Source organism: Ranitomeya imitator, chromosome 1 (genome assembly GCF_032444005.1).
Source record: "Ranitomeya imitator isolate aRanImi1 chromosome 1, aRanImi1.pri, whole genome shotgun sequence".
Classification (NCBI taxonomy): Eukaryota; Metazoa; Chordata; class Amphibia; order Anura; family Dendrobatidae; genus Ranitomeya; species Ranitomeya imitator.
Window position 1 is genome coordinate 128,429,565 of NC_091282.1, and position 517,020 is coordinate 128,946,584.

Consider the following 517,020-nt stretch of genomic DNA (forward strand, 5'->3'; position numbering starts at 1 on the left):
TTCACTAACTTAGGAACCAGGATGGATCGAACTACGTTGTTCTTCAGCACTACAAGCAGGTTTGAATACAAACCTGTGAAGCGTTCCTACTCTGGGACGGAAACGATAACCTCCGAACAAAGAAGAAAGGCAATGGACGCAAAGAAACCTGGGATCAGAGTAGGACCTTTTAGAGGGCGGGCTTCGAAGCGATTCCGGGGCTGTGAAGCGAACCCTATCTTGTATCCAGAGGATACCACCTCCCTGACCTAAGCGTCCTCCACAGAGGCAAGCCAAACGTCACTGAAAAAAAAACAGAAGACGCCCACCCAAACTCGGAGGAACGCTGGGCCCTTAGCACGAGTTATGCCAAGGAAGATCTGCCAGGTCTGGGCCTGGTGGACCTACCATGGGAGGTGCGGGAATGCCAGGAAGGGGTAGGCTTGAAGAAAGCCTTTTCTCTAGCCAGGCAAGACCGTGGTCTGTGCTAGCCAGAGGAATCTTCCGACGCCGCAAAACAGCGAAAGGACAAAAAGGAGCTGAACTGCCATATCAGGGGAGGCCGGTGAGGCTTGGAGGGAACTCGTGCCTCCCGTGGCATTCTTAATAATTTGCGAGTCCACTGTCGAGGAATCAGTCCAGTTAGCGATGAGCTCAGGGGAGAAGGGATATAGGATGCTGAGACGCTTCCCTATCTGAAAGCATCTGGTATGGTTCACCTTTCCCCTGGCAAGTACCACAACAAATTCAGTGTGTGGGGCAAAGACCTTGGAAATTGGTTTTGACCATCTAAACAAAACCGCCTATTCTGCAGGTTCCATAGAGGTATCCATGATGCCTAAGGTCTGGTTGACCGCAACAATAAGGCTTTGTACCCTATCACTCATGCTAGAGGCCTGTAGTGAAACAAAGTCTGAATCTTCCTCTGAAAACATGACAGAGGACGCCCGTCTGACTCGGGAGAGGAGGATCTGGAAGAGGGATCTCACCGTGCCAGACTGGAGGGCGAGATGGAGCGGGAAAAGGACTTAGAATTTCGCTCCTGTCTGTATCTCTTCTGGCCTGTCTTGAAAAGGCCGGACGGAGAATCCTGTGACCCACTGGCAACTGCAGGGGGCTGGGAGGGACAATCTGTCAAGCACGGACACCAGGGTCGTGACATCCTGGTGAGGTCTGCCACAGACTGAGACAGAAGGAAAGCCCACCCAGCGATAGGGGTCTCGGTCTCACCCGGGGTAGGGACTCCGGGATGGTGGGTACAGTGGAGTTGCTGCAGCTGACAAGAGGAAGCAGGAGAACGAGAACGCTCTCCTTTTAGGATTAGGCCTGGTAAGCAGACCCACTAAATGATGCCCGAAGGTTAGGGGAACAGGTGTGATGCAGAGGGGAGTAATGGACTGCTAAGCAGAGCTACTCACAGCAGAAGTAGAGTCCTGTAGTCTGCTCCTGGGCTGTAGCTGCGACCAGCATCATGGCACAGGTCCAGGGCACCAGCAGGGGCACGGCGACCTAAGGAGGATGCAGGGGACCCAGCAGGTGAAAGCGTGGACTGGAGCAAAGGACCCGCTCTCAGAGGTCGGAAGGGGGGCAGGTTAGCCACCGGGTCCGGAGGAGCAAGATGGCGGCGATCCCAGAGCAACTGGGAAGGCTGGGAGTAGTGGGCAGAGCTAGCGCCCTGCGCAGGAAGAGGTAGAGAGAGCGTGACGGGCGGGAGAAAAGCCCACCCGAAAGTTGAGAGGATGGGGGCGGAGTCAACGCTGTAACTAGGCCCGAGAGAAGTCGGGCCCTAGATTTTCAGCAAGTGACCGCCGGAGCATGGGGGGGGGGGGGAGAGGGTGGGTGTGGCACGGAGGCTGCAAAACGCCACGGTGGAATGCCCGGTGCCCCCACTTCCATCGTAGTGACAGGAAAGGCTACCCAAGCTAAAAACCTCTATAAAAATGACAAGGCGGAGGACAGAAGGATGAAAGAAAAAGATTTTCCCTGAACTTCTTTTCTTATCTTCTTCCTGACATCGCCAGAACCTGGGGGGAAAAGAGAAAGTACCTCCCCGTCCAGGATAGATTGTCTGCGATATGGGATGTCTGCGTCTCCTCAGACCGACAGGCTCTGGTGGGCGAGTGGGTAGGGGAACGGAGGCAGGACCGGCCAAAGATCTTTCGATGTGGGACATCCACGTCTCCTCCAACCGACATTCTCTGGCGGGCGAGTGGGTGGGAGACGGAGACAGGACCGTCATGGGTCCTGCAGGACAGACGTATGAGGATACGGGGTGGCAGTACACGCCGTACTCAGTCTCTGCGTGGGAGTACAGTTGTGACCGTTCACACTGTATCCCTCCGGAAACCTGAAAAGAAACGATGCACCCTGAGGTAGATAAGGGTCTAATGAAAGACCCGTGTCCACCTCCTACTGACACTAAGCTAAACTGAATATCCTACTTCCTGTCGGTGGGGTGTATACTGCAGAGGAGGAGCTAACTTTTTTATTTGGATAGTGGCAGCCTCCTAGTGGCAGCAGCATACACCCATGGTTCCTGTGTCCCCCAATTAGGCGATAGAAAAATGGGTCTAAGGTAAAATTTGTGTGAAAAAAGTTATGTTTATTTTTGCCGTCCACATTCCTTTAATTTCAGTGAAGCACCTGAAGAGTTAATAAACTTCTTGAATGTGGTTTTGAGTACCTTGAGCGGTTCAGTTTTTAGAATGGTTTAACTTTGGGGTATTTTTTGTCATAAAGGCCCCTCAAAGTGACTTCATATGTGATGTGGTCCCTAAAAAAAAACCAAAAAAAAAAACCCGCTTTTTAAATTCTGTTGGAAAAATGAGAAATCGCTGGTCAACTTTCAACCCTTATAACTTCCTAACAAAAAAAAATTATGTTTCCAAAATTTTGCTGATGTAAAGTAGACATTATTTATTAATTATTTTGTGTGACTCATCTCTCTGATTAAAGGGCATAAAAAATAAAACTTTGAAAATTGCTTAATTTTCTTCAAATTCACGATTTTTAAACAAATAAACGCAAGTCATACAAAATAAAGTTTACCCCCATCATGAAGTACAATATGTCACGAAAAACGCACTCAGAATCAGTGGGATCTGTTGAAGCGTTCCAGAGTTTTTACCTGAATGAGGTCCTAGGAAAGAGGATGAGGGGAAAGAGAGGGAGAGCGCTATCTAAGAATAGTAAGGCTACGTTCAAATTAGCGTTGTGTCGGGCGCAGCCGCGGCGACGCATGCGTCATGCGCCCCTATATTTAACATGGGGGGCGCATTGACATGCGTTGTCTTGCGTTTTTGTGACGCATGCGTCATTTTGGCGCAAGCGTCAGGGCACAGAGGACGCTGCATGAAGCTTTTTTTCTGCGCCCAAAATCATGCAAAAATGAACGCATGCGTCACAAAAAGCTGCGTTTTGCATGCGTTGTGCGTTGCGTCGCCGAAGCAGCACAGCACAACGCAAATGTGAACTTAGCCTAAAAGAGTGAATCTTACTTGGTGAGAAAAGTTCATCTTGAATCTTGCTCACCTGGTGTGGTTGTGCAAGGAGACACAACACTGGGAAGAGTTTGCAAACAAGGGTGATCCTTCCACTGATGTGCTGCCCGTTTGTAACATGGAGGTGATTTTCCTCTCCCAGAAAAAAATTCCTCCACTTGGATAATGTGAATAAGGATGTTTTAGGGCGCTTCTTTCAGCGGATCCTTAACCTAACTTAGAATATGAAGGTTATATAGCCAAAGAACCAAGTATCTCTGATGTTGAATCAGATTATATGTACAGTAATATCAGATGTTATGCAATATGTACAATATTCTTTTCTTGGAGATGAAGTTATACTATACAGTCATGGCCAAAAGTATTAACACCCCTGCAATTCTGTCAGATAATACTCAGTTTCTTCCTGAAAATGATTGCAATCACAAATTCTTTGGTATTATTATCTTCATTTAAGTTGTCTTAAATGAAAAAACACAAAAGAGAATGAAGCAAAAACCAAAGCATTGATCTTTTCACACAAAACTCCAAAAATGGGCCAGACAAAAGTATTGGCACCCTCAGCCTAATACTTGGTTGCACAACCTTTAGCCAAAATAACTGCGACCAACCGCTTCCGGTAACCATCAATGAGTTTCTTACAATGCTCTCCTGGAATTTTAGACCATTCTTCTTTGGCAAACTGCTCCAGGTCCCTGATATTTGAAGGGTGCCTTCTCCAAACTGCCATTTTTAGATCACTCCACAGGTGTTCTATGGGATTCAGGTCTGGACTCATTGCTGGCCACCTTAGAAGTCTCCAGTGCTTTCTCTCAAACCATTTTCTAGTGCTTTTTGAAGTGTGTTTTCATGGGTCATTGTCCTGCTGGAAGACCCATGACCTCTGAAGGAGACCCAGCTTTCTCACACTGGGCCCTACATTATGCTGCAAAATTTGTTGGTAGTCTTCAGACTTCATAATGCCATGCACATGGTCAAGCAGTCCAGTGCCAGAGGCAGCAAAGCAACCCCAAAACATCAGGGAACCTCCGCCATGTTTGACTGTAGGGACCATGTTCTTTTCTTTGAATGCCTCTTTTTTCTCTCCTGTAAACTCTATGTTGATGCCTTTGCCCCAAAAGCTCTACTTTTGTCTCATCTGACCAGAGAACATTCTTCCAAAACGTTTTAGGCTTTTTCAGGTAAGTTTTGGCAAACTCCAGCCTGGCTTTTTTATGTCTCGGGGTAAGAAGAGGGGTCTTCCTGGGTCTCCTACCATACACTCCCTTTTCATTCAGATGCCGACGGATAGTACGAGTTGACACTGTTGTACCCTCGGACTGCAGGGCAGCTTAAACTTGAGATTGCTCATGCTTCCTCACAATTTGGTTTCTCAAGTCCTCAGACAGTTCTTTGGTCTTCTTTCTTTTCTCCATGCTCAATGTGGTACACACAAGGACACAGGACAGAGGTTGAGTCAACTTTAATCCATGTCAACTGGCTGCAAGTGTGATTTAGTTATTCCCAACACCTGTTAGGTGCCACAGGTAAGTTACAGGTGCTGTTAATTACACAAATTAGAGAAGCATCACATGATTTTTCGAACAGTGCCAATAATTTTGTCCACTCCCTTTTTTATGTTTGGTGTGGAATTATATCCAATTTGGCTTTAGGACAATTCTTTTCGTGTTTTTTCATTTAAGACAAATTAAATGAAGATAATAATACCAAAGAATTTGTGACTGCAATCATTTTCAGGAAGAAACTGCGTATTATCTGACAGAATTGCAGGGGTGTTAATACTTTTGGCCATGACTGTACGTATTGTAACTGCTAAACAGTTTTATAGATAGCGATTGGTTCCTCAATTAGTACAACACACCCATTAGTAATGAAAATGGGGCATAAATAGCTTCTAACAAAATCATTTTATTATCCACCTAATGAAGTCCTACAAGGCTGAAACACGTTGTGTGTATTTATTAAGCTTTTATTGTCTTTTATAAAGTTTTGCATTTGCTGTACATAGCCAATAAAATATCATCTAATTCAAGATACTTGGTTCTTTGGCTACATAACCTTCTTACTCCAAATTGGGTTAAGGATCCTCTGAAGAAAGCGCCCTGAAAACATCCTTACTCACATTATCCACGTGGAGAAATTTTTCTCTGGGAGAGGAAAATCACATTCATGTTATTACAGATGGGCAGCACACCAGTGGAAGGATCACCCTTGTTTGCAAACTTTTCACATAGTTTTTACCTCAAAGTGACACTGGTCAGAATTGTAAAATTGTGCCTGGTCCTGAAGGTGAAAACCTGCTTGGGGTGAAGGAAGGGGGAAGGGTAAAGGTGTTAATGGATATGAAATTGGCCAATATTTCATCTTCTAATATGCATAAGTCAATGTACTTACTAATGGAGGGCCACCTAGAAAAATGGTTCCCTGTTTTCGAACGATGATGCTTTCATCAGCCATAGCTGGTACATACGCTCCCCCGGCTGTACAGGATCCCATCACTACTGCAACCTGCAAGTAAGGTCCAAAAAATTGTTACAAATTAATTGCAGAAAAGGTAATACATTTTGATCAATTTACCGTTATATGAACAGTCATAGAGAGTAGTGTAACACTCACTTTGAAGGGTTAATGTTTACACCAACTGATATCACTAAGGGCAGCACGGAGGCTCAGTGGTTAGCACTGCAGCCATGCAGCTCTAGGGTCCTGGGTTCAAATCCCACCAAGGACAACATCTGCAAGGAGTTTGTATGTTCTCCCCGTGGTTGCGTGGGTTTCCACCGGGTACTCCGGTTTCCTCCCACATTCCAAAAGACATACTGATACGGAATGTAGATTGTGAGCCCCATCGGGGGCAGCGATGATAATGTGTGCAAACTGTAAAGGGCTGCAGAATATAGTTACATAGTTATTAAGGTTGAAGGAAGACTATAAGTCCATCTAGTTCAACCCATAGCCTAACCTAACATGCCCTAACATGTTGATCCAGAGGAAAGCAAAAAAAAAAACCCACGTGGCAAAGAGTAAGCTCCACATTGGGGAAAAAAATTCCTTCCCGACTCCACATACGGCAATCAGACTAATTCTCTGGATCAACGCCCTATCAAGGAATCTATTGTATATATCCTGTAACATTATACTTTTCCAGAAAGGTATCCAGTCCCCTCTTAAATTTAAGTAATGAATCACTCATAACAACATCATACGGCAGAGAGTTCTGTTATGAATAGGTAATTCAGAACCACAATGGACCTTGAAGTTCAGAGCACACAAGTGACCTGACAAAAACCACAAAACATAGGACGAGCTCTGAGACGTGGGAACTCTGCTGACCGTAATCCCTAAACCTATCAAACCACACTAGAGGTAGCCGTGGATTGCGCCTAACGCTCCCTATGCAACTCGGCACAGCCTGAGAAACTAACTATCCCTGAAGATAGAAAAAAAAGCCTACCTTGCCTCAGAGAAATTCCCCAAAGGAAAAGGCAGCCCCCCACATATAATGACTGTGAGTAAAGATGAAAATACAAACACAGAGATGAAATAGATTTAGCAAAGTGAGGCCCGACTTACTGAATAGACCGAGGATAGGAAAGATAGCTTTGCGGTCAACACAAAAACCTACAAACAACCACGCAGAGGGGCAAAAAGACCCTCCGCACCGACTAACGGTACGGAGGTGCTCCCTCTGCGTCTCAGAGCTTCCAGCAAGCAAGCAAAACCAAAAAAGCAAGCTGGACAGAAAATATAGCAACAAAAGTAACACAAGCAGAACTTAGCTCATGCTGAACAGACAGGCCACAGGAACGATCCAGGAGGAAGCAAGACCAATACTAGAACATTGACTGGAGGCCAGGATCAAAGCACTAGGTGGAGTTAAATAGAGCAGCACCTAACGACTTAACCTCATCACCTGAGGAAGGAAACTCAGAAGCCGCAGTACCACTCGTGACCACAGGAGGGAGCTTGATCACAGAATTCACAACAGAGTTCCATAGTCTCACTGCTCTTACAGTAAAGAATCCGCGTCTGTTATTATGCTTAAACCTTATTTCCTCCAAACGCAGAGGATGCGCCCTTGCCCCTGTTTCAGGTCTATGATTAAAAAGATCATCAGAAAGGTCTTTGTACTGTCCCCTCATATATTTATACATTAAAATAAGATCACCCCTTAGTCTTCGTTTTTCCAAACTAAATAGCCCCAAGTGTAATAACCTATCTTGGTATTGCAGATCCCCCAGTCCTCTAATAAGCTTGGTCACTTCTCTGCACCCGCTCTAGTTCAGCTATGTCTTTCTTATACACCGGAGACCAGAACAGTGCACAGTATTCTAAGTGAGGTGAAACAAGTGACTTGTATAGAGGTAAAATTATGTTCTCCTCATGTGCATCTATACCTCTTTTAACCCTTTCACGACATGCGCCATACTATTACTGCGCATGTCGTGTCCCCCCCTTTGATGTGGGCTCCGGCGGTGAGCCCACATCAAAGTCGCGACATGTCAGCTGTTTTGTACAGCTGACATGTGCGCGCAATAGCGGCGCCGCGCACAGATAGACGCCGGGAAGATGGAGCGGCGCCCGGCACGGGGACAGGTGAATATGACATACTTACCTAGTCCCAGCGATCCTGGCGCTCCCCGCCTGTCCCACGGTCTTCTGTGCTGCAGCCTCTTCCTCTATCAGCGGTCACCGGCACCGCTGATTAGAGAAATGAATAGGCGGCTCCAACCCTATGGGAGGTGGAGCCGCCTATTCATTTCTCTAATGAGCGGTCCCACGTGACCGCTGAAGAGGGGAAGAAGCTGCAGCACAGAAGACCGTGGGACAGGCGGGGAGCGCCAGGATCGCTGGGACTAGGTAAGTATGCCTCAGCGCCCTCACCCGCCGACCCCACCGCTACCGTGACTCGAGTATAAGCCGAGAGGGGCACTTTCAGCCCAAAAATTTGGGCTGAAAAACTCGGCTTATACTCGAGTATATACGGTACCTTTGCTGGAACTGCAGGTTTCTGTTCCCCAATCAATTTCAGGGTAGTTGAAGTCCCCCATAATAATGACTTCTCCTTGAGTCGCAGCTTCATCTATTTGCTTTACGAGGATATTCTCTATTGCTTCCATTATTTTTGGAGATTTATAACAAACCTCTATTAGTAATTTATTATTTTTTCCCCCTCCCCTTATCTCCACCCACAGGGACTCTACATTTTCATTAAATTCACCTATATTATCACGCCAGATGGGATTTAAGGATGATTTTACATTTAGACACACCCCTCCCCCTCGCTTATCTGTACGGTCATTTCTGAAAAGGCTATAGCCCTGCAAGTTAACAGCCCAGTCATGGCTCTCATCCAGCCATGTTTCAGATATCCCCACCATGTCATAATTATGCTCCAACAACATTAATTCTAATTCGTCCATTTTGTTGGCGAGGCTTCTGGCATTAGTATACATGAACTTGTTGTTCCTCTCTGTACCTCTATTCTGTCTTAAATTATTAACTGTTCTAACCCCAACCACCCATGCCACCGCCACCCCCATCTTCCTTATTTGTGCCCAGGTCTCTATCTGCACTATCTTCTCCTCTTATAAAATGAATAGCCTCCCCCCAATCCCTAGTTTAAACACTCCTCCAACCTTCTAGCCATTTTCTCCCCCCAATATGTTAGAACCAAGATTATTACTATACTATTAAATTGGAATACATTCTCAGATTGCCTCTTCTCAGTGACTGACTTCTGATATCAGTAAATTCGATATATTATAGTTCTGTGCTGGCAATACAGAAATTACAGCTTTGTATATATACACGGATTTCCTGCAATGCAAACTTGTGACAATACAAATGATTCAGTGACCTGAGAAATTCCTTGTGATGACATCCTCGCCTGGTTGTAGAAAATTCGTCCAAAATGATCACGGTCGGGGAATACATCCGCCTGACGAGGTAGATTTGCACCACCAGAATCCACTACATCAGGATAAAAAGATATATGGGATCATCATCTGTAAAGTCATAATTCATTCAGTCTTATGGTAAAATGTACGGATGACACAGGGCAAGAAACCTATTCCCCTTAAAGGAGTTGTTCGCTTTCAGATCTTCCACAGATGCAATTAGTAAAAAAAAAAAATACAAACTGCGCTATACTCCCCTTCCCTGGGTCCACCCGCGAGACTCTGCTGCTGCTTCCGGTGTCGGACATTGGCTGATGTCACTCTGAAGGCATGGCAGTCCGTGAGCTCAGCCGCAATATCAGTGTATATGGAACGCTTTCTTCAAAGTCAGTGAGCTCCCCAATTGGCTACTCTGCTTTTGATGCGACAGCAGCACCGCAGCCTACGCCAGATATCCAGAGGATACTGGATGTATCACTCCAGTGCTCGTCTGATAGAGAGAATCAGCTCAGGCAGTGGTATCCCACGTCGCAGAGAGGATTCGGAGAGGTAATACTCCCGTGCTCGCCTGTTGGTTCGGGGAGATCGGACCCTTGAAAGGTTCCGTCACCCCTTCATCCAAATGGGATAAAAGTAGAAAATCCGAAAAGTTCTGGTCTGAATAGCAGACCCAGTGTGCCTCCTACGGACACCAAGCTTGAACTGGGTCTCTGGAAGCCAGCATGAGGGTGTATACTACAGGGGAGGAGCTAACTTTTTTTGTATCACTTAGTGTCAGCCTCCTAGTGACAGCAGCATAACACTCATGGTTCTGTGTCCCCCAATGTGGCGAAGGAGAAATTAACATTTTACCTTTTTTTCCCACAAAAATTTTACTTCAGCCCCAATTTTTTTTTTTTTTTACAAAAGGTAATAGCAGAAAACGAACACCAAAATATGTTGTGCAATTTCTCCTGAGTACGCCGATACCGCATATGTGGGGGAAAACTACTACTTGGGCACACGGAGGGCTTGGAAGGAAAGGAGCCGTGTCACATTTGGAGAGCCCCTGATGTGCCTAAACAGTGGAAACCCCTCACAAACCAGTGGAAACCCCATTTTGGAAACTAGACCCCTCAAGAAATGTATATAGAGGTGTAGCGAGCACCTTGAACTCCCAGGTGCTTCATAGAAGTTTATAACATTGAATTGTGAAAATGAAAAAAAAAAAAAAAAAAAAACATTTTTCAAGCAAAAATGTTGGTTTTGCACCATTTTTTTTTTCGTTTTCACATGGTTAACAAGGAGAAAATTGACCATAAACTTTGTTGTACAATTTCTCATGAGTACACGGATACCCAATATGTGGTCAAAAATTACTTTTGAGGCATCTGGAGTTGTGACCTGTATTGTTTAAGATTATTGTACTTGTTTTTATTATGTATACCCCTCCTCACATGTCAAGCACCATGGAATAAATGGCGCTATAATAATTAATAATCTGGAGTTCAGATTTTGCGGGAATGGTTTGCTGTGCCATGTCACATTGGCAGAGCCCCTGCCAGAACAGCAGAACCCCCCATACGTGATGTCATTTTACAAACTTCACCTCTCAATGGATTTATCCAGGGGTGCAGTGAACATGTTGAGACCACATGTGCCTCATATAATTTTATACCATTGGGTAGTGGAGAAGGAATAATTAACATTTTAACTGTACAAATGTATTTTAGCCCCAAATTTGTATTCCTATAAAGGGTAATAGGAAAAAAATGACCTCAGTTTGTTGTGCAATTTATCCTGAGTGCGCCATTACCTTACATGTAATCGGGAACTACTTTTGAGGCACAGTACAAAAATCAGAAGGTAAGGAGCACCATATTATAGTGCAGATTTTACTATTATGGTTTGCGGGTTGCCAAGATCCACTGGGAGAGCGGACTTTGAGTTGTCTATATATTGGAAACTTGTATGCACAAAGTATCGTGGGTGCTCGAGTCTCTGCCCCGCATGTTTTGCGGCTGTTAGACACCCTCCCCCCCAAAAAAAAAACATGCGGGCGAAGACTCAAGCATGTCATTCGAGCACCAGCGATACTCGGTGCGTACCCGAACACCCAAAGGAAACTCGAGTAACAAGCACTAGCGCTCAACACTAGTCACATTGTCACTTTTTTTTTTTTACTTTTGAAAAAAATTTTAAAAAATAAAATAAAATCACACACAACCCTGAGCCCAACCCTAACCTTAAGTCTAAGTCCAAGACCAAGTCCAAAGCTAAACCCTAACCTTAAGTCCAACCCTAAGCTCAACCCGCTGTTGTCAGCCAGCAAGATCAATCAAAGAAGAATGAACAGCGCTCCATCCAGGTGTAGAAATCTTGAAAATTAGCTTTATTAAGCCATGACACAGCAACGTTTCGACCACCACTTGGTCTTTGTCAAGCAAAGACAAAGACCAAGTGGTGGTTGAAACGTTGCTGTGTCATGGCTTAATAAAGCTAATTTTCAAGATTTCTACACCTGGATGGAGCGCTGTTCATTCTTCTTTGATTGATCTGGCTATATTCGGGACGGTTCCCCGAATGTTGAACGGGCGCCCCAGTACTGTGAGTGCTGTCAGTTTTCTGTTTTTTCTGTTGTCAGCCAGCAAATCTCGGCGGGCGCACAGCCAGGAAGTAGAGGCGGAGAACTGAGGGCCCGGGGATGGTGGAGGTACCAGGTGGTGGGGGAGGGAGGTCTTGGGGGACATCATTTCTCTCTCCGCTGGCATGTATATCATGTCAGAAGAGAGAAGCGATTTTGATTGGGGGCGCACTTTTTTATTACACGATTGACATTATTCATTGAATAATAATGGTCACGTGATCGAGGCCACGAAAATGTGGCCCTGATCGTGTTCTCCAGGGTCTCAGCTGAGACCCCAGAGATTTTCTGACACTGGGGGGGCGTTATACACCTATTCCCGAGCATCATTTTAAAATGGCGATGAGGGAATAAGACCAATTAGTGGCTGTTGTTTTAATGTGTATCGGTGTTCGTTAAGGGATTAAACAAACTGCAGCTATGGCCAAATATTATCTGAAAGGGAACAACTCATTTATGTTTTAATTATAATATACGGATGTGTGTATTTGATAATTATATGCAAGAGTGCTGCAACATAAGGCCCCAAATCATAAGCGCCTTCTCTTTTCTGTCTTGTGGTTTTCATTGACTGTTTTTAGGCCATTTTTTAATGGCACACAGGCTTCAAGAATTTTTCATAAAATAAAAAAAAAAAATCTTTTGTGGTCTTTGCCCATTTTGAAACTTTTTAGCACAAAAAATAAATAAATTACCCGTTTTGCAAATTGACATAATCTGCACCAAAATAAATGGCATTCATAAAAATTCGGAGTAAAAAAAAAAAAAAAAAAAAAAACTTTAAAAAAGAACAAAAAACAATCGCAGTCGATAAGTCTGAATAAAATTTGCAAAAAAGCCACAACTTTTAAACAGGCGTAAATAACTTGATGTATTGCTCTCACTAAGCAGTTAGACATGAAAGATGAAAAGCCGACAGGCTGCAAAGGTCATGCCCCAACCCGTGTCTGCCCTTCCATAAACGCCATAAAAATAAAACCTATGTAGCAACAACTTATTATTATTATTCAGTACAAAAATTTGAACCTAAAGACAACACATTATTAAAAATTAGACAGGGGTATAAGATACAGTGATAAATGGCAAACTGCATCGAAGTAAAAATGCACCGTACCTAAGTATATACAAGGTAAGTGGTTCTGCATAGCAATCTCTTGTGCTCGGAGGTGCTTCTTCACTGTGATAGGGTAGTAGGTGCCTCCTTTTACGGTGGCATCATTGGCAACAATAAGACATTCTATCCTGAAAGAACGGAAGTGACGAACTCAATCACATGGATGGGAAACAAACAAAATATATCAAGTTCAAACTGTGTCAATCAACTGTGATAGCTCAGTTGTCCAATCTAATGAAGGGGTGTGCTGAGCTCTCAGTATTTTGATGGACAGCTCAGTCGTCCAGTCTGGAACTGAGGAGGAGGTGCTGAGCTTCCTTCAGATGTTCCCTGTTCTAAGTGATTTCCAAGCTACTTATCTAAGCTGTCAGTCCCAGATCTCTGCCAGTTGTAGCATTTGACGGTGGTGCATATTTGCTTGTATTCCTGTGCTCTATTTGTTTATCTATTGCTGCCTGACCTTGGACCACGTTCTGACCATCCATTTGCCTAGCCCCTTTGCTTTGATCTGCTATCTTCCTGGTATTCTTACCTCGGTCCATGACCTGACTACATCTTCGCAAACTAAAGGGGAAAGATAGTGCTCTCCTGGTATCTGACTCAGAATGTTTGACTACCCTGCCTCACGCTTGTCCGTGATTAGTGACTAGCATAATAGCATCCAGCTCATTTATCAATGCCGATATACAGTAGTATCTGCCATTACCACCTCTTGCAGTCGGGTATCCCACAGTCTGCTCTATCTATGAAGAACCCTTTCCTATTTAGCTGCCAGAATTGCCTTTCCTCCTCAAGTAATAAATGTCCACTGGTCGTTTGCAAGGTCTTGGTAGAAATAAATCATGTGCCAGTCCTTTTTATTGATCAAACATGTATTTATACCAGTAAATCAAACTCTAGAGGTGCCTTTTTTCAAAGCTGCAAAAAAAAAAAAAAAAGAGGAATATGGTGGTTCAGAGTCTCCTTTGCCCAAGGTTCAAAGATATGATCACACACGAAGGTGAAGCTTGAATGTGATTTATTTTGTTGAGCCGTTTCAATGATCATTGTGGTTTGGTCCTGATGAAGGGGTTTGAAAACCTTGAAACGGGTTGACAAAATAACCTACATTCATGCTTCACCTTCGTGTGTGATCGTACTTTTGAACCTTGGGCAGTGCGGATTCTGAACCACCATTTTCCTCATTTTTTGCAATGGATCTCCTTGGTGGTCCTGCTGCAGCCTTTAAATGACTGTCACAACCCCATCAGGTGAGCGTGCGTATAATATTTTAAACCACTTTGGTTATCATATAAGATCCTATTTCTGTTTTTTGCCTCTCCCATTTTACCATTTAATTTATTTTTTTTCACAGCTGAACTTACCTAATTATTTTGAATCTCTCATAAGAAAAACCTCAAAGCCTGTATAATAATCTAGTTGCTTACATTTGTACAGCCTCTAGTTTTTTATTGGAAAGTAGAGGTCAAAACCAGCTCTTCTCAAATATAGTGAATAATGTATTACTTTAAAGGGGGAGGGGGGTCTCAACTAGTATAATCGCAAAGACGGCAATGAGGTTTTTAATTTATTGCTGGTTACATGGGTTAATGGACACAGGTTACCCGGGCTAGGAATACTTGTGTGCTCTTTGCTTTAGAGCTTGCTAAGGCAGCTCTGGAGCTAGCTGGATGTGGCCAGCTTTGTTGCACCGATGCTCCTGTTCTGCTGCAGAAGCAAAGCTGTCTCTTCTAGCAGCATAAGGGCAGTCCCACACGTCCAGATACTTCCCATACCGGAAAAATCGGTACCGGAATTATCCGTGTCCGTGTGCCCGTGCGTTTCTGTGGCACATCAGTGTGGCACACATGTGCCGCCCGTGTGCCCACTGGGTACCACACGCACCGTGCAGGAGACAGCGCTAAAGTTTAGTGCTGTCCCCTGCATCTGGTGCTGAAGCCGCCATTGATATCTTCTCTGCAGCAGCGTTTGCTGTAGAGAAGATATGAATATTCTTTTTTTTTGTTTGTTTCTCGTGTTTAAAATAAAGCTCCATGTCCCCACCCCCTCCTGTGCGCTCGCCCGCTGTTCTTAAAATACTCACCCGGCTCCCTCGCTGGCTGGCGCTGCTTCCTGTCCTGGCCGCACCTTCTACTGTATGAACGGTCACGTGGGGCCGCCGATTACAGTCATGAATATGCGGCTCCACCTCCCATAGGGGTGGAGCCGCATATTCATTACTGTAAATGAGCGGCCCCACGTGACCGCTCATACAGTAGAAGGTGCGGCCAGAACAGGAAGCAGCGCCAGCCAGCGAGGGAGCCGGGTGAGTATTTTAAGAACAGCGGGCAGGCGCACAGGTGGTGGGGACATGGAGCTTTATTTTAAACACGAGAAAAAAAAAAAAAAAAAGAATATTCATATCTTCTCTACAGCAAACTATGCTGCAAAGAAGATATGAATAGCGGCTTCAGCACCATGTGGGGGGGACAGCGCTTACTGTAGCGCTGTCTCCTGCACGGCACACGGACAACGTCCGTGTGCGGTACGTGTTTTACACGGACCCATTGACTTTAATGGGTCCGTGTAATCCGTGCGCTCTCACGAACACTGACATGTCTCCGTGTTTGGCACACGGAGACACGGTCCGCAAAAAAAATCAATGACATCTGCACAGATGCATTGCTTTTAATGTGTCTATGTGTGTCAGTGGCTCCGGTACGTGAGGAAACTGTCACCTCACGTACCGGAGCCACTGACGTGTGAAACCGGCCTAAGAGAGCGCACAGTTCATAGAAGAGCATGCAGCTGGTCTGAAGATGCTAATCCTCAAGAGGCAAGTAAGAAGCCAGAGGGGGTTTTGCATCACAAAAATGATTTGACAACCTGTTTAAAGGGGTATTCCTATCTCCAAGATCCTATCCTAATATGTAGTAAGTGTAGTAATAATAATATTAGCAAATTCCTCCAATTAGAAATGTAGTATAGTTCTTCTGATTTTCTATCTTGAAGCACGGTGGCGCAGTGGTTAGCACTACAGCTTTGCAGCGAGTTCTCTCCGTGTTTGCGTGGGTTTCCTCCGGGTACTCCGGTTTCCTCCTACACTTCAAAGACATACTGATAGGGAATGTAGATTGTGAGCCCCATCGGGGACAGTGATGATAATGTGTGCAAACTGAAAAGCGCTGCGGAATATGTTAGCGCTATATAAAAATAAAGATTATTATTATTATTCCCCATGTGCAGGCATTGCAGTAGCTTAGGTGTCCATGGTTACGACCACTCAGTGACGGTTAGTTGTTAGTGGTTGTAACCATTGACACCTAAGCTACTGCAATGCCTGCACAAGGGGAAAGAAACATAGAGAATCAGAAGAACTATACTACATTTCTAATTGGAGGAATTTGCTAATATTACTATTATTACTACACCTACTACTTATTGGGATAGGATCTTGGAGACAGGAATAACCCTTTAAGCGCCTTGAGATGCCAAAGGGCACAACAAATTAGGAGTATTCTGAAGCGGTTTTAACACCAAGAACAAGCATCATCTATAAGCTACAGAGAGATGATCAGAGTCTCTGTATTGAAATAACAATATAGGGAATCAGCTATAATCCATAATAATCAGTTATAATTACGGGATATAAGACAATCTGTCATTATGGAGCACAAGTTACTTTCATAGAAGAAAGACATATAGAGAAATGGAGGAAGTCCAATCTCAAGTCTCCAACTTAAAGCACAGTAAGTGATGGAAAATGCATTTATTTTATTATGTGGGTGCTATACAATCTTTCAGCAATGCCCTTCTATCTAGATCCTTGGGATCCACTTACCCAGATATACGACCAATGCCTGTGATGAGACCTCCAGCTGGCACCTCTTCATTACCATACAACTGGTAACCTGCAAACTGGGAGAATTCCAGGAAAGGAGACCTAATCCAATAACAACATCGTCAGTGACTAATCATGTGGATGAGACACAGCCGTAATACCAGACACAGCCCATACACAAGTGAGGCACAACTATTTTTTGTTCCATCCCATATGATTGATAGATCTGATGTGAATCATTAGGCTGTGAGCACACGTTGCACATTTGGTGCGTTTTTTTCCGTGCAGAAAATAATTTGCAGCATGTCAATTCTCGGTGTGTTTTTGCCCTGCCTTTTTTCACCATTGACCTCACTCAAATCATTCAAAAGCGCAGGCAAAAATGTGGCTTCGCATAAATTTTACTCAATGCGTGCACATAGCCTCGGAGTTGCTGAGCGCAGTTAATGGCTGTGCTGCAATTGTGACGTCACTGCAGCAGTGGAAAGGCAGCACTGAGCAGGGGAAGGCGAGTACAACTGAGTTTGTCATGGTGTGGCCAGTAATTATCCTGGACAACCACAAACCCTTCTTACCCAGGATCTATGAGCCGGTCAATCCTTTCTCTTGGTAGAAGTTTCCCTCTGGAGGTGTGGAGTTTTCGGGCCTTTTCTCCTCCCCCTGTAATACAACCAAAAGCATGAGAAACAATGAGGAAAGCACCAAATTGAAAAGTGCTACCTGCAGCATCTGACCTGTTAAAAACCTGCTGTGTTCAGGCTATAAAGTAAACCACCTACTAGTGACGGACATACACTGATCATTCGTAATATTGGGCCTTACACATCAAGCTGCGCTGCCTGCGTATAGTGACATTTCTATCACAGTGGAGCTAGAGCAGCTCTTCTGTGTGATCGCCTAGTGTTAGCACTGAGCCTAGCAATAATCCTTGGGTGCTCATGATCCTGTCAACAAGTAAATGGTTGGGCTTCCTTGGACTAACCACTGCATACCAGGATCACCCTACAAGACCTATCATTTTGGAGATGCACGGACGCAGTCATCTAACCCTCCTTTGGCCTTTGTCAGATGCTTAGATCTTTACGCCTGCCCAATTTCCTGCTTCCAATACATCATTTCATCTTCAACTTGCTTAACTGTTCACAAGAACATTCATTTTGACAAGGGGTGCCAAAACTTTTACATGACACTATAAGCAATAAACTGACTAATGACTAGTGGCTTAACCCCTTCATGACCCAGCCTATTTTGACCTTAAAGACCTTGCCGTTTTTTGCAATTCTGACCAGTGTCCCTTTATGAGGTAATAACTCAGGAACGCTTCAACGGATCCTAGCGGTTCTGAGATTGTTTTTTCGTGACATATTGGGCTTCATGTTAGTGGTAAATTTAGGTCAATAAATTCTGCGTTTATTTGTGATAAAAACAGAAATTTGGCGAAAATTTTGAAAATTTCGCAATTTTCACATTTTGAATTGTTATTCTGTTAAACCAGAGAGATATGTAACACAAAATAGTTAATAAATAACATTTCCCACATGTTTACTTTACATCAGCACAATTTTGGAAACAAAATTTTTTTTTGTTAGGAAGTTATAAGGGTTAAAATTTGACCAGCGATTTGTCATTTTTACAACGAAATTTACAAAACCATTTTTTTTTAGGGACCACCTCACATTTGAAGTCAGTTTGAGGGGTCTATATGGCTGAAAATACCCAAAAGTGACACCATTCTAAAAACTGCACCCCTCAAGGTACTCAAAACCACATTCAAGAAGTTTATTAACCCTTCAGGTGCTTCACAGCAGCAGAAGCAACAAGGAAGGAAAAAATGAACATTTAACTTTTTAGTCACAAAAATTATCTTTTAGCAACAATTTTTTTATTTTCCCAATGGTAAAAGGAGAAACTGAACTACGGAAGTTGTTGTCCAATTTGTCCTGAGTACGCTGATACCTCATATGTGGGGGTAAACCACTGTTTGGGCGCACGGCAGGGCTTGGAAGGGAAGGAGCGCCATTTGACTTTTTGAATCAAAAATTGGCTCCACTCTTTAGCGGACACCATGTCACGTTTGGAGAGCCCCCGTGTGCCTAAAAATTGGAGCTCCCCCACAAGTGACCCCATTTTGGAAACTAGACGCCCCAAGGAACTTATCTAGATGCATAGTGAGCACTTTGAACCCCCAGGTGCTTCACAAATTGATCCGTAAAAATGAAAAAGTACTTTTTTTTCACAAAAAAATTATTTTAGCCTCAATTTTTTCATTTTCACATGGGCAACAGGATAAAATGGATCCTAAAATGTGTTGGGCAATTTCTCCTGAGTACACCAATACCTCACATGTGGGGGTAAACCACTGTTTGGGCACATGGTAAGGCTCGGAAGGGAAGGAGCGCCATTTGACTTTTTGAATGAAAAATTATTTCCATCGTTAGCGGACACCATGTCGCGTTTGGATAGCTCCTGTGTGCCTAAACATTGGCGCTCCCCCACAAGTGACCCCATTTTGGAAACTAGACCCCCTAAGGAACTTATTTAGATGCCTAGTGAGCACTTTAAACCCTCAGATGCTTCACAAATTGATCTGTAAAAATGAAAAAGTACTTTTTTTTCACAAAAAAATTCTTTTCGCCTCAATTTTTTCATTTTCACATGGGCAGTAGGATAAAATGGATCATAAAATTTGTTGGGCAATTTCTCCCGAGTACGCCGATACCTCATATGTGGGGGTAAACCACTGTTTGGGCACTCGGCAGGGCTCGGAAGGGAAGGCGCGCCATTTGACTTTTTGAATGGAAAATTAGCTCCAATTGTTAGCGGACACCATGTCGCGTTTGGAGAGCCCCTGTGTGCCTAAACATTGGAGCTCCCCCACAAGTGACCCCATTTTGGAAACTAGACCCCCCAAGGAACTTATCTAGATGCACATTGAGCACTTTAAACCCCCAGGTGCTTCACAGAAGTTTATAACGCAGAGCCATGAAAATAAAAAATAATTTTTCTTTCCTCAAAAATGATTTTTTAGCCTGGAATTTCCTATTTTGCCAAGGATAATAGGAGAAATTGGACCCCAAATATTGTTGTCCAGTTTGTCCTGAGTACGCTGATACCCCATATGTGGGGGTAAACCACTGTTTGGGCGCACAGCAGGGCTCGGAAGGGATGGCATGCCATTTGGCTTTTTAAATGGAAAATTAGCTCCAATCATTAGCGGACACCATGTCACGTTTGGAGAGCCCCTGTGTGCCTAAACATTGGAGATCCCCCAGAAATGACCCAATTTTGGAAACTAGACCCCCAAAGGAACTAATCTAGATGTGTGGTGAGGACTTTGAACCCCCAAGTGCTTCACAGAAGATTATAACGCAGAGCCATGAAAATTAAAAAAAAAATTATTTTCTCAAAAATGATCTTTTAGCCTGCAATTTTTTATTTTCCCAAGGGTAACAGGAGAAATTTGACCCCAAAAGTTGTTGTCCAGTTTCTCCTGAGTACGCCGATACCCCATATGTGGGGGTAAATCACTGTTTGGGCACATGCCGAGGCTCGGAAGTGAAGTAGTGACATTTTGAAATGCAGACTTTGATGGAATGCTCTGTGGGCGTCACGTTGCGTTTGCAGAGCCCCTGATGTGGCTTAACAGTAGAAACCCCCCACAAGTGACCCCATTTTGGAAACTAGACCCCCAAAGGAACTTATCTAGATGTGTGGTGAGCACTTTGAACCCCCAAGTGCTTCATAGAAGTTTATAATGCAGAGCCGTGAAAATAATAAATACGTTTTCTTTCCTCAAAAATAATTATTTAGCCCAGAATTTTTTATTTTCCCAAGGGTAACAGGAGAAATTGGACCCCAATAGTTGTTGTCCAGTTTCTCCTGAGTACGCTGATACCCCATGTGTGGGGGTAAACCACTGTTTGGGCACACGTCGGGGCTCAGAAGGGAAGTAGTGACTTTTGAAATGCAGACTTTGATGGAATGGTCTGCGGGCGTCACATTGCGTTTGCAGAGCCCCTGGTGTGCCTAAACAGTAGAAACCCCCCACAAGTGACCCCATTTTAGAAACTAGACCCCCCAAGGAACTTATCTAGATATGTGGTGAGCACTTTGAACCCCCAAGTGCTTCACAGACGTTTACAACGCAGAGCCGTGAAAATAAAAAATCATTTTTCTTTCCTCAAAAATGATGTTTTAGCAAGCATTTTTTTAGATTCACAAGGGTAACAGGAGAAATTGGACCCCAATAATTGTTGCGCAGTTTATCCTGAGTACACTGATACCCCATATTTGGGGGTAAACCACTGTTTGGGCACACTTCAGGGCTCGGAAGTGAGGGAGCACCATTTGACTTTTTGAATACGAGATTGGCTGGAATCAATGGTGGCGCCATGTTGCGTTTGGAGACCCCTGATGTGCCTAAACAGTGGAAACCCCTCAATTCTATCTCCAACACTAACCCCCCCACACCCCTAATCCCAACTGTAGCCATAACCCTAATCACAACCCTAACCACAACCCTAACCACAACCCTAATTCCAACCCTAACCCTAAGGCTATGTGCCCACGTTGCGGATTCGTGTGAGATATTTCCGCACCATTTTTGAAAAATCCGCGGGTAAAAGGCACTGCGTTTTACCTGCGGATTTTCCGCGGATTTCCAGTGTTTTTTGTGCGGATTTCACCTGCGGATTCCTATTGAGGAACAGGTGTAAAAAGCCGCAGAATCCGCACAAAGAATTGACATGCTGCGGAAAATACAACGCAGCGTTTCCGCACGGTATTTTCTGCACCATGGGCACAGCGGATTTGGTTTTTCATATGTTTACATGGTACTGTAAACCTGATGGAATACTGCTGCGAATCCGCAGCGGCCAATCCGCAGCCAAATCCGCACCGTGTGAACATAGCCTAATTCTAAAGGTATGTGCACACGCTGCGGAAAACGCTGCAGATCCGCAGCAGTTTCCCATGAGTTTACAGTTCAATGTAAACCTACGGGAAACAAAAATCGCTGTACACATGCTGCGGAAAAACTGCACGGAAACGCAGCGGTTTACATTCCGCAGCATGTCACTTCTTTGTGCGGATTCCGCAGCGGTTTTACAACTGCTCAAATAGAAAATCGCAATTGTAAAACCGCAGTGAAATGCGCAGAAAAAAACGCGGTAAATCCGCAGCGGTTTAGCACTGCGGATTTATCAAATCCGCAGCGGAAAAATCCGCAGAGGACCAGAATACGTGTGCACATACCGAAACCCTAACCCTAGCCCTACCCCTAACCCTAGCCCTAACCCTAACCCTACCCCTAACCCTAGCCCTAACCCTAACCCTATTCTAACATTAGTGGAAAAAAAAAATTTTCTTTATTTTTTTATTGTCCCTACCTATGGGGGTGACAAAGGGGGGGGGGGTCATGTATTATTTTTTTTATTTTGATCACTGAGATATAATCTATCTCAGTGATCAAAATGCACTTTGGAACGAATCTGCCGGCCGGCAGATTCGGCGGGCGCACTGCGCATGCGCCCGCCATTTTGGAAGATGGCGGCGCCCAGGGAGAAGACGGACGGGACCCCGGCTGGATCGGCAAGTATGATGGGGTGGGGTGGGGACCACGGGGGGGGGGGGGGGGGAATCGGAGCACGGGGCTGGGGGGATCGGAGCACGGGGGGGGGGAATCGGAGTGCGGCAGGCGTGGAACGGAGCACGGGGGGCGTGGAACGGAGCACGGGGGGCTGGAACGGAGCATGGGGGGGTGGAACGGAGCACGGGGGGGGTGGATCTGAATGCAGGGGGGGTGATTGGAGCACGGGGGGGTGATTGGAGCACGGGGGGAGCGGAGCACTGGATGGAGGGGAGCCGGAGCAGTGTACCGGCCAGATCGGGGGGCTGGGGGGGCGATCGGTGGGGTGGGGTGGGGGCACACTAGTATTTCCAGCCATGGCCGATGATATTGCAGCATCGGCCATGGCTGGATTGTAATATTTCACCCGTTATAATGGGTGAAATATTACAAATCGCTCTGATTGGCAGTTTCACTTTCAACAGCCAATCAGAGCGATCGTAGCCACGAGGGGGTGAAGCCACCCCCCCTGGGCTAAACTACCACTCCCCCTGTCCCTGCAGATCGGGTGAAATGGGAGTTAACCCTTTCACCCGATCTGCAGGGACGCGATCTTTCTGTGACAGCATATGCGTCACAGGTCGGATTGGCACCGACTTTCATGACGCATACGCTGTGTCACAGGTCGGGAAGGGGTTAATATATCTCGGCTCCTTGCTAGGAGCCATCCTAATTAACTCATATTAAACGGGTTGTCCGGTCTTGTGATGGAAGTCTGCTGTCATTTTATGTAATTAAATAGCAACTTATATGGCAAAATTACGGTACATGGTATCAAATAATCAATCAGCAATCTGTACCCAATAGATTAGAGGACATAAAGACCTATCATCAAATTCATAACACAACACCAAACAAAAGATGATACTTGGTCAAAGAATACAATATCCAAATATAGACACTTAAAATTTGTAGTTCATAAAAACCACAGACAACAAGTGCAGGAAAGGTGATATACAAAGCGACATCCGTAAGGATGCTGTAAAAGATAGCAGGAGGCACGTGCCCATGAGATTAATGTCACCAAAAAATCATGCAATGCTAATATATATAAATATTACTTATTAATTGCCCAAAAGTATACCAAAAAAGATGAAAACTGATATAATAGCTTAATGACAAACAATTATCGCTGCATGTGGGGGTAAAAAAACTACCCAAGTGCCATAAATCACAGTCCCCAATGTAGCTGTATTCAGCGAATTAATCCTTAATGTCATAGTGACACTAATACAAGAGACTGGTGAAGGTTGTTTTTCCGAAACGCGCGTTGGGGCAGAGGCGCGTTCCCAGGAGTGACTGTCTGCATTACGGTGGGTAAATAGTCGGGTTTATTATATGATGGTCTGATCTATTTATTATTTTTTCTACCACCAGTCTCTTGTATTAGTGTCACTGTCATTAAGGATTAATTCGCTGAATACAGCTATATTTGGATACCGTATTCTTTGACCAAGTATCATCTTTTGCTTAGTGTTGTGTAATTTTATGTAATTGTAGACTTCTAAGGCTATGTGCACACGATGCGGATTTAGTGCGGATCCGCAGCGGATTTTTCCGCACAGAAAAGCTGCAGATCCGCACTGTGATTTACAGTACAATGTAAATCAATAGTGAAAAAAAAAACTGTGCTAATGGTGGGGAAAATCCGCACGGAAACACTGTGGATTTAAAAGAAGTGCATATCACTTTTGTGCGGATCTGCAGCGTTTCTGCACCCTTCCATTATAGAAATCCACAGGGGTAAAAACCGCAGAAAATCTGCATCAATTCCGCCTGAGGGTATGTGCACACGTTGCAGATTCTCTGCGGATCCGCAGCATTTTTTGAGGTGCAGAAACGCTGCAGATCCGCAATTGATTTACAGTACAATGTAAATCAATGAGAAAAAAAAATGTTGTGCACACTTTGCCGAAAATCCGCTGCGGAAACGCTGCAGTTTAAAAGAAGTAGCATGTCACTTATTTTTTGTGAGTCTGCAGCGTTTTTGTACCCATTCCATTATAGAAAATCGCAGGGGCAAAAACCGCAGCAAATCCGCAAGAAAACCGCAGCAAAAACGCACAAAAACCGCTGCGGAACCGCCAGGAGAGACAGAATCCGCACCAGAAATTCCTAAGCCTAATCCGCAACGTGTGCACATAGCCTAAAAACTGCACAAAATCCACGGCAAATCTGCACCTGCAGTTTCTGCCAGGAGATGCGGATTTTGTGCAGACAATTCTGCACCCCATTCCGCAACGCGTGCACATAGCCTAAATCCTTACAGCAAGCACACCACAAGATGTCAGGGTTAGTGATGAGCGAATATACTCGTTGCTTGGGTTTTCCAGAGCACGCTCGGGTGACCTCCGAGTATTTGCTAGTGTTCGGAGATTTAGTTTTCATCACTTCCGCTGAATGATTTATGGCCGTTAGGCTACGTTCACATTAGCGTCATGCGACGCAGCGTCGTCGACGCACGACAACGCATGCGTCATGCGCCCCTATCTTTATCATTGGGGACGCATGCGTTGCGTTGTCGTGCGTTTTCGGAAAAACGCACGACGCATGCGTCGTTTCACCGCACCTGGGTGGCGTCGGAGACGCTACATGTTGCATTTTTGTAGCGCAAAAAAAACGCAAGCGTCGCACTTGCGTCGCTCGTGCGTCGTTATTGCGTTACAATTTCCCATTGAAACCTATTGACAACGCACTTGCGTCGCGTGTGTGCGTCGTGCATGCGTTGTGCGACGCATGCGTCGTTAAATAAAATTAAACAAAAAAGTGTCTAGACATTGTCTAGACAGTGCAAACAGTGATAAAAACATCCCCCATATATAAAGAAAATGTTGGATTGTTTGTCACTTCTGCTGCAGGCTACACATCAGACTACATCAGACCAGACTGTCTTTTCATCCGCTGTCCAGAGATGTAAGTATAGAATGATTCTCTGCATTTTCTACATGTTTTTTAAAATTGTATTTGCAAGTAGTGTATTATATTCTGCACTGTGATTGTTTAAAGATATTGTTGTATTTTTAGTCTGGTTGTGATTTATGGCGTTGTATAGGATGGCGTTTCATTGTCTGCGGCCTTGATTATTGTTCTTTCCAGGATAGATTTTTCTTTTCCGTTTATTGGTTTGGTGTTGTTTTTTGGATTCAGTTGTGATGTTTTATTCTTGCGTTATATGAATTTTATTGTCTCCGGCCATGTTGGTTTTATTGTACAGTATGGTAGTATAGAATGATTCTGCGACCTGTTATTAAATGTAATATTTTTTATTGCAAGTTGTGTATTATGTTCTGCACTGTGGTTATGTAAAGACATTGTTGTATGTTTCTGGTTGTGATGTATGGCGTTGTGTGGCCTTTTATTGTCTCCGGCCCTGTCGGTTTTATTGTAAAGTATGGTAGTATAGAATGATTCTGCGCACTTTTATTAAATGTAATAATTTATATTGCAAGTTGTGTATTTTTTTTTCTGCACTGTGGTTGTGTAAAGACATTGTTGTATGTTTCTGGTTGTGATGTATGGCGTTGTATGGCCTTTTATTGTCTCCGGCCCTGTCGGTTTTATTGTAAAGTATGGTGTGTTTAACGTTTCTGCCCTTAATTTTTGGGGGTTGTTAATTTTTTCCTTTCAAAAATCTATTGTGTTTTTTGGGTTGCTCCGTGCATACTGTCCTTTTTTTTAAAAAAAAAAAACTCTTTTGTGATTACCACTTGGGTCTGTTGTGTATTTGTTTTGTTATCTTTAGGCTTTTGTTTACTCTGGCATTGGGTTGTCTCTGCCATTGTTTCTTTTAATCAATGTGGCAGTGTTGTTTGCACAGCGTTAGTTCAGTTGGAGTGCAATGTTCTTTGTGGTTGAAATGTAAATGTTTTTTTTTTTTTTTTAAATTGCTGTATTGTGCCAAGGAGCATAGGATAAATGTTATTTTGTTCTTTATTTCAGAATTGCATTATGGCCAGCGATTCCAGCAACACCCCACCGCTGAGGAGTCCAGTGAGTACATGATCAACTATTGCTTACTATTCGCTGTCATTTGTAGATGGGTCACTCAACTTTTTGGTAAACTATTTTGCAGGCTTCTTCAAGTGAGGAGGAGAGCCAGGAGGAACAGAGGGAGCAGGAGCAGAGACCACGGGGCCAAGCTGTGGTTGCAGGACAGCGAGTAAGTTTTTATGTCAAACCTATTCCTTTTTTTTTCTTAAATTTTTTTGTTTTTGCGGGTATGGGGGGTGGTGGGAGGGGGTGGTGGTGGAGGTGGTAGGTGGCGGTGGAGGAGATAGGGACAACATTGTTTATCTTGCAAACATTAATATTTTACATTTATTCTAGGTTTCACAACGGGCCCATGATGACCAACTCGATATTGACATGATGGTAGCAGCCATAGAGGAACGGGGCCCGTTGTGGGACAGCCGTGACCCCCGGCACGCGGACCAGGGCATATTGCGCCGTTTGTGGATAGAGGTGGCACAATTGCTGTGGGATGGCTTCGACAGCGCTTCCCCCGTGGCCAAAGCTAAATTTCGTAAGTATTTCCAAAATGCTGCTGTGACCCATCATGCCAGGATTACACAACCGTCTGTGATGTCTTCTATTGGGATTGCACACGGTTGCGTAATCGTTTTCAATATATTCTCTAAAACTTATTTTTTTATACACAGTTAAACAATTGAAGACCAGATGGCGCTCCTTGGAGGACCGTTTCAGGAGGTGCCTGAAAAAGGAGGGACAGATCCGTAGTGGTGCTGCAGCGTCAAGGACCTCTGTGTACAAATACAACCGTATATTGCAGTTCTTGCGACCGGTCCTTGACAGCAGAGAGTAAGTATAGTACCTACGCACACACCTAGTTTTTACAACATACATATTCACGTACTATATTCCAGCCACGTAGCTTATTGCCCAGCCATTTTTTGGGGCAAGTACGAAGTATAGAAATGAAGAAAAAAATGCAAGCTCGCAGAGGCGTGAAAAGTAAAAAATACATACTTTTATCCACTTCAATCATAAGCAGAGGATGAAACATCAGCACAATACAATAGACACTATCTACGCGTTTCAGGTGACAGGGAACATCAGACCTGAAACGCGTAGATAGTGTTTTTATTGTATTGTGCTGATGTTTCATCCTCTGTTTCTGATTGAAGTGAATAAAGTATTTAGTTTTTACTTTTCACGCCTCGGTGACCTCGTATTTTTTATTCATTTCTGGTCTTCTCACGCTTGACACAGCGGCTCCGTGCTCTGAGCCTTCTGGGATTACTACAATGGTGAGCTTGACTTACTATTTCTTTCCCTGAAATCAGAAGTATACAGAACACATAGTAGATTGGCCATGCCCGGGCAATATTTCATAGTGGAGTAGTATAGTGCCCATCCAGGTGTATCCCAGTTTTTTTACACAAAAAAACTTAAAATATAATAGACACGGCATACCTTCTACTGCAAGGCAGGTTATGTTCCCATGGTTGCTCAGCTCGCAGGACCTGTGATGACGTCTCGGTCACATGACCGTGACGTCATGGCAGTTCCAACGGTAAGCGTAACTGTCGGGCGTTACAAACCGCAACCATGGGTGACTATTTTGGAATCAATAAATGCATTTTTTATTTTAAGATTGATGCGGCATATGCAGTGTCAATATTAAAAATAGGTTAATGTTAACGGCGGCAATGGATACCGCCGGTAAAGTTAATTAATGACGCATGTGAAATGTGATATTTAGTATACTAATGGTTTCCTTATGTTTTCACAGAACACACAGCAGCACCCGCGAGACTGTCCGACCCTCTGGAGCGGTCCTTCGTGAAGCGCCATCTGAACCGTCGCAGCCATCCCACAGCGAGAGCAGGTCTGCACCACCACAATCTGGCGAACCGGCAGCCGGTCCATCAGATGTTCCCCTGGCCGAGGCCTTTGTCGCTCCTTCCTTCGTGTCTTCCCGACAGCGTCAGCGAGCCTCGGACAGGGCGGTCATAACCGAATTTTTACATTTGAGCACCGTATTTCAGAATGGTTTCAAGGCGCTGTGCGATAAAATGTCCAATATCGACCGGCGTCTTGAAAACATCGAATCGGAGCTCTCGAGGCCGGCCAAACATTTTTTTAGTGCCATTCACAAGGGCATGGTTGAACATCTTACGCCGGAACTCCAGATTTCGGTCATGCAGGGCTGCAACAACGCATATGTCACTGCTCTGCAGCAGGCTCGGGTCATTTAGTCAGCGACTACAGTGCCCGCAGTACCATCGCTGGTTGCCATGACTCCGACTCCTGCTGCAGAGCACCACCACAGAGCTCCGCGTGCCGAGGGCCACCGCCACCACAGAACACAGCCCCAAAGTTCTGATCATGCCAGGCCTTCAAGGGCACACAGACGGGAAGCCGACCCACACCCAGAGGGAGAGAGGAGGAAAAAAAAGAAGACAAGCACTACGACCTTGGCTATGGCTGCTCCCAAAACAACCACCAGTACCCAGCCTGGGTCAACACGGAGTACACCCAGTACCCAGCCTGGGTCTACAAGGAGTACACCTAGTACACAGCCTGGGTCTACCCGGAGCCGGAGCAGCCAGCCAAGGACACTGGTCGTCCCTCCTCCTCCCTCACCTCCTGTTTTGGCAGTCTCGCCACCGTCAGCTGGCTGGATTGATGTCGGCATCCCGTCTAGTGTCAGACTATGCTGCTTCCTCCCCCTCGTCCTCCTCCTCGGTCTCCTCAACACCCCCCCAAAGTGGGGTATATCAATCCCCCTTAATTGCTGACATAGATACCCCTTAACATTTCCCTTTTCTTTTATTTTGTGTCCCTAATAAATTGTTATTTTTTTTTTTAAAATACTGAGTTTTTATTGTCTCAAATAAAGTTTGCACCAAATCACACCGTGCGCCGTATACACAAATATTGTGTTTGTAACACCTGATGTGCAATGTCTGACAATATTTTATAATTTTTTTTTTTCATTTTTTTAAAGGGCTGTCGCTCATTGTACTATAAGATGTTACAAACACAAACAGCATTGCTCAATATATCAAGTTTAAAATGTACCATCACACCACGATTTCAGTAACGATATAGTTGGTTTTTGTGTGTAACCAACGTTATCTTTTATGAAATCGTACAACGATTAGACCCCTGCTGTGAGATTATTGGTGTCAGCGAATGATTAGGAATTTTTTGGGGTAACTGATCACACGCTGTCATTGTTGGATCTGCGTGTTTGACACCGATCCAGCGATGTCTTTGTTTTACACAAGGGAATATTGGGTTACTAGCGCAGTGTTTTTAACACTCAAATATAAGTGAACAATACCCCCCCCCCCAAAAAAAAAAAAAAGGTGTCAACAACGTCCCTCGCCGTCATCTTTCCGCAGTGACTGACACTGTGATTCCCGCCCGTAAAGCAGAGCACACCGTTGACTTAATAAACGCTGTGCTTTAGGGCTGGCACAGTACGGAAAGATGACGGCGATGGACGTGTCACACACCGGAATGTAAGTTTTTTTTTATTTTTTTAAATTACATTAACAGGGAAAACATCGTGAGTGTGGCCATGCGCTTCATAACACAATGGTTACCCAGATTACACGGGGACTTGCTCTTTTTTGGTCGCTGGAGAGCTGTCTGTGTGACAGCTCTCCAGCAACCACGCGACGACTAAACAACGATCACGGTCCGGTCGTATCACTGGTCGGTATCGTTGGATAATAGTTTTATTACGGTACCTTAAGAATATTGGTCAAGTGAGGTGGTAGCAATGTTCACAGTGTCGCCACTATTTGACTCTGGACGAATTCTAGCATCCTGAGTCCAATAGTGTTAACTCTGTAGAGTTTTGCAAACATGATCTTCTCCCTCCTTGTCAAGCCAGGTTCATTATGCAAATAGTCTGCAGGATTAAAAATGGTTGACAAGGTGGGAGCCGATCATGTTTATGTCAAAACTATGGAAAACACGGCTGAAATATTTTTTTGTTTTGTCACAGTCCATTTGGGTACTGGTGCTCACATAAATTTTGTGGGACACACATTACTTTACATAACATTGGATTTTACAATTTGATTATTATGGAAAAACATATGGGAGATTTGTTTTGTGAAAACGGAAAGGCACAAGAACTTTATTTAAAAACACAACGCATTAGACAATCAGGGGACATAGGATGGTAAAATGACATGGACTCCACAGTGTTTACATGACATCATAATACCAAGATGAATTAAACCATTTGATCTTGCCATGAAACACGGCCAACATCTGAAACAAAGTATGCAGCAAATTGGTCCCTCATATGAGCAATCTCCACAGTTGTCCGCAGAGGATGATCTTGATAATCAGGCAATGGATTTGGTATGGGTTCATCGAGTTCCACGTTGACTCTCTCTTTATCAATAATAAAATTGTGGAGAACCACACACGCCTTCACCACCTCATCCACTGTCTCAATTTTCAAATTTATAGCGGATCCTAAGATACGCCATTTGGAGACAAGGATTCCAAAGGCGCACTCCACAGTTCTTCTGGCCCTGGACAGTCTATAATTAAATATACTTTTGGTGCGGTCCAACCCCCGACTGGAGTACGGTTTAAGTAGGTTGCCACTCATTTGAAAAGCCTCATCCCCAACAACAACAAATGGCAGGGCCGGGCCTTCGGTGTTGGGAAGAGGTCGTGGCTGGGGGAAATTAAAATTGTTATCGTACAATCTTCGGCCCATATCAGACTCCTTAAATGTCCGTGAATCATTTGCACGGCCAAACGCTCCAATGTCCACAGCGAGAAACCTGCAGTCCGCACCTGCAATTGCCATGAGCACGGTGGAAAAGTATTTTTTATAATTAAAAAACAGAGATCCACTTCTGGAAGGCTTGGTAATCCTAATGTGCTTCCCATCCACGGCTCCAATACAGTTAGGGAAAGAACACACTTGTTCGAATTTTTGGGCGTTGGCCTGCCATAATTCTGTTGTAGGGATGGGTAAAAATTCCTCACGGAGGTTGTCCCACAATGCGCGGCATGTGTCGGCAATAATACCCGACAGTGTGGAGACTCCAATCCGAAACTGGAAATGCAGTGATCTCAAGGTCTCTCCGGTAGCCAGGAAACTGACAAGAAGAAAAAGAAATAAATGTAATTAATTAAATTGTTATGAAAGAATTTTTCATTCTTAATTACAATCCCCCACCCCACAAAACCAAAACACGTTACTTTAAAAAATGGCAAGAACATATAAATCCTTCACATTGCATTACGTACCGTAGAGTCACCAGCAGACGTTCTTCGGGGGAAATCGATTTTCGGAGCTGCGTGTCCTGCCTGGAAATAGTTCCTTCCACCAGACGCAGCAGATATCGGAAGCTGTTTTGTGACATCCTGGTGTATTCAAAGTATTTCTCCTGGTTCTCATTTAATTCGCCAAACAGACAATGGTAGGCTCCACGACTCTCTCGGACTTCCACTATAGGGTGTAGCCAAAAACGCCGACGACTCCTCCGTAGTTTGTCTCTTTTCCTCTGTTCATGACAGGCAATAGCATAACCAATAGCAAGTGCTAATTCCAGCTCAATATTGAGGTAGATACTCTCCATGGTACGCTCCATCCTGATGCTGTATGGTTGGAAATAATCTATGCCGGGGTATATATACCACTATTACATTAATACCCACCCTCATCTACCCATTGGTGGCATTATCTAGTGTCTAGACACTAGACCCACCCTCTTCTATGCATTGGTGGTGTTATCTAGTGTCTAGACACTAAATTGTGTGGAAAGATAACATCATTGTTTGACAACGCATGCGTCGTAAAACGCTGCGTTTTTTGGGAAAACGCAACAAAAACGCACAAAAAACGCTGCGTTTTACGACGCATCCGTTCGACGCATGCGTCAAAAATGGTGCGTTTTTGCGTGCGTTTCCGATCCGTCGTGCGTTGCGTCGGCGACGCTGCGTCGCATGACGCTAATGTGAACGTGGCCTTAGACAACTTGAATACATGTGGGGATTCCCTAGCAACCAGGCAACCCCCACATGTACTTAGCCTGGCTAGTAGCTGTAATCATTCAGCTGCGGCGATGAAAACTAAATCTCAGAACACTTACGAATACTCGGAGGTCACCCGAGCAACGAGTATACTTGCTCATCACTAGTCAGGATTCTTAGGCATCGCTGCGGAGAGTGGGTGGCCACAAGTATTCGATTTGCATACTTCCAGCCACATTCCGACTAGACTTGCTCGGCCATAATCAATTACGGTAACTTGTATTGAGAGAGGCTGAACATGTCTACTTGGCACGTGTTTGGCTTTCGCATGTATGCAAATTGCATTCTTGTGGTCATGTGATTGCCCGCTCTCACCAGCCACACTGGAGAATCTGGACAGTGTGCGGTATACACGCTGCAAGGATTAAGAACACTGAAGTCACAATGTAACTGTACTTTCACCATAAGACCGGACAACACTTAGTAATCTCTCGTCAGTATTCTTAATATCATGATTGTATACAGTGTAATAACTTCTCATTACCTTACTTGGCTCTAGTCCCTTATAACCAACTAGTCCTCTCTTTGCAGCAAGTTAGAACCAAACTTTCCAAGCTATAGGTTTACGTACCGTATATACTCGAGTATAAGCCGACCCGAGTATAAGCCGACCCCCTAATTTTGCCACAAAAAACTGGGAAAACTTATTGACTCGAGTATAAGCCTAGGGTGGAAATGTAGCATTTACCGGTGAATTTCAAAAATAAAAATAGATCATTATTTCCCCATAGCTGTGCCATATAGTGCTCTGCACCGTTCATATTGCCCCATAGATGCTGCACAGATGCCCCATATAGTGCTGTGTGCCGTTCATACTGCCCCCATATAGTGCTGTGTGCCGTTCATACTGCCCCCATATAGTGCTGTGTGCCGTTCATACTGCCCCCATATAGTGCTGTGTGCCGTTCATACTGCCCCCATATAGTGCTGTGTGCCGTTCATACTGCCCCCATATAGTGCTGTGTGCCGTTCATACTGCCCCCATATAGTGCTGTGTGCCGTTCATACTGCCCCCATATAGTGCTGTGTGCCGTTCATACTGCCCCCATAGATGCTGCACATAAATCTGTGCTGCCGCTGCTGCTGCTGCAATAAAAAAAAAAAAACACATACTCACCTCCCTTGATTGCAGCTCCCAGCGTCCGGTCCCGGCGCCTCCATCTTCCCGGCGTCTCCGCTCTGACTGATCAGGCAGAGGGCGCCGCGCACACTATATGCGTCATCGCGCCCTCTGCCTGAACAGTCAGAGTGCAGACGCCGGGAAGATGGAGGCGCCGGGAAGACGGAGCGGCGCCCGGCGGCTGGAACGAGGACAGGTGAATATAACATACTTACCTAGTCCCAGCGATCCTCGCGCTGTCCCTGCCTTCCTCCCCGTCTTCTGTGCTGCAGCATCTTCCTGTCAGCGGTCACCGGCACTGCTGATTAGAGAAATGAATAGGCGGCTCCACCCCTATGGGAGGTGGAGCCGCTTATTCATTTCTGTAATGAGCGGTCCCACGTGACCGCTGAAGAGGGGAAGACGCTGCAGCACAGAAGACGGGGAGGAAGGCAGGGACAGCGCGAGGATCGCTGGGACTAGGTAAGTATACCTCAGCGCCCTCTCCCCCTCACCCGCCGACCCCACCACTACCGTGACTCGAGTATAAGCCGAGGGGGGCACTTTCAGCCCAAAAATTTGGGCTGAAAATCTCGGCTTATACTCGAGTATATACGGTATATAAAGCTGTGCGTTGCCTACAATAAAGCTATTTAGTGTGTATAAAGCCGTACACGACAAGTCTACATCTTCAGGAGCACTGGGGCCACTTACCAAAACTTATCCGCTCTGCTTTTTCCTGCAGCTCTGTTACCAACGCTTTCATTCTGTCGTAGCTCTCCTATTAAAAGCAATGAGAAGGTAATGTCAGGACTAATTCAGTAAAATGCCTAATGTATCTATTTTACGTAATGATACTACATTATTCCAGTTTATTTGGTGAATAAAGACTTTCAATTATTATATTACCACCATGTTGGTGATATTTTGTGATGTGTGAAGCTGGTCCCAGCGCATGTTCATGCAAACAGTTATACTCTGCATACCCTTTAATGGGAAATGCCTGTGCAAGGCCCTGTTCACATCATGGCAATCGCCCCCATTTGATGCATACGCTCTGCGTCTGATGTGCACCTGACAGGGGGCTGCCACGTATCGTATCCCCCTCTACAGGTATACAGTGGACTGTCGCCCATAAGCTCCCATTAACCAAGTGCTATACCTTTATGTTACTCTATGTAAAGTTTACAAGCAAACCAGCCCGAGAAGCCAAAAGGACACTGTTTTGGCCTCTGTCGCTTAGGTAAATAAATCATGCTTAGGATATGGGATATGTTCACACCAAGCTGTTTTTTGTATACAAATGTAATGCAAATTTTCAAGAGAAAAGTTCAGGAATCAATTATTTTTAACAAACTTTTCAGCTTTGATGCATATACAGTTATATGAAAGAGTTTGGGCACCCCTATTAATCTTAAGCTTAATGTTTTATAAAAATTGTTTTTTTTGCAACAGCTATTTCAGTTTCATATATCTAATAACTGTTGGACACAGTAATGTTTCTGCCTTGAAATTAGGTTTATTGTACTAACAGAAAATGTGCAATCTGCATTCAAACAAAATTTGACAGGTGCATAAGTATGGACACCCTTATCATTTTCTTGTTTTAAATACTCCTACCTACTTTTTACTGACTTACTAAAGCACTTTTTGTGGTTTTCTAACCTCATTGAGCTTTGAACTTCATAGCCAGGGGTACGCAATCATGAGAAAAACTACTTAAAGTGGCCACTTGCAAGTTGTTCTCCTGTTTGAATCTCCTCTGAAGAGTGGCATCATGGGCTCCTCAAAACAACTGTCTAATGATTTGAAAACAAAGATTATTCAACATAGTTGTTCAGGGGAAGGATACAAAAAGCTGTCTCAGATTTAACTTGTCAATTTCCACTGTGAGGAACATAGTAAGGAAATGGAAGAACACAGGTACAGTTCTTGTTAAGGCCAGAAGTGGCAGGCCAAGAAAAACATCAGAAAGGCAGAGAAGAAGAATGGTGAGATCAGTCAAGGACAATCCTCAGACCACCTCCAGAGAGCTGCAGCATAAACTTGCTGCAGATGGTGTCACTGTGCATCGGTCAACTATACAACGCACTTTGCACAAGGAGAAGCTGTATGGGAGAGTGATGCAAAAGAAGCCGTTTCTGCAAGCACGCCACAAACAGTAGGCTGAGGTATGCAAAAGCACATTTGGAGAAGCCAATTTCTTTTTGGAAGAAGGTCCTGTGGACTGACGAAACCAAGATTGGGTTGTTTGGTCATACAAAAAGGCGTTATGCATGGCGGCCAAAAAACACAGCATTCCAAGAAAAAACACTTGCTACCCACAGTAAAATTTGGTGGAGGTTCCATCATGCTTTGGGGCTGTGTGGCCAATGCCGGCACCGGTAATCTTGTTAAAGTTGAGGGACGCATGGATTCCTCCCAGTATCAGCAGATTCTTGACAATAATGTTCATGAATCAGTGACAAAGTTGAAGTTACACAGAGGATGGATCTTTCAGCAAGACAATGATCCAAAACACCGCTCCAAATCTACTCAGGCATTCATGCAGAGGAACAATTACACTGTTCTGGAATGGCCTTCCCAGTCCCCAGACCTGAATATCATTGAACATCTGTGGGATCATTTGAAGAGGGCTGTCCATGCTCGGCGACCATCAAACTTAACTGAACTGGAATTGTTTTGTAAAGAGGAATGGTCAAAAATACCTTCATCCAGGGTCCAGGAACTAATTAAAAGCTACAGGAAGAGACTAGAGGCTGTTATTTTTGCAAAAGGAGGATCTACTAAATATTAATGTCACTTTTCTGGTGGGGTGCCCATACTTATGCACTTGTCAAATTTTGTTTGAATGCAGATTGCACATTTTCTGTTAGTACAATAAACCTCAATTCAAGGCAGAAACATTACTGTGTCCAACAGTTATTAGATATATGAAACTGAAATAGCTGTTGCAAAAAAAACAATTTTTATAAAACATTAAGATTAATAGGGGTGCCCAAACATTTTCATATAACTGTATGTGTTCCCCCCGCAGAACACTTTTTTTTTCCTCTTCAGCCTTCTCACTTCACATGACATTCCATGCAGAATCTGCATCAGCGAAGTGACTTTGCTTTCTTGGTGAGGCTTTCAAAACCTTGTTATAAAAAAAAAAAATCTCACCATACAGTATGAACTACAATGTGAACTTTTTATTGAGGTCAATAAAGATTTAATGAGGCTTTTGGTGTGGATGTTAAAGGGGGTTTGTGGGAACCTAGACCTAATGCACAAGTTGGGAGCTTTATCCTCGAGTACCTGCTAAGCAGAGACCATTAGAATAAGGCCGGGGTCACACTACTATATAACACGGCCGAGCGCTGTGCCATATCGCAGAGCACTCAACCCAGTGTTACTCTATGTGACAGATCACATCTGTGATTATTTTCTCACTAGATGGAGGCCTGATGCTATCGCATCGGGAGGGTGGCCCGGTGGTCTGGATCCGAACGGCGGCTGGGATTCCAACGGCGGTCGGGATCCCAGCGGCGTGGGGTGTCCCAGCTGGTGATACTGTGCAAGGGCCTGGTACCACCAACGGGTCCAATATTCGAATACCCATCACTTAGGTATTCGAATATGGCGGTCGGCGTACTTCCGATGCAGCGTGGTGGATTGTGGGATTTGAGGACGTCCAGACGGAAGTGGATGACAGACAAGTTAAGGTAATTATATAAATAGAGATGCCGATTTGGCAAGAGAGAACAATGGCAGCGAGACTCAGCTCACTCACCCTATGGATACGAGTGAAACATCGGCCTGCACTCAGATGTCATCCCAGTGCAGTCCGATACACGGCGAGTCAGGCAACGGAGGAGATGGAGAAATTACTTTCTCTGTCTCCACCGAGGCTGTGATTCTCTTATGTGAGAGGATGGGAGTACAGTGCACCAACACTCAGCTCACAGTCGTAGCAGATGCCATACTCTAGTCTGCTTCCAGTCTAATGTGAACGCTGACTAATAAATACTAATACTAGAGGAGAATGCTTTCATCACATCAATGGGATCTGCGTATGAACAGCTCTGCTGAACACCTTTATATCCATAGGCCATGAGATGTACTATTGCCTGCAAACCTTTTGCTGCAGTGGCATGCACCCATATGTCACAGCGCAGAGCTAGATGTTTGATGCCTTCAGATTTTTATTTTTTCATCACATTCACTAAATAAGGAAAAAAACGTGTCTAGAAAAAAACGTGAAGAAAATGCTTAGATGTTACGTTCAAAAGTTTCTCGGGGAAAGTATTGTGTTCCCCCTAACCGAAGTCCAATCTTGAACCCCTTATCCCCAATAAAATGTATTGTATTAAAAAAAAAACAACTGATGTAATTAAAGGTTTTTTTTTTTTGCTACGGCAACTGAAAGTAAACACATTGAAAGGAGCTGCTCCATTCAGAGTGTAGCAGCCGCGGCCGACTACTGCAACACACCTTCCATGCAAAGGAATAGGCGATGCTCTGCTGTACCAAGCAGCTACACTTTATGCTCAGCAACTCTGTCCAAGGTGCTAACATCTGCCCACTGCAAAAAAACAAACAGCTGATCAGTGGAGGTGGAACCCCACCCATCTGCCATGGAGGATCTATCCTGCAGATAAGCCATGAAATCACTATGCCCAGACAACCCCTTTAAAGTACAATGCATTTAAATAGGTCCTCCTAAGTAGTATACAAAGAGCGGCAGCCGAGATGACTGTCAGCAGCGGTTTTCCACATGATTCATTATTACTAAGCGCAACCTGTCACCTCAATCTCTGCAGTCGACAAGCCTGTCACCAGTGCGGTCTGTGCAGAATCGACAGCCGTCACCTTTGCTGCTGCGCTCTGCAAGGACACTGGAGGCAGCTGGTGGGTGACAATGCAGCTGCACTCACTGCTGCACTGCTCAGTGGATTCTCCAGCCCCAGATTATTGGGCAGTGGGGTGCACCGGAGGTTTAGTGCCCGTGACCCCAGATAAAATGCACGGACTGTGATGAGTCCTGTATGGCGGAGGCGCGCTTGTGCCCCAACCTTGTTACCATTACCAAGGGCATCAATGAATCAGAGCGGCAGGCGCCCAAAATACTAACAAATAAATAAATATATATATATATACATACAGAACTGGGGGATGGGAGCACCCTGAGATCTGTGCCACTCCAGCTGCTGTGTGACTACAACCCCTTGCAGACACATAGCTGATAGCATGCTGGGAGCTGTAGTCCCACACCCCGCACATAGGCTGGCCGCTGCACCGTGCCCTCTATAGTCAGGGCTCCCGTTAGCCCCTGTGACCCCGGCCCAGTGACAGGCCTACCTGGTAAGCCGGGGAACTGGAGTCTGGCCTGGAGCCGACTGTGGCCACCTTGTCTCCGTGGTAGAGTCGCCGGAGGGCGCCCATAGAGCGGCCTCTCAGGAGAACCCACCGGGGCCACATTGTGTGCAGCATGGACGGGACCGGCGCAACGGTACAGCCCAGTCCTGCGCTCCCTGACCGGGCAAGTGCTCAGCAGAGGACGCCACACCTCCCACATGACATGGGCGAGACGTGAGTGGACGGAGCCCGGCAGCACACCCACTGCCAGCACCAACCACTCCGGGCCGGCATCACTTCCTGCCCGCCTCCTGTAGCAGGGCCGCCCTGTCATCACTAGGACGCGTACAGGACAGTACTGATGTACAGGTGCACGGAGGCCTTTCATAGAATACCAGTAGCAGCCAATAAGATCTCTCTTTTCATTCCTAAAACGGTCTGTGAAGATGAAACTGTAATTCTAATTGGTTGTTGATGGAAACAAGGCAGGTTCATCAAAATAGCAACCAATGAAATCGCGGCTTAGATTTCTCACCTGAACTGCGACATTTATAAGGCTGAATCTGATTGGTTGTTAAGGACAACGTTCCCACTTTTCTCTGCGCAGGCCTCGATCAATTAGACGATGTTCACACACGGGATTTTTGTCAATTTTTTTGGCTGAAATTTACAAGACACACAAAGCTGTTTTTTTGTGCGGTGTCAGTAGCGTATTTTGTTATTGTACGCGGCCCTGTGTTTTCAACCTTAATTCAGTGACAGTCCTGATTTTTAGTTTTTTCTTAGGCAGAAATGACTCGAGAATTGATGTTACTTCCTCCATGCTGAAAAAAATATGGGAAAAAACCACAATGTGAACTATAGACCCAGTTTCTGAGGGATATCAATAGGAAGCCTGCTCGATGAATCCACTCAGAAATCCACATAAACCTCCGTATGAGCAAGCCCTTCGGTTGTGTTCACACCATTATTCTGGAGATACATGGAAATCACAGGACGGGTAGGAACCATAATGATCTGCAAATAGAAACAAACCTTTCAAAACCCCTCAATTTATTAAGTATCGACTATGGGCGCCATGCACTAACACATCTTGGCGGCTATCAGTGAGGTTATTAGCAGCTGTCAGGAATGTTCTGCCGCCCTGAATGCAGTTGGGCAAATCATCAAGATCCGCTGCTGGCAGCTTCTTGTGCAATTGTCTACCAATATCTTCCCAGATGCGCTCGATGGGAGACAATAGAGATGCTACAGGCAAGAGCGTATATAGAAATCATGGGGGGACCATAGTTAATGTGCTAATCAGGAGCTCATCCGCTCTCCACCCTCAAAATATGTGACCACATAGGTTGGGTCATACCTCCCAACATTGAAAAACAGGGAGTGGGACATGTATTGTGCCACATACCCAGTGATTATGCCAACACTGAAGCCCCCTATTGTTCTCACCCACTACTATTCCCCTTTGATGACTCCTATGGATTATGATGCCCCCACACACCGCATGATACCTCCACAGCGAATTCCCTCCACTACAGAACAGCACATCGCTTACATAGACCACACACACACAGGAATTTATACAAAGGAAAACACCAAAAGGAACCAAATAGTAGTAAAATATAAAGCTTTATTAGAGATAAAAATGATAAAATCATATAACTGAAAATTGATAGGGATGTGACAGAGGTAAGCCAATAAGGTGGAACCACAGGGAGAGTCAGGCAAACAAGCTTGTAAATGATAAACCATTTCGCTCAAAAGGGCAAGTGCATATGTGCAATACTATATACCCAACAATATAGCCTGGAAAATGAATATATCTACACCAAGGGAAAGCAAAAAATCCAAGGAGGCTGTGTACCAGATCAAGGACATAAAGTGCAGAGCTATGAAATGTGTAAAGGTAGTACAATAATTGCCTGAGTTGTTACCTGAGACTCTGTGGTGCCATCCGCCCCTACGCGCGTTTTGGAGCTATGCCTTCTTCCGCTTCCCCTTTGATGACTCCCCTTTGATTGATTATGATGCCCACACACACACACCGCATACCTCCACAGTGAATTCCCTCCACCACAAAACATCACCTCGCTTACATACACCACACATACATACAGTATGATGACCCCACAGTTTGTACAGAATAGTATGGTGCTGCCACAGTGACCCCACCATAGAATGATGTCCCCTCCCCACTGTGACCAGAACACAGTAAACCTTACACATCATAATGCCCCGTCACATTGTTCCAACACACACCGTATGATGACCAGCATAGCTTACCTGTAAGGAGTAGGATTACCCCCAGGGCTGGACTGGCCATCTGGCAATTCCGGCAAATGCCAGAAGGGCCTATCTGGTCATGGGCTGTCTTATCTGCTACGTTGTTAACAGAATCGATGTTCTCAACACACCCATACTGTTAAGAGTTGTGACTGAGCACAAAGTCGCTGACTCCATCACTTACCCCAGCAGGCCACGGGTATCATTAGAAATACTGTTCTTGTAGTAAATCTTCCTTTCCTCCATCCAGGGTAATATTAGTAATATATCCCATCTGGTTATTGGGGACGGGGACAACATGAGTCTGTGTGATTTAAAATGCCAGGGCTGAAGCCCTGCTCTATGTAGCAGAAATACTCACTTGCTTTGAGTGCCGACCGCTGGGCGTTGCTCTTAGCAATCTGGCAATCACAACCACACGGGTCTGCTGCAGACCCCAGGTTGTCATGACAACCCATCGGCGACCCATGGTCATGTGACATAGGCGCTGATGGGCAGGATTAGTGACATGCTTCTGGCGCGATCACATTAAATGCCGCTGTCAGAGATTGACAATGACATTTAACAGGTTAACAACCCCAGGTGGATCGCGATTCCATCCACAGCTGTTAGGGGCACATGTCAGCTGTTCAAATCAGCTGACATGTGCCGGGAAAGATGTGGGCTTATTGCCGGAGCCCACATTAAAGGGAGAGACACGACATGCGCAATACATGTTCAGCGCATGTCGTGAAGGGGTTTAAGGCTACGTGCACACGTTGTGGAAAGACTTGCGGATTTTTCCGGACTGATTTTGGTAAATCCTCAGGCAACCCACACTGCAGATTACCTGCGGAATTACAGCGGATTTCACCTGCGGATTCAGATTATGGAGCAGGTGTAAACCGCTGCGGAATCCGCACAAAGAATTGACATGCTGTGGAATAAACAACGCGGCGTTTCCGCGCGTTTTTTCTGCAGCATGTGCACTGCGGATTTTGTTTTCCATAGGTTTACATTGTACTGTAAACTCATGGAAAACGGCTGCGAATCTGCAGCGGCCGATCCGCAGCAAAATCTGCAGCAAAATCTGCAGCATGTGCACATACCCTAAAGGGTTGAACAAAAATAGTGTGTGAAATATTTAGGAATTGCCGCCATTTTTCTACAAAGCTTCCTCATTTCAGGGGCTCAAAAGTAATTGGATAAATTAACGTTACCATAAATAAAATGTTAATTTTTAATACTAATCTAGATTCCAACCACAGGGAAATCAAAAGGGGGTTTTAAAATATTATTAATAATAGACTCGCGCTGAAAAAACAGTGTGAGGAATAGCGCTTTGTAATAGTCGTAAACCAGTACTAATACTGTGTCAATCTGACAGATAGCAACAAAGGATTTAGTGCTGGAGAAAAAGGACAAAGAAGTTGTCAGGGTTATTAAAAAACAAGGTATCCACAATATGGCAACGTGCCCAAGGAGAACCTGGAAAGAAAAAATGGTTAACGGGAAACTGTCACCATGGGTGAGTATAATCCAACCTCTTTTTCTCCTCTTTAAGGTTACATCAGGGGCTTATCTACAGCATTACACAATGCTGTAGATAAGCCCCTGATGACAGTGAGCTTACCTCACCACCGATTTTGGGGGTGACAGGTTCCCTTTAATTATATGAGAGCAATAGATCATAAACCAGAGAAGAACAATAGTGCTAAAAGAGAAAAATGTTATATGTATGAACAGCTGGAATGTTCCTGGGGGCTGTAAGGTAAGGCCATGTTCACACGTTGCGGATTTTACCGCGGATCCGCAGCGTTTTTGACGCTGCGGATCTGCAGTAGTTTCCCATGCGGTTTACAGTACCATGTAAACCTATGGAAAACCCAATCCATTGGGCACATGCTGCAGAAAAACCGAGCGGAAACACAGCATTGTTTTTACCGCAGCATGTCAATTCTTTGTGCGGCTCTGCAGCGTTTCTGCACCCATTGACTTGTATTGAGTCAGGCACATCCGCAGCAAAACCGCAGATGTAAGAAAGATCTGCGATTTAGCTGCGGATGAAAAGCTGCAGATCGGGAGGAGGGAGTGTGTGGGCGGTGACTGTGTGCGTGTATGTGTGTGAGGGCAGGGTCTGCGGGCTGTCAGTGGGTCTGCTGGTACATCTGCGGGGCTGTCGGGGGTCTGTGCGGGGCTGGCGGTGCGTCTGCGGGGCTGTCGGGGGTCTGTGTGGGGCTGCCGATGCGTCAGCGGTGTTACCGATGCGTCAGCGGTGCTGTCGGGGGTCTGTGCGGGGCTGCCGGTGCGTCATCGGGGCAGTCGGGGGTCTGTGCGGGGCTGCCGGTGCGTCATCGGGGCAGTCGGGGGTCTGTGCGAGGCTGCCGGTGCGTCATCGGGGCTGTCGGGGGTCTGTGCGAGGCTGCCGGTGCGTCTGTGGGGCTGTCAGGGGTCTGTGCGGGGGTCTGCGGGGCTGTGCCGGGGGAGTCTGTGTGTGTGGTTGGTGTGTGTGTGTGTGTGTGTGTGTGTGTGTGTGTGCGTGCGTGTGCAAGCATCGTCCGATGGGACTACAAGTCCCATCGGGCTATGCCTGCTACAGTGACAGTGAGTGACACATTAGCCAATGACGGGACAGTAATAGTCACATCATCCGGTTAATGTGTTGAATCTAAAAAAAACATACAATACATACAACATATAACAAGTACATACAACATATGACGTACAGAACATACAACAGTACATACAACATATGACATACTGTACATACAACAGAGCATATATCATACAATATAACATAACAGAACATACAACATATAACATGCAACAGTACATCCAACAGAACATACAACATATGACATACTGTACATACAACAGAACATACAACATATAACATACAACAGAACATACATTACATACAACAGGACATACAACATATAACAGTACATACAACATGACATACTGTACATACAACAGAACATACAACATATAGCCCATACTGCATACAACAGTACATACAACATACAGTACATACACAGTACATACTGCACAACATATACATATAGACATACAGTACATACAACATAGAATACATACTCACCATCACCTTGATCCCCGAAGCCATTGCTCACCTTTAAAAAATATTAAAATAATAAACAATATACTCCCTGTGTCCGCAGATATCCAATTAATACGAGTGTCCCACGATTATCTCCCATGGAGAGCAGCCACATCAGCTGATGCGACCGCTCTCCAGGGGATCAAGCAATACAATAACGGAAGGTATCCTTCCGCACTGTATTCCCCCGCCGCTGTGAGAAATAGTCCCTACTCTCACTTGTAGCACTGCTGTGTGGGAAAATTCCCATGCAGCTTTGCCATAAAGTGAGACCCTGAATCCAGGTAACCTCTTCAGTGATGCACTGCAGGAGCCATTGTCTCCTGTCAAGTGTGTCACTGGAGGCCTATAGAGCAGTGACATCACCCGATGTCACTGTTCTATAGGGGAGATCGTCGTGGGACACTCGTTATTAATTGGACTACGGCGGAAAGGTAGTATACGGTTGGTTTATTATTTTAAATTTTTTGCAGGTGATCGAGTATGGTAAGTATGGTGAAATTAAGAATATTTAAATACTTTTTTCTGGCTGTGTTTTTTTTATTTAACTCTTTCACTACTATAGGATTAATAATGGATAGGCGTCTTATTGACGCCTCTCCATTATTAGCCGGCCTAAATGTCACCTTACATTAGCAAGGTGAAATTAACCCCTTATTACCCCATACCCCATACCCCACCGCTACTGGGGAGTGGGAACAGAGGGGCTAAGTGCCGGAATTGGTGCATCTTACAGATGCGCTATTTCTGGGGCGGCTGGGGGCTGGTATTTGTAGCAGGGGGGCAAATATCCATGGGCCCTCTCTACGCTATGAATATTAGCCAGCAGCCGTCTGCTTAGCCTTTCTGGCTATAAAATATAGGGGGACCCCACGTCATTTTTTGGGGGGTCCCCCTATTTTAATAGTAAAGGCTACGCAGACAGCTGTGGGCTGATATTCATAGCCTAGGAAGGGGCCATGGGTATTACCCCCTTCCCAAGCTACAAATATTTGCCCCCGGCCGTCAGCTTTCCCGCTCTGGCGCAGAAAACTGTGCGGGAGCCCACACCATTTTTTTCCGTTTTTTTTTTTAAATTAAACATGTTCATTAATCAACATCGGCCTTGCTATTATATATCTATGGATATATCTATAGATATAACTATGGATATACAGTATCTATCTATAGATATATTTATAGATATATGGATAGATATATCTATGTATCTATAGATATATCTGGCTACTTTCACACATCAGGTTTTTTGCCGTGGGGCACAATCCGGCGAGTATTGAAAAAAACGTTTTTTTTCTGCAGGATCAGTTTTTTTTCCTCATAGAGTTGTATTAGCGCTGGATTGCCTCTGATGGCCACACGTTTCATCCGTTCTTTGCCGGATCCGTAAAAAAAAGCTGTTTACGGTGGATGGAGAAAACGTACAGGGGAACTCTTTCGGTCCAGCGAAAAAATTTGTTTTTTTTAAAAGTTTGAATGGGGCGAATGGGGGAGATTTGAACTTTTATTTTTTTAATATTTTCAAAAACTTTTTTCTTTTTTTACTTTACACTTGCTTTAGTAGTTTCCGTGTGAGACTAGAAGCTGCGATCATCCAATCACTTGTGCTACATAGGGCAGGCTATATAGCAGAAATGCTCACTTGCTATGAGCACTGACTGCTGGGCGGCGCTCATAGCAATCCGGCCATGACAACTACAGGGGGTCTGCTGCAGACCTCGGGTTGTCATGGCGGCCCGCAGTCATGTGACATGGGAACTGATGGGCAGGATTAGTGATGCGCTTCCGGCGCAGTCACATTAAATGCCGCTGTCAGAGATTGACAGACAGCGCCATTTAACAAATTAATAGCCGCAGATTGATTCCACACACGGCTGTTAGGGGCACATGTCAGCTGTTCAAATGAGCTGACATGTGCCGGGAAAGATATGGGCTCAGCGCCGAAGCCCACATGAAATGGTTCCAACAATCAGTGATGGTTTGGGGAGCTATTTCATCTGCACCTGTCCACACTGCCAAAAGTACCAATTCTTGGTTTAAAAACAACAGTATCACTGTGATTGATTGTCCAGCAAACTCCTCTGAACTTAACCCCATAGAGAAACTATGGGGTATTGTCAAGAGGAAGATGAGAGACACCAGACCCAATAATGCAGAAGAGCTGAAGGCTGCTATCAAAGCAACCTGGGCTTCCATAACACCTCAGCAGTGCCACAGGCTGATCGCCTCCACACCACGCCGCATTGATGCAGTAATTGATGCAAAAGGAGCCCCAAGTATTGAGTGCATTTACTGAACATACATTTCAGTAGGCCAACATTTCGGATTTTCAAATCATTTTTTTTCAAAATGGTGTTATAAAGTATTATAATTTACTGAAGTAATGACTTTTGTGTAATCATCAACATTAACAGAAATAAATACTGGAAATACATCACTCTTTGTAATGACTAATACATGAGTTTCACTTTTTGTACTGAAGAACTGAAATAAATTAAATTTTTGATGATATTCTAATTTTGTGAGATGCACCTGTATATGAGAATGTATGTGGAAGAAAAACAGAAAAATAAAATTAAAAACTTCACTAGTTTATTTTTTTTTTACATATTGTACATTTGTACATGGTTACAGATTTCCAAATAAAGTATAATTGAGTCTCAAAATTACAGAAAAGAGTCAATGTCATACATAAATGGAGCCACGAACCATGGTCAGAAGGAATATACACCACACAAGTATGCCTCACTATAAAGCTCTCCATAAAAATATATTCTATATACGGTGCATGGCATCCAGCAGTCTGACCCCACCAATGAGAAGGGGAGGCATGTCTTGGTGAGATCATTTTATTATATGAGCGGGATAATTCACACAATCAGATTTCACATCCACATTCAGTACAATTAAAAAAAAAATGCAATGATTTGGCCAATCCCAAAGAGCATAGCACAGCGTAAAGCCTAACCATTGATATCATTTACTGCACAAATCAATAGTAGCTGTGAACATAAATTTTGTAATATGTCTTCTTAGAGAAATTAGCTTCTTTCTCCTCCTGGACTGATCATTCCTTCTTAATATTCCCAATTTATGAGTAAAATCAGTCTTCAGTGAAAAAATGAATGCAGATTCTCCCATTATGGAGATGACCGGTAATGCTGAAAGTTCTGCGGAGAACTGTAACTGTGGTTTCAGGGGAAGCGGCAGCGTCGGCCTCTAGTTCCTCCATCTCCATAGAATAATAAAAGCACCAACAGCCATCTCCTATCTCAGTAACAGGAAAATCTGTCTTCACTGAATACAGAACCTGTTGATGGACCGAGAAAGATCAGACCAGGAGGAGAACGAAGCAGATTTCTCTGGTAAGATACATTACAAGTGTTTCTTATTTTCATACGTACTATTGAGAGATATGAAACGAAAAGGACGGTTACTTTTTAAAGGTTAAACATAACTTTCCTTCCACCGTGTGTGTTTAGTTCCAAAATTCTAAGAATTCATTTTCCAAAAAGGCTTAGAAAACAAATTAACACAAAATGGAAATATAGCAGATGGCACGAGAAAAACTGTGAAATATTGATGGATGTAATAATGGAGACTGATGTCTGAATATCGCTTTTTATTTATAGGAAATGACTGATATAGATTAAAAAAAATCTAATAAATTGACTAAAGGCAGAATTTATAAGAACAGAAACATTCCTACAACCCTGCGGCTCCAGGAACGCGGGTCCCGTAGTGAGGACGTCACGTATATAATTCATGTGATTGCTGCTGCCGCCCTGCGAGGTGTCATACATGTAAGGATAGCCGCCGTGGTCCGTGCTCGGCAGCAGTGCCAGTGATGACCCCGTAGGAGCGGCGGCAGGGACGGGGCAGTGTGGGATCAAACAGGTCATTAATGCGCTTTCAGTTGTCCATTTCTATTATTTTTAATACTAGCAAAAAAACGGATCTGTGAATTAAATCTTTACGGGGAATTTGTAGCGGTGTATATAGGCGAGCCCGGACGTGTAAGAACATCACCATTTCAGGGCAGATTATACTATGGAGTTTTGGGCAAAATAGTATATGGAAAATGGTGGCATTACTGCAGTTTTTCCATGCAATAAATTGAAGCTATTTTTTTGCAGAATCCTATCCACATGTATTGTACCAAAGTATGTGCTGCAAATCACCCACATCTGGACTTAAAGGGGCTGTCCGATCATCTGCAGCAGCACACCACTTTCTCTCTTCTCAGCATGCTGAAAAACCAGCACTCCTGATCAAATGATCATTCGGACCAGCAGCTTCGGCCCAAACTGTGCGACATCAGAAGAGAGCCGGGATCAGGAACTAACAATGTGCTCCAGCTTCAGAGCAGCGCATACAAGTTCTCTAGTAAAGAGCTTGATAGCACTGCACATGTTCAGCCACCGCTTCCAGAGAGAAGTAGTGTCCGGTAACCATAGGGAAAACTGTAAACAAAAAATTGTATTGGAAGAACGGTGCACAATTTTAACAAAAAGGAGATATAAAAGTTGCTTGTCTTTACAATCATTTTGCAATGATACCCATCTTTTCAGATGGAAATATATTTAAAGAAAACACAATTTCCTCCCACTATAAAAATATATTGTGAAAATGATCAGCACAGAACCCTGAACCTAGATTAGATTTAGATTAAAAAAAATGCTGATTTCATGAGATAATTAAGAAGAACCTCGTTCCCCGATGATATGAGGCGCACACTACATTGCCTCAAGTGCACTTTGTTACAGGCTGAAGTAGAGCAGCCGTCCAAGGCTTTGTGGTGAAGTGAATCCTCACGTCCCCGTCATGAAGCGAGGTAATAAATGAATACTCGGTAATGTCGTCTCTGAGGTCTGTTTTATAGCACTGTCCTTTCTGGAGGTTTCCACACCCAGGAGCCGATACTGTAGAGTCTTCACTAGATGACAGAACCTGTCAGCAGCATCTTACTAAGTGAAGTACAACCGGGGCTATACTGGCGCTGTCATACTGGGTAATATGATCCCTCAGGTGAAGAAGTCTGTTTTGTAGATTTTTTTTCTCAGATTTGTTCCATCCCCTCCGCTGTGTCTGGGTGTCTCCTCTTTATTGAAAGTTTTGTGATGGCGCCGTCCCAGCCACAGAATGATCGCTTGAAAGTCTTCACAGCAGCGGGGATGGAACAAAGCGGAAGACCCTACTCACAGTCCTGAGCCGATACAGAAGACATGAATACAAGGAAACGTCAAACAGATTAAAGAAAGTCCACAAAACAGATTTCTTCACCTGAGGGATCATTTTAAATCGGCAAGACAGCGCCAATATGGCCGTGTGTACTTTACTTAGTAAAATGCTGCTGACCCAGGAAGGAATCCGTGTATGGCCATCTCAGTGATTCTTATGGACAAAGAGACTAGCCGCACACGTTCCACCAACACAATAGATTTCAATCGCCTCATTCTAGTGATTGACGGGGGTCTTAGTGATCAATTATTTATCAATAATTCATTCTTACGGGAGGGCTCGGCTATCTCCGGTGTCCCATTAAAGAGGACACGAGCCGCAGAACACACAGAGTATATCTTCCAAACTAGAGAATATCCCTTTAATTATGGGAGATATTTTTACATACTATTAAAATGAAGACAATCTGACTTTTAACCCAACTGAATTCGAAACCAATTCAGGCTGGTAAAAGAAGCTGAAACCTAAAAGTGGAAGAGAAACAGAACGTCTACAAGTCCAAGAAACTTGCCGCAGTCATCAGCCTCGTTCACACGACAGAATTTTAAGTCTGAGGGCGGTCTGTGAAAAAAAAAAAAAAAGGACAGCACTTGGACCAATGTTTTTTAATGGAGCGGTGCAGATGAGCGATTTTTGTCACCTATCGAATATGTTTGAAATATATAATATAGCCGCAGGCGCTTGTGCAGACTGATCTCCTGAAAGTCTTCAGGAAAATGGCGCCGGTGGCTGCGCATGTGTAGATTGCTCAATTCCACCGGTGCCATTTTACTGAAGCCCACCATTAGATCAATCTGTGCAAGCACCACCCGCAGCTATAACAAATGGTGGGCTTCTGTACTGTGTATGTACTGCGGCTTCAGTCCTCTTTAATGGGACACTGGAGATAGCCGAGCGCTGCTCCTGACTCGTATTCAGCCCTCCCATAACAATGCAATTCTACCAATGTATCTTTTTTTGCTTTTTTGGTACTATAATGGTGGGATTCATTCTATACTTTAATATTAATGCTTTGATTCCTCTTAGTAATACAATTCCTCCTAGCTCAACATCTCGGCTTCCAGTCGTAGAATACGAACTTTTATTGGTAACTTCCTGGGGCCATAAATCTGTCCCGCTCGTGTGATCCTGCAATCAGTAGGACACTTATCGGAGCACTCGTCTATGGAGCCATGAATCTATGTCCATCACATGACCAGGGCAGAATTCTACCTACTGGAAGGGAAAAGGTTAATATTCAAAAGACACTGAGCTGTAGTACCGGCAGTGGCCACTAAGCAGTGTGGTGTCCCGCTCCATGGACTGTGAACAGCAGATTCCTGAATGTGTCGGGTGTCAGACCACCACCGATCTGATATTAATGATCTATCCAAAAGACAGGTCATAAGTATCCTGATAATGGAAGACCCCTTTAAATGACTGCAAGAAGAGATCTTCAAAGCTTTGGTAAGTACCATTTTAACTAATAAAGGTCTGATCACTGGGACCAATCACTAGCACAGAGGTCATAAGCATGTTATTTTTTAGTATAAGTGAATTGGTCACCAGGATTTTGGTGCCTCATTTGAAAACAGCATAAAGTAGGGTCAGAGACCCCGATTACAGCAATGTATCACTTACTATGTTATGTCAATAAAATCACTGATTTTATCAACAGGAAATTATCACTAGAGGACTAATAAACCTGCTGCTGTGTAGTCTAACCACACCCTCATCATAGATTGGCAGCTTTCTGCCTATGCACAGATAGCTGACAATCAGTGGTGTGGGTGGGATTATACAGAGCTCATCATTCAGAGAACTGCTAGATTTGTAGCAGATAAAACAGTTTTTAATCAAAATTGCACTTAGCAAAGTAAATGATACATCGCTGGAATCAGGGTCTCTGCCCCACATCATGGTGCTCTCAGATGCTGTAACAAAAACGTGATGACAGATTACAGCTGGTTCGGCATACGTCCTGCCACTCCAGTGTCTATGGGGCTGACAGACAGGTAAGTGCTGTACAGACTGGCAGGGCAGATCGGCAATCACACCTCCATCAGGAGCTCTCGTCACTACAAGCCTGCAGGGAGGAGGAAGGATGGGTGCAGGGCGCTCCTGTTCTAGTGATTGATGGGAGCGTTAGGGTTGACACGTGCGGTGATTGGGAACACACCATTTTGTGCTCTGAATGAACCTATAGGTCTGCAATACCCAAATGCAAATTGGATCCTGATAAGTCTGACAACATGGGGAAAAGCCTGAAGGGGCCCCTACAATATACCTGTATATAAAGCAGTAAACGTGAATGATCAGTCATGCTGGTCAAGGTACCGGGACCCAAAATTACCATCCTGCAATGCATCCAACAGCAACATGTAGCGGCCTACAGCCCAAAATGAGCCAATAAATTAACATTAAATAAATAAATAGAGGTATTTGATAAGGTGTGACTGTACACAACATTTATACATACACAAACATAAAAAGACAAATAATACATCATCTGCAATCCCAGTAGCATACATAGGACATCCAGCACACATACTGTACATGACGAGGTATGAAGCCAGTGGCTGTCAGATGGCATCATCAACCTCCATGAAAATGTCACTAAAGAAATATTCAGACACCGGAGCGGCCTCTTCCTCAGTAGCCAAGTCATGAGATTTGGCCGGACTGTGTAGGTCTGTATCTTGATTGTCAGGAATCTGGAACATGAATGTAGACAGAAGATTCAGTCTGGAGCTTAATGTAAAATATAAGGGACAATACAGTAAATCAGCAACAAATTCCTCCCAGCAGCTCCCCTGCGGCATCTATCATCTCTGCTGTGGAAAAAGGGTCTTTGATGCAACTAATACCTTTGCAAACCTATGCTCCTTTATTGATGTAAAAGGGTTGTCCGGGACTATAACATTGATGGTCTATCATTAGGATAGGTAATCAATGTCTGATCAGTGGGGGTCCGACACCCGGCACCCCTGCAGATCAGCCGTTCCCAGTGTTGGCCGAGTACTGCACATCCACCACCCACTGATTTGAATAGGGTGCGACAGTGACTATCCTGTAAATCGATATCGGAGCTTTGAAACCGGACTGTGGTTATCAGCCAAACCAGAGACCCCCCCCCCATGTGTTAGACAGCCCGCTTCAGGGGTTCTGGCAGGCTTTATCAGACGCTGTGGCCACTGCCTCTTAGAAGATACAGTATCTCCAGATAAATCCGGGATTTCAAAATGTCTACTGGTAAATTTATATATCTTTTGGTAACAATAGTCTATAAAGTTCACGTGTCAGATAGAAAATGTATATAAATCTTATAAATTTTAGAGAACTTTCAGGACGTCATGCTACAATAAAACGTTAAAACAGTGGGACAAGTACAGCAGAGCGATGGTACATGAGAAAAATGATAAAAGATGCAGGTCCCACATCTACATTGGGTACAGAAAGTATTCAGACCCTCTTACATTTTTCACTGTTTCATTGCAGCCATTTGGTAAATTCAAAAAAGTTTTTTTTTTCTCATTAATGTACACTCTGCACCCTATCTTGACTGAAAAAAACAGAAATGTATTAATTTTTGCAAGTGTAGTAAAAAAGAAAAAATGAAATATCACATGGTCATAAGTATTCAGACCCTTTGCTCAGGATTGAGTAGAAGCACCTTTTGAGCTAGTACAGCCATGAGTCTTCTTGGAAATGATGCAACAAGTTTTTCACACTTGGATTTGGGGGTCCTCTACCATTCTTCCTTGCAGATCCTCTCCAGTTCCATCAGGTTGGATAGTGAATGTTAGTGGACAGCCATTTTCAGGTCTCTCCAGAGACGCTCAATTGGGTTTAGGTCAGGGCTCTGGCTGGGCCAGTCAAGAATGGTCACAGAGCTGTTCTGAAGCCACTCCTTTGTTATTTTAGCTGTGTGCTTAAGGTCATTGTCTTCTTGGAAGGAAAACCTTCGGCCAAGTCTGAGGTCCTGAGCACTCTGGAAGAAATTTTTATCCAAGATATCTCTGTACTTGGCCGCATTCATGTGTCCTTCAATGACAACCAGTCCCTGCAGCTGAAAAACACCCCCATAGCATGATGCTGCCACCATGTTTCACTGTTGGGATTGTATTGGGCAGGTGATGAGCTGTGCCTGGTTTTCTCCACACATACCGCTTAGGATTATCAAAAAAAGGTCTCATCAGACCAGAAAATCTTGTTTTTCAGCCTGGGAGTCCTTCATGCGTTTTTTAGCAAACTCTATGCAGGGTTTCATATGTCTTGCACTGAGGAGAGGCTTCCGTCGAGCCTCTCTGCCATAAAGGCACGACTGGTGGAGGGCTGTCTGGTTGTCCCAAACTTCTTCCATTTAAGGATTATGGAGGCCACTGTGCTCTTAGGAAACTTGAGTACTGCAGACATTCTGTTGTAACCTTGGCCAGATCTGTGCCTTGCCACAATTCTGTCTCTGAATCCTTGGCCAGTTCCTTTGACTTCATGATTCTTATTTGGTCTGACATGAACTGTGAGCTGTGAGGTCTTACATAGACAGATGTGTGCCTTTCCAAATCAAGTGCTATCAGTTTAAATAAACACAGCTGGTCTCCAATGAAGGATTAAAACCATCTCAAGAAGGATCACAAGGAAATGGACAGCACGTCACGTAAAGCAAGATTTTGGGTATTCACCATAAAATCTTTCTCTGGGAGCCCATGGGTTTATAGTGTATAGACATAGTGTGTATTGACACTATGCAAAAAAAAGTTAGCTTCTCCTCAGCAGTATATACCCACCAACTGGCAGGTAGCTATTCAGTTAGTGAAAAAGCAGTAGGAGAAACAGAAAAAGATAAAAGCATGAACAACAACAGAAAACTGATACAACAGTAAACAAGGGTGGGTGCTATGTCACCCAATAAAGGCTCAGAGAAAAGATTTTTACAGTGAGTACCCAAAATCTTGCTTTCTCTCTCGCTTCATTGGGGGACACATGAAACCATGGGATGTCATATAGCAGCCCCAAGGGTGGTAAGAAGTCTAATATCCTCAATTCGGAGCTCAGGCCACTGCGGCTTGCAGAACCTTTTTACGAAGGTTCGCATCTGATGAAGCATGAGAGTGAACCCTGTAAAACTTGGTAAATATAGCAGCCTTGCAGAGCTGTGAGGCCGATGCCCAATTTCGAACTGCCCAGGTGGCCCCCACCGAAAGCGTGGAGTGTGCCATGATACTCAATGGAAGAGCTCTAACCTCGTCGATGGTAAGCCTTCAGAACGGTGGAACAGATCCATCGAGCAATGGTAGACCTGAACGCAGGGAGACCCTTTCGTGGACCTTCTGGGATGATGAACAGAGAATCTGGGCGCCGGAAAGGCTCAGTCCTAGACAGATAAACACGCAGAGCTCTCACTAAATCCAGTCTGTGGAGTGACCGCTCTCAGGGGTAAGAGGGGGGTGGACAAAAGGATGGAAGTACAACGTCCTTGTTAAGGTGAAAACCATAAACCACCTTTGGAAGAAAAGATGGAACTGGACATACAACCACCTTGTCCTGGTGAAAAAACAGGTAAAGAGAGAGACAAGAGAGCGCTGCTAGCTCTGAAACCATTCTAATTGAAGACCAGGAAAATAATCTTCAGGAAAGGAATGTGGAAGAGACCTCATGCAATGGTTCAAAAGGAGACTCCTGTAAGAAGTCAAGTACCAAATTAAGATCCCATGGATCCACTGGGAACTGGTGGTGGGGGAGGGAACGGCGTGAGCAACTCCCTGGATTAAAGTTTTGAGCTGTTGTCGATTCGCCAAATTCCTTTGGAACAGAATGGACAGAGCCAAAACTTGCCCCATAATAGAACTAGTTATGTTACGTTATCCTGCACTAGTGCAGGACTCCAGACCCGACTGCAGAAAGGACAAAATGGATGGGAGATGAAAAACCATTGGAGTGATATGGTGAGTCTCAAACCAGCGAAAAAATGCCTTCCATGTCTGGTGGTAGATGTGAGAAGAAGGCGGCTTCCTAGCTTTAATCATGGTTTGGACGACCTGATCTGAGAACCCAGCTGACTTCAAAACTGCAGCTTCAACAGCCATGCTGTTAAACTGAGCATCTGAACTCTGGAGGAAGAGGCGCCCCTGCGACAAGATGTCCGGGCAATCCGGAAGTCTCCACGGCGTCTCCGCTAGGAGGTTGACCAACTCTGCATACCAGGGTCTTAAAGGCCAATCGGGCAATGAGGATGACAGGAATTTCTTCTGATTTTATCTTTTTGACAGCCCTGGGAATTAGCGGTAGTGGTGGGAACAGGTATGGCAGGGGGAACTGTGCCCAGGACATCGCTAGTGCATCAGATCCGATCGCTAGTGGGTCGTGAGATCTGGTCACAAACTGAGGGACTTTGTGGTTGGAGTCTGGACACCATGAGGTCCACATCCGGAGTCCCCCACCTGAGACAGATCCTGTGAAAGACTGACAGATTCTGTGGCCCTTCGCGTGTGGCGAGGCCCATTCGGTTTAGAGAGTCTGCCGCCTAGTTGTCGACTCCTGGAATGTGTACAGCGGAGATTGCTGGGACATGCTGTTTGGCCCAATAAAAGATCCGAGAGACCTCTGACATCAATGCCCGGCTTCGAGTTCCCCCTTGATAGTTGACGTACGCCACCGCCATGACATTGTCAGACTGGACTCGAATCGGACAACCTTGCAGAAGTTCCTGCCAATGAAGCAGGGCAAGAAATATTGCTCGGAGTTCTAGAATGTTGATGTGAAATGATGGTTCCTGAGCTGACCACGGACCATCAATTTTTGGAACACTGCTCACTAGCAGAGAAGGCTGGCATCCGTTGTTACAATCGTGAAATGAATGGGAAGGAAGGACCTCCCAAGATGGACCGACTGGGAACACTCCCACTATTTCAGGAACGGCTTTATCCGTAGGGGAATTGAGACAACCCGATCCAAGGAACGGATCGACTTGTCTCATCTTGCCAGAAGGAAGAGTTGGAGAGGATACGTGTGAAACTGAGCAAACGGAATTGCTTCCATTGAAGCAACCATCTTGCCCAATATGCTCATGCAGAAGTGGAGAGAGCAGGGAGAGCGACCTCTGAGAGACCGAACTCCACGAGACCAAACTCCACGTATGAGTGCTAGAGATTTTTTACTTGGGTAGGAAGATCTTTGCTTGGGCGGTGTCGAAGAGCATTCCCAGAAAAACAAGAGATTGGACCGGGATCAGAGACGACTTTGTGGTGTTGACAATCCAGCCCAGCTGAGAAAAAGTGTCCAGGGTGATCTGCAGACTCTCCTGACATGCCGAGGGAGTGGTGGCCTTGATGAGGATCTTGTCTAGATAGGGAATGACGAGGATGCACTTGCTGCGTAGAATGGCCATCACTATTGCCATAACTTTCGTAAAAACTCTGAAGGCGGTGGCTACACCAAACGGCAGTGCTGTGAATTGGAAGTGAAGTCCCTGAATGGCAAAACAAAGTAATCTCTGGTGCAGGGGCAAATGGGAATGTGCAGGTAGGCATCTTGAATGTCCACCGAGCAGAGGAATTCCTCTGGCGCCATGGAGGCTGTTACGGATCGAAGAGATTCTGTCCTGAAGTGGCGCAGGCACACATTTGTTTAGTAACTTGAGGTCCAGAATAGGACGAACTGAACCCCCTATTTGGGGACCATAAACAGGTTTGAATAAAAACCCATGTGGGAACGGAGACTATAACGCCTGCCCTGAGGAGGGAGTCAACAGCCTTGTAGAAGCCCTGAATGACGGCGGTGTTCTTTGGTGAACAGGACTCGAAAAAACGAAACCGAGGGAGAGTAGAAAACTATCTTGTAGCAGTAGGAGACAACGTCTTGGACCCAGGCGTCGTCGACTATGGATAGCCATTCTTCTCTGGACTGTAGGAGACTACCGCCCACCCTGAGAGACCACCCAGGTGGGGGCGACCTTTCATGCTGAGGAAAATCTGTTGATGGCTGAACTGGTTGACTGGCATTGAGTATGTCTTGAGTGCCAGGTCGGGGTTGGTTTAAAGGAAGACATTTTCCTTTGGTGACGCACCGGAGATTTGTCCTGTCAGGGGTTACTCTGTGGTGGAAACCTCCGAAAGGAAACAGTACGACGGGGCGTACATTTGGCACGCTCTTGGGGTAGAGATGCACGCTTGCCTCCCGTGGCGCTGGAGATTATCTTATCCAGCTCTTCCCCAAAGAGACGAGATCTGTGGAAGGGAGGGACTTCTTTGAAGCGGAGTCCGCGTTCCAGGCCTTCAGCCAAAGTACGCTGCGGATGCATCAAAACATGCAGACAAGAGGTATTTTCACCCGTGGCCGATATGGTCTGCTAGGTCCGCCAGCTCGTCTGCAGGGGCACCAGAGACGATACCCTGGCAGAGTTGCTTCGCCCAGGCGGAGACTGCTTTTGCCACCCAGGTAGCCGCGAAGGAAGGGCAGAGGCAAGAACCAGCGGCCTCAAAGGCGGACTTGGTCAGAGATTCAATGTGTGTGTCGGAGGGTTCCTTTAAGGAGGAACCGTCAGACAGAGGGAGTAAATTATTTGTGGCCAGCTGTGAGACCGGAGGGTCTACAGAGGGAGATGCTGCCCACTTGTTAAGCAGGTCAGCTGCAAAAGGATACAGGACGATCATGTGTTTTCTCTGGAAACGCTTGTCCGGATGCTGCCATTCCACCGTGAAGATCCTGGTGAAATCGTCGGTTGGCAAAGGCATGGGGAGGGTGCTTCATTTTCCTTTAAGACACAGTCTGTTAAGAGGGAGAGAACTGTGGCTTTAATGTTAAGAGTCTCAATAACAGAGACATTCAAACTATCCACCATGTCGCGTAGTTTTGGGACCTGTGCAGAGTCCAGATCGGAATCTGACTCAGAATGTGGATCTGACTCTGGAGCGTTGGATGAGAGAGATAGGGATGAACTGGACAGAGAGGTAATGCGGGCGTGCTTTTTGTTCCTTCTAGACTTCCTGCACAGGAAATCCCTTTGGGTATGCGAGGGGTTAACAGCAGACATCAGAGGAGGGTAGTTGTGACTCACTGGCAGGGGCAGGATTAGGAAGCCGTTCCAAAACAGAGACCAAGGTGTGAAATACCTTGGTTAGGTCAGCTACCGACTGAGATAGAGATGTCACCCACTTAGGAGGAGGCGCACTTTCGTTGCGAGCAGTGGGAGGCTCCTGGGAAGACATAACAGATGGTCTGCAGTCAGGGCTTAAGGTACCGTCACACTGAACGATATCGCTAGCGATCCGTGACGTTGCAGCGTCCTGGCTAGCGATATCGTCCAGTGTGACAGGCAGCAGCGATCAGGCCCCTGCTGTGATATCGCTGGTCGGGGAAGAAAGTCCAGAACTTTATTTCGTCGCTGGATCTCCCGCTGACATCGCTGAATCGGCGTGTGTGACGCCGATTCAGCGATGTCTTCGCTGGTAACCAGGGTAAACATCGGGTTACTAAGCGCAGGGCCGCGCTTAGTAACCCGATGTTTACCCTGGTTACCATCGTTAAAGTAAAAAAAACAACCACTACATACTTACCTACCACTGTCTGTCCTCGGCGCTCTGCTTCTCTGCTCTGGCTGTGAGCGCCGGGCAGCCGGAAAGCAGAGCGGTGACGTCACCGCTCTGCTTTCCGGCCGCTGTGCTCACAGCCAGAGCAGAGAAGCAGAGCGCCGAGGACAGACAGTGGTAGGTAAGTATGTAGTGGTTGTTTTTTTTACTTTAACGATGGTAACCAGGGTAAACATCGGGTTACTAAGCGCGGCCCTGCGCTTAGTAACCCGATGTTTACCCTGGTTACCAGCATCGTTGGTAGCTGGAGAGCTGTCTGTGTGACAGCTCTCCAGCGACCAAACAGCGACGCTGCAGAGATCCGGCTCGTTGTCGGTATCGCTGCAGCGTCGCTTAGTGTGACGGTACCTTTAGTGATGAGGTCTGACCAGAGGGTAACTTCTTGTTACAGGAGGAACATGCAAAGTGGATTACAATGGGAGGAGGATGAGAGTTAGACTTAAATAGGATAAAAGGGAGAGCCTATGTGCCCGTGGAGATCTGCCGGGGATGAGAGCTGACCCCCTCCCAGGGCCAGAGCTTACAGCACCTGGATCCCAGCCGGGAGTACACTGCTGGGCAGAGCAGGAATCCGAGATCTGCGGTGAGAGGCTGCAAAATGCAAAAAGATGGCGCCGATTCGTGGGTCGAGCCAACAGCGCATGTAAATTTCCCGCTCGCTGTGCAGGGAGGGAGGGGGAGGAGGCGTACGGAAGTTGGGTATGAAGAAAAAAAGGGGGGGGGGCACAGAGTGAGAAAGAGCTGGAGGGAGCGGTTGGGGCTGGGTGTGAGCGACTGGATGAGCTGCGGGGGGTGTGGTTTACCTCTGTAGAAGGCAGAGGGTTAAATTTGGACAAGGAAGCCGCAGGGGGAATGGAAAAGCACGGTAAACGCTGCGTACCGTCTGACCGAAAGGCAGGGATATTACGGGGACTGGAGGGCAACTATTCTTTCCCCTAGTCAGAGACCTCTGGGCCACTAAATGTCCTCGGTGGCCTTCGGGTAACGATCCATCTTCCTCCCCTGAAAGACCGGCTCTGGAGGGCGGGCAGCATAGTGGCAAGGACCAGTCCGCATCTTCTGTCCTGCAGATGCCCCAAACATGCTTAAAGTGTTGGGTATGGGGTCCTGCCTGGTAGACACGAGAGGGTACAATAGTGACGCATTCCCACACTGTGCTCCCGGTCTCTAGGAGGGAGAGTGGAGTAACCAATTACACTCTGTCGCCCAGAATCACAAGCTGTATCTGGAAAATAGAGATCATTAGTAAAACACAACAAAACGTGAGGGCGGCCCTATGTCTACCTCCTATTGACACCAAGCTAAAACGGATTAACTTTCTGCCAATTGGTGGGTATACACTGCTGAGGATGAGCTAACTTTTTTGCATAGTGTCAACCTCCTAGTGGCAGCAGCATACACCCATGGTTTCCTGTGTCCCCCAATGAAGCGAGAGTGAAATATGGGTGTCTGAAGAAAGGGTCTGAATACGTATGACCATGTGATAGTTCAGTTTTTCTTTTTTAATAAGTTTGCAAAAAATTCAACATTTCTGGGGTTTTTTCAGTCAAGATGGGGTGCAGAGTGTACATTAATGAGAAAAAAATGAACTTTTTTGAATTTACCAAATTTACTCCAATGAAACAAAGTAAAAAATGTAAAAGGGATCTGAACATTTCAGTGCTCACTGTATATCAAAAACAAGGTCTTTTCTTGAGAACTCATTTTCAGAGCACTCTTAGAACATAAAATGTTGAGCAGCAAATATGCGGCCTCCTCTCCATTCTCAAAAGAGTGGGCAGGACGCCTTGTCCTTGAGATGAATATAGGTCCTACTGAGACCTGCATTATTCTGGCATTTATGCTATGGTCTATTGATATAGATGGGAACAATTATACAATTTTCATCAGTATTCCCTTGTCATATCCACGCGTTTGAGCATTTTCTTAAATTTCTTCTCTAAAGTGCTTGATGTAAGCATGGTCACGTCTCCAATGAAGTATATAAGGAAGGTGGTGCCTGAAAACTGTCAAACAGAAGTCACGCTGCTGCTCCACGGCAATAAGCCACAATCAATCCCTATTAGTAGCATGATCCACCAGTAGCATTATTACATTATAACCTAGGCCTGAGCCCTGTCATGCTTTCCATCATCAGGACCAGCTTTGTCACTTCTAAATGTTCTAGGAAAGTAGAGAAGTAGTAAGGAACAGGGGGTCTGAAGGGAAGCCCCATAACTTGGCAAGAACATTGGGAGAAATCAAAGGAAGTTAGAAAGCAGGCACCACTGGGAACACAGGCGAGCTGTGAACAAGACCCTAGCCAGAACATTGTGCAACTAAAAGATGATCTAATCCCGTTTTGTTCCCTATTTAATAAAAGAATTGCGGCAAGTGCTACAACCATGATGCTCAATGTCTGAGAAGGTCCCCAGTACATGAAAACGTCGATACTCACTTGAGATACGGAGGGTGGGGCCTGCTCCGTACTTGTACTCTGCATTTCTGCAGCGGACGTTGAAGGCATGTCACGGTCATTAGCATTTTTTAAGGTCAAATCTGGACTTTCCTTCTGTCTACTACGCACTGTAGGATAAAGCTTTCTACGTTTTGTTTTTGGTAGATTTTTCTTCTTTCGATTTTCTTTTGCTTTCTTCAACTGTTTTTCTTTGCAAACCAAAGATAAAAATCCCAATGGTATTCTACCAGGTCTGAAAAAAAACAAGAAAAAAAGTTACGATTGCCAGGAAGCAATAATGGATAGTTATGAGTGAATGTGCTCAGATAAGGTGTTATCAGAGTATAGTACAAATAGATAAAAACACTGCGCTAACTAGGAGAAGAGAATAAATGAATAATAAGACTATACAATCAGAGGAGTAGGTAAACTTCTAATTGAGTGATAATAATACATAAAAAATGATCAGCAGTGGGGGCAGCCAAAAAAATATATAATGGCCACAAACATCAGCAGGAAACAGTACTGCAAGATAGCTGCATGTATTGCGGCTATCTTGCAGCCGTGACACATGCAGCCGTGGGGACTTGAACATATACATATGAGAGAGAAACAAAAAACAGACAACTTAAACTAACAGAATACCGAAAGAGCTGATAAACATGGGAGGGTGCTGTGTCCGAGAAACAGATTTTACGGTAAGCAACCAAAAATTCTGTTTTCTCTATCACTTCTTTGGAGGACAGGAACCATGGGACATCCCAAAGCAGTCCCTGGGAGGGAAACAGCAGAAAACTATGTTCAGGTCGGAGAACTCACCACTGCCGCCTGCAAGATCCTTCTACCTAGGCTGGCGTCCATTTAAGCGTAGGTATGGAGATTATAAAATTTGGCGAACGTGTGAATGGAATGCCAAGTTGTCGCTTTGCAAAGTTGCAGGGCAGATGCCATATGGTGCACCACAAAGGAGGCGCTGCCCGGGTAGAGTGAGCCTTAATACCAGGGGGGGCACTCTGTTCTTGACCCGGTAAGCCTCAAATTGCAGTTCTGATCCAGCGAGCAATTGTAGCCTTGGAGGCCGGCACCTTCTGGAATGACGAAAAGAGTCAGTCTTCCTAAAGGAGGTGGTCCTAGCCAGATAGACCTGAACTGCCCTGACCAGGTCTAACCGGTTGAGTTAACGCTCCAGAGGATGAGTCGGAGCAGGACAAAAAGGAGGACAATATCCTCATTCAGGTGAAAGGCTGATGCCACCTTGCGAAGGAAAGACGGTGGAGTCCGAAAAAAATACCTTGTCCTGGTGAAGAACCAAGAAAGGAGGACAACAGGAAAGAGCTGCTAATTCCGAGACGCGCCATATGGAAGTGATGGCCACAAAGAACACCACTTTCCCAGACAGAAAAGACAGAGACCTCTCAGAGAGGTACGGGGGAGCCGCATGCGCGACCCTTTGAAGAAAAGTTCTTACCTGAGAACGAGAGGATACATTTTTCTGAAAAGGAATGGAAAGTGCTGAAACCTGGCCCTTTAGCGAACTAACAGCAAGACCAGTGTCAAGTTCCACCCGGAGAAATGCCAAAATAGAAGGGAGAGAAAAGGACATAGGCGGGAAGTGATTAGCCTCACACCAGCTGAAATAGGCTTTCCAAGTCCAATAATAGACCCTGGAAGTCAATAGATTCCTAGCCTGGATCATGGTGTGAATCACCCGATCTGAAAACCCGGACGCTCTCAGAACCGAGGTTTCAACAGCCACGTAGTTAAAATGACCGAGAATTCTGGTGGCAGACTGGTCCTTGAGACAAAAGATTCGGTCTGTTTGGAAGCCTCCAGGGGGCATCCGCGAGAAGATTGAAGATATCTCTTGGGCCAATCCGATGTAATCAGAATGACCGGCACCCGTTCCGACTTGATCTTCTTGAACAGCCTGGGAAGCAGGGGGAGGGGAGGAAACAGATAGGAAAGAGCAAACTGTGACCACGGAATTGCCAGAGCATCGGGGCGCCCACCGCAAAAGGATTGCGGGACATGGAAACTTCCTGTTCAGCTGGGACGCCATGAGGTCCACATCTGGAGTTCCCCATTGAAGCCATATCTGATCGAAGACTTCCTGATGCAGGGACCACTCTCCTGCTGCGAGACCCTCTCGGCTGAGAAAGTCGGTGGCCCAATTATACATACAGGGAATATGCACTGCAGATATTATCGGAGCCGTCGCCTCTGCCCAGCGGAGAATCTCGGAGACCTCGGCCATCGCCAAGGGGCTCCAAGTCCCTCCCTGTTGATTGACATATGCCACCGCCGTGGCATTGTCTGTCAGAACTCGAATAGGGAGATGCCTGAGAAGCCTTTCCCAGTCACAGAGGGATAGAGGAAGGGCCCTTATCTCTGGACAGTCAGGTGGCGAAAGACCGCACCCCAGCCGAGAAGGCTGGCGTCCGTCGTCACCACCTGCCAGTGAACTGGAAGAAGAGGCCGACCCTGGCAGATGAGAGGGTATGACAGCCATCAACTGAGAGATCGTTTGACTAGGGAAGAGAGCCGAATTGGGCAATCCAGAGAGAGAACGGACCTGTTCCACTGAGATAGGATGGCCTGCTGGAGTGGTCTTGAATGGAAATGCGCAAAAGGAATTGCTTCTGACGCTGCCACCATCCTTTCCCAGGACAGTCATGGCTGAGCGGAAAGAAGGAAGCTGAGGGCCCTGTAGAGAACAAACTCCCTGCTGGAGGATTGCTCTTCTCTTTAGGAAGAAAAACCCTTATCCGGCAGGTGTTGAACAGCATGCCTAGGAAAATGAGGTGCGGAGTCGGAATAAGGCAATACTTTGCCCTGTTGACTCTTCAACCGAAACGGGACAGGATGGCCAGACTTTCCTGGGCTTTAGAAAAAGACGGAGCTTTGATGAGGAGGTCATCAAGGTATGGGATGAGCACTAGGCCTCTGATCCGCAGAATGTCTATTAACGCTGCCATGATCTTTGTGAAAACCCTGGGAGCTTTTGCGAGACTGAACAGCAGGGCAACGAACTGAAAATGGTCTTGCTGCACCGCAAAGTGCAGGAATCTCTGATGCACTGGGATTATAGGGACATGGAGATAGGCGTCCTGGACGTCTATGGAGCACAGGAACTCCTGTGCCTTCATGGAAGCAATTAATGACCGAAGGGACTCCATTCTGACATGTCGCAGTCGAATCCTTTTGATCAGTAACTTTAGATCCAGGATAGGTTGAACCGAACCGTCCTTTTTTGGCACCACAAATCGGTTCAAATAAAAAAATATCTGTGAAACGTTTCTGGTCTGAGACGAGAACAATGACCCATGAACTGAAGAGAGGTGATGGACGCGAAGAAACCCGAAACAAGAGAAGCATCTCTTGGAGGACAGGATTCGAAAAATCAATATCTGGCCACAAAACTAATGCTATTTTGTATCCTGAGGAAACAACCTCTCTGACCCATGATTCCTCCACTGAGGAGAGCCAGACGTCTCTGAAAAAACAGAACCGACCACCCAGCTTGGGAGATTCCCTGGGATCTTGAGAAGAGTCATGCGGAGGAAGACCTGCCAGGTTTAGGCCTTGTGGATCTACCCTGCGCGATACGGGGACACCAGGAAGGAGTGGGTTTAAAGGAAGCCCTTTTCCTATCCTGGCAAGCCTGTGGCCTTTGTTGGCGGGAGAAATCCTTTGCTGCAGCGAAGCGCCGAAAGGGCCAAAACTGCCGCTTCAGAGGAAGCCGGCGAGGTTTGGACTGAGGAAGGAGGGAACTCGTTCCCCCGGTGGCCTCTTTAATAATCTGATCCAACTGGGAGCCAAACAGACAGGAATCCTGGAAAGGCAATCTGGTAAGGGACTTCTTTGAAGGTAAGTCCACCTGCCAGGCGTAAAGCCAAACAGTCCGACGGATGGCCACAATATTGATGGACGCCTGAGCAAAGCATGAAGCAGCATCAAGGGAGGCAGAAACCATGTACTTCTCTGCATTAGAAATCTGGTCTGCGAGGTTGGCCAATTCCTCCGGTCGAGCTCCAGCAAGAATGTCCTAAGTTGTTTTGCCCATGCAGTTATGGACTTTGACACCCAAGTAGACGCAAAGCACAGGCAAAATGTAGAAGCAGCCGCTTCAAAGGCTGACTGCGAAAAATTCTATGATTCTCTCATTGGGGTCCTTGAGGGATGCTTCATTTATCAGCGGGAGAACAATGTTGGTGGACAGTCTGGAAACTGGAGGGTCCACAGTTGGAGAGGCAGTCTAGTTAGCAGTGAGCTCAGAGGAGAAGGGATATAAGATGCCGAGGCACTTCCACTTGGGAAGCATCTGGTTGGGTTCTCCCTTTCTCTGGCAAGGACCTCCTCAAATTCTTTATGTGGGGCAAAGGCCTTGGGAGCTAGCTTCGACCGTCTAAACAATACCACCTGTTCTGCGGGTTCCTTAGAGGTGTCCTAAATCAGGGGTCCCCAACTCCAGTCCTCAAGGCCCAACATGTCATGTTTTCAGGATTTCCTTATTCTTGCCCAGGTAATAATTGCATCACCTGTGCAATGCAAAGGAAATCCTGAAAACATGACCTGTTGGTGGGCCTTGAGGATTGGAGTTGGGGACCCCTGTCCTAAATGATAAAGGTCTGGTTGACCGCTACAATGAGGCCCTGGACCACGTGTCTCATATTAGAGGCTTGGTCAGAAACCAGATCTGAGTCATCCTCTGATAGAGTGTCAGAAACCGCCTTGCCTGACTTGGGAGAGGAGGATTGGGAAGAAGCCAACCACCGGGGGGTGGGGGGGCTCAGATGGAGCAGGAAGAGGATCTAGAATGACGCGCCTGCCTGGATCTCTCAAGGCCTATGTTGGTAGGCACAGCCTGCAACCCACTAGCAATGGCAGAGGCCGGAAGGGGCAACCTGTCAAGGACACCAGGTCTACCACGGACTGTGACAGAGAGGAAGCCCACACTGGAATAGGGGCATCACTCTCTCCAAGGGGCCGTAGGGGGCTCCTGGGTGGTGGGCACAGGGGGGACTGACAGAGGGGAGAGGACTGACCTGAAGGGAGCTTGCATTTACACAAAGAACATACAAAGTGTCTGACAAGAGCAGAAGAGGAGGAAGCAGGAGGACAAGAACGCTCTCCTTTAGGATTAGGCACGATGAGCAGACGCACTAACTGATGTCCAGAGGTTAAGGGACAAGAAGAGAATGCAGAGGAGAGTGTCATTCTGCAGAGCTACTCACAGTAAGATGCAGTTGTCCTGTAGTCTGTTTCCAGGGTGTAGAGGGCTAGAGTGTGATGTTAGGCAGAGAAGATGCGTGGAGTGCAGTGCATATTCATTTCTCTTTAGCAGTGGGCACAGGAGTTAGCCGGACCGGCCGGCTCGAGCCCCTGTGACCCGATGCTCCACCGAAACCGCTCCCCCACCTCCCCACCAACAGTCAAAGCCCATACATCCGGACTATAAGACGCACCTCCCCATTTTGGGAGGAAAAAGGTGCGTCTTATAGTCCAAAAAATACGGTAACTTGTTTTGTATTCACTTAGTGTCAGCCTCCTAGCGATAGTAGCATACACCCATGGTCCTGTGTCCCCCAATGAGGTGAAGAGACCAGTGCACAGTTTTATAAAAAAAAAAAATCAGCTTCTCTACATGTCTGACAGCTATTCCATTCAGTTGTCAGTTGAATTCCAACCAGAGTACACCTCATTCTTTGTGATGTGCTTCTGATTAGTTTATCACCTGAACCAAATATCATTTAACAAAGTAAAGTATAAAAAAAACACTGCTGTGGTGTTCACAATCCTCTTGCAATAGGACAAGCTGGATGGCAAAACAAGTGCTAGTAATATTCCAAAAGTAATAGGAATGAAAAAACTTTTAACAATGCCAAAGGAGTTGAAAAGAAAAGTCTTGAGTGAGGAAAAGAAGGGCTCAATTCTGGCTTTACTAGCAGAGGGACACAGTGTCATGTTACCTTCATCTTTAAAGTTTCTAAAGGTACCTTCACACTCAGCGACGCTGCAGCGATACCGACAACGATGTCGATCGCTGCAGCGTCGCTGTTTGGTCGCTGGAGAGCTGTCACACAGACAGCTCTCCAGCGACCAACGATGCCGGTAACCAGGGTAAACATCGGGTTACTAAGCGCAGGGCCGCGCTTAGTAACCCGATGTTTACCCTGGTTACCATCGTAAAAGTAAAAAAAAAACAACCACTACATACTTACCTTCCGCTGTCTGTCCCCGGCGCTGTGCTTTCCTGCACTGACTGAGCACAGCGGCCGGAAAGCAGAGCTATGCTTTCCGGCTGGCCGGCGCTCACAGCCAGTGCAGAGAAGCACAGCGCCGGGGACAGACACCGGAATGTAAGTATGTAGTGTTTGTTTTTTTTAACTTTTACGCTGGTAACCAGGGTAAACATCGGGTTACTAAGCACGGCCCTGCGCTTAGTAACCCGATGTTTACCCTGGTTACCAGTGAAAACATTGCTGAATCGGCGTCACACACGCCGATTCAGCGATGTCTGCAGGGAGTCCAGAGACGAAATAAAGTGCTGGACTTTCTGCAGCGACCAACGACATCACAGCAGGATCCTGATCGCTGCTGCGCGTCAAACTGAACGATATCACTAGCCAGGACGCTGCAACGTCACAGATCGCTAGCGATATCGTTCAGTGTGACAGTACCTTAGGACGGCAGTCCATTACAACAAGGAGAAGCAGCAGACAATGGGGACAAAAAGCTACACACTGGCAGAGGGCGAAAACGACTCTGCACTGACCGGCATAACAGTCATCTTATTCGAATGTTACTCAGCAACCGCAGGATGACATCAAGTGACCTACAAAAGGAATGGCAAATGGCAGCTGGGGTGAAGTGCAGGGCAAGAACAGTTCGTAACAGGCTCCTAGAGGCAGGACTCAAGTCATGTAAAGCTAGAAAAAAGACTTTCATCAATGAGAAGCAAAGGAGAGCCAGGCTGATGTTTGCCAAAGACCATAAGGATTGGACCATAGAGGACTTGACTAAGGTAATCATCTCTGATGAGTCTAATTTTCAGCTTTGCTCAACACCTGGTCGTCTAATGGTTAGACGGAGACCTGGAGAGGCGTACAAGCCACAGTATCTTGCACCCACTGTGAAATTTGGTGGAGGATCGGTGATGATCTGGGGATGCAAGGCTGGAATTGGGAAGGTTAATCTTTGCAAAGGATGTATGAATCAAACAGCATACAAGGTTATCCTGGAAAAACAGTTAATTCCTTCGGCTCAGGCAATGTTCCCCAACTCAGAGGACTGGTTTTTACAGCAGGACAATGCACCATGCCACACAGTTAGGTCAATCAAGGTGTGGATGAAATCCATGTCATGGCCAGCCCAATCTCCAGACCTGAACCTCATTGAAAACTTCTGCAATGCAATCAAGAGGAAGATGGATAGTCACAAGACATCAAACAAAGAAGAACTGCTTACATTTTTGTACCAGGAGTGGCATAAGGTCACCCAAAAGCAGTATGAAAGACTGGTGGAAAGCATGCCAAGACGCATGAAAGCTGTGATTAAAAATCATAGTTGTTCCACAAAATATTGATTTCTGAAATCTCTTCCAGAGTTAAAACATTAGTATTGTTGTTTCGAAATGATTAAGAACTTGTTTTTTTTTTTGCATTATTTGAGGTCTGCAAGCACTGCATTTTTTTGTTATTTTGACCATTTCTCATTTTGAGAAAATAAATACAAAATTAGACATGTTGTCAGTAGTTGACAGAATAAAATAGGGATATTTGTGTGCTCACCGCAAAATCCTTTTCTCCGAGCCATTCATTGGGGGACGCAGACCGAGGGTGTATGCTGCTGCCACTAGGAGGCTGACACTAAGTGATACAAAGAAAGTTAGCTCCTCCCCTGAGGTATACACCCTCCTGCTGGCTCTCAGCTAACAAGTTTGGTGCAAAAGCAGGACGAGATCAATAGCAATATATGAGCGTATAGCATGTCACATTATAAAACAAGCACAAGCTAATAATAGGGTGGGAGCTGTGTCCCCCAATGAATGGCTCTGAGAAAAGGATTTTACGGTGAGTACACAAAAATACCTATTTCTCCTTCACCTCACTGGGGGACACAGACCGTGGGACGTCCCAAAGCAGTCCCTGGGTGGGGACAATATATCAGGCCTTGTGAAACTGCTACTTACAAGTGCGCCACCACGGCCTGCAGAGTCCACCTGCCCAGACTCACATCTGTGGAAGTCTGGGAATTATAGTGCTTCAAGAATGCATGCGGACTGGATGAACCCGCAAGCTTGCAGGCATGCTTTCCCAATGCCTGGTGCCTAGAACCCAAGAAACCACGATAGACAGGGAGATAGGCTGACATGTAAACACGGAAGGACTCCTGGATGGTGTAACGAATCCACCAGGCTAACATGGCCGATGAAACGGCTAAACCCTTCCAGTAACCGTCAGGAAGCAGTCTTCTTACTGTGAGGTAGCCAAAATAAAGTGTCCAACCTTCGGAAGGACGCCGTCCTCGTTACGTACCTACTAAGAGCACTTACCGTGTCCAGAATATGGGGAACCCATTACATTTTGTGGACTGGTGCCGAAAGAGATGAGGGAAGAACGATGCCCTTATAACTGTGGGAATACAATACCTCCTTGGTAACACGGTACGGGGATGGCCTGAGGACAACCTTGCCTTGATGGTATTAAGGAAAAAAGTCTGAAAGAACAGAGAGGCTAGCTCCGAAGACTCGTCAGAATGAGGGATCGCAGAGAAAAAAGGGCGACCTTCCCTGATAGTAAAGTCTGTCTGAATTAAAAGGAGTCTACTGTAAGACTCTGAGGACCATTAAGGTCCCAAAGATCTAACGGTTTGCGATAGGGAAGAACCATATGTGAAGACTCCCTGCGAGGAAGTCCATATTTGCATTTTTGTTGCAATAAGACAGAAAAATACTAGTTCTGCAAACGAGAAAACCTGACATGGTCAGTGCGGATATCACAGGATCACTGGGGCCCTTCCTGCTTCCAAAAAGATCTCGGAAGTAGTGGAAGAGGGGTTATGGAAACTGGTACCATGGAAGAACCAGAGCTTGCACTAAGATGGCTTTTGGATCTGGAGGCTGAACCATGAACTAGAGTACATTGGCGTTCAGTCTGGACGCCATCCGACCTACATCTGGAGTGTTCCATAAAAGACAGATCAGATGGAAGTCTTCCGGGTGAAGTTCCCACTCACATGTGGTGGGACCCTGACAGCGTCTGCCGCCCAGAGTTCTACTCCTGAGACATGTGTAGTGCCGAGATCACCGAATGATAGATCGTGGCCCAACAGAGAATGTGAGGTACCTCGGCCATGTCGCCTGACCGTGGGTAATAATAATAATAATCTTTATTTATATAGCGCCAACATATTCCGCAGCGCTTTACAGTTTAACAGTTTCAAACACAAACAGTAACAACGTTAACAATACAATAATTAAAGCGAAATAAAACGACCCTGCTCGTGCTAGATGGACGTATGGCACAGACGTGGGATTGTCCGATTGAATCGGATGGGGTGACCCGCCAGAGGGCAGTGGACCTGCTGTAGAACTAGCCGTACCGTTCGGATTCCCAGAACAATGATCAGGAGAAGAGGACTGGCATCGGTAGTCACTAATAACCATTGAACTGGGAGAAAAGATCTCCCCTGGATGAGGAAGGAGCTCAGAGACTACCCTCTGAAAGCCTGTTTGACCTGCAGAAAATGAGAGGAGCGAAGGAAACCGGTTCCATTGTCACCAATTTTCCTCAGAACCCTCCTAGCAAATAGAATGGAATCAGGGGATGCGTGATCAAGTGCGCGAGCTCCCTGTTGAAGGGCCACGGCTTTGTCTCAAGGGAGAATCACCAACCTTCTGGAAGATTTCAGGATCATCCACAAAAAGGATATCTGCTGTGTTGGAAATGAGAAAAAAAACTTGTCTAAGTTTAGCTGCCAGCCCAGGAGAGAGAGGGTATCGCAAGAGATATCGATGACTCAGCGCAGGGCTGGAAGAGCAGCTAGTAAGGGTACCGTCACACAGTGGCATTTTGATCACTACGACGGCACGATCCGTGACGCTCCAGCATCGTAACAATATCGCTCCAGCGTCGTAGACTGCTGTCACACTTTGCAATGTACGACGCTGGAGCGATAATTTTATGACGTATGTGCGCTGTAGAATCTGTTGGTTACTATGCGCACATCGTATACAATATCGTGCACACCTTTGTTACACCATGCGATCATGCCGCCACAGCGGGACACTAGACGACGAAAGAAAGTTTCAAACGATCTGCTACAACGTACGATTCTCAGCGGGGTCCCTGATCGCAGGAGCGTGTCAGACACAGCGAGATCGCTGGAACGTCACGGATATATCGCTGGAACGTCACAAATCGTGCCGTCGTAGCGATCAAAATACCACTGTGTGACGGTACCCTAAGTCGACCAGATAGGGTAGGATGACAACGCCTCTAGGGTGCAAGAGGAACATGACAGCAGCAATAACCCTTGCGAACACTGGGTGCAGTAGCAAGGCCGAAGGACAAGGTCGTGATTTGAAAATGCTGTTCGCGAAATTGAAAGTGAAAGAATTTTTGAAAAGGGGAAAACAGGAATGTGAAGGTAAGCATCCCGAATGTTGGATGCCAGAAACTCCACCTTTTTCCGTTGAAGTGATGGCTGAGCGGAGGAACTCCTTCCGAAGAAGGGGGACCTTGTCAAGCTTGGTAGAAGTTTGAGGTTCAGGGTCGGTCTTACTTTTCGGTCCCCTTTTTGGAACAAAGATCCCTTAGATCTAGACCGTCCTGGACATCTGATCCACTGCTGGTTGGGTCTATAGGAAACATGCGATCCTTTGTTCCTGCGTGGGGAACACTCCCAACTTCTCACCAAATAACTGATCACTCTGGTAAGGGAGTGATGTCAGAGGCCTTTTGAATGCAGAGTATGCTTCTATTCTCTGAGCTATAATGTCTTTCTGAGTGTAATGGCATTTGCTGCTGACAGCGCCTCGCAAGTAGAGGCATCCGAGAGGCGTGAAGCAGCTAGTCTCCTCACTCAAGAAATTTGATTGACCAGTTGTGCCGTCTTCGGGAAAAGGTTACTGTTGGAGATCAAAGTAGGTAAGGTCTCTGACCAGGAGACCATTGCTCTAGCAACACATGCGGCGGCAAAGGAAGAGTAGAGCGCTGAACCGGTGGCCGCAAGATGGAGTGACCCAGATTTGCTATCTGACAGTCCGTTATATTTTTAATTGATGACCCATTGGGCAGGGATACTGGTAGGTATACAACAGAAGATTCTACCCGGTTAATATGCCAAGTGGCAGAATGCACGGCTGCATGCAGAAGGTCAGTAAAAGCAGTCTTTTGCTATCGCCGCTCTCTTGACGGTGCAAAGTTAAAATGATGAACCCTCGATCCACCATCCTCTTAACAGGTTAGTGGAGAGGGATCGTCCGCCTTCTTGCATCATCTGCTAAATAGTGGAGATGCAGAGGGGGGTGTTTGGATGCCAAAAAGGGAGCCTCTGTACATCCACAGAGTTAAGGTCCCTGGATGGACAGGGCTGGTTGTCCGGCGTTAGGCCTGGCTGTAGAAGAGTATACATGAAAGCGACACTCCATGTGCTCATCTACTGATGGTGTAGGGAGATTGGTTCCCTTTAAAAGGACCCGTCGCCCCTAAGAATCAAACCAGGCATGGCATCTCACGTCTTAGGTGGGTATACGTGGAGCGGACACCCCACGTGTATGCGTGATCTAGAACCGAATTTCTCGTCAATCTACAGAGATTGGTTTATGATATAAATAGGCAAATTCATCCTTTTCTGAAGTTCTGGTGAGTCCAGAACCAAGGCAATAACTGATCCATATTCAGAGACTTGTTCTCAGCAAATCATTGGTGAGAGAAGAGGAAATTAAACTTCCGTTTTCTAGCCGCGTGTACATTTCTAGACGCCAGTACGTTTCTAGAAAACTTGCGGCTCCTGCTAGCGGATGGCTCCCATGAAGGAAAGGCACCATCTATATTGGTCCTGCGAGCACTCCGAGCCAGAGAGTTCACGGAGGGATTCAATCTCTTGGTCAGAGAACCCATGGGTTGCAGCAGTGACGAAGTCCACTCAGGGAACTAGGTACTCTGAGATAAGCTGGGATTGGGGGAGGCGGGCTCCTGAGCTCATTTAGGGTGACCGGCTTCGGACTGGTCATGTGCCTTTAAGACAAGGGAATATTGGTCATGAGCCTTTAAGACCAGGGGATACTGGTTCTGTGCCCATAAGACCAGGGAATGCTGGTCATGTGCCTTTAAGACTAGGAAATACTGGTCATGTGCCTTTAAGACCAGGCAGGAGATACTGGTCATGTGCCTTTAAGCCCAGGGGGAAGATGCCGGGGAAGAGAGCAGCACTTCCTTACCCGGTTGCAAAGTCGTTGTGCCCCTTTAATGCAAAACCATAGCCCCTGTCTGTGTGTAAGTCGGCAGGGTGGACCAAGATGGCCATCGGGAGTTCAAGAGGTGGTAAAGTCTCCCAGAGAGCGAGAGGCGGCAATTCGGGGGGCGGAGCCACAGAGGTGATGTGGGCGAAACCTAGTGACTTCCATTAATAGGCCCAAGCCGGGGCCTACATTTCTGCAACTGGCGTGAGCAATACCAGGGGTAGAATAGAGGGGCATTGCCCAGGGAAGCGATCGCTCCCGTGCCAGGGAAGAATCGCCAGAAAAGGTGGTCGGAGCCGCCTTAGTGCACCATAGTGCGGGCGCTGCTTCCGGGATGCGGCCTACACATCGGCCGAAGCAGGGGGCTAAATTTTTGCAGCTGGCCGGTGTGCTACCTCAGGGAGGTGAGCCACAGAGAAGCCATGGCTGAGGCTGCCTGTCAGCATGTGAATATCCCACTGCAGAGGCCCATCGCTGACTGGATCCACTCACCATCGGTGCGCGTCCCGGCATGGAGCCACCGCGGATAACTGGGTTTCAGTACCGAGAAAAGCTATTGTTCTGCTGCAGGTCAGGTATTGCAACGGGAACGGTGCAGGTATAAACCTCAATCCACCATCTCTTTATTAGGGACGTAGAGAGGAGCCTTCCGCCTCCTTGTGCCATCCGCTTTAACAGAGGTGGGACAGTGGGGGCTGCTCGGACGCCATAGAGAGGGGCCTGTGTACATCCACGGAGTTCAGCCCCCGGGTGGACAGGGCCAGTTGTCCGGCAATATGCCTATCTGGGGAAGAGGATACGTGGAGGCGACACTCCATGTGCTCGTCCGTTCAGGGTGTGGGGCGATCAGTGCCTTTGAAGGGACCCGTCGCCCCTAAGAATCAGCTCAGGCGTGGCACGTCACAGGAGAGGATACGGAGAGGCGACACTCTCCGTGCTTGCCTGTTGATGGTTCGGGGAGATCGGAGCCTTCAAAGGATCTGTCACCCCTTCGTTGTAGAAAGTAAAATCAAAAATGTAAAAAGTAAAAATAAAATAAAGAGTTTTGGGTCTGAATAGCAAACCCGTCCGTGTGCCTCGTACGGACACTAAGCAAGAACTGGTTAGCTGAGAGCCAGCAGGAGGGTGTATACTGCAGGGGAGGAGCTAACTTTCTTTGTGTCACTTAGTGTCAGCCTCTTAGTGGCAGCAGCATAAACCCACGGTCTGTGCCCCCCAATGAGGCGAAGGAGAAAGAACAATTTACATTTTACTCAAAAATATACCTATAAAGAGAAAAATCAGACAAACTGAAAATTTAGCATTGGCCTCTTAAATTTTGCCAGTGTGTAATAAATAAAGATATTATATACAGTACAGACCAAAAGTTTGGACACCTTCTCATTTAAAGATTTTTCTGTATTTTCAGGACTATAAAAATTGTAAATTCACACTGAAGGCATCAAAACTATGAATTAACACGTGTGGAATTACATACTTAACAAAAAAGTGTGAAACAACTGAAAATACGTCTTATATTCTAGGTTCTTCAAAGTTACCACCTTTTGCTTTGATGACTGCTTTGCACACTCTTGGCATTCTCTTGATGAGCTTCAAGAGGTAGTCACCGGAAATGGTTTTCACTTCACAGGTGTGCCCTGTCAGGTTTAATAAGTGGGATTTCTTGCCTTATAAATGGGGTTGGGACCATCAGTTGTGTTGAGCAGAAGTCTGATGGATACACAGCTGATAGTCCTACTGAACAGACTGTTAGAATTTGTATTATGGCAAGAAAAAAGCAGCTAAGTAAAGAAAAACGAGTGGCTGTCATTACTTTAAGAAATGAAGGTCAGTCAGTCCGAAAAATTGGGAAAACTTTGAAAGTGTCCCCAGGTGCAGTTGCAAAAACAGTCAAGCACTACAAAGAAACTGGCTCACATGAGGACCGCCCCAGGAAAGGAAGACCAAGAGTCACCTCTGCTTCTGAGGAGAAGTTTATCCGAGTCACCAGCCTTAGAAATCGCAGGTGAACAGCAGCTCAGATTAGCGACAGAGGTCAATGCCACACGGAGCAGACACATCTCTACAACAATTGTTAAGAGAAGACTTTGTGCAGCAGGCCTTCATGGTAAAATAATTTCTAGGAAACCACTGCTAGGGACAGGCAAAAAGCAGAAGAGACTTGTTTGGGCTAAAGAACACAAGGAATGGACATTAGACCAGTGGAAATCTGTGCTGTGGTCTGATGAGTCCAAATTTGAGATCTTTCGTTCCAACCACTGTGTCGTTGTGCGACGCAGAAAAGGTGAACGGATGGACTCTACATGCCTGGTTCCCACCGTGAAGCATGGAGGAGGAGGTGTGATGGTGTGGGGGTGCTTTGCTGGGGACACTGCTGGGGATTTATTCAAAATTGAAGGCATACTGAACCAGCATGGCTACCACAGCATCTTGCAGCGACATGCTATTTTATCCGGTTTGCGTTTAGCTGGACCATCATTTATGTTTCAACAGGACAATGACCCCAAACACACCTCCAGGCTGTGTAAGGGCTATTTGACCAAGAAGGTGAGTGATGGGGTGCTACGCCAGATGACCTGGCTTCCACAGTCACCAGACCTGAACCCAATCAAGATGGCTTGGGGTTAGCTGGACCGCAGAGTGAAGGCAAAAGGGCCAACAAGTGCTAAGTACCTCTGGGAACTCCTTCAAGATTGTTGGAACACCATTCCCGGTGACTACCTCTTGAAGCTCATCAAGAGAATAATAATAATAATAATAATAATCTTTATTTTTATATAGCGCTAACATATTCCGCAGCGCTTTACAGTTTGGCACATATTATCAAGAATGCCAAGTGTGTGCAAAGCAGTCATCAAAGCAAAAGGTGGCTACTTTGAAGAACCTAGAATATAAGACATAATTTCAGTTGTTTCACACTTTTTTGTTAAGTATATAATTCCACACGTGTTAATTCATAATTTTGATGTCTTCAGTGTGAATGTACAATTTCCCTAGTCATGAAAACAAAGAAAAATCTTTAACCCCTTTCTGACATCGGACGTACTATCCCATCCATGTGGGGTGGGCCCCTATGACCATGGACGGGATAGTACGTCCAGCGCGATCGGCGGCGCTCACGGGGTGAGCGCCGCCGATCGCGGTCGGGTGTCAGCTGCCTATCGCAGCTGACATCCGGCACTATGTGCCAGGAGCGGTCACGGACCGCCCCCGACACATTAACCCCTGGCACACCGCGATCAAACATGATCGCGATGTGCCGGCGGTGCAGGGAAGCACCGCGCAGGGAGGGGGCTCCCTGCGGGCTTCCCTGAGCCCCCCGCGGGCTTCCCTGAGCCCCCCGCAGCAACGCGATGTGATCGCGTTGCTGCGAGGGTCTTACCTCCCTCCCTCCCTGCTCGAGCCCCGGATCCAAGATGGCCGCGGATCCGGGTCCTGCAGGGAGGGAGGTGGCTTCACAGAGCCTGCTCAGAGCAGGCACTGTGAAGGCTGCAGCGCTGCATGTCAGATCAGTGATCTGACAGAGTGCTGTGCAAACTGTCAGATCACTGATCTGTGATGTCCCCCCCTGGGACAAAGTAAAAAAAAAAATTTTCAAATGTGTAAAAAAAAATTAAAAAAAATATTCAAAAATAATGAAAAAAAAAAAAAATATTATTCCCATAAATACATTTCTTTATCTAAATAAAAAAAAAAAACAATAAAAGTACACATATTTAGTATCGCCGCGTCCGTAACGGCCCGACCTATAAAACTGGCCCACTAGTTAACCCCTTCAGTAAACACCGTAAGAAAAAAAAAAAAACACGAGGCAACAAACAACGCTTTATTATCATACCGCCGAACAAAAAGTGGAATAACACGCGATCAAAAAGACAGATATAAATAACCATGGTACCGCTGAAAACGTCATTTTGTCCCGCAAAAAACGAGCTGCCATACAGCATCATCAGCAAAAAAATAAAAAAGTTATAGTCCTGAGAATAAAGCGATGCCAAAATAATTATTTTTTCTATAAAATAGTTTTTATCGTATAAAAGCGCCAAAACATAAAAAAATGATATAAATGAGGTGTCGCTGTAATCGTACTGACCCGAAGAATAAAACTGCTTTATCAATTTTACCAAACGCCGAACGGTATAAACGCCTCCCCCAAAAGAAATTCATGAATAGCTGGTTTTTGGTCATTCTGCCTCACAAAAATCGGAATAAAAAGCGATCAAAAAATGTCACGTGCCCGAAAATGTTACCAATAAAAACGTCAACTCGTCCCGCAAAAAACAAGACCTCACATGACACTGTGGACCAAAATATAGAAAAATTATAGCTCTCAAAATGTGGTAACGCAAAAAATATTTTTTGCAATAAAAAGCGTTTTTCAGTGTGTGACGGCTGCCAATCATAAAAATCCGCTAAAAAACCCGCTATAAAAGTAAATCAAACCCCCCTTCATCACCCCCTTAGTTAGGGAAAAATTAAAAAAATGTATTTATTTCCATTTTCCCATTAGGGCTAGGGTTACAGTTAGGGCTAGGGTTAGGGCTAGGGTTAGGGCTAGGGCTAGGGCTACAGTTTGGGTTGGGGCTAAAGTTACAGTTAGGGTTTAGATTACATTTACGGTTGGGAATAGGGTTGGGATTAGGGTTAGGGGTGTGTCTGGGTTAGAGGTGTGGTTAGGGTTACTGTTGGGATTAGGGTTAGGGGTGTGTTTGGATTAGGGTTTCAGTTATAATTGGGGGGGTTTCCACTGTTTAGGCACATCAGGGGCTCTCCAAACGCGACATGGCGTCCGATCTCAATTCCAGCCAATTCTGCGTTGAAAAAGTAAAACAGTGCTTCTTCCCTTCCGAGCTCTCCCGTGTGCCCAAACAGGGGTTTACCCCAACATATGGGGTATCAGCGTACTCAGGACAAAAAGGACAACAACTTTTGGGGTCCAATTTCTCCTGTTACCCTTGGGAAAATACAAAACTCGGGGCTAAAACATTTTTTGTGGGAAAAAAAAGATTTTTTATTTTCACGGCTCTGCGTTATAAACTGTAGTGAAACACTTGGGGGTTCAAAGTTCTCACAACACATCTAGATTAGTTCCCTGGGGGGTCTAGTTTCCAATATGGGGTCACTTGTGGGGGGTTTCTACTGTTTAGGTACATTAGGGGTTCTGCAAACGCAATGTGACGTCTGGAGACCATTCCATCTAAGTCTGCATTCCAAATGGCGCTCCTTCCCTTCCGAGCTCTGCCATGCGCTCAAACGGTGGTTTCCCCCAACATACGGGGTATCAGCGTACTCAGGACAAATTGGACAACAACTTTTGGGGTCGAATTTCTCCTCTTACCCTCGGGAAAATACAAAACTGGGGGCTAAAAAATAATTTTTGTGGGAAAAAATTTTTGTTTTATTTTTACGGCTCTCCATTATGAACTTCTGTGAAGCCCTTGGTGGGTCAAAGCGCTCAGCACACATCTAGATAAGTTCCTAAGGGGGTCTACTTTCCAAAATGGTGTCACTTGTGGGGGGTTTCTACTGTTTAGGTACATTAGTGGCTCTGCAAACGCAATGTGACACCTGCAGACCATTCCATCTAAGTCTGCATTCAAATGGCACTCCTTCCCTTCTGAGCCCTCCCATGTGCCCAAACAGTGGTTCCCCCCACATATGGTGTATCATCGCACTCAGGACAAATTGGGCAACAAATTTTGGGGTCCAATTTCTCCTGTTACCCTCAGGAAAATACAAAACTGGGGGCTAAAAAAATAATTTTTGTGGGAAAAAAAATTTTGTTTTATTTTTACGGCTCTGCATTATAAACTTCTGTGAAGCACTTGGTGGGTCAAAGTGCTCACCACACCTCTAGATAAGTTCCTTAGGGGGTCTACTTTCCAAAATGGTGTCACTTGTGGGGGGTTTTCAATGTTTAGGCACATCAGTGGCTCTTCAAACGTAACATGGCGTCCCATCTCAATTCCTGTCAATTTTGCATTGAAAAGTCAAACGGCGCTCCTTCCCTTCCGAGCTCTCCCATCCGCCCAAACAGTGGTTTACCCCCACATATGGGGTATCAGCGTACTCAGGACAAATTGTACAACAACTTTTGGGGTCCAATTTCTTCTCTTACCCTTGGGAAAATAAAAAATTGGGGGCGGAAAGTTAATTTTTGTGAAAAAATATGATTTTTTATTTTTACGGTTCTACATTATAAACTTCTGTGAAGCACTTGGTGGGTCAAAGTGCTCACCACACCTCTAGATAAGTTCCTTAGGGGGTCTACTTTCCAAAATGGTGTCACTTGTGGGGGGTTTCAATGTTTAGCCACATCAGGGGCTCTCCAAACAAAACATGGCGTCCCATCTCAATTCCAGTCAATTTTGCATTGAAAAGTCAAATGGCACTCCTTCGCTTCCGAGCTCTGCCATGCGCCCAAACAGTGGTTTACCCCCACATGTGGGGTATTGGCATACTCAGGACAAATTGTACAACAATGTTTGGGGTCCATTTTCTCCTGTTACCCTTGGTAAAATAAAACAAATTGGAGCTGAATCAAATTTTTTGTGAAAAAAAGTTAAATGTTCATTTTTATTTAAACATTCAAAAAATTCCTGTGAAGCACCAAAAGGGTTAATAAACTTCTTGAATATGGTTTTGAGCACCTTGAGGGGTGTAGTTTTTAGAATGGTGTCACACTTGGGTATTTTCTATCATATAGACCCCTCAAAATAACTTCAAATGAGATGTGGTCCCTAAAATAAAATGGTGTTGTAGAAATGAGAAATTGCTGGTCAACTTTTAACCCTTATAACTCCCTAACAAAAAAAAATTTTTGTTCCAAAATTGTGCTGATGTAAAGTAGACATGTGGGAAATGTTACTTATTAAGTATTTTGTGTGACATCTCTGTGATTTAATTGCATAAAAATTCAAAGTTGGAAAATTGCGAAATTATCATAATTTTCGCCAAATTTCCGTTTTTTTCACAAATAAACGCAGGTACTATCAAAGAATTTTTACCATTGTCATGAAGTACAATATGTCACGAGAAAACAATGTCAGAATCACCAGGATCCATTGAAGCGTTCCAGAGTTATAACCTCATAAAGGGACAGTGGTCAGAATTGTAAAAATTGGCCCGGTCATTAACGTGCAAACCACCCTTGGGGGTAAAGGGGTTAAATGAGGTGTGTCCAGAATTTTGGTCTGTACATTATATATATATATATATATATATATATATATATATATATATATATATATATATATATATATATATATATATATATATATATATATATATATATATATATATATATATATATATATATACGAATACACATATATACACACTCACCGTGAGATCAGAAAGCATGATCACTGCGGTTTCCAATACGATATGAATGGAGAAGAACAAGGCAGTACGTGCTTACACTGGAGATATCCCTGTATCACTGTAGACATACTCTGTACAGGTCCTTCTCAAAAAATTAGCATATAGTGTTAAATTTCATTATTTACCATAATGTAATGATTACAATTAAACTTTCATATATTATAGATTCATTATCCACCAACTGAAATTTGTCAGGTCTTTTATTGTTTTAATACTGATGATTTTGGCATACAACTCCTGATAACCCAAAAAACCTGTCTCAATAAATTAGCATATCAAGAAAAGGTTCTCTAAACGACCTATTACCCTAATCTTCTGAATCAACTAATTAACTCTAAACACATGCAAACGATACCTGAGGCTTTTATAAACTCCCTGCCTGGTTCATTACTCAAAACCCCCATCATGGGTAAGACTAGCGACCTGACAGATGTCAAGAAGGCCATCATTGACACCCTCAAGCAAGAGGGTAAGACCCAGAAAGAAATTTCTCAACAAATAGGCTGTTCCCAGAGTGCTGTATCAAGGCACCTCAATGGTAAGTCTGTTGGAAGGAAACAATGTGGCAGAAAACGCTGTACAACGAGAAGAGGAGACCGGACCCTGAGGAAGATTGTGGAGAAGGACCGATTCCAGACCTTGGGGAACCTGAGGAAGCGGTGGACTGAGTCTGGTGTGGAAACATCCAGAGCCACCGTGCACAGGCGTGTGCAGGAAATGGGCTACAGGTGCCGCATTCCCCAGGTAAAGCCACTTTTGAACCATAAACAGCGGCAGAGGCGCCTGACCTGGGCTACAGAGAAGCAGCACTGGACTGTTGCTAAGTGGTCCAAAGTACTTTTTTCTGATGAAAGCAAATTTTGCATGTCATTCGGAAATCAAGGTGCCAGAGTCTGGAGGAAGACTGGGGAGAAGGAAATGCCAAAATGCCTGAAGTCCAGTGTCAAGTACCCACAGTCAGTGATGGTGTGGGGTGCCATGTCAGCTGCTGGTGTTGGTCCACTGTGTTTCATCAAGGGCAGGGTCAATGCAGCTAGCTATCAGGAGATTTTGGAGCACTTCATGCTTCCATCGGCTGAAATGCTTTATGGAGATGAAGATTTCATTTTTCAGCACGACCTGGCACCTGCTCACAGTGCCAAAACCACTGGTAAATGGTTTACTGACCATGGTATTACTGTGCTCAATTGGCCTGCCAACTCTCCTGACCTGAACCCCATAGAGAATCTGTGGGATATTGTGAAGAGAAAGTTGAGAGACGCAAGACCCAACACTCTGGATGAGCTTAAGGCCGCTATTGAAGCATCCTGGGCCTCCATAACATCTCAGCAGTGTCACAGGCTGATTGCCTCCATGCCACGCCGCATTGAAGCAGTCATTTCTGCCAAAGGATTCCCGACCAAGTATTGAGTGCATAACTGAACATTATTATTTGATGGTTTTTTTGTTTGTTATTAAAAAACACTTTTATTTGATTGGATGGGTGAAATATGCTAATTTATTGAGACAGGTTTTTTGGGTTATCAGGAGTTGTATGCCAAAATCATCAGTATTAAAACAATAAAAGACCTGACAAATTTCAGTTGGTGGATAATGACTCTATAATATATGAAAGTTTAATTGTAATCATTACATTATGGTAAATAATGAAATTTAACACTATATGCTAATTTTTTGAGAAGGACCTGTATAACACAGGATCGTCGAGTGGCACACGCACCTTTTCAATGTGGTTTTAGAAGTCGTTATTGGATTTGCAAATGCTAAAGGCAAATTTCTGTCTAATGGATCAGTATTCGACATTCCAGGCATCTCCACAGGAACAATACCCGTAGTCCTCGCTACTGGCCAGTTAGATGGTCCTGCTATTACAGCAGCAACGCCGACTGGAGAAACGTCTGGCATAGGCTCAGTATCTGAAACCTCAGGCGCAACTTTTCCATCACCATCCCCTTCCACAGCTGAAAAATATACATGAAAGCGATATCAGGAGCTGACAAAATAATTGAATTTACTGACAAATAATCATCGGATCAGTAAAAGATGAGCTAAAAAAAAAACTAATTGGGGAATTAAACATAAGGAAGTTAGTGTTTTAATAATTTTTTGTGGCTGATACTAGCCCAATGAATGGACACCCTCAGAACAGATTAGAATACCATAGCTGCTTTCCCAAAATTAACTGTTGTCCTTCTTGTATTGTGGCCTGGTAAAAGGGGCAGAGCACTAAAAAGACTTGAGAGTGCTGTTTCAAGAACAAAACAGCCATGTTTTTTATTGATCTCATACAAACCATTCAGAGAAATACATTAAATGAGATCTACCAATTCAGACATTTTTGGCATGTAGCAAAAAGTGAGAAGTAGACGAAATGTCAGCTAATATAGCTCTCACTGCAATTCTTTTATGCAATCTGTCAGTAAGATCAACCATCCTAAGCAGTCTATATGTATGGGCATGTCTGTCACAGGAAGCTGAATAAAATGATATCCTCATATCTGCAATCTGATAGTCTATTCCAGAGTATTCCATTTTTTATGTAAATGAGCTGTTCAGGACTATGGCTGGACATAGATCTCTTTGATAATCTGCCTCCAGAGATCATATTTCATAAAAGGATGGGTTAGCAGTAAGACACTTAAGGTACTGTCACACTAGACGATATCGCTAGCGATCCGTGACGTTGCAGCGTCCTCGCTAGCGATATCGTCCAGTGTGACAGGCAGCAGCGATCAGGCCCCTGCTGGGAGATCGCTGGTCGGGGAAGAAAGTCCAGAACTTTATTTCGGCGCTGGACTCCCCGTTGACATCGCTGAATCGGCGTGTGTGACACCGATTCAGCGATGTCTTTGCTGGTAACCAGGGTAAACATCGGGTAACTAAGCGCAGGGCCGCGCTTAGTAACCCGATGTTTACCCTGGTTACCATCCTAAAAGTAAAAAAACAAACACTACATACTTACCTTCTGCTGTCTGTCCTCGGCGCTCTGCTTCTCTGGTCTGGCTGTGAGCGTCGGTCAGCCGGAAAGCAGAGTGGTGACGTCACCGCTCTGCTTTCTGGCTGCCCGGCGCTCACAGCCAGACCAGAGAAGCAGAGCGCCGAGGACAGACAGCGGAAGGTAAGTATGTAGCGTTTGTTTTTTTACTTTTTAGGATGGTAACCAGGGTAAACATCGGGTTACTAAGCGCGGCCCTGCGCTTAGTTACCCGATGTTTACCCTGGTTACCGGGGACCTCGGGATCGTTGGTCGCTGGAGAGCTGTCTGTGTGACAGCTCTCCAGCGACCAAACAGCGACGCTGCAGCGATCCGGATCGTTGTCGGTATCGCTGCAGCGTCGCTATGTGTGACGGTACCTTTAAGTAACAGAATGGTCTCCTTACAAATACGTTCTTAATATTTAATTAGCTTTTAAAGATCTATGGAAGGGATTTTTTTTTTTTTACAGCCTTTAGCTTAATCATGAGCCATAGCAACTTAATGGATGAACAATCTGTGGGAATATCGATCTTGTGCAGAGAAAGGACCACCAAGGTCTTCCCCAACGTTATCTTGATTGTACCAAGCCATTGAGTTGCTGGTCTTCCTCTTCTACCTTCTATTCTTTTGACCATGATGTCCTTCTCCAGTGATTGCTCTCTTTGTATGATGTGTCCAAAGTAGGCAAGTCATAGCTTGGTCATCCTTGCTTCGAGTGAAATGTCTGGCGTGATTTCTTCCTAAATTGATTTGTTTGTCCTTCTTACTATCCATGGTATTGATGGCATCCATCTCCAGCACCACATTTTGGAGGTGTTGATGATTCTTCTTCTGTCTGGTTTCTTTATCGTCCAGGTTTGGCTGCAGCAATGCTGAGGTGGGGTCGCTGCTGCTGTCAAATAAAGAGACCAGGGCAGCACATACACACTGCGCCGAACCCTGGGAACTTTTCCTGTGCATATCAGGAAACGTTTTCCGATACGGATAGTTTTCCTTGCCTCAGCTGCATGATTTATGGCTGCTAGCCAGCCTGAGTACATGTGGAGGTTGCCTGGTTGCTAGGGAATCCCCACATGTAATCAAGCTGTCATAGCTGCAAATCATGCAGCTGCGGCAAACAAAACTAAATCTCCGAGCACTCACAAATACTCAGAGACCACCCGAGCGTGCTCGGGAAAACCCAATCAACGAGTATAACTCGCTCATCACTAGAGAGAACCCCTTTAACTTTATGAGCAGCTTCTCACATTGCAAGTTTGTTAAAGAAAACTACATTTGTGTTATTGGAGTATATTTTAGAATTTCATTTTTATTTACTCCAGACTATCCCTGCAGGTTCTTTTTACATCTTTGTTATGGTTTCTGTTCTTCCAGGAAGTCATAATATACAATTTACTGCATCTATAACAAAAAGTACACCGGTGGTGCGCAGCGGCCCCACTGACTTATGAGGCTTTTTGGGTTACTTCTACTTGTCTATTATTCAACGAAGGAAAACAGTGAAGGTTGCAGCGCTATTTTCCCTGTTAAATAGAACAGCCTGCGAACTACATGGCAAAGGAAATGGAAGCTCACAGTAAGCAAATAAAGACAAACATGAAAGAATAAGTTAGTTATACTAAATAGTTACCTGCTCCTTTGATTTTTGGATCAGTTTTTTGCTACAAAGAATAGTAAAAAGAATAAGTTAAGAAACTTATCTAAAAAAACAGCAAATGTAATAATAAACAAGAAATATTGATGCACAACATGGGTAGATTTGGAAGGGCAATGGGGGGCTATTTCCCCTAAATCCAAGCAAATGCAGTTTTCATTAATTTGATGTAATCTTTGAGGACTGGAGGATCCTTTTCAGCTCAGGGCAAAGCAGCTTCTCACCCGGCATCAAGATGTCCTCACTGTCAGCCTTAGACCCTTTGTACAGTGAATCTAAGCTGAAGAGTGATCCAGGAATGAGGAAAGTGAAAAGGTCTGATATGAGGACACAATAGTCTTTACTCTGGGCCTTAGATTAATTCTGGAGTATGAATGTATTTTGTGAATTTAGTCTAGGAATTAATCCATTTGTCTTGCAATAGAGCAGTATTCCTCAACTCCAGTCTTCAAGAGCCACCAACAGCTCATGTTTTCAGGATTTTCTTAGTATTGCCAGGTGATGGAATTCTTGCCTGTCCTGATGATGCACCTGGGCAATACTAAGGGAATCCAGAAAACATGAGCTGTTGGTGGCTCTTGAGGACTGGAGTTGGGGAACACTGCTATAGAGGATAAGTATGGTCTGCAGAAGTGAGGGGCCAAACTCTGCAGCCGTCAGAAGTCATGATGGCAGTTAGAACTAATTGCATACTGTTTTATTAGTAAGTCACAGTAGAAACAGAATGAATCCGAAGCCCTGAATACAACAGGAAACTAATCAACACACAGATGTATGTCAAGCACAATGGGAGTTATTCACAACTATGTTTTTGGAAGATGTAATCTGTGCCACAAAAGAAGAAAATTGGTATTCAAGAAATAGAACTAGACCCAAACACAATGTAATGTTACCTCTGAAACACTGGGTTTCTTTGGTAGTGCAGGAAGGTCTATATCATCCATGCACTGCGCACTTCTCTTTCTTGAAGTCTGGCCTAACCCCGGATCTGGGTCTTCCTGGCCGACGGTAAGAAGCTCATGTGATACAGTCTCCACACTATGTAAAGGAGATAAAGAACAATGTGTCAGCCTCAAGAGGAGAGCTTTTACTCAATAGACTAATGTCAGCTGAAATTGCCATTAATGGTGGGCCTGGACGACAGTCTAATCTGTTTGAAGACCTCTTGACTATTTCCTCGGGGAATTATAGGACCTGGTATGTATGAGTTTGGTCTGCCGATCCTTTTGTTCTTGAAGAGATAAGTCTCCGTGTGCTAGAAGAGTCTGGCAGGGTCTGTCTCAGAGAACAATGGTGAACTCCTGTGTATGGGAGAGCTGGGAAATATAGCTGCCGGCTAAATGACCTGACACTTGTCTTATGTATGGGGGCTTTAGCCTGGTTATACATCACCATTATCTCACCTTGAATTAAGATTCTCTGTTCGCGCTTGAGTGGAGCCTGAACTGATCATTACAGGTGCCGGGAGACTTTCTGCCACGTTGGAATCACAAGAATAGACATAGTCATCTTCAATGGGAATTTCCACCAGTGTCAGAATAAATGTGGCTTCCTCTCCAGAGTTTGGTTCTCCAATGAGGCAATCTGTAAAGACAAGCAAACAAGTTAAACTTTTAGATAATAGAGTAACAATCGGAATATGATTCAACTGAAAAAATGGAGATGCTCAGACAGGGCTTTTAAAAAAAAAAAAAAAAAAAAAAAACAGGGATTTTTGTGTACTCACCTATTCTCCGAGCCATTCGTTGGGGGACACAGACCATGGGTGTATGCTGCTGCCACTAGGAGGCTGACACTAAGTGATAAAAACAGGATTTTTGGTTGCTTACCGTAAAATCTGTTTCTTGGAGCCTCCATTGGGGGACACAGGAACCATGGGTGTATGCTGCTGCCACTAGGAGGCTGACACTATGCAAATAAAAAAGTTAGCTCCTCCTCTGCAGTGTACACCCCACCGACTGGCATTATACTCTTCAGTTAGTGAGAAAGCAGTAGGAGATAAGAACAAGGTTGAAAAACCATAACCATAAACATGAGAACTGTAAACGTGAGAACAGTCAGAGAACATATAACAAAAACATTGGGAGGGAGCTGTCCCCCCCAATGGAGGCTCCAAGAAACAGATTTTACGGTAAGCAACCAAAAATCCTGTTTTCTTTATCGCCTCTCATTGGGGGACACAGGAACCATGGGACGTCCCAAAGCAGTCCCACGGGCGGGAAAAACAGACTTCCATCAGGTCAGAGGACTCACCACTGCCGCCTGCAAGATCCTTCTGCCTAGGCAGGCGTCCGCCGAAGTGTAGGTATGGACCTTGTAAAACTTGGCGAACGTGTGGATGGAAGACCAAGTTGCCGCTTTGCAAAGCTGTAGGGCGGAAGCCCTGTGGTGCACCGCCCAGGAGGCGCCGACTGCCCGGGTAGAGTGAGCCTTGATCCCAGGAGGGGGCACTCTGTTCTAGACCCGGTAAGCCTCCAAAATAGCCATTCTGATCCAGCGAGCAATAGTCGCCTTAGAAGCCGGTTGGCCTCTGCGCGTGCCATCAGGGATGACGAAAAAGGAATCAGTCTTCCGGAAAGTGAACGTTCTATCCAGGTAGATCCTCGCTGCCCTGACGAGGTCCAGCTTGTTAACGATCGCTCCAGAGGATGAGTCGGAGCTGGACAAAAGGTAGGAAGAACGATGTCCTCCTTGAGGTGGAAGGTGGAAACCACCTTAGGAAGGAAGGCAGGAAGGAAGGTGGAGGCCTGAAGACCACCTTGTCCTGGTGAATGACCAAAAACGGAACAAGAGCGGGATCTCTTGGAGGACGGGATTGGAAGAAACGATCCTGGGGTCGGGAAGCGAACTCTATCTTGTATCCGGAGGATACAACTTCCCTGACCCATGCGTCCTCTACTGCGGAAATCCAGACGTCCCTGAAAAGGCGAAGACGGCCGCCAAACCTGGGAGTTGGGCTGGAGTCTTGCCGAGAGTCATGCCGAGGTGGATCTTCCAGTCCTGGGCCTGGAGGATCTACCCTAGGATTAGCGAGGACGCCAGGATGGAGTGGGCCTGAAGGACACCGCCTTCTTCTCCTGACGTGCCTGTGGCCTCTGTTGCTGCTGGGAAAAGGAGTTAGACGCAGCGAAGCGACGAAAAGGCCGAAAGGAGCGAAACTGCCGTCTAGGAGGAGGGCGACGAGGCTTAGCCTGGGGGAGAAGAGAACTTGTACCCCCGGTGGCGTCCTTAATGATTTGGTCCAGCTGGGAACCAAAGAGACGAGAGCCCTGGAAGGGCAGACTAGTGAGGGACTTTTTGGAAGATAAGTCCGCCTGCCAGGCCTTGAGCCAAACGGTCCGGCGGATGGCAACGGCATTGCTGGAAGCCTGAGCCGCACATGACGCGACATCCAGGGAGGCAGAGACCAGGTATTCCCCAGCGTGGGAAATCTGGTTGGCAAGCTCCGCTAGTTGCGCGGGAGGCGCCCCGTCCAGGATACCTCGACGTAGATCCCTGGCCCATTTAGAGATGGATTTTGAGACCCAAGTGGAAGCAAAGGCTGGACATTGAAGCGGCTTCAGCGGCTCTAAGGTTGACTTCGCAAAGGATTCCATAACCCTATCGTTAGAATCCTTCAGAGATGCTCCGCCGGACAGTGGAAGCACTGTGTTGGTGGACAAGCTGGAAACGGGGGAGTCCACCGAGGGAGAGGCCGTCCAATTGGCGGTAAGTTCTGGAGGAAAAGGATATAACACACCCAGGCGTTTTCCCCTCTGAAAACGCCTAGTGGGGTTCTCTCTCTCTCTGGACATGATTTCCTCAAATTCAGGATGAGGAGCAAAATATTTAGAAGGTGGTTTGGCCCGTCTAAACTAAACCGCCTGATCTGCGGGTTCCGTAGAGGGATCCTTGATGCCACAGGCTTGGTTTATTGCCCCAATGAGATTCTGGACCATATCCCTCATGGTGGCGATTTGGCTAGGATCCAGCTCCGAAATATCCTCCGAGGGCGCATCAGAGAATGCCTCGCCTGACTCAGGGGAGGAGGGTCGAGGGGACGCCGACCGCAGGGGAGGGCCATGTGGCGAGATGGAGCGCGAAGAGGACTCAGACCGACGTTCCTGTCTGGACCTTTTGTGGCTTATCAAGGAGGGTTCGGGCGGCGGTTCCTGCGACCCGCTGGCCACGGCAGGGGTCTGCAGGGGTAACCGATCCAGCGCGGACACCAGGGTTTGAGACACCCGTGTTAAATCGGCCACCGATTGTGACAGAGAGGAGGCCCAGCCTGGGATGGGGGTATCACTCTCTGGCGGAACAGCCGGGGGATCCTGGGCGGTGGGAACAATCGGGTTGCTGCAGGACTGACACAGCGGAGAGGACTGACCTGAGGGAAGTTTACTGTTACAGGACGAACATGCAAAGTACGTGACTAAGGCAGAAGATGAAGAAGTAGGGGGGTGAGAGCGGCTCCCTTTAGAGGTAGACATTTTGAAAGGTCCCTGAAGAAAATGCCAGTGGGTTACGGGACAGTGGGGCAGAGGGGGGGTGTCAGTCTGCAGTGCAGCTACTCACAGACCAGGTCCTGGAAGATGACCCACAGCGATGGAGAACTCCCTGTAGTCTGCGCAGATTGTGAGCTGTGCCACCGAAGAGTGCGGTGGCGAAGATGCGGGCGCGTTGCGATAGCTCCTGCAGCTGAGGAGCGGTGAGCCTACAGACACTGTCCCATGGAGGAAGGGGCGGAGCCAGGCACAGAGGCGCCGGTGAGTAGGGCACAGAATGTCGGGCGGGAGAAAAGCCCGCCCGCGAAAAAGGAAGTGGGCGGAGCGCGGCACCGGAAGTAGGCCCCGGGGGAAGCCGGGGCCTAAATTAGCAGCCGGTGACCGCTGAAATGGGTGCGGGCGCCGAGAAATAGGTGCAGGCGTCCTATCTGACAGGCGCGGCAGCCGCCGCATGAACAGAGGAGCGCCGGTGTCGGAAGTAGGCCCCGGGAAGAGCCGGGGCCTACATTAAAAGCCGGCCGCCGCAGGGGACGACCGTGGCCGCTGTAAAGGAGGGACCACGGCAAACTTAAAAAGGCACCGCCGTGGAGATAAAACAGAGCGGCTGCCTGTAGTGGGGCCGCGCCGCAGAGGAAAGGGTCTGCGGCACCGATTAGAGCTGCAGAGCCACCGTGGGAAGGCAGCGCGGCCGGCCATAAGAGCCGCCGCGCAAAAGATGGGCCCCGGTAATTGTCCCTAATTGCCAGTACGAACGCCTCCGTGAGGAAAACAGCGCGGCCGGACACCAGAGCCGCCGCGCAAAAGGTGGTGTCCCTAATTGTCCCCAGAGCAGAAAAGATGCGGCCGCAGAAATAGCAGTGCGGCCACAAAAATAGCAGTGCGGCCACAGAAATAGCAGTGCGGCTGCCTGTAAGGCGCCTCGCCGCAAAAAAATAGCAGGAAGAAGGGAATCCAGAGGCCCCCCAAATACTCACTTAATATCCCACGCCGTCTACTAACCTTACAAATATGGAAGATATTAGACGTCCTTGGAGCTGGTGGACGTCCTCGTCTCCTCCGACCGACAGGCTCTGGAAGGCGAGTGGGTGGGGGACGGAGCCAGGACCGGACTTCTGAGCAGGCTTGTGTGCTAGGATCTTGGTCCTGGAGAGGGATCTATGAGGATACGGGGTGGCAGTACACGCCGTACTCATAGTCCGCTTTGTGGGACTACAGGTGTGACTGTTCACCCTGTATCCCCTCCGAAAACCTGAAAAAGAAACGACGCACATTGAGGTAGATAAGGGTCTAATGAAAGACCCGTGTCCACCTCCTACTGACACTGAGGGTACCGTCACACTATACGATTTACCTACGATCACGACCAGCGATATGACCTGGCCGTGATCGTAGGTAAATCGTAGTGTGGTCGCTGGGGAGCTGTCACACAGACCGCTCTCCAGCGACCAAGATGCCGAGGTCCCTGGGTAACCAGGGTAAACATCGGGTAACTAAGCGCAGGACCGCGCTTAGTTACCCGATGTTTACCCTGGTTACAAGCGTTAAACTAAAAAAAAACAAACAGCACATACTTACATTCTGGTGTCCGTCAGGTCCCTTGCAGTCTCTGCTTCCCGTACTCACTGACTGCCGGCCGTAAAGTGAAAGTGAAAGCACAGCCGCTGTGCTCTGCTTTCACTTTATGGCCGGCAGTCACAGTGCGGGAAGCAGACTGCAAGGGACCTGACGGACACCAGAATGTAAGTATGTGCTGTTTGTTTTTTTTTAGTTTAACGCTTGTAACCAGGGTAAACATCGGGTAACTAAGCGCGGTCCTGCGCTTAGTTACCCGATGTTTACCCTGGTTACAAGCGAACGCATCGCTAGATCGCATCGCTAGATCGCTAGATCGGTGTCACACACACCGATCTAGCGATGACAGCGGGAGATCCAGCGATGAAAGAAAGTTCTAAAAGATCTGCTACGACGTACGATTCTCAGCAGGATCCCTGATCGCTGCTGCGTGTCAGACACAGCGATATCGTAACGATATCGCTGGAACGTCACGAATCGTACCGTCGTAGCGATCGAAATGTTTTAGTGTGACGGTACCCTAAGCTAAAACTGAAGAGTATAATGCCAGTCGGTGGGGTGTACACTGCAGAGGAGGAGCTAACTTTTTTATTTGCATAGTGTCAGCCTCCTAGTGGCAGCAGCATACACCCATGGTTCCTGTGTCCCCCAATGAGAGGCGATAAAGAAAAGAAAGTTAGCTCCTCCCCTGCAGTATACACCCTCCTGCTGGCTCTCAGCTAACCAGTTCAGTGTAAAAGCAGTAAGAGATCAATAAAATATGAGCGTATAGCATGTCATATTATATATGAGGGTATAGCCTAACAGATTATAAAACAAGCATAAGCTAATACCAGGGTGGGAGCTGTGTCCCCCAATGAATGGCTCGGAGAAAAGGATTTTACGGTGAGTTCACAAAAATCCCTCTTTCTCCTTCGCCTCATTGGGGGACACAGACTGTGGGACGTCCCAAAGCAGTCCCTGGGTGGGGACAACGTCAGATCAGGCCCTGTGTAACCGCTACTTACAAGTGCGCCACCGCGGCCTGCAGAGTCCGCCTACCCAGACTCCCATCTGTGTTAGTGTGGGAATTATAGTGTTTCAAGAATGCATGTGGACTGGACGAATCCGCAAGCTTACAGGCGTATCTTGTCGACGCCTGGTGCCTAGAACACACGATAGACAGGGAGATAGGCTGACATCTAACATGGAAGGACTCCTGGATGGTGGAAGGAATCCACCAGGCTAACATGGCCGATGAAACGGCTAAACCCTTCCTGTAAACATCAGGAAGCCTTCCTCTTACCGTCAGGAAGCCCAAGATACAGTGTCCAACCTTCGGAAGGACGCCGTCTTCGTGACGTACCTACTCAGAGCACTCACCTCGTCCGGAATAAGGGGAACTCATTCCATTTGGTGGACTGGTGCCGAAAGAGATGAGGGAAGAACTATGCCCTCATAACAGTGGTAATACAATACCACCTTGGTAACATGGGAAGGGGATGGCCTGAGGACAACCTTGCCTTGAAGGAAATAAGGGAAAAAAGTCTGAAAGGACCGAGCAGTTAGCACCGAAGACTCGTCAGGATGAGGATATCGCAGAGAAAAAAGGATGACCTTCCCTGATAGTAAGGTCTGTCCGGATCAAAAAAGAGTCTACTGTAAGACTCCTAGGACCATCAAGGTCCCAATGATCTAACGGTATGCGATAGGGAAGAAATACGTGTGAAAACTCCCTGCGAGAAAGTCCCTACTTGCAGTTTTGTTGCAGAAAGGCGGAAAGCTACCAGCTCCGCAAGCCAAAAAAACTGACGTGGTCCGTGCAGATTTCCGAGGATCACTGGGGGCCCTTTCTGCTTCTGAAAAGCTTTCGGAAGTAGTGGAAGGGGAGTTATGAAAACTGGTACCACGGAGGAACCAGAGCATGCAGTGCGATGGCTCTTGGATATCAAGGCCGAATCAGGAACTTGAGTGCATAGGCGATCAGTCTGGACGCCATCCGAACTACAACTGGAGAGCTCCAGTGAAGGCAGGTCTTATACTCCTGGGATATGTACTGCTGATATCACCGAATGATAGATCTCGGCCCATCAGAGAACGTGAGATACCTCGGCCATGGCGCCTGAACGTGGGTACCTGCTAGATGATTGACGTATGGCACAGCCGTGGCATTGTCCAAATGAATTCAGATGGGTTGACCCGCCAGAAGGCAGTGGACCTACTGTAGGACTACCGTTCGGTTCTCCAGAGCAATGATCGGGAGAAGAGGACTGGTATTGGTAGCTACTAGTAACCATTGAACCGGGAGAAAGGCCCTGGATGAAGAAGATGCTCAGAGACTATCGTCTGAAAGTCTGTTTGACTTGCTGAAAACGAGCGGAGCAAAGGAAACTGCTTCCATTGTCGTCACCATTTTTCCACAGAACCCTCCCAGCAAGTCGAATGAAATGAGGGGATGAGTGATCAAGTGCGCGAGCTCCCTGTTGAAGGGCCATGACCTTGTCTGGAGGGAGAATTACCATCCTTCTGGAAGTGTACCGGATCATCCCCAAAAAGGATATCTGCTGGGCTGGAAATGAGGAGAACTTGTCTAAGTCTAGCCGCCAGCCCAGGTGAGAGGGTATCGCAAGTGATATAGACTACTTAACGTAGTCCTGGAAGTGCAGCTAGACAGTCGGCCAAACAGTGCAAGACGACCACACCTCTAGGGTGCAAGAGGAACATGACAGCCACCCTGAGCCTTGCGAACACTCTGGGTGTGGTAGCAAGGCCGAAGACAAGGGCGTGACTTGAAAATGCTGCTCACCAATGGAAAAGCGAAGGAATTTTTGAAGAGGGTAAGCATCCAGAATGTCGATGGATGCCAGAAGAGCCTTGTGAAAGGTTGTCAGAAGTTTGAGGTCCAGGATCAGTCCTGCTTCTCTTTCCCCTTTTTGGAACCGAGATCCCTTAGATCTAGACTGTCCTGGACAACCCTTCCACTGCTGGTCCGGGCTGTAGGAATGTACGATCCTTTGTTAGTATCCCGCTCAAAAGATTTGATTGACCAGTCGTACTGTCTTCAGGAAAGGGTTACTGGTGTGAATCAAAGTAGTTAAGGTCTCCAGCCAGGAGACCATTGCTCTAGCAATCCATGCGGCGGCTAGGGAGGGTAGAGCGCTGGACCCGAAGCCGCAAAACAGAACAAACCAGATTTGCTATCTGACAGACCGTGGCATTTTCAATTGATGACACATCGGGCAGGGATACTGGTAGGTATACCACAGGAGATTCTACACGGTTAATCTGCCAAGTAGCAGAATGCGCGGCTGCATCCAGCTTGTCATGGTCACTTACCATCGCCCCTCTCTTTTGACGGTGCAGAGTTAAAAATTAGGAACCCTCGATCCACCATCCTCAGGGAAGTGGAGAGGGATCATCTGCCATTTTACATCTTTTTTTAAATAGTGGTGATGCAGAGGGAGGTGCTCAGACGCCCGAAAAGGGTGCCTCTGTACATCCATTCCAAAGACATACTGATAGGGATTCTAGATTGTGAGCCCCATCGGGGACAGTGATGATAATGTGTGCAAAACTGTAAAGCGCTGCGGAATATGTTAGCGCTATATAAAAATAAAGATTATTATTATTATTATTATCCACAGAGTTCAGGTCTCCGGGTGGACAGGACAGGTTGTCTGGCGTTAGGCCTGGATGCAGAAGAAGAGACATGGAGGCGACACTCCGTGTGCCCGTCTGTTGATGATGTGGGGAGATCGGTGCCCTTTAAATAGTCCGTCACCCTTAAATATCAGACCAGGCATGGCATCCCACGTAGAGGCTTCTGTCCAGTGAATCGCTAATCCGGCAAACTGTATGGCAAATGCTCTACGAGGGAGTTTAGTCTCCTTATGAGGGACACTGCGTAGTCTAGAGCAGGACCGGAGTCCTCGTCAATGTACAGAGATTAGTTGATGATATAAATAGGCGAGTTCATCCTTTACTGAAGCTCCGGCAAGTCCAGGTCCAAGGCAATATCCGATCCGTGTTCAGAGTCTTGTTCTCAGCAAATCCTTGGAGAGAGATCATGAAATGAAAACTTCCGTTTTCTAGATGCCTGTACGTTTCTAGACGTCTGCACGTTTCTAGAATACTCGTGGCCCCTGCTAGCCGACGGATCCCATGTAGGAGAGGGACCATATATATCGGTCCTGCAAGCACTCTGAGCCACGGAGGGATTCAATCTCTTGGTCATGGAAACCATGGGTTGCGGCAGTGACAAAGTCCACTGAGGGAACTAGTTACACTGGGATAAACTGGGATCAGCGGCGGAGGGCTCCTTATTTATGACCAGCTTCGGATTGGCCATGTGCCTTTAAGACCAGGGAATGCTGGTCGTGTGCCTTTAAGACCAGAGAATACTGGTCATGTGCCTTTAAGACCAGGAATACTGGTCATGTGCCTTTAGATAAAATCTCGCAGAGAGCGAGAAGCGACAATTCAGGGGGCGGAGCCACAGGCACGACGTGGGCAGAGCCTCGATACTTCCATGAATAGGTCCCAACCCGGGTCCTAAATTTCTGCAGCCGGCGCCAGCGTAGAAGTGAGGGGCGTTGCAGTGGCCGAGAAAATTGAGCGCTTCCGTGCCAGGCGAAAGGCGCCAGAAAAGCGGACAGAGCCGCCTTAGGGCGCCATAGTGCGCTTCCGGGGTGCGGCCTACACATCAGCTGAAGCCGGGGCTAAATTTTTGCAGCCGGCCGGAGCGTTACCTCAGGGAGGTGGACCATAATAATAATAATAATAATAATAATAATAATATATATATTTTTTTTATATAGCGCTAACATATTCCGCAGCGCTTTACAGTTTGCACACAGGAAAGCCTGAGACTGCCTGAGAATATCCCGCTGCAGGGGCCTATCGCTGGCAGGATCCACTCACCATCGGTGCGCGTCCCGGCATGGAGCCGACGTGGACGTCGGGTATTGCAGCGTGTACGGTGCAGGGATAGAGGGCTAAACCTCAATCCATCATCCCTTTGTTCGGGAGGTGGAGAGGAACCGTCCGCCTCCTTGTGCCATCCGCTTTCACAGTGGTGGGACAGTGGGGGCTGCTCGGATGCCATAGAGAGGGGCCTCTGTACATCCACGGAGTTCAGGGAGATCGGGACCGTGAAGGACCTATCACCCCTGAAGTGAGCTGGGCGGGGCTCCGGTGGTTGGCGGGGATTTCAACTGTGGCCTAGTCCGACTGAAAAAGCCGGGGACTAAATTTATGGAGCCTGCAGGTGGAGCACGTCAGCGGGCCGCGACGAACCGCCGAATGATTGCCCCTCTCCCCAGGGACCAGGACCACACCTTCCCAAGCAGGCAGCGTGAGGAAGGAAACTACTCACCGCCACCATGCAGAGATGCATCCACCATTGCGAGGGAATAAGCTCAATCGATCCTCCCTTTGCCAGGGGATGGAGAGCCTGTGTCCATCGGCGGATACGCCTGCCGCATGGGGACTTGGCGGATACGCCTGCCGCAGGGGACTTGGCGGATACGCCTGCCGCAGGGGACTTGGCGGATACGCCTGCCGCAGGGGACTTGGCGGATACGCCTGCCGCAGGGGACTTGGCGGATACGCCTGCCGCAGGGGACTTACGGCTACTGTGGGGACTACAAGACGCCAAGGTGAGGGCTTGAATGCAGAGGAGCCCGGGAGATGCACATAAGAGGTATACTCTATATGCTTGCCATCTTAAAGGGGAAAGGTCGAGACCATATAGGAACAGTCGCCCTAGCGTATATTAGGCGTGCCCCAGTTGTCGCAGGAAAGGTACGGGGAGGTATACTCGCCGTGCTTGCCTGTTGATGGTTCGGGGGAGAGCGAACCCTAGAAAGGAATCCGTCGCCCCCTTCACTCCGTTAATTAAAAAATAAAAATTTACAGAAAATTAAAATAAAATAAAAAATGTTGGGGTCTGAAAACAGACCCAAGTGCCTCCTACGGACACTAAGCAAGAACTGGTTAGCTGAGAGCCAGCAGGAGGGTGCACACTGCAGAGGAGGAGCGAACTTTCTTTGTATCACTTAGTGTCAGCCTCCTAGTGGCAGCAGCATACACCCACGGTCTGTGTCCCCCAATGAGGCGAAGGAGAAAGAGGTGTGATTATGGTTGAGGTATGTGTAAGCCATAAGTGTGAAATGCTGGTTCCACTTCCTGGATCTCCTGAGCCTCCACATCCAGTGAAGTCTCTACAATAGTGTGAGATGGTCGGTTCCCAGATCGGCAGTATGGCTCAGAACGAGCAGTGATCACATCGTAGTGTCACAGTTTACCGCTGCACAGTGGGCATTGTGTGCGCTTTCCACCATCATGGCCACATTGGTGCACAAAGAGGGAACTCAGGTCATTTTTTTACGTCCACTTATTCCCTCTTTGCCATCGGCAGAATACATATGGATGAAGATGCCATGGCGTGTATGTAGCGCTACAAGACTGAACAGAGCATCAACCTACCCGATACACTGACATGTTGAGAACTAAAATCTTGCAGCAGAACATCAGCATCCCCTTCCATGACGGAGTAACTCATCTATATATGTAAAAAACAAAGCATGAGTAAAACAAAAAAGCTAAATGCTTACACTTAGTTAACAATACAGATCCTTGAGGATCCACCAGCATTGGAAAAGATTCCTTTTGTATTAAATCAACATTTATAGCAAAAAAGTCTGCCATTTGTTTCAGCACTACAATACGAGCCATCCCGTTACCTGCTCTACTGGCAATGCCAAGCTGTCATGTATTGGATGGTTCTCAGGATTGGGGGAACAGTGAGGAGCTCCCATAATTCTACACAAGGAAGTAAAAATAAAAACATTATGATATTGTAGCCATCTAATGTGGTTAAGATAAAAAAGCAAAATTACAAGTTTCCAACCTTGGATCTACTGTAACGCTGTTCTCCACCGCACATATATCATCATGAGGGCTGGACGGAGGGGATGGCAGTTCTGGACTTGTGACCGGTCCTTGGTTAGATTGTTGTGTGTTCCTGGATGGGTCATTTTCTGTGCATTGATCAGGAATCAGAAATTCCTCTAGAAAGAAATAAGGTTTGCAGTGGGTGAAAAAAAGACATGAAAACTGTCTTGAACTTGCATAAGTAAACCATTTATTATTCTGCCGTCATTTGTGGTTGTCTTGAGGCATTCAAAGGCCTTGCTCGTCTTAGTATGATAGGGAAAACGGCATTAAAGGTACTAGGTATGTAATAATATTGTGTCTCTTGCTCATATATACAGTATATGTTCAGCACTTTCCTGCTGTTTTTTTTGTGCAGAACTTTCCAAACAAAGTGGATGAGATTTCATGAAAACTTCTGTCCATTGAGCGTTGACAGACATTGATAAACTGTGTGTTTCTTTCCCTATACAATAGACTTGGATCTTAAGGTACCTTCACACTAAACGACGCTGCAGCGATCCAGACAACGATCCGGATCGCTGCAGCGTCGCTGTTTGGTCGCTGGAGAGCTGTCACACAGACAGCTCTCCAGCGACCAATGATGCCGGTAACCAGGGTAAACATCGGGTTACTAAGCGCAGGGCCGCGCTTAGTAACCCGATGTTTACCCTGGTTACCATCCTAAAAGTAAAAAAAACAAACACTTCATACTTACCTTCGCTGTCTGTCCTCGGCGCTGTGCTTCTCTGTACTGGCTGTGAGCACAGCGGCCGGAAAGCAGAGCGGTGACGTCACCGCTCTGCTTTCCGGCTGCTGTGCTCACAGTGAGTACAGGAAAGCACAGCGCCGGAGGACAGACAGCGAAGGTAAGTATGAAGCGTTTGTTTTTTTTTACTTTTAGGATGGTAACCAGGGTAAACATCGGGTTACTAAGCGCGGCCCTGCGCTTAGTAACCCAATGTTTACCCTGGTTACCAGTGAAGACATCGCTGAATCGGTGTCACACACGCCGATTCAGCGATGTCAGCGGGAGAGCCAGCGACCAAATAAAGTTCTGGCCTTCTAGCCCCGACCAACGATGTCACAGCAGGATTCTGATCGCTGCTGCGTGTCAAACTGAACGATATCGCTAGCCAGGACGCTGCAACGTCACGGATCGCTAGCGATATCGTTTAGTGTGAAGGTACCTTAAGGGGTACGAGAGCAGGTGATATTTATCTATCCTGACTCCACTTTGGTTATTCTACATCTAGCTCCTTGCTTTCCAAAATGGAGTCTGTTTTGAGATAAGGAATCTCAGGAATTTCTTTGTCTAAAGGGACTTGGAGATGACGTATAAGGCTACTTTCACACTAGCGTCGGCCCGTCGCAGTGCATCGGGCCGACGTACTGACGCATCCTGTGACAACGCAGCACAACGGGGGCAGCGGATGCATTATTACAACGCATCCGCTGCCACATTGTGAGTTGCGTGGAGGAGGGGGCGGAGTTCCTCCGCGCATGCGTGGTCGGAAATGGCGGACACGACGCACAAAAAAAGTTACATGTAACATTTTTGTGTTCCGACGGTCCGCCACAACACGACGCACGACGGTTGCGACGTGTGGCAATGCGTCGCTAATGTTAGTCTATGGGGAAAAAACGACGCATTGCGACGTGCGTCGTACGACGCTAGTGTGAAAGTAGCCCAAGTGAAAGTACAGACGTTAGCCACACAGACCGTGAAGGTAGGTGTAGATATTGACTTTAGCCAATTAAATGTATGTATGCGAATGCCAGCATATATGTAGAGATAAGCTAAGCCAATAATATCACTACAATGTATGTCTAGTGAAAACCTATACAAACACTAACGGTGTAAGAAGAGCCACAAAAGTGTGTCTGCGTGACTCTCCTGTAGGTACTTGCATTTTACAATTTAATTTGGAACAGGCAGAACATCTCAGAATGTAGCACATTACATGGTGACAGGGGTTTCTCCATGTGGAGAGTGACAAACCAAACCTGGTACATCAGAGTGAGGAGACTTATAAGCCATGCATGCTCCTCTGGGAAATTAAATATGCAAATTGTCTCTTCAGAGAGAAGTGGACTAGAACTCTAGCGCCATTTATTGGAAGAAGTGAGGAGCAATAAAAGATACGTGAATGATTAATAATAATTGAGTTTTTAATTATCGATTGTAATTTTGTGAGGAATCTAAAGGTCTGTAATAATAAACAAAACGAAAAAAAAAGTCCTACAGCAAATTTGTCATTTAAAGACCTGAGGCAGACAGGGAGGCCAGGGAATCAAAAGCAGGGAGTAGAAGACCCAGTGCACAGTCCGGCCCCTGTGCACCAAAATCTCCAACAGAAAACTTCAAATGGCGATTGAAGAACAATAAAAGCGGATTTCTTCACCAACGGCAACCATGTCATCCGTATTTCAGCCATGTCTTTACTAGAAAATGAAACTTTTGATGCTGAATGGACATAAAATAATTTCTAAATGAGAGACAGACACTCCTTGACCCTTTGTTCAGACCACAACCAGCACCGCCACGACCAGCACATCCACTACGATCATACATATAAGGTCTGTAAAGTCTTGCACGATTGATGTAACTTATAAATCGCACACTATGCCAGCAACACACGTACCTATGTTAGGCCTGTAGACAGAACTGCCCATTGATATCAGGGTCATTGCTGCTTCTGCGCTTCCATCACACTGACCTGTAAAACCATTTATAAACACAGAACATCAATGTGAATGAAAGTGTCAAGTCACAAGTCTGCGTTCTCGACTCCAGACATGTTTCTATTCTAAAAACTATAAATAAGCATAAAAAAATAGAAGCCATTCATCATTACAAGTTATTAACAGGTGAACATTTACCTTTCTTATCTGCAGGTACTTGAGGATCCACAACCTAGATGTGATGAAACAACGTGAGATGGTTAAAAAGTGACTTATTTTTAATTTGACAACCCCAGTCTATAAGCCCTAGAAGAGGCTTCACCTTGGAGTACGCCTCCCGTTCAGACAGGCTCGAGCCCATTACCTTAGGAGTATGGCCAGTTTACAAACAGGCCACTCTACAATCACCAGCACCATTGTCCTCATCGGGGACACAAATTACTTAGTGAGTACACCAGCCCCTAAAGGTCTCACATGTATTTTGCTATATGTGAAGTTTGCATTTGCGAAATCTGGTGACAAATCTGTTTTAAAGGTTTCTTATACGAGTGTAAATTAGTACAACGGTTGTTTTGCATCGTTCTTTAAGGCCATGCCATGGATACTTACATGCTGAAAGAGAGAGGTTTCCAAATGCTGGCTCGTGCCATTATCCAAATCCACTGGTATTTCAAGCTGTTTTAGATTGAAAATGAGAAATAAAAAAAACTACAAATCAGGGCATACAATAGAACACTGGAGATCCAGAAATTGGAAGATATATGAGCAATGGGCTACTTCTGCATTGGGAGGGAAGTACTGCTGATGACATCCCACCCACAGATACCTGTCAGGATGCGGCACCTGCCCTACTCATCAGAACAGGTCATCTACTCATCCCGCAGATGTGAGGTCAATAGGGTCACTCGGCTCCCTCAATCCCCATTTTAAGGGTTTTCCCAAGTGCAACACACTTCCACAATGGGAAAGGACAATTTTTCTTCCTCGTAGAAATCCCATAAAAACAGGATTTTTGGTTGCTTACCGTAAAATCTGTTTCTTGAAGCCTCCATTGGGGGACACAGGAACCATGGGTGTATGCTGCTGCCACTAGGAGGCTGACACTATGCAAATAAAAAAGTTAGCTCCTCCTCTGCAGTGTACACCCCACCGACTGGCATTATACTCTTCAGTTAGTGAGAAAGCAGTAGGAGATAATGAACAAGGTTGAAGAACCATAACCACAAACTTGAGAACTGTAAACTGAGAACAGTCAGAGAACATATAACAGAAACATTGGGAGGGAGCTGTGTCCCCCAATGGAGGCTTCAAGAAACAGATTTTACGGTAAGCAACCAAAAATCCTGTTTTCTTTATCGCCTCTCATTGGGGGACACAGGAACCATGGGACGTCCCAAAGCAGTCCCAAGGGCGGGAAAAACGGACTTCCATCAGGTCAGAGGACTCACCACTGCCGCCTGCAAGATCCTTCTGCCTAGGCTGGCGTCCGCCGAAGCGTAGGTATGGACCTTGTAAAATTTGGCGAACGTGTGGATGGAAGACCAAGTTGCCGCTTTGCAAAGCTGTAGGGCGGAAGCCCTGTGGTGCACCGCCCAGGAGGCGCCGACTGCCCGGGTAGAGTGAGCCTTAATCCCAGAAGGGGGCACTCTGTTCTTGACCCGGTAAGCCTCCAAAATTGCCATTCTGATCCATCGAGCAATGGTCGCTTTGGAAGCCGGCTGGCCTCTGCGCGTGCCATCAGGAATGACGAAAAAAGAATCCGTCTTCCGGAAGGAGGATGTTCTATCCAGATAGATCCTCACTGCCCTGACAAGGTCTAGCTTGTTCAACGATCGCTCCAGAGGATGGGTCGGAGCTGGACAAAAGGAAGGAAGAACGATGTCCTCGTTGAGGTGGAAAGTGGAAACCACCTTAGGAAGGAAGGAAGGTGGAGGCCTGAAGACCACCTTGTCCTGGTGAATGACCAAAAACGGAGGACGGCAAGACAAGGCTGCCAACTCGGAAACGCGGCGAATAGACGTGATGGCCACAAGAAGGGTCACCTTCCAAGAAAGAACCGATAGAGGAATCTCCCTAAGAGGCTCAAAGGGAGAAACCCTCAGAATGTCCAGTACCAGGTTTAAGTCCCATGCGTCCACAGGGGCCCTGTACGGCGGGACAGCGTGGGCTACTCCTTGAAAGAAGGTCTTAACCTGAGGCCGAGAGGCCAAGGACTTCTGAAAGAGGATGGAAAGCGCAGAGACCTGACCCTTCAGGGAGCTAAGAGCCAGGCCCGAATCCAGTCCTGCCTGAAGAAAGGCCAAAAGCGAAGGCAGGGAAAAAACCATAGGCGGAACGCGGTTGGACTCGCACCAACGGAAGTAAGCCTTCCAGGTGCGGTAGTAGATCCTGGAAGACGAAGGCTTCCGAGCTTGAATCATGGTGTGAATCACCCGGTTCGAAAGGCCGGACGCTCTTAGAACCGCGGTCTCAACAGCCACGCCGTTAAACTGAGCGACCGAGAACTCGGGTGGCAGATCGGACCCTGGGACAGCAGATCGGGCCTGTCTGGAAGGCGCCAGGGAGCGTCCGCGAGAAGGTTGACGAGCTCCGCGAACCAAGCTCTCCTGGGCCAATCCGGGGCGATCAGGATGACCGGCACCCCTTCCGCTTTGATCTTCTTCAAAAGCTTGGGAAGTAATGGAAGGGGTGGGAACAGGTAGGGCAGCTCGAACTGTGACCAAGGAATGGCCAGAGCATCGACGCCCACTGCGAGGGGATCGCGAGACCTGGAGACGAACTGCGGAACCTTCCTGTTCATTCGGGATGCCGTGAGATCCACGTCCGGAGTCCCCCATCGAAGACAAATCCGATGGAAGACCTCCGGATGCAAGGACCATTCCCCTGCCGCGAGACCCTCGCGGCTGAGGAAGTCGGCGGCCCAGTTGTCCACGCCAGGGATATGCACCGCGGATATCACTGGAACCGTCGCCTCTGCCCAAAGGAGGATCTTTGATACCTCGGCAAGAGCTAAGGAGCTCCGGGTCCCCCCCTGATGGTTGACATATGCCACAGCCGTGGCGTTGTCCGTCTGGATCCGGACTGGAAGGCCCCTGAGGATCCTTTCCCAGTGGCGGAGGGACAGAAAGATGGCCCAAATTTCGAGGACGTTGATCGGCAGAGAAGACTCCTGCGGCGACCAACGGCCCTGAACAGTCAGGTGGCGAAAAACCGCACCCCAGCCGATCAGGCTGGCGTCCGTAGTCACCACCTGCCAGTGGACTGGAAGGAAGGACCTGCCCTGGGAGATGAGAGGTGACGTCAGCCACCAGTTGAGCGAGTGTCGAAAAGCATGCCCAAAAAGATGATGCGCTGAGAAGGAATAAGGCAGGACTTCTTCCGGTTGACCAGCCACCCGAAACGGGCTAAGGAGTCGAGAACAATGGACAGGCTTTCGTGGGCCTGAGCGAAGGACGGAGCCTTGATGAGGATGTCGTCGAGGTATGGAAACAGGACCAAACCTCTGACTCTCAAGATGGCCATCAGCGCTGCCATGATCTTCGTGAACACCCTTGGCGCGGTTGCGAGACCGAACGGCAGGGCGACGAACTGAAAATGATCTCGTTGCACTGCGAATCGCAGGAAACGGAGATGTCCGGGAAATATCGGAACGTGTAGGTAGGCGTCCTGGATATCTATAGAGCATAGAAATTCCTGAGCCTCCATGGAAGCAATTACTGAATGAAGGGATTCTATCCTGAAGTGTCTCAGGCGAACCCTCCTGTTCAGCAATTTGAGGTCCAGAATGGGACGAACCTTGCCGTCTTTTTTCGGTACCACAAAAAGGTTCGAGTAGAAACCCGTGTACCGTTCCTTTTCTGGGACGGGGACGATTACCCCGGATTCGAGCAGAGAAGCGATGGCTGCGAAGAAGCCCGGCACTAGAGCGGGATCTCTTGGAGGACGGGATTGGAAGAAACGATCCCTGGGTCGGGAGGCGAACTCTATCTTGTATCCCGAGGATACAACTTCCCTGACCCATTCATCCTCTACTGCGGAGATCCAGACGTCCCTGAAACGGAGAAGACGGCCGCCCAACCTGGGAGTTGGGCTGGAGTCCTGCCAAGAGTCATGCGGAGGTGGATCTTCCAGTCCTGGGCCTGGATGATCTACCCTGGGAAAAACGAGGACGCCAGGACGGAGTGGGCCTGAAGGACACCGCCTTCTTCTCTTGACGTGCCTGTGGCCTCTGTTGCTGCTGGGAAAAGGAGTTTGATGCAGCGAAGCGACGAAAAGGCCGAAAAGAACGAAACTGCCGTCTAGGAGGAGGGCGACGAGGCTTAGCCTGGGGGAGAAGAGAACTTGTACCCCCGGTGGCGTCCTTAATGATTTGGTCCAGTTGGGAACCAAAGAGACGAGAGCCCTGGAAGGGCAGACTAGTGAGGGACTTTTTGGAGGACAAGTCCGCCTGCCAGGCCTTGAGCCAAACGGTCCGGCGGATGGCAACGGCATTGCTGGAAGCCTGAGCCGCACAAGACGCGACATCCAGGGAGGCGGAAACCAGGTATTCACCAGCGTGGGAAATCTGGTTGGCAAGTTCCGCTAATTGCGCGGGAGGCGCCCCGTCCAGGATACCTCGCCGTAGATCCTTGGCCCATTTTGAGATGGATTTTGAAGCCCAAGTGGAAGCAAAAGCTGGACATAGAGCTGCTGAAGCCGCTTCAAAAGCAGATTTCGCGAAGGATTCCATAACCCTATCGTTAGAATCCTTCAGAGATGCTCCGCCGGACAGTGGAAGCACCGTGTTGGTGGACAGCCTGGAAACAGGGGGATCCACCGAGGGAGAGACCGTCCAATTGGCGGTAAGTTCTGGTGAAAAAGGATACAACACCCCCAGGCATTTTCCCCTCTGAAAACGTCTGGTCGGATTCTCTCTCTCTCTGAACAAGATTTCCTCGAATTCAGGATGAGGAGCGAAAAATTTTGAAGGTGGTTTGGCCCGTCTAAACGAAACCGCCTGATCTGCGGGTTCCGTAGAGGGATCCTTGATGCCACAGGTCTGGTTTATAGCCCCAATGAGGTTCTGGACCGTCTCACTCATGGTGGCGATTTGGTTAGGATCCAGCTCCGAAATATCCTCTGAGGGCGCATCAGATAATGCCTCGCCTGACTCAGGGGAGGAGGATCGGTGGGACACCAACCGCGGGGGAGGGCCGTGCGGCGAGATGGAACGAGAAGAGGACTCAGACCGACGTTCCTGTCTGGACCTTTTGTGGCTTATCAAGGAGGGCTCGGGCGGCGGTTCCTGCGACCCGCTGGCCACTGCAGGGGTCTGCAGAGGTAACCGATCCAGGACGGACACCAGGGTTTGAGACACCCGTGTCAAATCGGCCACCGATTGTGACAGAGAGGCGGCCCAGCCTGGGATGGGGGGATCACTCTCGGGTGGATCCTGGGCGGTGGGAACAATCGGGTTGCTGCAGGACTGACACAGCGGGGAGGACTGACCTGAGGGAAGTTTGCTGTTACAGGATGAACATGCAAAGTACGTGACTAAGGCAGAAGATGAAGAGGTAGGGGGGCGAGAACGGCCCCCTTTAGAAGACATTTTGAGAGACCCCTGAAGATGCCAGTGGGTTAGGGGACAGTGGGGCAGAGAAGGGTGTCAGTCTGCAGTGCAGCTACTTACGGACCCGGTCCTGGAATGTCCCACTTGTCCTCTGGTGGAGAACTTCCCTGAGTTGCGATGCTGAGCCCACAGAAGAAGCGTGGCGCGCTGCGTGAGGCACTGCGAGGGCTGCTGCAGCTGTGTGAAGCGGCACACACCGGCTGAGAGTCCCACGAGGAAGGGGGGGGCGGAGCCAGACGCAGAGGCGCCGGTGGGCAGGGCGCAGTATGTCGGGCGGGAAAAAGCCCGCCCGCAGGAGCGGAAATGAAGAGGCCGAAAACCGGAAGTAGGCCCCGGCCGAAGCCGGGGCCTAAATTTGGAACCGGCGGCCGAGAAAAAGAGCCGCGGCGCCGAAATAAAGCGCCGGAACAACGCGGCGTGAGGAAGGCTGGCGCCGCAGCCTGCTTAGGCTGCGCCGCTGAAGGGCGCCGCAGAAAAAACACCCACCTGCGGCGCCAGCAATGTGCCGCAGGGAGACGCGGCGCGACAGCCTGCAGGGCTGCGACGCTGAAGGGCGCCGCAGAACACCACCTCCTGCGGCGCCAGAGCAATGCGCCGCAGGGAGACGCAGCGCGACAGCCTGCAGGGCTGCGACGCTGAAGGGCGCCGCAGAACACCACCTCCTGCGGCGCCAGAGCAATGCGCCGCAGGGAGACGCGGCGCGACAGCCTGCAGGGCTGCGACGCTGAAGGGCGCCGCAGAACACCACCTCCTGCGGCGCCAGAGCAATGCGCCGCAGGGAGATGCGGCACGACAGCCCGCAGGGCTGCCGCGCTGAGGAAGCTGAGCTGCGGCGCCAGAAGATGTGCCCAGAGTAAGAACCGCAGCGCTGGTAATGCGCCGCGGAAAGTGCTGGGGGGATAGAGCGCGGTGGCCTAAAAAGGGGGCCCCTCGCTGAAGACAGAAGGCCCTTGGTAAAAGGGAAGAAGAAAGGCGACAGGGAGCCCCTAACAAGAACCCCCCCTAACAAAGATCCGAGATGGGAAGGGGGAAAATACTCACCCAAACATCCCACGCCGGTACTAACCTTGAAAGGGTTTGAGACGTCCAGGGAGCTGATGGACGTCCTCGTCTCCTCCGACCGACAGGCTCTGGTAGGCGAGTGGGTGGGGGACGGAGCCAGGACCGGACTTCTGAGCACGCTTGTGTGCTAGGATCTTGGTCTGGTGAAGGATCTATGAGGATACGGGGTGGCAGTACACGCCGTACTCATAGTCCGCTTTGTGGGACTACAGGTGTGACTGTTCACCCTGTATCCCATCCGGAAAAAACCTGTAAAGGAAACGACGCACATTGAGGTAGATAAGGGTCTAATGAAAGACCCGTGTCCACCTCCTACTGACACTAAGCTAAACTGAAGAGTATAATGCCAGTCGGTGGGGTGTACACTGCAGAGGAGGAGCTAACTTTTTTATTTGCATAGTGTCAGCCTCCTAGTGGCAGCAGCATACACCCATGGTTCCTGTGTCCCCCAATGAGAGGCGATAAAGAAAAGAACATGCCAATTATTTTTCAGCTTCATCCTGAAATGGTTAATAAGTAAAAGGTGTGTACCTCTTCCACGGTCTCTTCTACCTCAGCTGGAACTGGCTTAGGTGACCTTAAATGGAAGGGAATAAATACTGGAGCCTGGTTCTGCATATCCGGTGAAAGATCATAATTCTCATCCTCAAACCCCAGGTCTGCATCTTCTTCATCATCATCTTCCTGCCGCGTAGCCCTGATCTTCACAAGAGTGGTCTTCCCTTTGCTCTTGGTGGTCAAAGACTTTGACACTTTGGTTGTGCTTGGTTTAACATTGCGCACAGCTTTTTCTTTTGCTGGATGATCTGATGCACTTTCAGATTTGGGTGACGACAGTGGCGGAGTGGGCAATTTCCTCAAAGGCCTTCCAAATCTTTTACGACAAAAATATAAAAAATATTTCAATTAGTTTTTACACATGAATGAAATACCGAGCGGCACACAATTCATGATCACTTCATTAAATCTACAAGATTAAATCAGCTCTGGAATAATGTGCGCTTCATGGTCTCCTGAAACGGAGGGTGGGCAAGTTCTCTTCTTCTGCTAAAGCATGTATAAAAAGGACAAAATGGACTTTAGGAGAGCCTAGCCCACCAGTCACTCTCGCCATATCAGAGTGGGTTAATATTAGGCTTCTGCTTTACATTCATGACTATTGGAGTGGTCTCTGGATTTCAGACATTATAAATTACAAGGCAAATGGTGTTCAATGTCTGTAACTTTTGACTATTTGGCCCCATTCCAACGTTGCCTGGATTTTTAGCCAGATACCGAAGCGATAAATAAGGACACCTGTTTAAAGGCTGTGTTTGACAACACCGCTTAGCTCCATTGTAGTGAATGGATAAAAGATTAACCCTTTAATCATTGAAAAGAAAAGCATAAAACAAAAATCATAACTTAGTAAACCAGGGGCACCTATACGAAAGGAGGTTTTTCTGGTACATTACAAAAAAAAATAAATCATGATCTAGTTTTTCCTGTAATGAGATATTCCTTTTTACCTTTATTTCATTTTTTTTGTAGCTCTCTTTCAGCCCCATGCAGTCATCCTAATTATTATGGTCTACATCCTCTGAACAATATTACTCCAAGAGGCAGAGCTGTATCTGTCCTATAGAGCACACACTCATCCTCAGTAGCTGCTTACAAAGCACTATGTAGAGATGGTGGTAGTACTCTATCCAAAAAGCACCATCTAGAGACTCCTATACAGTCTCAAGATAGATAAATTGCTGCACACAGACAGTTTTTCTTCCCTATCATTCCTCCCACTTCACCTACTATATCGTAATAATCTCCTGCAGTCAGTAACATTACATGGGCGGACATTGGCCGACTCAGATATATCATGTAATGTACTGTAGTCATTTATTGTAATGTAACCTAGCACTAAGACCGGCACTATCCCCTCTAGCTAAGGTCACAAACTGATATAATTACTTGCACTGTGCGGATCTTGATTTATCTGTGCTCCCTCTACTTCCTGCTGAAAATCACAGGCCACACTCCCATGCCATCACTGGCCACACACACCCCATGGCATCACTGGCCACACACACCCCATGGCATCACTGGCCACACCACCCCCATGGCATCACTGGCCACACCCCCATGCATCACTGGCCACACACCCCATGGCATCACTGGCCACACACCCCCATGGCATCACTGGCCACACCCCCCATGGCATCACTGGCCACACACCCCATGGCATCACTGGCCACACGCCCCCCATGGCATCACTGGCCACACGCTCCCCACTGGCCACACGCTCCCCATGGCATCACTGGCCACACGCCCCCCATGGCATCACTGGCCACACCCCCCCCATGGCATCACTGCCCCCCCCCCATGGCATCACTGCCCCCCCCCCCCCATTGGCATCACCGGCCACACCCCCATGACTTCACCTGTCACACCCCCATGACATCACCGTTCAGAGCTCACTGCTCAGCTGCTGGCTGAGTCAGTCAAAGCACAGACAGGTCTCTATTCTGTGCTTTGAATGGACTGTAGCAGTAAGTACAGAGCTACCGAATATTACAGCTCAGGAACAAAGCAGAATCTTAAACAGCAAGTAAATTATGGATATTCTTAATTTTTCATAAGTTTTGCAATTAATTCTTTTGCCTGGAAACCTCCTTATCACACTGCTGCAATGCAGGTGGAAGCAAGCTCCACTAGATGGCGATAGAGTGGAAGGGGGTCTGCACACAGGCTGAGCAGACCTGCAGTGCAGCAGCAAGGCTACCACCAAGTGGCAGCAGAATAGTCAAACAAGCTGGGTCAAATCCTAGACTGTAGCGCAGTACCAAAAGAATAAGAAAACTCAGGGTCAGGGACAAGCCAAAGGATCAGTAACGGTCAGGAGAGGATATGCCAAAGACAAGAGACAAAAAGCAGGTCAGGGTCTAAGTCGAGTTAAAATACCAGGAAGTCCAAACACAAAGTCCATACACTTACTTAGAACGCTGCAGAGAGGCGAGGTCTTGCACACTACTAGTCTGGCTGCTGCTCTGAGGGTCATCAGTCAATGAAGGCTGGTCCACTTCAGAGTCCGACAAACATTTGGGCTTCTGGGTTGTGCCTGAGGGGCAAAGTCTCTTAGGTGACAAGTCAGCATTCCAATCTGGTGCTTTTCTTTTCTTCGTTGGTGAAGATGTTGCCACTACATGATCTTTATCCTACCATGCAAAAAAAAAAAATGTAATTACTTATTCCATATCCATGATATCATGTAAAATTCTACATTAACAAAAAGCAAAGTTTATTCTTCTTAACATTGAGGCTGTGTGCACACGATGCAGATTTGGTGCAGAAAAATCTGCTGCAGTTCTGCACTAAATCTGCATCTCCTGGCAGAATCTGCAGGTGCGTTTTTTATGCGTTTTTGATGCGTTTTTTGAGCACAAATCTGCACAAAAAACGCATCAAAAACGCATCAAAAACGCACCTGCAGATTTCTATTATGGAGGGGTGCAGAAACGCTGCAGAACTGCACAAAAGAAGTGACAGGCACTTCTTTGAAATCTGCAGCGTTTCTGCGCAGATTTTTCTGCACCATGTGCACAGCTTTTTTTTTTTCACATTGATTTACATTCTACTGTGATCACAGTGCAGTTCTGCAGCGTTTCTGCTGCAGAAAAATCTGCTGCAGTTCTGCAGTAAATCTGCATCGTGTGCACATACCCATATAGTATTAGGCCAGAGTCACAATAGCATGGAATAAGGACGAGAGCTATGCGAGAAAACATCGTATTGCAAAGACCTACTGATAGGGAATTTAGATTGTGAGCCCCATCAGGGACAGTGGTGATAATGTGTGCAAAACTGTAAAGCGCTGCGGAATATGTTGGCGCTATATAAATAAAAAGGTTATTATTATAGCACTCTGACCACTGTTAATCTATGGGGCAACTCCCATCACAATTTTCTTTTTCCTCGGGTATATTCAGCGTGCGAGTGAGATTGCAGCATGCTCCGAATGTATGTGTATATCGCCCGAGTCTCGCCAATGCAAGTCTATGGGTGCGAGAAAAAAATCAAATAAAAAAATCGGACCCCAACATGGAACATCCGTGTGACTTGCGAGAAATACGCACACATTTTACTCATTTCAGCCCATTGAGCCATTAAATTCAATGGGGAAAGTCAGTGAGAAATGTCATGCCATATGCATGTCATACAGATACATAGATGCGATAAAATCTTATCGCATTGCAAGCGCATTACACACGGATGACCATAAGGAGAACACTTGTGTGACTCTGGGCAGGGAGACTCGGACTGATTTTCCATATGTTTAGTGTGACCCTGGCCTTAGTATTTCTGCACCAAGAACCTGTAGTATAAAGGTACCTTCACACATAACGATATTGTTAACGATATCGTTGCTTTTTGTGACGTAGCAACGATATCGTTAATGAAATCGTTATGTGTGACAGCGACCAACGATCAGGCCCCTGCTGGGAGATCGTTGGTCGCTGAGGAAAGTCCAGAACTTTATTTCGTCGCTGGACTCCTGCTGACATCGCTGGATCGGCGTGTGTGACGCTGATCCAGCGATGTCTTCACTGGTAACCAGGGTAAACATCGGGTAACTAAGCGCAGGGCCGCGCTTAGTAACCCGATGTTTACCCTGGTTACCATCCTAAAAGTAAAAAAAAAGCGGTAGGTAAGTATGTAGTGTTTGTTTTTTTTTACTTTTAGGATGGTAACCAGGGTAAACATCGGGTTACTAAGCGCGGCCCTGCGCTTAGTTACCCGATGTTTACCCTGGTTACCGGCATCGTTGGTCGCTGGAGAGCGGTCTGTGTGACAGCTTTCCAGCGACCAAACAGCGACGCTGCAGCGATCCGGATCGTTGTCGGTATCGCTGCAGCGTCGCTTAATGTGAAGGGGCCTTAAGGCAATAATCTACATGTGGCTGCATGTAAACAATGAAGTTAGGCTCCAATGTGTGCACCAGGGAGAGCATACAGAAGCTAAGCCGCAGTACACCTGACAGGCACAGGTTATAAAACCACCTAAAATATCGAATTATCTCAATTTCAAGACTCGAAAACTAAATCAGTGACCTTCATAGGGATATGTTAAAGGGGAGTGCACAAAATTGGATGACAAAAAAAAACAAAAAAAAAAACATTTAAAAACTATAAACATATTAAAACAAAAAGTACCTAATTCCTTAACTACCAACAAATAGCCTCCAGTTTTCATGACCATTACTAAACATTAAAATTAGGAGAGAAAAAAAAAATCTTAACGATCATGCATTTGGATGCGACTTGACTACTATTCACTCAGATTCAGAAGTTACATGTTCAGCAGAAGAAACACTGTTACACATAAAAAAACAAGAAAAGAAAAATGTACGCAAGAACAAAGTATAAAAAATACAAATTTTATTAAAGAAAAACATAAAAGACAACAAAATACTAAACCTGGTAGGTATCAAAGAGTGGGAAACCAAAAAACGGCGCAGGAACCCACCATACTGAATAAAGAGGCACTACACAAAAATCTAAATAGACCAATATGGTGCACATGGTAGGTCTATAAGTATGGTACAGAAAGAATCGCTAAACATAGAAGACCTCCAAGAGCAGTTACCCATGTCAATATGCAAGTAGATACCTCTGGTGGGTGCCGACGCCTGCCCCTACGCACGTTTCGGCAATCAGTCTTCTTCTGACCCCCAGAAGAAGGCCGATTGCCGAAACGTGCGTAGGGGCAGGCGTCGGCACCCACCAGAGGTATCTACTTGCATAATGACATAGGTAACTGCTCTTGGAGGTCTTCTATGTTTAGCGATTCTTTCTGTACCATACTTATAAACCTACCATGTGCACCATATTGGTCTATTTAGATTTTTGTGTAGTGCCTCTTTATTCAGTATGGTGGGTTCCTGCGCCGTTTTTTGTTTCCCACTCTTTGATACCTACCAGGTTTAGTATTTTGTCTTTTATGTTATTGTTTTTTGTGCTTTTTCTTTAATAAAATTTGTATTTTTTATACTTTGTTCTTGCGTACATTTTTCTTATCGGATTTTCATGTTTTTCTGTACTGAACAGTTATTGTGTCCATCTAATGGGTAAAATAGGTTTAGAATTTGGTCATTACCTTGGTATAATTAGATCTTTATCTGGTATGTGTATACCCCTATTTCTATTGACCCGACTCTTTCTGTTTACATAAAAAAACAAGTAGGCAAATCGTATTTGCATGGGACAGGCAGATTCATAATTTGACATCCTTCTGCCACCAGTTTTAACGGTGCAGGTGGTGCATCTTACATCTTTTGGGAGATGTGATTTTTCTATATCCTCTTTGGGATGAAATCTTTTCAGAAGGACTTGCAGGCTAGAGGAGATTCCTCAGTCTGCAATTTTCATTCTTTCATTTCCAAACTCCATGATATGCAGCTTGATGCCTGATCCTAAGTTTACATTTTTTACTTTTGGAAGAGGTAGAACTGCTTCACATCTATGTTGCATAGAGTAAACCAACGGCTGGCCCCTGTCAATCTTTATTCCAGCCCAGGATTCTCAGACTACATCCCACAATTTTTGGGGCATTTGTTGGCTTTGCCTCAGAAACGGCATTTGTAAGGTCACCCCACAAATGTTCTATCGGATTAAGATGCAGGGATTGGGCTGGGCACTCAACCTCAATTTTGTTGGACTGGAACCAAGAATTCGCTCATTTACTGGTGTGTTTAGGGTCATCGTCTTGTTGAAACGCCCAATTCAAAGGCATATACAGTACTCTTCAGTGTAAGCAACATCCTGGAGCAGATTATTGGCTGAGCCTTTGTGATTCTGGATGTTCTTCCATCCATTTGAATATCGTAGTTACTTACCGATAACGGTATTTCTCTGATCCCATGACGGCACTAACGAGAGAGAGGGATACGCCCTCAGGGACAGGAAACCCACAGGTTAAAAAGGCGGGACCTCTCCTCCACCTCAGTTGGTTTACAGAGCCTTGCAGGGAATTTCTGCTGTAACTTAATTGGTTATTTTTACACAACAAATCATAACTATATAACTTATATAAGCTCATATATATATATATATATATATATATATATATATATATATATATATATATATATATATATATATATATATATATATATTTTTTTTTTTTTTGCACACCTCGTGACTTAAATTATTAGTAGTGTGGACACCCATACGTGAAGGGAGGGAATATACAGGTGCCGTCATGGGATCAGAGAAATACCGTTATCGGTAAGTAACTACGATATTCTCTTACCCCATGACGGCACTAACGAGAGAATTTCAAAGAATGAAAGTTTTAGGGTGGGACTACTGCCTCAAGAACTCTCCTACCAAAAGTTAAGTCTGAGGGAGAAGATAGATTAAGCTGATAGTGCTTGAAGAATGTAGAGGGGGAAGACCAAGTGGCTGCTCTACATATTTGATCTATTGATGCTCCACCACGTTCAGCCCAAGAGGTTGCCACCGACCTGGTTGAATGGGCCTTAATTGTGTCCGGAGCTTGTTCTCCGGAAGAGGTATATGACATCTTGATGGCATCTCTTACCCACCTTGCCAACGTGGCTTTCGATGCCTTGTGACCCTTATTTGGTCCCTGAAAGCAGACAAACAGAGCCCTCCCTTTCCTACACTCCCTTGTGGCTGACAGATAGTGTGTTAGACATCTCTTTACGTCTAGTGTGTGTAGAGCCTCCTCTTTTTTGTTTTTTGGATTGGGGCAAAAAGATGGTAACGCTATCTCTTGAGATCTGTGGAATTTTGACGCCACTTTGGGAAGGTAAGAAGGGTCAGTTTTAAGGATTACTCTGTCATCTAATATTTGGGTTAGAGGTGGGTAAGCTGATAAGGCCTGCAGATCACTAATCCTGCGAGCTGAGGTTAGGGCCACCAATAAACAGGTTTTCCAAGATATTATTTTCAGTGAAGCCTGAGATAAAGGTTCGAACGGTGCCTTAGTTAGTGCTGAAAGGACTAAGTTCAGATCCCAGGGAGGAGCGGTGAGATGTATAACTGGTCTGGACCTAGTAGATGCTCTAATAAATCTTTTTACCCAGTGATTCCCCGCCAAATCCTGGTTGTAAAGGGCACCCAATGCTGCAATCTGAACTTTCAGAGTGTTTGTTGCTAGGCCTTTCTCTAATCCTTTTTGAAGAAATTCTAAAATTTCCTGAATGGGCATCTGATTTGATAGGATCACCCCTGACGTGGAGAGGAACTTTTTCCAGACTTTGCCATAGGCTCTGGTAGTTATAGGTTTTCTACTGGCCAGCAGGGTAGAAATTAAATTTGAAGAAAAACCCTTTTTTGTTAACAGTTCCCTTTCAAAAGCCAGGCCGTCATGTGCAAACTTTTTATTTGTGGGTGATTCACTGGCCCTTGATGCAGAAGGTCTGGGATATCTGGGAGTACCCATGGATCCGCTATGGACATTAGGCGTAGCCATGGGAACCATACTCTTTTCGGCCAGAACGGAGCTATCAATATCACTTTGGCTCTGTCTTCCCTGATTTTCTTCAAGACTAAGGGAATTAGAGCTATCGGAGGAAACACATAAGCTAGATGGAAATTCCATGGAATTAACAACGCGTCTATAGCCACTGGACTCCCCCGAGCAGAAGGCCTCCGTTTTCCGATTTTGATTGTTTGCAAATAGATCTATATCCGGGGGCCCCCAAAGATCCACTATGCGTTTGAATATTTTTGTATTTAACTCCCATTCCCCGTTTTAATTGGGTCCTGCTTAGAAAATCTGCAGTTTGATTTTCTGACCCTTTTATGTGAAGGGCTGTCAGGGAGGACAAGTTGGCTTCTGCTTGCGACATGATGAAATTTGTCACTTTCATTAGGGATTGAGACCTCGTCCCTCCCTGATGATTTAAATATGCTACTACCACCCTGTTGTCCGTCAGTACTCTCACGTGGTGGGAACGGAGGGATGTTAAAAAATGATTGATGGCGTACTGAACTGCTAAAAGCTCTTTCATGTTCGAAGTAAGGTCTTTTTCTTCCCCTGACCAAGGACCTTGGGCAATTTGCCTGTTTAGGTGGGCCCCCCACCCCCAAGGACTTGCGTCTGTGGTCAGGATTATCGAGACCGGCCATACCCATGGAACCCCTCTCCTGAGGTTGGATGGATTTGTCCACCAGCTTAAGGAAGTTTTTGTCCGAGAGGATATTTTTAATTGCGTCTCTAAATTTCCTCCTGCGTGGGATACTGCTTCTAGTATTTCCCACTGGAGATCTCTCGAGTGGCTCTGAGCCCACTGGACCGCTGGGATACAAGATGTCATTGATCCCAGTATGGACATGGATTTCCTTAGAGTGATCAGAGGAGAAACACTTAACTGATTCACTAGATGTATTATATTGGATACTTTCTCTTCTGGTAGACGACACTCTTGCTTTGTCGAGTCTATTACTATCCCTAAGTACAGCTGCACTTGAGACGGGATAAGCCTGGACTTTTCCAGGTTCAGAAACCATCCTAGATTTGATAGGGCTACCATCACTCTGTCTAGTTGCTGGCTGCAATGAAGAGAGGAACTGCCCATCACTAGTAGGTCGTCCAAATAAGGCACAATCAATATGTTTTGTTCCCTTATATGGGCCATTACTTCCGCCATTAATTTTGTAAATACCCTTGGGGCAATGGCTAGACCAAACGGAAGAGCTCTGTATTGGTAATGTTTTAATCTCCCTTGTATCATCACTGCCACTCTGAGGTACTTTCGGAACTCCGGATGTATTGGCACGTGATAATACGCGTCTTTTAGGTCTATTACAGTCATGAAACAAGACGGGATAAGGGATCTGACACATGATTTTATTGTTTCCATTTTGAATTTCTCTATCACCAGGTATTTGTTTAGTTGTTTCAAATTTATTATCACCCTGAAAGTCCCGTCCGGCTTCGTTCGAAGAAAAAGTGGGGAATAAAATCCCCTCGTCTCTTCCTGTTGTGGAACTTCCTGTAAGACTTTCTTTTCCAGAAGACTGAGAACTTCCCTCTGGATACTCAGTTGCTCGATCTCCGACTTTCTTTGTGGTGTAACCACAAACTGACTGTGTGGCATTGTGTGAAAGGCTGGTTTTAGGCCCGTCTTTATGATGTTTAAAGTCCAGGCACTTCCAGAAATTTTTTCCCAGGTTTGAAGAAAGTGAGTCAGTCTCCCTCCTACCTGGGGCGCACCCTCATTGTGGCTGTTTTTTATAGTCCGGTTTGTTAAACATAAACCCTCCTTTTTTGAATTTTCTGTCTTCCCACCCCTCCTTTTAGTTTTTTGGGGGGCGTCTTTGTGTGAACCTTCTCCCTCGAAAGGGCCGCCTGTAAGACTGATTTGGGAATCCTGGAAAGGCTTTCTTTTTATCCACCGCTTTTTCGAGGACATCGTCTAGGGTGGGACCGAACAAATATTCCCCTTCACACGGTATGGAACACAGCTTGGCTTTAGTTTGCAGATCCCCCGGCCAGCACTTCAGCCATAATGCTCTCCTAGCCGCATTTGAGAAAGAAGCTGATCTTGCCGTCAGCCTAACTGAGTCTATTGAGGCATCTGCTAGATACGCAGCGGCACCTCTCATTGCTGACACTGAGTCCAGTATAGACTCTCTCGGGGTTTTATTTTTTAATTGAGTCTCTAAATGATCTAGCCAGACCATCAGAGCTCTCGCTGTACAAGTAGCAGCTATACCGGGTTTTAGCCCCCCGCTGGCGGCCTCCCAGGACCCCTTTAGAAAGACATCGGCCTTTTTATCCATAGGATCCTTGAGGGTTCCCATGTCCTCAAAAGGCAGAGCGAATTTTTTGGAGGCTTTCGCAATGGCGACGTCTAATTTTGGCGCCTTTCCCCATGATGCGCAGGCTGGGTCGTCAAATGGGTATTTCCATTTGGGTGTCAACAGTACTTTTTTGTCTGGTCTTTTCCACTCCTTTTTTATTAGGGTTTGTATTTTTTCGTTTAATGGGAATACTCTGTACTTCTTTTGTTCCAGGCCACTAAACATTAGATCTTGTACGGATTTTTAGGAACGAGTGTCCGCCAGGCCCATTGTCGCCCTAACCATTTTTACCAGTGCATCCGTTTCATCTATTGGGAAACAGTTGCGGCCGCTTTCTGAAGATGCGGAGGAGGATGCTGAAGCTGTAGAGCTATCTGAATCCTCACTCGTGCTATCTCCCTCGCTGGAGCTGTAATCTGGAGTTTTTTCTTTACGTTTTCTTTTACGGTTTTTTACGCTTTTTAGTGCGTCTGCCACCTGGGTTTTAATTAAGTCTTTTAATTCAGATGTGAAACTCGGCGTCTCCTCATTAATGGTGTTCCTAATACATGACGCACAGAGTTTTTTAACCCACGAATCTGGCAAATCTGCTGAACAAAGTGGGCACACTTTATGTTTACTTTTCCCTTGGCATTTCTTTCCCTAGGAAACAATAAACCCCTATTAGAATATACACTTTCACGGAGGTCACTTACCCTCCTAATGTGAGGAAGATACCGGTTGTGGCTTTGAGGATGCCTCCTCCACTTGAACCACCGTCTCCCTCCTGGATCCACCAGAGCCTCTGCTGCGCTGGGATCCTGAGCTGCTGCGCTGCGTAGGTTTACGTGACGAATGGCGCTCCTTCGGATTCTTTGTCACAGGGGCCTGTGAAATTTCTTCCACCGACTGCTCTATTCCACTCATGGTGGTAATTACTGAGCAGCGGTATGCCCCTTTTTTTCCGGTTTTTATGCTGACAGAGCGGCGCCAGGTAACTTCCGGTTTACCCAGAGGTACCTTGCGCCGACCCCGGAAGTGACCCCCGCGCCTGCGCAGTAAGTTGCCGGACCTCGCGCGCGCTCACTACTTGCCGGCTCACAGGAGGGACGGAGCTTCTGCAGCCGCCGCTGCACCCTGCGGCCTGCCGCTTGTCGGTGACCGGCGTCACCACCCCCTGTGCGCCTCATGGACCGGCGGAGGAAACCTCCAGGTAGCCGCCGCTACCTATTACCGACCACTCCATTGAAAAGAGAAGAGGCAGGCTCGGTAACCTCTTCACTGCCTCCCCTCCGCGCATATCCACGAGGCCCGCCGACCCCGGAACGCGCCTTCAGGGAGGAATCCACCTGAGACCGTGGCAGGGCCCCCCGCTGCCTGAACTCGGCCCGATGGTCCCTGGACTCCTGAATGGTGAGCTGTGGGATCCCCGTCGGGGACAGGAAACCGAACTGAGGTGGAGGAGAGGTCCCGCCTTTTTAACCTGTGGGTTTCCTGTCCCTGAGGGCGGATCCCTCTCTCTCGTTAGTGCCGTCATGGGGTAAGAGAAATGTAGTCTTCAGTTTTCTTCCACGTCTCTCTGGTTAGGCTTTACATTTTAAAGCATTGGAGATCATTTTAGCGCAACAGCCTATCACTGTCTGCACTTCATAAGTTTTACCCTCTCCAATCAACTTTTAAATGAAAGTGCGCTGTTGTTCTGAGCAATGTCTCAAACGACCCATATTTCTCAGGCTTTCAAGGAGAAATGCATGTACAGTACAGACCAAAAGTTTGGACACCTCATTTAAATATTTTTCTGTATTTTCATGACTATGAAAATTGTACATTCACACTGAAGACATCAAAACTATGAATTAACACATGTGGAATTATATACTTAACAAAAAAGTGTGAAAAAACTGAAAATATGTCTTATATTCTAGGTTCTTAAAAGTAGCCACCTTTTGCTTTGATGACTGCTTTGCACACTCTTGGCATTCTCTTGATGAGCTTCAAGAGGTAGTCACCGGGAATGGTTTTCACTTCATAGGTGTGCCCTGTCAGGTTTAATAAGTGGGATTTCTTGCCTTATAAATGGTGTTGGGACCATCAGTTGTGTTGTGCAGAAGTCTGATGGATACACAGCTAATAGTCCTACCGAATAGACTGTTAGAATTTGTATTATGTATGTGAATTCTGTATGTGAATTAGACATACCGTATATACTCGAGTATAAGCCGAGATCTTCAGCCCATTTTTTTGGGCTGAAAATGCCCCTCTCGGCTTATACTCGAGTCATGGTCAGCGGGTGAGGGGGAGCGACGACTGTCAAATACTCACCTGCTCCTGGCGCGGTTCCTGCATGTCCCATGGTCTCCGGCACCTTCTTCCTCTGTTCAGCGGTCACTGGTACCGCTCATTAAATTAATGAATATGGACTCCACTTCCTTAGGGGTGGAGCCGCATATTCATTACTGTAATGAGCGGTACCAGTGACCGCTGAACAGAGGAAGAGCTGCGGGCGCCCGGAGACCATCTGTCTGGGAGAAGCTGCCAGAGACCACGCCGGGAGCAGGTGAGTATTTCATATTCACCTTTCCCCATTCCACCGCTGCTCTGTCTTCCGCGTCCTCTGCAGTGACTGTTCAGGTCAGAGGGCTCGATGACGTATTAGTGTGCGCGCCGCCGTCTGCCTTAACAGTCACTGCGGAGAGACGGGACGCTGAGGAGCAGTGGGCAACAACGAGAGGTGAGTGTCATTTTTTTTTTATTGCAGCAACATTACATGTGGCATGTTCTTATATGGAGCATCTTATGGGGCCATAATGAGCTGTATGGAGCATTATATGTGGCACATTGTTATACGAAGCATCTTATGGGGCCATAATGAACTGTATGGAGCATTATATGTGACACATTGTTATATGGAGCATCTTATGGGGCCATAATGAGCTGTATGGAGCATTATATGTGGCACATTGTTATATGGAGCATTGTATGGGGCCATAATGAGCTGTATGGAGCATTATATGTGGCACATTGTTATATGGAGCATCTTATGGGGCCATAATGAACTGTATGGAGCATTACACGTGGCACATTTTTATAACCAGCTTCTCCACCATGACAGAAGATCAGCTCTCCACCCTCCTGTCAAGATCACACCTCACCACCTGCACGCTTGACCCGCTCCCGTCCCACCTCATCCCTAACCTTTCCACGGTCTTTATCCCAACCCTACCGCACCTCTTCAACCTCTCACTCACAACAGGTGTCTTCCCCTCATCCTTCAAGCATGTCAAGATCACACCCATCTTCAAAAAGCCCTCCCTCGACCCATCCTCTGTGTCTAACTATCGCCCGATATCTCTTCTCCCTTATGCCTCCAAATTGCTGGAGCAACACGTCCATCTTGAACTGTCCTCCCACCTCCCTGTACTCTTGAACTGTCCTCCTCCTGCCTTCCGTTCCCATCACTCAACTGAAATTGCCTTAACTAAAGTCAGCAATGACCTACTAACTGCCAGGAGCAAGCGACACTACTCTGTCCTCCTTCTCCTGGACTTGTCTTCTGCCTTTGACACTGTGGACCACTCCCTTTTGCTACAAATCCTCTCATCTCTTGGCATCACAGACTTGGCCCTTTCCTGGATCTCGTCATATCTGACAGACCGAACATTCAGTGTCTCCCTCCCCCACACCACCTCCTCACTTCGCCCCTTGTCAGTCGGTGTTCCTCAAGGCTCTGTTCTAGGACCCCTACTCTTCTCCATCTACACTTTCGGCCTGGGACAGCTCATAAAATCCCACGGTATGCAGTACCATCTCTATGCTGATGACACGCAGATCTACCTATCCGGAGCTGACCTCACCTCCTTACTTACCAAAATCCTGCACTGTGTCTGCTGTTTCAGCCTTCTTTTCTGCTTGCTTTCTACAACTGAACATGGACACAACAGAATTCATCATCTTTCCCCCATCTCACTCTACCCCTCCACCAGACCTATCCATCAATATCAATGGCTGCTCACTTCCCCAGTCCACACGCCCGATGCCTCGGGGTGATCCTCGACTCTGCCCTCTCTTTCAAGCCACATATCCAAGCCCTTGCCTCCTCCTGCTGTCTCAAACTCAAAAATATTTCCCGGATCCACGCATTCCTTGACCGCAACACCGCTAGTGCATGCCCTTATCTCCCGCCTCGACTACTGCAACCTCCTACTCTCTGGACTCCCCTCTAGCACTCTGGCACCACTCCAATCCATCCTACACTCTGCTGCCCAACTAATCTACCTGTCTCCCCGCTATTCCCCAGCCTCTCCCCTATGTCAAGCCCTTCAGTGGCTTCCTATCGCCCAGAGACTCCAGTTCAAAACCCACAAAATGACATACAAAGCCACAACCTGTCTCCTCCATACATCTGTGACATGGTCTCCCGGTACCTACCTACACACGCAACCTCCGATCCCCTCAAGACCTCCTTCTCTACTCCCCTCTCATCTCTTCTTCCCACAAACACATCCAAGACTTCTCCCGTGCTTCCCCCATACTCTGGAACTTTCTACCCCAACACATCAGTATTGGGGTCAGTATTGGGACCTGTTCTCTTCAACATATTCATTAATGATCTGGTAGAAGGTTTACACAGTAAAATATCGATATTTGCAGATGATACAAAACTATGTAAAGCAGTTAATACAAGAGAAGATAGTATTCTGCTACAGATGGATCTGGATAAGTTGGAAACTTGGGCTGAAAGGTGGCAGATGAGGTTTAACAATGATAAATGTAAGGTTATACACATGGGAAGAGGGAATCAATATCACCATTACACACTGAACGGGAAACCACTGGGTAAATCTGACAGGGAGAAGGACTTGGGGATCCTAGTTAATGATAAACTTACCTGGAGCAGCCAGTGCCAGGCAGCAGCTGCCAAGGCAAACAGGATCATGGGGTGCATTAAAAGAGGTCTGGATACACATGATGAGAGCATTATACTGCCTCTGTACAAATCCCTAGTTAGACCGCACATGGAGTACTGTGTCCAGTTTTGGGCACCGGTGCTCAGGAAGGATATAATGGAACTAGAGAGAGTACAAAGGAGGGCAACAAAATTAATAAAGGGGATGGGAGAACTACAATACCCAGATAGATTAGCGAAATTAGGATTATTTAGTCTAGAAAAAAGACGACTGAGGGGCGATCTAATAACCATGTATAAGTATATAAGGGGACAATACAAATATCTCGCTGAGGATCTGTTTATACCAAGGAAGGTGACGGGCACAAGGGGGCATTCTTTGCGTCTGGAGGAGAGAAGGTTTTTCCACCAACATAGAAGAGGATTCTTTACTGTTAGGGCAGTGAGAATCTGGAATTGCTTGCCTGAGGAGGTGGTGATGGCGAACTCAGTCGAGGGGTTCAAGAGAGGCCTGGATGTCTTCCTGGAGCAGAACAATATTGTATCATACAATTATTAGGTTCTGTAGAAGGACGTAGATCTGGGTATTTATTATGATGGAATATAGGCTGAACTGGATGGACAAATGTCTTTTTTCGGCCTTACTAACTATGTTACTATGTTACTATGTTACATCAGACTCTCGCCTACCATAGAAACCTTCAAAAAAGAACCTGAAGACTCACCTCTTCCGACAAGCCTACAGCCTGCAGTGATCCTGAAGTTACTGAACCGCCGCGCAAGCTGCCCTACCCTCTCCTAGTGTTTCATCACCCATCCCCTGCAGACTGTGAGCCCTCACGGGCAGGGTCCTCCCTCCTTATGTACCCGTGTGCCTTGTTATCTACTCAGGTTTAATGTATTTGTCCATATTTGCCTCGTATTCACATGTAAAGTGCCATGGAATAAATGGTGCTATAAAAATAAATAATAATAATAATATGGAGCATCTTATGGGGCCATAATGAACTGTATGGAGCATGAAATGTGGTACATTGTTATATGGAGTATCTTATGGGGCCATAGTGAACTGTATAGAGCATCATATGTGTCACATTTTAACACAACCTACTGATGTCTCAATCAATTTTACTTTTATTGGTATCTATTTTTACTTTTGACATTTACCAGTAGCTGCTGCATTTCCCACCCTAGGCTTATACTCGAGTCATTAAGTTTTCCCAGATTTTTGTGGCAAAATTACGGCTTATACTCGAGTATATATGGCAGTGTTCCCCAACTCCGATCCTCAAGAGCCACCAACAGGTCTTGTTTTCATTATTTCCTTAGTATTGCACAGGTATTGCACCTGGACAGGCAAGCATTTAATCACCTGTGCAATACTAAGGAAATCCTAAAAGCATGACCTGTTGGTGGCTCTTGAGGACAGGATTTGGGGAACACTGATACGGTATCTCCCCTATATATGCGCTACCAGCTCCTCATTGTCCATAACAACCAATTACAGTGCAGCTTTTATCCACCAATGCTGTTTAAAGAAATGAAAGCTGAGCTGTGATTGGTTTGTGTGGGAACAAAGACGGTTTCTCTTTTACACAGTGCAGACAGGGGGCCGGGTTGCATTTGTAGGTTCGAAGTGTCCATTATTACAAATATGGACAGAAAGATTTACGCTATTAATTAGAAAAACTAATAGTAGTTTTGTGGCCGATATGTCTGTGCTTACTTTGCTGTGCCTATCACATGGCCGACCAGCAGTCGGAGAGGAGGATCGCTGGTCCACCTTTGCCAGCAGCAGGTGCACTAAGCACATGTTCACCCTGTGCAGTGAGGACGGCACAACCGTACACGCACTGTCTCACTGCACAATGAGACTGTTAGAAGAATAGGAGGTGTTTATGGAGCACGTGCGACCTGTCATTAAAATAATACAGGATGTATCCGTGGGCAACCAAGGTAAGAAAAGCCTCTGACATGCACATTTCCCAGAGGAAAAATCCAGAGCAGCAAGCACTTTTTTAAAAAATTGATTGCATTTGACAAATTTATTTATTTTAGGATTTAAAGCCACTGAGCAATGATTCATATTGAGGGAATAGCCCCATAAAAATCTCATATAACCAGGAGCTGAGCTAAATATTATGCTGCGTTCAAGCCACAGATGCCATGAAAATGTTACATTAAATCTTAAACACTTAACGACCAGAGGTATTTTTGGGTTTGCATTGTCATTTTTTGCTCTCCTTCTTGCCAGAACCATAGCTTTTTTTGGGGGGTCAAAATGGTCATGTGGGGGCTTGTTTTTTGAGGGACAAGGTGTACTTTGGAACGACACAACTGGTGTGCTCCTCTGGGAAATATGCAAACTGTCCCTTCAGAGAGGAAGAGGACTAGAACTCTAGTGCCACCTATAGGAAGTAGCAATCCAAAAAGTCAATATCGGCCCTTTAATGAGCCTTGTCACCTGACTTCTAAAGTAATTTCACTTGATAACGTAACCTCAAAAATATTGCAAAAAACTGACAATTCGTTAGCAAAATAAATAAAAATACTAATTCAAGTCATCAGTATAACCAAAACCAAAGAAATAAGCAGGAGCATAAATTAGTATAAATGCAACGTGTAGGAGCATCTTCACACTGTGGCCACGTAAAAATACAAATCCCAAGATAAAAACAAAATTAGCACATACCCTGAAGTAAGTAAATAGTAATAGTGCATGCAAATAACACAGAGCACTTCGTAAACACTGTTCTTGATCAAAAAAGCGTAAAAGCCATTGCACCCCTACAAGGTGTCCCCATCGGGACGGTCGTGTCCTCCAATATTAAAACCCCACCTAGTGTCAGACGACCTCAGTGTAGATGGTGGCAGATCAGGACCGGACCCTGTTTGCCAAGTACCAGATGTTATTCATATGCACTATTACTATTTACTTACTGCAGGGTATTTGCTCATCTTCTTTCTAATCAGTATAACCAATTACATAGCAAAATAACAATCAGAAAAAAAATGTCTAAAAGTAAAATTACTTTGTCAGCAGCTGCTGTGTTTAAGTCTTCATTTTTCTTGCTATTTAATGGACTCAAGGTCTTGGGAGATGGTTTTACCAGGTTTGGCACGGGCCTAATAAGTCGGCCACGTCGTAGCTGAGCTGGCTTGATGGAGGCAGATTTTTCTACAGTGGTACTGGGGGTAGACAAAATGGGGAACAGAAGTCAGAAGTGTGAATAATAATCTGAAAATTTAATGACTTTAGGAATTAAGTCTTTTCAAACACGGCGGTTTAGACATCCCTCCTGTGGATGTGCCATAAAGGAATGAGAAAGGACAAGCTCTTTATAAAGCTAAACATGGCAGAGATTTTCTTTCCTACTTACTGTCCAGCTTCTTTACAGACATCACCAGCGGTGGACGTATCAGGCAAGTCCTGAGTTTTAGAGAGCTCCGTAGTGGAGGTCTCTTTTCTCACAGCTTGGCCAAGGTTTGGACTAGGTTTTGGAAATCTTCTGCAGATGGGTTTTAAAGAAGCTACTTTGCCTTTTTCTGGATCATTTACGAATTCTTTAGGCCTTTAAAAAAAAAAAAAAAAAAACAGATTCACTGGCTTGATATTTACAGATTGAAAGGAGGGATTTTTGGTACTTGCCGTAAAATCTCTTTCTTTGAGCCTTCATTGGAGGACACAAGTTACCATGGGTGTATGCCGCTGTCGCTAGGAGGCTGACACTATGCAAATAAGGAAAAATAGCTCCTCCTCGGCAGTATACACCTACCGACAGGCACAAGTCAACTCAGTTGGTGAAAAGCAGTAGTAGGAGCAAATACAAAAACTCAACCTAAGTACCAACCCAAAACAACGGCACATTGGCCAACGCGGTACAACATTAAGGGAGGGTTCTGTGTCCCCCAATGAAGGCTCCAAGAAATAGATTTTACGGTAAGTACCAAAAATCCTTCTTTCTTTCTCTCCTCATTAAGAAACACAGGTTACCATGGGATGTCCAAAAGCAGTCCCAAGGATGGGAAAAGTATGCAAAGAGAAGAAAACTTAGGTCGGCCGGTGGGAAACCGCCGCCTGCAGTATTTTCCTACCCAGGCCTGCATCAGCAGAGGCATGAGTATTCACCATGTAAAACCTCACGAAAGTGTGAGGGGACGACCAGGTTGCGGCCTTGCAAACTTGCAAAGTCGAAGCCTGATGACATATGGCACATGAAGATCCCACAGCCCGGGTAGAGTGAGCCCTCACCCCCGGAGGAGGAGGCTGTTTGTCCTGAACACGGTATGCCTCCAGAACCGCTGAACGAATGCAACGAGCGATAGTGGATTTAGAAGCTGGGAACCCCTTTCGACGACCTTCAGAGACGACAAACCTGGAATCGGACTGACGAAAAGAAGCAGTCCTAGAAAGGTAGGCTCGAATAGCCCTGACCAAATCCAGCATGTGGAGAGATCTTTCCAAGGGCACAGAGAAGGAAGGACGATGTCCTCGTTTATGTGAAAGGCAGAAACTACCTTTGGCAGAAAGGAAGGAACATGTCAGAGGACCACCTTACCCTGCTGCAGAATCAGGAAAGGAGAACGGCAGGACAATGCTGCCAACTCGGAGACTCTCCTAATAGGAGGTGATGGCGACCAGGAAGGTCACTTTCCATGAAAGGAGGGAGAAGGAAATGTCCTTAATTGGCTCAAAAGGCGGACGCTGGAGGGCGCCCAGGACAAGGTTGAGATCCCATAGATCAACCGGAGAATGATAAGGGGGCGATATGTGCGCGACGCCCTGAAGGAAGGTCTTCACCTGTGGAAGGGAAGCCAGATCCCTTTGGAAGAGAACGGACAAAGCAGATACCGGACTCTTTAAGGTTCTTAGGGAAAGGCCCGAGTCGAGACCCGTTTGTAGAAAATCAAGGACAGAGGAAAGAGAAAATGTCATAGGAAACAAACTTTTGTCTTCACACCACCGGAAGAAGGCTTTCCAACACCTATAATAGATGCGTGAAGATGCTGGCTTTCTTGCCCTGATCATGGTCTGTATGACCCTGTGAGGAAAACCTGCGTCCCTTAGGACCGCGGCCTCAAGGCCATGCCATTACATTCAGAGACCGAGAATTTGGGTGAAAGAGGGGCCCTTGTGATGGAAGATCTGGACGGTCTGGAAGCCTCCAGGGGAAGTCCGAGAGCATGTTCACTGGCTCCACATACCAGGCTCTCCGTGGCCAATCTGGAGCTACTAACAGAACGGGGACCCCCTCTACCTTTATCTTTTTCACGACTCTTGGGATCAAGGGAAGAGGTGGAAACAGATAAGGAATCTGAAACTGGGACCACGGGATCACAAGTGCATCGCAACCGACGGCCATTGGGTCCCGGGACCTGGCTACCCTACTGGGGAACCTTGTTGTTCGTTTGAGAAGCCATTAGGTCGAAATCTGGAACGCCCAACCTCTGACAAATTTGATTGAAGACGGTGGGGTTGAGAAACCATTCGCCTGACAAGCCCCTGACGACTCAGAAAATCAGCTTCCCAGTTGTCCACCCCTGGAATGTGGATGGCTGATATAGCGGGCACATGGATTTCCACCCAACGCAGAATCTTTGCCACCTCTACCATGACCTACTTGCTGTGAGTCCCGCCTTGGTGGTTTATGTAAGCCACGGCTGTGGCGTTGTCCGACTGAATGCGGACCGGCTTGCCCGCGAGGAGGGACTGCAAGTGGAGGGTGGCAAGGAGGATTGCCATGATCTCCAAGAGTGATTGGCAGGAGGGCTTCCTGAACATTCCAGCGAACGTGCGCTGTGAGATGGAGGAAGACCGCTCCCCAATCCTGAAGACTGGCGTCGGTGGTGATGACCTGCCATCGGAGAGGGAGAAAGGACGTCCCACGCAGGACAGAGGCGGATAGCGTCCACCAAGTGCGAGACTGCCTCACATTGAGAGGTAGGCGAACTGGATGATCCAGGGAAAGTGTGCTACTGTCCCAGGTAGACAGGAGGGCCAACTGGAGTGGGCGTGTGTGGAACTGGGCATTAGTTACTGCTTCCATGGAGGCGATCATCTTTCCCAGTACTCTCATGCAGAGCCAAAAGGGAAAGAGGGACTGGGCGCTTTAGGGCTTTGATTCCCTGCCGAAGAGATAAGAACTTCTCCTTTTGAAGGAAGACTTGAGCTTGGAAGGTGTCGAATTCCATGCCCAGGAACACGAGACGATGAGTTGGGATCAGGGTCGACTTCTCTGTTGATTATCCAACCGAGACGTACCAGCGTGTCCATAGTGATCTGGAGACTCTGGTCGCAGTCTCAGCGAGAAGGGCCCTTGACCAGGAGATAGTCGAGATAAGGGATTATGAGAATCACTTTTGAACGAAGGATAGCCATGACCGCAGTCACGGCCTTCGTGAAGACCCTGGGGGCAGACGCCACACCGAATGGGAGTGCTGTGAACGGGTAATGGTGCTCCTGGATCGCGAATCGTAGGAACCTCTGAAGCTGTACACAAACAGGAATGTGTACGCATACTGAATGTCCACAGAGCAAAGATATTCCCCCGACTCCATGGAGGCGATCACCGAGCACAAGGACTCCATTCTGAAGTGGCGAATCCGAAGGTGGCGATTCAACTGCTTGAGGTCCAAGATTGGCCGGAGCGAACCGTCTTTTTTCGGGACTACGAACAGGATCGAGTAAAACCCTGAAAACCGTTCGTGGTAAGGAACTGGTACAATTACCCCTGAGCTGAGGAGAGAAGAGTCTGCTTGGAGAAGCCCTGGGACATGAGAAGGCTGTTTTGGTGGACGAGAGAGGAAGAAAACTCTTCCTGGGAGTGAAGGAAATTCTATCTTGCAGCCGGATGTAACCATCTCCCTGACCCAGGCATCGTCGACCACCGATAACCAAGTCTCCCTGACAAGAAGAAGCCTGCCTCCCTCCCTGGAAAGATTTCCAGGTGAGGGTGACCCGTCATTTAGAGGAGAATCTGTGACTGTGTGTGGGATCTGGAGGGCTTAGAGGGGCGTCTCTTGGGCCTCCAGTGAGGGGTAGGCTTGAAGGAAGGTTTCCTTCTTTACCCTTGAGCGGAAGAACGGTCCTGCAGGGAGGAACCGCCTGAGGAAGAGAAAGGCCAACAGGGCCGAAAAGGCTGGGGTCCCTTTCTATTGAAGGGACGTCTTGGTCTGGATTGGGGCAGAGAGGTGCTTTTACCACCGGTGACATCCGAGATGGTCTGGTCCAGATTGGTCCCAAAGAGCCTGGAACAGTAGGCCAGTGAGATGTTTTAGATGCCGGGTCTGCGTTCCACGCCTTTAACCAAAGGGCGAGGCGAATTGCAATAATGTTGCTATTTGCTCTTGTGGAGCATGCAGCCGCTTCCAAGGAGGCATTCAAGAGGTATTTACCCACGTGGGCAACCTTATCTGCTAAATCTGCTAGCTCCTCTGTATGAGCTGCTGCCACGATGCCCGGAGAAGTATCTTGGCCCAGGCAGATACGGCTTTCGCCACCCAAGTGGAGGCAAAATTAGGACGGAGAGAAAAGCTAGACGCCTCAAAGGCCCGATTTGGTTAAAGCCTCAATTTGTCTGTCCGTAGCGTCCTTGAGAGACACCGCATTAAGAATGGACAGAACTGTTTGCGAGGATAAGCGTGATACCGGGGGCTCCACCTTAGGGGATTCGGACCATTTGCTGACCAGGTCTGAACTAAATGGGTATAGAATGTCCAATCGTTTTCTTCCCAGGAAACATTTTCCGGGATGTTCTAGAGGTAGTATTTTCAAACTCTTTGTGATTGTGAAAAACTCTGGAGGGACGTTTCACCCGTTTGAATGAAACGGAGTCGACCCGAGTAGCCGCATCTTCCTCTTTTATTGCGAGGGTTTGAACAATAGCCAAAATAAGGCTACCTACCATGTCCTGCGTCCCAGAAGTCTGATCCGCATCCGAATCAGGCTCTGACTGAGAAGCTACATCCAAACCTGACGTCCACCTCCGAGGAGGGGGAACGGGTAGAGAGGGGTATTCTGGACGCCGCAGATTCCTAGATCTTTTTCGTCCTGATCTGTCTCTGTGAAGGTCGTGGTCAGGTGTGTGCGAATCACCATGGGAAGCGTTCTTAGCACTGGTGGCAGAGTGATGCGGCATACGTTCCAGGACTTGTACCAGGGACTGTGATATTTTAGTCAGGTCTGAGACTGACAGACATGGCAACGGCCCACTCCGGAGGGAATGTGTGCTCTCATCCCGGGAGTTAGAGTTCTCCTGAGGAGCAGACATGGTGGAAGGATTGCAGGACGGACAGAAGGGTGACGGCTGGCCTGAAGCCCACTTTCTTTTACAGCGGGAACAATCGTAGTGAGTCACTGTATGATTGTAGCCGGAGACCCCTGCGAGGTTGGGTATAGGTAGAGCCTGTGTGACAACTGCAGCAGGACGTTATAGCAGGACGTTATGAAGATGATACTGCTGAGGGGAGTTAAGCCAAAGTAAAGTGGCCAAGGATGGAAGTGTGCAGAGGCTACCAGACACCCAGCGATTATGCAACGGCAGCGCAGGTAGCCGTGTCCCCCGCCGGGTCACTGGATGCTGCAGGAGCGCAGGAAGCTGTGTCTGCCAAGATGTACACTGTGCTCCCTGTGGCCATGCGACGTGCTGAAGCGAGCGGTGGACAGGGTTATTGTCCTGGGGAGACAGAGATGACAAAGCCTCCCTTTAAATGGCCTGTCAGTCCGGGGAGCCATACTACCTGCTTGTGAATCCGGCTCCACTTCATAGAGGAGGATCGTGTCAGGAGCCCTCGGGAGAGAGAGGATCCTGGGAGAGAAGATCCTTCTTCCCGCGGCATCTCCTGACAGCGCAGAAGACGGCGTCAACCCCTTACGAGAAGGGGGGAGGTCAACAACGGTGACCTCAGTCTTCCTCTCAGCCCTCTCCGAGGGGTGAGGACAGGAAAATGCGAGGACTGGCCACCAAGAGTCATCATGAAACACCCATAAGAGTGACGGGGACATAGTCCTGCTGGCGGGTCTGAGAGTGGGCGATGTGGGTAATACCACACTGCTCTCTCGGTCGCGTAAACGTAGGAAAAACAGGGTGAGAAGCTGCACCCTGTTACCTGAAGAAATGAATCTGAAAGAGAAAAGGAAAATGATTAATAAGCACACAAAAAACCCTGTAAAAGATAATAGTGCGGATCTGTTGGTTAGATCCAGGTCCGCCTCCTACAGACACTAAGCAAAAACTGAGTTGACTTGTGCCTGTCGGTAGGTGTATACTGCCGAGGAGGAGATATTTTTTCCTTATTTGCATAGTGTCAGCCTCCTAGCGACAGCAGCATACACCCATGGTAACCTGTGAAAGAAATCCATATAATGACATACAAACGAAGCAGAGGAAATTATTCTAGGAAAGGAGCCTGTTTCAAATTAGTTTAAACCAAGCGCGGCACATTGTGCGGATTTTAAGATGAAAGCAATGATTTGTCACATGGGCCTGCAGAACACATGTTGTTCTGGCAGCCAGTATCAGACAGATAGTCTCAATTCTTATACATGTACAATGCCGAAATGAATATCACTTACTGGGCAAGTTCTGTAACAACTCCGTCACATGTATCCTTTATCACAGACGATTTATTCTCTGGATCTGTTAACATTTCCGCATCCACTGAAATATTGGAACCATCCTAAAATTACAGGAACATATCAAAATTATTGTTTTAATCTTATACCAATGGTGTAGTTATTATAAATGCCATAGAGCATATACAGGGGTTGGACAAAATAATGGAAACACCTGGAAACATCAACAAAAGTAAGTTTAATATGGTGTAGGTCCACCTTTTGCGGCGACTACAGCCTCAATTCTCCGAGGTATGGATTTATACAAGGTGTGAATTGTTTCCAAAGGAATTTTAGCCTATTCTGCAGTTAAAACACCCTCCAGCTCTTTGAACGACGATGGCGGCGGAAATCGACATCTAACTTGAAACTCTAAAATCGACCATAAATGCTCAATAATGTTGAGGTCTGGGGGATTGTGGGGTCCAGATGAGATGCTCAACTTCATTAGAATGTTCCTCGTGCCATGCTTTAACGATTCTAGCTGTATGAATTGGTGCATTATCATCCTGAAAGATGGCGTTCCCCTCCAGGAACAGTGCTTGAACCATTGGATGCACTTGGTCGCTCAAAATGCCTAAATAATCTCGGCTGTTAATTCTTCCATGAAGGGATATCATTGGCCCGGCGGATCTCCACAAAACAGCACCCCAGATCATCACAGAACCTCCACCATGTTTTAAGGTTGGGAGAAGGCAGTCTGGATGAAATGCTTCTTTCGGCTGTCTCCAAACGTACACTCGGCCGGAGGTTGGAAAGAGGGTAAATGATGATTCGTCTGAGAATATCACATATTTCCACTGCTCGAGGGACCAATTCTGGAGGTTTCTACACCACTCTAAACACTTGGAAACATTTGTCATTGAGAGCAGCGGTTTTCTAATTGCAGCTCTTCCGTGAAATCCAGATTTGTGCAGCTTCCGACGAACAGTTTTCGTGGAAACTGGGTTCTGTAGGTGTTCATTGAGCTCAGCAGTGATTTGCGGAGCCGTGGTCTTGCGATCCTCTCTCACAATTCTTTGAATTTCGTCTGGACCTGTGCTTTGCCGCGGACATTTTTCCTTCTCTTTCAAATGTAGTCATTACTTTGGAGACAGTACCTCTTGACACGCCAAGCATTCGGGCACTTTCTGTTACATTAGCGCCTGCCATACGAGCACCAACAATTTGGCCTCTTTGAAAATCCGAGAGGTCTGTCATTGGTATCCGGTTCTCATCAATGTTCTTATAATTATGCAAAACAAACAGTTAATTTACATACACATATCACATAACACAAATAATCAACTACAAAACATTACCGTATGTCACAGTTTGCATACTTATCACAGGTTCGAAGATTATGATGCCAAAACGTTAGGCGTTTCCATTATTTTGTCCAACCCCTATATTTACCGCTGAACACCACTAATACAGTTTCTATAAATCGGAGTTAAGGGAACAATATATAGCTTGCTCTGCTACGCCATTCGCTTTATTGGTGTTGGACTTACAGAAACCGTGTCAGCTCAGTTGCTCTCGGATGTCTCTGTAGTCTCAGGCTAGGTTCACATCACGTTAGGGCATTCCGTTTAACGGATCCGTTTCTAAGCGGCACTAACGTTATGTAAAGGATCCGTTAACGAGCCCAAAGACTTCAATTACGCATCCTAACACATGTCAAAATTGGCATGCGTTAGCGATGGTCCGTTACTTTGTGACGCACCTTCGAACACGGACTACTGCGTTTTCGGGTACGTTACGGCAAATGAACAGCGAACGGAAGCGTTCGCTGTGCATTGAACTCTATTGCCAACGCATGCTGACGCAATGCAACCATGCGTTAGCGCAATCGCAAAAAATAAGAATTTGGGACACATCGTTCGCGCATCCGTTTAACGGATCCGTTAAACGGAATGCCCTAACGCGATGTGAACCTAGCCTCACAGGGTTGTCACTGGGGAAGAGTTTCAGCCATGAAAAGCCAAGGATGAAATAACCCTTTTGGGCGGCCATACAGCTTCAATAGTAACCAGTCGTACACACATTTGGCTGAATGCCGTCCTTCTCCTACACATGTGGTGCTGCTTGACCGATCACCTGATCTCAATGGGGAGAGGGGAATACAATCACTGCCAGAGTCACATTATTATTCAACATTTCTTACACTGTCTCCCTGCACAGCAGACACGGGTGGAGCAGTCACTGCTGATCTTGAAACAGATTTGCTTAAATTTGGCTTCGGTCTTTGTAGTCTACCCCTTGTCACAATTTGTTTCAACGTCTTTCTTTCTTCATCAGATGCATTTTTTTCTCTCTCAGTTCTGTAAAACAGATCAATGATTTTAGCTGGCTTGTAATTTGGGTTCAAATAATGCATTAAATACATAACTCTATAAAAAGTGTCCAAACACCCTGTTCCTGCTCCTAGATCTGTGAATAGAAATCTTACATCCTACAGAAACGGGGAGAAAAAAAGATAAGGGGAAGGGGGGAGAAGAGGAGGGGAAAAAAAGAGAAAGAGGAAAGAAGAGGAGGGGAAAAAGTTGAGAAGGGGAGGGGTAAAGATGAGAAGGGGAGGGGTAAAGATGAGAAAGGGAGAAGTAAAGATGAGAAGGGGAGGAGTAAAGATGAGAAGGGGAGGGGTAAAGTTGAGAAGGGGAGGGGTAAAGTTGAGAAGGGGAGGGGTAAAGTTGAGAAGGGGAGGGGCAAAGTTGAGAAGGGGAGGGGCAAAGTTGAGAAGGGGAGGGGCAAAGTTGAGAAGGGGAGGGGTAAAGATGAGAAGGGGAGGGGCAAAGATGAGAAGGGGAGGGGCAAAGATGAGAAGGGGAGGGGCAAAGATGAGAAGGGGAGGGGCAAAGATGAGAAGGGGAGGGGCAAAGATGAGAAGGGGAGGGGGCAAAGATGAGAAGGGGAGGGGAAAGATGAGAACGGGAGGGGGAAAGATGAGAAGGGGAGGGGGAAAGATGAGAAGGGGAGAGGGAGGGGGAATGAGAAGGGAGGGGAAGAGTCTCAAGAACCAGAACTCCAACAATCATAGGCAATTCAAGTGCCATGATAAGTAGGCAAAATCAAGATGGAAGTTGCTCTTCAAGTTTAATGTCTCCCTCCTAATAAGTGCGGCATTTTAAACAAATATTTCTATGCATCATGTTGGTGATATTATCACATAAAAAGTTTCTAATGTGATGGGATAAATTAAATGGCTATCATAAAACAGAATCCAACAGACGATTGGTCACAAATTCTATTGCATGAAGGACCATAAATCTAGGTCTATTGTCAGAAGTGATCTTCAATCATACTAGAATAAAGCACTTTAAAACTCAAGGAAACTCGGAGTGACAATGAAATGTGAATGAGATGGATACACAAAAACATACATGGCAGGTGTAGACTCCACAGACGTCCCGGGAGATGCGCCATCATCAGATTTTTTCATGGTAAGAGAATCCTCTCCAGTAACAGAACTTTCTTCATGATGTTTTGCCAGCAAGGAGGTTGCTCCTGCTTCATTCCCAGGAACCTGCCAACAGAGAAAGGAAGAAAGAGCAGACAATATGTCAAGTTTATTTTTCCCATAATGCTTGAGCCCTGTCAGAATTTCAGCACCAAGAATTATCCACAGAGCTGGGACTAAATTAAAACCGTTACCAAAGTGCTTCTTACATTTACTGAGTTTGCAAAAAGGTCTCCAGACAGGCCTGTCCTTTAGCCACTTTCTTTGGCTCATCTCTTGGTGGCTGTCGTCACGTGCCATACACTGCTGGCCCCACTGCTCAGCGCGGAGCTAGATTGGCAGTATTATGGCACGCGAATGCCACAGATTGGCTGCAGTGGTCGATTGCCTGCATTTTGAAAACAAAGACCACTGGAGCATTCATAATGTGCTGGATGGGTAAGGGCTAAAAAAAAAAATGAGAAATGGGGAACCATTCCTTCTTTAGGAAACTTGTTACTATGTAAAAGCAATGCAAAAATCTACCTAATAAGCAGGAAAGTCACATCCTAAATATATCTTGGAAGTTACAATTGCTTTATAATAGTGTTCTAACACTTTAATCCCTTCATGTTGTGGCAATTTTCCGTTTCTTTGCTCCCCTTCTTCGAAGAGGCATAACTTTTTTTACCTTTACATCAATATAGCATATGAAGGCTTGTTTTTTGTGGGGCAAGTTGTTATGTGATGCAGGAAAAAAAAAAGGCCAATTTCACAATTTTTTTGGGAATGGTAGGGGGTTACTTACCATATTTACTAAAACTGACCAGGCAATATCATTCGGCAAGTCAGTCAATTTTTTTTTATAATTGGCGAAAAATAAATTTGAAAATGCATAATAACAGGGATTTTTGTGTGCTCATCTTAAAATCCTTTTCTCCGAGCCACTCATTGGGGGGTGTTATGCTGCTGCCACTAGGAGGCTGACACTATGTAAACACAAAGAGATTCGCTCCTCCTCTGCAGTATACACCCACACACAGGCTCCAGCCAAGCCAGTTTAAAGGGAACCTGTCATCCCGTTTTCTCAGATTGAGATAAAAATACTGTTAAATAGGGCCTGCGCCGTGTGTTACAATAGTGTATGTAGTGTACCCTGATTCCCCACCTATGCTGCGAAATACATTACCAAAGTCGCCGTTTTCGCCTGTCAATCAGGCTGGTCAGGTCAGGTGGGCGTGGTGACATCGCTCTTTTCTTCCCCAGCTTTCCGTTGGTGGCGTAGTGGTGTGCGCATGTCCAAGTTACGAATCCACTGCGCGCACGTGAAGAAACAGCCCGCGATCTGCGCTATTACCCCGCGTGCGCAGATGGAGTGCATCTCGGCTTCAGGAAAATGGCCGCCGCGATCTCCATCTGCGCACGCGCAGCATTCCGCGGCCATTTTCCTGTAGCCCCTTGCAGCAGAGCACTCCATCTGCGCACGCGCGGCCCCAGGAAGATGGCCGCCCCCACCGATGACAGGAGTAATAGCGCAGATCGCGCGCTGTTTCTTCACGTGCGCGCAGTGGATTCGTAACTTGGACATGCGCACACCACTACGCCACCAACGGAAAGCTGGGGAAGAAAAGAGCGATGTCACCACGCCCACCTGACCTGACCAGACTGATTGACAGGCGAAAAAAGGCCACTTTGGTAATGTATTTCGCAGTATAGGTGGGGAATCAGGGTACACTACATACACTATTGTAACGCACAGCGCAGGCCCTATTTAACAGTACTTTTATCTCAATCTGAAAAAACGGGGTGACAGGTTCCCTTTAATGACAGAGCAGTAGGAAACCAATAACATTATATAAGAGTGTAAACACGACAAACTAAAGAACATACTCAAGCCATCAGTCCAACAGGGTGGGTGCTGTGTCCCCCAATGAGTGGCTCGGAGAAAAGGATTTTACGGTGAGTACACAAAAATCCCTGTTTCTCCTTTGCCTCATTGGGGGACACAGGACCATGGGATGTCCTAAAGCAGTCCCTGGGTGGGAAACTGACAGAACAGATCAAACCTCAAGCATCAGATGTCTAGAGATGCGCTACTGCCGCCTGCAAGATCCGTCCCAGGCCCGCATCTGCGGAAGCCTGAGTGTGAATGTTGTAGTGCTTCAAGAAGGTGTGCAGACTGGACCAAGTCGCAGCCTTGCAAGCCTTCCACCAACACCTGGTGCCGAATGGCCCAGGAGGCACTCACTGCACGAGTGGAGTGTGCCTTAATCCCCGCTGGGATAGGCTTGCCTCTGACACAGTAAGACTTCTGAATAGCCGAGAGTATCCACCTGGCTATTGTGGACTTGGAAGCGGCGAGTCCCTTTTTCTGTGACTCTCAGGATTAACAAATAAGGCGTCCGTGTTAAGGAAGGACACAGTCTGTGAGTCATACCTTCTGAGAGCCCTCACCAGGTCCAGAGTGTGAAGGGCCTTCTCAAAACTGTGCATTGGTGTTAGGCAAAACGAGGGCCGTACAATGTCCTCATTAAAGGTGAAAGGAAGAGACCACCTTGGGCACAAAGGACGGGGACAGCCTGAGAAACACCTTGTCCTGGTGAAAAATTAGAAAACGAGCTTGACAGGAAGGATCAGCTAGTTCCAATACCCGCCTGATAGATGTCAACGCAACAAGGAAGGCAACCTTCCATGAAAGGAGAGTCAAAGACATGTCCTGCAGCGGCTCGAAAGAAGCCTCTAGTACTACACCCAGGATCAAGTTAAGGTCCCAGACATCCATCGGCCTTCTATAGGGGGGCACCATGTGGGAGATCCCTGAATGAAGGTCTTCATCTGCATCTTGGAAGCAATCAGATGCTGGAACAAAATTGATAGGGCAGAGATCTGGCCTTTTGAGGGAACTAAGCGCTAGGGCTGCGTCCAGACCAGTCTGAAGGAACCGCAAGATAGTCAGAATGGAGAAGACAAGAGGAGAACGACCGCGTTCCCTGCACCATACGAAAAACGCTTTCCAGGTGCGGTGATAAAAGCGCCCCCAAAAGGTTTACAAGCTCTAGTCATAGTGGAAACCAGCTCTCAGGAGAACCCAGCTTGGGTTAGGACCCAGGATTCAATAGCCAAGCCATTAGAACACAGGGCCCTTGCGTTCTGGTGGCAAAGCAGGCCCTGGGAGATCAAATCTGGTCGATTCGGGAGTCGCCAAGGAAGGTCTACAACGAGCTGCACCATCTTCATGTACCATGCCTGGCGCGGCCAGTCCGGAGTGACTAGGATCGCTGGAACCCCTTCCGCCTTGATCTTCCCGATGACTCTCGGAAGTAAAGCAAGTGGGGGAAACACATACGTAAGACTAAATTGACGCCACAGAAGGACCAGTGCATCCACCCCAATGGCCTCTGGATCCCGGGACAGAGCTAAAAAACATGGGCATCTTGGCGTTTAGTCTTGATGCCATCAGATCCACGTCCGGAGTCCCCCAGCAATAACAAATCTGTTGGAAGACCTCCAGATGAAGTGACTACTCTCACAAGGTGAGACCCTAACGGTTGAGGAAGTCTGCAGCCTAGTTTTCCACACCCTGGATGTGAACCCCTGAGATGACTGAGTGGGTCCATCTCGGCCCAGAGTAGAATGTTTTGCACCTCACGCATTGCCGCCCTGCTGTGGATGCCCCCCAGATAGTTGATATATGCAACAGCCGTGGCATTGTCCAATTGTATTCGGATGGGGCGACCAGCCAGGAGGTGATGGAATTGCCGCAGGGTCAACTGAATCGCCCAGATTTCCGGGACGTTGATCGAAAGAAGCTCTTTCTTCAGGTATCTTTCCCTCCTCATTTAAACATGCCATCATAACCCCTTTACTTAAAAAGCCATCCCTGGACCAGAACTGTACTGCTAACTACAGACCTGTCTCTAACCTTTCCTTCATCTCTAAACTCCTGGAACGCTTGGTCCACTCCCGTCTAATCCGCTATCTCTCGGATAACTCTCTTCTTGACCCCTTACAATCTGGTTTTCGCTCTTTACACTCCACTGAAACTGCCCTCACTAAAGTCTCTAATGATCTAATAACAGCTAAATCAAAAGGTCATTGGTCTCTGCTGATTCTCCTGTATCTCTCTGCCGCATTTGACACTGTGGATCACCAGCTCCTCCTCACTATGCTCCGCTCTATAGGCCTCAAGGACACAGCCCTCTACTGGTTCTCCTCCTGCCTCTGACCGCTCCTTCACTGCATCTTTTGCCGACTCCTCTTCCTCTCCTCGTCCCATTACTATCGGGGTTCCGCAAGGCTCAGTCCTAGGCCCCCTCCTCTTCTCTCTTTACACAGCCCCTATTGGACAATCAGTAGATTTGGGTTCCAGTATCTTCTCTATGCTGATGACACCCAATTATACACTTCTTCCCCTGACATCACCCCTACCCGAATTCAAAATACCAAGGATTGTCTGTCAGCTGTCTCTAACATCATGTCCTCCCTCTACCTGAAAGTAAATCTCTCCAAAACGGAACTTCTTGTGTTTCTCCCTTCTACTAACCTCACTCTACCCGCTGTCTTGGGGTCATATTCGACACTGAACTTTCCTTTACTCCCTATATCCGATCACTCACTCGCTCTTGTCACCTGCATCTTAAAAACATCTCCAGAATCCGACCTTTTCTCACCGTCGAAACTGTCGCTCTTATTCATTCCCGTCTGGACTACTGCAGCTCTCTTCTGATCTGTCTCCCTCTTACCAAACTTTCTCCTCTCCAATCCATCTTGAATGCTGCAGCCTGTCATATTTCTGTCCAGCCGCTTCACCGATGCCTCCATCTTGTGCCAGTCATTACACTGGCTACCCATTCGCTACAGGGTCCAGTATAAACTCATCTCTCTCACCCACAGAGCTCTCCACAGTTCTGCAACGCCTTATATCTCCTGTCTCATCTCCGTCTATCGCCCTACACGTGCCCTCCGTTCTACAAATGACCTAAGACTAACATCCCCCGTAATCAGAACCTCGCACCTCCGTCTCCAAGACTTCTCTCGTGCTGCGCCAGCTCTCTGGAATGCACTTCCCCAGACGATCAGACTGATACTTAGCCCCGACCTATTCAAGCACGCTTTAAAAACCCATCTCTTCAAACAAGCCTACCACATCAACTACTCAGTAAACTAACTTTGCCCTAATCCTTCCTTCCAAATATTATTCTGAATCTGCACCCTACTATTCATCTGTCTCCACACCCTCCATGCACACGATAACTGCACTTGATACCTGACTATTGCACTTAAACACACGGGCTGATGACTGGATCATGCAGCTTCATGTGAAAATCCCTATTTATTATAATTGCCAGACCAGAAATAACAAGCACTTTTCACCTATTGTGTCCCCCCATTTCCTTGTAGATTGTAAGCTTGCGAGCAGGGACCTCACCCCTAATGTCACTGTTAAATTTGTCTTAACTTGGACTGAATTTATTGTCTGTACATGTCCCCGCTTAACTGTAAAGTGCTGCGGAATATGTTGGCGCTATATAAATAAAAATTATTATTATAATTAAAATACTTTAAGGGTGTGAACCCCACTAGTGACCCAGCCTTCACTAACAGGTCATTAGAACACCTGATTGTTTGCTTTGTATATACATTATGTACATATATATTTATGTAGAACTAGATAATACTCAAATAATTACAAGAAAACTATCAGAAATGACATTTTATATTAGGCTTTTGTGTGACTAAAAAAATCTAACATTTGTAATCTTGCGATTTTCACACTGGCCACTGAGGCTGTTTTGCACACGTACTTCCTGTCCTTTCAGAAGAGTTTACTGCTCCTCCTCCCTTCACAATGGCCTGTGCCCAAGTAACTTAACCCCTTAATGACCGCCAATACGTCTTTTAACTGACCTGAGATATAAGAGAATAGCCTCCCCATACAGGTGACAATCCAGCATCTGTCGGCTGTACACTATAGCTGACAACTTGCTGCACCAGCCACGATCAGTATTTGCACTCTAAATCTAAATCTGTTTAACCCCTTAGATGCTGCTGTCAATAGTGACTACATCATTATAAATGGTTAACAGAGCGTGGGGGCTTCTTCTTTGTCCCAATTGATACCCTTATATCATGATTTTGTTGTCCTGATGTTTGCCATGGCAATTCATGGCCAAATAGCGGCCTTAGAGTCTGACGGCTGTAGTAATCTGTTTAGAAGTTAGAGACATTTAGGTGGTAAAAATACACATTTTCATTTCTGTCATACCACTTGCATTAATTCCTGTAAAGCACCTGAAGGGTTAATAAACTACCTGACCGCAGTTTTTGATATGTCAGGGGGTGCTGTTTTTAAAATGGTATCACGTTTGGGGGTTTCCCAATATATGAGACCCCTAAAGTCACTTCAAACATGGATAAGTCCCTAAAAAAATAAATTTTGTTAATTTCTTTGAAAAAATGAAAAATTGCTGCTACATTTTTAAACCTCCTAAAATGCTCACAAAATAAAAGAACATTTTACAAATGGTCCTGATGTAAAGCAGACATGTGGGAAATGTTATTTATTAATGGTTTGCTGTGGTATGACCATCTGGATTAAAGGGATAATCATTCAAATTTAGAAAATTGCTAATTTTTTAACATTTTTCTCAAATTTTTGATATTTTTTATCAATAAACACAAAAAATGTTGAACAAAATTTACCATTATCATAAAGTATAATGTGTCACGAAAAAACAATCTCAAAATCATTGGGATTTGTTGAAGCGTTGCAGAGTTATTACCACATAAAGTGACACTGGTCAGATTTCAAAAATTTGGCTCGGTCACTAAGGGGTTAAGATCCTTCAATACAAAAAATAAGGTCAGGATCTAACCATTATTGGTAATCTACGTGAATTAAAAAAGAAGCACAAGTCTAAAAAAGCACCAGTAGCCAAAAGTGAAAATAGCAGGATTTCTATTTTTTATTGTTATAAAAAATTGCTATTGCTATATTGCTAATATTGTTATATTGCTATAACTATAATAAAACGCCCACCATACAAAATTATAAAACTTCACTTTTATTAGAAACCCTAAAAACATAAAATTGCATTAAATAATGCATAAAAAATATATTATGTATGTGCATTAAAATATGGCTAAAACACACTAATATTTAATATGGCTTAAAAATATACCTGATTAGTGGCGCTCTTATATATGTGTCTGACAGGATATTGTATTTAAAAAACCTCACTACCCTTATGATCATCTGGTGGACCTTGCATTATTTAATGCAATTTTATGTTTTTAGGGTTTCTAATAAAAGTGAAGTTTTATAATTTTATATGGTGGGCGTTTTATTATAGCACATATTGCAGGCACATAAACTAGCATACTTTAGAGGGCTGTATAAGTACCAGAGCGCAATGGGGGGTCAAAATAACCATTAGGAATAAATGAAGAAATATCTTAGAATGCGAGCTGTGGATCAGGCAATCATTCACGGTGTCCCTCTATTAGAGGGTTAAAGTATTAACATCACCCCTGAGTTTGCCATCACAAATAGGGATGTGCGTGTAATTGCATTAAGGGCGGAATGTACGTGGAGCCTTTATATAGGTAGCATTGAACAACGGGCGGTAACCCTGACGAAGGAGTACGTTTCAACTCCGAAACACGTTGGTTAGAACTGGCCCTGCCAAGGCTCCATAGGCCAGTGACGTCACGCGCTGTTTGTCAGCGTCGGCCATTTTTTTCTTTTCTCGTGCATCCAGGAACGCCTCCGGCCGGGACGTCTCTGGCACTGCACGTAGCGCCACTTGTCCCCGCCAAGCACCTGCTACCACGGAAGTCGGGACACGCCCGCTCATCCCGCAAGAGTGTGCTCGTAATCGCAGGGAGCACCGCTACTTGTGAGCATACCATTACGGCTCTCTGCAAAGAGACCAGCCGTCTGTCAACTGCTATGTACCTCCACACAGTGGGCAGGTAAGTGTATTCACTATTAGTAGGTACTATTTAATGTTGTGGAATTAGTTTAGGTCACAGCAGTTATTGCATTAGTAGGTGTATATCCTAGGGAGGCTGGAGTTCTTTTCATCTCCAGCACTATACATAGGGTAAGCAGTCATCGGGCTTACCTAGTCTATATTGTATAAGGAAGTTTTATTGCGGTCCTATTTATATATACTACGGATTTGTTTTAGGTTTGACTTCGGACACTTGTAGCGTGGTATCTCTCACTAACTATATGTGATTATTAGTTTACTTAAAGATTATGTTCCACATTATTAAGCAGGCCACAGGTTTCAACTAATATGGGAACTAAAGGATCTCTCTGCTGCTGAAAAGCATTAAATAGTGCAATGCCTTGGACAAGGTATGAAAACATTAGATATTCCACGAAAACTTAAGAGTGGTCATCATACTGTGAAGAGATTTGTGACTGAAACAGAACACAGAGATCATGCAGATAAAGGCATAATGAGGAAGGTTTCTGCCAGACAAATTCATGGGATTAAGCTGGTAGGACGCTTTAAGGTTCCTGAAGGTGTGAAAATGACCTCTCCAAAGTATAGAGTTTCTGACTGACAACTTTCTTCCATGGTCTAAAAAGCAGAAACGTGCCTTCAGAAGCAAAATCATCTTCATGCATGACAATGCACCACCTCATGCTGCAAAGAATACCTCTGAGTCATTGGCTGCTATGAGCATAAAAAGGATATAAACTCATGGTGTGGCCACCATCTTCACCTGACCTCAACTGTACAGAGAACCTTTGGAGTATCATCAAGCAAAAGATCTATGAGGGTGGGAGGCCATTCACATCAAAACAGCAGCTCTGGGAGGCGATTCTGACTTCATGCAAAGAAATACAAGCAGAAACTCTCCAAAAACTCACAAGTTCAATGGATGCAAGAATTGTGAAGGTGATATCAAAGAAGGGGTCCTACGTTAACATGTAACTTGGTTTGTTAGGAGGTTTTGGAGTTAAATAGCGTTTTTGTTCAGTGAATGTGACCTCCTAATGCTGTAAATTCCACAAATGAGCATTTTCAGTTCTTTAAAACATATCAAATGTATAGAAATTCTACTGTGCCTAATTTGGAACAGTGCATTTTGAGTTTTTATTTATTTTGGAGATTATACTGTTATCATTGGGAGGTTTCTTCAATAAAATTCGATGTATAATCTAACGGGTGATGACTTTTATTAGACTGACATTTGCACCGACCATTTAGGAAAATCCGAGAAAAATATGATTTGCATAATAATTTGGAACACAGTGTAGTGCTATTCTAATCGCCACAGCATTTGAAGCTGTAAGTGCAGAGCAATTAGCCGTGTCCAGGGAAGCGTTTACTAAGTAATCGCCAGCCAAGGAAATTTGAATAGCTAGCTCCGCTATGTCAGAGGGGATATCACTGTTCTGTAAGGCCTTATGCAGAGAGACTGCCCAAAAAGTCACGGCTTTGGCTACCCAAGTAGCGGCAAAAGAGGGAAAGAGTGCCGAGCCTGATGCCTGAAAAACTGAACGGGCGAGGCTGTCAACTAAGCGATCCGTGGGATCTTTGATGGAGGATCCGTCCGGCAAAGATAGAAGAGTTTTGGAGGACAAACGTGAAACAGGGCATCCACAGGAGGGGATTTTGTCCATTGTTTGCAGGGGTCAGGAGAAAAAGGATATTTGGACTCCAGAGATCTCTCGTTTTTCCAGACGCTCCCTATGTCGCTGAACTATGTCCTAGGACTCCGGGTGATTGGCAAACACCCTGTGAGGACGCTTGGTCATTTTGAAGGACACCGAATTATCCGTATGGGAGGTCATAAGCTCCTCATCAACCTGAAGTGACTTGTTGACGGCCTCAATGAGACTATCTATAGTACTCTGATAACCTGGCGACTCTAGATCAAGGGGCCCATCAAACTCAGGTTCAGAGTCCTGGTCACTACAGGTGCCTGGGGAGCGAGATCGGGAAGCAGAGCTAATGGACGCCGAGGCACCAGAAGGCCTGGGGGACGAGCTACGAACCCGCTTCCTAGATGCCCGCTTGTGTCTAAAATGAGAGCGGCCCCTGCAGGCCGAAGATTCCCCTGCTGTAGGGGAATTTTCTTGGGCAGGCGGATTAGTAGTCCTGCTCCTGGATGGATCCTGGAGGGACTCGATCACCTTAGTAAAGGAAGCCATAGATTGCGAGAATGACAAAGCCCACTCAGGGGGACTGGTCACCGTGGGATCGGTCATGGTGGGGGGCCCTTGAGGGCATTTAGGATCACAAGCATAACAGAGCGGAGCAGTATGCCCGCTTGGTAGCGCAGCCTGACAGGAGGAGCAAGAAGTGAAAAACATTGTTTTAGAGGACTTTTTGGAGGTTTTAGGTAGAGACATGTTGAACCTCGTTAACCTCCAAAAGGAGCTGCAGGGATAATGTGGCAGAAAAGATCAGCAGAGCACTTTATGTGTGGCTGAAAATTAACAGAGCACTTTGTGTGCAGCTGTCAGAGTAGGCTATATGAAGGGGGGACCTGCGATAGTGTGGCAGAGCACTTACCCAGGTCCTGTGCCCTTGTGCCCCAGCGGAGTCCATCGTGCTTTACCAGCGTTAGGAGGACAGAAGATGGCCGCCGAGAGTACAAGGGCGCTTCTCGCAGTGTCCGAGAAGCGCCAGACCGGTGGGCGTGGTCTGCGGGCGTGACGCCGTTGTGGGCGGCGTTTTTCTGGACTGCGGCCTAGTCTAAGGGCAAGCCAGGGACTAAATTAGAAGAGTCAGGCCGCCTGGCTGGTGATGCGCTCGGGAGCCCCCACCCCCCGCTGAAAACTCACCGCTGGAGCTGGATGGAGTCCTTCCGCTGGAAGTAGTAAGAGGGGGGACGGTGCAGGAGCCTTTGATCCATCATCCCCTTTGCTGGGGAGGTGGAAAGGGACCATCCAGATCCATGCAGCACCGCTGTTAAAACAGTGGTGGTGAAGAGGGGAGCAGCCGGACGCCATGGCAAGGGGGCCTCTGTGTATCCTAAAGGTTCGATCCCCTAGGATTTCACAGGGCTGTGTCCGGCTGTGGCATCCCACATCGCAGGAGAGGGTACGGGGAGGCGACACTCGCCGTGCTCGCCTGTTGATGTTTGGGGGAGATTGGCCCCTTGAAAGAGTCCGTCGCCCCAGTCTTCCTCTTGCGCAAAAAGTTGTTAAAAAATAAAGAAAATGTGGTCTGAATAACAGACCCCAATGTGCCTCCTACGGACACTAAGCTTAAACTGGTTCTATCAGGAGCCATTGGGCGGTGTATACTGCCGAGGAGTTAACCCTTTTTGTATTTAATTAGTGTCAGCCTCCTTGTGGCAGCAGCATACACCCACGGTCATGTGTCCCCCAATGTGGCGATGGAGAAATGAAGTTACAGGCTGATCCAACTTCAGAGGAAATGCCTCAAGACAATGAAATGATGCTCAGTAGTGTGTGGCCTCTATGTGCCTGTATGATCTTCCAACAATGCCAGGGCATGCTCCTAATGAAGCGGTGGAGGTTATCCTGAGGGATCTCCTCTCAGACCTGGAATGAAGCACCAGTCAACTCCTGGACTGTCTGTGGTGCAACGTGGCATTGATGGATGGAACGAGACATGATGTCCCAGATGTGCTCGATTGGATTCAGGGCTGGTTGACAGGCAGGCCAGTCCTTAGCATCAATGCCTTCATCATGCAGGAACTGCTGACACTTCAGCCACGAGGCCTAGCATTGTCATGCATCAGAAGGAACCCAGGGCCTACTGCACCAGCATATGGTCTAACAAGGGGTCTGAGGATCTCATCTCGGTACCTAATGGAAGTCAGGCTACCACTGGCGAGCACATGGAGGGCTGTGCAGCCCTCCAAAGAAATGCCACCCCAACACCTGACCCACTGCCAAACCAGTCATACTGAAGGATGTTGCAGGCAGCAGATCACTCTCCACGGCGTCTCCAGACTCTGTCACGCCTGTCACATGTGCTCAGTGTGAACCTGCTTTCATCTGTGAAGAGCACAGAGCGCTAGTGGTGAATTTGCCAATCCTGGTGTTCTGTGGCAAATGCCAAGCATCCTGCATGGTGTTGGGCTGTGAGCACAACCCCCATCTGTGGACGTCGGGCACTTAGATCATCCTCATGGAGTCGGTTTCTAACCGTTTGTGCAGACACATGCAGATTTGTGGCCTGCTGGAGGTCATTTTGCGGGGCTCTGGCAGTCGCCCTCCTGTTCCTCCTTGCACAAAGACTAACATAGCGGTCCTGCTGCTGGGTTATTGCCCTCCTACGGTCCCCTCCACGTCTCCTGGTAGCGCCTCCAGCCTCTTGACACTACGCCGACAGACACAGCAAACCTTCTTGCCACAGCTCGCACTAATGGGCCATCCTGGGTGAGCTGCATTACCTGAGCCACTTGTGTGGGTTGTAGAGTCCGTCTCATGCTACCACGAGTGTGAAAACACAACCAACATTCAAAAGTGACCAAAACAACAGCCAGAAAACATTGGTACTGAGATATGGTCCCCACCTGCAGAACAACTCCTTTATTGATTGTGTCTTGATAATTGCCAATAAAATCCATCTGTTGTCTATTCCATTTGCACAACAGCATATGAAACAGTTTGTCACACAGTGTTGCTTCCTAAGTGGACAGTTTGATTTCACAGAAGTTTGATTTACTTGGGAGTTATATTCTGTTGTTTAAGTACTCCCTTTATTTTTTTGAGCAGTGTACATTCCCAAGTCTGGGAAGGGCGATACATAGTCAGAAGCGGTAATTGTGGTGATATCCGTCACTCAAATATTTAAGAAAATAACCTACATTTAAATTCTTTGTGATCCTATCAGGGGTTTCCATGTAATTTAATGCACCTGGCCGATGCAATGAAATGTAGTTGTCCCGTTTATTCACAATTATGCTACTTACATTTTCGGCCCCAGATGAATTGATCTGATCCGTCGCTGGTCTCTTCTCAGCATTACAAACGGATGCCTCAAAGCTTTTACTTTCTTTAACATCAATATCTGCTTTCTGTTCATGTCGTCCTGCAAGATTTGGCTTTGGTGTCTGCACCTGTCCCAGACGCAGGGGTGCAGATTTAATAGCAGATTTAATGTCCTGAGTTTCAGATATTCTTGTACCTTCAGTCCTAAGTAAGTAAAAATAAAGGAAACAAATAATTTTTCAATACTATTTAAAAAAAAAAAAAAAAATTCGAAAATCACAAAAATTGCAAGAATCAGCAATAATACCAAAGCACTTTCAGGGGATCCTGGCTCACTCCGCTGTCTTGGGTCAAGGATGGAGAATAAGAGTTGATTTCAGACATCCAAGAAGCTTGAGAAGATCCAGACTCCGGAATCTTCATATCATTTTCTTCCTATAAAATGAAACACAGATTAAGATATAAACCTGTTTATAAGGAACGACCTTGTGTCCAGTGAAAGCAGCACACTTTGAAGCTTTGCTGGATTCTGTACATGACTTATGTCAAGGGAATTTCATGCATGAATAGCGACTTCAGCACATGGATGCTATCTGTGCAGGTAACTGCAGTCAGGTCCTGCAGCTTAATATTATTCATCTGATATGTAAACGGTCCAGGTAAAATTCATTACTGATAAAAAGAAGACATCTGAAAGTAGCCACATACAACTGCCGCCACTTACTTTTCCAGAATGGCTATCACCAGAAAAGTCTACACCAGTGCCTCCATTAGCATGTCCAGTACTCGGTGCAGAGGATACCTCCTTGTCCTCTGATGCTCCTTTCCTAGAAGTTGCCTTTATCAGATTGGGTTTTAGTCTCTGGAATCGTCCTCGTGCTAAAAGTGCAGGTTTTATGGACGATTTCCCACATTCATCTTGAAAGCCAGATGACGATTCCGTCCTAAGAACAGAAATACTTTCACTTAAATCTAACAACAATGAAAAAAAACGGATTTTGGGCAGTCACCGTAAAATCATTTCCTCGGAGCCTTCATTGGGGGACACAGCACCTGCCCAAGTTGAGCCTATGTTGGGCTTGTTCAAGTTGTTTCTTGTTGCTTCTCCTATTGCTTTCTCACCAAGCTTTGTGCCAATTGGGGGGGGAGAAGAGAAAAGGTGAGGAAGCCCAAATGAGTTTCCCAGGATCACAATAACAATGGCCTGTACTTGAGATTGGCTATTAAAAACTAGTAGGGTCCGACTCTAAACGATCCCCGTAATCAGCCTTGGCCACTTTATGGAGGAGCAATGCAGTGTTATACATTCATATGAAATGAAAAATGAAGCGCTTAGCTCAGCACCATGGCCCTCAAACAGCTGATTGGGAATTGAAGAGTTATATCCAATTGATCTGATATGGATGATCTATGCAAAAAAAAACCCATTAGGCTGTGTGCACGCGTTGCATTTTTTTTGCGGTTTTTCCCGATAAAAACGCTATAAAACCGCAAAAAAACGCATACAATAAGCATCCCATCATTTAGAATGAATTCTGCATGTTTTGTGCACATGATGCGTTTTTTTCCGCGAAAAAAACGCATCGCTGTAAAAACCGCAGCATGTTCATTAATTTTCCTTTTTTTTTGCGGATTTCCCACTCCAAAATGCATTGGGAAGTGTCTGGAAAAAACCACGGCAAAAACGCGTCAAAACCGCGGCAATAACGCGTCAAAACCGCGGCAAAATCGCATGCGGTTTTCTTGCGGATTTCTTGCAGAAAATGTCCGGAATTCTCAGGAATTTTCTGCGAGAAATCCTGAACGTGTGCACATAGCCTTATACTTTAGACAGCTGTCTGATCTCACCTGACTCTCCCATACATAAGAGTGCTTGCTCTGCCGACTCTTGTCTAAATAAAAGGATCCTCAGTCTGAAATCGAACATTAAGTATTCAGAATCTCCTTCGACAGATGATCAGGGACCCTCATACAGAATAGATTGTCGTCCAAACCCACTGGTATCGATAAGATTTGGCTACTACTCGTTTAGCCCGTATGGTGGCCTTAATGGTATGTCCTGGAAACCTCTGTATTAGCGATCAAGCTCCCAAGATAATGCTAATTAAGGATGTAAATTAATTCACCATAAGTCAGGGTCCCAACGAACTAAAAAGAATGAAAGTGACTAGATAGATATGTGCAGTATACCAGACTACATATTTTTCCATTTATACCCAGTTTAGGGGCCATTCATTTGTGGGGTAATTTAGTCATTACACATAAATATACAGTGTTTAGTCAAATACACGTGATTCATTGGTACCTTTCCTTAATTTCACTTTCTTGATAGCCGTCCGACTTGATACCAACAGGTGAAACCTGAGAAAAGTATAGGTCGTAAGACACATACATCCATTGTAGAGCAAATATATAAAGATCTATACTAAACGTGACATTAATATCTCATGTATATACAGTACATGTAGAAATAGTGAACCTAAAACAAATACACTACCATTCAAAAGTTTATGGTCACAGAGATTTCCTTACTTTTGAAACAAAAGCAGTTTTTCCAATGAAGCCAACATTAAATGATTCAGAAATACACTCTATACATTGTTAATGTGGTAAATGACTATTCTAGCTGCAAACGTCTGGTTTATAATGCAATATCTTCATAGGTGTATAAAGGCCTATTTCCAACAACCATCACTCCAGTGTTCTTATGGTACTTTGTGTCTGCTAACTGTGCAAGAAGGCTAATGGATGGTTAGAATACCCTTGAAAACCATTTTGCAAGTATGTTAGCACAGCTGAAAACAGTTTGGCTGATTAGAGAACCTATAAACCTAACCTTCCCTTGAGCTAGATGAGAATCTGGAGCATTACATTTGTTGGTTTCATTAAACTCTCGAAATGGCCAGAAAAAAAGAACATTCATGTGAAACTCGACAGTCTATTCTTGTTCTTAGAAACTAAGGCTATTCCATGCGAGAACTTGCCAAGAAACTGAAGATTTCGTACAACGGTGTGTACTACTCACTTCAGAGGAGAGCATGAAGGGCTCTAACCAGAGTAGAAAGAAGTTTAAGGCCCCGCTGCACAACTGAGCAACAAGAAAAGTGCATTAGAGTCTGTAGTTTGAGAAATCGACGCCTCACAGGTCCTCAACAGGCAGCTTCATTAAATAGTACACACAAAACGCCAGTGTCAACATCTACAGTGAAGAGGCGACTCCGGGATGCTGGCCTTCAGGGCAGAGTGGCAAAGAAAAAGCCATATCTGAGACTGGCTAATTAAAGGGAACCTGTCACCCCGAAAATCGCGGGTGAGGTAAGCCCACCGGCATCAGGGGCTTATCTACAGCATTCTGTAATGCTGTAGATAAGCCCCCGATGTATCCTAAAAGAGGATAAAAAGACGTTATATTATACTCACCCAGGGGCGGTCCCGCTGCTGGTCAGGTCGGATGGGCGTCTCCGGTCCGCTGCGGCGCCTCCCATCTTCATTACAAGACGTCCTCTTCTGATCTTCAGCCACGGCTCTGGCGCAGGCGTACTTTGCTCTGCCCTGTTGAGGGCAGAGGATAGTACTGCAGTGCGCAGGCGCCGGAAAGGTCAGAGGCCCGGCGCCTGCGCACTGCAGTACTTTGTCTGCCCTCAACAGGGCAGAGCAAAGTACGCCTGCGCCGGAGCTGAAGATCAGAAGAGGACGTCTTGTAATGAAGATGGGAGGCGCCGCAGCGGACCGGAGACGCCCGTTTGACCTGACCAGCAGCGGGACCGCCCCTGGGTGAGTATAATATAACGTCTTTTTCTCCTCTTTTAGGTAACATCAGGGGCTTATCTACAGCATTACAGAATGCTGTAGATAAGCCCCTGATGCCGGTGGGCTTACCTCACCCGCGAATTTCGGGGTGACAGGTTCCCTTTAAAAGGAAAAGAGATTTTTGTGTACTCACCGTAAAATCTCTTTCTCTTAGCCTCTAATTTGGGGACACAGGACCATGGGTGTTATGCTGCTGTCCACTAGGAGGCGACACTATGCATAATCTGAAAAAGATTAACCGTGGCTCCTCCTCTGCAGAATACACCCCTGGACGGCGCCAGCCTTCTCCAGTTTTGTGCAAAAGCAGTAGGAGGAACGTGACATGAATAACATAACCATGCCTATAAGAAGGCAACTATGTACGAGCTCAAGCAAACAATATTAGAACTTGACAGTATCAACAGCCCGAAAGGGCAACAGGGTGGGAGCTGGGTCCCCCAATTAGAGGCTAAGAGAAAGATTTCACGGTGAGTACACAAAAATCTCCTTTACTCTGTCGCCTCATTGGGAGACACAGGACCATGGGACGTCCCAAAGCAGTCCCTGAGTGGGAAGCAATGGACGAATATTGTGCAGACAGGCCACTACACTTGGGGCACCTTCGCCTGCAGAACACATCTACCCAGGCTCGCGTCCGCTGAGGACTGGGTATGAACACTGTAGTGTTTAGTAAACGTGTGTAGGCTAGTCCAAGTGGCCTCCTTACACATTTGTTGTTCTGAAGCCTGGTGCCGAATGGCCCATGAGGCCCCTACCTCCCGTGTAGAGTGTGCAGTAATACCGGCTGGAAGAGGAGAATTCTTAAGGCGGTAGGCGTCTTGTAGGGGGATTTGATCCACCTGGCAAGGGTAGCTTTGGAAACAGGCACACCCTTGTGGCCGCCTTCCGGAAGAAGGAAAAGAGAATCAGACCTCCGGAAGGATGCAGTCCTAGACACATATATACGCAATGCCCTGACAAGGTCAAGCGTATGCAGAGCCTTCTCCACTCTGTGAACCAGGACCGGACAAAAGGATGGCAGTGAAATTTCCTCATTGAGGTGGAAGTGGGACACAACCTTCGGAAGGAAGGATGGGGCCGTACGGAGAACTACCTTGTCCTGGTGAAAAACCAGGAAGGGCAGTCTGCAGGAGAGTGCTGTCAGTTCAGACACCCTGCGTAGCAAGGTGATTGCCACCAGGAAAACCACCTTCTGGGATAGAAGGCGGAGCGAGACCTCCTTAAAGGGTTCGAAGGGTGGTTCCTGCAATGCTGTCAGGACTAGGTTGAGGTCCCACATTTCTAGTGGTTGTCTGTAGGGGGGAACCAATCGGGAAACCCCCTGAAGAAAAGTCCTTACTTGCGGCTTGGTAGCAATGTGCCTTTGAAAAAGCACTGAGGGCTGACACCTGGCTCTTAAGCGAGCCCAGGGACAGCCTGGCCTCCAGACCTGATTGGAAAAAACCAAGTACTTTGGGTAAGGAATAAGGGAGTGGAGTCTGGCCACGAGATTCGCACCAGGTAAAGAAAGCTTTCCAGGTACGGTAATAGATCTTGGCAGAGGCTGGCTTCCGTGCCCTGATCATGGTTCCAATGACGTCCTGCGAGAGCCCTGCCTGGGTTAGAACCCAGGTTTCAAGGGCCACGCCATCAAATTGAGAGCCCCTGAGTTCTGGTGGTAGAACGGGCCTTGTGATAGAAGATCAGGGCGGTCGGGGAGACGCCAGGTGGCTTCTACTGTAAGTTGTACGATGTCGGCATACCATGTACATCTGGGCCAGTCCGGTGCGATTAGGATGGTTGGAACTCCCTCTTGCTTGATCTTCCTCACCACCCTGGATATCAGGGGGAGAGATGGAAAAATGTACAGAAGCTGGAACTGGGTCCAGTCCTGAACCAGAGCGTCTGCTCCGAGCGACCGCGGATCGTGTGTTCTGGCCATGAAGTTGGAGACCTTGGCATTGAAGTGGGATGCCATTAGGTCCACATCCGGCGTCCCCCAGCGATGGCAAATCTGGCAAAAAATTTCGGGATGGAAAGACCATTCTCCTGAGTCGATTCCTTGTCGGCTGAGGAAGTCTGCTTCCCAGCTGTCCACACCTGGAATGTGGACCGCCGAGAGAACCGACTCTGTGTCCTCTGCCCAGTGGAGGATATGTGACACTTCTCAAATCACCTGGGTACTGCGGGTCCCCCCTTGGTGATTCACATATGCCAAAGCCGTGGCATTTTCCGACTGTATTCTGATGTGAGAGGCTGCCACTAAGAGATGAAAGGCCCTCAATGCCAGGAGAATGGCACGAATTTCCAGGATGTTGATGGGCATGGTCGCTTCCACTGGGGACCACTTGCCCTGTGGTGTAGGTGCACTGCACCCCAACCAGTCAGGCTCGCATCAGTGGTCAGAACCTTCCATTGACCTGTGAGAAAGGATTTCCCTTTTGCTAGCGAGATTGGCTTGAGCCACCAGTGCAGGGACCTCTTGGTTGACGACGTTAGCCGGAACTCCCTGTCGAAAGAGAAAACAGGATTTTTGGTTGCTTACCGTAAAATCGGTTTCTTGAAGCCTCCATTGGGGGACACAGGAACCATGGGTGTATGCTGCTGCCACTAGGAGGCTGACACTATGCAAATAACAAAATTAGCTCCTCCTCTGCAGTGTACACCCCACCGACTGGCATTAAACTCTTCAGTTAGTGAGAAAGCAGTAGGAGAAAGAACAAGGTTGAAAAACCATAACCACAAACTTGAGAACTGTAAACGTGAGAACAGTCAGAGAACATATAACAAAAACATTGGGAGGGTGCTGTGTCCCCCAATGGAGGCTTCAAGAAACAGATTTTACGGTAAGCAACTAAAAATCCTGTTTTCTTTATCGCCTCTCATTGGGGGACACAGGAACCATGGGACGTCCCAAAGCAGTCCCAAGGGCGGGAAAAACAGACTTCCATCAGGTCAGAGGACTCACCACTGCCGCCTGCAGGATCCTTCTGCCTAGGCTGGCGTCCGCCGATGCGTAGGTATGGACCTTGTAAAATTTGGCGAACGTGTGGATGGAAGACCAAGTTGCCGCTTTGCACAGCTGTAGGGCGGAAGCCCTGTGGTGCACCGCCCAGGAGGCGCCGACTGCCCGGGTAGAGTGAGCCTTAATCCCAGGAGGGGGCACTCTGTTCCCGGTAAGCCTCCAAGATTGCCATTCTGATCCATCGAGCAATAGTCGCTTTAGAAGCCGGCTGGCCTCTGCGCGTGCCATCAGGAATGACGAAAAAGGAATCCGTCTTCCGGAAAGTGGACGTTCTGTCCAGATAGATCCTCACAGCCCTGACAAGATCCAGCTTGCTCAATGATCGCTCCAGAGGATGAGTCAGAGCTGGACAAAAGGAAGGTAGAACGATGTCCTCGTTGAGGTGGAAGGTGGAAACCACCTTAGGAAGAAAAGAAGGAGGGGGCCGGAAGACCACCTTGTCCTGGTGAATGACCAAAAACGGAGGACGGCAAGACAGGGCCGCCAGCTCGGAAACGCGGCGAATGGACGTGATGGCCACAAGAAAGGCTACCTTCCATGATAAAACTGATAGAGGAATCTCCCTAAGAGGTTCAAAGGGAGAAACCTTCAGAACGTCCAGTACCAGGTTTAGGTCCCATGCCTCCACAGGGGCCCTGTACGGCGGGACGGCGTGGGCTACCCCCTGAAAGAAGGTCTTAACCTGTGGCCGAGAGGCCAAGGTCTTCTGAAAGAGGATGGAAAGCGCAGAGACCTGACCCTTCAGAGAACTAAGAGCCAGGCCCGAATCCAGTCCTGCCTGAAGAAAGGCCAAAAGCGAAGGCAGGGAAAAAACCATAGGCGGAAGGCGGTTGGACTCGCACCACCGGAAGTAGGCCTTCCAGGTGCGGTAGTAGATCCTGGAAGACGAAGGCTTCCGAGCCTGAATCATGGTGTGAATCACCCGGTCCGAAAGGCCAGACGCTCTCAGAACCGCGGTCTCAACAGCCACGCCGTTAAACTGAGCGACCGAGAATTCGGGTGGCAGATCGGACCCTGGGACAGCAGATCGGGCCTGTCTGGAAGGCGCCAGGGAGCGTCCGCGAGAAGGTTGACGAGCTCCGCGAACCAAGCTCTCCTGGGCCAATCCGGGGCGATCAGGATGACCGGCACCCCTTCCGCTTTGATCTTCTTCAACAGTTTGGGAAGTAATGGAAGGGGTGGGAACAGGTAGGGCAGCTCGAACTGTGACCAAGGAATGGCCAGAGCATCGACGCCCACTGCGAGAGGATCGCGGGACCTGGAGACGAACTGCGGAACCTTCCTGTTGACTCGGGACGCCGTGAGATCCACATCCGGAGTTCCCCATCGAAGACAAATCTGATGGAAGACCTCCGGATGTAAGGACCATTCCCCTGCCGCGAGGCCCTCGCGGCTGATGAAGTCGGCGGCCCAGTTTTCCACGCCGGGGATATGCACCGCGGATATCACCGGAACCGTTGCCTCTGCCCAAAGGAGGATCTTGGATACCTCGGCAAGGGCCAAGGAGCTCCGAGTCCCCCCCTGATGGTTGACATATGCCACAGCCGTGGCGTTGTCCGTCTGGATCCGGACTGGAAGGCCCTTGAGAATCCTTTCCCAGTGGCGGAGGGACAGGAAGATGGCCCGAATTTCGAGGACGTTGATCGGCAGAGATGACTCCTGCAGCGACCAGCGGCCCTGGACCGTCAGGTGGCGAAAAACCGCACCCCAGCCGAGCAGGCTGGCGTTCGTTGTCACCACCTGCCAGTGAACTGGAAGGAAGGACCTGCCCTGGGAGATGAGAGGTGACGTCAGCCACCAGTTGAGAGACCGCCTGACCCGAAAGGAGAGTTTGATCGGTCGATCCAGGGAGAAGACCGACCTGTCCCACTGAGACAGAATGGCTTGCTGAAGGGGTCGCGAATGGAATTGGGCGAAGGGAATCGCTTCCAATGTAGCTACCATCCTCCCCAGAACCTTCATGGCCGAACGGAGGGAGGGAGGTCGAGGACCCTGGAGCAAGCGTATGTCCCGACAGAGAGTGGATCTCTTGTCTGTGGGAAGGAAGACTCTGCTCTGACGAGTATTGAAAAGCATGCCCAGAAAGATGATGCGCTGAGAAGGAATAAGGCAGGACTTCTTCCGGTTTACCAGCCACCCGAAACGGGCTAAGGTGTCGAGAACAATGGACAGGCTTTCGTGGGCCTGAGCGAAGGACGGAGCCTTGATGAGGATGTCGTCGAGATATGGAAATAGGACCAGGCCTCTGACTCTCAAGATGGCCATCAGCGCCGCCATGATTTTCGTGAACACTCTTGGCGCGGTTGCGAGACCGAACGGCAGGGCGACGAACTGAAAATGATCTCGTTGCACTGCAAAGCGCAGGAAACGGTGATGTCCGGGAAATATCGGGACATGGAGGTAGGCGTCCTGGATATCTATTGAGCATAGAAACTCCTGAGCCTCCATGGAAGCAATTACTGAACAAAGGGATTCCATCCTGAAGTGTCTCAGGCGAACTCTCCTGTTCAGCAATTTGAGGTCCAGAATGGGGCGAACTTTGCCGTCTTTTTTCGGTACCACAAAAAGATTCGAGTAGAAACCCGTGAAGCGTTCCTTTTCTGGGACAGGAACGATTACCCCGGATTTGAGCAGAGAAGCGATGGCTGAGAAGAAGCCCGGAACTAGAGCGGGGTCTCTTGGAGGACGGGATTGGAAGAAACGATCCCGAGGTCGGGAAGCGAACTCTATTTTGTATCCCGAGGATACAACTTCCCTGACCCATGCGTCCTCTACTGCGGAAATCCAGACGTCCCTGAAAAGGAGAAGACGGCCGCCCAATCTGGGAGTTGGGCTGGAGTCTTGCCGAGAGTCATGCCGAGGTGGATCTTCCAGTCCTGGGCCTGGAGGATCTACCCTGGGAGAAACGAGGACGCCAGGACGGAGTGGGCCTAAAGGACACCGCCTTCTTCTCTTGACGTGCCTGTGGCCTCTGTTGCTGCTGGGAAAAGGAGTTTGACGCAGCGAAGCGACGAAAAGGCCGAAAAGGACGAAACTGTCGTCTAGGAGGAGGGCGACGAGGCTTAGCCCTGGGGGAGAAGAGAACTTGTACCCCCGGTGGCGTCCTTAATTATTTGGTCCAGCTGGGAACCAAAGAGGCGAGAGCCCTGGAAGGGCAGACTAGTGAGGGACTTTTTGGAGGACAAGTCCGCCTGCCAGGCCTTGAGCCAAACGGTCCGGCGGATGGCAACGGCATTGCTGGAAGCTTGAGCCGCACAAGACGCGGCATCCAGGGAGGCGGAAACCAGATATTCACCAGCATGGGAAATCTGGTTGGCAAGTTCCGCTAATTGCGCGGGAGGCGCCCCATCCAGGATACCCCGCCGAAGATCCTTGGCCCATTTTGAGATGGATTTTGAAGCCCAAGTGGACGCAAAGGCTGGACATAGAGCCGCTGAAGCCGCTTCAAAAGCAGATTTCGCGAAGGATTCTATAACTCTATCGTTAGAATCCTTCAGAGATGCTCCGCCGGACAGAGGAAGCACCGTGTTGGTGGACAGCCTGGAAACAGGGGGGTCCACCGAGGGAGATGCCGTCCAATTGGCGGCAAGTTCTGGAGGAAAAGGATATAACACACCCAGGCGTTTTCCCCTCTGAAAACGCCTAGTGGGGTTCTCTCTCTCTCTGGACACGATTTCCTCGAATTCAGGATGAGGAGCAAAAAATTTTGAAGGTGGTTTGGCCCGTCTGAACGAAACCGCCTGATCTGCGGGTTCCGTAGAGGGATCCTTGATGCCACATGTTTGGTTTATTGCCCCAATGAGGTTCTGGACTGTCTCACTCATGGTGGCGATTTGGTTAGGATCCAGCTCCGAAGTATCCTCCGAAGGCGCATCAGATAATGCCTCGCCTGACTCAGGGGAGGAGGATCGGTGGGACACCAACTGCGGGGGAGGGCCGAGCGGCGAGATGGAGCGCGAAGAGGACTCAGACCGACGTTCCTGTCTGGACCTTTTGTGGCTAGTCAAGGAGGGCTCGGGCGGCGGTTCCTGCGACCCGCTGGCCACTGCAGGGGTCTGCAGGGGTAACCGATCCAGCGCGGACACTAGGGTTTGAGATACCCGTGTTAAATCGGCCACCGGTTGTGACAGAGAGGCGGCCCAGCCTGGGATGGGGGGATCACTCTCGGGCGGAACAGCCGGGGGATCCTGGGCGGTGGGAACAATCGGGTTGCTGCAGGACTGACACAGCGGGGAGGACTGACCTGAGGGAAGTTTGCTGTTACAGGAAGAACATGCAAAGTACGTGACTAAGGCAGAAGATGAAGAGGTAGGGGGACGAGAGCGGCCCCCTTTAGAGGTAGACATTTTTAGGGACCCTGAAGATGCCAGTGGGTTAGGGGACAGTGGGCAGAGGGGGGTGTCAGTCTGCAGTGCAGCTACTCACGGACCCGGTCCTGGAAGATGTCCCACTTGTCCTCGGTGGAGAACTTCCCTGAGGTGCTGATTCTGCGATGCTGAGCCACAGAAGATGCGAGTGAAGGAGCGTGGCGCGCTGCGTGAGGCACTGCGAGGGCGGCTGCTGCTGTGAGAAGCGGTGCACACCGGCCGAGGGACCCACGAGGAAGGGGGTGGAGCCAGACGCAGAGGCGCCGGTGCGCAGGGCGCAGTATGTCGGGCGGGAAAAAAGCCCGCCCGCAGAACCGGAAGTGAGGAGCCGAGAAACCGGAAGTAGGCCGGGACCTAAATTAGAGACCGGCGCCGCCGGAGAAGAGAACTGCGGCGCCGGAGCAGTGCGCCGCAGGGACTAAGAAGAGCGGCAGCCTGCCAAGGCTGTCCGGGAAAAACGGAACTGGCGGGGTCGCGGCGCCAGAAGTAGGCCCCGGCAGAAGCCGGGACCTAAATTAGAGGCCGGCGCCGCCGGAAATTCGCGGAGAAACGCGGCGCTGGAGCGCCGCCGGAAAATCGCGGCGCCGGAGCGCCGGAGAATCGCGGCGCCGGAGCGCCGCCGGAGAATCGCGGAGCCGGAGCGCCGCCGGAGAATCGCGGCGTCGGAGCGCCGCAGAAAGTAAGAGGCACGGCATCCTGCCAAGGACGCCGTGCAGACACAGGACGCATTGTGGCCCCCGAGCAGAGAGACCGCAGGGGGAAGCGGCGCGGCAGCCTGCTAGGCTGTGACTCTGTAAGGGGCTATGCGGCTGCAGGGAGAGAACTGCGGCCGCTAAGGAAGAAGAGCTTATGGCTGTCCCTGGGATCCCTCTAAAATAAACGCCATGAGGGAGGACAGGGGAACATCTGGAGAAAAGATCCCGGGGGAATGGAGGGGAAATACTCACCTAAACATCCCACGCCGTTACTAACCTGAGGGGAATGAGACGTCCACGGAGCTGTGATGGACGTCCTAGTCTCCTCCAACCGACAGTCTCTGGTAGGCGAGTGGGTGAGGGACGGAGCCAGGACCGGACTTCTGAGCACGCTTCTGTGCTAGGATCTTGGTCCTGGAGAGGGATCTATGAGGATACGGGGTGGCAGTACACGCCGTACTCAGTCCGCATTGTGGGAATACATGTGTGACTGCTCACCCTGTATCCCTCCGGAAAAAACCTAAAAAGAAACGACGCACATTGAGGTAGATAAGGGTCTAATGAAAGACCCGTGTCCACCTCCTACTGACACTAAGCTAAAACTGAAGAGTTTAATGCCAGTCGGTGGGGTGTACACTGTAGAGGAGGAGCTAATTTTGTTATTTGCATAGTGTCCGCCTCCTAGTGGCAGCAGCATACACCCATGGTTCCTGTGTCCCCCAATGAGAGGCGATAAAGAAAGGGTGTTTGTCCCAGGACTTGAGAATGTCTAGTTGGAGAGGCCTGAGGCGAAACTGGGCAAATGGGACGACTTCTACTGCTGCCCCCATCCTGCCGAGGACTCTCATGGCAAACCGGAGAGATCGAGGGGGTTTGCAGAGGAGGGTGCGAACTCCTAAGCAGAGAGCCAGAGCCTTGTCCTTGGGAAGGAGCACTAGACCCCTGGAGGTGTTGAATAGCATTCCCAGGAAGGTCAGAGACTAACTCGGGGTTGGTGATGACTTTTGTAAGTTGACTAACCAGCCCATGCGACTCAGAGTGTCGATTGTAATTGAGACGCTGAGCTCGCAGTCCTTGAAGGTGGGAGCCTTGATGAGTAGATCGTCCAAGTATGGAACGACCACTATGCCTCTGGAGTGCAGGACGTCCATGGTGGCTGCCATGACTTTGGTAAACACTCTGGGAGCCGTGGCAAGTCCGAACGGGAGAGCCACGAACTGGTAGTGGTCCTGGTCGATTGCGAACCTGAGAAACCTCTGATGGGCAGGTGCAATCGGTATTTGCAGGTATGCGTCTTGTATGTCTATGGAGGCGAGATATTCTCCCTTCTCCATGGACGCAATGATGGACCGAAGAGACTCCATGCGGAAGTGACGGACCCGTACATATTTGTTGAGTTGTTTTAGGTCCAATATGGGCCGCACACTGCCTTTCTTGGGGACTACTAATAAATTGGAGTAGAACCCTCGGAAGCGCTCGGCCGTGGGGACCGGTACTATGACTCCCGCTTGAAAAAGCGAGGAGACCGCTTGTCGGAAGGCACGAGCCTTGGCTGGTGGTTTTGGGGGGACAGAAAGGAAGAATCGGTCCGGTGGGTTGGAGGTGAACTCTGTCTTGTATCCGGAAGACACTAGTTCCCTGACCCACCTGTCTTCTGTAATAGGCAGCCAGACTTGATGAAAGAGGAAAAGTCAGCCGCCTACGGGTGTGGTGTCTTCCGGAGTCCATGAGTCATGATGAGGAGAAAGTCTGAGATTTTCCTCCTCTGCACCTAGACTGGGCTGGTTTTGACTGCCAGGTCTTGCCCGACCTTTGCGTCGACCGTGAGTTGTCCCTGCATGGGGGAACGGTTACGATTTTGTGCTGGACGCGAGACGGACCAGCCCGAAGAATTCCAAAAGGATCAGAATCGAGTTTGGTTACGCTTCTTGTAAGTGCGTTTAGGTTTCAGTTGGGGAATAGAGGTACTCTTACCCCCGGTGGCGTTGGATATCATCGTGTCCAACTGTTCACCAAAAAGTCGTCCACTGAGGTAGGGGAGGTGCGTGAGGGACTTCTTTGAGGCTGCGTCCGCTTTCCATTCCCGCAGCCAGAGGATACGCCTTATTGTGATGGCGTTTGATGCTATCCCCGCTACACCCCTTGATGAATCCAGAGCTGCATGAAGCATGTAATCTGCTACGACTGCTATTTGAACCGCTTGGTCGACAGCTGAGGATCGGATGCTTGGAGGCCAGCTTGTAAATTTTTGGCCCAGTCCAGAATGGCCTTGGTAGCCCAAACTGAAGCGAACGCAGGAGCCAGGGATGCCCTTGCAGCCTCAAAAATTGAACGAGCCATGCGTTCTATCTGCCGGTCTGCTGCATCCCTGAGGGTTGAGCTATCTGGCAGTGAAAGGAGGGTCTGTGCTGCTAGTCTAGAGACTGGGGGGTCCACTTCGGGTGGTCTGTCCATTCCTTGGTATCCTTCTGTGGGAAGGGGCACCTAGCCTCAAGATATTTGCGATTAGCGAATTTTTTCTCAGGCTGTGAGAGCTGCTTTTTAAGGATCGCCTTAAACTCTGGGTGGTTAGAGAAAACCTTAGGCGGCTTCAGAGGTCCTTCGAAGGAAATCTTGTGTTCTGGAGCCTCTGGTGGCGGATCAGAAATGTCCAGCACACGATGGATGGAAGAGATTAAGTCCTCAACTAGCGCTGTATTGCTAGGAGGGATTGGGATTAGGGACCCCTCCGTTTCCTTGTCTGAGTCGGAGTCACAGATGCCTTTTGAATCCAGTGTATCACTGAGGCATCCCCTGCTGGGTGAGCTGGGGCGGAGGCCTTCTCTGGTCGGGGATTGCGGAGATCTGCATTGTCTGCCCCTGGAAGGGGACGGTCTAGATGACCTTGAACTACGGTGTCTCTCCCTAGAAGGGGATGACCGTGTGCTATGGGATGACGCAGATGAACGTGACCTGTGGGTCCGCTTGCGTCCTGGCCTAGACGTGGATGTGCCAGGGTCGTCCTGTCCCTGAGTCAAGCTCTCCCTTTGCTGGGTAGCGGTCATAGCCGAGGCATGACTGCAGAGCCTGAAGCAATGTGGAGGTTAGGTTATCTATAGACTGCGTCATAGATTGTGACATCTGAGTGACCCATTCCGGCGTGGCATTAGACACTAAAGCATTGGCAGGGGCCTCTTGGGGCTCTGACACAGTAGTCCTGGCAGTGCGGGTACGTGTTGCCACTGGGGAGAGCGGTCCCGCAGGCTGTGCAGAATGCATAATAGCAGTCCTGCCTGGTTCTCTTGGACCTTGAGCCCGGCATAGTGCACAGAGTTATTATTATTATTATTATTATTTATTGTTATAGCGCCATTTATTCCATGGCGCTTTACATGTGAGGAGGGGTATATATAATAAAAACAAGTACAATAATCTTAAACAATACAAGTCATAACTGGTACAGGAGGAGAGAGGACCTTGCCTGCGAAGGCTCACAATCTGCAAGGGATGGGTGAGAATACAGTAGGCGAGGATAGAGCTGGTCATGCAGTGGTTTGGTCGATCGGTGGTTACTGCAGGTTGTAGGCTTGTCGGAAAAGGTGGGTGTTCAGGCTCTTTTTGAAGGTTTCGATGGTAGGCGAGAGTCTGATGTGTTGTGGTAGAGGGTTCCAGAGTAGGGGTGATACGCGAGGGAAATCTTGGATACGATTGTGGGAAGAGGAGGTAAGAGGGGAGTAGAGAAGGAGATCTTGTGAGGATCGGAGGTTGTGTGTAGGTGAGTACCGGGAGACGAGGTCACAGATGTATGGAGGAGACAGGTTGTGGATGGCTTTGTACGTCATGGTTAGGGTTTTGTACTGGAGTCTCTGGGCAATGGGGAGCCAGTGAAGGGATTGACAGAGGGAAGAGGCCGGGGAATAGCGGGGGGACACGTGGATTAGTCGGGCAGCAGAGTTTAGGATAGATTGGAGGGGTGCGAGAGTGTTAGAGGGGAGGCCACAGAGCAGGAGGTTGCAGTAGTCAAGGCGAGAGATGATGAGGGCATGCACTAGGGTTTTTGCAGATTCTTGGTTCAGGAATGTACTGATTCGTGAAATATTTTTGAGTTGAAGTCGGCAAGAAGTGGAAAGGGCTTGGATATGTGGTTTGAAGGAGAGATCAGCGTCAAGGATTACCCTGAGAGAGCGAGCTTGTGGGACTGGAGAGAGGTGGGCAGCCATTTACTGTAATGGATAGGTTCGTTGGGGGGGGGGGGGGGGGTCGCGTGAGATGGGGGAAAGATGATGAATTCTGTTTTGTCCATGTTAAGTTTCAGAAATCTAGCGGAGAAGAAGGATGAAATAGTGGACAGAGTGCAAAAGGGCTGGCTATGCAGAGCACCTTACAGGGGTAGCTATGCAGAGGAACCTATAGGGGAGCCTTAGAGGGAATATGGATTCACAGCCGAGTAAAACAACCCAGCTGTGATCTTACCCCACCAGTTTGCTCCTAGGTCCAGTGCCGAAGAACCACAGTCCTGTTCCCCCCGGAGACTGGCTGACCTGGTCCTGCTGACCGGGAGATGCAGGGTTAATCCTTGCTGCCAGAGAAATGGCAGCCGAGGAGAAGAGGCAGGGGGAGAAGGGGGCGGAGAGCTGAGGAAAAAGGTGGCAAAACTGTGTAAAAACGCGCCCTTTCTGTCTCGATCCGCCCCCTCTGTGACACTGTAGAGTGTCATATTTGTCGTCTGGGGAGCGGCAGCTTCAGCTAGGCTGAAGCTGTGGCCTAAATTAGATGCCTGATGCCCATAAAGGCTCCAGGCCGGCGCGGAAGTCCGGGAGGGGGACGGATCTGAACCGGACCCCCCGGATTTAAAGGCAGGATAGCGGTGGGGCTATAAGCGGAAGGGGGGCCCTGTGAGAGGTCCCTGAGGCAGTATAGAGCTGGTGCTGACGCAGATACAGGGGCGCAGGGAGCCCTGTGTCTCTATTGTGTCATGCCTGCCTGCACTCCCCCCGGCCCCGACAGGAGCCCGCAGCTGGGCTGGGGTCCCTGGATGCAGGCGCAGTGTGCTGGCCCATTGCTGGGAGCTGCAGAGTGCTGCCTGTACAGGCCGTACCTGAGGCGTCTCAACCTAATGCCCCCAGTGGGGGATTAGGGAGGGTGCTGCTATGACCTTCAGGGGGCTTCATCCTCGCCTCGACCTCAACCCAGAAACCAAAAGGAATTGGGGAAGGAGGGGGGTTCTCGACTTCGAACCAGCACCCGAGGGACTGGGGAAGGAACGACATAGGGAATAGCCATCTCAACTTCAACCGGGCACCCCGTAATAGGGGGCCGAGGAAGCAAAAACTGGAGAAGGCTGACGCCGTCCAGGGGTGTATACTGCAGAGGAGGAGCCAGGGTTAATCTTTTTCAGATTATGCATAGTGTCGCCTCATAGTGGACAGCAGCATAACACCCATGGTCCTGTGTCCCCCAATGAGGCGACAGAGTAAGATCAATATGGGCCAAAGAACACAGACATTGAACAAAGGAAGATTGGAAAATAGTGTTATGGACAGACGAATCCAAGTTTGAGGCGTTTGGATCACACAGAAGAACATTTGTGAGACACAGAAAACTGAAAAGATGCTGGAAGAGTGCCTGACACCATCTGTCAAGCATGGCGGAGGTAATGTTATGGTCTGGTGTTGCTTTGGTGCTGGTAAAGTGGGAGATTTGTACAACGTAAAAGGGATTTAGAATAAGGAAGGCTATCACTCCATTTTACAGCGCCATGCCCTGTGGACAGCGCTTGATTGGAGCCAATTTCATCCTACAACAGGACAATGACCCAAAGCACATCTCCAAATTATGCAATAACTATTTAGGGAAGAAGCAGGCAGCTGGTATTCTATCTGTAATGGATTGTCCGGCGCAGTCACTAGATCTCAACCCCATTGAGCTGTTGTGGGAGCAGCTTGACCGTATGGTGCGCAAAAAGTGCCCATCAAGCCAAACCAACTTGTGGGAGGGGCTACTGGAAGAATGGGGTGACATTTCTCCAGATTACCTCAGCAAATTAACTGCTAGAATGCCAAAGGTCTGCAAATTGCTGCAAAGGGAGCATTCTTTGACTAAAGCAAAGTTTGAAAAAGAAAATGATTATTTCAAATAAAAATCTTTTTTCAAACCTTGCCAATGTCTGGACTAGATTTTCAATTCATTTTCAACTCATTTGGTTAATAAAAGTATGAGTTTTCATGGAAAACACAAAATTGTCTAGGTGACCTTAACCTTTTGAACGGTAGTGTAAATGATTGAGAAAACTCAACCCATAACGATCCATGTCATCATGGATAAGAGTTTTCAGGCAAGGTATTTACATAATGCCACGGCATCTTACCATCATTAGCATGTGAATGAGGCCTTACAGAGGAACAGAAACTGAAAAGCTTCATAACAATGAGGAGAATTTGATTTAGTGATGAATGAACAAGAAAAAATATCAATTATATTTAATCACTATAAGACACATTTGCAATTTGCAAAAAGGGAATCATTTTACACTATAAGGGGAAGAGGTGAACTGACAACTCTTTCCAGCAATTTTTTTTTTTCCCTTGCAGGAGAGAAGATAATTTGCACTTTTTTTTCAAAAGATCATTGAGCAAGACTCCATGCTCAGCTACTTAGGCTGGGGCTCTAAGCTTCGGTCAGCATATGGGTGCTTCATACAAGCTGCAGCTGATTTAAGCATTATTAGAGTCAGTAACAATAAGCAATTTACAATTAACTTGTAACGATACAGCTCATTGCCACCGACATCACTGACATAAGAATCCGTATCGCAATTAGTGTCTCCGCTACGTGGTAGCAATGCACTGAACGATTCGGGATATTCACCAGTGCTCTTGATCAGATTTTCATCTGTGTGTCACCCTGTTCCCATAGGAGGAAAACAAACTGTGTAAGGTTTCCCAAGCTACTCCTGGCATTGGTCAGTGAAAAGAATCATTCACATAAATAGGCAAGTTTGGGCCACAGAAATGACCAAACTTGGACAGACATCTATGCGGCCTTTTGAAAAGAACCGTAAACTAAAAAGGGGATGTGATCTATTCACAAAAATAAAAAAAAACACACAACACAAACAAGAACTATAGAACCCTTGAATGTTGGCGACCTCTAATAGGTGGCACTTGTGAGGCATTGGCCATTCTTCATTTGATAGCAATACACAGCCATACCCGTCCAGAGACTGGTGAACGATCACTTCCTTCCTCGGTATCTGAAGACTTCTTCCTCACTTCAGTCTTGGTCAGGTTTGGTTTTGGTCTTAGACGTCCTCTAACAGGCAGGGCAGGTTTCTCTTTACTGTGGGAAACAAGATTTCGTATAAACTTTTCTTGTCAATTACATTTCACTCCTGCAGCAATAAACTGCACACAGCAGGACAGCTCGTGGCTCAATTGCAAAATCTACTGGCATTCGGTTTAAAGGTGATTTCAGGGAGTTTAAAATAAAAAAAATTGTAGTTGCCAATAGAGCCAATTACTTGCATGTTGTACCCAGCGCTGGTCATTGACTGCTCAGATTCCGATGCTTCTTGTCAACAGAGCAGTGGTTTCTTGTCATGTTGACAGGGCAGGACTACTGGCGTCATGCTGATGGACAGCTGGCTTCCCCAGTTAAGCAGTGGAGGGCCAGCTGTCAATCAACATGATACCAGTAGTCCCCGCCCTGTCAACAGGAAAGAAACTAGCGCTCTGTTGACGTGATGTCAGTGGAAGTTTGTGACCACTCTGTGCTGGTGGAGAACGGCGCCAGGCACATCAGGCAGGTAGGAAGCAACCACCTGCCTATTAGTGCTTAGGGACAATTCTTTTTTTTTTTTTTTTTAAGTCCCAGATATCCCCTTTAATCTATTCCACATAAACAAGTAGTTCATGCTTTAAATGTCAATTTTCCACAAATCCTTACCTAGAATCTCCCTTATCGGAGTCCTGCTGTACAGGGTTTGCCTTCTCTGCCTGTGGCATCGGCTCAGACTCAGAACCCACATCTTCCGGACCACTGGAAGAATGGTTCTGTCTGAGCTGATCGACTGATGTGACACCAACTTCTCCACTGTCAACCTAATGAAAGAAAGATAATCATCAGTTCTGAAGTTTTTCCTACTTGTGTTTTGTTATATGGCATGGCACATACACATTCTAAAAGGCATTAACCCGTTTGGACAACCTTGTCTATAAGCCCAGTAAGGGTCCGCCAGAATGTAAGAATTTTCAATTAGAAGCTCATTTTTCAGTTTCATTTGAACAAGACAACTAGTGGGTCTCTAAGGATAGGATCACAGGAACAACCGTGGATTCTCTCATCTGAGAAAATCTGGTCGATTATGCAAATGACACTCTGACCAAACCCTGATCTGAGTTTGATCTGAGTGTCAGCCTACTGTGATTCAACTCTCCATTGTATCAGTGCGGGAAATCAGACTGCACGCAGATTTCATCCAAGGGAAGTCTGACGATTTCCACACACTCATTGACTTGCATGGCCGAATGCAATATGAATATCAAATCAAACTGACTTGCTGAGATTTTGCACAGCCTCATAGAACAATATTGGTCTGAGTATAATCTAATGCTTTGATGGATTGCACTCGGATGGGAAAAACGGTGGTGCGAATGAGCCCTAAGGGTACAGAACAGACAGGGCAGCACTGATTTCGGCTGTAAACATCTGTGTCAGTCACCGCCAAAGAGGAATTTTTGGTACCCACAGTAAAATCTCTTTCTGGGAGCCTTCATTGGGGAACACAGGAAACCATGGGTGTATGCTGCTGTCGCTAGCAGGCTGACACTAGGCAAAAAAATGGAAAATAGCTCCTCTTCAGCAGAATACACCAACTGACAGGCACAAAGTACCTCAGCTGGTGTTAAAGCAGGAGAGAAGCAACCAAAAGCTCAACATATGTACCAACCCAACAAAAGGCACGTAGGCCCACAAATGGTAATAATTAGGGAGGGAGCTGTGTCCCCCAATGAAGGCTCCAAGAAAGATTTTATGGTGGAGTACCAAAGATCCCTCTTTCTTTATCGCTTCATTGGGGAACACAGGTAACCATGGGACATCCCAAAGCAGTCCCAAGGGTGGGAACAGAAAGAAAGCAAAGAAAATGAACTTAGGCTGGCCAATGCGTAACTGCCGCCTGCAGCACCTTCCTAGCCAAGCCTGCTTCAGACGAGACATGGGTATGAACCCTGCAAACCCTCGCAAAGGTGAGCAAAGATGACCAGGTTGCTGCCTTGCAAATCTGTAAGGCCAAAGCATGATGACAAATAGCCCAGGAAGCCCCCACGGCCCGGGTGGAGTTAGCCCTCACCCACAGAGGAGGCTGTTTGTCCTGAACGCGGTATGCCTCCAAAATTGCCGAACTAAAACAACGGCATTAGTGGACTTGGAAGCTGGGAGCCCCTTATGACGCCCTTCTGGGATGACAAATCGGGAAATCGGATTGACGAAAGGAAACAGTCCTTGAAAGGTAGACTCGAACAGCTCTGACCATATCCAGCTTGTGGAGGGACTTCTCCAGGAGATGGACCGGAGAGGGACATAGAGAAGGAAGTACAAGGTCTTTATTGATGTGAAAAGAAGAGACCACTGAAGGAAGGAAGGGGTCTGAGAACTACCTAGTCCTGATGCAGAATCAGGAACAGGAAAGTCGTAGTTACTCACCGATAACGGTGTTTCTCGGAGCCCATGACAGCACTACGGAGAGAGGGGATCCGCCCTTCAGGGACAGGAAACCTACAGATAAAAGGGCGGTACCTCTCCCTCGCATCAGTTGGTTTACAGAGCATCGGAGGACCTCCAGGTTAGTTTACAACAGAGAAAAAATCATATTACAACATTTCTTAAAAGAGGAACCCCGTGCCTATACTCATACTATATACACTATATAAATTATATGTAATTAAAGGTGCTCACCGCACACGTGATGGGAGGGAATAAGCGAGTGCTGTCATGGGCTCCGAGAAACACCGTTATCGGTGAGTAACTACGACTTTCTCGGTCTCCCATGACAGCACTACGGAGAGAATTGCAGAGACTAAGCTTAGGGAGGGACCACCGCCTCGAGAACCCTTCGTCCGAAGGTTAAGTCAGACACAGAGGCTAGATTTAATCTATAGTGTCTAAAAAAGGTCGATGGTGATGACCAGGTGGCCGCTTTACAGATTTGCTCTATTGATACCTCTGACCTCTCAGCCCATGAGGTAGCTACTGCTCTTGTGGAATGCGCTCTTATACCATCTGGGATCTCATTCCCCGAGGATGAATATGCCAAGACTATCGCCTCCTTTATCCACCTCGCCAAAGTACCCTTGGATGCCCGAAATCCTTTTCTGGGACCCTGGAAACAGACAAACAGAGAGCCTTCCTTCCGATACTCTCTGGTGGAATCTAAATATTGGATTAGGCATCTTCTGACGTCTAGATTATGGAAGTTCTGCTCTTTCTCATTTTTTGGGTTTGGACAAAAGGATGGCAGGGAGACTTCTTGTGACCTATGGAATTTTGATGCCACTTTTAGCAAATAGGCCGGGTCAGGTCTAAGAGTGACTCTATCATCTAATATTTTAGTGAAGGGTGGATTAGAGGATAAAGCTTGAATGTCACTTATTCTGCGTGCGGATGTTAACGCTACCAAGAGAATGGTCTTAAGTGATAGAGTTTTTATGGGAATCGTCTCTATGGGTTCGAATGGAGGACCCGTTAACGCCGAAAGGACTAAATTTAAGTCCCATGAGGGCACTTTCTGAGCGACTAATGGCTTTGATCTTGTCACCGCCTTAACAAATCTAATTATCCATGGGTTGGCCGCAATATTATGGTTGTAGAGTGCTCCTAGAGCTGCTATTTGTACTTTAAGAGTACTAACCAACAACCCCTGTTCCAGACCTTTTTGTAGGAACTCCAATATTTTAGGAATTGAGGGCCCATCTTGGACTTTTACTTTGGAGACGGACAGAAATTTTTTCCATGTTTTCCCATATATTCTAGTAGTGATGGGTTTTCTACTTTTTAACAACGTGGTGACTAAGTTATCTGAGAAACCCCTTTCTTTTAATAGTCCCCGTTCAAAAACCAGGCTGTCAAATGTAAGTTCGATTCCTGTGGGTGGAAGATCGGCCCTTGATGTAGAAGGTCTGGTATATTCGGCAGGACCCATGGGTCCGAGACCGAAAACATCCTCAGCCAGGAGAACCACGTCCTTTTTGGCCAGAACGGGGCTATGAGGATCATTTTCGTTTTGTCCTCTCTGACTTTCCGAATGACTGCCGGGATCAGAATAGTTGGAGGAAAGGCATACGTTAATTTTTGGGTCCACGGAATCATAAAGGCATCTAGAGCCTGTGGATTCCCTACCGGGTTCAGTGAGCAGAATTTGTTCACTTTTTTGTTTTTGTGATTGGCGAATAGATCTATTGTCGGTGCTCCCCACATTTTTGTGATCTGATCGTAGATGGATTGGTTTAGAGACCATTCGCCTTGTTTTAACTGAGACCGACTCAGGTAATCTGCTCTCTCGTTGTTTGAACCCTGAATGTGTAGTGCAGAGAGGGATAGTAGATTTTCTTCCGCTAGGTTGAAAATTTTGGCTGAAGAACTCATGAGTGCCCGAGACCTTGTTCCTCCCTGGTGGTTTATATACGCTACAGTCACTTTGTTGTCCGAAAAGATTCGGACATGATGTCCCCGAATATAGGTCAGAAAAGAAAGAAGAGCTTGAAGTACTGCCCAAAGTTCTTTTTGGTTTGAGGATGCTGATAGTTCCTGGACTGACCAGGTTCCCTGAGCAACTCTGTCCCCCATGTGAGCCCCCCACCCTGTGGGACTCGCATCGTTGTTATCACCCGGGATATTTGTGTCACCCAAGGAACTCCCTTTGATAAGTTTTGGGTTTCCCCCCACCAACGAAGGGAATGAATAACTGAAGAATTCAGGGTGATTTGACCTTCCAAGTTGTCCTTTAGTATTGACTGCCATTCGAGTACGTGCCACTGAAGTTCTCTTGTGTGGAACTGTGCGAAGGGTATCGCTGGTAGGCATGAGGACAGAGAGCCTAGTAGCGACATTGCTCTCCTTAGAGTCATGGAAGGATGGTGAAAAGTTCGCGTTATCATAGCTAATATGCTGTCTTTTTTGGGGTTTGGAAGCCGACATTCTTGGACTCGGGAGTCTAATGTCAGACCTAGGAACTCCTGTACTTGACAGGGTTCCAACTTTGATTTTTTTAAGTTTATGAGCCACCCCAAGTCCGTCAAAATAGTCATTACCCGGTCCCTCTGTTCTTTGCAACTTTGGGCCGAGTTGCTTACAATGAGAGAGTCGTCTAGGTAAGGGACTATTAATATATTTTGTTCCCTTATGTGGGCCATCATTTCTGCTATTACTTTTGTGAATATTCGGGGAGCTATAGAGATCCCGAACGGAAGAGCTCTGTACTGGAAAAATCTTAATTGTCCTTTTATGGAAACTGCCAACCTTAGGAATTTTTGAGATTGATTGTGGATGGGCACATGATAATATGCATCGGTTAGGTCTATCACGACCATATAGCAATTTGGAAACAGGATTTTTATGGTGGACTTTATTGTTTCCATTTTGAATTTGTAATTTTTTACGTATTTGTTCAGGTTTTTTAGATTTATAATGGTCCGAAAGGACCCATCGGGTTTTGGAACTAAAAAAAGAGGGGAGAAAAACCCTTCTCCTACTTCCTGAGGGGGGATTTCTTGAATTACGGATTTTTGCAATAGGGAAATAATTTCTTTCTCTAAAGCTGCTTGTTCTGCCTCCGAGGATCTTATTTTCGTTTCTATATACTTTCGGGGAGGAAAAGAAATAAAATCTATTTTTAGACCGTACTGTATTATGTTTAGAATCCAGGTGTTGTTGGATATTTTCTTCCAAGCGGGAAGGAATGATGTGAGTCTTCCCCCCACCGTAGGCACAATGTCATTTGGAGGGTTTTTTGTCGCGAGAGGTATTGCCAAAGAGGTAACCTCTATCCCTTCTCCTGCCTTCTTCCCATTTATTCTGCTCTCTGGGGGGTCTGCGGCGGAAAAATCTCCGATTCCGAAAGGACTGCCTGAATGGGGCTGGGCCCAAATTTGGAAACCCCTTCTTTTTGTCTCCTGCTTTTTGGAGGATGTCATCCAGGGTTTCTCCAAACAGAAAATTTCCTTCGCATGGAATAGAACATAGTTTTAGCTTTGTCTGGAGATCTCCAGGCCAGCTTTTGAGCCATAATGTTCTTCTGGCTGCGTTGGAGAGAGCAGCGGCCTTAGATGTTAACCGTACGGAGTCTGCCGAGGAGTCCGCCAGGAATGCTGCTGCTGCTCTAATTGCAGGGATAGAATCCAGTAATTTATTCCTGGGTAGCCCGTCTCTAATTTGACTTTCTAATTGATCAACCCACACCATCAGAGATCTGGAGGTGCAGGTAGCCGCAACAGAAGGCCTCAAGCTACCGCCAGCCGATTCCCATGCCCCTTTAAGGAATGTGTCTGCTTTCTTATCTAAGGGGTCCCTGAGGGTACCCATGTCCTCGAACGGGAGCGCAAATTTTTTTGAGGCTTTTGCCACAGCTACATCCAACTTTGGCGCCTTATCCCAGGAAGTGGATGCGTCATCTTCGAAGGGATACTTCCTTTTAAGCGAGGGCACTGAAGAGTTTCTCCTATCTGGTTTCTCCCATTCTTTTTTAATTAGGGATTGGACATTGGGATTTAGAGGAAAGGTTTTCCGTTTTTTTTGTCCCAAGCCACCAAACATTACGTCTTGGGCCGTTTTGTCAGATTTAGGCTCCTCCACCCCCATGGTAGCCCTAACGGCTCTCACTAAAGCATCCACTTCCTCGAGTGGAAAACAATGTCGGCCTGAATCTTCCTCGGAGGAGGATAGGGAGGAGTCAGAATCGTCCGAATCTGCGTCTTCAGACGAGGATCGGACAGAGTGAGATTGTACCGATTCCTTTACTTTATCTTTCCCTTTTTTGGAGGAAGATACAGCATTCTGAACCTCAGATCTAATAATATTTTTTAACTCGGATGCAAAGTCGGGAGTCTCCTCACATAGCACGCGCTGGATGCATTATTTACAAAGCTTTTTGTCCCAGGCTACTGGTAAAGCTTTGTCACAGATGGGGCAGGATTTGTTTTTCCTTTTCTCCAACTTCTTCTTTCCCTATTAAGGGAGAAGAGGGAGCCCTATTATAATATATACATTCACGAAGATCACTCACCATTCGGACGTGCAGGCAGGTACCGGTTCTGGAGGGGGCCCTGGGTCCGGAATAGAAGGTTCCCGAGGAGGTGATTTAGTCTTCGCAGCAGACCTGCTGCGCTGTGTAGAGCGGCTGCTGGACCTACTCCTGGCGCTCTTAGGGTCCGTCTTCTTATGGTGCTGCTGCCTCGGCTGAAGCTCCTGTGGATCGCTGTCCTCCATGATTTACAGGGAGATGGTGCGACAACTGTGTGTGCACCATCTCCCTATTTGTATTTGGCGCCACCTCTGCTGCCTCGCTCGGCGTTCCCCCGCACTTCCGGTCCTGCGTCACGTCCAGGGAGAAGAGAAGCTACCGCGCATGCGCGCGGTGATGACCCGGAAGTCCTGCCGCATTTCCGGAGCGGCGGCCATCTTAGTACACCCGGAGCGTGCGCTTATCGGCACAGGAGCTCCGGGTGATCAAGCGCCCCTTCCTCTCTTCAGAATCGGCGGCGTTCTCCCTCCGCTCACCCTGAAGAACCCCTCGGTTCCAGCGGTGGCGGCTTCGGGAGCCGGACAAGCCGCGGCAGGAGCCTCCTCGCTGCCGGAACTCGACCGCCCGGTCCATCGGTCTTCATAACAGGTACCACCGGAAAGCGGTTCCCTGTTCAGGGACAGGAAACCAACTGATGCGAGGGAGAGGTACCGCCCTTTTATCTGTAGGTTTCCTGTCCCTGAAGGGCGGATCCCCTCTCTCCGTAGTGCTGTCATGGGAGACCGAGAAACAGCAGGATAATGCTGCCAACTCGGAGACTCTCCTGATGGACGTAATAGCAACTAGAAAGGCAACTTTCCATGACAGGAGAGAAAACGGAATGTCTTGAATGGGCACAAAGGGAGCGCACTGGAGGGCGCCAAGGACGAGGTTAAGATCCCATAGGTCTATCGGAGGATGATAAGGAGGTGCCAGGTGGGCGACACCTTGAAGAAAGGTCTTAACCTGTGAACGGGAAGCTAGTTCTGCTTTTCCAGAGGAAGATCACTGTCCTGTATGGTCCTGCTCAGGGTATCAGCCCAAGAAACCAAAGCTTTAAATACACCACGGCAAAGAGGAGGAGAGGGCCAAGCCAGAAACCTCGAAAAAAAAAAAATGGGCCAGGTTCTCTGTCGGCCCGTGGGGTCTTTGAGGAACCATCTGGTAAGGACAGAAGGGTTTTGGACACCAAGCGGGAACCAAGTGGATCCACCAGAGGGGATTCTTCCCGTTCCTTCTGCAATCAAAGAAAAGGATTCTCTTGCCTCTATAGGCTTCTGACTTGCAAAGCGTTTGTCCGATCGCTCTCTGTGCCGGTGAACTATGTCCTAGCCTTCCATCTACCTACTCCAAGGTCAGAGGAGGAGAGAAGGACTGTCTGTTTTCCTGCCATCACCACTGTTCTTCAGGGGCGATGGGGAGGGGGCCGCACGGACACGGCAAATGCCTCTAGACATCCAAGGGCTAACAGTCCGAGGATGGGTCAGGCTATTGATCCGGCGCAGGGAAAAAGGGCAGTATGAGCGTGGTTGCAGAAGGGATACTTGGAGGTGACACTCCACATTCCCATCAGTTGCCAGTGTGGAGAGAACGGTACCCAGAAGGAATCCGTCGCCCTGGAATATCATGGCACGCCCATAACAAAAAAACAATGCAGGAAGGTGTACGTGGAGGTTACAATCCGCGTTCCCACCTGTTGTAGGTTTGGGGAGAGCGAAGCCCTTAAGGGGTCCGTCGCCCCTCTAATGTGAATCCTCCGAGACAGGCTGGCGAAGGACCCCCGATAGAAGAAGGGCTGTATCTCTTTGTGACGTCATGGACTGCAACAACGACTAAGTCTACTCTGGGGGGGAAGCTAGGAAACCTTGGTTCGGTAGCAGCAGAGGGACATAATGCACCGCAGTTTGCCCCTTGACTTCTTATACTGTTAACATCCTCCAATAGGGAGTGTAAAGGAAATTCAGGGAAGGGCCAATGTAGGCTTATGTCTGCTGCAGGGTCAGGGCTCTTACCCAGGTCTGCTGCCCACGAGTGCTGCGGATCCATTACATCCCCTTTAAAAATGCCCTGGGATCTGCTTGGCACCACGTCAGCATTGAGAAGAGATGGCCGGTTGTACAAAGATGGACCCCAGGAGTTGCATATGCGGAAATCTCGCAGAGAGCGAGAAGCACCAGTTCGGGAGGCGGGGCTAAGGGTGCGACGGTGGGCAGAGCCTCAGAATTGCTCCGTGAATAGGCCCAAGCCGGGGCCTAAATTTCTGCAACCGGCAGAAACATTAACCGGTGGGGGAGGGGAACGCCATGGGGGAGCGCAGAAAATCCTGCGGAGATCCCAGGACAGGTGAGGATATCACATGGGAGACATCCTCACATCCTGATCCCTTCAGGTCACACCAGTCGCAGTCATCTGCCAGTGACCAAAGATTTCTGCACTCGCGCAGTCAGTCGGAACTGAGACCACGGGATTACCAGAGCACCGCAACCGATGGCTAGTGGATCCCGGAACCTGGCTATGACCTGAGGAACCTTGTCGTTCATGTGAGACACCAGCAGGTCGACATCCGGGATGCCCCATAACTAGGAAATCTGGTTGAAGACAGCGTCGCTGAGAAACCACTTGCCCTCTGCGAGACTTTAGCGGCTCTGAAAATCGGCAGCCCTATTTTACACCCCCGGAATGTGAACGGCTGATATGGCAGGGACGTGACGTTCCACCCATCGCAGAATCCTTGTTACCTGTGTTATAAGCGGTTTGCTGTGAGTCCCGCCTTGATGGTTTATGTAGGCCATGGCCGTGGCATGGTCCGACTGAATGTGGACCGGCTGACCTGCGAGAGTGGACTGCCAGTAGAGAAGGGTGAGAAAAATTGCCCTGATTTCTAGAAGATTGATGGGGAGAGCGGCTTCCTGAGAGATCCAGCAACCCTGCGCCGTATGATAAACAAAGACCGCACCCCAACCGAGAAGACTGGTGTCGGTGGTGATGACCTGCCACTGGAGAGGGAGGAAGGACTTCCGTCGTGCAGGACTGAGGCAAATAGCATCCACCAGGTTAGCGATTGCCTCACCTTGAGAGGCAGAAGCACGGGTCGGTCCAGGGAGACTGTTCTCTTATCCCAAGCAGACAAGAGAGCCAGCTGAAGAGGACAGGTATGGAACTGGGCAAAAGGCACGGCTTCCATGGCGGCAATCATCTTCCCCAGAACTCTCATGCAAGACCGCAGGGGGAAAGGAGCTTGTCGCTTTAGAGAGCGGATTCCCTGGCAGAGATAAAAACTTCTCCTTTGGAAGGAAGACACGGGCTTGGGTCGTGTCGAACCTCATACTCAGAAACACCAGGTGTTGAGCTAGGGTTAGAGAGGACTTCGCTGTTGATGACCCAGCCGAGATGGACCAGAGTGTCCAGAGTAATCTGAAGACTCTGGACACAGTCTCGGCGGGAAGGCCCATTGATTAGAAGATCGTCCAAATAAGGAATTATGGGAATCCCCCTGGAACGAAGGATGGCCATGACGACTGCCATGACCTTCGTGAACACTCTGGGGGCAGAGGCGAGGCCGAAAGGAAGGGCCGTGAACTGATAATGATCCTCCTGGATTGTGTCTACAGAAATTCCCACAATTCTAATGTGGCGATCACCGAAGGCTGGAACTCCATCCTGAAATGGCGGAACCGAACGGGACGGTTCAATCATTTGAGGTATAAAATCGGAAGGAGGGATTCATCTTTCTTCGGGACTACGAAAAGGTTGGAGTAGAACCCCGAATTCGTTTCAGGGAACTGGCACCATTGCTCTTGTGCGTAGAAGGGAAGAGACGGCCTGAAGAACCTTTGGGGCCTGAGAAGGGGGTTGTGGCGGGCGAGAGAGAAAAACCTCTTCCTGCAAGGGGAAGGGGGGGAAGAGCGGTCCTGCTGGGACGAAGTCCCTCAAGAAAAGAAGGGCCGAAAGGAACAAAAAGGCAGGGGCTCTTTCCTATTGAAAGGACGTTTAGGTCTGGACAGAAAGAGAGAGGTGCTTTGCCCGTCAGTAGCGTCCGAACTTAACTGGTCCAGCTTGGACCCGAAAAGCCTAGAACCCGGAAAAGCCAGGTTAGTGAGAGACTTTTTTTGAGGGTGGATCTGTATTTCACGCCTTCAACCAGAGGGTGCGGCGTATAGCAATGATGTTGCCGTTTGCCTTGGCGGAACAACAGGAGGCATCCAAAGAGGCAGTCATCAGAAATATTTACCAGCGTGGGCAATCTGGTCTGCCAAATCTGCCATCTCATCCAGAGGAGCTGCCGCTACAATGCCCTGGCAAAGCATTTTTGCCCAGGCAGACATGGACTTCGCCACCCAGGTGGAAGCAAAGATGGGACGGGGGAGGTGCCAGTAGCTTCATAGGCTGATTTAGCTAACGACTCAATCTGCCTATCCGTAGCGGCCATAAGGGATGCACCGTCCAGTACAAACAGGACTGTCTTGGAAGACAGTAAAGAAACCAGCGGGCCCACCTTAGGGGACTCTGCAAATCTATCAACAAGGTCTGGGCTAAAAGGGGTAATGAATGTCTAGCAGCTTCCTTCCCCGGAAGTGCTTTTTGGCATGTTCCCAGTGATTAGCCATAATCGCTTCAAACTCTCTGAGATTGGGGAAAGTCCAGGAAGGACGTTTTACCAATTTGAAGGATACTGAGTGCCCCTGAGCAGGAACCTCATCCTCCTTTAGGTTAAGAGTTTGGGTAATAGCCAAAATAAAGCTAGCTACCATATCCTGCATTTTTGAGGCCTGGTCCAAATCGGACTCAGACTGGGAATCCACATCCGACCTGAAAGCCGCCTCAGAGGAGGGTGCACGGGGAGAGGAGTGCATCCTGGATGATGCAGAGGGACCCGGGAACTGGATAAACTAGAGAGAGCCCGCTTACTTTGCTTTGTACCTGATCTGTCCCTGCGAAGGTCGTGGTCAGGTGCGTGCGAATCACCGCGAGAGGCGTTCGGAGAACTGGTGGCGGCAGACAGATGTGGAGATGTGGAAGACGCTCCAGGACCTGGACCAGGGACTGTGAGACTCTTGTCGGGTCAGAGACCGACAGACATGGCAAGAGCCCACTCCGTAAGGAGGGGTGTGCTCTCATCCCGGGCGTTAGGGGGCTCCTGTAGGGCAGACATGGTGGAAAGGCTGCAGGACGGGCAGAAAGGGGAAGGTTGACCTGAAGACCACTTTCTTTTGCAGCTGGCGTAGGCGTAATGGATCACAGTAGGCTTAGAGAGAGGATGAGAAGCCTCTGCAGAGTTGGGCATAAGTCGAGCCTTGGTGACACTGCTGAAAAGGGCTATATTGAGGGACAGAGGCAAGTAAGGAGAGAGGGCAGAGTCTACCCGATGCCAGCGATGGACAACAGATGACTGTTAGGTTAGATGTATCCCTCTTGCCAGATGTCCGCAGGTAGATGCAGCGAGGTCTGATGCGCAGGAGAAGGGGAGATAAAGGCAGTGTCTCAGACAGGACGCACAATTTGCTGAGGCACAAGATCCAAGATGGCATCGGCAATGCTGAACACAGCAGGCGCAATGCAGAACGGTGGGCATGGCTAAACTGCCGGCCGGTGAAACCAAAAGTATGATTCTGATTGGCTGACATGCCAGGGGTTGTGAGCAGCCAGGAGGATCTGCCAGCTGGCAAGAAACAGAAAGCGCCCCACTGATTGGAGGATCGCCGGGGGCAGAGGGAGAGAGCTCAGATAGGGGCAGGGAAATGGAGCAGAGAAGACTCGTGCAATTCAGGGGGCGTGGCCCAGTCAGAGCAGAAAATCTCTGACCCAGCGAGGACTCCTATTGGACCAAAAAAACGCAAAATGCAAACACTTGGATGTGAATGGTTGGAGTAGTCAGAGAGGGGAGGATGTCCCAAGGTCTGGGACCAGTCACTGGGAAAAATGGCCGCGGGTGTGCAGAAAATAGTGCTCTGTCCGACCGAAATGCTGCCATGCATACTGCCTACGGGTCCGAGAGTGGGTGACACCATACTGCTCACTCGGTCGCATACGTACAGGAAAACAGGTTGAGAAACTACACCCTGTTACCCTAAGAAAGATGAACCTTCGAAAAAAAAAAAGGGAAAAAGATTAACACAAACAGGGAACCTGTAAAGGAAAATGTGGATCTGGGATCAGATCCACGTCTGCCTCCTTCAGACACTAAGCTTAAACTGAGGTACTTTGTGCCTGTCAGTGGGTGTATACTGCTGAGGAGCTATTTTCCTTTTTTTTGCCTAATGTCAGCCCCCTAGCGACAGCAGCATACACCCATAGTTACCCGTGTCCCCCAATGAAGCGATAAAGAAATACAAATTTAACATTAACCAATGCAAGACTTTAAAAGAAAGCCCCCAAAACAGTTTTCAAACAAAACCCCACTCGAAATCAGCAGTCACTATAAAAGCTCCAGCAGCAGCATATTGTCAGACATCAGGAATGTCTCATCAGGCCTCACTCAAACTGGTTTGAAATGACTTCACCATTCGCGGCCAATTCTTGTACATACGACCTATTAAGTCAGAAGGACTCTACGGGGACTTCATTGTAATCTCTTACAGTGATATAAAGATGAACATGTTGCTGGATCATCTTAGGATCCGGACATTTGGTTTTGACCAATTTTGCAGGATTTTCATTCCTTACCTTTACACAGTGTTCCTTCTTGTTCGGTGTCAGTACATCACTGTGTTCAGCACACTTCTCCGTTCCTGCCGTGAGGACGTCTGCAGAATCAGGGACATCAAGGTTTTCTTTTCTGGTTGATGTCCTAGCTGTCAAGTTAGGCTTAGGTCTCTGTAATCTCCCTCTCCCCGATAACAGGGGCTTTACAGATGACGCTTTATTGCCATTATGTGCAGCAGACAAAGCCTCATCCCTACTGCCAAATAAAACAGTAAATTAGGCAAAGTAAAATAAATAAATTAAAAAAAACATTTCTGTCAAACGCCACTTTAACAATGTCCGTACCATAAGAGTTATTCCCATGATGGATTCTAATTGTAGACGTAAAAACAGCGTTCAAGTGCCCACCACAGAAACGACAAGCACTTCCGTGCTACACCGCTTCCCTGACTCCCAGAGCAATAACTTATAGTATAGGAACCAGCAGAGTACAGCGAGTCATGCGGTTTCTGTAATTACCGCTGGTTTTATAGCCCCACCACCTGTGGCCGGAGCTTATACATGGTCATTCCTGTCTCAGCCATGAAAGGTGGAGATGGAAACACCCCTGTAACAGAGTAACTCGTAAGGAAATGGTTGATAAACACAATTGTTCAGCTGACTTAAGTGGGGTTTTCTTTTCTGATGCCAATATTACAAAGACAAGATAATTGGTGACTTGTCCGCTATATTGCTAAAAACGGGTAACATTAGCCAAAGGGCTCCCATACACATCACACAGCTATTTCTCCCAAGTCCTCCATACACAGGAACGCTCTACTAAGTCACATGCTCCTCATGAAGCAGCCGCTCGCAGACTTCCCTGGCAGAGGCTTATATCCAAGCCAAATATAGGGATTTTTGTGTATTCATCGTAAAAATCCTTTTCTCCTTCGCCTCATTGGGGGACACAGACAGTGGGTGTATGCTGCTGCCACTAGGAGGCTGACACTAAGTGATACAAAGAAAGTTAGTTCCTCCCCTGCAGTATACACCCTCCTGCTGGCTCTCAGAGAACCAGTTCAGTGCAAAAGTAGTAAGAGATCAATAACAACATATGAGAGTATAGCATGTCAAATTATAAAAACAAGTACAAGCTAATAACAGAGTGGGAGCTGTGTCCCCCAATGAATGGCTCGGCGAAAAGGATTTTATGGTGAGTACACAAAAATCGTTATTTCTCCTTCGCCTCATTGGGGGACACTGACCGTGGGACGTCCCAAATCAGTCCCTGGGTGGGAACAACATCAGATCAGGCACTGTGTAACCGCTACTTCCAAGTGCGCCACCGCGGCCTGCAGAGTCTGCCTGCCCAGACTCACATCTGCGGAAGTCTGGGAATTATAGTGCTTCAAAAATGCAAGCGGACTGGACGAACCCGCAAGCTTGCAGGCATGCTTTGCCGACGCCTGGTGCCTAGAACCCAAGAAACCTCGATAGACAGAGAGATAGGCTGACATCTAAACATGGAAGGACTCCAGGATGGTGAAACGAATCCACCAAGCTAACGTGGTCGATGAAATGGCTAAACCCTTCCTGTAACCATCAGGAAGACTTCCTCTTACCATCAGGAAGCCCAAATAAGCGTTAAACCTTCGGAAGGACGCCGTCCTCAATACACACCTACTCAGAGCACTCACCTCGTCCAGAATATGGAGAACCCATTCCGTTTTGTGGACTGGTGCCGAAAGAGATGAGGGAAGAATGATGACATCATAACAGTGGGAATACAATACCACCTTGGTAACAAGGGACAGGGATGGCCTGAGGACAACCTTGCCTTGATGGTAAAAAGGAAAAAAAGTCTTAAAGAACAGAGTGGGTAGCTCCAAAAACTCGTCAGGATGATGAGATCGCTGAGAAAAAAGGGGTGACCTTCCCCAATAGTAAAGTCTGTCTGCATCAAAAGGAGTTTACTGTAAGACTCCCAGGACCATTAAGGTCCCAAAGATCTAATGGTATGTGATAGGGAAGAACCACATGTGAAAACTCCCTGCAAGGAAGTCCCTACGTGCAGTTTTGTTGCAATAAGACGGAAAAATACTAGTTCTGCAAACTAAAAACCTCACGTGGTCAGTGCATATCTCCCAGGATCACTGGGGCCCTTCCTGCTTCCGAAAGGCTCTCGGAAGTAGTGGAAGAGGGGTTATGGAAACAGGTACAACGGAAAAACAGAGCATGCACTGCGATGGCTTTTGAATCTCGAGGCCGAACCATGAACTAGAGTACATCGGCGTTCAGTCTGGACGCCATCCGATCTACATCTGGAATGCTCCAGTGAAGTTAGATCTGATGGAAGATTTCCAGGTGAAGTTCCCACTCACTTGAGGCGGGACCCTGATGATAGATCTCGGCCCATTAGAGAATGAGGTTCCTCGGCCATTGGCGCCTGACCGTGGGTACCTGCTAGATGATTAACGTATGGCACAGCCGTGGCATTATCCGATTGAATTCGGATGGGGTGACCCGCCAAAAGGCAGTGGACCTGCTGTAGGACTACCGTTCGGATCCCCAGAACAATGATCGAGAGAAGACTGGCATTGGTAGTCACTAATAACCATTGAACGGGGAGAAAGGCTCTCCCCTGGATGAGGAAGGAGCTCAGAGACTACCCTCTGGAAGCCTGTTTGACCTGCAGAAAACGAGAGGAGAGAAGGAAACCGCTTCCATTGCCATCACCATTTTTCCTCAGAACCCTCCTAGCAAATAGAATGGAATCAGGGGATGCGTGATCAAGTGCGCGAGCTCCCTGTTGAAATGCCACGGCCTTTTTTCAAGGGAGAATTACCAACCTTCTGGAAGTGTCCAGGATCATCCTCAAAAAGGATATCTGCTGGGCTGGAAATGAGGAAAAAACTTGTCTAAGTTTAGCTGCCAGCCCAGGTGAGAGGGTATCGCAAGAGATATAGACGACTCAGCGCAGTCCTGGAAGAGAGGCTAGAAGTCGACCAGATAGGGCAGGATAACCACACCTCTAGGGTGCAAGAGGAACATGACAGCCGCCATGACACTTGCGAACACTCTGGGTGCGGTAACAAGGGCAAGGTCGTGACTTGAAAATGCTGTTCGCGAATGGAAAAGCGAAAGAATTTTTGAAGAGGGGAAAAATAGGAATCTGAAGGTAAGCATCCCGAATGTCGATGGATGCCAGGAACTCCACCTTTTTCTATTGAAGTAATAGCTGAGCGGAGGAACTCCATCCGAAGGAGGACCTTGTCAAGCTTGTTAGAAGTTTGAGGTCCAGGATCGGTCTTACTTTTCGGTCCCCTTTTTTGGAACCAAGATCCCTTAGAACTAGACTTCCTGGACAACCCTTCCACTGCTGGTTGGGTCTATAGGAAACATGCGATCCTTTGCTACTGCGAGGGGAACGCTCCCAACTTCTCACCGAAGAACCGACCACTTTGGTAAGGGAGTGATGTAAGAGGCTTTTTGAATGCAGAGTACGCTTCCATTCTCTGAGCTGTAATGCCCTACTGAGTGTAATGGCATTTGCTAGTGACAGCGCCGTGCAACTAGCCGCATCCAAGAAGCATGAACAACATAGTCTCCCACTCAAGAGGTTTGAATGGCAAGCTGTACTGTCAACGGGAAAAGGTTACTGTTGTGAATCATAGTTAAGGTCTCTGACCAAGAGACCATTGCTCTAGCAACCCATGCGGCGGCTAAGGGAGGGTAGAGCGCTGAACCCAAGGCCGCTAGACAGAATGAACCAGATTTGCCATCTGACAGTCCGTGGTATTTTTAATTGATGACCCATCGGGCAGGGGGATACTGGTAGGTATACCACAGGAGATTCTACCAGGTTAATCTGCCAAGTGGCAGAATGCGCGGCTGCATCCAGCAGGTCAGGAAAAAGCAGTCTCTTGCTATCGCCGCTCTCTTTAGACGGTGCAGAGTTAAAATGATGAACCCTCGATCCACCATCCTCTTAACAGGGAAGTGGAGAGTAATCGTCCGTCTTCTTGCCTCATCTGCTAAATAGTGGTGATGCAGAGGGGGCTGCTCGGACGCCAAAAAGGGAGCCTCTGTACATTCACAGAGTTCAGGTCCCCGGGTGGACAGGGCTGGTTGTCCGGTGTTAGGCCTGGCTGCAGAAGAGGATACCTGGAGGCGACACTCCATGTGCTCGTCTGTTGATAGTCTGGGGAGATCGGTGCCCTTAAAAGGACCTGTCGTCCCTAAAAATCAGACCAGGCATTGTATGCCTGTACGTTTCTAGAACACTTGAGGCCCCTGCTAGCCAACGGCTCCCATGTAGGAGAGGGACAATCCATATCGGTCCTGCGAGCACTCCGAGCCACAGAGGGTTCACGGAGGGATTCAATCTCTCGGTCAGAGAAGCCATGGATTGCGGTCAGTGACGAAGCCCACTCAGGAGAACTAGGTACTCTGGGATAAGCTGGGATCAGCGGTGGAGGGCTCCTGAGCTAATTTAGGGTGACCGGCTACGGACTGGTCATGTGCCTTTAAGAAAAGGAAATACAGGTCATGTGCCGTTAAGACCAGGGATAACTGGTCATGTGTCTAACCCCTTCATGACCTTGGGATTTTCCGTTTTTCGGTGTTCGTTTTTTGCTCCCCTTCTTCCCGGAGCCATAACTTTTTTATTTTTCCATCAATATGGCCATGTGAGGGCTTATTTTTGCCAAACAAGTTGTACTTTTGAACGATATCATTGGTTTTAGCATGGCGTGTACTAGAAAACGGGAAAAAAAATCCCAAGTGCGGTGAAATTGCAAAAAAAGTGCAATCCCATTTGTTTTTTGATTGGCTTTTTTACTAGGTTCACTAAATGCTAAAACTGACCAGCCATTATGATTTTCCAGGTCATTACGAGTGGTGAAAAAAAATTCCAAACTTTGCTATTAAAAAAAAAAAAAAAAAAATTTGCGCCATTTTCCGATACCCATAGCGTCTCCATTTTTCATGATCTGGGGGTCAGGTGAGGGCTTATTTTTTGCGTGCTGGTGTTTTTCATGATAGCATTTTAGTGCAGATACGTTCTTTTGATCGCCCGTGTATTTTAATGCAATGTCGCGGCGACCAAAAAAACGTAATTCTGGCGTTTCAATTTTTTTTTTTCGCTACGCTGTTTAGCGATCAGGTTAATCCTTTTTTTTATTGATAGATCGGGTGATTCTGAACGCGGCGATACCAAACATGTGTAGGTTTGATATTTTTTTATTGATTTATTTTGAATGGGGCGGAAGGGGGTTGATTTAAACTTTTATTTATTTAATTTTTCCCATTTTTTTTTTTCTTTTTCCATGCTTCAATAGCGTCCATGGAAGGCTAGAAGCTGGCACAACTCGATCGGCTCTGCTACATAGCAGCGATCATTAGATCGGTGTCCGCGGTATCTGACCTCGGACATACTATCCTGTCCGAGGTCAGAAAGAGGTTAAGACCAGGGAATACTAGTCATGTGCCTTTAAGACTAGGGAATACTGGTCAAGTGTCTTTGAGACCCGGGAATACTGGTCATGTGCCTTTAAGAAAAGGAAATACAGGTCATGTGCCTTTAAGAGCAGGGAATACTGGTCATGAGCCTTTAAGACCAGGGGATACCGAAGTGCCTTTAAGACCCGGGAATACTGGTCATGCGCCTTTAAGTACAGGGGGGAGAGAGCAGTACTTCCTTACCCGGGTACTGATGTTGCAGCGTCGTTGTGCCCCTTTAATGCAAAACCGTCACCCCTGTATGAGCCGGCCGGGTGTACCAAGATGGCCAAAGAGTTGCAGAGGCAGTAAAGTCTCGCAGAGAGCGAGATGTGCCAAATCGGGGGGCGGAGACACAGATGCGATGTGGGCGAACCCTCGAGACTTCCATGAATAGGCCCAAGCCGGGGCCTAAATTTCTGCAGCCGGCAGGAGCAATACCAAGGGTAGAAGTGAGGGGTGTTGGAGTGGCTGAGAAAAGCGAGCGCTCCCGTACCAGTCAAGAAGCACGGAGCCTCCTTAGCGCACCATAGTGCAGGTGCGGCTCCCGGGATGCGGCCTACACATCGCCCGAAGCCGGGTGCTAAATTTTTGCAGGTGGCTGGAGTGTTACCTCAGGGAAATGGGCCACATGGAAGCCATGGCTGAGGCTGCCTGTCAGCATGTGAATATCCCACTGCAGAGGCCCATCTCTGACTGGATCCTCTCACCATCAGTGCGTGTCCCGGCATGGAGCCACCACGGATGACTGGGTTTCAGCGCCGAGGAATGCGCGCGCACTCTACTTTTCTGCTGCAGGTCAGGTATTGCAGAGTGGACGGTGCAGGGATAGAGGGATAAACCTCAATCCACCATCCCTTTGTTAGGGAGGTGGAGAGGAACCATCCGCCTCTTTGTACCATCCGCTTTAACAGTAGTGGTACAGTGGGGGCTGCTCGGACGCCATAGAGAGGGGCCTCTGTACATTCCCGGTGTTCAAGCCCTCGGGTGGACAGGGCCAGTTGTCTGGCAATAGGACTGGCTGGGGAAGAGGGTATGTGGAGGCGACACTCCACGTGCTCGTCCGTTCAGGGTGCGGGGAGATCGGTGCCCTTGAAGAGACCCGTCGCCCCATTCGTCCATGGAAAAATTAAAAATCAAGAAAGGTAAAAGTTGAAAAGTACAATAATACGAGCTTTGGGTCTGAATAGCAGACCCGTCCGTGTGCTTCCTACGGACACTAAGCAAGAACTGGTTAGCTGAGAGCCAGCAGGAGGGTGTATACGGCAGAGGAGCGAACTTTCTTTGTATCACTTCGTGTCAGCCTCCTAGTGGCAGCAGCATACACCCCATGGTCTGTGTCCCCTAATGAGGCGAAGGAGAAAACAGGATCCATCATTGAAGTGTCAATGATTGGATCCTCATCTCCCTTGACATCATCTATTGGTCACCAAGTTACGTGTCCACATTGTGTACTGGCTTTAGTATTGAGCTCAATTTAATAATAATATAATAATAATCTTGATTTTTATATAGCGCTAACATATTCTGCAGCGCTTTACAGGTTGCACACAATTTAATGACAAGTTAGTCTTTTTCCCAGTCTTACTTTTCTGCTTCATCCTTTTGCTTCTGTTTATCCACACTGGAGTATTCTTCCAGTACGTTATCATTACCCTGAAAAACAAAAGCACATCAATTGCATCAACAGAAAAACCTAACATTGCAAGAGGTTTTTCAGGCAATACATTTGGTTAGTGCATCTAGAAATTCAGAAAGTTTCAACAATGTGTTTAATACAGTGTAAAAGTACCTTGTCAACATCTTTATCATTGCTATGATCTTCTGGGGGTTCATGTTGCTCCTCAGTGGAAACCTTTGTCTTTAAAGAAGCTTTGGATAAGTTAGGAGTTGGGTGTGCTCTGCGCCCTTGAGGCATTTTTTGTCTTAAATTAAGATAAAGTGAAAGGTTATACAAACGCTGTATTCACATAAGCACAATACATATAACTCCCCCTGATGATATTACATCTAAATTATTGGTCACCAAGTTACATTGTGCACTGGATTCAGCTCGGAACATGCACATTTATTGATACAATAGTATAGATTTCTTTTTTGTCTTACTTTTCTGCTTGATCCATTTGCTTCTCTTCCTCCACACTGAGGCATTCTTCCTGTACTTTATTAGCACCCTGAAAAACCAATTGTGTCAACAGATGAATCTAGTAGTGTGAGAGTATTTTCACACATTACATATTGTTAGTGCATCTAGAAAATTGATGTAATTTCAACAATATGGCCTGGATTTATCAAGGTGATTTATGACAGAATTCTGGCGTAAATCATAAAATGTCTTTTTTTTTTTTTTTTTTTTCGATATTCGAAGCTGAGAAAAATGGTTTCGAATTTCAGCATTTTCACACCAGCTCAGGCCAGCTCTTCCAAAGTGGGCAGAACAGGGAACACTGAATCCTGCCGAAAAGAAATAAAAAAACATGGTGTAATTTACACTAGAAATGTACGGCAGCCCTTAGCTGGAGTAACATTTCTGGCTGAGGTACACCCAAGTTAAAATAAGTGCCAAATTCATTAAGAGACATTTAATCTGATGCAAATCACTCCAGAAGATGCATTTATTAAGACTGGCGTCTAAAACTCTAGTCTAAATTAATGGAAGCACATGAGTATAATAAAGTGTAAAGTACCTTCCCAACACTGATATCCTTACTGTCGGGTGGGTGATCACTTTGTTCATCAATGGAAACCTTCTTCTTTACAGAAGCTCTGGATAAGTTTGGAGCCGGCCGTGCTTTGCGCCCCTTAGGCATCTCTGGTCTAAAATAATAAATGAAAGTAACAATCTAGAACACTTGTGAAGAGTGATAATTTGATAAAATGATAATTTGCACTCACTTAGATATCGCATCCTGTTCACTAGGTTGACCAGTTGCTGCATCTGATGCTTTATTTGAAGGGTCAAACTACAAAAGAATAAAAAAGTATAATCATTTCAAGAATTACATAGATGTAACTGTGCTGGTCTCCACCTGTACAACTAGTAAACCAACTTTGCCTCCTCAGCTTGTGGGGCTGATTGTAAGCCTACAGTTGTGGCCAAAAGTATTGACACCCCTGCAATTCTGTCAGATAATACTCAGTTTCTTCCTGAAAATGATTGCAAACACAAATTCTTTGGTATTATCTTCATTTAATTTCTCTTAAATGAAAAAAGCAAAAAGAATTATCCTAAAGCCAAATTGGATATAATTCCACACCAAACATAAAAAAGGGGGTGGACAAAAGTATTGGCACTGTTCGAAAAATCATGTGATGCTTCTCTAATTTGTGTAATTAACAGCACCTGTAACTTACCTGTGGCACCTAACAGGTGTTGGCAATAACTAAATCACACTTGAAGCCATTTGACATGGAATAAAGTTGACTCAACCTGTGTCCCTGTGTGTACCACATTGAGCATGGAGTCAAGAAAGAAGACCAAAGAACTGTCTGAGGACTTGAGAAACCAAATTGTGAGGAAGCATGAGCAATCTCAAGGCTACAAGTCCATCTCCAAAGACCTGAATGTTCCTGTGTCTACCATGCGCAGTGTCATCAAGAAGTTTAAAGCCCATGGCACTGTGGCTAACCTCCCTAGATGTGGACGGAAAAGAAAAATTGACAAGAGATTTCAACGCAAGATTGTGCGGATGTTGGATAAAGAACCTCGACTAACATCCAAACAAGGTCAAGCTGCCCTGAAATCCGAGGGTACAGTGTCAACCCGTACTATCCGTCGGCGTCTGAATGAAAAGGGACTGTATGGTAGACCAGGAAGACCCCACTTCTTACCCCAAGACATAAAAAAGCCAGGCTGGAGTTTGCCAAAACTTACCTGAAAAAGCCCAAAACGTTTTGGAAAAATGTTCTCTGGTCAGATGACACAAAAGTAGAGCTTTTTGGGCAAAGGCATCAACATAGAGTTTACAGGAGAAAAAAAAGAGGCATTCAAAGAAAAGAACACGGTCCCTACAGTTAAACATGGTGGAGGTTCCCTGATGTTTTGGGGTTGCATTGCTGCCTCTGGCACTGGACTGCTTGACCGTGTGCATGGCATTATGAAGTCTGAAGACTACCAACAAATTTTGCAGCAAAATGTAGGGCCCAGTGTGAGAAAGCTGGGTCTCCCTCAGAGGTCATGGGTCTTCCAGCAGGACAATGACCCATGAAAACACACTTCAAAAAGCACTAGAAAATGGTTTGAGAGAAAGCACTGGAGACTTCTAAGGTGGCCAACAATGAGTCCAGACCTGAATCCCATAGAACACCTGTGGAGAGATCTAAAAATGGCAGTTTGGAGAAGGCACCCTTCAAATATCAGGGACCTGGAGCAGTTTGCCAAAGAAGAATGGTCTAAAATTCCAGCAGAGCATTGTAAGAAACTCATTGATGGTTACCGGAAGCGGTTGGTCGCAGTTATTTTGGCTAAAGGTTGTGCAACCAAGTATTAAGCTGAGGGTGCCAATACTTTTGTCTGGCCCATTTTTGGAGTTGTGTGTGAAACGATCAATGTTTTGCTTTTTGCTTCATTCTCTTTTGTGTTTTTTCATTTAAGACAAATTAAATGAAGATAATAATATTAACCCCTTTACCCCCAAGGGTGGTTTGCACGTTAATGACCGGGCCAATTTTTACAATTCTGACCACTGTCCCTTTATGAGGTTATAACTCTGGAACGCTTCAATGGATCCTGGTGATTCTGACATTGTTTTCTCATGACATATTGTACTTCATGACAATGGTAAAAATTATTTGATAGTACCTGCGTTTATTTGTGAAAAAAACGGAAATTTGGCGAAAATTATGAAAATTTCGCAATTTTCCAACTTTGAATTTTTATGCAATTAAATCACAGAGATATGTCACACAAAATACTTAATAAGTAACATTTCCCACATGTCTACTTTACATCAGCACAATTTTGGAACCAAAATTTTTTTTTGTTAGGGAGTTATAAGGGTTAAAAGTTGACCAGCAATTTCTCATTTCTACAACACCATTTTATTTTAGGGACCACATCTCATTTGAAGTCATTTTGAGGGGTCTATATGATAGAAAATACCCAAGTGTGACACCATTCTAAAAACTGCACCCCTCAAGGTGCTCAAAACCATATTCAAGAAGTTTATTAACCCTTCTGGTGCTTCACAGGAATTTTTTGAATGTTTAAATAAAAATGAACATTTAACTTTTTTTCACAAAAAATTTAATTCAGCTCCAATTTGTTTTATTTTACCAAGGGTAACAGGAGAAAATGGACCCCAAACATTGTTGTACAATTTGTCCTGAGTATGCCAATACCCCACATGTGGGGGTAAACCACTGTTTGAGCGCATGGCAGAGCTCGGAAGCGAAGGAGCGCCATTTGACTTTTCAATGCAAAATTGACTGGAATTGAGATGGGACGCCATGTTTCGTTTGGAGAGCCCCTGATGTGGCTAAACATTGAAACCCCCCACAAGTGACACCATTTTGGAAAGTAGACCCCCTAAGGAGCTTATCTAGAGGTGTGGTGAGCACTTTGACCCAACAAGTGCTTCACAGAAGTTTATAATGTAGAACCGTAAAAATAAAAAATCATATTTTTTCACAAAAATTATCTTTTCGCCCCCAATTTTTTATTTTCCCAAGGGTAAGAGAAGAAATTGGACCCCAAAAGTTGTTGTACAATTTGTCCTGAGTACGCTGATAGCCCATATGTGGGGGTAAACCACTGTTTGGGCGGATGGGAGAGCTCGGAAGGGAAGGAGCGCCGTTTGACTTTTCAATGCAAAATTGACAGGAATTGAGATGGGACGTCATGTTGCGTTTGAAGAGCCACTGATGTGCCTAAACATTGAAACCCCCCACAAGTGACACCATTTTGGAAAGTAGACCCCCTAAGGAACTTATCTAGAGGTGTGGTGAGCACTTTGACCCACCAAGTGCTTCACAGAAGTTTATAATGTAGAACCGTAAAAATAAAAAATCATATTTTTTCACAAAAATTATCTTTTTGCCCCCAATTTTTTATTTTCCCAAGGGTAAGAGAAGAAATTGGACCCCAAAAGTTGTTGTACAATTTGTCCTGAGTACGCTGATAGCCCATATGTGGGGGTAAACCACTGTTTGGGCGGATGGGAGAGCTCGGAAGGGAAGGAGCGCCGTTTGACTTTTCAATGCAAAATTGACAGGAATTGAGATGGGACGTCATGTTGCGTTTGAAGAGCCACTGATGTGCCTAAACATTGAAACCCCCCACAAGTGACACCATTTTGGAAAGTAGACCCCCTAAGGAACTTATCTAGAGGTGTGGTGAGCACTTTGACCCACCAAGTGCTTCACAGAAGTTTATAATGCAGAGCCGTAAAAATAAAACAAAATTTTTTTCCCACAAAAATTATTTTTTTAGCCCCCAGTTTTGTATTTTCCTGAGGGTAACAGGAGAAATTGGACCCCAAAATTTGTTGCCCAATTTGTCCTGAGTGCGATGATACACCATATGTGGGGGGAACCACTGTTTGGGCACATGGGAGGGCTCAGAAGGGAAGGAGTGCCATTTGAATGCAGACTTAGATGGAATGGTCTGCAGGTGTCACATTGCGTTTGCAGAGCCCCTAATGTACCTAAACAGTAGAAACCCCCCACAAGTGACACCATTTTGGAAAGTAGACCCCCTTAGTAACTTATCTAGATGTGTGCTGAGCGCTTTGACCCACCAAGGGCTTCACAGAAGTTTATAATGGAGAGCCGTAAAAATAAAACAAAAATTTTTTCCAACAAAAATTATTTTTTAGCCCCCAGTTTTGTATTTTCCCGAGGGTAAGAGGAGAAATTCGACCCCAAAAGTTGTTGTCCAATTTGTCCTGAGTACGCTGATACCCCGTATGTTGGGGGAAACCACCGTTTGAGCGCATGGCAGAGCTCGGAAGGGAAGGAGCGCCATTTGGAATGCAGACTTAGATGGAATGGTCTGCAGACGTCACATTGCGTTTGCAGAACCCCTAATGTACCTAAACAGTAGAAACCCCCCACAAGTGACCCCATATTGGAAACTAGACCCCCCAGGGAACTAATCTAGATGTGTTGTGAGAACTTTGAACCCCCAAGTGTTTCACTACAGTTTATAACGCAGAGCCGTGAAAATAAAAAATCTTTTTTTTTTCCCACAAAAAATATGTTTTAGCCCCGAGTTTTGTATTTTCCCAAGGGTAGCAGGAGAAATTGGACCCCAAAAGTTGTTGTCCTATTTGTTCTGAGTACGCTGATACCCCATATGTTGGGGTAAACCCCTGTTTGGGCACACGGGAGAGCTCGGAAGGGAAGAAGCACTGTTTTACTTTTTCAACGCAGAATTGGCTGGAATTGAGATCGGACGCCATGTCGCGTTTGGAGAGCCCCTGATGTGCCTAAACAGTGGAAACCCCCCAATTATAACTGAAACCCTAATCCAAACACATCCCTAACCCTAACCCCAACAGTAACCCTAACCACACCTCTAACCCTGACACACCCCTAACCCTAATCCCAACCCTATTCCCAACCGTAAATGTAATCTAAACCCTAACTGTAACTTTAGCCCCAACCCAAACTGTAGCCCTAGCCCTAACCCTAGCCCTAACCCTAGCCCTAACCCTAGCCCTAACCCTAACCCTAACCCTAGCCCTAACCCTAGCCCTAACCCTAGCCCTAATGGGAAAATGGAAATAAATACATTTTTTTAATTTTTCCCTAACTAAGGGGGTGATTTACTTTTATAGCGGGTTTTTTAGCGGATTTTTATGATTGGCAGCCGTCACACACTGAAAGACGCTTTTTATTGCAAAAAATATTTTTTGCGTTACCACATTTTGAGAGCTATAATTTTTCTATATTTTGGTCCACAGAGTCATGTGAGGTCTTGTTTTTTGCGGGACGAGTTGACGTTTTTATTGGTAACATTTTCGGGCACGTGACATTTTTTTGATCGCTTTTTATTCCGATTTTTGTGAGGCAGAATGACCAAAAACCAGCTATTCATGAATTTCTTTTGGGGGAGGCGTTTATACCGTTCCGCGTTTTGTAAAATTGATGAAGCAGTTTTATTCTTCGGGTCAGTACGATTACAGCGACACCTCATTTATATCATTTTTTTATGTTTTGGCGCTTTTATACGATAAAAACTATTTTATAGAAAAAATAATTATAATTATTTTTGCATCGCTTTATTCTCAGGACTATAACTTTTTTATTTTTTTGCTGATGATGCTGTATGGCAGCTCGTTTTTTGCGGGACAAGATGACGTTTTCAGCGGTACCATGGTTAGTTATATCTGTCTTTTTGATCGCGTGTTATTCCACTTTTTGTTCGGCGGTATGATAATAAAGCGTTGTTTTTTGCCTCGTTTTTTTTTTTTCTTACGGTGTTTACTGAAGGGGTTAACTAGTGGGCCAGTTTTATAGGTCGGGCCGTTACGGACGCGGCGATACTAAATATGTGTACTTTTATTGTTTTTTTTTTTTTATTTAGATAAAGAAATGTATTTATGGGAATAATATTTTTATTTTTTTTTTCATTATTTTGGAATATTTTTTTTTTTATTTTTTTTTTTACACATTTGAAATTTTTTTTTTTTTTACTTTTTTACTTTGTCCCAGGGGGGGACATCACAGATCAGTGATCTGACAGTTTGCACAGCACTCTGTCAGATCACTGATCTGACATGCAGCGCTGCAGCCTTCACAGTGCCTGCTCTGAGCAGGCTCTGTGAAGCCACCTCCCTCCCTGCAGGACCCGGATCCGCGGCCATCTTGGATCCGGGGCTGGACTGAGCAGGGAGGGAGGTGAGACCCTCGCAGCAACGCGATCACATCGCGTTGCTCCGGGGGTCTCAGGGAAGCCCGCAGGGAGCCCCCTCCCTGCGCGGTGCTTCCCTGCACCGCCGGCACATCGCGATCATCTTTGATCGCGGTGTGCCGGGGGTTAATGTGCCGGGGGCGGTCCGTGACCGCTCCTGGCACATAGTGCCGGATGTCAGCTGCGATAAACAGCTGACACCCGGCCGCGATCGGCGGCGCTCCCCCCGTGAGCGCTGCCGATCGCATATGACGTACTATTGCGTCCTTGGGAAGTAAAGCCCACCCCACATGGACGCAATAGTACGTCTAATGGCAGAAAGGGGTTAAAGAATTTGTGATTGCAATCATTGTCAGGAAGAAACTGAGTATTATCTGACAGAATTGCAGGGGTGTCAATACTTTTGGCCACAACTGGACTGTAAATACAGTCAGGTCCAGGCGAGCATGATTTGCATTTGCAGTCATTATTAGGAAGTACTAAATGGATAACGGTAAGGCTAGGGCTACATGGCGACAAGCACACACGTCAGGCAAAGTCTGCTAGGTGTCAGGGCTACATCGCACCTCAATACAAGTGATCGGGGTGATATTGGAACCCCGAGTATACTGGGACAGCAACAAGCAACTCACAACTGCATCTCATTTCTCACATTTGTATTGCACTAGTATATATCACCGAGCAAACCTTAAGTGCACGGCAGGAGTTATCGCAAAGTCACCATATGGCCCCAGTCTAATAGGAACTTTTGACTTTCTCTAGACCTCAGGCACCAGTATGCGAGCTCATAGGATGTATCTGAATCAACAATTCTCAGTTAGGATAACGGGAATTAACTCTGAATAAGTAACAAATATTAAATTCACACCTTCCCATTAGCAGAAGAGCTTGTTTCTTCTTGGGCGACATTCACGGGCTCCATTTCACCCAGTGCGATGTTAGAAGCAACTACCGGGACATCTGAGGCTTGTGGCTCAGCTTTGTTCACCTCACCGAGGCTGCAATGTATGATAAGAGAAAAATTCATTAAAGCTACTGTTTTTTTTTTTTCTTTTGCAAAACCCATCAACTAGTCTATGAGAGTTATGGAAAGCGACCATCGAAACCTCCAAAAAAAGAACCTGAAGACCCACCTCTTCAGACAAGCCTACAACCTGCAGCTACCACCGATCGACCAAACCACTGCATGACCATCTCTACCCTCACCTACTGTATTCTCACCCATCCCTTGTAGATTGTGAGCCTTCGCGGGCAGGGTCCTCATTCCTCCTGTATCAGTTATGACTTGTATTGTTTAAGATTATTGTACTTGTTTTCATTAAGTATACCCCTCCTCACATGTAAAGCGCCATGGAATAAATGGCGCTATAACAATAAATAATAATAATAATAATAATAATAATAATAAAAGGATCCTGATTTCCAGGATTCCTAGTGGTGAGCACTATAGCAGTGACACGATATGGATCGCACATAACTTACACTTTACTCTTGTAAATGCTCCAATTCTACACCATCTGTTCTTGTGACTACAGATCGGTGTGTTCCTGTGTTATTACTCCTGAACATTCATTAATGAACTGATAATTGGGCGTTAACATTCTCTTTTTCAGTGGGATGTGTCCCTACATAGTCTGACCGTGCCAATAATGATTGGAGAACATCAGGAGGTGTAGAGAACACTAATAAAACACATGTATTCAGTTAAAAATTTACAGGACGAATAACAGAGAAACAGAAAATAAGCTCAATATAAAATAGTCCAGAATGGTATCTTCATAATGAATACTAATCACTTAGACATGTTAGATAAGAGGATATGGGGTATCTCGGAGCCTTCATTGGGGCACACACGATAGCTCCTCCTCAGCAGGTACAACCCCCCCCCCCCTTCCAAGCTGGCACGAGTACTAATCAGTTAGTGAAAAAGTAGTAGGAAAAGCTACAACTAAATGAATAATTTGATCTAAACCCCACCATAAGCAACAAGGGCGGGTGCTGTGCCCCCTAACGAAGGCTCTGAGAATGAATTTATGGTAAGTACCCCAAATCCTCTAATCTATTGCTTCATTGCAGGAAACAGGAGACCAAGGGATGTCCTAAAACTGTCCAGAGAGTGGGAAAAAGCAGATGAACACAACCAGGATCGGTCTAAGCCCGGCTGACAGCCGCTAGAAGAAAATTCCTACCTAGGCTCGTATAAGCCAAAACATAGGTGTGTACTCTGCAGAACATTGAGGACGTTATAAACAGAGGACCAGGTAGCCTCAATGCACATCTACGATGACGAGGCTTGATTGCACATAGCCCAGGAAGCTCACACTGCAAGTGTGGAGTGAGCCGGGAGACCTCCAAGATGAACTTCAGGAATCACAAAGTCAGAGAGTATAAACAATGCTGTTCTAGAAAGATAGAGACACGGGGCCCTGACGAGATCCAATTTGAGAAGGGAATGCTCCCAAGGATGAGAAGGTGAAGGACAGAATGATGTCCTTGTTAACACAAAACGGAGAAACCACCTTCGAGAGAAAGAAAGAACTGGGTGCAGCACCACTTTCTCCTGATGGATGACAAGGAAGGGTGCACAGCAGGATAGGGCTGCCAGCTCTGAAACGCATCTGATGGAGGCAATCACCATTAGGAAGGTGATATTCCAGGAAAGGAAGGATTGATAAACTTCTTGAAATGGTTCAAAAGGGGCACCCTGAAGAGCGGTCAGGACCAGGTTGAGGTCCCAGGGAGGAACGGAATGAGCGTCTCCCTGTAAAAAAGTCCTCACTTGCGAGCGTGAAGCTAGGTTTCTCTGAAACAGGATCGAAAGAACAGAGACCCGACCCTTAACGGAGTTGAGAGACAGGCCAGACTCAAAGCCTGACTGAAGAAAGGAGAAAAAGCCAGAGAGAGAGAAGGACATGGGATCTGCCTGGTTGAATTCACACCAGCAGACAAAGGTCTTCCATGTGTGATGGTAGATGCGGGAGGAAGAGGGCTTCCTTGTTTAGATCATGGTTTTAATAACCTGGTCTGAGAAGCCTGCATCTTTCAGGACTGCGGGTTAAAATGAGAGTTGGTGAATGAGAACCCTGGGAAAGGAGGTCTGGACGATCTGGAAGTTTCCATAGGAAGTCTGCGATGAGACTGACGACTTCTGCATACCAAGCTCTTCTGGGCCAATCTGGAGCCACGAGGATGACAGGTATTCCTTCTGCCTTTATGTTCTTGATGAGTCTGGGAATCAGAGGCAGGAGAAGAAAGATGTGGAAGGTGTAACAGTCCACGGAAGAGCAAAGGCATTGGAGCCAGTCGCGGGATGTGAACACAAAGCGTGGAACTTTGTTGTTCACTTTGTTGTTGTTCATACTGGACACCATCAGGTCAACGTCGGGTATGCCCCATCTTTGACAGATCTGGTTGAAAAATGAAGGTTTCAGAGACCACTTGCTGGAGGAGAGTCCTTGGCGATTTAGGTAGTTGGCGGCCCAGTTGTTCTCACGGAATGTTAACTGCTGAAATCGCCAGTACCCTCTGCTCGGCCTAAGCAAGAATCTAAGAGACTTCCACCATGACAGAACTGCTTTGCGTTCTGCCCTGGTGATTGTTGTAGGTGACGGCCGCGGCAGTGTTGGACTGGATGGCCCGCTGGTAGGTCTTGCCAGTGTCAAAGGGTGAGGAAGATGGCCCAGAGTTCCAGAATGTTGATGGTAAGTGAGAACTCAAGCTTTCCAGTGGCCCTGGATTGTAAACTGGAGAAAAACCGCTGCCCAGCCCAGAAGACTGGTGTCATTCGTCACTATCTGCCAGTGCAGGGGGAGAAAGCATATCCTGCACGGGATGAGAGGAATGAAGCGCTACTAGGAAACAGACTGACGTACTTGCGGAGTAAGATGGGATGATCCAAGTAGGAGATCTGCTTGTCCCAACTTGATAGAAGGGCAAGTTAAAGAGGACGAGTGTGAAACTGAGCAAAGGGGCAGAGGTTACACTGCCCTGAAAGTGATCCTGTTCCTAGGTCGGCTTACAGAGGAACGGAGTCCTGCAGAAGATGGTGCCGAGCAGAGAAGGAGGGGGTGGGGAAGGAGTCCAGAGCGCTGTGCGGGGAAAGAAAAACGAGCCGACAACCCTGAGGAAGGAGAGCTCCAATTGGCTGGCAATCTCCTCCAGAGTGGAGCCCAAGAGGACTGACTGTGGGGTTCTGTGCAGCTGTGCCCTTGCAGTAAGGCCCTGGAGCCACCCATAGATCAGTAGCCCTTTTTTTAACCTCTTCTGCCTTCTTTGATGCAAAAGGGGGACCTAGAGAAGGAGGAGTAACCTATACAGATGCGGTCCTGACTCCTCCTTCTCAGAGAATGGAAGACTGTCTTCAGGGACCGCAGGTTGAAGGGAGTTCACTGGATTAGGTCAGTCTTCGTCCCGATGCAGTCTCAATCTGGTGGGTGAGTGGACTGGGAATAGGTGACAAAGGAGAGTCCTCTGGCTGCCCCAATACACTCTTGACGTGTTAGAGGTATGGTCCTGCGATAGGACATGACGTGGCATTCTCCACACTATTCTCTCGGTCTCTAGGTGGGAAATCAGTGTGACTCTACACCCTGTTTCCTGTAAGTTACAAGTTGAGCCTGAAAGAGAGAGGGAAAAGATTAATAAAACAAGGCCCTAAGGTAGAAATGGTTCTGGGAGCATAGCCGTATCTGCCTCCTACTGACACTACGCTAAAACTGAACATCACTCGTACCAGCGGAGAGATGGGGTGGGAGAGGGGCACCCTGCAGAGGAGGAGACAACTTTTTTTGCCTAATGGCAGCAGCATACACCCATTGTCTCATGTGTCCCCCAATGAAGCAATAGAGAAAAGAAGATTCTGTTAAATCTATCACATTTGACTCAGATACAATTTTATACGTTTTGTTTGCAGATGGCTAGTGTTGTTTAATATACCCAGATAGATCAAGTCCCGACTGGTAGTCACTCTCTACGGTAAAGAGTAGCAGTGAGGTTTCCTCTTCACATGTCAGAGCAGGAGACTGAGAGGAGAGATCATCTTCCCCATCGTTACAAGACACGTGCGGATCATCAGCCTCAGAATTCTCTGTTATGGCAAAGTCTCCTACAAGAGGGCAAAAGTGAGGAAAAAAAATGGCACATTAGTTATCATTATTCACAAAGCCAGTGGTTCCTGTACATCCTCAATCAAGGAAATAAACAGCAGTTTTATATTTTGGGTATTGTCATAATCACAGATCCCATATGCCTCTGTAGACCATGAGGCACATTAAAACGGCAGTATTAATAAATGGCCTGTAACCAAATTCATTTGGAGGCGCATGCCACGTAATGAATTTGACGCATCTTCTCAGGGACATGCGCCTCTGTGCACCTCACCAGAAATATTACTGATGAATTTGACGAGTGGCCATAGCCTAACTCCTTCTGCTCTCCAACTCTGCCTATTTTAGTGGACCTACTACAAACTGGCATGAAAACTGTGATAAGCAAACATTTTGCAACTTTCTGTATTGTTGTATGGCATTTTTCTGAAGAAAACAGATGAATGGGCCTCTAAGTTTCTCTGTACTGACAAAGCCACTAAAGGCATGGTCACAAGAGAGGGATTTTTGGTTCTTACCGTAAAATCTTTCTTGGAGCCTTCATTGGGGGACACAGGTAACCATGGGTGTATGCTGCTGTCGCTAGGAGGCCGACATTATGCAAATAAAGAAGAAATAACTCCTCCCCGGCAGTATACACCCTCCGACACGCACCAGGCAACTCAGTTGGTGCAAAAGCAGTAGTAGGAACAAGTAAAAATTAAACTCAACATATGTACCAACCCACAACAACGGCACTTTGGCCAAAAATGGTACAACGAAAAGGGAGGGTGCTGTGTCCCCCAATGAAGGCTCCAAGAAAGAGATTTTACGGTAAGAACCAAAAATCCCTCTTTCTTTCTCGCTTCATTGGGGGACACAGGTAACCATGGGACGTCCAAAAGCAGTCCCTAGGACGGGATATTCTGCAGAAAAAGAGGAGTTAGGTCGGCCGGTGAGAAACCGCCGCCTGCAGTATCTTCCCACCCAAGCTCGCGTCCGCAGAAGCCCGAGTATGCACCTTGTAGAATTTTACAAAGGTGTGAATGGATGACCACGTTGCGGCCTTGCAAACCTGCGAGGCCGAAGCTTGGTGACGAACTGCCCAGGAAGCTCCCACAGCCCGGGTAGAGTGAGCCTTCACCCCCGAAGGAGGCTGTTTGTTTTGGACACGGTATGCCTCCAGAACCGCCGAACGGATCCAACGAGCAATTGTGGAGTTGGAGGCGGGGAGTCCCTTTCGACGCTCTTCCGAGACGACAAACAGAGGATCGGCCTGACGAAAAGAAGCAGTTCTGGAAAGATAAATCTGGATAGCCCTGACCACATCCAGCTTTTGGAGAGATTTCTCCAAAGGATGAACTGGGGAAGGGCACAAGGAAGGGAGGACGATGTCCTCATTGATGTGAAATGCCGAAACTACCTTTGGTAGAAAGGAAGGAACTGGTCGAAGAACCACCTTGTTCTGGTGCAGGATTAGAAAGGGAGAACGACAGGACAATGCTGCCTGCTCAGACACTCTCCTAATCGAGGTGATGGTGACCAAGAAGGCCACCTTCCATGATAGAAGCGAGAAAGAGATGTCTCGAATCTGTTCAAAAGGCGCACACTGGAGAGCGTCTAACACGGGGTTGAGGTCCCAAGGCTCGATAGGAGGATGGTAAGGGGGAACTATATGAGCGACCCCTTGGATAAAGGTCCTAACCTGTGGAAGATTGTCCATCCTTTTTCAAAGAGACGTGGCCTGAGCGGAAATCTGACCCTTCAAAGTGCTCAGGGAAAGACCCGAATCAAGACCCGCTTGAAGGAAACCGAGAAGGGATGGAAGGGAAAAGGTCATAGTAAACAGACTGTTGTCCTCACACCATCGGAAAAAGGCCTTCCAACATCTATCGTAGATACGCGAGGAAGCCGGTTTTCTCGCTTTTATCATAAATACCAAAATTTCCAGATTCATTTTAGTGACTGCTGTCAGTCACAAAGCAATAACATATACCTCCATATATTGACCACACACTAATCAAGAGAACCAAAAGGAAGTTTTATAAAAGAATTATAAAGACTTTATTAATTTAATAATTAAAAAACAGGCACGTCAGCTACTGACAGTGCAATTAACATCAAAGTGCAAATATCAAAATACACCAGACATATAAGGCCTACCACACAGTAAATAGTATATGCTTACAGTTGCATTATATATTAAGATGCAGACATAAATATCCCAACAAAAAATCCCAGAGGGTAATAGTCCCGTTGGGGATAAACCATGGGCATTTCCGTAAACCCCAACTAATAACCATATGGGAAATTCCTATCATCCGGTACACCAATAAGTATAAGGCCAAACCCGTAATAAGTGCCCCATATCGTATCCGTCGAGGTGGAAAAATTAGGAAAGCATGTCTCAACCAATGCAGGTAGGCCTCTGCACGCACCCCGACACGCGTTTCGCCGCTGTTAGCCTCGCCTTCTCAAGGGGAACTCTCGCTTTTATCATAATCTCGATGACGCTGTGAGAAAAGCCTGCATCCTTCAGGACCGCGGCCTTAACGGCCATATCATTAAATTCAGAGACCGAGAATTCGGGTGGAAGAGGGGCCCCTGCGAAAGAAGATCCGGACGATCCGGTAGTCTCCATGGAACGTCTGATAGCATGTTAACTAGTTCCGCATACCAGGCCCTGCGAGGCCAATATGGAGCTACCAGGAGTACAGGGAACCCTTCTGTCTTGATCTTTTTATGACCCTTGGGATCAAGGGTAGGGGTGGGAACAGATAAGGCATCTGGCACAGGGCCCACGAGACCAGGAGAGCGTCGCATCCGACGGCCATCGGATCCAGAGATCTGGAAACGTACTGGGGAACCTTGTGGCTTGCCCGGGAAGCCATTAAGTCGACGTCTGGAACACCCCACCTCTGACAAATCTGGTTGAAGATTGAGGGGAGAAGAGACCACTCGCCCGCCATGAGGCCTTGGCGACTGAGGAAGTCAGCTTCCCAATTGTCCACCCCTGGGATGTGGACGGCTGATATAGAGGGAACGTGGTTCTCCGCCCAGCGCAGAATTTTTGCCACTTCCGTCAAGACCTGTCTGCTGCGAGTCCCTCCCTGATGGTTTATGTAAGCCACGGCTGTGGCGTTGTCCGACAATGTGGACCGGCTTTCCCGAGAGGAGGGACTGCCAGTGGACGAGGGCTAGGAAGTTGGCTCTGATTTCCAAGAGGTTGATAGGAAGGCGTGCCTCTTGAGCAGTCCAGCGGCCCTGGGCCATGAGGTGGAGAAAGACCGCTCCCCATCCCTGGAGGCTGGCGTCAGTGGTGATGACCTGCCAGCGGAGGGGAAGAAATGACCTCCCGCACAGAATGGATATGGATAGCGTCCACCAAGTGAGAGACTGCTTTACCTTGGGAGGGAGGCGAAGCGGGCGGTCCAGGAAAAGTGGGTTCCTGTCCCAGGCAGCCATAAGGGCCAGCTGGAGGGGGCGAGAGTGGAACTGAGCATAAGGAACCGCTTCCATGGAAGCGACCATTTTCCCCAGAACCCTCATGGCGAGGCGGAGAGGCAGAGGGTTCGGGCCCTTTAGTGCTCTGATACCCCGAAGAGAAAGGAACTTCTCCTTGGGGAGGAAGGCCTGAGCCTGAGAGGAGTCGAATTCCATGCCCAGGAACTCCAGACATTGGGTTGGAATCAAGGAGGACTTCTGATAGTTGATTATCCAGCCGAGGCGAATAAGCGTGTCCAGAGTAAGCTGGAGGCTCTCGCTGCAATCCCGACGAGACGAACCCTTGATCAGGAGATCGTCAAGGTATGGGATTACTAGAATCCCCTTTGAGCGCAGAATGGCCATGCCCGCTGCCATGACCTTCGTAAAGACCCTGGGAGCAGACACCAGACCGAAAGGGAGAGCCGTGAACTGGTAATGATGATCTTGGATCGCGAAACGGAGGAACCTCTGATGCTGTATGCAAATCGGGATGTGTAGGTACGCATCCCGAATGTCCACGGAACACAGAAATTCTTTCGGTTCCATGGGCGCGATCACCGAGCGCAGTGATTCCATTTTGAAGTGTCGAATTCGGAGATGGCGGTTTAACTGCTTGAGATCCAAAATTGGGCGGAGAGAGCCGTCCTTTTTTGGAACCACGAACAGGTTTGAGTAAAAACCCGAAAACTGCTTGTGATAAGGGACCGGAACTATAACTCCTGAAGTGAGGAGGGAATCAACGCCCTGGAGAAGCCCTGGGAGATGGGAGGACTGTTTGGGAGGACGAGAGAGAAAGAAACGTCTTCCTGGAGGCGAAGAAAATTCTATCTTGTAGCCTGAGGTGACGATCTCCCTGACGCAGGCATCATCGACTACTGATAGCCAAACCTCTGAGAACAGAAGAAGCTGGCCTCCCACCCTGGAAGGATTTCCAGGTGGGGGCGACCCGTCATTTATTAGAATATCTGTGGCCTCGAGGTCCAGAAGGATTTGAGGAGTGGCTCTTAGTTCTCAAGTGCGGGGGAGGCCTGAAGGAAGGCTTCCTCCGTTCTCCTTGGGAGGAAGACCGGTCCTGGCGAGCGGGGTTTGCTGAGGAGGTAAAGAACCGAAAGGACTGGGGGCCCTTCTTATTGAAGGGGCATCTAGGCTTGCATTGAGTAAGGAGGTACTCTTACTACCCGTAGCGTCCGAGATCATTTGATCCAGCTGCGTGCCAAAGAGTCTGGAGCTCTGGAAGGGCAGGCCAGCGAGGGATTTTTTAGAAGCGGAATCTGCGTTCCACGCTTTAAGCCAAAGAACTCGGCGAATGGCCACAATGTTACTGTTAGCCCTCGCCGAGCAAGCAGCCGCATCCAAGGAGGCATTCATGAGATATTTACCCGCAAGAGAAATCTGATCCGCCAAATCAGACAGTTCCTCAGCAGGAGCTGAGGCTAAAATGCCTCTGCACAGGGTCTTGGCCCAGGCAGACACAGCTTTCGCTACCCATGAAGAGGCGAAACTAGGACAGAGGGAGGCTCCAGAGGTCTCAAACGCCGATTTGGATAATGCCTCGATTTGTCTGTCCGTGGGATCCTTAAGAGATGCCGTGTCCGGAATAGACAAAACAGTCTGTAAGGATAATCTAGACACAGGCGGGTCGACCTTAGGAGACTCGGACCATTTGCCAACAAGGTCTGAGTGAAAAGGGTATAAAACGTCTAGCAGTTTCCTTCCAGGGAAACGTTTTCCAGGGTTTTCCCAGTGTCTAGACGTCGTGTTGTCAAACTCCTTGTGATTGGGAAAGACTCTAGAGGGACGTTTAATCCGTTTAAATGAAACGGAGAGGTCCTGAGAGATTGTCTTTTCCTCCTTAAGCTCAAGCGTCTGAATAATAGCCGAAATAAGGCTATCAACCATGTCCTGTGTTCCGGAAGTCTGATCTGCATCCGAGTCAGATTCCGACTGAGAGGTTATGTCAGACCCGACGTCCGCGGAGGGGGAATGGGCAGATTGGGGTATCCGGGCGTGATCCGGTGAAATGGAAGAGGAGCTAGAGAGGGTCCTCTTTCTGTATCTTTTTTCAGGCCTGCCTCTGTGAAGGTCTTGGTCAGGTGCGAGCGAATCGCCGTGTGAGGCGTTCGTGGCACTGGTGGCATTAGACAAAAGCGGGATACGTTCAAGTGCTTGGACCAGGGACTGAAACACTTTAGTCAAGTCAGACACTGATTGAGACATTGCAACAGCCCATTCCGGGGAAGGGAGGGTGCACTCATCCCGAGACCTAGGAGCTTCCTAAGGGACGGACATGCAGGACGTGCAGAAAGGAGATGGCTGACCAGAAGCCCACTTTTTCTTACAGCGAGCGCAGGCGTAGTGGATGACCGTAGTGGTATAGCCGGGTGCGGGGTTGGACATAGGTAGAGGTAGAAAACACTGGCTGCAGAGACAATACTGCAGGGAGGAGTACAGCCAGAGAAAGAAGCAGCGCAAGCCTATCAAAAACCCAGCGACAGTTGCGGGAGTTTGTGTCCCCCAGGAATCCTCATGCACCACGCGACGCAATGGAGACCAGGAGGAGGAAGTCGGCTTCTCTAGCGCGGAAAGAAACGCGCCGGAAGTGGGCGTGGCCAGGCGCATAAGGGAGAGCAAAGAAAGAGCCTCCCAAGAGAAAAGACCCCCCCCCCCCCCCCCCCCGTCGGCCGGGGAAGGTGTGCCCGCGGGGAGGCAGGGCAGGGCAAAGACGCTGGGGGCGTGGCCAGCCGGGCGCCAAAAAAGTCCGCCGAAGAAGAACGGCATGCGCCCGAAAAATGGGCAGTGCCAGAAATGAAGAGCCGAAAGGCGCGCGCTGGTAAACAAAACAAACAAAAAAACGGCGCGATGATTCAAATAAAAAAGGCGCCCGTTGCCTCAGGATCCCCTGCTGTCCCTAATAAAGGAATGCTAGAGCCGCGGCGACTACTTGCGGGAGAGATAAGCTAAGTGCTCCGAGGAGAGTGCGCGCCGCTTACATCTGGGGGTGGGGGGGTGGGGAGACAGACCAAACGGATCTGACGATCTGCTACCTGTAGTCGAGGATCGCGTCAGGATCGGTGTCAACCCCTTAGAAAGAGGGGAGGTCACCAAAGGTGACCACCGTCTTCCTCTCGGCCCTCTCCGAGGAGAGGGATGAGGGGGGGATAGGGCAAGGACTGGCCACCAAGAATAGTCACCCTGATACACCCAAAGGGTGACAGGGGACGAAGTCCTGACCAGCGGGTCCGAGAGGGTGCGGTGTGGGTGATACCAAACTGCTCTCTCGGTCGCTTAACGTGGGGAAAACAGGGTGAGAACTGCACCCTGTTACCCTGAAGAAAGCATCTGAAAAAGAAAGGGGAAATGATTGATAACACACAACAAATCCCTGTAAAATAAATGCGGATCTGTTATTCGATCCAGGTCCGCCTCCTACAGACACTAAGCAAAAACTGAGTTGCCTGGTGCCTGTCGGAGGGTGTATACTGCCGGGGAGGAGTTACTTCTTTATTTGTATTGTGTCAGCCTCCTAGTGACAGCAGCATACACCCATGGTTACCTGTGTCCCCCAATGAGGCGAGAAAGAAATGTATTTTTCAAGAGGAAGATGGCTTCAGGAAATATCAGCATGTATATAACTCCATTCAATGATAAAGAAACTGCTTATGGTAAAGTGATGGGAAAATGCTCAAAGACTCCTGGGCGTCTCCTCATCTCTCCCATTAACTTCCATTATGAAACTTAGAGAGTCTTCAGAGTGGAAAACTTATTTTTAACCACTCGGTGTCTTTGTAAGGATATGTGCACACGTTGTGGATTTGTCTGCGGATCCGCAGCGAATTGGCCGCTAAGGATTCGCAGCAGTTTTCCATCAGGTTAACAGTGCCGTGTAAAACCTATGGAAAACCAGATCCGCTGTGCCCATGGTGTGGAAAATACTGCGCGGAAAAGCTGCATTGTATTTTCCACAGTATGTCAATTGTTCCTTACCTGGTTTTGGTACAGTCACACTGAACGATATCGTTAACGATATCGTTGCTTTTTGTGACGTAGCAACGATATCGTTAACGAAATCGTTAGGTTTGACAGTGACCAATGATCAGGCCCTGCTGGGAGATCGTTGGTCGCTGGGGAAAGTCCAGCACTTTATTTTGTCGCTGGATCTCCCGCTGACATCGCTGAATCGGCGTGTGTGACGCCGATTCAGCGATGTCGTCACTGGTAACCAGGGTAAACATCGGGTTACTAAGCGCAGGGCCGCGCTTAGTAACCCGATGTTTACCCTGGTTACCGTTGTAAATGTAAAAAAAACACACACTACATACTTACATTCCCGGTGTCTGGTCATGTCCCTCGCCTTCAGCTTCCCGCACTGACTGGTGAGCGCCGGCCAGCCGTAAAGCAAAGCACAGCGGTGACGTCACCGCTGTACTTTACGGCCGGTACTCAGTCAGTGCTGGAAGCTGAAGGCGAGGGACCTGACCAGACACCGGGAATGTAAGTATGTAGTGTTTGTTTTTTTACATTTACAACGGTAACCAGGGTAAACATCGGGTTACTAAGCGCGGCCCTGCGCTTAGTAACCCGATGTATACCCTGGTTACCCGGGGACTTCAGGATCATAGACAGCTCTCCAGCGACCAGTGTGACAGCTCTCCAGCGACCAAACAGCGACGCTGCAGCGATCGGCATCGTTGTCGGTATCGCTGCAGCGTCGCTTAGTGTGACGGTACCTTAAGAGGCTCTTAGGACAATTTTGCTGAAGCCACTAGTAATTTTCAAAGGACAATGGGGGCGAGACTGGGGCTTGATAAGCAAAAGAAATAAGCAAAGCCTCAGAGACCAAATCCCCCATCCAGAGCAGGAGAGTCCTCAGCCACATGCATCTCATTGCCGGCCAATACTGCTGGAAAGGTCTGGATTTTAAGCCAACACCTATGGGGTAGCTGCGATGTATATTTACCATCATTTTCATCTTCCAGCTCAGTTTCTTTGTAATTAGGTTTCTTTTTCTGTATCCTCGTTTTCTTTTCAGCCAGGGTCCCTTTAAGATTTCCATCATCGTCTACTGAGTGAAGCTCAGGTTTGTTGCCAGTGTCCAGTGTGAGGTCCTTAGCTATAGAGACATAATAAGCACAGTCATTCAGATAAGGAAAGGCTGTTTCTCGGTCAATTCATGGGGGGGGGGGGCACAAGAACCGTGGGGGTATGGCGCTGCCACCAGGTGGCAGACACTAAGAAATACACTTAAAAGTCGGCTCCGCTCCTGCACACACCGGACTAAATCTATTTAGCTTCGTGTCATGCGTGAGGCGGACAGAGGCCTGGAGCTCCAGACCTGTCTCTAGATAATTTGCTTTTTTATTTTGTTCTAACTTTTTTCCCTTTAGTTATAGGTTGAGAAACAGAGAGAAATTGCCAAAACTACAACGCGGAAGGGGGTCACCCTGTACCTTCCTAGGTCTGGACGGCAGGACCTTATTCCCTAATGCAGCTGCGTCCCTGTGACAGGCGGACTGTCCATGCCCTCGCCTCCCCACCAGAGTGACGCATTATTCACATGTTCTTGCCGCGCTTTTCAAGGGCAAATAGGCTGGCAATTACGACCCCAGCAAAATAAAAGATTTCTGAAATCTCCAAACTGCTTATTTATTCTTTGTTGATAACAACCAAAGTGTTTTTATTTTTTTTGTAAATCTGCAGCATCTCAATTTTTTCAGCGATTTTGAACCATTTCGCATCCGTTCAATTGAATAGGGAAAAAATGAAAAGTAAAAAACACATCAAAAGTGGCATATTTTTCGTTTTTCTTGCCAACACTGGTTTTAGGTGCAGAAAAATCTGCTGAGAAAACAACGTGTGCACATAACCAACGGGTTTAATAAATTAGCCCTCCTGGCAAGCTAAGAAAATAGATATAACAGAGGAAAAATCCGATGGTATAAGCACATGGATGGGTATATTGTGTGCAAAAAATTAGTTTTGTAGAGTAAGAGAATGACTTCTCACTTTTACTAGACTTCTCTTTTTTTGGCATCGGTGTTAGATCATCATCCTGCGACTCGCGATTATTTTCCTCTTCTGGCTTCTTTGTGCCATCTTTTTTCCTCTTGGGCTTCTTCTTTTTGACAGGATCAGTCGCCCCTGAGCACTCATCGACATCTAGCGATCTCTTGTTCTCCTTCTCAGCTGTGCCGGCATCCGCTCCTTCCTCCTCGGATATGGCCGATTCCTCATCATGAAGGCTTTGTTCTGCCGCAGCTTTGTCTGTTGCATAAATCAAATCTATTAATATAGTATAAAAGTGGTAATCCCCCTTATGATTTATTAAATGGAGGGAAAAGACATTACCTTTTTGCTTCCTGCGTGGCTTAGTGTTGGTCTTACGTGGCTGATTACTTCTGGCTTTCTTTTTTTTTCCTTCTTCTAGAGCTTTCTCGAGAAGTTGAGCAAAAAACTCAAAATCAAAATCCTTAGTTTCCCCTAAAAATCAATCATAAAAAAATGGTTTAGGTGGCAACATATTCACGATTCCAGACATATGCCTGGGCATAGTAAATATCTGTGGTTAGTTATAGCACCTCACGCCTCTTATTTTCCCATCACGCCTCTCATTCCCCCCTCACTCCTCTCATTCCCCCCTAACACTTGTCATTTTGACCTCACATCTGTCATTTTCCGATCACTCCACCATTTTCCCTCACTCCTGTCATTTTGCACTCACCTTTTCACCTCACACCTCTCATTTTCCCCTCAGTATATACATGTATGTCATCTCCTCCTATATATAGTATATACCTGTATGTCATCTCCTGTATATAGTATATACCTGTATGTCATCTCCCCTTTATATAGTATATACCTGCTGTAGGTCATCTCCTCCTCTATATACCTATGTGTCATCTCCTCTTTTATATAGTATATACCTGTATGTCATCTTCTCCTGTATATAGTATATACCTGTGTCATCTCCTCCTGTATATAGTACATACCTGTAAGTCATCTCCTCTTGTATATAGTATATACCTGTGTGTCATCTCCTCCTGTATATAGTATATATTCTATACCTCTTAATGTCCATAAACTCAGGATGATTGGCAAAAAAAAAAAAACTTGTGAGGCAGTTTTGTTCGTTTAAAGGACACTGGGTGATCCTGGTTAGTATCGGGATTTTTATCTAGTTTCAGAATGTGATTAACCGCCTCGATGAAGGAATCAATGGACTATTGGAACTCAGGGTAATTCGGGTCTGGGGCCACATCGGACTCGTAGTATTCTGAGTCGTGCTCACTGTAAGCCCCTGGAGAAGGAGAACGAGACACAGAGCTAGCGGATGAAGAGGCATCGGAGTTCCGTGGGGAAGTGTCACGGGTACGTTGGCTTGAGGAGGTTAAGGAGGAATCGCAAAAGGATTCTAAGGCCTTTGCGAGAGAAGCCATGGACTGTGTCAAAGAGGAAGCCCACTCAGGGGGGCTGGCACCGCTGAGTTCAACAGTGGCGGGGGCCTCCTGAGAGCCTGAAGATTCACAGTCCGTGCAAAGAGGTTTAGGATGTTTCCGCAGTAGGGAAACATTTCAAGAGTTGCATGAGGCATATATCACCGTGAGCATCTTATCCGCATTTTTATAAGCCTTTGATTGCGATACTGCAAAGGCTGATGAAAGCTTGCAGGGATGTGTGAACCTGCAGCGGAGGGGTTAGTGCCTGCCATGGAGGATGAATGCCTGCAGCTGAGGGGTTAAGCAGCATGCACCTGCAGCGGTGTGTGTGGCTATCTTACCCAGGTCCTGCGTGGCCCCAAAGAAGTGCCTGTGCACGGATCTGCAGCGGTAATGCGTCCCCCACAAGCTTCCTGCCTAGGACGCGCCAGGAAGTAAGGTCCGATGGGAGATTTGGCGCTTCTCGTGAAGTGTGAGAAGCGCCAGAAGCGGTGGGAGGAGAGAAAAGGGCAGAGGGGGCCAGGAAGAATGAAGAGCGACTCCCCGCCCACTCTGTACAGGCCCGGCCAGAAGCGCTCGGAAAGGGGGCGGGGTCGCCGTGATAGGGACGCGGAGCTTGCCGGGACCATAGGCGTGGTTGGGCCTACCGCAACCAGAAGCCGGGGACAAAAGTAGAGGCTGTGGCGATGGAGGCGGCCGCAGCCAGCGGTAACGGACGCGGTAGCAGGGGCAATAAAGTACTGCAGCTGTGGCGGAGAGGATCGCAGCGGAGAAGATGGCGGTAGCAGGCACATAGGCAGGCAGGCTGGTGGTGTAACGGACGCGGCGGTAGTAAAGGCCGCGGTGCAGCCTATGGGCTGGGTGCCGAAATCCCCGGGGGCCCGGACATAAACACAGGACCCCGGCGAGGGAGGTAAGGAGTCCTCCCTCCCGCTGAATGGCCGTACTCACTGAGGTCTGAATCAGGAGTGCTGGGCCACAGACAGTGAATATCAATCGCACCGTCCATCCTCAATCTACCATCCCTTTGATAGGGAGGTGGAGAGGGCACGATGGATTCCTGACACCAGCCGCTTTCTCTCAGTGGTGGTGCAGTGGGGCCACACAAAAGCCACGAGGGAGCTTCTCCTTCACCTCATTCGGGGGCAGGCCGGCGAAAGTCCTGGCTCTGGAAGGGGGTAGATGGGGGCGACACCCCATGTTCACGTCCGTTGTCGGTGTGGGGAGAGAGCGGACCCATTAAAGGAATCCGTTGCCCCGATGAGAGCCCAGGCTAACGATGCAGGAGGTGGTACGGGGAGGCAACACTCCGCGTTCCAGCCTGTTGATGTTTTTGGGAGATCGGGACCTTGAAAGGCCCTGTCACCAGCTCAATCCGTGGAAAAAAAAACAACAAAAATAGTAAAAAGTAAATAGGGATTTTTGTGTACTCACCGTAAAATCCTTTTCTCCGAGCCATTCATTGGGGACACAGACGGTGGGTGTATGCTGCTGCCACTAGGAGGCTGACACGAAGGGATACAAAAAAAAGTTAGCTCCTTCCCTGCAGTATACACCCTCCTGCTGGCTAACCAGTTCGGTGCAAAAGCAGTAGGAGATCAATAACATATGAGAGTATAGCATGTCAAATTAAAAAAACAAGCATAAGCTAATACCAGGGAGGGAGCTGTGTCCCCCAATGAATGGCTCGGAGAAAAGGATTTTACGGTGAGTACACAAAAATCCCTATTGCTCCTTCGCCTCATTGGGGGACACAGACCGTGGGACGTCCCAAAGCAGTCCCTGGGTGGGGACAACAATAGATCAGGCCCTGTGTAACCGCTACTTACAAGTTTGCCACCGCGGCCTGCAGAGTCTGCCTGCCCAGACTCACATCTGTGGAAGTGTGGGAATTATAGTGCCTTAGGAATGCATGCGGACTGGACGAGTTCGCAAGCTTGCAGCCGTGCTTGCCGACGTATGGTGCCTAGAGCCCCCAGACGGGGAGATAGGCTGACATCTAGGACGGAAGGACTCCTGGATGGTAAAACTAATCCACCAGGCTAGCATGTCTAATGAAGCGGCTAAACCCTTCCTGTGACCGTCAGGAAGAAGCCTTCTTGCCGTCGGGAAGCCCAAAAATAGTGTCCAACCTTCGGAAGGACGCCGTCCTTGATACGTACCTACTCGGAGCACTCACTTCATCCAGATTATGGAGAACCCATTCCGTTTTTTTGGACTGGAGCCGAAAGAGATGAGAGAAGGACGATGCCCCTGTAACAGTGGGAATACAATACCACCTTGGTAACAAGGGAAGGGGATGGCCTGAGGACAACCTTGCCTTGATGGTATTAAGGAAAAAAGTCAAAGAACAGAGCGGCAAGCTCTGAAGACTAATCAGGATGACAAGACAAGAACGCAGAGAAAAAAGGGAGCGACCTTCCCTGATAGTAACGTCTGCCCGGATCAAAAAAGTCTACTGTAAGACCCCCAGGACCATTAAGGTCCCAAAGATCTAACGGTATGCAGTAGGGAAGAACCACAGGTGAAGACTCCCTGCGAGGAAGTCCATATTTGCAGTTTTGTTGCAATAAGACGGAAAAATACTAGTACCGCAAGCGAGAAATCCTGACATGGTCAGTGCGGGTGTCCCAGGATCACTGGGGCCCTTCCTGCGTCCAGAAAGATCTCGGAAGTAGTGGAAGAGGGGATATGGAAATTGGTACATGGAAGAACAGAGAAATGTACTGCCGAGATCACCGAATGATAGATCTCGGCCCAACAGAGTGTGAGGAACCTCGGCCATGGCGCTTGACTGTGGGTACCTGCTAGATGATTGACGTATGGCACAGCCGTGGCATTATCCAATTGAAGACGGATGGAGTGACCCTTAAGGCAGTGAACGTGCTGTAGGATTAGCCGTACCGTTCGGATCCCCAGAGCAATGATCGGGAGAAGAAGACTGGCATTGGTATTCACTAATAACCATTGGACCAGGAGAAGGCCCTGGATGAGGAAGGAGCTCAGAGACTACCCTTTGAAAGCCTGATTGACTTGCTGAAAATGAGCGGAGCAAAGGAAACTGCTTCCATTGTCATCACCATTTTTCCTCAGAACTCTACTAGCGAATCGAATGAACTGAGGGGATGAGTGATCAAGTGCGCGAGCTCCCTGTTGAAGGGCCACGACCTTGATTGACTCGAGAGAGAATTACCATCCTTCTTGTGCAGGATCAAAAAAGGATCTGCTGGGCTGGAAATGAGGAAAAACTTGTCTTAGTTTAGCTGCCAACCCAGGCGAGAGGGTATCGCAAGTGATATAGATGACTCAGCGTAGTCCTGGAAGAGCGGCTAGAAAATCGACCAAATAGGGCAGGACGACCATGCTTCTAGGGTGCAAGAGGAACAGGACAACTGCCATGACCCTTGCGAACACTCTGGGTGCGGTAGCCAGGCCGAAGGGCAAGGTCGTGACTTGAAAATGCTGTTTGCGAATGGAGAGGCGAAGGGATTATTGTAGAGGGGAAAAATAGGAATGTGAGGGCAAGAATCCCGAATGTCGATGGATGCCAGAAACTCCACCTTTTTCTGTTGAAGTAATGGATGAGCGGAGGAACTCCATCCGAAAAAAGGAGGACCTTGTCAAAGGTTTTTAGAAGTTTGAGGTCCAGGATTGGTCTTACTTTTCATTCCCCCTTTTTGGAACCAAGATCCCTTGAATCTAGACTGTCCTGGACAACCCTTCCACTGCTGGTTGGGTCTGTAGAAAAGATACGATCCCTTGTTAGTCTCCCGCTCAGAAGATTTGATTGGCCAGCTGTACCGTCTTCGGGGAAAGGTTACTTGTGTGAATCAAAGTAGTTAAGGTCTCTGACCAGGAGACTATTGCTCAAGCAACCCATGTGGTGGCTAAGGAAGGGTAGAGTGCTGAACCCAAAGCCGCAAGACGGAATGAACCAGATTTGCTATCCGACCGTCCGTGGTATTTTAATTGATGATAGATCGGGCAGGGATACTGGTAGGTATACCACAAGAAATTCTACTCGGTTAGTCTGCCAAGTGGCAGAAAGCGGGGCTGCATCCAGCAGGTCAGGAAAAAAACGTCTCTTGCCATCATCGTGCAGAGTAGAAAATTAGGAACCCTCGATCCACCATCCTCTTAACAGGGAAGTGGAGAGTAATCGTCCGCCTTCTTGCATCATCCGCTAAATAGTGGTGATGCAAAAGGGGGTGCTCGGACGCCAAAAAGGGGTGCCTCTGTACATTCCCAGAGTTGAGGTCCCCGGGTGGACAGGGCAGGTTGTCTGGCGTTAGGCTTGGATGCAGAAGAGGATACATGGAGGCAACACTCCATGTGCTCATCTGTTGATGGTGTGGGGAGATCGGTGCCCTTTAAAGGACCCGTCAGGTATGGCATCCCACGCAGAGGCTTCTGTCCAGTGAATTGCTCGTCAATTTGGTTGATGATATAAATAGGCGAGTCCATCCTTTTCTGAAGCTCTGGCAATCCAAGGCAATATCCGATCTGTAGTCAGAGCCTTGTTCTCAGTAAATCATTGGGGAGAGATCAGGAAAAGAAACTTACGATTTCTAGATGCCTGTACGTTTCTAGAATACTTGCGGCCCCTGCTAGCCGACGGCTCCCATGTAGGAGAGGGACCATGTATATCGGTCCTGCGAGCACTCCGAGCCACAGAGGGTTCACGGAGGGATTCAATCTGTTGGTCAGAGAAACCATGGATTGCGGTAAGTGACAAAGTCCACTGAGGGAGACTAGGTATTCTGGGATAAAGTGGGATCAGCGGCGGAGCGCTCCTGAGCTCATTTAGGGTGACCGGCTGCGGATTGATCATGTGCCCTTAAGACCAGGGAATATTGGCCTTGTGCCTTTAAGAGGAGGGCATACTGGTCATGTGCCTTTAAGACCAGGGCATACTGGTCATGTGCCTTTAAGACCAGGACATACTGGTCATGAGCCTTTAAGACCAGGGCATACAGGTCAGGTACTTCCTTACCCGGGTACTGATGTAGAGTCGTTGTCTTTTAATGCCAAAACAGTCACCCTTGTGTGAGCCGGCCGGGTGGAGCAAGATGGCCACCGGGAGTTGGAGAGGTGGTAAAATCTTGCAAAGAGCGAGAAGTGCCAATTTGGGGGGTGGAGCCACAGACATGATGTGGGCGGAGCCTTGAGACTTCCATGAATAGGCCCAAGCCAGGGCCTAAATTTCTTCAGCCGACGGGCAGTAGAAGTGAGGGGCGTTGTAGTGGCCGAGAAAATTGAGCAATCCAGTGGCAGGCGAGAAGCGCCAGAAAAGCGGGCAGAGCCGCCTTAGGCTACGTTCACACTAGCGTTGCGCCGCCCTGCGTCGGCGACGCAACGCGCGACGTACGAAAAAACGCGCGCAAAAACGCGCGCGTTTTGCGACGCGTGCGTCGTTTTTTGACCAAAATCGGACGCACAGAAAATGCAACTTGTTGCATTTTCTTGCGTCCGACGCTAGCGTCGGAAACGACGCAAGTGTCGAAAAACGCCACCCTAAAAACGCACGCGTCCCCTATGTTAAACATAGGGGCGCGTCGCCGCTGCGTCGCCGGCGCAACAGCGACGCACATTGGCAGAACGCCAATGTGAACGTAGCCTTAGCGCACCATAGTGCTGGCGAGGCTTCCGGGAGAGATCGGTGCCCTTGAAGGGACCCGTCGCCCCCAAGAATCAGCCCAGGCCTGGCATCCCACGTCCCAGGAGAGAATACGGAGAGGCGACACTCTCCGTGCTCTCCTGTTGATGGTTCGGGGAGATAGGAACCTTGAAAGTATCCGTCGCCCCATTCGTCTGTGGCCTACACATCGTCCAAAGCCAGGGGCTAAATTTTTGCAGCCGGCCAGCAGCGTTACCTCAGGTAGGTGGGCCACAGGGAAGATGAGGCTGCCTGTCAGTATGTGAATATCCCACTGCAGAGGCTCACCGCTGACTGGATCCACTCACCATCGGTGCGCGTCCCGGCATGGAGCCGCCGCAAATGACTGGGTTTCAGCGCTGTGGAAAGCGCGCACACTCTACTGTTCTGCTGCAGGTCAGGTTTTGCAGCGTGGACGGTGCAGGGATAAAAGGTGTAAGCCTCAATCGACCATCCCTTTGTTAGGGGAGGTGGAGAGGGACAGTCCGCCTCCTTGTGCCATCCGCTTTTACAGTGGTGGGACAATGGGGGCCGCTCGGACGCCATAGAGAGGGGCCTCTGTACATCCATGGAGTTCAGTCCCTGGGTGGACAGGGTCAGTTGTCTGGCATTAGGCCTGGCTGGGGAAGAGGGTACGTGGAGGCGACACCCCATGTGCTCGTCCATTCAGGGTGTGGGGAGATCGGGGCCATTGAAGAGACCCGTCGCCCCTAAGAATCAGCCCAGTCGTGGCACGTCACAGGAGAGGCGACACTCTTCGTGCTTGCCTGTTGATGGTTCGGGGAGATCGGAGCCTTGAAAGGATCCGTCGCCCCCCTTCACTCCGTTAATTTAAAAAATAAAAATTTACAGAAAAGTAAAAAATAAAATAAAAACGTTGGGGTCTGAACCAGACCCAAGTGCCTCCTACAGACACTAAGCAAGAACTGGTTAGCTGAGAGCCAGCAGGAGGGTGTATACTGCAGGGGAGGAGCTAACTTTCATTGTGTCACTTAGTGTCAACCTCCTAGTGGCAGCAGCATACACCCACGGTCTGTGTCCCCCAATGAGGCGAAGGAGAAAATAGTAAAAAATAAAATATAGTCGGGGTCTGAAATCAGACCCTAGTGCCTCCTACAGACACTAAGCAAGAACTGGTTCACGAGAGAGCCAACAGAGGCTGTATACTGCGGAGGAGTTAACTTTTTTTTGTGTATTTGCTTAGTGTCCTCCTAGTGGCAGCAGCATAACACCCATGGTCCTGTGTCCCGCAATGAGGCGAAGGAGAAAAACTGCTGAAAAACTCAGCTTATACTCGAGTATATAAGGTATATTATACACAATATTATATACACACACAGATGTAGATTTTTGATGTGTGTGCACGCGATTGTGTACATATGCACATACCTCCATACAGGCACGCATACTTACACACACGGGGCCGGATACCTTACAAGCATTTACAAAACCTTGCAATGAGCAAAAATCATTACATTTCATTTCACATCAGATACATAATACATTTACAGAAAATCACTTACTAAAAGCCTTGTCTATCCTCCATCCATTCACTTTTTCTTCCTTCTTAAATTTGTTCTAAAAAGTGAAAAAGTAAATATAAAAAAAAAAAAAAATTAAAACATTTTTACTTTAAAAAGTTTATGGCAAATACTAGAAACCATTGAATAAAAGTTTGATGTACAAACAAGCCACGCAGTTGTTGAAAATGGGGATTGTGGACATCATCCTAAAGGGAACACTTAGTTGTGAGATCACATAAAAATTGTTTAAAATTTTACTTGTGTGTCTCTGTATCCCCATAGTCACACACTGGCAGATATGCATTTCCCATCGAGACCCGAGTTTGTGTGAACCTCAGCATACACGCAGCACATATAACACATAGCAAGCCTGTTGTCCATTTAAAGGGAACATGTTCAAGTGTAACACGAATTATGTAAAAATTGTTATAATTAAACATGCTGTGGGGGTTCGGGTGCGGAAACCCTCACTGACCAGTCAAAACATTGAATTGTGCACGGAGAGGTGTACAAGCTTAACAGTAGGTCTGTGGGCCCATATACCGGTCTGTGAGAGCATACTCAGCCCGCAGACGGACTATTGAGCTCATATTCCGCTTTGTGAGCGTGACTCATGCAGGAGCCTTTTCACCAATCAGTGGGTGTCTCAGGACTCAGACCCCGGCCAATCAGAAACACTATGCAGCACCTATCTATTATATAATTGTCTACGGGTCACTTACGTCTGTCTGTCCTTCTGTCTGTCATGGATATTCATTGGTCGCGGCCTCTGTCAGTCATGGAAATCGACGTCGCTGATTGGTTGCGGCAAAACAGCCACGACCAATCAGCAACGGGCACAGTCCGGAAGAAAATGGCCGCTCCTTCCTCCACGCAGTCAGTGCCTGGCGTCCACATACTCCCCTCCGGCCAGCGCTCACACAGGGTTAATGGCAGCGTTGACCGCGGTGTAACGCACTCGGTTAACGCTGCTATTAACCCTGTGTGACCAACTTTTTACTATTCATGCTGCCTATGCAGCATGAATAGTAAAAATGTCTTATGTTAAAAATAATAAAAAAATAAAAAATAGTTACATACTCACCCTCCGGAGCCTCCGGATCGAACCGGCCGGTTACCGATGCTCCTCGCGACGCCCCGGTGACCGCTGCATGCATTGCGGTCTCGCGAGATGACGACATACGGTCTCGCGAGACCGCTTCGTCATCATCTCGCGAGACCGCAATGCAATCTTCAGACCGGAACGCGCGACAAGCATCGGGAACCGGCCGCTTCGATCCGGAGGCTCCAGGAGGTGAGTATAACTATTTGTTATTTTGCTTTTTTTTTTTTTTTTTTTTTTTTTTAACAGGGATATGGTGCACACTACGTGGCTCTGTGCTGTATACTACGTGGCTCTGTGCTGTATACTACGTGGCTCTGTGCTGTATACTACGTGGCTCTGTGCTGTATACTACGTGGCTCTGTGCTGTATACTACGTGGCTCTGTGCTGTATACTACGTGGCTCTGTGCTGTATACTACGTGGCTGGGCAATATACTATGTGAACTACGTGGTTGGGAAATATACTATGTGAACTACGTGGTTGGGAAATATACTATGTGAACTATGTGGCTGGGCAATATACTACGTGGCCGGGCAATATACTACGTGGTCGGGCAATATACTACGTGGACATACATATTCTAGAATACCCGATGCGTTAGAATCGGGCCACCATCTAGTAATGTATAAAAGCTTTTATAAAATGACATCTACACTTTATTATGTCCCTTCACCCCTTGAACCAAATGTGACTATTCATGTCGACTCCTTTAATACCATAAATCAGCCACCAAAAATGGCTGCAGCAGAGGCTTTGGGAACCCCGTTTAGCAGTCTGATCCGCATTGCCCGTCTTTTCATTGGTGAGGGATGGACCAGCATCAGCAATGTCGGTGATGTATCCATCTCGAGGCAGAGAAAGACGGGGAAGGCTCCATTCAGACCCCATTTCACTGCAGCAGCCATTTTGGACATAAAAAGAAAAGACGACTGATCTAAGGCTAGTTTCACACTGGCGTTTTTTGCCAGACGTCGCAATGCGTCGTTTAGGGGAAAAAACGCATCCTGCAAAGTTGTTTGCAGGATGCGTTTTTGCCCCATAGAGTAACATTACCGACGCATTGCGACGTATTGACACGTCGCAACAGTCGTGCGACGGTTGCGCCGTGTTGTGGCGCACCGCCGGGAACAAAAAACGTTAAATGTAACGTTTTTTGCTCCAGACGGACCGCTTTTTCCGACCGCGCATGCGCGGCCGGAACTCCGCCCCCACCTCCCCGCACCTCACAATGGGGCAGCGGATGCGCCGGAGAATGCATCCGCTGCACCCGTTGTGCGGCGATAACAACGTTAGCGTCGAAATCTCGGCCCGACGCAATGCGACGGGCCGAATTCCGACGCTAGTGTGAAAGTAGCCTAAGAAAGGATAAAAAGTAGCAGCAGAACGGAGGCCAATAGGTGGAGTGACGATTTTTTAGAAATGTAAACTATGATCATGTTTACTATAGAGGGGGGTCACTTAAAATTGGTATAGCTGTACAGGAACTTATTGTGGTCTTTTTTGGGTAAGCAGTGGCCAGAATCCTTCCAGTGGCCACTGCTTCTATTTCTACAGCAGTAGCCAATGGCTGGATTTAGTGGGCACTGCTGTAGAAAAAAAAAAAAAAAAAAAAAACAGTGGCCAGTGTGAAAAATGCAAGATTTTTTTTTATCGTTTTATTTACAAAAATTACATAAACCTCATTTTCTGGCAACATCGTCCCTTTAACCAAGCAGAAATAGAATAAAATGGCCTCTCACCTTAATCTCTGTTCTTTGTCTGTGAGGGAACAGTTGGCTGATCATTGTGAAGTCCGTTCCCACCATACTGATGGCCAAGAAGAACAGATCTGTCTCTAAAACATAAGCAAACGTTCAGTCAGATATGTCCCTAGGAAGATCTGACATTGGGCGATGGCTGCAGGAACAGATGGTATACAGACCTTGATTAGACCAAGGCTTTGAGTAATTAGACCGCCGAAAACTAGTATATGTCGTCGTGGAACCTCGTTCAAAAATGGGATCGTTCCCTTCAACAATCGGTGCTTTAGCTCTAATCACTTCCACGGTTAAACTAAAATAAAGGCACAGGAAGAGAGCATTTTATTTTATACAAGAGAATATAGCAATTAAAAAGGAGTATCATGACTGTTGTCGGGTGTCCTGGGACCAGGGTCTCCCTAGCTGGCCCTGTTCCACGGATTACTTCTTATGGTGAAGATGCTGGGGCCAGGTACCTTGCCTTAGCTCCTGAATCCGCCCTCAGTCTGTACCCTTCCCCCACCCAGGGAAGAGGGGAGTAATATTGTACCGTAATACACCAACCAGATTAACAAGAGAACAGGGATAAAATAGGGATTTTTGTGTGTACTCACCGTAAAATCCTTTTCTCAGAGCCACTCATTGGGGGACACAGGACCATGGGTTATGCTGCTGTCACTAGGAGGCTGACACTAAGCTGAGACAAAAAAAGGTTAGCTCCTCCCCTGCAGTATACACCCTCATGCTGGCTTCCAGAGACCCAGTTCAGTGCAAAAGCAGTAGGATAATAACAATATATCAAGTAACATTAGCATATAACATGTCAAACAAACAGTCAAAGACCAAAAAAGGTAACGAGCCGTAAGGCTACTAGGGTGGGTGCTGTGTCCCCCAATGAGTGGCTCGGAGAAAAGGATTTTACGGTGAGTACACACAAAAATCCCTATTTCTCCTTCGCCTCATTGGGGGACACAGGACCATGGGACGTCCCAAAGCAGTCCCTGGGAGGGAAACAAAACAACCAAATAACTCCGTGTACCATCTAACTACAAATGCGCAACGGCCGCTTGCAGGATACGCCTGCCAAGGGCCGCGTCCGCAGAGGAATGGATGTGAACATTGTAATGCTTTGTGAAGGTATGCAGGCTGGACCACGTTGCGGCCTTGCAAACCTGCTCCGCTGTTGCCTGGTGCCGGATGGCCCAGGAAGCACCCATCGACCGAGTGGAGTGTGCTCTAATCCCCGCCGGGATAGGACTGCCCCTGACCCGATAGGATTCCTGGATAGCAGATCGGATCCATCTGGCCATCGTGGATTTAGACGCAGCCAAACCCTTTCTGTGACCCTCCGGGAGCACGAAAAGGGCGTCCGATTTTCTGAAATGAGCCGTTCTGGAAATGTACCTCCTGAGGGCCCGTACCACGTCCAGAGTATGGAGAGCCTTCTCGACCCTATGCTTGGGCTGCGGGAAAAAAGAAGGAAGGATGATGTCCTCGTTAAGATGAAAAGATGAGACCACCTTCGGAAGAAACGCCGAGGAAGGGCGTAGGACCACTTTGTCCTGATGAAAGGCCAGGAACGGTGCCCGGCAGGACAAAGCGGCGAGCTCTGAAACCCTTCTGATGGATGTCACCGCTACCAGGAAGGCAACCTTCCATGAGAGGACAGAGAGCGGAACGTCTTGAAGGGGTTCGAACGGAGGCTCCTGAAGAACCCCCAGGACCAAGTTGACATCCCAGGTTTCTAACGGCATCCTGTAAGGAGGAACCACATGGGAGACTCCCTGAATGAAGGTCTTGACTTGAAGGTTGGCGGCGATCCTGCGCTGGAACAGCACGGATAACGCTGAGATCTGGCCTTTGAGGGAACTCAGTGCCAATCCGGAGTCCAGACCGGACTGAAGGAAATTCAAGATGCAAGGGATAGAGAAAACGAGCGGAGGGAGCCCTCGGAGCCTGCACCATGAGAAGAAGGTTTTCCAGACTCGGTGATAAATGGAGGCGGAAGACGCCTTTCGAGCACTTAACATGGTGGGTATGACCTGCTGAGAGAAACCGGCACGAGTTAGAATCCAGGTTTCAACAGCCACGCCGTTAAACGTAGGGCCCCTGAGCTCTGGTGGCAGATCGGACCTTGGCGAAGTAGGTCTGGGCGGTCTGGTAACCGCCAGGGGACGTCGGCTACGAGCTGAACGAGTTCCGCGTACCAAGCGCAGCGTGGCCAATCTGGGGCGACCAGAATGACCGGAACCCCCTCCGTCTTGATCTTTTGGATCACCTTCGGCAGTAAGGGAAGTGGAGGAAACACGTATGGGAGTTGAAACTGATGCCACGGGAATATCAGCGCGTCCACTCCGATAGCCTGGGGATCCCGAGAACGAGCAATGAAGTTGTGAACCTTGGCGTTCAATCTGGACGCCATCAGATCCACGTCCGGGGTCCCCCAGCGAAGACAGATCTGTCGAAAGACCTCTGGGTGGAGTTCCCACTCCCCCGAGGCAAGGCCCTGGCGGCTCAGGAAGTCCGCCGCCCAATTCTCGACTCCCGGAATGTGCACCGCAGAGATGGAGGAATGGTTGGTTTCGGCCCAACGAAGGATGTGAGAGACTTCCTGCATCGCCGCCCTGCTGCGGGTACCCCCCTGGTTGTTGATGTAAGCCACCGCCGTGACGTTGTCCGATTGGACTCGTATTGGGTGACCCGCGAGCAGGGTGTGAAAGCGACTCAGGGCAAGTCTGATAGCACGAATCTCCAGGATGTTGATGGGGAGCCTGGATTCCTGAACTGTCCAACGGCCCTGGGCAGAGTGGTGAAGAAACACCGCCCCCCAGCCGAGAAGACTGGCGTCGGTAGTTACCACTAACCAGCGGATCGGGAGGAAGGACTTCCCCTCGAGAAGAGATTGACCCAGGGTCCACCATACGAGAGATTGTCTGACCCGCGGGGACAGGGGGCAAGGGCGGTCGAGAGATGGGAGACTCCTGTCCCAGTTGCCCAGCAAAGCCTGTTGCAAGGGGCGGAGATGGAGTTGAGCGAAAGGGACCGCTTCGATTGCTGCAACCATCTTTCCCAGAATCTTCATGGCGAACCGAATGGTTCGCGGGCGAGGATGGCAGAGCGTACGGGCTCCCTGCTGAAGCGCTTGGGCCTTGGACCGAGGAAGCAAGACCAGCCCCCTTGAAGTGTCCAGGATCATTCCCAGAAAGGAGATCCGACGGGCTGGAACGGGAGAGGACTTGTCCAAGTTGATCAACCAGCCCAGGCGCGAAAGAGAATCCAGGGTAATGTGGACGCTTGACTCGCAGGCCTGAAAAGACGGGCCCTTTATGAGGAGATCGTCTAAGTAAGGTAACACGACGACTCCTCGAGAATGAAGGATGGCCATGACAGCCGCCATGACCTTTGTGAATACCCTGGGCGCTGTGGCAAGACCGAAGGGTAAGGCCGTGAACTGGAAGTGGTCCTCCAGAACGGCAAAGCGGAAGAACCTCTGATGAGGCGGGAATATCGGAATGTGAAGATAGGCATCCTTGATGTCTATCGATGCCAAGAATTCCCCTCTTTCCATCGACGAGATGACCGATCTGAGCGATTCCATCCTGAAGTGCCGTACTCTTACGCACTTGTTCAGGAGCTTCAGATCCAAAATGGGGCGCACTTTTCCGTCCTTCTTTGGCACGACGAAGAGGTTTGAGTAGAAACCTTTGAACCTCTCGTGCTCCGGGACCGGAACAATGACCCCGCTTTGGCGGAGGGAGTGAATGGCGCAAAGAAGGGCGCGAGACTGAGCTCCCGAGCTGGGGAGACGAGAGGGGAAAAACCGAGTTGGAGGAGGCGTGGAGAACTCTATTTTGTAGCCAGACGATACCAGATCCCTGACCCATTCGTCGTGAATAACGGAGAGCCAGGCTTGCTGAAAAAGGAGTAGACGTCCTCCTACTCTGGTGGTATCGACTGGCGCCGTTCCCGAGTCATTGAGACGGGAATCTGGGGGGTCTCGAACCTCTGGTTCTGGACTGCCTCGGCTTCCCTCACCAGGAAGGATTCGGCCTGAAGGAGGGACGAGCGTCTCTGTCTGTGCGAGCGGATCGGTCTGATCTGGGAAGACCGGTAGGATTGGACCAGGCTGGGCTGGTACGAAAGGGCCGAAAACGAAAGTAAGGCTGGCGCTGGAAGGCCGCCTTGGGCCTCTGTTGGGGAAGGAACTTGCTCTTTCCCCCTGTAGCGTCGGAAATCAGCTGGTCAAGCTGTTCACCGAAAAGGCGCCCACTTTGAAAAGGGAGAGAGATCAAAGATTTTTTAGAGGAGGAATCTGCGCGCCACTCTCTGAGCCAAAGAGCCCTTCTGATAGAGATGGCGTTAGAAGCCGCCGATGCTGCGCAATTCGCTGCATCGAGGGAGGCGTACATCACGTAATCGCTAGCCATGGCTATCTGTTTAGCCAGGTCCGCCATCTCAGACGGGAGGTCCTGTTCATGAATGGATTTTGCTAGAGCATCCGCCCAGGAAACCATTGCCTTGGTCACCCAAGCCGCGGCGAAGGAGGGGGACAGGGAAGAGCCTGAGGCTTCGTACACTGAGCGAGCTAGAGAATCTAGCTGGCGTTCAGAGGGACTCTTAATTGAGGCGCCGTCTGGGACTGAAAGAAGCGTTTTAGAAGCCAGGCGTGAGACCGGAGGATCCAGTCCAGTCTTTCACGAACTCTGCTGTGAAGGGATACTTCGATACCAGATCCTTCTTACCCGAGAAACGCTTATCTGGACGCTCCCTGTGTCGTCTGACTATATCCAGAAAAGCTGGGTGAGAGGCAAAAGTTTTGTGGGAACGCTTGGTTCTGGTAAAAGAGACCGCGTGTTCCGGAGCGGAATTAGAGTCATCATCCACCTTAAGTGCGTGATTGACTGCTACAATGAGGGAGTCAACCGTAGCTCTGAACTCCGGAGCCTCCGGGTACCAAAGATACTTCGGACTCATGTTCAGAGTCGTGAACGCTGCGAGCCCCCAAAGAGGGTGAGCGAGAGGTGGAGCTGCCAGAGTCTGAGTGGCGAGGTGAGCGCTCAGGAGAGGTAGTGCGGGTCCGTTTTCTGGATGACCGTGCCTCTTTATGGAGAGAGCGGCCCCTGCTGGCCGACGATTCCCCTGCTACGGAGGGATCTCTTAGGACCTGTAACGGATTGCCCCGTTCCCCGGGAGGATTTTGAATGGATTTGATGGCGTTGGCTAAAAAATCCACGGACTGCGAAAGTGAAGCGACCCACTGGGTGGGGGCTAGGTACACCGGAGTCGGTGGCGGGCTCCTGGGCACATGGGGCATCGCAGGCAGAGCAGAGGGGGGAGCTTTGAGGGCGGGGAAGTGGAGCCTGGCAGGTGGTACACGCAGAAAAAAAGGTCGAATGCACCTTTGAGGATTTTTTAGTCTTAGACTAAGACATGGTGTACACTAATGCCAGATAGGGTATAGCCTAAGGAAGCGAGGGCGGCGCTGCAGGAGAGAGCTGACGGTCTCCTTACCCTGGTCCTGTGTCCCACAGAGGAAGAGAGAGAGAGGCGGCAGGAGGATTAGGCGACAGCTGGCGTGCACAGCGCTGCACGTGGAGGACGCTGCGGCTGGGAGACCTGGAGCTGCGGCGTGCAGAGAGATCCAAGATGGCCGCCGAGACCTGGGGGAGAGATCTCGCACACAGACGCGAAAAAGGGGGCGGAGCCTATCTGGAAGCGCCAGATCCCCGGCCGGCTAGGCCGAAGCCGGGGACTAAATTTGCGGCTTCGGCCTGGCGCGCGGCCGCTGATGCCGGGACAACAAAGGGGGCCCAGGAATAAAGTGTGCCACTAGTAAGGGGGAGCCCTCCGAACTGCAGAGCCGGCGCCACCCTCCCCCCCGTCCCCCCCCCCCCCAAAAGACACTTACCCTGAAGGAGCAGCGCACCAGGGGCTGAGGTAGGAGTGTCTGGGGTGAAGAAAACAGGGACGGTGCAGGGGTTGGGAAGCCTCCATCCACCAGCCCCAGAAAGGGGGGTGGAGAGGAACCGTCCACCACCTGAATCAGCCGCATGCAGTGGTGATGCAGGGTGTGCTGCACGGACGCCACGGGTACTAGTGCCTCTGTACAGCCGAGGGTGAAACCTGGTGGACAGGGCAGTCCGGCAATAAAAAGGCCTGGCTGCAGAAGAGGATACTGGAGGTAAAACACCAGTGCTCGTCTGAACAAAGTGGGGAGATCGGTGCCCTATTAGGAAAAAAAAAAAAAAAAAAACCGTCGCCCCAAAAAGGTCAGCTCAGGCAGTGGCTCCCCCGTCGCAGGAGAGGATACGGTGAGGTGAAACTCCCGTGCTCGCCTGTTGTTGGTTCGGGGGAGATCGGACCATGAAAGAATCCGTCGCCCCCTTCGTCCGGGTAGAATTAAAAAACAGTGTGCCTCCTACGGACACTAAGCTTGAACTGGGTCTCTGGAAGCCAGCATGAGGGTGTATACTGCAGGGGAGGAGCTAACCTTTTTTTGTCTCAGCTTAGTGTCAGCCTCCTAGTGACAGCAGCATAACCCATGGTCCTGTGTCCCCCAATGAGGCGAAGGAGAAAGGAAAATACCAATCATACAAAATATACACAAACAGAGGTAAACACCGGTGAGTGGAGGATGGGGTTAAACCAAAGAAGAAGAAAGGGAAATATCACACACTCAAAACCTAGCAACAGTCACAGACTAATCCACCAAACGCCTTCTCCAATAATAACCACCAACATCCTCCAGTAATGCAGCAAAACCTAGCTCTGACAATAAGTGCTAGCCAGGACCCAGATTACATAGGAGATGGAAGTGGCTAACAGTGCATAGCCGAGAGCATTAATGCAGGAAAGCTTCCAGGAGCTCTTAACTGAGCAGACTAACCCTTGCACTGCTAAAAAAAAAATTTACACAGTTAATATGAAGGTGAAGTGCTTCTAAACAGTGCAATAGTAGGAGAAATCAAAGGCTGCGTTTTCCATGGTCCTCTCTTTTGCAGTAAACCCGTGACAAGCAGTTGTCCAAGTACTACAAAACCACTTTAATGTTTAATTAGATCTACAATTAAAGGGGTTGTTCACTACTAGAACAACTCCTTCTTGAACTACATGTTTGACCCAGATAAAATAATAAAAAAAAGAAGCTTATACTCTCCTCCCATCCCGGTGCCATTCGAGCTCCCGGGCTCTTGTGAGATGCGAGCCCGGTGCCCAATCAGCGCTGGTGTCACTGTCTCCGCCTTAGGACAATTTGAACATGAAGAGGAAGCCAGGGCTGCTGATCTCTGACTTTCTCTTCATGCTCAACTCGTACCAAGGAAGGGACAGTGACACTAGAGCTGATTGGGCTATGGGGTCACGTGACCCAATAACAGCACGAAAGCCCTGGCAAGAGGACACCACTGGAATGGCGCCGGCATCGGAAGAGCGCATAGGCCTTTATATTTTATCGGGGTCAAACATTTAGATGAAGAAGGGGTAGTCCTAGTAGTGGTCAACCCCTTTAAATTAAAGCAATTAAAAAATTTGATGCAAGTTATTACCTATAGGTGTTGACTAACTCATTCATTTTCCCCAAACCTTGCCGCTTGACCACTTTTTAGCTCGATTATTGGGGCAGAGTTGTGATCTGTGACTACTGCTTAGATACAAGGTCTACAGGGGGTCTTAGAGACACGCCTCCTGTTTCATTATTGGCTCAGGCTGCTCATCTCCTCTCCATTGCAGCTCTGCCTCCTCCAATTGGCTGCAGAATGTAAATACAAGTGTAGCGCAGGCTCACCAGGAAGTCAGTACAAGGAGAGAGGATTTCTACTACCGCAAGGGCAGAATGATTACAAAGTACAGATTACTAACTCACCAGTAACCAAACAATGATTATTAAAGTAATGGATACAAATAGTTAGGGGAAAGAACCTCAGTAAGGACTCATGCTGCACCTTCAATTTACATGTCAGACGTTGAGAAACACAAAATTACGGGTGGGACGGCTGAATAGGCAACCAGCAGACGCCTGCATTTGTCCTATATTAATTAACAGGACAGTTGCTCGATAGCTGTCGGACGTTGTAAGGTTGACTCGGCAAGCATTCAGTACAGAATGCCGCAGCGTCTCTCCACGTCCAAGGTGGAAATAAAAGGCAATGCACAACCCCTTTAAGAGCAAATTAAATATTCTAGGTGCTCCTGATACACAAGTACAAACGTAAAAGATCACCGTGCACATCTGGCACAAAACTAAAGCTCGAACCAAAGTAGTATTTGATCAATAACAAGTTATAACCCAAGATTAAAAGGGACATACAATTTCTAATTGACACCATAATGGCTTACCTCTCCTCATCAAGAATAATGGATCCATCCTCTGCCACCTTCACACGAGGAGCCAATAACTGGCTATCGTCTTCTTCATCGTCATCATCAAGATCCTCCTCTTCAGCATTATTTTTCACTGTCAATCTAAAGTGTTAAGTTGAAGATATAATAAAGAAGAAGTAGGAATAAAGACAGAAAACAAGTATAAAGAAAAGTCTACCCTCATTATATTTCAAACGTTTTCTATACACACAAAAAAAACCTTTAAACTTTCAGATCGTGCCTCTTCAGTGGCAATCACAGTAGTATATGGTGCAAGGAACCAGGAAGAGATTTATACCATCTTACCCCGTGATCGGAGGTTCCACAGGAGAAGGCTTTTCACTGTTCCTACTTTCTTCAAGTGAAGAACTTCAAATAATATAAGTGGAAAATAATTAGTATCAACAAAGCTAGAATCCCTCAATAATATCTCACATCAGTAATCACCATAACGTCAGTCCGGACATATCGCAGACCTACCTCATTGGGTTAGTCATCGGAATGAAGTGTACGAAGTCTCTCATCCTCATGTTGGATTTTTCCAGCTCCGCGATTTGGTGTATGATTGGATGCTTCGCTCTCCAAGCTTTCTACAGCATAATACCAATAAGACAACACTATTAGGAGAACCAGGAAGGGCGAGATATATTCTGATTTCATTAGTCATACTGGCTTCATTGTAGAAAAAAAATGCCTCTATATGGAATGTCTGTGACTGCCCCCAAAAACAGTAATTAGACCTACCGGTAATTGTATTTCCAGGAACCCATCCTGACAGCACCATGGAAGACGTCCTTCTTATCATCTTTGGGACAGGAAACAAAGAGAGGTTAAAAGGACCCTCCATCTCCACCCCTTGGTGTCTTTTCAAAGTACCCCATCTGGATGGTTGCAACAAAAAATGTATTAGTCATTATTATAAAAACTTTACGTCACATTAGTATAGAGGTTTCTCATAAGAGAAGGAACTAGTAGTGCTGTCAGGATGGTTTCCTGGAAATATAATTACCGGTATGTCTTATTACTGCTTTCCAGTTCACCAATCCTGACAGTAACCATGGGGAATACCAAAGTATGACGATTTAGGGCAGGACCACTGCATGAAGAACCTTGATAACTCAAGGCTATTTACCCTGAGACTACGTCTAGCTTATGTTTCGGGAAGGTATTTAGACTAGACCAAGTTGCAGCTTTACAAATCTGATCCACTGAAGCCCCCCTTTCTCTGCCCATGAAGTAGCTATGGCCCTAGTTGAATGGGCCCTAATAGTATCCGGGGGAGATCTTCCCTAAGCCTCATAGGCTAGACCAATAGTGGCTCTAATCCACCTATCTATGGTGGATTTGGCCACCCTTTTGCCCCTATTTGAACCCCCATATTGCATGAACAGATTTGTGTCCTGTCTGCAGCCCTTAGTTGCTTCTAGGTATTTAAGAACTGTCTCTAACATCTAGACAATGAAAGGATTGCTCCTTCGGGTTTCTAGGGTGCTGGAAGAAAGGAGGGAGAACAACTTCCTGATTCATGTTCGAAGTTGATGCGAATTTGGGGAGGAAAGCTGGGTCGAGCCTCAGGACCAGTCAATCCTCAAACGCCTATAAATATGGGTCCTGAATGGATAGGGCTTGTAGTTCCCCTATTCTTTTTGCTGATGTGATCGCTACCAGAAAGGCAGTTTTAAAAGAGAGACTACTAGTGTCCATATCATCTGCTGGTTCATAAGGGTGCTTACAAAGTGCATTTAGTACCAAGTTAAGATCCCAATGAGGGACAGACTTCCTTACAGAAGGTTTCAGCCTCTGCATAGCTCTAGAGAACCTAGCTATCCAGGGGTGGGTGGATAGCGGAAAATCAAAGAATACGCTAAGGGCCAACACCTGACACCTTAGAGTACTCAGTCTAAGGCCCTGCTTGAAACCTGTCTGCAGGAAATCAAGGATTTGGGGGATGTCTGGGTGAGTTATATCTACTGATTATTTTCTGCAATACATGCAAAAGCGCTTCGAAATTTTGTTGTATATAGCAGAGGTCACAGGCTTTCTGCTCGCTTGAAGGGTAGAAATTACTTCATCAGACAGATTTTTTTACTTCAGGAGCTGCCTCTCAGGATCCATGCTGAGAGCTGAAGACTGTCTGGGTTGTGGTGGAGAACTGGTCTCTGGTGGATATCTCTTCTGGGCAGCACAGTGGCGCAGTGGATAGCACAGCAGCCTTGCAGCGCTGGAGTCCTGGGTTCAAACCCCACCAAGGACAACATCTGCAAAGAGTTTGTATGTTCTCTCCGTGTTTGCGTGGGTTTCCTCCGGGCTCTCCGGTTTCCTCCCACATTCCAAAGACATACTGATAGGGAATTTAGATTGTGAGCCCCATCAGGGACAGTGATGATAATGTGTGCAAAATGTAAAGCGCTGCGGAATATGTTAGCGCTATATAAAGAAAGGAAGGAGGATGGGGTTTTCTTCCGTCATTTTCCTCAGCAGAGGGAACCAACTCCTCTTCAGCCAGAAGGGCACCACCAAAACAATCTTCACCCTTTCCTCCTGTACTTTCCTGAGCACCCTCAGAACCAGAGGAAGAGGTGGAAATGCATAGGACAGCCCTTCTCCCCATGGCTGGGACAGTGCATCGACTCCTAGGGAAAAAACCTTCTGATCTTCGCATGCTCTCTGGCTGCAAATAGATCCACCCATGGCACCCCCAGCATTGACACAGCATACTGAATACTTCCTCGTTCAGCTCATACTCCGTGGGGGATAACTTCTGTCGGCTCAAGAAGTCTGCCACCTGGTTTCTGGACCACTCTAGGTGTACTGGAGAGATGGATAAAGCCGTTGCCCTCTGAAGATCCTCTTGGCCACCGCCGTACAGGATGTTTTCGACCCCCTTGATGACGTAACAATGCCACCGCCGTCATGTTGTTGGACAGGATCTTTATGTGTCTGACCATCGACTGGACCTGAAGTAGTACCTTCCATACTGCATACAGCTCCCTGAAATTCGAGGAGCTAGAGCTCATCTCTGGACTCCATTCTCCTTGAAAATATCTCCCCTCTACATGGCTGCCCCAGATTAGCTGACGTGCATCGGTGGTGTCTACGAAACATGGGGAGAGAATCCATGAAACTACTGTCTGGAGGTTTTGTGAAGCAATCCACCAACGTAAGGATTCCCTTATCGGGAGGGATAGGGGCATTACTTTGTCCAGTGATCATTGACGTTTGTCCCAGGCGGATAGAACTGCGCCCTGAAGCTCCCAAGAGTGGAACTGACTCCACTGTACGCAAGGGGATACAAGATGTCATCAGTCCCAAGATTCCCATTGCTTCTCTGATGGAGCAGCGGCTTCCTGTAAACCGGTGGATTCTTCCAACCATGGCGAGCTGTGTTTCTTCTCAATCAGGAGTCTAGTAGGACCCCTAGGAATTTCTTCCTGGTTTCTGGAACCAGGTCTGACTTCTCCCAATTTATGACCCATCCCAGTTTCTGAAGCATGGATATCAAGATCTGGCAATGGTCCCTGAACTGTTCCTTAGAGCTGGCCATTATCAAGAAGTCGTCTAGATAAGGGACTGGATGATGATGTCCCGATTCCGTAGGTAGGCGACCACCTCCGCCACCAGCTTGGTGAATATTCTGCGTGCTGAGGCTAGGCCAAAGGGAAGACATTGGAACTGGTAGTGATGGATCCTCCCTTGGACCCTCAGAGCAAACCTTAGGACTTTTTGGTAAGAAGCATGGATTGGGATGTAATAGAACGTGTTCTTGAAGACTAGGGTACACATAACCATATTTTTGTCTATAAGAGGAATCGTAGATCTGATAGCTTCCATCTTGAACTTCTTGTATCTGATCCACTGGTTTAAGGGCTTGAGGTTTATTATTGTCCTGCGCTCTCCTGAGGGATTCTTTACTGAGAAGAGGCTGGAGTAATGGCCCTTGCACTTTTCTTGCTTGGGGACCGGGACTACTGCTCCAACCTTTAGTAGGTCCTGGACATCTGTCCAAATGGGGGAAGTGGCTGACTGGAGGCAAGAGTTTGTTATGACCTTTCAGGGGGCGAATGGGTGAACTCTATTTTGTAGCCGCGGGAGACTATCTCCTGCTAGCCCCCCAGGAACCGTCTTAGCCGTTCCCATACTTAAGGCGTCATTTCCTACCCGAGCCTGAAACAAAAATGGAGTTTTTACCCCTACCTCCTTTGGGGTAGCTCCATCTGTCCGTTTTCCCTTTCCCCTTATAGCCTGACTTCTGGCTAGTTTGGGGCCTACGAAAAGGCTGGTATTTCTTTCATTTCTTCTCAGGGAACCCCTTCTTTTAGTCTGATGCCTTTTCCAGAATATCATCCAGAACAGGCCCAAACATCTTATTACCAGAGGAGGGAATGGACCAAAGCTTATTTTTGGATTGAGTGTCCCCCGACCAAGTCTTTAACCAGATAGCTGACCGCGAGGGACGTGACAGACACCGGAATGTGAGTATGTACTGTTTTTTTTTTTTTACATTTACAATCATAACCAGGGTAAACATCGGGTTACTAAGCGCGGCTCTGCACTTAGTAACCCAATATTTACCCTGGTTACCAGTGAACACATCGTTGGATCGGCGTCACACACGCTGATCCAGCGATGTCAGCGGGTGATCCAGCAACGAAATAAAGTTCTGGCCTTCTAGCTCCGATCAGCGATGTCACATCAGGATCCTGATCGCTGCTGGGTGTCAAACACAACGATATCGCTATCCAGAACGCTGCAACGTCACGGATCGCTATCGTTATCGTTCAAAAGTTGCTGAGTGTGACGGTACCTTAAGTGTAGGGTAAGGGCTAAAAGTGGTTGTTGCTTTTGTAAGTTTCCTCACATGCCCCTGGCTCTGCTCCAAGCCAATGTCTCTCTTAGTGGGATCCTCCATGTCAGATTTACTGGTATACAGTCCTAGCTTTACAGTAAGGCAGCCCACCCACACACACAGGGACACTATTTATGCCATACCCATGCTTGGTGTAAGTCCTCGCCGCATCCTCTTCCTGCATTCCATCGTGGAATGCACGCTGGAAAGCACCCCCGGCCGCGACCTGGAAAAGTTCTCTGAGCGGCCTGCAGAGATGACGCTGCCGTGGAACGCACGCTGGAAAGCATGCCGGCCGCAACCCAGAAGTGCCCGGCCTCCAGAGATGACGCTGCCGGAAGCACGCCCGCAGGGCTTGCAGCACGCCAGAGGCAGACATCCGAGCAGAGAGTCCCCAGGCAGAAGTAAGCGGCCCGCAACTCAGGAGCAGAGCTGCACTGAGGTAGGCTGAAGGACCCCACCATCGGAGGGTGTCTGCCACAGATCTCTTGGTAGCAGAAAGGGAAAGGATGGGCCCCCAGATCCATGCCGATCTACCCTGTACGGCCAGGGATAGGAGCTCCCTCTCGTCGTTCCTATCCTCAGTGGGACAGGAAAAACACTGAGGGGTGGGAATGGGAGGGTCCTTTTAACTTCTCCTTGTTTCCTGTCCCAACTAGGATACGAAGGACGCCCTCCATGGTGTTGTCAGGATTGGTGAACTGGAAAAAAATGGTTTTATTTTATTTTACCTGAATTGTCCCTTACAAGAATTGGACACCAGGTTTTTGCTACCTAATCTGAGAGAGTATAACATAGGGGCAGAGAACCCGATTCCAGCAATTTGTGACTTATTGGGCTACTTGCTGTAATTTAGATAATCTCTTACTGATAAAATAGTGATTGGATCACTAGAAGACTAGTAAACCTGCTGCCTTGTAGTCCTCCATATTCATGAGCTCTGCCTAACCCCACCCCCACCACTGATTGTACACAGAAAGCTGCCAATCAGTGGTGTGGGCAGGGTTACACAGACTGCAGCAAGTAGTCCATTAAGTGATGCTTTGCCAGAATCAGGGTCTAAGCCCCTACAACATGCTGCTCTTAGATGGGGTTGCAAAAAGCCTGGTGATAGATTCCCTTTTAAGAGCGTGTTTAAGGGGTCAACAAAAATCTATCCGTTATCCACTGAATAGTTGATAATCATTAGATCGATATAGATGGGACGCATCATCCGGGCTCCACATATCACCAGATCACTTGGCTATTATCGTCTCTCATATGCAATGAATGAGTGGCAGATCTCATGCACGGCTGCACTCCTCCTGGCCTCGTTCTGGTGCTATGCGGTTGGGAGAGAGATGGGACCCCCATATGTGTATATTTTTGTTTGTTTACATAGGACAGAGCTTTATATTACAGATGGCAGTCAATCCTGATACTGGCCCAACTGCTGATATGCGGGAACTAAAAAAGGAAATGTAAACTATGCTTTTAAAGCTTTAAAACATTGGGGGAGTGTTTTGGCATAGGTCCAGCTACTGAAGTCCATGGATACAGCTAGTGTGCACCATGGCCTTAAATATACCATTTTCTGTGTAGGAAGCTTAGACACTGTAAATCCATAAAGGATTAGGCTAGTGCATTCTCAGAAGAGCCAATATGCAGCCCCCTGAATCTGAGTTTGGGGGAGGACTGTATAATTTGCTCGGCATCCAACTGAAAAGGACAAACTGAAGTGCGAGTAGCTCTTGGACAATTGGCATTGTTGTGTCCTGTTTGGCTGACAGACTGGACCTGCCTCATATTTTTTGGAGGAACCAGTTATATAAGAGAAAGGGGCTTTTTCCCAATTGATGAGGCTACGATTCCCCCAGCACTGGCTGCTCGGCACTGGTCCTATGTGCTCCGTTCTCAGCTGTCTGCTGCCATTACTAGTGTGGATGTGAAGTATACCACTAAACGCCAACATCATACACAGATAGGCATATTACAAGTAGGGGAGGACAAAGTACAGCTGTAACGAACATGTTTCTTAGGTTTTCAGAATTAAGACCGTTACGCTTCTGGCTGATGGAAGAAGAACATTTGCAGTCACTCACCTGCTCTCTCCGCAGTTCCTCCTTCAGAAGGTCGCGCAGTTTTTGCGCTCGTTTAATCCTCTCCTTTTCTAGGTTACTGGTGATAACCTTTCTCGGAATTGATTTTTTAACCGCTTCAGGGAAATCGTTACTACAGGATTTCTGGGGCGGCCGTTCTTTCAGCGGGCTGGGATCCTCCTTCAGAGCGCTCTCCACAGGTTTAGCACGACTAACATCTTCGTGTTTAAGGGCAGATTTCTTATATGGAGAAAACTGGGGAACTTGAGGGACAGGCGTCCTTTTTTCAGGTAAAGTTATAATTTGTCCTTGAGGGGGAGACAGAACCCCCTGAGATTTTTGAGGGCTCAACACCTTGCCCTTCTCAGCCGAGCACCCTTCATGCTTATGTGGGGCAGGGACGACGAGTGGCGTTGAAGGCACCTCCACTAGAGGAGGTTTGGAAGGTGGAACAGCAGAGGCAGAATTTGACACCCTTGGTTTAACAAGGTTAGGCAAAGTAGAAATTCTCTTCCGTCTTGGGAGCAGAGCAGACACTGTTCTTGCAGGCGTTTCTTGGCTGACTGGGACCACTGTTTCAACGCTATAAACATAAAAAAAAAATGGAAAAATTCAGTGACATGTATGAGATACCAGACATTATATAATCTACTGGACCAGGAGGCATCGTCATTGTGAAATTGACATCAGGACAGGCCATCAGTCCATATCAAGTGTGTTCAAATATCAGTCCATATGTGTTCTATATGGGAAGGCTTTTGGACTAAGCATGCGCCAGTTCTAAGTTACTGATCATGTGAGGGAGCGCGCCCTGGACCCGGACCAGTCTTAGGAACATACAAAAAGTTTTATATGGCAGTTTTTAAAATCTGGATCCATATTATAAATGGTTTCTAGGATTGCTCCATAAATAGGGACCAGGACGTTAGGCCTGACCCAGTCCACAATTTACACTGGGTTACATATTTTCACATCTGTTTTGGGGGACTCGCATGCTGCACCATTCCGACAGAATAAAAAAACATCCAAAGACCCCATTCTAGTTAATGGGACTCAACAGATGTGGCCAATGTCCAACATGAGACAGATTTGGTACTGCTATCCTTACTTGTTCTGCTTCTATGATGTAGCAGAAGACTGAAAGTGAAACACACCGATGTGAACGGAGCCCAAGAAATGATGGTGCCTTGGAGAACTGAAGATGACATGGCTGAGGCGGGAAAATATTTGAATTTCACATTAACAATAATTTTACAGCAACAGCGTATATACAGGTTGATTCACTCACCAATTTTCCAGGAAAATTGCTGTAACTTCTAAAAGATGGCCGAAATTTGGACTGTACATACTTTGACTCATGAAAAGTGAGAGTGCAATGAACCTCCGTGACAGTGACTAGAAACATCCTCACACAGAGTGGTCTCGCCGACTTGTTGCCCCACCGGTCTCCACCACCATGAGATAGATTTGTTGCATGCCTTCCTGTACGTCGGTAGTTTGTGTGGAGCTCGCATTTCACTCCTGCCATACTCCTCCTTCATTTGTTAATGTACAGATAACGTTTGGAGGAGCAGGTTTTCATTGTGAGTCCTTATAGAGGCTCCAAAGAGTTTCTAAAGAACCGTGTATTCTGTCATTGGTGAATAAGATGGAACATACTGGATAGGCATGATAATAATAATAATAATAATTTTATTTATATAGCGCCAACATATTCCGCAGCGCTTTACAAATTATAGAGGGGACTTGTACAGACAATAGACATTACAGCATAACAGAAATACAGTTCAAAACAGATACCAGGAGGAATGAGGGCCCTGCTCGCAAGCTTACAAACTATGGGGAAAAGGGGAGACACGAGAGGTGGATGGTAACAATTGCTTTAGTTATTCGGACCAGCTATAGTGTAAGGCTCAGGTGTTCATGTAAAGCTGCATGAACCAGTTACCTGCCTAAGTATGTAGCAGTGCAGACACAGAGGGCTAATACTGCATAAAGTGTATGAGAACATGATGCGAGGAACCTTTTTTTTTTTTTTTTTTTTTTTTTTTTTTTTATTATAAATAGGCCACACAGGGATCGTTAGGTTAATGCATTGAGGCGGTAGGCCAGTCTGAACAAATGAGTTTTTAGGGCACGCTTAAAACTGTGGGGATTGGGGATTAATCGTATTAACCTAGGTAGTGCATTCCAAAGAATCGGCGCAGCACGTGTAAAGTCTTGGAGACGGGAGTGGGAGGTTCTGATTATTGAGGATGCTAACCTGAGGTCATTAGCGGAGCGGAGGGCACGGGTAGGGTGGTAGACTGATACCAGGGAGGAGATGTAGGGTGGTGCTGAGCCATGGAGTGCTTTGTGGATGAGGGTAGTAGTTTTGTACTGGATTCTGGAGTGGATGGGTAGCCAGTGTAATGACTGGCACAGGGTAGAGGCATCGGTGTAACGGTTGGTGAGGAATATGATCCTGGCAGCAGCATTCAGGACAGATTGGAGCGGGGAGAGTTTTGCAAGAGGGAGACCGATTAGTAGAGAGTTACAATAGTCCAGACGAGAATGAATAAGTGAAACAGTAAGAGTTTTTGCAGAGTCGAAATTAAGAAAAGGGCGAATTCTAGAAATGTTTTTGAGATGCAGGTAAGAAGAGCGAGCCAGTGATCGGATGTAGGGGGTGAATGAAAGGTCAGAATCAAGGATGACCCCAAGGCAGCGGGCATGTTGCTTTGGAGTAATGGTGGAACCGCACACGGAGATGGCAATGTCAGGCAAAGGTAGGTTAGTAGAGGGAGAGAACACGAGGAGTTCAGTTTTTGACAGGTTTAGTTTCAGATAGAGGGAGGACATGATGTTAGAGACAGCGGTAAGACAATCACTGGTGTTTTCTAAAAAGGTCGGTGTGATATCGGGAGCAGAAGTGCATGATGGAGGATGTCCAAAATGGCAAACAGCGACTTCTGGTGTCTCCATGTAAATGGTCTCACAGGCGTTTCCAGGAGACAGGCACGTGTATTCCACATGTCAACGAGTGGTCAAGAAAGGTTGTGTTCACTCGTACAGAGTGACTGTCATTCAGGAATTGAAAGGACCCGATTAAGAGAAAAGAATTACAGTATTTTTCAGATTATAAGACGCATTTTTCCCCAAAAATTTGGGGGGAATGGGGGTGCGTCTTATAATGCAGATATACCTTACCTGTACTGTTGCTGCAGGTTGGCATGAGGGGGTGTACGGTGCTGCTGCGGGGGCTCTGCCAACACTTTGTGAAAGGCCAGAGCCCCCGCAGTTCCATAGTTTCCTGTGCGGTGGACTCTGGGAAAATGGCCGCCGGGGGGCCACGCATGCACAGATGGGAGATCTCGGCACCAATATCTCAGGAGATGAGTTTTCAGTAGTGATGAGCGAATATACTCGTTACTCAAGATTTCTCGAGCATGCTCAGGGGTCCTCCGAGTATTTTTTAGTGCTCGGAGATTTAGTTTTTCTTGCCGCAGCTGAATGATTTACATCTGTTAGCTAGCATAAGTACATGTGGGGATTCCCTAGCAACCAGGCAACCCCCACATGTACTTGTGTTAGCTAACAGATGTAAATCATTCAGCTGCGGCAATAAAAACAATTTCCAAGCACTAAAAAATACTCGGCGGACCCCCGAGCATGCTCGAGAAATCTTGAGTAACGAGTATATTCGCTCATCACTAGTTTTCAGTGCTAAGATCTTGGAGACCTCATCTCCTGAGATCTTGGTGCCGAGATCGCCATCTGCGCATACACCGCCCCCGATGGCCATTTTCCCAGAGTACACCGCACAGGAAACCATGGAACTGCAGGCTCTGGCCTTTCACAAAATGTCGTTAGAGCCCCTGTAGCGCTGGGCACCCCGCAACAGCCCGCCGCACATCGGAACACTCTCTCATCCCAGTCTGCGGCCTGCAGCATCACCCCACTCCTGCCTCCTCCATCAGCGATCCTACGACCCCGATTCACGGCTGCCACCACCCCCGGTAAGCAATAAGACACAAGGATTATAAGAAGCACCACCATTTTATTTAAAAAGAAAAAATCCTATTTTTCTCCTCAAAATTTGGGGTGCGTCTTATAATCCCAAAAATACGGTAGTTCTTGCCGGATTTTTTCGTTTGAGACCATTTTACGAGTTGGATGTACAATAATAAGGCATAAACTTTTCCAGCACTCCGAGAGAACATACATCGAGAAATCCAGGCTATGACCCCAGACATCCTGCAGAATACATGCAATAATATGGAACGGGGCGTGCAGGCGTACTTGGATGTGACCGGTGGACATTTTCAACACCTGCCTTAAAATATTAATTTACCATGAACCAAGGGGTATGTAGTGCAAATTTCAGTACGATAGATAGTCTCTTTTAGAAGTTAGTTACAGCAATTTTTCCGGGTAAAGTAGCGAGTGAATCACCCTGTGTATGTATACAGATCTGAAAAATTAAGAGACCACCACATCAAAACCCTGTCATGGGCAGCCCAATCTCCAGACCTGAACCCCATTGAAAACCTCTGGAATGTAATCAAGAGGATGATGGATAGTCACAAGCCATCAAACAAAGAAGAACTGCTTATATTTTTGTGCCAGAAGCAGTTTGAAAGACTGGTGGAAAGCATGGCAAGACGCATGAAAGCGGTGATTACATCTGTGTGCGCACGTTGCAGATTTTTCGTGTTTTTTCGCTATAAAAACGCAAAAAAATGCATACATTATGCATCCCATCATTTAGAATGCATTCCACAATTTTTGTGCACATGATGCGTTTTTTTCCTCGAAAAAAACGCATTGCGGTAAAAAATGCAGCATGCTCATTAATTTTGTGGATTTTCTGCGGATTTCCCACGTGATTATTGCATTGGGAACCTCCGGAAAAATACGCAAGAAAAAGGCATGCGGATTTGCCGAAAATGTCCTGTTTTGCTCAGGAAATTTCTGCAAGAAATCCTGAATGTGTGCACATAGCCTTAATGTCATGGTTATTCCACAAAATATTGATTTCTGAACTCTTCCAGAGTTAAGACATTAGTATTGTTGTTTCTAAATTATGATGATTTTGTTTGTTTTTTAAATTTTTGACCATTTCTCCTTTTCAGAAAAAAAAAATACTAAATTTGTTGCTTGGAAATTCGGAGACATGTCAGAAGTTTATAGACTAAATGAACAATTTACACTTTACTCAAAAATATACCTGTAAAGAGAGAAAAATCAGACAAACTGAACATTTTGCCGTGGTCTCTTAATTTTTGCCAGAGCTGCATATACAGTACTAGATGGTGGCCCGATTCTAACGCATCGGGTATTCTAGAATATGCATGTCCACGTATTTTGCCCAGCCACGTAGTATAATGCTCCATGCAGTTATAGCCCCATAGATGCTCCATATAATGCTCCATGCCGTTCATTATGGCCCCATAGATGCCTCATATAATGCTCCATGCAGTTATGGCCCCATAGATGTCCCATATAATGCTCCATGCAGTTATGGCCCCATAGATGTCCCATATAATGCTCCATGCAGTTATGGCCCCATAGATGTCCCATATAATGCTCCATGCAGTTATGGCCCCATATAATGCTCCATGCAGTTCATTATGGCCCCATAGATGCCCCATATAATGCTCCATGCAGTTATGGCCCCATAGATGTCCCATATAATGCTCCATGCAGTTCATTATGGCCCCATAGATGCCCCATATAATGCTCCATGCAGTTATTGCCTCATAGATGCCCCATATAATGCTCCATGCAGTTATGGCCCCATAGATGTCCCATATAATGCTCCATGCAGTTATGGCCCCATAGATGTCCCATATAATGCTCCATGCAGTTATGGCCCCATATAATGCTCCATGCAGTTCATTATGGCCCCATCGATGTCCCATATAATGCTCCATGCAGTTATGGCCCCATAGATGCCCCATATAATGCTCCATGCAGTTATGGCCCCATAGATGCCCCATATAATGCTCCATGCAGTTATGGCCCCATAGATGCCCCATATAATGCTCCATGCAGTTATGGCCCCATAGATGCCCCATATAATGCTCCATGCAGTTATGGCCTCATAGATGCCCCATATAATGCTCCATGCAGTTATGGCCCCATAGATGTCCCATATAATGCTCCATGCAGTTATGGCCCCATAGATGTCCCATATAATGCTCCATGCAGTTATCGCCCCATATAATGCTCCATGCAGTTCATTATGGCCCCATAGATGCCCCATATAATTCTCCATGCAGTTATGGCCCCATAGATGCCCCATATAATGCTCCATGCAGTTATGGCCCCATAGATGTCCCATATAATGCTCCATGCAGTTATGGCCCCATAGATGCCCCATATAATGCTCTATGCAGTTCATTATGGCCCCATAGATGCCCCATATAATGCTCCATGCAGTTCATTATGGCCCCATAGATGCCCCATATAATTCTCCATGCAGTTCATTATGGCCCCATACATGCCCCATATAATGCTCCATGCAGTTATGGCCCCATATAATCCTCCATGCAGTTATGGCCTCATAGATGTCCCATATAATGCTCCATGCAGTTATGGCCCCATAGATGCCCCATATAATGCTCCATGCAGTTATGGCACCATAGATGCCCCATATAATGCTCCATGCAGTTATGGCCCCATAGATGCCCCATTTAATGCTCCATGCAGTTCTTTATGGCCCCATAGATGCTCCATACAGCATTGTGCCACATGTAATGCTGCTGCTGCAGTAAAAAAAAAAAAAATCCACATACTCGCCTCTCGTCACTGCTCCTCAGCGACCCGTCTCTCCGCACTGACTGTTCAGGCAGAGGGCGGAGCGCACACTAATACATCATCGCGCCCTCTGACCTGCACAGTCAATGCAAGAGGACGGGAAGACGGAGCGGCGCCCAGCGGATGGAACACGGACAGGTGAATATTAAATACTCACCTGCTCCTGACGCTGTCCCTGCCTGTCCCATGGTACCGCAGCTTCTTCGCACCTGCGCGAGAAGGACATGCCATGACGTCACGGTCATATGACCGTGACGTCATGGCAGGTCCTTGTCGCATACCATCCTTAGCGCATACCATCCTTAGCAACGGAACGTCGCGTAGAGCGGAAAAGGCGCCGGAGGGTGAGTATATAATGATTTTTTTTTATTATTTTTAACATTAGATCTTTTTACTATTGACACTGCATAGGCAGCATCAATAGTAAAAACTTGGTCACACAGGGTTAATAGCGGCGGTAACGGAGTGAGTTACCTGCGGCATAACGCGGTCAGTTACCGCCGGCATAACCCTATGTGAGCGGTGACTGGAGGGGAGTATTTGGGCGCCGGGCAGTGACTGAGGGGAGGAAGGAGCGGCCATTTTCTTCCGGACTGTGCCCGTCGCTGATTGGTCATGGTTGTTTTGCGGCGACCAATCAGCGACTTGGATTCCATGACAGACAGAGGCCGCGACCAATGAATATCTGTGACAGAAAGATGGAAGGGACCCTTAGACAATTATATACAGTATATCACAAAAGTGAGTACACCACTCATATTTTTGTAAATATTTTACAATATCCTTCCATGGGACAACACTGAAGATAGGCACTTTCATACAATGTAAAGTACCGTATACACTCGAGTATAAGCGGAGAATTTCAGCCCATTTTATTAGGCTGAAATTGCCCCTCTCGGCTTATACTCGAGTCATACCCAGGGGTCAGCGGGGGCGGTGGAGCAGCAGCTGTGTAATCATACTCGCCTGCTCCTGGCGCGGTCCCTGCAGGTCCCTAGTAGCGTCTTCCTGTAGTGAGTGGTCACATGGTACCACTCATTACAGTAATGAATATGGACCCGACTCCACTCCCATAGGGGTGGGGCCGCATATTCATTACTGTAATGAGCGGTACCATGTGACCGCTCAACACAGGAAGAAGCTGCCAGCGTCCGGAGAACCAGGGACCAGCAGGGACTGCGCCGGGAGCAGTTGAGTATGACGCAGTGCGCGATATTCACCTGCTCCCCGTTCCACCGCCACCGCTGCGTTTTCCCCATCCTCTGCACTGACGCTCAGGTCAGAGGGCGTGATGACGCGATTAGTGTGCGCGCCGCCCTCTGCCTGAACAGTCAGTGCAGGGGACGCGGAAGACACAGTGGCGCCCGGCGGTGGAACGGGAAAGGTGACTATAGCAAGTTCCGGGGGCCTGAGCGACGACAGGCGAGTATGTGTTGTTTTTTTTTATCGCAGCAACAGCATATGGGGCATAATAGTCTAATGAGCATCTTATGGGGCCATAATCAACGTTTGTGCAGTATTATATGGGGCAAATGTCTGTATGGAGCATCTTATGGGGCAGCATTGTATGGGGCATATTTTAATATGGAGCATCTTATGGGGCCCATCAAACTTTATGGAGCATTATATAGATATTCAAAAACACTTAGCCTACTGATGTTTCAATTAATTTTACTTTTATTGGTATCTATTCGTATTTTTGACATTTACCGGTAGCTGCTGCATTTTCCACCCTAGGCTTATACTCGAGTGATTAAGTTATCCCAGGTTTTTGTGGCAAAATTAGGGGTCTCGGCTTATACTCGGGTCGGCTTATACTTGAGTATATACGGTAGTCACTGTACAGCTTGTATAAGTGTGAATGTGGTGTGTCCTCTAAATTAGGCCAGTTTCAGGCTATGTCTACACGTCCGGAATTGCTGCAGAAATTTCAGCGGCAATTCCGCAACTGTGCCGCGGGTAAAACGCATGCGGAATTGGCATGCGTTTTCCCGCTAAACACTAGCGTTTTGCAAGCGTTTTTAGCTTGCAGAATGTAGTGTTTTCCAAGCGATCTGTAGCATCGCTTGGAAAACGGATTGACAGGTTGGTCACACTTGTCAAACAGACAAAGCAGTCATCAAAGCAAAAGGTGGCTACTTTGAAGAACCTAGAATATAAGACATAATTTCAGTTGTTTCACACTTTTTTGTTAAGTATATAATTCCACGTGTTAATTCATAGTTTTGATGCCTTCAGTGTGAATTTACAATTTTCATAGTCATGAAAATACAGAAAAATCTTTAAATGAGAAGGTGTGTCCAAACTTTCCTTTCTGTACTGTACAAAATGACTGACAATCAACATCGATCTGGGGCACCATGCAAAATATCACCTTGTGGGGTATCCTTCATCATGAGGAAGGTGAAGAGATCAGCCTAAACTATACGGGGGAACTTGTTAATGATCTCAAGGCAGCTGGGACCACAGTCACCAAGAAAACCATTGCCAACACATTATGCCGTAAATGTTTAAAATCCTGCAGTGCCCTCAAGGTCCCCTTGCTCAAGAAGACATGTGTAGGCCCATCTGATATTTACCAATAAACACCTGGATGATTCTGGGAGTGACTGGGAGAAGGTGCTGTGGTTAGAGGAGACAAAAATTGAGCTCTTTGGCATTAACTCAACTCGCCATGTTTGAAGGAAGAAAAAAACTGCCTATGACCCAAAAAACACCGTCCCCACTGTCAAGCATGGAGGTGGAAACATTAGATTTTGGGGGTGTTTCTCTGCTAAGGGCACAGAACTACTTCACCACATCAATGGGAGAATGGATGGAGCCATGTAGGCCGGCGTCACACTGGCGTTTAAAACGGCCGAGTGCAATGCGATAAAAAAAAAAAAAAAAAAAAAAAAAAAAAAAATCGCATTGCACTCGGACCAATATTAAGGTATGGGGCCGCTCCCAGCAGCCGACTTTTTGTCGGCCGTTTTTCTCGGTCCGAGACAATCGCAGCATGCTGCGATTGTCTCGGACCGAGGAAAGCTCGCGGCTCACTCGCACCCATATAAGCCTATGGGTGCGAGTGAGACAGCGCACACACCACTCGGATAACATCCGAGTGATGTGCGCTATAAGCGGACCCCAGCAATGGAGGAGATGGAGAAATTCATTTCTCCGCCTCCTCCGCAACTGTGCTCCGATCCTCCCTGTGCGAGAGAATCGGAGCACAGATGTATGACACTCGGCTCCTGCTCTGCTGCGAGCAGGAGCCGAGGGCCATTAGCACATCGCATCCGATGCTCTCGCATCGGATGCAATACGCTAGTGTGACGCCGGCCGTACTGTAAAATCCTGAGTGACAACCTCCTTCTCTCCACCAGGACATTGAAAATGGGTCGTGACTGGGTCTTCCAGCAAGACTATTACCCAAAACATACAGCCGAGGCAACAAAAGAGTGGCTCAAAAAGAAGCACATTAAGGTCATGGAGTGGCCTAGCCAGTCTCCAGACCTTAGTCCCATAGGAAACTTATGAGGAAGTTGAAGCTCCGAGTTGTCAAGCGACAGCCTCAAAATCTTAATAATTTAGAGATGATCTACAAAGAGTGGACCAAAATTCCTCCTGACATGTGCGCAAACCTCATCAACTACAAAAAACGTCTGACTGCTGAGCTTGCCAACAAGGGTTTTGCCACCAAGTATTAATTGTTTGCCAGAAAACATTGCTAAAGCCAACTGTGTCCATCATATGGCTCTCAGTGTGTGTGGAGGGCAATCACGGCACGAGGCCCCCCCAATCGGGGCAATCACGGTGCGAGGCCCCCCATCGGGGCAATCACGGTGCGAGGCCCCCCATCGGGGCAATCACGGTGCGAGGCCCCCCCAATCGGGGCAATCACGGTGCGAGGCCCCCCATCGGGGCAATCACGGTGCGAGGCCCCCCATCGGGGCAATCACGGTGCGAGGCCCCCCCAATCGGGGCAATCACGGTGCGAGGCCCCCCCATCGGGGCAATCACGGTGCGAGGCCCCCCCCATCGGGGCAATCACGGCGTGAGAGCCCCTTGCAGGCCAATAGCTCCTGATGGCGCACAATTCCGCCTGCTGAGGAGGAGGCAGTGGCCCTTACACCAGTGGCAGCCCCCCATAAACACACAGACACAGCAGCTGGCACTTGTGCTCAGGCTACAGCTCCGGCCCCGCAGGACCCCAGTCACACTCACAGTTCCGCCTGCTGCGTCTCCTCCTGCGGTACTCCCGGCTCCCCATGCTCGGCTGGTCCGCTCTCTCCGGGGGCCGCTGTCTTGCTCTCCTTTCCGGGATCAGGCTCCACAGTGGGGGCGACTCCTCCATCCCGAGCAGTGGCCGCACCCGCCTGCCCCGCTCCACCCGCCGCCCGGCCGCCGGGCCTGACATTGGGCCGGACGCTGAGCCTCGCTCTGCGCATCATGGTGAGGCCGGCTCTCCGCTTCTCCTCTTCCTCATCCCGGAGCCGCACACACACTCACAGCCAGGCTCAGAGCAGCGCAGTGCGCAGACTCACAGGCCTATCACGTGGGCTACAGGAGGGCGTGAGTGCGGAATAGAGAGGTTTCATGATGATGTCATCAGTGCGCGACTTCCCAGCATCCTGTCACTGTGTCAGGCTGCAGGCAGGGTTCACCCAGAATTTCGAGGTGATAGACCGCAGCTGCTGATCGGATGCTGTTCTGTAGTCCCATGGATGATTAGGATGCTGCTCCATCACAGCTATGCATGATGGGTCACTGTGATAATAACGCTTCTCATAGCTGCAATATAACAAGGAAACATTGTTATTCTTTATAGCTCAAAATGCAATTGCATAGTAACGCCTGAGTGTGTAGCATCGCATACTGTTTTAATAGTCGTTTGCGAAAAAAGCAAATTTTTTTGAGTATTAAAAGCAAAACAAATAACCCAACTTTCGGATTTGCACTCGCAGTATCAGGCTGGGATTATCAGAGCGTATTTCATGGTCCGTCTATGGAGCGCAATGTCGGGTCTCCATATTGTACAGAAGGTCTCTCCAGTAAAACTCTTCTTTATTGGGGACATTCGTGGTTTTAAGATCATCATGTCTTCTAGAAGTCTAGAGGATGGGGGACACGAGGGAGACGTTCTGGAGGCGATTGGGTGAGGAGCGGATAAGTGTGGAGGAGAGAAGGTGGTCTTGGGAGGATCGGAGATTACGTGAGGGAAGATATTGGGAGATTAGCTCTGAGATATATGGAGGGGACAGGTTGTGGATGGCTTTGTAGGTCAATGTTCGTAGTTTGAACTGGATACGCTGGGGAATTGGGAGGCGGTGAAGGGATTTGCAGAGGGGAGAAGCGGAGGAGTAGCGAGGAGAGAGGTTGATTAGTCGGGCAGCAGAGTTAATGACGGTCTGGAGGCGCGAGACAGTTAGCGGGGAGGACACAGAGGATGATATTGCAGTAGTCGAGGCGGGAGATGATGAGGGAATGCACTAACATTTTAGCAGATTCAGGCTTGAGGAAAGAACAGATTCTGGAAATATTTTTGAGTTGGAGGTGGCAGGAGGTGGTGATTGCTTGGATGTGCGGTTGAGGGACAGGGCAGAAGTGAAGGTACCGCCGAGGCAGAGGACTCCTGGTGGTGTCACTAATTGTGATATAGATCAGGTAAGGGGGATAGGTGAGATGGAGCAAAGATCCACAATAAGTGTTGGCCTTTATTGTTTGTCCACACGCTTTATGAGCATTTACCACAAGTTCTCAGACAAATCAACAAATCAAAATGGGAGCAGTTCCTGGCCCTGTGACATGATGGAAAACGCATTATTCATCACCAAATTGCTCCTGGATTGTTGGGAGCAGTCACTCTTGGAGGGTATATAGATCCCATTCTTTATTAATGGCAATGTTCTTAGCAAAATTGTGAATTAACACCCTCCATGGATGAGAAGCCGCCACACCTGCCTTACTGTTGGCATGACACAGGATTCATGGGAACATCTTGTGCACACGACTGTTTAATTCGGATGAGTGCTATCTGTAGTTTTGACGGATAGCACTTGTATCCATTTTATTCTATTGGATGTGAACATGTCCGATTGTTTTCCTCGAACTGAGTGATCTGAGGATAAAATCGTTGACATGTCGTCTGATCAATATCTGCAAGTCTGTGGGTCTGGATTTTGTGGATTGACTTAACAGAGGAGGTGGATAAACTTTTTTTTGTTTTGCTCTCCACTCTGATCTAACTCCGATCGGAGTCTGATTAGCAAAATTGGACAGTTTTTCTCAGATGGAGAAAAAAATGGTGGTGTGACCCTACCTTAATGCTTAGCTTTTCTTCTTCAGACAATCATTCTTCCATATGTGCCAAATAGTCTGAAGGGGCTTCATCAGAGAAATTGAGGGCTCCAGGTGCCCTGGTCAGGCAGACAGGTGGGGGTCCTGATGGATCAGACAGGCGGGACTCCTGATGGGGCATACAGGCGGGGTTCCTGATGGGGCATATAGGCGGGGGTTCTGATGGGGCATATAGTCGGGGGTTCTGATGGGGCATATAGGCGGGGGTTCTGATGGGGCATATAGGCGGGGGTTCTGATGGGGCATATAGGCGGGGGTTCTGATGGGGCATACAGGCAGGAGTCCTGATGGGGCATACAGATGGGGTCCTGATGGGGCATACAGGCAGGGGTTCTGATGGGGCATACAGGCAGGAGTCCTGATGGGGCATACAGACGGGGGTTGTGATGGGGCATACAGGCGGGGGTTCTGATGGGGCATATAGGTGGGGGTTCTGATGGGGCATATAGGCGGGGGTTCTGATGGGGCACACAGACAGGAGTCCTGATGGGGCATACAGGCAGGAGTCCTGATGGAGCATACAGACAGGGGTCCTGATGGGGCATATAGGTGGAGGTTCTGATGGGGCATACAGACGGGGGTCCTGATGGAGCATATAGGCGGGTTTTCTGATGGGGCATACAGACGGGGGTCCTGATGGGGCATACATGCTGAGGTCCTGATAAGGCATACAGGCCGTGGTCCTGATGGGGTATACAGGCCGGAGGCCTGAGGGGACATACAGGCGGGGGTCCTTATGAGGAAGACTGTGGTTGTCCTGATGGGCATAAAGGTGACCCTGTTATTCCTGCTGCACCTTGTAATCCATGCTGGACCCTGTAATCCATGATGGACCCTGTGTAACCTATGATGGACCCTGTATCTATACTGGACCCTGTAACCCCCGCTGCACTCTGTCTTGTCTATAGCAGGTACATCGCATGCAGCACGCCAGAGGGCGATAAGCGCATTCTCCACCAGGGGGCGCTGATCAGGTTTGTTCTTAGCTGTCTCTCCCGCAGCTCGGTGGTGATGACGTAGGACGGATGCACTAGTGGGTCAGGACGTGACTGTGTGCTTACGGCGTGCTATGGCCGGGCTGGAGGAGAGTGGGGAGATTTTGTTCCGGCGCGGAGCTGGTCAGGTACCGATCATTGGAGGGCTGCGGTGTGGTGGGTGGTACTGCGCCCCCAGTTCCCCGGTGGTGTCAGTGCACGGGGGGATGTATTCACATGACCGGGGGTTAGTAGGACGAGCTGGGATGAGCAGTAATCTCCCTGACTTCCCTCTATGAGAACCTTACCCAGGACTGTGCGGGGTTGTCAGGCAGCTGTCTCCACTCTGCAGTGGTCCCTGCCACAGGGGAAGCTCCTGTGCTGCAGTCCAGACATGTCTTCTGATTAGTGGACAGTTGTCTACAGAGGCCCCCGGTGCAGTGGGTGCAAACAGCGACTTATTGTTACAGATTCTTCTGCGGGTCCTGTAACTTTGACAGAATGGTGTTGCTACTGGTTCCCACCCCCTCTGCCGATGCCCCCGCCTGCTGCCAGTGCCCCCCTACCTGCTGATACCCCCCGCCTACCCGTGCCCGCCCCCTCTGCCGATGCCAGTGCACCGCCTGCAGGTGCCCCTCCCCTGCTGCCAGTGCCCCCCTACCTGCTGATACCCCCCGCCTACCCGTGCCCGCCCCCTCTGCCGATGCCAGTGCACCGCCTGCAGGTGCCCCTCCCCTGCTGCAAGTGCCCCCCTACCTGCTGATACCCCCCGCCTACCCGTGCCCGCCCCCTCTGCCGATGCCAGTGCACCGCCTGCAGGTGCCCCTCCCCTGCTGCCAGTGCCCCGCATACCTGCCGATACCCCCCCCCCCCCCCGCCTGCTGCCATTTCCTCCCCCCTCTGCCTGTCAGTGTTTCCACCCCCTCCTCCCCCCATGAGAATGAATTATGCCACTGACAAAATGTAAAGGGTTGTGATCGATTGTTCTGTGCACACACGTTATCCCCTCCCCCAATATAATGTAGGGTCATATTCACCACCCCGTCATCTTTTCTCCTATTTTTGATGATGTGTTTTGCAACACTCTATGTAAAACATTGTATAAAATAATGTATATTCAAAAGTTAAGGGCCCATTACTGACCCCTTTAGTACCCCATGGCTATCAATCACTTAATGTGAGTGTTCGGTTAATAACCATCCTGTTTCCGATCACTGAGGCAGTCGTTTACCCAGTTACATATATTTTCCACTATTCCCATCATTCTCATTTTATGTAACCACCTTTTATGTGGCGCCGTATCAAATACTTTTGGAAAGCTCAGATAGACAACATCCTCTGTGTTTCCCCGGTCAGTCTGGAAATGACCTTCTCGTAGAAGGTGATCAGATTAGTCTGAAGGACTGATCCACCATAAACCTGTGTGTTGGTGTATGAGTTGTTTTTTTTTTTCAAGGAGAGTCTCAGGATAACTGTCTTTGAAGACCCTAACATACTTTGACCAAGTCAGAAGTTAAACTTACGGCCTATAGTTGAATATTGGCACCACATTTGCAATATGCTCAGAGGAGTGAGTGCCCTGCTCACAAGAGCTTACAATCTAGGAGGAACTACAGGGGTCAGCTACTGTCTGCCACATCACGAGGTGGTCTTCATGCTCACCAATAGTATATTAACAGCTCTTACTTTCCTGTTTGTGTTAGAGTGATGATTCGGACATCTGGGATGATACTGCATTGATCAAGGCTTACGATAAAGCCGTGTCCTCATTCAAGGTTTGTTTTCTTCATCTTGTGTATTGTTTTTTTTCTAATCTGAAGAGCAGACTGATTTATTGCTTTTAATGCAGCACATTAAGTGATTCATTACTTAAAGTTAAGAGGGGACTGGATACCTTTCTGGAAAAGTATAATGTTACAGGGTATATACACTAGATTCCTTGATAGGGCGTTGATCCAGGGAACTAGTCTGATTGCCGTATGTGGAGTCGGGAAGGAATTTTTGTCCCCAATGTGGAGCTTAGTCTTTGCCACATGGGTTTTTTTTGCCTTCCTCTGGATCAACATGTTAGGGCATGTTAGGTTAGGCAATGGGTTGAACTAGATGGACTTAGTCTTCCTTCAACTTTAATAACTATGTTGCATATGAACAGACGGGACCCTATACCTTTTATATGCACAGCCCTGTCATGTAGTGAACTAGGAATACAGTAGTAATGCTAAGAAGCATTGCTGAGAATCTGAACTCAACGGAAGGCCTCCTTCAGATGGCCGTGTTCGGTCCGTGTTTTTCACAGATATAACACTTGACCATTACAGTCTATGGGGCTGTTCACATTGTCATTTTTTCCCGGTATCACGAATGAAAAGAGTTAGTATAAGTCTGTGGGTCTGTGACAAACGTGCAGATGGATCACATACATGTGTCATCCGTGTGCTGTCCGTAAAGGATAGGAGAAACTTTGTAATTCATTCATGGAAAACACTGACGGTAAGAATGGACACACAGACTATACGCTGATGACACGCTGATGGTAAGAATGGACACACAGACTATATGCTGATGACACGCTGATGGTAAGAATGGACACACAGACTATACGCTGATGACACGCTGATGGTAAGAATGGACACACAGACTATATGCTGATGACACGCTGATGGTAAGAATGGACACAGACTATACACTGATGGTAAGAATGGACACACAGACTATACGCTGATGACACGCTGATGGTAAGAATGGACACACAGGGGGTGTGGCCTAGCGAGGAATGTGAGCGGACGTGCGGCTGATCTCTCTCCCCGCACCGCTCTGAAAAGTGGCCTTTGAAGGCGCCGCCGAACGCCAAAAACCGGCCAGAGAGGTCCCGCAAGTACCCGGCGAGGGGGAGAAAGCACCGCTGTTAACGAGCGGTGAGAAGCGGAGATGCCGCGCCGCAAGCAGGTGGCGCCAGCAGCCGGCGCGAAAATTCAAGATGGCGCCGTGGCTGAGGAGGAGGCGGCCAGAGCCAGCGTTTCATACCGCCGGAGGCTGGAGGTAATAGCCCGGCTGGAGCGCTTTGCCCGCACGGAGGAGGGGGGAGCCCTGCTGTTGGGTCCAGAAGGACTTGATGAGGTGGAAGCCCTGATGAGGCAGAAAGGTGGAGGGGAAGTCAGGGCCAGTGAAGTGGAGGTGCAGCGTTCCCCAGGGAGGGCGCAGGGAGTGCACAGTGCAGAAAATGTGACACCTGCTGATAGCCCTGTGCAGACCAATGATTCTAATGAAGTGCAGCAGCCAAGTACGGGGGAACCAACACTGCAGGACATTTTCTCTGTCGTTATACACTGCAAATCTGCTTTGGCTGCGCTGAACCTAAGGGTGGATGATCTCACAGTTGAAATGAAGTCCCTTAATTCTGCTATGCGCAAAGTGGAAACAAGAGTGGAGGTGGTGGAGGAGCGTGTGGGCAGTGTGGAGGACCAGACAAACGAACTGTTAAAAAGAGAAAAGAAATATATTCAACGAATCGCAGAGTTAGAATTTAAGACAGATGATTTGGAAAATCGATCCCGGAGAAACAATTTAAGAATAATCGGGGTGCCGGAGAAGGTGGAGGGAAACAACCCCACTGAATATATTGAGGCATGGCTTAAGAACTCGGTGGGAGGAGCAGACCTTACCAACCATTTCTCGGTGGAGAGGGCTCATCGGGTCCCCACTCGTCCTCTGCCGCCTGGATCTGCCCCTCGAGCTATATTGGCAAAAATTTTGGACTACCGGGATCGGGAAACTCTACTGAGGAAGGCTAGGCTGAGTGATGGCCTGAGCATAAACGGAAGTCGGATCTCCATTTATCCGGATTACTCGGCATCGGTGCAGAAACTTAGAATGAAGTTTGGTGAAGTCAAGCGACGGCTCCGTGAACTGGACCTAAAATACTCAATGCTCTACCCAGCCAAGCTCAGGGTGGTGGCGATGGATCGTGTTCAATTTTTTCAAAATCCGGAGGAGGCGACGCAATGGCTGGACACCAATGCCAAGAAAATTGGCACTGATCGGAACCGTTGAGACTGATTCTGAAGATCTATAACCCTACTGGATCTGCCTCTCTTTGGGGGAGGGGCTCTGTTTGAATGTTACTGTTGAAGTTGGCCTAATTATACCTAACGATTACAGTATTGTGTTCGGCGGCGCAATGAATAGTTCATATTGGATCGCGGTGGGTGGGGGAGAGATGGACGGTAAAGGAACTAGCTCTAGGGTATATCAAGTGCCCTCAATTCTCATATAGAGAAAGAAAGTTCGGAGTATCTGAGTTATTTTGAATTCCAGATGGGGAAGGTTGGTTTAGTTGTTGGGGTGGGAAGGGGGGGAGGAGGGCATTGGTGGAGACCTGGGAGAGGTGACTCTCATCTTATATCTTTATTTAAGGAAATGGGAGGGAATGTTAATATTATAAGTTGGAATGTTAGGGGGCTAGCAGATGCCACTAAGCGGGCGGCAATATTCCAGTACCTATTGAAACAGAGGCCCTCGGTGATATGCCTGCAAGAAACTCATTTAGTTGAGGAAAAAGTTGATATGTTACAGAAAAAATGGGTGCGCAGGGCATATCACTCGACGTTCTCTAATTATGCAAGGGGGGTGTCTGTTTTGGTCCATACAAGTACTCCATTTGAGGAAATTGAAGTAAAAATTGATAAGGATGGTCAGTATGTTTTTTTAGTGTGTAAAATTTTTAACCGCTTGATTTGCATTGTTTCACTATATATACCCCCGCCGTATTCTGGCAAGAAAATTCAAGAGATTTTGGAGCATATGAGAGGGTGGGTCGGGGTTCCCTTTTTGGTGGTGGGAGATGTGAACAACATTGCTGATGACCATTGGGATAAGAGTAATCACGCTCCGCTACGCGGGGATGGGAATGGCACCCCTTTCGGGAACTATCTTAGAGAAATAGGCTGGATTGACTTATGGCGGGTTCGCAATTTTAGCACATATTCTTATTCTTGCTACTCGACCACGTACGGTTCTATGTCTCGAATCGATGTCGCCTTGGGTAATGATGGGATGAACGAATTACTAAGTGGGGTGGAATATAATCCTAGGATTCTATCAGATCATAGTCCGGTGCGGGTCTCATTAAAGCTATCAGAACAGGTTGGGTCACGGAAGATGGGATGGAAGGTTCACCCCTCCTGGCTACAACTCCTGGACATGGAAAGTGTGGGGGCTGAGATAGAGGAGTTCTTTAAGATCAATGAGGGTAGTGCAGAATGCCATGTAGTATGGGACACTATGAAGGCGTATTTGAGGGGTATTTTGTTTCGGGACATATCACGACACAAGACTAGGACTAGAACACAGGATCAAGCTGTCTGGAGGAACTGAAGGAAGCTGAGGCGGCATTGGGGGCCCATTGCTCTAGGGAGTCTCAGAGTCGGATGAGGAAGGCTCAACAGGAGGTCAATCAATTGTATCTGAGAAAGGCGGAGAGATTGCGGGCTTTTCAAAGAGCATCTTTCTATTCGGAGGGGGAAAAGGTGGGGCATTTACTGTCGGTAGTGGCATCCGCACAAAGGGATTCCTCGCACGTCTACTCCATTAAGAGGGAGGATGGAACATTGGCTACTCGGGGGGAGCAGATTCTGGAAGTGTTTGGGAAATTCTATGATAAACTATATACTTCTAGTGTGGAGAGGGGGGCTGAGGACATGATGGGTTACTTGGAGGGGATTGACCTGCCTAGGTTGAGCAGAGAAGAATGTGAGGAGTTGGAGGAGCCGATTGGGGAGGAAGAATTGGGAGCTGCTTTGGCGGGGGTTGCTGGGGGTAAGGCTCCGGGGGCGGACGGTATTCCAGCCGAGGTGTACAAGGTACTGAAAGAAACATTGTTGGCCAGATTGTCGGAGGTGTATAATAGTTCACTTGAAAGAGGGGAGCTACCTTCATCAATGAGAGAGGCTATTGTGGTCGTTATACCTAAGGCCGATAAGGACCCACAACTACCAGAATCCTATAGACCAATCTCACTTTTGACGGCCGACATCAAGATTCTGGCAAAAGCTCTGGCAAATAGGTTATCCAGGGTGATTGACAGACTGGTTCACCCGGATCAGTCAGGCTTTATGCCCAACAAATCAACGGCACTCAATCTGAGAAGGTTATTTTTAAATTTGCAAATCCCCTCTGACAATGTCGGAAGACGGGTTGTGGTATCCTTAGACGCCCATAAGGCTTTTGATTGCGTGGAGTGGAGCTATTTGTGGTCAGTACTGGAACGAATGGGGTTTGGACCTAAATTTATTTCATGGGTGCAGCTGTTGTACTCTTCTCCGGTAGCCAAAATTAGAGTGAATAACGCTCTCTCTGAGACCTTTTCATTGTCTAGAGGTACTAGACAGGGCTGCCCTTTGTCCCCGCTGCTCTTTGCGTTGGCGGTGGAACCCCTTGCTGCGAAGATCAGAGGTTCCCGGGAGGTGAGGGGTTTTATATACGGGGAGGCAGAGGAAAAAGTAGCGTTGTACGCTGATGATATTCTGCTATTCTTGGAGGATTCTGAGGAGACCCTGGTTAAGACGGAAGCCATTATTGAGGAATTTGGTAGTTACTCGGGCCTAAGGATCAATTGGGACAAATCGAATATGATGTTGATAGATGGGGATAGTGGGGACGGTGGTGGGGAGGTTTCTTCTACAAGGTTGAAGCTAGTTGATAAATTTAAATACCTGGGGATTCAGATCACTCTCCCTTTGACTAGCTTTGAGGAACTGAATTTGGCACCTCTTCTGCGGAGGATACGTACTAAGGTCCAGGCGTGGAGGAAGTTACATTTATCAGTAATCGGCAGGATAAACTTGATAAAGATGATTGTGATGCCACAACTACTTTATGTGCTGCACAACTCCCCTATATGGATATCGCAGAATAGGTTTCGGAGGATTAGATCTTTGTTTGGGGAATTGATTTGGGGTGGAAAGAGCCCCAGATTTAAACAGGAAACTCTACAGAGACCAAAGACAGAGGGAGGGGTGGCATTGCCTAATCCGTGGTTGTATTTTTTGGCTTCACAGTGCCAGCATTTCAAGGGATGGGGAGATGTGGTAGGTGGGACGCGGGCACCTTGCAGCCTGAGATCACTGATTGGGACGAAGGTGTTGAGTGAGGGTCTGGAGGGGGGACATTTCCGAGAGAAGGGCTCTAAATTTTGTACTATTAGGCTCATCCATAAGGTTTGGGACAAAGTTAAGGGGATTAGGGGTGTGCACGCACTCACTAGATTCTCACCCATTTGGAATAACTGTGTCCTACAGGAGTTTAGACAGATGGAGGGATTTCATAATTGGAGGGAGGCAGGCATCTCTCGGATGGGCCAGATTCTACATCAGGGCAGAATTAGAGATTTTGAGGCATTGCAGGAGGAGTTTTTACTACCGGACTCTGAGTTGTTTCAATACCGCCGTCTTTCACATGCGCATCGGGCACAGTGTAGGAGAGGACCCGTTGAAATACAGGTGGACCTAATGCTAGATTTTATCCTTGTAGGGGGTGGCACGAAGAGGGTGATCTCGGGAATATACGAATTCCTTTTGTTCTCTTTCTTGGAGGAACACCCTATTAGAGCAAGGGCGAAATGGGAGGCGGACCTTGGGGCAATTGATAATGATCATTGGGAATCAGTACTAGACTATGTGCCCAAAATATCAATGAGCGAGCCTGGGAGGCTATCACAATTATTTGTTATTCATAGGGCATATAGAACTCCGGATATGTTATTCAAAGCCGGATTGAGATCTAGTTCAGAATGCCCCAGATGCTCGCAGTCCGATGCGGGCATCCTTCATATGTTATGGCAGTGCCCCAGGTTGTCCTCCTTCTGGGTGGTGGTGCTGAATAAAGTGGGACTGGCATATGGTTGCACTGTGCCGCGTGATCCCCTGGTATGTGTTTTGGGCTATGTTGAGGAGATCATAACTGATAAGATGTATAAAGTGGTTATTGCCAGACTGTTATTTATCGCGCAAAAGTTGATTGCCAAATTCTGGATTAGAGAAGAGCCACCAACAAGGAGAGACTTTATGAAGCAAGTGGACCATATCATTGCTTTGGAGAGGAGTATCTACGTTAGGAGGAGCAAGGCGGACCTCTTTGACAGGCTGTGGAACCCGTGGCTTGAATCAATGTGATTTAAAAGACCTTGTGCTCCATTGGGAGTTTTATTGACAAATCATCTTCCTTTTCTTGTACTTTTATATATGACAAACTAGGGGGGGTCGACTCTTGACAGGTCTCTAGAGGGGGGGGGGAAGGGGGTGGGAGTTTGGTTTGGGACTAAATATGTTTTCCTTTTTTTAAAAAAACAAGTATTGTACACTGGTATATTGCTGATAACAAAGTATTCCTTTTATTGTTTATGTGCAATATTTATGGTTTAATTAAAAATATCTGATTTAAAAAAAAAAAAGAATGGACACACAGACTATACGCTGATGACACGCTGATGGTAAGAATAGACACACAGACTATATGCTGATGACACACTGATGGTAAGAATGGACACAGATTATACACTGATGGTAAGAATGGACACACAGACTATATGCTGATGGTAAGAATGGACACACAGACTATATGCTGATGACACGCTGATGGTAAGAATGGACACAGACTATACACTGATGGTAAGAATGGACACACAGACTATACGCTGATGACACGCTGATGGTAAGAATGGACACACAGACTATACGCTGATGACACGTTGATGGTAAGAATGGACACAGACTAGACGCTGATGGTAAGAATGGACACAGAGACTATAAGCTGACACGTTGATGGTAAGAATGGACACAGACTATACGCTGATGACACGCTGATGGTAAGAATGGACACAGACTATACACTGATGGTAAGAATGGACACACAGACTATACGCTGATGACACGCTGATGGTAAGAATGGACACACAGACTATACGCTGATGACACGTTGATGGTAAGAATGGACACAGACTATACGCTGATGACACGCTGATGGTAAGAATGGACACAGACTATACACTGATGGTAAGAATGGACACACAGACTATACGCTGATGACACGCTGATGGTAAGAATGGACACACAGACTATACGCTGATGACACGTTTATGGTAAGAATGGACACAGACTATACGCTGATGACACGCTGATGGTAAGAACGGACGCAGACTATACGCTGATCCAAAACACTGATGTCAGTGTCATTTTTTTTCACGGACGTGTGAATGAAGCCTAATGTAGGTATAAGATTCCTCTCATTATAAGGATATATGGTAATGTATTATCTACTTTCAGAAAGCCCTGAAGAATGGAGGAGATTTTAATATGGAACCTGAGTCATCAGAGAAAAATACCAAAGCGAAAAGGAAAAATAACAAGAAAAACAGGAGCCGGAAGAAGATCAATGCTGCTCCTTTAAAAAAGGTGGTGTATTCCTATTCACATTTGTGAAATGACTTTAGTCGCACACAAACCTGGACTGATGTCTGGCAGGAAGAGGAACTCCGCTTTTGTCTTATATAATGAAAATATATTTTGAAACTATTTAAAAAGCAAAGCTGTCAGTGGCAGGCTGTGATCTGCAGCGTGGCCGACATGTCTTTTGCATAGTGAACTAGTACTGGATACGTTTCATTGAGGGACACGAGAAATCTAAGGTATATGCTGCCTCCTGGAGAATACATATTAAGAGAAAAGCAGCCTCATCCCCCAACAGGCTACACCTGGCCGGCTGCCACCTTGCTATTTAGTTTAGCTTAGTGTCACACTTGAGCAGACACTGACCTGAGAATTCAGACCTGTTTTTCCCTCTAGGGCTGCCATTGCTCGCTGATATCGACCTGTCGTTGCTGAAGATTAGGGTAAAGGTACCTTCACACAGCAACTTTACAACGAGAACGACAACGATCCGTGACGTTGCAGCGTCCTGGATAGCGATCTCGTTGTGTTTGACACGCAGCAGCGATCAGGATCCCGCTGTGATATCGCTGGTCGGAGCTGAAAGTCCAGAACTTTATTTGGTCATCAGGTCGGCGTGTATCGTCATGTTTGACAGCAAAAGCAACGATGCCAGCAATGTTTTTACATGGAGCGTGAACGATAAGTGAGTCGCCATTACATCACTGGATCGCTCCTGCATCGTTCTGGAGCTGCTGTGTTTGACGTCTCTACAGCGACCTAAACAGCGACGCTCCAGCGATCGGCTCGTTGTCTATATCGCTGCAGCGTCGCTGAATGTGACGGTACCTTAAGACAGAGCTTTGTCAGTAGAGCACGGCTCACTCTGCCAAAGCAGTAAATGCCTTCTGGGTCATGTGTCTGTCATTTGTTCTTCAACGTCATATTGGGCATTCGCTTAATGTCTTCCCATCATGAGAATATGCAGTGAAGTCAGGTGTACATACCACACTTCATTGGCGCACTGGCCATGCCCAAGGAGGTAGCAGTAACGTAGATCTGTTAGGTTGAACAATAAGAAATGTTCACTAGTTGCCTACTCCTGGCCCAATGGATATTGATCAAGTGCGCACTAAAGAAATACATCAGATACACACAGTCGGATGTAAGCTCTTCTTGATCAAACTATGGCTCAGCTCCAAGAGCTTTATTTAGATTTATATAACCCCTATAGGGGGCTCGGTTAGCGCTAAAATGGGAGTGATCAGATGTATTCCATTGGATAGTGGGTCGGGCAATGAGCTAGTCCATGGGCGGATCCATGAAGTTATCCGGCTGGGTTGGTCCATGAGGTCATCAGGGTAGGAGTCATCATGGATGGATTCATGAGGTCATCAGGGTGGGCGTCATCTTGGATACCAGAACATGGTGTGTGTTGAAAGAGGAAATGGCAGCCATCTTTAGTGTCACACTTTGATCCGAGCAAGCTTATGTAAGGTGAAATAATACACTTTATGGGTCGTTTCTCTCAATCTCTTATGTCTTGAGGTTAATTAAGTATTTGATCTTATGGCTCTCCACAACATCTCCACCATCCATGAGGTTTGCAAAGAGCTGGCGGTGATGGCGCTCTTGCAAATTATTTCAGCCACATACACAGGGTCATGCTTATGATTGTGGTCAATGCAGCAAAAAGTGGCTTGTTAAAATGCAAGAAAAGGGTACAGACCTGGGGGGGTTTAAGGGTGTCAGCAGATAGGTTCCCTTTGACAATTCTGGAGCATTTTAGGCTTTCCCTGCTGCTATTCTTCTGTAATTCTTCTTTTAGATGTATGAAAATTGAGATCAGGATTTTATTAAATACTCTGATAAATTGTGCCCCTTCTATCATACTTCAGGCACACAGTGGACTTTATCAGACTGTGTGTGGACACACTCCTTGACAATGACAATGGCAATACTTAATTTAAAAATAAATTGACAGCTTTCTTGAGGAATAACAGAGTCTAGGCACAACCCTGAATTATCATTTTGTACAGTGGGGAAAAAAGGTATTTAGTCAGCCACCAATTGTGCAAGTTCTCCCACTTAAAAAGATGAGAGGCGCAGCCAGCAACATAGAATCTTCAGAGTGAACAATGCACGCTGTGGGGATTCAGAAGTCTGCAGTCACAGTCATTGCAGACTTGTTGTTTTAGACCAGACAACCCCTTTTAAGGTGAACCTTCATGTCTACTTACTACTTTTTGGTTATCTATTGTCATTTAAGAAAAAAGGAAAGGTTCCACCTTCTTCAATATGTAAAGTTTATTTCAACATTAACCCCTTCATGACCTTGGGATTTTTCTTTTTCCCGTGTTCGTTTTTCACTCCTCTCCTTCCCAGAGCCATAACTTTTTTATTTTTCCGTCAATTTGGCCATGTGAGGGCTTATTTCTTTATCGCCTCTCATTGGGGGACACAGGAACCATGGGTGTATGCTGCTGCCACTAGGAGGCTGACACTATGCAAATAAAAAAGTTAGCTCCTCCTCTGCAGTGTACACCCCACCGACTGGCATTATACTCTTCAGTTTAGCTTAGTGTCAGTAGGAGGTGGACACGGGTCTTTCGTTAGACCCTTATCTACCTCAATGTGCGTCGTTTCCTTTACAGGTTTTTTCCGGATGGGATACAGGGTGAACAGTCACACCTGTAGTCACACAAAGCGGACTATGAGTACGGCGTGTACTGCCACCCCGTATCCTCATAGATCCTTCACCAGACCAAGATCCTAGCACACAAGCGTGCTCAGAAGTCCGGTCCTGGCTCCGTCCCCCACCCACTCGCCTACCAGAGCCTGTCGGTCGGAGGAGACGAGGACGTCCATCAGCTCCCTGGACGTCTCAAACCCTTTCAAGGTTAGTACCGGCGTGGGATGTTTGGGTGAGTATTTTCCCCCTTCCCATCCCGGATCTTTGTTAGGGGGGGTTCTTGTTAGGGGCTCCCTGTCGCCTTTCTTCTTCCCTTTTACCAAGGGCCTTCTGTCTTCAGCGAGGGGCCCCCTTTTTAGGCCACCGCGCTCTATCCCCCCAGCACTTTCCGCGGCGCATTACCAGCGCTGCGGTTCCTACTCTGGGCACATCTTCTGGCGCCGCAGCTCAGCTTCCTCAGCGCGGCAGCCCTGCGGGCTGTCGTGCCGCGTCTCCCTGCGGCGCATTGCTCTGGCGCCGCAGGAGGTGGTGTTCTGCGGCGCCCTTCAGCGTCGCAGCCCTGCAGGCTGTCGCGCCGCGTCTCCCTGCGGCGCATTGCTCTGGCGCCGCAGGAGGTGGTGTTCTGCGGCGCCCTTCAGCGTCGCAGCCCTGCAGGCTGTCGCGCCGCGTCTCCCTGTGGCACATTGCTGGCGCCGCAGGTGGTTGTTTTTTCTGCGGCGCCCTTCAGCGGCGCAGCCTAAGCAGGCTGCTGCGCCTGCGGCGCCAGCCTTCCTCACGCCGCGTTGTTCCGGCGCTTTATTTCGGCGCCGCGGCTCTTTTTCTCGGCCGCCGGTTCCAAATTTAGGCCCCGGCTTTGGCCGGGGCCTACTTCCGGTTTTCGGCCTCTTCATTTCCGCTCCTGCGGGCGGGCTTTTTCCCGCCCGACATACTGCGCCCTGCCCACCGGCGCCTCTGCGTCTGGCTCCGCCCCCCCCCCCTTCCTCGTGGGACTCTCAGCCGGTGTGCGCCGCTTCACACAGCTGCAGCAGCCCTCGCAGTGCCTCACGCAGCGCGCCACGCTTCTTCTGTGGGCTCAGCATCGCAACTCAGGGAAGTTCTCCACCAGAGGACAAGTGGGACATTCCAGGACCGGGTCCGTGAGTAGCTGCACTGCAGACTGACACCCTTCTCTGCCCCACTGTCCCCTAACCCACTGGCATCTTCAGGGGTCTCTCAAAATGTCTTCTAAAGGGGGCCGTTCTCGCCCCCCTACCTCTTCATCTTCTGCCTTAGTCACGTACTTTGCATGTTCATCCTGTAACAGCAAACTTCCCTCAGGTCAGTCCTCCCCGCTGTGTCAGTCCTGCAGCAACCCGATTGTTCCCACCGCCCAGGATCCCCCGGCTGTTCCACCCGAGAGTGATCCCCCCATCCCAGGCTGGGCCGCCTCTCTGTCACAATCGGTGGCCGATTTGACACGGGTGTCTCAAACCCTGGTGTCCGTCCTGGATCGGTTACCTCTGCAGACCCCTGCAGTGGCCAGCGGGTCGCAGGAACCGCCGCCCGAGCCCTCCTTCATAAGCCACAAAAGGTCCAGACAGGAACGTCGGTCTGAGTCCTCTTCTCGTTCCATCTCGCCGCACGGCCCTCCCCCGCGGTTGGTGTCCCACCGATCCTCCTCCCCTGAGTCAGGCGAGGCATTATCTGATGCGCCCTCAGAGGATATTTCGGAGCTGGATCCTAACCAAATCGCCACCATGAGTGAGACGGTCCAGAACCTCATTGGGGCTATAAATCAGACCTGTGGCATCAAGGATCCCTCTACGGAACCCGCAGATCAGGCGGTTTCGTTTAGACGGGCCAAACCACCTTCAAAATTTTTCGCTCCTCATCCTGAATTCGAGGAAATCTTGTTCAGAGAGAGAGAGAATCCGACCAGACGTTTTCAGAGGGGAAAACGCCTGGGGGTGTTGTATCCTTTTTCACCAGAACTTACCGCCAATTGGACGGTCTCTCCCTCGGTGGATCCCCCTGTTTCCAGGCTGTCCACCAACACGGTGCTTCCACTGTCCGGCGGAGCATCTCTGAAGGATTCTAACGATAGAGTTATAGAATCCTTCGCGAAATCTGCTTTTGAAGCGGCTTCAGCAGCTCTATGTCCAGCTTTTGCTTCCACTTGGGCTTCAAAATCCATCTCAAAATGGGCCAAGGATCTCCCGCGCAATTAGCGGAACTTGCCAACCAGATTTCCCACGCTGGTGAATACCTGGTTTCCGCCTCCCTGGATGTCGCGTCTTGTGCGGCTCAGGCTTCCAGCAATGCCGTTGCCATCCGCCGGACCGTTTGGCTCAAGGCCTGGCAGGCGGACTTGTCCTCCAAAAAGTCCCTCACTAGTCTGCCCTTCCAGGGCTCTCGTCTCTTTGGTTCCCAGCTGGACCAAATCATTAAGGACGCCACCGGGGGTACAAGCTCTCTTCTCCCCCAGGCTAAGCCTCGTCGCCCTCCTCCTAGACGGCAGTTTCGTTCTTTTCGGCCTTTTCGTCGCTTCGCTGCATCAAACTCCTTTTCCCAGCAGCAACAGAGGCCACAGGCACGTCAAGAGAAGAAGGCGGTGTCCTTCAGGCCCACTCCGTCCTGGCGTCCTCGTTTTTCCCAGGGTAGATCATCCAGGCCCAGGACTGGAAGATCCACCTCCGCATGACTCTTGGCAGGACTCCAGCCCAACTCCCAGGTTGGGCGGCCGTCTTCTCCGTTTCAGGGACGTCTGGATCTCCGCAGTAGAGGATGCATGGGTCAGGGAAGTTGTATCCTCGGGATACAAGATAGAGTTCGCCTCCCGACCCAGGGATCGTTTCTTCCAATCCCGTCCTCCAAGAGATCCCGCTCTAGTGCCGGGCTTCTTCGCAGCCATCGCTTCTCTGCTCGAATCCGGGGTAATCGTCCCCGTCCCAGAAAAGAAACGGTACACGGGTTTCTACTCGAACCTTTTTGTGGTACCGAAAAAAGACGGCAAGGTTCGTCCCATTCTGGACCTCAAATTGCTGAACAGGAGGGTTCGCCTGAGACACTTCAGGATGGAATCCCTTCATTCAGTAATTGCTTCCATGGAGGCTCAGGAATTTCTATGCTCTATAGATATCCAGGACGCCTACCTACACGTTCCGATGTTTCCCGGACATCTCCGTTTCCTGCGATTCGCAGTGCAACGAGATCATTTTCAGTTCGTCGCCCTGCCGTTCGGTCTCGCAACCGCGCCAAGGGTGTTCACGAAGATCATGGCGGCGCTGATGGCCATCTTGAGAGTCAGAGGTTTGGTCCTGTTTCCATACCTCGACGACATCCTCATCAAGGCTCCGTCCTTTGCTCAGGCCCACGAAAGCCTGTCCATTGTTCTCAACTCCTTAGCCCGTTTCGGGTGGCTGGTCAACCGGAAGAAGTCCTGCCTTATTCCTTCTCAGCGCATCATCTTTTTGGGCATGCTTTTCGACACTCGCTCAACTGGTGGCTGACGTCACCTCTCATCTCCCAGGGCAGGTCCTTCCTTCCAGTCCACTGGCAGGTGGTGACTACGGACGCCAGCCTGATCGGCTGGGGTGCGGTTTTTCGCCACCTGACTGTTCAGGGCCGTTGGTCGCCGCAGGAGTCTTCTCTGCCGATCAACGTCCTCGAAATTCGGGCCATCTTTCTGTTCCTCCGCCACTGGGAAAGGATCCTCAGGGGCCTTCCAGTCCGGATCCAGACGGACAACGCCACGGCTGTGGCATATGTCAACCATCAGGGGGGGACCCGGAGCTCCTTAGCTCTTGCCGAGGTATCAAAGATCCTCCTTTGGGCAGAGGCGACGGTTCCAGTGATATCCGCGGTGCATATCCCTGGCGTGGACAACTGGGCCGCCGACTTCCTCAGCCGCGAGGGTCTCGCGGCAGGGGAATGGTCCTTGCATCCGGAGGTCTTCCATCGGATTTGTCTTCGATGGGGGACTCCGGACGTGGATCTCACGGCATCCCGAATGAACAGGAAGGTTCCGCAGTTCGTCTCCAGGTCTCGCGATCCCCTCGCAGTGGGCGTCGATGCTCTGGCCATTCCTTGGTCACAGTTCGAGCTGCCCTACCTGTTCCCACCCCTTCCATTACTTCCCAAACTGTTGAAGAAGATCAAAGCGGAAGGGGTGCCGGTCATCCTGATCGCCCCGGATTGGCCCAGGAGAGCTTGGTTCGCGGAGCTCGTCAACCTTCTCGCGGACGCTCCCTGGCGCCTTCCAGACAGGCCCGATCTGCTGTCCACCCGAGTTCTCGGTCGCTCAGTTTAACGGCGTGGCTGTTGAGACCGCGGTTCTAAGAGCGTCCGGCCTTTCGAACCGGGTGATTCACACCATGATTCAAGCTCGGAAGCCTTCGTCTTCCAGGATCTACTACCGCACCTGGAAGGCTTACTTCCGTTGGTGCGAGTCCAACCGCGTTCCGCCTATGGTTTTTTCCCTGCCTTCGCTTTTGGCCTTTCTTCAGGCAGGACTGGATTCGGGCCTGGCTCTTAGCTCCCTGAAGGGTCAGGTCTCTGCGCTTTCCATCCTCTTTCAGAAGTCCTTGGCCTCTCGGCCTCAGGTTAAGACCTTCTTTCAAGGAGTAGCCCACGCTGTCACGCCGTACAGGGCCCCTGTGGACGCATGGGACTTAAACCTGGTACTGGACATTCTGAGGGTTTCTCCCTTTGAGCCTCTTAGGGAGATTCCTCTATCGGTTCTTTCTTGGAAGGTGACCCTTCTTGTGGCCATCACGTCTATTCGCCGCGTTTCCGAGTTGGCAGCCTTGTCTTGCCGTCCTCCGTTTTTGGTCATTCACCAGGACAAGGTGGTCTTCAGGCCTCCACCTTCCTTCCTTCCTAAGGTGGTTTCCACCTTCCACCTCAACGAGGACATCGTTCTTCCTTCCTTTTGTCCAGCTCCGACCCATCCTCTGGAGCGATCGTTGAACAAGCTAGACCTTGTCAGGGCAGTGAGGATCTATCTGGATAGAACATCCTCCTTCCGGAAGACGGATTCTTTTTTCGTCATTCCTGATGGCACGCGCAGAGGCCAGCCGGCTTCCAAAGCGACCATTGCTCGATGGATCAGAATGGCAATTTTGGAGGCTTACCGGGTCAAGAACAGAGTGCCCCCTTCTGGGATTAAGGCTCACTCTACCCGGGCAGTCGGCGCCTCCTGGGCGGTGCACCACAGGGCTTCCGCCCTACAGCTTTGCAAAGCGGCAACTTGGTCTTCCATCCACACGTTCGCCAAATTTTACAAGGTCCATACCTACGCTTCGGCGGACGCCAGCCTAGGCAGAAGGATCTTGCAGGCGGCAGTGGTGAGTCCTCTGACCTGATGGAAGTCTGTTTTTCCCGCCCTTGGGACTGCTTTGGGACGTCCCATGGTTCCGGTGTCCCCCAATGAGAGGCGATAAAGAAAACAGGATTTTTGGTTGCTTACCGTAAAATCTGTTTCTTGAAGCCTCCATTGGGGGACACAGCTCCCTCCCAATGTTTGTTATATGTTCTCTGACTGTTCTCAGTTTACAGTTCTCAAGTTTGTGGTTATGGTTCTTCAACCTTGTTCATTATCTCCTACTGCTTTCTCACTAACTGAAGAGTATAATGCCAGTCGGTGGGGTGTACACTGCAGAGGAGGAGCTAACTTTTTTATTTGCATAGTGTCAGCCTCCTAGTGGCAGCAGCATACACCCATGGTTCCTGTGTCCCCCAATGGAGGCTTCAAGAAACAGATTTTACGGTAAGCAACCAAAAATCCTGTTTTTTTGCGGGACGAGTTGTACTTTTGAACGACATCATTGGTTTTAGCATGTCGTGTACTAGAAAACGGGAAAAAAATTCCAAGTGCGGTGAAATTGCAAAAAAAGTGCAATCCCACACTTGTTTTTTGTTTGGCTTTTTTGCTAGGTTCACTAAATGCTAAAACTGACCTGCCATTATGATTCTCCAGGTCAGTACGAGTTCATAGACACCAAACATGACTAGGTTATTTTTTACCTAAGTGGTGAAAACAAATTCCAAACTTTGCTAAAAAAAAAAAAAAAAAAAAAAAATTGCGCCATTTTCCGATAATCGTAGCGTCTCCATTTTTCGTGATCTGGGGTCGGTTGAGGGCTTATTTTTTGCGTGCCGAGATGACGTTTTTAATGATAGCATTTCGGTGCAGATATGTTCTTTTGATCGCCCGTTATTGCATTTTAATGCAATGTTGCGGCGACCAAAAAAAACGTAATTCTGGCGTTTCTAATTTTTTTCTCGCTACGCTGTTTAGCGATCAGGTTAATGCTTTTTTGTAGTTGATAGATCGGGCGATTCTGAGCACGGCGATACCAAATATGCGTAGATTTGATATTTTTTTTTATTGATTTATTTTGATTGGGGCGAAAGGGGGGTGATTTAAACTTTTATATTTTTTTTTTTTTTCACATTTTTTTTTTAACTTTTGCCATGCTTCAATAGCCTCCATGGGAGGCTAGAAGCAGGCACAGCACGATCGGCTCTGCTACATAGCAGCGATCTGCTGTTCGCTGCTATGTAGCTGAAAAATAGGTGTGCTGTGAGTGCCGACCACAGGGTGGCGCTCACAGCCACCGGCGATCAGTAACCATAGAGGTCTCAAGGACCTCTATGGTTACAATTCTGAAGCATCGCCGACCCCCGATCATGTGACGGGGGTCGGCGATGATGTCATTTCCGGCCGCCCGGCCGGAAGCGGTAGTTAAATGCCGCTGTCTGCGTTTGACAGCGGCATTTAACTAGTTAATAGGTGCGGGCAGATCGCGATTCTGCTCACGCCTATTACGGGCACATGTCAGCTGTTCAAAACAGCTGACATGTCCCGGCTTTGATGCGGGCTCACCGCCGGAGCCCGCATCAAAGCAGGGGATCTGACCTCGGACGTACTATCCCGTCCGAGGTCAGAAAGGGGTTAAAAGGATTCCACATTCCGGATAGACATGATAACGCATTTCGAATGCACAACCTGTGTTCTTTATCAGACTAAACATTGTCATTTACCTGCTTTGTTCTAGTGGAGAGTTGGGGACTCTTGTAATGCAGTCTGGTCAGAGGATGGCAACTTGTACCCCGCCACCATTACTTCTATTGATGCCAAGCGAGGGACTTGTATAGTCACATATACCGGCTATGGGAATAATGAAGAACAGAGTTTGGTTGATTTGCGTTTCCCAGACAGTTCTGAAGGAGAAAGTGACCCAAGAGACGTAGTGCAGGTAAGAATCTGCAGCATTGTTGAGCGTTATCGAAACTTGCTTTATTTTCATAAAACTGTCTGTTACAGTCACTGTGAGGAAATTGTATTTGTTAGAAAATGTAGTGGATGCCTTCAGAAAATAGCAGGAAAATGTTTTCCATCTAATGGGATTCGCTTTTGCAAAGCATACACTGACACACAATGACATGTAAGTGGAGGCCTGAATGACCACTCCATGAAGTCCTTGTATTGGACTGTCAGTAGCGGTTTGGTGCATCTGGGCAACGCGATTTTTCTGCCTTGGAACGACTACTCTGGGGAAAATGCCTCATGGATTCTTCGTGCCATGAAACTTTGCTTGATTGTGTATAAATGTATGAAAAAAAGAACTTTCTGTACATCTGTCTGAACTCTGAAGCTCATGGAGGTACAGTGTGGGCCCATAGATTTCCATGGGTGCAAGATTATGGATTAGTTTTATGGCCGTGTGCTTGAACCTTCCCAGCAGATCTTTGCAACTATGCTTTGCAATCAAAGCGAGCAGCCTACAAGTCCCTCTGATCTCTCCTAAATCACAAATGTCAGCAGTGCAATGTATGATTTTGTGGCTAGCCTTTCAATTACGTGTTTCTATTTAAGGATATAAATGGGGATGAACACTCAACAGATGAAAGTGACAAGTCTTCCAGAGCGTCTGACAGCAGAGATGAGAACAGAGCAGCCGCGCCAAAGTTCTCCCACTGGAATCTTCCCTTCCCACCCGGTGCACCCCCATTTATGCCTGGGTTCGGACAGGTAACGATTAAATCAAGTATGATTGGGACTAGTTGTAAATGGCTTGCAGCAGGGAAGGAGTTCACAACTCAAATGTATTTTTTTTGCCATAAACCGCCTTCTGTATGTGCTTTGTGTTGTACAGTATTGGAGAATAATTATTTTTATCTTTTGATTTCTGCAGTGAGTTTTCCTTTTATGGCTCTTGCAGAAGTAATAAAGTTGCCCGTAGACCTCTTACTAAAGTGTCTTTATCTAGAGATATAATCCCTCTAATCCAGTGGCTGCACCTGTGTCCAGCATCGCAGGATCGTGCATTCTACCTCGTCTTGTAGCTTTCGTCCCCGACCGCCTCTTTGCCCATCTGCTCAAGTGTTTAGGACAGGATCTCAGGATTGCACTGTAGTCCTGCTGAACAGTGGTGCAGTGCTGTAACCAAAGTGCTGCCGGCCTGGACCGTCAATCAGGCACGAGAGCATGCCCACAGCAAAACCAGAATGGTGGCAGCTTACAGTGATGCGAGTAACACTGTATAATGGGAATCGCCATTCAAAATCCCCCTATAGAAATGATATCTTATCTATTTACAGCATGGGGAGAAATCGAGTCAAGCACACCCCTTTCTTCCTGGATGGCCACCATCATTCCCTCCCGGTCCTCCTGTAAGTTATTTTCTTGTTCCATTATTCAGGAGATTTATAGTTCAGTATAAATACATATTTACATACAATTATGTGCTAAAGCAAATTCAGGTTTGGAAAAATGCTGCAACGTAAGAATGCTTTCAAAAATAGAAATGCTGTTAGTTTGTTTTTATCAATTAACAAAAAGCAAAATGATCAAACAAAAGAGAAATCTAAATCAAATCTCAGACCCTGTTCACACATATCTAGTATGTGGTTTTTGCTAATGAAGAAGTCGGATAGCGTTGATAATAAACTGCAATAAATCATCTCGTCTCCTGAGATTTTCTTTTGCATCTTCATCAGCAGCGCAGAGAATCCTCTTATTCCCGGTCAGGTTTTCTCTGAATCTTCTCTGACAGAGCAGTGGTGGTAGAAGCTCATTGTCACTGTCCATTAGTTGTGAAAATGGGGCATTTACTAGAGACCTGGTGCAGAGCGAAGGAGTGACGGTGTAGAGGAATTTGCTTTTATAGACTCCGCTCCAGCAATTCTATTCCCTGATGTTTAGCCTTAAAGTAACATTAGATGGTTAGGTGCATTGGTATATGGTTTAGTTGGGGTTTGTATTATGAGATGGTGATGTAATCCTAGCACATAATATGGAGGTATCATTATAGGGATATTTTCCTAAACTCATTTATGCCTCATTGTACTTACTATCTAAAATAATTAATATTTGCAATTAAAACCATGTGGAAAAAAAAAAATAAAAGGTTCCTTAGTAGTAATGAACAAACGTGCTCAGATAAGGTGTTATCTGAGCATGCTTGTGTGCTATCAGTGACTTGGGTATACTTGAAAAATATATGTTCGAGCCCCATCAGCTGCAGGTCTCATTGCTGCTCGACAGCCGTAACACATGCAGTGATTGCCTAACAAACACGAGGGCTCATTCGTCCCCATAGGCCAGAAGATCAGATTGGTGGGGGTCTGACACCTGGCACCCCCACTGATCAGCTGTTTGCAGCTCCCATGGTGGCCCGAAGTACATAGTGAGGAAGAAATGCACAGCTCCATGTACGGTGTAATGGTCATTATTTGGTACTGCAGTTAAGCTCATAATGAAGTGACTAGGAGCTGAACTACAGTATCCACGAATGGTCACTACACCGTGTATGGAGCCTTGCGTACATCCAGCAGCCGTGGGGGGTGCCAGCTGACAGACCACCACCGATCTGATAGTGATGAATTGGTCACGTGAAAATAAAATGATGGGAAGTCGACAGAACAATCACTAACATTTCTGCTTTGTGTGTAGTTGATCCCCCCTCCACCTCCCATGGGTCCTGATATTGCTGACGATGATGAAGCTTTGGGAAGCATGTTAATTGCCTGGTACATGAGCGGCTATCATACTGGTTACTACCTGGTAAGTGAAGGTTTACTTAAATAAATGAGGAAATTATTATTATAATATTATGATAACCATTTTTTGTTTTTATGGCTTTCATTATTTCGTAAACACGTCCTGCAAATATTATTCTTCATGTCAGTATGATTGACGATGCCAAACTTTTATTAGGATTTTTTTTTTACTGTTTCGGTGGTCAAAAAAATTGTGGCTTTTATCTATATTTTGTGAAACCCGTAGGTTGTTTTTTTGTTTTTGTTTTTTTTTAAATTGTCATTTTCCACACATGAAGCTGTGTGAAGTTTGTTTTTGTTTTTTGTCACTTTATATGGTAATGCTGGAACGCTTCAGCAGGTGGCGTTATAGAGTTTAAGTCCCCTTTTTCTCAGAAGAGGCAATTTGCATATCAAAGGATCCCAGGGATTCTGAGATTTCTTTTTTCGTCACACATTGTACTTATGGTAGTGGTAAATTTAGGTCAATATTCTTTACATTTATTTGTGAAAATATTGAAATTTTGGCAAAAATCTAGAAAATTTCACAATATCCAAACTTTGTACTAAAGCCAGAGAGTGGTGTCACACAAAACACCACTAAATAATAGATACCAAATAACATTTCTCACACGTCTACTTTACATTAGCACAATTTTGGAAACCTAAGTTATTTTTGTTAGGATGTTACAAGAATTAAAAGTTTACCAGCAATTTTCTCCCTAAATTTATAGAAAATCAATTTTTTTGGGGACCACGTTACATTTGAGGTGACTTTGAAGGTTATAAATTACAGAAAATACCCCCAAAAGTGACACCATTTTATAAACTACACCCCTCTAAGTGCTCAAAACCACATTCAAGGTGCTTCACAGGAATTAATGGAATGTGGAAAGAAAAGAAGAAAAAGTTTTACTTTTTTTCCGCACAAGAATGTTGTTTTTGCCCTAAAGTTTTCATTTTCACAAGGGTATCAGGAGAAAATGGTCCATTACAATTAAGTTTTGGCATCGCCATATTTTGAGAGCTATAACTTTTCTATATTTCTGTCAATAGAATTATGTGCGGTCTTGTTTTTCATTTTTTGATCGCTTTCTATTACGATTTTTGAAAGACAGAATGAACAAAAACCAGCAATTCAGGATTTTTTTTTATTTTTTTTTTTTGGGGGGGGGGGGCAGTGGGTGTTTATGCTGTCCCACCAGTAGTAAATATATATGAATATGCGGCTCCACCTCCCATAGGGGTGGAGCCGCATATTCATTACTGTAATAAGCAGCACCACGTGACCGCTCATACAGGAGAAGGTGCGGCGAGGACAGGACGCAGCGAGGGAGCCGGGTGAGCATTTTAGTAACAGCGCACAGGGGGTGGGAGGGGTTTGGCGACATGGATCTTTATTTTAAACACGAGGACAAAAAAAAAAGGATTTTTCATATCTTCTTCCCAGCGAACGCTGCTGGAGAGAAGATATGAATGGCGGCTTCAGCACCAGATGCAGGGGACAGTGCTTATCTCTAGCGCTGTCTCCTGCACGCTCCATGTGGTACCCAGTCGGCACACGTGTGCCACACTGATGTACCACGGGAGGACACGGATAATTCCGGTACCGGAATTATCTGGACGTGTGAGACTGGCCTCAGACGTAGTAGACTGCATCTGAGTATTTACCTCCCAATAGGTGTACACACCTGAAAATTATGCTGTAGCACTTCTGTATTGCAGTATATAGTAAAGTGAGACCTTCTACAAAAAGAAAACCACCCAAATGCTTGGCTTCACAGGAGGACAACCCATCGGTTCTTATGATCGTATTTCAGGGAGATGATGGAAGCCAAGAATGTCGCTGTCAGAGATTGACAGTGGAATTTAAATAGGAAAAGGCTGCTTGTCCCAGCTGCTGCTGTTTCACAGCAGGTGTCATGCTTGACATTGTGCAGGCTCGGCTCCTGAGCCCGCTCCACACACCCACAACGACCACATGCTGTAAATTTGTCATGCAATTATCAGGCTAATTTAAAAAGACAATAGAGCACAAAACCAGATATGTAGCTATTTCTCAGAGAAACATTGAGACTGCAGTGTGAAAGCAGCGAATGTGTTTTATTACCCAATAGCCAACACTATTCTCTTTCTTCATAGAGTGGAAAGGAAATATAACATTTAAGTGACACCTCTCGTATATCAAATCTTGTTTCCTTTCAGGGTTTAAAGCAGAGTCGAATGGAAGCTTCATATGGAAGATACTCACATCCCAAATAATACCAACCAGCGACATGTGAGTATTATGGCAGTGAGAATGTCTATAGTACCAATAGCATACCTGGATATTATTATTACTTATTATTATTATACATTTTTATAGCGCCATTTATTCCATGGCGCTTTACATGTGAATACGGGGCAAATATAGACAATTACATTAAACATGAGCAGATAACAAGGCACACGAGTACATAAGGAGGGAGGACCCTGCCCGCGAGGGCTCACAGTCTGCAGGGGGTGGGTGAGGATACACTAGGAGAGGGAAGAGCTGGCTGTGCGGCTGTTCAGCAGGTTGAGGATCACTGCAGGCTGTAGGCTTGTCGGAAGAGATGAGTCTTCAGGTTCTTTTTGAAGGTTTCTATGGTAGGCGCAAATCTGATGTGTTGGGGTAGAGAGTTCCAGAGTATGGGGGAAGCACGGGAGAAGTCTTGGATGCGGTTATGGGAAGAAGAGATGAGAGGGGAGTAGAGAAGGAGGTCTAGGGAGGATCGGAGGTCGCGTGTAGGTAGGTACCGGGAGACCATGTCACAGATGTATGGAGGAGACAGGTTGTGGATGGCTTTGTATGTCAGTGTGAGGGTTTTGAACTGGAGTCTCTGGGCGATAGGAAGCCAGTGAAGGGCTTGACACAGGGGAGAGGCTGGGGAATAGCGGGGGGACAGGTGGATTAGTCGGGCAGCAGAGTGTAGGATGGATTGGAGTGGTGCCAGAGTGCTAGAGGGGAGTCCAGAGAGTAGGAGGTTGCAGTAGTCGAGGCGGGAGATGATAAGGGCATGCACTAGCGTTTTTGCAGTGTTGCGGTCAAGGAAAGCACGGATCCGGGAAATATTTTTGAGTTTGAGACGACAGGAGGAGGCAAGGGCTTGGATATGTGGCTTGAAAGAGAGGGCAGAGTCGAGGATCACCCCGAGGCACCGGGCGTGTGGGACTGGGGATAGTGAGCAGCCATTGACATTGATGGATAGATGTGGTGGAGGGGTAGAGTGAGATGGGGGAAAGATGATGAATTCTGTTTTGTCCATGTTCAGTTGTAGAAAGCGAGCAGAAAAGAAGGCTGAAATGGCAGACAGACAGTGCGGGATTTTGGTAAGCAAGGAGGAGAGGTCAGGTCCGGAGAGGTAGATCTGCGTGTCGTCGGCGTAGAGATGGTACTGCATACCGTGGGATTCTATGAGCTGTCCCAGGCCGAAAGTGTAGATGGAGAAGAGTAGGGGTCCTAGAACAGAGCCTTGAGGAACACCGACTGACAAGGGGCGAAGTGAGGAGGTGGTGTGGGGGGAGGGAGACACTGAATGTTCGGTCTGTCAGATATGACGAGATCCAGGAAAGGGCCAAGTCTGTGATGCCAAGGGATGAGAGGATTTGTAGCAAAAGGGAGTGGTCAACAGTGTCAAAGGCAGAAGACAAGTCCAGGAGAAGGAGGACAGAGTAGTGTCGCTTGCTCCTGGCAGTTAGTAGGTCATTGGTGACTTTAGTTAGGGCAGTTTCAGTTGAGTGATGGGAACGGAAGCCTGATTGTAACCGATCAAAGAGGGAGCAGGAGGAAAAGTGGGAGGACAGTTCAAGATGGACGTGTTGCTCCAGCAATTTGGAGGCATAAGGGAGAAGAGATATTGGGCGATAGCTAGACACAGAGGATGGGTCGAGGGAGGGCTTTTTGAGGATGGGTGTGATCTTGGCATGCTTGAAGGATGAGGGAAAGACACCTGTTGTGAGTGAGAGGTTGAAGAGGTGCGTTAGGGTTGGGATGAAGACCGTGGAAAGGTTAGGGATGAGGTGGGACAGGAGCGGGTCAAGCGTGCAGGTGGTGAGGTGTGATCTTGACAGGAGGGTGGAGAGCTGATCTTCTGTCATGGTGGAGAAGCTGGTTTTGGAGGAGCAGGGTTGAGCAGCTAAGAGGGGCAGTGGGCGCTGTGGGCCAAAGCTTTCTCTGATCGCATTGATCTTCTGTTTAAAGAAAGAGGCGAAGTTATCAGCAGAAATGAGGGGGGAGGGAGGAGGTGCGGGGGGACGGAGTAGAGAATTGAAAGTGTTGAAAAGCTGTTTAGGGTTGTGAGACAGGGAGGATATGAGGGATGAGAAGTAAGTTTGTTTTGCGGCAGTGAGCGCAGACTTGAAGCTGGCGAGGGACTGCTTGTATGCAGTGAAGTGGTCGGCAGAGTGGGATCGCTTCCATCTCCGCTCAGCAATCCTGGAAGCCCGTCTCAATTCTTTGGTCAGGCTGGTCAGCCAGGGCTGCCTGTTAATTGTACGAGTTTTACTATGCATGAGTGGGGCGGCCGAATCGAGTGTTGTTGTTATTGTGGTGTTATAAAAAGTGGCAGCAGCATCTGTGTCATGAAGGGAAGCTATGTCTGTGAGAGGGAGAAGGGACTTCAGAGAGTGATTGTAAGTTGAGATGTTTGAGATTTCTACGAGGGTGAGTGAGTTTGTGGAGTGAGGGTTGCACACACAGAGGAGAGGATATGTAAGAGCTATTAGTTTGTACTCCGCACCCTACAAGGGGATAACCTGTACTCTGTTTTTAATTGTGCCTTTCTGAAGCAAAATCAGGGACTTAAAACAAACATCCCTTTAAATAAAAGTTAAGGAATTTTTGCTGACTTCTAATATTCCTGTACAATTCTAACTTTTTTTTTTTTTTTTCCGTATATCCTTACAGCTGGCATCTCTCCCAGGGAGAGGATAGGACTATTGGTGACAAGAAAGACGGACATTTCTTTTTCTCTTTTTTTTTTTTTTTTTTGTATTGTTCCTTTCATCTGATTATAGTTGTCCTCGCATGTCTGTATGTTTCTTTTAAAATGAACCTCCATATACAGTTTTAAAATGCTGAAAATAAAATGGATTAACGAATTTAATAATCACAACACTTGTATAATAATTTGAAACCATGTGAATTTGGCTGATCCAAGAGAGAGAAAATGGGCAAGTCAACTAAAGTGGGAAGGGGGTCATATGAAGACACATTTAATGATGCCCCCCTCTGACACTCGGATGGGTGCGCAGTCATAGCTTGCCCTCATAGGGTATCACATAAAGCTATCGCAGATGGCAGGTTAGTGTAGTCCTAGCCTCAGCATGTGCTCTATGTGATAACTACTCTCTTGGTCTGGGTCCCATTATGTATTAAATTCTCATTCGTAATGGATTAGATCACATCGTCACATATATTTCCCTCCTGTTGTGTGCAGTATTTAGAGGACATAGGTTTTGTTCTGCGAGGGGACTCCTTTCACACCTCTTGCTTCGTTTAATGTTTTTGATTTATCTCTGTAAACCTCTCAATATTCCTCACAATATTTACAATTTACTGATTGAATTTTTTTTTGTAATAAAATAAAGAAAAACTCGTCTTTTTTTTTTTTTGTCCTCATTTCTAATATGGAACATTTTATAGCTACTCGCTAAGAACTGATTCAGCAGAGTCAGGGTATTTTGTTTAATATGGAATAATTTTTTAAATCGCACCATGAAGTTTACTCATGGGATGTGGAATAACTTCCCAATCACTGGATGTCTGTCTGCTGGTACATCCACCGATCCGGAGAATCAGGCTCTTAAGAGCCTGTGTGAATAGAGCATTTCCAATCATGCACACTGCCGCTCCATTCATTTTTATGGGCGCGCAGAAGATCAGCCGACCACTGTACTTGGTTATCTCGGGCAGTCCTATTAAGAATGAAGGCAGTGCCAGTGCGCATGAAGAACCTCTGCTCCAGTTTCTTAGGATTAGTGGACCTAGCAAAAAAAAACGCCAGTGATAGGGAAATTATCCCATGGATTCCCCGATATCCCTTTAAAGCACTATACAAAAGTATTCAAATAAGTAATTAATCAGCAGATAACATTGCTGAACATGGTGCACAAAGATCATCATTCAGAGAAATAATATTTATGAATGCACTTTATATCTTGCATATACAAAGTATACAGCGCTCACTGATTTGTTTGTGTTTTCTTAACGGCCTTCGGCTCAATCTAGAACCATGGCAACTTGATGGATGAATGATTTTGTACAAAAGCAAAAGTACACTCCTGTACTTATTACAAGGACTGTGGACTATTTTGATGGTGTCGGTATAAAATGGCCCGCCTCCGACTCCTAAAATATATAATTTGGGTACAGTAGTACATTGCAGGATGTGCTGTAAATTTTTTTCCTAAGAATTTGTGAAAGTTATGAAATGTCCTATAAATGTCTGTTCTGTTCCTCATCTAAGGATCTCAGCTTTTAGCTGAGATGAATCTGTGCTGCACTTTATGCACATGCTCAGTAGTGACCAGTGCTGTGGAGTCGGAGTCTAGGAAATTGAGAAGGTGGAGGTTTGGCTCTCCATCTCTGTACTACCCAAAGGTATTTGTTGAGGTCAGAGATCTTATTAAAAAAAAAAAAAGTAAGGCAGGTAACGTGCTCAGGACATTCATCAAGTTTTGACTCTTACATTAAAACTTGTTTTGTCACTCTGTAAGGGGTTACAAGGACTGATGCATGCCCCTATAGTAGAAAAAAGGTAGGGCTGACAGAACTCACTCAGAGGGCGCTCGTTCTTTGTCCAGGGAACCAACCTGGATACACCAAACAGTCCAAGAGAAAATGAACAGCGCTCCAGTCGGGTGTCGTAATCTCAAACAAACTTTATTAAGCCATGAACATGCGATGTTTCGACCAGTACCCTGGTCTTTTTCAAGCATACAGCAAGGTACAAAGTGCCGGCTAAAATGGTGTGGATACCACGCAGGGCACCAACAAGCCACTAATTAATAAAATATATTACAAAAAACACAGATCAGACAATACATCAAACATTAAAAAGTGGACAGAGAACCGTCCACATGATAGAGGATGAAGAAAATCAAGGCGGAATATATAATATATACCGATATTGCAATGTTTATTTTCTGTCTAGCCAATCAGACTTCAGCATTCTCGTAGCCATGGTCACTAGGCACCAATGATGTAGCCCCTGGAGTCATCATCACAACCAATCTGGATCTCGTGGTTGGCGCCAAAAAGCAGAATCAGCCTATCCAATCTTCCAGTGTTCCAAGGTATAATCTGAATAACAAATCAGGTAACTGCTTACATCATGTGTCATACCTGTGTCATCATCCTGCATCACACATCAGACTAGCAGCAGGATCGCAGACTACCCAGAAACCCCCTGGTGCACATAGCTGCGCGTCATGGCAAAAGACCGCCCACAGGCACATGACCGCAAGAAGAGACCGCCCAGCAGCGCCGCGACTACATACTCCAAGGGGCGGAGGAACGCCCACAAGTGCGCACAAGCGCATCACCGCCGGGACCAGCCGCATCGCAAAACGCTATAAAAACTGGCCCGACGGCGACGCGATCGCCACACCCGTAACGCCCACCACCCATCAGAGACGCAGCAGCGTCGCCGCTAGAGCGCTCACACCTCAACGTTCCAGCGTGGGTATATCGGAAGCCAGAGCGCAAGCACAAAAAGACACCGGTGGATCTGCGCCACCACAACCACTATAGGTTGTCAAGGTGACCTGGAAAAGCAAGCACAGGCAGATTAACCATACGTGAACCAACCGGCCTATGATCTAGACAGTAAAAACCAGCACATACCTGGGGCATAATGATACATTAAAGTGGTCAAGAGACCAATGGGAAAGGGAAGCATAACCCACCACGACAATATATATCTCAAAAGAGACCAACTATAATTAGACCACCAAACAAAATCCCCTATGTACAAAAAAATAAAAGCACTTTAAAAACAAAGCACTGATGAGGATACCATATCAAGGGGGGAGCGGAATTATCTGGGGATACATACCTGCAGGTTAAAGTCCAGATTCAGACCCCTGGGTTGTAATGTCCCCAATGAATAAATCCATCTCATCTCTTTCTTTCTGAGCAATGATAATCTGTCCCCTCCTCTCCTAAGAACCGGAACACTATCTATTACCCTAAAGCGTAATTGATTGACAGAATGATTATTATCCAAGAAATGCTTGGGGATTGGCAAGTCAGTGAGTCCCGTTCGAATCGTGCTTTTATGTTTACTGATTCGTGCCCGCACCTCCATTGTGGTTTCCCCCACATACGCCAACCCACACGGGCACGTAATCATGTAAACAAGAAAGCTCGAAGAGCAAGTATATCGTTCTTTCAAAAGAATCTTCTTCCCCGTATGGGGGTGATTAAAGAACTCCCCTTTGAGCATATTATTACAACTCGCACACCCCAGGCATGGGAAATTCCCAAGTCTGGGTGTGCTCAGAGTTGTCTGTACAAGACTCCTGGACGACCCAATATCAGACTTAACCAAACTATCGCCCAGATTACGTCCTCTTCTGTACGACATCATGGGAAAACTCTTAAACGCTGGTATTGATGGCAAACCTCGTTGTAAACCCAGCCAATGTTTCCTCAAAATTCTGTCAATATAATTACTGGCCGAGGTGTAAGTCGACACAAATGGGATACGCTCACTGGGCTGTTTGGAAGTACTAGACTTCCGTATAGACTCCCGTGATAGATTGCGGGCCTTTAGACTGAATCTACCCAGCTCCTTCTTGGGATAACCCCTGTTGGAAAATTTAAGACACATTAGTGGGTCCCTATTGTTCAGTTATATACAACTGCTTCTCACTAAATTAGAATATCATCAAAAAGTTATTTTATTTCAGTTCTTCAATACAAAAAGTGAAACTCATATTATATATTACAAACAGAGTGATCTATTTCAGGTGTTTATTTCTGTTAATATGATGATTATGGCTTACAGCCAATGAAAATCCGAAAGTAATTATCTCAGTAAATTAGAATACTTTATAACACACACACAGCTTGAAAACTAATTTTAACATCCGAAATGTTGGCCTACTGAAATGTATGTTCAGTAAATGCATTCAATAATTGATCGGGAAGTAACTGATGAAATATACTTTATTTCTGATTACTTTTCTTGAATAGTAATAAATCATAGCCTTATACTTTTAATTCTCTATATTTGGTGTAAAGGGAAATGGTATTTGCCAAATAATTTCTAAACTTGTGGATTGAGGATGTTTCTCCTTCATGTTGTTGAACAGGCTGAAGTCATCTTTATCTAGCTGCCATCCCATCATCCATATTGTGATGAGACTTGGCATGCGAGACACAAATCGGACAAAGGAAGTGACAGTAGTGGCTTGACTCTTTATTGGGAAAGCCTCCAACCTCATCAAGTTCAGTAAGGTTAGCTCCGGCATATCTGCAGCTGTTTCGAAAAAAGTCGTCCATCCAGATTCAGAGATCATGTAGTTGGATTGTAACTCAAGATTGTGCAACCTTTTCAAAAAGCCATCTCTCGCCACTTTCCCTGTAAAGATTACATCCAGTTATATAAACTTGTAAATAATGCATTCATACTGTAGACAAAGTATATTGCTAATGGTATTGAATACTGTAACAAAGGCCCTAGGAGTGTTCTCAAGTTTAAAAGATATCGCTTATCCACGGGATAACTTTGTGATTGCTGGTGTCTGACTGATATGGTCTGACCGACCCCGAGAATCAGTATTCTGAAGAACCCAGGCTGAATGGAGCAGAGGTCAATCATTCAATCTAATAGGAGCTTTGTGCTCATCAATCTCTAGTGCTCCCATTAAGAAGAACTGGAGCATTAGTGCGCACGATCGACCTCCGCTCCATTCTGCCGGGGCTCTTCAGAGACCTATTTCTCAGGTCGGCGTCACACTACCGTGTTTTACGGACGTAAGAGGGGTGCTGAAAATACGGATTGCATACGGTACAATGCTTCTCTATGCCCCAGCTCCTATCAGCCGTATTTTACTGATCCGTATTATACGGTCTTCTACGGCCGTAGAAAATCGCAGCATGCTGCGTTTGTCACCGTATTGCGCAAAAAATCCGCCAATGAAAGTCTATGGGGGCCAGAAAAATACGGATTACACACGGATCAGCAGTGTGACTTGCGAGAAATACGCAGCAGTGTTAGAGAGAAAAGCCGGCAATTCAGTGCGGTGTACAGTAAAATCACACTGACAGGTTCCAATAGAATAGCTAAAATAAATGTCTACACATAGTATTGGGGTATATATATGTATATGTCAGTGAGACACATATATGTATATATATTAATATTTCATACAGCGCTAGATAGCTTAAAAGCCGGTAATTCAATTGCCGGCTTTTGCTATCTCCTTCCTAAACCCGACATGATATGAGACATGGTTTACATATAGTAAACCATCTCATATTCCCTTTTTTTTTGCATATTCCACACTACTAATGTTAGTAGTGTGTATGTGCAAAATTTGGGCGCTCTAGCTATTAAATTTAAGGGTTAAATGGCGGAAAAAATTGGCGTGGGCTCCCGTGCAATTTTCTCCGCCAGAGTAGTAAAGCCAGTGACTGAGGGCAGATATTAATAGCATGGAGAGGGTCCACGGTTTTTGGCCCCCCACCCTCCCCTGGCTAAAAACATCTGCCCCCAGCCACCCCAGAGAAGGCACATCTGGAAGATGCACCTATTCTGGCACTTGGCCACTCTCTTCCCATTCCCGTGTAGCGGTGGGATATGGGGTAATGAAGGGTTAATGTCACCTTGCTATTGTAAGGTGACATTAAGCCAGATTAATAATGGAGAAGCGTCAATTATGACACCTATCCATTATTAATCCAATAGCATGAAATGGTTAAAAAAACACACACATAGTTACATAGTTATTAAGGTTGAAGGAAGACTATAAGTCCATCTAGTTCAACCCATAGCCTAACCTAACATGCCCTAACATGTTGATCCAGAGGAAGGCAAAAAAAAACCATGTGGCAAGAGTAAGCTCCACTTTGGGGAAAAAAATTCCTTCCCGACTCCACATACGGCAATCAGACTAGTTCCCTGGATCAACGCCCTATCAAGGAATCTAGTGTATATACCCTGTAACATTATACTTTTCCAGAAAGGTATCCAGTCCCCTCTTAAATTTAAGTAATGAATCACTCATTACAACATCATACGGCAGAGAGTTCCATAGTCTCACTGCTCTTACAGTAAAGGATCCGCGTCTGTTATTATGCTTAAACCTTTTTTCCTCCAAACGCAGAGGATGCCCCCTTGTCCCGGTTTCAGGTCTATGATTAAAAAGATCATCAGAAAGGTCTTTGTACTGTCCCCTCATATATTTATACATTAACATAAGATCACCCCTTAGTCTTCGTTTTTCCAAACTAAATAGCCCCAAGTGTAATAACCTATCTTGGTATTGCAGACCCCCCAGTCCTCTAATAACCTTGGTAGCTCTTCTCTGCACCCGCTCTAGTTCAGCTATGTCTTTCTTATACACCGGAGACCAGAACTGTGCACAGTATTCTAAGTGTGGTCGAACTAGTGACTTGTATAGAGGTAAAATTATGTTCTCCTCATGAGCATCTATGCCTCTTTTAATGCATCCCATTATTTTATTTGCCTTTGTAGCAGCTGCCTGACACTGGCCACTGAATATGAGTTTGTCATCCACCCATACACCCAGGTCTTTTTCATTGACGGTTTTGCCCAGAGTTTTAGAATTAAGCACATAATTATACATCTTATTACTTCTACCCAAGTGCATGACCTTACATTTATCCCCATTAAAGCTCATTTGCCATTTATCAGCCCAAGCTTCTAGTTTACATAAATCATCCTGTAATATAAAATTGTCCTCCTCTGTATTGATTACCCTGCAGAGTTTAGTGCCATCTGCAAATATTGAAATTCTACTCTGAATGCCCCCTACAAGGTCATTAATAAATATGTTAAAAAGAAGAGGGCCCAATACTGACCCCTGTGGTACCCCACTGCTAACCGCTACCCAGTCCGAGTGTGCTCCATTAATAAACACCCTTTGTTTCCTATCCCTGAGCCAGCTCTCAACCCACTTGCACATATTTTCCCCTATCCCCATTATTCTCATTTTATGTATCAACCTTTTGTGTGGCACCGTATCAAAAGCTTTTGAAAAGTCCATATACACTACATCCACTGGGTTCCCTTGGTCCAATCCGGAACTTACCTCTTCATAGAAACTGATCAAATTAGTCTGACATGAACGGTCCCTAGTAAACCCGTGCTGATACTGGGTCATGAGGTTATTCCTCTTCAGATACTCCAGTATAGCATCCCTTAGAATGCCCTCCAGGATTTTACCCACAGTAGAGGTTAAGCTTACTGGTCTATAATTTCCGAGTTCAGTTTTTGTCCCCTTTTTGAATATTGGCACCACATTTGCTATACGCCAGTCCTGTGGTACAGACCCTGTTATTATGGAGTCTTTAAAAATTAAAAATAATGGTCTATCAATGACTGTACTTAATTCCTGCAGTACTCGAGGGTGTATCCCATCCGGGCCCGGAGATTTGTCAATTTTAGTGATTTTTAGACGCCGCCGCACTTCCTGCTGAGTTAAGCAGGTGACATTTAATTGGGAATTTTTATCACTAGTCATTTTGTCTGCCATGTGATTTTCTTGTGTAAATACTGATGAAAAAAAGTCATTTAGCATATTGGCTTTTTCCTCATCCTCATCCACCATTTCACCCAGACTATTTTTAAGGGGGCCAACACTATCATGTTTTAGTTTCTTACTATTTATGTAGTTAAAGAATATTTTAGGATTATTTTTACTCTCTTTGGCAATGAGTCTCTCTGTCTCAATCTTTGCTGCCTTGATTTGCTTTTTACAGAATTTATTTAATTTTCTGTATTTATTTAATGCCTTATCACTACCTACTTCCTTTGCTTTCTTTTTGTCCCTTATTGCGCCCCTTACAGCTCTATTTAGCCATATTGGTTTCCTCCTCATTCTAGTATGTTTATTCCCATATGGTATATACTGTGCACAGGTCCTATCCAGGATGCTAATAAATGTCTCCCATTTTCTTTGTGTATTTTTGTGTCTCGGGATATCGTCCCAGTTAATTGCACCAAGATCCTCTCTCATCCGTTGGAAATTTGCCCTCCTGAAGTTTAGTGTCCTTGTAACCCCTCTATTACACATCTTTTTAAAGGATACATGAAAACTTTTTATTTTGTGATCGCTATTACCCAAGTGACCCCCAACCCTTATATTTGATATGCGGTCTGGCCTGTTGGTTAATATTAGGTCTAGCAGTGCCCCCCTTCTTGTTGGGTCCTGAACCAGTTGTGAAAAGCAATTGTCTCTCATAGTTGTCAAAAACCGATTACCTTTGCTGGAACTGCAGGTTTCTGTTCCCCAATCTATTTGAGGGTAGTTGAAGTCCCCCATAATAATGACTTCTCCTTGAGTCGCAGCTTCATCTATTTGCTTTACGAGGATATTCTCCATTGCTTCCATTATTTTTGGAGATTTATAACAAACCCCTATCAGTAATTTATTATTTTCCCCCCTCCCCTTATCTCCACCCACAGGAATTCTACATTTTCATTAAATTCACCTATATTATCACGCAGGATGGGTTTTAAGGACGATTTTACATATAGACACACCCCTCCCCCTCGCTTATCTGTACGGTCATTTCTGAACAGGCTATAGCCCTGCAAGTTAACAGCCCAGTCATGGCTCTCATCCCGCCATGTCTCAGATATCCCCACCATGTCATAATTATGCTCCAACAACATTAGTTCTAATTCGTCCATTTTGTTGGCGAGGCTTCTGGCATTAGTATACATACATTTTATGTATCTCTCTGCACCTCTATTCTTTCTTAAATTATTAACTATTCTAACCCCACCCCCATGCCACCGCCACCCCCAACTTCCTTATTTGTGCCCAGGTCTCTATCTGCACTATCTTCCCCTCCTTTAAAATGAATACCCTCCCCCCCAATTCCTAGTTTAAACACTCCTCCAATCTTCTAGCCATTTTCTCCCCCAACACAGCTGCACCCTCCCCATTGAGGTGCAGCCCGTCCCTAGCGTAGAGCCTGTAGCCAACTGAGAAGTCGGCCCAGTTCTGCAGGAACCCAAACCCCTCTTTCCTACACCAATTCTTGAGCCACTTATTAACCTCCCTAATCTCCCGTTGCCAACCTGGCGTGGCACGTGGTACAGGCAGTATTTCAGAAAATACCACGTTGGAGGTCCTTGCTTTCAGCTTTAAGGACCTTCCACCTACCTCTAACTTTGTCATTTGTGCCAATGTAAACCATGACATTATTAAAAATTATTTTAATGAAATGAACACAGTTTGTTTGAATATTTTATTGTTCTCTCAATCCACCTGAAGTCCCTCGCTCTGTAACAAAGGAAACATAATAAACCAACAATATACGTACCTTCCGATGATCTGTAACGTCCCACGATGTAAATCCATCTGAAGGGGTTAAAATATTTTACAGCCAGGAGCTCTGCTAATGCAGCTGTGCTCGTGGATGTAAAACCCCAGCGAATGAATGGAAAGTAGGTCAATGACCTGTAGTTTCCTTCATTCGCGGTGATGCACCCTCTGCTGGTTGTCCTCATATGAACTCGAGCCTGGGAACTTGTCTGATTTTTTTCCCACGCTCGAAGGACAACCAGCAGAGGGCGCATCACCGCGAATGAAGGTAACTACAGGTCATTGACCTACATTACCTTCATTCCCCGGAGTTTTACAGCCACGAGCACAGCTGCATTATAGCAGAGCTCCTGGCTGTAAAATATTTTAACCCCTTCAGATGGATTTACATCGTGGGACATTACAGATCATCGGAAGGTACGTATATTGTTGGTTTATTATGTTTCCTTTGTTAGGCTAGGGTCATATTGCGTTAGTGCAATCCGTTTAGCGCTAGCGCTAGCGGATTGCGCTAACGCAATGTTTTTAAAGGGTCGCGTTTCGGGGTCGCGTTAACGTCCCCGCTCTCGCAGATCCCCGATCTGCGAGAGCGGGGAACGGACCTCGGGCGCGCCGCGGACGCTGCAAGCAGCGTCCGAGGCACGCTACAAAAGACCGGCGCGTCGCTAGCGCGTGCCGAAAATGACACGCGCTAGCAATGCGCTGGTACATTGCGGGCAATGGGAGCGCTAACGGACGCGTTGCATGGCGTTAATTTCGCCGTGCAACGCTGTCCGTTAGCGCTCTGACCAAAACGCAATGTGACCCCAGCCTTACAGAGCGAGGGTCTTCAGGTGGATTGAGAGTACAATAAAATATTCAAACAAACTGTGTGTTCATTTCATTAAAATAATTTTTAATAATGTGTTTGTTTGTTTTTTAAACCATTTCATGCTATTGGATTAATAATGGATAGATGTCATAATTGACGCCTCTCCATTATTAATCTGGCTTAATGTCACCTTACAATAGCAAGGTGACATTAACCCTTCATTACCCCATATCCCACCGCTACACGGGAATGGGAAGAGAGTGGCCAAGTGCCAGAATAGGCGCATCTTCCAGATGTGCCTTTTCTGGGGTGGCTGGGGGCAGATGTTTTTAGCCAGGGGGGCCAATAACCATGGACCCTCTCTAGGCTATTAATATCTGCCCTCAGTCACTGGCTTTACTACTCTGGCGGAGAAAATTACGCGGGAGCCCACGCCAATTTTTTCCGCCATTTAACCCTTAAATTTAATAGCTAGAGCGCCCAAATTTTGCACATACACACTACTAACATCAGTAGTGTGGAATATGCAAAAAAAATGGGATATGAGATGGTTTACTGTATGTAAACCATGTCTCATATCATGTCGAATTTAGGAAGGAAATAGCAAAAGCCGGCAATTGAATTATCGGCTTTCTGCTATATCGCGCTGAAGTAAATATTAATATATATATATATATATATATGTCTCAGTGACATATATATATATATATATATAGACAGTATATATGTTTTTATGATTTTTTGAGAACATGGATCCATTGTATGTCCGTATGTCGGTTTTGCAAGCCTGCGAGAAAATCTCGCAGTACGGATGCCATACGAATTACATACGGAGGATGCCATGTGCAAAATACGCTGACACACCCTGCCTATGAAGGAGATACGGACCACTATTTTGGGAACTTTTCTGCGTATTACGGCCGTAAATTACGGACCGTATTTTTATAAGCTGAGTGTGACGCCGGCCTCAGGATCGATGGGAGCCATAGAAGTCAGACCCCTAGTGATCAGAAAGTTATCCCGTGGATAAGGTATGTCTTTTAAACTTGACAACACCCCTTTAGGAGTTTTTTTTGGGCTAAATATAATATTGCACTGTGGCTCAGATTCACTAGAAATAACAAAATGAATGATACCTGCTGTGACCCATCAGGATTCTGCACAGGCCGCTCTGTGGCGTTCCCTGGTGCCAAGAGTGATGACATCACTGTGCTCTCTAGCCAAAGACCATTTGTTTCTGTAGTAAGCTACATGTCCCAGTTTCATAACTGACTGTGTGGCCTACGGATACTGTGAGTAACAACTCAGCCACTCTATGGAACCTGAAGGGTGCTGAACTGTTGGTTTTGTGAGTTACAGTCCAGCCATCCAATCTGATCATGGGGAGTGCTGGGCTGTCAGCTTTTTGATTGACAGCCCTGCTGCTCAATCTGGTCTAGTCTGCAGGTGTTTTCCCAGGTGCCTCCTTTCCTCTAATGATTTGCTAGGTATTTAGCTGGCTTGGTGTGAGCAGTAGATTGTCAGTTGTAGTTTTGCTTTAGTTAGGTGTGTGTGCTTGCTCTGTGTCTGACTTCTGATCTTGTTGATGACCTAGGATCTGTTGGACAATTCTCGTAGATTAATCCTTCTGCTTTTGACACTCTCTGACTTCAGGTATCTCAACCCGGACCTTTGACTATCTGCTTGTTGTACTTCCTGATTTTGACGTACTCTTCTAGCATTTGAGCCTGGTCTCTTTCCTGACAACGCCTTTGATTTACCCCTCTGTACTATGAGCCCCGCTGGTATCTGACCTCAGACCTCATGACTACCCTGTCTCACAGCTTGCCCGTGAATAGTGACTCAGCGTCACGCTACAGCAGTCAGGTGTCTTGAGCAGAGTCCCATCAGAAAAACATACAATGGTGCATGATTCAAGACACCTGACTGCTGTCATCTATTACAGAACGCAATGGTCCTGTGGTTGCAGAGAACAGAGATGTCATCACTCCTGGTGCCAGCGAACACCGCCTGTGCAGGATCCTGATGGGTGACAGCAGGTATCATTTATTTTTTGTTCATATCACTTTGGTCTTGTGCAGACAACTGTAGTTTTGGTGTGAGTGTGATCTGTCTAAACATCAGATTGTACTCAGACAAATGTTATTCTTTGGGCCGGTGCACATGTCTGATTTTTTTTCCTTGGACCCCATCGATCCGAGGATAAAAAAAAAATCGCAGCATACACAATTTGTCTCTGATATGATGGCACTCGCCCGCTTATGTCTATGGAAAACATTGGACCGCACTCGAATTACATCTGATTTTTACGGACAGACAGAATTAAGAGGATGGAGATTTTTTTTTTAATTCTCCACATCTGAGAAAAACGGATCCCACTTTACTTACACTCTGACCACACTCTGATCATAGTCTGGTTAACATTTTCTCACATGAAGAACATACGATTCTCATGGTCAGTACGATTAGTGAGATACCAAATAAGCGTAGTAATGTTTTTTTTTTATTCAATTAGCACAAAAAAATTAGAAATTTGTAAAAAAAAAAATTTGCTTTTGTCGCTAATTTCTGAGACCCATAACATTTTTAATTTTTGGTCAATAGGACTGTGTGAGGGCTTGTTTTATATGCCCTGAGGCAACGTTTTTATTGATACCATTTTGGGTACTATGAGAAATGATGTTTTGATCACCTCTAATTGCATTTTTTTTGGCAGTGGTGGCCAAAAAACAATTTTGACGTTAAGATTTTTTTTTCTCATTATGCTGTTTACCAATTGGGTTAGTTAATTTAATGTTTTGATAGATCCGACTTTTACAGACATAATGATACCACGTGTATTTTGTTTTGTTTTCTTTTTTTTTTTTAAATGGGGGTGAAAGGGTGTGATTTGAACATATATAATGGTTATGTGTATGTATATATTAAATATTATTAACAGTATTTTTCACTGTACTTGTTAGTCCCTTTAGGGAACTTGGACATGGGATCATCTAGTCACTTGTGCAATATGCAACAATGCTAGAGTACTGCTTTATATAGCAAAAAATCATAGGTATGAGCACGAGCAAGAAGCTGTTGTTCACAGGAGTGCCTTCCTGACAGGTAAGGGGGTCTTCAGCAGACCCTTGGCCTTTGAGCGGAACTGGGCCTGAATGGGTCTGTGTGTTTCTCACTTCAATTTCTTTCCCAGACTCTTCCTCTGTCTTTGCATTTCATGTGACACTAAAGGGGTCTGGCTTGTCTTACATTTTTGGGGGTAATATAGAATTCAATTTTCATTTCAAACTATAATAGGAGTGATTTAACCATGATCTTGAAAACCCTGACCATAGGATAGGCTTTCTGAAAAATATATTTTACAGCTGAATATTTATATGTGAATCAGAATTCAATCAATAATGTAGGAGGATTATACAATATTGTGAAGTTCTACTAGTTCTTGCACATCTTTGATTCAAGCTCAGAAAATTTTCTGAATTGGAAAGTAATTAATTTTTCTCTAAACAATTTAACTCAGTGACTCACCTAACAAGGCAATACTTGCATCGTCTAATATCTCCTTCATGACTAGAAACTGGAGGTTGGGAAGAGCCCGAAATTGTTCGATAATCAGTTTAGCAGCATGAGCCATTCCTGGCCCTAGAGGCAACCACAATTTCTCCAGAAAAATGAGGGATCCCAGTGATACAGCTGAAGACAAAAGATATATATATGTATACTTTTTGTTACAAAATTAATGGAAGGGGATATGAAAGTATTAAAATGTTCATTGCAACAATAATAAGCCAAACTAATGCAAAGCTGATGGTTTTGAGCTTTAAAAGTATTGGAAGGTCTAAAACTCTATGTGACTGCAGACTTGTGAAGCCTCACATCACGTGTACTGCGAGGACTCTACAGTGTCGGCACTGGGAACAAAGGTCATGTGACTGCAAGTATGTGATATTCATACTCCCGGCCACAATCGGACTAGACTGTTTCTAGCCACGCTCATTACACTTGCATTAAACGAGGCCGCACCCGTTGGCATGTGACTGCATGTATGCAAATCACATACTTACAGTCATATGACCTCTGTTCCCAACACCAGCACCGTGGAGTCTTCACAGCAGATAGTGTGCGTGATGTGAAGATTCACTTGTAGTTTTAGACCAGCCAACCCCTTTAATGTTTTAAAGAAATTGTCTCATAAAATGTCAGGCAACATTTAATAAGCATTTTATGCTCTTTTTAGGTGTAAACTGCACGAAATTGTGATGCTAGTCACTCACGGATAAGCCATGGAGGCTAGGTAGTCAAGAGGTCCTGGGTCAGATACCAAGAGTACTCATCATAAACAAAGGGATAAGGCAAGGCATAGCCAGGTCCCAGTCCGAGGTCACAATTCCAGGAAGAGCGAGGATCAAGAGAAAGGGACAGGGCAAAATGGATGGTCAAAGGCAAGGTCCAAGGTTGGGCACCAAAGATCAAAATACAGGAATACATAGTACTGAGCAAGCACACATCACTTCAGCTAAGCTACAACTGGCAGTAATTTGAAGACTGAGAGCCATCTAAGTAGTCAGGTAATTACTTCAAACACATGGAGGAAGCCCTGGCCATGATTGGATGGCTGAACACACTGATAATTAAGTAAATAATGCAGCACACTGCAGCGCTAGAACATACAAACTTGAAAAACGAAATTTGAACTGCATTACTGCACTAGAAATATGAAAAATGAGAGCTTTTAGCACATAAAAATGGCCAATTTTATGTGTACCTGGTAGCCCCGTTACGGCATCTCTCTTATACCAGGTCCTAAACTTGCCTTACCTCGCTGAGAATAAACGTCTCCATCTGAATGGGTACATGTGAAACCTCTTACTAGACTAAAATTCTCTCTCTATGTGGAGGGGTATTGGACCTGCTGTAATTAAAACACCTGAAGCTAGGAGGCGGAGTGCACGATCAGAAGGCTAAAGAATACATTTCAAAAACCTGACCGGCACATCCAAACATAGACTCAGTGTGAACAGGTGCTGTTCACACTGAGTCTATGTTTGGATGTGCCGGTCAGGTTTTTGAAATGAACACACTGATAAGTCAGCACGCCCCAGCCCTAGATTGAACTTCTGAACTGTCACACACTACGTCCAGACATACCGATAGGCAAAATCGCAACACAAAAAAGTAGCAAATCACAACGCATGCAAAATGTGACTTTTCACATCATTCATTGTAATTGAAAAGTGCCAAAAAAACTGAGCACAGTCTTCATAAGGTGGGCATGGACTTTAAGGGTTCTATTTTTTTAGGAGGTTCTGTACACTGAGATTTTTTAGGAGCAGAAAAAGAGTGGAAACTCTCAAAATCTTCCTCAAAAACTGTACACTCAGTTTCTTCTGAGTTTTTACTCTGAAAACTGTGCAAAAAGACTCCATATGCACTTAGCCTTGGACAGCTCCAAGTGCTTCAAAATTTTGCTTTACATTGACCCCTGCGTCAGAAATCCTTTGCACTCAACTGATATTTCAGTGGAACGTTGTGTATGTAATGTAATATGCAGGATTTAATGCATGGATGGGCCAAGTTCACTAAACGAAAGCTGCTTTTTTTAGTTATGCTATTTTATACTCTAACAATGATGGAAAACAGACAGCCCAAATACTGTAAGTGGCATCTATCATGTGATTGGTAACTCCACCAGTGAATGTTTTATCACCTGTTTAGGAAAAAGTCAGAAACATGAAATTATCTTATGCTAGCAGAAGCTTATGGGGAGGGAAAAGTTATTCCAGCAAAACTCCTTTAAACTAACACTAAAATGAAGTACAACTAATGGACAAAAGAATTAGCTGTAATGTGCTTACTAAATTTTTCAATTCTTTTGCAAAATAACAAGACTACTACAACTTAATATTATTGGGCGTCTCACCTAAGAAGGATTCTTTCATGGGCTTCGTTATGGGATTACAATAACTGGACCAAAATAGAAAAGTTATGGGTGGCTCCTAGGTACCTGAACTCCCTTTTGTGGACCACTAAGTCTATTACTGCACCATTTACCCTACTGGGCCCTATGCAGTTTACAAGAGAAGTTTGGCTCTCAAGTATGAAGCGCTATGATCTGGCCTCTCCTGGTTCTCCAATGACATCCTTTATTTATCACCCCCTGATCCCAAATAGATTAGAACCAACAATGGTCCTTCCGTGGATTTCAGCTGGACTTTTCAGATACGTGGACTTGGTTGACAAGGACACATTGGAAATTCTCTCTTTATAACTTTTTAAATCTAAATTCTCTGTAATCAATAGAGAATTCTTCCAATTTATGCAGATTAAGCGCCTTGCATTCTCACTAGTTAGCTCAATGAATGTCTCCCAACCAACTGAGTTTGAGAAGTTATGTAGAAGGGGGTCCGTCAACTAAGGGGTTGATGTCTGATACTTTAAAGAATATAAACTCTCCTTAAGAGGATTGATGTTTCATCTATTTCAAATGGAAACAGACCATTACTCTCTTACCAAAACAATAGCTAGGACTTTTTTGGACTACAGTACCCTTTTTTTCCCACCCCTTAATGTGTGGGTGTCCTGTCTTCTGTTTGTCGATTGTTAAAAAAAAATGAATTTGATAAGTGGATGGGGTTTGGTTTATTATGGCATTAGGTATAAATAATATATAAAGTTTTTTATTTGGAACTTGAGTCTTTTGTTCTTTTAGTTTGCAATATGTTTAGATGCCACTAGAGGAAAATGTTATCCATCAGTTAAACTTTAATGTACCCTATCCTCATTGATTATTTTCTGTGTTTATTTTGCTTGTTAAAATCTCAATATTTCATGCTTATTTTGATTGTTAAAAATTGATAAAACTTAACAAAAATTACAATTATAAAAAACCCAGACTATTACAACTTTCAAAAACAGTATACCGAACATTTCAGCAGTCTCTGCTCCAACGATTATAAGTCGATCCAAATTTAGAATTTTCAGAGATGTAAAATTCTTCAATGTGGCAGCTGTTGGGGAGAATACAAAAATAATTAATAATTTATCAATTTCAACACTATTGATAGGGTAAATAGCTTAGAAAAAAGACACCTCAGAGGGGATCTCATTTACATGTAAAAATACATGTGTGGTCAGTACAGAGGACTGGTGCATGACTTGTTCCTTCCAAGGACCGTGCTGAGGACTAGGGGGCACTCAGTATGGGTGGAAGAAAGGCGATTCCGGCATCTAAACAGGAAAGGGTTCTTTACAGTTAGAGCAGTCAGACTGTGGAATGTCCGATAACAAGAGGTAGTAATGGCAAACACTATAACAGCTTTTAGAAAAGGGCTGGAAGATTTCATGGATACACATAACATTGCTGGTTATAGCTAAATTAGTGACAAAATGTACAGTTGGTGGAGAAAGGTTGAACTTTGATGGATCTAGGTCTTTATTGAACTTACGTAGCTACTGTATGTTACTTACTATGTAACTATGTAAAAAATATTAATAGTGGCTTGAGGCGTTTTACAGGGACTCTATCATGCCACAGCCTCTAAGGGGTGCCACCCTGGCTCCTGATTATAGGGCGGGCAGGTAACGTGAAATTAGCTGTCCTACCGGTCTCTGGAGCAAGGCATAAAGGATCGTTGCTCCCTCGGTGTTCTGGCTACCGGGATCCTGCGCCTCAGAAGGAGGCAGCCTGCTCCTGACTGATCTCCCTCTGATATCCTCTCCTTTGCTCTGACTTCCTTTACGCTTGCTGCAATATGTTCTGCTTTCTCTCCATCTGTTTCCTAGGAGCTGCAGCACTTCAGGCTACATGGCTCCTATGCTTCCTTTCCCTCTGTCTCCCTGACAGGAACTGAACTTTTCCCCTCCAGATCAGGATGTTCTAATAGGGGAGTTCACCTTAAACAGGCTTAGAGCTCCCCCTTCTGGTCTGGAGTGTGAACATGTTGCATGCATTGTGTTACCTGACAAAGAGTTCTCCTTCATTGCCTCCAAATGTAGCATCACTCTCCTTGAGAGGAAAGCAATACCACTGCGACGACCAGGACCCTGGGGCTCCGCATTAGTATTGCACTTTTTCTATTATGCATATAATGATATAATCAATTACGTCTAAGACTGTGTATCATGTATAAATTTCATGCCTTCTTTTCTATGCATTGAATATATTATTATACTGTGCCCATTATATCATCTAGTGACTATTTTTGATTATTCCTATTCCTTTCATAATGGCTTAATTTCAATCATCCTCCTTTCTCATTATATATATTGTGATGTAGTGACCTATGTTATAGCTAGGGGGAGCTGTATGTGCTCCTCAGGGTACGTATGGAGGCGTATCTGTAATGGTGATAATAAAACAGTGTCTGGCATGATTGTAAATGGCCGGTATGTGTCGCCGAGGGAGTCTGTGCTGTAAGCCTGTAGTATTGTTGTTCTGGAACCTGTAGTCCCACAAGTATTTGCATAGTTTAAAAGGAGGCTTGCAGGGTTAGTTGGAGAGCTGGGTGGGTCTGACTAACCACACACACCTCCCACCTATGGGGGTGGTTACAGCTACATAATGTGACCAGGGTTTGGTCACATGGTTCAGAGTGTATGGACCTGAATGGTCAGAGTGTGAGGTCCTGTGAATGGCCTGTGTGTTGGAATGTCCTAGAATGGACTGTATTCCTGGAAGCACATGGACTGATGGCCTGTGTGTTGGAAGTGCCTGGGACTGGACTTCCTGAATAGCGCACAGAGAGGCCGTATCTGTAGAGCCTGGGACGGCTACTGTGTTGGGGAAGCTACAGTTCCTTCTGCGGGTCTGGACTATCTGAAGTGCCCTGGTCACAAGGACGGTGATCCCAGTTCGGCAGCTTCTCTAGGAACCAGGACTGACAGGAGTCAGTCTGTGGAGCAGGAGCTCCTGCAAGGTAACTTGAGATAAACGGGGTTATGGGCAGAGAAGTATCTGCCATTGGAACAGACTCTCCGTGGTTAACGTGTTCCATTGATGTATGTAATGAACTCTTTGTGACACGGTTTATGAGTCTAAATATCTGGAACACCCCAATAAGTTTGCTAAGTTGGCAGATGAGGGGGGTGCCAGTACAGGTGTAGCACTGCTGCAGCCAGGCATGTCCTCTGAAAGCCGGAGGAGTGACTGCTCAAGTAAGGAGGGAAATAGGAGAGCAGGGCAGGCCAGACAGGTGCTGGTAGTGGGCGACTCAATTATTAGGGGAACAGATAGGGCAATCTGTCACAAAGACAGGGATCGTCGAACAGTGTGCTGCCTACCTGGCGCTCGAGTCCGACACATCGCTGATCGGGTGGACAGATTATTGGGAGGGGCTGGTGAGGACCCAGCGGTCATGGTGCACATTGGCACTAATGACAAAGTTAGAGGTAGGTGGAAGGTCCTTAAAGATGATTTCAGGGAATTAGGCTGCAAGCTGAAAGCAAGGACCTCCAATGTGGTATTTTCCGAAATACTGCCGGTACCACGTGCCACGCCAGAGAGGCAACGGGAGATTAGGGAGGTGAATAAGTGGCTCAAAAATTGGTGTAGGAAAGAGGGGTTTGGGTTCCTGCAGAACTGGGCCGACTTCTCAGTTGGCTACAGGCTCTACGCTAGGGACGGGCTGCACCTCAATGGGGAGGGTGCAGCTGTGCTGGGGGAGAGAATGGCTAGAAGGTTGGAGGAGTGTTTAAACTAGGAATTGGGGGGGGAGGGTATTCATTTTATAGGAGGGGAAGATAGTGCAGACAGAGACCTGGGCACAAATAAGGAAGTTGGGGGTGGCGGTGGCATGGGGGGTGGGGTCAGAACAGTTAATAATTTAAGAAATAGAAGTACAGAGAGGAACATAAAGTGCATGTATACTAATGCCAGAAGCATCGCCAACAAAATGGATGAATTAGAACTAATGTTGTTGGAGCATAATTATGACATGGTGGGGATATCTGAAACGTGGCTGGATGAGAGCCATGACTGGGCTGTTAACTTGCAGGGCTATAACCTGTTCAGAAATGACCGTACAGATAAGCGAGGGGGAGGGGTGTGTCTATATGTAAAATCATCCTTAAAACCCATCCTGCGCGATAATATAGGTGAATTTAATGAAAATGTAGAATCCCTGTGGGTGGAGATAAGTGGAGGGGGAAAAAATAATAAATTACTGATAGGGGTTTGTTATAAATCTCCAAAAATAATGGAAGCAATGGAGAATATCCTCGTAAAGCAAATAGATGAAGCTGCGACTCAAGGAGAAGTCATTATTATGGGGGACTTCAACTACCCTGAAATAGATTGGGGAACAAAAACCTGCAGTTCCAGCAAAGGTAATCGGTTTTTGACAATTATGAGAGACAATTACCTTTCACAACTGGTTCAGGACCCAACAAGAAGGGGGGCACTACTAGACCTAATATTAACCAACAGGCCAGACCGCATATCAAATATAAGGGTTGGGGGTCACTTGGGAAATAGCGATCACAAAATAATAAGTTTTCATGTATCCTTTAAAAAGATGTGTAGTAGAGGGGTTACAAGGACACTAAACTTCAGGAGGGCAAATTTCCAACAGATGAGAGAGGATCTTGGTGCAATTAACTGGGACGATATCCTGAGACACAAAAATACACAAAGAAAATGGGAGACGTTTATTAGCATCCTGGATAGGACCTGTGCACAGTATATACCGTATGGGAATAAACATACTAGAAATAGGAGGAAACCAATATGGCTAAATAGAGCTGTAAGGGGCGCAATAAGTGACAAAAAGAAAGCATTTAGAGAATTAAAGGAAGTAGGTAGTGAGGAGGCATTAAATAAATACAGAAAATTAAATAAATTCTGTAAAAAGCAAATCAAGGCAGCAAAGATTGAGACAGAGAGACTCATTGCCAGAGAGAGTAAAAATAATCCTAAAATATTCTTTAACTACAAAAATAGTAAGAAACTAAAAAATGATAGTGTTGGCCCCCTTAAAAATAGTCTGGGTGAGATGGTGGATGAGGATGAGGAAAAAGCCAATATGCTAAATGACTTTTTTTCATCAGTATTTACACAAGAAAATCCCATGGCAGACAAAATGTCTAGTGATAAAAATTCCCAATTAAATGTCACCTGCTTAACCCAGCAGGAAGTGCGGCGGCGTCTAAAAATCACTAAAATTGACAAATCTCCGGGCCCGGATGGGATACACCTTCGAGTACTGCAGGAATTAAGTACAGTCATTGATAGACCATTATTTTTAATCTTTAAAGACTCCATAATAACAGGGTCTGTGCCACAGGACTGGCGTATAGCAAATGTGGTGCCAATATTCAAAAAGGGAACAAAAACTGAACTCGGAAATTATAGGCCAGTAAGCTTAACCTCTACTGTGGGTAAAATCCTGGAGGGCATTCTAAGGGACGCTATACTGGAGTATCTGAAGAGGAATAACCTCATGACCCAGTATCAGCACGGGTTTACTAGGGACCGTTCATGTCAGACTAATTTGATCAGTTTCTATGAAGAGGTAAGTTCCGGATTGGACCAAGGGAAACCATTGGATGTAGTGTATATGGACTTTTCAAAAGCTTTTGATACGGTGCCACACAAAAGGTTGATACATAAAATGAGAATAATGGGGATAGGGGAAAATATGTGCAAGTGGGTTGAGAGCTGGCTCAGGGATAGGAAACAAAGGGTGGTTATTAATGGAGCACACTCGGACTGGGTAGCGGTTAGCAGTGGGGTACCACAGGGGTCAGTATTGGGCCCTCTTCTTTTTAACATATTTATTAATGACCTTGTAGGGGGCATTCAGAGTAGAATTTCAATATTTGCAGATGACACTAAACTCTGCAGGGTAATCAATACAGAGGAGGACAATTTTATATTACAGGATGATTTATGTAAACTAGAAGCTTGGGCTGATAAATGGCAAATGAGCTTTAATGGGGATAAATGTAAGGTCATGCACTTGGGTAGAAGTAATAAGATGTATAATTATGTGCTTAATTCTAAAACTCTGGGCAAAACCGTCAATGAAAAAGATCTGGGTGTATGGGTGGATGACAAACTTAAATTCAGTGGCCAGTGTCAGGCAGCGGCTACAAAGGCAAATAAAATAATGGGATGCATTAAAAGAGGCATAGATGCTCATGAGGAGAATATAATTTTACCTCTATACAAGTCACTAGTTCGACCACATTTAGAATACTGTGCACAGTTCTGGTCTCCGGTGTTTAAGAAAGATATAGCTGAACTAGAGCGGGTGCAGAGAAGAGCGACCAAGGTTATTAGAGGACTGGGGGGTCTGCAATACCAAGATAGGTTATTACACTTGGGGCTATTTAGTTTGGAAAAACGAAGACTAAGGGGTGATCTTATTTTAATGTATAAATATATGAGGGGACAGTACAAAGACCTTTCTGATGATCTTTTTAATCATAGACCTGAAACAGGGACAAGGGGGCATCCTCTGCGGTTGGAGGAAAAAAGGTTTAAGCATAATAACAGACGCGGATTCTTTACTGTAAGAGCAGTGAGACTATGGAACTCTCTGCCGTATGATGTTGTAATGAGTGATTCATTACTTAAATTTAAGAGGGGACTGGATACCTTTCTGGAAAAGTATAATGTTACAGGGTATATACACTAGATTCCTTGATAGGGCGTTGATCCAGGGAACTAGTCTGATTGCCGTATGTGGAGTCGGGAAGGAATTTTTTTCCCCAATGTGGAGCTTACTCTTTGCCACATGGGGTTTTTTTGCCTTCCTCTGGATCAACATGTTAGGGCATGTTAGGTTAGGCTATGGGTTGAACTAGATGGACATATAGTCTTCCTTCAACCTTAATAACTATGTAAATAAGCCGGAATAGACTGTTTTTGTGAGAAACCGCGCCTGAGTGCTTTAATCCTGTTGCCAAGCAAGTGTCCCCCAACGCACTCAGGGAGCAGTGCCTCACATAATATATATATATATATAAAAAACTTCCTTCTCACCCCCTATGGGGGTGGACTTTGCTGTCCTTTCTCATTCTCGGGTCCTCTACCAGAGGCTTGGGAGTTTGAGGGTTCTTGGCAGGATCTTACTCTTTCCCAGCATTGCACTTTTCTGGACAGAGAGCTCAGATATTGCTCCTGGGATCTGTTGTAGCCATTCTTCCAACTGCTCCAAGTATTGCCTCTTCAGAGAGGAAGAGGACTTGAACTCTAGTGTCACCTATTGAAAGTAGCAGACACAGTGTTTCGGGGTATTGCCCCTCATCAGTGCAAAGTATGAGATCTGATTTGGCTGGGTGAGAGGTTAAGACTGGGATCTAAGGGTTAAGTTTTCACCTTATGGATAGTGACATGCCAGGTCTGACGTCAGTATGATGAGACTTAAAAGCCTTGCATGCTTCTCTGAGAAATTAAATATGAAGAGACAATTTGCTCCTTTTCCTCATTAAAAACAAAATTTAAAATCCCTCCAAATTCCTTCACAGAATTCCTAATTATCAAAGAGTTTACACATTCCTTTCTAGAGAGGAAGCCATACTTCTCCGTTGTAGCAATAAATTTGCTATCCAACATAGGGCATCCTATTTTCTGGAGCCACAAATATATTTATGATTACCTCAACAATGATACTGATATGAAGAGACAATTTGCATATTTATTTTCCGAGAGGAGCATGCGAGGAGTTTAAGTCTCTTCATACTGGCATGCCATCCCTGGCATAAGGCGAAAACATATGTATACAGCTCTAGCAAAAATGAAGAGACCACTGCACAGTTTTATAAAAATCAGCTTCTCTACATGTCTGACAGCCATTCCATTCCAGTGTCAGTTGAATTCCAACCAGAGTACACCTCATTCTACTTAATGTGCTTCTGATTAGGTGATCACCTGAACCAAATTTTATTTAACGAAGGAAAGTATAAAAATCACTGCTGTGATGTTCACAATCCTCTTGCAATAGGACAAGCTGGATGGCAAAACAAGTGCTAGTGATATCCCAAAAGTGATAGGAATGAAAAAGTAACTTTAACCATGCCAAAGGAGTTGAAAAGAAAAGTCTTGAGTGAGGAAAAGAAGGGCTCAATTCTGGCTTTACTAGCAGAGGGACACAATGAGCGTCATGTTGCCTCCATCCTTCACATTGCTAAGGCAGCAGTCCATTACAACAAGGTCAAGCAGCAGACATTAGGGGCTATAGACCGGCAGAGGGCAAAAACGACTCTCCACTGACCGGGATGACAGTCATCTTATTCGAATATCACTCAGCAACCACAGGATGACATCAAGTGACCTACAAAAGGAATGGCAAATGGCAGCTGAGGTGAAGTGCATGGCAAGAACAGTTCATAACAGGCTCCTAGAGGCAGGTCTCAAGTCATTTAAAGCTGGAAAAAAGCCTTTCATGAATGAGAAGCAAAGGAGAGCCAAGCTGAAGTTTGCCAAAGACCATAAGGATTGGACCATAGAGGACTGGAGTAAGGTAATCTTCTCTGATGAGTCTAATTTTCAGCTTTGCCCAACACCTGGTCATCTAATCGTTAGATGGAGACCTGGAGAGGCATACAAGCCACAGTGTCTTGCACCTACTGTGAAATTTGGTGGAGGATCGGTGATGATCTGGGGATGCTTCAGCAAGGCTGGAATTGGCCAGGATAATCTTTGCGAAGGACGTATGAATCAAGCCGCATACAAGGTTGTCCTGGAAAAACAGTTGATTCCTTCTGCTCAGGAAATGTTCCCCAACTCTGAGGACTGTTTTTTTTCCAGCAGGACAATGCACCATGCCACAGAGCTAGGTCAATTAAGGTGTGGATGAAGGACCACCACATCATGGCCAGTCCAATCTCCAGACCTGAACCCCATTGAAAACCTATAGAATATAATCAAGAGGAAGATGGATAGTCACAAGACATCAAACAAAGAAGAACCACTTAAATTTTTGTACCAGGAGTGGCATAAGGTCACCCAAAAGCTGTGTGTAAGACAGGTGGAAAGCATGCCAAGACACATGAAAGCTGTGATTAAAAATCATTTCTCATTTTCAGAAAATAAATACAAAATTTATTGCTTGGAAATTCGAAGCCATGTTGTCAGTAGTTTATAGAATAAAAGAACAATTTATATTTTACTCAAAAATATACCTATAATGAGAAAAATCAGACAAACTGAAAATTTTGCAGTGGTCTCTTAATTTTTGCCAGAGCTGTATTTATTTTTTTCATAAATATATATTTTATTTTAACTTTGTATGTTGTGTTAATTATCAATAAACTATCAATTGAATAATACAAATGTGGCATTTGTCTATTATCGTAATTTTCTTGGAATTATTTTTTATAGGATACTAGCTGAAGAGCCCGGCGTTGCCTGGGCATAGTAAATATGTGTGGTTAGTTATAGCACCTCACGTCCCTTATTTTCCCATCATGCCTCTCATTTTCTCCCTCACTCCTCTCATTCCCCCCTAACACTTGTCATTTCGACCTCACATCTATCATTTTCCGATCACTCCACTATTTTCCCTCACTCCTCTCATTTTGCACTCACACCTTTTCATTTTCACCTCACACCCCTCATTTTCACCTCACACCTCTCATTTTCCCCTCAGTATATACATGTTTGTCATCTCCCTTATATATAGTATACACCTGTATGTCTTCTCTTGTATATAGTATATATCTGTATGTCATCTCCCCTGTAAATAGTATATACCTGCTGTATGTCATCTCCTCCTGTATATTGTATATACCCATGTCATCTCCTCCTGTATATATTATATACCTGTATGTCATCTCCTCCTATAAATAGTATATACCTGTATGTCATCTCCTGTATATAGTATATACCTGTATGTCATCTCCCCTGTATATACCTGCTGTATGTCATCTCCTCTATATATCTATGTGTCATCTCCTCTTTTATATAGTATATACCTGTATATCATCTCCTCCTGTATATAGTATATACGTGTGTCATCTCCTCCTGTATATAGTATGTACCTGTAAGTCATCTCCTCCTGTATATAGTATATACCTGTGTCATCTCCACTGTATATAGTATATACCTGTGTGTCCTCGCCCCTGTTTATAGTATGTACCTGTATGTCATCTCCCCTGTATATAGTATATACCAGGTTGTCATCTCCTCCTGTATATACCTTTGTGTCATGTCCTCCTGTATATAGTATATACCTGTATGTCATCTCCTCCTTTATATAGTATATACCTGTCATCTCCCCTGTATATAGTATATATGTGTGTGTCATCTCCTCCTGTATATAGTATATACCTGTGTCATCTCCTCCTGTATATAGTATATACCTGTATGTCATCTCCTCCTGTATATAGTATATGCCTGTGTGTCATCTCCTCCTGTATATAGTATATACCTGTGTGTCATCTCCTCCTGTATATAGTATATACCTGTAAGTCATCTCCTGTATATAGTATATACCTGTGTCATCTGCTCCTGTATATAGTATATACCTGTCATCTGCTCCTCTATATAGTATATACCTGTGTGTCATCTCCTGTATATAGTATATACCTGTGTGTCATCTCCCCTCTATATAGTATATACCTGTGTGTCATCTCCTCCTGTATTAGACCGCGTTCACACGTTATTTGGTCAGTATTTTTACCTCAGTATTTGTAAGCTAAATTGGCAGCCTGATAAATTCCCAGCCAACAGGAAGCCCTCCCCCCTGGCAGTATATATTAGCTCACACATACACATAATAGACAGGTCATATGACAGACAACTGCCGTATTTCCTATATGGTACATTTGTTGTTCTAGTAGTTTGTCTGCTTATTAATCAGATTTTTATTTTTGAAGGATAATACCAGACTTGTGTGTGTTTTAGGGCGAGTTTCATGTGTCAAGTTGTCTGTGTTGAGTTGCATGTGGCGACATGCATGTAGCGACTTTTGTGAGATGAGTTTTGTGTGGCGACATGCATGTAACAACTTTTTGTGTGTTGAGTTGCATGTGACAGGTTAGTGTAGCAAGTTGTGTGCAGCAAGCTTTGCGCATGGCGAGTTTTATGTGTGGTGCGTTTTGAGTATGTGCAAGTTTTGTGTGAGGCAACTTTTGCATGTGTTGCAACTTCTGTGCATGTGGCAATTTTTCTGCGTGTGCAGGTTTTGCGTGTGGCGAGTTTTGTGTGAGCCTAGTTTTGCATGTGGAGCATTTTGCGCGTGGCGAGTTTTGAGCGGCGACTTTTGTGTTTCAACTTTTATGTGGCGAGGTTGGTGTATGTGTGGTGAAATGTGTGCTGAAGGTGGTATATGTGTTCAAGCACGTGGTAGTTTGTGGCGCCTTTTGTGTGTGTGTTCATATCCCCGTGTGTGGTGAGTATCCCATGTCGGGGCCCCACCTTAGCAACTGTATGGTATATACTCTTTGGTGCCATCGCTCTCTTTCTTTAAGTTCCCCTTGTTCACATCTGGCAGCTGTCAATTTGCCTCCAACACTTTTCCTTTCACTTTTTCCCCATTATGTAGATAGGGGCAAAATTGTTTGGTGAATTGGAAAGCGCAGGGTTAAAATTTCACCTCATAACATAGCCTATGACGCTCTCAGGGTCCAGACGTGTGAGTGTGCAAAATTTTGTGGCTGTAGCTGCGACGCCTCCAACACTTTTCCTTTCACTTTTTCCCCATTATGTAGATAGGGGCAAATTGTTTGGTGAATTGGAACACGCGGGGTTACATACATACATACACACATACAGCTTTATATATTAGATTTATTTACCTCTGATTATTTTCTCCCTTATTTAATGGCTTCTTTCTGGTATATAGGATTTACTGTACTGTTCTCGCATGTATACACGGTGGCTCAGTGGATAGCAGCGCAGCGCTGGGGTCCTGGGTTCAAATCCCACCAAGGACAACATCTGCAAGGAGTTTGTATGTTCTCCCGTGTTTGCGTGGGTTTCCTCCAGGCACTCCGGTTTCCTCCCACATTCCAAAAACATACTGATAGGGATTCTAGATTGTGAGCCCCATCGGGGACAGTGATGATAATGTGTGCAAACTGTAAAGTGCTGCGGAATATGTTAGCGCTACATAAAGATTATTATTATTAAAGATTATAACAGATGTCCTTATGGGTCAGTGAAGGTGTGTGTGTGTGTGTGTGTGTGTGTGTGTGTGTGTGTGTTTTCTTGCAGGAAAGGATTCCGTGGATTTCTCACTAGTGAGGGGTTAGGTAATATACTTTCCAAACCAGAAATCTTAGCTGTTTGATCTTTTGCTGTTTGGCTCAATCATTGGTCAGTAAAGGATTAAAGGGGTTTTCCCATAAGATACTGTAATCTACTTGATATATAATAATTGTATGATGGTTGGAAGTCTGACCACCAGGACCCATATCAATAACGAGGTTCTCTAAGTTCTCTGTGTGACCACCACTACTGCTCCATTCACTTTGGCCATCACCCTCAGGATCAGTGGGGGCTCCAGTATTCAGAACCATACCTATTATACATTTATCTCACATTTTGAGGCTATATGATAAATGTATTTAGTGGGAATACCCCTTTAAGCCCATTACAATCATACAATGCAATTTTACATCTAATGGTCACAGAAGGTGTATTGTACCAAACCCAGCATGTGCTTGTAAGAGCAGCAACCAGAGCTAGCTCCAATCGCTGGTGTTTAACAAATTAGATGTCACTTTCAGTATGTAGTGACACATATAATCACAGTTAAATATTATTTATACTGAGTAATAAATGCTGTAAAAAAAATCCCAAGAATTTATGTACAGTATTTTGTCATTAACCTATCTAAAATAAATAATAGTAAAATTAATAAATGACAAATGTGCCCAAAAATGGCATCCTGAAAATATTATTTGTCCCAGAAAAGCTAAGAAGCTATGAAAAAAGTATTACAAAAGAACATTCCTTGAAAAATTATTTTACTGAGTAGTAAAATGAAAAAAAAAAAAAAACAAAGCAAAAAAACCCAAACTACTATACACATATCTAGCGTTGCCATAAAACAATGGCAGAATTTTATTTTTTTTATTCTTACCTTGGCATGTGAGAGTGAGCAGACTTATAAGCTATGCATGCTCCTCTGGGAAATTAAATATGCAAATTGTCTCTTCAAAGAGGAAGAGAACTTGAACTCTATTGCCAACTATAGGAAGAAGCTATCCTAAAAGTCAATATTGACTCATTAATGAGCCTTGCAATCTGACATAGGATAAAAGCCAAACCAGAATCTCTATTTGTAGACAAAATGTTACGGAGCACTGCCACTCGTCAGTGTAAAATATGAGCTCTGATTTGGCTAGGTGAGAGACTCTGGACTCGGGTCTAAGGGGTAATATTTTTCCTTGTAGAGAGTGACAAGCCAAGCCTGGCATGTCAGAGTGCAAATACTTATAAGCCATGCATGCTATTCTGGGAAATTAAGTATGCAAATTGTCTCTTCAGAGAGGAAGAGGCCTATCTCCACCTATTGGAAGCTGCTGAAAGCCAAATCCGATCTTCTACTTTGCACTGAGGAGGGGCAACACCTCGAAACACTGCTTCTGCAAATTGAGATTCTGGTTTGGCTTTTACCCTAAGTCATATTGCAAAACTCGTTAAATAGTCGATATTGACTTCTAGGATTCCAGTAGGTGGAATCCTAGTCCTCTTCAACTCTGAAGAGACAATTTGCATATTCTTACCCTAAAATGGTACAAAAAAAGTTTGTTGTTATTAAAGACCACAATAGGCCAGTCCTAAAGGGGTTAAACCCAGCATACCTTTAAATTAATAATAAATATTAATATATAAAAAAGTGTTATTTATTGCAGGGACTCCATGCTAAATTATTGTTAGCATATTGGTTAAAAAGTATTACCAAGAGCAGCCATATTATCTTCCCGAAGTAAAGATCCAAAGAAGCTCAGTTCTGTCAGCTTCTTACATCCAGACAGGGAGCTCATCAGGCCACTAAAATCTGCATAGTATTTTAATGCTAAGTGCAGGATCTCCAAATCTGCAAAGTGTTTAATGAATGGAACTGGAAATAAAAGGTATATATGTTAGCACATGTCTTAAATAGTGATTCAATAATATAGCTTCTTGTCCAAGGGAAATTTCATTAATAATGCCCACAGTGTTCTCACTATTGCATATATGCGGAAATCAACAATAGGCTGTAGTAGTAAAAGGAAATCTCATCCACAATAATTACTTAAACTTAGCCTATAGTTGCAGTATACGTTGCCATTGTTGTGCCTAAAAGGCATTCAGGTTGGCAAGGCCAAGAGATGAGGTGCACAGTTCCACCCCTCAAACAGCAAGGAACGCTGCTTCCTCCTGTGTTTATTGACAAAAAAGAAGTACCTGAAAAAATCCTCGGACTTATTCGCAAATGATCTGGTACAAAGAGCTCTGATTCATGGCAACCGACACCCAAGGGAGAACCACGAAGGATACATTCCTACGATGCGTTTTTGAGGAGTGTCTTATGTTATATAAAATAGGTTACTTGCATTTTTTTCTAAAATACATTAAAAAAACTCAAGAAAAACTCAACTTGGGAATCTAACCTTAAAGTCCTTCTTTACCTAACCTTAATGACTCTCACTGGGTGTAAAATGACGGTGTTCGTCGGTCGAAATCCCGGGTGGGGTTTTGGCTGCATTGATTTCATCTTAAATGTGTGTTCCTCTGGGTTTAACACATATTTAATAGGGATCTAAAAGATCCAGCTCTTTTTGGTGTGTTATAAAGGAAGATTTGTGGATTATGTCCACGCTGCTTGCCAATTCGAAGCCAGACATAGTGAAGGAATTAATGGTGGTTTATTCAACGTATTTCAGAGTCTAAGGTATGTATCCACGTTCAAGATTGCATCAGAATTTGGTCAGGATTTTATGCAGGTAAAATCCTGACCAAATCTGCACCTGAGGTCACTGGCAGGTCACCTGCGCTGTCCTTCCGTTTTTCTGCAATGTAAGGACATGCTGCATTCTTAAAAGACGCGCCGCATGTGCGTTTTCGCGGGTATGCCGCATGCGTCTTTTAATGCATAGTGGAGATGGGATTTCATGAAATCCCCTCCACTACGCTGTAACATCTGGACGCTGCGTTTTTGACGCTGCGGCTCAACGCAGTGTCAAAAACGCAGCGTTTCCTGAACGTGGAACATTACCCTCAATGACTCCTTCTTCAGAAAATACCACATCAACATACGGCATGTTGATGTGGTGTATCCTGAAGAAGGAGTCATATAGATGCTTTGAATAAACCACCATTAATTCCTTCACTACGTCTGGCTTCGAATTGGCAAGCAGCTCGGACATAATCCACAAATCTTCCTTTACAACATTCCTGTTATGGTCGCGTGTCGACCCGTGGATCTGCAGTAGCTGGCATATACACTCTTTCACTACACCACAATCAGGTGAGCAGCTCTTTGCTAATGCGACACTTGTAAATCGTGAGATAAGACCCTATCTGAGCTTTTCTTTTTCCTGCAAGTTTTCATTACCAGCTCTTTTTGGTGAGCAGAGCCAAGTGATCCAGATTACCATAAAGAACCGGACTGTCTATCACTAATAACAGCAGGACACAACATCAGTGCTCATAAATCTCTCTTCCCTGCTGCATCAACACGATCCTCCACCTTCTCCTCAGCTCTCTGAAGCCTGTATCAGAGGGCTGAGCAGCCGCAGCAGAGAGGTCTGAGAGCATGTGCACTGGCTTCTACTGTTACATTATATGCCCCCATACCGAAGGATGCTTTTCATGCAGTGCTCATAGCGGTTCATGCTAATTGAGGAGTGGAATAGTGCACCATGTCTCTTGACCATGACAAGGCTGCACAGAGAGACTTAATTTACATATCAAAATAATTTTTTTTAGGCAAATAAAGGCAGTATTTTCTTCAACAAAAGCATATTTTTCCTAGCCCCCCAAATTACTATTGGCTTAGTTTAAATGAGAGAAATTAAAAAGATCTAAACAAACTGGAACTGTGAGCAGCAGCTAACAGAATTGTTATTAACAAGGAGAAATGCAAAGTCCTACATCTGGGCAAGAAGAATTAATAAAAATATACACAATGAGAGGAATAAGGCTGAGCAACAGCACATGTGATAAAGACTTGGGTATACTAGTAGATCACAGACTACACATGAGTCAACAGTGAGACGCAGCAGCAAAAAAGACAAACACAATTCTGGGTTGCATTAACAAAAGCATAGAGTCTAGATCACGTGAAGTAATTATCCCCCTCTTTTCCTCCTTGGTCAGGCCTCAGCTGGAATACTGTGTCCAGTTCTGGGCACCACATTTAAAAAAAAAACAAAACATGAACAAACTGGAGCAAGTTCAGAGAAGAGCTGCCAGGATGGTGACTGGTTTGCAAACAATGTACTATGAGGAACGGTTAGAGGTTTTACAAATGTTTAACTTGCAAAAGAGAGGAGACTTAATAGCCATCTATAGGGTTGAGCGAAACGGGTCGAAAATATTCAAAAGTCGCCGACTTTTGGCAAGGTCGGGTTTCATGAAACCCGACCCGACCCCTGTGTGGGGTCGGCCATGAAGTCGGCGATCTTTTGAATTTAGAATCGGAATTCCGATACCGATTCCCGATATGTTTAAGATATCGGGAATTGGTATCGGAATTCAGATTTAAGTGTAAAATAAAGAATTAAAATAAAAAATATCGCAATACTTACCCTCTGACGCGCCCTGGTACTAACCGGGAACCTTCCTTCCTTAGAATCAGCCTTCCAGGACCTTGCGGTGACGTCGCGGTGACGTCGCGGCTTGTGATTGGCCGCGCGGCCGCCCATGTGACCGCTCGCGCGACCAATCACAAGCCGCGACGTCACCGCGACGTCACCGAAGGTCCTGGAAGGGCTGATTCTTAGGAAGGAAGGCTGCCGGAAAGAAGCAGGGCGCGTCCGAGGGTGAGTATATACCTAATAGGAATATACTCACCCTCGGACGCGCCCTGCTTCTTTCCGGCAGCCTTCCTTCCTAAGAATCAGCCCTTCCAGGACCTTCGGTGACGTCGCGGTGACGTCGCGGCTTGTGATTGGTCGCGCGAGCGGTCACATGGGCGGCCGCGCGGCCAATCACAAGCCGCGACGTCACCGCGACGTCACCGCAAGGTCCTGGAAGGCTGATTCTAAGGAAGGAAGGTTCCCGGTTAGTACCAGGGCGCGTCAGAGGGTAAGTATTGCGATATTTTTTATTTTAATTCTTTATTTTACACTAAAATATGGATCGCAGGGCCTGAAGGAGAGTTTCCGCTCCTTCAGACCCTGGGAACCATGGAAACCCAATGCACTGCATTGGGTTTCGAGTTTCGGCCGACCCCGACCCCGATTTTTTTATAGGATCGGCCGATTTCACTCGACCCGACTTTTGAAAAAGTCGGGTTTCGTGAAACCCGACCCGATCCTATAAAAGTAAAGGTCGCTCAACCCTAGCCATCTACAAATATCTCAATGGATGTCACAGTGTAGAGGGATCAGCTTTATTCTCATTTGCACATGAGAAGCAATAGAATAAAACTGAAAGGGAGAAGATATAGATTAGATATTAGAAACATTTTTGACAGTTATGGGTGATCAATGAGTGGAACAGGCTGTCACAAGAAGTGGTGAGTAAGGGTGATCAATGAGTGGAACAGGCTGTTACAAGAAGTGCTGAGTACTCCTTCAATGGAAGTCTTCAATAAGAGGCTGGATAGAGATCTGTCTTGGATGATTTAGTGAATCCTGCATTGAGCAGTGGGTTGGACCAGAAGACCCAGGAGGTCCCTTCCTACTCTATTAAGCTGAAAAAGAGAATGGACAGCACCTTCAAAAATCATACATTGATCTAATGCCGCTAGGCAAAAATATATATACCTGAACATGAGGTTTTTAGTTTAACTCTCTGATCAGACTGTATGAAGCCCACTGCCACGTCATGGAAAACCTCTTAGTGGGTCCCTATGACCCTAATGGAGCGGAGCCATGTGCCAACCACCGCCGCAGGGACAAAGCACCGGCAGGGCAGACGGCCTGGAGCTCCACAGTGCCCATGCTGCAAGACAGCGCCGCCTCACCAGCATAAAACCACATCAACAATGGCTGCCACACAGTACCCACACCAAATGAAAGGAGCATTAAAAGGGCTGGACCACTATCTTTGCAGTCTCCTGCTAATTAAAATCACCTGTTCCAAATGCTGAAGCATTCCCAGATCAACATCTGGTCGTCTAATGGTTAGGCAGAGACCTAGAGAAGCGTACAAGCCACAGTGTCTTGCACCCGCTGTAAAATTTGGTGAAAGATCCGCGATGATCTGGGGATGCTTCAGCAAGGCTGGAATTGGGCAGGTTGTTCTTTGCGAAGGACTTATGAATCAAGCCGCATACAAGATTATGCTGGAAAAACAGTTGATTCCTTCTGCTCAGGCAATGTTCCCCAACTCTGAAGACAGTTTTTTCCAGCAGGACAATGCGCCATGCAACACAGCCAGGTCAATCAATGTGTGGATGAAGGACCACCACATCAAATCCCTGTCATGGTCAGCCCAATTTCCAGACCTGAACCCCATTGAAAACCTCTGGAATGTAATCAAGAGGAAGATGGATAGTCACAAGCCATCAAACAAAGAAGAATCACTTAGATTTTTCTACCAGGAGTGACATAAGGTCACCCAAAAGCAGTGTGAAAGACTGGTGGAGGCATGCCAAGACGCATGAAAGCTGGGATTAAAAATCATTGTTATTCCACAAAATATTGATTTCTGAACTCTTCCTGAGTTAAAACATTAGTATTGCTGTTTCTAAATGATTATGAACTTGGTTTTTTTTTTTGCATTATTTGAGGTCTGCAAGCAATGCATTTTTTGGTATTTAGACCATTTTTCATTTTCAGATAATAAATACAAAATTTATTGCTTGGAACTTCAGAGACATGTTGTCAGTAGTTTATAGAATAAAAGAACAATTTACATTTTACTCAAAAATATACCTGTAAAGAGAAAAATCAGACAAACTGAACATTTTGCAATGGTCTTTTAATTTTTGCCAGAGCTGTATTATGTGGTGAGTGGTAGCCAATGGAAGGCAATATGACTGCTAATTAATTTGTTTATTTTCTCTTACTATGGAAAAGTGTTGGTTAATTTAGGTATGATAGGAAAAAACAATAGGAAATCTTTATTGAAGACTATTTTCCAAATCATTTAATTTTCATTTTTAATCCACTGGAGCAATAAAAGAATGGTTGCAAAGGTGGTATAGCATTTTTTTTTCTAAAGGAGTTCTGTGCAAGTTTTGATCGGAGCTTGCTTAGGCTGGTTTCACATTTGCGGTTGTGTCCGCAGCGTTTGTGCCGCAATTTTCCGCATGCATCGTGTATTCCTATCTTTAACATTAGGGACGCAGGTGCCTGCAATTGGTTGCGCTTTGCCGCGTTTGATGATGCATGCGTCATTTCGTTGTCTGCGGCTTGGCATGGTAAACGCTACATGTAGTAATTTCAGAGGTGTCAATTTGCCGCCTAGAAATGTATGCGTTTGTTAGCAGAAGGAATGCGGCAAAAAAACGCATTACGGTCTATGTGAACGCATGCGTTCGCAAGCACATGTGTTTGCTTGCGTTTGGGAACACATGCGTTGTACCACCGGAAAACATGTCTAGACACTGGTTAGCCAACCCCCACATACAAACTGATAAGAGGAGGGAGTGGGCATTGGAAGGTCACTACTCAGCAAACTGGGAACAAAAGCAGACGCAGGAAAGCACCTTGGAGGAAACCACACTCTGAACAATGTGAGTATCAAAGCCAATGTCTTTATTTTCTATTTTCTGTCTCTATATGTCCTAATTTCTGTCTTTTTTTTCTTGCTGCTTGCATCATAATGTCATCTTCTTCTGAGGAGCAACGGCTTGGGCCTGCACAAGGTGGAATTGAAAGTGAAGCGAGTACTCACCTCTTCAGATAAGTAAGTATTCTCTGTCACATCTACACGTGACAATTTTTTTTTTCCTTTAGAACAGTTCTTCCACTGTGGCAGAGGCTGAGCAGGAGCAGCGTGGAGACGCTCGGGTGGCAAGGCGGCAGCGTGTAAGTGTTAACTGTGAGCGTGTAAGTATACCTGGCTGACTGTTTATTGTATCCTGACTTTACTATTCTTCACTGTTCATTTCTTTATTTTCCTCTTTCTTTACCTTTTTCTTCTTGACTCCTTTTTTTCTTGACTTTGAATATTCATGCCAGTTCTCTGTCTCTGTTTTCTTTCTTTTCCTTATGTTAATGTCTCCAACATTAATGTATTTATTTATTTTTTAGGTTCCAGAATGGGATGAGGACCTCATTGAAAATGACCTCCTAATCTCCCTGGTCCATGAGCGAATCCCGTTGTGGGACTCCCGGGTTCCGCAGCACTCGGACAACGTCACGATCCGGCGGCTATGGAATGAGGTGGCCAAAGCGATGTGGGATGGCTGGGACAACGCCTCGACTTGGGTCCGAAATGCATTTTGTAAGTATGGCAATGCGGTGTGCTGCAGCAGTGACCTTGGCCGGGATCACAGAACTGTGTGTGATGAGAGAAACTCCTGAGAGTTTCTCTCATCACACACAGTTGTGTGATCACGGTCAAAAGTGCATAGTCTAATCATTATTTATATTTTTCAACAGTGCTCAAAGTCAAAACGCGTTGGCGTTCGATGAAGGATCGCTTCAACAAGGACCTTGATCAAGAGAGCCAGGTTCCTAGTGGTTCTGGAGCAAGGATCCGCAAATACAAATATCATCGCATCCTTGCATTTTTGAGACTGGTCCTAGCCCAGAGAACGTAAGTATTTTTTGTGGTGTAATGGGTTGTGTTGTATTGCCTAATCTGTATTTTTCTATTCCACAGGAGTTGGCGCGTTACTATTGTAAATGTTTGGTAGTAATGTTTTTTTTTCTTCCTTTTTCACAGCACATGGAGCAGCACTCTTGACCCTGGTTCTGGAGCGGTCCTTCATCAAACAGCCATGGACCCGTCCCAGCCATCCAGCAGCGCTGCAGCAAGTGGGCCTGCAACACAGACTGGAGACCAGGAAGCTGGTTCATCAGGTGTTCCCCTGTCCCAGCCCTCTGCCTCTTTTTTGGGGGCTCTTCCCGGCAGCGGCAGAAGGCCTTGAACAGGTCACTCATGCCCGAGTTTTTGCTCTTGAGCTCGGTCTTTCATGATGGACTAAAGGCAATGGGTGACCGACTGGATAGTGCCATAAACCATATGAATACACTTATCCAGGAGGTCAACAAAAGCCTTGACCAAGTGAAAGCCAACCTCCAGAGGCCAGCACATCATTTTTTCAATCAAATAGAGAGGGGCATGTCGGAACACCTTACTCCTGATCTCCAGCTTAGTGTCATGCAGGCCTGCAATGCTGCTTACGTGCAGGCTATGCAGCAGAGTCGGTATTTTCAGCAGACAGAGGCGGCATTTCCACCTGTGCCAACAGTGTCATGCTTGACCTCAATGCCAACCTCTGCTGCATACCACTGCACCGCTACCACCATTCCAAGCACTGCCGGACAGCACTACAGCACCACCACCATGCCGAGTGCTGTTGGACAGCCCACCGCCACCACCATGACAACTGCTGCTCCTTCTTGGACCTCCTCCGCTGCCACCACCATGCAGCAGCAGCAGGACCCTGGCATGGCCTTCCGCATCACAACCATGTAACAGCAGCAGGACCCTGGCGTGGCCTTCCGCTCTCCCAACACAACCATGCAGCAGCAGCAGGACCCAGGCATGGCCTTCCCCACCACCATGCAGCAGGACCCTGGCATGGCCTTCCGCTCTCCCACCACAATCATGCAGCAGCACATGGACCCTGACAGGTTAGCCACCATGACCAGGCCACAAGAAATGAGCCCACCGAGGCTCCCCAGACCGCAGTGCCGATCCCAAAAAGGGAAATAGAAACAACAGACTATCTCAATTCCTCCTACCTCACCTCCCAATGTGTCTGTAATGTCAGGTTTGTCTCACCCTTCCAGTGTGTCTCTGCCTTATTCTCATGCGTCAAGCCCATCCCCGAACTCCCACACCCCACTACTTTAATTGCCCTTTCTCCTGCCACCCCTGCGTCGTCCACACTTAGCCAGGCCTCACAGCTACACGCCCCACAGTTCAGTCACTCTACCCCAAGTAGGCGCAGTTAATTTTTGTTTTTTGTTTAAAAATAAATTATAATGTTTTTTGCCCCCAATACTGTTTGGTTATTTGTGTATTTCGCCGCCGGCAACACACACCATGCGCTTAATAAACACACTGCGCTGTACACTTTGTTTTTTTGCCATCTCATAGCTCCAGTATTTATTGAGTACAACAATTCAGCTTTGTGTGTTTGGTATTGAGCTATGAGGTGGGAAAAAATAATATTACTAGTATTTTCTCCATAATCTATTCAGTCTGCTTAATCTGTGTTGCAGACTGAAGAGACAATGGTGGCAATACAAAGCAGAAATATACTTAACAGGTCATGTGTCCAAAAACTCATTAGTTATGACACCTGACGTGTTGAGTAGAGAACTGCCTTGTATAACCTCCATTTTCTCTTCAATCTACATAATTTATTTCACACAAACTGAAGATACGAGGGAGGTCATACAAGGCAAATCTATACTCACCTGGACAGGTGTCAGAAATAGTGAATTCATGAGGCTGGGTTTTGTGCTCCTGAACTCATATCTCACACATGAGTTGATGAGTATAGATCTGCTTTGTATTAAACCTCCATCATCTCTTCAGTCTGCGTCCAATAGATACTGCAGAACAGAATCAGGATGTAATGACGTCAACTACCTTACCACTAACAACCTAAGTGGTTTTAAGAGGAAATACATAGGAGACTCGGTAAAAATATCAAAACACGTAGTTTATTATCAAAAAATATTAGGGACATTTAAAACATAACTGGTACAGACACAAACCCAACAGCACATTTTACACATTACTGTCTTGCCATGCCACACGTCCAATATCAGAATCAAAATAGGCAGCAAATTGGTCCTGCATGTGGCCAACTTCAACAGCGGGTGATGCTGGTAATCGGGCAATGGGTTTGCAACTGGTTCATCCAGTTCAATGTTGGATCGCTACTTAGCCATTATGAAATTGTGGAGAACCACACGAGCTTTGACCACCTCATGGACTGTCTCCATTTTTAGATTAATGGCTGTCCCAAGAATGCGCCATTTTGAGACAAGAATCCCAAAGGTACACTCAACAGTTCTTCGGGCCCTGGTCAGTCTGTAGTTATAAATCCTTTTAGTGTGGTTCAAGTCCCAACTGGAAAATGGCTTCAGTAGGTTTTCACACATCTAAAAGGCCTCATCCCCAAACATAACAAATGGCATTGGTGGACCTTGAGTGTTGGGCAGAGGTCGTGGCAGGGGAAAATTAAAATTTTTGCCATACACATATCAGAGTTCTTGAAAGTCTGTGAGTCATTGCCACAGCCAAAAGCTCCAATGTCCACGGCGATGAAGCAACAGTCCACATCTGCTATTGCCATGAGCACAACAGAAAAATATTTTTTGTAGTTGAAGTACTCCGATCCAGTTCTGGTGGGTTTGATAATGCGGATGTGCTTTCCATCCACCGCTCCCAAACAGTTGGGGAAATCGCACACACTCCAGAATTTTTCTGCAATTTCCATCCACATGTCCGTGGTGGGTAGGGGGATAGATTCATCCTGGATAACGTTCGACAAAGCCCAGCAGGTGTCCACAACTATTCCTGACAATGTGGAAATTCCAAGCCGGTACTGAAAGTGGAGCGATGATAAGCTCTCTTCGGTAGCCAGAAATCTGAAATAAAGTAAAAAAAAATAATTACAATCAATTCTATTTTTGGTGGTGTTTAGCTAATGTAAGTGTCAAGGTGAAAATATATATCTTTATACTCTTTTGTACTTTATGTATTCTTATGCTGTGAAACAATAAGTTTTTCCCCTTTATGCTTGCTAATGCAAATTTAACTGTATTTAACATGGCTGCCAGTATTCACCTTTGCCCTAAATTCTGATTCTGCTGAAGAAGCAAGTTACACATTCCAGAAGGACAAGTATCATTTCTCTTGAAATGATACTTAAAGTGATGTGGAGGAAGGAGGATCCATCAGATGACGTCAGACCAACCAGAGGGACTGAATACTAGACATATTGCTTAAACCCCGCCCTCTCCACACCTTCCCCCAATAGATCATATAATGTTGTGTATTAGAAAATAAAGTCAGTTGCTGTGACGTTGCTACACTATGTAGACACACGAGCATGCAATGAGTTTGAACCAGCCTTTGTCTGACTCATTCTTATCCGGTACCAATGCTCTTATTCTGATTTGGAATGACTGGTGAAGGAAGGGTATTGTCGTGACGACCCCGACAATTTGGCGCAACCAACGTGGGGCGTGGCCCGCAATCCGAGACCCCCTGGACCCATGCCTGGACATCCGTGGACGACACCCGTAGTGGCTGACCTCGAGGACTGATCACCCTCCAAACACGGTAAGTGATGATCACATACCATGTATGTGTCACACTTGCTAGTGTTTCAGCCGTTATTGGTTTGTCTGTGGTCTCCTTGGGTCTGGGGAGTGACCGGTCGAGTGGTGAGACCGAGCGCGATCCCGTGCCACGCTTCGAACCAGCAACTGAGAGACGTCGCATTCTGCACGTCCTCGTGTACACCACACCTCCTCCACCGGTCATTGCACTCCATTCAATCACCCTACCCATGACTATTGCCTAGTAGTGATAGAGTGAAAGATTGAGGAAGTTGTAGATTGGGGGCGGCTTTGAGAAAGGGACAGGAGACGCAGCCTCTGTGATATTGTACCAACTAGGTAATTAAGACATCCCGAGAGGGGACCACCTGTTTTTCTGTGGAGGGCTCTCACTAGGAGACCGCCTCCCGACTGGTTAGAATATCGTGACAGGGCAGACTGTTAATCACTGGTGTTCAGGTTAGGGACAGGATATCGAGCGCGAGGCTCTTTATTCATAGCACGTCGAGCGAGAGGCTCCGTGTTTTTTATTTGTTGGGAATACAGTGTTGTTGTCGCTGTCAGCGATCCTGAGCTGCAGCAGGGCGTAGTATTCTGTGAGTCATGTTGCGTCTCTTGAAGCAGAAGAAGTCCGTGCCCCACGAGTTAAGTGAGGATGCTGTGGAAGTCAAGACAATAGTAGAGTCACGGGAGGGCAAGAAGGCAGTCAAGAATGTTGAGAGGTTGTACGAGCATGTAGGATTGCCCTCGACAGGGAGATTGCAGCCGTCTACATGGCACAATCTCATGGAGAACAAAAAGGGCATGTTGAAAGAGAAAGGATTGTTAGAACAAGCGCAAGCTCATCTGCGAGTTGCGCGAGGCTTAAAGAACGAGGGATGGAAAGCGGTTGATGGAGAGGGAGGATCATAGGATGCAGAGCCCGTGTTTGGTTGTAGGGTGTCTCGATCGTTAGTTTTTCTAGGGTGTTCTGGCATATGAATTGTGTGAAGGTTTTGTGGAAATTAATTAAGTCTGAGAACTGCTGTATTCCGTTACTCTGTGTGGTTTTCCGAGACACCCGATGGGAGGGGTCAAACCGCTGCGCTGTGCCTTTCTTCTTTTGTGTTGAGGAATGCTGTAAATTCTTATCTCCGTGTTTCTGGTATGGAGGGGGCGAGTCGCTGCGTCCTCTCGGAATTTTCTATCCTTGTGTAGTATGTGTAATAGTACAATATTGTATTGAAGTAGAAAGAATTATTGTAAGTAAAATATGGTGTTTTGTTTTAGAAAGATACTTGTAAGAGATTGTTTGGTTATCAGTGTAATTGAAAGATTGGTAAAAGATTCACCTGCTTCAAGTTGAGTGGTTGATATATAGCAAATTAAGGATTAACAAAGGACGTGAATTTGGATTTGTTTTTGTTACGTTGAAAAAAAAAGGAAAGTTGTCTATTGCTATGACAAAAAACTGGATGTTTGTGGTGCAGGAAGGAACTGAGAAAGTGACTGAGATTAATGTGTTGGGAAAGCAAACAATAAGAAATTTGGTACAGGGGGGCTCCCTGTTAGGTAATATGGTCCCTCCCCAGGAAATTAAGTCTCTTCTCCCGACTGTAAGCTCTGTGCCCCTTAACCCCAAAGCTCCAATATATCCTGGGTTGCCAAAACTTAGTGCGCCCCCACCCTATGATCCTGCCGGGTGGATTTGTGATGTATGCAGAGTTACTAATTCTCAGTGGAGAGACGTCTGTTACAGTTGTGAAGCAAGAAGATCCGGAGTTGTAGCCCCCACCTTTCCTTTGGTAAACGCTGACAGCTTATCAGCCAGAAACATCCCCCATGGCCTTCTATAGACAAATAGCAGCGAATCGAGATATTTATTCCACTCTGGACGATGCATTAAAAGTAGTACAAAGTTTCCAGAAGAACTTAACCCATTCTGTATCGGCAGTGAGATTAGAGGCTAAATCAGCAGCTGCGCTCTCTAGCCCCCACCGCTCTCAGCCCCCCCCCCCCACAGCTGCAAGGACACAGCTCCCAGCTCCTTTCCTTATCAGTGGCCCAAGCAGAAGACTTCAGCTCCAGCCCCCCTCCCTTACACAAATCCAGTCTCATACTCCAATATCCATTTTAATCCTGTGTCTGGGAATCTCCCTCGCTATGTTAATTCTCAGACCAAGAGCTTGTTTTAATTAGAGTAGATGGCAGACCCAATAAATATACTCTCACAAAACCCATCCCTGTGGGACCTTTCCCTGAAGTCACGGCTCAGTTCGTAATCTTTTTTTTTATGTCCGGTAAATTTACTGGGGGCAAATTTATTATCACAAGTTCCGCTCCAGAATATAATTCCAAGATGATGGTCAAATGGTATTTATGTTATATAACCCCTATGCAGATGAATATAATGAGATGTGTATCTTACGCAAAAAAAAATATGGGCGAGTGTCTTTACCCTGGCAGTTAGAATATCCCTATGTCACGCTGCTTCAGTATGTGGGTAATCTTTTGTTGTGTGCACAGACAGAGCAGGAAGCCATTGTTGCTACTGTTAGCCTTCGCAAGTATCTGGCAGATCTGAACTGTCGGGTTTCGGCTTCGAAACTTCGGTTCTGCCTTGGTCAAGTGATATTTTTGGGTCACTGTCTCCTTCAGGGTGCCAGACACCTCACAGAAGAAAGAAAAATAGCCGTCAGCTCCCATCCTTTCCCAAAAGATGAGACTGAACTCCAGCGTTTTCTTGGACTATGTATTTATTGTTGTCAGTGAATACCGGACGCATCCCGCAAAATGCAATTTCTCTACAAGGCCCTGAAAGACTGTTCAAGATATGGTGATGATTTTGGCAGATTCCACACTGGATACGCTGTTACTACGGAAGACACTGTAGTGCACGCAGCTGCACTCCCTCCCTCACTGTCAGGACAAGAAGCAGAATTTCGGGATCTGTCTACTGCATGTGTTCTGGCCAAAGACAGGCGGGCTAATATATATACGGACTCACAGTATGCATTTGGTATTGCTCATGATTTTGGAGCCCTATGGACCAATCGAGGGTTTGTTACTACCGCCGGGACTCAGTGCAGAATGTTGAAGCTGTTAAAGCCCTCATGGACTCAATCAAATTACCTACTCAGGTGGCCATTATCAAAGTTAAGGAGCACGGTCCTAGGAACAGTCCACAGACTGTTGGTAACGCCTTTGCGGATATGCAAGCAAAAGCCGCTGCTCTTCTACCTGTTGAACTGCCCATACCAGATATGGTGACCACACGCTCTCAGCGTAAACAGTTACAAGAAACACTGACTCTACAGGAACCTGATGATCTACGCCAGACTGAGGTTTTCTGCCGGACCCCGCAAGACCGCTTAATGACGATGCAGAGAATATCTCCAAAGAAAGAGGTGAAGCAGTGGAAGGATGTATGGACAATGGTCTCTGGAAAAAGGACCAACTTGTGTGTCTCCCTAAGCGGATGTACCCTGCTATTGCCACGTGGGCGCATGGGCCCACACATCGAGGTATCTGTCAGACCTGCAATCCCGGTCAACTTCAACGTGTACCCCCAAAGCATCTTGCTAAGCCCGACTATCCTTTCCAAAGGCTCCAGGTGGACCACATCACGTTGCCTAAGTCTGGAAGGTATGAATATTGTCTGGTGGTTGTCGACATGTTCTCCAGTTGGCCAGAAGCATTCCCTGTTACAAACATGACTGCAAAGACCCCAGCGAAGAAACTGGTGATGGAAGTTATATGCAGATATGGTGTTCCAGAAGTCGTAGAAAGTGACCAAGGCCCGGACTCTTCTTCTCATGTGTATCAGGAGGTTCTGACAATGCTTGGATCCACTGTAGCCCTCCATACTCCGTACAATCAACAATCTAGTAGGAAAATTAAGAGGCTGAACGACACACTGAAGGGACAATTGACCAAATTGATGCAGGAGACTACGGCTCCATGGCCAGGGCTCTCACATATTCGTACTACCCCTATTGCAAAATATGGCCTGTCCCTATATGAGATATTGTTTGGTTCTAGGTTCTCAGTTGCAAATTTCAGTCTCAGTAGTTGTCAGAAGAAACTGACCGTGCTGTTCAATATGTTATTCAGTTTAGTAGAAATGTTGCTAACACCCATGTTTTAGTTTTTTCTTTCCTTCCAGATTCAGCAGAAACCGACATTTGTCACAATTTGAAGTCTGGTGGTCTTATGGTCGTGAAAAGCTATGTCAGTAAAACTTGAAGGAAAGAGCACCTGGATCCACGCTTCACACTGTAAAAGAGACCGAACCAGCGCTTAGTCGCAGCAGTGATTAAAGAAAAATGTTGTTGTTGTTTTTGGTCCTGGGGCTGGGGGCCATCCTCGCCCCTACCTTTTCGGCCCCTATTGTAAATAAGAATTCCGGTGCTACTATTCTCTGGGTAAACCTAACGGCCCCGGTAAATATCTGGCGATTTGATTTCTGCGATGTAGTCAAGTGCCCCGAGACTCAACGGCTGGTAGAGGGAATAATCCAGTATTATATATGTGTTAGAAGTCTTCTCCATAGAAACACAAACAGCCCCAAGGAAAAATTTATGGTTAGAATGGGTAAGATACAATGTAAGAGTCCAGAATATCTCTGTAGGATGTATTGCTTGTGCTGCAGCGAATACACATCTATACACACATGCATTGTTTTTATCTGATGACAATACCACTACCTGTGTTATGAATCTGTTGAAGGGTCTAAAGCCCACTGATTGCTCAGATTATGTCCCACTAATTCATGAAGCACCTAAACTAAAGGTCCCAGGGGGGATAACCGTATTAGCTGATAATTATACCTGCTATAATTCCCACGACACTTCAGGTACACCAGTAGTGGTCTTCGAGACAGGTTTCTGCAAAGAGAACAGTTCCCTGGATACTGACTTGCTAGTTAATCATACACAGTATATGTACGACATTTATTGGTTATGTGGAGATGGTAAGCTCCGTCCTAGGTTGCCTAATGCCTGGACAGGTCAATGCACCCTTGTTAAACTAGCTGTGCAGTTCAAGATTTTACCTTGGGATCCAGAGACACCTGATGAATATACCAGAAAGAGGAGAAGTCTCGATCAGCTCCATATGAGTTATGAAGAAGATCCATTGGTATATGTCGATGGCATTGGAGTGCCAAGGGGGGTGCCTGACCAATTTAAAGCCCAGAACCAGATCTATGCTAGCTTTGCTTCTTTAATCCACAAGTGCAGATTAATAAAAATGTTGATTGGATCAATTACATATATTACAGTGAACAAAGGTTTGTCAATTTTATCTGTGAAGCCTTCCAGGGTATAGTTGAGGAATTGGGCCCTAACACTAGAATGACCCTCCAAAACCGACTAGCCCTTGATATGATCTTAGCTGAGAAAGGAGGAGTCTGTGGGATGGTGGGAGAGGAATGTTGTACCTATATCCCTCAGAACTCTGGGGTAAATAGAAAGACTATGACAGCCCTTAAAAAGATAAATGGGTTAGCAGCAGAATTAAAAACTAATGCTGGAGTAGACACATCTTTCTTTTTCCGGTTGGTTGGGTGGGCTCAAAGGATTCCTTCAACAAGCTTGTCTGGTACTGATTGCCCTTCTTGTAGTTAGATCGATAATCCTCTGTTGTGTTATTCCCCTGTATAAAAAGGTTATTGCGGAGGCAACTCCGACTGGCACCTTCCTCAACCAAGAAGTAGACTCACCAGAGTACGATGGCATTGATCCAGGGGAGATCCCCAAGTACGTCCCCCTCAAGAAGTTAGACAATACCCACTACTCTCAGATGATACTAAGAGATTTAGTTTAGGGATAGCGGGAGAACTCCATGTGAAGCTAGTGAAGGGTTCAGCTGCCTGGAGGCCTCTCACAAGGGGAGAGCTTCTGAGGTGTCTGGATGAAGAAATCCACCTCCCCTTTCCGAATCACATGGACAGTCTTGAAGGATCTTTCTTTTTAGGGAAAAACTTAGTGTTTAGGGGGGATTGTCAAGGTGAAAATATATATCTTTATACTCTTTTGTACTTTATGTATTCTTATGCTGTGAAACAATAAGTTTTTCCCCTTTATGCTTGCTAATGCAAATTTAACTGTATTTAACATGGCTGCCAGTATTCACCTTTGCCCTAAATTATGATTCTGCTGAAGAAGCAAGTTACACATTCCAGAAGGACAAGTATCATTTCTCTTGAAATGATACTTAAAGTGACGTGGAGGAAGGAGGATCCATCAGATGACGTCAGACCAACCAGAGGGACTGAATACTAGACATATTGCTTAAACCCCGCCTAACCCCGCCCTCTCCACACCTTCCCCCAATAGATCATATAATGTTGTGTATTAGAAAATAAAGTCAGTTGCTGTGACGTTGCTACACTATGTAGACACACGAGCATGCATTGAGTTTGAACCAGCCTTTGTCTGACTCATTCTTATCCGGTACCAATGCTCTTATTCTGATTTGGAATGACTGGTGAAGGAAGGGTATTGTCGTGACGACCCCGACATAAGATTGCTCCCACTAAGTGTATTGGGGGACACTCGCTTGGCACGGGATCAACGTAGTCAGGCACGATTTTTGAACACAAAACAGTCCATACGGTTTATTAAAGTTTCATAAACCGGGTTATGCAGTTCATAATATACAATCCATAGAACACAATGGGCACCAACTGGTGATATTCACTTGCAGTTTTGTCTTAATAATTCATTTACAGCTTTAACTCACGGACACTAAACATGCTGGACCTCTCAATTCGTCCAGTTCCCATGGGTGTCCGTACGCCGTACACTTCACCAATGTCCCAAGTCACATACAGCGCATATGACACTGGGTCGCGGTCTCTAAACACGTCGAACCTCACTCCGTTCAGTTACCGTGGGAGACCACACAGTTCATAGAACATTACGAGCACCAACAGTCGGTAAAGGTACCTGACGGGAGCTCCTGCTCCACCTGCTGACTCCTCGTCAGTCCACACCTCTGGGAAAGCTGTCTCACAGGGATCACCAACTTGCCTGGCGGCATATCTTAGTCAGTCCAGACCCACCGAAGGACGGTAGCTTCCCCCAACATAGTCCGTCCAGAACCACAGTCACTGTGTGCTATTCAGGGATCCGGTCCTACTCCCAGAACCTCCCAACACTCCAGCATCACCAGGTCCAAAGCCCCACCATGTGCTATTCAGAACTCCTACTCCCAGGAAATTCAACACAGGTTGTTCAGTGTGCTATTCAGGACTCCTACTCCCTGGAAAATCCAACACCGGTGGTTCAGTGTGCTATTCAGGGATCCGGTCCTACTCCCAGAACCTTCCAACACACAAGCTCTCCAGGACCTTCCACTGGAACCACACAGGAAAACCCACAGGTCACTCACAGCGACCATACACAGGAACCACACAGGACCCATGTGACTCACACCCTGGTCACATTATATACCCTTAACCACTCCCCTGGATGGGAGTGTGGATGTGTGGCTAGTCTGTCCCACCCATCTCACACAACTAGCCTAGAAAGTCTCCCTTACAGCTACACCATACATATACACACTTGAGGGACTACAGGTCCCAGAACAACAACATTGCATCAGACTTACTACGCAGACTCCCTCTGTGACACATATCGGCCATTCACAACACAGCCAGTCACTGTTTCACCACGATTATCACAATAGATATGCCTCCATGCACATCCCAAAGAGCACTCACAGCGCCCCCTAGCTGTCACAGGGGTCACTGCATCACACTAAAGACATAAAGGAAAATACAAATAATGTATGGCAGACCAACAATAATTATGACTGACATTTGTTTAGAATTATTACGTACCTTAATGTAACCAGGAGACTTTTCTCTGCAGGAATCGCTCGACAGAGCTCGGTGTCCTGTCTCCGGATGGCTCCTTGGACACGACCAAGCAAATCCCGAAAAGACTCTTGAGACATCCTGGTATATTCCGGGAATTTGTCCGGGTTGGCATTAACCTCGCCATATAGCGTGTGGTAAGCTCCACGGCTCTCAGTTCAATAATGAGGTGTCTCCAAAAACGACTACGCCGTGTCCTTCTCTGTCGTTGTCTATTTCTTTGTTGCTCCCAAGCAAACGCACAGGCAAGAAACAGCTTGATACTTAAATCCAGGTTGAAATAAAAGCTATCCATGCGAAGTTCCATCATGACACAGGATACAGTAGCAAACTGTGAAGATTTCAGCAGTACAAGGGTCTATATAACGATATCCCATAATACACACCCACTGTAGGCCCATTGGCGGTGTCTGTTTATCTAGATTTTTCTCCTGTTAAATTTTCCACCAAGGGCACAGAAAATGCAAACGCATGCAAAACGCATGAAAAAGCGTGAAAACGCCGCGTTTTTTAACCGCATGCGTTACCTTATGAATCTAAAAAACGCTGCCTTTGCACACGTTTGCATGCGTTTAAGGTTGCGGATTAAGCGCTGCAGATTTTAATGCAAATGTGAAGCTAGCCTTAGCAATGCACTCTTTGGTTCAGCCTAAAGAGCGACCTGTGTGGACATACAGTATGTGAATGTGTTTAGTATGTGCATCAAAACTATGGAGTTTATGGAATAAACTTGTAAATAAGCTTTAATTTATGCAGCTTATCCATTTGAGCAAAACATTCAGTGTGATTTCTAATATTTTTGCTCAGAGAATTTATTCTCTCTGTGTACAAGACTTAAAGGCTATGTAGACCATTGCAGATTTTTTTATTGGTGTACTACAGCATAAACCCTATATCTAGTTTTGCAGAAATCTTACCAACTTGTTAGAGGATCTGGTCCTGATAACTCTCTGTCCTCCCTTCCTTCGCTCAGTGTTGCTGACAGCAGGTAAACAAGTTTTACACCGATTTCCACAGCATAAAAATGCGGTAAAAAATCTCAAGAAAGACCAGAAAATAGCATATAGTGAAGTATGAAAGTACATGAAAAAGAAACTGCAGCATTGAAGCAAGATAGAAAATATGATGATGATAAATGAGCCTTGACATACAGACCTCACATTCAGTCTATATTACTGAGACGGACACTACCACAAGAGAAAAATCTGAAATGTTGGACAAACTGCAAGCTGAATATCATGAGGTTTGAAAATGAATAAAAGAATGAATATTGCAGAACAATTTTTTAAGTAAAGGTAACCATTAATATATTTTAGGCACCAAAAAGGCCCCTGTTCTTTTGTAATTATGATGAGCACAGTAGGACTGCATGGCTCATTTTCCAATCATAAATACTTACCAAATTTTATTGATCCAGTGCTAACACTAGTGCAACCAAAAGCAAGTTTTTTCATTTGCCTCAGTTTTTCAAATTCTGTTGGTAGGTGGTCCAGCACCTCGTAGTTTTGCAGCAGATAGATAGTTACTTCTGATAAGTTAGAAAAGTTGTGTATACCACGAATCAAATGCTCTAGAACCAAAGAAACGTGAACATTAAGGAAAGAACGTTAAATAGACACTATCAAGTGGAATGGTCTCATGTCTACTTGTTTTTAATTAATAAAGAGACTGAACAAAAAATAATTAATAGTTAATACGTAACACCCACAAACTTAAATGCTTTTTTTCTGATTTTATGTGATTATACCATCACTGTGTAGCAAGTATTTGTGAAGTGTAAAGGAAATGACCCATGGTTTTCTAAATATTTCAAAAATAAAAATCTGAAAATTGTGATGTGCATTTGAATGAATACCTTCAGTCCATACTTTGTATGACCACCCTTTGCTGCAATTACTGCGGCAAGTCTTAGGACATGTCTCTACCAAATTTGCACATCTAGAGGATGACATTCTACTCTGCAAGCTAGCTGTAGCTCAGTGACATTGGATAGAGAATGTCTCTGAACAGCAATTTTCAAGTTTTACTACAGATTTTTAACCCCTTCCTGACATGCGCCGTACTAGTATTGCTCTGCGGGAACTGAGTTCCCGCAAACCGCAGTACTAGTACGGCAGCACGATCGCACGGTCTCACAGTGAGCACCGCGGCGATCGCGTGCGGGTGTCAGCTGTATGCCGATCGTGGGCATTTAACCCCTCTGATGCCACTTTCAGTAGTGACGGTGGCTTCCTGCGCTCTCCCACCAGAACAACGCAATGCGATCGCGTTGTTCCGGTGTTCTGGAAGGAGTCCCTGGATCCAAAATGGCTGCAGGGCTCCTTCCGGGTTCTTCACTGAGGTGGCTTGCCGGCGCCTGCTGAGAGCAGGCACCAAAAAGCCTCCTGCACTGCAAAATGTCAGATCAGCGATCTGATGAAATATAGTGATGTCCCACCCTGGGACAATGTTAGAAAGTAAAAAAAAAAAATAGAATGTATAAAAAAAATAAAAAATCCCCAAATAAAGAAAAAAGTAAATAAATAAATATTTTCCAATAAATCCGTTTATTTATGTAAATAAAAACAAACAAACACGTGGAACAGTATAAATGCCCCCCCCCCCCCCCTAAAAGAAATTCAGGAATTGCTGGTTTTTGTTCATTCTGCCTCCCAAAAATCGGAATAAAAAGCGATCAAAAAATGTTGTGTGCCCGCAAATGGTACCAATAAAAACATCAACTCTATTTTTTGCAATAAAAAGCGTCGTTTAGTGTGTGACAGCTGCAAATCATAAAAATCCACTAAAAAACCCGCTTTAAAAGTAAATCAACCCCCCCTTCATCATCGCCTTAGTTAGGGAAAAATAATAAAATTTAAAAAATGAATTTATTTCCATTTTCCCATTAGGATTAGGGTTGGGGTTGGGGCTAATGTTAGTATTAGGGTTGAGGCTAAAGTTAGGGTTAGGGTTGGAGCTAAAGATAGGGTTGGAGCTAAAGTTAGGGTTAGGGTTGGGGCTAAAGTTAGGGTTAGGGTTGGGGCTAAAGTTAGGGTTAGGGTTGGGGCTAAAGTTAGGGTTTGGATTGTTTACGGTTGGGGTTAGGGTTGGGATTAGGGTTAGGGGTGTGTCAGGTTTAGGGGTGTGGTTAGGGTTATGGTTAGGGTTGAGATTAGGGCTGGTATTAGGGTTAGGGGTGTGTTGGGGTTAGGGGTGTGGTCAGGGTTGGGATTAGGGTTAGGGTGTGTTTGGGTTAGGGATGTGGTTAGGGTTATGGTTGGGATTAGGCTTAGGGGTGCGTTGGGGTTAGGGTTGGATTTAGAATTGGGGGGCTTCCACTGTTTAGGCACATCAGGGGCTCTCCAAACGTGATATGGCGTCTGATCCTCTTACCCTTGGGAATATAAAAAATTTTTGGGGAAAAGATCATTTTTGTGAAAAAAATATGATTTTTTTTACGGCTCTACATTATAAACTTCTGTGAAGCACTTGGATGTTCAAAGTGCTCACCACACATCTAGTTTAGTTCCTTATGGGGTCTACTTTCCAAAATGGTGTCACTTGTAGGGGGTTTCCACTTTTTAGGAACATCAGAGGCTCTCCAAACGCGACATGGTGCCTGATCTCAATTCCAGCAAAATTTGCATTGAAAAGTCAAATGGCGCTCCTTCCCTTCCGAACTCTGCCATGTGCCCAAACAGTGGTTTACCCCCACATATGGGGTATCGGCGTACTCAGGACAAATTGTACAACGACTTTTGTGGTCCAATTTCTCCTGTTACCTTTGGTAAAATAAAACAAATTGGATCTGAAGTAAAAATTTAAAGAAAAAAGTTAAATGTTCAATTTTTTTTTTTTTAAATGGTTTTGCAAATTTTGGTGTAAAAATGAGAAAATCGCTGGTCAAATTTTAACTCTTATAACTTCCTAACAAAAAAATTATGTTTCCATAATTGTGCTAATGTAAAGCAGACATGTGGATAATGTTATTTATTAACTATTTTGTATGATATGACTCTCTAATTTAAGGGCATAAAAATTAAAAGTTTAAAAATTGCAAAATGTTCAAAATTTTCGCCAAATTTACGTTTCACAAATAAACGCAAGTCATATCGAAGAAATTTTACCACTATCATAAAGTACAATATGTCACGAGAAAACAACCTCAGAATCACCAGGATCCTTTCAAGCGTTTCAGAGTCATGACCTCATAAAGTGACAGTGGTCAGAATTGAAAAAAATGGGGATTAATGGGATTTCGGTCTGAGCTGTGACTGGGTCATTCACACACAGGAATATGCTTTGATCTAAATCATCCATTGTAGCTCTGGTAGTTTAGGGTTGGTGACTTGATAGAAAGTTAACCTACATCCAAATTTCAAGTCATTCTCAGCCATTAGCAGTTTTGCCTCTAGGATTACCCTGTATGTAGCTCCTTCCATCTTCCTAGCAATTCTGGCCATCTTCCCTGTCCCTGCTGAAGAAAAGCATCCCTACAGCAAGATACTGCCACCACAGTGGTGATGATGTTTTCATGGTGATGTGCAGGTGTTAGATTTCCACAACATATAGGTTTGCATTTAGCCCAAAAAGTTTTACTTTGGTCTTATCTAACCAAAGTATTTTATTCCATACGCCATGAAGGGGACACAACTAAGATGTGTAAGAAGGAAGAAGCATGTGGAAGAATTATTTTTCAAGGCACTGTGTAATTAATTAGAAAAATCAAAAAATATCTCTTTCGTCAGCATAACTTTTTTTTTTTTACACTTTTGCAAGTTCCACCTCTGAAGGGACACACCCATGTTCTGACAGCTCTAATCATGCTGACTTTACATTCCAACAATGTCCCACAATGTCCTAAATCAGAAATTTAAGCCATGAGATCCCACTAGTTGGCTTCACTAGTTGTCATGAGTAGTGATGAGCAAGTGCACTCGTTGCTCGGGTTTTCCCGAGCACGCTCGGGTGACCTCCGAGTATTTATGACTGCTCGGAGATTTAGTTTTCATCGTGGCAGCTGAATGATTTGCAGCTACTAGCTAGGCTGAGTACATGTGGGGGTTGCTTGTTTGCTAGGGAATCCCCACACGTAATCAAGATGGGGAAATGGAAGTGCTGATGATGGTGCACATAGATGACGAGGACATGGGGCAGGTGTGACTGTGCCTGTTGCTGGAGCACATACAACACGCCCATCCCCAAGACATAGCTTCCTGTCTCACTTTGCAGGGAGGCACCAGACACCACTTCTGAAGCCACACCAGTGCGAACAGGTTGTCGGATGGATAGCAGATAATGCTTCCAGCATGCTTGCTAGCACCACTCAGTCTTGCACACGGTCCAGTCTCACCACCCAAGAGTCTAGATCACTTAATCCTCACCCTGATCCTCCTTCCTCCCACCATGTTGATTCCCAGGAGACCAGTGATCCCACAGTAGGACACACTTTACATCATCATTTCTTGATTGTGGCCTCTCACCCTGTATGTTTGAAGAGGGACAGGAGAACATGCTGTTTAGTGATGCACAAAACTTAAAGCAGCCACAGTCACAAGAAGATGACGGTGGGTAACGAAAATTTTGGTAGATGATGATGAGACATATTTGACAATAAGTCAGGTTGTTGTTAAGTCACCAAGTAAAGAGGACCAGGTTTGTGGCAGTGGAAGACGAGGTGGTGGATGATGAAGCCACTGACCCAACCTGGGAAGCTGGCATGCAGAGCAAGGCCAGCAGCTCTGAAGGTGAGGGATCAACAGCACCAAAACAAGTAGGAAAGGAAGTGTGGTGACCAGAGGGAAAAGGCAGGCAACTGTTCCACAGAGCACTTGTGAATTTATCTGTGAAAGAGTTAGGTGTTTCCCAGTCCAGGACTTTTTTAAAAAGAGTTCTGAGCAAAACAAATGGTCATTTGCAATCTGTGCCATGACAACATCAGCAGGGGCATAACCACTAAGAGCCTAACCACCACCAGCAGGAAAAAGCACATGTCATCTAAGCACCTAACTTGGTGGGACGAATGCCTGGGTCCACAATTGTGGACACCACTGCCTCTTCCCATGTGCTAGGTGCTTTCCAATCCCTTGTCCATGACACTGACAAAGGTGCCTCCCTCCCTGCCTCTGTCCTTGCACATTGTGAGGTATGATCGTCAGGCACTTCCAAATCCTTGTCCCAGAATAGCTTTGAGCTGTTCCTACCTCAGGCCTAGGAACAAAATTGAGAAATTTCCCATTCACTCACCTACAGGCCAAAATGTTAAACGGGCATATTTTCAGGCTGCTTGCAGTGGAAATGTTGCCGTTTAGGCTTGTAGACAAAGAGAATGTCTGCCGACTCATGGAGGCAGCCATCCATCGGTACTCGTTCCCCAGCAGCCACTATTTGTTCTTGTACCAGGATGTGTCCAGGAACATCACCTGTGCCCTTACCAATGTGGTTACTGGGATGGTCCACTTAACGACTGACACATGAACAAGCGCTTGTGGACATGGATGCTACATTTCCATGAAGGCACACGGTGTAAATATTGCGGAGGCCTGGGCTGAGTACCACCCTGGCACAGCACATGTACTACTGATGCTGAGGTTTGATGGACCTACTTCTATCAGGGTTTCCTCCACCTCTTACACCAGTTCCTGAACTCCCTTATGCTCCTCCTCATGCTCCATCTCTTATCTGTTTTCTCAGAGCATGTCGTCCACATCAGCCGAAAGCTGGAAACTCTGCAGCACTGCCTTAGCACACCTGCAACAGGCTCTGCTGAAGCTAATTTGTCTAGGCGACAAACTGCAAACCGCGGCAGAGTTATTGATAGGTATAACAGAACAGACAGATCTGCAGCTCTTGCCGTTGAACCTACAACCAGGCATGGACGTGTGTTATTTTGGCCTTAACCTGGTGGCGAATGTGAAGCTTGCCAAGCTCACACACATACAGTGGGGCAAAAAAGTATTTAGTCAGTCAGCAATAGTGCAAGTTCCACCACTTAAAAAGATGAGAGGCGTCTGTAATTTACATCATAGGTAGACCTCAACTATGGGAGACAAACTGAGAAAAAAAAATTCAGAAAATCACATTGTCTGTTTTTTTAACATTCTATTTGCATATTATGGTGGAAAATAAGTATTTGGTCAGAAACAAACAATCAAGATTTCTGGCTCTCACAGACCTGTAACTTCTTCTTTAAGAGTCTCCTCTTTCCTCCACTCATTACCTGTAATAATGGCACCTGTTTAAACTTGTTATCAGTATAACAGACACCTGTGCACACCCTCAAACAGTCTGACTCCAAACTCCACTATGGTGAAGACCAAAGAGCTGTCAAAGGACACCAGAAACAAAATTGTAGCCCTGCACCAGGCTGGGAAGACTGAATCTGCAATAGCCAACCAGCTTGGAGTGAAGAAATCAACAGTGGGAGCAATAATTAGAAAATGGAAGACATACAAGACCACTGATAATCTCCCTCGATCTGGGGCTCCACGCAAAATCCCACCCCGTGGGGTCAGAATGATCACAAGAACGGTGAGCAAAAATCCCAGAACCACGCGGGGGGACCTAGTGAATGAACTGCAGAGAGCTGGGACCAATGTAACAAGGCCTACCATAAGTAACACACTACGCCACCATGGACTCAGATCCTGCAGTGCCAAACGTGTCCCACTGCTTAAGCCAGTACATGTCCGGGCCCATCTGAAGTTTGCTAGAGAGCATTTGGATGATCCAGAGGAGTTTTGGGAGAATGTCCTATGGTCTGATGAAACCAAACTGGAACTGTTTGGTAGAAACACAACTTGTCGTGTTTGGAGGAAAAAGAATACTGAGTTGCATCCATCAAACACCATACCTACTGTAAAGCATGGTGGTGGAAACATCATGCTTTGGGGCTGTTTCTCGGCAAAGGGGCCAGGACGACTGATCCGGGTACATGAAAGAATGAATGGGGCCATGTATCGTGAGATTTTGAGTGCAAACCTCCTTCCATCAGCAAGGGCATTGAAGATGAAACGTGGCTGGGTCTTTCAACATGACAATGATCCAAAGCACACCGCCAGGGCAACAAAGGAGTGGCTTCGTAAGAAGCATTTCAAGGTCCTGGAGTGGCCTAGCCAGTCTCCAGATCTCAACCCTATAGAAAACCTTTGGAGGGAGTTGAAAGTCCGTGTTGCCAAGCGAAAAGCCAAAAACATCACTGCTCTAGAGGAGATCTGCATGGAGGAATGGGCCAACATACCAACAACAGTGTGTGGCAACCTTGTGAAGACTTACAGAAAACGTTTGACCTCTGTCATTGCCAACAAAGGATATATTACAAAGTATTGAGATTAAATTTTGTTTCTGACCAAATACTTATTTTCCACCATAATATGCAAATAAATTGTTAAAAAAACAGACAATGTGATTTTCTGGATTTTTTTTTCTCAGTTTGTCTCCCATAGTTGAGGTCTACGTATGATGTAAATTACAGACGCCTCTCATCTTTTTAAGTGGTGGAACTTGCACTATTGCTGACTGACTAAATACTTTTTTGCCCCACTGTACATGCTTGGCCCACATCCTCAATTTGGCTGTTCAGTGGTTTCTGAAAACCTACTCAGATTTGTTAGAGATTCTGGTCAAGGTACGCCACATTAACAACCATTTCCGCAAGTCAGCTAAAGCTGCTGCCACTCTGGCAGTGCTGCAGCAGCTCATGCAAGTGCCAGCTCACCGACTGATGTGTGACATCACCATGCTCTGAAAATCCACACTTCTGTTTTTAATATGGATTAATCAAGACAAGAAATTAATTTTAAGGAGCTGGATCAACCCCCTCTTTTTTCCTGAACTCCACAGTGTGCATGCTGGCAAGGCTTTTTGAGCAGCAAAAGCCAGTTGTGGAATACCACCTCAAACACGCCCATCAGTATTCTGGTCAGCCTCCATACATAACAACTGAAGAGTGGGCATGCATATATAACATTTGTGCAGTTAACTAAGATTTTGAGAACTCCATAAGGATGGTGAGCAGCGATGACAGTCACTGATGACAATGAAATATGGAGATTTGCATATAACAGAAAGCATGGAAAGTCTACTTCTAAAGCAGATAGATGAAGCTGCAACCCATAATGAGGTCCTGGTTATGGGGGACTTTAACTACCCGGATATTAACTGGGAAACAGAAACCTGTGAAACCCATAAAGGCAACAGGTTTCTGCTAATAACCAAGAAAAATTATCTTTCACAATTGGTGCAGAATCCAACCAGAGGAGCAGCACTTTTAGACCTAATACTATCTAATAGACCTGACAGAATAACAAATCTGCAGGTGGTTGGGCATTTAGGAAATAGCGACCACAATATTGTGCAGTTTCACCTGTCTTTCACTAGGGGGACTTGTCAGGGAGTCACAAAAACATTGAACTTTAGGAAGGCAAAGTTTGAACAGCTTAGAGATGCCCTTAATCTGGTAGACTGGGACAATATCCTCAGAAATGAGAATACAGATAATAAATGGGAAATGTTTAAGAACATCCTAAATAGGCAGTGTAAGCGGTTTATACCTTGTGGGAATAAAAGGACTAGAAATAGGAAAAACCCAATGTGGCTAAACAAAGAAGTAAGACAGGCAATTAACAGTAAAAAGAAAGCATTTGCACTACTAAAGCAGGATGGCACCATTGAAGCTCTAAAAAACTATAGGGAGAAAAATACTTTATCTAAAAAACTAATTAAAGCTGCCAAAAAGGAAACAGAGAAGCACATTGCTAAGGAGAGTAAAACTAATCCCAAACTGTTCTTCAACTATATCAATAGTAAAAGAGTAAAAACTGAAAATGTAGGCCCCTTAAAAAATAGTGAGGAAAGAATGGTTGTAGATGACGAGGAAAAAGCTAACATATTAAACACCTTCTTCTCCACGGTATTCACGGTGGAAAATGAAATGCTAGGTGAAATCCCAAGAAACAATGAAAACCCTATATTAAGGGTCACCAATCTAACCCAAGAAGAGGTGCGAAACCGGCTAAATAAGATTAAAATAGATAAATCTCCGGGTCCGGATGGCATACACCCACGAGTACTAAGAGAACTAAGTAATGTAATAGATAAACCATTATTTCTTATTTTTAGTGACTCTATAGCGACAGGGTCTGTTCCGCAGGACTGGCGCATAGCAAATGTGGTGCCAATATTCAAAAAGGGCTCTAAAAGTGAACCTGGAAATTATAGGCCAGTAAGTCTAACCTCTATTGTTGGTAAAATATTTGAAGGGTTTCTGAGGGATGTTATTCTGGATTATCTCAATGAGAATAACTGTTTAACTCCATATCAGCATGGGTTTATGAGAAATCGCTCCTGTCAAACCAATCTAATCAGTTTTTATGAAGAGGTAAGCTATAGACTGGACCACGGTGAGTCATTGGACGTGGTATATCTCGATTTTTCCAAAGCGTTTGATACCGTGCCGCACAAGAGGTTGGTACACAAAATGAGAATGCTTGGTCTGGGGGAAAATGTGTGTAAATGGGTTAGTAACTGGCTTAGTGATAGAAAGCAGAGGGTGGTTATAAATGGTATAGTCTCTAACTGGGTCGCTGTGACCAGTGGGGTACCGCAGGGGTCAGTATTGGGACCTGTTCTCTTCAACATATTCATTAATGATCTGGTAGAAGGTTTACACAGTAAAATATCGATATTTGCAGATGATACAAAACTATGTAAAGCAGTTAATACAAGAGAAGATAGTATTCTGCTACAGATGGATCTGGATAAGTTGGAAACTTGGGCTGAAAGGTGGCAGATGAGGTTTAACAATGATAAATGTAAGGTTATACACATGGGAAGAAGGAATCAATATCACCATTACACACTGAACGGGAAACCACTGGGTAAATGTGACAGGGAGAAGGACTTGGGGATCCTAGTTAATGATAAACTTACCTGGAGCAGCCAGTGCCAGGCAGCAGCTGCCAAGGCAAACAGGATCATGGGGTGCATTAAAAGAGGTCTGGATACACATGATGAGAGCATTATACTGCCTCTGTACAAATCCCTAGTTAGACCGCACATGGAGTACTGTGTCCAGTTTTGGGCACCGGTGCTCAGGAAGGATATAATGGAACTAGAGAGAGTACAAAGGAGGGCAACAAAATTAATAAAGGGGATGGGAGAACTACAATACCCAGATAGATTAGCGAAATTAGGATTATTTAGTCTAGAAAAAAGACGACTGAGGGGCGATCTAATAACCATGTATAAGTATATAAGGGGACAATACAAATGTCTCGCTGAGGATCTGTTTATACCAAGGAAGGTGACGGGCACAAGGGGGCATTCTTTGCGTCTGGAGGAGAGAAGGTTTTTCCACCAACATAGAAGAGGATTCTTTACTGTTAGGGCAGTGAGAATCTGGAATTGCTTGCCTGAGGAGGTGGTGATGGCGAACTCAGTCGAGGGGTTCAAGAGAGGCCTGGATGTCTTCCTGGAGCAGAACAATATTGTATCATACAATTATTAGGTTCTGTAGAAGGACGTAGATCTGGGGATTTATTATGATGGAATATAGGCTGAACTGGATGGACAAATGTCTTTTTTCGGCCTTACTAACTATGTTACTATGTTACTATGTTACTATGCATGCAGACCAGGTGGCGATGGAAGAATACATGAGACAGGAAGATGCTACCCAGACCAGCCTCATCACATCTGCTTAGCATGGATTGGATAACAATGAGGAGGTGGAGACTGAGGAAGAGGAAAAGGAGGAACAGGAGCTGGTTGCTAGCGCAACAGATGCTAGTACCCACTCAAGCTTCATCCTGTCTCTCCTACGTGGATGGACTGAGGATGGGAATGAGGAGGAAGAGTGGAGGAGGAGACGGAGAATCGACATCATGGTACAGAAAGGGAAATGTTGGCGCTAGGGATCTTGGCACAAATGGCCAACTTTATGTACCACTGACTTTCCAAAGACTAGTTATTCACCCTGCTAGACCCACACTACAAGGAGAACCTTGCCTCTCTCCTTTCTGAGCAGAAATGTCTACTAAAATGTTGCTATACCAGAAGGCCATTGTGGAAAATATGTTGGAAAAATTCCCATCAAACATTGCTAGTGACAGGGCGCAAGCTTCCTTGCCCAACCAAGGAGGAGAGGCAAGGGAGACACACACTAAGTACAGTAGAGGCAGCGGTATCACTGTCAAAGGCATGGGCCTGTTTCATGATACCCTCCCAGTGTCCAGGTCCTGATGACTGGGTATTTCTAACGAGGAGAAGGTTTTTAAAGATGATTAAGCAATACCTGGCCAACAAAACCAGCGTACTCCCTAATTCCTCTGCGACCTTCAACTATTGGGTCTCAAAGCTGGACAAATGGTATGAGCTGTCCCTCTATGTCTTGGAGGTGTTGTGCTGACCTGCCACTAGCGTCTTGTCTGAGCGGTGTTTTAGTGCCATCTGGGGGGGGGGTCATAACAGACAGGCGCTTTCGCCTGTCAGCAGAAACTGCTGACAGGCTCACTCTGATAAAAATGAACAAACAGCAGCACATAAAGTGTTTTTAATCTTCAATATTTGAATGAGGCCCTCCAGTTGTTTTCTTCAAGTGTATATGGATGACTCTGCTTATAATTTTTAGCAGGCTTTGCAGTGCTTGCTTCCTTCATAAGTTACACTGAAATTCCATTTTTTTTAGAAAAATTTCAATTTTGGTTTACTTAAATTATTATTATTTTTAAATCCTTTTAAAAAATTGCTTGATATACAAGTCATTATACAAGAAAGAATGTTTCTTAACATTTTTTTTTATTGTAAACTCTAATTATAATTCTCTTTGATTTTAAATGTTTTATTGTCAGTCCTTAAACTGGGGTAAAAGTGTGACACCATTGTTCTCAGCAACGATTTTGGAGTCAGAGATTCTACCAGGGGTCTTTTCCATGCTGTTCTACTTCCATTCAGCACTTTTTCCATCCATGTCAACATTTTCACTGCCATTTTCACTGCCCCCCAGACCTCCTTGTAGGGTCTTCCGAAAAAATGCTCCCATTATACTTGTTACTCGAAATAAGCATCCCAGTATCAGGAATTGCTCAGTTCGAGTAATGAGAATCCGAGCACTATAGTGCTCACTCATCCCTACTGATCTGTACTCATGTTGCAGTGCGCATTAGCGATATTGGCTTATAAAAAACTACCTCTTCTACTTGTCACTTGCCAGATTATTATATTATCATGATTTTTTCCTTTTCATTTCGGTCCTGCAACTCAAGCTTTGTGGGTCTCGCTGTTAAGTGCCATTCTTGTTGAAAACATAATAAAAATACTAATTTTACTTGCAGAAAAACATACATAAGATGTCCCTCGAATCAGTAATCAGAAAAAAACGTAAACTTTAGCTGTTCAAATTTTACTGTTTGGCTCTACTAGTAAACAATAAAGAAATAAAATGGTTTTCAATATGATAGGTGGTAATTACATAATTGCTGTGCGTCTGACAACTGGGACCCCATATAAATCCAAAGAGTGAGGTTTATGTGTGATTTCAGCGTTAGTGTACATGCAGGATCTCTGCTTCATTCACTTTTGTAGGACTGTTAGAATGGTTATCTCTGTCGGTCCTTTAAAAGTGATTGGAGCAGTGGTCATTCTCAGGATTGATGGTGGTCCTAGCATTCACAGCCCCAGCAATAAATGTATTTAATAGGAACCCCTTTAAAGAAATTGAAAAATTTACAGGGTAAACTAAACCATACATATGAAGTCTACTAAGCCTAAGAATTTGAAATGGGAAATTAGTAACAAATATTTCTATAACTTTCTTTTTTACTCTAAAAGTATATGTAAAGTTAGCATGAACAGAGCCCAATCCCATAGTTACAGCTAAATTACTCATATACAATTGAAATGAAAATATATATACTGTATATATGTATGGTATATCGGCATTGGAATGTACCTGGGTAGTTTTCAGCATAGTTACATCCAATATCCAGGCATTCTAGAGAAGACATCTTCAGAATCAAATCTTGTTCCTCTTCTGTCAAATAAGAATCGCAAATACATAATTTCCTGAAAGAACTTAAGTGCTGCTCAATTGCAGGTGCAAGGTGCTTGACAAAAAATCTACAATCATTCAATTCTAGCTCAATTCTATCTGATATTGAAAAAAGGACCTTAAAGTTTTCACAATCTACTTGAGAAAAATTATCATGATTCACTTCATTTACTTGAATTTTAAAAACTGGCACTTTATACTCCCCAATAGATGTAAAAGGGTGAATAATTGAGTCTATTATTACAATTTGGCTGGGGAAAATGGAGTAGAATTCAGAGGTGTTATTTTTTGACTTTTCATTCTCTTTTTTTATATCATTGAGTGGAATATATGCCTCTGCATAATCCCTTTCTACTGTAGGGACACCATAACTTTCCAAACATCTCTCCAACCTTGAATAATCTGGTGGGGTTTGCTGCTTCTCTGCATTGATGTTAAACTTGATGCTGCTCAACAGACTAATACTTTCTGGATATTTTTCAATAAAACTGAGAATTTTTTCAGCAGAATTGTTGTTGATCAGACTAACAGCAAACTCAAATGATTTCCCTGAAAAAAACTGTTTTATGATGGGAGCACAGTCTGGTAGACATTGACTTTCCATGGCTGAGTCAATGGAAAATGTTGCAAGTGCAATCATTAGAACCAAATTTATATTCACGGGTTTGTGTTTGCGAAGTATCAAAAAAAATAATTCTTCTTCTAGTTTAAGTTCTGGGTGGCGCTGCAAGTGTTCTGTACTGTCTAGATGGCAATCCAAAGCATGTGGGTCATCATAAAGACTGAATAGATATGAAAGGATCTTGAGAGTCGCTTTTGTTGAAATCCTGGATGCGTATTTTAATAAATAGCAGTAGCGTCCAATCATTTTAAGAAAAGTATTTATCTGATGAAGGTAATGGAAACCTTTTTCCAGATCTTTACTTTTCTCAGACTCTAGCAATTCGCTGAGTCTCTTTCCAGCAAGAAACTCCTGGAATGAAGGATCATAGAACTCATATGTTGAATGGAGCCTTTGTGCTGTAAATTTACTCAACAGTCCATATTTGATGGCTTTGTCCCCATCCACACCAGCAGCTCTTAAGTCATTCTCTGTAAACTGAAATTGGGAATTGAACAGTCCCTTGAGAGAAAGTTCTCCGCAAGAAGACACCTGGGACGTCACTTCTTCTGTCTCATTAGCAAACTTTGTAATGTTATATTTTATGTATTCCTTAAACACATGAATGTCACCAGTGGTATTGTCATTAGGATACTGAATCCAAGAGGAACACTGGGCAAGAATCATTAAGGGGGTTTGTAATATGGCTGGAAAATTTTTAGATGTTAGCAATTCCAATATAAATGCATCTAAATGTTTACTATCACGTAGACACAGGTTTTTGGCTAGGTAAATTGCACTATATAGAGGGAACTTCTGGATGCTCATTATGGTCCTTGCATATTGCCTCAGTTTCATACCCTTATCAGTGCTCACGGTGACTGCCAGATTCAATCTGTTCCAGGGGTTCTTCAGTATTAATTCCTCTATGGCTTTGGGAGCCAAGTCCACCATACCATAGTCATCCAGGAGGAAGAGGACCTTATCCTTTAATTTCTCTATGATTTCCCCCAGGCTCTCTTCTGTCAAGTATGTTGAGGATCCAATCAGTTGTTGGCAGATGAGATCACTGAGATTTTGATGGCTTTTTGCTGAAGTAAGAGAAATAAAAAATACTAGACTAAATCTACTGATTATAGGACAGGATCCTGAGGCCCATAGAATGGCTATCTTCCTGAGAAGAGCGGATTTCCCACTGCCGGCTTCCCCTTCAATCATGATGACATCTCTTAGCTCAGAGAGGATATCTGGTAATGTCAGCTGCCGAACTGGTTGATTTTTTACGTCTTTTAACATAACACATATGTCAGCAAAATGCGAGTCCAGATCTATAGTAACTGAATCCCCAAAAGGAGATGAACAATAGAATGAATGCTCATGATACTTTTCAGCAAGATGTTTTTTTAAGATATCCACTTTTTCTTCGATCTGTGTTTGTCCACTTGTAAACTCTTGAAAAGAATAAAAGAAAATCATAAAAGAAACATAGAAAAGTCCAGATAAGAAAAGCATTATGGACATGGCTTCTGTTATGTTAGTATATCATATATCAATAAATTATAGATGTTGCTCACAAAATAGCTTCATGCCTTAAAATCTGATGTGCCCCAAATTAACAGCTAAATAAGCAGGACCCTGTCAATAGATGAAATACAAGGAAAGTAAATCATTACATGGGATTATGGTATTTACTATTAAGGATGCAGCTTCATTTTGAATTTCTCTATCATTTTTAACAGCCACAGCCATAAATTTTCAATAATGAATTATCGCTCAGTTTGCTGACATCACATAAGATATGTGGTAAAGGCCATATCTTTGTAGTTCACTTTCTGACTAGAAATGGCAGAAGTATTCCAACATGGATTTACAGGGAGGCAGAAGATTAATGCATAAAGATGCAACATTTCCACATGCGAATATCAAGGCTGCTATTCAACAGATAATAGATAGAAAGATAGATAGATAATTAAAGAAAATTTGGCAGCACTAATAGATAGATAGATAGATAGATAGATAGATAGATAGACAGACAAACAGATTCTTCTTACCTGTTATTGGATAAACTTTATTTTCAGATGTATATGTGAAAGATGTTCCCTGAAAAAAATGTGATAGATCCCAATAACATTATTCATGAGTAAACCTTACTTTCATTGTTATTTCATTGCACCATGTGTAATTTTGCTCACGGTTTACTCCTGCCTTAACGCTCAGTGGTACCTGTTCAGAAAGGACCATTGTTATTTATGTTTATTTTATTTTTTATTTTTTTAATTATTGTTTGTATATAACAGACAACATTTGCTTTTTAAACTTCATAACTTGTCAAGGTTAATCTCCTAGTTATACCATTAAAATTGTGGATGTTGCTTAATGAACAAGACCAGCCTTGAAAGAGCTTTAGAAAATGCACAAGCATGGACAAATGGCAAAACATACAGTACAGACCAAAAGTTTGGACACATCTTCTCATTTAAAGATTTTTCTGTATTTTCATGACTATGAAAATTGTACATTAACAATGAAGGCATCAAAACTATGAATTAACACATGTGGAATTATATACTTAACAAAAAAGTGTGAAACAACTGAAATTATGTCTTATATTCTAGGTTCTTCAAAGTAGCCACCTTTTGCTTTGATGACTGCTTTGCACACTCTTGGCATCCAGGGAACCATTTGAAAATGTCTGAAGATTTGATCATCAATGTAAATTCAAGTTTCTAATCTAGATTTAGTATTCTAATGGCACCACATGAAAGAGAAATGACATAAGACCTGAGAAGGAAAATGATGTCTTTACATAAGAAGGTGAAGGCTACAAGAAGATCAGCAAAGCTTTATTCATCAGTCAGAATACTAAGTGGTACAAAAAATTAACAGTGAAATGTAACCATTTCAATGGACCTCCAAGCCGACCACGGAAGTTAAACACCTAAACAGAGCGTTTTCTGATGAGAAGGGTTGAAGAAAATCAACATGTAAGTTTGCTAAAGAAGGAAAGCCAAATCAGGTTAAGTGTTTTCACTGCAATTTTAGATAGAGGGAGGACAAGATGTTAGAGAATGCATTAAGATAACCACTGGTGTTTTGTAGTAATGCAGGCGTGATATCAGGAAATTATATGTATAATTGGGAGTCATCAGCATAGCGAAGGCACTGAAAACCAAATCTACTGATTGTTTGTCCAATAGGGGCAGTACATATGGAGAAGAGGAGCAGACTTAGAACTGAACCATGAGGAACCCCAACAGTAAGGGGAAGAGGAGAGGAAGAGGAGCAAGTAAAAGATACAGTGAAGGAGCAGCCAAAGAAGTACGAGGAGAACCAAGAGTGCGATGTCCTTGTGGCCGATAGAGCAGAGCATAGTAAGGAGGAGCTGGTGAGCCACAGTGTTGAATGTTGCAGAGAGCTTCACGAGTATCAACAGAGAGTATTGGCTATTAGATTTAGCTGTTAGTAGATAATTAGAGACTTTAGTACAGTGGCATGTAAAAGTTTGGCCACCCCTGCTGAAAATTACTGTTAATGTGAACAATATGCAAAAGAACATCTAAAAACGTCTGATGTATTTTGGAAACAAGTCTTGTGAGCTGATGAGGTTAAAATAGAACTCTTTGGCTTCAATGATCAATGGTGTGTGTGGAGAAAGAAAGGCACAGAATTTCAGGAAAAGAACATCTCACCAACCATTAAGTATGGGGGTGGCTCAATCAGGCTTTGGGGTTGTGTTGCAGCCAATGACACAGGGAACATTTCACGCGTAGAGGGAAAAATGGAATCAATGAAATTTCAACAATTTCTTGATGCAAACATAACACCATCAGTACAAAAGCTGAAGTCGAAAAGAGGATGGCTTCTACAAATGGATAATGAACCTGAACACATGTCAAAATCCACAATAGACCTCAGAAGGCAGAAGCTGAAGGTTTTACAATGGCCCTCACACTTCTCTGATCTGAACATCATCAAAAATATGTGGCTAGACCTCAAAATAGCAGTGATGCAAGACGACCCAGAAATCTCACAGAATGAGAACAATTTTCCAAGGAAGAATGGATGAAAGCACTTCAAACAAGAATTTAACCCCTTTCTGACCTCGGACGCGATAGTACGTCCGAGGTCAGAAGCCCCGCTTTGATGCGGGCTCCGGCGGTAAGCCCGCATCAAAGCCAGTTCATGTCAGCTGTTTTGAACAGCTGACATGTGCCCGTAATAGGCGCGGGCAGAATCGCGATCTGCCCGCACCTATTAACTAGTTAAATGCCGCTGTCAAACGCTGACAGCAGCATTTAACTACCGCATCCGGCAGGGCGGCCGGAAATGACGGCATCGCCGCCCCCCGTCACATGATCAGAGGTCGGCGATGCTTGTACCTTGTAACCATAGAGGTCCTTGAGACCTCTATGGTTACTGATCGCCGGCAGCTGTGAGCGCCACCCTGTGGTCGGCGCTCACAGCACACCTGATTTTCTGCTACATAGCAGGGAACAGCAGATCGCTGCTATGTAGCAGAGCCGATCGTGCGGTGCCTGCTTATAGCCTCCCATAGAGGCTATTGAAGCATGGCAAAAGTGAAAAAAAAAAAGTTAAAAAAAATGTGAAAAAAAAAAAATATAAAAGTTTAAATCACCCCCCTTTCGCCCCAATCAAAATAAATCAATAAAAAAAATCAAATCTACACATATTTGGTATCGCTGCATTCAGAATCGCCCGATCTATCAATTAAAAAAAAAGCATTAACATAATCGCTAAACGGCGTAGCGAGAAAAAAATTTGAAACGCCAGAATTACGTTTTTTTGGTCGCCGCGACATTGCATTAAAATGCAATTAACGGGCGATCAAAAGAACATATCTGCACCAAAATGCTATCATTAAAAACGTCATCTCGGCACGCAAAAAATAAGCCCTCACCCGACCCCAGATCACGAAAAATGGAGACGCCACGAGTATCGGAAAATGGCACCATTTTTTTTTTTTTTTTTTTTAGCAAAGTTTGGAATTTTTTTTCACCACTTAGGTAAAAAATAACCTAGTCATGTTTGGTGTCCATGAACTCGTAATGACCTGGAGAATCATAATGGCAGGTCAGTTTTAGCATTTAGTGAACCTAGCAAAAAAGCCAAACAAAAAACAAGTGTGGGACTGCACTTTTTTTGCAATTTCACCGCACTTGGATTTTTTTTCCCGTTTTCTAGTACACGAGATGCTAAAACCAATGATGTCATTCAAAAGTACAACTCGTCCCGCAAAAAATAAGCCCTCACATGGCCAAATTGACGGAAAAATAAAAAAGTTATGGCTCTGGGAAGGAGGGGAGTGAAAAACGAACATGGAAAAACGAAAAATCCCAAGGTCATGAAGGGGTTAAAGACTTGTCTGTCTACAAAAAGCATTTACAAGCTGTGATACCTTCAAAAGGGGGTTCTACTAGGTACTAACCATGCAGGGTGCTAAAACTTTTGCATCGGTCCATTTTTCTTTTTGTAATTTTTAAAATGTGATATAGATATATACATATATAAAAACATAAAAACAAAACAGCCGTTCGGGCATTAAAAGCCCACTTTTTTCTATTTTTGTGTGCTGTTTTCCTTTTTTTTTTACACACACACACATATATATATATATATATATATATATATATATATATATATATATATATATATATATATATTTTCCCTAAAATACAAAGGACATGTGTCAACTTTAGGCCTTTTGGAAATCATTTCATCTTCAACTTGCTTGACTGTTACAATAACAGTGATTTTGACCAGCGGTGCGCAAGCTTTTACATGCCACTGTAAAGGCAGTTTAGTAGAGTATAAAGAGTGGAAACCAGATTGTAAAGGGTCAAGAGCAAAGTTATCTGAGAGATCATGGATTAGATGGGAATGGACCAAATGTTGAGTTTAGAAATGAAGCGGAGATTAGGCCCATGTCTGTAGTTAGCAGTGCAGTTCTCGTCAAGGAATTTTTTAAACGTAATAGGCGTATACTGACTTGTTTTAAGGAGGAGGGAAAAATACCAGAAGAGAGAGAGGTAAATATTTTAGTTAGATGAGTGGTGACAGCTGGGGAGAGTGACTGAAGGAGATGTGAGGAAATAGGGTCACAAGGGCAGGCAGTAGGATGAGCAGATGCGAGAAGCCTCGTATCTTCTCCTTCCGTGACTGGTTAAAAAAGTTACACATAAAATTGCCGTGATTTCCACACAAGGGCTGCCTCTTATTGTACTTGGATTCTCTCATAGACAGAAGCCTACCATTCTGGATACAAATAAAGATGGATGAAATACTCACTTTAATCAAATGGAATCACCAGGGACAAATATACTATTTTCCTGTAACTTCATATATTCTGTAATTTTCTACAATAACTACTTTCTGAAAAGAATCCAATGAACTACTATTTTTTCTAAGAATTATTATGTAGTCCTCCTTGTGAATTAATCGGGGTAAGATTTTACCATAATAAATATATACTGTATACATAACAAATATTTAACCCATTCATAATATATAACGTACATGTACGTCATATGCCGTGTCCCTGCCTTTGATGAAGCCACGATAATCAGCTTTCATGTGCATGTAAATCACACTTTCAGTCTAGCATTGGCGCGCCCTTGATGTGATCACAGGGTGCCAATGGATTGTCATGATAGGGGTCATGGGTCTGCTGAAAATGCTTGTGCCTGTCATTATGATCCTCCTGTCAAAGCCTGCCTTTAGCTGGACTTTGTAGGAGATTGTGATTTTCACGACACATTGCAGTGCTTATGTGTCGTGAAAATAGTATGGTACAAGTGATCAGATGATCGCAGCTTCAAGTCCCCTGAGGGCACTAACAAATGCATTAAAAAGTGAAAAAAAAGTTCAAATCACCCCTTTATGTCCCATTAAAAATAAAACAATAAATAAAATAAAAAACACATATATTCGGTATCACTGCACGCGTAAAAGTACGATCTATCAAGGTATAAAGTAAATTAATCCGATTGATAAATGGTGTAATGAGAAAAAAATCAAAATGCCAAAATTATCTTTTTGTTGGCTGCAGCAACATTGCAAATGAAAAGAAATGAGGCGATCAAAACATTGTATCTACTCCAAAATAAGCTCTCACACAGCACTATATCCTGAAAAATGAAAATGTTACAAGTCTCAGAAAATGGTGATAAAAGCAAATGTTTTTTTCTTTTTTTTTTTTTTTTTTTATTTTACAAAATTAAAATTTTTTTTCACCAATTAAATAAAAAAAAATATACATGTTCAGTATCAGCGTACGCATACTGACTTGGAGAATCATATTACCAGGTCAGTTTTACAATATAATGAACATGGTAAATAAAAAAAGTCCCAAACATAATTGTGTAATTGAACTTTTTTTTTGCAATTTCAACGCACTTTTTTTCCCGTTTTCCAGCACACTATGTGTTAGAATGAACGGTGTCATTTGAAAGAACAACTCGTCCTGCAAAAAACAAGCCTTCATAAGTCTATATTGATGAAAAAATAAAAAGTTATGATTCTTGGTAGAAGGGGAGGGAAAAACAAAAATGAAAAAACGGAAAATCGCCATGTCATGAAGGGATTAACATACTCTCCCCTTACATGCCAGCTCTAGCAGCTTCTTGTTTCTGTATTTGTCTTTGTTGTCTCCCACATGTTGTTCCTGTTGGGGTCTAATGCACCGCTATTTCAGTTTCATATATCTAATAACTGTTGGACACAGTAATGTTTCTGCCTTGAAATGAGGTTTATTGTCCTAACAGAAAATGTGCAATCTGCATTCAAACAAAATTTGACAGGTGCATAAGTATGGGCACCCCACCAGAAAAGTGACATTAATATTTAGTAGATTCTCCTTTTGCAAAAATAGCAGCTCGGGACCGGGACAAATTAGAAACTAGTCAGGCAGGTTCCTGGCAGCTTCCCCCTGCCTGCTGTCCTTGAGCAATAGGTCTCTCTATATATGTGTGAAGGGAGAGAACTGTCACTTTAAGGCCGGGATCACACATGCGAGAAACACGTCCGTGTCTCGCATGTGAAATCCAAGCTCTGGTGCCGACACTGTGGAGCGGAGAGTGCGGCCGCATAGGAACACATGGAGCCCCACGCTCCGCTCTGAAGTGCCGGAGCCATAGCTTGGATTTCACATGCGAGACACGGACGTGTTTCTCGCATGTGTGATCCCGGCCTAAGGCTGCGGGAGGGGAAAACCACCAGGGACTTGCCTGTCTGACTAGTTTCCTGTGCAGCTCAGTCTGCAGCAGCTTTTCACCAACGGATCAGGGAGCAAGTATCAGCTACACAAAAAACCCACTTGAAATAAATCTTGGGTAGTTTAAACTCATATACGGTAGATTAACATTAAGCACAAAAATGGTTAAATAGATAACCAGAGAGTATTCACCCATTAAAAAATAATTTTTATTTAATATGACATTTTTTCTAAACAGATTAGAAACAAACAAGCAAACTACTGGACAGTAAATATTGGGAGACGCTAATTAGTGCAAATAGATAATAAAATGCTAATCACATCATGTAAATCAACCAGGGTAATAGTACATGGGGTAAAACATCCACCACCATTTAGCCAAATAGATTACAGCATGAGAGCATTACTTACATAACATTTAGCTTATACAAGCGTCCCCACATAACCCCAACCAGCGTCAGACTGGAGCACCTTGGGCCCACCAGAGAATATCATTCTTGGGGCCCACTATGTAGCTACATAGAAATACATTCAAGACCATCAATTGTGCGGTAAAACATGCTAATATCAGGGCATAATATAAGGTAGTACATGTCTTACTTATGTAGCAGTGGTTGGGGTAGCCCCCTCATAGAATATAATGTAGCCTCCCACAGAATATAATGCAGCCCCCATAGAATATAATGCAGATCCCTCATAGAATATAATGTAGCCTCCCTCATGGAATATAATGCAGCCCCCCTCATAGGGTATAATACAGCACCCCACAAAATATAATGCAACCCCCTCCTAAGGTATATTGCAGCCCCCCCATATAATATAATGTAGCTCCCTCATATGGCATAATGCAGCCCCTCCACAGAATATAATGTAGCCCCTCAGAGTATAATGCAACCCCCCATAGAATATACAGTAGCCCCCTCATAGGGCATAATGCAGCTCCCCTCATATAGTATGATGTAGCCACCTGAGAAAATAATGCAGCCCCTCCACAGAATATAATGCAGCCCCCTCAGAGTATAATGCCAACCCCTCATAAGGCAGCCCCCCCATAGAATATACTGTAGCCCCTCATAGGGCATAATGCAGCTCCCCTCATAAAGTATGATGTAGCCCCCTCAGAGAATGATGCAGCCCCCACAGAATTATAATGTAGCCCCCTCAAAGGGTATAATGCAGCCCCCCTGAAAGGGTATAATGCAGCCCCCTCCACCATCATCATTTTTCTCCCCCTCCACCATTGTACTCATTACCACCTCCATCATTGCCTCCTTCTCCACCACCATTTTCCTTTCCACCACTACCATCATTGTCCTTTACACCACAACAATCATTGCTTTCTTCCCCACCACTATCATCATCATCATTGTCTCCAGCACCATCAACATTGCCCCCACCACCATCATCGTCATCATTGCCTCCAGCACCATCATCATTGCCTCCAGCACCATCATCATTGCCTCCAGCACCATCATCATTGCCTCCAGCACCGTCATCATTGCCTCCAGCACCATCATCATTGCCTCCAGCACCATCATCATTGCCTCCAGCACCGTCATCATTGCCTCCAGCACCGTCATCATTGCCTCCAGCACCGTCATCATTGCCTCCAGCACCGTCATCATTGCCTCCAGCACCGTCATCATTGCCTCCAGCACCATCATCATTGCCTCCAGCACCTTTATCATTGCCTCCCCCCATACACAGACAGCTGCACACATGGAGGCAGAGACGCACACACGCAGGAACACACACAGACACACACAGCCTCACACACACAGCCTCACACACACACACAGCACCCACTCACCTCTCCGTACGTTCCCAGCAGCCGCAGCACATCCCAGCAACTTTCTGTCTGAAACAGCCGCGTTGAATGATGACGTCATCCAGCCGCGCTGATTCAGACAGGAAGTGCCGGGCAGAAAGGAGGACGATGTGGATCCCTGCAGCTCCGCTGTGGTCCCAAGCTGCAGGGATCACAATCAAGGATCGCCGCCCTTTAGGTGCCCACCTCTGGGGCCCCCCATTCAGCAGCAACAGCGGGCAGTGTTAGCCTCAGCCTGCGGCTAACCCTGCCTGCCATTAAGGTGAAATAGTATTCACGCCTCTCCATGCCCATGCGGGAGTGGGGAAGCGTGAATATTAATTTCTCTTTAGCAGCAGGGACAAGCTCCTGTCCATCTGCTGCTCTCTGACACCAAAAGGGACCCCCTTGACTCAGGGGCCCCATAGCAGCTGGGTGTGCCGCTATTAGTGACAGTCCACTGGCTGGGGGGCCCCTGGAGCAGTGGGGACCCTAGGCAGCTGCTGGCCTATATGCCAGCAGGTGTCAGTGCCTGGGTCCACCGGAGAATTCTCCGGTTCTCCAGTGGGCCAGTCCGACCCTGACCCCAACGCACGTTTAGTCTCAGTACTTCATGAGAAGGCGTGAAGTACTCCTGATGAAATACTGAGACAAAATGTGCATTGGGGCGGTGGAGAAGCTTGTATAAGCTAAATTTTATGTAAGTAATGCTCTCATGCTGTAATCGATTTGGCTAAACGATGGTGGATGTTTTACCCCATGTACTATTACCCTGGTTGATTTACATGATGTGATCAGCACTTTACTATGCTCTATTTGCACTAATTACCTTCCCCAAATATTTACAGTCCAGTAGTTTGCTTGTTCGTTTCTAATCTGTTTATAAATATGTCATATTAAATAAAAAAAATTTTTAATGGGTATATACTCTCTGGTTATCAATTTAACCGTTTTTTGTGCTTAAAGCAAGTATCAGCTGTCAGGTTCCCTTTACGATGACTATGTTCTGTATAGAATTTATGAATTTTTTGCAACTTTTATCTAGAACTGCAATCATAAATATGTCATTACTGATGCTAAAAGACTGATCTCGCTCCCTTTTTTGGAAAGGTTACTACAAACTGGTGTAGAATGTAAAACAATGCATTTGGCATAGGTACAGTATTTACGGCTATGAAATGTTGGAATTTGTTCAGAAATAATGGCACAAATGCAATAATAAATGTCCTCCAGGGTCTTTTGGTGTCTACTCAGCAGGATAAGGCGCATGGCATCAGTGCTGTGAGTGGCTAGAGGTGAAGGAGGAGGAAGAAAGGGAAAGCGGAGGGTGGCAGTGACCGTGTTCAGCCAGAGGGACCTGCAGTACTACCAGAACTTATGTGGCCATCAGAAGATGGACCACTGGCCAGGAGACATTGTAGGTCAAAAGAACAGTGAACAGAGCAGGCTCTGTCCTGGGATCTGACTACCTCACTGCACTATTCCCAGAATAATTCCTGAGCAGTATAAAGAAGTCTGTAGAGAGTTGTACTTTGTAACCTGGCACGCATTCATCCCCTGCAAGTGTACTCTTGTGTCTGTTATAAAGCAATTGCATTTATTAGTGAGCCGTCATTAACGAGACTCTACCCACATTTATAGGATTTGGACTGGAAGTGTATATGGCACTGTTTGTCCTGGGGCCATATTCTTTGTTGCTTTTCAGAAAAACGACATGAACGCTGATCACTTGCAGTCGAGGTAAATTGAAATCCATGAAAGGTAGTATCTTAATGGCCACCGTGACCTACAGGGGTAAAGCGTTTTCCCACAAAGTCCTAGATGTCCTGACTTCTGACTGCAGATTTTTGTGCCAAACCCGGACAACCCTTTTAATTTTAAAAAATCCCATTTAACTCAGGAAAAATAGTAAACTGAGAGGTCTTCAATCCCACTGGTAAAATCAAAGCCAAATGGGTAGCATGCCAATGTTTTAATGTGTAATCTATCAGATAGCAAAGATTGTGTTCCACTTTTCAATGTTGCCCTTAGGCCACGTGCACACGAGTATTTGTTTTTTTAGTATGTTCCTCCTTTATTCATTTACCTTTTATTCTCCTTTCTATTGGGATATTATTTAACACATTGTGTGCTTGGCTATTTCATCTTTGCCTTTTCCCCTTGTTTCTCTCATCCCAGCCCCCCACCCTCCTTCCCTGTCCTATCACTTTACATTATTTGATTCATGTGATTTTTTTTTGTGACTTATTTTGCAATTTAACCCCTTCACCCCAAAGCCTGTTTTCACCTAAGTGACAGGGCCAATTTTTACAATTCTGACCACTGTCACTTTATGAGGTCATAACTCTGAAACGCTTCAACGGATCCTGGTGATTCTGACACTCTTTTCTCGTGACATATTGTACTTCATGATAGTGGTAAAACTTCTTCGATATGACTTGCATTTATTTGTGAAAAAAAACAAAAATTTGTCGGAAATTATGAAAATTTAGCAATTTTCAAACTCTTAGTTTTTATGCCCTTAAATTAGAGAGTTATATCACATAATATAGTTAATAAACAACATTTCCCACATGTCCGCTTTACATCAGCACAATTTTGGAAACATAATTTTTTTTTGTTAGGACGTTATAAGGGTTAAAAGTTGACCAGCGATTTCTCATTTTTGCAACAAAATTTGCAAAACCATTTTTTTACGGCCCACCTCACACTTGAAGTGACTTTGAGGGGTCTATATGACAGAAAATGCCCAAAAGTGACACCATTCTAAAAACTGCACCCCTCAAGGTACTCAAAACCACATTCAAAAAGTTTATTAACCCTTCAGGTGCTTCACAGGAATTTTTTGAATGTTTAAAAAAATTGAACATTTAACTTTTTTTTCACAAAATTTTTAATTCAGGTCCAATTTGTTTCATTTTACCAAGGGTAACAGGAGAAATTGGACCACAAAAGTCGTTGTACAATTTGTCCTGAGTACGCGGATACCCCATATGTGGGGGTAAACCACTGTTTGGGCACATGGCAGAGCTCGGAAGGGAAGGAGCGCCATTTGACTTTTCAATGCAAGATTTGCTGGAATTGAGATCGGAGCCCATGTCACGATTGGAGAGCCCCTGATGTGCCTAAACAGTGGAAACCCCCACAAGTGACACCATTTTGGAAAGTAGACCCCCTAAGGAACTAATCTAGATGTGTGGTGAGCACTTTGAACCTCCAAGTGCTTCACAGAAGTTTATAATTTAGAGCCGTAAAAAAAAATTTATATTAATTTTCACAAAAAATGATATTTTTGCCCCAAATTTTTTATTTTCCCAAGGGTAACAGGATAAATTGGACCCCAAAAGTTGTTGTGCAATTTGTCCTGAGTACGTCGATACTTCATATATGGGGATAAACCACTGTTTGAGCGCATGGCAGAGCTCGGAAGGGAAGGAGTGCCATTTGACTTTTCAATGCAAAATTGGCTGGAATTGAGATCGGACGCCATGTCGCATTTGGAGAGCCCCTGACGTGCCTTAACAGTGGAAACCCCCCACAAGTGACCCCATTTTGGAAAGAAGACCCCCTAAGGAACTTATCTAGATGTGTGGTGAGCACTTTTGACCCCCAATTGTTTCACTAAAGTTTAGAATGTAGCATTGTGAAAATTAAAAAATCATTTTTTCTTTCCACAAAATGATGTTTTAGCCCGCAATTTTTTTTTCCCAAGGGTAACAGGAGAAATTGGACCACAAATGTTATTGTCCTGAGTACGCTGATACCCCACATGTGGGGGGGAACCACCGTTTGAGTGCATGGCAGAGCTCGGAAGGGAAGGAGCACCGTTTGAAATGCAGACTTAGATGGAATGGACTGCAGGTGTCATGTTGCATTTGCAGAGCCCCTGATGTACCTAAACAGTAGAAACCCCCCACAAGTGACCCCATATTGGAAACTAGACCCCCCAAGGAACTTATCTAGATGTGTTGTGAGAGCTTTGAACCAACAAGTGTTTCACTACAGTTTATAACGCAGAGCCGTGAAAATAAAAAATATTTTTTTTCCACGAAAATGATATTTTATCCCCTATGTTTTTATTTTCCTGAGGGTAACAGGACAAATTGTACCCCAAAAGTTGTTGTCCAACTTGTCCTGAGAACGCTGATACCCCATATGTTGGGGGGAACCACTGTTTGGGCACACAGGAGAACTCGGAAGGGAAGGAGCCCTGTTTTACTTTTTCAAAGCAGAATTGGCTGGAATTGAGATCGGACGCCATGTCGCGTTTGGAGAGCCCCTGATGTGCCTAAATAGTGGAAACCCCCAATTATAACTGAAACCCTAACCCCAACCCTAACCCTAGCCCTAACCCTAGCCCTAACCCTAGCCCTATCCCTAACCCTAGCCCTAACCCAAGCCCTAATGGGAAAATGGAAATAAATACATTTTTTTAAATTTTATTATTTTTCCCTAACTAAGGGGGTGATGAAGGGGGGTTTGATTTACTTTTATAGCGTTTTTTTGGCGGATTTTTATGATTGGCAGCTGTCACACACTAAAAGACGCTTTTTATTGCAAAAAATAGTTTTTGCATCACCACATTTTGAGAGCTATAATTTATCCATATTTTGGCCCACAGAGTCATATGAGGTCTTGTTTTTTGCGGGACGAGTTGACGTTTTTATTGGTAACATTTTCGGGCAGATGACATACTTTGATCGCTTTTTATTCCGATTTTTGGGAGGCGGAATGAACAAAAACCAGCAATTCCTGAATTTATTTTAGGGGGGGCGTTTATACCGTTCCACGTGTGGTAAAATGGATAAAGCAGTTTTATTCTTCAGGTCAGTACGATTACAGCGATACCTCATTTATGTAATTTTTTTTATGTTTTGGCGCTTTTACACAATAAAAACTATTTTATATAAAAAAATAATTGTTTTTGCATCGCATTATTCTGAGAGCTATAACTTTTTTATTTTTCTGCTGATGATGCTGTATGGCGGCTTTTTTTTTGCGGGACAAGATGACGTTTTCAGCGGTACCATGGTTATTTATACCCGTCGTTTTGATCGCGTGTTATTCCACTTTTTGTTCGCCTGTATGATAATAAAGCAATGTTTTTTGCCTTGTTTTTTATTTTATTTTTTTGCGGTGTTCACTGAAGGGGTTAACTAGTGGGATAGTTTTATAGAGCGGGTCGTTACGGACGCGGCGATACCAAATATGTGTACATTTATTGTTTGTTTTTTTTTAACATAAATAAATGGATTTATTGGGAAATGTTTTTTTTTTTTATTTGGGGATTTTTTTTTTTTTTACACATTCTATTTTTTTTTTTGAACTTTCTAACATTGTCCCAGGGTGGGACATTTCTGTATTAGATCAGATCGTTGATCTGACACTGTGCATAGCACACTGTCAGATCAACGACCTGACAGGCAGTTTAGGTGGCTTTCTGGCGCCTGCTCTCAGCAGGCGCCGGCTAGCCAGGTCACTTCATGACCCGGAAGGAGTCCGGCGGCCATCTTGGATCCGGGGACTCCTTCCGGGTCACCGGAGCAACGCGATCTCATTGCGTTGCTCCGGTAGGAGAGCGCAGGGAGCCCCCGTCCCTGCGCGATCCCCCTCTATGCCGCTGTCACTACTGACAGCGGCATCAGAGGGGTTAAATGCCCGCGATCGGCGATAGCGCCGATCGTGGGCATTGCTGCGGGGTGTCAGCTGTCATATACAGCTGACACCCGCACCCGATCACCGCGGCGCTTAGCGCGAGACCGCGGTGATCGGTGCTCCGTACTAGTACTGCTGCTGGCACAAATGCAGTGCCGGCAGCGCAGTACTAGTACGGCGCATGGCGCGAAGGGGTTAAACTCATGATTTATTTGTCACTGCATTCACATTATTATTATGCTTATACATTTCCCATTATAATTATAATCTATTTTATGTTCCACATGATGGGAGTGTTTGACATACATGTGTTCCCCTTCATAGCGGGCTCAGGATAAATGATTGATGATTATTGCACTATTTTACACATGATTATTTACTTCCTCATTCCACCTGTGCAGTTTTTTCTGTGGATTTCATATCCATATATCATTGGTTATTAAACATTTGTATTCATGCTTTATACAGCCAGACCCCCTGTTGATTTCATCTTGCTGAATGTTTTTCCTTATCCTTGTTATGTCATGTTTTTATGATTTGATTAATAAACTTTAAATTTATACATTCATAGTTGTGTATCATATTTATAGGTTGAATATTCCAGGTGTATTCACAACAAATGATTAACTCCCCCTTTTTTAATTTAACTTTGTAAGCCAAAACCAGGAGTGGGTGATAAATACAGAAGCGGTGATGTGTTTCATTTATACTTTTCCTCTGATTGTTCCTCTCCTGGTTATGGCTTACGAATACGGAGATAAAATATTGACCAAATATTGAATGTAAGAGGACCTATCAATAAAAATATATTTAATATTTAATTTTTTTACTTGGTGTTCTCCTGAACCTGGATGTAACAACTCTGCTGGCATCACGGCATGGCCTCACATCTCTCACACAATCTTACCCACTGCTCCAGGCCATGATGTGGTTTCTGTTTCATGCCAGCTCCATGTTCTGTGTCTCTGCTCTCTGCATGCCTCATGGCTATGTGTATAGGGGGCCGGCGCCTGAACTCTCTGGTTCTTATAGGAATCAGGTGCACCTGTCCAATCAGTTCCTGACCAATTACCAAGAGGTCTCCTGTATATAGTGCAGCTCCACCCTGTGCTCTGGGCCTGTGCAATGTGTTAGCTCAGTTAGTGTTTAGCTGCTGAGTTTGCCTGGCCTTGCTCTGAGTTACTCCCTCTGAGCTTTTCTCTGTGCTTTTGCCTTGCTCTTGTAGTCCGCCCTCCAGGAGGCAGAATATCCTGGTCCCTGTGTCTTTGTCCCTGTGTCTTGTTCCATTGCCTTGTCTGTACTTTGTCTTTTCTCGGTCTCCTTGTCTGTGGCTTCCTTCCCTGCTTTCTTTCCTTGTGTTCTCAGTCGGCTTACACTCCGCACTCTTGCGGCTCTGCACTCAGACCTTGCTTCGCACTCTCTGGCTTTGCTCTGTGGCTCCGCTCTTTGCGGTTCTATCTGGCTCCGCCTCCTAGGTTTCTGCACTTGGCTCCGTCTCTGCTCTTGGCTCCGCCTCCAGCATCTCCGCTCTTGGCTCCGCCTCCAGCATCTCTGCTCTTGGCTCCGCCTCCAGCATCTCCGCTCTTGGCTCCGCCTCCAGCGTCTCTGCTTTTGGCTCCGCCTCCAGCGTCTCCGCTCTTGGCTCCGCCTCCAGCGTCTCCGCTCTTGGCTCCGCCTCTAGCGTCTCCACTCTTGGCTCCGCCTCCAGCGTCTCTGCTCTTGGCTCCGCCTCCAGCATATCTGCTTTTGGCTCCACCTTCAGCGTCTCCGCTCTTGGCTCCGCCTCCAGCGTCTCCGCCCTTGGCTCCGCCTCTTGCGGCTCCGCCCTTGGCTCTGCCTTCTCCTTCTCTTCTCTTAGTTCCACCTTGTACTTGTTACTTAGTCCTCCTGTCTGAACAGGTTCCCACCTGTTTCACATACCTGCCTGCAGACCGGTCCCTACCGGTTCTTCCTATGTTCCAGCCGTACCCGCCTGCCTACCAGAGAGCCAGCCGTGTCCGCCTGCCCGCCAGTGTCTCTGTTGTACCCGTCTGCCTGCCTGTGTCCCAGCCGTGCCCGCCTGTCAGCCAGTGTACCAGCCGTGCCCGCTCCGTTCTTTAGTGGGATCAGCAGCCACAGCCAGACATTACCCTGGAGTGGCACCTGGTAGCTTCCTATTGTACAAGTCTGACCTCACCATCAGAGGCTCCAGCGAACACCTAGGAAGCTACTTAGTTACGCCCCTTCCAGGGAAGTTTGGTCTGTGGTCCAGTGGGGCCACACCCCCGTATGCCCGCACCAACCAGTCTGGGCGCGTGCGTGACACTGGACTTGTTAATATTTTCTTCATGTTCCTCTCTGTTCCTAGATATGGCCCCCTATTCTCTGTATGTAAATCTAGTCTTGTTGGTTAAGTAGATGTGGTTAGGTTATCATTTTTTTCTCCACAATAATCTTCTTGATGACCTCACCCAGTTGGCTAAAAAACTGGGCAGTATCTCACTAATCGAGAGGCACAGGAACAAGAAATAAATAATGCCAGATTCAATTGAACAAAGGCCTTATATCTTGAGAAATGTAAGAATGGGGAACCACTATACATCATCATTATAATCCAACTAGCTGAAGAGCCCGGCGTTGCCTGGGCATAGTAAATATCTGTGGTTAGTTATAGCACGTCACTTCTCTTATTTTCCCATCACGCCTCTCATTTTCCCAATCACATCTTTAATTTTCCCCCTCACATCTCTCATTTTCTCCCTCACACCTCTCATTTTCTCCCTCACTCCTCTCATTCCCCCCTAACACTTGTCATTTCGACCTCACATCTGTCATTTATTCGGATTCCCATGACAGCACTACGAGAGAGGGGATCCGCCCTCCAGGAACAGGAAACCTACAGATACAAAAGGGCGGCACCTCTCCCTATGCATCAGTTGGTTTCCTGTTCCTGAAGGGACAGGATCCTACAGATGAATCTCGTAATGGATCCCAGGCCGGCCGGACCGAATCAGGTAGCGGGGGGGTCTCCTACCTCGGCCGGTGCGGAAGCCCCTGGAAGACGTCACGATGGTCCTGGCTGGACTGCACGTCAGTGACGTAGACAGCAGGGAGCAGAGTCCGGAGGATTCCTGATCTCCTTCAGCGCCGGCGCCGGTAAGTATAGCGCTCCTTCGGTTCATGTGGTGGTGCAGCGCGGTGGTGAGGTAGCGGTGCCAGGAAGGGAACGCTATCCGGAGCGCTGCTGCGTGCTCTTCGGCGTCCTGCATCGCTCTCAGCGATAGCTGGAGTGTTTCCGGGTGCAGTGACGTCGAGGGGGCAGAGTCAGCAGGCGCTTCCGGGTTACTGGGGAACTGCGCATGCGCAATTCATCCAAGATGGCGGCGCCCATCGATCCTGAACGCCGGACTCCTCACACACTGCGCTGACCCCCCAGCTGTAGCCTCATCAGCTGGAACCAATGAGAGTGGCGCCAGGCCGCCTGCTGACCGGATCTGAGGGGGATTTAAGCAGGAGCTGGATTTAGAGCTCTGCCTTTGGTCACATCCACATCATGGAGAGTGATGGTGAGCGGCAGCTTCAGCTGTCGGAGGAGGTGCGACAAAAGCCCACGGAGAAGGAGCATGCCAGGAGTGACCAGTCCAGCCGTAAAAGCTCGTCCAAGCAGGGATCTAGAGCATCGACTGGCAAAGAACCCCCTTGTGTTCCGGTACCTTTGTTGGCGTACAGTGGTAAGAGATCTACGTGAATGCTCACTCAGTGACGCGGGCCCCTTATACTTTGTCATTCTAGGGGAAGAAAAGTGCTAAGTCGAAACATAAGGAGTGTGCCCTGTGTGAAGTCCCGTTACCAGATTCTTATACTAAAAAATTATGCGCCTCCTGTATACAACAGACGGTGAGGTCTACAGGAGTGGAGGGGTTGAGTGACATCAGGCTAGATAGATGGTATCACCCTTATTGTAATCCCCTAGGTAGCGGAAGAATCTGCTTCTACGGCTAATCTACGTAAGATGATCCGTACAGAGGTAAGGGAATCCCTGCGGTCTATGTCCCAGGTGGGAAGTTCAAAACAGAGAGCCTCGGTGATCTCTGATTCGTCAGAGGAAGATAAAGAGGAAGGTTCTTATGGCTCAAATCTCTCTTCTTCGTCATCAGAAGAGGAATCTGGCCGATTCGGTCTGCCTCTGGACCGGGTGGATAAATTAGTTAAGTCGGTCAGAGCTACGATGGGCCTAGAAGAACCTAAGACTCAGCTTTCCCGTCAGGAGCTAATGTTCAGTGGCTTGGAACACAAGAAGCGTAGATCCTTCCCGGTGAATGATAAAATTCAAGATCTGATTCTCCGAGAATGGAAGAAACCGGAGAAGAAAGGCTCATTACCACCAGCTTTAAAACGCAGGTATCCCTTTGAGGATACGACTGTGGATACCTGGGACAAGGCCCCTAAATTAGATGCCGCGGTGGCAAAGGCATCAAAGAGAGCCGCATTACCTTTCGAGGACATGGGATCCCTTAAAGACCCTCTTGACAGGAAGGCGGATACCTTCCTTAAAGGTACTTGGGAGATGGCAGCCGGATCCTTGAGACCGGCAGTGGCTGCGACTTGTACAGCCAGATCCCTAATGGTCTGGCTGGAACAGTTGGAATCCCAGCTTAAAGAAGGCGCTTCCAGAAGTTCTATTCTAAGTGCGCTTCCGGTGATTCAAGATGCTGCGGCTTTCCTGTCGGACGCGTCGGTCGATTCGGTCAGAATGGCGGCCAGAGCAGCAGGACTCTCCAACGCGGCTCGTAGAGCCCTGTGGTTGAAGTGTTGGTCGGGTGACATTCAATCAAGGTCCAAATTATGCGCTATTCCATGCAAAGGGGAATATCTCTTTGGGCCAACCTTGGATGAGCTGCTTGAAAAGGCTGGAGATGACAAGAAAAAATTCCCTAGTTTGTCATCAGCCTCTTATCGGCGTCCATTCAACAGGAGGAGATTTGGTCGCGGAAGGAAGCGCGCATCCTCGCCCTCTAGAGAGAATTTTAGATGGGAGGATAGACGCAGGAGAGGTACGGGTTACATGTTCCGCCGTTCCTCAAAAGAACGTAAGAAACCGGACCAATGACTAGCAATCCCTGTGGGAGGGAGATTGTCAGCCTTCTCTTCCGCATGGACTAACATCTCAAATTGTGACTGGGTCCGAGGTATTATTTCAGAAGGCCTGAAATTGGAATTTATTCACTGGCCTCGGGATAAGTTTATCCTAACCCCCTTACGTTCCTCCACTATTGAACAGACGGCTTTAGAGGCAGAAGTTGTGAGTTTATGCCTTAAAAACGTGCTGATTGAGGTCCCAGAGTCAGAAAGAGGGAGTGGATTCTACTCTCCTCTATTTCTGATTCAAAAACCGGACAGGTCATTTAGGACTATTATTAACCTTAAATCCCTTAATGAATACCTGGTTAAGTCCACATTTAAAATGGAGTCAATCAGCTCTGCAATAAAAATGTTGTTCAAACACTGCTTCATGGTAGTTGTGGACTTAAAAGATGCGTATTATCATGTTCCTATCCATGAGAACTTTCAGAGGTTTCTACGTGTGGCAGTGTCTATGGGAGGTATTGTTCGACATTTTCAATTTAGAGCCCTTCCCTTCGGCCTCTCAACGTCTCCCCGAGTATTCACTAAAGTTGTTGCGGAGGTCATGGCACACTTACGTGAATTTGATATCCTCATAATCCCTTATCTGGATGATTTCCTGATAGTTGGAAACTCAGCAGACCATTGCCTTGCTCAAGTAAAAACAGCTATGTCTAAACTAGAGCATCTGGGCTGGATTATAAACTATGAAAAATCCTGATTACAACCCCTAGAAACCCAGAGATTTCTAGGGCTGCTGTTAGATTCCGAGTCCCAACAATGCTGTCTTCCACCTGATAAACTGCTCCATATCCAACAACAGGTATTAAAAGCAATTAATAAACCAACCATGACTCTTAGACAGGCTATGTCTTTGTTAGGTTCCCTAACTTCCTGTATTCCGGCCGTCCGTTGGGCACAGTTCCACTCCAGACCTTTACAGTTTGACGTACTGAATTATGATAGTCTTACAAGGTTCCTTGCAGGGTCAGTTGACGTTGAGTCCAGAGGTTCTGACATCTCTTAGATGGTGGCTGAAGGAAGACAATCTGTCAGCAGGAGTTCCCTGGGTGACTCAAGTGACTCGGGTAATTACGACGGACGCCAGCCCCACGGGGTGGGGGGCACACATGGGTGACGTAGTAGTCCAGGGTTTATGGGATCCCCAAACATCAGCCTCTTCCAATCAGAGGGAGTTAATGGCAATTGAATTCTCAATTAAAGAACTCCTCGTATATCTACAGGGTCACCATGTCAAAATCCTCTCCGACAACCAGGTGGCAGTGGCCTATGTGAATCACCAGGGTGGAACACGCTCCAAGTCCCTGATGGAAGTAGCGGATCGCCTGCTCCAGACAGCAGAAAACCATTTTCTATCTTTATCCGCAGTTCACATAAGAGGGAGAGAGAATATAAGAGCAGACTTTCTAAGTCGAAGCACCTTAAAACAAGGAGAATGGTCTCTGAACACAAAGATCTTCAACCGGATTGTCCGCATGTGGGGTCATCCAGAAGTGGACTTATTTGCCACCAAGCACAACAGAAAGACGATAAATTTCTGTTCCTTAAATCTCAGGGAATATCCACTGGCAGTGGATGCCTTCCTGGTCAGATGGGATTTCCGATTGGCATATGCGTTCCCCCCGCTCAATCTATTGCCGCTGGTGGTCAGAAAGATAAGGGAGGATCAAGCGAGAGTCATACTGATCGCTCCGTTCTGGCCCAGAAGAGCTTGGTTTTCCTGGCTCAGCACCATGTCCGTGAAAGACCCCTGGGTGCTGCCGGACATTCCGGACTTACTTCATCAAGGTCCGATCAACCATCCACAAGTGAAGGGTCTCCATTTGACGGCATGGTTTTTGAGAGGTCATTGTTAAAAAGCAGAGGTTTTTCTCCAAACCTAATTGATACCCTTATGAAGAGTAGGAAACACATAACAACTAAGATCTACTCTAGAACTTGGAGGAAGTTTCTGGCCTCTTCAAATTTTAATATAGAAGAGGGTATACCAATCAACCAGATTCTAGAATTCCTGCAGAGGGGGCTAGAGCTAAATCTATCCACAAGTACACTAAAAGTACAAGTATCAGCCCTGGGGGCTCTATTTTCTTGTAACATTGCGTGTAATTATTGGGTATCAAGGTTTATCAAAGCATCTAGTAGATCCAGACCTATATACAGGAATAGGTCAATGCCTTGGGATCTCAATCTAGTCCTTTCAGCCTTGACTAAGGAACCATTTGAGCCCTTACATTCAGCCTCACTTAAATTACTATCCCTCAAAACAGCGTTTTTGGTGGCAATTACATCTGCTCGTAGGGTAGGAGACATACAGGTTCTTTCTAGGCTGTCCCCTTATACAGGATTTCTACAGGACAGAGTAGTCCTCAGACCAGATCCAGCTTATTTACCAAAAGTGGCCTCAGATTTTCACAGATCTCAGGAGATAGTGTTACCGTCATTTCTCCCTAATCCTTCTAATTCCAAAGAGGAGTTACTCCATACATTAGATGTTAGGAGATGTCTATTAGAATATATATCAGTCACTGATGCTTGGAAGAGAGAGGATGCGTTGTTTCTATCCTTCCAAGGTCCCAGGAAAGGTCTTAGAGTTTCAAAGTACACGCTAGCGAAGTGGATTAGGGAGGCTATCTCTCTGGCTTATACTGCAGGTGGAGGTCCAGCTCCGCAGAATCTGAGGGCACATTCCACCCGCGCCATGGCTACATCCTGGGCTGAAAGATCTGGAGTGTCGATCGACCAGATATGTAAGGCAGCTACGTGGTCATCCCCTTCCACCTTTTTCAAGCACTATAGGTTGGACTTGGGGTTCTCTTCTGATCTCACCTTCGGGTTAAGGGTGCTGCAGGCTATAGTCCCTCCCTAAGGTAGTTTACATCTCTGTAATTCTCTCGTAGTGCTGTCATGGGAATCCGAATAAAGCATTAAGCTACTTACTGGTAGCGGCATTTTTCGGAGGCCCATGACAGCACCCTTAGTTCCCTCCCTATTCACGTGGGGGTTGCACTTCCTATAGTATATATAATGAGATAGATAGATCTCACGTGTGGTATATAGTTCAATATGATGGATTATTTTTGTACATAAACTGTATATAATGTATATTTGTGTGCTACTAACCGCGGTAGTCCTCTCAGGCTCTGAAATACAACTGATGCATAGGGAGAGGTGCCGCCCTTTTGTATCTGTAGGTTTCCTGTTCCTGGAGGGCGGATCCCCTCTCTCGTAGTGCTGTCATGGGCCTCCGAAAAATGCCGCTACCAGTAAGTAGCTTAATGCTTTTCCGATCACTCCACTATTTTCCCTCACTCCTCTCATTTTGCACTCACACCTTTTCATTTTCACCTCACACCTCTCATTTTCACCTCAGTATATACATGTTTGTCATCTCCCTTATATAAAGTATACACCTGTATGTCATCTCCCCTGTATATAGTATATACCTGTATGTCATCTCCTATATATAGTATATACCTGTATGTCATCTCCTCCTATATATAGTATATACCTGTATGTCATCTCCTCCTATATATAGTATATACATGTATGTAATCTCCTTATATATATAGTATATACCTGTATGTCATCTCCTCCTGTATATAGTATATACCTGTGTGTCATCTCCCCTGTATATAGTATATACCTGTGTGATCTCCTGTATTAGACCTCGTTAACACGTTATTTGCTCAGTATTTTTACCTCAGTATTTGTAAGATAAATTGGCAGCCTGATAAATCCCTAGCCAACAGGAAGCCCTCCCCCTGGCAGTATATATTAGCTCACACATACACATAATAGACAGGTCATGTGACTGACAGCTGCCGTATTTCCTATATGGTACATTTGTTGCTCTTGTAGTTTGTCTGCTTATTAATCAGAATTTTATTTTTGAAGGCTAATACCAGACTTGTGTGTGTTTTAGGGCGAGTTTCGTTTGTCAAGTTGTGTGTGTTGAGTTGTGTGTGGCGACATGCATGTAGCGACTTTTGTGAGATGAGTTTTGTGTGGCAACATGCGTGTAGCAACTTTTTGTGTGTCGAGTTGCATGTGACAGGTTAGTGTAGCAAGTTGTGTGCAGCAAGTTTTGCGCATGGCGAGTTTTGCGCGTGGTGAGTTTTATGTCTGGTGCCTTTTGAGTATGTGCAAGTTTTGTGTGAGGCAACTTTTGCATGTGTTGCAAATTTTGTGCATATGGCAATTTTTCCGCATGTGCAAGTTTTGCGCGTGGCGAGTTTTCCATGAGGTGAGTTTTGCACTTGTGGCGAGTTTTGCGTGAGCCTATTTTTTGCATGTGGCGAGTTTTGCGCGTGGTGAGTTTTGAGCGGCGACTTTTGTGTTTCGACTTTTATGTGGCGAGGTTGGCGTATGTGTGGTGAAATGTGTGCTGAGGGTGGTATATGTGTTTAAGCACGTGGTATTGTGTGGCGCATTTTGTATGTGTGTTCATATCCCCGTGTGGTGAGTATCCCATGTCGGGGTCCTACCTTAGCAACTGTACGGTATATACTCTTTGGCGCCATCGCTCTCATTCTTTAAGTCCCCCTTGTTCACATCTGGCAGCTGTCAATTTGCCTCCAACACTTTTCCTTTCACTTTTCCCCATTATGTAGATAGGGGAAAAATAGTTTGGTGAATTGGAAAGCGCGGAGTTAAAATTTCACCTCACAACATAGCCTATGACGCGCTCAGGATCCAGACGTGTGACTGTGCAAAATTTTGTTTCTGTAGCTGTGACGCCTCCAACACTTTTCTTTTCACTTTTTTCCCCATTATGTAGATAGGGGCAAAATTGTTTGGTGAATTGGAAAGCGCGGGGTTAAAATTTCACCTCACAACGTAGCCTATGACGCTCTCAGGGTCCAGACGTGTGACTGTGCAAAATTTTGTTGCTGTAGCTGCGACGCTTCCAACACTTTTCCTTTCACTTTTTTCCCCATTATGTAGATAGGGGCAAAATTGTTTGGTGAATTGGAACGCGCGGGGTTAAAATTTCGCCTCACAACATAGCCTATGACGCTCTCGGGGTCCAGACGTGTGACTGTGCAAAATTTTGTGGCTGTAGCTGCGACGGTGCAGATGCCAATCCCGGACATACACACACACATACACACACACACACACATTCAGCTTTATATAGTAGATATCATACAAAGCACATGAAGGAATTGCTTGTATATGTAATAAGAATGGAACATTGGCCATTGTATGATTCTCCTAAAATAGTCGACTGTGAATGAAGTCAGAACACCAACCAAGCATTACTATGAATGCGATATTAAGACTGTGATTGGGCAGTGTATGGCTTATGGTAACGGCAAACACCGTCCTCCCGTATTTAATTCACATGTAGTGTAGGCTCAGTAGATTGATTGTTATAATGATTTATGTTAAAATGCATTTCATGTTTACCGTCATTTCCATGAAACCACAGTAACTTCTGATGTATTGCTGAAGCTCATCACTAGTTTTGTTCCTCTGGAGAAACGTACACCTTTAGAAAAATATATTTGTTATAATTTTTCAATATTTATTCAACAATCGAGAAACGTGCAAGACTAAATATATTCATTTTGTTAAAACGAATCTGTCACCAGGTTTATTCTATTTAATCATCAAAAAATATCTCAACCCAATATCTCTGATTAGATAGAGTAAAAAACACTTTCAGTACTAAAATATAGTATTTTATTAGAATGTATTAAAATGACATAATAAAATAAGGCACCGCAAATAAGAGGGACACAGGACAAGATTTCTAACATCCATATGCACATTAATACATTAGAAATAGTAACACCAGAAAAAAGGCTGATATCTCATAACACTTCAATTGCTATAACATATATGCGTTTACAAGGAGAAACGTCAGCCCATTTTATGTATATACTAGATAGTGGCCCGATTCTAACGCATTGGGTATTCTAGAATATGTATGTAGTTTATTTATGAAGATTTTAGAATAATACATTGAATACACAGGATTTGGCCGGCCGCGACCAATTAGCGAAGCGTGGTTCAAATCCCGCGCCAATTCGCGGACGGACTGCGTCTGTCACTGATTGTTCGCGGCCAGCCAAATAGTATATAGCACAGCCACATAGTATATAACAGCCCACGTAGTAAATAGCACAGCCACGTAGTATATTGTACAGCCACGTAGTATATAGCACAGCCCACGGAGTGTATAACAGCCCACATAGCATATAACACAGCCACGTAGTTTATAACAGCCCACATAGCATATAGCACAGCTCACGTAGTAGGACCCGTAGAAGCGCGGCAGCGTGAAACAGCCATCATCCTTTCTGTCCACATTCTCCCTGTTGTCACCTGCACATGTTCTAAATAAAGGATTGGTGTTTTTCAGGACCGGTGAGTGCTCTTCTGTTTTTTCTTCATTTTGGACTTCTACATTACTGAAACAGTGCACTCGAGTGTCCTTTTACCAGGCATATACAGTACAGCAGCGGCCAGTAGCTGTGGAGAATTTGGGTTTTCAAACAGTAGTGGTGCCGTGTTATCTTTCCTTCATTTTTCACTTAGTATATAACAGCCCACGCACACAGTATATAACACAGGCCACATAGTGTATAACACAGGCCACGTAGTGTATAACACAAGCCACATAGTGTATAACACAGGCCACGTAGTGTATAGCACAGCCCATGAAGTATATAGCACAGCCACGTAGTATATTGCACAGCCCACGCAGTATATTGCACAGCCCACGCAGTATATTACACAGTCCACGTAGTACATTGCACAGACCACGTAGTACATTGCCCAGCCCACGTAGTATATTGCACAGCCCACGTAGTATATAGCACAGCCCACGCAGTACATTGCACAGCCCACGTAGTATATAGCACAGCCCACGTAGTATATTGCACAGCCCACGTAGTATATTGCACAGCCCACGTAGTATATTGCACAGCCCACGCAGTATATAGCACAACCCACGTAGTATATTGCACAGCCCACGCAGTATATTGCACAGCCCACGAAGTATATTGCACAGCCCACGTAGTTTATAGCACAGCCCACGTAGTGTATAGCACAGCCCAGGCAGTATATAGCACAGCCCACGTAGTATATTGCACAGCCCACGAAGTATATTGCACAGCCCACGAAGTATATTGCACAGCCCACGTAGTTTATAGCACAGCCCACATAGTGTATAGCACAGCCCAGGCAGTATATAGCACAGCCCACGTAGTATATTGCACAGTTCATGCAGTATATTGCACAGCCCACGCAGTATATTGCACAGCCCATGCAGTATATTGCACAGCCCACGTAGTGTATAGCACAGCCCACGTAGTATATTGCACAGCCCACGTAGTATATTGCACAGCCCACGTAGTATATAGCACAGCCCACGTAGTATATAGCACAGCCCACGTAGTATATAGCACAGCCCACGTAGTATATTGCACAGCCCACGTAGTATATTGCACAGCCCACATAGTGTATAGCACAGCCCATGTAGTGCATAGCACAGCCCAGGCAGTATATAGCACAGCCCACGCAGTATATAGCACAGCCCACGCAGTATATAGCACAGCCCACATAGTATATTGCACAGCCCACGTAGTATATAGCACAGCCCACGTAGTATATAGCACAGCCCACGTAGTATATTGCACAGCCCACGTAGTATATTGCACAGCCCACATAGTGTATAGCACAGCCCATGTAGTGTATAGCACAGCCCATGTAGTGCATAGCACAGCCCAGGCAGTATATAGCACAGCCCACGCAGTATATAGCACAGCCCACATAGTATATTGCACAGCCCACGTAGTGTATAGCACAGCCCACGTAGTGTATAGCACAGCTCACGTAGTATATTGCACAGCCCACGTAGTATATAGTAATGTGGGCATCATATCCCTGTTAAAAAAAAAGAATTAAAATAAAAAATAGTTATATACTCACCTTCCGTCAGCCCCCGGATCCAAGCGAAGCGTTTACCGATGCTCCTCGCGCACTCCGGTATCAAGAGTGCAGTGCGGTCTCGTGAAATGATGATGTGACAGTCTCGCGAGATGATGACATTGCAGTCTCGCGAGACCGCTACGTTATCATCTCGCGAGACCGCACTGCATGGACCGGTCACCGGAGCGTCGCGAGGAGCGGGAAAGGCCTGGGCTGGATCAGGAAGGTGAGTATATAATGATTTTTTATTTTGTTTTATTATTTTTAACATTATATCTTTTTACTATTGATGCCGCATAGGCAGCATCAATAGTAAAAAGTTGGTCACAGAGGGTTAATAGCAGCGTTAACGAAGTGTGTTACACCGCGGCATAATGTGGTCCGATAACGCTGCCATTAACCCTGTGTGAGCGCTGACTGGAGGGGAGTATGGAGCGGGCACTGACTGCGGGGAGGAAGGAGCGGCCATTTTTCCGCCAGATTGTGCCCGTCGCTGATTGGTCGTGGCTGTTTTGCCGCGACCAATCAGCGACTTGGGATTTCCGTTATAGACAGACAGACAGACAGAAAGACGGAAGACGGAAGTGACCCTTAGTCAATTATATAGTAGATTTACCAGAATGTGAATCACATGGGAGCTTGTACCATCCTGTCCTGTGTCCCTCACCCCAACGTGCGTTTCATGCCACTTCCTCAGGGGGAATCTGAGAGCAGCTTAATATAGGGCAAGTGACCCTGATGTTATTGATGTAATTGTATCACTTAGTTTACTGGCTGCAGCAGTTGTGACACAAGAGTTTTTAGATGTAGTATGTAGCACAGCTGAGAAAGCTGACCCCATCACCACAAGGCTCCTGTAGCTGCTGTAGTTCAGCATTGATTATCTCCTAGTGAGAAAACCTTGTAAGTAAACATCTGCAAAAAGCCCAAAAAGTAACACATAACTGAATTCAGTATCTTAGCTTCTATCTCATGCTGTCTTGAGTTTACATAGCAAAAACCTTCTGACAGATTCCCTTTAACATATTTCATACATAGAAACATATATAATCATTCTATAATATAAGGTCTATACCAGGTATGGAAAAAAGAGTCATATAATACTTGAGAAAAAAAATCCCCAGTTTGCCTATTACAGCATAAGGTACATATAGTAAAATATAGGGCAACAGAATCAGTATAATATGTGATATGAAAGCATACTCAGGAAACCATTTTGCATGTTCTTTCCAAGGATCATCATTTTCTTCCCAATTTCCTAAACATCCACCACAGGAGAAGCACTGCACATTGTCTCTTGTTCCTGTGTTAAATAATAAAGGCATAGGTAAGTACATTCCCCAAGTAAGTCTGCATTACATGTACACTAACCGCAGATAGATAGATCGATACATAGATATGGGAAAGATAGATAACACAGGTCAACAAAAAAAAAAAATTTTTCTGGTGTCCAAAATATTTTAATGAATTTGGGGTATTTTTGGGGTGCTGATTCTGAATATGCTATCAGTTTTGCCAGATTGGCTCAAGTTTTTGAGATTTTTGGTATCTTATTTATAGCACTTGTTGGTAAATGCGACGCATCATCTCATTAATTTCTTTGGATTAGTACTTGAACTGGGCAGTTCTCAATATAGTTTTGTGTTAATTAGTGTTCTAAAAGTTTGTTCATAGCTTGATTTTTGCACTAACTTTATGTTGTTGTCTGTTTTCCAGTGAAAAGCATGAACTCATCAAGAAGAAGTTGTCTTAACGATCCAGACTCATTCTGTTACATTTGTGGTGAATACACACTGCCAATACACACTTCATCATCATCAGGTGGGGGAAGGTCAGGTAACATGGTAAACACAGGTACAGGCACATCTTCACAATGAGGGACAGGCCTTCTTGCAGATTCCATGTTAGGTTACTCCCATTTTCGTTTCTTATGCTTATTGAATCCCTGCACTTGCACTGCACAGAAATAACAGTCATCATGATGATTTTTTTGCTCTCTCCACACCATTGGAACACCAAATTTGAAGCTTTTTCTTTGTCCTTTGCTCCATTTGCGTAATAATTCGATACATGCTTTGCACACTATGTGTGGTGCCCAAAACTTGTCTTGGTCCCCAAGCATAACCCCAAAATAGGCAAAATACACTTTTTTTTACAAAGTCTGTTATGTTTCTTCTATGTTTTGGCAGTGTGTATTCACCACAAATGTAACAGAATGAGTCTGGATCGTTAAGACAACTTCTTCTTGATGAGTTCATGCTTTTCACTGGAAAACAGACAACAACATAAAGTTAGTGCAAAAATCAAGCTATGAACAAACTTTTAGAACACTAATTAACACAAAACTATATTGAGAACTGCTCAGTTCAAGTACTAATCCAAAGAAATTAATGAGATGATGCGTCGCATTTACCAACAAGTGCTATAAATAAGATACCAAAAATCTCAAAAACTTGAGCCAATCTGGCAAAACTGATGACATATTCAGAATCAGCAGCCCAAAGTTACCCTAAATTCGATGAAATATCTTTGGCACCAAAAATGCTGTTGACCAATAGATAGATAGAAAAATAGGTAGATAAATAGATAGATAATAGATTGATATGGGATAGATAGCTAGATAATAGATAGACGACAGATAGATAGATGATACATAGATAGATAGATAGATAGATAGATAGATTGATAGATAGAGACAATGCACCTTACTGTGGAGATAGACTAACATTCATTAGTTCAGTGTTGTCACACTCCCCGGTGACCCACTCTACCACAGGGCCAGGCTTGCTTAGGAGTGGTGTAGCTAAGCGGCTACCTGGTGTTCACTAGAGCTCTTTATGATAGAGTCAGGCTTGAGTTGCAGGTAGCCACCAGGGAGTCCCTGGTGTCGCAGCTGTTGATCCCAGGGGTCGGGTTCGCTGGGTGGGGACACGGTAGTTGAGTCACGAACAGGAAATACTTGGAGACTGATGGAAAGTACGGACAAAATGGACTTTGTGAATAGGTTCTCATTCAGACACACAGGTCTGGGGAAACAGTTCAGGTACCGCCGACGCGGTTGCAGGGTTCAGGTACCGTTGAAGTGGCTTTAGGGTCACATATAAATTATATAAAGAGATGGACCAGCTGCCATGTTTCCCCTGAAGATATCAATGCTGCTGTGGTATAGAATGTGAATAATGTTTTGTTCCTGAAAGGTTTCCTTTGTTATAACAATTATTAGTTGCCTTGGAGGCTGCAGTACTAACTCATGATCACAAGATGTCACTGTCTAGAATGTAGGTGAAAGGTGAAGTTTGCCAGCAACACAGCAGGCACAGAGACAGTGCGAGAGTTATGGCCAGCCGATTGTGAGGAGGAGGTTTGGGAATCTCTGGTTAGTGAGGAAGAGTAAGTTGTAGGGTTGAGCGAAACGGGTCGAACATTTTCAAAAGTCGCCGACTTTTGACAAAGTCGGGTTTCATGAAACCCGATCCGACCCCTGTGCGGTGTCGGCCATGCGGTATGCGACTTTCGCGCCAAAGTCGCATTTCAATGACGCGAAAAGCGCCATTTCTCAGCCAATGAAGGTAAACGCAGAGTGTGGGCAGCGTGATGACATAGGTCCTGGTCCCCACCATCTTAGAGAAGGGCATTGCAGTGATTGGCTTGCTGTCCGCGGCGTCACAGGGGCTATAAAGGGGCGTTCCCGCCGACCGCCATGTTACTGCTGCTGATCTGAGCTTAGGGAGAGGTTGCTGCCGCTTCGTCAGAAGCAGGGATAGCGTTAGGCAGGGTCCATTAACCACCAAACCGCTTGTGCTGTAGCGATTTGCACTGTCCAACACCACCTTCGGTGTGCAGGGACAGTGGAAGCTACATTTTTTTTTTTTTTCCCCTCAGCGCTGTAGCTCATTGGGCTGCCCTAGAAGGCTCCCTGATAGCTGCATTGCTGTGTGTACGCCGCTGTGCAAACCAACTGCTTTTTTCAAAGCACAAATCCTCTTGTTCCTTCCTTTCTGCACAGCTATCTTGTTTGTTTGTCCACACTTTTTATTTAATTTGTGCATCAGTCCACTCCTTATTGCTGCCTGCCATACCTGGCTGAGATTACTGCAGGGAGATAGCAATTGAAGGACAGTTCCTTTTTTTTTTTTTTTTTTGTGGGAGATTAAGATTGGCATTTCTGCTAGAGTGCCATCCCTGTCTGTGTCATCTCTCACTCAGTGGGCCATAGAAAGCCTATTTATTTTTTTGCTTGATTTGGGTTCCAAAATCTACCTGAAAAAATCAATAAATCAATCAGTGGGAGAAAAATATTGGCCTTTGGGCTTGTGTGCCAGTCCTAAGCGTGCCATCTCTCTCTCTCAGATAGTGGGCCATAGAAAGCCTATTTATTATTTTTTTTTATTGGGTTTATAAATTTTCCCTGGAAAAAAAAAAAAAAAAAAGTGGGAGATTAATATTGGCCTCTGGGCTTGTGTGCCAGTCCTGAGCGTGCCATCTCTCTCACAAATAGTGGGCCATAGAAAGCCTATTTATTTTTTTGCTTGATTTGGGTTCCAAAATCTACCTGAAAAAATCAATAAATCAATCAGTGGGAGAAAAATATTGGCCTTTGGGCTTGTGTGCCAGTCCTAAGCGTGCCATCTCTCTCTCTCAGATAGTGGGCCATAGAAAGCCTATTTATTATTTTTTTTTATTGGGTTTATAAATTTTCCCTGGAAAAAAAAAAAAAAAAAGTGGGAGATTAATATTGGCCTCTGGGCTTGTGTGCCAGTCCTGAGCGTGCCATCTCTCTCACAAATAGTGGGCCATAGAAAGCCTATTTATTTTTTTGCTTGATTTGGGTTCCAAAATCTACCTGAAAAAATCAATAAATCAATCAGTGGGAGATAAATATTGGCCTCTGGGCTTGTGTGCCACTCCTGACTCCTGTGTGCGTCCTCTCTCACTCAGTGTGCCCTAGAAAGCCTATTTTTTGTTTTCTTTGTTTTCTAAATTCTCCCTGAAAAAATCATTTTATTTTATTTGGTTTCTAAATTATTCCTGAAAAAAATCATTTTTTTTGTATTTTTTTTTTTCTAAAGTCTCCCTGAAAAAAAAAAAAAAAAACAAATCAGTGGGAGATTAATATTGCCTTTTCTGCTTGTGTGCCAGTCTTGACTCCTGGGTGTGCCATCTCTCTCTCTCCAATTGTGGGCCATAGAAAGCCTATTAATTTTTTTGCTTGATTTGGGTTCCAAAATCTACCTGAAAAAATCACTTAATCAATCAGTGGGAGATAAATATTGGCCTCTGGGCTTGTGTGCCACTCCTGACTCCTGTGTGCGTCCTCTCTCACTCAGTGGGCCCTAGAAAGCCTATTTTTTGTTTTCTTTGTTTTCTAAATTCTCCCTGAAAAAATCATTTTATTTTATTTGGTTTCTAAATTATTCCTGAAAAAAATAATTTTTTTTTGTATTTTTTTTTCTAAAGTCTCCCTGAAAAAAAAACAAAAAACAAATCAGTGGGAGATTAATATTGCCCTTTCTGCTTGTGCGCCAGTCTTGACTCCTGGGTGTGCCATCTCTCTCTCTCCAATTGTGGGCCATAGAAAGCCTATTAATTTTTTTGCTTGATTTGGGTTCCAAAATCTACCTGAAAAAATCACTTAATCAATCAGTGGGAGATAAATATTGGCCTCTGGGCTTGTGTGCCACTCCTGACTCCTGTGTGAGTCCTCTCTCACTCAGTGGGCCCTAGAAAGCCTATTTTTTGTTTTATTTGTTTTCTAAATTCTCCCTGAAAAAATCATTTTATTTTATTTGGTTTCAAAATTATTCCTGAAAAAAATCATTTTTTTTTTTCTTTTAAAGTCTCCTTTTAAAAAAAAAAAAAATCAGTGGGAGATTAATATTAACATTTGCGCTTCAGTGACAGTCCTGCGTGTGTGGCATCTCTCTCATTTGTTGCCACCAACAACAGAGTGTGTAACATTGTGCCTGATTTTCGTTGTGGTCTCACCCACCTGTAAAGGGGTAGCTAAATCATACAGAAGTTATAGCTCACCGTGTAAGTTGTGTGACAGCAACAAATACCGTTAGTTTGGTAACGTTTTTAAAACAATGAGGAAGTCTGGTGGAAGAGGTCGTGGCCGGGGGCGTTCATTGTCAGCTGGTAATGAGGGTAGTGGTAGTGGTGGAGCATCAGGTGGTCGTGGGAAAAAAAATATTGCACCTAAGTCTGGAGCTGTGGAGCCAGGTTCGTCGTCTGGCTACACAAGGCCTCGAACGCTCCCTTTTCTGGGAGTAGGAAAACCGCTTTTAAAGCCGGAGCAGCAAGAGCAAGTTTTGGCTTATCTTGCTGACTCAGCCTCTAGCTCTTTTGCCTCCTCTCGTGAAACTGGTAAAAGTAAAAGCAGCGCGTCGTTACTGGATGTTCACGGTCAGGGACAAGTCGCTTCCTTGTCCTCTTCAGCAAAAACGACAACAGAGAAGAATGCAGCAGGCGACACAACGGGTTACTCCATGGAGCTCTTTACACATACCGTCCCTGGCTTAGAAAGTGAAGCAGTTAACAGTCCATGCCCATTACAAGTTGAATCTGACATGGAGTGCACTGATGCACAGCCACAGCCAGACTACTATGCTGGTCCTTTGACTCAGACCACAACATTGCCCTCGCAGGGTGCTGATCAAGAATCAGACTCTGATGAGACTATGTTGCCCCATCACGAACGCTATACCACCGACCGACAAGGTGACACAGACGAAGTTGCACACGAGCTACAAGAAGAGGTAATAGATGACCCAGTTCTTGACCCCGATTGGCAGCCATTGGGGGAACAGGGTGCAGGCGGCAGCAGTTCTGAAGCGGAGGAGGAGGGGTCGCAGCAGGCATCAACATCGCAACAGGTTCCATCTGCCGGGCTCGTATCTTGCCCAAAACGCGTAGCAAAGTCAAAACCTGTTGGAGGACAGCGTGGCCATCCGGTTAAAGCTCAGTCTGCAATGCCTGAAAAGGTATCCGATGCTAGAAAGAGTGCAGTCTGGCATTTTTTTAAACAACATCCATTTGATCAGCGCAAAGTCATCTGTCAAAAATGTTCAACTACCTTAAGCAGAGGGCAGAATCTGAAAAGTCTCAATACAAGTTGCATGCATAGACATTTAACCACCATGCATTTGCAAGCTTGGACTAACTACCAAACGTCCCTTAAGGTTGTAGCACCCTCGGCCAATGAAGCTAGTCATCAACGCAACATCCCTTCCGGCAGTGTAGGGCCAACATTTTCTGCACCACCTGCAGTATCTGTGCAGGTTTCTTTGCCAGGCCAAAGCAGTCAGGGTCAGGGAATCACCAGTTTCGTAGTAGGAAACACTGCATCTAGGGCACCGGCGGCAACAATACCATCTCCCACCGTCTCTCAGTCTGCCATGTCCACCGGCACCCCCGCTAGTTCCACGATCTCCAGCTCTCCAGTCCAGCTCACCCTACATGAGACTATGGTTAGAAAAAGGAAGTACTTAGCCTCGCATCCGCGTACACAGGGTTTGAACGCCCACATAGCTAGACTAATCTCGTTAGAGATGATGCCCTACCGGTTAGTTGAAAGCGAAGCTTTCAAAGCCCTGATGGACTACGCTGTACCACGCTACGAGCTACCCAGTCGACACTTTTTTTCCAGAAAAGCCATCCCAGCCCTCCACCAGCATTTTAAAGAGCGCATCGTCCATGCACTCAGGCAATCTGTGAGCACAATGGTGCACCTGACAACAGATGCATGGACCAGTAGGCATGGCCAGGGACGTTACGTGTCCATCACGGCACACTGGGTAAATGTGGTGGATGCAGGGTCCACAGGGGACAGCAAGTTTGGGACAGTTCTGCCTAGCCCACGGTCTAGGAAACAGTTGGCTGTAGCCATTCGCACCCCCTCCTCCTCCTCCTCGTCCTCCTGCAGAAGCGAGACCTCGTCCACAGACCGCAGTCGCACAACCACTCCATCCGCAGCTGCCACTGTTGCACACCAGGTCTCCCATTATGGGGCAGCTACTGGCAAACGTCAGCAGGCTGTATTGGCTATGAAGTGTTTGGGCGACAACAGACACACCGCTGAAGTTCTGTCCGAGTTCTTGCAGAAAGAAACGCAGTCGTGGCTGGGCACTGTAGATCTTGAGGCAGGCAAGGTAGTGAGTGATAACGGAAGGAATTTCATGGCTGCCATCTCCATTTCCCAACTGAAACACATTCCTTGCCTCGCTCACACCTTAAACCTGGTGGTGCAGTGCTTCCTGAAAAGTTATCCGGGGTTATCCGACCTGCTCCTCAAAGTGCGTGGACTTTGCTCACATATCCGCCGTTCGCCCGTACACTCCAGCCGTATGCAGACCTATCAGCGTTCTTTGAACCTTCCCCAGCATCGCCTAATCATAGACGTTGCAACAAGGTGGAACTCAATACTGCACATGCTTCAGAGACTGTGTGAACAGAGGCGGGCTGTTATGTTTTTGTGGGAGGATACACATACACGGGCAGGCAGTAGGATGGCAGACATGGAGTTGTCAGGTGTGCAGTGGTCGAAGATTCAAGACATGTGTCAAGTCCTTCAGTGTTTTGAGGAATGCACACGGCTGGTTAGTGCAGACAACGCCATAATAAGCATGAGCATCCCCCTAATGCGTCTGCTGATGCAAAGTTTGACGCACATAAAGGATCAGGCGTCTGCAGCTGAGGAAGAGGAAAGCCTTGATGACAGTCAGCCATTGTCTGGCCAGGGCAGTGTACAGGACGAGGTAGCGGGCGAAGAGGAGGAGGAGGACGAGGAGGATGATGGGGATGATTATATTTTTAATGAGGAAGCTTTTCCGGGGCCACTGGAAATTGGTGGCGCGGCAAGGCCGCGTTCTGGTTTTTTGAGGGACACAAGTGACGTGGATTTGCCTGAAACTGCCCCTCAACCAAGCACAACCGCAGATTTGAGAACTGGAACTTTGGCCCACATGGCGGATTATGCCTTACGTATCCTCAAAAGGGACACACGCATAACTAAAATGATGAATGATGACGATTACTGGTTGGCCTGCCTCCTTGATCCTCGCTATAAAGGCAAATTGCAAAATATAATGCCACATGAGAACTTGGAACTAATATTAGCAACCAAACAATCAACTCTTGTTGACCGTTTGCTTCTGGCATTCCCTGCACACAGCGCCCGTGATCGTTCTCACACGAGCTGCAGGGGCCAGCAGACCAGAGGAGTTAGAGGGGCAGAAATCAGAAGTGGCGTTGGCCAGAGGGGTTTTCTGACCAGGTTGTGGAGTGATTTTGCTATGACCGCAGACAGGACAGGTACTGCAGCATCAATTCAAAGTGACAGGAGACAACATTTGTCCAGTATGGTTACAAACTATTTTTCATCCCTTATCGATGTTCTCCCTCAACCGTCATTCCCATTTGATTACTGGGCATCAAAATTAGACACCTGGCCAGAATTGGCAGAATATGCATTGCAGAAGCTTGCTTGCCCGGCAGCTAGTGTCCTATCAGAAAGAGTATTCAGTGCTGCAGGTTCAATACTAACAGAAAAAAGGACTCGTCTGGCTACCCAAAATGTAGATGATCTAACCTTCATTAAAATGAACCACAACTGGATTTCGAAATCTTTTGCCCCACCTTGCCCGGCTGACACCTAGCTTTCCTATGAAAAGGTCTTGCCTGTGGACTATTCTGAATGCCTTTTCCAATCTCGTAATTTTCTGCACCTGATTGTCCAGCATACGACATGTTTACACCTCACTAAATGGCCAAACTCCCCACACGGGGCCGTGGTATCGACACTTGGCGGCAGCACCCGTGAGAGTGCACTTTGTCTGAAGAGGTGGGTGAGCCCGCTTTTGGTCGACGGCACTGCCACTGGGTCCCTCCTAGTACAATAAAGTGTCTCTGGCGGTGGTGGTGCGCACCCAACGTCAGACACACCGTTGTAATATGAGGGGCCCTGGGCCTGTACCGCCGGCCACAAGACAGTTCCCCCCCCTCAGCTCAAACAGTGCTCTACCACTTGCAAAATTATCTCACAGCTCCACCAATGTTTAGTCTATGCACTGACATCCTTCAATGCCTGCCACTGACAATACCATTGTATTGACATTTTTGTTATGTTAGGCCTTCGATGCCTGTCTGCGGTCACTCCTTCCACTAGGCCTCCACTGACCACACCACTGCTGCCCGTGTACCCCTGGAACCAATTTAAAATTGCCTACAGCCATGTGTTATTATTTTAGGCCTTCGATGCCTGTCTGCGGTCACTCCTTCCACTAGGCCTCCACTGACCACACCACTGCTGCCCGTGTACCCCTGGAACCAATTTAAAATTGCCTACAGCCATGTGTTATTATTTTAGGCCTTCGATGCCTGTCTGCGGTCACTCCTTCCACTAGGCCTCCACTGACCACACCACTGCTGCCCGTGTACCCCTGGAACCAATTTAAAATTGCCTACAGCCATGTGTTATTATTTTAGGCCTTCGATGCCTGTCTGCGGTCACTCCTTCCACTAGGCCTCCACTGACCACACCACTGCTGCCCGTGTACCCCTGGAACCAATTTAAAATTGCCTACAGCCATGTGTTATTATTTTAGGCCTTCGATGCCTGTCTGCGGTCACTCCTTCCACTAGGCCTCCACTGACCACACCACTGCTGCCCGTGTACCCCTGGAACCAATTTAAAATTGCCTACAGCCATGTGTTATTATTTTAGGCCTTCGATGCCTGTCTGCGGTCACTCCTTCCACTAGGCCTCCACTGACCACACCACTGCTGCCCGTGTACCCCTGGAACCAATTTAAAATTGCCTACAGCCATGTGTTATTATTTTAGGCCTTCGATGCCTGTCTGCGGTCACTCCTTCCACTAGGCCTCCACTGACCACACCACTGCTGCCCGTGTACCCCTGGAACCAATTTAAAATTGCCTACAGCCATGTGTTATTATTTTAGGCCTTCGATGCCTGTCTGCGGTCACTCCTTCCACTAGGCCTCCACTGACCACACCACTGCTGCCCGTGTACCCCTGGAACCAATTTAAAATTGCCTACAGCCATGTGTTATTATTTTAGGCCTTCGATGCCTGTCTGCGGTCACTCCTTCCACTAGGCCTCCACTGACCACACCACTGCTGCCCGTGTACCCCTGGAACCAATTTAAAATTGCCTACAGCCATGTGTTATTATTTTAGGCCTTCGATGCCTGTCTGCGGTCACTCCTTCCACTAGGCCTCCACTGACCACACCACTGCTGCCCGTGTACCCCTGGAACCAATTTAAAATTGCCTACAGCCATGTGTTATTATTTTAGGCCTTCGATGCCTGTCTGCGGTCACTCCTTCCACTAGGCCTCCACTGACCACACCACTGCTGCCCGTGTACCCCTGGAACCAATTTAAAATTGCCTACAGCCATGTGTTATTATTTTAGGCCTTCGATGCCTGTCTGCGGTCACTCCTTCCACTAGGCCTCCACTGACCACACCACTGCTGCCCGTGTACCCCTGGAACCAATTTATAATTGCCTACAGCCATGTGTTATTATTTTAGGCCTTCGATGCCTGTCTGCGGTCACTCCTTCCACTAGGCCTCCACTGACCACACCACTGCTGCCCGTGTACCCCTGGAACCAACATCAGAAAATATAAAAATAAGTATTTTGCTTATAAAAAAGAAAATACTGGAGAGATATCAAATGCAGACATTTTAACATTAAAAACAAACACATACAACAAAAATCTGGTACAGTACTAAAAATGGCCACCAGCTACAATAACTTTCTCCTGCAAGTAGTTAACTGAAAGGTTTTTTCAATTTTAAACACAGATATGGCATCCACCGAGTGTTGTCCTGTCGCGTCTTCTTTATATTATTGCCAAGAAGATGCAAAACAATGAAAATAATAAAATCATTATTTACCAAAAAAATAGAGTAAGTCAAAACCACATTGCAAATAAACATTCATTACAAATAAAGAAGCAGGGCGCGTCCGAGGGTGAGTATATACCTAATAAGAATATAATCACCCTCGGACGCGCCCTGCTTCTTTCCGACAGCCTTCCTTCCTAAGAATCAGCCCTTCCGTGGTGTAGAGAGAGGGTTTGTTACACTCCAAGGTGTTCCCCAGGTTGCCTTTCCTGAGCTTCGATCTTCCGGCTCTCGTTTAGTAGTTGTTGGAAACTACGCTGCATTAGGCCTACAAATTGGGTATGGGGTGTAGAGAGATGGTGTGTTCCACTCCAAGGTGTTCTCCAGGTTGCCTTTCCTGAGCTTCGATCTTCCGGCTCTCGTTTAGTAGTTGTTGGAAACTACGCTGCATTAGGCCTACAAATTGGGTATGGGGTGTAGAGAGATGGTGTGTTCCACTCCAAGGTGTTCCCCAGGTTTCCTCGCCAATGCTTCGATCATCATGCTCTCGTTTAGTAGTTGTTGGAAACTCCGCTGCATTGGGCCTACAAATTGGGTATGGGGTGTAGAGAGATGGTGTGTTCCACTCCAAGGTGTTCTCCAGGTTGCCTTTCCTGAGCTTCGATCTTCCGGCTCTCGTTTAGTAGTTGTTGGAAACTACGCTGCATTAGGCCTACAAATTGGGTATGGGATGTAGAGAGATGGTGTGTTCCACTGTAGAGAGATGGTGTGTTCCACTCCAAGGTGTTCCCCAGGTTTCCTCGCCAATGCTTCGATCATCATGCTCTCGTTTAGTAGTTGTTGGAAACTACGCTGCATTGGGCCTACAAATTGGGTATGGGGTGTAGAGAGATGGTGTGTTCCACTCCAAGGTGTTCTCCAGGTTGCCTTTCCTGAGCTTCGATCTTCCGGCTCTCGTTTAGTAGTTGTTGGAAACTACGCTGCATTAGGCCTACAAATTGGGTATGGGGTGTAGAGAGATGGTGTGTTCCACTCCAAGGTGTTCTCCAGGTTGCCTTTCCTGAGCTTCGATCTTCCGGCTCTCGTTTAGTAGTTGTTGGAAACTACGCTGCATTAGGCCTACAAATTGGGTATGGGATGTAGAGAGATGGTGTGTTCCACTGTAGAGAGATGGTGTGTTCCACTCCAAGGTGTTCCCCAGGTTTCCTCGCCAATGCTTCGATCATCATGCTCTCGTTTAGTAGTTGTTGGAAACTACGCTGCATTAGGCCTACAAATTGGGTATGGGGTGTAGAGAGATGGTGTGTTCCACTCCAAGGTGTTCCCCAGGTTTCCTCGCCAATGCTTTGATCATCATGCTCTCGTTTAGTAGTTGTTGGAAACTACGCTGCATTAGACCTATAAATTGGGTATGGGGTGTAGAGAGATGGTGTGTTCCACTCCAAGGTGTTCTCCAGGTTGCCTTTCCTGAACTTCTATCTTCAGGCTCTCATTAAATTGTGGTTAAACGGAACAACTGCATTTGGCGTACTAGTTCGTTTGGGGCCTACTATCGGTGTCTGCCGCTCCTTGCTGTTCTCCTGGTTTCCTGTCCTGAAATTCCGTTTTCAGGCGCTCGTTAAGTAGTTGTTAATGTTAGACTGCATTTGGCCTACTAGTTGGGTTGGGGCCTACTATCGGTGTCTGCCACTCCTTGCTGTTCTCCTCCACTGAACAAAGCTGTGCCGCCTGTTTACTACTGTTGCCAATTTTGAACTGCATTTCGACTACTTACTGATTTGGGCCTACTCTCTGTGTCAGCCTCTCATTCCAGTTGTCCTCCACTGCAATGCCCCCTGGTTATTCCTGTGTTACCAATTTTGAACTGCATTTAGCCCACTTTATTCTTTGGGCCTATATCTGTGTTTCCTCCTCATCCTGCCCATTGCCCAGCCAGTGATAGATGAGTCTGCTGGTAGATTGACCCATAACGCAACATTCCCCGTGCACGCTACACAACAACATTGTGACCCTGCTGAAAGTCAGGTTGCTCTTCCCGCATACCATACCACCTTACACGGGGACAAAGAGGAAGGTGCAGATGAAAGTGCAGGTTCCTTCATCAGGTGGGGGGAGGAATACTAGTTGGCGACGTCACTGGCACAGGGCCTCTCATAGTACGCAAAAGTGTTGCTGCTGATGGGAGGCGCCCCCGCCGTGCAAACACACCGCTGTACTTTGAGGGGCCCTGTGCCAGTGCCAATGCCAACGAGTGGGCCCCCCCTGCTTGCTCAGGATCACAGCACTTGCAAAGTTGAAATACTTACCTCTCCCTGCTCCACTGCCGTGACGTGGTCCAGATTTCCTGGGCCCACTAATTACTTGAACCAGCCCTACCCACCACAACTTTAGCCAAATGACCCCCAATTTCAAATGCCTTCCAATTATTATAAGGTAAATTACGCTTGACAAGCTTCATTAAGAAGAATGGATGGTTTTGACATTAAAATGGGCACTCTAGGTGTTTTCCTGGCCCCCACTCACTGCCGACTATGCTGCCCCATTGACTTGCATTGGGTTTCGTGTTTCGGTCGATCCCGACTTTACGTCATAATCGGCCGATTTCACTCGACCCGACTTTTGAGATAGTCGGGTTTCGCGAAACCCGGCTCGACTCTAAAAAGGTCAAGGTCGCTCAACTCTAGTAAGTTGTGTTCTGTAGAGAAAGTGTGGTGAAGGTGCATCAGTGGTCAAAGGCAATAGGCTGCTAGGGACAACGTGAGCGTGTTAGAATACTTCTGTGCAAATTCTTCTGTTGGCCTGGGAGCCTCGAAATGGATATTGGGACCTTTGGGCACGCTAAGCAGGTGGAGCTGCAGGAGAAGATGGACTCAAACTATCAGAGGCGGGAGGTGATGCAATTCGGGTGCATTGCTAGTGGTGGAAAAGAATTCTTAGTGTTAGAGAAGATCGCAAGAGGAATGCTCTACCCATAGTGAGAAACAGGGTTGAAGGTGTGTCCGTTACTTGTGGGAAAGACAACAACCCATTGGGCCTTATCCTTTATGCCTGTTTATAAAGACTGACAATTGTCAAATAAAAGTTTGATTGTTTTAATGTATTCCGTGTCTCGTGTATTGCTTGTTGTCGAGGTTTCAGAAGAGAAAATCCTAGAGCCAATGAAGTAATTGTGATGCACCCCACACACAGCAGCACACCAGGACACATTTTTTCTGTAGGGTGCCAGAGCGAGCAGGAGACTCAGCTCTCCAACGACTACCTTGATAGGCACCTTACAACTACACAGGACTACAGGGACAATATTGGATAGGAAAATAACTATATTACACTAAGGATGGGGGACCTGGCAACATACAGTTGCAAACATAAAATACCACTAAGTAACTATACTGTAGAGGTTGTTCATTAATCTCCCAATTGGGTAGAGTGCCTTTTATGCAAGATGCCTCACAGCTATTGGCTGGGGGCATCTTTGCAGGTGCGTGCGCTTCCCATTTAAGAGCAGGGAAGAGTGCACTTGCCAAAAGTCAGTGCGGCGTGCACAAGAGAAAGGGGGTGAGGATTGTAAAGATGCTGCAGCGGCCAGTGCGGTATGTCGGTGTCCACGCATGTAGAGGGCAGGGAAACCAATGACTGTTACATGTGTTCAGTCTGTTCCTCCATGGCAGCTGGACCAGTCTTCACATCTGCAGGTGGCATCTTCAACCCAGCATCCAGGGTGCTTCTGGCATTTACTACCATGACATCATGTCATTGTAGACTGATCAAACACTGGAGGTACCCAGGATGACAGGTGCTACTCTTGTCTAGAGCCTAGTAAAGACTGGAGGCACGACAGGATGCCAGCTAAGGATGCCATGTGCAAAAAGAAGACTACTACGAAAGTCCAGACTGGATGAAAGATTATGACAGCTCAAATCCTTTTACTCATCTCTATATTTCATGGCTATATTTTATCTATAGAAACAGCATGTCACTATCAGGGATGAGAGGATCTTTTGAAATTTGAATTTGCTAACTTCAACAAAATTTCCCAACAAATTCAATTTACAGTGATTACATTTGTGCAAATCTCTATACTGGAAAGCTTGTAAGTGCCCGGAAAAAAACATGTGTGGTAGAGAGAGAGAACCCACTGACCATAAGAGCTTATACAATACAGGTAAGAAAGAAAAAGAGCGAATCCGTTGACCAAAAAGGTTTACACTCTACAGGCAAGAGAGAAAGCGAGAGAGCCCACTGACCATAAGAGCTTTCACACTATAGGTGAGTTAGCGAGAGGACACTGCTGACCATAGGATCTTACACTCTACAGGTGAGAGAAAACCCTACTGACCATAAATAGTGTATATTCTACAGAAGAAACAGAGAGAGGACCCCAATGATCCTACGAAATTACACTCTACACGAGAGAGATATACTCGGTGACTCTGAAGATGGAAAATGACTTTGCAACGCAAACTCTGCTTCACTGGGAGCTGCTGATCTATGATGTGCCAGGTACTGACCACCACTGTACAAGGTATGATAATAATCCGTAAGATGTCATAGCTGCAGGGCATTATGGTGAAGCATGAACGGCAATGCAAAATTATTTAGGCCCGCTCTCTGATACTTCAGAAGTGTGGGAAATGATACTAGACAAGTTTTTTTTTTTTTGAAAACCATGAATTAAATCTGAAAATGTTCAAATTTGGTTGAAACTGCGAATTTCATAGAACTGGACTTGAACTCGATCCTTGGATCTATCTGCTCATCTCTAATCAATATGCTTTGCTTAATGGCTCTTAAATGGCATTCTACATACTTTCTGACATGCATGATAGGTACAACGTTGTAGGTATCTACTTATAAAGTTATATACAGTGCCTTGCAAAAGTATTTGGCTCCCTGGAACTTTTCAACCTTTTCCCACATATCATACTTCAGACATAAAGATACCAAATGTAGATTTTTGGTGAAGAATCAACAGCAAGTGGAACACAATTGTGAAGTTGAACTAAATTTATTGGTTATTTAAAATTTTTGTGGAAATTCAAGAACTGAAAAGTGGGGCATGCAATATTATTCAGCCCCTTTAACTTAATACTTTGTTGCGCCACCTTTTTCTTCGATTACAGCTGCAAGTCGCTTGTGGTATGTCTCTATCAGTTTTGTACATCGAAAGACTGAAATTCTTGCCCATACTTCCTTGGCAAACAGCTCAAGCTCAGTGAGGTTTGATGGAGATCGTTTGTGAACAGCAGTTTTCAGCTCTTTCCACAGATTCTCGATTGGATTGAGGACTGGACTTTGACTTGGCCATTCTAACTCCTGGATACGTTTATTTGTGACCCATTCCATTGTAGATTTTGCTTTATGTTTAGGATCATTCTCTTGTTGGAAGACAAATTTCTGTCCCAGTCTCAAGTCTTTTGCAGACTCCAACAGGTTTTCTTCAAGAATGGTCCTGTATTTGGCTCCATCCATCTTCACATCAATTTTAACCATCTTCCCTGTCCCTGCTGAAGAAAATTAGGCCCAAACCATGATGCAGCTACCACCATGTTTGACAGTGGGGATGGTGTGTTCAGGGTGATGAGCTGTGTTGCCTTTACACCAAACATATCGTTTGGCATTATTGCCAAAAAGTTTGATTTTGGTTTCATCTGACCAGAGCACCTTCTTCCACATGTTTGGTGTATCTCCCAGGTGGCTTGTTGCAAACCTTAAGCGCCACTTTTTATGGATATCTTTGAAAAATGGCTTTCTTCTGGCCACTCTTCCATGAAGGCATATTTGTGCAGTGTATGACTGATTGTTGTTGTTAGAATCTGTTTAGTTTGTGACTATCCTCCATTTTCTTGTGGTGTTCTCGCTGCTGGTCTTTTCCCTCTGGTGCTGGGAATGTCTTGGGTCAGGTGATTGTATCACTCTTTATTAACCAGCACCTGCCTCCAAGTCCTTGCTAGACATCAGTGTTAATCAGCTTTAGTTCTGGCTTGGTGCTTTGGTTTGTTTTCTGTGTGAATTATTTGTGCAGTACTGGGACATCTGGTTCTGCTAGTCTTAGTTTCTGTTTTCAGTTGGTATCTGCAGCCTTCTCCGTGTTTTCTATTAGGAGGTGACCCGGTTTTGTACCCAGTCCTTAGATCTTTTAAGGAATCCCTTCCCCCTATCTATAGGTCTTCGCTTGAGATTAACCTAGGATCGTTGGTGGGTCTATTCACAAGGAATGGGTCGCCCACTCCATCGTAGGGTATCAGCCTAGTCATAGTGCATGGTCAGTTTTCCCTCTTCTACCCTAGTCCTGTGTTGCAGTTCCGTAACAGTTTGTCTAGCCACACATATAAAAAAAAATCATTTCCCGGATTCCTTCAATATGAGCAGCGTCCACGAACTTGCTCAAAGCTTGCAAGGGTTAATTTTGGAAGTAGCCAACCTGCAACAGCACGTGAATAATCACCCTGGAGCATGCTCTGAAGAACCAAAGGTAGGATTACCTGAGGTTTTTTCTGGTAAACAGCAGGAATTTTTTACCTTTTAAAATGCATGTTTACTATATTTTAAGCTTAGACCTGGACCCTTAGGGAGTGAATTACAGTGTGTGGGGATTATTATTTCTTTATTGCGAAGTGAACCCTAAATCTGGGCATTTTCATTACATCCTGATGATCCTTGTTTGACATCAGTAGAAGCATTTTTTACTGCTATGGGGTTGTTATATGATGATCCTGATCGGGTCACATCAGCTGAGGCAGAGCTCAGAAGGCTTAAACAGGGTTCTGTTGATGCTGAAAGGTATTGCACCCAGTTCAGCCGATAGTCCGCAGAGGTAAGGTGGAATGACCCAGCGCTTAAGAGTCAGTTTTTAGCAGGTTTGAGTGAAAGAAATAAAGATTTGCTCATTGCATATCCTGCACCTCATACTTTGGAAACTGCTATGCAGTTACTGTAGCTATCCGTTTGGATAGAAGATTGAGAGACAGGCAGAATGAAGAGAAGGCTCTTATAATGCTGGACCCAGTCTCTCAGGATAGCCCCATTGACAGCGGGTGTTAGGGCTAGCGGAATGCACCAAATAGATAGAGAAAAGGTATAAGGTGCGTTCGCAGCCCGGGGTCCACAGTGCAGAGATGGAACCTGCTGCTAAGGAATGACGGACTATATGGCGTTACAATGTGAATGCACACACGGGTTAGCTTCTCCCTGTGTGAAAGAAGCGAACCCTGTTGCGTCACAGGGCCGCAGTACCGCACATAATTGAAATAATGATAAAGTAGCACGAGAGTGCATGCGGTGCCGCACTTACGGACGCCACTAACCACCCAGACTTGGGTTTGGAAAACGCGGTGATAGCGCACGGCGCCGCTCTGGCGGTCACAGCAATAGACGCTGTTTGTGTACTAATGTTGGTAAAGTCGGGCGCTAGATTACAATCATCCTCCTTACGCGAGCATTCAACACAAGGGAGGGGATGATTAAAGAGCGACTTTCATTCACAGCACACACACATAAACAAGTGTATACTAGTGTATGGCCGTGCGGCCATGCAAACCTTTTATAGCTCCAGCAAGTTCAGGGCCTTCCTAGATGACCAATGAGAACTGCTACAGTAACTGAGCAACTTCAGGACCTTCCTGGAGGACCAATAGGAGCTACTGCAGTACCTGAGCATGTGACCCCAGACCTCCACTGAGAGGTCTTCCTTTGGGCATGCTCAGAAGGGGAAAAGCAGGACTTAGTCCCAGTGACGTCTGCTTGCCGCTGATCAGAACAGGCTACAATGGCAGAGCCTGGAAAGGCAGCAGTAACCCTTTGCACAGAACCAGACTGAGCGAGACGCTGGGACCGATATCTCCACTGAGCAGGCTCCACTGTGGCTGATGCAGAATGAGAGACCGCAGCAGACAAGGTTCAAGATTCCCCCTGTGCAGCAGTGGGAACTCGACTCCTAACAACGGGGAACCGATGCAACTTGGGGCGATGTTCTCTTGTTCCCAGGAGAAAGAGAGGAGGTTCTCCCTGGGGCTATGCTTGTATTATGGTAAAGCTGACCATTTTATCAAGCAATACGAGGTTCGCATAAGGAAAGAAAAAAAAAGGTCAATCAGAGTATCCCTCTCGTTCGCATAGCAATTTTACGGTCCGCAGGAGTTTCTTTTTCTGGTAGTTCTACCTGTCGTGGTCATTTGATTGGTTTTTAAGCGATGGTGAACTGTGGTTCTGCACTTAATTTGATTGATCAACAATTTCTAGACAAGTATAAGATTGATTCTCTACCTTTAACATGCCCTTTTCCTGTAGAGGCGATTGACAACAATCCTCTAGAGCATGGGTGCGTTTCTCGAAAGGTCACCGGATTTCCACTCACTGTGAATATGGAACACCAGGAATCTTTAGATTTGTTTGTACTTGATAAATTGCCTTTTCCAGTTGTTCTGGGGTTACCCTGGTTAAAGATGCACAATCCTGTACTGGACTGGTCGTCAAGTACGATAAGATCCTGGGGTCAGGAGTGTTATGGGAAATGTTGTGATGTACACGTTGCTGCTGTGGTGAAAAGTGAGCTACCTGAAGCCATTCAGGATTTCTGGAAAGTATTTTAAGAGGTGGAGTCACAAGCTTTACCACCTCATAGAGATTACGATTGCGCTATTGAGTTCGTCCCAGGTGCTACTCTCCCTAAGAGTCGTTTATTTAATTTGACGATTCCCGAGAGGGAGGCCTTAAAGGAATACCTGCAGACTAGTCTTGCTGCAGGTCATATAAGACCCTCTAAATCCCCTGTGGCTGTGGGATTCTTTTTTGTAAAAAAAGATGGGGGTCTTAGGTCGTGTCTGGATTTCAGGGAGATTAATAAGATCTGCTGTATACTACTATGTGGGCTGTGCTATATACTACTGAGTGGGCTGTGCTGTATACTACTATGTGGGCTGTGCTGTATACTGCTACATGGGCTGTGCTGTATACTGCTACGTGGGCTGTGTTATCTGCTATGCGGGTTGTGCTGTATGCTATGGGGAGGCCGTGTTATATACTATGTGGCTGTTATATACTATTGTTGGGGTATATTATATTCTATGGGGAGGCTGTGTTATACTATGGGGGGCTGCATTATATTCTATGGGGGCTACATTTTATATTATGGGGAGGTGGGCTGTATTTTATGGGATGGCTGCATTATACTCTGGGGTGGCTGCATTATACTCTGGGGTGGCTGCATTATATTCTGTAGGGTGGTGGCTGCATTATACTATATGTGGGCTGCATTATACTGTATCGAGGATTATGCGGAATACGTTATACTATATGAAGAACTATGGGGAGCATTATACTATGGGAAGTGAATTATACTACATGGATGACTATGGCGGTGCATTATACTATATGGAGCACTATGAGGAATGTATTATGCTATATAGAAGACTATGAGGAGTGTATTATGCTATATGGAGGACTGAGCAGTGTATATTAACATATGGAGGACTATAGGGAGTGTATTATACTATATGGAGGACTGTGGTGCACATTATAATATATGGAGGACTATGGGGTGTATTTTACTAAACAAGTAAAATGCTGCATATTCAGATTGTTTTTGCTGGAACAAAAATCATTGTTCTCAGCAGCATATCACCGGTGTAAACTGTAGATGTGCTGCTGATAACATGATACTGTATGGTGATCTGTTAGTGATCTATTAGTAATCGTTCTGTCCCATCATTATTCCTCAGCAGGTGGAAAGAGTCCGGGAATCAAGTGTTGAACAACTTCAGTATTGTTGATCAAACTCATTTAGCGGCCTGAACTCAGCGCTTGTAAATACAACCAAAATGCTTTTGTGTGATGTGCAATATGTTAGCATTTGGGGCCCCATTTTAAACTTTGCCTAGGTGTAGGGCCCCACTTTGCCTAAAACCGGCCCTGCCTACAAGTGTACAAAGATATTATACAGTCTCCATTTGACAAGTGGGTCTGTGTAACTTCAAATGCCAGGGCTGAATTTTAGTCCCAGTCCGGCCCTGGACTTCAGTACAAAAGCCTAACCATGACATACAAAGCCATCCACAACCTGTCTCCTCCATACATCTGTGACCTCGTCTCCCAGTACTTTCCTGCACGCAACCTCCGATCCTCACAAGATCTCCTTCTCTACTCCCCTCTTATCTCCTCTTCCCACAATCGCATACAAGATTTCTCTCGCGGATCACCCCTACTCTGGAACTCTCCACCACAACATATCAGACTCTCGCCTACCATCGAAACCTTCAAAAAGAACCTGAAGACCTACCTCTTCCGGCAATCCTTCAACCTGCAGTAATCACCGATCGACCAAACCACTGCACGACCAGCTCTATCCTTACATACTGTATCCTCACCATTCCATTGTAGATTGTGAGCCCTCGCGGGCAGGTTCCTCTCTCCTCCTGTACCAGTTGTGACTTGTATTGTTCAAGATTATTGTACCTGTTTTTATTATGTATACCCCTCCTCACATGTAAAGCACCATGGAATAAATGGCGCTATAATAATAATAAATAATAATAAACTTTTTTCATGGATTCTCTTCCTATCTATTAATAAGAGAACAGAAAACCTGCAACACCTTACAGTAGCAGCAAAGTGGATGAGATTTTGACAAGGTCTTCTCTCAGGCTACACTTGTATTCTGGAATGCACTACCTCACTAACAGAATCATTGTTAGGTTTGCATGGAAAACTCACCTCTTCAACTATACTTACTGTCACGATTCCTCCTCTCAGTGAATGATTGCTATGATGTTCTATGGAAACTGTTTTGCCAAGCTGTCTGTGTCTTGATTGACAGCTTGGCTGTCCAATACTGTGATGGGCTTACTGGGCTGTTGGTGCCTTGATTGACAGCTCTGCTGTCCAATTTGTGACTGGGATGTGCCGGACTTTCTGCAGGTGTTCAGTGTTTTGGTGATTGCCCAGCTACTTGACTGAGCTGTCTGCCCCTGATCCCTGCCAGATGTAGTTTGTGCTTCTTGGTGAGTATTAGCCTGATTCTGTTACTCTGAGTTCTGATCTTCTGCTGCCTGACCCTTCGGATCGGGGTCTGGCTATCCCTTTGTCTTGTCCTTCGGTTTTTGATCCACTACCTCTTGTTATTGACCCTGGACTGTGACCTGACTTATGCCTTCATCTTTTCCCTTGGTTATCTACGTACACTCTTAGTATTGACCCTGGAACGCCTGACGTCTGAATTGCACAATTGTAATGCACCTATGTTTGCAGCCTTCATTATTTTTACCACCCATCTGCACAGATGATGGCCCAGTGATTGACGAAGACAAATTTATTGAAAAATGTCCTCAACTACATGTGACTTGTAAACTATACCAGCATCTTACAACTAAATGATTCCAATATGATTGTATTACCTGTGAAGAAAAATCCAGTCTCTGCTAGTTCACAGGGTTTTATTGAAGCATACACAGGCCAACAGGTAAAGGATTGCAGTCTTGTCTGTTCATTTTCCATGGACACCTTGACATCGATTGGATCAATCTCCTTCGGCTGCACACGAATATCATAAATTGGTATATTACCAGCATCTTTGCCCTGAATGAATGCACAAGAGGGATTAAACTTCTTATGCCTTTCCAATGGGGTAGGGGATATGGACAGCCTGCACAGGACCAAGCCACAGCAGAAGCACTGGCAGCTGTTCTCCAAACCAGTTTTATAGAATCCGGCTGAAGCCAACTCTTTTGGGGAACAGCCTGAAAGAGGATCTTGAGCCCAGTGGGTCTTCAGTCGCTTTAACTCACTCCTCATTGAGTAGTTGGGTTGTCTAGGCAGCTGCTCTCTTATTTTTCTGTGTCTCTCTTCATGCCTATGAACAGATTTGTCTACATCAATATGACTCATAAATGGAGGTAAGAGCAAGTCGTGAGATGAATCAAACTCTGATATATTTATTAAGTCCATCTTCTCTAAGTCTTTTAATGCAAAACAGCACCAGAATATTTCTATGTTTCAAGTTTCTGTAGAATTTGTTTTGAAATCCTGAAAAATAGCAAAACACAATCATTTAGTAAAGTTTTTCAAGATCAAGAGTCCACTGATGACTTTTTTTGAACAAAGAATTAAAGTTTTACAAAGACCATGATGTGAATTGGAAGCTCGTGCAACCAAAATGTTAAGGGTGGATGCGCACTGGTCTGTTATACAGAGTTATTAGTTAAGTACGCAAATTTACTTTGAGTAAATGTTGAAGATTCACTAGACTTTGGCTTGTAAAAGATGAAGTCTTCTGTTACATCCGTAGCATAAATTAATAATGTGAATGAGGTTTTCTGTATCAGAAACTTGGAAGTAATAAGCCAAGTTATTGTATTTGCCTTTAACACCTTGCCGCCTTGTCGGATGTGGGTGTCTGAAGTGCACTCAGGTGTTGAGCCCAGCCCAGTTCATACATGGCAGATGCAAGCTGCGTTACACAGCCAGAACATGCCACTAACCTCTTCTTACAGAGTGTTTATCCATCAAGTTGCCATGGCTTGAGATTTAGCTGAAGGCTGATAAATAAATAATTAATCTTTCATAGTTGTATTTTAGTTTGCAATCACTGAGAGCCAATAGGTTGCCATGGTCTAGTAAACACTTCCTTCTCCACCATTTTTTGCTCTTACAAAGTAAAGATGCAGGATATCAGCAATTTCACTATATAAATAAATACTATATATAAAAATTTACAGCAATATTACATATATAATACAAGCAATCAAACAATTACAAGCTTATGAACCCTGGGGGGACTAAAAATGTAAAAAGAATGCCAAAAAATGTAATAAAATGTTAAAACTAATATTTGCCCATTCAAAAGTAAAGTAATAAAAAATAAACATATTTGGTACCATTATGTTCATAAAAGTCTGATCTACCAAAATCTAAAATGAACTAATATGATAAACCCCATAAAGAAAGAAAAAATGGAAATACCAGATTTGACATTTTTCAGTCACTGCTCCTCTCCCAAAAAATGCAATTAAGAAGGGCTAAAACATCATATATGCACAAAAATCGAATTATGATCCATCCACAGAAAGCAAAAAATACTACAGGTGTATTAAGATGGCAACACAAACCAATTTTGTTTTACAAAGTTCTGAATTTTTTAACCATCAAAATAAAAATAAAAAATGTTTTGAATCGCTGTAACTGTACTGACCTCATTGTTTGGTAATTTTTATCATGCAAGGAACATTGTAAAAGCAAAACCACCAAAATGGTAAAAAGAATAGTGAAAAAGTAAAAACATGAAAGAGTTATGACTGTTTGGAAGAAGAGGAGGAAAAACCCACAGAAACTAAAAATGAGCCACAGTGGAAGGAGTTTAGATACATCCTAATGCTATTAGTACTTCATATTGTAAGGAAGTTGCTTTCCCTGCTCCTTGCCTGGAACCACTTGGTCAGACAGCTGGGTTATTGGGGGGTAGACTTTCTGCCCTGGACAGAGGGGACGAGGTGACTGCTGGGAAGAGAGAGGGGTGTGGTCAGAAAAAGAGCAGGAGAGCAGAGAGAGGGCAGCGCGCCAAAGAGAGGGCAGGCTGCAGCGCTGTGCTCCCCTAAAAGTAGTGCTCCCCGTGAGGGCACGGAGACTGAGACACCCACCTTATTGAAGGCTGTATGCGAGGGTATAGACTCGGAAGCCTCCTGAATCAGAGAAGACTCTTCACCTGATAGCGCAGAGACAGTGACTCGAGCGCAGCCCCGGTGACGGCAGTGACAAGCAAAGATCCCTGAGTGTGATAAGTAACTGCCCAGTGCGTGTGTGACATCGTTACTACAGAGAAGCTGCCAGGCTAACATACAGAGACTCTTGCAGCAGTGACCGAGACTGTGCTGCTTCCTGGTTCCAGTTTCACTTTGAGAAGAACAGACTGCAAAGGTTTTAACCCCGGAGCCTCCAGTTCTCAGAAGACAGGAAAGACTTCAGACTCTTCAAGTGCTGCTGGTGACTGTACCCACATTGGAATAAGGACCCTCCAGTCAACTTATCTTCCTAGAACTCAGGGGTCTCGGCTGGGTAAATGGGCTGGTCACAGAAAAAATACAAGGTTGATGGGCCATATTCCTTGCAGAATAAGATGATATTTTCAGTGATACCATTTTTTTCTGTACAACTTTTTGATCACTTTTTATTCCATTTTTTTCTGTGTCAGTATAATGAAAAAGATAAATTTTTTTGCATGTTTTTTATTTATGTTTTATTACAGTGTTCATCGTATGGATTATTACTCCTTTTTTTTTAGCTTTTATCTTTCTGGACATGGAGATACCAAATGTGTATGGAGCGCCCGCCAGAGCCGTGGGGTACTTGGTACCGGGTCCGGTACTTAAAGGGGATGTCACGGTGGCTGCGACCCGGTCTGTGGCCCTGGGCGCCCAATTAAAGGGGAAAGATCTTTAAAGGGTTGAATAAAGTTTGTATTCGTGACGCTACTTGTGGTGTTCGGTCAGTGGGGACCGACGCTGCTTAAACGGGTCCTGTGGGGTGATGTTATGACAGCTAGATGGTATAACTTCCCACAAGTGAAGTAGGTCTCCAGGGCTCCTGGTGTATAGATGATGGTGAGTGGTGTTTGTGTCCTCCATAAAGGTGGGACACAAACCCGTATGACAGGTGGCTCAAGCCTTTTTACAGGGTCTCTATACGCCACTCTGCCTTCTGGGTATTAGAGTGGACAGGTTACTTATAGTAATCCAGCTTTCCTGCCAGTTTCTGCTGTGATTCCTAGAGTCCGACACAGCCTCGGTCGTCCGGCTACTGGAATCTGCGCTCAGCCTGGGAGGTAGCCAAATCGCTGCTAAGCTCCCCTGGTATCACTCTCATGTGCTTCCTTCTCCTGCATGCTCACTAAACACCATTCTTACTTCCGCATTCTCTCTCTTTCTCCAGGAGCTACAGCAACTCTGGCTACATGGCCCCTTCAGTCCTTCCGACACTCAATGTCTGACTGGTCTGTTCTCTGTCCTCGGACAGACTGACTTTCTTTCTCTCCAGACCAGATTATAGGGAAGTTCCCCTTAATCCAGGTTCAGAGCATTCCCCTTCTGGCCTGGAGTGTGAACATGTGTGCATTGTGTTTACCTAATAAAAGGAATCCTTCATCGCTTCCAAGCGTGACATCACTCTCCCCGTGAGGAAAGCAATGCTACATGTACATTTTTGTATACTTTTGTTTCTGCATAAAACATTGGTTTTAGTAGCAAAATGAGTAGCAAAATGTTTTTTTTCCGTTAGTTTTTCATACTTTATTTTTTTTATTTTTTTTTTTTATTTTGACCTTTTCCTCTTTTTAGACCACTGCATATATAGAAAGTTTTACTTTAAAATGTAAAAGTTTTATTTTATCTTTTACTTGCCTGATCTAATATCCACCCATACTTCTCTACTGCAAGACATTAGTTATGTCAGTTTTACACTGACACTTCACCTGTTTGACCCTGGTTATTGTATGGACTTATAGCCCACCATGGCTGGCTGACCTGAAGGCCATTACTAGGCTTGAAGTAGTCATGGCAACTACTGGCACCAACCGGTTTGCTGATAGGCTTAAAGAGGGAGTCTCTTGCTCAGAAAACCTAATAAATACAGCTCGCTCTATTGACATTAGTATCTAAGGGGTTAAGTGCCCACAATCTGTGCTAATATCAATTGTGGCCATTGCAACATGGTGTAAGTTATGATATACAGCTGAATCCAGCTGATTATGGTGAAGTTTCTGCTAGGGAGCAGAATGCGGCATACATGTGTGTCAGTTTGCTAGAAGTCACCTCCCATTGTGCCACATATATATATGGCAGGTGTTGAAAAGGGGTTAAAAATGCTCATCTCTATATTCAACTACCACCAGTGCTCCAGCAGTGCGGGAAAGCGACACCTCCATTCCGATACACTTGCTTTGTGCTTCAGTGTGATGTCATTAAGGGGCGCCAGCGTGCTCCTCCTTCAGCCTGCTCTCTGTTGTCCAAAGGATATTTTGGGAACTCCAGTGCCCCACTGGCTGCATATGACAGCCTTGAGGAGACAAATGCAACCCCTTTGCCACTTGTGTGAGATACCTGCCATAACGCATAGTGTTGTATACAGAATTGTGGACCAAATATCATGTAAAGTCTGTATGATTTATTATGTTTTTCAAATGAGCAAATAGCCTTAGCGTAGGGGACTCATGGATTTGTTGTGTCCATCATCCCATTCATCCTTTTCTTTATTGATTTTACATGATGTGAGGTTCTTTGTGTAATTAATAATATCCTTTATTCTCCTCTCTCCTATTTCTACCTTAGGATTAGCTATAGTTTGGTCTAATTCACTCCCCCCATGGTAGGGTTAGTGGTTCTCATCTTCTACTTTATTCTTCTAGCCGATTAGTTTCCTGATTTCTTATTTTAATACTGTTCAAAAGAAGGGAGATGCTACTGACTGTAGAATCTATGGAACAATCTATTCTGCTCATACCTTATGGCAGCAAAATACTACTAAAGATCCTACAAAGACGGTTACAGCCTTACTTTTACAAAAAAACTGCCAGAGGAACAAGCAGGATTCAGAAAAGGTAGAGGAACAAGAGATATGATTACTGACATTAGATGGATAATAGAAAAGGCCAAAGAATACAACAAGGAGATCTATTATTGATTGATCAAATACAGCAAAGCCTTCGACTATGTTGATTACCATAAACTTTGGAAAACCATGAAGGATATGGGTGTGAGAACCATTTGATCAGCCTCATTAGGAACCTTTACATCGACCAAGAAGCAACAGTCTGATTGGAACACAGTGACATGGCATGGTTCAAAGTTGTCACGTCCACAGGTGGTGCGCGTAGTTTGTGGACTCGCTGTACCACAGGGCCGGACCTGCCTAGGAAGGGTGCGTGGCTATGCGTGGCTACGTGGTTTTCGCTGGAGCTCCTGATGGTGGAAACAGAATGGGCTGCAGGTAGCTGCCAGGTACCACTTCTAGGTAGGTGCCGGTACTGCCGCTGCTGATCCCAGGGGTCAAGTTCATTAACACAGGAAGATGTGACCAGTGTCCCTGACAAGCAGGCAACGGAGACTTACGATTTGCATGGACAACTTGGACACTGAAGATAGGCTCTTGTTCACACCTGTAGATATCGATATCAGGAAATAATTCTGGAGCTGAACACGCTAGGACCAGGGACAACAGACACAGGACTGGTCTCACCAGGACCAGGAGATCAGGTAAAGGTACCACAGATGTGGTTTCAGGTTTAGAATACCGCCAAAGCAGTCACAGGAACACGGATGAACTAAACTAGGCTAACGGGGAAACAGGATAATTTTAACAGACTAAGGACGGGGGACTTGGCAACATACAGTGGCACATACTAACACCACTAAGACTAAACTATAGAGTTTGCTCAGGCGACTCCCTATTGGCTGGGAGACACCTCGCAGGTGATCACTTTAACTAAATGCATCCCAGCTGCTATCTGGGGACATTTTATCATGTGCGTGCACTGCCCCTTTAAGAGCAGTTGAGCACGCACTCTAGGCATGCCACCGGAAAACAGTGTAGTGTGCACAAGGGAGGAAGGAAACCATGAGGACACTGCTGCGGTGAGTAAGACAGCGTCCCCACATGGGAGAAACGGAACCAGGTGAAGACACCGGCAAACATTACAATAGTAGAGCGAAGTGTCAGACAAACCTGCATACTGTCACCATTTCTCTTTAACCCCCAAGGTGGGTTGCACGTTTTTGACCAGGCCAATTTTTCCAATTCTGACCAGTGTCAGTTTATGTGGTCATAACTCTGGAACAATTCAACGGATCCCACGGATTCTGAAATAGTTTTTCCATTAAATATTGCATTTTATGATGGAGTAAAATTTACTTGATATCTTGCATTTATTTGGAAACAAAATTGAAATTTGGCAAAAATTTGAAAAAAATGTAGCAATTTTCAAACTTTTAATTCTTATGCACTTAAGTTAGAGAGACTATTGTCATCCCAAATAGTTAATAAATAACAATTCCCACATATCTACTTTACATCAGTGTAATTTTTTTAATCATTTTTTTTATTAGGAAGTTATAAGGGTTAACCCCTTAAGCCCCGAGGGTGGTTTGCACGTTAATGACAGGGCCAATTTTTACAATTCTGACCACTGTCCCTTTATGAGGTTATAACTCTGGAACGCTTCAACGGATCTTGGTGATTCTGACACTGTTTTCTCGTGACATATTGTACTTCATTTTAGTGGTAACATTTATTCGATATAACTTGCGTTTATTTGTGAAAAAAACGGAAATTTGGCGAAAATTTAGAAAATTTCGCAATTTTCCAACTTTAAATTTTTATGCCCTTAAATCACAGAGATATGTCATGCAAAATACTTAATAAGTAACATTTCCCACATGTCTACTTTACATCAGCACAATTTTGGAACCAAAATTTTTTTTTGTTAGGGAGTTATAAGGATTAAAAGTTGACCAGCAATTTCTCATTTTTACAACATCATTTTTTTTTAGGGACCACATCTCATTTGAAGTCATTTTGAGGGGTCAATATGATAGAAAATACCCAAGTGTGACACCATTCTAAAAACTGCACCCCTCAAGGTGCTCAAAACCACATTCAAGAAGTTTATTAACCCTTCAGGGGTTTCACAGGAATTTTTGGAATGTTTAAATAAAAATGAATATTTAACTTTTTTTCACACAAAATTTATTTCAGCTCCAATTTGTTTTATTTTACCAAGGGTAATAGGATAAAATGGATGCCAAACGTTGTTGTACAATCTGTACTGAGTACGCTGATACCCCATATGTGGGGGTAAACCACTGTTTGGGCGCATGGCAGAGCTCGGAAGGAAAGGAGCGCCATTTGACTTTTCAATGCAAAATTGACAGGAATTGAGATGGGACGCCATGTTGCGTTTGGAGAGCCCCTCATGTGCCTAAACATTAAAACCCCCCACAAGTGACACCATTTTGGAAAGTAGACACCCTAAGGAACTTATCTAGATGTGTGGTGACCACTTTGACCCACCAATTGCTTCACAGAAGTTTATAATGCAGAGCCGTAAAAATAAAAAATCATATTTTTTCACAAAAATGATCTTTTCGCCCCCAATTTTTTATTTTCCCAAAAGTAAGAGAAGAAATTGGACCTCAAAAATTGTTGTCCAATTTGTCCTGAGTACGCTGATACCCCATATATGGTTGTAAACCACTGTTTGGGCGTATGGCAGAGCTCGGAAGGGAAGGAGCGCCATTTTACTTTTCAATGCAAAATTGACTGGAATTGAGATGAGATGCCATGTTGCGTTTGGAGAGCCCCTCATGTGCCTAAACATTAAAACCCCCCACAAGTGACACCATTTTGGAAAGTAGACACCCTAAGGAACTTATCTAGATGTGTGGTGACCACTTTGACCCACCAATTGCTTCACAGAAGTTTATAATGCAGAGCCGTAAAAATAAAAAATCATATTTTTTCACAAAAATGATCTTTTCGCCCCCAATTTTTTATTTTCCCAAAAGTAAGAGAAGAAATTGGACCTCAAAAATTGTTGTCCAATTTGTCCTGAGTACGCTGATACCCCATATATGGTTGTAAACCACTGTTTGGGCGTATGGCAGAGCTCGGAAGGGAAGGAGCGCCATTTTACTTTTCAATGCAAAATTGACTGGAATTGAGATGAGATGCCATGTTGCGTTTGGAGAGCCCCTGATGTGCCTAAACATTGAAATCCCCACAAGTGACACCATTTTGGAAAGTAGACCCCTTAAGGAACTTATCTAGAGGTGTGGTGAGCACTTTGACCCAACAAGTGCTTCACAGAAGTTTATAATGCAGAGCCGTAAAAATAAAAAATCATATTTTTTCACAAAAATGATCTTTTCGCCCCCAATTTTTTATTTTCCCAAGGGTAAGAGAAGAAATTAGACCACAAAAGTTGTTGTGCAATTTGTCCTGAGTGCGACGATACCCCATATGTGGGGGTAAACCACTTTTTGGGCGCATAGCAGAGCTCGGAAGGGAAGGAGCGCCATTTGACTTTTCAATGCAAAATTGACTGGAATGAAGATGGGACGCCATGTTGGTTTGGAGAGCCCCTGATGTGCCTAAACATTAAAACCCCCCACAAGTGACACCATTTTGGAAACTAGACCCCCTAAGGAACTTATCTAGATGTGTTTTGAGAGCTTTGAACCTCCAAGTGTTTCACTACAGTTTATAATGCAGAGCCGTTAAAATAATTTTTTTTTTCGCAAAAATTATTTTTTAGCCCCCAGTTTTGTATTTTCACAAGGGTAACAGAATAAATTGGACCCCAAAAGTTGTTGTCCAATTTGTCCTGAGTACGCTGATACCCAATATGTGGGGGGGAACCACTGTTTGGGCGCATGGCAGAGCTCGGAAGGGAAGGAGCGCCATTTGGAATGCAGACTTAGATGGATTGGTCTGCAGGAGTCACGTTGCATTTGCAGAGCCCCTGATGTACCCAAACAGTACAAACCCCCCACATGTGACCTCATATTGGAAACTAGACCTCCCACGGAACTTATCTAGATGTGTTGTGAAAACTTTGAACCCCCTAGTGTTTCACTACAGTTTACAACGCAGAGCCGTGAAAATAAAAAATCCTTTTTTTTCCCACAAAAATGATTTTTAGCCCCCCAAATTTTTATTTTCCCAAGGATAACAAGAGAACTTGGACCCAAAAAGTTGTTGTCCAATTTGTCTCGAGTACGATGATACCCCATATGTTGGGGTAAACCCCTGTTTGGGCGCACGGGAGAGCTCGGAAGTGAAGGAGCACTGTTTTACTTTTTCAATGCAGAATTGGCTGGAATTGAGATCGGACACCATGTCGCGTTTGGAGAGCCCCTGATGTGCCTAAACAGTGGAAACCCCACAATTATAACTGAAACCCTAATCCAAACACACCCCTAACCCTAATCCCAACTGTAACCCTAACCACACACCTAACCCTGACACACCCCTAATTCTAATCCCAACCCTAATCCCAACTGTAAATGTAATCCAAACCCTAACCCTAGCCCTAACCCTAGCCCTAACCCTAACCCTAGCCCTAACCCTAGCCCTAACCCTAATGGGAAAATGGAAATAAATACATTTTTTTTAAAATTTTATTATTTTTCCCTAAGGCTAGGTTCACATTGCGTTAGGGAAATCCGTTTAGCGCTAGCGGATTGCGCTAACGCAATGTCTTTTTAGGTGTCGTGTTTAGTGGTCGCGTTAACGTCCCCGCTCTGGAAGATCGGGGATCGGACCTCGGGCGCGCCGCGGACGCTGCAAGCAGCGTCCGAGGCGCGCCACAAAAGAACGGCACCTTGCTAGCGCGAGCCGAAAATGGCACGCTCTAGCGATGCGCTACACCCGAAAATCACATTGCTGTCAATGGGTGTGCTAACGGACCCGTTGCACGGCGTTAATTGTGACATTTTCGCCGTGCAACGCTGTCCGTTAGTGTTAACCCATTAACGCAATGTGAACCTAGCCTAACTAAGGGGGTGATGAAGGGGGGTTTGATTTACTTTTATAGCGGGTTCTTTAGCGGATTTTTATGATTGGCAGCCGTCACACACTAAAAGACGCTTTTTATAGCAAAAAAGACCTATAATTTTTCCATATTTTGGTCCACAGAGTCATGTGAGGTCTTGTTTTTTGCGGGACGAGTTGACGTTTTTATCGGTTACATTTTCGGACACGTGACAGTTTTTGATCGCTTTTTATTCCGATTTTTTGTGAGGCAGAATGACCAAAAACCAGCTATTCATGAATTTCTTTTGGGGGAGGCGTTTATACCGTTCCGCGTTTGGTAAAATTGATGAAGCAGTTTTATTCTTCGGGTCAGTACGATTACAGCGATACCTCATTTATATCTTTTTTTTTAATGTTTTGGCGCTTTTATACGATAAAAGCTATTTTATAGAAAAAATAATTATTTTGGCATCGCTTTATTCTGAGGACTATAACTTTTTTATTTTTTTGGTTATGATGCTATATGGTGGCTCGTTTTTTGCGGGACAAGATGACGTTTTCAGAGATACCATGGTTATTTATATCCGTCTTTTTGATCGCGTGTTATTCCACTTTTTGTTCAGCGTTATGATAATAAAGCGTTGTTTTTTGGCTCGTTTTTTTTCTTTTTCTTACAGTGTTCACTGAAGGGGTTAACTAGTGGGCCAGTTTTATAGGTCGGGTCGTTACGGACGCGGCGATACTAAATATGTGTACTTTTATTGTTTTTTTGTTTTTTTTTTTAGATAAAGAAATGTATTTATGGGAATAATATATTTTTTTTTTCTTCTTTATTTAGGATTTTTTTTTTTTACACGTGTGGAAATTTTTTTTCTTTACTTTTTCACTTTGTCCCAGGGGGGGACATCACAGATCACCGATCTGACAGTGTGCACAGCACTCTGTTAGATCGGTGATCTGACATACAGCCGGGCAGGATTAGAGCTGCAGCTGCAGCCTGATCCTGACCCGGAAGTGCTCCCTGCAGGACCAGGATGCAGCCCGGCGGCCATTTTGGATCCGGGGACTGCAGGGAGAAGACGTTCGGTACACGGTGAGCACATCACCGTGTACCGATCGTCTCAGGGAAGCACGCATGGAGCCCCCTCCCTGCGCGATGCTTCCCTGCACCGCCGGCACATCGCGATCATCTTTGATCGCGGTGTGCCGGGGGTTAATGTGCCGGGAGCGGTCCGTGCCGGTAATATGCCGGATGTCAGCTGCGATAGGCAGCTGACACCCGGCCGCGATCGGCCGCGCTCCCCCCGTGAGCGCGGCCGATCGCATATGACGTACTATCCCGTCACTGGGAATTAAGTCCCAGGTCACCTGGACGGGATAGTACATCATATGGGATTAAGGGGTTAAAAGTTAACCATCAATTTCTCCTTTTCCCAACAAAATTTACAAAACCATGTTTTAGGGACCACCTCACATTTGAGGTGAGTTTGAGGGGTGTCTATAATTAGAAAATACCCCAAAGGGACACCATTCTTAAATGCTGCTCAAAACCACATCCAATAAGTATATTAACCCTTCAGGTACTTCACAGGAATTTTTCGAATGTGGAAAAAACGAACATTTAACTTTTCTTCAAAAAAATATACTTTAGATCCAATTTTTGTATTTTCACAAGTGTAACTGGAAAAATGGATCCCACAATTCGTTGTGCAATTTCTCCTGAGCATACCGATACCCCATATGTGGGGGAAAACCACTGTTTGGGAGCACGGCAGAGCTCGGAAGCCAATGAGCGCTATTTGACCTTTTGAATGCTCAATTTGCTGGAACAATTAGCGGACTCCATGTCGCATTTGGAGAACCCCGGATCACAGGTCCTATGGCGTCCACAGTGCCTCCATCTGCCTTATTATAGGGAATCTTCTGCCAGAGATTCCATCTGAATCAAGTATTTTAGATATTACATGGATACTCGTTCAGCACAGAGCACAAGATAAATGTGCGCCGAGCCTTATCACGATTTTTGGGACGCAGAATGAACAAAACAGCATGTGAAGAATTGGGTTTTTTTTTATGCCGCTCCTCGTGCGGTATAAGCGATATGGCGACTTTATTCTTCTGGTCGGTGGAATTACAACGATACTAGATTTATATCGGGTTTTTATGTTTGCTGTCACACACTAAAAAACGCTTTCTGCATCGCCATATTTTGAGAGTTATACTTTATCCATATTTTGGCTGACCGAGTCATGGGAGGGCTTGATTTTTGCGGGACGAGTTGACATTTTTATCTGTAGCATTTTCAGACACATGACATATTTTGATCGCTTTCTAGTCCGATTTTTGTGAGACTGTATGAGCAAAAAACAACAATTCAGGAATTCTTATCGGAGGGGCGTTTTTATGTCATTCTGCGTGTGGTAAAATTGATAAGGCAGTTTTATTCTACGGGTCAGTACGATTACAGCGATACCACAGTTATATCGTTTTTTCATGTTTTGGTGCTTTTACACAATAAAAACTATTTTATAGAGAAAATTATTTTTGCATCGCTTTATTCTGAAAGCTATAACTTTTTAATTTTTCCACTGATGGAGCTGTTTGATGGATTTTTTTTTTGTGGGACAAAATGATGTTTTCAGCGGTACCATTATTTATGTTCGTCTTTTTGATCGCGTTTTATTCCACTTTTTGTTTGACAGTATGATGATAAAGCATTGTTTTTTACCTTATATAAAAAAAATGGACGCTTGCAGCAGTGTCCCTCTATATTAGCCCAATTATAAGTGCCCTATCACTGTCCCAATACATTTATAATTCAATGTTTTCAGAATTTATTGGATTACACAAGAAAATCATAGTGTATAACTGTGCCATAAATAGTAGATTCCGGTAAAATTACTAGATAAAACCATCCATATAGTCCTTGTATAACTTTGGAATACATCTTATCCAAAATAAAACAATACATTACCAAATAAAGCAAGGAAAAGCCAACCAATCCCAATCTTCCAATTAATGAATCTGAGTAAAATTGTCCAGCTATTCACTAAACTAATTGTTGATTATGATCAGGGAACAGGTAGTGAAAACAAATAGATAATATTCACACATTGTACTTACCAAAAGGAGAATTTCTACCAAGAGAAAAGTAATAGCATTGAGCTCATCCTTCCAAGAAACTTTAGAGATCTATGATGCTCAGCAGTTCTTCCTCACAATCACATGACAGTCATGAAGAGGAAGGAAAATTTCCTGGTATGGGTTGGTTTCAGCAAAAGAGGAGAGAAGTACGATATAATTAGCAACACCTATAAAAGTTCAATATATTATTAACAGGATTACATCATCCAGAGAACGACTTTTGGACTCCGGGAGAACTACGGAGAGTGGAGGGGGAATAATCTTGTTTGTAAATAGGAAAATATGTGATATGGGTCTGTGATTTTTTGATTTTTTTGACTTGAAAAATGCTGGCAAAGCTCTTAAAGAGGTTGTCTACATGTGGGTAAGTATATCGTCAAGATGAATATTTATAAGATGTAACCATAATACCCATAGGAAATCACATCAAGACAGGTAAGCTTATCATAATTGGTATACCAAAAGACCAAATGGGTCAGCCAGAGAAAAAATAAATAAATATATATATATATATATATATATATATATATGTCAATACTTTTGGCCATGACTGTGTATGTATGTATATATATATATATATATATATATATATATATATATATATATATATATAGTCATGGCCAAAAGTATTGCCACCCCTGCAATTCTGCCAGATAATACGCATTTTCTTCCTGAAAATGATTGCAAGCACAAATTCTTTGTTGTTATTATTATCTTCATTTAATTTGTCTTAAATGAAAAAACACAAAAAGAATTGTCCTAAAGCCAAATTGGATATAATTCCACACCAGACATAAAAAAGGGGGTGGACAAAAGTATTGGCACTGTTCGAAAAATCATGTGATGCTTCTCTAATTTGTGTAATTAACAGCACTTGTAACTTACCTGTGGCACCTAACAGGTGTTGGCAATAACTAAATCACACTTGCAGCCAGTTGACATGGATTAAAGTTGACTCAACCTCTGTCCTGTGTCCTTGTCTGTACCACATTGAGCATGGAGAAAAGAAAGAAGACCAAAGAACTGTGTGAGGACTTGAGAAACCAAATTGTGAGGAAGCATGAGCAATCTCAAGGCTACAAGTCCATCTCCAAACACCTGAATGTTCCTGTGTCTACCGTGCGCAGTGTCATCAAGAAGTTTAAAGCCCATGGCACTGTGGCTAACCTCCCTAGATGTGGATGGAAAAGAAAAATTGACAAGAGATTTCAACGCAAGATTGTGCGGATGTTGGATAAAGAACCTAGACTAACATCCAAACAAGTTCAAGCTGCCCTGCAGTCCGAGGGTACAACAGTGTCAACCCGTACTATCCATCGGCATCTGAATGAAAAGGGACTGTTTGGTAGGAGACCCAGGAAGACCCCACTTCTTACCCAGAGACATAAAAAAGCCAGGCTGGAGTTTGCCAAAACTTACCTGAAAAAGCCTAAAACGTTTTGGAAGAATGTTCTCTGGTCAGATGAGACAAAAGTAGAGCTTTTTGGGCAAAGGCATCAACATAGAGTTTACAGGAGAAAAAAAGAGGCATTCAAAGAAAATAACACGGTCCCTACACAATAGTGGAGAGAGCATGTGTGGTCAAAATGAATAATCTAGGTTGCCCAGTGGTGAACTAAATGCATAATGGTATATAGTGGATGAAAGCCTAGTACACTGACCTGAGTGGCTGATACCAACCTCCTCTTGGTGTGGCGCTGGGGTGTCCTGCTTCCTGGAAGTGTGTGGGCTAATGTGAGCATTGTAGCTCCATTTATAATGCCTGCTGGCCATAAAGTGAGGTCATGTCAGGGCGAGCTGTGGAGCGCAGAGTGCGAGCTGCATGGATTGTGTCTAGGAGTCAGATGTGATGCAATGGCCACACCAAGAGGAGGTTGGTAACTTGCCCACAATCTACATTTCCTTCCATACCACACAGACCTCGTTTCTCCTTACTAAGGATTCCCCCTCTTATCCCCCCTTTTCTACCCGCAGCCCCTTTTGGGACCTAATTTCAAATTTTCAAACAGTATCAGCTACTCAGGTCAGTGTACTAGGCTTTCATCCACTATATACCATTATGCATTTAGTTCACCACTGGGCAACATAGATTATTCATTTTGACCACACATACTCTCTCCACTATTGTGTCTCTGGTCCTAAATCTCGCGGTACAAAACCATCCATATACTGTGTATATCCACTGGCAAACCAGGGAAAGGACTTGCAGTGCATCTATTGTACCTTCAAAAAGATCCTTCACCTCAAGGGGACTCATGGAATTTTTATTAGTGATTATAGTTGTGTATATATAGTTGTAAATATTAATTTCACGCATTATGCTCTATGTACATAAACACTAATTGTATTTTATGTTTACTTGCAGTTTGAGAAAGACCCGGAACTGGGTCGAAACGTCACTTTCAGGGGTGTATGCAGCATCAATAGTAAAAAGATCTACTGTTACAAATAATAATAATTAAAAAAAAAAACCGTTATTCTCACCCTCCGACGTGTCGCCCTGTCCTCGGCAGTGCAAACGGCAGGTTCCAGTGCTAAGAATGCTATGCGAGAAGGACCTGCCATGACGTCACGGTCATGTGACCGCGACATCATCACAGGTCCTGCGCTCATACCAACCCTGGGACCTGAAGCTGCCGCGTGCACCACACACAGGCGATAGGACTACAAGGAGCCCTCGTAAGGTGAGTATATGTTTTTTTTTTCTTTTTTAACCTGTTACATACCTAGCTGGGCAATATACTACATAGCTGGGCAATATACTACGTGACTGGCCAATATACTACGTGACTGGGCAGTATACTACGTGTCTGTGTAAGGAGGTTGCTTTCCCTGCTCCTTGCCTGGAACCACTTAGTCAGACAGCTGGGTTGTTGGGGGGAAGACTTTCTGCCCTGGACAGAGGGGACCAGGTGACTGCTGGGAGGAGAGAGGAAGAGAGAGGGGTGTCGTCAGAAAAGAGCGGGAGAGCAGAGAGAGGGCAGCGTGCCAAAGAGAGGGCAGGCTGCAGCGCCGTGTGTTGTGAATTCTGTGGCAGAGCTCCCTCCTGTGGTCACAAGTGGTACTTCGGCTGATTCTCTCTGTGAGCTTCTGTTGGTGGAGGGAAGTGGTACTGCGGCTTCTGAGTTTCCTCCCTCAGGTGATCTGGTGAGGTCGTTAGGTGCTTCTCTACTTACTCCACCTAATGCTTTGATCCTGGCTTCCTGTCAATGTTCCAGTGTTGGACTTGCTTTTCCCTGGATCATTCCTGTGGCCTGCTGCTCTGCATAGCTAAGTTCTTCTTTGCTATTTGTTTGCTATTTTTTCTGTCCAGCTTGTCTAATTTGTTGCTGGAAGCTCTGGGACGCAAAGGGTGTACCTCCGTGCCGTTAGTTCGGTACGGAGGGTCTTTTTGCCCCCTTTGCGTGGTTTTCTTTAGGGTTTTGTGTAGACCGCAAAGTTGCCTTTTCTATCCTCGCTCTGTTAAGAAAGTCGGGCCTCACTTTGCTGAATCTATTTCATCTCTACGTTTGTCTTTTCATCTTAACTCACAGTCATTATATGTGGGGGGCTGCCTTTTCCTTTGGGGTATTTCTCTGAGGCAAGGTAGGCTTATTTTCTATCTTCAGGCTAGTTAGTTTCTCAGGCTGTGCCGAGTTGCATAGGCAGAGTTAGGCGCAATCCACGGCTGCCTCTAGTGTTGTTTGGAGAGGATTAGGGATTGCGGTCTGCAGAGTTCCCACGTCTCAGAGCTCGTTCTATGAGTTTGGGTTATTGTCAGATCACTGTATGTGCTCTGACCGCTATGTCCATTGTGGTACTGAATTGCCTTTCATAACAGTACAGGAAGCCAAAAGTACTAATGATTCTCAATAGAGGGAAAGGAGAAGTTCTGAGACCATTTTTTTTTCTTTGCACTGTGTTTTGCCTTTTTTTCCCCTAGACATTTGGGTGGTTCAGTACACAGGTGTAGCGATGGACATTAGAAGTCTGTCTTCATTTGTGGATCAGCTCTCGGCAAGAGTACAAAAGATTCAAGACACTATTGATCAGAAATCTATGTTAGAACCAAGAATTCCTATTCCTGATTTGTTTTTTGGAGATAGAACTAAGTTTCTGAGTTTCAAAAATAATTGTAAATTATTTCTGGCCTTGAAACCTCGCTCCTCTGGTGATCCAGTTCAACAGGTTTTGATTGTTATTTCTTTTTTGCGCGGCGACCCTCAGGACTGGGCATTTTCTCTTGCGTCAGGAGATCCTGCATTGAGTAATATCGATGCGTTTTTCCTGGCGCTCGGATTGCTGTACGATGAACCTAATTCAGTGGATCAGGCAGAGAAAAATTTGCTGGCTCTTTGTCAGGGTCAGGATGAGATAGAGGTATATTGTCAGAAATTTAGAAAGTGGTCCGTGCTCACTCAATGGAATGAATCTGCGCTGGCAGCTATGTTCAGAAAGGGTCTCTCTGAAGCCCTTAAGGATGTCATGGTGGGATTTCCTATGCCTGCTGGTTTGAATGAGTCTATGTCTTTGGCCATTCAGATCGGTCGACGCTTGCGTGAGCGTAAATCTGTGCACCATTTGGCGGTATTACCTGAGCTTAAACCTGAGCCTATGCAGTGCGATAGGACTTTGACCAGAGTTGAACGGCAAGAACACAGACGTCTGAATGGGCTGTGTTTCTACTGTGGTGATTCCACTCATGCTATCTCTGATTGTCCTAAGCGCACTAAGCGGTTCGCTAGGTCTGCCACCATTGGTACGGTACAGTCAAAATTTCTTCTGTCCGTTACCTTGATCTGTTCTTTGTCATCGTATTCTGTCATGGCATTTGTGGATTCAGGCGCTGCCCTGAATTTGATGGACTTGGAGTATGCTAAGCGTTGTGGGTTTCTCTTAGAGCCCTTGCAGTGTCCTATTCCATTGAGAGGAATTGATGCCACGCCTTTGGCCAAGAATAAGCCTCAATACTGGACCCAGCTGACCATGTGCATGGCTCCTGCACATCAGGAGGTTATTCGCTTTCTGGTGTTGCATAATCTGCATGATGTGGTCGTGTTGGGGTTGCCATGGCTACAAGCCCACAATCCAGTATTAGATTGGAAATCCATGTCGGTGTCCAGCTGGGGTTGTCAGAGGGTACATGGTGATGTTCCATTTCTGTCAATTTCGTCATCCACCCCTTCTGAGGTTCCAGAGTTCTTGTCTGATTACCGGGATGTATTTGATGAGCCCAAGTCCGATGCCCTACCTCCGCATAGGGATTGTGATTGTGCTATCAATTTGATTCCTGGTAGTAAATTCCCAAAAGGTCGACTGTTTAATTTATCCGTGCCTGAGCACGCCGCTATGCGCAGTTATGTGAAGGAATCCCTGGAGAAGGGGCATATTCGCCCGTCATCGTCACCATTAGGAGCAGGGTTCTTTTTTGTAGAAAGCAAAGAAAGAAAATCCAGCTCAACGAGACAGTGAAAAGTAAAAACTTGGTACTTTATTCACTTCATGTAGAAGCAGAGGATAAAAACATCAGCACAATAAGGATAAGGACACTATCTATCTACGCGTTTCAGGTGGCAAAGCACCCTTAATCATGATATCATGATTAAGGGTGCTTTGCCACCTGAAGCGCGTAGATAGATAGTGTCCTTATCCTTATTGTGCTGATGTTTTTATCCTCTGCTTCTACATGAAGTGAATAAAGTACCAAGTTTTTAATTTTCACTGTCTCGTTGAGCTGGATTTTCTTTCTTTGCTTTTTGGATTTCCCACGCCTTGACACAGCGTTTCCGTGCTCCGAGTGGAACTGTTAATATGGTGAGCTGGATTTTCTTTTTCTTTTTTGTAGCCAAGAAGGATGGTTCGCTGAGACCTTGTATAGATTACCGCCTTCTAAATAAGATCACGGTTAAATTTCAGTAGCCCTTGCCATTGTTATCTGATTTGTTTGCTCGGATTAAGGGGGCTAGTTGGTTCACCAAGATAGATCTTCGTGGTGCGTATAATCTGGTGCGAATCAGGCGAGGAGATGAATGGAAAACTGCATTTAATACGCCCGAGGGTCATTTTGAGTATCTAGTGATGCCATTCGGACTTGCCAATGCTCCATCAGTGTTTCAGTCCTTTATGCATGACATCTTCCGAGAGTACCTGGATAAATTCCTGATTGTGTACTTGGATGACATTTTGGTCTTCTCGGATGATTGGGAGTCTCATGTGAAGCAGGTCAGAACAGTCTTTCAGGTCCTGCGTGCTAATTCTTTGTTTGTGAAGGGATCAAAGTGTCTCTTTGGTGTGCAGAATGTTTCATTTTTGGGGTTCATCTTTTCCCCTTCTACTATCCAGATGGATCCTGTTAAGGTCCAAGCCATCCATGATTGGACTCAGCCGACATCTCTGAAAAGTCTGCAAAAGTTCCTGGGCTTTGCTAATTTTTATCGTCGCTTCATCTGCAATTTTTCTAGTATTGCCAAACCATTGACCGATTTGACCAAGAAGGGTGCTGATTTGGTCAATTGGTCTTCTGCTGCTGTGGAAGCTTTTCAAGAGTTGAAGCGTCGTTTTTCTTCTGCCCCTGTGTTGTGTCAACCAGATGTTTCTCTTCCGTTCCAGGTCGAGGTTGATGCTTCTGAGATTGGAGCAGGGGCTGTTTTGTCGCAGAGAGGTTCTGATTGCTCAGTGATGAAACCATGCGCTTTTTTTTCCAGGAAGTTTTCGCTTGCTGAGCGAAATTATGATGTGGGTAACCGAGAGTTGCTGGCCATGAAGTGGGCATTCGAGGAGTGGCGTCATTGGCTTGAAGGAGCTAAGCATCGCGTGGTGGTATTGACTGATCATAAGAACTTGACTTATCTTGAGTCTGCTAAGCGGTTGAATCCTAGACAGGCTCGTTGGTCGCTGTTTTTTGCCCGTTTTGACTTTGTGATTTCGTACCTTCCGGGCTCTAAAAATGTGAAGGCAGATGCTCTGTCTAGGAGTTTTGTGCCCGACTCTCCGGGTTTGTCTGAGCCGGCGGGTATCCTCAAGGAAGGAGTAATTGTGTCTGCCATCTCCCCTGATTTGCGGCGGGTGCTGCAAAAATTTCAGGCTAATAAACCTGATCGTTGTCCAGCGGAGAGACTGTTTGTCCCTGATAGGTGGACCAATAAAGTTATCTCTGAGGTTCATTGTTCGGTGTTGGCTGGTCATCCTGGAATCTTTGGTACCAGAGAGTTAGTGGCTAGATCCTTTTGATGGCCGTCTCTGTCGCGGGATGTGCGTGCTTTTGTGCAGTCCTGTGGGATTTGTGCTCGGGCTAAGCCCTGCTGTTCTCGTGCCAGTGGGTTGCTTTTGCCCTTGCCGGTCCCGAAGAGGCCTTGGACACATATCTCTATGGATTTTATTTCTGATCTTCCCGTTTCTCAAAAGATGTCAGTCATTTGGGTGGTCTGTGATCGCTTTTCTAAGATGGTCCATCTGGTACCCTTGTCTAAATTGCCTTCCTCCTCTGATTTGGTGCCATTGTTCTTCCAGCATGTGGTTCGTTTACATGGCATTCCAGAGAATATCGTTTCTGACAGAGGTTCCCAGTTTGTTTCAAGGTTTTGGCGAGCCTTTTGTGGTAGGATGGGCATTGACTTGTCTTTTTCCTCGGCTTTCCATCCTCAGACTAATGGCCAGACCGAACGAACCAATCAGACCTTGGAAACATATCTGAGATGCTTTGTTTCTGCCGATCAGGATGACTGGGTGTCCTTTTTGCCTTTGGCTGAGTTCGCCCTTAATAATCGGGCCAGCTCGGCTACCTTGGTTTCACCATTTTTCTGCAATTCTGGGTTCCATCCTCTTTTCTCTTCAGGACAGGTTGAGTCTTCGGACTGTCCTGGTGTGGATACTGTGGTGGACAGGTTGCAGCAGATTTGGACTCATGTTGTGGACAATTTGACCTTGTCCCAGGAGAAGGCTCAACGTTTCGCTAATCGCAGACGCCGTGTGGGTCCCCGACTTCGTGTTGGGGATCTGGTTTGGTTATCTTCTCATCATATTCCTATGAAGGTTTCCTCTCCTAAGTTTAAACCTCGTTTCATTGGTCCGTATAGGATTTCTGAGGTTCTTAATCCTGTGTCTTTTCGTCTGACCCTTCCAGATTTTTTTTCCATACATAACGTATTCCATAGGTCATTGTTGCGGAGATACGTGGCACCTATGGTTCCATCTGTTGATCCTCCTGCCCCGGTTTTGGTGGAGGGGGAATTGGAGTATATTGTGGAGAAGATATTGGATTCTCGTGTTTCTAGACGGAAACTCCAGTATCTGGTTAAATGGAAGGGTTATGCTCAGGAAGATAATTCCTGGGTTTTTGCCTCTGATGTCCATGCTCCCGATCTTGTTCGTGCCTTTCATGTGGCTCATCCTGGTCGGCCTGGGGGCTCTGGTGAGGGTTCGGTGACCCCTCCTCAAGGGGGGGTACTGTTGTGAATTCTGTGGCAGATCTCCCTCCTGTGGTCACAAGTGGTACTTCGGCTGATTCTCTCTGTGAGCTTCTGTTGGTGGAGGGAAGTGGTACTGCGGCTTCTGAGTTTCCTCCCTCAGGTGATCTGGTGAGGTCGTTAGGTGCTTCTCTACTTAACTCCACCTAATGCTTTGATCCTGGCTTCCTGTCAATGTTCCAGTGTTGGACTTGCTTTTCCCTGGATCATTCCTGTGGCCTGCTGCTCTGCATAGCTAAGTTCTTCTTTGCTATTTGTTTGCTATTTTTTCTGTCCAGCTTGTCTAATTTGTTGCTGGAAGCTCTGGGACGCAAAGGGTGTACCTCCGTGCCGTTAGTTCGGTACGGAGGGTCTTTTTGCCCCCTTTGCGTGGTTTTCTTTAGGGTTTTGTGTAGACCGCAAAGTTGCCTTTTCTATCCTCGCTCTGTTAAGAAAGTCGGGCCTCACTTTGCTGAATCTATTTCATCTCTACGTTTGTCTTTTCATCTTAACTCACAGTCATTATATGTGGGGGGCTGCCTTTTCCTTTGGGGTATTTCTCTGAGGCAAGGTAGGCTTATTTTCTATCTTCAGGCTAGTTAGTTTCTCAGGCTGTGCCGAGTTGCATAGGCAGAGTTAGGCGCAATCCACGGCTGCCTCTAGTGTTGTTTGGAGAGGATTAGGGATTGCGGTCTGCAGAGTTCCCACGTCTCAGAGCTCGTTCTATGATTTTGGGTTATTGTCAGATCACTGTATGTGCTCTGACTGCTATGTCCATTGTGGTACTGAATTGCCTTTCATAACAGCCGTGCTCCCCTAAAAGTAGTGCTCCCTGTGAGGGCACTGAGGCTGAGATACCCAACATAGTGAAGGCTGTATGTGAGGGTGTAGACTCGGAAGCCTCCTGAATCAGAGAAGACTCTTCCCCTGACAGCGCAGAGACAGTGACCGGTGACCGCAGTGACAAGCAAAGATCCCTGAGTGTGATAAGTAACTGCCCAGTGTGTGTGTGACATTGTTACTACAGAGAAACTGCCAGGCTAACATACAGTGACTCCTGCAGCAGTGACCGAGACTGTGCTACTTCCTGATTTCAGTTTCACTTTGAGAAGAAAAGTCTGCAAAGGTTTAACCCCAGAGTCTCCAGTTCTCAGAAGACAGGAAGGACTTCAGACTCTTCAAGTGCTGCTGGTGACTGTACCCACATTGGAATAAGGACCCTCCAGTCAGTATCTCCCTGGACTGATAAGTTACAAGAACACTCGGTTTTTTTTTTCATTTCTATTATGCTTAACTGTTTCATAGGTTCAGTTAACTTGTTGTGTACTGTTATACTATTTGCTTTATCTTTACTAATCCCCTGTTTACTCCCTGCGAGGAGAATCTTACTCCTGTTAATAAATCCCCTTCAACAGTTGGTCTGTCTCTTCCGTGGTGACATACTCTACCCTGCACTTTATTACATTTGTGCTGTATACTACATGGCTCTGTGCTGTATACTACGTGGCTGTGCAATATACTACGTGGCTGTGCAATATACTACGTGGCTGTGCAATATACTACGTGGCTGTGCAATATACTACGTGGCTGTGCAATATACTACGTGGCTGTGCAATATGCTACGTCACTGGGCAATATGCTACGTCGCTGGGCAATATACTACGTGGCTGGGCAATAGACTATGTCACTGGGCAATATACTATGTAACTGGGCAATATACTACGTGACTGGGCAATATACTACGTGGCTGAGCAATATACTACGTGGCTGGGCAATATACTACGTCGCTGGGCAATATACTACGTCGCTGGGCAATATGCTACGTCACTGGGCAATATACTACGTGATTGGGCAATATACTACGTGGCTGGGCAATATACTACGTCGCTGGGCAATAGACTACGTCACTGGGCAATAGACTACATAGCTGGGCAATATACTACGTGACTGGGCAATATACTACGTGACTGGGCAATATACTACGTGGATGGGCAATATACTACGTGGGGTGTGCAATATACTATGTGGACATGCACATTCTAGAATACCCGATGCGTTAGAATCAGGCCACCATCTAGTGCATATATAGGGCCGTATTTGCCATTAGGCACTTGAGGGCACGTGCCTAGGGCGGCAAGATGCGGGGGGCGCACTTGAGCAAGGTTTTTTTATATATATATAAAGTCCGGGGTCAAGCGCCCCCCCCCCCCCCTCCCGCCCTCTCCCTGCTCCCTGAAGATTTCATACTCGCCCTCTTCCAGCGGTGCCTGCTGCAACTCTGTGTCAGCGCCGGCAGCTCGTCCTGTTCTTAGTGGTCATGTGGTACCGCTCATTAAGATGATGAATATGGACGCATATTCATCACCTTAATGAGCGGTACCACGTGACCGCTCATACAGGAAGGAAGACACTGTGGGGACAGAGATGCCGGGAAGTTCAGCGCCGCATGGTGAGAGAAAGGTGAGTATGACAGGGGAGGATGGGGGGAGGATGGAGGAAGATGGAGGAGGACAGGGGAGGATGATGGAGGAGTCATGTTTACAGGGTGGAAACATGGGGAAGTCATGCATACAGGAGGGGGGGAGGGAATATGAGCCATGCATACAGGAGGGGGGGAATATGAGCCATGTATACAGGAGGGGGGGAGGGAATATGAGCCATGCATACAGGAGGGGGGGAATATGAGCCATGCATACAGGGGGGAATATGAGCCATGCATACAGGAGGTGGGAATATGAGCCACGCATACAGGGGGGGGAAATATGAGCCACGCATACAGGAGGGGGAAAATATGAGCCACGCATACAGGGGGGGGGGAATATGAGCCATGCATACAGGAGGGGGGGACATATGAGCCATGCATACAGGAGGGGGGGGAATATAAGCAGTGCATATGGGATGGGAGGGAGATGAGCCATTCATACAGGAGGAGGGGATATGAGCCATGCATACAGGATGGGGGGAGATGAGCCATGCATACAAGATGGGAGGGGGGCATTATACAGTATTGAGCATCATGTGGGGTCATTATACAGTATGGAGCATCATGTGTGGCCATTATACAGTATGGAGCATCATGTGTGGCCATTATACAGTATGGAGCATCATGTGTGGCCATTATACAGTATGGAGCATCATGTGGGGCCATTATACAGTATGGAGCATCATGTGGGGCCATTATACAGTATTGAGCATCATGTGGGGCAATTATACAGTATTGAGTATCATGTGGGGTCATTATACAGTATGGAGAATCATGTGTGGCCATTATACAGTATGGAGCATCATGTGTGGCCAATGGCCATTACAGTATTGAGCATCATGTGGGTCCATTATACAGGATGGAGCATCATGTGTGGCCATTATACAGTATGGAGCATCATGTGTGGCCATTATACACTATGGAGCATCATGTGTGGCCATTAAACAGTATTGAGCATCATGTGGGGTCATTATACAGTATGGAGCATCATGTGTGGCCATTATACAGTATGGAGCATCATGTGGGATCATTATACAGTATGGAGAACTGTGTGTGGCCATTTTACAGTATGGAGCATCATGTGGGCCATTATTGTTGTGAATTCTGTTGTCGGGCTCCCTCCTGTGGTCATGAATGGTACTTCGGCTGGTTCTGTCCATGGGCTTCCTCTGGTGGTTGTGAGTGGGGCTGCGGCTTCTGAGTTTCCTTCCACAGGTGACGAGGTTAATTCGTTAGCTGGCTATTTAACTCCACTTAGATCATTGCTCCATGCCACCTGTCAATGTTCTAGTATTGGTCTGTTCGCTCCTGGATTGTTCTGGTGACCTGTCTGCTCCTGCAGAAGCTAAGTTCCTGCTTGTTTTTCTCTTGTTTGCTATCTTTTCTGTCCAGCTTGCTATTTTGATTTTTGTCTTGCTTGCTGGAAGCTCTGGGAGGCAGAGGGGGCGCCTCCGCACCGTGAGTCGGTGCGGAGAGTCTTTTTGCGCACTCTGCGTGGTTTTTTGTAGTTTTTGTGCTGACCGCAAAGTTACCTTTCCTACCCTCTGTCTGTTCAGTAAGTCGGGCCTCTCTTTGCTAAAATCTATTTCATCTCTGTGTTTGTGATTTTCATCTTTACTCACAGTCATTATATGTGGGGGGCTGCCTTTTCCTTTGGGGAATTTCTCTGAGGCAAGGTAGGCTTTATTTTTCTATCTTTAGGGCTAGCTAGTTCTTAGGCTGTGACGAGTTGCATAGGGAGCGTTAGGAGCAATCCACGGCTATTTCTAGTGTGTGTGATAGGATTAGGTCTCAGAATCAGCGGGATCCGTTAAAGCGTTATAACCTCAGAAAGTGATAGTGGTCAGAATTGTAAATATTTGCTCCGTCATTAAGTACCAAATTGGCTCTGTCGCTAAGGGGTTAAAAACAGTCACACAATAGATAGCTGGTTTAGTAGTATGGGAAACAAGTTTTCAGTGCTTCTCCACTGGTTGCCTATAGGATGAACCATTTAGTTATAGAAAATGTTCAGTTCAATTACTTACCTAATAATCCAATGCTCTCGTCATCTAATATCTCCAACATGACAAGGGACAGAATATTTGGAAGGTTTCGTAAGTGTTTGATTATCAGTTTGGGCAGCATGAGCTATCCCTTCTCCTGCAGGCAACCATAACTTCTCCAAGTGAACGAGAGAGCAAAGTGCTTCAGCTATCAAATCATATATATGTATGTTCAAAGTCAATAACTTAAAACATGGGTTTATTTTCTTGTATATTTGCAAATCTAAACTGAAGGTACTGTTTTTAACTTGAACTCCTAGACCCTGTTGCAAATCTGTAGGAGGCAGTGGCGTATTTATGGGGGGGGCAGCCTGTCATGATAAGGTAATTCAGTACCACAATGGACATTGAGGTCAGAGCACATACAGTGACCTGACAATAACCCAAAAACATAGAACGAACTCTGAGACGTGGAAACTCTGCTGACCGCAATCCCTAATCCTCACCAACACACTAAAGGCAGCCGTGGATTGCGCCTAACGCTCCCTATGCAACTCGACACAGCCTGAGAAACTAGCTAGCCTGAAGATAGAAAATAAGCCTACCTTGCCTCAGAGAAATACCCCAAAGGAAAAGGCAGCCCCCACATATAATGACAGTGAGTAAAGATGAAAAGACAAACGTAGAGATGAAATAGATTTAGCAAAGTGAGGCCCGACTTTCTGAACAGAGCGAGGATAGGAAAGATATCTTTGCGGTCAACACAAAACCCTACAAAAACCACGCAAAGGGGGCAAAAAGACCCTCCGTACCGAACGAACGGCACGGAGGTACACCCTCTGCGTCCCAGAGCTCCCAGCAAGCAGGAAAAAACAAATAGACAAGCTGGACAGAAAAAAACAGCAAACAAAATAGCAAAGCGGAACTTAGCTATGCAGAGCAGCAGGCCACAGGAACGATCCAGGAGGAAACAGGTCCAATACTAGAACATTGACTGGAGGCCAGGATCAAAGCACAAGGTGGAGTTAAATAGAGCAGCACCTAACGACTTCACCACATCACCTGAGGAAGGAAACTCAGAAGCCGCAGTACCACTTTCCTCCACCAACGGAAGCTCACAGAGAGAATCAGCCGAAGTACCACTTGTGACCACAGGAGGGAGCTCTGCCACAGAATTCACAACAGTACCCCCCCCCTTGAGGAGGGGTCACCGAACCCTCACCAGAGCCCCCAGGACGACCAGGATGAGCCATATGAAAGGCACGAACAAGATCGGGAGCATGGACATCAGAGGCAAAGACCCAGGAATTATCTTCCTGAGCATAACCCTTCCACTTAACCAGATACTGGAGTTTCCGTCTTGAAACACGAGAATCCAAAATCTTCTCCACAATATACTCCAACTCCCCCTCCACCAAAACCGGGGCAGGAGGATCAACAGATGAAACCATAGGTGCCACGTATCTCCGCAACAATGACCTATGGAATACGTTATGTATGGAAAAAGAATCTGGAAGGGTCAGACGAAAAGACACAGGATTAAGAACCTCAGAAATCCTATACGGACCAATGAAACGAGGTTTAAACTTAGGAGAGGAAACCTTCATAGGAATATGACGAGAAGATAACCAAACCAAATCCCCAACACGAAGTCGGGGACCCACACAGCGTCTGCGATTAGTGAAACGTTGAGCCTTCTCCTGGGACAAGGTCAAATTGTCCACAACATGAGTCCAAATCTGCTGCAACCTGTCCACCACAGTATCCACACCAGGACAGTCCGAAGACTCAACCTGCCCTGAAGAGAAACGAGGATGGAACCCAGAGTTGCAGAAAAAAGGCGAAACCAAGGTAGCCGAGCTGGCCCGATTATTAAGGGCGAACTCAGCCAAAGGCAAAAAGGACACCCAGTCATCCTGATCAGCAGAAACAAAGCATCTCAGATATGTTTCCAAGGTCTGATTGGTTCGTTCGGTCTGGCCATTAGTCTGCGGATGGAAAGCCGAGGAAAAAGACAAGTCAATGCCCATCCTACCACAAAAGGCTCGCCAAAACCTCGAAACAAACTGGGAACCTCTGTCAGAAACGATATTCTCTGGAATGCCATGTAAACGAACCACATGCTGGAAGAACAATGGCACCAAATCAGAGGAGGAAGGTAATTTAGACAAGGGTACCAAATGGACCATCTTAGAGAAGCGATCACAGACCACCCAAATGACTGACATCTTTTGAGAGACGGGAAGATCTGAAATAAAATCCATAGAGATATGTGTCCAAGGCCTCTTCGGGATCGGCAAGGGCAAAAGCAACCCACTGGCACGAGAACAGCAGGGCTTAGCCCGAGCACAAATCCCACAGGACTGCACAATTACTCCCTCTGTGAGGATACCCGCCGGCTCAGATAAACCCGGAGAGTCGGGCACAAAACTCCTAGACAGAGCATCCGCCTTCACATTTTTAGAGCCCGGAAGGTACGAAATCACAAAGTCAAAACGGGCAAAAAACAGCGACCAACGAGCCTGTCTAGGATTCAACCGCTTGGCAGACTCGAGATAAGTCAAGTTCTTATGATCAGTCAAGACCACCACGCGATGCTTAGCTCCTTCAAGCCAATGACGCCACTCCTCGAATGCCCACTTCATGGCCAGCAACTCTCGATTGCCCACATCATAATTTCGCTCAGCAGGCGAAAACTTCCTGGAAAAGAAGGCGCATGGTTTCATCACCGAGCAATCAGAACTTCTCTGCGACAAAACAGCCCCTGCTCCAATCTCAGAAGCATCAACCTCGACCTGGAACGGAAGTGAAACATCTGGTTGACACAACACAGGGGCAGAAGAAAAACTACGCTTCAACTCTTGAAAAGCTTCCACAGCAGCAGAAGACCAATTGACCACATCAGCACCCTTCTTGGTCAAATCAGTCAATGGTTTAGCAATACTAGAAAAATTGCAGATGAAGCGACGATAAAAATTAGCAAAGCCCAGGAACTTTTGCAGACTTTTCAGAGATGTCGGCTGAGTCCAATCATGGATGGCTTGGACCTTAACAGGGTCCATCTCGATAGTAGAAGGGGAAAAGATGAACCCCAAAAATGAAACCTTCTGAACACCAAAGAGACACTTTGATCCCTTCACAAACAAAGAACTAGCACGCAGGACCTGAAACACCGTTCTGACCTGCTTCACATGAGACTCCCAATCATCCGAGAAGATCAAAATGTCATCCAAGTACACAATCAGGAATTTATCCAGGTACTCTCGGAAGATGTCATGCATAAAGGACTGAAACACTGATGGAGCATTGGCAAGTCCGAATGGCATTACTAGATACTCAAAATGGCCCTCGGGCGTATTAAATGCAGTTTTCCATTCATCGCCTCACTTAATGCGCACAAGATTATACGCACCACGAAGATCTATCTTGGTGAACCAACTAGCCCCCTTAATCCGAGCAAACAAATCAGATAAAAACGGCAAAGGGTACTGAAATTTAACTGTGATCTTATTTAGAAGGCGGTAATCTATACAAGGTCTCAGTGAACCATCCTTCTTGGCCACAAAAAAGAACCCTGCTCCTAATGGCGACGATGACGGGCGAATATGCCCCTTCTCCAAGCACTCCTTCACATAACTCCGCATAGCGGCGTGCTCAGGCACAGATAAATTAAACAGTCGACCTTTTGGGAATTTACTACCAGGAATCAAATCGATAGCACAATCACAATCCCTATGCGGAGGTAGGGTATCGGACTTGGGCTCATCAAATACATCCCGGTAATCAGACAAGAACTCTGGAACCTCAGAAGGGGTGGATGACGAAATAGTCAGAAATGGGACATCACCATGTAACCCCTGACAACCCCAGCTGGACACAGACATGGATTTCCAATCTAATACTGGATTATGGACTTGTAGCCATGGCAACCCCAACACGACCACATCATGCAGATTATGCAACACCAGAAAGCGAATAACCTCCTGATGTGCAGGAGCCATGCACATGGTCAGCTGGGTCCAGTACTGAGGCTTATTCTTGGCCAAAGGCGTAGCATCAATTCCTCTCAATGGAATAGGACACTGCAAGGGCTCCAAGAAAAACCCAAAACGCCTAGCATACTCCAAGTCCATCAAATTCAGGGCAGCGCCTGAATCCACAAATGCCATGACAGAATACGATGATAAAGAGCAGATCAAGGTAACGGACAGAAGAAATTTTGACTGTACCGTACCAATGGTGGCAGACCTAGCGAACCGCTTAGTGCGCTTAGGACAATCAGAGATAGCATGAGTGAAATCACCACAGTAGAAACACAGCCCATTCAGACGTCTGTGTTCTTGCCGTTCAACTCTGGTCAAAGTCCTATCGCACTGCATAGGCTCAGATTTAAGCTCAGGTAATACCGCCAAATGGTGCACAGATTTACGCTCACGCAAGCGTCGACCGATCTGAATGGCCAAAGACATAGACTCATTCAGACCAGCAGGCATAGGAAATCCCACCATGACATCCTTAAGGGCTTCAGAGAGACCTTTTCTGAAAATAGCTGCGAGCGCACCTTCATTCCATTGAGTGAGTACGGACCACTTTCTAAATTTCTGACAATATACCTCTATCTCATCCTGACCCTGACACAGAGCCAGCAAATTTTTCTCTGCCTGATCCACTGAATTTGGTTCATCGTACAGCAATCCGAGCGCCAGGAAAAACGCATCGATATTACTTAATGCAGGATCTCCTGACACAAGAGAAAATGCCCAGTCCTGATGGTCGCCACGTAAAAAAGAAATAATGATGCTAACTTGTTGAACTGGGTCACCAGAGGAGCAAGGTTTCAAAGCCAGAAATAGTTTACAATTATTTTTGAAACTCAGAAATTTAGTTCTATCTCCAAAAAACAAATCAGGAATAGGAATTCTCGGTTCTAACATAGAATTCTGAACCACAAAGTCTTGAATATTTTGTACTCTTGCCGTGAGCTGATCCACACATGAAGACAGACCCTTAATGTCCATCGCTACACCTGTGTCCTGAAACACCCAAATGTCTAGGGGAAAAAAAAGGCAAAACACAGTGCAGAGAAAAAAAATGGTCTCAGAACTTCTTTTTTCCCTCTATTGAGAATCATTAGTACTTCTGGCCTCCAGTACTGTCATGATAAGGTAATTCAGTACCACAATGGACATTGAGGTCAGAGCACATACAGTGACCTGACAATAACCCAAAAACATAGAACGAACTCTGAGACGTGGAAACTCTGCTGACCGCAATCCCTAATCCTCACCAACACACTAAAGGCAGCCGTGGATTGCGCCTAACGCTCCCTATGCAACTCGACACAGCCTGAGAAACTAGCTAGCCTGAAGATAGAAAATAAGCCTACCTTGCCTCAGAGAAATACCCCAAAGGAAAAGGCAGCCCCCACATATAATGACTGTGAGTAAAGATGAAAAGACAAACGTAGAGATGAAATAGATTTAGCAAAGTGAGGCCCGACTTTCTGAACAGAGCGAGGATAGGAAAGATATCTTTGCGGTCAACACAAAACCCTACAAAAACCACGCAAAGGGGGCAAAAAGACCCTCCGTACCGAACGAACGGCACAGAGGTACACCCTCTGCGTCCCAGAGCTCCCAGCAAGCAGGAAAAAACAAATAGACAAGCTGGACAGAAAAAAACAGCAAACAAAATAGCAAAGCGGAACTTAGCTATGCAGAGCAGCAGGCCACAGGAACGATCCAGGAGGAAACAGGTCCAATACTAGAACATTGACTGGAGGCCAGGATCAAAGCACAAGGTGGAGTTAAATAGAGCAGCACCTAACGACTTCACCACATCACCTGAGGAAGGAAACTCAGAAGCCGCAGTACCACTTTCCACCAACGGAAGCTCACAGAGAGAATCAGCCGAAGTACCACTTGTGACTACAGGAGGGAGCTCTGCCACAGAATTAACAACAGCAGCCGGGGCATGTGCCCCGGGCGCAGCCGGCAGGGGGCGCAGTCGGGTCGCCTAATGCAGTGGTCCGCAGTGTCTCCCCCGGCGGCTGCATTCAGCTGTTCTCTATGTAGACTGTCAAGCTGACAGCCGGCACGCAGAAGCTGCAGCACGCTGGCTCCCAGTGTTCAATTGTACTGCATCTGAGTCGAGATGCGAGTACAATTGAAGCTCTGACTGCCGGATCAGAGCGACACCAGCAGCGTGATCAGGTCGTGTGATCACGCTGCTGATGTCACTCGCCCGCCCTGCAGAGCAGAGGCAGAGCAGCAGAGGCACTGAGACGCAGATCGGTGGTAAGTGCTCCAGGGGAGCTGAAGACACTGAAGGTGCACTGGGGGATTTAATGTGAGTGGGGATGGTGGGATTTATTATTGGATGGGGGATATTTAATATGAGTGAAGATGGGGGGATTTATTGTGTGGAAGGGATTTAATGTGAGTGGAGATGGGGGGATTTATTGTTGGGGGAGGATGTGAGTGGAGATGGGGGATTGAATGTGTGTGGGGGGAGATTTGTCATGGGATGGGAGTGTTTAATGTGTGGGGTGATATTTGGAGTGGGGATGGGGGGATTTAATGTGTGGGGGAGATTTGTCATGGGGATGGGGGTGTTTAATGTGTGGGGTGATATTTGGAGTGGGGATGGGGGATTTAATGTGTGTGGGAGATTTGAGGACACAAAATGAAGAGCAAAGGGGGAGATGGGGGGGCATGTATGAGGAAACAATACCGGGGAATGGGGGGCATATATGAGGAAACGGTATGGGGGATGGGTGCAGACAGTTTGGGGAGCAAACAGGGGAATGTATGCAGACAAAGTATGAGTAGCGATGTGAAAAACGTATGTGGACAGAGTACGGGGAGTGAGGGTGTTGGGATGTGTGCATGCGTAGCATGGGGGGACAGTGTAAGAGCACAGCCAGGAGGGGACAGTATACCAAAGAGGGGGAGTGTGATGAGAGAGTACAGTATAAATACTAAGCCCTATAGGGGGGACACAGTGTGAGAGGACAGTGTGAAAATGGGGGCCGGTATGGAAAAGGGAGGTCCGTGTAAAGAGCATGTACCATAAGAGGGACAGTGTGGGGGTCATATTTTATGCAGACAATATATTGAGTGGCAATTTTTCATTCAGGAGCATTATAATGACACTTCTATCTTTAAGGGCATCATGTGGAGATTTTCTGCAAAAGAGCGGAGAAGATGGAAGTCTGCAGAGGAAGTCTGCTGTGAGTAGTGTATAATAGCCAGGTTTCGTCAAACTCAATCTGACAGGTGCCCCGCCCCTATCAAAGTGTATCAAAATGTGTAACCCCTCCCCTCCTCCTGTCAGCCAGATGTCCTTGAGGCTGTCTGATTTCCCCTTTTGATATCGTTTGATATACTTTAATTTGTTGTAGTTTTGATATTATTCCCGTATTTTGTGGAATAACACATGTTTATAATTATAGCCTAGTCGTGTATTTATTTTACACGTGGTTTATAACACCTTTCTCATTTGTTTTATATTAGATTTTATACGTAGCCCGAGTTTGATTCTGTAAGCTTTGTTTTATTCACAGTGTATTCATATAGTCCAGAACTTAAAGCTGTTTATATGTGTCTCTACTGAACACTAGTACTAAATGGTGAACATTAACTAAATGTTTATTTTCACAAACAGAGAATCTGCTGTGGGTCAGCGGTTTATAACACCTAGGTCAATTGTTGTTGTATTTGCTATCCCTTCATGCTGTTTGGCGATCTTTGTGAAGCAGAACTTTGTTTTATAACACATTTGTACCTGTATTGTACCTGAAGGTTATGTAGGCTTATCTGCGGTTCAGAGGTTTAAAGAAAAGATATTGTGTCCTGTAGCTGTCTATTTGTTTTTGTATTCGCTTCCTTAGAAAACTTATGTGTTTCGACGGATCATTAACAGTAAATTGTAAGCTGTGTTTATTCACAGTGTAGCAGATTTTCTCCTTGTGTCTGTATATATATACAACACACGCAAGTAAGAAGCGGTGTGTTTTATACGAATAAAAACCAAAGACACGATATTGTAAAAATGTAAAAAATTTTATTTCTCACAATAAAACAGCATCTCAAAGACATTTCAATACTATAAAAATTCTTACAGAATATAAAAAGTAAAAAACATTAAATAGTACAATGAACATACATCATTACACTTCTTACAAAATAATTAATATAGCGTTACAAGGCGAGTACAGCATTTTAGCCAGTACATTCTTTACATCGTGAGCCACATGGTTTGTAGCATCGGTAGAGACCTTTTTTTAGGTAGCAAAGTTCCACGTGTGGTACCTAATGACGGGGAATGTAAAGATTGCATTGTACGGGGTGCCGCCGCTAACTTCAGCGGTGTAGATACAGAGCGTGTCTCACTGTTGGTAATTTTTAATTCATCTAAAAGCTTCCTAGTAGCGGGGTTACCCACAACTGTAGACGGCATATTTAGCTCGGCCATAGCCTGCATAAATGAATCCCAACCCGGCGGTAAATTTCTACTGTTCAGAGCATGACTCTGCGTTGTACTACGTACCAAATCCAGTAAGTTAGACCCGGGTATTACGGATCCTTTGAAAATAAATTCAGCATTATTATTCCATGCTTTGACATTTTTATTCTGCAGCAGCCTGTTTAGTAAAAATTCAGCATTCTTTTTATATCTTTGGTTTATATGTCCGACAATTTCAGCGATCTCATGATTTTTATCAGAGTCGGTATTTGGCAATTGCTGCTGACCAGGATCAGGAGGGCTAACGAGATTTAAAGCCGTTACTTCTTTTGAGCTGTGCCTCGTATGTACCAAGTAGCGTTGTAGCACAGAGCTATACATTTTAATTTTCACATCATCGGGAATGTCACGACGCTGTAAAATGTCGCTAATTTCACCATCAAGGCGTCGAATAACACTGTCGCGTATGTTATCTGTAGTACCGGGTCTTAGTTTGTCTAGCTCCTGTTTGGGGACTAGATACATTTTCGTTGCATGCTCCATTATCTTCCGGCGATCAGGCTTGTTATTATTGGAATTGCAAAAGCTAAAAGAGGACCGATAAACCCGCCGGCCTGTTTTAGTAGGCGCTTCTTTTTCTTTATGGGCTGAGATCTGTCGCTCAGGGTTCTTATAGCTTTACGCCACTTCTTTAATATACCTTTTTGGCGCTCTTTCAGCGGAATCCTGCCTTTTAAGATATTTAAAGCAATCTCGCCTATGGCTGTAATTAAATCATTGCTTGCATCGCGCAAAATAGACTTTCTGACAGCGGGGGTTGCTTTCACTAGGGTTTTTAAGAGAGCCCAGTTACGCCGGAGCCTCTCAGACATCTTTACAGCACAACGCACACAGCGTAGAATGTCTGATACCGGGTAAAATTCACTTTTTAGAAGTGTTTTTCTTCTGAACATAGACAGCGGGCAACGCGGGTGGAAACAACCCAGTCCTTAAACGCAGATCCTCAGGGGTATTAGCTCTCAAATCTACAAGCAAATACCCGTAAGGCTCCCGCGTGGCATCCTCAAAAGCTTCTAGGAAAAAACGTGTTTTTCCGGGATACATCTGACGAGCTAGAGTTAAAATTTGTAATTTATCTAGGGGGTTATTAAAAAGCACCATGTACTTTGTGTTTAAATTTATCGTACGGCTTTTCTTACCCTGACAAAATATGTTTTGCACCAGGTAGAAAATGCTGAGATTTCTGTGGTGCACATACTTGGTAAAGGCTTTTTCTATCTCACAATTCTCACTAGCACTCTCCATGAGATCATCAACAATCGCCAAATTCACCTTCTCCGGTGGGAATAATTCGTCATCTACGAATGTATTCGGCAGACCCTCCACAAATCTGGCGTGGGGAAAAGAGAGAGAGATTTCATCATATAGTTTTTGCCAACACGAATAAAACCATACAATATTATCAGGTTTCTGAGAAAAATTAGCTTCAATATTATATAGCAGCTGTTTTACAAAATAGCTCTTTCCAGAATTAGACGGTCCTGCTAGAATGCACGAGAACGGGTGTTGCAGACGCGTATCCATCACAATACTCGACTAATACCCAAAAGGTAATGTTGTGAAATCGTCTAATAGTCGGCGCTTTGTATAAACACACTTTTGTGTTTTGCGTAATGGCCTTGTTTCAATATCCCAGTACTTTTTATTTCTCACAATGGACGCCTGCTGTACGACAATACGTTTCTGAGTTTCTGCGGCAGAATTGCGCGGGTAGTCCAGAACTAGATCTTTCAGACTGTTGAAATTAATAGATTGAGAGTTACCAACATTTAGTGTTATCCCCTTAACTTTTAAGACAGTTTTACCGGTGTTGAGTTTGTAGCCGTAAGTTTTGGGGCCTGCGGATACAAATTCTGTGATGTGTGTACCATCGGGTATTTCACTGGTCAGCTCCTCCAGGTAATCGCCTAAAGGCGGTTGCCACTCACCATCTCTCTGTACAAAAATAACTGAGTCTGTGTCGTGATAAAGGCACCTCTCCTGCAGCCGGTCCAGCAGCGAATAGAGCTCTAACCGAGCATACGCTGTTGTAAAACACGCTATAAAAATGTTTGTGTTTTTGTTGAGTGTGTGATGACCTTTTGCATATTTCCAGTTAATGGTTGCGGTGTCATCATCATGGAAATGTAACATCGAAATGTCATAGTAAGGCAGGAACAAATACTTAAAAAGCTCATCTGGATCCCTAACAATGCTGGTACATGATAGATTAGATCTCTGAGCAAACTTTCCCCATAAACAATTTAAGAAAAGCTTGGAGATCTGTCGCTTAGCAGGATTGACAGCTATATTTTCAGGCCGTAATTGGACACCTTCTTTTTCAAGAAAAGAGTCAATGTACTGCCGTTTCTTGGCGTCATCAGTGCACCAGCTAGGATAACCAGAGGCTTCCTGCTTATCCCTAAGATGTAATTTAATGTAAGGCGCAAACAGATCATCAGTGGTTTTAGGAAAATGCCATATTTCATAGATGTGAGCGATCCGATACCCTTTTTCTATAGCCATCTCGAGCTCTATAGTGCACCAGGTGCCTGTCAGCGCCCGTTCTTCATCACTGTGGGCACAAATATCTGCCTGGGAATTTGCAGCGCATGTGTAGCAAAGGGGAAACATTAATTTTTTGTTGAGTTTTACCGGTAGAACTGGAAAAAATAAATCTCTCGGCGGGTAGACCTTGACTCTAGCAATGCCAAAGTATTTTTTAATGAATCCAAAATTGTCGTAGATGATGTCTGGATGGCCTACAGGGTATGTTTTAGTTTTGTTTACAAAGGGGTACAGACTGGTGAAATCGTAGTAGTGTAAAGTCTCCCCTTCTTCCAGATGGTGATAGAGCTTAATGGCGTTAGTTCGCCCCCCAATAAAGCGCATCACGGGGGTCTAAAGGAATGGGGAATTCCATCTGACGAAGAAATGTTTGAAGGTTAGAATCATTTTCAACCATTTCATTCCACTCATGTTCCCACATCAGTCTTACTGTGTACCCGCAACACTGTAAGTAACGCTTTTTAGCTAAAAAGGTGTAATCTAACTGGCCGTAGGACGTACTCGTGACCTTATTCGTGTCATTTTCATTATAGCACACGGGACAGCCGTGGTAAAAACACCCCTGAAATTCAAAGGCTATGTGCTGGCCGCTAACATAGGCATAGCCATCTAGAAAATACTTCCCGACCTGTTTTTCACCGCCTCTCAAAGCGTGCTGTATGTCGATGTTCTCAGAGTGGGCTACATACATGAGCCACTGTATAGCGGGTGTCGAGTAGCGCTTTTTTGCCTTGTGATAATTATCACCAGGTAAAATGGCGATTGTCTTTTTTGGAAGAAATTTAAACCGGTACATTGTCATACACACCGAGGCCAGGGTGATGAGCTGAAAAGGATCAACACATCTGCTCACTACAATCCTTTGCTTTTGACGCTTACAGTATTTTTTAACATTTTTCTGCGTCATCTGCATAATACGCTCTCTATAGATCTCGCAGGCGTGTCTCAAAATTTCAACATCTTGTTTGCAATAAGATTTTAGCTCGGCCTTGAAGTCAAAAGTTGTATTTACCTGTGTCTCATACCACTCCAGGAACTCTACCTTCTCACCAGGTGACATGTACTCCACCCCATAATATTTTACATCAGGTATGGGGCCTACATAGTTTTGGTTTTCTCTGGTATTGAAAAAGTGTGGAAAAAGCCCTTTGCCTCCTGAAAAGCCCATGGCCTGTGGTAATTTACTGAGTTTCATGGGGATAAAATTTAGAGAGTCTATGAACCTTATAGACAAATCGGGTAGCGACACACACAAGAGACGGCCACCTTGGGTTATCAACTGTACTTGTAGTTTTTCAGAAATCAGTTCCTTAACAATAAAGTATGAGTCGTATCTTCCACCATTGTGGGCAATAAATGTATGATCTGAAAATTTACCGCTTGTAAAGAACTGTACAAAGTCATGTGTACAGGTATCGCCCTCAAACTCCCAGGAGGGGTGGCCATACAGCGTTGTAGCATAAATGTAATTCGGGATGTGCGTGCCTGTCTCCTGCATACATTCAAAATCATAAAAGATATAGCAATCTGACTCATCCTGTGCTACATACTTCCGCATGTAACAACGATGGGCATCGAATTTATTTATATGTCTGCGACATACAGGACAGCGCAAACCATTACATTTATGCTCTGTTTCGCTATTTCTGGGGACAAAAAGGTTGCATTTATCACAAAATGTTTTAAGTCTGCAGAATGCTGGGTCGCCTAATCCCAATTGTTTGTGATAATCTAGGCACACGCTCGAACGGCAATAAACTCTGCAAACAGGACATCTGGGCTGTTGGTCGGCACCGCTTTCTACGCAATTCTCTCTCTGACAGGCTTTACAAAAATACTGACAGGAATGGTTGTTTTTGTGGTGAAACACTGAATTGCAGAGCTCACAAAAGTACTTAGCGCCGATAAAACCCTTCATATTTTTGATCCCGTAGTAGTGATTATCATGGAACAATATGAATACTGTTTTGTCATTAGATGTATTACCGCTCTGAAAGTAACGCCAATCGCCCTCACTATAGTACAGTACTTTAATGGTGACCCCCAAATATTTTTCAAATGCAGGGATGTCGCTAAAACTCACTAATTGATCATCAGGGATGCCCAGTGCTGCGTGTATGTTTTTAGAGCGGCTCAGTAAAACACCATCAGTGACATCCGTGTCGTCCATCAGGGCGCACACACTAGCAGCCAAACACAGATTTGTCGTGTAATTGTTAAAATCATACAGCCATTGTCTCTTTTGTTTAATGATCTGACTGCTCGCTATAGATTTCAAGCGCCTTTTTTGTTTTACACCACCGCGTCGGTTTTTAATGATGGTGACGACTAGCTTTAGCGAATTGGATGCTATGCATTCACTGTTACTTTGAAGTGCGCTGGCAACAGCATTTAAAAAAGATTCAGAATTAAAATCTTCACGGGTTTGTTTTGTAGTGAAAATAGGGTCTAAAGTATCGCCGGCATCAAACCTTAACTGTACAAAGTCGCCAGGTTCAATGTCCCTGATGATTCTATCCAGTAATGCCTGAATGCCCTCATGAACAATATTCAAGCCCTCTTCAAATGATCGTACACGCTCTAAATTTACAAATCTAAAATGATCTGTATGTATATGGCCGTTGAAATTGCGGAGGGCTCTTTCATGATGATGGATGTGTTGCAAAAATACTGTATGATCGGGGCTCCGCACATTACTAGCAGCGTCAGCGTCTGAGGCTTGTGAATTTTGTGTAGATGCATGTGCGGCATCTGCAGAGCTGCCTGGGCTATGTGAGTGCTGTTCTGACTCTTGTGACGACGTCTGTGGTGTCTGTAGAGGCACTGCAGTACACATGTCACCACGACGCCCCCTAGAGCATAGCGCCCGTCTAGCGCTGACCAACAATTTTAGAGCCCTCTTTATAACTCTAGCCCTATTATACCCGTACTTATTACGGGTATGTTTGGGGGATCTTGCCTCTCCCTATATGGTGCTGTTTACATTAGCTGTTATACGATTTGACTACCTATCATGGGAGTGTGGCCCTGTTATTATCTTAGCCTTTTGTGGCTTTGGGCCAGTTGTATTATGTGGTATCCCCCTATAAGATGTACATAATCCACCCCACGTACCGTCAGCTGCTCCGTTTGGGCTATTGTGCTATGCTGTGTGTATGACTCCCTTTCTGCTCTTCTTACACCTGTTTGTTGATCTGTTTTAATAATAAACTACTTTTTGATATATTGGACTATACAACTGCTTCAGGTGCTCTTTCTTTTTGTTTATCCTATTATACCTGGGTAGTGTTAGTTTAGGCGGTTTATGCATGCCGTAGCCGACCATATCTAGTCATAATGGGGTCGCTGTAGTTGTTATCTCGCCATCCAGCAGCAGGCTCCGAAGTGCGTATAGTTCGGACTTATTAGCCTGTGTTGGGCTTTGTGTTGATAATAATTTTTCAAAAGTATCGCAAAAAAACATTATTTTGGGGAGCCAGCGTTTGTAGCGTAAGTAGCGGACGAAGTGTTCCTGAAACACAAGCATTTCAACGGGGCCCCAGCTGCGGGATTCATGCAGCAGATCTATAGCTGGCGCATGAATCCGTGGCTTTTTACACACCTTAAGCTCTTTACACACCTTAACATCAGCCGGTCGCGACCTCTTTTACCGTTTCTTAACATTAACAGAGTTAGATACACAGACATGAGATATGTCACCCAAATTAGAGGGTCCTGAGGGTCCGACCCCAGAGGCATTAGCAGGCCCCGTTACACATGGCGCTGACGGTTGCATAGTGTGGGACATACGTATAATGAGCGGTTCTACGGATGGTTGCTTACCATCAGCGAGCTGATCAATCTCGCGATCATACTCTTCACGAGTCATCGTGGCTGTTGCACCCACGGCGCAGGATGCGGTTGGTGGCTCTGTAACATGTTTTGTTTTTCGCTTATGTTTTCGGGGTGCCTCGACCACTTCTGGATATAGTAGCGCGGGGTCATTCACACGGATTGTCGATGGCTGGCCGGTGCTTGAATGGGGTATTTCACGATGGTCCGACGGCACAGGGTTTCCTGCGTCCTGAACCACGCAGATCGGTGATAGCGGATATGCTCTAACAGCTCCATTAGCCGTCTGTATCGCCGGCCACGCTGGTGCTGCGCCATTCTCGGTGATCTGTAGCGGCTGTAGAGGTGCTGGAGGTGTTTTTCTCATGACTTTGCGCTTAGCTGTAGGAAAGATTATACATGTGTCAGATATGTGCGAGACCGTCGCAGGCCGCTGCGCTTAGCTGCAGGAAAGATTATACATGTGTCAGATATGTGCGAGACCGTCGCAGGCCGCTGCGCTTAGCTGCAGGAAAGATTATACATGTGTCAGATATGTGTGTGCCCTGGATCTCAATGGTGAAGCACGTGTATCATTGATTGTACAGAGACTGTGCATGTATACCAAAATATACACTTACGGGATAGCGATGTGTCGTGAATGATTGCCGTGGCGTCTTCTGTAGCTTCTGCGAGGCTCTCCATTAGCTCCGGTATATTCTCTTTTGTGAAAATTCTTCTAGGCTTCAGTTTACAAGCTATAAATAAAGATATAGGCCTTAGTAGAGGCGTGGTGGATTTTCTCAGAGCGGTTGTGCAAAAACTTTTCATACGATTACCTTTTCCTTTCCGGCACCCCGGTCCGAGCTGTTTTTTAGGTGCTCTAGAAACAGGACTGTTTCTCGGCGTGGGGGTCTGGTACATCAGTTCCTCAACAGGTAGCTGATTGTGTTCCGAGGTGGTTGGTTCTGGAAACATGTCGACATCTGTAAAGAATTAATATATATATTTACACGTCTAAATACTTAAAAGCTATATACACACACACACACACACACCTACACACACGCAGACACACAACGCACCTATGATATCCTGAGTCAAATCCCACACAGCAGCGGCACCTGCATTAGTGTTACTATACTCAGCTCCAGGTGTATCACACTCCAGAGTAGGCACGCTGAAGCCGTTTAAAAAATCATCGCTGTAGTTGCTGATAAATTCATCTACAGCATCGGGGGTGTTCCTGGTAAATTCATCTAGATTATCGGGGATGGTCCTGATTAATTCATCTTAAACAAGAAAGAATAAACAATATAAAGATAATATATAAAACAATCCTTACTTAGAATGGGCCACTAACAGATACATGTATATAAATCTTGAAACATACCGAATACCGAATCCGCAACTTGACTGGAAAAAGCCGAAAAATGTTGGGATTCCATCTAAAATAAATTATCTGTGTAAATTTTTTGCGCAATCTATATTAAGCGCACACCACCACTCGTCAAGCTCATTTATATACACACCAAATAAAACTGCGGCCCGTGTATAAATATTCTTATACTAAGCAAATCATGGCTAATACGGCTAAGTCTTTCTATATTAATTATGCGCCACAAATATGATTTATGCGGTAAAACTATATTACACAGCCCCACTAAATATACCGCTACTGTATAAATATGACTATAAATATGTCTGTTAAACAAAACACATGTAGTAAGTAAGCGCTGCATGCGCTAGTTAGGGCGTATTAACAGTTATTAACTACTGTATTACATAAATTATGTTATAATAGTTGCCCGCGGATAAGTCTTTCTATATTAATTATGTACCACAGAATATGTTTTATGCAGTAAAACTATATTATACAACGATACTAAATATGCAGCTATCCTCCAGTATAACACTAACTTATTAAACAAATAACACCCTTAATTATGGTTTTAGAGATGCATAGTTAAATATAATTAAGCATTTGCGAATAATAACACAACTGTCTTATATACTTACATTTAGAATAGCTCTGCTTTTTTAGTCTAGTCGGACTTCTGTTGGATGTCTGATGTACTTAGTGGGCCAACCAGCTGTATTTATCCTGAGTGTCAGAAATCAGCTCACCTGTTAACACCCAGAAACACACCCAGTTACGCCCCATCACACGCCTTCTGCTAACACCCAGAACACAACCATACATGCAATTAATGCATGCATTAACTCACGCATGATATAGCCGGATTAAAACAGGAATTTTTATACAGCTGAATTTCTGAAAGAAGCAGGCTTTTGATTAACGAGCCACAATCATTTTAATCAATCATGGCGTCTAAATCGTATGATGCCATATTAGAAAAACAATATTTTACAAGCCAGGCACCCGGATCATTCTCGGGTATTGACAAATTATTTAGATCTGCAAGAGCGCGCGGAATAAAGAAATCTGATGTTATTGCTTGGTTAAATAAGCAAGACACCTACACGCTACACAAGCCTGCTAGAAAACACTTTTTGACAAATAAAATTTACGTCTCGGCCATTGATGCGCAGTGGCAGGCGGATCTCGTAAGTTTAATTGACTATTCAAGGGAAAATGATAATGTCAAATACATCCTGACGGTGATTGATGTTCTATCGAGATACGCATGGTGCGTGGCCTTGACAAACAAGACAGGCGCTAGTGTCGCCAGATCGTTCGAATTAATATTTCAAAATGATAAGCGCATACCGAAGAAACTGCAGACGGATCGCGGCAAAGAATTTATAAATTCATCACTCAAGCAGCTATGTAATACGCACAATATTCATCACTTTTTTACAAACAATGATGTAAAAGCCGCTATGGTCGAGCGTTTTAATCGCACATTAAAAACCCGTATGTGGCGCTATCTTACGCATCATAATACCTTTAGGTATATTGATATTTTACCGGATTTGCTGTATAGCTACAACCATACGTACCACTCAACGATCCGCTGTAGTCCCGCGTCTGTGTCAGAGAGAAACGTGATGCAAATCTGGCGCAATATTTACAGTTCTACTATTACTAATAAACCGATTAAACCGTCTTTAACGGTTGGCTCTCATGTGAGAATATCGCGCTATAAATCGACCTTCTGTAAGGGCTATGAGAAGACGTACAGCGATGAGATTTTTTTAATCACCGGCGTCTCCAATAAATTTCATAAACCCCTTTATAAAATCAGTGATTTAGCCGGGGAGCCTGTAGAGGGGTCATTTTATAAGGAAGAGCTGCAAAAAATACCTATGGATGAGGATTGTGTCTACAGAGTAGAAAAAATTTTGAGAAAAAAACGTGTCAGGGGTGTGAGTCACTGCTTTGTCAAATGGCTGGGCTACCCCGAAAAATTCAATAGTTGGATCCCGGCCTCGGAGTTGACAGATATATAACCATGGAAGCGGGCTCATTTTTCGTGACATTACCCAGTAATTCGTCAATTAAAATCTACCCTGAAAACACAATATCGGAGTACAATACCAAGTTAGCGCGGGCCGTTCATCTTTCGGCAGATTATGAGGTGGCGTTAACGGAAATACAGTACCCCCATACGTGGAACACGTTTGATGCTTTTGAAGGGAGCTTCTACGCGGCTAAACACGGCGAACCTTTAGTACAGTATCACATAAAATCAGGATTTTACTCGTCCATTCCTAAGCTAGTTGGCGCGGTCAATGCCCGAATAGAAGCGCTGTATTTATCTACGCCTGCCTACAGAATACGGTATGATGAGCTACGCCGCGAGGTGATCCTGACCGACCCATCCCCTATACAGTTTGCTCTGGGTACTAAGTTAAAATTTATTTTCGGACTGCAGACCGTCAATGACTCCCCCGTTGCTTTAATGCCGTGGAATCGCCGCTTTTACCCCGATTCAAAAGCTGGTTTTTATTCGCTTTTTGTATACACTGATATAATTCAACATCAACTTGTAGGCGACAGTTACGTTCAACTGCTACGAACCGTAGAAGTTAGCGGCGATGATAATGATATTGTCACGGTGCGCTACTCACGGCCCGATTACATACCGCTGTGCAAGCAACACTTTGACTCCATAAACATTACAGTCATGTCGGACCAGGGCACGCCGGTTAAATTCAGATACGGCAAGTGTATAGTGCGATTACATTTTAGACCTCGCCAGCATTGACACGATAAAATGCTGTCTCAAAGGGTGTATGGAGATCCTGCTGTTTATGCCCGCTACTATACTGCCCAGTCGGGGCACGGACTAGAGGGGTTCCGCGGGAGCGAGTACATGTATGGCTCTGGACTGGCAGGACTATTTAAAGGCTTATTTCGTCGCGCCGTGCCGCTTTTCAGAAAAGGCTTAGAATTAGTAAAACCACACGTTCGGACGGCTGCCCGGAACATCGCTGCAGATGCCGTGACATCAGCATCGACGGCCCTTATGAAAAGGATAAATACACCAACACAGCAAGACGGCTCTGGGATAATCTATATCGCTAAAAAAGCCCAAAAAAGAAAGCGGCGCGTTTGCCCTCCTTTACCGCCGATGCTCATGAATAAAACTACATCCAAGAGACGGCCCCGTCAGAAACGAGTAAGACGCTCTGCGGACGACATCTTCTAATCAGTTACCATGGCTTTCCTGCATGACGCTTCTGTAGAGTGCGCAAAATCTGAACTGGATATTTTTGCCGTACCACCGACTCAAACAAGTATCGAGAAATCTCTATTTGTAGAAGTACAGCCGGTTGCTGCTCTGTCAGACAATGGACCGTTGGAGTTTTACATATCTGGTAGCGGTGATTATTATTATGATCTGAACAACACGCTGCTGTACATAAGCTGTCGCATCGTGAAGCAGGATAATACGGCCATCGCCGATGGTGCGCGTGTGGCGCTCATAAACTACCCTCTAGCCACTCTTTTTAACCAGGTCGATATTACTCTGGGAGACCGACTTATCTCACAATCGGACAATCTCTACAGCTATAGAGCGTACATAGAGACCCTTTTAAATTACAGTTCACAGACGCTGGCATCACAATTTACAGCCGGTTTGTTCTATAAAGACACTGCGGGGCATCATAATGACAGGCGCCTGGATGGTGCAAATGCGGGATTTATCAAAAGAGCCAGTGCCGCCTCTCACTCAAAACCCATCGACCTTTTGGGACCCATTTTTGGGGATATATTTAACCAGCCAAAGTTAATATTGAACGGCCTTGACCTTAAGGTTAAGCTGTCAAGAAATAAGGATACTTTCTGCCTCATGTCCGCAGAAGCCGAGCCGCTGAAGGTACAAATCTCGCAGGCGGCTCTCTATGTGAAAAGAGTGCAGGTATCACCGGCTGTCCGAATCGGCCACAGCCAGGCCCTCCTAGCAGCTACAGCCAAGTACGCTGTTGACCGAACATGCCTGAAAGTGTACAGCATCGCCGCAGGGACACGGATCACGAACCACGAGAACCTCTTCCTAGGACAGATACCAAAAACTGTTATATTGGGGTTTGTAGATAATGAGGGCTTCAGCGGTTCTTATACAAAAAACCCACTGGACTTTCACCACTACCACGTCAGCCACGCGGCATTATATCTGGATGGTCAGCAGATACCCGCGAGGCCTTATAATCCTAATTTTAATGCTGATTTAGCCATCAGAGAATATATGGCGCTTGCCCATATATCGGGCAAGCAAAAAGCTGATTGTGCCATGGCGATAGATCGTGAAGAATTTATGGCTGGCTTCACGCTATTTGCTTTTGATTTATCGCCTGATCAAGAGCCTGGAGGCCATTTCTCGCTCATTAAAACAGGTAATCTGCGTGCTGAAGTCCGCTTTGCGATAGCGACACCCCACACGATAAATATGATTGTCTTTGCAGTCAACCACACCATTCTGGAAATTAATAACAGGCGAGAGATCTTGTACGATTTTAATTAAGCAACGATGGACAGTCTGCAGCTTACAGTTGTAGCGCGGTCCGATAATTATACAGACCGCATATTCGCCGGTGTGTTTCCGTGTGATTTGCTTCCGGCAGAAAGAGTGACTCAGAGACCCGCGGCATATAGTGTGAATACAGACCCGGCGAATCAAGCTGGTCGCCACTGGATATTAATCGTACTCTGCGACGATAAGACGGGCATATTTTTTGACAGTTACGGCTTCCGTGCGGATAATATTATCTTTCCACGCGCTTTTGTGACATTCCTGAACAAGAATTGTTATTCTTATTGTTATCAGAGCGCACAAATTCAAGATTTGTATAGCCGTGTATGCGGTCATTATTGCATATATGTATTATACCATTTAGCGCGAGGCTTTCCATTTAAGAAGATTTTACAAAATTTTACGTCTGACATGCAGAATAATGATCGATCCGTATCAGATTTTGTGACATCAAGATTTTCAGGCGCAGTCCTTTGTTCATCGTGTCGTTATCAGATTCCGCAAAGATGCATTTGTCAGCATCATGCTGTTAGCTAACTTAAAATGTGCTTCCTGGAATTTTATAGTATTGAAATGTCTTTGAGATGTTGTTTTATTGTGTCTCGCCTTGTAACGCTATATTAATTATTTTGTAAGAAGTGTAATGATGTATGTTCATTGTACTATTTAATGTTTTTTACTTTTTATATTCTGTAAGAATTTTTATAGTATTGAAATGTCTTTGAGATGCTGTTTTATTGTGAGAAATAAAATTTTTTACATTTTTACAATATCGTGTCTTTGGTTTTTATTCGTATAAAACACACCGCTTCTTACTTGCGTGTGTTGTATATATATACAGACACAAGGAGAAAATCTGCTACACTGTGAATAAACACAGCTTACAATTTACTGTTAATGATCCGTCGAAACACATAAGTTTTCTAAGGAAGCGAATACAAAAACAAATAGACAGCTACAGGACACAATAACTTTTCTTTAAACCTCTGAACCGCAGATAAGCCTACATAACCTTCAGGTACAATACAGGTACAAATGTGTTATAAAACAAAGTTCTGCTTCACAAAGATCGCCAAACAGCATGAAGGGATAGCAAATACAACAACAATTGACCTAGGTGTTATAAACCGCTGACCCACAGCAGATTCTCTGTTTGTGAAAATAAACATTTAGTTAATGTTCACCATTTAGTACTAGTGTTCAGTAGAGACACATATAAACAGCTTTAAGTTCTGGACTATATGAATACACTGTGAATAAAACAAAGCTTACAGAATCAAACTCGGGCTACGTATAAAATCTAATATAAAACAAATGAGAAAGGTGTTATAAACCACGTGTAAAATAAATACACGACTAGGCTATAATTATAAACATGTGTTATTCCACAAAATACGGGAATAATATCAAAACTACAACAAATTAAAGTATATCAAACGATATCAAAAGGGGAAATCAGACAGCCTCAAGGACATCTGGCTGACAGGAGGAGGGGAGGGGTTACACATTTTGATACACTTTGATAGGGGCGGGGCACCTGTCAGATTGAGTTTGACGAAACCTGGCTATTATACACTACTGCTGTGGATGAGAAAACTCATCATGGGGTCTGGACAAGATGAAGAAAAGGAGAACGGCTCGAGAGACGACGCCATCTATAAGGTACCTGGATGTAAATGTTATTTGTGATACTGACTAACTCTCATGTTTTTATTTATGTTAGGAACATTAAAGGGAATGCCCAGGTTTGTAATTAGTCTGCAGTCATTCTTTGTGACTGCAGACTTCTGATTTCTCACAGTGCGCACTGCACGCTGTCAGGATTCTCTGGTGCTGATGATTTACATGCGCTCACATGCCGACTAGACATGTGTGGCCTCGCTCAATGAAAATAAACTCAGCGAGGTCAGGCACGTCTAGTCGGAATGTGGTCAGAAGTATACAAATCACATACTTGTGCTGACATGACTGTCCACCAGCCAGGGAGAATCCTAAAAGTGTGCAGTGCATTAGTTGTGAGAATTCAGAAGCCTGCGATGTCAGGATCCAGCGCTGCAGGTTCTAGTAGTCGTCACACGGACACTTCACTCATATGCAATATTCATACTTATGGTCCTGTGACAATGAGCTTCTCTTCTGCTTCTCTCAGTTTTTCACTGAACATTGAGTGCATTAGGGAGAGGAGCTCGCCGGTACATGACTAAGGGTGCAAATCGCATATGCCCTTGGGGGGGTGGGGGAGCCAAAATGAATTCTTGCCCCGGGTGCCAGAAACCCTAGATACTCCTCTGGTAAGAGGCACACCTGTAATGTCACAAACCTCAAAGTATAAGTGCTGTTAGACTTGGATTGCATTACTGGGGGACCGGGGAATCCTCCAGTGGGTCCTCGGCCTCCAATGGGGCCTTGAGCCAGGGTGTAACAATTGCAGTTGGCCCACTGGTCACCACTAATTGCAGCTGCATTCACCTCCTTGGACACACATCCAGTTGAAAAGTACTGCAGAGCAGAGAACCGCCGACTCCCCACCTACCTGTGCACACCGCCGGCCTATCAGATGCCAGCTGCATCATGTGATGTTGAAGACAGTGCAATCATGTCACAGTACGCCATTGTGAGAGTGGGATTAGGTGAGTAGAATTATGCTTTGTTTTTGTTTTACTTCCATGCTTAGAGCACCATAAAAGGAGAAATTATACTATATTGGGGCTACAGAAGGGGTTGTTATACAAAATGGGTGTTAGAGGTCGAGTTCCTGCCTCTGCACAGGTGGAATCTCGGGCCATCTACGCTGCGGTCTCCCATTCTTCTCCTGCCGCAGTGGAGCCTGCTCAGCAGAGACATTGATCCCAGCGTCTCGCTCAGTCTGACTCTGTGCTAAGAGTTACTGCTGCATTTCCTGCTTCTGCCATTGAAGTCAGTGCTGGGCAGCGGCGAGCAGACGCTTCTGGGACTAAGTCCTGCTTTTCACGTTCTGAGCATGCCCAGAATAAGATCTCTCAGTGGAGATCGAGGGTCACATGATCAGATACTGCAGCTAAGGTCATTGGTCCTTCTTGGAAGGTCCTTGTAGGTGCTAGGACTAAGTCCTGCTTTGCACTCTGAGCATGCCCAGGGCAAGATCTCTCAGTGGAGATCTGGGGTCACATGCTCAGGTACTGCAGCAACTCCATTGGTCCTTCTTTGAAGGTCCTAAACGTGCTGCAACTATTTAAGGCTCACATGGCCGCACGGCCATGCGCTAGTATTGTCTTTTGTTATGTGCTTTGCGCCAGTGTGGTCACGTGAGAGTGTGTTCAGGGACCTGGCTGAAATAAGCCCCTAGAATGCTGGCTCCTTCGGCGAGGAGTTTTGTGTACATGCGTGACCACTGACTGCTCTCTGTTTGGGCAGTTAAGGTACCGTTACACTAAGCGATGCTGCAGCGATATAGACAACGAACCGATCGCTGCAGCGTCGCTGTTTAGGTCGCTAGGAGACGTCAAACACGGCAACAGCAGAACGATGCAGGAGCAATCCAGTGACGTACTTATCGTTCTCGCTGGTTGTTAGCTCCATGAAAAAACATTGCAGGCATCGTTGCTTTTGCTGTCAAACATGACGAATCACGCCGACCTGATGACCAAATAAAGTTCCAGACTTCTAGCTACGACCAGCGATGTCTCAGCGGGATCCTGATCGCTGCTGCGTGTCAAACACAACGAGATCGCTATCCAGCATGCTGCAATGTCACGGATCGTTGTCGTTCTCATTGGAAAGTTGCTCAGTGTGAAGGTACCTTTAGCCTGTGCCTCTGTGGAGTTTAACAGGGCACAGTGCTTCTCTTTCACGGCTACTCGGTGAATTAACTGAGTTAGTCTATACCGCCATATAGTACCGCCGTTTGCTAGCAGCAGGTACTCCTGCACGGTGGACCTCGGGCTGCGAACGCACCAATATCAATAAAAACATCTCTATTTAATCGGTGCGTTCCGCTAGCCTTAACAGAATACTAGTGCCAGGGTCTGGCTAGTAAATGGCGGACATTCAGCAATCTTTGCGGTATATCCAGCAGCTGGAAGGTAGGTTGGCGGCTCTCGAGAGCTCAACCTCAGCTGTGGATGTTACCGCAGTTGCTGTACAGGCTGCTAGCGTGGCTGCAGCAACCTTGTCCACTGCCACCCCTGTTCCGACATTATCTCGCCTCCCGCTGCCAGAAAAATTTTCTGGAGATAGCAAATCTTGTAGGGGATTCGTGAGTCAGTGCTCTATTCACCTCGAGCTCCTGGCTGCACGTTTTCCTACAGAGCGGGCTAAGGTGGGATTTATTGTGTCTCTCTTGTCGGACAGGGCGTTGGAATGGGCTACGCCGCTGTGGGAGCGTGGTGATCATGTGGTGCAGAGTGCTCCGCTGTTCCTGAGCACTCTGAGAAAGGTCTTTTTAGGACCTCAAGTCACCCATGACACAGCGCTCCAACTACTGGCACTAACTCAGGGTGAGTCCTTGGTCAGCCATTTTTCTGTCCGCTTTCGTACTTTAGCTTCTGAGCTGGAGTGGTCGGATAAAGCCCTTATCCCCATATTTTGGAATGGCCTGGCTGATCACGTTAAGGACGCTCTGGCCACTAGGAAGATTCCTGCCACACCGGAGGAGTTAATAACTGTCTCTACTCAAATTGACCTCCGTTTTAACGAGCGGAGGTTAGAGCGAGCCCAGTGTAGGCAGAGGTTTCGGCTGGCTCCCACCTTCGTCAAACCTCTGGAATCTCCGGTCCAGTTTCCTGAGTCACATGAGGCCATGGAAGTGTTACGAACGGGATCTAAGTCCCGGATCGCTAGTGCACTCAAGGTCTGTCATGTTTGCCAGCAGTCAGGACATCTTGCCACCACATGTTCCCAGCGGTCGAGGAAACGTCAGCATCTAGTGGTAGTAGGTGGAGGTACACTAGACACGGCGATGTTTGCCTCCAAATTGTCCTTTAAAGGGACAATTACTATAGGCTCATCCTCCCACTCAGTAGAGCTCTGCGTGGATTCTGGGGTAGAGGGCAATTTTATGTCTTCTGCCTTTGCCCAACGGCACGCAATACCCCTGGTTATGCTAGCTCAACCAGTAACAGTACGAGTGGTGAATGGGTCGACACTGCCCTCACAGATAACACACCAGACAATCCCTTTTACTCTGTCCATGTCGCCATCCCATCAGGAGATTATATCTCTGCTCATCATTCCTGAGGGAATTGATGAGGTCCTGTTGGGGATACCTTGGCTACGGTACCACTCTCCTCATATCGAGTGGTCCTCAGGCAGAATTCTGGGATGGGGTGAATCTTGTGGGGGTAGGTGTCAGAGGGAGTGTGTTCAGGTTGCTACTACAGAGGTACCCGCAGATCTATCCTCTCTTCCCAAGCAATATTGGTCTTATGCAGACGTGTTCTCCAAAAAGGCGGCGGAGACCCTTCCGCCCCATCGCCCTTATGACTGTCCTATTGATCTCTTGCCTGGTGCTGAGCCTTCCCGGGGTCGAGTTTATTCGTTATCTCTCCCGGAGATGGAGGCAATGTCACAGTACATTCAAGAGAATCTGGCAAGAGGGTTCATCAGGAAGTCAGTGTCACCTGCTGGGGCTGGGTTCTTCTTCGTGCAGAAGAAGAATGGAGAACTGCGTCCATGCATAGACTACAGGGGTCTTAACGCCATCACCGTTAAGAATAAGTATCCTTTGCCCCTGATATCTGAGCTCTTCAATAGGCTTCGGGGAGCAACGGTGTTTACTAAACTAGATCTGCGGGGTGCTTACAACCTGATTCGCATCCGTGAGGGGGACAAATGGAAGACGGCTTTTAACACCAGGGATGGGCACTATGAATATCTGGTGATGCCCTTCGGGCTCTGTAATGCCCCAGCCGTTTTCCAAGACTTTGTGAACGACATCTTCTGGGATATGCTTTCCACCTCGGTCGTAGTGTATCTGGATGATATTCTCATCTACTCTCCAGATATTGACACCCACCGGAGAGATCTTTGCAAAGTCTTCGACCTCCTACGGGCAAACTCCCTCTATGCCAAGTTGGAGAAGTGTATGTTTGAGCAGGAGTCCTTACCTTTCCTCGGCTATATCATCTCCGCCCAGGGATTGGCTATGGATCCTGCCAAACTACAAGCTGTGATGGACTGGCAGGAACCCCATTCTCTTAAAGCGGTGCAGCGCTTTATGGGATTCATAAATTATTATCGCCAGTTCATTCCGCACTTCTCAACTTGGGTAGCTCCCTTGGTTCCTCTCACCAAGAAGGGGGCAAATCCCAAATTGTGGTCTGAGGAGGTCTCCAAGGCCTTTGTCTCCATAAAGTCACACTTCGCTAGCGCTCCCATCCTACATCGCCCTGATGTACAGTAGATAAGCCATTTATCATGGAGGTGGATGCCTCATCTGTTGGTGCTGGAGCAGTCCTCTTCCAAAAGGATGCTCAAGGTCGGAAGCATCTTCTTCTTTTCTAAGACCTTTTCACCAGCAGAGAGGAATTATTCCATCGGGGACAGGGAGTTGCTAGCCATGAAGTTGGCTTTTTCGGAGTGGAGACATCTCTTGGAGGGAGCTCGTTTGCCCTTCCAAGTCTTCACAGATCATAAAAATTTGGTGTACCTGCAGACAGCCCAGCGGTTAAATTCTCGCCAGGCCAGCTGGTCCTTGTTCTTCTCCCGGTTTCATTTCACCCTCCATTTTCTTTCTGGGGAGAAGAACATTCGGGCCAACGCTCTCTCTCGCTCCGTTGTGTCATCTGTGGAGGAGGAAGAGGAGCCTCGGCATATTGTCCCCACCGAGAGCCTGAGAACTGTGGCCCCGGTTTCGCTAGAGTCTGTGCCTCCGGGCAAGACTTTTGTACCACCCAATTTGCGACCGGAGGTTCTCTCTTGGGCACACTCGTCCCGGGTGGGTGGACATTTTGGTTCCAAAAGGACATCTGAGTTACTGGCGAGGACATACTGGTGGCCGCATATGGCTCGTGATGTCGCAGACTATGTTCGGGCGTGTGTCTCTTGCGCCAAGAACAAGTCCCCTCGGCAACGGCCAGCTGGTTTGCTTTATCTTCTGCCGGTGGCGGACAGGCCCTGGGAGATGGTCAGGATGGACTTTGTGGTGGGCTTACCCAAGTCTCGTAGTTGCACCATTATCTGGGTGATCACTGACCATTTTTCCATAATGGTTCATTTGGTGCCTCTTCCACGGCTACCATCTGCACGGGCTCTGGCAGCCTTGTTCATCAAACATACTGTATCTTTCGCTTACACAGTATGCCGGATAAGATTGTCAGTGACCGGGGTCCCCAGTTTGCATCTCGATTCTGGAGGGAGCTTTGTCGTCTACTCAGTATTGAGTTAAATCTCTCTTCGGCTTATCATCCCGAGACGAATGGGTTGGTTGAGAGAGCCAATCAGACTCTGGTCACTTATTTGTGACATTTTGTTTCTGCTAGGCAGGATGACTGGGCATCCTTGTTACCATGGGCAGAGTTTGCCCTTAACAATGCTGTAGCTGACTCCACCGGTCAGACTCCTTTCCTCCTTAACTACGGCCAGCATCCGCGGGTTCCTGTGCCTATGCCCGTGTCCTCTGCTGACTCCAGGGTGGCAGACTGGGCAGTGGAGGCACAAGACATTTGGGACCACACTCAGGATGCCATCCGGGCCTCCAAGGAGAGAATGAGGTCCTCCGCCGATGCACATCGGCACCCTGCCCCGACCTTTAATCCTGGAGACTTAGTGTGGCTCTCCGCTCGTAACATCAGGCTGCGTGTTGAGTCCACTAAGTTTGCTCCTCGCTACTTGGGTCCCTTCAAGGTCCTCGAACAGTTTTATCCTGTGGTCTACCGTCTGGCCCTTCCTCCACGCCTAGGTATCACCGACACCTTTCATGTGTCCCTCCTTAAGCCCGTATACATGTCCCAGTTTTCTGAGTCATCTGCCGGGACATCGGGTACATCTACGGACGATTACGAGGTGAACGCTGTTTTGGGGTGCAAGGTGGTTCGTGGCAAAAAATTTTATTTGGTGGACTGGAGGGGTTACGGTGCTGAGGATAGATCTTGGGAGCCTGCTGAGCACATTCGGGCTCTGCAGCTCATTGCTGCCTTCGAACGTAGCGAGGCCCAAGAAGGGGGGCCATGTTAGGGGTCGAGTTCCTGCCTCTGCACAGGGGGAATCTCGGGCCATCTCCGCTGCGGTCTCCCATTCTTCTCCTGCCGCAGTGGAGCCTGCTCAGCAGAGACGTCAATCCCAGCGTCTCGCTCAGTCTGACTCTGTGCTAAGAGTAACTGCTGCATTTCCTGCTTCTGCCATTGAAGTCAGTGCTGGGCAGCAGCGAGCAGACGCTTCTGGGACTAAGTCCTGCTTTTCACGTTCTGAGCATGCCCAGAGTAAGATCTCTCAGTGGAGATCGAGGGTCACATGATCAGATACTGCAGCTAAGGTCATTGGTCCTTCTTGGAAGGTCCTTGTAGGTGCTAGGACTAAGTCCTGCTTTGCACTCTGAGCATGCCCAGGGCAAGATCTCTCAGTAGAGATCTGGGGTCACATGCTCAGGTACTGCAGCAACTCCATTGGTCCTTCTTTGAAGGTTCTAAACGTGCTGCAACTATTTAAGGCTCGCATGGCCATGCGCTAGTATTGTCTTTTGTTATGTGCTTTGCGCCAGTGTGGGCACGTGAGAGTGTGTTCAGGGACCCGGCTGAAATAAGCCCCTAGAATGCTGGCACCTCCAGCAAGGAGTTTGTGTTTGAATGTATTCAGGGACCCGGCTGAAATAAGCCCCTAGAATGCTGGCTCCTCCGGCGAGGAGTTTTGTGTACATGCGTGACCACTGACTGCTCTCTGTTTGGGCAGTTAGCCTGTGCCTCTGTGGAGTCTAACAGGGCATAGTGCTTCTCTTTCACGGCTACTCGGTGAATTAACTGAGTTAGTCTATACCACCATATAGTACCGCCGTTTGCTATCAGCAGGTACTCCTGCACGGTGGACCTCGGGCTGCGAACGCACCAATATCAATAAAAACATTTCTATTTACTCGGTGCGTTCTGCTAGCCTTAACAATGGGGGCCAGAAAGGGGATAATTATAATAAAAGGGAGCCATAGAGGGGAACATTATACTAAATGGGGTCATAGACATAGGAACATTATGCTAAATTTCCGTCACAAAGGGAACATTATAATAAATAGGGCCATAGAGGGAAACATTACACTAAATAGGGCCTAGAGAGGGACACATTATAATAAATGGTGGAAAGAGAGGTGGACATTATACTACATTGGGTCAGAGATAGAGATTTTACCTAATAATGTCCCCCTATGGGAGCCACATAGGGGTACATTATAACTGTATGGGGGCTACAGAGGAGGACATTATACTGTATGGGGTCATACAGAGATTAGCCTGTATGGTAGCCACACAGAAGGACATTATACTGTATGGATGTCACAGGTTTACTGCGACAGAGAGAAGCTGGAAGACCGCAGCGTCTGATTTCTCCTACTCCTGCACTGATCAGAAGCACTTCACCTTCTTATTAAACTGTGTAAATTTCTTTTGGCAGTGCAGGGGTTAATGTGCTCTGTTGAGAGCTCCTGGAGCATTTAGGCTCTCAGCTGTTCACTGTGAGCTGTTAGCCACTTTCATCTCCTATAACATCTGTGCCATGGCTAGCATTCATTGTCAGAGCTACCTTTTGCTGCATGGCTGGAGGTTGTTGTTGGTTGTAATTGGAAAAGGTGTTTGGTGAATTTATCTGTGACTGTTACTAGGTTTTGAGTGTTTGATAATTTCCTTTCTTCTCCTACTTTGGTTTAACCCCATCCTCCACTCTCCAGTGCCTTCCTTTGTTACATGTGTGAGTATATTTGTATGTTTGGTATTTTTTGTTACCCTTGTTTGTACTACTTAGTCTGATTGGTGTACTACGGTAGACTACTACTCCCCTCTTCCCTGGGTGGCGGAAGCGTTCAGAATGAGGGCAGTTTCAGGAGCTTAGGCAAGGTAAGTGGCACCGGCATCTTCACCACCAGAAGTAATCCGGGGAGCAAGGCGACCTAGGGCGCCCCCTAGCATTAGGGACAGGGAAGGAGCCCCTGGTCCTGGGACACCCGACAACAGAGTCATGACAATAGAAGTCACATTGGGGACAATATACTGTATGGGGGCCACAGAGGGGGACATAATACTGTTTGGAGTGCAAAGATGGGGACATTATACGGTATGAGGGTGACAGAGCGGAACTTTATACTGTATGGGGCTACAGAGGGGAACAGTATATTGTGTGGAGACCATAGTGGGTGATTGTATACTGTATATGGGCTAGAATGGGGTCCATTAAACTGTATGGAGCCATAGATGGGGACCTTTTTTGCTATAATGGTTGTCAGAATGGGAGACATTATACTATAATAGGGGACTTTATTAATGCATGGGGCAATAATGGGGGCATTAACTATGCCTCTATTGTGGTCCCATATATTAAACTAGATGGTGGCCCGATTCTAACGCATCAGGTATTCCAGAATATGTATGTATGTATGTGCGAGGGCTCCTAGGCAAACTTGGTTTGCTATGGAAGGCTGTGGCCCAAACTCGGTCAGAAGAGAAGCAGCAAGAGCGGCGGTACTCAGCCAGAGAGACACATGCACTGTCTAGTTTGCCTAGGAGCCCTCGCACCAGCATATTCTACCGCCCCAGAGCATTACTCCAGTAAGGTGTTTTTTCGCCTCCTACTTTGTTTTACTCAGCAACACCAGATAAAATGGAATTGTTCTGAGGAAGGTCCATTGGGACCGAAAACGTTTAACAGCATCTGTTGAATCTGTGTCTGGACGTACAATAAAAAAATCAACAAATTACCACTTCATAACTTATTTGAGTGCCAAGTTTTTGCTATATATTGATTCGTGGGTTGGATACCCTACTTGAGCACCGACTTCTCACCTAATGACTGAGTGCCATGTTTTTGTACTATATCAATAAGGTGAAGTTTATTTATTTCCATTAGAGATGAAATACTGGAAATATTAACTTCCCTGTCCTGTGACATACACAGTAGAAGAGCTGCACTTAATGAGGTTCCCAGTTCAGTCCACTTATAGGGGTTGTCTGATAAAAATAAGTTATCATCTAACCTCAGAATAGGTGATAACTTAGTTGTCGATGGGGCCCGACCTGTGGTATCGACATAGTTCGGCAGAAAGGAGAATTTTTATCCCTAAATGGGCAATTTTCTCCCTGCTAGAATGGAATGACAGTGCTCATGCTCAAACACCACCTCATTTATTCAGTTTGAGACTGGTGGAAAAAGCTAAAGGCAGCGCTCATCAGCCCTACAAGGAATGAATGGAGCGATAGTTGAGCATGCGTTCTAACGGGGGAAAAAATTCGCCATCCTGCCGATTGTGTGGGAAACAGCAGTCGGACAGCCACAGATCAATGCGTGTAAAGGTGAATGCTTTCATGAGACAACCCCTTTAAGGCTGGGACTACATGGCGACTTTGGCTGAAGTACACAGGGTGCAGCCAAAATCACTGTATACCACTGTTGCATCACAGCATAGAGCAAGTCAGTGCGACCTCATTCATTTGCTGCGATGTAGGAGCAGAAACCACAGCGACCTTTGGCTGCACAACCTGTGCCAGGGTCAAAAATCACTATATAGCCACAGCTATAAGCAAAAACTTCAATACCAGGCACACCACATGAACAAGACTGGCACTGTTTCTGAAAGGAAAACATAACACATGGAATAATCTTTTTATAATCTTGAAAAATAAAAAACACCCTTTGTTGGCTGGCAAATTTGATCCAGGCATATCTATTCTACCATCAAAACCTACAATGTATTCTACAAATCTACACATCAGTTACTAGGAAGAAATGTCTCTATAACAAGGGCACAGGCACAAAACTGAATCTGGATATTGTTGAAGTTGTGAGTATGTGAGTATACTGTGTGATCAAATCACAAGGCAACATTCTATTTAGTAATGTTTTACGTTATAAAACATAAAGTAGACTGTACACTTTACCAAAGGTCTCAGAAACATCTTTTGAGATGATTTTGTGCCTTTGCAAATTTAAAACTTTCAGTCTGGTAAAATTCTTCATGGCAGAAGCTGTAAGAAAACATATAGGATCTGTTAGTAAAAATCTAAATAAGTTCAGGTGGTGCACAAGTGGTGGGAGAGTAACATTTATTAATATGTAAAAATATATAGGACATGTAGTCATGTGAAAAAGTAAGGACACCCATGGAAAGCATGCCATTTCTTTTTTTCTAAAATAAAAATTGAATAATTAAAGCCTGCTCAACATTAGAGTATATATAAATTATACTAAAAAGACTTCTACTGGCAAATGACTTGGATACGCCATCACTTTAGAACTGGTGGTGTCCAAACTCTGGGTCTCCTACTAAGGCCATGTGCACACGGCCAGTATTTGATCAGTATTATACCTCTGTATTTGTAAGCCAAAATCAGGAGTAGGTGAAAAATGCAGATATAAAATACTGACCAAATACTGAACGTGTGAACGTGGCCTAAACATGAGACTGAAGAAGGCAGCAACGCTGAAGTACAGATACTCACTGCTTTTCAGGCATAGTTACTCCCGGTGTAACAGGCCAGATTAATCCCCCGCCCAGAATATACCCAGGGTTAAAGTGGCCTAGGCCAAATTATACCCCGGGTATATTCTGGCCTAGCCCAAACTATACCCCGGGGTATAAATTGGACTAGTCCAGTTTATACCCCTCTGGGCCAGAATATACCCCGGGTATATTCTGACCTAGCCCAAACTATACCCCGGGGTACAAATTGGACTAGTCCAGTTTATACCCTTCCAGGTCAGAACATATCCCAGCTACTGTAGATCAGATTTTTCAGGCTTTTGAGAACCATTGAGTGACATTCTTAATAACGGGGCCCCAGGCAGCACACAGAGGCCCCTGGCAGCACACAGGGGCCCCAGGAAGCGCACGGGGCCCCAGGCAATCCACATGGGCTCCAGGCAGCCCACAGGGCCCCATGCAGCCCACAGGGCTCCAGGCAGCGCACAGGGGCCCCAGGCAGCGCACAGGGGCCCCAGGCAGCACACAGGCCCCAGGCAGCGCACATGGCCCCAGGCAGCGCACAGGGGCCTAGGCAGCGCAGGGGGGCTCCAGGCAGCGCAGGGGGGCTCCAGGCAGCGCAGGGGGCCCCAGGCAGCAAACAGGGGCCCCAGGCAGCGCACAGGGCTCCAGGCAGTGCAAAGGGGCCCTGTTATGATCTGGTAATTCAGTACCACAATGGACATAGAAGTCAGAGCACATACAGTGAACTGACAATAACCCAAAAACATAGAACGAGCTCTGAGACGTGGGAACTCTGCTGACCGCAATCCCTAATCCTCTCCAACCACACTAGAGGCAGCCGTGAATTGCGCCTAACGCTCCCTATGCAACTCGGCACAGCCTGAGAAACTAGCTAGCCTGAAGATAGAAAATAAGCCTACCTTGCCTCAGAGAAATACCCCAAAGGAAAAGGCAGCCCCCACATATAATGACTGTGAGTTAAGATGAAAAGACAAACATAGAGATGAAATAGATTTAGCAAAGTGAGGCCCGACTTTCTGAACAGAGCGAGGATAGGAAAGGTAACTTTGCGGTCAACACAAAACCCTACAAACAACCACGCAAAGGGGGCAAAAAGACCCTCCGTACTGAACTAACGGCACGGAGGTACACCCTCTGCGTCCCAGAGCTTCCAGCAAGCAAGAAAAAACAAATAAGCAAGCTGGACAGGAAAAAAACAGCAAACAAATAGCAAAAGCGGAACTTAGCTATGCAGAGCAGCAGGCCACAGGAACGATCCAGGAGGAAACAGGTCCAATACTAGAACATTGACTGGAGGCCAGGATCAAAGCACTAGGTGGAGTTAAATAGAGCAGCAGCTAACGACTTCACCACATCACCTGAGGAAGGAAACTCAGAAGCCGCAGTACCACTCTCCTCCACCAACGGAAGCTCACAGAGAGAATCAGCCGAAGTACCACTTGTGACCACAGGAGGGAGCTCTGCCACAGAATTCACAACAGGGCCCAAGGCAGCGCACAAGGGCCCCAGGCAATGTACAGGGCCCCAGGCAGTGCACAGGACCCCAGACAGAACACAGGGCCCCAGACAGAACACAGGGCCTCAGCAAGCACACAGAGGGCTCCAGGCAGCGTACAGGGACCCATGCAGCACACGGGGCCCCAGGCAGCACACGGGGCCCCAGGCAGAGCACAGGGGCCCCAGGGCCCCCCAGGCAGCACACGGGGCAAAGACAGCTAATGGGGCCCCAGGCAGTGCACAGGGCCCCAGGCAGCACACGGGGCAGAGACAGCTAATGGGGCCCCAGGCAGCGCACAGGGACCCATGCAGCACACGAGGTCCTAGGCAGCACACAGGGGCCCCAGGCAGCACACAGGGGCCCCAGGCAGCACACAGGGCCCCAGGCAGAGCACAGGGGCCCCAGGCAGCACACGGGGTAGAGACAGCTAATGGGCCCCAGGCAGTGCACAGGGCCCCAGGCAGCACCCAGGGCCCCAGGCAGCACACGGGGCAGAGACAGCTAATGGGGGGCCCCAGGCAGAGCACAGGGACCCCAGGCAGCACATGAACTCCAGGCAGCACACAGGGGCCCCAGGCAGCGCACAGGGGCCCAGGCAGCACCCAGGGCCCCAGGCAGCACACGGGGGCAGAGAAAGCTAATGGAGCCCCAGGCAGTGCACAGGGCCCCATGCAGTGCACAGGGCCCCAGGCAGCACCCGGGGCCTCAGGCAGCATATGGGGCTCCAGGCAGAGCACAGCAGCCCAGACAGCGCACAGGGGCCCCAGGCAGCACACGAGGCCCTAGGCAGCACATGGAGTGGCAGAGACAGTGCACAAGGGAGGGGGAAGTGACAGTGCACTGTCTCTGCTCCCTGTGCGCTGTCTGGGATCCCATGTGCGCTGTTTGGGACCCCCTGTGTGATGTCTGTGGCCCCGTTCTTGAGTATACTAAAGATTAAAGCATATTAAAGATCAGATTTTTCACATTTATGAGCACCATTGAGTGATATACTCAAGATTTACATAATTTTTGAACATTTTATTGTTTAAAACTCTAAACACAGTCTTTTTTTACTTCAACCTGAAAACCTTGACTGTTCATTAAAAAAAACTGTTCAGGATATAATAAAAGTTATAACATTCTGAAGCTTCAACTTATACTTTTATACATGTACTTTTACATGGGGCGATTATTGGTTCCAGAGAGGCTTTCGGCTGATAATCGTACACATAGCTGGTGACAGGACACTACAATATAAACGTTCAAAGGTAATCACTAGTGTTGAGCGATACCGTCCGATACTTGAAAGTATCGGTATCGGATAGTATCGGCCGATACCCGAAAAATATCGGATATCGCCGATACCGATATCCGATACCAATACAAGTCAATGGGACACCAAGTATCGGAAGGTATGCTGATGGTTCCCAGGGTCTGAAGGAGAGGAAACTCTCCTTCAGGCCCTGGGATCCATATTAATGTGTAAAATAAAGAATTAAAATAAAAAATATTGATATATTCACCTGTCCGGCGGCCCCTGGACATCACGCTGCTAACCGGCAGGCTTCTTTGTTTAAAATGCGCGCGTTTAGGACCTGCGAATGACGTCCCGGCTTCTGATTGGTCGCGTGCCGCCCATGTGACCGCCACGCGACCAATCAGAAGCCGTGACGTCATTCGCAGGTCCTCAATTCCTAGAATTAGGAGTTTAGTGAATGAGAATGACGTCGCGGCTTCTGATTGGTCGCGTGGCGGTCACATGAGCGGCACGCGACCAATCAGAAGCCGCGACGTCATTCTCATTCACTAAACTCCTAATTCTAGGAATTGAGGACCTGCGAATGAAGTCACGGCTTCTGATTGGTCGCGTGGCGGTCACATGGGCGGCACGCGACCAATCAGAAGCCGGGACGTCATTCGCAGGTCCTAAAGGCGCGCATTTTAAACAAAGAAGCCTGCCGGTTAGCAGCGTGATGTCCAGGGGCCGCCGGACAGGTGAATATATCAATATTTTTTTATTTTAATTCTTTATTTTACACATCCCTATGGATCCGATACCGATACCGGATACCACAAAAGTATCGGATCTCGGTATCGGAATTCCGATACCGCAAGTATCAGCCGATACCCGATACTTGCGGTATCGGAATGCTCAACACTAGTAATCACTGATAACAACATTAAAATGATTAGTAAACACTGACAACAACATTAACCCCTTAGTGACAGAGCCAATTTGGTACTTAATGACCGAGCCAATTTTTGCAATTCTGACCACTGTCACTTTATGAGGTTATAACTCTGGAACGCTTCAACGGATCCCGCTGATTCTGAGACTGTTTTTTCGTGACATATTGTACTTCATGTTAGTGGTAACATTTCTTCGATATTACTTGCAATTATTTATGAAAAAAACGGAAATATGGCGAAAATTTTTAAAATTTTGCCATTTTCAAACTTTGTATTTTTATGCCCTTAAATCAGAGAGATATGTCACGAAAAATAGTTAATAAATAACATTTCCCACTTGTCTACTTTACATCAGCACAATTTTGGAAACAAAATTTTTTTTTTGTTAGGGAGTTATAAGGGTTAAAAGTTGACCAGCAATTTCTCATTTTTACAACACCATTTTTTTTTAGGGACCACATCACATTTGAAGTCATTTTGAAGGGTCTATATGATAGAAAATAATGAAGTGTGACACCATTCAAAAAACTACACCCCTCAAGGTTCTCAAAACCACATTCAAGAAGTTTATTAACCCTTTACGTGCTTCACAGGAACTGAAACAATGTGGAAGGAAAAAATGAACATTTAACTTTGTTTTGCAAACATCTTAATTCAGAACCATTTTTTTTATTTTCACATGTGTAAAAACAGAAATGTAACCATAAATTTTGTTATGCAATTTCTCCTGAATACACCAATACCCCATATGTGGGGGTAAACCACTTTTTGGACGCACGGCAGAACTTAGAAGTGAAGGAGCGCCGTTTGACTTTTTCAATGCAGAATTGGCTGGAATTGAGATGGGATGCCATGTCACGTTTAGAGAGCCCCTGATGTGCCTAAACAATGGAAACTCCCCACAAGTGACACCATTTTGGAAACTAGACCCCTTAAGGAACTTATCTAGATGTGTGGTGAGCACTTTGAACCCCCAAGTGCTTCACAGAAGTTTATAACGTAGAGCCCTGAAAAAAAAAATTGCATTTTTTCTACAAAAATGATCTTTTTGCCCACAAATTTTAATTTTCACAAGGGTAACAGGAGAAATTAGACCACAAAAGTTGTTGTGCAATTTCTCCTGAGTACGTCGATACCCAATATGTGGGGGTAAACCACTGTTTGGGCGCACCACAGAGCTTGGAAGAGAAGCAGTGCCGTTTTACTTTTTCAATGTAGAATTGGCTGGAATTGAGATCGGACGCCATGTCGCGTTTGGAGAGCCCCTGATGTGCCTAAACAGTGGAAACCCCCCACAAGTGACCCCATTTTGGAAACTAGACCCCCCATGGAACTTATCTAGATGTGTGGTGAGAACTTTGAATGCCCAAGTGCTTCACAGAAGTTTATAATGCAGAGTCGTGAAAATAAAAAATATTTTTTTTTTCCACAAAAAAGATTTTTTAGCCCCCAAGTTTTTATTTTCACAAGGGTAACAAGAAAAATTGGACCCCAAAAGTTGTTGTCCAATTTGTCCTGAGTATGCTGGTACTCCATATGTGGGGGTAAACCACTGTTTAGGCGCACGGCAGAGCTCGGAAGGAAGGAGCGCCGTTTTGGAATGCAGACTTTGATAGAATGGTCTGCGAGCATTATGTTGCGTTTGCAGAGCCCCTGATGTACCTAACCAGTAGAAACCCTCCACAAGTGACCCCATTTTGGAAACTAGACCCCCCAAGGAACTTATCTAGATGTGTGGTGAGAACTTTGAATGCCCAAGTGCTTCACAGAAGTTTAGAATCCAGAGTCGTGAAAATAAAAAATATTTTTTTTCCACAAAAAAGATATTGTAGCCCCCAAGTTTTTATTTTCACAAGGGTAACAGGAGAAATTGGACTGCAATAGTTGTTGTCCAATTTATCCCAAGTACGCTGATGTGCCATATGTGGCGGTAAACCACTGTTTGGGCACACGGCAGAGCTCGGAAGGGAAGGAGCGCCGTTTTGGAATGCAGACTTTGATAGAATGGTCTGCGGGCATTATGTTGCGATTGCAGAGCCCCTGATGTACCTAAACAGTAGTAACCCCCCACAAGTGACCCCATTTTGGAAACTAGACCCCCCCAAGGAACTTATCTAGATGTGTGGTGAGAACTTTGAATGCCCAAGTGCTTCACAGAAGTTTAGAATGCAGAGTCGTGAAAATAAAAAATATTTTTTTTTTCACAAAAAAAATATTGTAGCCCCCAAGTTTTTATTTTCACAAAGGTAACAGGAGAAATTGGACTGCAATAGTTGTTGTCCAATTTATCCCGAGTACGCTGATGTGCCATATGTGGGGGTAAACCACTGTTTGGGCGCACGGCGGAACTTGGAAGGGAAGGAGCGCCGTTTTGGAATGCAGACTTTGATAGAATGGTCTGTGGGCGTTATGTTGCGTTTGCAGAGCCCCTGATGTACCTAAACAGTAGTAACCCCCCACAAGTGACCCCGTTTTGGAAACTAGATCCCCCAAGGAACTTATATAGATGTGTGGTGAGAACTTTGAATGCCCAAGTGCTTCACAGAAGTTTATAATGCAGAGTCATAAAAAACAAAATATATATATTTTTCCACAAAAAAGATTTTGTAGCCCCCAAGTTTTTATTTTTACAAGGGTAACAAGAGAAATTGGACCCCAGAAGTTGTTGTCCAATTTATCCCGAGTACGCTGATGCCCCATATGTGGGGGTAACCCACTGTTTGGGCGCACGGCAGAGCTCAGAAGGGAGGGAGCACCATTTGACTTTTTGAGCGCAAAATTGGCTGTCGTGTTTGGAGACCCCCTGATGTACCTAAACAGTGGAAACCCCCCAATTCTAGCTCCAACCCAACTCCAACACACCCCTAACCCTAATCCCAACCTGATCCATAATCCTAATCACTAACCCTAACGATAATCACAACCCTTACCCCAAAACAACCCTAATGTCAACCCTAACCATAACCCTAATCAAAACACTAAATCCAACACACCCCTAATCCTAATCTCAACCCTAACCTCAAACCTAACCCTAATCCCAATACACCTCTAATCACAACCCTAACCTTAACCCTAATCCCAAACCTAACCCTAATCCCAAGCGTAACCCTAATGCCAACCCTAACCCTAATACCAACCCTAATCCAAACCCTAACCCTAATCCCAACTCTAACCCTAACTTTAGCCCCAACGCTAGCCCTAACTTTAGCCCCAACCCTAAGGCTACTTTCACACTTCGTCGTTTGGCATCCGTCGCAATCCGTAGTTTTGGACAAGAAACGGATCCTGCAAATGTGCCCGCAGGATGCGTTTTTTGCCCATAGACTTGTATTGCCGACGGATCGTGACGGATGGCCACACGTCGCGTCCGTCGTGCACTGGATCAGTTGTGTTTTGGCGGACCGTCAGCACAAAAAACGTTCAATGAAACGATTTTTTGTACATCGCATCCGCCATTTCTGACCGCGCATGCGTTGCCGTAACTCCGCCCCCTCCTCCCCAGGACATAGATTGGGCAGCGGCTGCGTTGAAAAACTACATCCGCTGCCCACGTTGTGCACAATTTTCACAACGTGCGTCGGTATGTTGGGCCGACGCATTGCGACGGCCCCGTACCGACGTAAGTGTGACAGAAGCCTAACCCTAAATTTAGCCCCAACCCTAACCCTAAATTTAGCCCTAGCCCTAACCCTAGCCCTAACCCTAGCCCTACCCCTAGCCCTAACCCTAACCCTACCCCTACCCCTAACCCTAGCCCTACCCCTACCCCTAACCCTACCCCTAACCCTAACCCTAGCCCTACCCCTAACCCTAACCCTAGCCCTACCCCTAACCCTAACCCTAGCCCTACCCCTAAGCCTAACCTTAGCCCCAACTGCTATTCTCCTGCTGGCCAGCAGATGGAGACAGATGGTGGGCGCACTGCGCATGTGCCCGCCATTTTCTTTTCCCCGGCAGCCAGGAGGAGCAGCAGGAGGACCCAGGTGAGTATGCTAGGGTCCCCGAATCCCCCTATTTCTCTGTCCTCTGATGTGCGATCACATCAGAGGACAGAGAATTACACTTTACTTTTTTTTTTTTTTTTGCGATCGCCGGTAAACAGTTAATTACCGGCGATCGCAAAACAGGGGTCGGTAAAACCGACCCCGATCATGTTCTTTGGGGTCTCGGCTACCCCCGGATCCTCCCGGTGCCGGCCGGCAGGCGCACTGCGCATGCGCCCGCCATTTTGAAGATGGCGGCGCCCACCGGGAGACACGAGGAGCATCGGGGGAGGTAGGTGAGTATTGGGGGGCTACCTGGGACCCCTTTTCTCTGTCCTCCGATGTGCGATCACATCGGAGGACAGAGAAATTAAAAAGAGATCGCGTTTTTTTTTTTTTGCGATCGCCGGTAAATGGTTAATTACCGGCGATCGCAAATGCGGGGTCGGTTAAAATCCCCCCGAATCATGTTTTCTGGGGTCTCGGCTACCCCCGGCAGCCAAGACCCCGGAGAAAATCCGACTCTGGGGGGCGCTATTCACTTTTTCCACAGCGCCGTTAATTAACGGCGCTGTGGTTTAAGTACCCTTAGCGGCCGCCGTTAAAAGGCGTATCGGCGGTCGCTAAGGGGTTAAAATGATCATGATTGTTTTCAAGATAAATTGCATGTTCTGTTGTTGACTGCAGATTGAAGCTTGCGGGATAGGTCAACCAATCCATGGTGTCACCAACTTTGGTGTGGATGACAATGTCACAACTCAACAGATTTGCTGTGGCCATGATTTCAGCATCAGTTGCCCAGACTCCATCACAAGAGATGCCAGAGGTGTTCACATATTCATTCACATCTTGATTACAGTAGCCTTGTAGTTTTTTGGACAAGTCAGTTTTCATGTGGTGGATGACTTTAGCTCTGAGAAGGGAGTAGTTGTCCTCTGTTCCTGTCAGGAAATAGCTGATGGCCTGAAAATAGCAGTTCCCATTACCTTTGGTTTTATATGTACGCCGTGGTTGTCCAAGATCTCTTGTGCCTCCAAAGTACACAACCCTATTAAACGTAAGGTCAAGAGTGGTGGTAAGATACTTCCTTCCTGAACTTGGTAGTGGGTTGAAAGTCTTGGTTTGCTGGTGTTTCTGTGTGGCAGAGTCACTGGGACAGTCATCAGGGGACTGGGGTGGTAGAGAAGTCTCTTCATCCTGGTAAATCTTAAGGTTGCTGGCATGGTAGGTGTTGCTTAGTATCTTGCTAGTCTTATTGTTCTTAAGTTTTACTTGTCCCTTGGTTAAGGATTCCACAACTAAGTAGGGTCCAACCCAGCGTGGTGCCATCTTTGAACCCATGCGATGAATATGACATTGATTCTTGACATAAACAATGGTGCCATCAGTGATTTCTTTGTTGCTCTTGTGTCGGCAATCAAAGGCACACTTTTGGTGTTCCTGAGCAGAATGGATGTTGGTACTTACAGCTGAGAGGATTCTGTTATGAATGGTTGTGAGTGTATTTAGCACATCAGGGTTGGCATAATCTGAAAGAGACATGACATCCACAGTGTCATTTGCTGATGGATTGAAGACAATAGGAAGCTTAGCCTTTCATCCATACATGACCTCAAATGGAGTGCACTTGGTTGAGGCAAGCACAGATGTGTGATAGGCAAACAAAACACCAGGGATGAACTGGTCCCAGTTGGTTCCTTGGTCATTGACAAGCTTGCAAAGAGATTCTTTGAGTGTTCGATTGTCACGTTCCGGCTGGCAATTTGTTTGTGGGTGGTAGGCAGATGAAATGCGGTGATCTGTTTGAAAATGATCCATCAGGTTGTCGATGATCGAGTTCACAAACTCTCTTCCCTGGTCGCTAATCAGAGTGTCCATACAGCCTAAGCGGCAAATAATGGTGTACAAAAATTTTGCTACTGACATGGCACTCTTGTCTGGAACAGCTGTTGCTTCAGTCCACTTTGAGAAATGATCAGTGACAGCAACTTTATATTTGTTGCCGTTTGATGTTTCCTGAAGAGGACCAATCATATCAATCCCAACTAAGCTCCATACTTTTCCAGGCACTGGTATACTGTTAAGTGGTGGAGCTTCTTTGCTGATTTTGGGACATGTGACAAAACATTTTTTTTTTTTTTTGAAAATCTTTTTATTAGAATTTTATAATATAATACAAAAACGTACAAAATATACATTTCCAAAGTTGATGATATGGTAATGCGATAATATGACAATATAATGATATTGTATCCTTTTTCCCCCCACCCCAACATAAACCAAAAACAAAAAACATGAACCTCCATACTTTGCGTACACTTAACCATAAAAGTACCTCATGAAATTGGTGAGTTACCACCTATCCGCTGCAATAGATACCATTGGGTATTTTCAAACTGTGCCCTCAGTTTCTCCTTAGTCTCCAAAGGAAGTGATGGAATAAAAGTATCCCATGTGGAAAAAAATTTGCTTACTTGTTTTTCTTTGTTAGTTAATGTGTCTAACCATTCCATTTTAAATATGAACTGTATTTTTGTGCGAATGAAAGGGAGTGAAGGGACTAAGGGACTCAACCATTGATGTAAAATACTCTTCCTAGTTGCTGAAGCCCATATTGTAAGTGTTGCCTTGACGTATTTGGGTAGCTTTTGAGATGTTTCGTCTAGGATGTTGAAAATGGCCCATTGCGGAGTGAGTGTGAAGTCTACTCCACAAATTGTTTGCAATTCATTATGTACCTCTCCCCAAAGTTTCCGAATTTGCGGGCAGCTCCATAAGTGATGATAAATGTCGGTGTTACGAGCTTTACATTTAGAACATAGGTAGATGATGGATGGGGACATTTTAGATTGCATGCACGGTGTGATATAGGCTCTATGTAAAATTAGAAGTGCCATATCAGCATAACTGCTATATGGTAAAATCTTTCTTTGTGTTATGGTAGCTTCAAAAAGGTCACTCACCTCCAAGTTTGGTATATCTCTCAACCACCTCGCTACGCCCGTGGTTTTTCCTTCCCCCACCCCTTTCCTACGCAATATTGAATAGATGTTACTTATAGAAGCCGGGTGGGCTTTTGTATTTCTGATAAACCCATCTAAATTGGGCCTCCCCTCTTCCGTCCCCCCCCAATGTCTGACATTTCTGTACTAAGCTACGTGCTTGGAGAAATAAAAACGGTTTATTATTAAATAATGGATATTGTTGTGATGCCGTTTCAAAGGATATTATTGAGAAGTTAAGATCTAATAGGTCTATTACCTGCCCGCAACCCTGAGAAGCCAAAATCCTATAGAAAGACAGTGCTGAACCCCCCATGAACCTCGGGTTTCCCAAAAAGGTCTGGAACGGGGATAGATTATATTTTAAATTACAAACCTTCCTACATAGTCTCCAAGTTTGCATTGTTTGCCATAGTGACGGGTGGTCATTTATTCCCACTGGGAGGTCTTCTCCACCCAAATGCAATAATGCTGGTAGCGAAATGTGTGGGTAAAATTGTTGTTCTATTTCAACATTTGCAAAATGAGAAGTACCCCTAATCCAGTCAACTGCATATCTGAGATTAGCCGCTAAATTATATCTTCCCAAATCAGGAAAATTAACACCACCCTCTAATTTGGTCGCCTGTAGTCTTGCGAGACTTATACGTGATCTACCTCCGACCCCCCAAATGAATCTTCTAAAGTTTAGGTTCAACAGATTCTGATCTGATTGAGTCAAGAGAAGGGGCAGAGTCTGAAAAGTGTATAGCAACTTGGGAAAAACTATCATTTTAATTAAATGGCATCTGCCAGAGAATGACAGTGCGAAATGTTTCCAGGATTGGAGAAGATCAATTATGGAGGAGATTAGTGGTTTGTAGTTCGTTCTATATAAAATAGAAGGGTCCGCAGGTAGCCTTATCCCCAGGTATTTAATAGACTCTTGGCACCAGTGGAATGGGAATTGGGGATCACTCAACCTCCCAGATCTAAAAACTGCCAGGGCCTCAGATTTACTGTAATTAACTTTGAATCCAGAACACTTACCAAAACTCTCTAGGATATGCATGATGGCTGGGATTGCCCTGACCGGGTTAGCAATAAATAAAAGAACATCGTCAGCAAAGGCTGATATCTTTACCGATGTAGTTCCCACCCTCACCCCTTCAAAGGCCGCCCCATTCTGCAACATTCTCAAGAATGGGTCTAGAGCTATGTCGAACAATAGTGGGGATAGAGGGCATCCCTGTCGGGTCCCCCTCTGAATCTCAAAGGGTTCGGATAGAACATTATTTACGGACATCCTGGATAATGGCTTTTTGTAAATTGATTTAACTGCTTCACTAAACCATGGGCCAAACTCTCTGAATGTTAACAAATCATATAGATAGTTCCATGCTACTCTATCAAACGCCTTGTCCGCGTCTAGGCTTACCACAATGGTTTTCATATGTTTATTTGCTCTACTATAAGATATGGCGCTCACCGCTGTCCTAATGTTGTATGTAATGGATTTCCCATGAATAAACCCGGTTTGTTGTGGCGATATCAATTTTGGCATTATTTTCTGTAGTCTGTCTGCCAAAATTTTTGTGAAAATTTTAAAATCTGAATTTAATAATGAAATAGGTCTGTATCCCTCAACTTGAGTATGATCCTTGCCCGGCTTTGGGAGAACAATAACCACCGCTTCATTAAATCTGTCTGGCATGTAACCTTGTCCAACTATCTTATTAAATAACTCACATAAGTGGGGAGCTATACATGAACCCAAAATCTTATAGTGTTCATTGCTGAATCCGTCTGGACCTGGTGCTTTAGATACTTTAAGTTTAGTAATGGTCTGTACAATTTCTGAAGGTGTTATTGGGGAGTTAATGGTCTCTCTCTCCTCCTCTGTGAGTGTTGGGGCAAGGTGGTCTTTTAGAAACTCCTCGCTTCCACCCCCTGTCTCTGACCTATACAACTCGCTGAAAAAGGAACGGAATTCATCCACTATCTCCTCATTTTTAGTTAAAATGTGACCATTGCGCTGTTGTATTTTGTGTATTCTCGTTGGTTTCCTATATGGTCTTGTGAGAGATGCCAACACCTTCCCTGGCTTGTTGCCCCATTTAAAGTATTTTTGTTTTTGATAGTCTAAGTTGAATAGAGCCAATTCATGTGCTAAAGTGTCTGCCTCTTCCTTAGCCCTCAGAAATTTTTCCTTTGTCGATGGAGTGTTATTTAGTTTAAAATCTTTGTAGGCCTGGGTTACTGATTTTTGCGTTTCCCTAGTTCTATTCATAATGTCTTTTTTTTTATGACTAACATAGGAAATAATTTGACCCCTCAGAACAGCCTTAGAGGCCATCCAGAACAAGTGTGCGTCATCACAATGGATTTGATTATCATTTTTATATATTCCCCATGACATTTGTAGGTATTTTCTAAAATCGTCTGATTGGTATAGGTATGATGGAAATCGCCACCTCCGTTCCTGAAGTATTGGGGATACTAATTTGGATTGAAATGTCACTGGGGCATGGTCCGAAATATGTATGTTTTGTATTTTTGATTGTGTTACTAAGGGTAACAATGATTCGTGTAACAGCCAGCAATCAATCCTAGCGTGTGAATTGTGTACATGGGAGTAGTGAGAGTAGTCCTTCTCCAAAGGATGTTGTAGTCTCCATATGTCAATTAGATCAAAGTGATCCATTAGTGATTGGATATTACTATCTTGCATTACACGATGAGTTTCTCTAGGGTTAGATCTATCCATGGATATGTCTGCTACCTCATTGAAGTCACCTCCCATGACCACCCGTGACATATCCCAACCCGCCAGTTTCTCTCTTAGTTTAACTTGAAACTGAACCTCAGGCCCATTTGGAGCGTAAATGTTAACTAGACTGAAACACATTCCCTCAATCATGATTTTGACCAGCAGAAATCTGCCTTGAGGATCTTCTAGAGCAGCGGTTCTCAACCTGGGGGTCGCGACCCCGAGGGGGGTCGAACGACCAAAACACAGGGGTCGCCACCAGAGAGTCCTGTCCAGCCTCACTAGCCCTGTCCAGCCTCACTAGCGCTATTGCACACGGATCTACCGCTCGATCCGTTCCCCGCTCGTCTGCTCCTGTCTGACCAGCAGTTCTTGCTCTGCGCTCGTCTTCCTTCCCTGTCGCCTGGCAGCTGCCCCGGAAGTTGTCGCCGGGGCCGGTTCAGCTCCGGTAAAGTCGCCGCCGGACACCGCGGGCCCCGTAGCGGGCGGCAGGAAGACTCCACGGCTCAGCATTGGTAGAGTAGCAGGGCGTGAATGAAGCTCCTGGAGGAGAAGCCCAGGAAGGTGAGCGGAGCACCCGGCAGCCAGGACATTAGTCTCTGTTTTGATGAACCCATTCGCTGTGTGTGACCGCTGCGGTGGTGGTCGGCAGCTGTGTTGTTGTGTCTGGCAGTCCTGGATGGTGCGGAGCCATGATGTCTGCCCTTATACCGGGGGCTCCTAGCAGGCAGCAACCTGTGGCCCTGAGCCCCTGTCCTCACATGACTCCGCGACACGGTCGCCCCCTCTACACATGGTCCAGGGTGGTACTGAAGGGGGTGAGGGTGCTGCTGGCCCTCCTGGAGCATTGGGGTCAGTTGTGTGCTGTCCGGTGTCTGATGAGACGTTCTGCACCGTCCGTCCGGCCCAAGCTGCCATTGTTCATACGTCCTATCAGGGGATATGGATGTTATAGGGGCGGCAGCGGTCAGGTTGGACCCCTCTCTAGCTGGTCACTTTTGCACCTTTGCTCCGTGCTAGCAGATGATCCCCGTGGGGGGAGAGACGTCTGTGGACACTTATTAGATGGGGGTCGTCTCCATGTTGTACGTGCCATCCCGACAATGCCGCTCACATGCTGCACCCAGGGGTCCCGACCGTCCCCCGCTGGCTCAGGCTCAGGCAGACCGCACTCATCTATGCAAAAATCTGCCCAAGACTCATCAGTGTTCTTCATCAGAGTTTGGGCTTTGTTCCCGCACGTTTTCTTGGATTAAAAAAATGGAGGTTTTTCATCCGAGCGCTGTTGGATCTTTTTTTTTTCACGGACCCATAGATTTGTATTGGAGAGTTTGATTTGAGAGTGGGAACATGTCGGTGACTCCGTGACCTGACCCGAGTATAAGCTGTGCCATATACAATGCTCTGCACCGTTGCCCCAGATAGATACTCCACATAAAGCTGTGCCATATATACAGTGCTCTGCACCGTTGCCCCATAGCTCTGCCATATAGTGCTCTGCACTGTTGCCCCATAGCTGTGCCATACAGTGCTCTGCACTATTGCCCCATAGCTCTGCCATATAGTGCTCTGCACCATTGCCCCACAGCTGTGCCATATAGTGCTCTGCACCGTTGCCCCATAGCTCTGCCATATAGCGCTCTGCACCATTGCCCCATAGAATGCTCCACATAAATCTGTGCTGCTGCAATAAAAAAATAAAAAAACACATACTCACCTCTCTTGCTTGCAGCTCCTCGGCGCCATCTTCCCGGCGTCTCTCTGCACTGACTGATCAGGCATAGGGCGGCGCGCACACTATATGCGTCATCGCGCCCTCTGACCTGCACAGTCAGCGCGGAGAGACGCCGGGAAGATGGAGCGGCGCCCGGCGTGTGGAACGAGGGAAGGTAAATATGACATACTTACCTGCTCCCGCCGTCCCGCTCCTTCCCCCGGACAGCTGATCTTCGGTGCCGCAGCCTCCTCGAGTATATATGGTAATTGTTTTTGTGATTATTTATTATGTTTGATTTGTAGCAATGAGAATACAATACATAATGCATATCAGATATTTACATTCCGAATCATAACTAATAAAATTACAGTTTTAAAGTAGCCACCAAAATTATTTTTTGGGTTGGGGGTCACCGCAGCATGAGGAACTATATTGCGGGGTCACGGCATTAGAAAGGTTGAGAACCACTGTTCTAGAGTGTCTAGTATCTCATAGTTGAGGCCGTTGTATACCAATATGGCCACTCCTCGTTGTTTTTTTGTATATGAGGCCTCAGCACAAAGTGTATACTTTCTACTTAACAAAGAGGGGTGTTTACCTTTAACCCAATGTGTTTCCTGAAGAAATATAATGTGAAAATTCTGTTTTTGTAGAAAATTAACAACCTTTTCCTCTTGACTGGGGAGTTAAGTCCATTGACATTCCATGAGCACCATTGTAGGGAGCGAATAGTGGTATCTTTGGTGTCTGCCTGATCAGTCATTAACCTATCCCTTTTCGGGTGACCACCAGACCCACCTGTAGAAGTTGTAAGTGAGATCCCCGCCCATCCCAGCGAGTGAGCTTAAGATCTTCCAAAACCCAAGATTTAAGTGTACATAAGCGGAGCCCATCCCCCCCTCCCAAGTTCCCTCCCCAATTTAACTCTGTAACAATAATAACAAGTGCACTCAACCTTAAAGTGAACATAACACAGAAAGTAATCATGCCGCTTGTGGGCATAAGAATGTTAGCACGGGCATGATATCACTAAATAATGACATATTAAAGTAGCTTTCTTATTCAGGACTTAACAGAATTAGAGTTAGAGTGAGCCCGGAGTGCTTCCCGAAGGAATTCCAGGGCCTTTCCTGGGTCACTGAAGGACCGATTTTTCCCCTCCATGGCAAAACGCAGAATCGCAGGATACTGCAGGTTAAAGCGAATATTTTTTTTCCACCAACATTTTACAAGCAGGATTAAAAGCTTTGCGTTTGGCTGCCATGGCGGCCGAGTAATCCTGAAACAGTAATAATTTGTGGTTCTCATACATCAGAGTACGTTGTTTTCTGAATGCTGCCAGAATACGAATTTTATCCTGGATGTCCAGGATTTTAAAAATGACCGGACGTGGCCCGTCTCCTTCTCCTCCTCTCAGGGGTCCTAGTCTATGTGCTCTTTCGATGGCCACGACTCCCGATGTTGGCAATACCCCAAGAGCTTTAGGCAGCCACTCAGATGTGATTTTTACTAGCTCCGAGGGAGGGATCGACTCTGGGAGGCCTATAAGCCTCAGATTATTACGACGGGATCTGTTTTCAAGGTCGTCTACTTTATCTATCAAATCCGATATAATCTTTTCTTTCTCATCTAGTTTGTCTGAGAGAGTTATGGTAGAGTCCTCCAGGTCTGATATTCTTTGTTCCGCGTCTGTTATGCGCGCGCCCTGGGTATTAACTTGTGAGACTATTGTGTCCAGTGAATTTTGGAAAGCCGCCAAACGATTGTCTATCTCGGGCATCAGCCGTTCTATGATAGCAGTTGCAATTGACTGTGGATTATCTGTATTGGTATCAGCGCTTTGTGATACCGGAGATGTGCCTGCCTGAATGCGTGTAGAACTTCTGCCGGCCTTGGCACCTTTACCCACAAATTTGTCCATGGTGAAATGGAAGTCTGAGATATTTGTTAAGTTATTAGTGATATCTTTGTGCTTGGTAGTTACATCTGAGGATGAGTCTAAGTGTCTTTTATGTTATCACAATAGGTGAGCCTTCACTTACAACACCTTGCTGTCCAATATACTACAACAACACTGTGGTTACTATGGAGATATGATAAAAGCCAGTTCTTTGCTCTTGCTATGCAGTTTGTGCAAATCACCCTGTACCAGGTGTGTCTCCTGTAATCCTGCAGAAATGTCTCTCTCCTTATGATTAACCTGGATCAGGGGTGCCACGTACACTCTCCTGTACCAGCGATGCTTGCTGCTATGAGACTTCACAGGTCAGTGCCCTCAATATGGGGGATGAAGGGTCTGGCGCTCCACTCTCTAAGGTGTTTTAAGATCGTATCCTTCACCAGCTCCCTCTGTGCCCGGATAATATATGTGTCGCCTGTGCCGCTCACCTTGTCCTGGCAGCGGCTATTATAGTTGTGATTTGGCTCCCTTCTCCTCTCTGGCGGTGCGTGGCGGGCTGTGGGGACTGGCGCGCTTTCTATCAAAATGGCGCCGGCTCACCTCCTTTTCCCGCGCTGAGCCTCTGTGTTTCTCTGGAGCCGTTCACCGCGCCTGCACTCCTCGCGTCCTCTTCTGCGGCTCCTGCCCTCCTCACCGACCTGGATCGGTGCCTCTGCGTGCCGAGCGCTCTCTTCCTTCCCCTTACCGCTTCCGACCCTGTTGGTCCGGAGCGATGCCGTGTGCTGCAGTGAGCGTGGCGCTGCCTGCGCCTCTTGACTCCCGGGGATCCGGAGAGCTGAAGAGCTGGGGCTAACGCCGGTGCTCCTTGTCCGGTCCTTATCCCGGACTCTGGGTGGGATAAATAAGCGCTTTGGATGCAGTTAGCGCCCCAGGTCCGGGAGCTCTGCTAAAAAGCGGCCGTTCGACAAAACATTTTTGACAGGCTTTGACATGTTGGTAAACATCATTCTTCATTCCCTACCAGTAATAACGGTCAGAAATTTTGGCAAATGTTTTATCTCTGCCAAAATGGCCACCAGAAGTTGGGTTGTCATGACAGGCCTTCAGAATATTTGGTAGTCGGCTTTTAGTGAGAACCTCCTTTTTTCCATAGTAAATTATCCCTTTCTCTGCTCGATATGGCTTAGGCCGGCGTCACACACAGCGTATGAAAATACGGTCCGTATATTACGGCCGTAATGCGCTGAAAAGTCCCGAAAATAGTGGTCCGTAGCTCCTCCGTAGGCAGGGTGTGTCACCGTTTTTTGCGCATGGCATCCTCCGTATGTAATCCGTATGGCAGCCGTAATGCGTGTTTTTATCGCAGGCTTGCAAAACCGACATACGGCTATACAAGGGATCCATGTGTTAAAAAAATAAAAAAACATATATACTGTCTCTCTCTATATATATATATATATGTATATATATATATATATGTCAGGGAGACACATATATGTATATATATTATTACTTCATACAGCGCTAGATAGCAGAAAGCCGGTAATTCAATTACCGGCTTTTGCTTTCTCCTTCCTAAACCCGACATGATATGAGACCTGGTTTACATACAGTAAACCATCTCATATCATCATTTTTTTGCATATTCCACACTACTAATGTTAGTAGTGTGTATGTGCAAAATTTGGCCGTTCTAGCTATTAAATTAAAGGGTTAAATGGCGGAAAAAATTGGCGTGGGCTCCCGCACAATTTTCTCCGCCAGAGTAGTAAAGCCAGTGACTGAGGGCAGATATTAATAGCCTGGAGAGGGTCCATGGTTATTGCCCCCCCCCTGGCTAAAAACACTTGCCCCCAGCCACCCCAGAAAAGGCACATCTGGAAGATGCGCCTATTCTGGCACTTGGCCACTCTCTTCCCATTCCCGTGTAGCGGTGGGATATGGGGTAATGAAGGGTTAATGCTATCTTACTATTGTAAGGTGACATTAAGCCAAATTAATAATGGAGAGGTGTCAATTATGACACCTATTCATTATTAATCCAATAGTAGTAAAGGGTTAAAAAAACCACACACACATTATTAAAAATTAATTTATTGAAAAAAATCACAAAAGCTGTTGTATTAATTTATTCTACTCTCAATCCACTCACTGAAGACCCTCGATCTGTAAATTTAAAAAAAAAAAAAACAACAATATACATACCTTCCGAGGATCTGTAAGGTCCAACGATGTAGATCCATCTGAAGGGGTTAAAATATTTTGCAGACACGAGCTCCGCTAATGCAGGCTGCTCATTTCTGCAAAACCCCGGCGAATGAAGCTAAATATAGGTCAATGACCTATATTTAGCTTCATTTGCGGTGAGGCGCCCTCTGCTGGTTGTCCTCATATGAACTCGAGCAAGGGAGCTTTCTAGGAAAGTTCCCACGATCTAGGAACAGCCAGCAGAGGGCGCCTCTTCCAGATGTGCCTTTTCTGGGGTGGCTGGGGGCAGGTGTTTTTAGCCAGGGGGGGGGCCAATAACCATGGACCCTCTTCAGGCTATTAATATCTGCCCTCAGTCACTGGCTTTACTACTCTGGTGGAGAAAATTGTGCGGGAGCCCACGCCAATTTTTTCCGCCATTTAACCCCTTATTTTACTAGCTAGAACGGCCAAATTTTGCATATACACACTACTAACATTAGTAGTGTGGAATATGCAAAAAAATGGTGATATGAGATGGTTTACTGTATGTAAACCAGGTCTCATATCATGTCGGGTTTAGGAAGGAGAAAGCAAAAGCCGGTAATTGAATTACCAGCTTTTCTCTCTAACAGCGCTGCGTATTCCTCGCAAGTCACACTGCTGGTCCGTGTGTAATCCGTATTTTTGGGGCTTGCATAGACTTTCATTGACATTTTATTTGCGCAATACGGTGACAAACGCAGCATGCTGCGATTTTCTACGGCCGTAGAAAGCCGTATAATACTGATCAGTTTAATACGGCAGATAGGAGCAGGGGCATAGAGAATAATTGTGCCGTATTTTTTGCGAGTTTTACGGACGTAGTTTCTGCGCTCTTACGTCCGTAAAACTCGCAAGTGTGACGCCGGCCTTAGATGTTTGTCTAAACTGGGACTCGGCATTGGAACGTTTCTCTGGAGGTAGATCGTAGATCCACTGGGGGTACTTTTATTCTGTTGCAGTGTAGAATCTCAAAAGCTGATCATATAGTTGGTCTTCCATTGTTGTCAAAAATGGAAAACTTTTTTTTTTGTTGGAGGTGTTCCAAGTTCACTTTTTTTTTGTTCGAGGTGTTCCAAATTCACTTTATATACCTTATCAGGATAGAATAGGAACTCATACTGGAGAACTTAAAGGGAACCTGTCACCCCGAAAATCGTGGGTGAGGTAATCCCACCGGCATCAGGGGCTTATCTGCAGCATTCTGTAATGCTGTAGATAAGCCCCCGATGTTACCTGAAAAAGGAGAAAAAGACGTTATATTATACTCACCCGGGGCGGTTCCGCTGCTGGTCAGGTCGGATGGGCGTCTCCGGTCCGCTGCGGCGCCTCCTATCTTCTTTCCATGACGTCCTCTTCTGATCTTCAGCCACGGCTCCGGCGCAGGCGTACTTTGCTCTGCCCTCTTGAGGGCAGAGGATAGTACTGCAGTGCGCAGGCGCCGGAAAGGTCAGAGGCCCGGCGCCTGCGCACTGCAGTACTTTGTCTGCCCTCAACAGGGCAGAGCAAAGTACGCCTGCGCCGGAGCCGTGGCTGAAGATCAGAAGAGGACGTCATGGAAAGAAGATGGGAGGCGCCGGAGCGGACCGGAGACGCCCATCCGACCTGACCAGCAGCGGGACCGCCCCTGGGTGAGTATAATCTAACGTCTTTTTCTCCTTTTTCAGGTAACATCGGGGGCTTATCTACAGCATTACAGAATGCTGCAGATAAGCCCCTGATGCTGGTGGGATTACCTCACCCGCGATTTTCGGGGTGACAGGTTCCCTTTAAGGTGCATATCATAGAGAGCAGGGAGAAACATACATAACAAGTTACAACACATAACATTAACTATGCACTGATGGAACTGCACCATCTACTGTCAGTTCAATGTAATGCCTCCAACACATGCTATAAGTCTAGTCCACCCGTTCCCTTGCACGCGATTTGCTGCTGATTTTCAACAGGGAAAAAATCAGCAGTCAATCTGCATCAAAATCCGCATCCCAACAATGTGAATTTTTTTGTGCAGATGCACAGCAGATTTCTCCGTGTCACTTGGAAGAGGGAAATCTGCTGCAGACTGCATGAAAATCTGACAAAAACCGCATGAAATGGTATATGGTTTGTGTATGTGCATCTATATATACTGTAGCACTACAGCAGCAAAAACACACTAATATTCTGCCCTAGAGGAGTATAGACCATGGGTATATTATACCTAGGCCAGATTATACTCCTCCGGGCCAGAATATACCCCTGCTGCTGTAGATCAGATTTTTCACGCTTATGAGAACCATTGAGTGATGTACTCAAGAACGGGGCCCCAGACATTGCACAGGGGCCCCAAACATCGCAAATCGCACAGGGGCCCTAGACATCTTAGGCTAGTTTCACAATTGCGCACGGCTATGTATGCTCTCAGTGAATCCCCGCCCACTGCAGCACCCGCCAGTTAAGCTCCACCCAGGTCGCAAGCGGCCACATGCGGCCTGCGTACCCTATCTTTATCATTAGGTACGCAGGCCCTGCGGATGTTTGCGTTTGCGTCCGCATGCGTTGTTTTGACGAAAAGGTGAACTGAAGAAAATCCAACTTGTTGCCTTCGCTGCGGGCTGCAGCACCGTCAAAAGAACGTGGGCGGAGCTTTTCCGGCAGGCGCAGCAGTGGTCAAGGCTTCACTGAGAGTGTACGCATGCGCAAGGCTGTACGCAAATGTGAAACTAGCCTTACAGGATTGAGTGATATACTCAAGAGCAGGGCCCCAGACATCGCACAGGGGGTCCGAGACAGCATACAGTGGGTCCCAGATAGCACACAGGGGGTCCCAGACAGCGCACAGGGAACATGCGCTCTGCCTATTTCCCCCCCTTGCACGCTATCTCTTACCCCCTTGCTCACTGTCTCTGCCCCCTGTGCGCTATCTGGGACCCCCTGTGGGCTGCCTGGGGTCCTATGGGCTGCATGGGGCTCCTGTGTGCTGTCTGGAGCCCTGTGTGCTGCCTGGGGCCCCTGTGCACTGCCTGGGACCCTGTGCACTGCCTGGGGCCCTGTGCTCTGCCTGGGGCCCTGTGTGCTACCTGGGGTCCCTGTGGGCTGCCTGGGGCCCTGTGCGCTGTATGGGGCCTTGTGCTCTGCCTGGGGCCCCATGTGCTGCCTGGGACCTCATGTGCTGCCTGAGGCTCTGAGCACTGCCTGGGACCCCGTACGCTGTTTGGGGACCCGTGCACTTCCTGTGGCCCCTGTGCTCTTCCTGGAGCCCCTCTGTGCTGCCTGTTGTCCTGTGCGCTGCCTGGGGCCCCTGTGCTCTTCCTGGGGCCCCTCTGTGATGCCTGGGGCCCTGTGTGCTGCCTTGGGCCCCTGTGCGCTGCCTGGGGCACTGTGTTCTGCCAAGGGCCCTGTGTGCTGCCTGAGGCCTCTGTGGGCTGCCTGAGGTGTTATGATCTGGTGGTTAGAACAATTAGTGGATCTGGTAGTTAGAGCACCAGAAAAGACCTGATAGCACATTAATACAGGAAAAGCTCTGGGAAGTGGAACCTCTGCTGACCGCAATCCCTAGTCCTATCACGTACACTAGAAATAGCCGTGGAGTGCTCCTAACATGACCTAGGCGCCTCGTCACAGCCTCAGAACTAGCTAGCCCTAGAGATAGGAAAAATAAGCCTATCTTGCCTCAGAGAAAATTCCCCAAAGGAAAAGGCAGCCCCCCACATATATTGACTGTGAGTAAGATTAAATCACAAACACAGAGATGAAATAGATTTAGCAAAGAGAGGCCCGACTTACTAAACAGACAGAAGATAGGAAAGGTCACTTTGCAGTCAGCACAAAACCCTACAAAAAGCCACACAGAGAGTGCAGGGAAAACTACCTTCCGCACCGACTAACAGAGCGGAGGCGCCCCTCTGTGTCCCAGAGCTTTCAGCAAGCAAGGCAATATTCACATAAGCATGCTGGACAGAAAAAATAGCAAACAAGAAAAAAGCAAAGCGAAACTTAGCTTCTGCTGGAGAAAACAGGTAACCAGGAAGATCCAGGAGCGAACTAGACCAATGCTACAACATTGACAGCTGGCATCGGACAAGGATCCAAGTGGAGTTAAATAGAGCAGCCCACTAACGAATTAGCCTCGTCACCTGTGGAAGGAAACTCAGAAACATCCACAGGCATCAGAGAAAGTCCATGGACAGAACCAGCCGAAGTACCATTCATAACCACAGGAGGCAGCCCGAAAACAGAATTCACAACAGTACCCACCCCCCCTTGAGGAGGGGTCACCGAACCCTCACGAGAGCCCCCAGGCCGACCAGGATGAGCCATATTAAAGGCACGAACCAGATCGGCCGCATGAACATTAGAGGCAAAAACCCAGGAATTATCCTCCTGACCATAACCCTTCCACTTGACCAAGTACTGGAGTTTCCGTCTCGAAATACGAGAATCCAAAATCTTCTCCACCACATACTCCAACTCCCCCTCAACCAACACCGGAGCAGGAGGGTCAACGGATGGAACCACAGGTGCCACGTATCTCCGCAACAACGACCTATGGAACACATTATGGATGGCAAAAGAATCTGGAAGGGCCAAACGAAATGACACAGGATTGATAACCTCAGAAATTTTATACGGACCAATGAAACGAGGCTTAAACTTAGGAGAGGAAACCTTCATAGGAACATAACGAGATGACAACCAAACTAAATCCCCAACACGAAGTCGGGGACCCACACAGCGCCGGCGGTTAGCGAAACGTTGAGCCTTCTCCTGGGACAATGTCAAATTGTCCACCACATGAGTCCAAATCTGCTGCAACCTATTCACCACAGTATCCACACCAGGACAGTCCGAAGACTCAACCTGCCCTGAAGAGAAACGAGGATGGAAACCAGAATTGCAGAAAAACGGCGAAACCAAAGTAGCCAAGCTGGCCCGATTATTAAGGGCAAACTCAGCCAACGGCAAAAAGGACACCCAATCATCCTGATCAGCAGAAACAAAGCATCTCAGATATGTTTCCAACGTCTGATTAGTTCGTTCGGTTTGGCCATTTGTCTGAGGATGGAAAGCCGAGGAAAAAGACAAATCAATGCCCATCCTAGCACAAAAGGATCGCCAAAACCTCGAAACAAACTGAGAACCTCTGTCCGAAACGATGTTCTCCGGGATGCCATGTAAACGAACCACATGCTGGAAAAACAATGGCACCAAATCAGAGGAGGAAGGCAATTTAGACAAGGGAACCAAATGGACCATCTTAGAAAAGCGATCACAAACCACCCAAATGACCGACATCTTTTGAGAGACGGGGAGATCCGAAATAAAATCCATAGAAATATGCGTCCAGGGCCTCTTCGGGACCGGCAAGGGCAAAAGCAAGCCACTAGCACGAGAACAGCAAGGCTTAGCCCGAGCACAAGTCCCACAGGACTGCACAAAAGAACGCACATCCCGTGACAAAGAAGGCCACCAAAAGGATCTAGCCACCAAATCTCTGGTACCAAAGATTCCAGGATGCCCAGCCAACACCGAACAATGAAGCTCAGAGATAACTCTGCTAGTCCATTTATCAGGGACAAACAGTTTCTCTGCTGGGCAACGGTCAGGTCTATCAGCCTGAAATTTTTGCAGCACCCGCCGCAAATCAGGGGAGATGGCAGACAAAATTATCCCCTCTTTGAGAATACCTGCCGGCTCAGAAACACCCGGAGAGTCAGGCACAAAACTCCTTGACAGGGCATCAGCCTTCACATTCTTAGAGCCCGGAAGGTACGAAACCACAAAATCAAAACGGGAGAAAAATAACGCCCATCGAGCCTGTCTCAGATTCAACCGTTTGGCAGACTCAAGATAAGTCAAATTTTTGTGATCTGTCAAGACCACCACGCGATGCTTGGCTCCTTCAAGCCAATGACGCCACTCCTCGAATGCCCACTTCATGGCCAACAATTCTCGATTACCAACATCATAATTGCGCTCAGCAGGCGAAAACTTCCTAGAAAAGAAAGCACATGGCTTCATTCCCGAGCCATCAGAACTTCTTTGCGACAAAACAGCCCCTGCTCCAATCTCAGAGGCATCAACCTCAACCTGAAACGGGAGCGAAACATCTGGCTGGCACAACACAGGGGCAGAAGAAAAACGACGCTTCAATTCCTGAAAAGCATCCACGGCCGCAGAAGACCAATTGACCACATCAGCACCCTTCTTGGTCAAATCAGTCAACGGTTTAGCAACACTAGAAAAATTAGCGATGAAGCGATGATAAAAATTAGCAAAGCCCAGGAACTTTTGCAGGCTCTTCACAGATGTCGGCTAAGTCCAATCATGAATGGCCTGGACTTTAACAGGATCCATCTCGATAGTGGAAGGAGAAAAAATGAACCCCAAAAATGAAACCTTCTGAACACCAAAGAGACACTTTGACCCCTTCACAAACAAAGAATTAGCACGCAGGACCTGGAACACCATTCTGACCTGCTTCACATGAGACTCCCAATCATCCGAGAAGACCAAAATATCATCCAAGTATACAATCAGGAATTTATCCAGGTACTCTCGGAAGATGTCATGCATAAAGGACTGAAACACTGATGGAGCATTAGAAAGCCCGAATGGCATAACCAGGTACTCAAAATGGCCTTCGGGCGTATTAAATGCTGTTTTCCATTCATCGCCCCGTTTAATACGCACAAGATTATATGCACCACGAAGATCTATCTTGGTGAACCAACTAGCCCCCTTAATCCGAGCAAACAAATCAGACAGCAGCGGCAAGGGGTACTGAAATTTGACCGTAATTTTATTTAGAAGGCGGTAATCAATACAAGGTCTCAAAGAACCATCCTTCTTGGCCACAAAAAAGAACCCTGCTCCCAACGGTGATGACGATGGGCGAATATGGCCTTTCTCCAAGGATTCCTTTATATAACTCCGCATAGCGGCGTGTTCTGGCACAGATAAACTGAACAATCGGCCCATAGGAAACTTACTACCAGGAATCAAATTAATTGCACAATCGCAATCCCTATGAGGAGGTAGGGCACTGGCTTTGGGCTCATCAAATACATCCTGATAATCCGACAAAAACTCCGGAACTTCAGAAGGAGTAGAAGACGAAATTGACAAAAATGGACCATCACCATGTACCCCCTGGCAACCCCAGCTGGACACAGACATAGATTTCCAGTCCAATACTGGATTATGGACCTGTAGCCATGGTAACCCCAAAACGACCACATCATGCAGATTATGCAACACCAAAAAATGGATATCCTCCCGATGTGCAGGAGCCATGCACATGGTCAATTGGGTCCAGTACTGAGGCTTATTCTTGGCCAAAGGCGTAGTATCAATTCCTCTCAATGGAATAGGATGCTGCAAGGGCTCCAAGAAAAAACCACAGCGCCTAGCATACTCCAAGTCCATCAAATTCAAGGCAGCGCCTGAATCCACAAATGCCATAACAGAGTAGGAAGACAAAGAACAAATCAGAGTAACGGACAATAGAAATTTTGACTGTACCGTACCAATGGTGGCAGACCTAGCGAACCGCTTAGTGCGCTTAGGACAATCGGAGATAGCATGAGTGGAATCACCACAGTAAAAACACAGCCCATTCCGACGTCTGTGTTCCTGCCGTTCAGCTCTGGTCAAAGTCCTATCACACTGCATAGGCTCAGGCCCATGCTCAGATAGTACCGCCAGATGGTGCACAGTTTTACGCTCACGCAAGCGCCGATCGATCTGAATAGCCAAAGACATAGACTCATTCAGACCAGCAGGCATGGGAAATCCCACCATGACATCTTTAAGGGCTTCAGAGAGACCCTTTCTGAAGATTGCTGCCAGGGCACATTCATTCCACTGAGTGAGCACAGACCACTTTCTAAATTTCTGACAATATATCTCGGCTTCATCCTGACCCTGACACAGAGCCAGCAAGATTTTCTCTGCCTGATCCACTGAATTAGGTTCGTCATAAAGCAATCCGAGCGCCAGGAAAAACGCATCCACATCACGCAATGCCGGATCTCCTGGCGCAAGGGAAAATGCCCAGTCTTGAGGGTCACCACGTAACAAAGAAATAATGATCCTTACTTGTTGAGCAGGATCACCTGAGGAGCGAGGTTTCAAAGCTAGAAACAATTTACAATTATTTTTGAAATTCAAGAACTTAGATCTATCACCAAAAAATAAATCAGGAATTGGAATCCTAGGCTCTGACATCTGATTCTGAACCACAAATTCTTGAATGTTTTGTACCCTTGTAGTGAGATTATCCATCCAAGAGGACAGACCTTGAATGTCCATGTCTACACTTGTGTTCTGAACCACCCAGAGGTAAAGGGGAAAAGTGAAACAGAACACGCTGCAAAGAAAAAAAAATGGTCTCAGAGCTTCACTTATCCCTCTATTGAGATGCATCAATACTTTTGGCCAGCTGTACTGTTATGATCTGGTGGTTAGAACAATTAGTGGATCTGGTAGTTAGAGCACCAGAAAAGACCTGATAGCACATTAATACAGGACAAGCTCTGGGAAGTGGAACCTCTGCTGACCGCAATCCCTAATCCTATCACGTACACTAGAAATAGCCGTGGAGCGCTCCTAACATGACCTAGGCGCCTCGTCACAGCCTCAGAACTAGCTAGCCCTAGAGATAGGAAAAATAAGCCTATCTTGCCTCAGAGAAAATTCCCCAAAGGAAAAGGCAGCCCCCCACATATATTGACTGTGAGTAAGATTAAATCACAAACACAGAGATGAAATAGATTTAGCAAAGAGAGGCCCGACTTACTAAACAGACAGAAGATAGGAAAGGTCACTTTGCAGTCAGCACAAAACCCTACAAAAAGCCACACAGAGAGTGCAGGGAAAACTACCTTCCGCACCGACTAACGGAGCGGAGGCGCCCCTCTGCGTCCCAGAGCTTCCAGCAAGCAAGGCAATATTCACATAAGCATGCTGGACAGAAAAAATAGCAAACAAGAAAAAAGCAAAGCGAAACTTAGCTTCTGCTGGAGAAAACAGGTAACCAGGAAGATCCAGGAGCGAACTAGACCAATGCTACAACATTGACAGCTGGCATCGGACAAGGATCCAAGTGGAGTTAAATAGAGCAGCCCACTAACGAATTAGCCTCGTCACCTGTGGAAGGAAACTCAGAAACACCCACAGGCATCAGAGAAAGTCCATAGACAGAACCAGCCGAAGTACCATTCATGACCACAGGAGGCAGCCCGAAAACAGAATTCACAACACTGAGGCCCGTGGGCTGCCTGGGGCCATGTGGGCTGCCTGGGGTCCTGTGCACTGCCTGGGGCTCCGTGTGCTGCCTGGGGCCCCTGTGTGCTGCCTGGGGCCCTGTGTGCTGCCTGGGGCACCGTGCGCTGTTTGGGGCCCCTGTGTGCTGCCTGGGGCCCCTGTGTGCTGCCTGGGGCCCCTGTGTGCTGCCTGGAGCCCTGTGGGCTGCCTGGGGTCCTGTGCGCTGCCTGGGGCACCGTGCGCTGCCTGGGGCTCCTGTGTGCTGCCTGGAGCTCCTGTGTGCTGCCTGGGGCTCCTGTGTGCTGCCTGGGGTCCCTGTGCGCTGCCTGGGGCCCTATGCGCTCGCTGGGGCCCCTGTGCGCTGCCTGGGGCCCTGTGCGCTGCCTGGGGCGCCTGTGTGCTGCCTGGGGCCCTGTGCTCTGCCTCGGGCCCTGTGCTCTGCCTCGGGCTCCGTTATTGATTATATCACTCAATGGTTCTCAAAAGGCTGAAAAATCTAATCTACAGCAGCTGGGGTATATTCTGACCTGGAAGGATATAATCTTGACTAGTCCAATTTATACCCCGGGGTATAGTTTGGGCTAGGCCAGAATATACCCGGGGTACAATCTGGCCTAGGCCACTTTAACCCCGGGTATATTCTGGGCGGGGGGGTTAATCTGGCCTGTTACACCGGGCCTCTCTGACCTTTCCCGGCACCTGCACACTGCAGTACTTTGCTCTGCCCTCAACAGGGCAGATAAAGTACGCCTGCGCAGGAGCCATGGCAGGAAGCAAAGAAGAGGACGTCATCATTCGAAGATGGCAGGCGCTGGAGCAGGACCGCGATGCCCATCGGACCGGACCGCATCGGGACCGCCCCTGGGTGAGTATAATTTAACTTGTTTTCCTTATCTTTCAGGTTACATCGGGGGCTTATCTACAGCATTACAGAATGCTGTAGATAATCCCCTGATGCCAGTGGCCTTAGCTTATAGGCGAATTTTGGGGTGACAGATTCCCTTTGAAATCCGAAATGTTGGCCTACTGAAATGTATGTTCAATAAATACATTCAATACTTGGTCAGGGCTCTTTTTGCATCAATTACTGTATCAGTGCGACATAGCATGGAGGCAATCAGCCTGTGGCTCTGCTGAGGTGTTATGAGATTGGAGCACCCCCAAGGGCTAGGGGTACTCGGTACCAGGTCCTTCGGTTCTCAGGGGGATGTCACGGTGGCTGACCTGGTCCGTGGCCCTCGGGACGTCCGTTGTTAAAGGGAAAGGTCTTTAAAGGGATATGTTTGTGATGCCACCTGTGCTATTCGGTCAGGGTGACCGACACTGCTTTAAGGGGTCCGCTGGGGTGATGTTATGGCAGCTAGATAGTATACCTTCCCATAGGTGAAGTGTGTCCCCAGGGCTTCCCAGAGTGTAGATGGTGGATGGTGTGAGGCGCAGTGAAGAACGAGGACACAAGGTTGCAGTCTCTTTACCTTTTACTGAAGGCTTCAGCATCCACAGTCCTGAGCACCAGATCACAGGGCAGGCAGGGTCCAGCCGGTTTGGAGGCAAATCCAGAGTCCCCTTATCCAGGTGGAAATCAGTAGCCTTCCTCTAGCGCCTTGGTGTTGTAGTACCTTACTACTAAGCCTCTCATAAGGTCCTCACAGATGTTGTAGATGTTATCGATGTTATCTCTCTCTCTCTGTCCCCCAGATGGATAGTACAAACCCGTATGACTGGTAGCTTAAGGCTTTTTACAGGGACTCTATCATGCCCCGGCCTTTCGTGGGTGCCACCTTGCCTCCTGGGTATAGGGGCGGATCAGTAACTTGCAATTAGCTGTCCTGCCGGTCTCTGGAGCAAGGCATAAAGGACTTTTGCTCCTTCAGTGTGCCGGCTACCGGGATCCTGCACCTCAGAAGGAGGCAGCCTGTGCAGGGCAGAACTCCTTCTGGTATCCACTCCTTTGCTATGACTTCTTCTCACTCTCTACAATACAATTCCCTTTTTGTGTCCTTTCTTAGGAACTGCCGCACTTAGGGCAGGCACAGCTCCGTGACCCTCTGTCTAGGCCTCTGACAGGCTCCTCCCCTGTCAGGGACCAACTACTTGAGCAAAGCTCAGCCAGCAACTGCCTAACCAGGCAACCAGTTTTACCTAAGTGTGAAGAGTGCCCTAATAAATAGGAGCATAGCTCCCCCTGGTGGACTGGAGTATGAAATGTGCTGCATGTTTGTGATACCTGGATTTGGTTGTCCTTCTTTTGCCTCCAAACGTAACATCACTCCCCCCTAGAGGAAAATTACATTACTGCAACGACCAGGACCCTGGGGCGCTGCAGAAGCCCAGGTTGCTTTTCTAGCAGTCTTCAGCTCCTCTGCATTGTTGGGCCTGGTGTCTCATCTTCCTCTTGACAATACCCCATAGATTTTCTTTGGGGTTAAGGTCAGATGAGTTTGCTGGCCAATCAAGCACAGTGATACTGTTGTTTTTAAACCAGGTATTGATACTTTTGGCAGTGTGGACAGGTGCCAAATCCTGCTGGAGAATGAAAATTGTACACTGTGTTTTATCAAGACCAAATTCAGCGCATCCGTCTACGAGGAAATTTGAAAACACTTCATGCTTCCTTCTGCTGACAAGCTTTTTGGAGATGGAAATCTAATTCTCCAGCAGCACTTGGCAGCTATCCACACTGCCAAAAGTGCCAATACCTGGTTTAAAAACAACAGTATCACTGTGCTTGATTGGCCAGCAAACTCGTCTGACCTTAACCCCTTAGACAATCTATGGGGTTTTGTCAAGAGGAAGATGAGACACACCAAACGCAACAATGCAGACGAGCTGAAGGCTGCTATCAAAGCAACCTGGGCTTCCAGAACACCTCAGCAGTGCCACAGGCTGATCACCTACATCATCATGCCATGCTGCATTGATGCAGTAATTGATGCAAAAGGAGCCACGACCAAATATTGAGTGCATTTACTGAACATACATTTCAGTAGGCCAACATTTCGGATGTTAAAATCATTTTTTCAAGCTGGTGTTATAAAGTATTCTAATTTACTGAGATAATGACTTGGGTTTTCATTGGCTGTAAGCCATAATCATCAACATTAACAGAAATAAATACTTGAAATAGATCACTCTATTTGTAATGACTATATAATACATAAGTTTCACTTTTTGCATTGAAGAACTGAAATAAATTAACTTTTTGACTACAATATATACTCGAGTATAAGTCGACCCGAGTATAAGCCAACCCCCCTAATTTTGCCACAAAAAACTGGGAAAACTTATTGACTCGAGTATAAGCCCAGGGTAGGAAATGCAGCAGCTACCGGTGAATTTCAAAAATAAAAATAGATGCTCCATACCGTTCATTATTGCCCCATAAGATGCTCTATATAAAGCTGTGCTACATATAATGCTCCATACCGTTGATTATTGCCCCATAGATGCTCCATATAAAGCTGTGCCACATATAATGCTCTGCACCATTCATTATGGCCCCATAGATGCTCCATATAAAGCTGTGCCATATATAATGCTCCATACTGTTCATTGTTGCCCCATAGATGCTCCATATAAAGCTGTGCCACATATAATGTTCTGCACCGTTCATTATGGCCCCATAGATGCTCCATATAAAGCTGTGCCCCATATAATGCTCTGCACCATTCATTATGGCCCCATAGATGCTCCATAGAAAGCTGTGCCATATATAATGCTCTGCACCGTTCATTATAGCCCCATAGATGCTCCATATAATGATGTGCCATATATAATGCTCTGCACCGTTCATTATGGCCCCATAGATGCTCCATAGAAAGCTGTGCCATATATAATGCTCTGCACCATTCATTATAGCCCCATAGATGCTCCATATAAAGATGTGCCATATATAATGCTCTGCACCGTTCATTATTGCCCCATAGATGCTCCATATAAAGCTGTGCCATATATAATGCTCTGCACCGTTCATTATGGCCCTATAGATGCTCCATATAAAGCTGTGCCACATATAATGCTCTGCACCGTTCATTATGGCCCCATAGATGCTCCATATAAAGCTGTGCCCCATATATAATGCTCTGCACCGTTCTTTATGGCCTCATAGATGCTCCATATAAAGCTGTGCCCCATATATAATGCTCTGCACCGCTCATTATGGCCCCATAGATGCTCCATATAAAGCTGTGCCCCATATATAATGCTCTACACCGTTCATTATGGCCCCATAGATGCTCCATGTAAAGCTTTGCCATATATAATGCTGCTGCAATTAAAAAAAAATCACATACTCTCCTCTCTTCGCTCAGTACGCCGGCGCTTTCAATAATTTACCTGCTCCTCGTGCGGCTCCGTCTCCAGCACTGACGCTCAGCAGAGGGCGCGCACTGACCATGTCACCGCGCTCTCTGACCTGAGCGTCACAGCCAGAGGACGCTGGAGACGGAGACGCACCGGAACGAGGAGCGGTAAATATCGCGCAGCGCTCCCCTCCCCGTATACTTACCTGCCCGGAAGTGAGCACACAGCGACCATGCCCTCTGCAGAAGCCCATCTAGTCCGGGATAGTGGTCTAAAAATTGCTGGACAACCAGGTTCAAAACGTGAGCCATACAAGGCACGTGTGTTACATTGCCCCGGCGAAGGGCCGCACCCAGGTTTGCAGCATTGTCGCACACAGCCTTCCCTGGCTGCAGGTTGAGTGGAGACAACCATTGATGGAACTCGGTCTCCAGAGCTGACCACAACTCCTCTGCTGTGTGACTCACATTTCCCAGACATTTCAATGTAAACACTGCCTGATGCCATTGAGCCCTGGTGACAGCATAATAAGGAGGTGTGCAGGATTCCTTCTGCGCAGTTATAACGTGGGTGGCATTACCAGACAGGCCTTGGGTGCAGGTGGAGGACCGAGAGGAGGTTGAGGAGGCAGAAGCAGTGGAGGAATTCTAGATACAGAGGATCGACGAGCAACTCGTGGGGACGGCAAGACTTGGACAGCGCCCCCTTCTCCTGATGTCGCCGTAGTTACCCAGTGCCCAGTCACCGACATGTAATGCCCCTGTCCCATGTCTACTCGTCCAAGTGTCTCTGGTGAAATGCACCCTGTCACACACAGAGTTTCTCAATGAAGCGGTGATTTTGTGTGCGACATGCTGGTGTAGCGCAGGCACAGCTTTCTTTGAGAAGTAGTGGCGACTGGGCATCTGGTACTGGGGCACTGCGACGGACATAAGGTCTCAAAAATCCTCTGTGTCCACCAGGAGGAAAGACAGCATTTCTGTAGCCAACAGCTTGCAGATGGAGAAATTCAACCTCTTAGCTTTGTCATGGCTAGGAGGAAATGATCTTTTACTTGTCCACATCTGAGGGACTGAGGGCTGGCTGCCGTGCTTAGACAGAGTTGAGTAGGGTGTCCCCGGCAAACTGCTGGTCTGTGAGGAAGATGCAGGTGGAGATGATATGTTGCCTTGATCAAAATGTGGTGTCGATGTCGGCGAGCGCTCAACACCAGCAGGTGTTTCCACTAGCAAATGTCCTGACGACCTGCCAATCACACTGGCTGTTGCGGGTAAAGAGGTGGAAGGTCTGCATCCAAAACTATGTGCGACTGCTGTCCCCACAGTCACAGAGGATGAAGAGGATGCGGATGCACTTGATGGGGCAGATGGTGGTTGACGCGGCCCACTAGGCCGCATTGTAGCACAGTGAGCTTCCCACTGCAACTTATGCCTCATATCCATGTGACGGTTCATGCATGAAGTACTCAAGCTAGTGATTTTTTGTCCTCTACTAAGATTTTGTTGACAAATCTTACAGACAACATTAGTTGGGTCATCCTTTACGATGTAAATAAATGCTCAGGCTATGCAAGGCTTAGAGCTCGTGTAACCTGAAGAGCCACCACGACTTCTGTTCTGCGGTACAGTTGGGGTTGACGATGCACTTGTTGACGTGCTTCCAGTACTCCGTCTCTGTCCAGGAAGGCGCACCGTTACCTCGTCGTCAGACTCGTCACTAGCATCCTCCTCCACCTCCTCTGCTGACCTCATGGACTGGTGGACTGGGGGTTGACAGTAAGTGGGGTCTACAACCTCGTCATCATCATCCTGTGTGTTCTCACACCCGTCGTCCTCAGAGCCAACCTCTTCCTGCCCCGACCGAAAAGTCGTTCCAATCAGCTATCTCAGTCTCATCATCATCTTCCTCATTGTCTCCACCAACAGGAGTTACAGTTTGGGAACGAGGGTCTACATTATGCTCAGAACCTTCTTCATCTGGGCCTGGATCTGACTCACAAAGATTCTGGGCATCAGTGTAGATCATTTCCTCGTCTGGATTCATAGAAGCTCTGGAGCAGACCTCTGATTCCCAGTCTATAGTATGCGTAAACAGCTCTACAGACTCAACCATGTGTGCTACCCCATGCTTAGACGGGCAGCTGGAGACTTGGGAGCTGTGAGGAATCAAGTGCGATTGGGGTGACAACTCTGAGGACTGGAGTAGTTGTGATGTTGAAGTTGACATGGAGGAGAGCCCACTTGAACGAGCACTTGATAGCCGTTCAAGCACCTGCTGTTTCTGTGCCTCATCTGGAATTTTTGGCGATGCTTGTAGCGATGGTCGTAAGAAAGGGATCATATCAGATTGTCCACGAAAAGAAGTAGACATCTTACTTTGGCTGGAAGATGGTCTTTCTTCTGCAGATGTTACTGTTGCTTTACCACCTACCCCATGGACACAACCTTTTTTTCCCTTTCCAACACGCTTATTCCCCTTTCCACCATCAGCAGACCTTTTGCCACTCATTTTAGTGCTTAACTAATTGGCAACTCTGTATCTGTACTTGTTGGCACAACAACCGATGGATGAAAACCGAGCAGAACTGAGTGGCAGAACTGAGTGGCCAAACTGTGGTACTAGGCCCAAAACTATTAACTGGATTAGATGCAGTGAAAATAGAGATACACAGGCAGTATAGTTTGTTTCACATGCAGGCTACTCTGCTGACATGCAGACACTGCTCCTAGGCCCTAAACTATTTACTGGATTAGATGCAGTGAAAATAGAGATACACAGGCGGTATAGTTTGTTTCACAGGCAGGCTACTCTGCTGACGTGCAGACACTGCTCCTAGGCCCTAAACTAATAACTGGATTAGATGCAGTGAAAATTGAGATACACAGGCGGTATAGTTTGTTTCACAGGCGGGCTACTCTGCTGACGTGCAGACACTGCTCCTAGGCCCTTAACTATTAACTGGATTAAATGCAGTGAAAATAGAGATACAGAGTCGGTGTAGTTAGTTTCACAGGCGGGCTACTCAGATGACAATCAGACAATGCTTCTAGCCCAAAAGGATTGGCTGAGCTAGATTACACCAAATGCTGTGACAAACACTTGCACAGCACTGGCACAGACCAGCCTGGCAAACAGTGCTATGAACTGCTGTAACCTACCCTGAAAAGGGCTGATATTACAACTAGTCCCGACTCCTCCCAACTCCCTAAACCTATCTCTCTGACAATTCGCTCCAAAAAAAACACTCTTTGTCTGTATAGCGTCCACAGCAGCAGCGGTGCCGTCTAACACTAAGCTACAGCAGTGAGGAAATGGTGGCGACGGGGCAAATGGCTGGTTCTTATAGGGCAAGGACATATGACATACACAGCCAATGACATGCCCTTGCTTGTGTGCATCATATGCACATTGCTGTGTGTGTGCGCACTGCACAGTTTTAATGTGCAAATCAAGCTAGGCTTTTGCTGAACGAACAGTTATCGAACAGAAACTCGAACAGCCGAATTTTAAGCAAATTGTTCGGGTTCGTCGAATGACTTGAACACCGCCCAAAACAGCTCGAATTTGAGATTGGCGAACAGTTCGACTCGAACACCGCTCATCTCTAATGATGACACCAAAACTTTTTCTCCACACATGGTTAGTGGTTGGGTGAAGTCATTTATTATCAAACTACTGTGTTTTCTCTTTTTAAATCATAATAACAACCTAAAACATCTAAATGACCCTGATCAAAAGTTTACATACCCCATTTCTTAATACTGTGTATTGCCCCTCTAACATCAATTATAATAATTATTATTAATATATATATATATATATATATATATATCTATCTATAATATAACGCTGGGAGCGTCACTCTGTCTGAAGCCTTTATAGACTGCGCAAGCACCGGCGCAGTCTGGGCCTCACAGAGTGACGCTCCCGGGAGATCGCGGTATGCGTTAACACTGAACGCACACCGTGATCTCCAACAGAGAAGCAGGGACGTGCCAGGAGGGTGAGTATCGACTATATTCACCTGTCCCGTTCCACCGCTGCGCGCCGCCATCTTCCCGGTCCTCGGCCTGTGACCTTCAGTTCAGAGGGCGCGATGACGCGCTTAAAGCGCGCCGGCGCCGCCCTCTGACTGAACAGTCACAGCCAGAGGACCGGGAAGATGGCGGCGCGCAGCGGTGGAACGGAGGACAGGTGAATATAGTAAGTGCTGGGGGGCCTGAGCTGGCGGCGATACCGGCACCTGACCCCCACAGCGCGCCGGTGTCCCCGCCTGCTCAGGCCCCCCAGCACTCGGCGCCGAGCGGGTCAGAGGCAGCGGGGCCGAGCGGGTCAGAGGCAGCGGGGCCGAGCAGGTCAGAGGCAGCGGGGCCGAGCAGGTCAGAGGCAGCGGGGCCGAGCGGTCAGAGGCAGTGGGGCCGAGCGGGTCAGAGCAGAGTGTGGCAGATGTAGCAGAGCAGAGTGTGGCAAACGTAGCAGAGCAGAGTGTGGCAGATGTAGTAGAGCAGAGTGTGGCAGATGTAGCAGAGCAGAATGTGGCAGATGTAGCAGAGCTGAGTGTGGCAGAAGTAGTAGAGCAGAGTGTGGCAGATGTAGTAGAGCAGAGTGTGGCAGATGTAGCAGAGCAGAGTGTGGCAGATGTAGCAGAGCTGAGTGTGGCAGGATGGGAGCAGCCCATGTCAGAATGGGGGCGCAGGATGGAGCAGCGCATGACAGGATGGGGACGCAGGATGGGAGCAGCACATGACAGGATGGGGACGCAGGATGGGTGCAGCTCATGACAGGATGGGGACGCAGGATGGGAGCAGCACATGACAGGATGGGGACGCAGGATGGGAGCAGCGCATGACAGCATGGGGACGCAGGATGGGAGCAGCGCATGACAGCATAGGGACGCAGGATGGGAGTAGCACATGACAGGATGGGGACGCAGGATGGGAGCAGCGCATGACAGGATGGGGACGCAGGATGGGAGCAGCACAAGACAGGATGGGGACGCAGGATGGGAGCAGCGCATGACAGGATGGGGACGCAGGATGGGAGCAGCACATGACAGAATGGGGACGCAGGATGGGAGCAGCACATGACAGGATGGGGACGCAGGCTGGGTGCAGCACATGACAGGATGGAGACGCAGGATGGGAGCAGCACATGACAGGATGGGGACGCAGGATGGGAGCAGCACATGACAGGATGGGGGTGCAGGATGGGAGCAGCACATGACAGGATGGGGACGCAGGATGGGAGCAGCACATGACAGGATGGGGGTGCAGGATGGGAGCAGCACATGACAGGATGGGGACGCAGGATGGGAGCAGCACATGACAGGATGGGGACGCAGGATGGGTGCAGCACATGACAGGATGGAGACGCAGGATGGAGCAGCACATGACAGGATGGGGCGCAGGATGGAGCAGCACATGACAGGATGGGGACGCAGGATGGGAGCAGCGCATGACAGGATGGGAACGCAGGATGGGAGCAGCACATGACAGGATGGGGACGTAGGATGGGATCAGCGCATGACAGGATGGGGACGCAGGATGGGAGCAGCGCATGACAGGATGGGGACGCAGGATGGGAGCAGCGCATGACAGCATGGGGACGCAGGATGGGAGCAGCGCATGACAGGATGGGAGCAGCACATGACAGGATGGGGACGCAGGATGGGAGCAGCACATGACAGGATGGGGACGCAGGATGGGAGCAGCACATAACAGGATGGGGACGCAGGATGGAGCAGCACATGACAGGATGGGGGCGCAGGATGGAGCAGCACATACTGGGATGGAGACCATATACCAATATAAATGCTCGCCACCCGGGCGTAGAACGGGTTCAATAGCTAGTATATATATATATCACTATTAATTCCATGGTGCTGTACATGAGACGGGGTTACTTCAAAATATAAATATCCCTTACAGTAAACAAAACTAACAATGACAAACTGATACAGAGGGGAGATGACCCTGCCCTTGCGGACTTACATCGTACAGGATTGTGGGGAAGGAGACAGTTGGTCGGGGGTTGCGGTAGCTCCGATGGTGTTGAGGTGGCCATGTGGTCATTACAGGTTGTAAGCTTCTTTGAAGAGATGGGTTTTCAGGTTCCGTTTGAAGGATCCAAATGTGGTGGATAACCGGACGTGTTGGGGCAAAGAATTCCAGATGATGGGAGATATTTGGGAGAAGTCTTGGAGGCGATTGGGTGAGGAGCGAATAAGCGTGGAGGAGAGAAGGAGGTCTTGGGAAGACTGGAGATAAGGTGAGGGAAGATATTGAGAGACTAGATAGTGGCCCGATTCTAATGCATCGGGTATTCTAGAATATGTATGTAATTTATTTATGAAGATTTTAGAATAATACAATGAATACAAAGAATTCAGCTGGCTGGGCGCGACCGATTAGGGAAGCGTGGTTCAAATCCCGCGCCAATTCGCGGCTGGAGTGCACCTGTTGCTGATTGTTCACGGCCGGCCACGTAGTATATAGCACAGCCACGTAGTATATAGCAGCCCACATAGCATATAACACAGCCACGTAGTATATAACACAGCTCACATAGTATATAACAGCACACGCAGTATATAACACAGCCCACGTAGTATATTGCACAGCCCACGTATTATATTGCACAGCCCACATAGTATATTGCACAGCCACATAGTATATTGCACAGCCATGTAGTATATTGCACAGCCCATGTAGTATATAGCACAGCCATGTAGTATATTGCACATCCCACGCAGTATATTACACAGCCCACGTAGTATATAGCACAGCAACGTAGTATATAACACAGCCCACGTAGTATATTGTACAGCCACGTAGTATGTAGCACAGCCCACAAAGTATATTGCACAGCCACGTAGTATATTGTACCACCATGTGGTATATTGCACAGCCCACGTAGTATATTGCACAGCCCACATAGTATATTGCACAGCTAACGTAGTATATTGCACAGCCATGTAGTATATTGCACAGCCCATGCAGTATATTACACAGCCACTTAGTATGTTACACAGCCCACGTAGTATATAGCACAGCCATGCAGTATATAACACAGCCACATAGTCCCACATAGTATATAGCACAGCCAAGTAGTATATTGCACAGCCACGTAGTATATTGCACAGCCACGTAATATATTGCACAGTTTACATAGTATATTGCACAGTCCATGTAGTATATAGCACAGCCCACGTAGTATATAACACAGCCACATAGTATATTACACAGCCCACGTAGTGTATAGCACAGCCACATAGTATATTGCACAGCCGACGCAGTATATAACACAGCCCACGCAGTATAAAACAGCCACATAATATATTACACAGCCCATGTAGTATATTGCACAGCCACGTAGTATATAGCACAGCCACGTAGTATATTGCACAGCCCACGCACTATATTACACAGCCACTTAGTATATTACACAGCCCATGTAGTATAAAATTCTCTCCGTGTATGGAACTCCAATTTTTTCTGTGTTAAAATGTATTTCAGTATACACTTACTATTCCATTAACATATGGGCATGTATATTAAGTCAGTTGGACATTAATTTTGCATTATACGGGACCTATGCTCTTTTCTGTGAGTTTGAGTTTATCAATAGTAAAAAGTTGGTCACATAGAGGGTTAATGGCAGCATTAATAGACTGCCTTACACCGCATTATGCCGCAGTGTAAGGCAGTCTGGTTAACGCTATGTGGGCGCTGACTGGGGGGAGGAGTAATGAGGGGGCACTGACTGCAGGGGAGGAGGGAGGGGCCAATTCGTGGCCGGACTGTGCCAGTCGCTGATTGGTCGCGGCCTCAGGCCACGACCAATCAGAAACACGGGATTTCTGTGACAGACAGACGGACGGAAGTAACCCTTAGACAATTATATTGAGATTAGTTTGAAAATATACGGAGGAGAAAGGTTATGGATGGCTTTGTAGGTCAGTGTTAGTACCGTAGTTTAAACTGGATACGCTGGGAAATTGGGGGCCAGTGAAGGGACTTGCAAAGAGGGGAAGCAGGAGTGTAGCCAGGAGAGAGATTATTTAGTCGGGCAGCAGAGTTAAGGATGGATTGGAGGGGTGCGAGAGAGGGTAGGCCACAAAGGGGATGTTGCAGTAATCGAGGCGGGAGAGGATTAGGGCATGCACAAGCATTTTGGTAAAGTGAGGGTTGAGAAAAGGACGGATTCTGGAAATATTTTTGAGCTGGAGGCGACAGGAGGTGGCGAGAGCTTGGATGTGTGGTTTAAAGGACAGGGCTGAGTCCAGGGTTACTCCGAGGCAGCAGATTACCAGGACGGGGGGAAAGTGTGAATTAATTTATTATCAATGACAGCTTGTAGTCTTTTGTGGTAGTTGTGGATGAGATTCTTTATTTTCTCAGATGGTAAAGCTACCCACTCTTCTTGGCAAAATGCCTCCAGTTCCTGTAAATTTCTGGGCTGTCTAGCATGAACTGCATACTTGAGATCTCCCCAGAGTAGCTCAATGATATTGAGGTCAGGAGACTGAGATGGCCACTCCAGAACCTTCACTTTGTTTTGCTGTAGCCAATGACAGGTCGTCTTGGCCTTGTGTTGTCATGTTGGAACGTTCAAGTACGTCCCATCTGCAGCTATTTGCTGATAACGTGCTGCAATCATCTTTCCTTCAACTTTGACCAAGTTGCCTGTGCCTTTGTAGCTCACACATCCCCAAAACATCAGCGATCCACCTCCGTGCTTTACAGTAGGAATGGTGTTCCTTTCATCATAGGCCTTGTTGACCTCTCTCCAAATGTAATGTTTATGGTTGTGGCCAAAAAGTTCAATTTTGGTCTCATGACTTCAAATGAACTTGTTCCAGACGTTTTGAGGCTTGTCTCTGTGCTGTTTTGCGTATTATAGGCAAGATACTTTGTGGTATTTGCACAGTAATGGCTTTCTTCTGGCACTCAACCATGCAGCCCATTTTTCTTCAAGTGCCTCCTTATTGTGCATCTTGAAACAGCCACACCGCTAGTTTTCAGAGAGTCCTGTATTTCAGGATTGTATTATGTTATTTGTGGGTTTTTCTTGGCATCCCGAACAATTTTCCTGGCAGTGATGGACAACATTTTTGTAGGTCTACCTGACCATGATTTTGTCAGGATCCCAGAAACTCACTCAGCTTTTATGCACACACACTGATTACAAGCAAACAGGTCACAGGTGACTATGTTACCATTAATAGCCATTCAAATCCATTTGTGTCAACTTCTGTGCTTGTTATCAGGCCAAAATCACCAGGATGAGACAAATTTGTTCCTCTGACATCAAATTTGAGGCACAAGCCTCGGACCTGAAAAATCGTTTTGAGGTCCGCGGTTATAGCCACAGATGCATTAAGTCTGGGTATGATCATGCTAGAAAAATCTCACGTAATAATCTCTTACATCCAATTAAAAAGTGTAAAAATATGGGTGACGATGGACCTATTCGGTTCATCTCCACCTATAATGACGAATGGGACAACATGCATGCCATTCTGGGCAAACACTGGTATGTTTTGGGGACAGAACCCTCCTTGGGGGCCTTCCTGGGCAACTACCCCCTAATAATAATAACTCCCAGGAGATCTAAGAATCTCAATGATTTACTGGTCAAGAGCCATTATATCCAGGCTCCAAGCAATCCCTTTGGTACAAGTGGTCCTCTCTTGGTTTCTTTTCCATGCGGACATTGTCTTGCCTGCACCAATGTCCAGCGCTGCTCTACCCTTGAATCCTCGGATGGATCTAAGGAATTTAAAATGCGACAGCGTATATCCTGCAACACCACAAATGTGATTTATTACGCTACATGTTCTTTTTCCAATATTTTTAAATTTTCAACAATTTTTAACACAACAGGGAAGAGGGGGAAAGGAAAAACCCCATACAATGGGGAGAGGACAGGCATCCATATAGCTTAAAGTAACATATATCACCAAGATGAATAAATGTTCGCTTCACAATTAAAATGCTGTAAAGTCAGTAGAGTATGAATGTCCGCTTCACAGCCTAAAAATAAAACACATATAAGTTGTTAAATGTCCGCTTCACAGCTTAAAAATAAACACATATCAAATGTCGGCTTCACAACTTAAATATCCGTAAGTATGAGAAGTAAAATCAGTCAAGTATGAAAAACCTGTCCGGTCCGAATTCACCTTGTGTGACTCTAAAACCCGTTGGAGGGCAATTTCCGGTTCAAAATCAGTAAGAAATTCAAATGGAATTGTATAACTTTTTTAAGTACGATATATATCCGGTGTGTCCGGAGAGGATGCAACAGAAGGAACTGTCTGTTGGAAATGATGTACGTAAATGGAGATGGAGATGGAAAGTCATGAGAGGCAGTAGTTTTTATTCAAATGTCTGAGATGAGAAGCCAGGAGAAGGGATTTTAGGATTTAAACCAATTTGTCTTAAGAAAACAATACCTTCCTCTGGACAGGAGATAAAATTGGATTTGGCTGCGTATTTAACTTGTAGGTTTGACGTTTGGGTCCAGTGATATACTATTTTGGCACGAAGGAGTTCCCGGTTGACTTGAAGGAAAGATTTTCTTAATTGCATCGTAGTCTGACAAGTCCTTGAACAAAGTGATGTCATTGTAAGGAGCTGGGAGGTTTTTAGAGTCTTTTGTTAACGCCATTAATTCGTTTATTACTCGAGTTGATCGAAATAACTATCACATCTCCTGTTGCATTTGGTGGAAGATTGGTCGGGTTTCCCCCCACACAAGAGGGATTCTCTTTTCAAGCTCCAATTATAGTGGGGGTGTTGAGCTGCATTCCCAGCTCTGAGGATGGTTGCTTCACATTATTGTAGCTGATCAGTGGCGACGGGGGAGTGTCAGACACCCCTGCTTTATATAAGACCTCATGCTCTGAGGCTGTGGTGAGTGCGGTAATCCCCGCCGAGTAATTAGTCTGTCCGCATTGTTTCACAGTTTCTCTGCCCCCTTCACCATTCTGCCACTTACTGCGCACTCTGTCGGCTTTCCCCAGTGTCTCCCCTCCTCCTCCCGTCACCAGCACGAACACCGGCGCGTCATGCCGAAGTCTGTTTACTGAGTCCCGGGGCGCCGATGATATCCCTCCGCGGACTTGCACCGCCGAATCCAGCGTCCTGTCTCCCTCTTCTCTCCGCTGCTCCCCAGCTCCCTGCATCGTCGCGGTCATCTGGTGTACCTCCGAACTTCTGTTTCCTGGGACCATGGCTGTGACTGGATCGGGAATCTTTAGCCTAGGTAATCTTGAAACTTGAGGGCTGCCATTAGTATTCCTCCGCCGCGTCCCTGTAGTATAGTTCACCACGGACCTCCGGCTTTCCTCTGTATCTCTGTCGTTCGGCACCAGAACTGCAGCATCTTCTTTGCAGATGTCCGACCTGTCATCTGTAATCTTTGAAGTCTCGGCTCTTTCACTTTTTGGTTGGTATCTTGAATACCAAGTGTGGGACTATTTTTTCTTTCTCCTGAGGAGAGCCTGTTTCCATTAGACCTCCACACGGCATTTCCCTGCCCCTGAGAGGGACATTTCTTCTTTGTGTTGGCTTTTTTCGTCGTACATCCTATTCCTGGCACGTTCCCACAGGATTTAGAGTCAGATAGTCCACTTTTAACCCCTTCATGACCCAGCCTATTTTGACCTTAAAGACCTTGCCGTTTTTTGCAATTCTGATCAGTGTCCCTTTATGAGGTAATAACTCAGGAACGCTTCAACGGATCCTAGCGGTTCTGAGATTGTTTTTTCGTGACATATTGGGCTTCATGTTAGTGGTAAATTTAGGTCAATAAATTCTGCGTTTATTTGTGATAAAAACGGAAATTTGGCGAAAATTTTGAAAATTTCGCAATTTTCACATTTTGAATTTTTATTCTGTTAAACCAGAGACATATGTGACACAAAATAGTTAATAAATAACATTTCCCACATGTTTACTTTACATCAGCACAATTTTGGAAACAAAATTTTTTTTTGTTAGGAAGTTATAAGGGTTAAAATTTGACCAGCGATTTGTCATTTTTACAACGAAATTTACAAAACCATTTTTTTTAGGGACCACCTCACATTTGAAGTCAGTTTGAGGGGTCTATATGGCTGAAAATACCCAAAAGTGACACCATTCTAAAAAATGCACCCCTCAAGGTACTCAAAACCACATTCAAGAAGTTTATTAACCCTTCAGGTGCTTCACAGCAGCAGAAGCAACATGGAAGGAAAAAATGAACATTTAACTTTTTAGTCACAAAAATTATCTTTTAGCAACAATTTTTTATTTTCCCAATGGTAAAAGGAGAAACTGAACCACGAAAGTTGTTGTCCAATTTGTCCTGAGTACGATGATACCTCATATGTGGGGGTAAACCACTGTTTGGGCGCACGGCAGGGCTTGGAAGGGAAGGAGCGCCATTTGACTTTTTGAATCAAAAATTGGCTCCACTCTTTAGCGGACACCATGTCACGTTTGGAGAGCCCCCATGTGCCTAAAAATTGGAGCTCCCCCACAAGTGACCCCATTTTGGAAACTAGACGCCCCAAGGAACTTATCTAGATGCATAGTGAGCACTTTGAACCCCCAGGTGCTTCACAAATTGATCCGTAAAAATGAAAAAGTACTTTTTTTTCACAAAAAAATTCTTTTAGCCTCAATTTTTTCATTTTCACATGGGCAACAGGATAAAATGGATCCTAAAATGTGTTGGGCAATTTCTCCTGAGTACACCAATACCTCACATGTGGGGGTAAACCACTGTTTGGGCACATGGCAAGGCTCGGAAGGGAAGGAGCGCCATTTGACTTTTTGAATGAAAAATTATTTCCATCGTTAGCGGACACCATGTCGCGTTTGGATAGCTCCTGTGTGCCTGAACATTGGAGCTCCCCCACAAGTGACCCCATTTTGGAAACTAGATCCCCCAAGGAACTTATTTAGATGCCTAGTGAGCACTTTAAACCCTCAGGTGCTTCACAAATTGGTCTGTAAAAATGAAAAAGTACTTTTTTTTTTTTACAAAAAAATTCTTTTCGCCTCAATTTTTTCATTTTCACATGGGCAGTAGGATAAAATGGATCATAAAATTTGTTGGGCAATTTCTCCCGAGTACGTCGATACCTCATATGTGGGGGTAAACCACTGTTTGGGCACTCGGCAGGGCTCGGAAGGGAAGGCGCGCCATTTGACTTTTTGAATGGAAAATTAGCTCCAATTGTTAGCGGACACCATGTCGCGTTTGGAGAGCCCCTGTGTGCCTAAACATTGGAGCTCCCCCACAAGTGACCCCATTTTGGAAACTAGACCCCCCAAGGAACTTATCTAGATGCATATTGAGCACTTTAAACCCCCAGGTGCTTCACAGAAGTTTATAACGCAGAGCCATGAAAATAAAAAATAATTTTTCTTTCCTCAAAAATGATTTTTTAGCCTGGAATTTCCTATTTTGCCAAGGATAATAGGAGAAATTGGACCCCAAATATTGTTGTCCAGTTTGTCCTGAGTACGCTGATACCCCATATGTGGGGGTAAACCACTGTTTGGGCGCACGGCAGGGCTCGGAAGGGATGGCACGCCATTTGGCTTTTTAAATGGAAAATTAGCTCCAATCATTAGCGGACACCATGTCACGTTTGGAGAGCCCCTGTGTGCCTAAACAGTAGAAACCCCCCACAAGTGACCCCATTTTGGAAACTAGACCCCCAAAGGAACTTATCTAGATGTGTGGTGAGCACTTTGAACCCCCAAGCGCTTCATAGAAGTTTATAATGCAGAGCCGTGAAAATAATAAATACGTTTTCTTTCCTCAAAAATAATTATTTAGCCCAGAATTTTTTAATTTTCCCAAGGGTAACAGGAGAAATTTGACCCCAATATTTGTTGTCCAGTTTCTCCTGAGTACGATGATACCCCATATGTGGGGGTAAACTACTGTTTGGGCACATGCCGGGGCTTGGAATTGAAGTAGTGACGTTTTGAAATGCAGACTTTGATGGAATGCTCTGCGGGCGTCACGTTGCGTTTGCAGAGCCCCTGATGTGCCTAAACAGTAGAAACCCCCCACAAGTGACCCCATTTTGGAAACTAGACCCCGAAAGGAACTTATCTAGATGTGTGGTGAGCACTTTGAACCCCCAAGTGCTTCATAGAAGTTTATAATGCAGAGCCGTGAAAATAATAAATACGTTTTCTTTCCTCAAAAATAATTATTTAGCCCAGAATTTTTTATTTTCCCAAGGGTTACAGGAGAAATTGGACCCCAAAAGTTGTTGTCCAGTTTCTCCTGAGTACGCTGATACCCCATGAGTGGGGGTAAACCACTGTTTGGGCACACGTCGGGGCTCAGAAGGGAAGTAGTGACTTTTGAAATGCAGACTTTGATGGAATGGTCTGCGGGCGTCACGTTGCGTTTGCAGAGCCCCCGGTGTGCCTAAACAGTAGAAACCCCCCACAAGTGACCCCATTTTAGAAACTAGACCCCCCAAGGAACTTATCTAGATATGTGGTGAGCACTTTGAACCCCCAAGTGCTTCACAGACGTTTACAACGCAGAGCCGTGAAAATAAAAAATCATTTTTCTTTCCTCAAAAATTATGTTTTAGCAAGCATTTTTTTTAGATTCACAAGGGTAACAGGAGAAATTGGACCCCAGTAATTGTTGCGCAGTTTGTCCTGAGTATGCTGGTACCCCATATGTGGGGGTAAACCACTGTTTGGGCACACGTCAGGGCTCGGAAGTGAGGGAGCACCATTTGACTTTTTGAATACGAGATTGGCTGAAATCAATGGTGGCGCCATGTTGCGTTTGGAGACCCCTGATGTGCCTAAACAGTGGTAACCCCTCAATTCTAACTCCAACACTAACCCCCCCACACCCCTGACCCTAATCCCAACTGTAGCCATAACCCTAATCACAACCCTAACCACAACCCTAATTCCAACCCTAACCCTAAGGCTATGTGCCCACGTTGCGGATTCGTGTGAGATATTTCCGCACCATTTTTGAAAAATCGGCGGGTAAAAGGCACTGCGTTTTACCTGCGGATTTTCCGCGGATTTCCAGTGTTTTTTGTGCGGATTTCACCTGCGGATTCCTATTGAGGAACAGGTGTAAAACGCTGCGGAATCCGCACAAAGAATTGACATGCTGCGGAAAATACAACGCAGCGTTTCCGCGCGGTATTTTCCGCACCATGGGCACAGCGGATTTGGTTTTTCATATGTTTACATGGTACTGTAAACCTGATGGAACACTGCTGCGAATCCGCAGCGGCCAATCCGCAGCCAAATCCGCACAGTGTGCACATAGCCTAATTCTAAAGGTATGTGCACACGCTGCGGAAAACGCTGCGGATCCGCAGCAGTTTCCCATGAGTTTACAGTTCAATGTAAACCTACGGGAAACAAAAATCGCTGTGCCCATGCTGCGGAAAAACTGCACGGAAACGCAGCGGTTTACATTCCGCAGCATGTCACTTCTTTGTGCGGATTCCGCAGCGGTTTTACAACTGCTCCAATAGAAAATCGCAGTTGTAAAACCGCAGTGAAATGCGCAGAAAAACCGCGGTAAATCCGCCATAAATCCGCAGCGGTTTAGCACTGCGGATTTATCAAATTCGCAGCGGAAAAATCCGCAGAGGACCAGAATACGTGTGCACATACCGAAACCCTAACCCTAGCCCTAACCCTAGCCCTAACCCTACCCCTAACCCTATTCTAACATTAGTGGAAAAAAAAAATTTCTTTATTTTTTTATTGTCCCTACCTATGGGGGTGACAAAGGGGGGGGGTCATTTATTATTTTTTTTATTTTGATCACTGAGATATAATCTATCTCAGTGATCAAAATGCACTTTGGAACGAATATGCCGGCCGGCAGATTCGGCGGGTGCACTGCGCATGCGCCCGCCATTTTGGAAGATGGCGGCTCCCAGGGAGAAGACGGACGGGACCCCGGCTGGATCGGTAAGTATGATGGGGTGGGGGGGGACCATGGGGGGGTGGAATCGGAGCACGGGGGGGGGAATCGGAGCGCGGGAGGGGTGGAATGGAGCACGGGGGCGTGGAACGGAGCACGGGGGGGCTGGAATGGAGCACGGGGGGGGTGGAACGGAGCACCGGGGGGGGTGGATCGGAGTGCAGGGGGGGTGATTGGAGCACGGGGGGGTGATTGGAGCACTGGGGGAGCGGACAAGAGCACGGGGGGGAGCGGAGCACTGGACGGAGGGGAGCCAGAGCAGTGTACCGGCCAGATCGGGGGGCTGGGGGGGCGATCGGTGGGGTGGGGTGGGGTGTGGGCACATTAGTATTTCCAGCCATGGCCGATGATATTTCAGCATCGGCCATGGCTGGATTGTAATATTTCACCCGTTATAATAGGTGAAATATTACAAATCGCTCTGATTGGCAGTTTCACTTTCAACAGCCAATCAGAGCGATCGTAGCCACGAGGGGGTGAAGCCACCCCCCCTGGGCTAAACTACCACTCCCCCTGTCCCTGCAGATCGGGTGAAATGGGAGTTAACCCTTTCACCCGATCTGCAGGGACGCGATCTTTCCATGACGCCACATAGGCGTCATGGGTCGGATTGGCACCGACTTTCATGACGCCTACGTGGCGTCATGGGTCGGGAAGGGGTTAAGTAAGCCTATGTAGCCTAAAATAGGAGAACTTTAGGAGCTCTGCAATACACGTCCGCTCCTATCCCATGCAAACCACGCTCCCCACGCTGCATGTTCTTGCACTAGGATATACGTTGGTCTTACTACTAGAGAACTTTCCATCCTGGCATTTAAATATGTACTTGGGATTTCGATTATCACCAGGATATGTAAGCTTTGGATCAGGGTCATTTGGATGTTTTGGGCTGTCATTATGATCTAAAAAGAGAAAAGACAGTAGTTTGACAATAAATGGCTTCACCCAACCACTAACCATGAGTGGAAAAAGGGTTTTGGTGTCATCATTCATATTCTATGAAAAAAGGCCAAAAAAGCAAAATTCTGCCGGGGTACGTAAACTTTTGAGCACAGCTGTATATAAAATTGGAATTGCGTTATTGCTCTAGAAAATACATAAAAACGAAGATACTTGGCACCAGGGCTGGCGTTATGGGCAGACAGACCAGGCAGTTGCCTGGTGCCCCCAGGCACAGAAAGGGCCACCTGCTGGTTCCACAATTGAGCGCACAATCCAAATAGCACAAGACAGTGCTTCGCTTTACAGAAGAGACAGATGTAAGTGCATTTTATCTGTTCTGCAGTGCCAGCCTTTCCCCAGCGCTGCACTGCCTTGTGCCATTTATAGTAATGTCGGTGGTGATCAGGAGGCAGAAGCCGTCAGGCATGTTATACCGACCTGGCCTGCGCTCTGCATCTTATCCTGTCCTTCTGCTATGGCCATCCATCCTCACTCCTACAGCCGGCTTCTACTGTGTCCTGGGCTACTGTTCAGCGGCAGGACCTTCCTATGTGACACCTTACCGCTGATGTCGTCCTCACGTTGCACAGCAGCGCCTGTCGGGACACAGTACAGTAGCTGCGCTGCCGCCCAGGAGAAGTGTTCCCTATAGACCACACTACATGACTGGTAACTGGTGAGTTTTTTTACTGCACCTCCACACCAGTCACATACTGCACAGCAAACAAACCTCCAATGTAATAAACGTTAAAAAGAAATGAAAAAAGAAAATTCTATAAAAAAAAAATGAATGATACCTGATGTCACTTATCAGGATCCTGCACAGTACACTCTTTGGTGTGCGCTGGCACTAGGAGTGATGACGTTACTGTGATCTCTAGCCGTGGACCACTGTATTCTGTAATAGGGCTTGCTCACACTAGCATATATTCTCTCGTGCGAGAGAATTGCGATGATTATCCTAAGTACACTCGACACAAACTCTCATCAGGGCTTAAGCAGAGTGTCAGTTCCCTGCAATCCGATTCTCTCACATGAGAGAATGGTATCACAGGTGCAGAGAAGACAGACAGCTTAATTTCTCCATCTTCTCCATTGTCTTTGTGTGCATATATCAGACTGCACTCAGATAGCATCTGAGTGCAGTTTGAGGTCTTACATGCACCCATAGACTTGTACAGGTGCATATGGTCTGATTTGTGGAGCACTTGCTGCACGCTGCCATTCTCTTCTTATGCACAGGGCCGGCTCCCCCAGGGGCCCCAGCCAGTGGCATGCCGATAATAGAGGCACATCACGAAGCCTCTATGAGGCCCCTGAGTCAGGGGGGCCGCCTGCCGCCAGCGCCATCTCCCCCTGCGCCGCCGCGTTTATAGCAATGATGGAGAGACTGTCAGATGACGCTCCCTCTCCCATCATTCCTCTCTGCCTCTGACACTGTGAAGTGACGTCATCGTGCATGGGGGGCTACATTATATTGTATGCGGGGCTTCATTATACTCTATGAGAGGGCTACATTATATTCTAATGGGGCTGCATTATATTCTATGGGGGGCTAGATTATATTGTATGGGGGCTTCATTATACTCTGAGGGGGCTACATTGTAGTCTATGGGGGGGGCTGCATTATACTATATGAGGAGGGCTACATTTTATTCTACGGAGGGGCTACATTATACTATATAAAGGAGCTGCATTATATTCTATGGAGGGGCTGCATTATATTCTGTGGGGAGCTGCATTATACTCATTGAGAGGGCTACCATATACTGTATTCTATGGAGGGGCTCTGCATTATACTCTATGGGGGGTTACATTATATTGTATGGTGGGACTGCATTATAATCTGAGGGGGCTATATTATATTCTGTGGGGTGGCTGCATTAAACTCTGGGGTGGCTGCATTATGCTCTATGGGGTGGATGCATTATGCTATATGTGGGCTAGATTATGTTGTATCGAGGACTATGGGGAATACATTATACTATATGAGGAACTAAGGGGTGCATTATACTATGGGAAGTGAATTGTACTACATGGATGAATATGGTGGTGCATTATACTAAATGGAGCACTATAAGGAGTATATTATACTATACGGAGGACTGAGGAGTGTATTAACCCCTTTACCCCCAAGGGTGGTTTGCACGTTAATGACCGGGCCAATTTTTACAATTCTGACCACTGTCCCTTTATGAGGTTATAACTCTGGAACGCTTCAACGGATTCCAGTGATTCTGACATTGTTTTCTTGTGACATATTGTACTTCATGATAGTGGTAAAAATTCTTTGATAGTACCTGTGTTTGTGAAAAAAACGGAAATTTGGCGAAAATAATGAAAATTTCGCAATTTTCCAAATTTGAATTTTTATACAATTAAATCACAGAGATATGTCACACAAAATACTTAATAAGTAACATTTCCCACATGTCTACTTTACATCAGCACAATTTTGGAACCAAAATTTTTTTTTGTTAGGGAGTTATAAGGGTTAAAAGTTGACCAGCAATTTCTCATTTTTACAACACCATTTTTTTTTAGGGACCACATCTCATTTGAAGTCATTTTGAGGGGTCTATATGATAGAAAATACCCAAGTGTGACACCATTCTAAAAACTGCACCCCTCATGGTGCTCAAAACCATATTCAAGAAGTTTATTAACCCTTCTGGTGCTTCACAGAAATTTTTGGAATGTTTAAATAAAAATGAACATTTAACTTTTTTTCACACAAAATTTATTTCAGCTCCAATTTGTTTTATTTTACCAAGGGTAACAGGAGAAAATGGACACCAAAAGTTGTTGTACAATTTGTCGTGAGTACACCGATACCCCATATGTGGGGGTAAACCACTGTTTGGGCGCATGACAGAGCTCGGAAGCGAAGGAGCGCCGTTTGACTTTTCAATGCAAAATTGACTGGAATCGAGATGGGACACCATGTTGCGTTTGGAGAGCCCCTGATGTGCCTAAACATTGAAACCCCCCACAAGTAACACCATTTTGGAAAGTAGACCCCATAAGGAACTTATATAGAGGTGTGGTGAGCACTTTGACCCACCAAGTGCTTCACAGAAGTTTATAATGCAGAACCGTAAAAATAAAAAATAATATTTTTTCACAAAAATTATCTTTTTGCCCCCAATGTTTTATTTTCCCAAGGGTAAGAGAAGAGATTGGACCCCAAAAGTTGTTGTACAATTTGTCCTGAGTACGCTGATACCCCATATGTGGGGGTAAACCACTGTTTGGGCGCATGGGAGAGCTCGGAAGGGAAGGAGTGCCGTTTGACTTTTCAATGCAAAATTGACAGGAATTGAGATGGGACGCCATGTTGCGTTTGGAGAGCCACTGATGTGCCTAAACATTGAAACCCCCACAAGTGACACCATTTTGGAAAGTAGACCCCCTAAGGAACTTACAAAATTTGTTGCCCAATTTGTCCTGAGTGCGCTGATACCCCATAAGTGGGGGGAACCACTGTTTGGGCGCATGGGAGGGCTCGGAAGGGAAGGAGCTCCATTTGGAATGCAGACTTAGATGGAATGGTCTGTGTTATGGCTGGCAATCAGGCAACACAGCGTGCAGTAATCAGCGCACATACAGAGATCTGGCAAAGACCCAAAACAATAGGACGAGCTCTGAGACGTGGAATCTCTGTAGACTGCAGTACCTGAACTGTCCTCACACAACTGGAAGCAGCAGTGGATTGCGCCTATCAACTACCTATGCAACTCGGCACTGCCTGAGGAGCTGACTAGCCTGAAGATAGAAATACAAGCCTGACTTACCTCAGAGAAATACCCCAAAGGAATAGGCAGCCCCCACATATAATGACTGTTAGCAAGATGAAAAGACAAACGTAGGAATGAAATAGATTCAGCAAAGTGATGCCCGATATTCTAGACAGAGCGAGGATAGCAAAGAGAACTATGCAGTCTACAAAAAACCCTAAAACGAAAACCACGCAAAGGGGCAAAAAAGACCCACCGTGCCGAACTAACAGCACGGCGGTGCACCCCTTTGCTTCTCAGAGCTTCCAGCAAAAGATAATAACAAGCTGGACAGAAAAAACAGAAAACAAACTAGAAGCACTTATCTAGCAGAGCAGCAGGCCCAAGGAAAGATGCAGTAGCTCAGATCCAACACTGGAACATTGACAAGGAGCAAGGAAGACAGACTCAGGTGGAGCTAAATAGCAAGGCAGCCAACGAGCTCACCAAAACACCTGAGGGAGGAAGCCCAGAGACTGCAATACCACTTGTGACCACAGAAGTGAACTCAGCCACAGAATTCACAACAGTACCCCCCCCTTGAGGAGGGGTCACCGAACCCTCACCAGAACCCCCAGGCCGACCAGGATGAGCCACATGAAAGGCACGAACAAGATCTGGGGCATGGACATCAGAGGCAAAAACCCAGGAATTATCTTCCTGAGCATAACCCTTCCATTTGACCAGATACTGGAGTTTCCGTCTAGAGACACGAGAATCCAAAATCTTCTCCACAATATACTCCAATTCCCCCTCCACCAAAACAGGGGCAGGAGGCTCCACAGATGGAACCATAGGTGCCACGTATCTCCTCAACAACGACCTATGGAATACATTATGTATGGAAAAGGAGTCTGGGAGGGTCAGACGAAAAGACACCGGATTGAGAATCTCAGAAATCCTATACGGACCAATAAAACGAGGTTTAAATTTAGGAGAGGAAACCTTCATAGGTATATGACGAGAAGATAACCAAACCAGATCCCCAACACGAAGTTGGGGTCCCACACGGCGTCTGCGATTAGCGAAAAGCTGAGCCTTCTCCTGGGACAAGGTCAAATTGTCCACTACCTGAGTCCAGATCTGCTGCAACCTGTCCACCACATAATCCACACCAGGACAGTCCGAAGACTCAACCTGTCCTGAAGAGAAACGAGGATGGAACCCAGAATTGCAGAAAAATGGAGAGACCAAGGTAGCCGAGCTGGCCCGATTATTAAGGGCGAACTCAGCCAACGGCAAAAATGACACCCAATCATCCTGGTCAGCGGAAACAAAACATCTCAGATATGTTTCCAAGGTCTGATTGGTTCGTTCGGTCTGGCCATTAGTCTGAGGATGGAAGGCCGAGGAAAAAGATAGGTCAATGCCCATCCTACCACAAAAGGCTCGCCAGAACCTCGAGACAAACTGGGAACCTCTGTCAGAAACAATATTCTCAGGAATGCCATGTAAACGAACCACATGCTGGAAGAACAAAGGCACCAAATCAGAGGAGGAAGGCAATTTAACCAAGGGCACCAGATGGACCATTTTAGAAAAGCGATCACAGACCACCCAAATGACAGACATCTTTTGAGAAACGGGAAGGTCAGAAATGAAATCCATCGAAATATGTGTCCAAGGCCTCTTCGGGACCGGCAAGGGCAAAAGCAACCCACTGGCACGTGAACAGCAGGGCTTAGCCCTAGCACAAATTCCACAGGACTGCACAAAAGCACGCACATCCCGCGACAGAGATGGCCACCAGAAGGATCTAGCAACCAACTCCCTGGTACCAAAGATTCCTGGATGACCGGCCAGCACCGAACAATGAAGTTCAGAGATAACTTTACTAGTCCACCTATCAGGGACGAACATTTTCTCGGCCGGACAACGATCAGGTTTATTAGCCTGAAATTTCTGCAACACTCTCCGCAAATCAGGGGAGATGGCAGACACAATGACTCCTTCCTTGAGGATACTCGCCGGCTCAGATAACCCCGGAGAGTCGGGCACAAAACTCCTAGACAAAGCATCCGCCTTCACATTTTTAGAGCCCGGAAGGTATGAAATCACAAAATCAAAACGAGCAAAAAATAACGACCAACGGGCCTGTCTAGGATTCAAGCGCTTGGCAGACTCAAGATAAGTAAGGTTCTTATGATCAGTCAAAACCACCACGCGATGCTTAGCACCCTCAAGCCAATGACGCCACTCCTCGAATGCCCACTTCATGGCCAGCAACTCTCGGTTGCCCACATCATAATTACGCTCAGCAGCAGAAAATTTCCTGGAAAAGAAAGCACATGGTTTGAACACTGAGCAACCAGAACCTCTCTGTGACAAAACCGCCCCTGCACCAATCTCAGAAGCATCAACCTCGACCTGGAACGGAAGAGAAACATCAGGTTGACAACACAGGGGCACAGCAAAAACGACGCTTCAACTCCTGAAAAGCTTCCACGGCAGCAGAAGACCAATTAACCAAATCAGCACCCTTCTTGGTCAAATCGGTCAATGGTTTGGCAATGCTAGAAAAATTACAGATGAAGCGACGATAAAAATTAGCAAAGCCCAGGAACTTTTGCAGACTTTTCAGAGATGTCGGCTGAGTCCAATCCTGGATGGCTTGGACCTTAACCGGATCCATCTCGATAGTAGAAGGGGAAAAGATGAACCCCAAAAATGAAACTTTCTGCACACCGAAGAGACACTTTGATCCCTTCACGAACAAGGAATTAGCACGCAGTACCTGGAAAACCATTCTGACTTGCTTCACATGAGACTCCCAATCATCTGAGAAGATCAAAATGTCATCCAAGTAAACAATCAAGAATTTATCCAGATACTCACGGAAAATGTCATGCATAAAAGACTGAAAAACAGATGGAGCATTGGCAAGTCCGAACGGCATCACCAGATACTCAAAATGACCCTCGGGCGTATTAAATGCCGTTTTCCATTCATCTCCCTGCCTGATTCTCACCAGATTATACGCACCACGAAGATCAATCTTAGTAAACCAACTAGCCCCCTTAATCCGAGCAAACAAGTCAGAAATCAATGGCAAGGGATACTGAAACTTAACAGTGATCTTATTAAGAAGGCGGTAATCAATACACGGTCTTAGCGAACCATCCTTCTTGGCTACAAAAAAGAACCCTGCTCCCAATGGTGACGACGATGGGCGAATATGTCCCTTCTCCAGGGACTCCTTCACATAACTGCGCATAGCGGTGTGTTCAGGTACGGACAAATTAAATAAACGACCCTTAGGGAATTTACTACCAGGAATCAAATCGATAGCACAATCACAATTCCTATGCGGAGGTAGGGCATCAGACTTGGACTCTTCAAATACATCCTGAAAGTCCGACAAGAACTCTGGGATGTCAGAAGGAATGGATGACGAAATAGACAAAAATGGAACATCACCATGTACTCCCTGACAACCCCAGCTGGTTACCGACATAGAGTTCCAATCCAATACTGGATTATGGGTTTGTAGCCATGGCAACCCCAACACGACCACATCATGCAAATTATGCAGTACCAGAAAGCGAATAACTTCCTGATGTGCAGGAGCCATGCACATGGTCAGCTGGGCCCAGTACTGAGGCTTATTCTTGGCCAAAGGTGTAGCATCAATTCCTCTCAACGGAATAGGACACCGCAAAGGCTCCAAGAAAAATCCACAACGTTTAGCATAATCCAAATCCATCAGATTCAGGGCAGCGCCTGAATCCACAAACGCCATGACAGAATACGATGACAAAGAGCACATTAAGGTAATGGACAAAAGGAATTTGGACTGTACAGTACCAATAACGGCAGAGCTATCGAACCGCCTAGTGCGTTTAGGACAATTAGAAATAGCATGAGTAGAATCACCACAATAGAAACACAGTCTGTTCAGACGTCTGTGTTCTTGCCGTTCTACTTTAGTCATAGTCCTGTCGCACTGCATAGGCTCAGGTTTACTCTCAGGCAGTACCGCCAGATGGTGCACAGATTTACGCTCGCGCAAGCGACGACCGATCTGAATGGCCAAGGACATAGACTCATTCAAACCAGCAGGCATAGGAAATCCCACCATTACATCCTTAAGAGCTTCAGAGAGACCCTTTCTGAACAAAGCCGCTAGAGCAGATTCATTCCACAGAGTGAGTACTGACCATTTCCTAAATTTCTGACAATATACTTCTACATCATCCTGACCCTGGCATAAAGCCAGCAGATTTTTCTCAGCCTGATCCACTGAATTAGGCTCATCGTAAAGCAATCCGAGCGCCAGGAAAAATGCATCAACATTACTCAATGCAGAATCTCCTGGTGCAAGAGAAAACGCCCAGTCCTGTGGGTCGCCGCGCAAAAAAGAAATAATAATCAAAACCTGTTGAATAGGATTACCAGAAGAATGAGGTTTCAAGGCCAAAAATAGCTTACAATTATTTCTGAAGCTCAGGAACTTAGTTCTGTCACCAAAAAACAAATCAGGAATCGGAATTCTTGGTTCTAGCATCGATTTCTGATCAATAGTATCTTAAATCTTTTGTACATTTACAACGAGATTATCCATTGAGGAGCACAGAGCCTGAATATCCATGTCCACAGCTGTGTCCTGAAGCACTCTAATGTCTAGGGGAAAAAAAAGACTGAAGACAGAGCTAAGAAAAAAAAATGATGTCAGGATTTCTTTTTTCCCTCTATTGGGAATCATTGGTGAGGCTCCTTGTACTGTTATGGCTGGCAATCAGGCAACACAGCGTGCAGTAATCAGCGCACAGACAGAGATCTGGCAAAGACCCAAAACAATAGGACGAGCTCTGAGACGTGGAATCTCTGTAGACTGCAGTACCTGAACTGTCCTCACACAACTGGAAGCAGCAGTGGATTGCGCCTATCAACTACCTATGCAACTCGGCACTGCCTGAGGAGCTGACTAGCCTGAAGATAGAAATACAAGCCTGACTTACCTCAGAGAAATACCCCAAAGGAATAGGCAGCCCCCACATATAATGACTGTTAGCAAGATGAAAAGACAAACGTAGGAATGAAATAGATTCAGCAAAGTGAGGCCCGATATTCTAGACAGAGCGAGGATAGCAAAGAGAACTATGCAGTCTACAAAAAACCCTAAAACGAAAACCACGCAAAGGGGCAAAAAAGACCCACCGTGCCGAACTAACAGCACGGCGGTGCACCCCTTTGCTTCTCAGAGCTTCCAGCAAAAGATAATAACAAGCTGGACAGAAAAAACAGAAAACAAACTAGAAGCACTTATCTAGCAGAGCAGCAGGCCCAAGGAAAGATGCAGTAGCTCAGATCCAACACTGGAACATTGACAAGGAGCAAGGAAGACAGACTCAGGTGGAGCTAAATAGCAAGGCAGCCAACGAGCTCACCAAAACACCTGAGGGAGGAAGCCCAGAGACTGCAATACCACTTGTGACCACAGAAGTGAACTCAGCCACAGAATTCACAACAGGTCTGCAGGTGTCACATTGCGTTTGCAGAGCCCCTAATGTACCTAAACAGTAGAAACCCCCCACAAGTGACACCATTTTGGAAACTAGACACCCTAAGGAACTTATCTAGATGTGTTGTTAGAGCTTTGAACCCCCAAGTGTTTCACTACAGTTTGTAACGCAGAGCTGTGAAAATTAAAAAAAAAACTTTCCCCCAAAAATTATTTTTTAGCCCCCAGTTTTGTATTTTCCCGAGGGCAAGAGGAGAAATTCGACCCCAAAAGTTGTTGTCCAATGTGTCCTGAGTACGCTGATACCCCATATGTGGGGGGAACCACCGTTTGGACGCATGGGAGGGCTCGGAAGGGAAGGAGTGCCATTTGGAATGCAGACTTAGATGGAATAGTCTGCAGGCGTCACATTGCGTTTGCAGAGCCCCTAATGTACCTAAACAGTAGTAACCCCCCACAAGTGACCCCATATTGGAAACTAGACCCCCCAGGGAACTCATCTAGATGTGTTGTGAGAACTTTGAACCCCCAAGTGTTTCACTACAGTTTATAACGCAGAGCCGTGAAAATAAAAAATCTTTTTTTTTTCCCACAAAAATTATATTTTAGCCCCCAGTCTTGTATTTTCCCAAAGGTAACAGGAGAAATTGGACCCCAAAAGTTGTTGTCCTATTTGTCCTGAGTACGCTGATACCCCATATGTTGGGGTAAACCCCTGTTTGGGCACACGGGAGAGCTCGGAAGGGAAGAAGCACTGTTTTACTTTTTCAACGCAGAATTGGCTGGAATTGAGATCGGACGCCATGTCGTGTTTGGAGAGCCCTGATGTGTCTAAACAGTGGAAACCCCCCAATTATAACTGAAACCCTAATCCAAACACACCCCTAACCCTAATCCCAACCCTATTCCCAACTGTAAATGTAATCTAAACCCTAACCCTAACTTTAGCCCCAACCCTAACTGTAGCCCCAACCCTAACCCTAACCCTAGCCCTAACCCTAACCCTAGCCCTAACCCTAACCCTAGTCCTAACCCTAGCCCTAACCCTAGCCTTAACCCTAGCCCTAACCCTAACCCTAGCCCTAACCCTAACCCTAGCCCTAATGGGAAAATGGAAATAAATACATTTTTTTTATTTTTCCCTAACTAAGGGGGTGATGAAGGGGGGTTTGATTTACTTTTATAGCGTTTTTTAGCGGATTTTTATGATTGGCAGCCGTCACACACTGAAAGACGCTTTTTATTGCAAAAGATATTTTTTGCGTTACCACATTTTGAGAGCTATAATTTTTCCATATATTGGTCCATAGAGTCATGTGAGGTCTTGTTTTTTGCGGGACGAGTTGACGTTTTTATTGGTAACATTTTCGGGCACGTAACATTTTTTAATCGCTTTTTATTCCGATTTTTTTGAGGAAGAATGACCAAAAACCAGCTATTCATGAATTTCTTTTGGGGGAGGCGTTTATACCGTTCCGAGTTTGGTAAAATTGATAAAGCAGTTTTATTCTTCGGGTCAGTACCATTACAGCGACACCTCATTTATATCATTTTTTTATGTTTTGGCGCTTTTATACGATAAAAACTATTTTACAGAAAAAATAATTATTTCTGCATCGTTTTATTCTCAGGACTATAACTTTTTTATTTTTTTGCTGATGATGCTGTATGGCGGCTCGTTTTTTGCGGGACAAAATGACGTTTTCAGCGGTACCATGGTTATTTATATCTGTCTTTTTGATCGCGTGTTATTCCACTTTTTGTTCGGCGGTATGATAATAAAGCGTTGTTTTTTTTTTCTTACGGTGTTTACTGAAGGGGTTAACTAGTGGGCCAGTTTTATAGGTTGGGTCGTTACGGACGCAGCGATACTAAATATGTGTACTTTTATTGGTTTTTTTTTTTTTATTTAGATGAAGGAATGTATTTATGGGAATAATTTTTTTTTTTTTCATTATTTAGGAATATATATATATATATATATATATATATATATATATATATATATATATATATATTTTTTTTTTACACATTTGGAAATTTTTTTTTTTTACTTTTTTATTTTGTCCCAGGGGGGGACATCACAGATCGGTGATCTGACAGTGTGCACAGCACTCTGTCAGATCACTGATCTGACTTAGAGCACTGCAGGCTTCACAGGCTTTGATCGCGGTGTGCCAGGGGTTAATGTGCTGGGGGCGGTCCGTGACTGCTCCTGGCACATAGTGCCGGATGTCAGCTGTGATAGGCAGCTGACACCCGGCCGCGATCGGCGGCGCTTCCCCCGTGAGCGCTGCTGATCGCATATGACGTACTATCCCGTCCGTGGTCATAGGGGCCCACCCCACCTCGACGGGATAGTACGTCTAATGTCAGAAAGGGGTTAAACTATATGGAGTACTGAGTATTTTAATATATGGAGGGCTATGAGGAATGTATTACACCAGTATTCCCCAACTCCGGTCCTCAAGAGCCACCAACAGGTCATGTTTTCAGTATTTTCTTATTATTGCAGAGGTGATAGTTGCATCACCTGCACAGGCATTAATTCCATTACCTGTGCAATACTAAGGAAATCCTGAAAACATGACCTGTTGGTGGCTCTTGAGGACCGGAGTTGGGGAACACTGTATTACACTATATGGAAGACTGAGGAGTGTATTATACTATATGGAGGACTGAGGAGTGTGTTATACTACATGGAGGACTGAGGAGCATATTATACTATATGGAGGACTGAGCAGGGTATTTTAATTTATGGAGGACTATGAGGAGTGTATTATACTATATGGAGGACTGAGCAGGGTATTTTAATTTATGGAGGACTATGAGGAGTGTATTATACTATATAGAGACTATGGGAAGTGTATAATACTCTATGGAGGACTGAGGAGTGTATTTTAATATATGGAGGTCTATAGGGAGTGTATTATACTATATGGAGGACTATAGGGAGTGTATTATACTATATGGAGGACTATGGGGAGTGTATTATACTATATGGAGGTCTATGGGGCACATTATATTATATGGAGGACTATGGGGTGTGCAATTTACAATATGGAGGACTGTGGTGCACATTATAATATATGGAGGACTATGGGGTGGACTATACTAAAAAAGCAAAATGTTGCATAATCATCAAGTGATTGGATTGTTTATGCCGAAACAGAAATCCTTGTTCTCAACAGCACATCGCCAGTGTAAACTGTAGATGTGCTGCTGATAACATGATACTGTATGGGGACAGATTGATCTAATAATGATTGTTCTGTTCCCATCATTCTTACTCAG

At 46.1% G+C, this 517,020-nt stretch overlaps 4 protein-coding genes across 8 annotated transcripts in view; 1 reads left to right on the plus strand and 3 right to left on the minus strand.

Annotated features, from left to right (window-relative positions):
• Positions 1–39,345, minus strand: part of MCCC2 (methylcrotonyl-CoA carboxylase subunit 2) — a 141,318-nt gene extending 101,973 nt beyond the window's left edge. Inside the window, exons 1-7 of the mRNA XM_069750657.1 lie at positions 39,043–39,345; positions 34,414–34,480; positions 17,512–17,596; positions 16,937–17,038; positions 13,117–13,244; positions 9,340–9,452; positions 5,874–5,987 (exon numbers count right to left, since the gene is read on the minus strand). Of these exons, the coding sequence (XP_069606758.1) occupies positions 5,874–5,987; positions 9,340–9,452; positions 13,117–13,244; positions 16,937–17,038; positions 17,512–17,596; positions 34,414–34,480; positions 39,043–39,174 (741 nt within the window). The 5' untranslated portion in view covers positions 39,175–39,345. The remainder of the gene's footprint in view (positions 1–5,873; positions 5,988–9,339; positions 9,453–13,116; positions 13,245–16,936; positions 17,039–17,511; positions 17,597–34,413; positions 34,481–39,042) is intronic.
• Positions 39,346–52,077: 12,732 nt separating this feature from the next.
• BDP1 (BDP1 general transcription factor IIIB subunit) lies at positions 52,078–249,877 on the minus strand. Of its 3 annotated transcripts, none has more exons than XM_069750670.1 (44): positions 249,541–249,877; positions 238,537–239,116; positions 232,090–232,199; positions 231,916–231,978; positions 231,586–231,711; positions 223,434–223,564; positions 223,252–223,346; positions 220,408–220,462; positions 212,141–212,272; positions 211,799–212,056; positions 210,753–210,905; positions 202,161–202,329; positions 198,094–198,223; positions 191,267–191,334; positions 191,059–191,188; positions 190,478–190,545; positions 190,164–190,296; positions 189,960–190,027; positions 182,912–183,146; positions 169,921–170,075; positions 169,188–169,314; positions 152,427–152,482; positions 150,846–151,065; positions 150,429–150,556; positions 150,103–150,325; positions 137,132–137,274; positions 135,916–136,072; positions 133,731–133,834; positions 127,537–127,728; positions 127,189–127,345; positions 111,434–111,654; positions 108,995–109,337; positions 102,403–102,468; positions 101,992–102,025; positions 101,754–101,828; positions 99,086–99,245; positions 98,919–98,997; positions 98,662–98,737; positions 87,544–87,724; positions 87,034–87,178; positions 86,117–86,147; positions 83,230–83,470; positions 61,661–61,913; positions 52,078–52,350 (listed from the first exon to the last, which is right to left on the minus strand). In XM_069750670.1, exons 1-44 carry the CDS (start codon positions 249,765–249,767, stop codon positions 52,219–52,221), a joined length of 6,630 nt encoding a protein of 2,209 aa, XP_069606771.1. In that variant the 5' UTR covers positions 249,768–249,877; the 3' UTR covers positions 52,078–52,218. The 3 variants fall into 3 exon arrangements, with proteins under 3 accessions (XP_069606771.1, XP_069606780.1, XP_069606789.1); XM_069750679.1 differs by having other exon boundaries at positions 182,912–183,143; positions 249,541–249,856; XM_069750688.1 differs by lacking the exon at positions 127,537–127,728 and having other exon boundaries at positions 249,541–249,856.
• A 2,801-nt stretch (positions 249,878–252,678) lies between these two features.
• Positions 252,679–280,399, plus strand: LOC138664203 (survival motor neuron protein 1-like). Its single transcript, XM_069750701.1, has 9 exons — positions 252,679–252,796; positions 254,351–254,422; positions 261,965–262,093; positions 271,796–271,996; positions 272,617–272,772; positions 273,342–273,413; positions 274,696–274,806; positions 276,987–277,059; positions 279,709–280,399. Exons 1-8 carry the CDS (start codon positions 252,743–252,745, stop codon positions 277,041–277,043), a joined length of 852 nt encoding a protein of 283 aa, XP_069606802.1. The 5' UTR covers positions 252,679–252,742; the 3' UTR covers positions 277,044–277,059; positions 279,709–280,399.
• Positions 280,400–281,714: 1,315 nt separating this feature from the next.
• LOC138664219 (baculoviral IAP repeat-containing protein 1-like) lies at positions 281,715–408,506 on the minus strand. Of its 3 annotated transcripts, XM_069750722.1 has the most exons (11): positions 408,408–408,506; positions 395,165–395,792; positions 373,107–373,206; positions 369,375–369,456; positions 345,201–345,249; positions 342,450–344,600; positions 329,922–330,092; positions 309,990–310,151; positions 297,060–297,146; positions 293,668–293,832; positions 281,715–284,389 (listed from the first exon to the last, which is right to left on the minus strand). In XM_069750722.1, the coding sequence occupies exons 2-11, from the start codon at positions 395,712–395,714 to the stop codon at positions 284,025–284,027; spliced, it is 3,882 nt and encodes a 1,293-aa protein (XP_069606823.1). In that variant the 5' UTR covers positions 395,715–395,792; positions 408,408–408,506; the 3' UTR covers positions 281,715–284,024. The 3 variants fall into 3 exon arrangements, 2 of the variants coding, with proteins under 2 accessions (XP_069606823.1, XP_069606834.1); XR_011318307.1 differs by lacking the exons at positions 281,715–284,389; positions 293,668–293,832; positions 297,060–297,146; positions 309,990–310,151 and adding exons at positions 319,013–319,965; positions 328,487–328,853; positions 329,440–329,560; XM_069750733.1 differs by lacking the exons at positions 281,715–284,389; positions 293,668–293,832; positions 297,060–297,146 and adding an exon at positions 329,440–329,560 and having other exon boundaries at positions 310,016–310,151.
• Positions 408,507–517,020: the final 108,514 nt, after the last annotated feature.

What these genes read in the sequence shown, in the direction of transcription:
- BDP1 (XM_069750670.1), bottom strand. Translation starts at nt 249,767, where the DNA reads ATGATGCGCAGAGCGAGGCTCAGCGTCCGGCCCAATGTCAGGCCCGGC. An exon ending in AGAAGGAACACTGTGTAAAG is followed by an intron (nt 170,076 to 182,911) that starts GTAAGGAATGAA and finishes TTCTTTCATTAG; the next exon opens with GTTGACAGTGGAGAAGTTGG. An exon ending in ATTCATCTGGGGCCGAAAAT is followed by an intron (nt 137,275 to 150,102) that starts GTAAGTAGCATA and finishes CTCTGTTGGCAG; the next exon opens with GTTCCTGGGAATGAAGCAGG.
- LOC138664203 (XM_069750701.1), top strand. Translation starts at nt 252,743, where the DNA reads ATGGCCGGGCTGGAGGAGAGTGGGGAGATTTTGTTCCGGCGCGGAGCT. An exon ending in TCCGGCGCGGAGCTGGTCAG is followed by an intron (nt 252,797 to 254,350) that starts GTACCGATCATT and finishes TGTTTGTGTTAG; the next exon opens with AGTGATGATTCGGACATCTG. An exon ending in ACCCAAGAGACGTAGTGCAG is followed by an intron (nt 271,997 to 272,616) that starts GTAAGAATCTGC and finishes TTTCTATTTAAG; the next exon opens with GATATAAATGGGGATGAACA.
- LOC138664219 (XM_069750722.1), bottom strand. Translation starts at nt 395,714, where the DNA reads ATGGACTTAATAAATATATCAGAGTTTGATTCATCTCACGACTTGCTC. An exon ending in CTATGCTGAAAACTACCCAG is followed by an intron (nt 330,093 to 342,449) that starts GTACATTCCAAT and finishes CTTTGGTTCTAG; the next exon opens with AGCATTTGATTCGTGGTATA. An exon ending in CACTGGATCAATAAAATTTG is followed by an intron (nt 310,152 to 329,921) that starts GTAAGTATTTAT and finishes TTTTATTTCCAG; the next exon opens with TTCCATTCATTAAACACTTT.